We start from the raw sequence: 426,539 nt of genomic DNA on the forward strand, positions 1-426,539 counted from the left end.
AAAAAGTCCAAACTGATGGAAGACTCCCAAACTCTTTTTATGAAGCCAGCATCATCCTAATCCCCAAACCAGATAAAGACACAATGAAGAAAGAAAACTTCATGCCAATATTGCTGATGAACATAGATGCTAAAATCCTCAACAAAATATTGGCCAAACAAATCCAGCAATACATTAAAAAGATCATACACCATGACCAAGTGGGATTCATCCCAGGGATGCAAGGATGGTACAATATTCCCAAATCAATAAACATAATACATAACATCAACAACAGCAGTGACAAAAATCACATGATCATATCAATAGATGTGGAAAAAGCATTTGATAAGATACAGCACCCATTTCTGATAAAAACACTCAGCAAAGTGGGAATAAAGGGAGCATTCCTCAACATAATAAAGGCCGTATAGGAGAGACCTACAGCCAACATCATACTCAATGGACAAAAACTTAGAGCTTTCCCACTAAGATCAGGAACAAGACAAGGATGCCCTCTCTCACCACTCCTATTCAACATAGTATTGGAAGTCCTAGCCACAGCAATCAGACAAGAAAAAGAAATAAAAGGCATCCAAATTGGAAAGGAGGAAATGAAACTGTCTCTATTTGCTGATGGCATGATAGTGTACATGGAAAATCCTATAGACTCCACCAAAAAACTACTCTACCTAAGAAATGAATTTGGCAAAACAGCTGGATACAAAGTCAATACTCAGAAATCAAAGGCATTCTTGTATAGCAACAACAAAACTGCAGAAACAGAAATCAGGAAAAAAATCCCACTTGATATAGCAACAAGAAAAATCAAGTACCTAGGAATAAACCTAACGAAGGAGGTAAAAGACCTGTACTCAGAAAACTACACAACACTGGAGAAAAATATTAAGGAAGACATAAACAAATGTAAGCATGTACCATGCTCATGGATTGGAAGAATTAACATCATCAAAATGGCCCTACTACCCAAAGCAATTTATAGATTCAATGCAACCCCCATTAGAGTACCCATGACATATTTCACAGATATAGAACAAACATTTAAGAAATTCATATGGAACCATAAATGACCCTGAACAGCTGCAGCAATTTTGAGAAAGAAGAACCAAGTAGGAGGGATCACAATACCTGATATCAAACTGTATTACAAGGCCACTGTAATCAAAACAGCCTGGTACTGGCATAAAAACAGGCACATAGACCAACGGAACAGAACAGACCGCCCAGAAATGAACTCAAGTCTTTATGGTCAATTAATATTTGACAAGGGAGGCAGGAGCATAAAATGGAGCAAAAACAGCCTCTTCAACAGATGGTGTTGGGAGATCTGGACAGCTACGTGGAAAAAAATGAAACTCGATCACCAACTTACGCCATACACGAAAATAAACTCAAGATGGATGAAAGACTTAAATATAAGTTGTAACACCATAAAAGTCCTTGCGGAAAACATTTGCAGGAAACTCTCAGACATTCCGGGCAGCAACATCCTCACAGACATGTCCCCTAGAGCAAGGGACATAAAGGAAAGAATAAACAAATGGGACCTCTTCAAAATAAAAAAGTTTTTGCATGGCTAAAGACAACAGCATTTAAATGAAAAGAGAACCAACACTATGGGAAAACATATTTGCCAATGATACCTCAGACAAGGGCCTGATATCCAAAATATATAAAGAACTCACACGACTCCACTCCAGGAAGACAAACAACCCAATTCAAAAATGGGCAAATGACTTCAACAGACATTTCTCCAAGGAAGACATACAGAGGGCCCAGAGACATATGAGAAGATGCTCAGCATCACTAGCCATCAGAGAGATGCAAATTAAAACCACAATGAAGTACCATCTCACACCAGTGAGAGTGGCCAACAAAAACAAATCAATAAACAAATGTTGGAGAGGATGCGGAGAAAAGGGAACCCTAGTACACTGTTAGTGCAAATGCAGACTGGTGTGGCCACTGTGGAAAACAGTATGGAATTTCCTCAGAAAACTAAAAATGGAACTGCCCTTTGACCCAGCTATTCCCCTGCTGGTATTATACCCTAAGACCCTGAGACACCAATCCAAAAGAACCTGTGCACCCCAATGTTCACAGCAGCACAATTTATAATAGCCAATTACTGGAAGCAACCTAAGTGCTCATCAGCAAACAAGTGGATCCAAACACTATGGTACATTTACACAATGGAATTCTACACAGCAGAGAGAAAGAAGGAGCTTGTACCCTTTGCAACAGCATGGATGGAACTGGAGAGCATTATGCTAAGTGAAATAAGCCAGGCTGTGTGTGATAATACCATATGATCTCACCTTTAACTGGAACATAATCAACAAAAGAAAACAGCAGGCAAAATATAACCACAGTCATTGAAGTTAAAAACAATCTAACACAGCCAGAGGGGAGTGGGGAGGGGACAGTGGGGAGATGGTGTTATAGGAACTACTATAAAGGACACATGGACAAAATCAAGGGGGAGGGTGGAGGCGGGGGAGGGAGGTGGTTTTGGCTGGGTTGGGGTGGAGGGATGGGGAGAAAATTCAGACAACTATAACTGAATAACAATAAATAAATAAATAAAATATTATATTAAGAAAATGAAATGAGTCTTAAACTTTATTAAAATGTTCAATTTATGAAGCATATCACATATAGTTGCAGATATAAAAAACAATAAAGATACAGATAGATAAATTTATACTAACTTGACCCAATGAAAAGGCTGATATCATGAGCATCAATGGGCATTCCTAGCATCAAGATTATATTCTTGAAATAGTAGTTTAAAGTAAAAAGAATTAGGACTTCCTGGAGAAGTGGCAGATTACATAACTGAGGCAGGAGGTATACAAGTTGACTCTAAAACATCTCAGTCCCGATAGTGAGAACACCCTGAAAGACTGCTAGATCATATCAGAAAGACTCAAGAGAAAAAGTTATAAGGTCCCAAATTACTGAAAATGGGAAATTTTGACTTTCAAAATGGTAATAACAAATGTTTAAATTAATAAATTAATAATAACTATATTTTTATATACTAATTGATCACCTTTGCAGGATAAATCATTATCTTGAATGATTTAAGTAAAGGAAAACAAGGCTTTCTTAATGCTTTATATAAATTCACCAGTAGATAACCAAATAATAGATTAAAGAAAATTTCTTTATAAAGTATTCCTACTAATAAATGAGAAAATAATTATTTGCAACCCCCAATTTATTAGTGGGTGTAGGCATTAATAGCAAGTGCTGTGACATCACAGAAAGACAACCAGATATTAAGTGCCTCCTGTTGAAAGAACAGAATGTGACTTCTGGTTTTGCTAAAAGGGTTGATACTGAGTTGGAAAATGCCTCTATATCCATGTATCTATTTGCACAGCATACAGAAGATAGAGAAATGGGTTGAATTGCATCATTAGTATTCAGTCAACTAAATCCAGACTGGTCATCTCAGTAAGTCACATGTCCTTCGTTATTTAACAGGTACATTGAAAGGAAAATAAATGACTGGAAAAGGAACCTATAGATTAATAGGGATTTAAAAGACATAGTTGGTTTTTAAGACAGGCAAGAAAAAATTGAACTCTACTATGTAGAGATGCATGCTTGAATGACAGAATTATACAACAATGAAAGGAAGTGACTACTATAATAGTCAGAATAATAACTATTTTTAGGTGGAGTAAGGGATTAGTATTGCCAAAGGACACAGAAGGGGATGTCTGTGATGGCTAGGAAAATTCTGATTTATCATTTAGGTGATGACTACAACAAGAGTGTTTATCTGATATTATTTCATTTTGAGTATGTGGATATCTGTTTCAGATTTTTACCTCATAATGAGAAGATTAATGTAGTTCTTATAGAGGTAGCATTTGAACTTCCAACACAATGAAGAAAATAAAAGCAAATAAAATATAGTCAATAAAGAAAAAAAGTTAAACATCTGGAAATTAGTGTAACAGAAAGCATCAGTACAATGAAAGATGACGCATTAGCACTAGTACTTTTAACTTCACTGTAATTACTACAGCCTATCGCACCTCACACACTTCAGACCAACTGTCACATTTTTTATTCTTTAAAAGATTTATTCGTTTGTTTATTCTAACATGATATATTGTATTTCTGTGATTTGTTTTTATTGTTACTGTTCTTTAAACTTTGTGACACTTTAGATTGGTAGATAAGTTCAAACCAATCATTTGTATTGTACATCTGATTTCCTTGATTATATTTCTGTTATCTTATTTCTTATGTTATTATTTTTACTTTTTAAAGATTTATAATATTTATATTTTTTACTATAACTGTAATCTCTCCTCCTATTTTCTTGCAACAAAGAAACCACACTCCTAAATTTGTTCTTTTGATTCATCACTTGTCTTGGATCATCACTTGGATTTTTATCAGTGATTTTTTTCACACTTCAGACCAATAAACAATGTTTATTAACAGTTGCAGAGAAGAAATTTTTATATATGGTTTCAGAAGAATAAACAATTAAAATTTATTCTAAAAGAATTATCAATATTCCAGTGACCATGGAAGACTATGCAATTTTATTCAATTACCTCCAGAAAGTATTGGATCCATAACTGTATTACCAGTGGTATATTCAAAGTTTTAAGAAATAGAAAATCTTCATGCTATTGCATATAAACTGTTTGAACATACAACATGAAAGAAAACCTGTTTTAAACAACATAGTATTTACATAGGTATCAACAAACAATAGCAATAGAACATATTAAATAAGCTCCAAAAAATCTTACTGTATATGAGAAATTGACAAAGTTTGGAATCTTCTGATTATATGTTATCACTTTCACCAGAATTCAATATACATGTCTTGCTTGGTTGGTTGTTTCTGTGAATTTCACAATTTTCCTGAGATAAAATTGTAGGTGGAAGATGAAGGAAAGATAGGTGGCAGCAGAGTCCACTCCCCCAAGCGCACAATGAAACACCTAGCCTATCTTCTGAGGAACAAAGTGAACAGCCAACGGTATCCCAGCATATATGAAGGTTGGAGGTCAAAACTGTAGAGGACATTGAAAAATCAGAAGGTAAGGAGAGTGCTTCGGGACAATAAGGTCCCTGGGACCAGTGCAGGGACCAGGGCGGCTGCAGCCCCAGGCCCGGCACCTACCGGGTTGCCTGCAGAATCCTTGGAAGAGAGCCAGGTCAGTAGTTCCATCCCCTGACAAAGAGGGAGGATAAAGTGGCACCATGATGGCCCCGATGCTTGAAGTTTCAGGGGCGGGGGGCGGGGATAAGGACAAAGTGGCAGACACACAGGGGCAGTGTGCACCTGCCCAGAGTCTCCCACAGCTGGGAAGAGTTGGGCTGTGAGGGACCCTGACCAGATACTCCCTGGTCTGATTGGAGAGTTGGGCTGTGTGAGAGGCCAGGTGCTTGTTTGGAGTGGCAGGCTTAAATAGGAGGAATTTTTCAAACAGAAAAAAAAAGAGGCACTCTGTGGCTGTATAGGGAATTGTCCAGCAGCAGCCACCCTACTCCCTCCTGCTGTGCTCCTAAACCCCACCGCAGATGCAGAGGTCGTCCAACCACACCCATAACCCCAGTGGTGCGCCAACAATCCAGCAGCCTCCAGCCCTACCAAAGCAGGGGAGGCCATGAACCGTGGACACTGCCCCCAGGCAACTGTGTTCCCACTACAGCACCAGAGGCTGAGAGCTCACACCCACAGCCCCGGGGGACAGAATATGCCTGACAGCAACAGCAGTGGCTGAGGCCACACATTTGCACTAGAAGCCATGGGATGGTGTGCCCCTGAAACTGTGGCCCAGCTGCTGCCCATCCCACCATAGCAGCAGAGGCGGAGTGCTCATGCCCGCAGGCCTGGGCCAGGGTTGGGGGAGAGCACACCTGACCCCACAGCCCAGAGGCACCACATGCCAGCCCCCACCCCTTGGTGAAGCAGCAGAGAAGGTGTGCACCCAAGACCCCTGTGGCAGCCCTGACCTGCCTGACCACTGGCTCACTAAGAGGAAGGCAGAGATGCCCCACACAGGAGAGCAGCAGGACCCAGGGAGTCAGCAATGCCCAGAAAGACTTAACTCAGTGGGGGAGCCGAACTACCCTGAAGAGACCCTTAGACCCTAGCATCTAGGACAGCAGAGAGAGAGAAGGTGGTGTGTGAGTTGCCCCTAATTTGTGCACCTCAAGGACAGCACGACTGGTGGACTGAAGGTGTAGGCTGGGTGCAGAAGGGCACTGGGGACCCGGCAGTGAACTGAGAAACTGGGCTGGAGGTTGGGCAACTTCGAAGAATGCAGCTCAGACCTGGAACCCATACATGAAAGACTACAGGAAGAGAGAAAAAGAAACCAATCCTCCCTCAGCCTGCTGCAGCCAGGAAGACCAGCAGAACTGGCTTGGCAGGTTTAAAGCCCACAGGAACCTTTTTTTTTTTTTCCTTCCTTCCTTCCTTCCTTCCTCTCTCTCTTTTTTTTTTTTATCCCCACGGGTGAGACAATAAAACCTGGAGCTGTGAAAGGACCAGAGTTAGACCCAAAGAGGGGTCATTCCAACAACTGAGGCAGTGAGACACATTTCACTTTGCTATTCCAGAGAACTTGCAAGTTATTGAATATTTGTATTTTTTTCATTATTTTTACTTCTTTTTTATTAGTATTTTTAAATTTCTCTTCTTTCTCTTTAGTCTTCTTTGCTTGGCTGGTTAAATTGCATTGTTTGACTGGTTTCCCCCTGTTCTCTCTTTCATAGGGTATTGTTAATTAACTGTCTTTCACTTCACTTGTGTTCCATTAGCACACTACTCTAGGTCCTGTACTTCCCACTCTTGTTATTCAGATCACATAGATTCTGTCATATGATTGTTGCTCCATTACTATTGTAAGCAACTGCTGTTCCAAACAATTGTAAATACTACACAGCACCCTTCTTGGATCCTAGCTCACTTCACTGTTTCTGGAAATTTATTACTGTTGTGGTTAACTCTATTCTCTCCCAAACTACACTTATTTTCTATCCTTTATTATCACTATATCTCATAATTTGATGTCCCACAAGCTCACTGCTTTCTAGATACAACTCAAAATCCTTCCCACCATTAACAACAGTCTTATCTTTTTCCCCCCTTTCTAAAAAGTGGCTATTTGGGTAAAATATAACAATTAATACTATACTTATTCAAAGGATCTCCTATCTCTTCTCTATGGAAAGTACTATAGAACACACTCCCGCTGTCTTAATCCATTTTGCCTTCCCCTTCCAATTGATCACATAAAAGAGTTGGTGAGAGCTGTGAACACGAGCACACCTGCTGTAAGAGGAAACCTACCAACAAAGGAAACACCAACAGATAATAACAGAAGAAGGTGAAGGAATGAGTGGAAGCCACACTAACCTCCATCCAGACCAATCTGGAAATACAACTAAATGATGAAGAAATTACCCAAATCACACAACTGAACAATAGTTAGAGAGAAGCCTCAAAACCTCATATAGACAGATGAACCAGCTTCAACACAACCTGTCCATACACACACAAAAGAATACAAGACGTGGTGGATGGAGTGACTGACTGCCAATCCTAAGGGTCAAAAAATCCAGGAGTTGGTTCTTTGAAAAGATAAACAATATTGGCAAGCTTTTAACTAGACTCATCAAAAACAAAGAGAGAGAACCCAAATAAACACAATCAGAAATGAAAGAGAAGAGATTACAACTGATACTACAGAAAGGCAAAGGACTGTAAGAAATTACTATGAAGAACTAACTATATGCCAAGAAATTTGAAATTCTAGGTGAAATGGACAAATTTCTAGAAAAATATAACCTTCCAAAACTCAATGAAGAGGAAGCAGAAAGCCTGAACAGACCAATAACAGCTGATGAAATTGAAGCAGTAATCAAAAAACTCCTGATGGATAAAAGCCCCGGACAAGATGGTTTCACAGGAGAATTCTACAAAGCATTTATGGAAGAACTAACCCCTATCCTCCACAGACTATTCCAAAAAATCCAAGAAGAAGGAATACCCCCCCCAAAAAAAACTGTTTTTATGAAGCCATTATCATCCTAATCCCAAAACAAGATAAAGACACAACAAAGAAAAAAACTTCAGGCCAATATCGCTGATGAACATAGATGCTAAAATCCTCAACAAAATATTGGCAAACCACATACAGCAATATGTTACAAAGATCATACACCATGATCAAGTGGGATTCATCCCATTTGGGTGTATCCCAAGGATGCGAGGATGGTACAATATTCACAAATCAATAAATGTAATACATCAAATAAACAATAGCAAAGACAAAAATCACATGATCATATCAATAGATGCAGAAAAAGCATTTGATAAGGTACAGCACCCATTTATGATAAAAACACTCACAACGTGGGAATAGAGGGAGCATTCCTCAACATAATAAAGGCCATGTATGAGAGATCTATTGCCAACATCATACTCAATGGGAAAAAACTTACAGCTTTCCCCCTAAGATCAGGAACAAGACAAGGATGTCTGCTTTCACCATTTCTATTCAACATAGTATTGGAAGTCCTAGCCACAGCAACCAGACAAGAAAAAGAAATAAAAGGCATCCAAATTGGAAAGGAGGAAACAAAACTGTCATTGTTTGCAGATGACATGATAGCGTACATAGAAAATCCAATAAACTCCACCAAAAAAGTGCTTGACCTAATAAATGTATTTGGCAAAACAGCTGGATACAAAGTCAATACTCAGAAATCAAAGGCATTCCTGTATACCAACACTGAAACTGCAGAAACAGAAATCAGGAAAAAAATCCCATTTGATATAGCAACAAGAAAGATAAAGTACCTAGGAATCAACCTAACCAAGGAGGTAAAAGACCTGTACTCAGAAAACTACACAACACTGAAGAAAGAAATTATGGAAGACACAAACAAATGGAAGCATGCACCATGCTCATAGATTGGAAGAATAAACATCCTCAAAATGTCCATATTACCCAAAGCAACGTATAGATTCAATGCAATCCCTATTAAAGTACCAATGACATATTTCACAGACATAGAACAAACATTTCAAAAATTTATATGGAACTGACTTCCGGCCAAGATGGAGGCATAAGTGGACACATTGTGCATCCTCACACAACCAAAAGAAAGACAACAACAAATTTAAAAACAAAAAACAACGAGAACTGACAATAAATCGAACTGCACTGAAGTCCGAAAACCAAGGAGATAAAGAAGAAACATTCATCCAGGCCGGTAGGAGAGGCGGAAACGGGCAGCCGGGTGAAGAGGACTTGCAGCAAGGCAGCGGCTGGCAGACCCAGTGAGGTGGTGGATTGTGGAGCAGGATGGGCAAAGCTGCAGCTGGCTGGCAAGGCAGCAGCTGGTGGACCAGGTGATAGACCGCCCAATCCTGAGTTACAGCGTGGGGAAATAAAGCCTCAAACCTCTGATTGAAAACACCTGTGGGGGTTGACACAGCAGCTGGAGAAACTCCCAGCCTCACAGGAGAGAGTTCGTTGGAGAGACCCACAGGGGCCTAGAACATACACAAAACCACCCACCTTGGAATCATCACCTGAAGGGCCCAATTTGATTATGGGTAGCAGAGGGAGTGACTGAAAACTAGCAGAGAGCAGAGCAAACACCATTGTTCCCTCTCTGACCCCTTCCCCACATACAATGTCACATGGCAGCGAGGAGCGTTACCTAGCCCTGGAGAATACCTAAGGCTCTGCCCCTTCATGTAACAGGCACGCCAAGAGAAAAAAAAAAATGGCCCAAATGAAAGAACAGATCAAAGCTCCAGAAAAAATACAACTAAGCAACAAAGAAAGAGCCAACTGATCAGATGCACAGTTCAAAACAGTGGTAATCAGAAAGCACACAAAATTGGTTGGATTTGCTCACAAATTAGATGAAAAAATGAAGGCTATACTAGGGAAACAAAGGAAAATGCGCAGGGAACCAAGAGTGATGGGAAGGAAACTGGGACTCGAATCAATGGTGTGGACCAGAAGGAAGAAAGAAACATCCAACCAGAAAAGAATGAAGAAACAAAAATTCAAAAAAATGAGGAGAGGCTTAGGAACCTCCAGGACATCTTGAAACGTTCCAATGTCCGAATTATAGGGGTACCAGAAGGAGAAGAGGCAGAGCAAGAAACTGAAAACTTATTTGAACAAATAATGAAGGAGAACTTCCCTAATCTGGCAAAGGAAATAGACTTCCAGGAAGTCCAGGAAGCTCAGAAAGAAGCTGGACCCAAGGAGGAACACACCAAGGCACATCATAATTACATTACCCAAGATTAAAGAGAAGGAGAGAATCTTAAAAGCAGTAAGAAAAAAGGACACTGTTACCTACAAAGGAGTTCCCACAAGGCTGTCAGCTGATTTCTCAAAAGAAACCTTACAGGCAAGAAGGGGCTGGAAAGTATTCAAAGTCATGAAAGCCAAGGACCTACATCCAAGATTACTGTATCCAGCAAAGCTTTCATTTAGAATGGAAGGGCAGATAAAGTGCTTCTCAGATAAGGTCAAGTTAAAGGAGTTCATCATCAACAAGCCCTTATTATAGGAAATGTTAAAGGGACTTATCTAAGAAAAAGAAGATAAAAAATATGAACAGTAAGAATGACAGAAAACTCACAGTTATTAACAACCACACCTAAAACCAAAACAAAAAAAAAAACCTAAGCAAACAACTAGAACAGGAACAGAACCACAGAAATGGGGATCACATGGAGGGTTATCAACAGGGGAGTGGGAGGGGGACAGAGAGGGGAAGGGTACAGAGAATAAGTAGGACAAATGGTAGGTAGAAAATAGACAGGGGGAGGTTAGGAATAGTATAGGAAATGTAGAAGCCAAAGAACTTACAGGTATGACCCATGGACATGAACTATAGGGGGGGAATGTGGGAGGGAGGGGGTGGGCAGGATGGAGTGGAGTGAAGGGCGGGGGGGGGGGGGGGAATAGGACAACTGTAATAGCATATTCATTAAAAATTTTTTAAAAATTATATGGAAACATAAATGACCCCGAATAGCATCAGTAATTTTGAGAAAGAACAAAGTAGGAGGGATCACAATACCTGATATCAAACTGTATTACAAGGCAACTGAAATCAAAACAGCCTGGTACTGGCATAAGGACAGACACATAGACCAATGGAACAGAAGGGAGAGCCCAGAAATAAACCCAAGTATCTGTGGTCAATTAATATTCGACAAAGGGGGAAGAAGCATAAAATGGAGTAAAAATAGCCTCTTCAACAAATGGTGTTGGGAGAGCTGGAAAGGTACATCCAAAAAAATGAAACTCAATCACAAACTTACACCATACACAAAAATAAATTCAAGGTGGAGAAGAGACTTAAATATAAGTTGTGACACCATAAAAGTCCTTGAGGAAAACATTGGCAGGAAAATCTCAGACATTCCATGCAGCAACATCCTCACAGACACGTCCCCTAAAGCAAGGGACATAAAGGAAAGAATAAACGAATGGGACCTCATCAAAATAAAAAGCTTCTGCATGGCTAAAGAAACAGTACTAAATTACAAAGAGAACCAACAGTATGGGAAAACATATTTGCTAATGATACCTCAGACAAGGGCCTGATCTCCAAAATATATAAAGAACAACATGACTCCACTCCAGGAAGACAAACAACCCAATAAAAAAAACGGGCAAAAGACTTTAACAGATACTTCTCCAAGGAGGTCATACAGAGGGCCCAGAGGCATATGAAAAGATGCTCAGCTTCACTAGCCATAAGGGAGATGCAAATTAAAACCACAATGAGGTACCATATCACACCATTTAGAATACCCATCATAAACAAATCAACAAACAGCAAGTGGTGGTGAGTTTGTGGAGAAAAGAGAACCCTAGTACACCTTTGGTGGGAATGCAGACTGGTGTAGCCACTGTGGAAAACAGTATGGAATTTCCTCAGAAAACTAAAAATGGAACTGCTTTTTGACCTGGCAATTCCACTGCTGGTATTATACCCCAAGAACCCTGAAACAGCATTCCAAAAGAACCTATGCACCCCAATGTTCACAGCAGCACAATTTACAATAGCCAAGTACTGGAAGGAACCTAAGTGCCCATCAGTAAATGAGTGGATTAAAAAACTATGGTACCTTTATACATGGAATACTACACAGTAGAAAGAAAAAAGGAGCTCCAACCCTTTGCGACAGCATAGAGGGAGCTGGAGAAAATTATGCTAAGTGAAATAAGCCAGGTGGTGAGGGACAAATACCATATGATCTTAGTTTAACAGGAACCTAATCAACAAAAGAAAAAAGCAAGCAAAATATAACCAGAGTCATTGAATTTAAGAACAATCTGACAGTAATCAGAGGGGAGGTGGGAGGGGATAATGGGGGGAAGGATTTTCAGGAACAACTATAAAAGACACATGGACAAAACCCCAATGGGGGTAGAAGCAAGGGACGGCGGTGCGTTTGGCTGAGATGGGGGGCAGTAGTGAGGGGTAAATTGTAGAAAACTATAATTGAACAAGAATAAAATAATGAAAAAATAAGTAAATAAATAAAAATTGTAGGGTAGGTGAGTGTTAGAGACATTTATTTGGACTTGTTATAAATTAGTTCATTTTTTCTTCTAAGTGCAATTTGATCCAAAGTTACTCATTACTTAGTTGGTCCCTGAAAAAAAGTAACCTGTCTTTAATGCTATATTTAATTAATGTAAAATGTCTTTAAGTAACTTTTAGTATTTTCTCATATCTTTGTTTTTATCATTTTGACCAATGAATAAAACAATTGAACATATATATTGGGCATCCTGTCCTTAGTGGCGTCGGGAAACCAGTATTATGAAGTTATGACTTTTCTATCTCTCAATTGTATTTGTCTATAGTCTTAAATTTTGTGTTAGAACAATACTCAATATTTGACTTAAGTATTCTAAATAGTGGTAAGTCTCTAGTAAACAGAAAATTATTATTACATTGCTACAGAATAAGGTCATTAAGTAAAGGAAATAATTTGCATTTAAATATAAATCTGTATTTCAGAACAATATATATCTTACATATTCTAGAAAATGTATCTTATAACTTCTACACTATATAGTTATTAGAAGTAAATTCTATTCCTAATCTCCACACTAACTAGTGTGGGAAATCATTACAGTGCCTCAATTCTTTCATTAGGGTGATCGTCACATGGTCTCCTCTGCTCTTTACCAATGCAGCACAGTATGCTCTTCTAGTCATATGTGGTGATATAATTGAGAAACCAAACATACCAACCTACAACCAAATATGACTATCAATGCTGTGCTAGCAATGGCACAGCATTGCTATCAATGACTATTAATGGCAATAGTTTATCAGTCATACAAAAAATCTACTTCACATGGCCCATTTTTTCTGGTGATATCTACATTACTATGAAATTAAAGCAAAGGATATGAGTTGAACAAGTACTCTTTTTATTTAAGATTATAGAAATAGCATGATAATTGTTTTCACTAAATCATCTTCACCTGTATTCAGAAGAATAAAGAACAATCTAGAAAGATTCTTAAAGTTAAGGTTTAAAATTTTAAAGTATCCCAGAATGGTAATTTTGAAAATATGAATAAATTTACTTTTCTTGGTTAATATCTGCTAGGCACTTGGATTTCTTTTCCTGGCCCAGAAGGTTAACAAGTATAATTCTTACTAGAGATAAAGAATTACATAGTGTGATGCTAATCATTTATGATTGACAGATACGACATTTTTTACCTGACCAAGTAACAAATACACGTAATTTTATTTCTGAAGTAGATAAATCTGAAATCCCAGGGGCAAAAATAATTTTCTTCTGTTGCTGAATCTTCTAAATCCATTTCTGTAAATGGATTGAACTGAGATAAGCAAATCTTCCCTTCACCAACTTGAGTGTGAATAGAGTCATAAAATCTGAATTCCAAAATCGAATTTCATAATTATTGAGCACAGAATTAGGCACCCTGGAAGATATAACAAAAAAGAGGTTCTACTGACAGAGTTTACCTAGTAAAAAGATATTATGACACACAAGAAAGAAATAATGTAATGACTAGAACTCTACAAGGCAGAAAAAATTAGGTTTCCAATATAAAAATCACAGAAATATAATAATTAAGTCCAGGCCACCAGAATTTTTATGTATTAAATTTCCACAAAATAAATTTGATATTCATTTTCACAACACTATTTTTCCTAATTTTAAAGATTCCAGTGGACTTCTGGAGAGGTCATTATTTCTCCTAACACTAAATACATCTAATTCCCAAACAGTATATAGCTATTATTTTCTTTTTGAAACTGATTTCTGAATTTTAATATTTGCATCATACCTGCTCATTTACTGTTGGGGGGGGTGGTTAGGTGAAAAGAGAGGTGGGGAAAAGGGAAGGGCATACCTGCTTTATGCCTGTCAGTTCCATGCAAAATTCAGAAAGAATTGGATGTTCCTGAGGATGAACATAAGCATGGAATCCAGATTCAGTCTCTGCAGTTGATGTGCTCGGCAATACTACTGGAAATTCAACTACATAAGAGAACCATCAATTGACACTTAAACATATAATTGTTAAATTAATGCTGAATCAATGATTGTTTCAGTAAAAGCATATTAAAATAACCAAAGCACTGTGATGTAATGGTTATAATTAAAGTCATGCCAAAAAATAAGTCAAAATATTAAAGTTGAGTATATCTACTTAAAAGTCTTGAATGTATTTCCACAATTAAATATAAAACCATATGGAAGTTAAAGTGTACTTTTTGCAAAGGTATTTTTTTCAGTTTCTATGCAATTTAGATTTTGTATGTAATTCTAAAACAATTATTTTATTACTTTATTTATTTTTTTGAATTTTGGGGGTGACATTGGTTAATAGAATTATATAGGTTTCAGGTGTACAATTCTATAACACATCATCTGTATATTATATTGTGTGTTCACCACCCCAAGTCAAGTCTCCTTCCATTTCCATTTATCCCCCACCCCCTCCTTCAACCCACCCTGACTAAAACAATTATTTTATATGATGACACACTTAGGCATTAGGTTTTTGTTCTTTTCTTTTGTTGTTAAGACAGGTTTTATAGTAAACTACCAATTCATAGACCATTTTGTTTTCTTTAACTGTTGACTCCTTTATAACTATACACTTTAAAGTGACTCATCTAATGCCAGCTTTGGCCATTGGCAGTCCAGACTTACTTATTTCCCATCATTCCAACATGTCACCTCAAAATCAATGACAATTAAGTAGTCAAATAACCGCTCTACAAAAGATCAGGATGTCCTTTTGCTTTACCAATATTAAAGTGCAAGCTACAAAATATTTTTTAAAAGAACCTCAATTTTCTTCTTCCCAGATTTTCATTTGCTGGTGAAATTGACTTTCTCCTAATTAATCCAAGCTGCCTAAAAAATGTACAATAACCCCATGAACAGTTAAAGGGACTTTGAGAATTCTCCCTGTTCATGCCTGAACTGTGACCTTCACTGAAAAAGCAAAATATAGTGCTGTCTCCCAGGGCGAACTGGTCCTTCTCCCCAGGAGATTAGTACCTTTTGATCTTTAGCTTTTCCCTTGGGAGAATTGGCCCTTCTCCCAGAGGGAACGGTTACTCAGTCAAAATCACACGCGGCCCTTGGCGCACGGATACCGTTTGTCTAAAATATATTTAAGCATAGTCCCCAAAGCGAGACTTTGGAATCACCCGAGGGAAGGACTTCGCTCAGAACTGTTCCCAGACAAACCCCGACCGCTGCTGCCTCTTTGGATACCCCAGTGTCTGTGTTCGGGTGTAGGTGATTTCCCGTCTGATGATGTATGCTCTTGATTCTTGCTTTTCTTTCTGCTGTCGCTTAAAAAAGTGCTTAACTATTCACCTTTGGGTCTTTATTGTCGGAATCTGAACCTCCAAATTAAGTGGTCACGATCTCATACGTGCCCCTTAACGGCACACCCCATTTGTTTAACTCAATCACAGTCCTATTTGAATAGGCAAACAGATTAATGGTTTAGCTCATTATTAAAGTATTGCAATAGAGAGGAAATTGAACCAGATTTTGAGAGCAAAAGACTTTGGTTCTTGCATTGCCACTCTATCTTGATTTTAGTAGTCATTTTATCTACATGGATCCCAAAGTACATATTTGCATATTTAGACTAATTTTCTGCTCCCTTATTTTACAGTAATATTGAGGAACTCAAGTGATTATAGAGGTAAAAGTGCATTGAAAAGCTTATTTTTGCCTTTGCATTTTTCAAGCCCTTGCTATCGTGCACAACACAGTTCTGAGGAGATAGGATGAGGACAGGTCCAGTCTTCTAGGAACCTAAAATATGTGGGTAAAGAAACTTGACACCCATGGTAAATTAATTTAGGTTAATAGATGGTAAAGAATCCCCAAAGGCAATACGCTGAGTCCACACAAAGAGTTGAGTTTACTGAGGTCTTAACTGAGGGTGAAGCAAACTTCTTGGCAGACACCTGTTTTGGTTTTGTGTTTAAGGGGTATGACTGGGAGTCGGGGTTAATAGCTAACATTTACTAATTGTTAGTACATTGCAGACAATGCACTGTGGCAGTGACCTCGTTTAATCTTCAACTGTACATGGTAGTCGCTTTTGCTACCTATATTTAATGATGAGAAAACGAATTCAGTACTTCGCCCAAGAACACTCGGTTTATGAGTCCAGGATCCTCCCATTCTGAAGCTCATGCTATTCGCTAATCCATTACCCTCCTCTAGAAATGGGAAACGTGCACCGCATATGCAGGAATCAAGGGCCAGGCCACAATGATTCTTATAAACTACACGGCTCACTAGGAAGTGGTGGGGTGAACAGCTTTATGGGGGCAGTGGGGACTACTGCGACCTCCGAATCGTTCACGGGGCGCTGTACAATCGTTCCCCGACGCCTAGCCTCGGGCTCGATGGTTCGGTCGGAGAAGCGGGGCTGCAGAGGATGGAGGTAGCCTCCACAGCAACCCCCAGCCCAGATTCCGCCCAGCAAGGCCGACCGCCTCAAAGCGCAGAGAGCGACGCCCCACCCTCCGCTCTTTGCGTCCGCCGCCAACCTTTCAGTAACCATTCCAGACTGGGTTTCTCTGCGCAGCCCAGCTGCCGGAAGTCTCTCGGCTCCCACTTCCGGCCCGTTCAACTGCCTCGCGCAGCTGGTTGGCCGCTGCTGTGGGGGTTGGGCAGGACAGGGCGGAGACGGGGCGGAGGCAGTGGTCCACCCAGTGCTGGCTTCTCCTCAAGATCCTGGGGCCCCAGGGTATGGGGAGTGGTTTTAGGTGGGGAAGCCAAGCTGCAGCGCCCGGTCCCCTTTTTCCCTACCGTCAGAGGCGCGATTGGCATTTGGGGGACCGTTCGGAGCCCTGAGTACCGCGTGACCTGCAAAGCCGTTAGGCGTGGGCGCGCGGTCTTCTCCGCCGCGGACTGGGCGACGCTAGCACTTTTTCCGATGAGCTCGAGCGACTGTGAACTGAAACGAGTAGCTGAGGGAGGTTGTAGGTTCTCTGGAGGCGGTGAAGGGAATCGTGGCGCTGGGGATTCTTCAGCTGTTAACCCAGCTCTCCACAGCCTCGTGGAGCAGGAGAAGGAGAAAGACGGGAGACCCACCGGGGAGGGCTGGAAGAGGAGGTGGGCCCCGAGCACGCTGGTCGGGACGGCCGAGGCGAAGAGAGCCGGTAGGGAGCTTGAGAGGCAGCCCGCGGCCGAGGTGAACGACAGGCACCCGATTGGTGGTTTGAGCTCCCGGCCCACCGTGGGGCCCGGGACGCCGGTCAGGCTCTCCACTGGCCTCTCGGGACCTGCTTAACGATCTGTAGAGTGGGATGTACTAGCACCTTCATCAGGGCTCCTGCTGGCGGTTCAGGCTGGTGTTGGTGCTCGGCACGTGACGAAGGTTCCCTCGGCAGCTGTTGGGTTGCTCTGAAAGTAGGAACGGTGCTGGGTTCCGAGGATGCCCGGCTCTATCCTGAAGTCAGACGGTAGTGGGAGACGCCAGAGTACCGGAGGGACAGCTGTGAGGAAACAGGTTCTAATGTAGAGAGATAAACAACAGTCATGTAGTAGGTTAGAAGGGAATTAGTACTATGAAAAGTTTTTATTAAAATGGGATTCAATTTTTTTTTTGGCCGATCAAATTGGCAAAACAATTTTTAAAAAGTTAATGGGGTAAGAAGTACAAGCAAATTGACAATCTCGTCACTTCTTTTATTTTGAAACAATCTGAAACTAAGAAAAGTTGCAAGAACAGTACTAAAAACTTCTGGCCAACATTGAAAGCAGTTGCTAACGTAGTGCTCACCCAGATATTTTAGCGTGTTTTCTACAATCAACCCAAATCATATGGATACATTGTTACTATCATTTAACGCGCCGACCGTGACGGGGTTTGTCCAGTTGTTCCACTCATATCCTTCAGCAGAATGGTGTGTTGTGTTGAGTTGTCGTATCTCCTTCAACCCAAACCGTCAGTCTTTTCCTTGATGTCCATGACCTTACCACTTTTTGAAGAATCCTGGAACAGTTATTTTGTAGAATTTCTCTCAATTTAGGTTTGTCTGTTTGCCTATTGATTGGATTCAGGTTATACGTATTTGGCAGATATTCCTATCACAGAAGTGATACTACGTTCTCTTGTGTTTTATCAGATTGCACATGATTTTAATTGTGCCATTTGGTCATATTAATCTTGATTAGTTGGTTAAGATAGTGCATGCTCAAATTCTCCTAAATTTTTTTCTTTAATTTTTGTGGGTAAATGCTTTCTCATTAAACTTGCAATTTACTCATTTTTTTCTCAATGTGAACTCTTGGTTACCTATTGTATCAATGGATTATAATCCATTCTCATATTTTGATGCTGCAAATATCCCAAATTTGGCCATTGAGTTAGCTTCTCTGTCCTTTTGACTTGACCCCTTCATTATGTGAACATTTCCTGACTTCTCTGGCACAGATATTCCAGGCTCATCTGTGTTTTTCCTGGAACCACCCATTTCTCCCAGGATACTTGCTTCTTTTTAATAGCAAATGACATTTGGAAACTCAAGATCTGGGTGCTAAATGTGTCCATTGCCATTTGGATGTTCACACTCCCAGAAGAGAGCTAAGAAATACACACATAAACACACAAGTGTTTACAGTTAAAAGTTTTATAACATTAAATATTTTATATTTAAATCTATAATTCATATTACCAAATTAGTTTTATTTATAAAAGTTGTTTATGCCCTGGCTGGTGTGGCTCAGTTGGGTAGGGAGTCATTCTGAAGCTGAAGAGTTATGGGTTCAATTTCCGGTCAGGGCACGTACCTAGGTTGCATGGACAATCCTGGGTCCTGTTGCATTTGAAAGGCAACCAATTGATGTTTCGCTCTTACATTGATGTTTCTTTATCCCTCTCCTCTCTCCCCTGTCCTCTCTCTCTAAAAGCAGTGAAAAAATGTCCTCCAGGGAGAATTTTTTTTTAAAGTTGTTTATAATTGTCATTAAAATACTTAATTAAATTAATACTTAATATATAATTCATATTACATAAATATGTATCCGTATGTAATGAAAAACCATGAATTTATATCAGTATCTCTACTTCAATCCAATTCATAGGGTCCATTCTAATTTTCTCCTTTTTTATAATTTTCTGCTCTAACAGTGAGAAGCCTAACTCCCATTATCTTCAATATATTTTATCGGTCCCCCATTGCTGCATCTGCCCACACCCTCCTCAGTGACTAACTTGGGCTCTGTCACTCTGCACCTTATACCAGGTTACCCTCCTGTGTCAATGCCCTCCTCACTACTGTGACAGACCCTTATGCATCTCACATGGACACCTTCACCTTATTTAAGCTCTGAATCCTGTGATACCACTGTTGTCCTCCAGCAGTGATTCCTTCTTTACACTCAACACTTTCCGATTTGATGCCAGGACTCACTGCTCTTCACTTAACTACTGCATGGATGCCCTCCTCGTACTGCTCAGGCTTTAACACCCACATTGGGCCTCCCACATGTCTGTATTAAGGGCCTACCTCTAATCCTGGGCCATCTCCCCTATAGGATGTCCTTTTCACCTTTCTCAGACTCTGACATCCCTTGCTCAGCAACCATCTAAACCCCTACTTCACTCAGTTCCACCTTTCTCAATCTCACACATCTTTGGCTGATAAATATAAATTGGTACCTTCCTTCAGGAGTTAGCAGTATTTGTCAGAACGTCAAATATATCAATACATGGTTATTTTGACTAAGAATTTATCCTAATAGACAGGTGTATGAGTATACTTGTAATACTGTTGTAATTTTTTAAAAAACAGTGTCATCAGTAGGATTTTTTCAGATAAACTAAAAGTTTTTAGGTAAATTTAGAGAATGGACTGTTAAAATTAAAAAGTCAAAGGGAAAAATAGCAATAATAATAATATCTGATGTTTATTAAGTCCTACAGTACATCAGGCACTAGCATCAGTACTTACACTATCTCATTGATCTTACCAATCATCTGTTGAGGTAGACTATAATTACTCTATATAGATGAAGAAACTGCATCTTAGGGAGGTTAAGGCACTTGTACCAGATAGTAAAGCTGGTATTTAAACTTGAGTTGTGTGAGTCCAGGGCGTGAGCTCCTTACCACTATACTCCCCTGCCTCTCTGGTTAAAATTAAAATGGTAATTTTCTCTTGAGTTATGCAAGTACAGGATAGGTGACTTTTAGTTTCATTTATTGTCTGTCTTTTATCTATTTTACCTTCTGCATTATCTGACTTTTTTAAAAATAAGCACACTATACTTTAATAACCATATATGAGTGCAAAGCTATTTTAAGGAGGGGTTGAGCTTCAGTGAATTCCCTGTTGCCCCAGTGTAATGTCTAATTCCTTAGCTTAGACCATATTGATCTTCTGATCTGGCTCCACTTCTCTCTCCTCTCATATTTCTACTGCTCTGCAACATGCAGTCTTGGCCCTGGCCAAACCAAACTACATGTTTACATGCAATGTTTCCTTTTACCTGCCTGACTCGATTTTCAAGGCTCAACCCCAGTATTTTCACCTCAGTGAAGCTACACCCCAAACACTCTAACCTTCAAGGCAGTCAACCTCATGATTCCTATACTTGTATACTAGCATTTACCCACATTGTATTGTAATTAACCTGTTTCTGCATTTTTCCTTCTAGTAGAATAGATTCCTTGAGAGCATCAATCATGTTTTATTCATCCTACTACCCCTAACATGTAGCCAAGTATATGTTAAGGTTCTGTATCAGTGTTTATTAAATATTCCATTAATAATGTCATATCACAGGTTGTGGTTTTAGACCTTCAATTTTGATTAATTAGAACCCTCCTTATGTTTGAATATATGCTAAAAGCATCAGAAACTAGAATATTTTAATAATTTGCCTTGCTTTGTTACTATTCTCGATACTCATAATTTGATATGCCCTGATTTAATCTTTACAGAAGCATGCTTATGTACCATTTTATTTGCTGAAAACTGTGAAGTAACCCATGACCAACTACGCAAATTGCTGAAGTATGCAGTTCTGGGGAAATCCAGTGCTCCCAAACCTAGGTATGAGATGAACTTAATTGGTAGTGATAAACCTGAGGCTTCCAATCAGTGACTAGAGGGCCATATCTTCCTTAAGTGACATTATTTGTTTGCTATACACAATTGCCTTAAAAAAAACTTTTTGTGATAGTTGCCAACAATTGATTTTGGGAATTCCTTTATAAAAATGCAAATTTTTGACTTCTTCAAAAACTCAAAGATCTACAACTGCCCCTGTATTCCCACATGGCAACAATTTGTCAAAGCTGAGTAGTGGCCTCCCCTTTAGATGGGGCATATGTACTTAAGTGTCCCACTTGGCCAGCTTCCCTTGTTTACAGGATATGTCTGGCTGCTATAGGTATTTTGGTTTGTAAACTCCAGCGGAGACCCAATTGGAATAACATGATCATAAACAAGTGCTGGCAGGAATGTGGAGAAAAGGGAACCTTTGTGCACTGTTTATGGGATTGCAAATTGATGCAGCCACTGTGGAAAACACGATGGAGTTCTGAAAAAGTATTTTAAATATTGATTGAACTCCCATATAATCCAGCAATCCCACTTCTGGGCATTTATCCAAAGGAAATGAAAACACTAATTTGAAAAGATATCTGCACCCCAACATTATTTACAGTAGCCAAGATATGGGAGCAACCTAAGTGTCCAGGAATGGACCAATGATTTAAAAAAATATGGTGCATATGTATACAGTAGAATTTTATGCAGCCAAAAATAGGAAGGAAATCTTGCCATTTACAACTACATGGATGGATCTTGAGGGCATATTATGCTACATGAAATAAGTCAGACAGAGAAAGACAAATACTGTATGATTTCACTTCCATGTGGAATCTAAAGAACAAAATAAATGAACAAGCAAAACAGACTCATAGATACAGAGAACAAACTGATGGTTGCCAGAGGGTAGGGAGGTTTGGGGGGCCAAGTGAAAAGAGTAAAGGGATTAAGAAGTACAAATTAGTAGTCACAAAATAGTCAAGGGGATGTAAAGTATAGCATGGGAAATATAGTCAATACTGTAATAACTATATATGGTGCCAGGTAGGTACTAGAATTATTGGGGAGATCACTATAAATTACATAAATGTCTAACCACTATGCTTACACCTGAAACTAATATAAAATAACATTGAATGTCAACTGTAATTGAAAAACAAAAAATAAAATTAAGTTTAAAAAGAAAAAATGAAATAACATGATGATATGTTAAGAATCCCAGTCTTTTTTCCTCTTTTTACAAATAAAGGGCAAAAAGAATCTTACTCTTCTGATATCCTTAATGACATTATTAAATGTGTAATGAAAGTTGCTTTTTTTTACATGTCCCAGTAGAGAGATTTTCTTTTTTTTTTTTGAATACTTAAATCAAGGTGCTCCCTTTTTATTTTATTCTAAAATTTTTTATTTATTGACTTTAGAGAGAAAGACAAAAGAGGGACAGAGGAGAAACACTGATTTGTTGTTCTACCTATTTATGCATTCATTGGTTGATTCTTATTTGTGCCCTGACTGGGGATCGAACCTGCAACCTTGGCATAGCAGGATGATGCTCTAACCAACTGAGCTACCTGGCCAGGGTTTACAATAGAGAGCTTTTCAAATGCATACAACTGTCTGGCTGGGGGGTGGGGTTGGCTACCTCATAACCCATCTTCTGCATTAACAAATGTTGCTATTGGTCTGTCAGTTTATCTACAACCAGCCTTCTTGCAGCCAGTTATATGATTACCTGCTTAGGAAGAACCGCCAAGCAACTTGGGATCTTGAGGGGATTCGTAAAGTGACATTGGTTCCTATTAAAACATTTGAATTTAAGATTTGAAGCAAATTTTAACAGAATTTTAGATTTGAATACATTGCTTTTCATGTGTTAATTCTACTAGATTTGAATGTAATAAATAATTATTCTCAAAGAGATCTGTATTTGAATTCTGGACAGTAATAGCAGTTTTCTATTCCCAGGCAGTGAATGAGTGATGATAAACTGCCTTAGCTGTTGCTCACTGCTTTTGTCCACACTTCCTTTCTGTATGCCTGTAACTGACTTGACAGTATCACCATTAGCTATGTTGGTTTGATGTTTTTTCAACAGCTGGTGCCAGCTTTTTCACCAAAACCACCTGAACAACGTTGTGGTTTTTGTACTTCAGGGAATGAGTCAGCTACACTTTTACAGGTTCTATTTGGAGTTTGGATTTCTCTGAAAGGCATTCAGACATGTAAGTTAAGAAAACTTCATAGTGGAGCCTGCCTGGGTCAAGTGCTCCCACCCAGAAATTAGTGCACATGTCCCAAACCGAGCTTCCTGGTGGCCTGATTGAAAAAGTGATAGAAGTTGTAAAAAGAGAAAAGACTAAGATGCAGATATCTCGTGATGAAATTGGGTTTATCTTTAATTTTCTGGTAATCTAGGCAAAACACTTATTCCCAGATTGCAGTCTATAGTTCTCATGTTGATTTTGTCTTGTTTTATTTGGGATATGGTGTTTTTAAGAATTGTAAATTTATATAAGCTCTGTTTTTCAGCCTCTCTTGAGCCCCCTTAGAAAGGATCTGGAGCTGAATAGCAGCTGTCATCTTTAGGAGAGATATGTGCTCTCCATTCCTCCATAACTTCCACCAGTTTCTTTTGGGCTGTTTCATCCATTTACCCCTGAGTGCATTTGAGTTGGTAAGCCCTAATTTAGTTTTCTTGGGTCTCCATTTTCTTTTGTGCTTTCATTTATTGAACACTACCTATGTGTTAGGCCCACATTAATCATGCTGTGTCTTTAATCTTTAATTCTGTCCATAGTCCTGAGAGATAGATATTTTTACTCCCATTCTATACATAGAGAAACTGAGTGACTTGTCCAAGGTGTAGCAAGTGGTGAAGCTGGAATTTAAGCTCAGGTGAGCCTAAGGCCGGAGCTTTCAACTGCTTTGCTTTGCTGTGTCATCTGTCCTAACCTATCTGGCATGTTTTCTGCTGAATTAATAGATTTAGGCGTGCTTTAAAAAATATACGGGCTTCTCTAAGTTACACATTTCTGTTAATGTTTTTCTTACTTACAATGCATAATTGAAGAAGCAAAGAAAATTTCTGGGGTGGGATAAATGTGGCTTCACGTACCTAGTCTCCTTTACACATTAAGGAAACAGTCCTCGTTTTACAATGCAAGTGAATACGATCCAGACCTTCTAAAGTACTGAGCTGACAATGAAATGAAAGTCCAGGTCTTTGACAGTATTTTAACTGCTTTCAAGCATTTTTGTTAAAAAAATAAAAATAAAAAACCTGTTATGTATTTGCAGAAATTCTGCTTGCCTTCTCCATTGTCTGATTTTCTAGCTGATATCATTGGACTGCAAAAGAAACAAACAAATGGGGATCTGTCCAGGACAATCAAAGGTATGGCTGTGAGTCTGGTTTGATGATTTACTCATTCTGAAAGATATTAGGGATATGCTTGTAAATAAGTTCACTAGTCATTTTTATCCTTGCAAGTAACAAAACTCAGTTCTAACTACCTTAAGCAGAAATCAGTTTTTTAAAGGAAAAAATGGGTAAGTATCCAGGGAGATTAGACAGCAGAATTTTTTTTTTTACTTCATTGTTTTGTTTTGTTTTTAAATTTTTATTGGTATTCAATTAGAGTTGTCTGCATTTTCTCTGCATCCTTCCACCCCACCCCATCCGAACCCACCTCCCTCTCCCACCTCCACCCTCCCCCTTGATTTTATCCATGTGTCCTTTATAGTAGTTCCTGTAAACCCCTCTCCCCACTGTCCCCTCCCCGCTTCCCTCTGGCTATTGTTAGATTGTTCTTAACTTCAATGTCTCTGGTTATATTTTGTTTGCTTTTTTCTTTTGTTGATTATGTTCCAGTTAAAGGTGAGATCATATGGTATTTGTCCCTCACAGCCTGGCTTATTTCACTTAGCATAGTGCTCTCCCATTCCACCCATGCTGCTGCAAAGGGTATGAGCTCCTTCTGTCTCTCTGCTGCATAGAATTCCATTGTGTAAATGTACCATAGTTTTTGGATCCACTCATTTGCTGATGGGCACTTAGGTTGCTTCCAGTACTTGGCTATTGTAAATTGTGCTGCTATAAACTAGACAGGAGAAATCTTGGCTAGGATTTAATGCCTTAGAAACAATACGGTTACGTTAGATAGCTAAGGCTTTTCCTGGATACCGTTGTCATTGGTTTCTTATGAATTACTGTGAATAATTTATAAACTGTCACTGGGCCTTGGCACCTATAAGTGTACAGAAGAGAAAGAAAATCTTGCCTTTGACTGATATAAGGGATACCTGCTGTTACTACTCACAGTGGGGAATAAGCAGGAGCTTTAGATGCTGGCCAGCTAAAAGATAAAGTATTGACGGTAGCAGTGTTTTTCAATCAGTTTGTTGTGTTCCACAAGCAAAGTATAGCTAACCTGTTTTGGGGAGGAAAGGAGGTAAGTGATGGAATAGGATAGAGTTTATCAGAGTTCATTACACATAGTAAGTTAAGTATTGTTCAGTGATGCCTTTTTTGTGTTCCACTCAAGGGACATGGAAAAGAGGTGAGAAATAACCAGTGATTCCATCTCCAGGACTGTGCTTCCTATTATCCTCTGTCTCAAAGGCATCTAATTTATTACACTTCCATTATTCTTCTCTAGCAGATGTTCAAATCTGACTTGCAGCTGTGTTTGATTGAACCTGAGTTGTATTATAAACATTTTTGAGTACTGAATTTTGCTGTGTATAATGCACTCCTTTGTGTAATGTGTGCCCATGTTTTAGTACTGCCCAGGTATAATGTGCATCCTTAGTACTACGCACGTATAATGTGCATCCTTATTTTTCCCTCAAAAACTTGGGCAACAAAGTGCACATTATGCACGGCAAAATACGGTAAATCACAAAGTAGTCTTATGACATTCAAAGCTCATGTAACAATGTTGAGTTGTAAAATAAAAGATATAATCAGGAAAAAGAAATTTGATATGACAAAAATACAGATTTTGGGGATGCTTGGATGGGGGCAGGGATGGATTAAGATGAGGGAATGGTGAGAGATGAAGCTCGAGAGGTAGGTTAAAACTTTGTTCTGCAGGCTGTAAATGCCATATGAAGGACTTCAGAGTTTACTCTGTGGGCACTGAGGAGTCGGGGTTATGGCTTCTCTGTCGTCTTAAAGATTTTGCTTTGTTTTTCCATCCTAAGTGTCAGAGTTCCCAAGGTATAGTCTAGCACTCTGATCTTCCTTGAATTCAGCCTTTCCTTTGGAATCTTCATCTATTCTTTCCAGGTTTACCTATTACACTTCAATGGATATTTTTGTCTCTAGACCTAATGTCCCAGATTCCAGACCTGCATTTTCAGTGACTTGCTGTGATGTGGACTCTGGCCAGCAGGGGTCCATGTGTTGTGGCTGCGATGTACAAACTCACACAGACTGCAGAAGTCCTGTGAAGAAAAAGGGATGGCACAGCCACTCTCTCTGTGAGAGAGGGCCCCGACCCCTGCCTTGACAGGATTTTATTGCTTTTCTGGGCACATTACATTGAGGATGGTCCTGGTTTACTTCGCTTTAGGTGGTTACCTTTTACAGATAACAAAGGAGAGGAAGTTGCTAATTACTACAAAGAAAAAGGATATTTGCAAATGCAAAGGAAAAAGTGGTTGAACTGGTTACACTCCATCCTTGGGAGGTTTAGCATAGATTTTAGGAAGTTACTGTAGAGATATGCAGTAAACATTTGCTGCCTCAATTCAGGGTGAGGGAGTTGTAGCAAAAAGAAAGCCTCAAAGCAGCCTAGGTACTATGCAGGCCTCGTTCCCCACGGGAGAACCTATCCATGGACTTGGGTCCTGTGTGTGCCAATTCGCTCCCACCAGTTTTCCAAGTTGGGCTGGGCTACATTCACCATTGCCATGCAAAAATGGTTCCTTATACTGCTGGATGCTGCTATTTGAATATTCTGTTATAACCTAGCTAAAAGCATTTTTCTTATCCTTCAATAACAGGCTTACATCTTCAAATCCTCTTTTCTTTTGGTACCATTTTTCTCTAAGACACCAGTCTTGAATTTAAGAATTACTTTTCTTTTAGCTCCTCATACCCAATCTGCATGATTCATTCCCTTTGCTCCTATACATCTCTGTTCAGATATCATCATATAAGAGAGACCTACCCTGATCATTATAATATGATAGTAATTCTTTTCCTGACCCAGGACTCCCTCTCCTTTACTTCCATTACTTTTCTCCATAGTCTTTATCCTCACCTGTTGTCTTATGTTATTTGTCTATTGTTCATCTTTCCAACTAGAATTAAAGTTCCATGGAAAATTTTGTTGATTTTGTTTACTGGGGATTCTCTAGTGGCTAGGACAATGTCAGGCATGTAAGTACTCAGTAAGTATTTCATTGACTGAATTGTTCTATCATTGTGCTCTAATAGCTTTTCTGGGTCCTATTTCTTTTATACAGTCCTTTTCCTTCCTCCGTCCCACCATCCTTCTCTCTCTGCTCCATCTCCTACGTACCTGTGAGGTGTATCTTTCAGAAAATATGATTTGGTTATGCCACTTTCCTTCTCAGGAACTTTCTTCTGGTCCCCATTTTATATTAAATGATGGACTAAAGTTTAAACTCTTGAACCAGACATTTGCATTGGTCTTCAATTTACTCCTATCCTCTTCTCTCATCTTGTTACCTACGCTGCCCTCCTACACATACCTTTTGTTTTATCCCCATCTGGTCTAGTCACTGCCATGCCAACCTTTCTTTATACATTTTTGTCTTGCGCAGAATTCCTTCTTTCTACTTGTGAGATTGGCTTTTTTGGTTGTGAGAACCAGAAACTCATTCAGGCCACCTTAAGTTGAGATGAATATTATTTGAAGGATGTGTATGGACTAGAAAGCCATCAGGAATCTTAAGTGCCTCTACCAAAGGGCTGCTACTGTCTCTCCCTTTCATAGCATTTTCTGTTTTCTGTCCTCTTTAAACTGGTCAGCTTTCTGTATATCCTGGTTCAATTGTGGAAATAAGTAATCTGAGCAGCTTTGATCAGGGGTGTCAAACTCATTTTCACTGGGGGCCACATCAGCCTCATGGTTCCCCTCAAAGGGCCAAAAGAATTTTAGGACTGTATAAATGTAACTACTCCTTAACTGTTAAGGAGTTGAAATTACATTCAGCCCTTTGAAGGCAACTGCAAGGAGACTGTCGTGGCCCCCAGTAAAAATAAGTTTGCACCCCTGGCTTAGATGATTACCCTTGTTGCTTTTGAACATGTCTTTACAGGAATAGCAAGTCATTGGTCAGTTTATGGATGGGTCCCTCCTAAGCTAGGCTGGTGCTTTATCAAGTGGCTAGGGATGGAGGAGTAGATTTAGCTAGAATGGGTAACTAGAGCGGCAAACACTGTAACAGACAGTTCTAATATACCAGTTACCTGAAGTTGTGCCTTCAAGACCCAGCTAATCTTTTATTTTCTTGAACCATCTCTGACCACCCCAACCAATGTATTCTCTTCCTTTTCCTTTTATAGCCCTTGTTATTATAGACTGTTAGAAAATTATTTTTTCTTTGTGTCCCTATAACTGTATTAGAGTGAAAGCTCCTTAAAAGTTGGGGTTGGGTCTTACACATCATTTGATTTTCACCATCTTACCCTTTTGTAATATTAAGAGCCATGTCCTCTAAGGTCTCTTAAACACAAATTGAATGAAATACATTCAGTTCCATGTTTCAGGGTCTTTACCTTGTGCCAGTTCAAAAGCCAGCTTCCAACTGCAGAATGACCCCATCATTCAGAAGTATGGCTCTAAGAAGGTGGGCTTAACGCAGTGCATGCTCACTAAGGAAGAGATGGAAGTATTTCACTTTCTATTGCAAGGTCGGTTGGCATTTAATCTGATGTTGGTAATAATGTAAGCTGTCCAGCTGTTTATTTGAAAATATTACTTTTGAAAGATCCAAGTGACTTACTCCATCTTCTGTTAATGGGGAATTTCTTCAAGTGCAGTGTTTCTTAAAGTGTATGATGTGTACCATGGTTGGTAAAGTGATTATTTGAGGTAGTACATGAACTTGACCTTAAATAGCACTGAAATATGTAATAAGAAAGTTACTCCTTTTCTGGTTTTCTTTCATTTCTTCTCAATATATTAAAAAGTCAGTATGTGTTTAACACTTCTAACCCTCCTGCCACCCTGCCCCATCTCCATTTTCTTCAGTGAATAGAGCAGGCCTGGGTTTAGCCTTGGTCTAAACATAAGAAGAATTTAATAAAAGTGATTTGATCTGATTTGATTTTCTTTATTCCTTTTTAATCACAGCAGTGATGTTAAATTTTCTTTTTTTCTCTATTAAAAAACAGCTCTATTAAAATATAATTAATCTACCATATAATTCACTCAAAAGTATACAGTTCAAAAAAATAAAGAAACTATATAGTTAAATAGTTTTTAGTATGTTTTTACAGAGTTTTACAGCCATCACCACAATCAATTTTAGGACACTATTTTTTATAAAAATTTTACTTATTCATTTTTAGAGAAAGGGGAAGAGAAGGAGATAGAGAGGGAAAGAAACATCAATGTTGGTTGCCTCTCGAGTGCCCTGTACTGGGTACCTGGCCTACAACCCAGGCATGGGCCCTAAGTGGGAATTGAACTGGTAACCCTTTGGTTCGCAGGCTGAGCTCAATCTACTGAGCTACATCAGTCAGGGCAGAATACTTTAATCCCCGCCAAAGAGATCCCATACTATTGTTTCTCCCACAATGCCCTTTGCTGGAGTCAACCACTAACCTACTTTCTGTGTATAGATTTACCTCCTGTAGACATTTCATGTAAATGGAATCATGGTCTTTTGTGAATGACTTCTTTCCTTTAGCCTGAAGTTTTTAAGGTTCATCCATATTGTAGCATGTATCAGTATTTCATGTATTTTCATTCTAATTATATTCTTTGTATATCACATTTTATTTATTCAGGAGTTGATAGACATTTGGATTGTTTCTACTTTTTGGCTTTTATGAGTAATACTGTTGTGAACATTCATATGCAAGTTTTTGTTTGGACATGTTTTTATTTTTCTTGGGTATGTATACCTAGGATGGAATTGTTGGGTCTTTGGGTAAGTTTGTATTTAACCTTTTTGAAGAACTACCAGATTATTTTTTAAAGCAGCTGCATCATTTTACATCCCCTTCAGCAATGTATGAGGATTCCAATTTCTGTATACCCTTTCCAAAACTTGCTATTGTCTTTTTGATTATACCCATCATAGTGGGTATGAAGTGGTATCTCATGATTTTGATTTGCATTCCTGTGATGGCTGATCATGTTGAGTACCCTTTCCTATACTTATTGGCCATTTGTATATCTTTTCAGATTTTGGGTCCATTTTTTAATTGGGCTATCTTTTTATGATTGACTTGTTTATATATTCTGAAAACAAATTTTCTTCTAAAATAAATTTATTTAAATGAAAAAGCTATTTGTAAAATGGTTTATATATCATAGGCTTGTATGAGGATTAAATGAGTTAATGTACAAAAGTGTTTAGCATGGTGTCTAGCACATAGTGCTCTAAAAACGTTAAGGGGTTTTTTTGTTGTTTTTTTTGTTGTTATTATTGCTACTGATAATATATATAGGTGAGGAGTGCAGCAAGCTTAATGTTTTCCAGATTTGAGGATGCCTCTCTTTTCTGATCTAGATCATATTTTGATTATTTTAATTATAATCAGTTGGAAATTTCAGGGTACTGTGACATAGAAACTGTTCAAAACTTTTCAAATTCTCCTTTTGTTTCTATTCTAACAAGATCTAGGTATGTGACCTTTACTGTTTCAGCTTATGTTTGAAAGGTAGGAATCTTCAATTATTCCAACACTTTAGGGCCTCTGAGCTAAATATGCCTCGTTATTGATAACAGAGAGGGTACCCTAGGCCTAAAGCTGAACTTCTGTAGGGAGTTTTCAGGCCATGATTCCAGAAAAGGGAGGCACGTTTCTAGACAGAGATCTCTGAGAAATCTTCAGGGTAGAGTTGGATACAGGGGTCCAATGGTGAATACTGCATAAACCTTTTGCTTACAGTGAAATCCTTTTTTAGATCTCTACTATGGTAGAATGTCATCCTTATTTTTTCTTGCTTTGTAGGCCAGAAAAATGCCACATCCAGTCTTTTACGTACTTTATTCATCCTTCCTTAGTGCCTACTTGGAAAAGGCCTAGTGAATTTGGATTTAGCCACAATTTAGTTATAATCTCTTTTCTACTTGGTAACTGTCAGGAAGTCCAGGCCCTAGTCTTTCCAATAACATTAGTGTATATTATTCTCCCAGAATCTAGAAGTGACTCCCTAGCAAAAATGTCATCTTACTTTTTCCAGGATGAATCTAGTGATATTTACCATCTCTGGTTCTAAAGGCAAATATTTTGTTCCTTTTCCTCATAGGTTTTCCTGAGTGTGAAAACTTTGTACCTACCAAATGTAATGGTTCTATAACAGACAAAATTCCTCTCTTTGGACTTGACTGTGAAATGGTAAGTACTACTGTTTTCAGTTGGAGTATTGCAGACTAGGGTGTAATAGATGTTTCTTGAGTCTAGTGCACCAGTGAACCAGTGCATTCAATTCCAGTATTTTAAATAACTGAAAGTAAACCCTTTTACCCACATTTTAGAAAACTTAGATCTGTGTTCCAGGATGAAGAAGAAATACCACATAAGTTTCTCTAGTTGCTATGTTTAATGAAGCCTTTGTACATTACTCCTGTCTTTTGAACAAGTATTTTGTTGTTGCCTTAAAGACTTTACCTCAGTTACCGTCAGTCAGGCTTAATTTTGCACATTAAGATCTGAAGTAAGATTTTCCTGCTTAAGCTTTCTGTGTTTTACTTTGTCTAATTAGTAAGTCTCCCTTCAAAGATAGTGCATCCCCTCTCACTTAGGGCTTAGGTGACAGTGTCTCAATTTTTAACAGAGTAACTAAGCATTAAAGTTTTACAGTCTGTTATATTACGGTGAATATCCTGGCCTTTGTCCATTAGTTGTCTCTGTCATCTGAGACAAATTCCCTAACCCTCCTCAGCCTCAGCTTTTCCCTCTGTGGAGTGGGAATAATAATTGAGGCTACCTCAAAGGGTTATTAGGAGGTGGTAGATATAAAATGGCTTAGTACTACATTAGATGATAATAGAGTATCTTAATAAGAATAACTTAGTACTTAACAGAATACTGGAATGTGGTGTACATTCAATAAGTGATATAATTTTGATTGATGTTATTATTTCCATTCATCTTCTTTACCCATAGCCTTCCCAGAGTATGATGTACAGCAGGTAGGTATAATGAAATTACCACCTACCAGTAATTTCATTATACTGTATCCTCAGATCAGCAAAAGGCTGTACCATCATCACAGGGACCCCAGTAGATGAGGGTAGATGGTAGTTGAAATAGTCTGAATAATGGGCTGTGTCACAGTCCCACAGTGCAGCAGCTTGACTACATCCTGGTCTTTCAGTGCCTCACATTTAAGGGAGAGAACTAACATGCATCTTACTTGTTGAAGGAGGTGGCTGTGTTATGGATGAACTCATTAAACCTGACAAAAAGATTTTGGACTACCTCACTGGGTATTTTTCACCTTGCCTTAGCTCTCCCTAGAGTTGTCAGACTAGAGTGGAATGAGACTTACAGGAATGGCCTGTAGCTTCTGTTTAGTTAGGTATGACCTACTTATATATTGTCAAAGAAAAGGCTGAGGCACTACAACCATAGATTTTAATACTGAAATTGCACAATGCCAGTGTTTAATGCTGTTACCCTTCTTGCTCTCTAATCTTCCTTCTGTCAACAGAATTATTACTTCCTTTTCATAGAATCTCCCAATTGTAATCATTATCTAGCAACTCTCAAACAGCTGGAGCTTTGCTTTCTGCTAAGACCTCATCTGAAAAATCTGTCAGTCATTTTTGGGCAGTCAAATAATCTTAGAGGCTAGAGTACCCTGACCTCAAAAAACAAACAAAATTAAGTTTTTTCATACCAATTTTGAAGCTCAAAAATTTGGCTATCTTTCTAGAAATTAGCATATAATTTCAGATGTACACACTACAGTGATTAAGCGTAGAAAAGCCAGTGAAACGTACTTTTTCTGCCCACTGAAGTTACAGCTATAGATTCATGCTTCCTTAGGCACTGAGAGTCCATCGTAATCATAAAGACTGTTCTAGGCCCTGGGCCAGTAGTTTATTTGGTTGGAACGTTGTCCCAGTGCCCCAGGGTTGCAGGTTTAATCCTCTGCCAGGGCACATACAAGAATCAACAAAAGAATGCATAAGTAAGTGGAATGATAAATCTATATTTCTCTTTCTCCCTTTCTCTCTCTAAAAATGAATCAGCTCTTACCAGTGTAACTCAGTTGGTTGGCTGTCATCCCACAAAGCAAAAGGTCTGTGGTTCGATTCCCAGTCAGTACACATGCCTGGTGTGTGGGTTTGGTCCCCAGTTGGGGTACATACGAGAGGCAACCAATCAATATTTTTCTCATACATCAATGTTTATCTCCCTCTCTCTCTCCCTCCGTTCTCTTCTTTCTAAAAATAAATAAATAAAATCTTTCAAAAGATTAATTTAAAAAAAGACTATCCTATTAGTTGACATAACAATTAGTATCCTTAGGGAATAGTCAAAAATGTATGTGTTTGTCACACCCTTGCAAAATTAGAGAGTATAAATATCTGAAAAGTAGGTGATTGGTTAAAATATGTTAACATACATGATGAAGTACTCTGTATCCTTTTAAAAGAATGTGCTGAAATAGATTTATTGATATGAAAACATGTTCATGATATATGGCAAATGATAAAATCATGTTACAAAGTAGCATATACATTAATTAATTAATTTTTGATTCTTGTATGTACCCTGACCAGGGATTAAAACCACAATCTTTTCTTACTGGAACAACGCTCTTCATTTATTTACTTATCTATGTATTTATTTATTTATTTTAATGATTTTGAGACCGAGAAAAACAGAGAAACATCAGTTTGTTGTTATGCTTATTCATGCAGTCATTGGTTCATTCTTGTACATGCCCTGATGACCATGATCCAATTCTCATCCTTGGTGCTTTGGGTAAATGCTCTCACCAACTGAACTACCCAGCCAGGTCCATAAAGTAGCATATGCATTATGATTACACTTTATAATAAGGAAATATATAAATGAATATAATAAAAATTAGAAAAGGATATTTACCAAAATGTAAAAACTGATGATCTCCAGGTGGTGGGATTATGGGTAACTTTTAATTTCCTGTTTGCTTTGTATTTCAACCTTTCTATACTGAGCATATATTAATTTTTTAAAAAATATTCTTTTGAAATGACTTTTCATAGAGGAAAACTTGTTAATATCCTGGCCTGTCCATTTTTCTTTTATTGAAAGTTTCTCATGAATCACGAAAAAGATGCTGAACCCAGTAACAACCAAACTCAAAGATGTCCAGAGACATTTAAAAGCACTACTTCCTCCTAATGTTATGTTAGTGGGCCACTCCTTAGACTTGGATCTCAAAGCATTGAAAGTAAGTCCCACTGATGTAGGACGTTAGTATTTCTAGTATATATGCCTGTTCCATTTATCTCAAATACGAAGCCTAGGGCTCTTCTTTCCTCTCTCCCCTTGTTTTTTCCTTCCTCATAGGATGCTATTCATTCTATTATCTTTCCTCCTTAGATGATTCATCCATATGTTATTGATACATCATTGCTTTATGTCAGAGAACAGAAGATTTAAGCAAAAGTTCTTAGCCAAAGCTATTTTGGGGTAGGTTTGTTTGCACATTATAATATTGTCCTCTGACAAAATTGCACATAAGTTAGTGTATAGTATCTTATTTAATCCATATTGAAAATTTTGTGTCTAAGTTCTTTTTATTTCTTATGATTCTTGGGATCCTAACTCTGGAAAGAAGTATGACACAGACATGAAAAAATTGTAGGAATACAAGAAGGGCTTTATATGCACAACTGTGGGTTGATGGGTAGATCTGGACACGGGCATAAAAACCAAAATTTCAAAGCATGACATTTCTACATTGAATATATCCATTTACTTACAAACATATTCATTATAGTAAATAGCCCCCAAAACTGCAACTATTCTATAGGACTGGGTGACTAAATTATGGTTATTTGTATTACTTTGTTACTGTTGAAAAGAATGTGCAGAATCTTTATGTGCTAATAGGGAGATCTCTCTGAGATACTACTGAGAATAAAAATTAAATCAGAATAAGATCTAGAGATGCATAGACAGTGATATGATGTAGATTAGATTTACATATATATCTTTTGACATAAACATATGTATTTTTAAGGTTTTTAAAAAATAACCAAGAAATAATTTAAGTACATATAGACCCTTGTATACAAATAGAAAATTTCTGGAATGTAACTTTGAACAATGGTTACATCTAAGAAATGAGACAAAAGGAGCAAAGAGTGGGTAAGAGATTTTTTATAGGGTAGCCCTTTGTCCAGAAGATACGCTGTGGACAAAGTCATTCCTGATCATTCTACATCCTCAGTACCTCTATCAGGTCCTGGCACTTAGGAATAAAGAAATCTTGATTGCTGTGATACAAATATGATTATCAGAATGCTGAAATTTTACATGTAGCCAGAATATTTGAGGTGGTTGAAAGAATTTATGATTAGAAAGTACTCTTAGGTATGTCATTTTTATGATTTTCAAGGAAGGTTATACAGAGTCCAGATAGACGTGGTCATGATGCCACAGAAGATGTTAGAACAGCCCTTGAATTGGCCCAGTATTTCCTTAAGTATGGCCCAGAAAAGGTTAGTATCTTTCACATGTGTGTTTGCTTTTCTTAAAATTATGGGACTAAAACAGATAGTCACGGACTACCGTCTTTTGTTGTTACCTTTCTTTACAGAAATGGGAGTATAATTCAAACTGAGCATTTATGTGGAATGAAGACTTGTACCACTAACATAATGTAGTGGTGTAGTGTGTAGTCTCTGAAGTCTGTTTTTAAATATAGGCTCTACTGTGTCCACTTATGTGATCTAGGTCAATCTCTCTGAACAAGTTCAGTTTCTAGATCTGTAAAATGGGAACATACTTCTCTGGGACATTGGTAAGGGTAAATGAGAGTATGAAAGCTCTTAGCGCAGTACCTTGAATACTATATTAAACACCATAATGTGTATGGTCATTGTAGCTGATGCTAATAATTGCAATAAATATAAAAATCTACGTAGATTTTTGCTCTCTTGAGGTGGGTGGGGGAGCATACCATTTTTTTTGGCAGCAGTGCAGTGGGTGTAGATTAGAGCAGCACACAAAGGAGACATTTGAAGAGGACATAGTTTCTAGTTGACCTTGTTGTAACTCGTTCTAATATATTAGATTGTCGCATTGCATGAAAGCTTCTGTTATGATTCCATGATGAAATAAATTGTAGACCATGTAGGATAATAAACAACCAGAAGAGTGTTTTGTGTCATGGTGATAGAAAGACATTCTAAAATATATATTGGGCATGTAAATAATAACAGCCACCATACGCTAAGATCTTACTAAGTATACTGTTCTAAAACGCTTTGTATATATGATCTTATCTGTACTGCAACCCAATGAGTTAACTATTATTATCACCTCAGTTTTATATATGAGCATCTTAGGGTTTTGAAAGGTTAGATTACTTACCTAGGGTACCACAGCTTATCAGAAGTGGAGCCAGGGTACAAATCCTGTCTTTGCTCTACATTAGGGGTTAGCAAAATTTCTAACTCCTGTAAAGGTCAGATAGTAAATACTTTAGGCTTTATATATAGGTCATACTGTCTCTATCACAGCTAGTTAACATATGTCAATGAATGGGCACAGCTGTGTTCCAGTAAAACTTTATTTACCAAAAAGCAGGCATTGGGCTGAACTTGATGCAATGACTGGAATATGACAGCCCCTACTCTAAACCACATCAGAGATTCTAAAATTTCTGGACTTAGGACTTACTTACCATTAGGCTTTTATTTATGTGGGTGACATCTATCAACATTTACCATTTAGAAATTAAATATGAGGAAAAATAGTCTTAATATTTATTAGTTTGTGTAAAATATCAAAAAGTTACGCTAACAAAAATTTTCAAGAAAAAAGCATTTTCAAAAAAATAAGTGTGAAAAGTATCGTTTCACATATTTTGTAAATCTCTTCCATGTATAGCTTAATAAGAAATAGGTGACTTTGTCGTGTTATGTAGTTGCAGAAGGGAGGACTTTATGAACTTTTGAAAGGGTCTCTGGAACCCCCAGGAGTTTTCAAACCACACTTTGAGAACAACTGTGTTCTAGTATGCTGTCGCTTGATTCCAGTGAAAATTGTATCTCACTGGGGTGAAACCTAAAGAAATCTGAATTAATCTGACTTCAGTTAATAACATATCAGTAGTAGTTCATTAATGATCAAGTACAGTATATTAATGTAAGATACTAATCATAGTTGAAAATGGGAAGCCTGTACTATCTTTGTAATTTTTCTGTTAGTCTAATATGATTCTAAATAAAAAAGTTTGTTATCTCACTCTCGAGATTACTTCTCACAAGTCATCTCCCACTGTATGAAAGCAGACTAAACTAGAATATACTTTATGGTTTTGTAATAACCCAATAAAGTATTTTTTGATGTTGCTGCAAAAGTCATTCTTTTATCACTTCTAAACATTGCATGTTTATAGAGGAGTAAATTTTAAGTGACTAAGGAATGAATGATGAGCCAGAATTGCCATCACTTTTCACTTAGCCCTGTTTGGCTGATTCCCATATTCATGTGGCAATAGCAATAGCTGGTAACAGATTGCCATTCTGTCTAAGCCATCAGAAACCACCCTGGTAACTAGCCTGGGACTATGGCAATGGCAAAGCCACTGTCTACAGAAGCAGGGAACACCACTTCAGTGGCTTTTTCTTGGAATTATTTTTAACCTCAGATGCTCTTCAAGAAATTAGATGATCTTTACCACTTTATTTTCTTTGCAACTAAGAAAAGATTGCAGAACTAAATCTAGAGGCACTAGCTAGTTGCCAAGTGCCGCAAGCAGCAGACAAGGAGCTGAGCAGTACAGCAGGAGCAGTTCAGCAGCCAAGCACAAGGTAATTTTTTTCTCCTTTGAGTTTGTTGAGAAATGTCTACCAATAGTGTAACATTCTTCCATCACAAAAACCATGCAGAGGAAAAATACCACCTTCTGGTCTTAGCATGCCTTCCTTTGTAACAGAGCAAGACATTGAAATACATTGAAATAAGTAGCTTTAGGGTAGATGACTAGTGAGTGTTTGGATTAGGAGACAGAGTCTATGAAAGTCATTTACAGCATTGATGTATTGTTCAGCTTGAGGGGAAAATAACACGGGCTCAGAAGAGGTTTGTCTCCATCATAATACATAAATCAGATCCTTAGAATCCAGCCTGTGCTTTGATACAGAGCTTTGAGTCCATTTCTTGTTCATCCTTTTGTTGTTAAGATTTTCCTTATTTACTTCTTTATTTTTAAAGATTTTATTTATTTATTTTTAGAGAGGGGAAGGAAAGGAGAAAGGGAAGGGAAACATCAGTGTGTGGTTGCCTCTCATGTGCCCCCTACTGGGGACCTGGCCTGCAACCCAGGCATGTGCCCTGATTGGGAATCAAACCAGCGATCCTTTGGTTTGCAGGCCAGTGCTCAGTCCACTGAGTCACACTAGCCAGGGCTCCTTAGTTACTTTTTAGTGAGGGAAAGGGAGAGAAAAAGAGAGGGAAAAGAAACATCAATGTGCAAGAGATACATTGATCAGTTGCCTCTCACACAGCCCGAACTGGGGAGCCTGGCCCAAAACCCTAGCATGTGCCCTGACTGGGAATCGAACTGAGGACCTTTTGGTTCATAGGCCAGCACTTAATCCACTGAGCCACACCAGCCAGGGCATTGTTCATCTTTCTCCTGCTTGCATGTAGAGCAGGGGTGTCAAACTCATCATCAGCCTCACAGTTGCCTTCAAAGGGCCGAATGTAATTTTAGGACTGTATAAATGTAACTACTTACCTAGGGGCAAGGAGCTCAGAGCTACTGCCGGGTAGAAATAAGGTGCCGGCCCAGATAAAACAAGGTGGAGGGCTGGATTCAGCCCATAACGGGCCTTGTGTTTGCCACTTATGTTATAGAGCAACATTGCCCAATATGACTTCTACAATGGTGGGAATGTGCTATACCTGTGCTGTTCAGTAAGTTCTACACATTGTGTCTAGTACACATGACTAGTGCAAGTGAGGAACTGACTTTTTGTTTCATTTTAATTAATTTTAATTTAAATACATACATGTTGCTATTGGTATGAGTCTATAGAGAAATAGACTTTGGAGTTCGGGAAAACTATTGTTCTTATCTTGACCGCTTTGCAGTGTTCTAGAATGCTTGGAGTCAGTGGGTCAGAAGCTCCTTTTCTTGACCCCGGGGGAATGTACAAGTGAACTTTCTTCTGCCAAAGAAATAGTTTGACAGAAACTGTCAAACTATTGAGTGCCTTTCAAATAAATAGGTGAGTGAGCTGCTGTCTCTTTGAAGGTTGCCTTGATAGCAGAGAGGAATGTAGCCCTTTGTAACTCATGCAAGTGATAAGCTTTTTTTTCATCAGCAACCCTGACTACTATTAGCAGATCTGGCCTTTGTCTCATATCTTGAATGGAGAACTTTTCATCCCAGGTACCCCATAGGAGCAGAACTGTCAGTTGCCAGTATCTGTTTCCAGAGCCTAGCAGGCCTGTGGCTTTGGCCTTGCACACCATTTCAAATTTTTGTTGTTTCTGGTTCTTGGAGATGTTTATCATGGTTTTTAACCTGACTTCATCTGCATCAAAACAGGAACTTATTTTCTCTAGGTTGTGCTAGGTCAGGTGGGGGAAGGCTTGCAAAACACCACAAATTTTCTTATTTCTTTGGATGGAATCTTTTCATGGTTTGATGTTGGTGTGGATGCTGTAGCTTCTCACTTGGTTTCTGGAGTTCTGACAAAGGTATATACTGGTCTGTGTATTGTTAACTCCATGTCTGTGGAAGAGCAAGGACCTGAAAATTTCTTTGTACACCATCTTGCTGATGTCACACTTTTTTTTTTTTTAAGTGTGGTTTCTTTTGAGAATGAAGTTGTGGTGCTGGAAAGAATTAAGAGTTTATAATACCCTTTGGAGGGGTTGGCATTCATCTTATTTATCTTCTGCAGGATCCTTCATCTTCCCCTGTATTTCCTTTTTTCCCTTCACTGCAGAGTCTCCAAGGGGCTATTACCTCTTCTCTGTATCTGATTCTTTCCAGAAGCACTGCTTCTGAGGCTGCCAAGTCTCTTCCCTGTGTCAAGTCCTGACCTGTGTTCATTACTTGTACTTTTTCTTTCTGGGGGTGATTCTGTTTGTGCTTCATCTAGGCCTTCCTTGCCCTTGTTTTTTTTCCAGTTTCTTCAGCCTTTTCTCTTTGCTCACAGGCTTGCAACACTGTGGGATGGTGGGAGCTCTGTTGGAATTGAACTTATTTCTTTCCTTAGAGGAAACTGAAAGGTTATAATCATCTCTGTTTCTTAGTAATGCTAAAGGTCATGTGTGATTTTATTTTTTCTCTTTACTGATTATATGGTTTTTCTAGGAGGCTCTCTGGTGTCACCATTTTCTTCCAGACCTTGAAGTCAGCCCTATATTGCTTTTTAACATGGGTAAAAAGATAAGCATTGTTTGTATTATTGTGATGAGCCACAGGAAGAGTACTAGGTTTCTGCCTCACCCAGGCTGTGCTGTCCTCTGCAGGTTCTCAAGCAGGCCAGAGTGGAAATTCCTGTTTCCCTTCAGCATCATCCAATTCTCTTTTGAACCCTTTTCACCCACCCTCACTGAAGAGATGAACAAAAGGATGAGTTGAACAAAATGGTTCTATGAGATTTATCTAATGACTTATAATCTCCCCCTTGTTAAGGAAAGTAATACATACTTTATGAAGTTTGCTATTTCTCCAGATATTTTGTATGTGTATTTTAACATTTTAGAAAATACACTTTTATAAAAATGGGATTCAGACCATGTATACTGTTTTGCAACTTGATTTTTTTCATTTAACAATATACCTTGTACATCTTTCCATATCAGTACATAATCTTATTTCCCTTTTTCAATGACTTTATAGTATTTTGTTGTATAATAGACCTATTTATTTTCATCATTTGTGCTATATAAATGTTTGCTATTCCAAATAATCCTGTAGTGATATAATGCTTGTATATAGGTCCTTGCAAATTTGCCAGGCATTTGTGTGGAAAAATTCCTTAAAGTGGAATTATCCCATGTTTTGACTTACGGCTTCTTTAGATTTAACTGAATTCTCATTCCACATCTACCTCCTCACTGTATTGTGTTGTTTCTTGTAGATGAGGATCAAGCGGACAGAGATATCAACTGTCTATGCTGGACCATTTAGCAAAAATTACAATTTTGGGACTGTGAAGAGGCTGTTTAAGAGCTTTGGCCCAGTCCGGTCAATGACTCTTGTTCTTGAAACCCATCAGGTGATGATACAAGAACTCTCAGATTCTGACCTTCTCAATTAGTGCTAGAAATTCAGATGCCAGCTGGGGCCATTCAGATAACAAAGGTTAGTGATGTGACCTGATTGTCACCAACTAGAGTGTGAGCCATGCTCTGAGGGCAGTAGTTCAGTTGTTGATTGACAAGAATATGGACCCAATAGTGACAGAGCTTCTGATTTTTTGTTTTGTTTTGACAGTTGAGAAACCTGCCAATTTCCATAGGTTGGCTCTAATTTTCTTAAATATCATGAGAGCCAAACAAAAAAATATGGCTGCTGGTTGAATGTAGCCTGTGGATTTCCTGCTTGTGACCTCAGCTTTAAATGGTAAAACGCCCTTTCAAAAAGACCAATAATTTCCACGTCTTGGGAAATCTCTGTAGGACTTAGCTACAAAGGTGGCTTATAGCTGGATTAAGATATGGGAAGAACATTATGGCAGGGCTTTTGTTATTGTTGTTAGTTCTCCAGTCTCTTGGAATAACTTTTGTTCATTGGTCTGTTATTTACATTAAAACCCTATAAACCCTTTTATTTTTTAAAAAAATTATTCTTGTGTATGGTTTAAAAAATTCATACTATATAAAAGGACTTATTCCATCTTCATGGTATTAGCAGGAAGTCAGTAAAGACCGAAGGATGGGAAGGGTATGTCTTAGGACTAACTTCTTCCTATAAATCTTTTTCTTTTATACATAAATTTGTTTTAACCATTTTTTAAATGTACAATTTAGTGCTACCAAATACATTTTCTTCAGAACTTATTCATCATGCCAATCTGAAACTCTGTACTTATTAACTCCCTAGTCCTTTCTCCCCCAGGCCTGGTAACCATTATTCTACTTTCTGTATCTATGAGTTTGACTAGTCTCTGTACATCATGTAACTGGATTCATACAATATTTGTTCTTTTTTTTTTTTTGCTTTCTTGAAAACAACTGTAGCTTTTGTTTTGGTTTTATTTTTTATTTATTTTTTTTACTGTTGTTCAATTACAGTTATCTGCATTTTCTCCCCACACCTCCACCCCACCCCAGCCAAACCCACCTCCCTCCTTCACCTCCACCCTTCCCCTTGGTTTTGTCCATGTGTCCTTTATACTAGTTCCTGAACACCCCTCTCCCCACCATCCCCTCCCCACTCCCCTCTGGCTATTGTTAGATTGCTCTTAACTTCAATGACTCTAGTTATATTTTGTTTGCTTTTTTCTTTTGTTGATTATGTTCCAGTTAAAGGTGAAATCATATGGTATTTGTCCCTCACTGCCAGGCTTATTTCACTTAGCATAATGCTTTTCAGTTCCATCCATGCTGTTGCAAAGGGTATGGGCTCCTTCTGTCTCTCTGCTGTGTAGAATTCCATTTTGTAAATGTACCATAGTTTTTTGATCCACTCATTTGCTGATGGGCACTTACGTTGCTTCCAGCTCCTGGCTATTGTAAATTGTGCTGCTATGAACATTGGGGTGCACAGGTTCTTTTGGATGGGTGTTTCAGGGCTCTTAGGGTGTAATCCCAGCAGCAGAATTGCTGGGTCAAAGGGCAGTTCCATTTTTAGTTTTCTGAGGAAATTCCATACTGTTTTCCACAGTGGCCTCACCAGTCTGCATTCCCACCAGCAATGTACTAGGGTTCCCTTTTCTCCGCATCCTCTCCAACATTTGTTTGTTGATTTATGTTGGCCACTCTGGTGTGAGATGGTACCTCATTGTGGTTTTAATTTGCATCTCTCTAATGGCTAGTGATGCGGAGCATCTTTTCATATGTCTTTGGGCCCTCTGTATGTCTTCCTTGGAGAAGTGTCTGTTCAAGTCCTTTGCCCATTTTTTAATTGGGTTGTTTGTCTTCCTGGAGTGGAGTCCTGTGAGTTCTTTATATATTTTGGAGATTAGGCCCTTGTCTGAGGTATCATTGGCCAATAGGTTTTTCCATACTGTTGGTTCTCTTTTCATTTTAATGCGATTTTCTTTAGCCATGCAGAAGCTTTTTATTTTGATGAGGTCCCATTTGTTTATTCTTACCTTTATGTCCCTTGCTTTAGGGGACATGTCTGTAAGGATGTTGCTGTGTGGAATGTCTGAGATTTTCCTGCCAATGTTTTCCTCAAGTATTTTTATGGTGTTATGACTTATATTTAAGTCTTTTATCCACCTTGAATTTATTTTTGTGTATGGCATAAGTTGGTGATCAAGTTTCATTTTTTTGCACATAGCTGTCCAGATCTCCCAACATTTTTGCTCCATTTTATGCTCCTGCCTCCTTTGTCAAATATTAATTGACCATAAAGACTTGGGTTTATTTCTGGGCTCTCTGTTCTGTTCCATTGGTCTGTGTGCCTGTTTTTATTCCATTACCAGTCTGTTTTGATGACAGTGGCCTTGTAATACAGTTTGTTATCAGGTATTGTGATCCCTCCTGCTTTGTTCTTCTTTCTCAAAATTGTTGCAGCTATTCAGGGTTATTTATGGATCCTTTTAAATTTCTGCAGTGTTCATTCTTTATCTATGAAATATGTCATGGGTACTTTAATAGGATTGCATTGAATCTATAAATTGCTTTGGGTGGTATGGCCATTTTGATGATATTAATTCTTCTAATCCATATGCATGGTACATGCTTCCATTTGTTTGTGTCTTCCTTAATTTCTTTCTTCAGTGTTGTGTAGTTTTCTGAGTACAGGTCTTTTACCTCCTTGGTTAGGTTTATTTCTGGGTACTTTATTTTTCTTGTTTCTATAGCAAATGGGATTTTTTTCCTGTTTCCGGTTTCTGATGTTTCATTGTTGGGGTATAAGAATGCCTTTGATTTCTGAGTATTGACTTTGTATCCAGCTGTTCTGCCAAATTCATTTATTAGGTCGAGTAGTTTTTGGGTGGAGTCTATAGGATTTTCTATGTACACTATCATGTCATCTGCCAACAGTGACAGTTTCCTTTCCTCCTTTCCAATTTGGATGCCTTTTATTTCTTTTTCTTGTCTGATTGCTGTGGCTAGGACTTCCAATACTATGTTGAATGGGAGTGGTGAGAGAGGGCATCCTTGTCTTGTTCCTGATCTTAGTGGGAAAGCTCTAAGTTTTTGTCCATTGAGTATGATGTTGGCTGTAGATCTCTCATATATGGCCTGTATTATGTTGAGGAATGCTCCCTCTATTCCCACTTTGCTGAGTGTTTTTACCATAAATGGGTGCTGTACCTTATCAAATGCTTGAAACTCTGGTGGAGTGCGACTTGGGCAGGACTTAAAAACCAAACATCACACGCTAGGTGCACATGGAAGCCCAGGCTGGCTTTCATCCGGAAACCTAGAGTATGCCTTGGGGCAGCTTCTGGTCCCAGGCACTCACAATATTTGTCCTTTATGTCTGGTTTATTTCACATAGCACATATGTTTTCAAGGTTCATCCATGTTAAAGCATTTGTCAGAATTCCATTCCATTTCAAGCCTATTATTCCACTGTATGAATATGCTACATTTTGTTTATCCTTTCATCCATTGATGAGTAGTTTTTACGTTTTTGCTATTCTGAATAATGCTGCTGTGAACACTGGTGTATGAATATCTCTGACACTCTTATTCCAATCACTGTCTAGCCTAGCACAGTAAGGACATCCCTTCTGGTGGCTTTGGCCACTGTAGCTTAACCCCCTGTCCAGCCCCTTCTCTAGCAATGTGAGCCTGGAAAGCAAACAAAGGAAATCTCGCTTTTCCTGCAGCCACATTTCTGTATACAGTACGAAGTTCTGGAGGCTGCCTAGCTAGCCATTGAGTCCTTGGACGGCACTCTGGGAGAAGATAACTTCATCAAGGTAGGGTGGCCAGAGAGGGCAAAAAGCAGCACTGTTACTTAGCCCTTGCCTAGCACAGCCTCTGTTTACAGTTATTTCAGACTTGAGAGCTTTTGTTTTTGTCAAAATCAGCCTGGGCTACATGGGGTCTTCCTTGTCCTCATGATCACTTAGAGCCCATATAATGTATTCACGGTGGTTTTTTGTGGTTGTCTTTCCTTTAGCTTTTAGGGGATCAAATGGTGGTATTTTGAAGTTTCTTATGCAAGTAAACCAAAATCCATCAGGTAGAAAAGGCAGGGAACTGATTTCCGTTGCCAGGTGGTGAGGGTGAGAAAAAGGAGGAGATAGTGTGTTTACACAAAATATTTACATTTATGTATTACTTATTAAGTCTCTACCATAGTCCTATTAGGCAGTTATCAGTAGCCTCCTAACACAGATGAGGAAACTGCATAATTAAGTTACTTGCTAGTATATAACAAGCCTGGGGTTGAAGTGGTGACTTTCCACCACTAATGCCATCTTTTCCTTGGTTAGGTACATAGGCCTGTGACAGAGCTCAGCCTTGATTGGGACACCCTTGTGGAGGAGCTAGAACGAGATTCTGAGAACCAAGGTACCATATATCTCTCTGGAGTGACTGAAACCTTCAAAGAACATTTGTTGTAGCAGTCCAACCTCTTTTTTGGCCTAGAAGCTGTGATCTTGCCTAAAGATCTTAGAAGTGGAAAGCAGAAAAAATAGTTTCCTGAGTAAGTATATGCCATTGAATGTAGCCTTGGGGTTTATTAGGGATGGTAATAACATGAGGTCAGAGAAAGAAAATGTTCCCCAGTAAGCCTTCCTGGGCTAGACAAGGTCAACAGCTCCTCATTCTGTCCCTTTTCCTTGACCCTTGTTGGGTTCTAGCTTGGTGAACAGGTTGGTTTTATGGCCCCTGTTAACAGAGGGAGTATTCTTGCTTTCAGAATTTAAAACTTTTGGCAGTGCCCAGAGGGCCTGCAACATTCTCATAGGCAAGGACTTGAAGCTGAAAGGCAGGCACGCCCTAACCCCCCTGCACCTCCACACATGGCTTCAGGGCTTACCTCCTGCATCAAGGCCCCCAGGACTTCACGTCATACTTCCCCCCTCAGAACAGCAGGTTTTGCAAATGAGTGGAGGGGTATATCCTGGGGTCAGGGAAAGGCAGCTGGTTTACTTGGTTTACTAGCTGTGGGCAGTGACATACTGATGTTTTTGGAAATTAGGAGAGTCCTGCTCACGGGACACTTCAGCCTTCAGTCTTTTGTTACTCCCCTGACACTAGTCTTACTTCACTCTCCAGCTTCTTCCAGTCCTGGATAATCATTTTTTTCTCCATGATCTCGCATACACTTGTCCTCTCCATATGTGCTAAAATCATTTTTTTGTACTCCAGGTCGTCCTCCCAGGGACTTTGAGGGACTTATATACAAGGCTAGAGAGCTGGACAAGTCTTTAGTGATCGAGTGTTTCCCAGAATGTGGTACATACACAAAATGATTTTTGGTGTCACAGATGGACTTTTTTTCACTTTTATAGTTATGAACGTGTTCATCAACATTCATTAAAATATTCAACCACATTAAATGTGTGATTTCATGGACAGTATTATTTAGTTGATATTAAGGAAGAAAGTTACTGTTAAGAAAAACCATTAGAGGGAAACACAAGCAGAAGCATCCAAGTGGAATATGAATGGCTATAGTTTGGGAACCCTGGTCCTTGTCTAACCTCCTACACTTAGCAGATGAGAAATAGAGGTCAGCTGGTGAGTGACTACCCCAGGTTATGGAGTAACTTAATAGCAGAGGCTAGATTAGAGCTCTCATTAGTGCTACAGTTCCCCTAAATCGAGGCCCTGGAAGGCCCATCTGAAGGGAAGAACAGTAGCTGTCATCATGATCTGACTTGGTGGCCTGGAGATGCTAGGGTGGACAGGGAGCCCTAAAATACGTGTTCTAGCTTCAGTCTAAGGATTTACACACAGCCTTTCATGGGACCCCACAGCCCTAGAGCCTGAGAAAGAATTTTGCAGCCCCTCTGACGGTAAGCAGAGGGTACTCTGGCTGAGTGCTGACACTCGGCTTTGACCCTAGACTCTGAAAGTGGACCACCCAAAGACAGCAGCCTAGCACTGGGGCCAGAAGATAGGGAAGCTCTACCACAGCCTGAGCTCAGGCACCCTCTGCCTCATCCTGCTGCCAGGAACCAAGAGGTAAGGACTGAAGAGTTGTTCCTTCATGATTTTGGCCCCTTGACTTCTTAGAGAAAGGCCTTTTGTTGATGTCCAGGCATGTAAATGAAGACTTATATGAATCATCTCTTAATTTTCAGCTCTTAGAAATAGTTACTGTATTTCCATTTTACATGTAAATACTCTTATTGGTCCCTCAAGGACACAACTCATCCCAGTTTAAAGGCCGAAGTCTTAGATCCTCCAACCTCTCTGGAACAAGAGGCAGCTGCCTAACTCCACTTGAATAAAATTTGTCAAGTTCTAGGGCAATGCCCAGATATAGATGTGACTGGGTTGCCTTGAGAGGAGTGTGTCCCTCCCTGCCTTCCCTACCCTCTTCCCCTCACCCCATGCCACCTGTTAATTTCCAGTAGAATATGTTTTGCTGATTTTAAACTTGAGGAAAAGTAGAGCAGGACTCAGGGTCCAGTCCCAGCCCTATCACCTATTGCCTCTGACAGGTGGCCATTTTCCCACTTTGGGTCTCAATTTCCCTTTGGTAAAATAAGGGATTTGAAGTAAAGTGTAGTGATTTACAACCCTTTTAACTACAAAACCCTTTCTTTAAGAAAATGTGTTAAATCCTAAAGCACAAAGGCAGGTGGAATGAGTAAGGGGATGGATAAGTGAGTCTATGTATCTGGGAAGGAAGAGAGCACAGTGGCTTTTTAAGCATAGTTTGAAAATCACTGGATTGCATTATTATCTATATCTAAAAAGTCCCTTAAAATTCTGACATTCCAAGGATTCCTGAGTCCGAGTTCCCAGATGACAGAACATAAATACCTCAAGCCTTGAAGCCTGGATGAAAAATTAATTTCCTGTCCTAAAATCCTGTAACATGCATCTCAGGACCACTGGTTTGATAGGCTGTCTACTGGGCAGCTTGAGAGAACTGCTGTCTCTGAGAAACAAAATCAAGCATTAGGTATTTAGATGAAAAAAAATCTTAGACTGATATACTTTAAACAGGCTCGTGGGGAACCTAACAGCAGGAGGTAAAAAAAAAAATGATCTAAAGTTGCCAGTGAAGCGTTTTGGTTGAGAACACGGACCAGGGGCCAACTTGCCCTGGCCTAGCTTGTCAGGTCCAGCATATGGAGCTAGGGTAGAATAGGAGCCTGATCTTCATGCTCCCCATGTTACAGTGGACAGGCAAGAGTGAGCCAAAGCTTTCTTCTGGAAGTGGACAAGATATTCTGCAGGGGGCAAGGGCTTGAAGGAGGGAGCGTCATGGTCAGGGAGCAAAAAGGCTTAGGTTCTGACTCAAAGGTCTTAAGACATTTTTGATAAGTCAAGAGAACACTCTGGAAATAGCAAATCATGTAGTAAGGAAACTCTGATATCTGTATCATATTGAGAAAGTCCAGCAGTGGAAGCATGCACTCCCCCAAACTAAGCTCACTCTGGGCCTCATCTGTGCAGCTGTCTCCAAGATGCCAGCAGATACCCTTGGAAAAGTGTCAGAGTGACTCAGGAAGGACCAGCAAAGAGAATGGAAGGTTTCCTCATGCTGGGAACCTGACTCAGCTCTTCATCCTTATATTTCTGGTAGCTGCTAAAATTAGTATGAAAATACTGATAATTGCTGTAATTCAGCAAATTCTAAGTGTCTAAATGCTTTAATATGCATGTTTGGCTGAGTTTGTTGAATATCCCTATTTAACAAGTGGAAGAAAAGGCTCAGATGAAACACCTTGCCTACGTGCACAGTTCGGGCTTGAACCCCAATGGTCTGACCTCAGAGGCATGCCAGTGCTCTGAGTTGCAGTCCTCCAGACCCAGAAGGCTCAGTGCTGATAAGCTTAAGTCCAGCATCAGGTGGAGACAGCTTCTGGGCTTGTGTTTGCTGATTTCTGCCTCCAGCCCTCTAACCCAGTGCCATGAATATTCAGTACATGGTGGCAGAAAACTAACATATATTAGATGACTCCTAAATTCTAAGAACTGTAGCAGATATTTTACAACCTAAACTATTAAATAAGTTATCCTTTTAAGAGTTTTTCAAACAGTGCTTTAAATGTTTTCAATAAAATGGACAAAAGAATAAATTAACAGCAATTTAAAAGGACTCAGATGGCAGATTGCCATTATTACCTGTCACCTAACAGTTGTATGACTTGAGCAAGTTATGAGCTTGTTTTATTTGAAAAGTGAACATAACAATGGTACCTCTATTAGTACCTAAATTAGGTATATGAGCTCTTTTGAGGATTAAATGAGAATACATAAAGTGTTTACAACACTGGCCATTAAGTGCACCCTCCACATTAATTATGATCATCTGATAATCCTCACAGAAGCCCTGTGAGATAGTAACTTAAATATGTAAGAGCTGAAGAAACTGAGGCTTGGCTTGAGATCATTAACCTTAGGTTGAGTTGTGCCTCACATCTGTTAAGTGGCAGAGAGAGGATTTGATTCTAGGCTTCTGGCAGTATCAGTATTCTTTCCATTAAACCAGTTTTCAGCAGGTAGCTTCTCATAAGTTGTTCATCTGCAGCCCACTGCCCCATGACACCCCCCTCCCCCAACAAAACCTTACCACTTCTGCCTGTGCATTTCTAACTACTCAACCCTGTGGGTATGAACCTGCCTTCATTGTTACAGCATGCATGGATCACTTCCTGGCCTAGGACTGATGGGAATACAAGATGAAGAGGAAAGCATCATTCCACACATGTGTTCCTGAGCCCAGCCACCACTTTCTAGGTGCAGTTCTGATGCTTTGTGGGCAGTAGCAGAGAACATGGTTGGGCTGCACCCTCTTAACCCAGCAGACAGCTTTTGTGGAGTGTAGCAGCTAAGAAGTCTAGTCCATTTATATGATACACACATTTTCAATAAATGTTTAAAATTGAAGTATCCTTCATCTAAGACAGGGAGAGGGAAGGAAACCCATTTGTTTGTACTTTTCTTGGTGTTGGGGGTTTCTGCACAGGCACTGCAACAGGTGTTCAATACAAGCAGCACTTGTAGTAAATGGCATACATAGGGAAGGAAACCAGGGGTAACTTCCCCCTGGAGAAAACCCAGCCATTTTGCAGTTTGTCAAAGTTGTAGTATCAGTGAAGCAAATTTTTGTAAGGCAAACTGTTTCCTCATTGACAGCTGTTATGAAATTGGAAGAAAAAGACTAAGCTAAAAACCTAGCAGGTCACCAGATAGCAGAGAGTAGACGACTTGGCTTTTTGCCAACCTGGAAAAAAAGCCCCCCTCCAAGTCCATTTTTAGAAATGCTCCTTCCCTTCAGTGAGGCTGCAGTGCCACCTATCACCACCAGGTGCCTCTGTCACCACAGATTGCCCCCTTAGAATTGGAATTAAGTTTCAAGAAGCCTGTGCTGTACTTTTGTATGAACTGAACTGTTAAACATTCTGAGTTCAGAGGACATGGGCACAGGCACACATAATTTAAAAACGGATAGATATTAGCTGACTTCCAGAAAAGACAAACTGATCTGGGGTACAGTATGTATTATACCAAAATGCCTTATGAATTGCTTTGAACAATGGGACCCAGCAACTCCACTTCTCGAGTATTATCTTACGGTAACAGGGTAGTCTCATAAAAACATGTATGGAGGTGATGTCGCAGTCACCACAATGGAATTCTAGGTAGCCATTTTAGAAAATGTGTGTATGCACATATGCGTAACTATGTAAAGAGATCTGCCAGAAATGGCAATAGGCCTCTGTTCCCAGAGTGCCCCACTTAGAATCCCAGCTTTCCTACTTAATTTGTATGAACGTGAATAAGATCACAGATCTCACAGGACTGTTTTGAAGATAAGAGCATACATTCACAATACATGTTGTATGAAGCATTGAGGGTTAGAGAAGAGCCCATTTTTGTGTAAGTATGCAAGAATATGCATAGGCTTGGAACAAAAAGCTGGCAGACTATATGCCAAAATCATAAACAGTAATTATTTCTGGCTATGGGATTGGCAGATTAGGTTTATGTGTGTAGGATCAGAATATACTGCTTTTATAACTAGGAAAAAATCTCCAAATTCTGAAGTTTGGGCACTCAGGCAGAATTTAATCCTTTAAATGTAACTTCTCAATGATCTGGCCCTATGTGAAAGTTGGGACCAGGAACCAGAACTAAAGAGCTTGATTTGGGGTGAGAGACACTGCAACCTGAAGCTCCTTGAAAACAGGCAGGTTCCCCAGGTACACTGCCACCTCTCCCCTGCAAGGCCTGAGAGTATCCCAAAACTTAAGAGTCCTGCTGGACTCCTTCCTGCCCAGTTGTGCTCCAAAGTGGTGGGAGTTGAGCTGCTGTTTACCTCTTGAGAATACAGGCCTGAGACAAGTATTTGCCTTGATACGGACATGCCTAGAGTTGGTGCTTTGGCTCCGCTCCTGGGCAAATAACTTAAACCTCATCTGAATCTACTTCCTCAGCTGTATAAAATGAGAAAGTATCTATACTTCCAAGGATTATTGTAAAAAGTCAAAGATCCAGTTTGTGGGAATTGACAGAATACTGTGCTATATGAATTATTTTCCCTCTTTGAGCCTCAGTTTCCTCACCTTTAAAGTGGGACTTTAATACTTACTTCATATCTCAGGGAAAGCCTACATTGTCAATAAATGACATTTTACTAAGGATTCTCTTCCATGTGCAAGATCACAGAACAGATTAGGGTTCCCTGTGCCAAGAGCTCCCTTTACTTCTAGTCATAGCCAAGGTCATTTCCTTCTGGATGGGTGGGGTAGGGTCCCCTATGAGCCCCCAACTCCAGAACTGCAGAGATGGGCCAGGACCACAGGCCTCTATGAAGCCTTAGTCAGCACACACTGGTTTTGCAGCCAACTCTCCCATCTTTTGGAAGCCAAAGCTGCTGACCTGGCCTCTTGCAAAACATTCCATTCATAAGTGCATTTGTGCATTTTTCCTCCCACACCCTCTAGACAGCGATGGAGAACTGCCAGTGCCGCTGCTTTTTGCTGTGGGTAAGAGCAGCTTTGAGGGTTTTTACAGAACTCTATTCAGCTTTAAACACAGTTCTCTGCCTCTGCCCTCCTCATCCACAATGGGGTTGTTCAGACCACTTGGCCATGTTTGTCTTCATTTCCTTTTGTCCTTATAAATGAAACCCATTAATGAAGAACTGAAAAATACAAAAAAGTTAAAATCACATCTAATACCATTACTCAGAGTCAGAGACTGCCAATATTTTACCATTTTCTATCACACTTTTCCATTATTCAAAAGCAGGGTTTTTAATAGCTGCATAATATTCCAGAATGTTAGTGTGTGCCATAATTTCTAACAGTTTCCTATGGTTGACACTTAAGTTGTTCCCAAATGACGCTATCAATTATGTCCTTGCACATACCTCTTTGGCACATAATGTATCTTGAAAAATTCCTAGAAGTGGAATTATTGGGTTAGACCATAAAAACTTAGTTTTGTTTTTTTTTTTAATTCCAGAAAAGTTTTTACCCTATGTTTGCTATCATGGATTTGTTTCAAACACTTGCCAATTTGATAAACCAAAAAAGTTCTTCATTATAGTTTTACTTTCAGGGTTTTTAAATACCCTTCAGATTGTCATCTACTGTTTTTTCCAGAAGCTTTTTAGCTAATCAGTTTTCTTCTATGAGTTGTCGGTATCCTTTGCTCATGTTTCTATTAAATGCTTTTCCCTATGCAATTTTTAAGGTCTTAGGGATTAAGTGTGCATTCGTCAATCATTGCAAAAATGTTTCTAATTTGTTTTTTTATGTTTTAGAAGTTTGTTCTTTTTACGATTTTTTTCTGCTTTTTGCTTAGAAAGTCTTGATTGATCCAGAGATCAATTTAATATCCACCAACAGGTATGTATTTTTTAATGATTTAATTTTTACACTTACCTTTAATTCCTCCTGGAATTTATTTTGGCCTATGGTAACTTCCCCCCCAAATATTTAGATTTTATCCAATTATCTATCTTACCCAATAAAGGACTGTGCCTCCTTTATTATGTAAGTCCACATATACAAGATCCTGTGTCCATATTGTCTTGTCTTACACTAGTTCTACACTATTTTGTAGCTCTGCATTTTACTTTACTAGCAATTTCAGTAGCACCTCCCATAATAAACATAAGCAGGGCCCATGGAGGGTCCCCATCAGCATGGATGCTTGGCATTGCTGCCATACTCCACTAGGACTTTCTCAGCACCCCCAAGGTTGGAACATTGCATAGGAAGGAAGTTAAACCCAGGTGAGTGCCTTATGGCTTTCATAAGACAGGCCATCCTGAAAAATCTTAGCAAAGGACAGAAAATGGAGAGGTTAGCCTGGCTCCCTCTTTTGTTCTTCCTTCCCTGGCGTACTAACCCTTTTGATATAGATTGAAACCCAGAGTTAGAGGATGACTTCCAGAGCCAACCCAGGCATGTGCTTTGGCTAGATTCAAGAGGAAGTAAGAGGCCAATGCTCTGGTGACTCATCGGTACTACTCTGAGCCATCAGCATTACACTCAGTATACCTTTCTTGCTAGGAAAAATCCATTGCAGTTAAGCTTATCTGTAATTATATGAAGTTGGCTTGGCTTGCCCCCCTCATCTAATTGAAAATTGGATTTTAGCCTTATATAATCTGCACAATCCTGTGACAACACTTTGAATAACTCTAGGCTCCATACAAGCACCTACATCAGTATCTTCACTTTGTTACTCCCCACACCTCTATCTGTCAGGGCTCAGTGGCTCATTATCTTTGAAGTGTCACATCACAGAAGGTACAAGTCCAAGAACCAAACAAGTACATGTTCTGGAGGTTTACTTTTTAAGTGAGAAAGAAAAAAATCACCCTCTAGATTTCCTCTATCTGAAGCTGTTAACTTTGGTAGTAATGGAAGAAAAGGAAAAAGTCAAGTTCGCTGAGAAATTTTTATAACCCTCTTAACTGGAGAGGATTATAACCAATGACTCCAGGCCCTTTCCACCTGTAAAGCAAAACAAAAGCGTATCTAATCCCACCATGGTACTTAACTTGTTTTTAGGAGACACCAACACGAGACTGGGAATCTTTGGGAAGGCCATTAGGGCTGCCATCAAAGAAGAAGGGTGGCTGGCCAATTGCTTCCCTGAATATAAACAATAGCTAGACAGAAAATACAATGAAAGGAAGCTAAGGGTTATTAAGCAGTCTACTAAATGAAGCTTCCATGTAAGAGCAAAGAGAGCCATCAGGGATCATCTTAGTCTAAGCCGTCTAAGTCTTCCATCTCCCCCCAAATTTGGCACAGAGGGAATCTGGGCCTACTACAGGAGAGACAGTGACCTGGGAAGTCACATGTGACCATGTCAACCTTCCTGTCCTATTCTCTGGATTCCCTGCATTACTCTCCTGACATCCTTTTAAAAATCTTAAACTTACAAGTCTTAGGTGCTTCCAAAACACTTTGTAAATCCTAACACTGATGGAAATAACGGTGTTTGGATTTTACAGATGAGTCAAAAGAAACTCAGATTTTCACTCACCTGCCAATGGTCTCACAGTAGTGGCACATGACAGTTTCAGCTTATTTCCTCTGCCTTAATCACTACCAGTCTTATATATGTAGAAGTCATCCATTTAGTACACTGCTCAAATTTACTTTTTATTCCTCACGGGAAGCCATATCAGTTGCTAAGGTTAGACTATTTAGGAAGTGGACCTGTGAGGACTTGTTTTCTGCCTAAAGTACTGGGACCCCAATGGCAATTAAGATTGGTGAGTGGCACAGTCTGGGGATCCTATACTATCTGGATTTTCCAAAGCATAGAAATTGCTATCCAGTATCACCCCAGAATAAAGCTGATCTTTTATTGTGTTTTCCAGAATTGTCAATAACCAAGTAAACAAATTTATTAAACCCAACAGCAGGTAACCTTCCAAATAAAAGAACATCAAAGAAATAATGTAGACCGAGACAAAAATATGTTTAACAAGTTAACAAAAATATTCAAGGGGCCATTTGGAGAGTGTAACAGTGCAGAGAAGACAGACAAGTATTGACTTCTGTCAACAAATTTGTACAACCTCAACAAACACTGGTCACAAACCAAGAGGAATCCACAAAGGTGGAGGGCACTATGAGCAGTGGACTCATCACCTCAGCAGGTTAAGGCAGGGTATCTATAAGACCAATTCATTCAATCAAGCCCCCTTTGCCTACTGCTTCAAACTCCCCCTTTGAAACCTAGAATCATATTCATTAGTGCAACATGTAAGAGCAATCAGTCACAGACCTAGGTCAGGGACCAGAGTCAGGGAAGACACTTCTACCAGAATAAATGTGTACTAGATGGGTGGAGGGGGAGAACACAGCAGCTGCTGGATGGCTTCCTTTGGTGATATCCAAGATCTGTGTAGAAAGGTGGGGAGTGGAAGTGGGCAGTGGAAACAGGTCAGTATGAGAGCAGGCTGAGCTGTCAAGAGGAACAGGGAGGCTGTGATCAGAAGCAGAACCTGATGGTTACTCAAAGCCATTTTGAAATATCTTGGTTTCTGAACCAGAGCTCAAGCATCTATTTCATCTTCTAATAAGGAAAATATCTGCATATCCTCACTGACACACAGTCACAGTCCAGGTCCTACTAAATATATTCTGTATTTGCAGCTTCCCTTAGGAATAAACTGCAGGCAGGGATGTGGTGGGAACCCACTCGATATAATTCAGAAAACAAGACCGGAGTAAGAGAAGGGTCAAAATTTCATGTGTCTTCAAGTGAGTCCCCATTAACACACCCTCATGACTTTAGAGGCCTTTCATCTTGAGTCCGTTACTTAGTTGCTTAAGTCCTCACTAAGCAAACAGAGATGTAAGGAAAATGGAAACTCAGGTAACTAACAAACCTAGTAGTACCTTCCTTGCAGTTCTTGCCTTATAATTGTATAATTTGGCCTATTTTGGGATTTCACTGCATAGAAGACTTCACTTTCAATGTGGCATACCAAACACAGTCCTAAATACAGAGGTTTTGTTTTTCAACCTTTTAGACCCAAGTTCTTATCCTGGTATTTTCCCACCACTGTTAAATACAATTTGGCTTAGTCTAATAGGAGGCCATCGCATGACCCGTGACATCCCACACCCTTCATGTTCCGGCCTCTGGGAGATGATCTGTTTCAAAGACCATCTAATACTGTGTGGCTTAAGCCTTTTAATATTGAAAACAATGCCTCTCAATTGGATTTCCTTGGGTCTGGGAGCTTGGTTGAAATTTGGATCTTTACCCAGCTCTAGACTTTTCTTATGAACTCAGTATGGAGTCTTGGAACCAATTCATACATGTGGGCACATCTGGCAGGGGGATGAGGGGGAACTGCCGAGGCAACCAGCTCAAGCCCAGCAAAATACTATTACAGGAGGTGGGGTTAAGAATGAAACATGGCAGGGATGGGGAAGAGCAGTTCAACAAAGTGACACCATCTCCTAACAGTTTTCAAATAAATTGCTAAAGAAACACCACAGAAGCTCACAAAGCCATCTGCCAAAACCAAGCAATTTGCCAACACATGAATTCAGTCTGTACTCTCCCTCAGATATCTGCCTGTTTTCAAAAAGGCATCTGCATCCTGCCCCTCCACACCCTATCATACTTGCTTAGCTGAGGGGCATGCATTTGGCCTCCTCCACACAGTTCCTGCTCTTTAAGTACAAAACCTATTTATAGGGTAAAGAACAGGCTCTTTCATTTCCCAGAAGTACAACAAAACCCTCCCTACACGCCCACCTTGGATCCCTTTGCAGAAAAACTGCATTTTCCTGTGGTCATGAGACTATTGAAGCACTGGACCAGAGCTACTACAGAATTCCTTGCATCAGGGACTCAAACTCGGAAGGAACTGGTAAGTCCCTCCCTTTTCTAGTTTCTTAATTTATATTTTTGTAACAACTATATCAGTAAAAATATAACCAAAAACAATCTTTAAATGGTTCTTCTGTGGGGACTGGGGAAGCTGAACAATTAATTAAAAAACAAAATCCACCTACTACAGCACACCTAATGCATGGAATGCCTTCTGGTAGGCTGGGGATGGAATTCAGTGCCTCTCCCAAGTCTTCAGAATCCTTGGAGCCTCCCTCTTTTGTGCACTTCTCTGATCTGGGACAGAAGGAACCTTTATCTGGCTAGGAGGAGCCTGCCTTTTGCCATACTCTACCTTTACCCAATTCAGAACTGGGAAAAATAGGGGGTTGCTGTCGAGATGAGAAGTCTGTGTGGGAACTCCGAGTACAACTGAACCCAGAGCACTAGCTGGGGTCCCTAGAAACTCTTTATACGAGGATCTTGTGTCTTAGGTTAGAACAAAGCCAGACATGTGGACTGAGATCCAACCCTCTTCCAATTTCCAGCAGTATTGCCAATTGCTGTGGCTGACCTTAAATTTCCCCATTGCTCCACTAAAGGGACAACTGTCAGGTTTAGGATTATAAAAATCAAATTCCAATTACATTCAATGCCAATTTCAGAAAGACATCAACTGCAGAAACTCCTTAAACAATCATTATAAAGATGGGAGCCCAAATCCATAAGGCTAGTAATAAACTCAAAATAAATTTCTGCCCAGGCTGAGAAACATACCTGGGAGGGAGATGGGGGTAGCTAGGGGAGGAAACTCCAAATGTTCAATAGACAAACTCTTGTTATTTCAAAAGTATAAATATTTTTTATAAGTTTTTATTTAAAAGATTCCCTTTTTAATCTGTTCCAAAGTGTTGAAAGCTGAACTGTACAGTACCTGCCACCCACTCTTCAGTTCAGTTTTCTAAGGACATTTTTTTAAATGAAAAAATGGCAAGAAGACCCTCTACTGCAACGAGGTAGGACCAGAGTCAGCTCCTGTGTGGCAGTTTGTCCAAAGCTGGCCTCGTGGAGCGAGCACGCAGAAGAGTCTGGGGAACTGGGCCTCCCTCTGATGAGGAGAAAGCTGAGAAAATTCATTTTCTCTTTAGTGAAAATGGTCCAAACACAAATTTAAAAGCCTCCATTATGACATTCCCTGGCACTCTTCTTATACTTTATACATTGAAGGCAGCTCCCTCTTTTATGGCCAGTTTTAGCAGGCAAAGAAACAGGAATATAGACACATATACATGTATATATATATATATATTTTAGATAGGTAAAATATATACATATCTTATATATGTATATATACATATTTGGGTGGAGGGGAAGGAAGGAGGGTCATGTAAACCTAAACAGTCATCACATTACCCCAAATGAGCCTGATAATAACAGAGAAATAATAAATAACGCCTAGGGGTAAGTGACAACATAGGTGCAGCAAAAAGGGAAAGGGCACACATTTAACTACTCAATACATGTCTGTATTTGTTTGGCAGAGTTCAGGCCAGCCCCAGGCTTTTGCACTTGCCAGACAAGTAAGTTGATGATACTCAAAGTGTTTTTTAAAAAAGTATTCCAGCAGAGCTCCACACCACAGTTTTCCTTCAAGTCAGGTGGCCAGCAGGCAGTTTTCCGACCACCAGAAACAGAAACTTTGGCTCCGAGGCAAATAAAAAAATGTATTTCCACTTACAACATGAAAATACAGAAAATTCACCAAAAACAAAAACTATCAAAGTCTACTTCCAGCAAAACTGAGGTAGCACTGCTTTCTCTGCATTCAGTACTTAAGTGGTTGTTAAAGTATGTATTCTAAAATCACTGCTCACTTGACTGACAGGTGCAGCACGTTGGTACATAAACTCAACATGAAATGCAATGGGTCAAAGAAGGAATGAGCAAGGAATGTGAGAAGGAAGGGTTTCAGATAAATTCGCTTAAAAGGGGGTTGTCACCAGACTACAGACACTCGGCTGGCCTTGACTCTCAAGAGCTTTTACTCACCTGGGAATTAATGCAATATGGTTAACAGTTAACAATGCTAATCAACTCTGTATAAATCTTTAAAAAGTATTGTCACAACCTAAATTCAACCATGTAAACAGCACTACACACAGTACAGACCTGCCCTGAAAAACACTATGCAAAACTGAGATCTGGCACTGCATTGTTTGCAATGTTAATTCAACCTAACTCATCCATTCCCCACCCTGCTCTATGTCCTCCCCCATAAAAAAAAAAAAAAAAATTGTGCAACAAATGGCAGGCCAATGCTATCTGAAGGATTCAAAAAAAAAAAAAGAAGATACACAACATGTAGCCAGGTTCAAATATTTGGGGGGACCCCAAAAAAAGAAATAACCAAAATAACCAAAAAAAAAAAAAAGAGAAGAAAGTGCCTAAAACATGATACAGCATTTTAGAGCCCTTTCAGATACAAGGCAGAGAAAGGTGTAGAGTAGAAAATATCTGGATATTAGGTAATTTCCAGAAAGGTCCAATTCCTCGGGTGGCTCCAGGACAGTGGGCAGACCCTCATGGCTGCCCGGAACAGAGCACTAAGTCTGCTCCTGGGGACACAAGCCCAAGGGCCCTGAGCTGAGCACACCTCCTCCAGCCCCTTCACTTTTCCTCCGCTCCATCTCCCACTCCACAAAGGTATCGAAGAGACTTGGCCAGGCCTCATCTTCACTGTAGTTGCTGAGGTCGGGGCCAATCACCTGAGTGAAGTTAAGGAACATGTTCCAAGTGTCCCGGGAGATGCCCTTGATCCCAGAAGGGTTCTCTGTTAGGAAGTTTAGCCACTGGTCCAACACTGGAGGATTGTTCTGGGTAAAGACTAACTTCCACAGGGCAATGGCTATTTCCCGATGCAGTGACCGCTGCCCTTCTTCAGAATCCAAGCCAAACTGAAATGTAAACCGGTAGAGATCCTTGAATTTGTCCTCTTGTTTGGCTTCTATTAAGAGGCTGGGGAACTGAGCACAGATCCCATCAATGCTGTCTGCACTTATTGCTTTGCAGCCATCAAAAAACTCCTTCCTGCAACAGGAAGTAAGAGGCATAATTAATCATTGTAACAAGAATCATTTCCTGTGAGGCAATACAGTGTAGTGATCAGCACCATGGCTCCGGGGCTGGGTGGCCTGGGTGTGAATTCCTACTCTTCTACTTAGGAGTTCTTTTCCTTATCTGTGAAATGCTGAGGCTACTATATTACTTCACAAGGTTTTGGTGAGGACAAGTTAATATATGTCAACTGATTCTAACAGTGCCTGGCACATGGTAGACAGCTGATAATGGTCTATTCATTCATATATTCACCTTCCCAAAGCTAAACTCCCACTCCTTGCCCTGCTTTCCATCCTACCATAGTGACTGAGCTTCAGACTCTTCTCCCATATGGGGCCCTTCCTGCTCTCCTTTTGATTCTCTGAGTGTGGTTTTTAGAATATTCTTGGTGACTGCCAAGGGATATTTCTAAAGCCAAAGATTCTGCATGAACCTTGGTAACTGCCACCATACATCAGAGTTCTATTATTAACAAACAAAAATTGTGTATGTATGCTGAATATCTGTAACACTTTCAGCTCAAAATATGGTCTCACATTGATTATCTTCTTAGACTATAGTATCCACTAAAGATACAAGGCCCCTGAGGTCTGTTGGGTAAGCTACCCAGGGGCTAGAAATTATAGGAGGGGCTTCTCAAAGTAAATTTTTTTTTAAAGATTTTATTTATTTACTTTTAGAGAGTGGAAGGGAGAGAGGAAGAGAAACATCGATGTGCGAGAGAAACATCAATTGGCTGCCTCTTGCATGCCCCAACTGGGGACCTGGCCTACAACCCAGGCATGTGCCCTGACTAGGAATTGAACTGGCGACCTTTCGGTTCACAGACTGACACTCAACCCACTGAGCCACACCACCCAGGGCTCAAAGTTAATTCTTATTTATCACCAAGCACTTTGCAAACCACACCTCAGGGTGATCCTGCCATGTCCTCCCTGACAAACAGCCTCTATAGGGATGTATGACTATGATGATGTGCAATTACTGCTCGATAACTGGGCCAGCTGAGGGCACTGTGTGAAATGCAGTGACAGAGGCACTCACTCTATAGGCACTCTCAGAGTCTGGCAAAACAAGTGCACAATAAATATCAAGCAAATGCAGGAACTGACAAGTAGGGGGGTGAAAGGTCTGAAGCAATAGTGAGGCTGGGCAGCAACTTGGCAACAGGGCTCAACATGGATTATACCTCATTTAATTTCAGGTAAAGATGGTAGGTGCCCAGTTATTTAGAGGCTGAATAGCTTTAGAGTAATTTGACAGAGACAAAGACTTACCCAAATCCTTTGAAGCCAACCTAGTTTTATCCTAGCTGGGCACCACTGTCCAATGGTGCTCTCTTTCCTTCTCTGCTCACTTGGAAAAGTATTTGTGACTAACCTGGTAAATTTGCACATGGTAGCAGCCTGGAATTTCCAAGCCAAAAGCAGCACTCGAAATTCCGTGGGGTCAACACATAGGTCACTGCAAAAGCGCTCCATGCCTTCCTCCAAAATTGCATCTTCCCGCTCATCCTTGTAGCGCCTGAACAGTTCTTCCAACCGCTGCAAAGAAGACTCTTCGGCATTGGACTTGGGCTCCCTCCCAGCATCTCCTGAGGATGTTGGCAGCTGGCAGGCCTCAGTGGCAGCCTCTGCCTTCTTGGTCCCATTGACGAGGATATCCCCACCTGGCTTGCCACAAGCTGGCGGCTGTTCATCGCGGTGGCCTGCACCTCGCCTGTTGTGTGACTTGCTGCTGGGGTCTCGATCTCCATTCTTGCTGCCCAGGGTTGATGAGGGATTCTTGCACTTGGTGACACACTGGCCCATGGTACCGGTAGCCTGGCCTCTAGAGTGGCCCCTTCTGGATCAGATGCCCTTGCTGCCACTGGCCCTTGAATCTCAACATGCCATCAGCCAGAGGAGCCAGCCAAACTGGAAGGAAATTATAGAGTAGTCACCACTGGACAAGGAAAAAGGAAATGCAAGCCACCCTCAGGGAACATGGGATGGCACATGGAGCCAACCACAAACCAGGAGAAACCCTGAGCTCATCAGCACCTTCCCTGTAAGGCAGTTCTGTACATTCACCTTAGAAATGCAGTGGCTATACAGCACATATGGAGAACCAATACAGAAAATTCCTAAAATTCCTATAATAATATAGGTTACAAAGACACTGATTCATGTGCAGAATGCATCAAGGAAAACTATACTTTTGCCAGAAATATTCTAGAGGAAATCTGTCTTGCTAACCTGCCATCACATAAGAAAGTTATTTGAACATGAATTAAACCAGAAGGAGCATGTAAAAGTTCATCTTCTGGTCTCTGAGGTCAAAATTCTCAGATTTCCTTTTCAAGTAGGATGAATATGAGAAGGGGTGTCCACATCCAAGACAACTATAGATTTCATAATGAACTGAAGATGAGGTAAAGGATTTTACCTCAAAGGATGAGGTAGAGTCAAGGCTACAAGGAGAGTCCTAGCCAAAGAGCAAAGTAAAATTTGTCTCTGATCTCTTCAGAATCCTTTCTGAGACTCCCGCATAGTAAGTAAAATGCCCTTTCTCCACTTTAGGAGCCATCCACAAAACCTGTAGTCCATGTCAAGGTTCCCAGTCCCCGAGCTGCTTTCCTCACCACCTCGGGTCCTCTGCAAGGTGGTATGTAGGTAGAATGCAAGCCAAGTTCACACAACCTATTAATGTCTTATAAGCCTGCAGACCCAGTCCTCCAAGAGGGTGTCTCCAAGAGAAACATTTCAAATAAAAAAACTAACCCTACATCTACAAGAACTGGAGGAACAACAACAAACAAAGCCCAGAGCAAGTAGAAGGAAGGAAATCAAGATCAAAACAGAAATAAATGACATAGAGACTAAAAGAACAATTCAAAGGATCAATAAATCCAGGAGCTAGTTCTATGAAAAGATAACAAAAAATCGACAGGCCTTTAACCAGAGTACTCAAGAACAGAAGAGGATGCAAATAAATAAAATCGGAAATGAAAGAAGAGAAAGTACAACAAATACCACAGAAGTACAAAGGATTGTGAGAAATTACTATGAACAACTATATGCCAAGAAGTATGAAAACCTGGGCAAAATGGACAAATTTCTAGAAACATATAATACTCCCAAACTGAATCAAGAAGTAGCAGAAAGTCTGAATAGACCAGTTAACAGCTGACGAAATTGAAGCAGTCCTCAAAAAATTCCCGGCACACAAAAGCCAGGGACTAGATGGTTTCCCAGGAGAATTTTACAAAACATTTAGGAAAGAGCTAACGTCTGTCCTTCTTAGACTATTCCAAACAATCCAAGAAGAAGGAAGACTCACAAACTCTTTTTATGAGGCCAGCATCATGCTAATCTCCAAAAAGACAAAGACAATAAAGAAAGAAAACTAGATCTCCATTGCTGATGAATATAGCCGCTAAAATGTTCAACAAAATATTGGCAAACCAGATCCAGAAATACAATAAAAAGGTGATAAACCACAGTCAAGTGGGATTCATCCCAGGGATGCAAGGATGGTACAATATTCACAAAAAACAATAAACATAATAGCTTCTTCTAGCCAAAATGGAGGCATAGGTAGATACACTTTGCCTCCTTGCTAAACCAAAAGGACAACAAATTTACGAAAAAAATAAATTAAAAAAATAACCAGAACTGCCAGAAAATCAAACCGTATGGAAGTCCAATATCCAAGGAGTTAAAGAAGAAACATTCATTCAGACTGTTAGGAGGGACAGAAACAGGCAGCCAGGGCAGGGAAGACTTACAGCAAGGTGGTGGCTGAAGGAGAGAGTGGTCCCACATTTGTATGTGGATAAACAGGGAGGAACAACTAGGGAGAGAGAGTCTAGACTCTAGAGACTCTAGACTGTGCAACCCAGGGTTCCAGCACAGGGAAATAAAGCCTCAAAACCTCTGGGAATAAAAACCCATGAGGGTTGAGGCAGAAGGAGAAACTCCCAGCCACACAGGAGAGTTCACTAGAAGACACACAGGGTCCTAAGACCTACAGAAAACCACCCTCCTGGGAATCAACATCATAAGAGCCCAATTTGTTTTTGGGTAGTGGTGGAGGGGACTGGAAGCTGGCAAGAGCTGAACAAGCAGCATTGTTTCTTCCCTCTTGGACCCCTCCCCAACATACAATGCCACAACTCAGTGACCTGAGTTGACCCACCCTGGCAAATACTTAAGGCTCCACGCCTTACTACATAACAGGTGCACCAAGGCAAAAATATATGACCCTAATGAAAGAACAGATCAAAGCTCCAGAAAAAATACAACTAAGTGATGAGGAAAAAGCCAACCTATCAGATGCACAGTTCAAAACACTGGTAATCAAGATGCTCACAGAAACAGTTGAGTGAGTGTAGTCGCAAAATTGAGGAAAAACTGAAGGCTATGAAAAGTGAAATAAAGGAAAACGGACAGGGAACAACCAGTGAAGGGAAGGAAACCGGAACTCAAATCTATGGTTTGGACCAGAAGGAAGAAATAAACATTCAACCAGAACAGAAGGAAGAAACAAGAATTCAAAAAAATGAGGAATGGCTTAGGAGCCTCCAGGACAACTTTAAACATGCCAACATCCGAATCACAGGGGTGCCAGAAGGAGAAGAGGAAGAGCAAAAAATTGAAAACTTATTTGAACAAATAATAAAGGAGAACTTCCCCAATCTGGCAAAGGAAATAGACTTCCCGGAAGTACAGGAAGCTCAGAGAGTCCCAAAGAAGCTGGCAAGGAAGCACACACCAAAGCACATCATGATTACATTACCCAAGATGAAAGGTAAGAAGAGAATCTTAAAAGCAGCAACAGAAAGGGAGACAGATACCTACAAAGCAGTTCCCATGAGACTATCAGCTGATTTCTTAAAAGAAACCTTGCAGGCAAGAAGGGACTGCAAAGAACTATTCGAAGTCCGAAAGACAAGCACCTACATCCAAGATTGTTCTATCCAGCAAAACTATCATTTAGAATGGAAGGGTAGAAGAAGTGCTTGCCAGATATTAAGTTAAAGGGACTTATATAAGGAAAAGAAGATCAAAAATATGAACAGTAAAATGACAACAGCCTCACAACTATCATCAACTGAACCTAGAAAAACAAAAACAAACTAAACAAACAAACAACTAGAACGGGAACAGAATCACAGATATAGAGATCAGACAGAGGGTTATCAGCAGGGAGGCAGTGGGGGAAGAATGGGAGAAAAGGTACAGGGATAAGAAGCATAAATGGTGGGTACAAAATAGTCAGGGGGAAGTTAAGATAATATGGGAATGATGGTGGGGGTACAGGGTGGATGGGAAATAAAGGGTAGAAAAAAATGGGACAACTGTAATAGCATAGTCAATAAAATATATTTAAAAAATAAACATAACATCACAAACAAAATGAAACACAAAAACCACATGATCATATCAATAGATGTGGAAAAAGCATTTGATAAAGTACACCACCCATTCATGATAAAAACATTCAGCAAAGTGGAAGTAGAGGGAGTATACCTCAACAGAGTAAAGGCCTTATATGAGAAACTTACAGACAACATCATAATCAACAGACAAAAACTATAAGCTTTCACCCTAAGATGAGGAACAAGGCAAGGATGCCCACTTTCACCACTTCTATTCAACATAGTACTAGCCACAGCGATCAGGTAAGAAAAAGAAATAAAAGCCATCCAGATTGGAAAGGAGGAAGTAAAACTGTCATTGTTTGCAGATGACATGATAATATACACAGAAAACCCTCCACCAAAAAACTACTTGACCTAATAAGTGAATTAGGCTAACCAAAAAACTACTCGACCTAATAAGTGAATTTAGCAAAACATCAGGATATAAAGTCAATATTCAGAAATCGAAGGCATTTTTGTACACCAATGAAGAAATATCAGAAACAGAAATCAGGAAACAAAAAAACATTTGCTATAGCAACAAGAGAAATAAACTACCTAGGAATAAATTTAAACAAGGAAATAAAAGATCTGTACTTATAAAACTACAGAATACTGAAGAAATTAAGGAAAACACAATAAATGGAAGCATGTACCATGTTCATGGATTACAAGAATTAACATCATCAAAATTCCCATACTACCCAAAGCAATTTATAGATTCAATGCAATCCCTATTAAAATATCAATGACATATACAGAATAAATATTTCAAAAGTTTATATGGAACCATAAATGACCCTGAATAGCCTCAGCAATTTTGAGAAAGAAGAACAAAGTAGGAGGTATCAAAATACCTGACATCAAACTATATTACAAGGCCACTATAATCAAAACAGTCTCGTATTAGCATAAGAACAGACACATAGATCAATGGAACAGAACAGAGAGGCCAGAAATAAAGCCATGCCTCTGTAGTCTATTAATATCTGACAAAAAAGGTAGCTTCATAAAATAGAATAAAAATAGCCTCTTCAATAAATAGAATGTACCGGTCCATGCATCTGGACCGGTACATGGGAAAAAATGAAACTAGACCACCAACTTACACCATACACAAAAATAAACTAAAGATGAATGTAAGACTTAAATATAAATTGTGACATAAAAGTCCTAGAGGAGAACATAGGCAGGAAAATCTCAGATATCCCACATAGCAATATTTTCACTGATATTTCCCCTAGGGCAAGGGGATATAAAGGAAAAATAAACAAATGGGACTACATCAAATTAAAAAGCTTCTGCACAGCTAAAGAAAACATCAACAAAATGAAAAGGGAACCTACCGTAAAGGAAACCATATTTTCAAATGGTACCTTGGTCAAGGGTTTGATCTCCAAAATATATAAAGAATGTACACAACTCTACTCCAGGAAGACAGACAATCCGATTTAAAAAATAGGCAAAGGATATGAATAAGACACTTTTCTAAGGAAGACATACAGAGGGCCCAGAAACATATGAAAAGATGCTCAGCATCACTAGCCATCAGAGTGATGCAAATTAAAACTACAATGGGATACCACTTCACACAGGTGAGAATGGGCATCATAAACAAAGCAAAAAACAAGTGCTGGAGAGGTTGTGGAGAAAAAGGAATCCTGGTGCACTGCTGGTGGGATTGTAGACTGGTGCAGCCACTGTGGAAAACAGTATGGAATTTCCTCAAAAAACTAAAAATGGAACTGCCTTTTGACCTGTCAATTCTACTGCTCAGATTATACCCTCAGAATCCTGAAACACCAATCCAAAAGAACCTATGCACCCCAATGTTCATAGCAGCACAATTTACAATAGCCAGGAGCTGGAAGCAACCTAAGTGTTCCTCAGTAAATGAGTGGATGAAAAAACTGTGGTACAAATGTGGTACACAATGGAATACTACACAGCAGAAAGAAAGAACTGCTAATCTTCATGCAAGCATGGACGGAACTGGAGAGCATTATGCTAAATGAAATAAGCCAGGTAGTGAAAGACAAATATGATCTTACCTGCAAGTGGAACCTAATAACAAAACATAACCAGAGACATGGAAATAAAGAGCAAACTGACAGTAAGTAGAGAGGTGGGGGTAGGGGATAACAGAAGAAAGAAAGGGAAGAGCCAAGTCAACTAACATGTATAAAGGACCCATGGACATGGACAACGGTGTGGGGATTGATGGTGGGAGTGGGGGACTGGGCAGGGAAGAGCAACAGGGGAAAAACTGGGATAACTGTAATTGATCAATTTTTTAAAAAGGCTGTCTCCATCTTAAAAGCAGGGCTGATTTATGCAAATAAAATCTCTAAATAGTAGGAAAATTGCTACATGAAAAAGTCTACATAAACTCATCATGGTGGTTTATTACTAATGTAATTAAAAGGTGTTTTTTTATTTTTTTAAAGATATTTATTGATTTATTTATTTCAGAGAGAGGAAGGGAGGGGGAAAGAGGGAGAGAAACATCAATGTGTGGTTGCCTCTCACGTACCCCCTACTGGGGACCTGGCCCACAACCCTAGGCATGTGCCCTAGACTGGGAATCGAACCAGCGACCCTTTGGTTTGCAGGCCAGCACTCAATCCACTGAACCACGCAAGCCAGGGCCAGAAGGTGTATTTGAGTGAGACAATTTCCCTGATGACCTTGTCTACTCAGGACTCTTAATTCTTACTTCCGACTAGTCCACTAGAAGATCCATCTACAACTTAATACAGACGATCCTTGACTTACGATGGTTCAACTTACAATGCTACAAAAGCTGTATGCATAATAAATTATGTGAGATACACTTATTATAAAACAGCCTTTGTGTTAGATGATTTTGTAGGCTAATATAAATTCTGAGCATGTTTAAGGTAGGGTAGGCTAAGCTGGTAGGTTATGCCTGGTAGGTTAGGTGTATTAAATGCATTTCAACTTACGATATTTTTAACCTGCGACAGGTTTATTGGGGCAAAACCCACAGTAAGTGGAGGAGCACCTGTACTTACAAAATTTTACCACCTTCTGTAACTCAAGGTACAATGTTAATAGGATTTAGACCAGGAGCCAGAAATATAACAGGGAAAGTGGACCAACCAATATCAGTACCATGCCTCAGCTCTAAGAACCTTCAAGATATAAGTTCAATGGTCTTAGGAGACTCATAGTAGGATAAAGGGTGCTTTTTACAGAAGGTTGAAGCTTTGAACTTTACAGAAAGAACTTTAGCTTCCTCCAAATAGTGCCTGGATAAATTCGAGATTATCATCAAAAGGAATTCTAAGGGAAAGTCTGAGTGTACATGTTTAAAATGAAGACCAGAATCATTCTGTAGTTATTGGAGACTCATTGTATCAGGGTGTGTCCTATTCTCCACCCTCAAAAAGAATAAATGAACAGAGACATGTCTACGTCTATACATGCCCTCAAAAGACTCCAGTTTCACTTAGGCTTCAAAAACCCACTGAAACCCTTAAACAGTTTTTGATGTAGCAAATGACAGACCCTAATAAGTATTTTTAAGTCTTTTTATGCTTTAAGAAGAGTTCAAGAGACAAAAGCATAGTTTATTAAGCATATAAGGGAAGCAACTGTTTGAGCTGAATTATCTCAAAACAAGCAGGAATATACCATGTGGCAGGTCTGATTTCCACATTTGTGTTCCTAAATACTAGAGCGCTGAAAGAAACAAAAGGCCCAGACTCCACCCTCCCCTCCATGCCTGCAAACTGGCAGCTCTAATTCCAGGAACCCTGCTCACCAAAGTCTGTTGTTCAGCTCCTGCTGCTGAGGGAGACCCAGGTACCAGGTAGGGTAAGAGGATTTCCTGGCCTCCCTCTGACCCACCTACTTCAGGTTACTCACCCCACTTCCACCAGATGGATGTGTCATTGTACCAGCTTCCTCCAAAACCTTGTGCCAAGGCCTTAAGGTAGGGGCAAAAAAGGTGGGATTCCCAAAGACCCCAAATCCAACTTACACACTCAGCCCCCCAAGTTAAGAGCATCTTTGATGATCTGATACAGCAGAGCCAGCTGAAACCTGAAGGCGTTTAACATGCCGAGCAGATGAGAAAAAGGGGAAAATCAATTTAAAAAGATGATCAATCAGGAAGTGCCGGCAGTACATCCCTTTCTTTCATTCTGGCCCCTTCTTTGAAATACCCCCATTCCCGCTAAGTATTGAGGCAAGCGGTAGGCTCGAGACAGGAGAAAATGTTTTCATATATGACGGTGAGGACAGCTGCCTGACTATGCAGTGGACTCTCTTCTATTATGTCTACCTTCTAGTTCTGTTCCCACGCTTTTCCCAGGATCAATCACAGTGCCCAACCCTGGGTCCCAGGCTGCCCACACTTTATTTTACAGTTGAAATTTTTCCTGGTCCCACTAGCTGTTGGCTAATAGCTAATAATAGCAGTTATCAATTATTGAACACTTGATATCATGCCAGACACTAGTGCTAAGAAAAAGCACTAGTATGGACATTAAAACTCATATATCTTTATCACAACCCCATTTAAAGACAAACTGAGGCACAAAGCAAATTACCTAACATCACAAACACAAAACGTGGTATGTCTGGCTTGAGGAAACCATAACCGTTACCTGCTGAGCCCACCAGTAAGAGTGTACCTAGGGGAAATGCCACAAACAGATGGGTCCCAAGCTTGGGAGTGTTACCACACAATCCCAGAGTACTGAGTCTTTCCATCGGCCAGTCACTGGAAAGAGAGTAACATGTGGTCTGTGCCCAGTACTCAAAGAAGGTGTCCCACTCACTTCCCTCTCACAGGCGAGTCCTTGGTGATCCAGGTAGGCCAGATGCCCTTGGGCTCAGCCTCCCAGAGGTGGGAACTAAAGTGATTCCAGAGGCCCTAACCCTGTGAAGCTTCAGCCCACTAGTATGGTTCAGAGATCTAGCTCTGCCAACGGTGTCTGACCCCGACTGACACCTGAATTTCCTCAACTTGCAAATATGATCTGCTTCACTATTGTAAGGATGCATCAGGAAATGCAGATAAAGAGTACCTGTCACACACTGTCTCCCTACCTCCTGAAGCCACTTAACATGACAACTATTATCAGCCAAGTAGTATCTGGTTAGCCTAACAGAAACCCCAGCTTGTCCCATCTGAACAATGGGCTCCAGGCTACCGTTTCCCAGACCCTACCAGGACATCAACCTCTCCTTTACTCACGTACTCGGGTCTTATTCAAAAATAGTCCCTTGAACCATGGCACTGATCCTGCTCAAAGGCACCACTGCCCAGAAATACCTGGGAGATCAGGTTCTCCATAGAATAAGACTCCTTGTGACAGATCCTGAATAAAATCAAGCTAAGTACTGGCTATTCCCTATGGACATTCTGAATCGCTGGTCACTCCCTGTCCAGTGGACAAGCTTCCAGCCAGTTCCGGAGTCCTTCCCTTTCCACTTAGTCCCAGGTCTGTAAGTTTGCAAAAGACAGGATTTCTAACTACTCATTTATACTCATTTAATGGAAATGCCTTCCCATTCAGTCCTCCTGCTAAGTGTCTGAAGTGAACAGTCTGGGCACTCCAGAATCAACTATCATCAGTAACAGCATCACTGTTAATGAATACCACTCTATTTATTAGTACATTATAATAGATACACATAAATGTAGCTATGGGAAGTCATTATCTCCATTTCATAAGAAAAGAAGTGAAGGCACACCAGTGTCAAGGAGCTACCTAGGGAGGTATAAACAAGAGTAGAATAATTAAAAGGCTAAGCTCAGCAGGCAGACAAACCTGGATCTGAGTCATGGAGATAGAACCAGCTATGTGGCTTCAGCAGGTAAGTTTAAAATTGCACAGCTGGACCTCAAGGACTGGTGGGTGCAGTAAATGAGAAAACCCATGTAAAATGCTCTGCCCAATACCTGACTCATAGAAAAGACTCAGCCATTTATTAGAGTTGTTAATATCAAAAAAGTCCATGACAGAAACAAGCCTCCCTTGTAATAGTGCCCTTTTCTGTGGCCATCCCACTCTGCCACAGCAGACAGGCATGCAGGACTCCCCAGGTGCCCAAAGCAGCTCTGCTTACAATAAGTGACTGCTGCCTCCTTCTGCTAAGTGGCAAAAATGAGGTGAATGGAGCCAGGGACAGCAGCGGTAGGGAGAAAGGAAAGGCAGAAAGAATACAGAAAAGAAAAAACAGTTGTAGCTTGGGGATTACCTGAAAGATGGAAGACAGCCAACTGCTCAGCCTATGCTGGACCAAGATCAGTCTCCAGGTTTTCCCCTTCCAATTTCAGCTCCAGTGGCTTCTGTCTTCCTCCTTCCCTCCCTCTCTGAACATCAGCCTCCAGCCCCCCTCATTCCCTGGGCCAACCCTGGCTGTTGTTCCTGAGCATGGGCTTGGCTGCCTGCCTGGACCCAGGCCTGGAGCTGGTGGCACTGATGGGCTGAGGGCAGTCCCAAAAGCTGTGATCCTGCAGGTGGCTCTGGCCCAAAGAGCAATCAGGAAGCTGCTTCCATCTCTCATGGAATTCTGTGAAGTGACAATCATGCCAGTCCCTGTTTTCTAGGACTTACTGTCTACTGCTGAGAAAGAATTGCCTCTTGGGGAACTGAACAACCATTAAGAGCTAAGCCACACAGATACAGTGCAAAAGGAGACAGGAAATGGAGAGACAAGTATGAACTCGTGTTACAGAAAGAAAGGTGGAGGGACAAACGAGGAGGAACTCACAGTGGTGGGACGTGGGTTGCACACTTTACACACATCCTCACCTTCACACTTCCCAACCACTGGACTGTCAAAGCTCGTACACATTAGAAAACAGGTTTCTTCACTACTCAGCAATGGGGCTAGGAAATGGAACCAGTCTGTCAGACTGCAAGGCCTGTTCCGAGTCCTTCAATGACTGGAGCATGGAATGGAAAGGAAGGAGGCAAAGGGTGCATCCAGCAGGTCCATGTTGAGAGGTGATTTAAAAATATGTATTGATAGCCCTGGCTGGTGTAGCTCAGCAGTTTGACCACAGGCTGCAAATCGAAGGGTCGCAGGTTCAATTCGCAGTCAAGGCACATGCCTGGGTTGCAGGCCAGGTCCCCAGTGGGGGACCACATGAGAGGCAACCAAACACTGACGTTTCTCTCCCTTTCTCCCTCCCTTCCCCCACTCTCTAAAAATAAATAAATAAAATTAAAAAAATAAAATATGTAATTATAGCATTATCTTTTAAGTAACACATATTCACTGAGGAGACTGACATAAATTGTCACATTTAACCCACTAAGAGGAAGAGAATATAATCTTCCTTTTACAGAGAGGAAAATGAAGAGAGATTAAGGGATTTGGCTGAAGGTCCTACACCAGTCTATAAAGGAAAAAGGATTCCAGGCCTGGTGTCTGATTCTAAAGGTGCCATTCCACTTCACTGGCCTTACTCTGTTCTCTCTCTGCTAGGATGTATGCCCGGATATACCTTTCCCCTAAGGAGATGATAATGCCCAAGAAGAAAAGATACACTATCAACACCTGGGTGTTCTAGAGGGGTACTTAGTCAACAGGAACAGCGTCAACTCCCAGGAAGCCTTCAGTTCTAGTCTGGGATCTCCCTGAGTAATGTGTACCCTTGAACAGGTCACTTAACCTCTCTGAATTTCGGGGATCCTAACACTGAAATACGGGATCTGGACTACTGTGGGATTACCTTTACTTTTTGTCACCCAAAGAGGATAAAGTTCTAAAATTGCAAGCCTTCTGAGGACAGGCACTTTCCTCCTTAGTGAACGGCTCTCACACCTCTTGCCCAAGCCTATTCACACCAACAGAAAATAAGGTAAGACCAAAAGGACAGTGAAAGCAGGGCTACACCCATCTGAACAAGAAATGAAAATTTCCCTGTTGTTCCTGCCTTCCCTCCCTCTCCTTAGTTTGATCTCTCCAGGGTCAGCAATAGGCCCGGACATATGGAAAACAGACCAGAACGAGCTGGCTCCATACTGCAGCTGGTTGGTCAGGAAGCCCACTCAGAGGAATGCTAGGATGGCTACTAAAGGGAGCCTGTCACCTAAGAAAACAGCCCTGAGAAATAAGCAATTAAAATCAGGAGGCAAATGCTAGCACAAAACACCAGTGACAGTGTCAGCAAGGCTTCCTTGAGAGAAGGGACTGATCCAGGGCTTCTGGCCAAGATGGAGGCATAGGCAGACACACTGTGCCTCCTCACACAACCAAAAGAAGGATAACAATAATTTAAAAACAAAAAACAACCAGAACTGACAGAAAATCGAACTGTATAGAAGTCCGACAACCAAGGAGATAAAGAAGAAACATTCATCTACACTGGTAGGAGGGGCAGAGACAGGCAGCAGGGGTGGAGAGGACTCGAGGCAAGGCCAAGGCTGGCGGACCCAGTGAGGTATCGGATTATGGAGCGGGGCAGGCCAGGCTGCAGCTGGCAGACCCTGCGGCCCCACATTCGTGCACAGATAAACTGGTAGGAACGGCGGGGGAGCGAAACAGACTATGCAACCCAGGGCTCCAGCTCCAGGAAATAAAGCCTCAAACCTCTGAGTGAAAACACCCGTGGGAGTGGAGGCGGCAGCAGGTGAAACTCCCAGCCTCACAGGAGAGTTCATTGGAGAGACCCACAGGGGCCTAGAGCGTGCACAAGCCCACCCACTCAGGAATCAGCACCAGAAGGGCCCAATTTGATTGTGGGTAGCAGAGGGAGTGACTGAAATCCAGCAGAGAGTGGAGCAAGAGCCATTGCTCCCTCTCAGCTCCTCCCCCACATACAGTGTCACAGCACAGCGGCCAGGATTACCCTGCCCCAGTGAACATCTAAGGCTCTGCCCCTTTAAGTAACAGGCATGCCAAGATAAAAAAAAAAAAAAAAATGGCCCAAATGAAAGAACAGATCAAAGCTCCAGAAAAAATACAACTAAGCAACAAAGAGAGAGCCAACCTATCAGATGCACAGTTCAAAACACTGGTAATCAGGAAGCTTACAAAATTGGTTGGATTTGGTCACAAATTAGATGAAAAAATGAAGGCTATGCTAGGAGAAACAAAGGAAAGTGTACAGGGAACCAATAGTGACGGGAAGGAAACTGGGACTTAAATCAACAGTGTGGACCAGAGGAAGAAAGGAATATCCAACCAGAAAAGAATGAAGAAACAAGAATTCAAAAAAATGAAGAGAGGCTTAGGAACCTCCAGGACATCTTGAAACGTTCCAACATCCGAATTATAGGGGTACCAGAAGGAGAAGAGGAAGAGCAAGAAATTGAAAACTTATCTGCACAAATAATGAAGGAGAACTTCCCTAATCTGGCAAAGGAAACAGACTTCCAGGAAGTCCAGGAAGCTCAGAGAGTACCAAAGAAGCTGGACCCAAGGAGGAACACACCAAGGCACATCATAATTACATAATTACCCAAGATGAAACAGGAGAGAATCTTAGAAGCAGCAAGAGAAAAGGACACAGTTACCTACAAAGGACTTCCCATAAGACTGTCAGCTGACTTCTCAAAAGAGACCTTACAGGCAAGAAGGGGCTGGAAAGAAGTATTTGAAGTCATGAAAGGCAAGGACCTACATCCAAGATTGCTCTATCCAGCAAAGCTATCATTTAGAATGGAAGGGCAGATAAAGCGCTTCTCAGATAAGGTCAAGTTAAAGGAGTTCATCATCACCAAGCCCTTATTATATGAAATGGTAAAGGGATTTATCTAACAAAAAGAAGATAAAGAATATGAACAGTAAAAATGACAGCAAACTCACAGTTATTAACAACCACATCTAAAACAAAAACAAAAGCAAACTAAGCAAACAACTAGAACAGGAACAGAACCACAGAAATGGAGATCACAGGGAGGGTTATCAACAGGGGAGTGGGAGGGGGCAGAGGAGGAAAAGCTACAAAGAATAAGTAGGATAAATGGTAGGTAGAAGATAGACAGGGGGAGGGTAAGAACAGTATAGGGAATGTAGAAGCCAAAGAACTTATAAGTATGACCCATGGACATGAACTATAGTGGGGGAATGAGGGAGAGAGGGGGTGAGCAGTGTGGAGTGGAGTGAAGGGGAGGAAATGGGACAACTGTAATAGCATAATCAATAAATATATTTTTAAAAAAAGAGAGAGAAGGGATTGATCCAATCTACCCTTCTCATTCTTTTCCTATGTAGAGTCTGTTCAGAAGCAAGGAACCACTGACAAGTGCTGCTGTTTCTACATATCAGCAATAAGAAATCCATCTTTCGAACTTTCAACTAAACAGTGGTAGAGCTAGTCAGGTGCGTGTTTTTCTTCCTACTCTATCTGCCAGATACTCAAAGGCCAGAGAACATGAGGACATGAGTCCCTCAGCTCTCCATTGGCTGCCAGGGGCTGAAGCCGCTGCACAACAGCAGCCATCCCTATGGGGAGTCTCAAAGCCAAGATCATGGGAACCCCTGTTCTCACCAGGCAGCTCCAAAAGCTGAACGACCAACCAAGAAAAGGCTGGGCCTGGGTAGTACTGACTTGTAAGTTACTTCCTAGAAAGCAAACTTGCAAAATTACTGAGGAGGAAGGCTGAGTATTATAAATGCAGTCACTTGCTGTCACCTGGAACTTGGGACTTACAAGATCATTTCTGGAAATTAGGTCTTACCCAGAGCAACTTGGGAGGGGAAGCTGTTCCTTCTGCTAAAGCACACAAGTACCATCTGCTGCTATTTTCATGCTTTTAAACGGCTTTTTGTCCTAAAATGTACTGCAGCAGCAAGCTAAGACAAGAGTTGTAATTAGGGTTGGTAGGAACGTGTGACTTTCTACATTAACCAATCTTAAAAGTGGGGGGGGAAAAAAAGGGAACAAGGATGAAAGGAGAGAGGAAGAAAGGGAAGAGGAAAAAATTTTTGAAGAAAAAACCCAATTGGTTATGTTTCTATAAAATAATCTTAGCTCCTAAGACCAACCAGGTTTGCCCAAAGTAATTTTTCTTTTCCTTTTAACATGTTCTTACCTTGCATACTTCAAATACACTAATAAGAATATCTACCCAGTTAAGATATGAGGACTGTAGCCAATTTAGGCTGCTAGAACAAATACTACTTGCCAAAGACAGCCAAGCCAACACACACATGCACTATAAAATTTCCAAATACTAAATCATAAAGCCTTTGGGTCTCTGGACTCCAGAACTGAACTATATGATTAATCCCACATAACTCAAAATAACCCAAAAGGACTCGTATCACTTTACTGACCCACACTTGGAATATTTTTTGCTGTCACACTACCTACTTCTATGCAGACAGCCCCACTGACGGCACAGAGTCTTAGACTGGCCACTATTTGCTTTTTCCCCATCCTCTTCTGTTACTCCCCTGTTTAAAACCAGAAGGCTGGACTGTACTGGGTGTGTGGCTGCATGGCATCATAATAAAAACGGCACACCTGCCACACTCTTCATCTCTGGTTTTAAGCTTAGAGCTTGTCTTCTTACCTAGCAGACGGACACCTTGGGCCCAGGGGAAGGGAGACCACTGACCAGGCACAAATTCCCTGCTTCCACTAGCAGGTGGGTACCAGCCACCCGGGTTGAGGATGATTAATCCTCAAACACCCAATTATCACACCAACTATTCACTTTTCAGTCATCTTTTCAGGAATTCAGTTGTCAGTAACTGACTGAAAAATAGTTAACTGGAGATGATACTTGGTTTTAGCATCTAAGCCAAAGAAAGGCAAGAAAGGAAATTGTGAAATGAATCAAAAGATGAGGAAGGAACCCCATACAAAGATGACATGTCTTCAAGGGGTACATGAGTGACCACAAATGTCTCCATGTGATTCCCAGAGCCACATTTCCTCTAAGTAGGCCTCGGATTCACCACACAGTAACTCATCAATCTCTTAAAATGTCTGCTAATTCTTTAAGGAAAAAACCCCAAATCCATTAAGGCCACATTTACCAGTTTCTTCCTAGAGGCCCAAAATGGTAGCTGACTGTTACCATGCTAACTATGCTAAATGCATAGTTAGCAGGAAGAGGAAGAGGGACAGAAAAAAGATCTGTACAATCAAAGAATATCTGTTTTCAGCAACCCCAGTAAGCTAGTCAGAGAAGGGAGGCCACTAAGGCTTTCTCTCCCACTGCCAAATTCAGAAGCATGTCACATTATTATATAAAGTTTAGAAAATACAAAGCAAAAGGAAAAGAAAATCCCCTAGTAACCCACCACCCACAATTAATATGTGGGAATCTATCCACACAGTCTCTTCTATGAGCACATAGGTGGCACACAGAGATGGATGGCACCCATGCATGTACATATTATGCATGTGGAACTTTTAAACAAAACTGGGATTGTACTGTACATTCTATTTTGCAAATTTTTCCATTGCCACTTTGGTATATCAACATTCTCATCTCACACAATGCTTTTAAAAGAGCAGCAATTCAATGGTAGTACTAGCATTACTACTAATGCACCAGCCATTTCATGTAACCCACAGACTATTTATCCTACCATTCAATCTGTCAAAACTTTGGTGCTGTACTGCAAAGGGGGTGCAAAAAGGTTGTGACTCTTTTAAAACATATTTAATTGTCAGATAAGTCTTCCACTAGATCGGGGTACCACAATTTGTTCATTTAATCCCATTGTTGGACAATAATGGAATAATAAACAGGATACACAACTAATAAACTAAAATCTTTATAATTATTTCCTGAGAACAAATTCCTAGAAGTGAAACCAACAAATCAAAGTATATGCAAAAAAATTATATAAATTATCCAACATGAATTCCAAAAAAGTACTGACAACTCACATAATGGCAATGTATTATAGTGTGTATTTCTCCCAATATCACTTGTAATACTAGCCACCTAATTAAATTTTTAAAAATCCTTACCCAAAGCACATTAAGATATTATCTTTAAGGAAAAATATCAAACTGCCAAAGGAAGATGGAAAACAGGTAAAGATGGGGCGAAACCACTTGCTTCACTGTAAATCACTTCAGAAAGGCTGACAAATCCAATGGTTCTACCTCCAAGGACTGCAAGGCAATGTTGGTAAACAGTGATTAGGGGAAGGGGTTGAAGGGCAGAAAGAGATTGATCATAAGGACATCTTTCATTTATATATGCATTTCCCAAATTTGTTCTTTCAAAAGAAAATCAACCTCTCCCTTGCCCCCGCCAAAAAAAAAAAAAGAGAGAGAGAAAAGAAATAATGATTCCCATATTAAGGTCTGATGAATACTAGTCCCCTTATTATAAAGGTTTAGCATCAGGAGTAGAAGGGTCTGGCCAATGTACCAGCCAGAACCTGAGAGAAATCATATTCCCGGGGAGCATGAGGCTTGCTCAAAATAGAACTGTGGGCCCTGGCCCAGCAGCTCAGTTGGTTGGAGTGTCATCCTGTACACCACAGGTGGCAAACACAAGGCCCACAGGCTGAATCTGGCCCTCCACCTTGTTTTATCCAGCCCAGCACCTTGTTTCTACCCAGTGGCAGCGCCGAGCTCTTAACTGTTAAGGAGTAGTTACGTTTATAGTCCTAAAATTACATTCAGCCCTTTGAAGGCAACCACAAGGCTGATTTGGCCCCCAGTGAAAATGAGTTTGACACCTCTGCTGTACACCAAAAGGTTGCAGGTTTGATCCCTGGTCAGGGCATGTATGAGAGGCAACCAATCAATGTTTCTCTCTTTCTGTAAAATCAACTACATATCCTCCTTGGTTAAGGATTTAAAAAGAAAAAAATTGGACTGTAGAACCCCTGGAAATGGTTAATATGCTGGCCTAGCTCATGATATGGCCCACAGACTTATTATATGGGCTTTCTAATTTCAAACTGAAGCCATGGCTACTACTACTGCATGCAGCAGAGACTCTTTAGCCTCCCCAGCATCCAACCTCTTCATTGAAAGACCACTCTTGCTCACTCTTGGCCAAGTGGTAGGGTGGGGCTCATTATGGACCATGTGACTCAGGCCCACCAAAGTTCACATGTCCCTGGCTTCAATGACTGGGTCAGGGATAAGCAGGTGACCTCAGCCAGCCAGAGTGCATCAAGCATTGCAAGCACAGAAGGTTGGAGCTGCTACACTAATCTGATCAGAAACAACCACCAGGGAAAATAATAATGCCTATCAAAGGGTTAAGTGGTCGCTTCTTAAGAGGGAACCCAAGAATAATACACCACCAAGTGACAAACAGAAAATGAGTTTTGAAGGCATTATTTGCACCCTGAATCCAACTGTACCTAAAGTCAGACTGAAGCCTAAACTTCAGTTATATAAGCCAATAAACTCCCCTTTTGCATAAGCCAAATGTCAGGTTTTCTGTAACAAAAGGAATCCCTACCAAGACACAGGCTCTGCTACTCACATTTCTTCTATTCACAGAACAAACAGAAGATCTAATACCTGGGCATTCTGATTCACAAACTGGGACCAACTTACAGGGCCACAATTTCAACCCTATACATCAAGGGAACCTTTATCTGAACACTAGGACCAGTGACAACAAACCTGCGCAAACTGTAAAATTTCATTACAGGTGGGCCATTAGTATGCTATTTACAAGGTGATATGACAAATGAGCTAAAATAACCTTTCCAACTTCAATCTTTGCAATCTTAGGCCTCCTTCAAGCAGATATACAAATACTTTAGTCTGCTGTGCATACATTTTCTCTCATCTTTACATTCTAAGAAGAAATCTTCTTCTCCCAGCACTCAGATGCCACGTGGAAGTCCATAAAGAAAGAGCTCCTGGAAATTTCTTTGTGCCCTAACAATATGACCAATGTTCCAGCTGTTAACAGATAAATTTGATCACAGCCACATCCTATGAAACTGAAAAACCAGATCTGACCAGAACTTGGCTACCCTCTTGGTTTCAATTACTATTATGGAAACAATTTCTCTTTAGTTTCAAGTACTGAAAATGCTGTTCAGAAAGTATTTAGGTTTTGAAGTCAGTGATAGGAAACGCTATTGTCTATGTATCTCTATTGGAAATAACGTTTCCTGTAGGTTGAAGCTTAAGGCCCCAATAGAATAGTTACTGATTTCTCAAATGTGTGCTCCTATGGCCAAAGGGTACATTAACATGTGTAAAGATAAGCAAATAATTAAATTGAAATAGAGCTCTAGACCTGACAGCTGGCACCATGGTGTTATATGCCTGGCAAAGTAAGACACCTGATGATCCCAGCCCAGTCCCTGCCCACTTCATGCCAAAGCTGCCATCACCTAATGGCCATTGCAATGCTGTCTACTATAACTCTGTGCTGGAAGAGTGTGTATGGGGGTAAATGGAAAACTAACAATTAAAAAATATAAAGTGATTATAATGAAAAAAAAAAAAACCCTCTGTGCTAACAGTGAGGCCCTATTAAACACTCACACACACACACACACACACACACACACACACACTGAGAAAATCCTAAAATCAGCCCTTTTCATGACTTCAGCAGGAGGCGGAATTTACAATACCCATTTTCTCAGGCTGCTTGTTGACCCAGACATGGCTACTCCTGGCTTTGTGACTCTAAAAGCACCCACTGAACCATAGCAGCTCCCAAGCATTTGATGGCTTTAGCCCCAGTGTTTATAGGAATCAGGAAAGCTTCAAGGAAAAGTTCCTTCACAAGACTCATGAGAACCCAACAGTACCCACAGACTGCCTGGGCATGGTGGCCACCCTCACCTATGGCCTTTAACACTTCCACTAGGGTCAGAGTCAGCACTTCCAGCTCATGATGTGCACCTGGATAGCCACACAGAGCTTAACGGTCTCAGCCATCTTGCTGGGTTTGTCTACATCCGCTCTTAAATCTCGACCCTAAGCCTATGGCCTAGCCTTGAAATCTCCGCAGAGTTTTATTCCCAGGCCCAAGAGCAACCACCAGTCCTGCCACCAGATTTATTCTCTCTTCTCCTCTGACAAGACCTTGTGTCAACGGGGGAGTAATTGGCCAGCTGAGTACCTGATTTTTCTTTTTTTTTTTAAGAATCTTAGGTCCTCTTTTCCTTCCCCCATTGTTCCAAAGGGGAGAGAGTTTTCATTTCTGGGTGGTTAGGTCCAATTTGGAGACCCATGCTTTCTCCAGGTGGCTGCTGCCCCTGGGAAGAAGGGTTTGAGACGAAGAATGTTAAGAAACCATGTTTGCCAGATGGCGGGGAGATAGGTGGGAGCAGACTCCACTTTCCCTCAGCACCAGTGAAACACCTAGCTGATCTGAGGAGCAGAGCGAACAGGCAACGGTATTCCAGCATATATGAAGATCGGAGACCACAGATAGAGGACATTGAAAGATCAGACAGTAAGAACAGTGCTTAAGGACAATAAGGTCCCTGGGACCAGCGCGGGGACCAGGGCGGCTGAACCCCAGGCCCAGAGGCAGGGTCCACTGCAGGATTCTTGGGAGAGAGCCAGGCTGAGCTGTGTGAGCAGCCAGGTGCTTGTTTGGACCAGGGGGGCTTGAATAGGAAGAATTTCTCAAAAAGAAAGACAGAAAATAGAGGCACTCAGGGGCTAGTTAGAGAACTCTCCACAGCAGCTGCGGTCTCTGGCGCCCCTCCCCCCTCAGCCCCTGGAGGGTGAACGCGGGATAACCAGCCCCAGTGCTCACTTGAGCGCACCCAGATTAGTGGAGTGGGGACCCACACCTGAAACCCCGGCTGGCTGCCGACACCTGAAACCACGCGTGGGTGCGCACCGGGAGCAGAGGATAGCTGCACCACCCAGAGGCCCAAAGCAGCGGACCCAATGGCTGCGTGACTCAGTCCCAAAGCGGCTGGACAGGCTGGCAGTGCTCGCAACTCCGGCCCAAAGCAGCGGAAAGACCGGCCTTGCCTGACTCAGTCCCAAAGCAGCTGGACCCGCCAGCCGTGCCCATGACTTAGGCCCAAAGAAGCAGAAAGACCAACCCAGCACGACCCAGGCCCAAAGCCGCAGATAGGCTGATCAAACGCCTGCCTACCTGCCAGGGACCACACCTAAAAGTATGGGTTCTGAACAACTCCTACACAACCCCTGTGCACTGAGCCCTGCAGGGCCTACTGGCTCTCTAGGATGAAGACAGAACACCCAGCAGAGGGGAGCTGCAGGGCGAGGGGAGACTGCATTCCCCAGAAAGACTCAACACAGTAGGGGGCTGAACTACCCTATAGCAGCACCAAGAGTCCCAGGCATCTAACACAGCAAAGAGCAAGAAGGGGGAGTGTGAGTTGCCCCTAATTGGTGCAACTCAAGGACAGCACAACTGGTGAACTAAAGGCCTAGTGGGGAGCAGAAGGGCCCTGAGGAACTGGACTGGAGGCTGAACAACAGTGAAGAGTGTGGCTCAGGAAGGGAGAAAAGTGAAACCAATCCTTCCAACCACCTCCTCCCATTCCACAGACAGGAAGACCAACAGAACTAACCTGACCTGTTTAAAGCCAGCAAAAGACTTTTTTTTCTTTTTCTTCGTTCCTCCTTTCCCCCTGAATTCCTTCTTCCTTTCTGTCCTTCTTTTTTTATTCCTTCTTCCTGTATGTGCCTTCTTTTATTTATTCTTTTGTTTTAACTTTAGTTAAAATACCTTATCTTGCCTCCGATCTTTCTTTATTCCTTCTCCCTTCCTTCCTTTCCTTTTCCATTCCCTTTTCCCCTCCTTCCCTTCTTTTTTTCCCCCCTTCTCTTTTTCCCACAGGTGAGACAATAAAACCTGGAGTGCTGAAAAGACCAGAGTTAGACCCTGTTACACCCATAAACATCAGGTCAAGACCATTGAGCACAGGAGATTAAGGAGACAGCACCACTGAATCCCATTGGCATTCTACCATAGAAATTCATATCATAAACCCAGGGAGTCAGAATAGATCAATTTAAGAAGCAGAGGCTAACAAGAAGAGTCTCACAAACAATGGGACGACAAAGAAACAATCCCCAAATGAAAGGAAAGGAGGAAGCCTCAGAAAGAATGCTAACTGAAAAAGAGGCAAGTCAACTATCAGATACTGAGTTCAAAGCACTGGTTATCAGGAAGCTCACTGAGCTCTCTGAGCTCACAGAGAACTACCAGAAACTACAGGGAAACTACAATGAACTCACTGCAAACTATATTAACATGAAAAAGGAAACAGAAACTATCAACAAGGGCCAAGAGGAAATGAAGAATACAATTTCTGAATTGAAGAACACAGTAGAAGGAATCAAAAGCAGACTTGATGAAGCAGAGGATCAGATCAGCGAGCTGGAGGACAAAGTAGAAAAAAAACCCAGAAAGAGCAAGAAAAGGAAAAGAGGCTCAGAAAGAATGAAGAGAGGTTAAGGGAAATGCAGGAAAACATGAAATGTAATAGTATCCATATAATAGGGATACCACAAGGAGAAGAAGAAGAGCAAGGGATAGAAAGCCTGTTTAAAAAATAATGATGGGAAATTGCCCTAATCTGATGAGTGAAAAAGTCACCCAAACCCAGGAAACACAGAGAGTCCCAAGCAAGAGGAACGCAAAGAGGCCCACTGCAAGATACATCATAATTAAAATGGCAAAATTCCAAGACAATGACAAGATCTTAAAGGCAGCAAGGGAGAAACAGGAAGTAACATACAAGGGAGCCCCAATAAGGTCAGCAACTGACTTCTCAATGGAAACGTTCCAAGCCAGAAGGGAATGGCAAAAAATATTCCAAGTAATGAGAACCAGAGGCCTGCAACCAAGACTACTATACCCAGCAAGGCTCTCAATCAAGATAGAAGGTCAAATAAAGAGTTTCCCAGAGAAAAGAAGTCTAAAAGAATACATACACTTTCACCAAACCAGCTCTGCAAGAGATGCTAAAGGGACTGCTTTAAGAAAAGGAAGGAAAAGAGAAAGAGAGAGGAACACAGGTAGGAAAAAAAGGCAATGAATAACTACCTATCGATAATAACCTTAAACATAAATGGATTAAATGCTCCAATCAAAAGACATAGAATAGCTGAATGGATAAGAAAACATGACCCACACATATGCTGCCTACAAGAGACCAATCCCAGGACAAAAGACCTACACAGACTGAAAGTGAAGGGCTGCAAACAAATTTTCCAAGCAAACGGACAGGAAAAAAAAGCAGGGGTAGCAATACTCATATCAGACAAAATAGACTTACAAAGAAGGGCCATAAAGAGAGACCCAGAAGGTCACTTCATAATACTAAAAAGAAGAATCCAACAAGAAGACATAAACATTGTAAATATATATGCACCCAACATAGGAGCACCCAAATACATAAATAAAATCTTGGAGGACTTCAAGAAAGATATTGACAGCAACACACTTATAGTAGGGGACTTTAACACCCCATTGTGAAAAATGGACAGGTCATCCCAACAAAATATCAACAAGGATATTGTGTCACTTAACAATACCCTAGATGAAATGGACTTAACTGATATATATATAGCTTTTCATCCCAAAGAAGCAAAATACACATTCTTTTCAAGTGTCCATGGAACTTTTTCAAAGATAGACCACATGATAGGACACAAAGCAAGCCTCAACAAATTCAAGAAAATTGAAATCATATCAAGCATTTTCTCTGACCACAGGGGACTGAAACTAGAAACCAACCCCAAAGGAAAAAAACCAAAACACTCAAAATCATGGAGACTGAATAGCATGCTATTAAACAATGAATGGGTCAAGAACGAGATTAGGGAAGAAATCAAAAACTTTCTGGAAACAAATGAAAGTGAACTCACAACAACCCCAAACCTATGGGAAACAGCAAAGGCAGTCCTGAGAGAGAACTTCATAGCAATACAGGCCTACCTTAAAAAGATAGAAACATTTCAAACCAACAAGCTAAGCCTACGCCTACAAGAACTGGAGGAACAACAACAAAGACAGCCCAGAGCAAGCAGAAGGAAGGAAATAACCAAGATCAGAGCAGAGTTAAATGACATAGAGACTAAAAGCACAATTCTAAGGATCAATGAATCCATGAGCTGGTTCTTTGAAAAGATAAACAAAATCAACTAGCCTTTAAGTAGGCTCATCAAGAAAAAAACAGAGAGGATCCAAATAAACACAATTAGAAATGAAAGAGGAGAGATTACAACTGATACCATAGAAATACAAAGGATTGTAAGAAATTACTATGAAGAACTGTATGCCAAGAAATTTGAAAACCTAGGTGAAATGGACACATTTCTAGAAAAATAGAATCTTCCAAAATTGAATGAAGAAGCAGAAAACCTGAACAGACCAAAAACAGCAGACGAAATTGAAGCAGTAATCAAAAAACTCCCAACACACAAAAGCCCTGGACAAGATGGTTTCACAGGAGAATTCTACAAAGCATTTAAGGAAGAGCTAACCCCTATCATTCACACACTATTTGAAAAAATCCAAACTGATGGAAGACTCCCAAACTCTTTTTATGAAGCCAGCATCAGCCTAATCCCAAAACCAGATAAAGACACAATGAAGAAAGAAAACCTCAGGCCGATATCGCTGATGAACATAGACGCTAAAATTCTCAAGAAAATATTGGCAAAACACATCCAGCAGTACATTAAAAAGATCATACACCATAACCAAGTGGGATTCATCCCAGGGATGCAAGGATGGTACAATATTCCCAAATCAATAAACATAATACATAACATCAACAACAGCAAAGACAAAAATCACATGTTCATATCAATACATGCGGAAAAAGCATTTGATAAGATACAGCACCCATTTCTGATAAAAACACTCAGCAAAGTGGGAATAAAGGGAGCATTCCTCAACATAATAAAGGCTATATATGAGAGACCTACAGCCAACATCATACTCAATGGACAAAAATTTAGAGCTTTCCTACTAAGATCAGGAATAAGACAAGGATGCCCTCTGTCACCACTCCCATTCAACATAGTATTGGAAGTCCTAGCCACAGCAATCAGACAAGAAAAAGAAATAAAAGGCATCCAAAATGGAAAGGAGGAAAGGAAACGGTCTCTGTTTGCTGATGACATGATAGTGTACATGGAAAATCCTATAGACTCCACCAAAAAACTACTCTACCTAAGAAATGAATTTGGCAAAACAGCGGGATACAAAGTCAATACTCAGAAATCAAAGGTATTCCTGTGCACCAACAACGAAACTGCAGAAAGAGAAATCAGGAAAAAAATCCCATTTGATATAGCAACAAGAAAAATAAAGTACGTAGGAATAAACCTAACCAAGGAGGTAAAAGACCTGGACTCAGAAAACTACACAACACTGAAGAAAGAAATTAAGGAAGACACAAACAAATGGAAGCATGTACCATGCTCATGGATTGGAAGAATTAACATCATCAAAATGGTCCTACTACCTAAAGCAATTTATATATTCAATGCAATCCCTATTAGAGTACCCATGATATATTTCACAGACATAGAACAAACATTTCAGAAATTTATATGGAACCATAAAGGACCCGGAAAAGCTGCAGCAATTCAGCTATTGTTATTCACAAAGGAGAACAAAGCAGGAGGGATCACAATACCTGATATCAAACTGTATTACAAGGCCACTGTCATCAAAACAGCCTGGTACTGGCAAAAAAACATGCACATAGACCAATGGAACTGAACAGAGAGCCCAGAAATAAACTCAAGTCTTTACGGTCAATTAATATTTGACAAAGGAGGCAGGAGCACAAAATGGAACAAAAACAGCCTCTTGAATAGATGGTGTTGGCATATCTGGACAGCTACGTGCAAAAAAATGAAACTCGATCATCAACTTACGCCATACACAAAAATAAATTCAAGATGGATAAAAGACTTAAATATAAGTTGTAACACCATAAAAGTCCTAGAGGAAAACATTGGCAGGAAAATCTCAGACATTCTGTGCAGCAACATCCTCACAGACATGTCCTGTAAAGCAAGGGACATAAAGGTAAGAATAAACAAATGGGACTTCATCAAAATAAAAAGCTTCTGCATGGCTAAAGAAAACAGCACCAAATTACAAAGAGAACCAACAGTATGGGAAAACATATTTGCTAATGATACCTCAGTCAAGGGCCTGATCTCCAAAATATATAAAGAACTCACACGACTCCACTCCAGGAAGACAAACAACCCTATTTAAAAAATGGGCAAAGGACTTAACAGACACTTCTCCAAGGAAGACATACAGAGGGCCCAGAGACATATGAAAATATGCTTAGCACCACTAGCCATCAGATAGACGCAAATTAAAACTATAAGGAGTATAGATCTATATACTCCTTATAGAGAGTATACAGAGAGTATATAAGGTATAACCATCTTACACCAGTCAGAGTGGCCAACATAAACAAATCCACAAACAAATGTTGGAGAGGATGTGGAGAATAGGGAACCCTAGTGCACTGTTAGTGGGAATGCAGACTGGTGAGGACACTGTGGAAAACAGTATGGAATTTCCTCAGAAAACTAAAAATGGAACTGCCCTTTGACCCAGCAATTCCACTGCTGGGATTATACCCTAAGAACCCTGAAACACCCATCGAAAGAACCTGTGCACCCCAATGTTCATAGCAGCACAATTTACAATAGCCAAGTACTGGAAGCAACGTAAGTGCCCATCAGCAAACGAGTGGATCCAAAAACTGTGGCAAATTTACACAATGCAATTCTACGCAGCAGAGAGAAAGAAGGAGCTTATACCCTTTGCAACAGCATGGATGGAACTGGAGAGCATTATGTTAAGTGAAATAAGCCAGGCAGTGAGGGACAAATACCATATCATCTCACCTTTAATTGGAACATAATAAATAGAAGAAAAAAGGAAACAAAATATAACCAGAGACATTGAAGTTAAGAACAATCTAACAATAGCCAGGGGGGAGTGGGGAGGGGACAGTGAGGAGAGGGGATTACAGGAACTACTATAAAGGACACATGGACCACATCAAGGGGGAGGGTGGAGGTGGGGGAGGGAGGGGGGTTCGGCTGGGGTGAGGTGCAGGGATGGGGAGAAAAGGCAGACAACTGTAATTGAATAAGAATAAAAAATTTTTTTAAAAAAGAAAAAAGAATCTTAGGTCCTGTTCTGTTTGGGCGTTCCATACTTTTGTTTCTGCAGTACCTTCTCCACCCCATACTTCATAAACTCTGATCCACTTGAAGAAGGAAAAGAAAGAAAATCCTAAAATCAGTGAGCATGACCATCAGTTCTTTTGGTCATTGATACCTTTGAAAGTGTGAACACAGTTTTAGACCCCAACACACACTCATACTCACACTCACACTCTGTTTCCTGTGACTGGGGACCATGAAATGATGTGCATCTTCTCAGAAGCATCTGTACTACAGCCCCACCCTCCCTCCACTCAACAGCAGCTGGTTCTGCAGCATGTGCCTTCTGGAAGAGCAGGCCATGCTCTGGGTGCAGAATGACTGGGCTTGTCCAGCCAGGCTCTGCTGTGCCCCAGCACACATCTAATCACCCTGTGCCTACACTTCCTCACCTGGAGGTTAGGGTAATCAGAGGGTCCTTGGTATCAGATGGGTCTCAGCTCAAACGCTGAGATACATTCCCTGTCCAATCTAAAGAATCGTCTCACTCTTATCCAGCACAGTACTTTATTTCCTCACAGCACAGGCCACTCTTACTCTCTGAAAATCGTATTTGTTGACTTATTATTGTCTGGTCCCCTACCAGAAAGTGAGTGCCTCAGGAACAGGAATTTTACCTGTCCTATTCTTTATCCTGTGTAATACTTTATCCTGTTCTCAGCTATGCTGCATAAGCAATATTTGATAAATAGCTGTTAAATGGATAATAATCACTGATATATACTGAGTACTTCTGTTGAAGGCACTAGTCCATGTACTTCAAATGCCTTAACTGATGACAAAATAAGTGACTCCAACATACTGAGCACTCTTCTTAGCAGTTATTTAGTACAGATGACCCTTGAACAACACAGGTTTGAACTGTATGAATACATTTACCTGGATTTTTTTTCAATAAATCTGTACTGCATTTTCTCTTACTTAGGATTTTCATAACAACACACCAATTCTGATTATATGACAATGTTACCAAATATTCAACAGCAAAGGGAATGGAGCCCTAAGGGTTCTTCGTTTCCTCTCAAGAACAGGTTCCTAAGGTTCAGTTTCTCCTGGACCCTGTCCTCCCAGTACTGCCCACCTCATCAATTCCCAGATGTGATACCAGCACAGCTTCTCGGCCAGTAGTATGTGTTCCTTCTCTCCTCGCTCAAGTGGACTTTCACCACTTTCACCACTTTCTCTTTTTGCTCAAACAGAACAAAAGCCAAACTGTGAAGTTAAAAAAGGCAGATGTCATCCTGTCATGCCTCCTTTGACCTGCACCTCAATCCCTTGGAGAAAATTCACATTAATAATGGCCATTAGTCCTGCCTCTGTTAGCAAGAAGTCCAGAGGGTATAGTGAAGTCATAGCTAAGTAGCATCCCAGGATGCTCCCAGGTTTGCCAATGGGTGAGCCTCAGTGAGAAACTCTCTGGTGCTGGTCTGAACTGCACCTTCTCTACCTCAGTTAACAAAGGAAACCCACTCAAAGTGTCTGCAGATACCAAGCAAAAGCCAGCAGCTTTTCTGAATACTGCATACTGAACTCAAAGGACTCACAGCCAGTTTTATACCCTGAGATATTGTATCTTATTCCACTCACATTTACTAAATTTGCTTGATAACAGAGAGGCTTTTAATTAAGGGTTGAAGCAGGCACCATTGTCAAAGATGATGAGAGATGTGGACCATCAAGTTCCTCCGTCTCTTCAGAACCACTGGAAATAATGGGCTATGTCTCAGATGACAGCAAGAAAAGGCCAAGAACTAAAGTCCTAATCAGGGCCATCAAAGCCAGATGCAGATGCCAAAAAGCCAGGGGCAGACTCCACCTCCACTGGCTGGCAGGTCCACACATTCTATTCTCCCGATGGAACACTCAGCTCCTGCGCCCCCCACCCCTGGGACTAGTAATAATATTTGGGATACCAACACCGGTGACTTTTCTAGGAGAATGTTTTACAAAAATAGAGCTTACAATTTTTGGCCTAAAGTAAAAAAGAAAAACAGCCAGAATTAGAAGTTTGTTTGAAAACAAAACATTGAAAAATTACAAATTTTAAGCACTGGTAGCTGGGGACAGGAATCACACTACCACATTTCTCAGTAAGTCAAAAAAATAGTGCAGGTTTGTTTCACACTGGATGGCCACAGTAACAGAATTAAGAAGTCCACCGGTGTCATGTAATGGAAAACCAAAGTGACATTTGCTGCAGGAGTGGCAGGAGTGACACAAATGAACAGCTATGGCAACTAACAAGATAGAAACATTAATATACCTTTTTTGAGACTAGTCAAAAAGAAAATGTTTGAAACTTTAATCATGACTCATTCTTCAGAAGTTATATCAGCTTAACAGAGGAAAAAAGCCTTCTAAGCTATTAATAAATCACTAAGTGAAATATCTCTGAATTTCTAACACCCATTCCTAATTAACATACCTTTTGTCAAAACAAAAGCCAAGTACAGGCATTTAATAGTAAGTTGCTACCCTTTCAGTTATGAGAATCACTCTGGTGGACCTAGATGGGAACAAAAATTAATCTTCAGGCCTAAATGGATAGTGTCATGATAATAAGATAATAAAGACCTCTCCAAAGGGCTTCTGGGTACCACAAATTATATAACAAATCCACTTCTGCCAGGCAGCCAGAATTAGCTCCTACTCACCTGCAGTACCACTCCGTATCAAAGTGGAAGGTAGAGTTAGCATCCCCCTGTGGTCCGGCAAAAGGCAGTGTTCTCACTACACATCAGTCTGCTGACATCAACTACTCATTGCAAAAGAAGTCAACCTCACAATCTTAAAACAACTTTGATACTTGCTTCTTCCCAGTCAAAAACTTTTTATAAATACAGGAGAGAAAAATATTTCATTAATAAGTTCTTCTGATTGAATTTTTAAAATCATCCATTATGACATTTTATTTGTTTCTATTACACATTCAAGGCTTAAATGCATTGTACATTTACTCCTACAGAACATAAACATTTGTGACTCTCAAGCACTCAAAAATGACACATACACAGAACAGAAAGGATGTCACTTTTTCAGTGACAGTATCTTTGATTGCCAGTCCCAGGAAGGCAGGGAGTGTGTATATGGTAACGTGAAAAGGGCTAAATTACACCAAACAACACTTTCTAAAGTACCAAATGAAAAATAAACACCTACTGTGTGCCTAGGGCACTGTGTAATTCTACCTACATGCACAGTACTAGCCTTTTTTACGTGATCGTGACTGCAAATACTTACATAAAGTTTACTATGTGCCAGTCTGTTTTCAAAACATTTTACACCTATCAACTAATCCAACAATAATACCCTATGAGTTAGGTATTGTCATCAGGATTTTATTATAGATGAGAAAACTGAGGCACTGAAAGTATAAGGAACTTGCCTTAGGGCACACAGTACCAAGTGGCAAAGCTAAAACTCAAACCCATGTTTTACTCTTTCTCAAAATTAAGGTTAATCCTTTTTAAAAATCTGGAAGTTTAAACTGACTCTTTCAAAAAAAAAAGTATACTACAATAGAATGGGGTTCTTTGTTTGGTATGCATAAGTCTTTCAGTCACTGCAAAATGACAGACTGAACTAGACCAGTGTCTTTCAAACTCTATCTGCAACCTTCAGTGAGAACACTTTACATACTGACCAAATATATCAATACATGGATAACTCAAAAGTTTCTTACAGCAGCACCCACTCTCAGTTCTATGATGAACTCTATACTTTTTCTTTTTGGCGGGTGGGGGGGATTGGTGTTAAATTATTGGTTATAACCTACTAATTAGATATGACCCACAGTAAGAAAATCTCAAGATCAAACTTAAAGACTTCCTCCAATGGCTTCATTGCGCCAGATACATCACTAGGCATTTTATAGCAGTTAATCCCCGCAGCTACTCTATGAGGTTGGTACTACTGATATTCCCCTTTTAGAGGTGAGAAATAAGCTCAGAAATAAAGCATCTTACTCAAGTTCCTACACTGTGGCACAGACAAAGTTCACCAAACATTCCATCTAGTCCCCTAGTTTCCCAGCTTTTTAGTTAGGTGGGGAAATATGCCTATTTTGGGCCAATAGGCTGTAGGCAGATGTGACACTTAAAATTTCCAAACCCAAGCACAGCTGGCATGTGACATCCCAGCCATCTTATCCCCTGTTATGGGGACCAAGACAGTCCATGACAGTTGAAGATACATCAGCCTGGCTCTCTAAGTGATTATATAAAGCAAGCACCCTTCAGCCTACGGACCCATGTGGATCGCGCAAGCAATAAACTTTTATCAGACTCAGACAAACTTTGTAAATTCTAACTCCTCAGTAATTCTACAGCTCAGGCCCCTGCCATCTTTACTGTAGTACCCTCACAAATAGTTTAATCTACTCTTTTCTCCAATCTCTCTGCCACTGAACTGTTCTAAAATATACATACCCACACACATGCTCCAAAGGAGTATGCCATTATTTAATAGTACCCCTTTACCTATACAATAAAACTCAAACTCAACAAAGCACACAAGGCCCTTCTGAATTTGGCCTTGACTCCTGTCATTCTGCCCCTCATTCCACAGGCAACTGGAAACATCTGCCAGTCCCAAGATGCCATGGCCCCTTGTGCAGCTCTAGTTTCACACATGCTGTTACCTCACCTCTGCTTGGAAGGTCTCCTTACTCTCTAGTGTTGGCCTTTCAAGCCCAGTTCAGACTTTACCTCCCACAGGACTCCTCTCCTGTCCTAGATACTCTCTGTCCCTCCACACCTTCCATGACAGTACTTATACTTTTTAGTACTGACTTTACAATTTCTAATTGTTCTAATGTCTGTAATTGTTAGGTGTCTTTTCCTACCACACCATAAATGTCCTTAAAAACCAGATCCACAATAGGCACTCACATTTATTGGTATAAGTGGCAAAACATAAAAATATTTCTTTTTCCTGAAACATCATGTATCCAATCCTAGGGTCAGCCCTTAAGTAAAATTCAGACTTATACTTCACTTTGAATTCAATAGTGAGGAACTCAAATTTGGAGGCCACATTTTTCTAGCTTACAAGACTGCTTTACTGCTTTTCAGTTTCAGAAGTCCCCTATGAATGACCCATATTCTGTCTGGGAAAGCTGGCTTATTGCTCACATACATCTAACTTGAGAACTACCATAGTCTGGTTCTTAGAAAAAACTTGTATCTATAGTGAAAGCTTGAGAACTGTTAAAGTGTGTTTTTAAAAGCTGTGTTCTATTAAGCTGCTATTGTAATAAAAAACTCTTTTGCTTAAGCGGGTGGTCAGAAGTACTAAATACTGGAGACCCTCATAGCTTGGTATTGAATGAATCGATTTATCTACTATGCAAATAGTAAAGCTAGAAACCAGAAAGGGGGGAGCTTAGGCTAAACTGCTCAGAGGGAAGGAAAAACTGTTCCCTTCCAAATGTGGAAAGAGCAACTAGACAGGTTTTTACCTGTTACATAAATTTTTATTATCTCTTTCTGCCAGGCCAAGCAAATGGTTGTGAGTTAGAAACTTAGAAATGCAAATGCTCTGATAAATTAAGCAATTCCAGTTCTTTGCCTGGAGTGGTTTAAAGAAAGTGTTAAAGAAAGTCTTCAATTACACATTATTATTTTTTTACTTGAAGTAACCATAAAATTTCCAGTTTCCAACAACCTGAAAGGGCTTTATTGTAGAAATGAAAAGACTGCAGATAAATTACAAGGTTAGTCTGTCCTAAGAAGACCAGAGTGAGTGGTACTGGAAACATGTAAGAATGGCTAGAAATGATCTGACTCCACCACTGTGTGTGTACATCTCTTATTTTGATCTAAGTTATATTTAATCTTTTCAAATGTGTGGCCTTGAATGCTTATACATGGACATTATACTGCCATAGAGATAATTATTTGTAGGATACGGAAAGAATATTACTTCCTGTGGCTCTCATCTTCAAAAGTCCAACTACTCAGCTGCCTATATAGGAGATCTTAACCAAGACTAATTGATCCAATGGGAATTTCCCAAGAGAAGGAAATTAACAACCTCACTCTGGCTTTGCAAATCCTAGTCTACAGACCAAGGGCAAATGTCACAACTCCCACCTATCCCTCCTCAGAATTTCTCCAGACTTACCAGCAATTATCTATAAATAATAACAACTGTTTCGGAAACCTGACATCTACCTTGTGTAAGGAGGTCTTGTGGGTCTGTGAAAAGCATGAACATCATGAAATAGATTTTAGTGGGAAGAGATTTTTAATCCTGCAAAATATACCCGAGTAAAGACTTTTCCCCTTCCCCAGTGCACCTTGAGTGCACCTCCACATTTGTTTTATTTTGACTGCTCATTTTACCTCTCAAGACCCCACTGTTATCAGTGATATGGCAGACAATGAAATGAAATTTTAAATAAAGATTGCCTCAATGTTTGACTTCACTTTAGGGCTCAATCACATTGTATCTTTTTTTTTTTTTTAAGATTTTGTTTATTTATTTTTAGAGAAAGGGGAAAGGAGGGAGAGAAACCTCAATGTGTGGTTGCCTCTCACGCACCCCCAACTGGGGACCTGGCCCACAACCCAGGCATGTGCCCTGACTGGGAATCAAACTGGCGACCTTTCAGTGTGCAGGCCAGTGCTCAATCCATTGAGCTACACTAGCCAGGGCTCACACTGTAACTTTAGAGCAGTTTCCAGCAAGAAGTAATGTACAGGTCATTAAGACAGGGCAGAGTCATAGCCTTCCAGAACCTAGAATATACGCACTGGCATGCATTCAAGAGAGGGGTGGCTTTTTGTCCCACCTAAAAGTCAGAACACAAACTCCTAGCATGGGGTGTTCCAACACTAAAGGAAGGAAGGAACTAAAGATCATCCCAGGCTTTGGGGAAACTGCTAATGATGAAAGTGAAAGCAGTAGTATTCATTTTTCATTATTAAAAAAGCTACACTACTAACATCTACCATATTTTAAAATCTACATAATCTAGTTATAGGTGTTTTCACCACAAATACACAAATAGAAATTTGTCAATTTGCTTAAATGGATTTACTAAATCCATTTAGTTAATCCAACTGGTCTCTCTCCACACTGTCCATCCCACAAAGACTTCATGAAGGTGGGGCACTGCACCAGAATTACTGAACCTTAGAAATGTCAGCCACTCCAATACAACCTTTATGATCTTAGATATCTGTTTAACACCCCAATGATTGTCTACCTAATACTTTTCTTTAAAGCTTTAAAAATTAATCTCTATTGTAACATCATCCTAAAAATCACTGTCCTTGGAGGTCACAGATCTGATATGCTAATTATTTTCATTAATACACATAAAAATACAGAACAGTAAAAGTGTTCATCAAAGTACCACCCCAAAATTATCTCACATACCATCAACAGTACAAAAAAACACTCTTGAGTGTTCTTTCAAGCAGCACATACACAAAAAATGTAGTCAAAGCCACAATGAGAAAATGATTTAGTCCCAAATATTTTTTTTTAATTGAATTTATTGGGTTGACACTGGTTAATAAAATTATTTTGGTTTCAGGGGTACAATTCTACAATACATCATCTGTATATTTTATTGCATGTTCACCACCCCTCAAGTCAAGTCTCCTCCATCACCACTTATCCCCCCTCTAACCTCTTTTACCTCCCCCCATCACCATGCTGTTGTGTAAGAGGGTTTTCTTTTCTTTTTTTGCTTAATCCTTTCACCTTTTTCACCCAGTTCCTCTACAACCTCCAACAGCTGTCAGGCTATTCTCTGTATCTATGAGTCTGCTTCTGTTTTGTTCACTACCTTCTTTTCTTCATTAGATTCCACATAAGTGAAATCATATGGTACTTATCTTTCTCTGACTGGCTTATTTCACTTAACATTCTCCAGGTCCATTCAGGCTATCACAAAAGGTAAGATTTCCTTCTTGTTTATGGCTGAATAGTATTTCATTGTGTAAATATATCATAGCTTTTTTATCCACTCATCTACTTCTGGGCTGCTGGGCTGCTTCTAAATCTTGGCTATTGTAAGTAATGCTGCAATGAACATAAGGATACAAATACATTCTCTTGAATTAAATGTTTTGAGTTTCTCTGGATATACAAGTACTTCCAGAAGTGGAATTACTGGGTCATAAGGCAGATCCAATTTTAATTTTCTGAGGTTAACTCCATACTGCTTTCCACAGTGTAGTCCCAAATGCTTTAAATCACACAACACAGTATCAGAGAGCCCATTCTCAAAGACCGTCTTGACCAGCTGAAATAAATCTATTGTTTCCTTCCCAAAGTCTCATGTGGTTTTGCCCAACTCACTGAACCTCAAAGCATACTGCCAAAGACAAAAACTTTTTCTAAATCAATTTCCTATTGTTTGATTCAGCAGAATCCTAGACCCTGAACCTGCACCCCATCCCACGCCCTGCCCGCATTGCTATACCTTGCGTGTTCTGCAGGATTCCAGGAGAAAGATTTTCTATCTCTGGGTTTTAGGCTAGCTTTGAAAACAGGGTGGAAGTTTCCATTACAGAGTCATTCCTCTATTTTCCAGATACCCAGAGCAGGTTTTATTTTCAAATGATAGAAAACCTGTGTCTACTGTGTGCCTAGCAATGTTTCATACAATGTCCCATACATCCCCCTACAAGGGGAGAAAAAAGTATAGTTTTGGGGAGCTATCAATCCAGGTGAGCTTAGCCATGCATGCATGTAGCTAGTAAGAATTAATGTTATTAAATTTTTAATTATATGCCAGGCACTATGCCATATCCTTCAAGTGCACTACCTTATTGAATCCACGAGACAATTTACTGTGATAACCCTCATTTTACACTTAAAGGAAATGCGGCTTAGAGACCTTAGGTGGCTTGTCCAAAGAAAAGTGACAAGATGGTGGTAGAGTTCAGACTCAAACCCAAACTGACTGTAGCCTGACACTCTTAACCAATGCACCATGTACACCCTACTCTTTTTACAGTCACTAAAAGAAAACATGGAGAACCAAGATGGCAGCGTAGGTAGACACACTGCGCCTCCTCGCACAACCAGAATTGACAGAAAATCGAACAGCAAGGAAGTCCGACACCAAGGAGATAAAAAATAAACATTCATCCAGACTGGTAGGAGGGGCGGAAACAGGCAGCCGGGGCAGAAAGGACTCGAGTTGCCCTGGCGGGACCGAGACTGGCGGAGTGTGGGATGAACGGGGCAGGAGTCTGACCACTAGCAGACCCCACGGCCCCACATTCGTGCATAGATAAACCAGGAGGAACAGCGGGGGAGCGAAGTAGACCATGCAACCCGGGGCTCCAGTGCAACGAAATACAGCCTCAAACCTCTGAGTGAAAACACCCGTGGGGGTTGGGGCGGCAGCAGGAGAAACTCCAGCCTCACAGGAGAGGTGGTTGGAGAGACCCACAGGAGCCTAGGGCGTGCAAAAGCCCACCCACTCGGGAATCAGCACCAGAGGGGCCCAATTAGATTGTGGGTAGCACAGGGAGTGACTGAAATCCGGCAGAGAGTGAAGCAGGCGCCATTACTCCCTCTCGGCCTCTCCCCCACGTACAGCGTCACAGCACAGCGACCAGAGTTACCCTGCCCCGGGGAACACCTAAAGCTCCGCCCCTTTAAGTAACAGCAGCACCAAGACATTAAAAAAAAAAAAAAAAAAGGTCCAAATGACAGAACACTTCAAAGCTCCAGAAATAATTCAACTAAGCAGAGAACAGATAGCCAACATATCAGATGCACAGTTCAAAACACTGGTAATCAAGAAGCTCACAGAATTGGTTGAATTTGGTCGAAAACTAGATGAAAAAATGAAGGCTATGCTAAGAGAGACAGGAAAATGTACAGGGAACCAATAGTGAGGCGAAGGAAACTGGGACTCAAATCAATGGTGTGGACCAGAAGGAAGAAAGAAACATCCAACCAGAAAAGAATGAAGAAACAAGAATTCGGAAAAATGAGGAGAGGCTTAGGAACCTCCAGGACATCTTGAAACGTCCCAACATCCAAATTCTAGGGGTGCCAGAAGGAGAAGAGGAAGAACAAAAAATTGAAAACTTATTTGCACAAATAATGAAGGAGAACTTCCCTAATCTGGCAAAGGAAACAGACTTCCAGGAAGTCCAGGAAGCTCAGAGAGTACCAAAGAAGCTGGACCCAAGGAGGAACACACCAAGGCACATCATAATTACATTACCCAAGGTTAAACAGAAAGAGAGAATCTTAGAAGCAGCGAGAGAAAAGGACAGTTACCTACCAAGGAGTTCCCATAAGACTGTCAGCTGATTTCTCAAAAGAGACCTTACAGGCAAGAAGGAGCTGGAAAGAAGTATTCAAAGTCATGAAAGGCAAGGACCTACATCCAAGATTGCTCTATCCAGCAAAGCTATCATTTAGAATGGAAGGGCAGATAAAGTGCTTCTCAGATAAGGTCAAGTTCAAGGAGTTCATCATCACCAAGCCCTTATTATATGAAATGGTAAAGGGACTTATCTAAGAAAAAGAAGATAAAAAATATGAACAGTAAGAATGACAGCAAACTCACAGTTATTAACAACCACACCTAAAACAAAAACAAAAGCAAACTAAGCAAACAACTAGAACAGGAACAGAACCACAGAAATGGAGCTCACATGGAGCGTTATCAACAGGGGAGTGGGCGGGGGAGGGGGGAAAGGTACAGAGAATAAGTAGCATAAATGATAGGTGGAAAATAGACAAGGGGAAGGTAAGAATAGTGTAGGAAATGTAGAAGCCAAAGAACTTATAAGTATGACCCATGGACATGAAGTATAGGTGGGGAATGTGGGAGGGAGGGGGTGGGCAGAATGGAGTGGAATGGGGGGGGGGAATGGGACAACTGTAATAGCATAATCAATAAATATATTAAAAAAATAAAGGAAAACATGAATTCTGTATACCCAATGCCTTTTCTTAAAAGATGTTATTTATTTATTTTTTAAAGAGGGGGGATGGAGGGAGAAAGAGAGGGAAACATCAAAGTGAGAGAGATACATGGATAGGTTGCCTCTTGCACACCTCCAACTGGGGACCTGGACTGCAACCTCGGCATGTGCCCTGACTGGGAACCAAACCTGCAATCTTTCAGTTTGCAGGCCTGCACTCAATCCACTGAGCCACACCAGCCAGGGCTGTATACCCAGTACCTGATAGTGAGTTCACTTCTTGCATTATGGAGGTCTAGAGCTAGTGCAATTTGAAGTTCAAGAATATATACCATTCTGGAGTATTAATGTGGTATAATAAAAAATATATTTGGTCTTTGTCCCCAGTTCCAACTAAAGCCCCTAAAATCCTCGGAACTTCCTTACAGATAGGAATGCCCTTTGTTATTCATAAGGCCCACAGTGGAGTTCATGCTAAAGATGTGACTCAGGGTGTGACCCAAGAAGAGGATCTGGCCATACCAGAAAAAGCCGGCACAGGATTAGAAAGTGGAAACTTTCAGTGCCACCTCCAGGCCACAGGGGCGGGAAAGGTGGCTGAAGTTCAATCACCAATTGCCAGTATTTTAATCTAATTGTGCCTACATATAGGAACCACAGTTGAAACTGAACAAGGGTAGGGGAACTTCAGGGTTGGTGAACACATTCAGGTACTGAGGCTGGTATGCCCAGAGGTGAAACAGAAGCTCTGTGCCCCCAATTCCTACCATGCCCTATGCATCGCTTCCATTTGGCTGTCCCTGAGTAGTATCCTTGACAATGAAACTGTAATCCTAAATATCATGCTTGCCTGAGTTCTGAGTGTCACATATTCTAGCAAATCATCCCGGGCAAGAGGTATCATGGGAACTCCCAAATTTGTAGTCTGCCAGGCAGAAGTGCAGGTAACTTGGGGCTATCTCATATTTGTGGCTAGTATCTGAAGTGGGGCAATCTTGTGAGACTGAATCATTAACTTGTGGGGTCAACACTAACTCCAGGCAGTCTGTGTCAGAACTGAATTGAATTGAATTGCTGCTGAACATTCAGTTGGAGTCAAGAGAATTGTTGGAATGATATAATTAACAACCTCAAAAAAAAAAAAAAAAAAGAGTCCATGTTAAAACCAACCTAACAGATACTTTAAAAGTCACTTCACTGCTTGATCTAATCATTAAGTCCACTGTTATTACCAATTCAGAGTTCTGCTTGATGTTTTCAGCGCTAGTAGGAATTCTTGCCCTATGGAGAGATCCACAAGTAACTGGTAAAACAACATCTCTTTTAAAAGAAGACCAAAAAACTAATTTCACCTGCTACAGAATGTTGTATAAGTGTGAAGTTAAAACTGATTTATTAATCATTTTAATTATGTTTTATTTCACATATATTATAGATCCCATGGGATAATTATCTATTACCTCAATAGTTACATGTAACTGGTCCCTGTGGATAGCAGACATTGTTAAATGACAATGGACACCGTCTTGTATTTGCCTCAACATGTACTTGAAACCAAACTCGAATGGACCCAGGGGCATGACAGTCCCTCTTATTTACCAACTTCTGTCAAAAATAAAGTCAAAGGAGCCAGATCTCAAAAAAAATTAGGCTAGTATTCCATAAACTGTCAATCATGACTAACACGTCAATCTTGAAGATCAATCTGTTCAAACCAGCCTCTGAGTTCCTTCATACCTCCCTCCCCATCAGGAATAGAAATTCTAGTCAAACTGTGGTCAGGGCTACTGATTACTCAACTCTACAGGCCCCCAGCCCCCTCCTTGTGAATGGTGTTCCCTGGAGTTGGGCCATCTTCTAGGCCTACTCCTTCCCCACCCACCCTTCCCACAGCAAGTGCCATTGTGAGCATTTTTGACACACTTCCAGCTGGACCATGAAGGACATTTCTCTTCACCCTATACACCCAGTCTATAATACCATCATCACCACCACCACCTCCTCCCCCTCCCCCACAATAAAAGCCCACTATCCAACTGCCTCTAGACAGGTCTTCAGACTTTTCTCTTTCAGTGTTAGGAAACCCCCAAGCAAGATTCTCCTTATCATAGACATCAGCTACAATCAACTGTTTTGAATAAATGACCGGAGAAGTGACTAGTTATTTCAAAGTAAAACTGACTAGAAGAAAAAGAACCACGGAAATACTTTTTTTTAAATCCTCACCCAAGGATATGTTCATTGATATTTTTTAAGGGTGGGGAGAAAAGGAAGGAAGGGAAAAAGAAAAATATCGATGTGAGAGAAAAATATTAATCAGTTGCCTCTAGTACATGCCTCAACAGGGGATCGAACCCGCAATCTAGGTATGTGCCTTGAGCCAGAATCGAACCTGCAATCTTTTGGTGTTCGAGATGATGCTCCAACTAACTGAGCTACCTGGCCAGGGCCATGTAAATATTCTTTAAAACGGACACAAGAATATTCACTATATCATTCCTCACTCTTGACTTCTACTCACTTAGAAGAAAATGTCACAACTGAGAAAAATGCTTTCTCTGAGGACCAGGGACTTGCAGCTTGTGCATGATCCTGCTACCAGGATCCTCATGGCAGTGGTCCTCTCAGCCTTCCCCTCCTGTCTAAAGAATACCCACTGGTAGTCATCACGTAGAAACAAAGCAAGTATTCAACTGAAAATAAATTTGCTTCAAATTTAAAAAAGGAGGTGGCCACTATAGTTATTTCCACGGAGCTGTTTGAAAGCTGTCTGTCAATGGGTATACGTGCTTTTCCCTGTTCAGATTCCAGAGCAGGTCACTGGGAAGAGGCAGTATTCAACTCGGCATTTTGCAAAGGTGTTCTCCACAGCAGGCCCACTAGCTTAGCTTAAGAACTTGGAGTGATAAAGACTCAACTCCTATTTAAAATACCTACTGTCACTTTCAGAAATGGTCTGAGGAAAAAAAGGCCAGCTACTTACTAGTACCACTACCCATTAATAACTTCACTTTGCATATGCTTCAAAGACGGTTCGAGCGTATCTTTTCTGAAAAAGAAGAGTAGTTTGTTACATAATGTTTGGATTCAATTAAACTCAAACCAACTCTAAGGTTCCAACAATGACATATATGAGGCAGTGTAAATGATTAATCAAAATTAATGCAGTGAAGGCCTGAGTCTAGTCCTGTAGCTGGCAGTACCTTGCTCTGTAACTTTAAAGCAAGTTTCCTGCCTTTCTAGATTTCCATTTCCCTACTAAATCAATACTTTTCAACTTGTTTTCAGTCTCAAAATACTCTATTCAACTGAAATCTCATGGGGAAATCCAATATAACAATATTAAAATAACTTTCAGAGTGAAGCATAGTGAGGTGAAATGAAGACATCAAAGCCCGCTCATCCCTGCATTCCCTAGCAATGACCCCTGAGAGGGGTCCCTAAAGCCCAGTTTGAAAAATATGACACTAGCTATATTCTAAGTTTTTTTCAGGGTCTTTTTCCTGCTTCTTGCTAAACTGGAGAAAGAGGAATGAACTGCATTCAATATACTTAATGCTATGACTTGAGTCTTATTCAGAATCAAAATTATAGGTCATACGCCAAGCCACTTTAGGCAAAAACTGCAGAGTCTAAACCCTTCACCAACTGAGGACAGCTGAAAGCTATAACTAAAGTCTGCTGTCATGACAGGATGGAAACAATCTGCTACTCAGGTAAGGGAGCAAATGTTTCTGACAGTCTTCTTGACTAACAAGCAGAGACTGGAGCAGTGGTTACAAAAAAGTGCTAAACAAACATCCCCCAAAAATGAGAAGTCCTACACTGTGCAGTGTCGCTATCCAAGATCCTCAGTCACCATATCTAGTCTAGATCTACAGGCCTCAGTGACAGAATTGTTTCCAGTCTTCATGAGCCCTCCAGCAGAGCAGGGCAGAACAGGAAATAGATGAGGCTTCCCAACGGTATGCAACCTAAGCTTCCATGCTGCAATTCAGCCAGAAACCCAACAATCTAGCACAGCTCACAGGACACTCCAGAGCAGGCCAAGCCCTCAGGACGAACCATCAACAAGATGCTCTGCCAACCCCTGCAATCAGGTTGGTATGGGGTGAAGCGCTAGCTATAGGTGGCTTATTTTGCCACAACAAAAGCAAATCACAATGGAAGAATGATTTACTGAGCTTCCTTATTTTGATGTACAGTATTAAAATAAGGTCTCATTTGCACCATTTTAAAAATCACTTGGCATTTTGCCCCTCCCATTTTCTCCTTTCAACATCACAACTTTGAAGAATTAAGAGTTTGAGCCACTTCCAATGTTTTCTCTTGTCACTTCACTAAATTATGTTAAATTCTATTTTGTATTTATTTGCCAATCAAATGCTCAGGTGCTGTGGTAATCTCCTTGTAAACCCCCAAAGAAACAGGACCCTCCATTACCTAAAAAAACAGACAGGAGAACTAGTGAAACTTGATTTTAATTCAAAGACACTAACTCAATTAAGCACAATGTTCTACTGTGCAAAGAGCTTCGGAACATTTAGGAAGAACTGATCCTGGTTCACTGGTATCAACATCTGTAAACAGATACAAAAAGGTAATTAAGTTATCAGGAGCTAGGGAAATAAGAGTTAACAAGTAATTATCACTGTTTCAATCTGAGTTACCCCATCTTCACCTCAGATCAACTGGCAGCCAGTGTGCAACTCCATTATGCAGCACACCTACCAAAACAGTAGCAAAATCAAATTAATTTAAGTCATCTAATGCAATGCAAAATACCCACAACTCTAATAGCAAGTGGCATCAATCCAAAAGCCCTCAGAGTTTAAGAAACAAATTCATTGGTACCCTAGGAAAAAAGCCTAGTTCCTAGATTCTAAATTCATTTAGAATTGTGGAGTCTTTCCCCAGACACATTTAGTGCCAAATGTAGAAATCAATGGCTTCTCCCTGTGTTCAAGTCCCCTCCTACCTATCCAATGCTCTTTAGGAAATTAAAGTCTCCAAACTGGCTAAGGAAATCTCAGCCAACAGGATTTTTTCATACATGAGTTATAATAAACCACTGAAATAAAGATGAATAGAGCACATCTTAATAATCTATTGATCAGAGCATGTATAGCCCAGCATCAGGACACAAAGTCCAAAATTCTATTACCTAGGCCAAAACCAAATTATTCATATATTTTATATATAATTTATTTATGTGCGTGCATGTATACACACACACATATACACGGTGGGAAGAGCGCCAAAAATAAATACATAGAATGGAATTATCTTCTGAAGGGCAGGCCCCTTACAGTACAGGCTCCCCCCACTAGGTGAGTATTCTAGGAACCCATCTGTATCAGTGTACCCACTGGTGGTATTGTGAGAGGCTGTGTTCAGCTTCAGTGAATTTTTTTGAAGACTCTTTCAACACATTTGCCCAATTCATGATGGGTGACTTAAGAGCGCACCTGCCCACATCACACTGAATGTTCAGCAGTTTTTGACCAAAAACAGCATAAGCCTCCAAGCCCTACCCTCCCTATTCACCTAATCTCACCCCTGCATGACTTTTTTTTGATGAATGACCCCAACAAAAGGCAAAAGTCAGTTACATCCCTTAGTTACACGCCAGTCCAAAGATGCAGGCACAGTGGGACTAGGCCCATAATAGTCATTTATCTAATGGAATTCATGGAGTGAACTTTTAGCACCAAACACATCTCAGCTGGGTGTTATTAGCCATCAGACTGACCAGACATGAGTGGAAATATTGCAACATAAAACCTGTCTCCCTACAAAAACCAACTTCAACTTAGATCTTGATGGTCATCTTTACAGACCAACCGGGGCATATTATTATCACCTGCCCAACCTTCAACCCTAAATTCATAAACAGCTAGAAGCAAAGGAGGATTCATATACTAAAACACATTCAGGGTTCTTGTTATGCAGTTTTAAATAGCAGCATGTAAGACAAAAATCCTGTAAGGAAAAAGGTATGCTCTCAATTGAATATCCACTGAATTATGAACACAGAGCTTGAGCTTTAGCTGTCAGAAAAGACCCAGGTAACCACCACCTCCTCCTCTCCCAGTCTCAGTAGGGTGACTTTTTTGATTGTTTGTTTGAGTAGCCCATCAGTACCGACAAAACAGTAAGAGATAAGACTCTAGCAAAGGCTATAGAAAGAATCAAAACGATTCTCTATTTCTTTTTCTGTCTTATTTGCCCAGCCTCTTCCTCTCTGACTTAGGCTCTTTTCATTCTCCCTTTTGCTCACTAGGCTCTGGTTATTACTGCTGCCCTTTCCCTGTCTTCCCCCTTCTTCCCACCTCCTCTCCACCCCACCCCTCTCCTCCCAGTCCTCAGAAACTTGCCAAAGTCACTCCAGCCAGTTTCCAAACTACCTACCTAGTCCCAGAACCCAGGAGGCACCTCCCTATGCTGGCTACTTTTTAGACACCTCCTCAGGAAGTTGTTCCTTGACTGTATCCCAATCACCTTCTATCACATCACTCTTGTTTTCTTTGGCACTCATCAAATCTGATTTGTTTATTGATTATGTGTTACTACCCCAATGTAAGCTGCCTGAAAGTGGACATTATGCTTATGTTCATCTTTGTATTCCAGCACCCGAAACATCAGCTATATAGCCATTCAAAACTGCTTATTGAATGAATGAATTCTGGACCTTTTATTCAATTCCAGATCAATTAAGGTGAGAGCAGCAGTCATTCTTTTCTTTTGTTGCATTTTTGTGAAACACCTAAACATGCTGTCACTCACTGGTACAATCAAAGCATTTAAACTCAAGTCATATAGAGCCAGGATTCATGCACTCTTTATAACCAAAGGATCCCAAAATTAGATACTATCTCTTAACGTTCTTCAGAAAACAGAGTTCCAAATTCAACAGAGGATTTCCAAAGAAAATATCAACAACGAAATATGAGTCATTACACTTCACTGTGAAATCCCTGTGACAGGATGAAGGAGCAAGCACACTACTTGGAGACTTTTTTTTTTTTTTAACGAAAAGAACATCAATAAACAGACCTTTTCAATCATTCTTTGCTTTCTTCAAATAATTTTTTCACATCTGTCATTGGTTTGTGTTCTTCTTTAAAACAAAACTGAACAGATTACATTTTCCAATTAAAAACCACCTATACAAAAAGAATCAGCAAGATAAAATGGACATTAGTACAAGCCAATTGTGTCACTGAAGACCTGTGTGCCAGACACACAAATGGAGAAAAACGTAAAAGAGCTCTGTCCAGTAATATGGGGTTTTCTTTTCTCTGAAGTGCATCAAGAGTGGATGGAGAGAAACACAGAAATCCAGAATTAGCCTAACATCAAATCATTTTGAAAAGAGCAGACAAAATGTAAACTCCTCACAATTAAAGTATTTAGAGCAAGAGCCTGGGCTATGATGCTATATGTAGAAACCCTTGCAAGGGCTGTGGAATTCCAGTATTCACTTGAGAAAATGCTCATCTGAAGCGGGAGCTACTACCAGGCTTTGAGAGGTACCCTCGACGTGACACAGCCTGTAGGAAGTATTTACAAAGCTTGCATTTAAGATCTAGATGGAGGCTGAACACCGAATTCAAAAGAGGTGACCAAGGTACCCAAGTGCCGCAAAAGGGCGGGGGGGGGGGCGCCCTCAATTACCACCTAACGGGACAGAACTATCGTGAATAAAAGGGGTGTATTGGGGAGGGGAGTGTGGAGTGAGGGGAAATGGGGAAAAAAATACATTTGTCACCCCGTCCCACTTCCTATTCCTATACAGTCAAAGCCTCCAGCTCTACTACTTCGGGTACAGATGGTTATCGTTTACAGCAAAGGTGCAGAGCAAGGCCTTCAGGTCTGAGCCCCTTAATTCTCAGAGCTGTTAATGATTAAAGAGGTTGGGGGTGGGGACGAAAATGAGGGCGGAGGGAGTTGGAGATTCACCCACCACCACCCGCTTGGTCTCCCACCTCCCGTCTAGACTCCTACCTCCCAGCGCTTACCCGGGGCACAGGACCAGAGTCTGCACCACTTCCAGGGCAGCTCCGGCCCCCAAACCCTAGGTTGGGGGATGCTGGCGGTGAGGAGGCAGGGACAGTAGGTTAAGTTTTCTGAGCCCTGAGGCTGACACGCCACAGGCTCCCCTCACCTCCTCTCCTTCCAGATGAACGAGTCCAGACAAGGAGCTGACTACCACTCCTACCCTTACCCCCGCCTTTTTCCGAGGTACCCAACCCCCGCCCCTTCAGCACTCAACGCTCCCCCCTTTTCCTCGACCCCTCCCCCCAACAAACTCACAGTTGCTCCAGAGGTTCCTCCAGTCAAACCCTTTCTGGAAACGACGGCGGCCCGGCGGGTCCAAACCACCTACCATCCCCGCTCGCGTTTCCAGGCTCCCTACCCTCGCCGCCGCCGTGCCCGCCGCCGCCTCTTCCTCCACCACTGCAGCCGCCTTGTCTTCATCTGCGGCCCACCGGCCGCGGCCGCGCCGGAGCCCCGCCCCTCCATCCCTCCCGCATCATCACTTCCGGTAACCCCACAAGCAGCCGGCTCCAGGAGGAAGAATGGTAGAGGGGAGGGGAGGGAACGTGTGGAAGATTGCATCACGATCTACGCAAAGACGTACGAAGCCGTAGCCAAGTAAGGGCAAAGATCTAGAGCCGTGAGGGGAGGGGGTTACTACCTCTCAGAGTTGGACTGAACCATTTGAAAGAGGGGAAAAGATAGCGAAAGGGGTAAAGGGAAAACAGGGAGAGAGGATAAAGTTGGCTATACTGTTGGGAGGAGTGTGGGCTAGAGTTTGAGATTTAAGGGAGACTCGAGACTACCTCAGACCTGGGACAGTTCTCCCACAGAGGTCCACCTAGTGGTTTGGTCTGGCCTGGCCTGCAGGACTTGCCGGAGCTCCGACGGCCGCCGCCGCTCAGCTAGGCTTCTGGCACCACCTCCTCCCAGCCCGTTTAGGGCTGCTGCGCTTCTGTGGGTGTGGGAAGGCTGGGCTGACGCAGAGTGAGTGTACTGGATGGAGACGCGGACCCCTGGCGCGGGAGACTAGGGGAATGGGTTGGCTCCCCAGGGGCAGGGATGGGTTAGGGGTGGAGGGCTACGACGTTGCTAGGAGACGTTTTTGTGTGACCCCAGCCTTGCGGGTGCGGCTCCGGGTCAGCGTCTCTGGCGCGGATTATCTGCGGAGCGAAGTGGCCCAAGGGCCAGAAAGGGAAGGCCTGGTTTGGGGATGCTGGGACGCCGGATTGCCGCCCATCTGAGACTATTCTGAATCCTTTGGATCCCCGACTGTAAGTGTGAAATTAGCAAGGGCAATTCCAGAGGCGAGAACGTTTAGCCTGGGAAGGTTGACCCAAACGAAGCCCCGTACGGGCTGCAGAGACTTTCTAGAGTAGGGAGAACCAGTGTCGTAATCCCCTTGGTCCTTTAAAGGAGGTTTCGCTCCATCACTTTTTATTCGAGTTCAGAAGAAAGTTAAAAGTAGATCAGTAGGGAAGATATCAGCAAGTGAGAAATGCCCCCAAAGACAGTAACACCAGGTTAACTGGTAGAAGATGGGAGGAGCGCCACCTAAATCGGGTAAGGCTGTTTCGAGAAGGCCAGGTTTTGCGGAGATCCGAGAAAAGGGGGAACTAGTTAAAGAGCTTTCTAGGCGGAGAAGAAAAACAGTAGGAAGTGTTCTGAGGACGAAAATGCAAGGTGGCTGTAATAGAGTGGTTTGTGATGGACAAGTGGCAGGGACTAATCAAGCAGAGCCTTTTAGCCCAAGGTAAGGGTTTGGTTATGTTACCGGACAGCTTTAAAAAGGGAAGTGACATGATCAGACTTACGTTTTTTAAAAAATCACTCGTGGTTGCTGGATGGAGAAGAGTGGAAGTTGTCAGACCTGTTAGGAGGCTGCTGCAGTGGCCAAGGGAGAGGTGAAGGCAGTGTTGCAGTAGCAGTGGATTAAATAAAGTGAGGGAGTTACATTCACGGTGTATTATAAGAGAAGTTTATTTAGAAAGCTACAGAGGCAAAAGAAGGGCCTGGGAGCTTCGGAGAGAGAATAGCAAAGGTAACTCGTTTGTGGGGAAGAAGAGGGGTAGGGAAAGGCTCGGGCTGGCCCTCAGTGTTATTTTGGAAGTAGAGCTTGTAGGACTTGCTGCTGAATTGGACATGCAGTGTATAGGAGAGGGAGAAATCAAGGATGGCTCGCTCTTAAGGGAAAACTATGGAGGAAATTACCTTATGTTCTCTTGTAAATATACTAGGTTTGGTAAGTCTGTTAACCATCCAGGTGAAGATGTTAAGAAGTTGCATATACAAGTCAGGGGAAAAGGTCATAGAAATAATAAATGTAGGTAGGGGTTTATTTCTAGATCACCTAGGCCTCTCAACTTCTGGGGGCTCTTTACCTTTAGAGATTACCCAGAGAAGGAGAAGCCTGCAAAGGAAACTCCTAACACAGACAAGTCCTAAAAGATGTCTTGGAATAATAGGATCCACCCTCATAATCAGTGAGACTCATCCACCCACTAGCCAGCTTCCATTCATCCTTTAAGGTCTGGCTTAAATCTTTTCTCTGGCTCTCCTGAGGGCAGTGCTTTTGGTCTTGTGCCCACGTGATTTGTGCCCATTGTAGTAAACCCAGTTTTGTTTGTTAATTGTTTATATACCTGTCTCCCCCACAGACTATTTCTTTGTGTCCTCCTGGCTCCTAGTATAGAGCCTTATCCATAGGGTTCAACATGTGGCTATAGCCAGGTAGAAACAGTTTTCATAACATCACATGTAGACTTCAACAGCTTCTGATAGAGGGGCTTTTGTCCCTGTTGCTGCCACTACTGCCACACATCTAGATATGCTCAATCTCATAAAATTGAGAAAGAGTATAAGAAAAAGACTCAGAAGGCCTGCATTTCAGTCTTGGATCTGCTACAGACCAAGCCGAGTGGCCTTGGATAGGCCCTTTTCTTTGATCAGAAGGGATTGGCCTGGATGGAGATTGCAAACTGGCAAGATAGATACTGCCTGCAAACGTTTTGCTCAACTCAGAAAGTGATTTGAATTTTTTGTAATCCTCATGGAGGATATGTTTATTGATTTTTAGAGAAAGAGGAAGGGGGTGGTGGAGAGAGAGAAACAGATCCATTGCCTCCCACCCACCGGAGATCGAATCTGCAACCTAGGTAAGTGCCCTAACCAGGGATTCAACCTGCAGCCTTTTGGTGTATGGGATAATGCTCTAACCCAGCCACCCAGCCACAGTGATTTAAATTGCCATATTTTTTCGGACTATAAGATGCATCTCCCCTCCCCACCCCCATTTTGGGAGGAAAATGGGGGTGTGTCTTATAGTCCGAATGTAGCTTACCTGGCCTGCTGTGGGGGTGGGGGGTTTTGGGGGGGGGTTTCCCCCCCTATTTTCCTCCTCTAAAACCTAGGTACATCTTATGGTCCTGTGCATCTTACAGTCCACAAACTACAGTATTTTCTAATTTACTTGTCAACATTTAAATATTGGGCATCAGAGGCTTTTGATATCTTGCTCCCTGGCATGTTGTCAGTTTGGCTCAAATAAACTCATAAAAGTTTAAATAAATAAAAAATTTTGTATCAAAGTCTAGATTTTTGGCTTCTCTTGAGAAATGAGACAATCTGGCAACAGCAGCCTGAGGTTCCTACACAGCAACAGTTACCTGAAGCCAAGGAACTGCTTCCTTCTTTGTGTTTCAGTGATCAAGTTTGCCTAAAGGTCTTTCTCCTCTACTACCTACTTGGCCCCTGTGGGCATTGGATTTGCAGTTATCAGTCTAGACCTGTCCATATGTAGCTACTAGCTATGTGTAACTACTTAAACTTAAGTAAAATTAAATTTAAAATTCAGTTCTTGGGTGCACTAACCACATTTCAAGTGCCCAATAGCTGCCTGTGGCCAGTGGTCTCCCTGTTGAACAGCATGCATGTAGAATATTTTCACCGTTGAAAATGGAGCTAGAAGGTACTCTGGGTGCTAATCATTCCACGCAAGGGAAAATGGACAATCATTGTTCCTACTCAAGGAATTTTGTGTAGTAAGGAGCTCAGTACCTCTGTAGATGAGAAAAGTTGCTTCTTTAATAGTTATTTGATAATTAGAGGGTACCTGGGAAGTGCCATGAAGGCAGGGACCCCTGGGCACAGTGAAGTTATTTATCAGATGGTTGGATCAATTCTCAGGTGCTAGAAAGCTCCAGCTATATCTAATGTTACAACCAGAACTTCTTAGGAAATAATCCAAAGTGAGGGATCTAAGTGTTAATTTAAATTTGAGTGTTTTGTATTCTCCAACTTCCCTCATTTCTATGAAGAGTTGAAATCCTGGGTAGTTATGAATGAATGACTGGGGTTGATCTTTATCATGGACCTAACCTAGTTTTCATTTACTTCCAGCACACACACCTGTAACACCACTTCCTACTTGTGGTTACTGGTTCCCAATGCCTCTGACTGACCCCTTACCTTGTCTTTATCTCAAAATATGCAGATAAGGAACCACATACTTCCGTTTCTTTTGGCTTGGGGTTAGAAAGTTGGTTTTTCATTTAGAATTGTTATCCCTGATGGGAAGAACACATGTAAATTTCATGGTTACAATAACCTGATTGGATCCCCTTACCAGTGCAATCTTGTATGTTCCCCTGTCCTGGAATAGTTAGAATGAGTGTACTTCCTAGCTGGTGTGGCTCAGTGGATTTAATGCCCGGCTGTGAATCAGAGTCACAGGTTTGATTCCCACTCAGGACACATGCCTGGTTTGCAGGGCAGGTCCACAGTGGAGGGCACGCCAGAGGCAACCACACATTGATGTTTCTGTCCTTGGCTTTCTCCCTTCCTTCCCCTCTCTAAAAATAAATAAATAAAAGCTTTAAAAAAACAACTTAGAGTGAATGTACTTAACCCATAAGATCTTGTTTGGAGGAGTTTAAAAGTCTTTCAGATGTCAATATTCTTTTACTTTTCCCGATGTTCTGAAGATTTTCCATATTACAGGGTTTAACCTAATTAATTCTATTTCCTATAGGTATAATAAAAACACTGTCTGCCCCCTGTACCCTGTCCCCATCTGACACACCATATTGTCACTTTCTGCGTAAAAATATACTGTCCAGAAAATAGCTGTGGTATGATTATGCCACAGTATCCTGAGATTTGCAAAACTGTGGCAATACAGTTCCCCCCTTTTTTTAAAAGATGTTATTTAATTATTTTTAGAGAGAGAGGAGAAGAACAAGGGAGAGAGAAAGAGAGGAAGAAAACATTGATATGCGCTTGGTTGCCTCTCAATGTCCCCCTACTGGGCACCTGGCCTGCAGTCCAGGCATGTACCCTGACCTCAAATAGAACCAGAGACCTTTTCTTCTTTTCTAATTGTTCAGTTTCAGTTGTCTGTCTTGCCCCTCACCCCTCATTGCTCTCCCCTGCCCCATCCAACCCCCACTCCCAAAGACAATACCCTCACCATTGTCCTTGTCCATGGATCCTTTGTACATGTTCACCTTCTCCCGACATCCCCTTTCCCCTCTCCCCTCTGGTCCTTGTCATTTTATTCTTTATTTACATGTCTCTGGTTCTATTTGCTTGCTTGTTTGTTCGTTTGTTTGATTTGTTGATTAGGTTCCACTTACATAGGTGAGATCATATGGCATTTGTCTTTCACTTCCTGTCTTATTTCACTTAGAATAATACTCTCCAGTTCCATCCAAGCTCTTGCGAAGGGTAGGAGTTCAGTCTTTCTGCTGCATAGAATTCTATTATGTAAATGTACCACAGATTTTTCATCCATTCATTTACTGATGGGCACTTAGGCTGTTTCCAGTACTTGGTTATTGTAAATAACACTGCTATGAACATTGGGGGTCATAGGTTCTTTTGAATTACTGTTGCAGGATTCGTAGGGTATAATCCCAGGAGTGGAATCACTGGATCAGAAGGCAGTTCCATTTTTAGTTTTTTGAGGAACTTCCATACTGTTTTTCACAGTAGCTGCACCACTCTGCTTTCCCACCAACAGTGCACCAGGGTTCCCTTTTCTCCACAACCTCACTAGCACTTGTTGTGTGTTGATTTGTTTATGATGCCGTTCTGACCAGTGTGAACTGGTATCTTATTGTGTGGTTTTAATTTACATCTCTTTGATGGCTGGTGATGCTGAAAATGCAATTAACTTTAGGGGATGCATTTAGGTCGGATTTTATACAAGTCCTTTGAACATAAAATGTTGATGTTTCAGAGTAAAAACCCAGAGAGTCCGTAAGATTTCAGTCATCATAAAGATTTTCAGTTACACTGATTGCACAGTTCTCTGCATAGAGAAATAGACCAACAATTTTAAATATTTTCAACAAGGTTATGATAAAATAAAAGGTAGAATTATGCCTGCAGGCAAAATTTGTTTAGCCTTCGTGGTACTCAAATTTTCAAAAGAAATGAATTAGTATCTTTTGAAATTTCATATTTTAAAAATCTAGGTGGCCTCCTATTTAGCTATCAGGAAACCTGGCATATCCCTAGGCCCTCATTTCTACATGGCAGCAGCTGGCTGGGGCTGAGTAGCAACTATCCCCTTTTAAGGAGGCATGTCTTCTACAGTTGGCCACTGTCCCCACTCACCAAGGTTTCCTGCCAGGCCAGCCTTAGAGGAACTTAAGTTTGCAATCCCTGCGTTAAATTCAGTTACTCAAAATGTGCCATCTCCTAGGCACTCAGATCAATGATGTAATTTTACCAGAATATACCCAGAAATTATCATTCCTAAGATTCTTTGGTAAAGCATTTAGTGGTTTAATGAATAATAAATGTGTATTTTGGTTTTACCATTTGGCTTTGGTTTGTAAGAATGGCTGTCTTGGAAAACAGTGTAGTTGAGCAACCCTCCACTATGCAGTGATGCCCCGGCCAGCTGAGAGATAGTTAGTACTCCTGCTGCAACTGTCCAGCAATGCTACAAACAGACTGCTTGAGAAAGAGCAATTATTTTTAGTCTAATTGAAGATCCTTACTGTTTTTTTTTTTTAATGTACATCTCTTAGCTGCCTACTGTCAAGTTGGATTTTTATTCAAATTTTCCCTCTTCTATTTTGATGGGTCTGAGGATGACAACAGCAACAAGACAAGAAGTTCTTGGCCTCTACCGCCGAATTTTCAGGCTTGCGAGGAAATGGCAGGCGGCATCAGGGCAGATGGAAGATACCATTAAAGAAAAACAATACATATTAAATGAAGCCAGGATGCTGTTCCAGAAAAACAAAAACGTGAGTAGCCTCCATTGGAGATTGCAAGGAAAGCAGTTTCATGTGTTTGTTCATTTCTTTTCTGTCCTAAAATTGGGAGAACTGAACAGTCACAGTGGCAGAGTATGGGCAGGCAGGGGCTGGCGGCGCAGCCTGGTTAGCTTGCCCAGCCACCAGGAAACAGACTAGCTCTGGTGTGTCTGCACTCGTCTCAGTCTTGGTCCAGCTATTAACTGGCTCATCAGCATCCCAGCATCCTGAGAAGTCCACCAAGGCAGGTGAGATGAGTCAGGCCAGTGAAAGTTTTCAAAGGGTGAGCAGTCCCTCACATTGTTATGCCTATTGCAGGCTACTCCCACAGGAGATACACAGTTGATTTTTTTTTCAATTCATAAACTGTTCAAGGCTTCCAATATAAACCCATTCTGAGGGAGGAGAACAGGATTAAGACACAGGTTTCCTTTATAACTTAGCTTTGAACTCAAGCCTCTTTGGCTACTATAGTGAGTTTGCCCTCTGAGACCACAGAATTGGGTAAAATAGTGTTCTCATGAACTAGTTTAATGGAAATGTACACCCGGACAGACACCAGGGAGCCAAAAACCATTTCTAAGAGGCTCAATTTGACTCATCCCAGTAAACCCTGAAACATTATCTGGTAGCCTCTTAGGAGGAGTGCCTGGCACAGAGCCCAGGAAGAGGCTTCCAGTTCTTGACCTTTCTTAAGTCTGCCACATTGATCTCACAGATTCAATGCTGTTCCTGTTCCCTCATGAACTTCCTGACATCTGCTCTTTTTTTCCCCCTCTCTGACCCCTGTCTCTGTCTCCTTTTTGGCCTTCTCTTCTCACACACCCTGCTGCCAGCTCTATGGGTCCTCTGAAGGTCAGCCATATGCTCTGAGGCCCAAGGAGCCAGCAGCCACCTTATGGTTCCAGCTCCCATATCTGAACACCCAGCCTCAGCCTTTCACCACCCCACTTGAAGAACCTCCCCCCAACCCATGCCCCAACCCCCCCAGTCCAAGCATAATGGTTAAGAACCATTAAGAACTCATCTTTCCACAAGACTGCCTCCCCTCCCCTCCCCTTCCAGGCTTGTCCATTTTTGTTGTGGCTCCTGTTACCACTCTAAAACGCTTGGCTCTCATTCTTTCACTCAACAGGTATCTGAGTAAGGTATCTATGTGCCAAACACCAGACTAGACATTGAGGATATAAAATAAGCAAAACCAAGACGTGGTCCCTCAAAAAGGTGTCAGAATTAAAGGGAAAGAAATATAAAATTACAGTTGGGATAAGTGCTACAAAAGAAACCCTCCCAATCTTTAGTACCTTACCTTCTTGGAATCCCTGAAGCTCCCTGCTTTATATAGCCAAATTGCATGTGAAGCTTCTCTACCCTCTGACCCTCCTCCAGCTTCTCCAAACATTTTCTGTTTGTAGTGTACAGTATATGTAGCTCTGAGATCCTTAAAACTGGCCTGGGAGGAATGAAAATCAAATATTGCAAGTGCTGTTTCTGTTTTTATTGCATCCTTTCAAAAAAAATCAATATAAATACCTACATGGAATCTGTGGGTTCAAAAGTATTTATTGAAAGGAGTTGGTGATTTAATAAGTTTGAAGACCACTGACTTTTTCTTCCTTTTTTGTTTCACTTATATTGCTATGGCCTCCCCAACCAGGCTGTCATTTCTTCAAATGCACAGACAGTGACTTGTACTTTCCTAGTATATCCCATTGGCATTGACTTGTGGTTGTCATAAATTAACAAGCATTTACAAATACTTTGATTCAATTGACCTTCAGGAAGCCTTCTTCAATTTCTCTGCCCTCCCCTGACCCCAGGATGAATTCCTGTTTACTAATTGATTACGTACCACTGTATCTTCTCTGTGGCTTCAAGTGTCAAAATTGTTTTGCCCGGGTAATAAAGGCAGGTACCATGGCCTAACAGTGTCCAGCCTGGTGCTGGGGATATCACAGTAGTACGTGCCCAAGTAAACCCCTGCAGGCTCACTCACCTGAGGACTGCTCAAGATCTGTTGGGTTTTCAGTTATGGCAATAAGCAATCCTTCATTTGCCTCTGCTTGAATTGTCCTAATGTGGTGAGAGCCAGAGGGCACATATGTGCCAATGATGGTACATGAATGAGATTTTGTTGTGTTGGGGGAGGTACATGGGCTTTTAATTTTAACATATGTGCTTGTTTTACTATGTGTTAGAAAGAAAACAGGTATCAGGTCATTTCACAAATACAATGCATAGGAAAGTCCATTTAAAGAAAAAGTTTATGCCCTGGCTGTTGTGGCTCAGTGCACTGAGCACTGGCCTGCAAATGAAAGGGTTACTGGTTCGATTCCCAGTCAGGGCACATGCCATGCTGGGTTTGCGGACCAGGTCCCAAGCAGGGGGCATATGAGAGGCAACCACACATTGATGTTTCTCTCCCTCTTTCTTTCTCTCCCTTTCCCTCTCTCTATAAATGAAGAAAGGAAGGAAGGAGGGAGGGAAGGAGAAAAGAAAAAGTTTAATGTTGGTGTAGGTTGGTGTAGGTGGTATGTAGATACAGAAAAATCATGCAGGCAGCCTCTGAAAGATGGAATTTGGAGACCTCTAACCCAGACTTGTTCAGATGGACAACTGGAGCCCTGGGAGCCCTCAATCCCTTTAACTATAGCTTTATCAGGGGCTTCTTTCTCTACCATCCTTCATGCAAACAGACAAAAGTAGTTCCTCATAACCTTACTGTCTATAAGAGCTTGATAATACTCCAAGAGTATCTCATAAATTGCTCTGAATCCTAAGAGGCAAATGGAAAGGAATATGGACATATTCCCAAGGGGGACATCAAAGCAACAGCTTCTGAGAAGCACAGAGGTCAGAAAGCTGAGCTTCTGCCCCAAGGGACTCAACTGGGTTCTGTGCATTGCAATTCCTGGAATTCCTCTACTTCAAGCGGTGCCATAGGACACCTTGGAATTTCCAAGCCGTGTGGCCCAGATTTCGCTGTGGGTATCATGTGGAGCTGATGCAGTCCCAGCTCGATTTTGAGACCACTTGCAAACTCTTAGCATCCTCAGAATGAGAGGCTCTCTCCTCCTCACCTAGCTTTCTGTTTTTCAGAATGCATTTGTCATTCTTTTACTTGAAACTGGACTACCATGATTTGACTGTTTTAGAATTTCAAAAGCCATTTCTTTTTTTTTTTTTAATTTTTATTGTTATTCAAGTACAGTTATATGCCTTTTCTCCCCATCCCTCCACCCCACCCCAACTGAACCCACCTCCCTCCCCCACCTCCACCTTCCCCCTTGATGTGGTCCATATATCCTTTATAGTAGTTCCTGTAATCCCCTCTCCTCACTGTCCCCTCCCCACTCCCCCCTGCCCATCCTTAGATTGTTCTTAACTTCAATGTCTCTGGTTATATTTTGTTTGCTTTTTTCTTCTATTGATTATGTTCCAGTTAAAGGTGAGATGATATGGTATTTGTCCCTCACCGCCTAGCTTATTTCACTTAGCATAATCAAAAACCATTTCTTAATCTTACTAATGAGCAAGGCAGTTCATAGTTCAAAATGAGAGATGAATCATTCTCCAATATCTCAGGGGTACCTAGACAGCACTTGATGATACAGTTGAGTTACTTCAAACTTTGATCAACATGGGGAGGATATGAAGAAGACTCTCAGTGTTGTGGGAATATAATTTATAGCTTGCTTGTAGGAATTTAAATTGGTCAACCTCTTAAAGCAGCAATTTTCAACCAGTGTGCCACAACAATTTTTAAAACATACAATACCTGACTATTCAGTTGGGCACTGACTTCTTTTCCCTTAGATTGTCAAACTACAAAATTACAACAGCCAACAGAACAATAGCTGTCTGGTGTGAATGAATCAAACTTATTCCTATTTTTTTGTCAGATGGGAAAAAATATATTATTTGGTGTGCCTCAGAATTTTAGTAATTAGTTGATGTGTGCCATGAAATGGAAAAGGTTGAAAGTCGCTGTCTTAGAGGGTAATCTGAATCTAGAGAATTAATTTAATTGTGAGAATTAAAAATGCATGAACATATACCCTTTGACATGCAGTTCTTTCTGTAGGAAATTATCTTTTAGATAATTTGGCATATGAGCCAAAAAAAATTTAGAGGGATCCATAATAGAGTTGTTTATAATGGCAAAGATAGGAGATAACCTGAATGTCCAGTAGAAGATTGGTTAAATTATGTTAGAGTTTGGTGTAGCTGTTAAAAAGAATGGGGCAGTTTTATATGTGTAAATGTAGAAGGAGCTTCAGTTTATTCGTGATAAAAAGGAAGGTTCAGAACAAAGTGAGCTGTCATTTGTGTACAAAAAGAAAACTGAAGTGTATAAATATATGCTGACATATTCAGAGAATATCGCTGTGAGGACAAACAAAAAACTGGTAACTATTGTCCTTGAGAGAGGAACTGGGAGACAGAGGTAAGAGGTAGACTTTGTTTTAAAAGTTTAATCCACATTAAATTTTACATGAAATTGCTTTTGAATTTTCAAATTTCAATATTTTATTTCTTGGCTGGTAAACTGAAAGTTTCAGAAAACATGCACCTATATTCTGTGTAGCATTAGAAAGATGCCTGTTTTCCTCTTTTACTAGCTCACAGACACAGACCTGATTAAGCAGTGTATAGATGAATGCACAGCCAGGATCGAAATTGGACTACATTACCAGATTCCTTATCCAAGGCCAGTAAGTGTGACCCCAGTTAATATGTGGTGGGTATTTATCCTTTGCGGAGAGCTTGCCAAGAAGTCGAGAACTAGTATAGGAGACATGTTGAAAACAAGCTGTACTTGTATGCTGCCAACCCATCACAACCAACCTGAATGTCAGTGGATGCCTGATTTCTCCTACTTGGCACAACTTATGGATACATATGGAAGGGAAAGCCAGCTCACATTTACATAGGTTTTTCTTTTTCTTTTCACTTTTATGGAAAGATTTCCTTATTATAAAAGATAGGTTTGTTAATAAATGAATAAAGTTCAAACATTAAAGGGATGGTTAAGTAGAAAGTGAAATTTGTCACAAATTCATACCCTGTGGTGTGGTGTAACTTCTGAGCCTCCATTTTCTCATCTATTAATGTTGATGTAGTTCCTTATGAGATGATTATAAGGAATAATGACTCTGTATTTAGTGCTTAGGAGAGAGCATGGTATTTAGTAAGTCCTTAACAAATATGAGTTGCTGCAATGATTATAATTCCTAATATTATCATTCTTACTCTTCTTACTCAGATTCATCTGCCTCCAATGGGGCTTATCCCACTACGAGGCCAGGGGCTTCGAAGCCAGGAAAAACTGAGGAAACTTTCCAAACCAGTATATCTCAAGTCTCATGATGAGGTTTCTTAATCCAGAAGAAAGTTTATTTCTCAGAATAATGGGCCAACTAGGTCTTGAATGTAAACCGGACAACAAAACCTTTTTCCTTGATTGGGGCAAAAATTCAAATTATGTTCTTAAAAACCTCCAAAATATTGGTACTTACCACATGATGTGTAGCATCATGCCTGAGTGGACAACACTAATCCTTGAAGTCACGGACCTTACATCCTCCCTGAAAGCATCATTTGGAAATAAGACTAAAGCCTGTGGAAGGAAGACTGAAGAATGACAGGGCTTCTTATGGAAATGCCATCGCCAGACATGTCAGCTGATGGAAAGAAGTTACCTATGTGCAGGGAGTTCTAATGACTGCCATGAAACAATATACCTCCCTCAGTATTTTTAGGCCTTTTTTTAAGTTATAGATTTGTTTAAAATTGGGCTTTTTTGTGTGTTTTGTTATCTTTTGCACCTTCTAATTTCCAGGTAAATGCCACCTTAAGAAGTGCATCATTGGATGCCCTGACTGGTGTGGCTCAGTTGATTGGGCGTTGTCCTGCAAATCAAAAGGTTGCTGGTTGGATTCCCAAAGTCAGGAAACATGCCTGGGTTGTGGGTTTGGTCCCCGGAAGGGGAGTATATGAGAGGCAGCCAACTGATATTTCTATCTTACAACGATGTTTCTCTTCCTCCCTTCCCCACTCTCTAAAAATAAATAAAATTTTTTTGTTTGTTTTACAAAGTGCGTCGTTGGATAGATCATGGTTTTTCATGGAAATTTGATGAGACTCATCCCTGCCTCCTTCATACACATATACAAAACCTCATCTCACTTAAATGCATATGAAGTTAAGTTGGTTAGAGCATCGTCCCCGTGCGCCAGGGTTGCTGATTCAATCCCCAGTTGGGCACATACAAGAGTCAACCAATGAATGCATAAATAAGTGTGAAGACAAGTCAGTGTCTCTCAGTGTCTCACTCTCCCCTCCCTCTTTCTAAAACTCAATATAAAATTTTAAAAATAGGCATTATATTCCAATCTTAGAGCCTGCTTCTGTAAGCAGGAGCATAGTTTTTTTTTGCTCTGGGTAAGTATTGCAGGGTTTGGCAATGGAAATATATATTGCTATGTATATAATACTATGTAAAATATAGTTTTTACTACATAATACTGTATCAGAGGAGTAAGAGCATGTGTGTATGTAACACTCATGTAGTGCAGCTATAGGCCTTTGCTGAAGAGACAGAACTCCGAATGTGCTGGCAGGTGTGTTGGCCATGAATGAGTACAACACCCCAGTCTATCTTGAACTGGAAGACATGACTCTGCTGTCCCATCAGTCATTCGCCTTCCATGTAGTCAGTCTGGTTGTGGATACATCTCCCTGCACAGAAGTTCTAATGTTTAAGACTCATTCGATCTAGATCCTGTGAACTCAAGTACATCTGTAGAGCCAATGAAATGCTGATCTATATTGCAATGGAAGAGAAACTAGCTCTGCTGGTCCAGGTGACATGGTTTGCCTGTCTCCATCAGTAACTCAAGGTGATTTTTTAACTATACAATTTTTTTCTTACTGTGTTGATTGTAGAAACTACCTTTCCCACCCAGCCTTCTCCAAGATGGGAGCCAATCTAATTGCTAGCTAGCCTCTGAGTTTCTTCCATGTGCCAGAAATCTTAACCTGTGAATTTTATATACCTTGCCTTCTTTGCAAAGATGCATATTTTTTCTTCATTTTCTTTCCAAGACTATAAGATCTCCATCATTAGGTCTTTTAAAATCTATTTTTTAAAAGATTTTATTTATTTTTAGAGAGGGGGAAGGGAAGGAGAAAGGGAGAGAAACATCAATGTGTGGTTGCCTCTCACATGCCCCCACTGGGGACCTGGCCCACGACATGGGCATGTGCCCTGACTGGGAATCAAACCAGCAACCCTTTGGTTCACAGGCCCGTGCTCAATCCACTGAGCTACACCAGCCAGGACTCCATTATTTAGTATTCTAAAGGCAGAGTCTATCTTTCTGCATCCCTTGTCTCCATGTACTTTCCTCCCAACACTGACAAGGACTAAAAACTACCCCAAAACTAGATTTTTAAAGAGCAAGGAGTAGTGTGGTGACAAGGTTTCCGATTTCATCTGCTGAGCTATTTGCAGGCAGGGCTGACAGCTTCTCACTGAGCTGATCTCTGGCCATCTTTGTCCCAGGACTCTAGCCACTGACTCACCGGGACTTCTGAAGAACATACTGCTCTTTTCCAGGGAGAGACTTTAATAGATCACATTAGACCTCAAACTTGTGGCAATCTTTCTTCTCAAAGTGGAGGAAGATTTTTAATTACAAAAATTTAATCTTTTGTACAGAAACATTCTGTCCTTTGACCCCTGATGAATGAAATAACTAGTCCCTGCTTCCCTCAGCTTTTGTTGCTGAAGAGAGAGTTAGGTAACTAATTAAAATTTAAAATTCAGTTGCCTTAGCAACCCCCTCAGTGCCTTGCAGCTTGCAATGTGACTTACCCAAACCAGCTGAAGATTCAGGGATTTGGGATCCTGACCATCTTTCCATCTCACATGACTAATAGTCTCACTTGGAATGATAAGACAGTTCCAGCTATTATCCATTCTGATATTTTCCCCCATGAGAAAAAGTTGTTTTTCTGGGGAGGGGGGAGGGCAGGGAAGGGGGAGGGAAGCTAACCTCTCTACTTTGAGCAGAAGGAGACTGGCTCCTCCTGTATCTTGATTGCCCCTGGTAAGATCAAAACTCCCCATAGGCACTTTTTCTCTGGCGTCACTTAGCTGGTTTGCTGATTTCCTAATTCAGAGTCCTGAAATCAGATTTTGATTGGCACCGTGTTCCCATGAAGAAATGAGGTTTCAAAATATGTTTCTCAGAAGTTTCCCACGTGCAGAAGAAATCAGCAACTCTGAGTCAGGACATTTCTTCTAGTGAAGAAGTGAAGCAGCCAGGCGGACACATTAAGACTCTTAAACAGCCTTATGTCTTGCTCAGTTATGAACCCATCAATGGAATGTCCTGAAAAAAATTATATTTAGAGCCAAATTGCTACACGACAGGGTTAGTTGCTCAGTGGTTAGAGCCTTGTCCCATATACCAAAAAGTGATGGGTTTGATTTACAGTTAGGGCACATACCTAGGTTGTAGTGAAGCAGGGTGCAGCCAAGAGGAGGGCCCCAAGAAGGGATTTGTAATGGGGTCCAGGACTCGGGGTGTCCAGGAAATGTTAGAAAAATGTATATAGGATGTCTTCACCCCCACAGGTCTGAGCCAAGGGGGATGGGACACATGGAACAGGGCCATTCAGAGCTGTTTTGGGTAGCAAGAGCTTTGCAGCTAACCCCTGGCACAGTCATTTAACATATCTATAACCTTTAACTGGTTTCATGGATGTGTTAAGTAGCTGTGGCCATGCTTTGAGCCAGGGGGATGGGACCAAATTCCACCCAGGATGGGACTGGGAAGTAACTCCCCCTGGTTACAGGGCCTGTGGGAGAGCTTGGAGATGATTGGCTCCATGCCATGGGGCCACACCTGCCCAGACTTACTATGGCAGCCCAGTAAAGCTGGAAGAGTACAAGGATGCTGGCAGGTGTAGCTGACTGTAGGAGGAATCGGAAATGGGGCTGCAAAGGAAGATGGGTGCTGGGATTTAAACCTAGGCCCAGCAGCCATAGTAGTAGGGAGGACCACAAGGTTTTGGAGAAGAGAGGAGACCACGCGGCTCCAAAGTAAATGGGGAGGAGACCATGCGGCTCTGAAAGAAGGAGTAGACCATGCGGCTCTGAAGTAAATGGGAGAACCACGAGGCTCTGAAGCAAGTAGATAGATAGAGGTCCATGTGGTTCTGAAGTGGGGAAAAGGACCACGTGGTTTTGGAGGGCTTTTTGCCACGCAGCTTAGGCAGCAGGAGAGACTTTGCAGCCATAGAGAAAGGGGAGAGAGGACTCTTGCTGGTGGGCCATGAGAAGGTGCCACATGGCTTTGGATTAACTGGAGATCGCAGCAGCCACACAGCTGATGGTGCCGGGAGCCTGAATCACGGACTTCTACTTCTTTTCCGGTACCCCGGACTGGGCACAGGGAGAGGGGAGGACTGTGCATCTGTGGGTATTCTAAAGGACTTTAGTATCTTATTGAAGACATTAGGTCATTACTCTTAAGTTTGTGTAACTTTTAAATAAACAATTCCTTTCCTTTTCACCAGTCTTTGGCATTGAGAGACGTCTTTCCTCTGGCAGCGGGCATTGCGAACCTGGCAGGTGGGCGTGGGGGAAGGAACCTCCAGAGACAGAAAGGGGGAATCCTTTCTGTAATAATTTATCGTGAACCACCCCCTGCCCTCTGCTCTGTAACAGTAGGTTTGATCCCCAGTAAGGGGTGCATACAGAAAGCAACTGATCGATGTTTCTCTCTCTCACCCTCCCTTCCCCCTTTCTAAAATCAATAAACATAACCTCAGGGGAGGATTTTAAAATGTATATTTTTATCTTCCTCCAGATTCTCTTCCAGTGGCCCTTAGAAGAAACAGTGACAAACTAAAAATTTCTTGGACATGGTTGAAGCTAATCTCTTTAAGATTCTGCATCACAACTTGCCAAGTCCTCAGTGGGGGAGGCAGCATGTGACCTTGAAAAACGCAGTGTTTGACAGCCACACAGACCTTAGCTCCAAACCTGGCTCTGCAGTGTTGAAATTGCTGGGTAATCTCAGGCAAGTTTCTTAATCTCCCTGAACTTCCAGAGGGAGAGACAATCATGCCCAGCATAGGCACAAGCAAGATATCTGAAGGCCTGGATGCAACCCATGGCACACTGTAGCCATGTGGCAGATATTGGTCCTCTCACATCTCCTTTGTTCTTGAAGCTTCGGCCTATATCTGTGTGGGCTAGTAGAGAAGCACCTGGGTCCCATGCTACCCCAGACAGCTGTGGAACTTTGGATTTGTTACTTTTCTAAACCTCCATTTCTACATCTCTAAAATTCATATGGTAATACCTACCACATAAGATGGTTGTGAGCAATGCATTTTAACTCTCAAAAAAATATGATTTTATGCAGAGAATGCACTGAACTAGAGAATGCACTTAACTCTCAAGAGCATTAAAAAACAGAAGTAGCACAGCCTCTTTCAACTTCTGAAAGACCCTAGTGTTAGCCCAAGTGAATGGACTAAGAAAGAAGCAATTAAAATATGACAGTTTCAAGCAAAACAGTACAGGAAAAGTAACCACAGCGAGCTTAGCCACATGGTGAAAGGTCTTAGTTGAAGAGTTCCACTGCCTGTGTTCAATCCAGGCTCCACTGTTCAAGTAGCTGTGTGTTTTGGGGGATATTACTTCTCCTCTATATCTACATGGCTACATGGTTTCTGTAGCCATAAAATGAGGATAATAACAACCTAGCCCTGGCTGATGTGGCTCAGTTGGTTGGAGCATCGTCCTGTAGCTCAAAGTTTGTGGGTTCGATTCCTGGTCAAAGCATACACCTAGGTTGTGGGTTCTATCCCTGGTTCGGGTGCATACAATCCCTTGTCCAGGTGTGTACAGGAGGCAACCAACTGATATTTCTCACATCAGTGTTTCTCTCCCTTTCTCTCTAAAGGCAATGGGGAAAAAATGTCCCTGGATAAGGATTTAAAAAAAAAAAAAAAACTTCTTTATGGGGCTACTCTGAAATACTTAGCTCACAGCAAGTGTGCTATTAATAACTCATCATCATCACTATCATTGTCATGCCATGTCACTCTCCAGAAAGGAAACTTAGACAGTAATCAAGAATGAAATGCCTTTTATTTTCCATGTTGAGAGAGAGGCCATCAGTTATCCAGCTGGCATAAAGAGGCTACCCCTCGGTTTATCCAGTGCTTCTGGGGTCTGTCTGTGGGAAGTTCAATGGACAGGACATAGTTGGTAGAGTGGCCTGTGGTGGAGAGGATGCCTCTGCGGGCACTTGTTTTATAGACTGGACACACATAAATGTTCTGATGGAGAAACATTGCACTTTTCCCCGGTTTCAGCCAAATGATGGGCAATGGGTCATAGAGGATTTTAGGGAGAGATTCCTCAATCTGCATCCTTTTCCTATCCCAACGAGCTCCTTCTAAGAAGAGTCCTTTTATGTAGGCCCCATCTTCTGGTTTGCTCTCCATGACGGTTTCTTGTGTGGTTACCTGAAAGAGAGGAAGCTGTGAATTTTGTGACCTGCCATTTTCCCAAAGGGTCACCTTTAAGAGTCTGGAAAAGTGCAACCTGGCTGCAATGTCCGCCTTTCCCAGGATGTACCTCCCAAGACCTGGGGCTTCTATGATAATATTCCTGCCTACCATACATAGGCCAGGTGAGATTTCTAGGTGGCATTGCTATATGGCAGGCAGAGAATGCACTGAACTAGAAGTCAGGAGGCCACATTAACTCATTGAACTAGCTTAGTGACCTTGCACAATCCTTCCCATTTCTGAACCTGGATCTATAAAGTGAGGGGTTAGATTCATATTCATACTAGTAAAACAGTTATCTGGAGGCAGAAATAAAGCCTTTTTTGTAGTTTTTGTCAATTTCTGTAGTGTGCAGGCTCCTACCACGGTCAATTTCAGGCTATCAGTATTTAACAATCTGCTCCAGCTGGTTCTGGTGAGTTGGTAGGAGGCAGCTCCAGCCCACCACAATTTAGATTCACCGTTAGTAAACTCAGATTTCTTCAGGTAAGTGCAGAAAATGATCTAGGTTTACAGGAATAGGGAGTGGTGGGGATTATGGTGAACCAGAGAGCATAAGCTCCATTTTAAAATAATTCAAATTTTCTAATCTTTTTTTTTATTGTGAATGGAATGTTTTTCCCATTTTTAAGTACTTAACACTAGAATAGGAAGAGGATATTGATTTTTTAAAATTTAACCAGACACCTTACAAATTCTAGGATTTCTAAGTATACATTCATTCCAACAACAAAAATATATGATTTTATGTTGTTTCCAATGTTTCCCAGTTGTTATGATTTTTTTTACTGCATTAATTTTGGCTTAATGTTGTCTTCAAAGGTCCACCAAGTTAAGTTTATTCATAAACTAAATTGAGACCTAGGGCAACCAGTTTGTGACCTCTGGACTAGATCACAAAGGACCTTTCCATAGAATTTTAAATTTTACAATGCTCTATTACAGTCCATCTTGCTCCATTCACTCCATGTAGTATGGGCAGAGTGATACTTGACTATTGGCTATTCCTTTAACTTTACTCCAAGCAAAGGACCACCAAACACCATTAACATCTTTCCAAATGAAGAGTCCACCATGTTAAATAGCATGGAAGAATGCTTTCATTTTTCTTGGTGTAATGGTGGCTAATTTTTTTTTCTGAATAGAATCTTTTTATATACCGAGACAAAGCCTTGGGAATCCTCTGTCAGTAATAACTTTTGGAACTAACTTAAGTCATGCTAAACATTTCAGTTGTACCATCTCGGAAGTATTTGTGCCTTAACACATCCAAATGTTTAGACTAATAAGGAAATGGGCAACATTGGCTTCTCTGCTTGATCCCTTGAGCTGACCTTACCCAAAGCACACCTACCTCAAACTCAAATCCAATGTGGTCGATGGGGATGGTGTATTTCCGGGCATAATTCTGAGAGACTCCCGTTAAAAAAGACTGTGTGAAATAGAATCCGGAGATCCAAAAGACCACAGGGGGTCCATTGTCAATCCAGTCCTAGAGGGCCATAGAAATAATTTATAATCAACAAAAAAAATTTAAAAATGGTTCAAAGGCAGGTAATGTAAATAAGTTCCATTAAGCAATGTTTTTTATCTTTTTCCTTGAAACAGAGCCTCTCAGTTTAGCCTGTTTTCCCACTTTTGGAATGAAGGTACAAAGAAATATGTTTCTACTTGAAGAAAAACTCTGGGCAAGCTGGTATCCAGGAATAAGTAACAACCACTCCTGCAGCAACAGTTGCCATACAAGAATGCAGTAATGTTTCAGATCTTTTTTTTGCAGGACAAGCATCTTGATATTTATGTGTAATAATCCAATGTTTACGTGCTTGCTCAAAAATTTTAAATTACCAGGCAGCCAGACAAAACATATCTTTTAGCCAAATCTGGCCCATGAGCCACTAGCTTGTGACATTTATAATAGTTTCTGCTCTTGCCTCCATAAGCTACAATCCTTCCAAGAACTTTGAACTCCCTCCTGCCCTCAACTCTGGGAAGACTGTTTCCAGTAGGAACTCAATCCAGGATGCTGCGTGGCTGCCACATCTTCTTCCTCTGCCTATAGTCTATCATTTCAGAATGATCTCTCCACCTGAATGAACATGCCAGGTGCCCAGTTACCCTGATTCCCATGTACCTGGAAGAAGGCCAGGCGGGCCAGCATGTCAGCCACATAGCTCCCCAGGGGCTTCAGCGATGGGTAGGACTTGGCCATCCACATGGATGGCACTTTACCCACAAGCATGCTATTGAAGACATCCTCCAGCTCTGAGGACATCAGGACCTGCCCTTTGATGGCTCGGCCAAGATTGATGAGACTTCTACGAACCACTTTGGTCAACCTGTAAGAACAAAGGAGCCACTCAGCTCATTCTACCTGAGGATACTGACTCTTGATATCCTTTTACTTTTCCCTCCTTTAGCATGTCAGACAATGTACATTCAGGTAGAAAATTTGTAGAGCTGAGGAAAAATTAAATCATCTATTGTCCCAGCACCTAGAGATAACTTTGATGTACATATATCTTTCCAGATTTTTCTGCATGGAAACAAATTATTTTTAATGGGATCATACAGTATTACTTTTTTTGTAATCTGTTTTTCTCTCTTAGCATATAGGGATCTTCTCCCCAATTCAATAGATTTAAATTACACTTTTTATTAAATGCAAGGTGTTCAGTTTTAACTATTACCCTATTGCTGAAACATTATTTCTAGATTGTTGTCACTACAAACAACCTTGCTAGGAACATCCATCCATATCAGTCTTTGTGTAAATCTGTCATGATTTTTCTGCTAAAAGTGGAAATTTTAGGTCAAAGGATAATGCAGTTTTAAGGGTTTTGATCTAAATTGCCATTTTGATCCAACTTGTTCATTTTAATAGACTATGAGGTACCTACACAAGAAAAGGCAGCAGAAGGGCCACCTGGGCAATGCCAAGCTCACCTGTCCGTCTCTGGCCTCTGTAATAGGCTTGGCCCAGCCCAGCAGGAGCATACCTGAGAGTGCCAAAGAATCTGCTGCAGAGAGTTTGTCATCTCTATGGGTTTATGAAATCGCAGCCAAATGGACATGAAAATGGTCAAATGCAAAACCGAGAATGTGGATGTGCAACCACTAACATTCATATTAAGAAGAATTTAAGGTTCAAGAATTTGGTGCATGTGCTTAGCTGAGGAGCCATGGGCATCACACCACAGGTCTCTAAAACTAAAACCTAAAGACCTACTTGCTAAGGTTTTCTTTCTATTCTTGCAAGTGGAACTCTGCTAGTTTCAAGGAAGACAATAATGGTATAATGGTCCCTCTGAATTGGAAACTGAACTGTCACCTAGTCATATGGGGCTTCTCATACCACTGGGTGAACAGGCCAAAAAGGTAGTGGAAAGGAATGTTAAGAGTATTGCCCAATGTGATTAATCCTGACCACCACTGGAAAATAAGATTACAGTTACCCTGTTTGCTTATATTACAATGGCCACTGGTCAAGACTAGTGAAAATCCCTGCAACCAGCAAGGATGAGCTCCAGTGACCTCAGCAGGGGCTGGAAAACCATTAGGCCTGGTGTCTGGATGTATGTGCCAAGTTATCTGACTCACCGCAGTGGTGCACCATCCTAGGCTCACACTCTGTACTTTGCTTAGTCCCCCATATAGCCAACTGCCTATCGACTCTAGAGAGGAACCCTAAGACTTGGAAAGCCAAGAAATTCTTAGATGACATTCTTCTAGTTCCCTAGTCCTTCACAGTCAGAGCTATCCCTAAAGCTGAGCAATGACTAATGAGACAAATGGAGAAAGCAACACATGGAAAGTTTGGAGCATTAAGGACCTTCGAAGCAGAAGTGATTAGTTTCCTCATGTGGCCTAGATGGTCTTGGGGCCCTTTCAGTTTTGACTGTAAGTCAGTCAAGATAATCCCACAGACATCACCAAGATGTTTCTACTACGTTGACAAATTGGCTACATTCTCCCCTAATCTGCACCCTAGGACTAAACTGTGATTTTTAATTTTATGTCACTTATAACTCAAGGTAATCTGAGTTGCTGCTTAAAGTGTCATTCTTAACCTGTTAGGTGGCTTACTAGTCATCCACTTGCTGTGATGACTCAAAATACTTTTCACTTGCTAAATAAAGTGTGGATATTTTATTTTATTGAACCAAAAGAAAAATATAATTCCACAAAGCTCAATGCTATATATATAGTAACTGGAGAAGTGAGGAGGGAGCCCCATGGCCAGCCCATAACACCCCTTCCCTACCTCTGTGGAACAGGCAGTGGGATGTACTTCTCCCCTTCTCTTGCTCCATATACCCTCATTTCACATATAGGCTAAGTGCATGGGCTCTGGGATCACACAGCCTGGGTTCTCATTCAGTTTTTCTACTGAAGACTTTATGGCCTTGCAGTAGTTACTTAACCTTTCTGGGTCTCAGTTTTCTCATCTATAAAATGGTGGTAGAGGAATTACTAACTGCATGTTTCAAAAGACTGCTCGGTGGCCAGATGCAAACATAGGCAAGGGTTTGATGAAAGTGGCTGCAATAATTCCTTTTACTTGTGCTTGGTATTAGTTTTAACCTGACTTTATAGATATCACATGAATCTATAAATGTCTATAAATCCCCAGACAAATATGAGTGGGAGAGAATGTGTAGATGGAATGATTTAATCCTGGCCAATACCTGTTGGTATGGTCCTATTTGTAGCCCTTTCTGTGGGTAGGGCAAACCACTTCCTCCACATAGCAACCCCTTATCCAGTGTTCATCTCAGTTACTGCTAATTAGATCCCACCCCTGGCACTCCAAGTAAGCCCATCTGGCCCACCTGTTAAATCTGATGAGCTCCTGCCTCAGGACGGTGTTCATTGATTCCTCATAGACTACAGGGTACAACTTCATGACCACATCCAGGTCAAAGTCTTTGGGAAGTTTGGAGAGTATATCCTGGGTCAGCTCCTCAATCACTTCCTTAAAGTACAGAGAAATCAATAAGAAACAAGTCTGTGGTCTGTGACTTTGGGTAAACTTGAAGCAGTTGGCATTTGTCATTATAAACATAGTCTGTTGGACCTTCCTGGGAATGTTCCTACAGAAACCAATTCTGCTGGTGAAGAGGGGAGGAGGGGTCTTGGGACAACCACCTCCCCCTAACCTTGCGGGGAAGATATCACCTATTGGCCCAGAAAGTAAGTGGAGCAAGGGCCTGAGGGCCAGGCCAGGAATAGCTGCTTGGCCTCAGCTAGGTTGCCTCAGGGCAGCCCAGAACACTGCAGAACTCCTGCCTCTAAGTCATCCATGAGTGAGAATCTCCCACAGCTCTCACAGCTGGTCTCTGAGGACTAGCTCCTAATACAGATGGGACTCTTGCTCAGTGACAGTAAACAAGTATACCTGGGAAGGCAGTAGGCCATTCCTCAGCATTGAACAAGAACAGCTCAGAGCAGTGGCTTTGCCAACTATGGAGGGACAGGCTTAGAGGAACGAGGATGAGCAGGACCTGGGTATGGGCTCTGCAAGGCTGGAAGGTACATTCCTTTCCCACTTCGCACTGTGAAGGGAATTTCCATCCCTAAATTGAGACACCCCAACCAAGCTGGTTTTCCTTCAGAGCTATTCCTACGTCTAGCACTATGAACCAATCAAGAAACTAAATATGAAAAATCTGCAGCTGAGGGGTTTGCATGGCAGAGCTTGGAAGGTGGACAAGGGAAGGGGAGGGTGGGAGAGAGGAAGGTGTTATGGAGTCACCAGCTGGTGGTTCTGGTCTGACTCTGCTTTTGAGTCTATGGATGCCTTGAAACAAGTCACGTCCTCACACAGGGTTCGCTTTACCCTCATTTGTAGACTGAGGAAGGTGAACTGACCATGAGATGCCCCCAAAGTGATTCCAGGTGCTTCCAGGATGTAAAGCAAATCATGTTGAATCACATGGTGTGAAAGTCACCTTTCCAGTTTGGGCTGTGGGGAACTGTTCCAAGCGTGGGAAATGTGGCTCAGCCCCCACTTGGAAAACCAGTGGGGAGCGAAGTAGGAGGGCAGGACCCATGTTCATGGATAAGTTCTCCAGTAGGAAATCAGGCCTGCATTGTACTTAGACTGCTATGAGACTTGCTCTTGCTAAAAAACTCCCTCACCCTGAATTGAGGAAGCAAATGTTTACTGAGTATCTTTATCTTCCCAGAATCTGGGCTAGACCCTCCAGGTATGGGACATAGCCCTTTCAACCATTTACATTGCAAATATCCCCCTTTGATGTACTCAGTGACTTCCTCTCCTGTGTCTGCAAATATAACCACCCCAAACAAACCTATGAATAATAAATGAGGACCATCTTTGATGTAGGAGGCCTAGAAAAACAATAAAGCCTGTCCAGGCAGGGGTGAAGGGGTCTCTCTCTAACTTGGAGAGTGGCCACGTAGCCCCTTTTCCCCCACCAGATTTCTATAGTCCGTGTGCATGTGTGTTTGAATACTGAAACCTCAACAGCAGATCTTGCAGGACGAGATCTGTATCATTGGGCCACCTTCCTCTTTTCATTCCCCCTGAAAAAGTCTCAGGCCGGTGCTAGCTAAACACCCTGTAACACTTTTGCTGTTTCTCCCCTTTCACAAGAGGCCAGCAAGGCCTCAGCAACATCATCTGGAAAGAGCCTAGTAAGTGTTTAACTTTTTTTTTTCCTTTTTTGCTGTCATGACTTTATGGGAATGGGACTGGGTTTCCATTAATGGTACTGATGTGTAATTTTTTATATAAACGATTTTAAGCAAAGTACAGTTGGTTTTAAAATATGTAAAGGGAGTATAGCTAATATGTGGGTAAAACAACAAGTCATAAGTTATGCAGGAATGGCTCGCATTCTGGAAACACTTGTGCTCTTTCTGCTCTCTAAGGACCCTCCACAGTAAGACCAACACATCTGTGCCTTCCCTCCAGGGGCTGCCAGGTCTCCACTTTTCTGCCTTCTTGTTCATCACCCACAATCCTGTGCCTTGTTCCCCCATGGAAACTGCCTGAGTAATTGAACTCAAGCCAGGTTACCTGAGAGGACTTGCCACTCCCTCCTGCCTGTCTGGGGAGAGTCAGCAGCACCCCCTGGAACAGCTGATTGGTCTCCTGGTTGTCCTTGGTGATGTCGGCATTCTCGTGGAGGCCAAACACTTCGGGGGGTGCTGTGATGGGGAGGTTCCTGAGATACTCAATATAGGACTGGAAGGAATATGTTCAGTTGACATAAAACGTAAGTTCCCTGCGGTCCCTCAGATCACTTAGGGCTTGCTCAGATCCAGTCCAGGAAGGAATTCACACCAAAGTGGGAACACGGGACACAAACACACACACATGCAAGGTGAACACAACCTAAGCTCTTCCTTATTTGCAGGACTTGGAGTCAGACAGAACCAGGTTTGGATCCAGCCCCAACACAAACTGTGACATTGAGCTAGTCATCTGAAACACAAGCTTCCTTATCTGTCAATGGGAAGACAAATAAGATAATAAAGGAATAAGGCCTTTTTAAAAAAGGAATAAGGCCTTGATGTATAACAGGGGCTTAATATGAAGCTCCTTTTAGTCCTTCCTTCAGATAGATTTCTTGTTTTCTTTCTTTTCTAATTCTCCCATCCAGTTTTTTGGTCCCTACCCTTTTGCCACCTTCTGAACCTTTTTTTTTTTTTTTTCCAAATAGCAATTTCCAGCCTTTTCACTTCCAAGGCTTCATCTTAACTCCCTTCTTACCCCACAGAAAAAACCTCCTATTTTGAAAGATTTTGTCTACCAAATACCCAGCGTTCATTATACAGTGATAATGTCTCTTTCATAGGCTTTTTGGAATATTGGAAATAACTGTGGAACCAAATCAGGAAGCTCAAGGCTCCCCCTGGGCCCTCATTGGCTGCACTGCACCCCCTAGCCACATGGAGACTGCTGAGCTCCCCTGGGACACAGAGGGGCCTCTCCCTCCACTGTTCCTCACCTGGTAGGAGCCATGGGGAGGAATGTAGTAAGTGTCTCCAGGAGCGACACAGTAATGGTCTTGCTCGATGTCCTTACAGTAGAAAGTGGACAGAAGGGACAGCAGGAGACGCCTGTCTTTATCATCAGTCACTCTGCCTCCATAATTACACTCTCCTGGAGACAATCAGCAGAAGAAGAAGTTGAGTCCAGTGAAGATCATAATGGACTCGGCCATTAACCTAAGATAGAGGATTCTTTGAGGCAATTAGTTCTACTGAGATCCAGGGTTGCTGAAACGATGCTCAGCTTGGAATGAGAACAGGCCTATTTGGTATTACAGTTGCTACAAAAATAATCCATGCCCACAACATTAGAAATTAAAAAACAGAGATAATCCAGAAGAAAAGCAGTACAGTAACCAGAAATTCCAACAAAGGTAACTATTAACATATAGGCATCTTCCAGATGTGTGTGTGTGCATGCATATGTATGTGTGTACACGTATGCAAAAGACATTACAGAAATGTGATTGAAGTCAGGAACTTTGGCATAAGACATTCCTGGGTTCCAGCTCTGCCTCTTCTATATAATTTCTGGGTTCCAGCCTCTGCGGTTTCTCATCTGTCAAGAGGTGCAGATAACTACAGTGCTCATCTTACAAGGCTATGGTTAATATGCCTATGAAACATTTAGCACAAAGCTCAGCACACAGAAAGCAATTAATTATAGCTATTAGAAACACATACAAGTATTTTCTGGAAAGGTGAGATTATCCTACTTATACTGCTTTGGGATATGATTTCCCCACTCCATCATTAACATCATTCCCTTAGACTCAGGTTTCTATACTCATATTTCAACAAGAAGAGTTAGGTAATTCTCTGAAGGGGATGTCAAATGCACCTTGCCAGCCCTGTAACACATTTTCTAGCTGGCCCAGATTCTGTAGTATGTGGTATCACCTGGTATTTGGTAGTTGTGGATAACACACTACCAAGGAGGAGGGGTGTGTGTGTGTGTGTGTGTGTGTGTACAGGGGCTCTCCTGAAGGGTGGGCTCATTTCCAATTCCAACGATTCTAGGAAGAGGCATGTCTACATTCCTTTATACAAACAGGTAGTATAAACCAAGTTGGGGGCAGGATGCCTCAGCTTTTCTTGGTCCTGAGTTGGAGGTGTCTAAATGTCTAGGAGGAGGATCCCAGTGGCTTGTCAAAGGAGAAATAAGGAACTAAGGGAAAGCTCATGTGTTTGAGTAATTTGAGCCCTGCAGAAGCTGTTTCACATTACGCCAGACCATCTAGATGTTTGAAGCTCCCTCTGTTGACTTCTTAGACCTTTAGCACAGTTTAGTTTGAACATTAAGTGGCTTGTCCCAGCTGCAAAGAGATTTATTACAGCACTAGAACTACAATATTAAAAGGAGAGTGGTTGCACTCTGAAGTCAGTGTGACAGTGCTATCAGGCACCCAGAAGTGACATAAGTGAACATAAATCTCAAGAACAGAGTCTTGGTGGAAGGTACTGTGATCTTCAGCAAGTTTTCCTTCAGGGGATACTCCTGCAGGTTCCAGGATTTGTGTTTATGAAGGAAGTAGCATTCCTTTATAGCAACTTCTATGTCTACTCTCTGAAGTGAGAGCACAAGTTCCTACAGGGGCCAGGATGTGCCTTATATCTCTTTTAAATTCTCATTGTTCCTGCTGCAGGGCTGGGGGTGGGGTACAGATTAAGAGTATATTGACCTCAGCCCATCTAATTTGATAACCACTTTCCAAGGGAGACCTGTCTCTTTGGTGTGTGTCAGTATAGAACTCCAATGACCATCTCTAACAGTTCTCTTTCAGGCACATAGGAAGTTTATACTTCCCTGTGCTCCTTGCAGTAAGGTGGGGCCAGGTGACAAGTGCTAGTGCATTTAATTCCTTGTGTGAGCCCTTCAGTGCTCTCTTTGTGGCAGTGACCACACAAGTATATATTGAGATGGTGGCATCAAAAGTTTGTGAAGCCTTTGCCAACAATTCTATTGACATAATCAAATGCCAATGCTTGTTGACTATATCGATTGGATAAAAAATGGACATTTGATGTCTCATACCCTTGAGATCGGGGATTGTTTGTTACCTCAGCCTAACTAGTCTATGCTGACTGTACAGTTGCAAAGTCACTATCTTCAAGCCAGCTGACATATTTGGGGCAGGTTGGTTTCTGAGCTGCAAGTAGTTCAGTACCGAGACCATATGCCAGGGCAATCATGCATGCATTCTTCAGTCTGCAGAGGACCCCTGTGGTGCTTCTGGAGATCTTCAACAAACTAATATCCATCGGAATTATGCTGTGTGTGTCACTTTGTAACAGTGGGGGATTGTAACCCACATCACCATCCTTTCGACATTTTTTCTGTAAGTGCTGACTCTGATGAATACATAGCTTGTAGATAAACAGCATATAAGTATAACTAGGAACTAACTTCAAAAGATACAAACTCCAACTTTCAGTCATCCCAGCTCTGGGAGATTGTCTGACCTTCAACCATAACACCAGGATGATGTAAAACCAGGATGATAAAGATCAGGATGATGCATACCTGATGACTACTTGACCAGTTTCAGGGTCCTTATGAGAATGGACTGTGCTCATCTGCACATAGAGAACTTTTCAACCACCTCCCTTGATTTCTTTGTTCTGCTTTTCCTCTCCCTCCTTATAAAGACCTCTGCCTGCACTGGATGTTAAGATGGAAAAAAAAAAAAAAAGATGGGTTTTGGGACAAGAGTCCCCCATCTTCTCAGATTGTTGGTATCTGAATAAACCACTCTCCTTGTCCTGGCTGGGTGGCTCAGTTGTTTGGGGAGTCATCCTGTGCACCAAAAGGTTGCAGGTTTGATCCCTGGTCAGGGCACATGCCTGGATTGGAGGTTCGATCCCCAGCCGGGGTGCGTATGGGAGGTGGCTGATTGACTCATTGATGTTTCTTTTTTCCTCTCTCTCTCAAAATTGCTAGACACATCCTTGGGTGAGGATTAAAGGAAAAAGTAAAAAAAGAGGACCAAAAAACAAACAAAAAACCCCACTTTCCTTTGTACCAACACCTGTCTCATGATTTTGGCTTTTGTTACCACAGGCAGCCAAACCTGTGTTTGGTTACAAGTTGGGGTTTTGTGTCATGAGGCACTGTGAAGGTCTGTTTGACTTCTGCACATGAACTTAATCACTTGAAAGCAGGACTTCTCAGCCTTACCACTATTAACATGTGGGACTGGAGAGTTCTGTGATGTGGGGTTTTCCTGTGCATTGTAGGATGCCTAGCAGCATCCCTGGCATCCACCCTGTAGCACTCCCCGTTTAGTTGTGACAACCCAAAAATGTCTCCAGACATTGCCAAATGTCCCCTAGGGTGAAAAATCACCCACAGTAGAGAACCACTGCTCTTCAGCCTCAGTCTCATCAGTTGTGAAATGAGTTAACATGGAGCTCATAGATTGCTGTGAGACTTAATGTGCTCATCTGCTGTGGACAGAGAAAGGGTTCTACAGAATGTAACCTCACAGATGATCTGATAATAAATTCTAAACTGGGCAGGTCATGGCTTGTAGTCATATCACAGGCATATAACTTCTTTAGTAAAAGTTTTATCTTTGCCCTATGCAAGTTTTGTCCGTTGTTCCTGTGCATCTAGGTTAGCACACATTTGAAATGCTGCTTTTCAGACCCCTCAAGGGAAACTACCCTCAAGACAGCACATAATCTTAACTATTTTGTAATTTGATTCCCACCTTGCTTTCTCCCACCTCCGTGCAATCTTCCTCTCATTCTCTCCTTAATTTCAAATGCATAAAAGAGGCTGCAAAGTGTCATTCTGGAAAGCATTTTTCTCAGTCTGTTGAGATCTTGCTTCCAGGCATTTTCTGTTTGGCTCAATAACTTCTTATCAAATAATCAACAGGCCTCTACAGGTTTGTACATTTCTTATGTCAACAGACATAAGTTGTATAAGTATGTATAAAGTGCCTGCCACATGACTGGGGAGAGTATTCAAACTGCTTAACATATGGAGCTGAGGAAGAAATTTGTCTGAGGTCTTAAAGATGTAGGCTTTTCCCATTGAGCTGCATTTGACCTTTGGCCATGACATTCCATTCATTTAGCACATCACTATTTTATTCTTGAGGATAAAACCAACTTTTATGTATCTACATTATTCCATATTATATACTATGTGACTAATAAAAGGTTGCTGATTGGGTTGTGTTGATCACATTTCTTTAACACAAAACAGCAAGTTTTTATCTTAGGAACCCGCTGGGGATACTCTCTTTCCTCATCCCACTGACTATACCTCTTTTTTCTTTCACTTAGAAAACTCCTACTCATCCCTGAAAAATCTATCTTTATACCTTTACAAAGTTTTCTGTGATCATCTCCTGCCCCATAAATGAGACTTAATCACTGGGAGGACTTTCTACTTTATAAGTGTTTCTCTTGTTGAACTTATCACTGTATTGTCATTTAAAAAATATTTTTCTCTCTGTGAACCATTTGAGGGTAGGAATTATATCTTAATTTTCTTTTTTTATTTAAGAGTTTATTTTTTTAGAGATAGAAGAAGGGAAGGAGAAAGAGAGGGAGAGAAACATTAATGTGAAAGAGAAACATTGGTTGCTTCTAGTACGCACCCTAACAGAGGACCAAACCCACAACCCAGGCATGTGCCCTGACCTGGAATCAAACTGGTGACCTTTCATTTTGCAAGATGATGCTCAACAAACTGAGCCACACTGGTCAGTGCTCTTTTCTTTTCTTTCTTTTTCTAAAAATAATATCTAGCATGTTAATAGTTTTAGTAAGAGCTCAGAGTTTGCTGGAAGAATGAATGAGTGAATCAATGAATAGAGACGAGAGCAAAGGAACAGGAAGGTGGACATGGAGGTGCACAGTTGCAAAGGCTCCTCCCATAAATACCTGTCAGGTAGGTCAGAGCATCAAATGGCACCTCCTTGTAGTCATTCAGAAACATCTGGATCTGCCTCATACTAATCCTCAGGTCAGATTCATTGAATTCATAAGGAATATTCCAACCTGCATGAGTCAGAGAAGAAGAAGAGGCTTCATGGCTGAGACTCTTAATTTCCACTCAGACATGAGCTGGTGGAGTTAGACATCAACATGAGTTAAGAGCCTCTTTCAGCCACACAAATATAATTACTGCCAACATGTGAACCATCTGGCTTGAGAAAAGATCCGTTCTATGATCAATTTCCTTATGGATCTCTCCATTTGTTAAGGGAGATGTTAGTACCCTGGGATTTGTGAAATGAGAATTATTCATCCAGGCTGGAATACTGTGGTAATACACAGAGGTCCAAAAATAACATAAAGGCATAGCTACAGAACAGCATCTACAACTGGCCTGCTAAACTAAATTAGCTTTGAGACTCCCCCCCTGGTGCACATGAGAGGTCTGCATGGCCAGCCTTAACAAAACTACCACTTATATTTCCAACAGTATAATGATAAATGCCTAGGGGGTTGGACAAGTAACATAAGTGTGTGAACGGGGCCTGACATAAGTAAGCAGGGTTTGATGGGATCTGTACTCAACAGAGACCTTTCATTTCCTCCTAAACATTCATATTCAAGTTAAAAATTAAAAAAAAAAAAAGTAAAATTTGTGTTCTGTCAAACAAAACACAACCAGGCAGTTGGTTGCAAGCCCAGCTGTTGTATGGATGTGTGAAGATCTGGCATGGTGGGAGAGTGGTTATGGGAGGACCTGGGTGTGAAAGGTAGATACAGCAGAAGCGTCCTCCTTGGTTGTCTTGGTCTGGGCAGCTAACTGGGCTGGAGTGTGTAGGTAGAAGGAAAGGAAGAGGATGCTCAGAGAGAATCACCAAGAGGCAATTTGCCTCCTTATCTGAAAAGAACAGTTGAGAATACTCTGTAGTGGGTCATTTCAAGGCTGTTGAACAGAATCAAAGGCAGCCATGGGTGAGAGGAAATCCAACCTTAGCCCACAATGACATAGGATTTGTTTTTAGCAGTTTGATGATTTGGTCCAACCCAAGTATTAGGTTAGTATTTAATTAAGTTAGGCCATGGACTGGTAAGATAAAAAAAAATTTTTTTTCAGGAAGAAGTACAGACAAGTACGTCTCAGCTGTATTTCCTTCACTGTTATGCAGATATAAAGAGAGCTACCTAAAATGTTATAAATTACTTGATGACAACTCCATGGATAATGGCCATTGTGCCTAATATAGGCAAATACATGCCAAAGGGAAGGGCTTACAATTTTTCATTCTCACATTACTTCAATAATTAGGGGCTCTCTGATTTAGGAGCAACACCTCTTTTCTTGACAGTGACATTGACCTGGTTATAGGATTGCCAGATTTATTAAATAAAAATACAGGACACTCAGTAAAATTATACTTTCTAATAAACAAGTCATGTTTAGTATAAGTATGTCCCACAGATCACATGGAACATAATCCTACCATATTTTACTGGTAACCCATTCTGAGTATAACCTGAGCACACACCTGTACCTGTCTGTGACCTTCCCCAGGCAACCCAGGTGTGCTGTCATCGCTTACCCAGTGGTCCGAAGTTCCGCCTCTCTTGAACAATAGCATGGAAGAAACAAAGTCCAAACAACAGCTTTTGCCACATCACTGCCTTTGTGCAGCTTTGGAAGAACACAGGGTCCGAGATGGGGTCATTGAGGTAGGAGCGCAAAAGGTTGGCCCGGAGCCCTTTAGGAGGCTCATTGGTCATTTTGATCCCATTCTGGAGGATGCTGACCGGAAACTGCTCTGATGGATAGCTGGTTAGCCAGAGTCTGGAAGGACAACAAACACAACTACTTAGAGTAATGCAATAATTTGAATTGAAAAAACAATAACAAAAAATAATAGCTACCATTTATTAAGCACTACTAGATGCCAAACCCCATGCAAAGAATTTAATATGTCCCTTTATTTCCTTTTGTCCTCATAGCCACTCTCTGTAGAGAGGTTTGCTACCCCCTCTTACCATTGAGGAAATGGAGCTTGGAGATATCAAATGGGTTTTTCAAGTACACACCACTAGAAACAGCTGAACTGAGATTTGAACTCAGTGCTCCTGGACCTTAAAGCTGCTGTTAATCCCCACACCCCATCCTTCCCTGCTGGACTGGTCAAGTACTGTACACCACATCCCAGAAAAGGCAGAAGTGACCAAAACATTGATTCCAGCTTCCAGATATTTATAGCCTGGCTGCCAGGGGAAAAAATAGGGCCAGGCAAGGGAAAAAAGACAAGCAAATGGAATGCTATAGTACAGGCGTTATAAAACCAAGAGCATCAGGAGGAAGGGAAATAATGGGCTATTGGGGTTCATAGGAAGAGGAGATTTCGACTGGGGAGAGAATTTTGCAAACTATGGCCAGGGAGCTGAATCCATGGCCTATTTTTATTTACAAAAACTAGGGCCTGTTTTTGTAAATAAAGTTTTATGGGAACCTGGCTACACTGCTTCATTTACATATTATTTAAGGCTGCTTTGATGCAGAGTTGACTGGTTGCAACAGAGATGATATGGCTCACAAAGTCTGAAATATTTACTATCTAACTCTTTACAGAAGAAGTTTGCTGACCTCTAGTCATAGAGGAAATGGCATTTGAAAGAGGCCTTGACAATATGGAAGATTTCTTCCTTTAAAATATAAAAGCTCATCTATGCCCACAAAAAAGGCAACATATGAGGGGGGAAAGTCCAAAAAAAGGAATTTATTTTTTAAAAATCGTTTATTTATTCTTACATGTTTAAACTTCAGTCACATTCAAAGTACTCTCCATTCGATGCAATACACCTATTGAAACATTTTTACCACTGCTCAAAACAGTTTTTGAACTCATTGATTTTGATGTCTTTTAATGCTTCTGTCACTTTTTGTTTCACCTCTTCCACATTGGCAAAATGTTTCCTTTTGAGGACTTTTTTCATCTGGGGAAACAGAAAAAAGTTGCTAGGGGCGAGATTGGGCAAATATGGAGAGTAGGGATTAGGTTTTCATGCCATTTTGGGTCAAATCTGCTGAACATTCAGCGTGGTGTGGGCAGATGCACTCTTAAATCACCCATCATGAATTGGGCAAATGCGTCAAGAGTCTTCAAAAAAAATTTGCTGAAGGTGAACACAGCCTCTCATAGCAATGCCAGCTGGTACACTGATACAGATGGGTTCCTAGAACACTCACCTAGCAGGGGAAGACTGCACTACAGTGGCCTGCCTTCCAGAAGAAGATAATTCCATTTTTGGGGGGTCCCCCTCATATATAAAAGTATGTAGAAGAAAAAAACTATAATTTTAGAGGTAATATTTTGGCATATTTTCTTCCAGGTTTTTATTGATTTGTGTTTCTTACCCAAGCTCAAGTTACATGCACACCATGGAATCATGATTTGTTTCATTTTTGCAGGTTTTTGTTTGTAGGTTTTTTTTGCTAGACATCAGAGAGGTTTCCAACAGGTAGATTTGGGGATGGAAGATCATTAAAAACAGAGGACACAGGCTGAGCAACCACAGGAAAGAGAGAGAGGCAGGATGTGGTAAGGCTTGGTGGATCATCTATTGTGGTCTAGTCACAGGACTCAGAGGGGAAAGAAGAGGCCATAAACTGGTAATGTAAGCTTACACCATGAAAACCAATATAATGCTTTAACATATTTTTGAAGTAGTTCACAACTTTTAAAAATCTAGGACTTTCTTTTAAAATTCTATATTCCTTTCTCTCTTTAAGATAATCAGAAAGGCTGATCACTAGAGGCCTGCATCTGTGCATGGCACAGTAGCTGGTATTAAACAGTGATTGCTTTCCTCCACACAGCCTGTGCCTCTAGTTCACTGCAGTCCCCACCACTCCCTACTGTATCCGACTCTGAGGCTGACTGCTCAAGATGGCTGCTACTGTGCTGTGAAAAGTGGAATATTTCTTGTGTCTAGTTGTCCTCACTCATTTATGTTATATACTGGCTACTGTAAGCACTTAAGTTCATGACTTTTGGGTTAGGAACATATTATAGAAGGCCTTAAAGGTCAGCATGAATAATTTTTCCTTTATTGAGTATGTCATTGACAGTCAATGAATTAACTCACCATCCCAAATCAAATAGAATTCTTGAAACTAGTGGATCCCGCAAACCCTCACATGAATCTTACCTGAGTTTTGCATAAATAGAATCAACTATAGCCTAACCTGGCATTGTAAATAATCACCAAACACTTTCGTATTTTCAGGCAGACATAACTAAAATGAAAAATCCCACCAAGCTTTGTTGGCTAGAGCAAGAGTTGACAAAATTTTCCTATAAAGGATCAAATGGTAAATGTAAAAGCCTTAGCAGGCCGATAAAGCGGCTTCCGGCCAAGATGGAGGTGTAGGTAGACACACTGTGCCTCTTTGCACAACCAAAAGAAGGACAACAACAATTTAAAAACATAAAACAACCAGAACTGACAGAAAATCGAACTGTATGGAAGTCCGACAACCAAGGAGATAAAGAAGAAACATTCATCCTGACTGGTAGGAGGGGCGGAGACAGGCAGCCAGGAGCAGAGAAGACTCACAGCAAGGTGGTGGCTGGCAGACCCAGCAAGCTGACAGATTGCGAGGCAGGGCAGGCAAGGCTGCAGCTGGCTGGCAAGGCAGCAGCTGGTGGACCAGGTGACAGACCATACAACCCAGGGCTCCAGCGCTGGGAAATAAAGCCTCAAACCTCTGATTGAAAATACCCATGGGAGTGGAGGCGGCAGCAGGAGAAACTCCGAGCCTCACAGGAGAAGTCGTTGGAGAGACCCACAGGGGCCTAGAGCATGGGTCTCTAGGTGGGTGGGTCACAAGCTTACCCACTCGGGAATCAGCACCAGAGGGGACCAGTTTGATTGTGGGTAGGAGAGGGAGTGATTGAAATCCAGCAGAGAGTGGAGCAAGCGCCATTGTTTCCTCTCGGCCCCTCCCCCACATACAGTGTCACAGCATAGTGGCCAGCATTACCCTGCCCCAGTGAACACCTAAGGCTCTGCCCCCTTTCGTAACAGGCATGCCAAGATAAAAAAAAAAATGGCCCAAATGACAGAACACTTCAAAGCTCCAGAAAAAATTAAACTAAGCAGAAAACAGATAGCCAACCTATCAGATGCACAGTTCAAAACACTGGTAATCAGGAAGCTCACAAAATTGGTTGGATTTGGTCACAAATTAGATGAAAAAATGAAGACTATGCTAAGAGAGACAAAGGAAAATGTACAGGGAACCAATAGTGACGGGAAGGAAACTGGGACTCAAATCAACAGTGTGGACCAGAAGGAAGAAAGAAACATCCAACCAGAAAAGAATGAAGAAACACGAATTTGGAAAAATGAAGAGAGGCTTAGGAACCTCAGGGACATCTTGAAACGTTCCAATGTCTGAATTATAGGGGTACCAGAAGGAGAAGAGGAAGAGCAAGAGCAAGAAATAGAAAACTTATTTGCACAAATAATGAAGGAGGACTTCCCTAATATGGCAAAGGAAATAGACTTCCAGGAAGTCCAGGAAGCTCAGAAAGAAGCTGGACCCAAAGAGGAACACACCAAGGTACATCATAATTACATTACCCAAGATTAAAGAGAAGGAGAGAATCTTAGAAGCCTCAAGAGAAAAGGACACAGTTACCTACAAAGGAGTTCCCATAAAACTGTCAGCCGATTTCTCAAAAGAGACCTTACAGGCAAGAAGGAGCTGGAAAGAAGTATTCAAAGTCATGAAAGACAAGGACCTACATCCAAGATTACTGTATCCAGCAAAGCTATCATTTAGAATGGAAGGGCAGATAAAGTGCTTCTCAGATAAGGTCAAGTTAAAGGAGTTCATCATCACCAAGTCCTTATTATATGAAATGGTAAAGGGATTTATCTAACAAAAAGAAGATAAAGAATAAGAACAGTAAAAATGACAGAAAACTCACAGTTATTAACAACCACACCTAAAACCAAAAAAAAAAAAAAAAAAACTAAGCAAACAACTAGAACAGGAACAGAACCACAGAAATGGAGATCACATGGAAGGTTATCAAGAGGGGAGTGGGAGGGGGACAGACAGGGGAAGGGTACAGAGAATAAGTAGGATAAATGGTAGGTAGAAAATAGACAGGGGGAGGTTAGGAATAGTATAGGAAATGTAAAAGCCAAAGAACTTATATGTATGACCCATGGACATGAGCTGTAAGGGGGGAATGTGGGAGGGAGGGGGTGTGCATGATGGAGTGGAGTGAAGGGGGGGAAATGGGACAACTGTAATAGCATAATCAATAAATAAAGCATAATACACTGAAAAAAAAGCCTTAGTAGGCCATGTGGTTTCTGTCACAATTACTTGTAGCATGAAAGCAGTCACAGATAATATATAAGTGAGTACAGCTGTATTTCAATAAAACTGTATTTATGGACAATGAAATTTTAATTACATATAATTTTCATGTGTCATGAAATATCATTCTTCTTTTGATTTTATTCGAAATGTGAAAACTATTCTTAGTTTACAAGCCATACAAAAACAAGCGGTAGATATGTTCCAGCAGCCGTTGTTGGTTGACCCCTGCCTGGAATAAGAGAATCACTGAACATTTAAGTTAAAAGGGGCTTTGACGTCTGTCTAATTCAACTCATTACTCTGCAAATGCAAAACCCAAGTCCCAGTTACTAGGCTTTAAAGTTCACACACACAAAAAATAGCTGTTTCTAACATTGATTAAAATTCCATGGAGCCCCAGAAATATAGGCCAGAGCAAGGACAAAGGTGCCTAGACTACAGGTGAGATATTTTTAAAGAAAAATTATTTAATTAATTGATTAATTAATTAATTATTATTTATTTATTTAAATTATTTTATTGTTGTTCAATACAGTTGTCTGTATTTACCCTGTACCACTCCCCCCCACCAGCCATTGCCACCTCCATCCCCTGATTCTACATCCCTTTGGTTTTGTCCATGTATCCTTTATAGCTGTTCCTGAAAACCCTTCTGCTCTTTCCCCCCACTAGCCTCTCCCACCTCCCCTCTGGTTACTGTCAGATTGTTCTTAATTTTGATATCTCTGGTTATATTTTGCTTACTTGTTTGTTTTGTTGATTAAGTTCCACTTGAAGATGAGATCATGTGGTATTTGTTGTTCACCGTCTGGCTTACTTCACTTAGCATAATGTTCTCTGTTCCATCCATGCTGCCGCAAAGGGTAAGAGCTCCTTCTTTCATTCTGCTGTGTAGTATTCTATTGTGTAAATGTGCCATAGTTTTTTGATCCACTCATTTACTGATGGGCACTTAGGCTGCTTCTAGAACTTGGCTATTGTAATTTGTGCTGCTATGAACATTGGGGTGCATAGGTTCTTATGGATTGGTGTTTCAGGTTTCTTAGAAAATAATCGCAGGAGTGGAATTTCCAGGTCAAAGGCAGTTCCATTTTTAGTTTTCTGAGGAAATTCCATAGTGTTTTCCACAGTGGCCGCACCAGTCTGCAATCCCAGCAACAGTGCACTAGGGTTCTCTTTTCTCCAGAACCTCTCCATCACTTATTGTTTTTTGATTTGTTTATGATGGCCATTCTGACTGGTGTGAAGTGGTATCTCACTGTGGTTTTAATTTACATCTCTCTGATGGCTAGTGATGCTGAGCATCTTTTCATATGTCTCTGGGACCTCTATATGTCCTCCTTGGAGAAGTGTCTGTTCAGGTCTTTTGCCCATTTTTTAATTGGGTTGTTTGTCTTCCTGGAGTGGAGTCCTATGAATTATGTACATATTTTTGAGATCAAACCCTTGTCCGAGCTATCATTGGCAAATATGTTTTCCCATACATTTGGTTCTCTTTTCATTTTAATGCTATTTTATTTAGCTGTGCAGAAGATTTTTATTTTGATGAGTCCCATTTGTTTATTCTTTCCTTTATGTTTTTTGCCCTAGGGTACATATCAGTGAAAATATTACTCTGTAGAATATCTGAGATTTTCCTGCCTATGTTTTCCTTTAGGACTTTTATGGTGAAATGACTTATATTTAAGTCTTTTATCCACCCTGAATTTATTTCTGTGTATGATGTAAGTTGGTGATCGAGTTTCATTGTTTTGCATGTAGCTGTCCAGGTCTCCCAACACCATTTGTTGAAAAGGCTATTTTTACTCCATTTTATGCCCACTTTTGTTGAATATTAATTGACCATAGAGACTTGGGTTTATTTCTGGGCTCTCTATTCTGTTCTAGTGGTATGTGTGTCTGTTCTTATGCCAGTACCAGGCTGTTTGGATTACAGTGGCCTTGTAATACAGTTTGATATCAGGTATTGTGATCCCTCCTACTTTGCTCTTCTTTCTCAAAATTGCTGCAGCTATTCAGGGTCGTTTATGGTTCCATACAAATTTTCTAAATGTTTGTTCTATATCTGTGCAATATGTCATTGTTACTTTAATAGGGATTACATTGAATCTATAAATCGCTTTGGGTAGTATGGACATTTTGATGATGTTACTTCTTCCAATCCATGAGCATGGTACATGCTTCCATTTATTTGGATCTTCCTTAATTTCTTCAGTGTTGTGTAGTTTTCTGAGTACAGGTCTTTTAGCTCCTTGGTTAGATTTATTCCTAGGTACTTGATTTTTCTTGTTGCTATATCAAATGGGATTTTTTTCCTGATTTCTGTTTCTGCAGTTTCGTTGTTGGTGTACAAGAATGCCTTTGATTTCTGAATATTGACTCGCATCCTGCTGTTTTGCCAAATTCAGTTATTAGGTTGAATACTTTTTTGGTGTAGTCTACAGGATTTTCTATGTACACTATCATGTCATCTGCAAACAATGACAGTTTTGCTTCCTCCTTTCCAGTTTGGGTGCCTTTTCTCTTCTTTCTTTCTTTCTTTCTTTCTTTCTTTCTTTCTTTCTTTCTTTCTTTCTTTCTTTCTTCTTTCTTTCTTTTTTATTTGTCTGTCTGATTGCTATGGCTAGGACTTCCGATATTATGTTGAATAGGAATGATGAAAGCAGACATCTTTGTCTGTTCCTAATCTTAGTTTTTAAACTAAGCTTTTAGTTTTGGAAAGCTTTTATTTTTTGCCCATTGAGTTGATGTTGGCTGTAGATCTCTCATATATGGCCTTTATTATGTTGAGGCATGCTCCTTCTATTCCCACTTTACTGAGTGATTTTATCATAAATCACTATACATTATCAAATGCTTTTTCCACATCTGTTGATATGATCATATGATTTTTGTCTTTCCTTTATTTATGTGATGTATTACATTTATTGCTTTGCAAATATTGTACCATCTTTGCATCCCTGGGATGAATCCCACTTGATCATGGTGTATGATCTTTTTAATGTATTGCTGGATGCAGTTTGTCAACATTTTGTTGAGGATTTTAGTATCTATGTTCATCAGTGATATTAGTCTGAAGTTTTCTTTCTTTGTTATGTCTTTATCTGGTTTCGGGATTAGGATGACGCTGGCTTCATAAAAAGAGTTTGGGAGTCTTCCATCTTCTTGGATTTTTTTGAATAATCTGTGAAGGATAGGGGTTAGCTTTTCCTTAAATGCTTTATAAAATTCTCCTGTGAAACCATCCAATCCAGGGCTTTTGTGTGTCAGGAGTTATTTAATTACTGCTTCAATTTTGTCAGCTGTTATTGTTCTGTTCAGGGTTTCTGCTTCTTCTTCATTGAGTTTTAGAGAATTATATTTTTCTAGAAATGTGTCCATTTCACCTGTGTTTTCAAATTTCTTGGCATACAGTTCATCGTAGAATTTCTTACAATCCTTTGTATTTCTGTGGTATCTCTTGTAATCTCTCCTTTTTCATTTCTGATTGTGTTTATTTGGGTCCTCTCTCCTTTTTTCTTGATGAGTCTTCTTAAAGGCTTGTTGATTTTATTTATCTTTCAAAGAATAAGCTCCTGGATTTATTGATCCTTAGGGCTGTGCTTTCAGTTTCTATGTCATTTAATTCTGCTCTGATCTTTGTTATTTCCTTCTTTCTACTTGCTCCGGGCTGTCTTTTTTGTTGTTCCTCCAGTTCTTTTAGCTGCAGGGTAGGTTATTTATTTGATGTTTCCTTTTTTATTTTTTTTAACATTTTTAATGTTGTTCAAGTATAATTTTCTGCCTTTTCCTCTGACCCTTCCCCACCACCCTACCCCTCCCACCTCATTCCCCTGTTTCCTTCCCCCTTGTTATTGTCTATGTGTCATTTATAATGGTTCCTGTAAGCCCTTCCCTGTATCGCTATGAACTTCCCTCTCACGATGGCCTTCACTGTGTCCCATAAGTTTTGGATTGTTTTGAGTTCATTTTCATTTGTTTCCAGAAGCTTTTTGATTTCTTCCTTGATGTCATTCTTGATCCGTTCATTGTTTAATAGCATGCTATTCAATCTCCATGAGTTTGAGTGTTTTTCAGTTTTTTTCTTGAGACTGGTTTCTATTTTCAGTCCCCTGTGGTCAGAGAAAATGCTTGATATGATTTCAGTTTTGAGATATAGTGAGATTAATTTATAGAAAATAGGTGAGATATGCGACAGAATACAGTTAACCACAACAATAATAAAGTTCCGGAAGACAGTGAAATGTGCTAAGATCCGGGAGGGGTGCTGTGTAGTATTTACAATTGCATGGAAAAGCAATTATTTACAATAGCAGTGGAGCAACAATCATATGGCAGCACCTATGTGATCTGAATACCAAGAGTGTGAAGTATAGAACCTAGAGTAGTGTGCTTTGGAACACAAGTGAAGTGAAAGAAGGAAAATTAAGAATACACTATGAAAGAGAGAACAAGGAAAACCAGCAAAACAGTGCAATTAAACAAATAAAATGAAGAAAACTAAACAGAAAGAAGAGAAATTAAATAATACTAATAAAATAAAAGAGGTAAAATCATGAAAAATAATAATAATACAAATAAACAATAACATGCAAATTCTCTGGAATAGCAGAGTGATATTTTTCTCAGTTTCTCAATTGTTGGGATTAGCCTTGTAACCCCTCTTTGGGTCTGACTCTGGTTCTTTCATGGCTCCAGGTCTTATTGTCTCACTTGGGGAAAAAAAAAAAAAACAGTAAAAGAAAATAAAAGGAAAAATATATATATAAAGTATAGGAGACCGTTCTGCATGGTGTGGGCCCAGCTCCCACTCTGAAAGGCCACTGGAAAGTGAGGTCTAGCACATAGGATCCACGCCCATGGATAGGTTCTCCCGTGGGGATTCAGGCCTGCATTGTACCTAGGCCACTTTGAGACTTGCTTTTTGCTAAAACTCCCTCACCCTGAATTGAGGCAGCAAACATTTACTGCATATCTTTACAGTAACTTCCTAAAATCTATGCTAAACCTTCCAAGGACTAGTGTAACCAGTTCAACCACTTTTCCCTTTATATTTGCAAATATCCTTCCTTTTTCATGTAATTAGCAACATCCTCTCCTTTGTTTTCTGTAAAAGGTAACCATATAAAGGGAACCTGTGCATAGTAAATGAAGACCATCCTCAATGTAACGTGCCCAGAAAAGCAATAAAAGACTGTCAAGGCAAGGATCTGGGTGTTCTTCTCTTGAGAGAATGGCTGAGGTACTCCAAGGTGCTCTCCTCTTGAGAGAGTGGCCGTGATGTCCCTTTTCCTCCATAGGACTTAGTGGTCCGTGTGAATTTGTCTCTTCTCAGCCACAATGCTGTGGACCCCGCAGGCCGGTGTCCACTTCAATATAGAAAAGCCTTCTGCTCACTTTAAACTGGCAAAGTGAGTTCTCCTGGTCTTCCTGGCTGCAGCAGGCTAAGGGGGTTTAGGTTTTACTTTTCTGCCTTCCTATAGTTTTGTGAGGGCTGGGGCCAGTTTTGGGCCGCACTATTCACACAGTTGTCCAGCCTCTAGCCCAGTTCCTCAGTTTGCTGTTGGCCCCCAGTGCCCTTCTGCACCAAGCCTATGCCTTCAGTCCACCAGTTGTGCTGTTCCTGAGGTGCACCAATTAGGGGCAACTCATACACCACCTTCTTGCTCTTTGCTGTCCTAGGTGCTAGGCACTCTCAAAGTCTCTTCAGGGTATTTGAGCTCCCTCACTGAGTTAAGTCTTTCTGGGGACTGCTAACTTCCTGAGCTCTACTGCTCTCCTCTGTGGGGGGTGCTTCCTATTTCCAACTTGCCAGTCAGTCCTGAGGAGCAGGGGCAGGGGTGCCACAGTGGTTGAGGTGGCGGGGGTAGGCACAAATCTCTGCAGCGGCCTTGCAGGCATGCCCTGGCCTCCACAGCTGAGGTGGGGGTGCATGGGCTTGGCTGTGGCTCCAGTGTCAGAGGTGGGAGCTCAGCTGAGGCAGAGGTGGCTGAGGTGGGGGACACAGCCACTGCAGCCACGGGGGCAGGCACACTTCGAGGAGGCAGTGCCAGTGAGAAATTATTTTTTTAATCAAATTTGCTGATATTTAATATACCTTCCCAGACACATTTCCTATCATATACCCTCAACAGCTTCTCACAGAATGTGCCCCAGAGTCATAGTATAACTTCTCAGTGTTTCCTTAATATGCATCTTTGCTTTTGCAAATGCTGTCTCCTCTGCTGGAATGTCCTTCCTGGCAAACTCCTACTATCTTTCAAAATCCCAGGTAAATGTCAGTTCTCCAGGTCTTCCCCGACTTGCCCTTTCCTTTTCTGTGCTCCATGCTTCTTCTTAGAACAGGAGCATTATTCACCTGTGGGATGCCTTCTGCTAGACTGAGAGCTCCTGTAACATAGGAGCCCCAAACTGGGGAGCCACTTAAGTGTACATGATGTTCCAAGAAAAACCACCCGATAGACTAGCTGATGTGGACATGCTGTTTATTACTCACATTATAGTGGAGTACACTGACAGTGGCAGGTCACTGCAAGAGAGACTGCACCTCCTCCTGTCTGAGGCTCATTATAAGGTGTCCTAGACAAAGGTAGCAAAGGTCCAGGTTGAACAAACCTAAGTGTGGCCCAAAGCTACATTGCAACAGTGTAGAGGTGCAGAAGAAAAAGGTCAAGGAGCAGTCACAGGGCAAGAAGCCGCTCCCCAAAGGAGATAAGGAGGGAGTTACAATCCACTCCCAAAACAATACACATTCCTTCTGGCCAGGGACCCCCTGGCCAGTCCTCACCATGGGTAGTGGGAGAGCCATGAATTGACCCCACACTGCTTAAGGGCAGAACTCTGTCATATTCATCTTTGCCTTCCCTGCTACCAACATGTTTGGGGCTCCAGCTGGGGCCCAGAGACAGGCAGAGGTGGGGTAGCATCTCACCTGAATCTGATGTTGGTGCTGTCAGGAACAATCACCTCTTCACAGATCTTCTCCAGAGGAGGCATCCAGCTTGTGGCCAGATGGCAGTTCTGTAAGACCACCCAGGTGCCTTCTCTGATGGCAGTGTTGATCATTTTGGCTGCAATAGGGCCTTGGCCTTGGCCAAGGGATATGATCTGTGTTTTGGCACCTCCCATGCCAAGATCTTCAGCAAACTTCAGCAAGCCTGAGACCAGAAAGAAAAGGGTCCTTTAAAAGAGAACAAGCCAGCTTAGACCACATTAACAATAACATCACAAAAGGAGGGGTTACATTACAATTCTGGACTCAGAAAGAAACTCACTGGCTTCTGTTAATTACAAAATAAGCAAGTCTCTGGGGAAGCTTTAGACTTTTGATAAGATGGATAATGCAGATACTATTGATTCCTCTTTTGCTCTGAATGCACAGACATTCTTGATTTCAAAAAAAATTACACAAACAAAAAAAAATCATAGTTTGAAAGAAAGAGAAATTCCCATGTCCCAAAAATAAAAAGGGAAATCAAAACTAGAGAGATGAGCACAGAACCAAAGAACTGGGGACTGGGTTTTTAGATATTTATTTTATTAGGAAAAAGAGTGTTTGTACAGTGAAATTTCAAGTAAGTCTCTTTCACTTTTCTCTCTCTCAGAGGCAACAACATTACAAGGTTTTGTCAATCCTACCAGAGATATTTTATGCATTTAAATCATGCATACATACTCTTCTACTTACATGAATTGTAGAATAATACATTTACTTTTTTCACTTAGAATTTTCCACATTAGTACATTTGTTTATTTATTTATTTATTTAAAATTTTAAATTATTTTATTGTTGTTCAGTTACAGTTGTCTTCATTTTCTCCCCACCTCTCTACCCCACCCCAGCCCAACCCACCTCCCTCCCCTGCTTCCACCCTCCCCTTTGGTTTTGTCCATGTGTCCTTTATAGTAGTTCCTTAAAACCCTTCTCTCCATCAATACATTTGTAAAGGCCTTATTCTTTTTTGTGGTTACATAGTATTTCACCATTGGTAAAATACCATACTTTATTTAACCAGTTTGAAAGTTGGAGTTTGTCTATGGGAGATGGACATAACAACTTTGCACTCAAAAGAGATGGGATTCTGGAACTAAGAGTTTTTTAAAAATAAAGTTAGGATTCTCAAAGGACTTCTGGCCTTTATATTGAGAAGGCCAGAAATCTGGTCACTGACTCAAGAAGCAATGTGAAAGCTTGTCTATCCTAGATAGAAAACTTGTAGCCTGGATGGAAAAAATTAAAACTCTCCAGTGAGAAATCAATACTCAGCCTATGCCAAATGCAATGAGGGGTACGACTTTACCTGTGTGTGGGATTACCAAACTGAGAGCTTTCCCTTATAAAATTGATTCAGAACTTGAAACCTTGGGGCACTGTTGTTTGCAAATATAAAATTGTTCTGTTAAGGTACTCCTAAACCCAAGGTATTTGACAATCTCACAAAATAACACGAGCTTTCTGATTGTCAATTCACAATAAACAATTACCAAGTACGTGAGAAAATACATCACTATTAGGGATAGTCAACACATACAACAAACAGGAGGACCCAAAGATTACATCTGGTCTCTGTTGTGGGCTGAACTCTGACCCCTCCAAATCTGTATCTTGAAGTCCCAATTCCCAGGACCTCAGAATGTGACTATTTGTAGATAGGGTCTTTAAAGAGGTAGTTAAATTAAAATGAGGTCATTAGGGTATGTCCTCATCCAATATGACTGATGTCATAAGGAAAGGAGATTAGGACACTCATTGAGACCATGTGAAAACACAGAAAGAAGATAGCCATGAACAAGCCAAGGAGAGAGGCCTCAGAAGAAATCAACCCTACTAACGCCTTAAATTTGCACTTCTAATCTCCAGAATTGGGAGAAAATACATTTCTGTTAAGCCACCAGTCTTTGTTATTTGTTGTGGAAGCCCTAGCAAATTAATATATCCTCTGAAAAACAGCATAAAAAAACACATCTGAAAAATCATTAAAGAAGGAACATAGAGCTGATATAATTCAGTTCTATGAAAAAATACATGGATTTAAAATAAAATAAATAAAACTTTGAGAAATGAAAAACATTGTTACTTAAGTCAAAAACAGCAGGTTAGATAACAGACAAAGAGAGAATTAGTGGCCCTGGCCAGTGTGGCTCAGTTGGTTGGGCGTCATCCTTTAAACAGAAAAGTTGTGGGTTTGATCCCTGGTCAGGGTACATGCCTAGGTTGTGGCTTCAGTCCCCAAATGGGATGTGTACGAGAGTCAACCAAGATGTTTCTCATTTGCATATGTTTCTCTCCCTCTCTTTCTCCCTCCCTTCTCCTCTCTCTAAAATCGATAAGCATGTCCTTGAGTGAGGATAAAAACGAGAATCAGTACAGTCTGCCAATAAGGATCCATCTAGTAGTAATAGGCACCCCAGTACCCTGGTTGTGGCCTCCAAATACCATGAACTGCTAAGAGAACTGGAGTTCCTTGCAGAAATGTTTGTACAAAGTGAGCCTGGAATATATAGACTCTCTATAGCAAGGAAGCTATCAAAAATTAAAAATTACTAGGGTTATATGAGAAGGATATAGGCATGAAGGTGCTCGCACAGGCCAGTGATTGAATAATTTGAGCATCAGAAAGAACACTGATGGCAGTAGATTAAAATACCACCATATTTGAAACATATTAAAAAATATCTTATTGCTTAACTAACTTTGGAAGTTAATAGGACTCGAACTCCTTATTCAGAAAGCTGATAAATAAAGAGAATGAACCAAGCACCTTTTCAGCCTGTTCTTTTTAAACTATATTCAGAGTTGACAAAGGAAAATTCCTGTATTTTTTTAAAATGCTTTATAGGACAGTTTCAGCTAATAAATGTGGAAAGAATGACAGGATTAAAATATCACCATTTTGCAGCCTTTAATGAAATAATGGATCTGGGCAATGATTTTCTAAGGCCACTAGAACCATTAGGTCAGTGGTTCCAATATTGGATGCACATTGGAATTACCTGAAAAGCTTCATAAAACACAATGCCTGGGTCTTACTCACAAAGATTTTAATTTAATTGGTCAAGGGTGTGGCCTAGGCATGGAGATTTTTCTTTAAACGCCCCAGGTGATTCCCATGTGCAGTGAAGACTGAGAACTGTTACATTAAGTGAAAGGCTGATGGGAAACTTTATAAGGGAGGTGGTGGAGGAGTCAGAAGTTGGGTCAGGAGACAATGCTTGAGCCCACTGATCTATCTTAATCAGAAAAATAAGGACAACCAGACAGTGTGTGCCTCTTGACCTATAGTTTCCTAAGTTATTCATGCTGAATCTGATCAAGCCTCTAGTACAGGGGAAAGGAATATGCGCTTGTTTACCTCTGCCAGCACACCATCAATTCACAGACCGTGTTCTGACCTTTTCCCCATTTCTATTCTTTACCTATCCTGGTTTCTGCTACTTTCTCTTACTTAAATCTGCCACATAAAGGACATATAGAAAAAAAGCAAAGGTAAAACATAGGGATCATACATCGATCTTTGGCAATAACATTTTGGTATAGGAACCTGGAAAGGGTACCAATTCATATCAGCTGCCTCCTCTGACTTCCTTTGAGGGGCAGGGTGCTGGCTTTCTATCTGGGTCAGAATACATGTCAAACTACTCAGCTTTCACAGGAGAACATGTCAACCTTGTCATTTGCATTTCTGGTACTCTTTCTTCATTCAGCAATAAAGAAAAGTAAAGCTTTGAGATAGTCCAACACAACAGAAAACTAATCTATTCCTGTCAACAACTCATACCCTTTAATAAGTACAAATGATTTCCGAAAGATACACAAACTAGTCATAGTAGTTACTTCTGGGAACATTAGGAGAAAGATGTACCTTTCACTCTATATGAGAAGTTCCCAACCTCAGCACTACTGACATTTTGGGCTGAATAATCCTTTGTTGTGGGGGCTGTCCTATGTATTGTGTGATGCTTAGCAGCATCCTTTGCCTCTATCTACTAGATGCCAGTAGTACCCCCTAGTTGTGACATCAAAAGTATTTCCCTACTTTGTCAAATGTCCCTTGAGGGGGCAAAATAGCCCTGGTTGAGCTACAATCCTATACCTTTCGGCATTGTTTAATTTTTTTATTATTACTCACAGTATTAATTATTCAAAAATTCAAAAATTAAAAGAAGAGAGAAGAGCCTAGCTGAAAAAAGTGATAGAAAAAATGATTTAAGACACAGGTGACAAACTGGCAGCCAGGCTAAATCTAGCCCCAGGTTGGCCCTCATACAATTTTTAAGAAAAAATATGAATGAGTTTTCAAGATGTAAAAATGGGTGATTTCTGTATTTCTTGTTTCTCTTGAAAAATTAGATGATATGGTTTACAGATGATGCCACAATCGTGGGCATTGACTAGCAGTTGGCCCCTTCTGGTGGGAAAAAAATCTTTAGTAGCCCAACCCTATCTTGGCCTATTAACAGCTCAGCCTTCAAAGTCATCTGATTTTGAGACTCCTGCTACAAGGGACATGCTATTTGTCATTCATTCATGTTCTGGGCTCTTTATGTCCTTCACACAACATTTTGACCCTTACCCGCCATTGGATCTGCACCAGGAGACAACACAAAAATCAATGGTGTACAACAACTGGAGTCATTGTAGGAACCCTGGAGGTCAAATGTAGGGGCTTCAATATACATATTGCCCATGTGCTCAGCAATGAACTCTCGGATGGCTGGAATCATCTTGTCAGGCCGCAAACATCGGAGGATCACCATCCTCTCCAACCCTTGAAGGAAGTTCCAAGACCCAGGGAACTTCTCTTCATGAGGCCAGACTGCATCATAGATGAGCTTCCATTCATTAGCATTTTGTTCAAAATGTTCCATCAAGCCTTTCAGTTTTGGCAATGTGGATGCGCGAACCACTTCCGCCCATGCCTTTTCAGACAGCCATTCAGTAACTGGATTGGGGAAGGGGTTGTCCAGGGCAATGCCCCCAGTTAGAAGAAAGTACCAAACTTCTTCATTAATTTGTTTTTTCTCTTTCAAGATGCCAATGGTCAGGAGGAGGGAGAAAAGCAGCTTGTCCTTCTCGAATAGAGAACGGCAGACATTGTTGTAGATACTGAGGGTGAAATACTCAATGATGTACTCAATGCGCAGTTCCAGCTCATCAGTCTTCCTGCTGTGGGCCAGGGAGTGCACATAGAGGTTTATGAACCATGCCAGGGAGTACTGGTACATCGGCTCAATGTTGGCCAGGTCAGAGATACAAAAGAAGATGGTGGCAGAGTGGATAGCCACTGGCTTATAGCCCATCCGAGTCTCGTCAATCTGTGTTTCTGTCACTGAAGCAACTTCCTGTTTCTCAGAGATTTCTTCAGACAGTTCTTTGGAGGAGGACAAAACTTTGACAGCTGTCTCATCCTCAAGGATGTTGCCCTCTGACAAGGAGAGGACCTCTAAGATCTTATCTTCAATTTCTTTTAGCTGTTTCTTGTTCTTGGCACTTTCTACAATCAACTTGTTCTTTTTTTCTTCCAGTTCTGGCTTCTCCTTGGCAGCTACAATGCCAAGGAGTTGATCTTGGAGACCTAAGGGAGTGATCATGAAGTTGAGGAGGCAGACTTTCACGGCGACTTCAGGGATGTAATGTGGGTTTCTCAAACGGGTGGTGATGTATAACTTAAAATCCTTGGAATATTCAATGATGTTTTCACCCAGCCTCATGTACTCAACCCCTTGCTGTTTGAATGTGGACTTGAGCAAGATGGGTTCAATAAAGGCATCCAGCTCTTCTCCAACATTTTCTAGTAAGACGGGGGTGCCAAACTGCAGAGCGTTTTCCAGCGTTCTCACATAGTTGGCATCTGAGAACCTGGTGACCGACAGCCTATTCACTTTCTCCATGTTCTTGATCCACTTATTGGCCTGCCCCTGAGGGTCAATCATCAAGGTCCAGCGTCTGGAATTGGACACAATGATGCCATTGTCAATGGAGAAGGAGTCGACTGGCAGCCCAGCAATCTGCCAGGCACGGATTTTTATGGGATCCCCTAATGTGTTGCTGAGACTGAAGTCACTGGAGCCAGGGATGTGCTTATCAATACATTGGGCCAACCACTGCTTTTGGCACTTGGCCCGATAATCCACGGTAAAGGCCCCCAGGTAAGCCACAGTCCCTGAGGACAATAACATATCCCCTGTTAGATTATTGTAGCGGATCCCCAGCTGCCGGGCCGCTTCTGTCCATCGGTCCTTTTCTCCTCCAAGACCACTGATCAGCTTTTCTGCCCTGATCAGCTTTTGGGAGCAGATATCGATGTTTTCTTCCAAGGTCTTTTTCTTGGTATTCATCTCTTCAAAGTCATCATTCAGGGCCTGGAGGCGGTCTTCCACCAGCTTCAGCTCTGCTTGTTTCTGGTTCAGTTTCTGCATCTGTGTGTTCAACTTTCCCTCAGCTTCCTTCAGCCGCTCCCGCTTGGGAGCTACCACTTTGGTCACGCGGTCATACACTTCCATGGCCCTCACCCACTTGCACAGACCCTCACAGGCAGATGATACATTTTTAATGGCAGCTGGCTGGAAATCTGGGTGGTCAATAAACCTCTCTCGGATCCGTTTCATGATCACTAGGGGGATGTTGTCTTTGTCATATGCCTTAAGACTCTCCAAGAATTTCAGATCTCCAAGAATCTTTCTTGATACTCCCCAGTAATCTTCTATCATTTTACCTGTTTGGGATGAGAAACAGAGATAAAACTATTATTAAGACTTTCTGGTTGAGACTTAAGGCCTTGCAGTGACTACTCCTCAGATCTGGGGGGGGGGGGGAAATCTAACTCCTACAGAGGACTTTAAGGTCAGAGAAAATACTCTGTATAATACCATAATGATAGACATCTGTCATATATTTGTCCAAGTCCATAGAATCCCAAGAGCAGAATGTCATGTAAATATGGACTTTGGGTGATTACAATGTGTTAGTGTAGGTTCAATTGTAACAAATATACCACTGTGGTAGGGGATGTTGGTAATGGGGGGGCTGTGCATGTGTGGGGGCAGGGGAATATGGGATATCTCTTTCATGTGAACCTAAAGCTGCTTTAAAAATATAAAATCTAAATTAAAAAAAGAAAAGTCTGAACTCCTCACTATGGTTTGGGAGGCCTACCGACCTCACCCACCTCCTCTTTGCCTGCTCGCTGGACTTTAGTCATGAAGGACATTCCTTCAACTCCTCTATGATCCCAAGTGCTTCCCTACCATGAGCTGGAAATGGCATCTCACTGGCTCCTGGCCATACTTTAGGTTCATTTTTAAAGCCACCCCTCCATAGAGAGGTTTCCCTAGATGTCCCTCACTAAGGTGGGCCCCTCTATAGCTCCCCCAACATTTGTTCCATGTCAACTGCCAAAACATCCATTCCCTTTATAGATTTATTGCAATCTGTGGGGGTTTTTTGTTTACTTTTTATTGTTGGCCTCTCCCTCAAAGCTGTGAGCTCCTGCTGTGTTTCCTATACTCTGGCATAGTGCCTGAAATTCAGTTATCTATAAGTATGTGTTGAATGAATGTTGGCCCTTATCCCAGTCATAGATGGAGAGGGCAAAGGAGCTATGGGCAAGTTTTTTGAATTATTTTTTTAAACATTGATGTGTGAGAGATACATTGATCAGTTGCCTTTTGCATGCCCCCAACTGGGGACCTGGCCTGCAACCCAGGCATGTACCCTGACTGGAGATCGAATTGGCTACCCCCCAGTTCATAGGCCAGCACTCAATCCACTGAGCCAGACAGCCAGGGCTTGAGTATTCTTTTTCAAGTCTGGGAGGTAGGTTGGATGGAACCCAAACAGTCCTGTTTATGAGTGAGTGGAGAGGCACAAGAGAAATCAAGGGTGGGGAAAGATGCTTGCAGGTGGACAGAGGCCACCATGGCCTACCCAGAAATGGAGCAGGGCCCCATTCTCTCTAGCACCCAACATCATGCTGACCAAACCTAACTGAGTGAGTCCCAACCTCATCCCAGGGCAGCACTCCTTTTAAATGTTGACTTGTTGAAAAACGGTTGGGGGCCTTCTTGGTTCATGGCACTGTGAGTGTTTGCCAAGTCTGGTACATCAAAAAAAGTAGTATTTGAGATATAATGTTAAGTACAACAGGTCAAATGTGTCCTTTTCCTAATGTAAGCACAGAAGTCAAACAAATATTTCCCATGAAGGTGTTTGTTTACCTTCAGGAAAATGATCTGCTTCTTTTAAATTCAAGATGCCCAAAATGAATCAATTGCTCTTTTGTTGCATCCCAATATACTAGTTAAATTCTGCAGGGTGAGTGAAAAATATACACAATTTGCTTTATTTTTGAACTAGAAAGGCAAATGATGGGTCCTATGAGGATTATCAATGAACCAAGAAGAGAACTGACTCTTGGGACCTGGCCATGATTTGTGTACCATTCTCAACCCTGGCTGCATTTTCAGACAATCCAGGTATTTAAAAAAGTACTAATTAATGCTCATAAATGTCCCAGACCAATGGAATAAGGATCTCTGTGAGAGGGAGGGCAAGGGGCACGGGGCTTCTGCATTCTTTATGCTCCCAAGTGATTGTAGGTATGGCCAGAGTAGAGAAGTGCTGTCTGGATGATTCTTGCTCAGACCCACTTAACACACCTCATCTACTCCCCTAAAGGATTCTCCTGTAAAGTTCACACTCTTTTCATCCATTCCCAACCCATTCTAAATCTTCTTCATGTGGTTTTTGGTCTGAAAGCAGCCAGGGAGGAGGGAATTCTAACCAGTAGAAAGAAGCAGCCAAAATTCTTGTTCAATTCCAAGACACCTATCTTGATACAAGATCCTACATTTAATTCAGATTTTTAAGGAGAATGAATACTCACCTATTAATGTTTCTAGGCTCAATTACATAAGGAGCTTTCCTCTCTCCTCTATTCCCTCCTTCCCAGAAATCTTGTCTCCCTCCCCCTGCCCCCATTCTGCCTCTGCCTCCCTCTGCTTTATCTCTCTCCCATGAATTATTCTCTACTAGCTCATGTTGCACCACACCTCACCTCTCTTTCTCTCTGGTATGTCTTTGTCTTGTCTCTCTCTTCTTCCCACTTGCTTTATGTTTGTGTATCTCTGTGTCTCTGTATCTCTTGGTCTGTCTCCCTTTCTCTTTCACCGTCAGCCTTTGTGTCTCTGTTTTTGTCTGTTTCTCTCCATACCCTTCATATCTTTCTCCTGTTTCTCTATCACTGTGTGCATAAGTGTCTCCCTCCTCATTTTCTCTCTGTGTGTCCCTCTGTCTCTCTCCCCCTTCTAATTTCTTTCTTTCTCTCCTGATCTCTCTCTCTGTTCATTGTATCTGTGTGTTTATGTGCATGTGCGCACACATGCATGTATGTCTGTCTGCAATGTATGTGTCTGTGTGTGCACACGTGTTTATTTGCATGTACATATGTGTATGCATCTAGGTGTCTTGGTCTCCATTTCCTTCTCAGTATAAATCTCTGTTGCTCTTTCTTTGTCTCATTTTCTTTCTTTCTCTGGTTATCTCTCTGTCTGTCTGTCTGTAGCTCTTTCTGTTTCTCTCTCTCCCTCTGACCCACACACTACTCTTTGTGTGCTTCCTCCACATCAGCCCCTTTGTTTCCATGACCTTCATTTTAGTAATGACTTGCAGGCAGGGGCCTTGACTCAGACACCTGCATTTTCCTGACTCATTGAGAGGAGAGTGGATGGTGAAGAAACTCAAGAGAGCTCTTCAGTCCTCATGCACATCCTTTCTCATTTCCTCTAAGATTCCGGGGACTGCCTGCAGGCCTAGAGTGGAGTAGAGGTCAGGGACTTGGGTACCCTTCCTGCCAGGGAAGAGCAGCCATGCAGTCCTCTGGGGAGCGGGGAGGGTGCTGAAGGGGGTTACCACTGCCGCTGGGGTCTGGCTTCCTCTCTGGTCTCAGCCCTTTCATGACACAGATGCTCTCCATGACCAGCTTGACAGGGCCTGGGGGGTTCTGCATTGACTTCACCAGTGAGATGTCCGCGGGGTTCAGGGTGTCAAGTGCAGCAAGTGCAGCCTCCAATGCTGGCATTGCCTCTGCCAGGTCCCCCTCACATTCATTCTGTGGGCAGCACAGAGACAAAAGGGGTGAGTGCCAGTGCCTGGAGAAAGCTGGGGGAGTGGGCAGAGGCATCATCCTGATGTCCATTCTTCCAGGAAGCTGCCCCAACTTGGAGATCTGTGCGCAGGAAGGTCTGAATGGCCCTTGGGGGCTGCAGCTTGGATGTCTTGGACATTTAAGAATTTACCTGGTTTGTGATCTTAAAAGAAATAATGAAGTCCTTGTTTTCTAAAACTAATTTCCAAGAGATATATGCAGTAGGTGACTTCACACCCATTGATCAAGGATGGGTTAAGAGATGAAGGAAGAAGCTTAAGGGTGAGTGACAGTTGGGAAAAGAATCAGGGCAAATTTAGGGAAGAATAAGGTATGAGGAATAGGGGAAGGTCAGAGATGAGGTGAGGGTCCAGATGTATTGCAGTTCAGTGATAGGAAAGGGTAGAGTCTGGAATGGGGTGAAGCTTGGGTCCCCCTCACATTCATTCTGTGAGCAGCACAGAGACAAAAGGGGTGAGCGCCAGTGGAATTTAAGGCCAGAGTTTAAGAATGAAGAACAGGGATAGAGGTTGGAGCTGGGTAGTAAAGTCTAGGAGGAGGCAGTATATGTTTTTTCCATTATTTCTTCACTTAAACACAAAATTAACACAATGAAAATATTATTCAGCCACAAAAAATGAAGTACTGATTCATGTAATAACACAGATAAGCCTTGAAAACATTATGCTAAGTGACAGAAGCCACACTCAAAATTTCACCTGCCACATGACTTTATTTACCTGAGATATGCAGGAAAAAATTCCATGAAAGCACAAAGAAGATTAGTAGTTGCTAGAAGCGGGGGAGAGAGAGGGATGGGGAATGACTGTTGATGGGTTTCCTTTTGGGATGATAAAAATGTTCTAGAATTATATAATGCTGATGGTTATACAACTCTGTGAAAATACTAAAACCCACTGAATTAAATCATTTAAAAGGGTGAATCTTTTTTTTAATTAAATTTATTGGGGTGACCTGGTTAATAGTATCATATAGATTTCAAATGTACATTTCTATGATACAAGATCTATATATTGCACTGTGTGCTTACCACAGAAAGGGTGAATCTTAATGTTATGTGAATTATATCTCAATTTTTAAAAAAGAAAGCTTATTTCAAAGAGAGCTTATGTGACCAAAACCAGGAGCTCTTAATGCTGTAACCTAAGATTTAAGTTCTCCATAGGATGTAATAGACACTTAATAGTGCTATATTTTCTTGTGGAGATATAAAATAAAAAAAAAAAGAAAGAAAGCTTAACATTATAAAACTTTTAGAACAGGAAGGGGTCTTATAGATTACTTAGAAGTCCAATTGCTAAATCCAAAACAAACAAACAAACAAAAACAAGGTCTCAGGAAGCCAAGCTCCAACCCTGGGGTCCTGGGTCCTCATGCAGTGAATCCTGTTAGTCCCCCAGCCCAAGGTGTCACCACAGCCATGAGTAATGTGAAGCTTCACAAGAGAACATCAATTCTGAAACAAAGTGGCAAGTGTTAAAGTCGATATCCTGTAGGTTTATTGTGATAGGCAAATAAGACATAGGTAGTCCCACTTTCTTATATATGTGTGTGTGCGTGTATACATGTACAGGTGTGTATCATGGATTCTTTATTTTAGGGTTTCTGCTCTTCTTAAAAACTTATAGCAATGTTTAACTTAGCTTCATTATATTCAAACAACCCTCCACCCAAAAAACAAGCCATGTTGGATATCTCCACTATAAATAATGGCTCAGCACCCAGGTGACTCGGTTTGCCCCATTTCAGTGGTAGGATGTGTACCTCAGTGGGAGGCAAGAGGAAGAACTGAAACTGGTCCCCGCTGTTTCTCACGGGCAGGTGCAGAAAGGTTTTGATGGCAGAGAACACCAAAGGCATTTGTTTAGCCACAGCTTTGGATTCTTGGTGAATTTCCACCATCCCAGGTGCCCCTCTTTCATATTATCCTGCCCCTGGTTTCATATTATCGGTAGTTCAGTGTCACTCTCTTACAACCTGCCAGACAATTAGGGGCCCATACACATTGTGTCTCCTGGTGGCCTGGTCACCTTGCTCCCTTTCTCTGGGGACAACACCTGGGTTCCAGCAAGCTTGTTTGTCAAGTGACTCAAAGATGCTAAAATTGTATGATTATCTGTCATAGTGATTCCCAATCCTGGAACTGAGGAGCATTTGGCGTGTCCTCATCATCAGGCCTCATACCCAGAGATTCTGATTCATTCAGTTTGAGTGGGGTCTGTGAATCTGTATTTTAAAACTCCAAAGGTGCCCTGGCTGGTGTAGCTCAGTGGACTGAGTGCAGGCCTGTGAACCAAAGAGTTGCTGGTTCAATTCACAGTCAGGGCATGTACCTGGGATGCAGGCCATGTCCCCAGTAGGGGGTACGAGAGAGGCAACTACACATTGATATTTCATTCCCCATCTTTCTCCCTCCCTTCTCTTTTCTCTCTAAAAATAAATAAATAAAATCTTAAAAAAAAACAAAAACTGAACCACCCTCCAAAGGTAATTCTACTTTGCAGCTGTTAAGAAAATTGGAGAAAGAAAAAAAAAAAGAAAGTCTGGTTTATACCCTTAAAATACTGAAAACAGGGCAGGAAGCTTCAATGCTCAACAGAGGAATGGCTACTTGATGGGTGAAATGCCTACATAAAATGATCATTAAAATTATTATGACATTTTGGGAAAACATTTGTGATGTGATGTTAAGAATATTAAAAAGCATGATGTGAGCCCTGGCTGGTGTGGCTCAGTGGATGAGCACTGGCCTGTGAACCAAAGGATCACTGGTTCGATTCCCAGTCAGGGCACATGCCTGGGTTGCAGGCCAGGTCCCCAGTATGGGGTATGTGAGAGGCAACCACATATTGCTGTTTCTCTCCCTCTCTATCTCCCTCCCTTTCCCTCTCTAAAAAAAAAAAAAAAAAAAAAAAAAAAAAAAAAGCATGATGTGAATTGCAACTACGCTATGACTGCAATAACATAAAACTATCCACAGGTATAGACGGGCTGGAAGGAAACTTGGAAAATTGAAAGGGTCTTCAATTTGACTTCTTAAAAATGCTTTCCTTTGTGTTATTACTGCTAAGTCATTTGTTTCTATGATTAAAAATATAATTAAAAATGAACCCTGTGACTTCGCAAGGCTGTGTGAAAGATATGAAACAGAATGCACACTGATAAAATGTAACCAGCTTTGCAGTAATTCTGGCACTGTTTATTATCCTTATTTAGGGGGAAAAAATGGTTCATTAGCTTAAAAAGAATCAACCAATTTAACCCAACTGCTGTACTTGGGAAGCCTGTGTTGGGGCCTGATTCTCTATCAGCCAGTCCCCTCATCTCCCAATGTGGACCCCATGCGGGGTGCTCTCCATGTGGGGTGTGAGGATGTTAGAGGAAATTAGCAGTCCTGGAGAAGGACTGTAGCCTGGAGAAATTCAGGAAAGGATTTGGGTCCACACAAAAGCCTCAGGGGAACTCAGAGCAAGTGCAGGTTTCTTCTTCTGCACAGTTTCTTCCCTTCATGACTCACCTCTAGGATGTCACTCCTGGTCTGGGCACAGGGCATTAGACTTCACCCTTCACAACAAAACCCAAAGTGACAATTTATTGCCCAGGAATGAGTGTGGTGGATCATTACCTTGTAAGGTTCATGCCAGCTCTTATGTCCCTCCTGCACCTGTAATCATGTTCCCTCTGACCTTATAGAGCAGAATCCTGATTGTGATGTACCCACATGTGGTGACAGACTGGCTTTATCAAACAGGCAAGTCCACTTGGTACAGTGTAAAGAACAACTGTTTGGGGGAATAGCTAATAAGGGTCATTAAGCTCTGACTATGTGCTGGACACATACTACAAGCTTTACATGTTTTCTCTTAGTATCCCCATTTTTCAGATGAGGAAACAGGGCAAATATTGAGCCCTGATGTGCCTGATTCTCGAGTAAAGCCATGAAAGAGCTGCAAATTCATGCACCTCCTGGGGCCAGGCCAGCAACACATGCATAGGACAAGGTCTGGCTGGGGCTTTGTGAACTGGGACATGCTCAGCAGCTGCAAGCCAATGCCACCCAGAAACGTAGGTCTAGTGTTGCCAGAAAGCTTGATTTTCTAAGAAAAGCTGAAACTTTACAAATATTACTTGAAGCCTCTTGGTTTTTAAAAGTTGATAATTATTCCAAAATCAAAAAACAAAACAAAACAATGTGTATGTCACAATGCGTATGTGCTCCCTAGCTGCCAGCTTGCAATTTCTGGAGTAACAGTCAGATGCAGGGGCTTTGGAATCAGAGAGAGCTCTGGGTGGAATCCTGCTTCAGTCACCTGGTAGACCATGGTTTCCTAATCTGTAAACTGGGAATGATACCACTTGCCTTGTAGGACTCAGGATTAAAAAGGTAATGCAGACCAAGTAGAGGAGACTCCAGTCTCAAGGAGGGAAGAAATTTTCTCTACCTTGTTCACTCCTGGTTCCCCACTTCTTAGAAAAGTGCCAGCACACATGGATTCAATAAATACTTGTTAAGTGAAGGAATACAGGAGAAATCACCATAGTGCTTGTAAGTAGTAGCTGTTATTATCATCATCTTGTTATAAAACAACAAATGGTTCTTGGTGTCCAGTGGTCACTGTCTTTTATGGTTCCACCTGGACTGCTGCCTGTGACACACATTTGTTGTGTGACTCTGAGACCAGGGATTAGATCCAAGGGAATCTACGAGAGGCCAGGTCTCAGGACTCATGGGAGAGAAGCCAGTCTGGAAGGCCTGTCCTTTTGGAGAAAGTGTCTGGTTATTTATCCTAGAAGCCAGACAGGCTACTTCTTGTTGAAACTCCTACTTGAAGAATGGTCAAAAGAATTTTCTATTTGCTAATTTGGAGCATAGGGACAAGTATCTTAAACTAAGTGCCATAAACCTGGGATACTAATCCCACTAACTAGCTATGTAGCTCTGGAAAGTGATTTCACCTTTAGTGAACCTCAGTGTTGCTGACTTTCAGATATTGTTACCTGTCATTCCTATTTCCAAGGTAGTTGTGATATTCCAATGGAATTGTGTAGTTGAAATTCTTTGAGAAATATATAACATTACATGAATGTAAATCAGATTTTCTTTTAATAGCTGAAAAAGTAGGAGAAGCCTGTCCCAGGACCTTCAAATGGAGAACTCTAGGTTCAACAATCTATTATTCAACAAAAATGTTTATTCCACTCCTATGACATGCCAGGCACAGTTGATCAAAACCATGATGGAGGAGAAAGAGATATCCAGTCTGGAGGAAGAACATTCCAGGCAGGAGAAAGAGCCAGTGTAAGGGTCCTGAACTGGGAAAGTGCCTTGTCTTTTGGTAGGAACATCTTGGAAGCCAGTATGGCCAGAGAAGAGTGAGTGAGGGGAAAGTTATAAGAGATGAAGTTAGATCATATTGGGTCTTGTAGGCCTTGACTCTGAGTGGGAGAAAGAATATTTGAAAAGTGACAGTGCTTCCTGGAGACAGCCAGGTGTCAGAAAGACTTGCTTATCACCTACTAGCTGTGCCCTGCTAGGAAAGCTGCCTCCCCTTTCAAGCCTCACTTTTCTCATCTGCAGGATGGGCAGGACCACACATATTCTGCAGAACTGTGTCAGCTCTAGTGAGGTAATGGGCAAACCCAGAAAGCACTGGCTCCCTCCCTTTCCTCTGGTTCTTTATACCTTGATTTCTTGAGCCACAGCGGCAGCAGCATCAGCTTCTTTCTTGTCTGCCTGCACCAGGACTTTCCTGGCATCGGCTTCTCTTGTCTCCTCTTCAATTTTCACCATCATCTTGGCAGTCTCCTCAGACGTCTGCATGAGCTGGGGTTGGAGGGCAGTCAATTCGACTTGCATGACTGCCACCTAGCAAGGAGACGGGGCTATGTCAGTACCGAAAATGTCAGTGGCAGGAGCTGAAACCATTCTCCAACCTATGACATATGCAGAAAGTGGATTTTAACATGGGATATATATGTTGGCTATAGTTTACCACTTTGATCTTTCAGTACTAAGTAACTGAGTTCACACTATATGTTGTAGTTAACAAGCACTATGCTAGGCACTAGACACATAATGATAAACATTTTAAAATTTTTTCTTTTAAAAAAAGTATTCCTTCTTGTTGAGCCTATATTCTAATAGGGGGGCAGGGAGAAGTAGACCAAAAGCAAGTTGGGGGGAAAATCTACGTTTAAAAAAATGTATTGATTTTAGAGAGAGAGGGGAAGAAGGAGAGACAGAGAGAAATAGGGAAATATCAACTTGTTGTTCCATTTATTTACACATTCATTGGTTGCTACTTGGATGTGCCCTAACCAAGAATTGAACTCACAACCTTGGCATATCGGGACAATGCTCTAACCACATGAACTATCTGGCCAGACAAAACCTGCATTTTTTTTAAGTCTGTGAAGAATACATATATGACTGAGATACCTGGGGTAGAAGGAACTTTCAAGGCCATTTTTTCCACTAGTGATGTTCTCTCAAACATTGCTGCCATGTAATTTCCTGGCCACTCTTAGAACACCTCTAATGATAGAAAGCTCATCACCTCTAAGAGAAGGTCTGCCATTTTTCAGACAACTAAATGCATTAGATTTTTCTGATGAAGAGTTGGAATTTACCACCATGCAGTTTCACCCACTGGTCCGATTCTGCTTTATAAGGCAGCTCAGACACTTATTTGAAGAGGGTTTCTAAACATTGCACCCACTGCCCCTGGCCAGCCCATGTGATAGAAGCACAGCATACCAGTCTGGTTATGAACACAGGCTCTGTAGTCATGCAAATATGACTTTCGGTTCTGACCTGACCATTTGAGACATGTACTCACTAGGCTGTGTGACTATGTGCAAGTCACCTAGTCTCTCTGAGTCTTGGTTTCTCTGAGTGAAACTTTTCTAAAACACACCAGTAGCCATGTGGTAGGGCTGAAGGAATATTAACTTGCACCTTCATTCTCTCTCTCTCTAAAAGCAAAGGACTCTGAATTGGACCCAGAAACCCCAGAAACAGAGCAATGAAGGACACCCCTTACATTGCCCCCATCCCTGTGCTATAGTGTTGGTACATTTGCTATACTCAGCAGCTGGTCAACCTACTATAAACCATTCAATTGTCTCAGATCTTTACTGGTGATGAAATTCTTGCCTTAATGTGGCTCTCATCTTAGATGGCTTGTCAAGTGGTTCCCAGCACAAATTACTTACTAATTCATATGACAGACATTTTGTACTTATTTTAGATCCTTTTATCTTCACAATAGGCCTACGAAATAAAGACGGTTATCTCCTTTTTAACAGAAGGGGAAACTGAGGCCCCAAGAGGTTCAAAGTTCTATAGCTGTAAGTTGTAGAGCTGGAATTTGAGCCAAGGGCTATCTGATTCCACAAAGCCCAGCTCTTTACTACTACCTTACCTGTCCCAGTTCCCCTGTAAAGTATCCAGGGCCAGGGCAAAGGTGAGGCAAGTGAGGCACAAAATTTAAGGGGGCACCAAAAACTAGTACCCTAGATAAATAGTATTTTATTGAAATATTTTAAGTCAAAATTAATGCAAAAAGCCCATGCTGAACAAAATATCAAATCTTGAATAAAGACAACCCCATAAGGCTGGGTTTAGACTGAAACAAGTGAGGCGAGTTCTGCAAATGCTGGGTCAGATGCTGACTTTATTTGGTGCCCTCTTTTGTTTTTTTTTTTAAAAAGATTTTATTTGTTTATTTTTAGAGAGAAGGAAAGGAAGGGAGAGAGGAAGAGAAACATCGATGTGTAAGAGATACATTGATTGGTTGCCTCTTGCACACTCCCAACTGGGGACCTGGCCTGCAACCCAGGCATGTGCCCTGACTGGAAATTGAACTGGTGACCTTTGGGTTCACAGGCTTGCATTCAATCCACTGAGCCACACCAGCCAGAGCTTGGGGGCCTCTTGAATGTTGCACCTGAACAAATGGTTCACTGCATCCCCTAGTCCTGGACCTCTTTGTCCCTGATCTACTTTGGCAGTTCTCACCTGTGAAGCTGCAAAGTTGAGTTTCTGCAGGCCTGTCAGATAGCGGTTCCTCATGATATCAACCTCTTGCCTCTTGCTATTCAAGAGTGTCTTGAAGGTTAGGATCATTTCAAGATAGGAGGTGGGGGTGACATAATTATATCTGCGAAGCGTGTTGTAATAATTGAGGGACAGCTCCTTCACACTCTCCTGGAAATATTTGCACATGGAGATGATCCTGCCAAGGGCACAAGGGTGGTTAGGCTGGCCCAGAGATATCTAGCACAACTTTGGTTACAGACATGAGGGTATAAGAAGGCACACTTAGTGTGGCCCACTGGAATCCTAAATTCTCCAAAGCAGGTCAACAGAGTCCCAAGAAGGTATACCAGGTCTGTCCAGAAGGTATCCAGCCATGTCATATGAAAAATGGAGACATTTGTTAAAGAAGATACAAGATACAACAAACATTATACATAAGACAATGTAGCCTCAGTCCCCTTCAATGTAGGCACCTTGGGATCTCACACAATTCTCCCAATTGCCATCAGCTGCCCCATCTTATTTTCCTGAACCTCACTGATTGTCTGAAATCTCTTCCCTTTCAAAGGTGATTTTAGTTTTGGGAAAAGCCAGAAGCCACAGTGCACCAAATCTGGGCTGTAGGGGGCTAAATCACCTGGATAGTTTAATGTTTTGCCAAAAAAACTCTACATGAGACATGATGCATGAGCAGGCATGTTGTTTTGATGAAGCTGCTAATCACCAGTTGCCCATAGCTGCAGCCTTCTGAATCATCCGAATAGTTTCTGCAAAGGAATGTTCAAGATTAATGCAAAATTTGATGCAGATTTGTCACTCTACTTGCTCAGTCATTTTGAATGCAATGGCTACACAGTACACATGCTTACTCAATGGCATCTACTGACCCCACTGAGTAGTACAGTGAAGTTGTTGTTCATGCACGCACATTCCAGTCCACTCTCCTTGACTGCCAGGTTACATCTTTGTTGCGCAAATGGTTCTTGTTATATTAACAATGGCTGGACTTTTTCTGGGCAGACCTTGTATATTCTTACTAGAATGATATTCAATCAAGTATTTTCTCTCTGTGGTCACTTCGGTGAATTCTCAGTGTTAAGCAGGAGTTCTTACCCTCTGAAGATCTGATGAAGGCTGTGAACTTTGCAAAATTGTGCTTTAAATATGTAAAGTAAAATAGGATTTTAAATGAAAACAATTATGTTGAAATAGAGTTTTCAAAATATTTTAAAAACCAATTTGTCTTATAGTTATATAGGTGCTTTTTATCAATGCATTAAATTGGGGTCAACTTTTTCTGGAAAGGGCCGGAGAGTAAATTTGTTCAATTTTGTGGGCCACATGGTCTCTGTAGCAACTACTCAGTTCTGCCATTATAGTGTGAAAAAAGGGCCATGGTTCCAATAAAAATTTATTTACAAAAAATAGGCTATGAACTGGACTTGTTCCATGAATCATAGTTTGCTGAATACTACATTAAATAAAATTGGGCAGCAAGCCTAAAAGCTACCACAGTTTTGAAGGAAATGATACATTGAGGTATCTGTAATGACTAAATGAGTTATGGAAAAAAACAAGCAAACAAATATGATTTTCATTGGTAACAAAGTCACAGGTCCTGCTAATCCTACTGAGTTTATTGCCTATATTCATCATTGAAGGAAATGTAAAATACCAGCTGGATGTCAGTGAGAGTGAAGACGCAATTTTTTCCCTATTCACATTCACTGACCCTCTGAATTCTATTCATGGGCCTATAGACCCAGGTTAAGGGTCTTCTGGCCTACAGAACAAAGTTCAAAGTTCTTAAGGCAAAACCTAAAGCCATGAACATTTGGAACCCTGCCTACTTCTTCATTTTTCTTCATTCATTCATTCATTTAATAAGCAGTCCCAGGCATCTGCTAGGCACTAAGGATACAGAGGCAGACAAGGCAGATGACATTGACCCAGCCTTCATGGGGCACCTAGGGAGATTGACATTGTCACCTCTTTCCTTATTCTAGCTTTTTATTTTGGTTTTTGTGTATCTGTGCTTTATATGTCAAAGAGTTTTTTTTTTTCTTTTTTATTATTACATTTTTAAAAATCCTTGCCAGAAGGTTTTTTAAAATTGATTTTAGAATGGGGGGCAGGGAAAGAGAAAGAGAGACATCGATGTGAGAGAGAACCATCAATTGGCCTCCTGTACATGCCTTGACCAGGGATCGAACACACAACCTTTTGGTATACCTGACAATACTCCAACTAACTGAGTCACCTAGCCAGGGCTTATTTACCCTCACAAGAATCCATTTTCCTCCCTTTGGCAGTGACAGTGATATTGCCCTGTTGAGAATGACAGCTCCAAGACTACTGAAATAACTATATTATTATATTCAGGTTCTCACTGCTATGATAACAGTACATCTCCATGATAATTCTGAGCAACAAAATTTTATTCTTTTTCAGAAAAGTATTTTATTTATTAAATATTTAACTAAGTGTGATTTAAAAGTATAAGATTTTTTTATACCTAAATTGAGAAATCTTAAAACAACAACAAGAATGGAGCCAATATCTGGATTTTCAATTTGGAATGTATGGTTGGGGTACTAAAACACAGGTGACACTTACTCTATCCGAATATTGTCATCAAGTTCCACATCTTCCAGAAATTTGTTAGCTACCAACTCCAGGGCATCTGTGGGCCAGGACTGGAACCAATCAATTGTACAGCAATTGATGAGTGAAGGGAACATCCTCAGGCGGTTCCGAAAGGCATCCCCAACTGGACTCATGGCTAATGAGAAACAGACCTTGTTAGATCCTTTTTTTCAAGGAGGCCAAAGGAAGCAGGCAGGTCTTACTAAAGATTCTGGTGGGGTGGGATGGTCATGTTTTTTATTGGTACCCCAGGCCTATAACTGGGAATAGTCATAATGAGTGCCTGGGAAGCAGGTGGAGTCATGGGATATTTTTATGAAGTTCTGTGATGAGAATTCAGTGATTGATCTCCCATACCCATTATTACTGCTTCCAGATCATTTGAGTTATGCCAGAGTGCTATGAGCCCTTTGATCCACTTGCTCTATTTGTGCTCACTCAGACATAAGGGAGAAATGGATGCCTTATGTATAACTATTTATAAAAGTATGGGGGGGCATCAGCTTGTTTCTGACCCTCTCCAACCATGAATTTTGTGGGTTTTACCCCAAATGTTATTCACATTTATTAAGTCTCAGTGTGATATGGAAAGCGTGAGGCACAGGCAGATTTGTGAGAAGGTCAGTGTGGTTAAAAAAGAGAGAAGGGAGAGGTTTGGTTTGAGATGGGAGTGGAGTGGATATGAGGACAGTCTGGCAAGTAACCTTTTAAAAACATAGGCTTTTAAAAATAGAAATTTGGGTCTTCATTCTAATAGGAAGCAATTTAAATGATTTAATTTGTGTGCATGTGTATGTGTATGTGTTTGTATACCCACAATGATCATATTTGCAATACATGAGGAAAAACCCATCCTGGCTCAGTGGAACAGAAAGGTCTGGAATGGACAAGAGTGGACATAGAAAGAATAGTTAGAAGGTTGCAGAAGCAAGGTCTGGTAACAGTGGCTTAGCCAATGTGAAGGTGGTGGGGATGGAGATAAATGGGTAAATATGACAGAGAAAGAAGGCAGAAATTCACATGGCATGCTACCAAGAGAAAGTGTTAAACACAACCCCTAGGTTTCTGGATAGATTGGAAGTGACATTCACAGGGAGATCTCCAGATGTTTTGTGAGGCCAACAGAGTAATGTAGTAAAAGAAATAAGAGAGTTCAGAGGAGAATTCAGAGAATTAGGAGGGTAGAACAGGTTTAAAATAGTTGTTCAGAAGAGTGAAAGTTTCCATAGAAATTCTAGGTACTGATTCCTGGGCCTAGACCTTGGTTGGATCAATCCTTATACCATTGTAAGAAGATTGGGCTTAGGGCACTTAGAGACTCTGAAATACCCAGAGGAAAAAGGGAAACTGGTTTTGCTTCTTTCTTACCAAGGACAATGTGAAGGTTCTTTTTCACTCTCTCAATAAAGAAGTTATACATAGAAAGAGGAGTGATTTCAATCTTCTCTCCTGCTGTTCTGGCTGCTATTTGCATCTTCTCCACAAGGTCAGCCTTCTCATCAGCAGGGAAGATGTTGGGCACATCGCCTGTGTTCAGAAGCATGTTGATGTCCTCAACAAATGACTCATCCTTGATCTGGTTATCAGCAAAAAGGAATACGGTACTCTTGGTGGCCACGCCGACCTGCAGCATGATCTTTTTCAGATCCTCCCGCCAGTCGTTGCTTGAGTAGTTCTTAGTGATCTCGATCTGGTACAGCTCATACACATTCATGAATGTGGACAGTTTGCTGGCACTCTGCCGTCCACTGCCCCCAATGCCCACCAGGAGCAAGTGGCCTTTGTCCTGCTTCAGGACCCTGCAGATCCTGGAGATGTGCTCAATGGCAAACCTGAACATGACCAAGGACATGGGGGCCTTGCTGATGTTGTTGAACTCTTCTAGGTAGTACTCCATGACCACCATGAGCTGTTTCAGGTCAGTGATCTCATCGTAGATTTTTTGTTCACTTTCTGGTTTGAAGTAATCTCCAAAAAAGAGGCTATGGATATTATCATCAGTGATCTTTCCAGTGGGTGATAGGTGGATTAGGACCTGTGGAAAAGGTAAGGCTTAGCCAGGCATTCAGCTATGGTCCAGCTAGGATGGCAGTGGGAGGTGCAGAGGAAGGGAATAGGAAGTGAGCTTGTTTCCTCTGAGCACATTCTTCAAAGTCATGGTTCATTAACAGTTTAAAAGACAAAATGAACCATGATATGTGGATCTAATGGTTATAATGACTATGATGAAAGGACATTTGAGAAAGGTGTGTAAAAATGAGGGTCATGCTGCTTGCTAAATGGTTAAAACATAAGTGGTTAGACTGTAAGATTCCCCAGAGGAGGTGGTCAAAGGATGGCGCCATTTTTTAAGGTACTTGCTCTTTTACCAAATAGAGGTACAGGTGGTAGTCCTGGTCCCCACTCTGTGCCTAGAGTAGGAATGTTTTTGATGTTTCCTCCTCCTGGTGTTATAACCCAGTAGTGCTTCTGCACTTGGTCTCTGGCTGCAATATGAAACACTTTTGCAGTTTTTCTATGGAGAAATCACAGCTTCTTAAAAATAGAGGTAGAATCACATGATTCTTAAAACAACTTTTCTTACATCAAATGAGAAAGAGAAAATATTTATGGATGAAAAACCATGATAATCTTTCACTTGGGCTTTTTCAGGGCCTCAATCAAGTCATGAAAATTCTTGAACCATTTCTCAATTCACAAATTAGTTTGACCCTGAAAATGTATAAACAATAACATCATATAGCAAATTACCTTGAATTGTTCAAAATTTATATGTTACCAGGGAAGTGAAGCAAAATTGGGCCTAGTATATCACCAAATCAAGTGACTCATTGACTCAATATTGTTACTTGAGATTCAGAGAGCAGAGTTCAGTCTGACCAGGAAGGGCACCTGAATTCTGAGACTAACATGGTCAAATATTTGGGACCATTTATGAGGCCAAATGATCATAGGTTCTGGCTGACCTTCTCCATGGTCTGTTTGAAGCAATTAGAGGTGGTTTCCTTCATCATGTTGAAGAAGACCTGTCTGTCCTCATCATCAATCAGACGGTCATAGAAGACCCGATAAATTTCATGGATCCAAAGCCGGATAAGTTTTTCTACATCCTGAAAATTCAGAGTTGATTATTTGAATGATTTTAAGAGTGTGCTTGAGGTGATAATTCTCATATAGTTTCCAAATCCTATAGTTGATGTAAGAATGTAACAAGATAATGCTTATAAAATGTTTAGAACAATTCCTAGTATAGAGTCAATGTTTAATAAAAGTTAGCTATTTCTGTTAGTATAATGGTAAATGATCTTAGTAATAGAAATGACAGTGGCTGACCTGTAGGTGGGTGTGAGGGCAGAGCAGCACCCCTTGGATCACCCGTGAGAAGTCCCGCAGGTTAAAGACATAATGTGACTTGGAGGGAGTTGGCAAGAAATTCTCTACTGCAGCTTTATAAATTGCCATAGTAGCCTGTACCAGCATCTTTCCATACCTTGGGAAGAAGAAGAAGGTAGACCAGTCAAGGAGGGGCCAGCACTGACGACCCCAAGCCAATACCCTGGAACACACAGGAACCTCTTACCTTAAGAACATCACGTCAAACCCTTTCTTAAAGTGCCAGTCAGCAATTGAAGTAAAAATCTTTGTTAAAATGTCATCCTCAAAGGCGTTGATGGAAATGATATTTAGGTGGCGAGTGAATCGTCCTGGAAAAAATGTACACACACACACACACACATACTTTTACTTCCTGGGCCTAATGAGTCTGGGACACAGGAATTAGATTTCCCTCTGTTAGAAAGTGAACATTAGTTCTAGCTCTGCTGTCCAATGTGACTATTTCAACTTAAATTAATTAATAATAAATAGCATTAAAAACTGATTTTCTCAGTCTCACTAGTCACATTTCAAGTGATCAAGGGTAACATGTGGCAAGTTGCTATTGTACTGTGTAGGATAGACATAGAACATCCCCCATAATTGCAGAAGTTCTGGTAACAGTGCTAGTGTAGCACTCAAGTTTGTTTTTAAAAAATAAAGGCAATATCTGATCATTGTAAAATCATCAAAATTCAGAAAAGCTTTTACAGAAAGTGAGCATAGCCTTTCACTTACATCCTACATACCAAATCCATTCTCCATCCCCCCCAAATTAACTGCTATTAATTTGATATCCTAAGGATATCTACATATCTACATGTTTACATCTATCGAATGTTAGATAGTTATATATTGGGTTGGCCAAAAAGTTCGTTTAGCTTTTTCTGTAAAATAAAAGTCACATTTTTTATTTCACCAATAATTTGATTGATTTGAATTGTTTTCAGTAGGTTGGCTATCTCCTATGTGGTATAATGTTGATTGTTCTCAATTAATGTCTCAATTTGATTGTTATCAACTTCAGCTGGTCTACCCAACTGTGGAGCACCGTCTAGCAAGAAATCTCCAGCACAAAACTTCTCAAACCACTTTTGACATATTTGATCAGTCACAGCACCTTCTCCATAAACTGCACAAATATATTTTGCATTTCAGTTGTGTTTTCACCTTTCTTGAAATAATAAAGCATAATATGCCAAAAATGTTGTGTATTTTCATCCATCTTCAATCCTAAAATGGCTATACAAAAATTCACCAATTTTGGTAACTATTTTTAATACATATGATTTACTTTATTTTTACTTTATTTTTATATTTTACTGATAATGCTATTACAGTTGTCCCATTTTCTCTCCTTTATTCCCCTCTGGTCTCCTTCCTGTAACTGTTGGTTCCCTGTACATTTTCCTTTATTCCACTTTTCATAGTCTTCACTTTTTCCTCTATTTTGTGACCATACTAAATTAATTCTGTGAGCATCCTGATTACCAGTGTTTTGAACTGTATATCTGAGATTGGCTATCTCTTCATTGCTTAGTTGTATTTTTTCTGGAGCTTTGATCTGCTCTTGCATTTGGGCCATATTTTTTTGTCTTGGTGAGCCTTAGGTATTTGCCAGGGCAGGACAACCCTTGTCACTGAGTTGTGGCACTTTATGTGGGGAAGGGGTCTAAAAGGGAACAATGCCACTTGCTCAGATCTCTGCCAGCTTTCAGTCACTTCCATGGCTACCCACAATCAGTTTGGGCCCTTTGGGTGCTGCTTCCTGGGTGGGTGGTTTTGTGTACGTTCTAGGGCCCTGTGGGTCTCTCCAATGACCTCTTCTGTGAGGCTGACAGTATCTCCCGCCACCTCAACCCTCACAGGTTTTTTTCAGTCAGAGGTTTTGAGGCTTTATTTCCCCATGCTGGAACCCTGGGTTGCGTGGTCTGTCTTGCTTCCCAGTTGATCCTCCCAGTTTATCTGCATGCAAATGTGGGAATACCTGCTCCACCAGCTGCTGCCTTGACCTCCCCGGTCCTCCAGCTGCCATATTTCTGCGAGTCCTCTCCACCCAGCTGCCCAGCTCCACCTCTCCTACTGGTCTGGATGAATGTTTCTTCTTTAACTCCTTGGTTGTCAGACTTCCATACAGTTTGATTTTCTGTCAGTTCTAGTTGGTTTTTGTTTTTAAATTTGTTGTTGTCCTTCTTTTGGTTGTGTGAGGAGGTCAGTGTATCTACCTACACCTCCATCTTAGCCAGAAGTCTCCAATTCTGATAACTTTTTAAAAATGTACACTGATATGACAGCTGTCACATTACAATCTAATAAAATTGTTTTGAATGAAGTTAAACACCCCTAAGTGCTACGAGCCATGTTATGGGAAAAAAAAAACCCCAAACCCCTAAGTAGGGGTTTTTGATCACCCTTTTTCTTTTTCTTTAATATTCAGTATTTTACTACTGTATGTCTTCGGAATGATTGTTTTTGAGTCTGTATTCTTAGGAACACAGTGTACCAAATAAAATCACCCTGCCCATTCTTTTCTTTTACAGATGAGAAGGCTAAATGCCAGAGGGGACAACAAGGTCACAAATCTTAACTCTGGAAATGGTACTAAGATTCTTTTGTAAGGCTGTGTTTGACGCATTTCAGAATAAAAATGCAGGTCTTAGATGGATCAAGTTGTATCTGAAGCAAAACAACATATATTCCTGAACTATTAGATGATAAATGATGTAGGATGGGATCTTATTTTTTTATTATTATTATTATTATTACTATTATTATTATTAGGCTACTTTGGGTTAGTTGTTCTCTCTTTAGCCATATGAAGAATTATAACAAACACAACAGGTGAATCTGTCATGCACCCTTAGTGGAGAACACCTGATTTAGCCTCCCTCCTGGAACTCTTCTGGCCATCTGAACTCTCCTTTTCATCTGAGACTCTGTTCCTCTTTTCATCCTATTTCCACAACTTCCAACATGAAGTCTTCCAATGCCACTCCATGGAGCTAGCCCAAACCACTCTGGCTATAGCCTAAACATACTTTTCTCCACCCTCCATCAGGACAGAGTACCTGCACCAACCCTCCATCCATTAAGGTGGTCCAGCTCTGCTGGGGGCTAAGGAGGAATGAACTTTTCTTTCACGTACCAGTAATGTCATTCCTTCCTCCCCCAGGGGGTCCCATGGCTGTCATAAGCAGCACATCCACGATGTCTAGCTTGGTTGTGTCTTTCTTGTCAAACCAATAACCGTGGTCAATCCATTGTCTCAGGAGCTCAATGGGGGGCTGGGCCCCATACACCTCTTTGGCTGGCATGTTGAGGTCATCTGGGGAAGAAGACAGGGCCGCACATGGTGAGTTTTTGGGATCCTCTGCTTTCACAGGAAGCAACAGATTACTATTCCCTCCATGGGGGAGTGCATACCCAGTTGTTCCACCCCCAAGTCAGGCAGGGCTCAGCTACTGGATGTTCTGACCCTATAAGAAGAGGTTTTCTTGAGTTCTGCCCATTATGACTCTAAGGTTGCATGGATTGGCATTAACAGATATTTAACTTTTTTTCCATTCCCTCAAACAAAATATATTGATTGTCTTCTGTGTACTAGATATTTTGTTAATTTCTGGGGATATAATTTCTGGGGGTATGTAAGGAAGACAGTCATACTTCCAGCTGACAGGGTATTTAATTTGACCAGCAAGTATTAGTTGAACTCCAGTGTTTGTGGAGCAAGGATCTGGACTAGGGCTTTTGTGGAGCAAAACCAAAATGGCAAGAATAGATGATAATTTTCTCAAGGCCAGGAACCAACTTTCCCCAAGAGCACAACAGTCTGTGCACAAAGAAGGCATTCATTAAAGTGGAAGCTCTTTTAATTTTTCTCCAACAAAATACTAATTGAATGCCCAGCTTGTGTCGGGTAACATTTTAGGAGTTCTACATATATTATCTCATCTGATCCAAATAATGACTTGTAAGGAAAATAGCATTATCTTTATGTTAGAAGTGAGGAACTGAGGGTCATGGGAGTTAAGTCACAATATGCATAGGGTTAAAAAGTAAGATTTGAACCCAGATCTGTTTGACTGAAAAGCTTAAACTGTTTTTAAAAACTTTTTAATTGAATTTATATGGATGACATTGGTTAATAAAAATATATAGGCTTCAGGTGCACAATTCTATAATACATCATCCGTATATTGCATTGCATGTTCACCACCCAAACTGCTTTTGGATATACCATTAAAATAGGAAGAAAAAAACAGGTTGGAAGAAAGAAGAAAGGAAGAAAGAGAAATGGAAAATAAGATAAAACATGATCCTTGACTTTAAAGAGCTGGTGTTAGCTGGCAAGGATATAAATTCATATAAATATTCATTATTAATATGTGAATTTGAAAGACAATGAAATAGCTCATAAGGGTGGGGCACTACTATATCTAAATGAGAACTCTTGTGGAAAATGTATTTGGCACCAAGAAACCTGGGTTTGGCTTACAGCTCCAGAATTTTCCAGATGGTTCACTCTGAATAGGGATTATAACATTCTCGAGCCTCAATGAACTGACTAATAAAATGATAATGATGGTAATAACCTCACAGGGTTGTGAGGCTCAACTGAGATAAATGAGGAAGTGCTTTGCAAACAGGTAAAATCCTGGGAAACATCAATGTGTTTATTTCACTAATATTTATTTGGTAGCTATTGGGTTTCTTTATTTACTGATAACATATTTATCTGACAAAAAATGGAATAAGGATCTCATCACAGTGTATGTTGCTTTTGAAGATGTACGAGGGCAAACACCACAATCCTCTTCTGGAACTGCATCTCACTGTGAGGTAAACTTGCCTGACCCAAGGGCTCAGCTTTACCTCAGGAGACACTGGAAGCCTAGCTCAGGCACAAAGGCCTGGACCAGGCCTTACTTTTATTTTTATTTTATTTTATTTTATTTTTTAATTGTTGTTCAAGTACAGCGGTCTCCATTTCCCCCACACCACTCCCCCCCACCCCAGCTACCCCCACCTCCCAACTTCGATCCTACCCCCCTTTCGCTTTGTCCATGTGTCCTTTATACTTGTTCCTTGATGACCCTTCCCACTAATACCCCCAATGTCCACTCCCACCTCCCCTCTGGTTACTGTCTTACTTTTAAAATATGGCATGTAGTCCCTGGTCAACAAATACTTGGTAATGAAAAAATGAGACAAAAGAAAAGGCAAAATTGAAGAAGGAAGAAAAGAAGGAGGGAGGAAAAGAAGAGGGGAAGGAAAGAATACTAAATTATGTTAACCAGAAATATTTTATCTCTCAGAGAGAGAAAAAGGACTGTACAGTGGCCCTACAAAGGGAGGTTCTGGTTTGCTGCAGCCTATAGTAGAAGAATCTGGTTGAGATCCAGGCCAATGCCGTACCCACAAATACCACTGCCTTCTTCCCTATGGGAGGCCCAAAGAGGCCCTTCCGCCGTCGATCCAGCTTGGACATGATGATATCCTGGGTCTGACTGGCTGAGGTTCTGGCAGAAAAATTGATAAAGTTGGGCAGGTAGGTATTTTTGGGAAGGCGAAGAAGGAAGTTGTTGGTGATGACTGATTTGCCGGTGCCTGTGGGTCCCACGAATAGCATTGGAATATCATGGTTCAGATAAGTTTTCAAGAAGAATGACTGCCGGGCTGTCTCCATTGTGGGGATGATGAGTTCTGAGACCTGTATCACAAAGACATGGAAGAGCTTTGGCACTGGGCCCAAGGAGGCTGGGTCTTGGCATTCACAAGATTCAGCTCAATACTTACTTTCTATTAAGTTCCATCTCTTATCTTTTTTACCTTGAGTAAAATTGCTCCAGGGGCCTCAGTTTATTAATCTGTAAAATGGGGTAATAATGGCACCTAGTTCATTGTACTGGTTTAAGGATTAAATGAGATCATGCATCTAAAGATGCATTATTGTCCCTGCTTTGTAGATGAGGAAACTGAAGCCAAGACCTCTTCTGCAACTTGACCAAGTAATACAGCAAGTAAATGCAAATGCAAGGATTTGAATCTCAACTTGTCTGATTCCAAAGTCTATATTCTTAACTACTCAACTGTTATATTATAAACACCAGTTACAGTAAGAATGGGTCTATAGCTGCTGCCCTCTAAGACCATTGCTATGAACCCTCCTTCATATTCTTGACTGAGAGGGGTTAGGTGTGACCCTCAATCCCCATTCCCTGTGCTTGTTCCTGACCTGCTTTTATCAACATCCAAATTCTTTGTTCTAAGATCTACCCCTCATAACCCCTTTTCCAATATGGGGATTGCAAGACTCTTCCTGGCATTCAGACCCCAATTGTACTCTAAGGGCTTGCTCTTGGGCTCCTGGAATCCCTGTTACTTTGGGTAGAACACTTTACCTTAATTTGCCTTCTCTGAACCCAAACGCTTTCATCAGGCATTTGGTCCCTCCATGGGGGTAGAGGAAAGGGCAGGAAGATGTATATCTTGTGTTGAAGTCTTCTTATATGTCTGGGCTAGAAGAGGCTAGGGAACATAGGGCCACTCTGCTGCACCACTCCAGGAAGCACCATCACACTGTGTTTTATGCACATGGTGACAACTCAACGTGTGCAATATGGTGGCTCTGTGTGTGCTTGCACACAAAGCTCAGCTTCTTTGGTAAGTAACTTGATCAAAGGAAAAAGGTCATACAGGGCAAGGGAATTGCAGTGGAGAGGAAAAGAATTAACAGATGTTGAGCTAAGGATGTTTTGCCTATATTATCCCTTGTAGCCTTCCCAGTAACCTTCTAAGGCAGGTATGTTGTTATTAGTTCAGTTTTTCAGATGGACAGAAACTGATGCTGGAAGACTGCTTCTAACTTGTCTAAAGCTACATAGCCAGTAAGTGATCCTGAATGCAGAACCAGGTGCCAGATGCTCATTTTGCTACTAAGACAGGGAATTTAAAGCAATTTGGGTTTCATAGATTTTTATTGTCAGGGACTAAGACAATTGTTTGACAAGGTAAAAATTTGCAGCAGAACTGAAAATATTTTCTGCATTAAGCTCTTTTATTTGCATGAATTCAGCAAGATTTGAAACCCCTGGAGTTCAGGTGACTAAGTTCCTTAAGGAAAATTAAAGTTTAGGATCTCAGTGCTGGGGGGGTGTTCTTCATAACAATCAGGCCCCCAGGGTATGCCATGAACTTAACACCAGCAGCTATGTTCTGCCTGCTATCTGACTTGGCTGTCAATAGTCCCACTTTCCCATCTACTGCCTATATTCCACCCAGGACCTGAACAATCTGCCATCACCCAGAAAGATAAATTATATCCACCAGATACTACACAGAGCTTTAAAAGCGCATACCCAGAAAAATGTTCCATGAGGAAATGAGTAAGAATTGTCAGTGAACCATCATCTGCTAAGCAGAAAACCTATTAATCAGAACCTGTTTTACTTAGAATTCTAATCAAGGAAATCTTTCTCTGGGGATTTTTTAAAAAAGGCAAGATCCTTTCTGGCTGAGATATCTGAGAGATAGAATAATGACCACTTGGCATTATTGATAATGATAATAATCAGAACAGCAACCACTATTGATCTAGCACATAGTATGTGCCATGTATTCATGTATTTTGTCTTCAATTCTTGCAACCATCATTTAAACATTTTTTCTCTTATTTTTCCTTCCTTTTTATTTAATTTATTGGGGTGACACTGATTAACAAAATTATACAGGTTTCAAGTGCACAATTCTATAACACATCATCTGTACATGGTAGTATGTTCACTACCCCAAGTCAAGTCTCCTTTTTTCCCTTTATTTTGTAGTTGAGTAAACTGAGGCAGAGGGTGAAGGCTGAGTAAGAAATCTAGGTCTCTCTGATTCTAAAGCCCATGCTTTTGAAGGCTCAGCCTTTGTTTGAAACTTTTTCTAAAGAAGTTCTTTAAAATGCTAACACAGAACTGGTGTTAATTCTTTTACCTTGGAGGATTCAGGTCATTTTGGAAATCAAAGTTCCATGGCCTATCCCTCTCTTTTACCTTTGCATTAATTGGGATATTTTCCTCTTCTTTGGTGATATACTCTGTCCATGTATACCAATATCCACCTCCTTGTTTGAGGAAATAAAAGTCATAGATGCTTCCTGGATGCAGAGAAACAGAACAAGTCATCAGCACAACCAGGTTTACATTTCACAGCTGAGGTATTTAACTAATTTAGCTAGAAGCATCTGAAACGTATAACTACCAGTACTGGCACAGTTGTGGTGAAACTTATACACTGTTAGTAACTGCATAAACTGGAACAACATCTTTTAAAGGGTAATGACTTCATTATTTGCATAAAAATAATAGGTTCCATGTATACAAATGCATTAATTTTAATAATGTAAACAGGGAGTATTGAAAAGAACAACAAAAAAGAAAGCAATGAGTCACTCTAAACCTTACATCCAGAAAAAACTTTTTTTAGAGACAGAGAGAAGAAGGGAGAGAAAGAGAGAAACATTAATTTGTTGTTGCACTTGTTTATGTATTCATTGATGGATTCTTATACGTGCCCTGATCAGGGATCGAACCTGCAACCTTGATGTATTGGGATGACACTCTAACTAACTGAACTACCTGGGCAGGGCCAGAAATAACTTTTGATGAAAATCCTTCTAGCCTTCTAAATACACAAACACATTGGAGGTGGAAGGACAGATAGATGAAAGGAAGGATTTTCTAAGAATGGGGTCATCTGATGTGTTCTAGTTTAAAATAAAGACATTTAGTTTTATTTACATCCAGCAGAAGGAGTTAACATGAAAGTGAAGGACCTACTGAACTTCAGATAATCATTTCCAACCTGGTTCCTAAAGAGCAGCTTGTAAAATAATAATTTAGAGATCCAAGATGGTGGCAGACTAGGTGGAAGCTATACTAATCTCCCAGGACCAAACTGGAATTACACCTAAATTATAGAAAAATCATCCTGAATAACCAACTGAACACTAGCTGGAGAGAAGCCTTATAACCAAGGACATACAGAAGAAACCACATCACCACACAAGAATGGTAGGAAGTATGGAGGCATGAGAGGGCTGACTGGGCTCCCATGGGCAACAGCTTAAGTTCTGGCTGGATACTTCAGTGATTGAGGAACTCCCTCTGAGAAGTATGGGGTCTAAACCTCAAGCTGGGCTCCCTAGCATAGAGCACCAGAACCAGAAAAGGAACCCCAATAACATCCAGCTGTGAAAAGCAGTGGAGTTTCTGTCTGCCAGGGAGAAATGGCTAGAGATGCAGAGATCTTTTTAAAGGGCCACTGCACAAATTTTTGTTTGCAGCCACTTACACTTGGCTTCAGTGGAGGGAGGGCAGAGTGGACTAGAGCCATGTGAGGACAGCCTGAGGTTGGTTGCTTTGGGGAGAGATTTGAAGGGTCAGCCTCCAGGATTCCTGTGCTGAGTCATTCCCAATAGAGTCGAACCATCTTATTCAGGCAGAGCACTCCCCTCCATGAGGCATCAGCCCGGGGAGATGCAATAGTCCCACCCACAGAAATCCCTCTTGCTCCACTCTGTGGAGCTTAAGCTGGGCTGTAGAAAAGTACAGCTGGAGGATATTTCAGTGTTTAAGATTAACAGAAAGCCTGCAAGTAAAAGAGGCTCTATGGGAACTCTGACACTTTAGCTGACACCCCCTAGAGACCAGTGATGGTACAAAACTGGCCTTGGTGCATAGTCTGCTTCCTTCTACACACACCCAGGCCCAGCAGTGGGAGCCAAAAGCTGTGTATCACTGATAGCTCCAAAGAAGTTGCCCAGGACCAGAGTCTTTGCAGATCTATCAAACAAAAAGAGGCAGCCAAATGGGAAATAGGCCCCAATAAAAGAACAAGAGAATTCTCCAGAATAACTAAATGATGGAGAAAAGCAATTTATCCAATACAGAGTTTAGAGTAATGATTATAAGGATACTCAACAACATGAAAAAAAGACAGAGAAACCAAAAAGAGGACCAGTCAGAAATAAAGAATGCAATATCTGAAATAAATAATACATCAAAAGTAATAAACAGTAGGTTAGATGAAGCAGAGGATCAAATCAGTAATTTGGGTTTATTATTATTATTATTATTATTTTGCTTTCTGATATTAAGGGAAAAAGTTCACAAAATTGGGTGACTGTATTACAGGAACAAAACCAGATCAAAGACATGAAAAGAAAAAGTCACCACTTATACTGAAACATAATAGTGTTAAGAATTCAGGTACTCTGTAGAGTTATTACCAGATAGTAAAGATATTTCTACTTGGATCTTTTAAATTTGAAAGGGACACATTAAAAACCTGAGGTTACAAGGGACCACAGTATGAGCCAGAAGAAATTTGGAAGATAAAGTAGAAAAAAAGCACCCAGGCAAAGCAGCAAAAAGAAAAGAATAATTTAAAAAGCTTAGGAGAGTTTAAGAAACCTTTGTGACAACATGAAGTATAACAACATCCACATAACAACTTCCTTACCTCAGAAGGAAAGGAGAGTGAGCAAGGGATAGAGAACCTATTTAAAGAAATAATGACCCAAACTTCCCTAATCTGGGGAAGGAAAAAGACATTCAAGTTGAGGAAGCACAGGGAGTCCCAAGCAAGATGAAGCCAAAAAGACCCACACCAAGACACATAGCAATTAAAATGGCAAAGCTTAAAGACAAGGAAAGAATCTTAAAAGCCTCAAGAGAAAAGCAGGTAGTTACCTACAAAGGAGCTCCAATTACACTGTCATCTGATTTCTCAACAGAAACAATTCAGGCCAATAAGGATTAGCATGAAATATTCAAGGTGATGTAAAGCAAAGACCTACAAGCAAGACAACTTTACCCAGCAAGGCTATCATTTAAAATTGAAGGAGATAATTATCAGAAAATAGAGCGGTATGGAAGTCCAGCAACCAAAGGGTTAAAGAAGTCACATTCATCCAGATGGTTGGGAGGGGCAGAAACACAGAGATGCAGAGATGTGGAAGAGGTGGCCCCACAACTATGTGTGGTGGATAAAAATCAGAAGGAATACCTCAGGAGTGAGGGATCTTAGTCCCACACCAGACCACTAGAGCAGGCTATCGGTGCCAGGATGATAAGTCCCCATACCTTCTGGCTGAAAAAAGCCAGTGGGGGTTGGGGTAATGGAAGAAACCTCAGGAGTCTCAGGCATTTCCTCTTAAAGGGTTTGAAACAGACTTAGGACTTACACAGATTCACTCCCTGTGGGTTCCAGCACTGGGGCAGCAGTTAGAGGGGTACTAGCGGCACATGGAAGAAACTGAAGTGTCTGGAATCAGAGTGAATGCTGGGGGACAGTTTCCTCCCAGACAAAACCACAGACACCAGGCAGCAGCCATTGTCCCTTTTCTGAGCCCTTCCCCACACAGAGCCACAGAGTAGAGACAACACGTCAGACACTCTATCAAAAGAGTTCATGCAAGTTGCCTGACCTTAGTGATTACCTAAGGCTCCACCCATCCAACTTATGGGTGCACTATTTTACAATAGGCCATGCTACTAAGACAGGGAATTAAAGCAGCTCCACCTAATACATATAAACAAGCACAGGAAAGCTTCCAAAATGAGGAGACAAAGAAATATGGCCCAAATGAAGGAACAGAACAAAACTTCAGAAAAAGAACTAAACAAAATGGAGATAAGCAATCTATCAGATACAGAGTTCAATACACTGGTTATAAGGATGCTCAAGGAACTCATTGGGTACTTCAACAACATAATAAAGATACAAGCAGAAATGAAAGTTACACTAAATAAAATAAAGAAAAATTTACAGGAAATCAACAGTGAAGGGAAGGAAACCAGTACTCAAATCAATGATTTGGAACAAAAGGAAAAAATAACCATCCAACCAGAACAGAATAAAAAACAAGAATTCAAAAAAATGGTATGGAAGATGGCAGTGAGATAGGTGGGAGCGGAGTCCTCTTCCCCTCAACACCAGTGAAATACCTAGCTGATCTGAGGAGCAGAGCGAACAGCCAACGGTATTCCAGCATATATGAGGATCAGAGACCAAAGATAGAGGACATTGAAAGATCTGACGGTAGGAGGAGTGCTTGGGGACAATAAGGTCCCTGGGACCTGTGCGGGGACCAGGGTGGCTGAAGCCAAGGCCTGGGCACAGGGTCTGCTGCAGGATTCTTGGGAGAGAGCCAGGCTGAGCTGTGTGAGCAGCCAGGTGCTTGCTTGGACGAGTGGGGCTTGAATAGGAAGAATTTCTCGGAAAGAAAAAGAAAATAGAGGCAATCAGGGGCTAGTTAGAGAACTCTCCGCAGCAGCCAGAGCCGGGGCCTCTGGCGCCCCTCCCGCCTCAGCCCCTGGACTGTGAACGCGGGATAAGCAGCCCCAGTGCTCACCTGAAGCCTGGTTGCGGCACCCAGATCAGTGGAGTGGGGGCCCACAAATGAAACCCCAGCTGGCTGCCCACACCTGAGACCCGGGCAGGGCGCCCACACCTGAAACCCCGGGTGGGTCCACACCAGGAGGAGAGGCTAGCTGCCCCACACACAGGCCCAGGCAGCAGACCGACCAGCCTTGCGAGCAACTCAGGCCCAAAGCAGCAGAAAGACTGGCTGTGCGCCACGCAGTCCCAAAGCGGCTAGACCAGCTGGCCGCGCTTGCAACTCAGGCCCAAAGATGCAGAAAGACTGGCCGCGTGCGGCTCGGTCCCCAAGCTGCAGACTGGCCTGCCCCATGTGACTCAGTCCCGGGGGAGCTGGTCCCGCTGGCCCTGGGTGGGGGACTTGGGCCAGGAGCAGTGGAAAGACAGGCCCTGCGCAACCCAGACCCAAAGCCGCAGATCTGCTGATCAAATGTTGGCTGCCTGCCAGGGACCACACCTAGAAGTGGCAGTTTGAACAGCTCCTGCATGGCCCCTGCGCACAGAGCCCTGCGGGGCCTACTGGCTCTCTAGGACTAAGGCAGAACACCTTAGCAGAGGGGAGCTGCAGGGTTAGGGGAGACTGCATTCCCCAGAAAGACTCCACCCACTAGCGAGCTGAACTACCCCATAGCAGCACCGAGAGCCCAAGGCATCTAACACACCAAAGAGCAAGAAGGGGGAGTGTGAGTTGCCCCTAATTGGTGCAACTCAAGGACAGCACAGCTGGTGAACTAAAGGCATAGTGGGGAGCAGAAGGACCCAGAGGAACTGGACTATAGGCTGAACAACAGCAAAAAGTGTGGCTCAGGAAGGGAGAAAAGTGAAACGAATCCTTCCAGCCACCCCCTCCCATTCCACAGACAGGAAGACCAGCAGAACTAACCTGACCCATTTAAAGCCAGCAGAAGACTTTTTTTTTCTTTCCTACTTTCTCACCGAATTCCTTCTTCCTTTCTGTCCTTCTTTCTTTTTTTATTCCCTCTTCCTTCCAACCTTTACCTTTCTTATTCCTTCTTCCTGCCTTCTTTTATTTATTCTTATGTTTTAGTTTTTGTTAAAATTCCTTCTTATCTTGCCTCCAATCTTTCTTTATTCCCTCTCCCTTCCTTCCTTTCCTCTTCTATTCCCTTTTTCCCTCCTTCCATTCTTATTCCCCTCCCGCCTTTCTCTTTTTCCCACAGGTGAGACAACAAAACCTGGAGTGCTGAAAAGACCAGAGTTAGACCGTGTTACACCCATAAACATCAGCTCAAGACCAGTGAGCACGGGAGATTAAGGAGACAGCACCACTGAATCTCATTGGCATTCTACCATAGAAGTTCATACCATAAACCCAGGGAATCAGAATAGATCAATCTAAGAAGCAGAGGCTAACAAGAAGAGTCTCACAAACAATGGGAAGACAAAGAAACAATCCCCAAATGAAAGGAAAGGAGGAAGCCTCAGAAAGAATGCTAACTGAAAAAGAGGCAAGTCAACTATCAGATACTGAGTTCAAAGCAATGGTCATCAGGAAGCTCACTGAGCTCTCTGAGCTCACAGAGAACTACCAGAAACGACAGGGAAACTACAATGAACTCACTGCAAACTATATTAACATGAAAAAGGAAACAGAAACTATCAACAAGGGCCAAGAGGAAATGAAGAATACAATTTCTGAATTGAAGAACACAGTAGAAGGAATGAAAAGCAGACTTGATGAAGCAGAGGATCAGATCAGCGAGCTGGAGGACAAAGTAGAAAAAAACACCCAGAAAGAGCAAGAAAAGGAAAAGAGGCTCAGAAAGAATGAAGAGGGACTAAGGGAAATGCAGGACAATATGAAACGTAAAAATATCCATATAAAAGGAATACCAGAAGGAGAAGAAGAAGAGCAAGGGATAGAAAACCTGTTTGAAAAAGTAATGATGAAAAATTTCCCTAATCTGATGAGTGAAAAAGTGACCCAAATCCAGGAAACACAGAGAGTCCCAAGCAAGAGGAACCCAAGGAGACCCACTGCAAGATACATCATAATTAAAATGGCAAAATTCCAAGACAAAGAAAGGATCTTAAAGGCAGCAAGGGAGAAACAGGAAGTAACATACAAGGGAGCCCAGATAAGGTTAGCAACTGACTTCTCAATGGAAATGCTCCAAGCCAGAAGAGAATGGCAAAAAATATTCCAAGTAATGAGAACCAGAGGCCTGCAACCAAGACTACTTTACCCAGCAAGGCTCTCAATCAAGATAGAAGGCCAAATAAAGAGTTTCCCAGACAAAAGAAGTCTAAAAGAATACATACACTTCCACCAAACCAGCTCTGCAAGAGATGCTAAAGGGGCTGCTTTACGGAAAGGAAGGAAAAGAGAAAGAGAGAGGAACACAGGTAGGAAAAAAAGGCAATGAATAACTACCTATCGATAATAACCTTAAACATAAATGGATTAAATGCTCCAATCAAAAGACATAGAATAGCTGAATGGATAAGAAAACATGACCCACACATATGCTGCCTACAAGAGACCCATCTCAGGACAAAACACCTACACAGACTGAAAGTGAAGGTCTGGAAACAAATTTACCAAGCAAACGGACAGGGAAAAAAAGCAGGGGTAGCAATACTCATATCAGACAAAATAGACTTCCACAGAAGGGCCATAAAGAGAGACCCAGAAGGTCACTTCATAATACTCAAAGGAAGAATCCAACAAGAAGACATAAACATTGTAAATATATATGCACCCAACACAGGAGCACCCAAATACATAAAGATAATCTTGGAGGACTTCAAGAAAGATATTGACAGCAACACAATTACAGTAGGGGACTTCAACACCCCACTGTCAAAAATGGACAGGTCATCCAAAAAAAATATCAGCAAAGATATTGTGTCACTTAACAATAATACCCTAGATGAAATGGACTTAACTGATATATACAGAGCCTTTTATCCCAAAGAAGCAAAGTACACATTCTTTTCAAGTGTCCATGGAACTTTTTCAAAGATAGACCACATGATAGGACACAAAGCAAGCCTCCACAAGTTCAAGAAAATTGAAATCATGTCAAGCATTTTCTCTGACCACAAGGGACTGAAACTAGAAACCAACCCAAAGGAAAAAACCCAAAACACTCAAAATCATGGAGATTGAATAGCATGCTATTAAACAATGAATGGGTCAAGAACGAGATTAGGGAAGAAATCAAAAACTTTCTGCAAACAAATGAAAATGAACTCACAACAACCCAAAACCTATGGGACACAGCAAAGGCAGTCCTGAGAGGGAAGTTCATAGCAATAAAGGCCTACCTTAAGAAGATAGAAACATTTCAAACAAACAACCTAACCCTACGCCTACAAGAACTGGAGGAACAACAACAAAGACAGCCCAGAGCAAGCAGAAGGAAGGAAATAACCAAGATCAGAGCAGAGTTAAATGACATAGAGACTAAAAGCACAATTCTAAGGATCAATGAATCCATGAGCTGGTTCTTTGAAAAGATAAACAAAATTGGCAAGCCTTTAAGTAGGCTAATCAAGAAGAAAAGAGAGAAGATCCAAATAAACACAATTAGAAATAAAAGAGGAGAGATTACAACTGATACCAGAGAAATACAAAGGATTGTAAGAAATTACTATGAAGAACTGTATGCCAAGAAATTTGAAAACCTAGATGAAATGGACACATTTCTAGAAAAATATAATCTTCCAAAACTGAATGAAGAAGAAGCAGAAAACCTGAACAGACCAATAACAGCAAAGGAAATTGAAGCAGTCATCAAAAAACTCCCAACACACAAAAGCCCTGGACAAGATGGTTTCACAGGAGAATTCTACAAAGCATTTAAGGAAGAGCTAACCCCTATCCTTCACAGACTATTCGAAAATATCCAAACTGATGGAAGACTCCCAAACTCTTTTTATGAAGCCAGCACCATCCTAATCCCAAAACCAGATAAAGACACAATGAAGAAAGTAAACTTCAGACCAATATTGCTGATGAACATAGACGCTAAAATTCTCAAGAAAATATTGGCAACCCGCATCCAGCAATACATTAAAAAGATCATACACCATGACCAAGTGGGATTCATCCAAGGGATGTAAGGATGGTACAATATTCACAAATCAATAAACATACTACATCACATCAACAACAGCAAAGACAAAAATCACATGATCATATCAATAGATGCAGAAAAAGCATTTGATAAGGTACAGCACCCATTTCTGATAAAAACACTCAGCAAAGTGGGAATAGAGGGAGTATTCCTCAACATAATAAAGGCCATATATGACAGATCTACAGCCAACATTATACTCAATGGACAAAAACTTAGAGCTTTCCCACTAAGATCAGGAACAGGACAAGGATGCCCTCTCTCACCACTCCTACTCAACATAACATTGGAAGTCCTAGCCGCAGCAATCAGACAAGAAAAAGAAATAAAAGGCATCAATATTGGAAAGGAGGAAATGAAACTCTCACTGTTCGCAGATGACATGATAGTGTACATAGAAAATCCTATAGACTCCACCCAAAAACTCCTTGACCTAATAAATGAATTTGGCAAAACAGCTGGATACAAAGTCAATACTCAGAAATCAAAGGCATTCCTGTATACCAACAATGAAACTGCAGAAACAGAAATCAGGAAAAAAAATCCCATTTGATATAGCAACAAGAAAAATAAAGTACCTAGGAATCAACCTAACCAAGGAGGTAAAAGACCTGTACTCAGAAAACTACACAACACTGAAGAAAGAAATGAAGGAAGACACAAACAAATGGAAGCATGTACCATGCTCATGGATTGGAAGAATTAACATCATCAAAATGGCCATACTACCCAAAGCAATTTATAGATTCAATGCAATCCCTATTAGAGTTCCCATGACATACTTCACAGATATAAAACAAACATTTCAGAAATTTATATGAAACCATAAATGACCCCGAATAGCGGCAGCAATTTTGAGAAAGAAGAACAAAGAAGGAAGGATCACAATACCTGATATCAAACTGTATTACAAGGCCACTGTCATCAAAACAGCCTGGTACTGGCATAAAAACAGGCACATAGACCAATGGAACAGAACAGAGAGTCCAGAAATAAACTCAAGTCTTTACTGTCAATTAATATTTGACAAAGGGGGCAGGAGCATAAAATGGAGCAAAAACAGCCTCTTCAATAGATGGTGTTGGGAGGTCTGGACAGCTACGTGCAAAAAACTGAAACCCTATCATGAACTTAGACCACATACAAAAATAAACTCAAGATGGATAAAAGACTTAAATAAAAGTGGTAACACCATAAAAGTCCTTGAGGAAAACATTGGCAGGAAAATCTCAGACATTCCCCACAGCAACATCCTCACAGACATGTCCCCTAAAGCAAGGGACATAAAGGAAAGAATAAACAAATGCGACCTCATCAAAATAAAAAGCTTCTGCATGGCTAAAGCAAACAGCACCAAATTACAAAGAGAAACAACAGTATGGGAAAACATATTTGTTAATGATACCTCAGACAAGGGCCTGATCTCCAATATATATAAAGAACTCACACGACTCCACTCCAGGAAGACAAACAACCCAATTAAAAAATGGGCAAAGGACTTGAACAGACACTTCTCCAAGGAAGACATACAGAGGATCCAGAGATATATGAAAAGATGCTCAGCATCAGTAGCAATCAGAGAGATGCAAATTAAAACCACAATGAGGTACCATCTCACACCAGTCAGAGTGGCCAACATAAACAAATCCACAAACAAATGTTGTAGAGGATGCGGAGAAAAGGGAACCCTAGTGCACTGTTGGTAGGAATGCAGAGGTGAGGACACTGTGGAAAACAGTATGGAATTCCCTGAGAAAACTAAAAATGGAACTGCCCTTTGACCCCGCAATTCCACTGCTGGGATTATACCCTAAGAACCCTGAATCACCTATCCAAAAGAACCTGTGCACCCCAATGGTCATAGCAGCACAATTTACAATAGCCAAGTCCTGGAAGCAACCTAAGTGCCCATCAGCAAACGAGTGGATCCAAAAACTATGGTATGTTTACTCAATGGAATTCTACGCAGCAGAGAGAAAGAAGGAGCTTATACCCTTTGCAATAGCATGCATGGAACTGGAGAGCATTATGTTTAGTGAAATAAGGCAGACAGTGAGGGACAAGTACCATATGATCTCACCTTTAACTGGAACATAGTAAATAGAAGAAAAACGGAAACAAAATATAACCAGAGACATTGAAGTTAAGAACAATCTAAAAATGGGCAGGGGGAAGTGGGGAGGGGACAGTAAGGAGAAGGGATTACAGGAACTACTTTAAAGGACACATGCACCAAATCAAGGAGGAGGGTGGAGGTGGGGGAGGGACGGGTTTCAGCTGGGGTGGGGTAGTGGGATGGGGAGAAAAGGCACACAAATGTAATTGAATAACAATAAAAATTTTTTTAAAAAAAGGAAAGAAGAATTCAAAAAAATGAGGAGAGGCTAAGGAACGTCTTGGACAACTTCAAATGTACCAACATCTGAATCATAGGGATGCTGGTAGGAGAACAGAAAGAGGAAGAAATTGAAAACTTATTTGAAAAAATCATGAAAGAAAACTTCCCTACGTTGGTGAAGGAAATATACACACACGTCCAGGACACACCCAGAGTCCCAAACAAGATGGGCCCAAAGACACATCATAATTAATCTTCCAAAGGTTAGAGATAAAGAGAGAATCTTCAAATTAAGAAAAAGAAAAAAGAAAAAGAGAGAATCTTATAAGCAGCAAGAGAAAAGCAGAGAGTTACTTAAAAAGGAGTTCCCATTAGAGTGCCAGTTGATTTCTCAAAATAAACTTTGCAGGCTAGAAGGGACTGTCAAGAAGTATTCAAAGTAATGAAAAGCAAGGACCTACAACGTAGATTACTCTATACAGTAAAGCTATCATTTAGAATGGAAGGGCAGATAAAGTGCTTCCCAGACAAGGTAAAACTAAAGGAGTTCATCACCACCAAGCCATTATTACATGAAGTGTTAAAGGGGCTTATTTAAGAAAAAGATGAAGATCAAAATTATGAACATTAAAATGGCAATAAATTTACAACTATCAACAATTGAATCTAAATATCAAATAAGCAAACAAGCAGAACAGAAAAAGAATCACAGATGTGGAAACCATTTGGAGGGGGAATGGGGATAATGGGAGAAAAGGTGCAGGAATTGAAAAGTACAAGTTGGTAGGTACAGAATGGACAGGGGGAGGTTAAGAACAGTGTAAGAAATGGAGTAGCCAAAGAATTTATATGCATGAACCATGGACATGGGCTAAGGGCAGGGGAATGCTTGAGGGTGGGGTAGATATAGGGTGGAGGCGGATAAAGGGGAGAAAAAATGGGACAACTGTAGTAGAATAATCAATAAAATATACTTAAAAATTTAAAAAAAAGAGTGGAATTTCAGTGTGGGAAGATAAAAATTGTTATGCAGATGGATGGTAGTGATGGTTGCACAATAATGTCAATGTGTTTAATAGCACTGAATTATACAACTAAAAGTGGTTAAAATGGTAAGCTTTATGATATGTATTTTTACCACAATAAAAAAAAGAAAAAAAGAAAATTCCCCTCCATCTCAAGAAAGGGGAAAAAAGAATGAATATCTACTAACTAATGGATTGCTCCAAGGCCTCCATGCATTTCCTCTGACAGATGACCATGTATCATATGAAGTATGCCAGGTGTGCTAGGGAAAGAGTATATATCCACTGAGTTTTGGCAAATGCACATATTTGTGTAACCCAAATCTATTTTAATATATGTAACATTACCCTCATGGCCCTTTCATATACTTTATAATCACAAGAAGTAAAACTATTTGGAAGTATTTATAACATGATCCTCTTTTTGTTATAGAAATATAGAAAAAACTAAAAAAAAATTTTAAAGGGATTATTTCCTGATAGTGGGATTACCGTTGATCTTTGTTTTCTTCTATTCCTTTCTCTGGATTTTCTAAATTTTATATATTGTTTTAGGTTGGTGGTAAGAAAGAAACAGTAGAAGATACTTAAAAGAAAACATCTTTCAATAATAAATGATGTCATACATATAAGAAAATATTAATAGATCATTCAAACAATCATTTTGAAGATGATATATGAGGTCTGTCCAGAAAAAGTCCAGCCATTGTTAATACGAGAACTGTTTGTGCAACACTGATGTAACCTGGCAGCCAAGGAGCATGGATTAGAATGCAAATGCATGAACAATGACGACTTCACTGGACTAGTCAGTGGGGGTGGTAGACACCATTGAGTGAGCATGTGTACTGTGTGGCTATCATGTTCAAAATGACTGAGTGAGTAGAGCAATGAATCTGCATCAAATTTTGCATTAAGCTTGACCATTCCTCTGTGGAAACTATTCAGATGATTCAGAAAGCTTTTGGGAATGATGCAATGAGTGTAGCACAAATAAAAGTGTGGCACAAACGCTTCAAAGATGGTCGAAAATCTGTTGAAAGTGATCTACGTTCTGGAAGGCCTGTAACAAGCAAAACATCTGAGAAGGTTGAACATGTTCAGGCCGCAATCAACAAAGATTGGTGACTGATGGTACAAGAGCTAGAAGCTGATCTGAGATTCCAAAAACTACTGTGTCTGAGACTTTGACACAGGATACTGGCATGAAAAATGTTGTGGCAAAATTCGTTTTATGGCTTCTGCTGCCAGAGCAGTAGAAGTGCCATGCTGCAGTTGCTAATTACTTGATTCAAACCACTACCAATGAACCAGATGTCCTCAAGAAGGTGATAACCATAATGAATGGTGGGTCTATGGCTGTGATCTGAAAAAAAGGCCCAGTCCTCCTAATGGAAGTCACCTGATTCTCCATACCTGAAGAAGGCACAGCAAAGTCGCAGCAAGTTCACGACCATGTTAACTGTTTTTTGATTGGGAAGGTGTTGACTATCATGAATATGCCCTTCCAGCCTAACAATTAACAAGGAGTACTACCTCAATGTTCTTTGCTGAGAGACACAATATGACAGAAATTCCTGCAGCCATGGGCAACTGGTGATTGGCAGCTTCATCATGACAATGAACCTGCTTATGCATCACATCTTGTGCAGTTTCTTTGGCAAAATATCAAATCACTCAGGTGACTCAGCCCCTCTATGGCCCAGACTTCATGCTCTGTGATTTCTGGCTTTTCCCAAATCTAAAATCACCTTTGAAAGGGAAGAGATTTCAGATTGTTGATGAGATTCAGGAAAATACAATGGGACAGCTGACAGAGGTCCCTACAAAGGATTTTACAGAGTGTTTGAACAGTGGAAGAGATGCTGGGAGAACCGTGTGAGGTCCCAAAGTGTCTACTTTGAAGGGGACTGAGGTGTCATTGTCCTATGTACAATGTTTCTTGTGTGTTGTATCGTCTTCAATAAATGTCTCTATTTTTCATAGTATGTGGATGGATACTTTCTGGACAGAGGTTGTTGTATATAACAAAATTGCAAACATTTCAATATTATATTAAGTTTCAGGGAAAAAATTAAAAGAAATATTCATACCACAATTATCATGATATGATTCATGCAAACACATAGAACAGGACTAGAAGGGAGAAAGAAAAACTAATGTGACAATAGTTCTCATTTTGTTTCCTGGGGCCTATTTGACTAAGGAGATTATAGGTACCTTTGCAAAAATTAATATGTTATGTCAACTTTTTCCAAATTAAAGAAGTACTTAATATATCCCATAAGACCTTGCCTGAGGGCCACCCACCTCTGCATACATGGACCAATTTGAAGAAGCAAACCCATCCAGGCAAGCTACAAATCTTCCCTGGCTTTTGTAAAGGCCTGACTTGGTCCACACATTTTTGTTGAGTTTGGAACATAGGATCCAAACAATTTTAGTAAGACAAAATAAATAAATAAATAAAATAAAAACAAAAAACAAAAACAAGTACTGAATTACCTCTTTCTGGAAAGATGTTGTTTCTGGTGAGTTTGACACTTCTGGGCCTTGGGTTATTATCATCCATACCCATGATTAGGTTGCGGAAAAACAAATCAAATTTTTTTCTGCTGTCTGTGTTGATGGTGCCAGCCACGGTCCACACCAAGGCAAAGAGGAACAGACCTTGAAGCCAGAGGAAGATCTGTTGGCTTGTCAGACCTTCAGATAATTCACTTTCATCTTCTTTTATTTCCCTTATTTCATCTAAAACCAAGAAAAGGAAACCTGAGAAAAAGTAGAAACCTGTAGAATATAACAGATGCAAACAACGTGAACTGGTGATTTTGTTTGCAAGGGGCCTGGGGGAGAGAATGGATATTGGCTGAGTGGCCATCATGTGCCAGATCCTTTACTCACATACATTTTTTTCCTATTTTCTTATTGTGGTAAGATACTCATAACATAAAATTTACCATTAATCACTTTTATGTGGTACTAAGTACATTCATATTGTTGTTCAACCATCACCATCATCCATTTCCAGAACTCTTTCATCTTTCAAAACTGAAACTAGGTCCCCCTAAAACACTTAACTTGCCATTATCCTCTCTCCCACTTTCTGGCAACCACCATTCAAATTTTTTATCTCTATAAATTTGACAACTCTATTTATGTAGACAAGATTAACCAATGATGTTAAAATTAGTGGGTGAAAGTTTGAGAAGAAAGAGGATATTTCCATAGGGTCAAATTATCTTCTCCAAGATACTTATTAAACATAAAGAAAAAAAAATAGTAACTTTACTATGGAGAAAGATGGTTCTGACAAAGGAAACTTTGACCAGAGTCTTTACCGTGTACCCCTGATGATGCACTGAAGACACATCATCACTTCTGGAGTATTCATATTAAACATGCATAACCTCATCTAAATATGAGAAAACAAGACACAAACAAATTGAGAGACATTCTATAAAATAACTGGGTAGTATTTATCAAGTGACAAGGTTATAAAAGGCAAAGAAAGACAGAGGAACTGTCATAGATTGGAGGAGACCAAGAAGATACAATAATTAAATATAATGTAGCACCTTGAATTGGATTCTATCTTAGCAAATCAAGTTGATATTTAGCCAAAGAAAGTCTCTACTCAACTGTTCACCATGTTACATTTTTGTTCTATACTTCTAATGCCTTTGGAAGAAGTGGGCTAAGAAAATATGTTCCTGTAGCAGAAGTCATAAGAAGATCCATCTTGAATTTGACTTACATGCGATTTTGAGAAAGAAATCGCCTCCAATACAGAGGCCCATAGACATATGAAAGGATACTCAACATCGCTATCCATCAGAGAGATGCAAATTAAAGCCGCAATGAGGTACCACTTCACACCAGTGGGAATGGCCATCATAAACAAATCAACAAACAACAAGTGCTGGCAAGGTTGTGGAGAAAAGGGAACCCTAGTGCACCATTGGTGGGAATGCAGACTGGTGCAGCCACTGTGGAAAACAGTATGGAATTTCCTCAGAAAACTAAAAATGGAACAGCAGTGATCACACTGCTGGGATTATACCCTAAGAATCCTGAAACACCAATTCAAAAGAACCTATGCACCCCAATGTTCATAGCAATGTTATTTACAGTAGCCAAGTGCTGGAAACATCCTGAGTGCCTATTAGTGAGTGAGTGGATCAAAAAACTATGGAACATTTCTACACAGCAGAGAGAAAGAAGGAGCTTATACCCTTTGCAACAGCATGGATGGAACTGGAGAGCATTATGCTAAGTGAAATAAGCCAGACGGTAGGGACAAATACCATATGATCTCACCTTTAAGTGGAACATAATCAACAGAAGAAAAAAGCAAACAAAATATAACCAGAGACATTGAAGTTAAGAACAATCTAACAATAGACAGAGGGGAGTGGGGAGGGGACAGTGGGGAGAGGGGTTTACAGGAACTACTATAAAGGACACATGGACAAAATCAAGGGGGAGGGTGGAGAAGGGGGGAGGTGGGTTTGAATGGGGTGGAGTGGAGGGATGGGGAGAAAATGCAGACAACTGTAATTGAATAACAATAAAAATATTTAAAAAAACTATGGTGCATTTACACAATGGAACACTATGCAGCAGAAAGAAAGGAGCTCCTACCTTTTGTGAGAGCATGAATGGAACTGGAGAGTATTATGCTAAGTGAAATAAGCCAGGCAGTGAAAGACAAATACCATATAATCTCACCTATAAGTGGAACCTAATCAACAAAACAAACAAGCGAGCAAGATAGAACCAGAGACATGGAAATAAAGAACAAACTGACAGTGACCAGAGGGGAGGAGGGAGGGGGAAATGGGGAAAAAAGGAGAAGGGTCTAGTCAAGGAATGTATAAAGGATCCATGGACATGGACAACAAGTTGGGGATTGATTGTGGGAGTAGGGGGTGGGCAGGGTAGGGGAGAGCAATGGGGGAAAAATTGGAACAACTGTAATTGAACAACAATAAAATTTTTAAAATGGAGAAAAAAGTTGTTTTTCAAATGGACACATTTTTGTCATTTCCAGTAGAATTCAATGTAATTCAATTTATGTGAAACAGTTACAGAGAATTTCTTCAGGATGTCTAAACCAATGTTACCATAGCAATTATAACTCCCATTGTGCAGGTGAGGAACCTAAGACTGAGAAAGGATAGGGTAATTTGCACAAGAACAACCAGGAAATCAATCCAAGATCAAGGCTAAAGCCAAAATATGTGGACTCCTTCCACCTATCTACAGCTCTACTATTTACAAGCAAGCTCTACTATCTACACTCCAAAGGCTTGCTTGTTCTAGATCAAAATGCCGATCTTACTGTAATCATGGTGGATGGAAGGAACTGGGGTATAAACAGAAGAAACAGCAAAGGCACAACCCATCCCCATCTGGCTTAATAGGAGGTAGCACTTACCAAGCAGAGAGGAGTACAGTCTCATCATTGAGAAGGCAAGGTGGATGGGAGATGTTTGAACCACAAATTTACACTGAAGGCGAATAAATTCCAGGCAGGGCTGGACAAGCCACATGAACATGTCATTGACCTCAAAGTAAAAAGTGAAATTTAGAGATGTTATCAAAAGATGAGTTGAAGACCAAGAGCTTGGTATACATTGGGGAGGCTGGAGATCCTGGTGAGACTGCTAATGGCTTTGAGTGTGTCTTTATTAAGGAAGAACAGGCATCAAGGCCCTCACTCCCAACTTCCTGCTTGAACTGTGCAGTCCACAGGCCATCCCCACTCCTCCCACTCTACTACCCAGAGCACATGAAATAATTTTAGAATCTGAACTTAATAGCTGACTTTGTTTTTATAAAATATTAGAAATTCTAGATAATTATTTTGCAAATGACTGGCAGGACTCCTGTATAAAGTGGACTTAAGGAAGTGCAGAGCTAAGTCCAAGGCTCATTTTCAGTAATTCCCTATATGGATATACATACCTATTTGTGGGTATAATAATTATAGTCTCTTGTCTCTGCTCCCCACCCTATTTACTCATTAAAAAATTACTTGATTTACTTTCTCCTCCTATTTTAGTTTTTCTCATTTTTCTTATAATTTATTTATGACTGTCACTGAAAATTATCTTGAGTCATTTATCTGGAAGTGGTAGGTCATCACTAAATAAATATTTTCATAGGTGCATATAGATGTGGGTATGTAGAACATATAGATGCATTATATGAATATATGTGCATGCATACATGGATAGGTGCTATATTCATTCAAACAACAAATATTCATTGAGTAATTGCCATGTAGTAGGTGCTGAGGATAAAAGATGGAAAAGGTAGATAAGGTCCCCACCTCTGTGGAGCTTACTAAGGGGCAGTGGAGACAAACAGTAAAAAACTAAACATGTAAAAACTCAATAAAATATTTATAAATCATGGAAACTACTACCAGGAAACAAATAAAGATGTAACAATGGGAAATAACAGGAGGGTTTAACAGGATAGTCAGAGAAGTCTTCTGGTTTGGGGGTTTTTTTTTGTTTTTTGTTTTTTTTGTCAGCCAAGAAAGTAGGGGTTTATTAGTTAAGAAAATGGCTCAACATTATGCTAAGTGAAATAAGCCAGGCAGTGAGGGACAAATACCATATGATCTCACCTTTAACTTGAACATAATCAATAGAAGAAAAAAGCAAACAAAATATAACCAGAGACATTGAAGTTAAGAACAATCTAACAATAGCCGGAGGGGTGGGGTGGACAGTGGGAATAGGGGATTACAGGAACTACTATAAAGGACACATGGACAAAACCAAGGGGGAGGGTGAAGGTGGGGGAGGGAGGTGGGTTCAGCTGGGGTGGGGTGGAGGGATGGGGAGAAAAGGCATACAACTGTAATTGAATAACAATAAAAATTAAAAAAAAAAAGAAAATGGCTCAATGCCAAGAGTCACAGGTGAGCTGGTGCTCAAAGACCTGGCTCCCTGATAGCTTTCAGGGGATGAGTTATATAGGGGGAAATCACTAATCATAGTGACTAAGGGAGTGAGTCATGTTCTCTACTGATTTGCTGCAGGGAAGGCTTCTTACAGGAGGAGGCCATCATGGCTGAGACCTGGAGGATGAAGGTGAATCCTTCCTTATGTGATGAAATGAGGCAAGATTTCTAGGAGAGGAACATGAAGTACAAAAGACTTGAGGTGGTGAAACCTGGGGTTTTCTAGGAGTAGAAACAACACATGAGGATGAAGGGTAATGAACTGAGTCTAAGAAAGAGAGTAGGTGATGAGGTTGGAGAGGTGGCCAGGGCCAGGTCACTCAGAGGCTCTGATAAGGAGTTAGACTTTGTGCTAAGGACATTGGAGAATTCATGAAGGCTTCCCATGCCTGTGTGTAGAATGGTCTCTGAATGTACACATGGGCATGTGTCTGTATAAATGTACATGCTTATATATATTGTACATGTATATAAATGTAACAGGAATGGGGCTGTCCTACAAGGTCCCTAGAGCGAATCCATTGTGGGGGAAAAAACCTTTCTTGGCTTCATCAGTAGGAAACTTTCGTAGTGAGCTCTATTAATGCAGGGAAAGACAAGAGGCACCACCAGCAAAGGTTCTCCTTTCCGATTTCCCCAGTCTGAGAGTGCGCTATGGTACCCACCTAACCTGAACAATTACACTTCTTTTAGTAAGGGAAGAAAGGAATGGGAACTGCTGCAATCAAAGCGTTTCAAACTGGTTCCAGCTCCCTAGAGGTGGGAGGCATGGAGTCTGGGTTACTGGGATGGGGAGTGGCAGTGCAGAGAGGAACACAGCTCTTCCTAACTTCATCCAGCTCCAGAGCAACTTCTAAAGACATTTCTGCTGGTGGAGCAATGGGAGGGGTGACATTTCTGCCTTCATATAGAATATATCTCAAGCACCAGAATTCTCCACTGGGAGATGAGGAGTGATGGAGAGGGTAGAAGAGAAGGGAGAAATTAACCTCCTCACTGCATGGAGAAGAAAATAAGAGAAATGGCAGTCAGGAAACAAGATAACTGGGCACCGGTGGGTAATTCCCTGCCCTTTCTTGCCTCCTGGAATTATGATGGTGAAGTTCTCCTAGAAGGCCTTTGAGACGAAGAGTAGGGAGCCAGGGAGGAAGGAAAAAGACCTGGGGGTCTCACCAATTCCTTGTGCTCCTCAGTGAGGCTGGAGGGCAGGGTGTCCATGTAGGAATCCTTCAGGGGCTTCCAACCAAGCTGGTGGGGCTCCATGTAGATCATCCCACACCTGGAAGGCACAGACAGAGACCCACCTGGTCTCCCAGGCACATGGGGTGGGGCAGATAAATGCTGTGGTTATGATGAGGTAAGGGGCTGAGCTTGGGCCAGGTCACAGACCCTCACCAGCTCCAGGCCACAGGGAAGGTGCACAGATTTTTATCAGGAAAGGGTAGAGAGCAGTGATAAGAGTGGGCAGTGGCAGCCAGAGAGACTTGGGTTTGAATCCCAGCCCCAGATCCTACTAATTAAGTGACCTTGGGCAAGGTTTCCTTACTGTCTCTGAACTTCTATATCCTTGTCTAAAAATTGAGGAATATTTTTAAAAATTCAGTTCATAATGCTGTTGTAGTGGTTAAATAAAATGCCAGTAAAGAATTTAGCACCATGCCCAGCACATAGAACACTCTTAATCAATGGAAACTATTATCATTACCATAATGTCAGTATATCACCATGGACTGACATGCAACGGTTTATGCAGCACATGCTCTTTTTCTGTCTATTACATCCAGGTGATCTCTTGTTTGTTATTAATACCAGCTATTATTTATTGATCTCCTGTTGCATGCCAGGCACTATGTTAGGTCCTAATGCCTTCCTCTGTAAATATTTCTCCTTATGGTCTAAGTTTTAGACATGAGGGGACCATGGCTCAGAGAGGCTAAGTGACTTGGAAGAGGTCATGCAGCTAGCAAGTTGCATGACCAGGTTGGGAGTCCAAGTTGGTCTGACTTGCCATGTGTTGTTTCTACTCCCTCACATTATCTTTGGGAATGTGGGCTGATTTTATTTTATTTTATTTTTCATGGACTTCAGATGACAAGGATTGGATTAATTATCATCCCTGGCACACACATCATTAACCCATGCATGGAATTTCTTAGTTAGTTGTTTCCAACAATGTAGTAAGTGCCCATGAACCCACCACCCAGACAGAGGCTAGGATCTTGACAATACCCTTCTACCATATAGCTTTCCTCATCTGAGGTAACACAACACATTGAAGCCTATGTTCACCTGTTCTTTGATTCCTTTCTTTCTTATACATTTTTAAAATATTTTATTTATTTTTAGAGAGGGTAAGGGAGGGAGAAAAAGGAGAGGAACATCAATGTGTGGTCACCTCTTGTGCACCCCCTACTGGGGACCTGGCTTGCAACCCAGGCATGTACCCTGACTGCGAATTGAACCAGTGACCCTTTAGTTCACAGGCTAGCACTCAATCCACTGAGCCACACCAGCCAGGGCTTATACAATTTTTATAGCATCTCTGTATGTTCCTAAAATGTGTGTGTTTATTTATTTATTATAGTTTTTAAAAATTAAAAAAGGGACACTATGCTGTATGTAATATTGTGGGCTTATGCTTATGCATAATATTGCTAAGATTTTATCCTTAATATATTTAACTTAGATTTATCCATAGAGTTACATGTCAGTACAATTCATTTATCTTGAGTGTTATATAAATATTACAATGTGTGACTTTATTATACATTATTTCACTCCTGTTAATGGGCGTTTGGGTTGTTTCCAAGTGCTTCCTACTATGAACCATGCTACCATGGAAATTCTTATACGTGGGGAAACATTTTTGGGGGGCATACACTTAGGAGCAGACTTGTTGAGTCAGGAGGCATATGAACATTTAATCTTAGGAGATAATGTCAAACTCTTTTCCAAAGTGCTTTCCATATTTGAGATTCTTACCAGCCATGCAGATTGAGGACTGATTTTACAACAAATCTAAGTGACAATAATGTGTGTAATCTGCTAGGGCTTAATCACACTTGTGGGTTTTTAGAGCTTTCCCCCTGCTTAGGGTTAGTGACACCAAGTCTCCCTTAGGTGCTAGCACAGGAGGACTGACCTGCTCACAGTGGCAGGAGAGGCCTGCTCCAGATCAGCTGGCTCGAAGATCAGACTCATCTTGGAGCTCATCTGGATAATCTCCCCACTCATTAAGCATAGCTGAAAGGCAAAGCAGAGAGGTAGAACTCTGTCTGCAAGTAAAGAGGCCTCAGTGGACACAGAGATGATTTGACTCCATTCAACAAAGGTGTCTTGAGCTCCTACGAGTGCCAGGTACATAGACTTAACAGACAAAAAGCCCTGTCTAGGGGTTTACATTGTTAAGAGGGGACAGATGATAAGCAAAATATAGACTATACAAAACAGTAGAAGTGCTTTGGAGAAAAATAAGGTAGGAGAGGGGGTTACAGAATGCTCAGTCAGGGTTGGGTAAGTTGTAATTTTACATAGAGGTTAGAGAGTCAGAGATTTGCAGCCTTAGATGAAGAGTTAAGGAGTTATCACCACACCAGATTTTATGGTTCTTTCCTCAGTGTTTACTACAGAACTTAACTTCATACAATCATCTGTTTTATTTGCCCAAGTCTTCCATGAAAGACTTCTTTTGGAACCCCCATGAACTGGTCAAGGGCTAGAGTGGAAGACTATCACCATCCTTCTTGAGTGGAAAGAGACACCGTGGGAAGTCCTTGTGTTCTGCAGGCACATTCCTGTAGAAAGTAGTGCAGATACATGGCACAGCCTCCAGCTAGAGACTAAGAAAGTGGTGCTGCTTCCCATTTGCCAACAGGGGTTTCAGTGAGATGTAAGAGCCATAAGATTGTGACCTTGGTTTATCAGGGAAAAGAGGAAACCCCACTGCTTCCTGCTGCCCATCATAAGTTGTGGCTAAAAAGTTCCCTGCATATGACATGGCCCACATCAAACACTCCTAGAAAGAGGTCACTGTGTATGTCCCTAGGAAGGTCCCAGCTGTATGGGGCTGACATCACCAGCAGGTCATATCTGAATATCAAGAAAAGTAAAATATACCCATACTTGTGGCAGTATGATTTACACCCAAAGCCTAGAAGAGTCATCAGGAACTTCACTGATTATGACTCTATACTTCTAATCTTAAGCCAACTGATATACTTACACAGTTTGTAAACTAATAACATAGTCCATATCATATAATACAATTTCTTTCTATTTTTATTTGTTACATAATAATAGTTATATACATGATATAATTAGTACATGTGTATATTTGGATAACTAGGTCTTCCATGGTGAGCATAACTCACCCTTCATCTTGTGAAACTTAAACACAGTAGGAAAATTGATTTGACACTGATATATATTCAGTATAGGAAATCTTCCTTGAAATGGTAATAAATTTTATCTCACTTTAACAGTTATACAGCACTTGCTATATGCCAGGCACTATTATAAGCAGTTTGTAAATATGAACTTGTGTAGTCTTCCTAACAATACTGTGAGGTAGATACCAGTATTCCCACTTTACAGATGATAAAACTGAGGCACAGAGACTAATCAGCTTGTCTCTACACAACTGGTAGGTGGCTGGGCAAGATCTGAACCCACAGTCTGGCTCCAGAGTCCAAGCTCCTTAGCCACTAGACTTCATGTAACAGAATGTATTTCCAAAGACTGTTCCAACAGCATCTCCTACCCCACTTGCACTTTTGCAATGGGACCTTGCCCACCTCCATTAAGGAGAGTCTATTTCTCCACCTTCTTGAATCTGGGAAGGCCTTGTGCCTTCTTTGACTAATAGAATTCAAAGAAAGTGAAGCTGTGCCCATTCCAATCATAGCTCTTAATTTCCTGGAAACTTCCACTTACTGCCTCTTGGAAATCAGTCAATACATAAGAAGTACCACAACCCTGAAACCACCAAGTGAGAAGCCCAAGCCATGTGGAGAGGCCTGGAGGATGAAGTGTTATTTGGATAGGTGGGGAGGGAGGGAGGGATGGAAGGAGAAAGGGAGAGGGAGAGGGAGAGAGAGGAAGAGAGGGAAAGAGAGAGGTGCTAAGGAGAAATGAGTCCCAGACATTGAGTGAAGAAGTGACCTAGGATGTGAATCCTCCAGCCACAGCTGCTCCAGCTGACGTCACAATGATTAGCTGAGCCCAGCTGAGCCCTTCAAAAATTTGTAATCCACAATATCCTGAGCAAAGTAAATGACTGTTTTAAGCCACTGAGTATTAAGGTAGTTTGTTGTACAGCAATGAATAAGCAGAGCATATCCCATATATCAGTACTATGTACTATATTATTTAATTACCAACACCTCTATTTTATTACTCTTTTATTTTTCAGTATATTTTAGTGATTATGCTATTACAGTTGTCCCAATTTTTTCTCCCCTTTCTCCCCCCTCTGCCCTACACCCCTCTCACCCTCCAGCATCCCCCTCTTTAGTTCATGCCCATAGGTTGTACATATAAGGCTTATCTATTTCCTATACTATTCTTAACCTCCCCCCATCTATTTTATGCCTACCAATTAACAAATGAAGAAATTGTGGTCCAGAGAAGTTATGTAACTTGCCCAAAACAACACAGCTCAGTTGTAAAGCTAGAGGTCCAATCTGGTGCCAGCACCAGGCTTTTAACCATTAGACAGCCCTGTCTTTAAACACACATAGCTTACCACCATTAATATAAACAGAAGCATAATTCATGAACTGATAATTGTTACTTGCTTTTGGGGCATTTGTTCTTAGTGCAATACCCTACCCATGTAAAAATGATGTCAGACTCAGGAGCTACCTTTTTATTGTCATCCAGAACAGTGTTCATGTTTTCAATCCAAACAGCATCCACTGGCCCATCAAATATAATCCACTTGCGATCATCAGACATTGAAGATGCTTGCTCCCGGAAAGCATTGGCGAGGACACCGTCTGTCCATTCGTGGCTGATTTGATCAAAGCACCCGTACAGCTGCCCCATGGTTATGGCCTTGGGGTTGATGATCTTGAACACCACGGCATACTCCTCCATCTGGTTGGCTAGGCAAGTTACAAAGGCTCTGGTGAGACTGGAACATTAGACAGGAGATAGTATCTTCTTAACGACCAACCAACCATTATGGCTATGCTATCCAAGGACAGCCTCATAAAATTTGTGCTCAATTTTTTAAGGATTGGGATATCTGGGTAGGCAATGCCTTAGATTGTTAGGTTATTACAACAATTAGTTTCTCACTATGTATTCTTCTGAGGCTCATTTCAAACAGCGCAAACGTGCCAGTCAGATCTGGAGAAACCTGCCTGGGCCTAAAACAGCTTTGGCAGGAAAGGAAGAGGTGCCACATTATTAGGCCTCCTAATATACCTGGCTCTCACAGCTACCCTGAGAACCTTGGCTTGACTTGAGATGAAGAAACAGCTGATGGGTTAAAAGATTCTGGAAAATGATGCCACTTTTCTTTAGCCCTGAAATCTCTTCATTAGCTGCTCGGTAGGTGTCCCCTGAAAAATGCACACTGTGGGAGTACCAGGACTCAACTGCAATGTCCAGCCTAATGGATGACACAGTGGTATGTATTTATTCACAGAAAATAACCATATTTTTACATGATCCTTCAAAGTAAGGAAGAGTTGGCATGTCTAAGCACCATTTCTGCAGAATTCCAAAGCAGAGATGAGGCTGCCTCCTTTCTCTTCATTTAGTTTCCTAAACTATATTCAAATCTTAAAATTACTGAAGCTTGAAATGGCCAAATTAGTTATGAATGCCACGTCAGTCCCCAAAACAAAAACCTCAAAAATCAAACAGCAATTTGATTACCCTATGTTATTAGAAAAAAAAAACCTGTTAAAATAAAGTACTGGAAGGCATTGTGTAAGGATAGACAGCAAGCAATGCTTTCAAAACCACAGGTTTGTTTTAAAAACAAACAAACACCCCCCAAAACTTTCTTTGGCAATAAACACAGCTTCCATTGTTGAGTAGAAGCCATACTAGGTTAGTTACCTGCATAATTTCATGTAATTCTCCCAGTAATCCCACTTACAGCTGGAAAAATAGGCTAAAAGAGGTTTAGTCATTTGCCCAAGGTCTGGGTCTGATTCTAAAGTGTGAGGTCTTATCCTCTACGTTAAAAGGAAGAGAAGGATGGAAGAAAAAAGGAAGAAAAGAAACCATGTAAAGATTTGCTTTTAGAACAATTCTGTTTAGGGCAGTGGCAGAATTTCTCTCACCAGGAAACCTCTGGAAAGCCAACTCTTCACCAATTGAGAAAGTTCCTCCAGCCTTAATGATGTGTACATAAAATCCCGTTGGAAGCTCCCTCCACCCCTTTATTGTTTGCTTGCAGACTTCTGTGTGCCAGGTTCTGTTTCTGGCTCTGACGTTACAATCCAGGGTTTGCAAATCAAAAATAAAGATAAAACCAAAAAAACAACAACAACAAAACCTAGCCTGGCATTATCACCATGGAGCCAGCCAATTGACTGAGGAGTCCCAGCCTCCCTGAAAGCTGGGGCTGTGAGCTTTACCTTTGTTTAAATCACCCAGAGCTGCAGCCAATACTTTATAAGCACAGGTCTTGCCACCCATGGGGTCTCCAACAATCATGAAGCCATGTCTTACCAGCATCATCTCATAGATCTGAGAGGAGACATCATATAAGAAGTCAATCATTACAAACCTCCTAGAATTACAAATTAGTCAGAAATCAATGAAGAATGAGGGGTCAAATGGGATTCCCATAGTCACATTCACCTCTGCTGAACCACAGTCCTTTCTAGGATACACTGTTTAAATACCTTTTGGATGAATAAATATATGTGTGTGTCTCAGATTATTTAAGAGATTGGAGCTATTTACTCTGCACCTGTCTATATGCTAAGCATCAAGTGCATCAAGTGACTTACCTAACATTTCATTTAATCCATTCAGGTGTCATTAATCACCTTCTAATGGTGGAAATAACAAGCTTAGGAGAAGTTAAGTCACTTGCCTGAGCTCATCAGTGGCAGAGCCAGGATTTGAACATGAAGATTCTCTGACTTGCAGTGCCCATAATTTTTTCATTACACCATTTCCATTTGCTTTTTTTTTTGTTTTTGGATTGATTCACTTTATATTTTTTATTTTTTACTTTTATATTACATTTTTTCAATTAAAGTTTACATGCAATATCATTTTGTGTTAGTTTCAGGTGCACAGCATACTGGTTAGACAATCAAACACTTTACAAAGTGTTTCCCCTGATATTTCCAGTACCCACCTGGACCATACATAGTTATCACAATATTATTGACTATTTCCTTTGCTGTACTTTACATTCCCATGACTATTTTGTAACTGCCAGTCTGTGCTTTTCAGTCCCTTCACCTTTTTTACACAGTCCCCTAATCCCTCCTCCCTGCTGGAAACTATCAGTCTGTTCTCTGTAGGAAAAGGAAACAGTGGTAATTTTAACAAATTACATTTCCATTGGAAATATCCTGTGTTGAGGCCTAAATGCTGTTCCAAGTTGATTGGAACTCTCAGAAGATGAAATGTATTTTCTGAGCCAGGCCCCACTCTAAAATACAAGTGACCTTCTCTATCATTGGTTCAGGGATGGTCATGTGACTATCAGCACCTTTCACAGCTAATCCTGAGATTTATGCTGAAGCCACTTGAACAGTGTTGCTTTTTCACCTGTTATGATCTCATCTCAGCCTGAGGCTGCCGAGTGAAGAATGGAGGGTTGTTTTATTTTTATGTCTAGATTTTATTTTTTATTTAAATTTTTTTTTAAAAAATTTTTATTCAGTTACAATTGTCTGCATTTTCTCCCCATCCCTCCACCCCACCCCAGTCAATCCCACCTCCCTCCCCCACTTCTACCCTCCCCCTTGATTTTGTCCTAGTGCCTTTGTAGTAGCTCCTGTAGATACTTCTCCCCACTATCCCCTCCCCACTCCCCTCTGGCTATTGTTACATTGTTCTTAATTTCAATGTCTCTGGTTATATTGATGGAACTGGAGAGCATTATGCTAAGTGAAATAAGCCAGGCGGTGAGGGACAAATACCATATGATCTCACCTTTAACTGGAACATAATCAACAAAAGAAAAAAGCAAACAAAATATAACCAGAGACATTGAAATTAAGAATGGAGTTTTAATGCAAAGAGAGCCCAGAAAAGAAGACAGGTTCCAGATGGTGTTATGTAAAACTCTGGATCCTGCTGTGCCTGAGGCCAACATATTTCTATTCTATACAGGTTAGATAAGTGAATAAATTCCTTTTTGTTGAATAAGGAAGTTTGAGTTGGCTTTCTATCACTGGGTTCTGAGACAGTTCTGACAAATTCAAAGTCCAGTGCCCAAAAGGGAAGGCCCCAATTTTTAAAAAAAAGAAACCCCAAGGAAGATGACTATAGGAAAAATATTGGATTTTAAACTTCAACTTGGAAATGAAATGAGGCATAAAAAATTAAGGTGATTTCATCTCTCCTTCGACCTCCCTTCAGGCACCTCTGATTGCTGTCATAATACCCATGTGCCACAATTATTCTTAATTCCTGAGTTTAGCAAAAAGTAAAATAGGTATCTGCCCATGTGAGCCCAATGAACCAACCTGGATTATTTTCCCAATAAACCAAGGTACTGACTGGAGTTTCATCTTTCTGATGTTCTCATTCAGCACTTCCATAAAAACTTCATAATCTGACTTTGGAAGAACAACCCCAGGGAACAGATCTGATATAATTCCCTGATAATCAGAATTTGAGAGAAGGTAGAAAAGATGAATTATTAGCTGTGTGACCTATACATTGTCCTAAAATGAAATATACAAACATCTTTGAAAAATTCCAAACCTCATTTTTCCTGCACCAAAACTCATCCACAAGGATAAATTCCGACACTATCTGTTCAACATGATTTCCCTCCCAAATAATTTTAAAAGTCAGCAAATATGGAATGAGCCTGTGCTGTCTTCCACTCATATTAGGAATGAACAAGAGTCATGATTTCTGTCTTTATGGTACTTACAACCTGGTAGATAGGCATTAAAATAATTATAAAAGGAAACTAATTAAATTTGATAAAAACAATTACCCATACCTAAGAGTGAATATTATCCTATCAGTGAAACTATCCTTATTAAAATGGGAACTAGACAGAAAAATTGTCATCACCATTATTATTTAACATTTGGGTTAGGGTGTCTCACAACAGGGATACTGGCTGTCAGGAGATGGACAGGGTGTGCAGGGGGTACCAAGGAAGGAAACATTTCACCTTCAGAGGGTGGGTCCCAGAGCCAGTCCCACTGCACACCTGAAAAAGAGGGACATCTTGAGCCAAGAACTTGGCCAGGTTGATATCAAGCAAGGCCCGCAGCAACAGGACACTCTCATTCTCCTCTGGGTACTTGAGCTTCAGGTTGCCAGCAGCAGTGAGCACAGACTTGACAGCGCGCATGCCGTAGTCATAGTGATGCTGAGAGGAGAGCTGCTCAGAGCACAGGCGGTAGGTTGCCACAATCTTCTGGGCGAGACTGGGAGGTAAATACATATATTTGCATACCCCCAGAGAGGACCATGTCCTTCTCAGCACATATTCCCAACATCCTTATGTCCTGCCTCTTCAAAAACTTATTCATAGGAGAGTAAGATGGCGGCAAGATAGGTGGGAGCGGATTCTACTTCCCCTCAACACCAGTGAAACACCTAGATGATCTGAGGAGCAGAGCAAACAGCCAACGGCACTCCAGCATATATGAAGATTGGAGACCAAAGATAGAGGACATTGAAACATTGAAAGATCTGACCACAGGAAGACCAGCAGAACTAACCTGACCCGTTTAAAGCCAGCAGAAGACTTTTTTTTCTTCTTTCTTTCCTCTTTTCCCCCTGAATTCCGTCTTCCTTTCTGTCCTTCTTTCTTTTTTTATTCCCTCTTCCTTCCAACCTTTACCTTTCTTATTCCTTCTTCTTGTCTTCTTTTATTTATTCTTTTGTTTTAATGTTTGTTAAAATTCCTTCTTATCTTGCCTCCAATCTTTCTTTATTCCTTCTTCCTTCCTTCCTTTCCTTTTCTATTCCCTTTTTCCCTCCTTCCCTTCTTATTCCCCCCCCCCTCTTTCTCTTTTTCCCACAGGTGAGACAACAAAACCTGGAGTGCTGAAAAGACCAGAGTTAGACCGTGTTACACCCATAAACATCAGCTCAAGACCAGTGAGCACAGGAGATTAAGGAGACAGCACCACGGAATCCCACTGGCATTCTACCATAGAAGTTCATACCATAAACTCAGGGAGTCGGAATGGATCAATTTAAGAAGCAGAGGCTAACAAGAAGAGTCTCACAAACAATGGGAAGACAAAGAAACAATCCCCAAATGAAAGGAAAGGAGGAAGCCTCAGAAAGAATGCTAACTGAAAAAGAGGCAAGTCAACTATCAGATACTGAGTTCACAGCAATGGTTATCAGGAAGCTCACTGAGCTCACAGAGAACTACCAGAAACTACAGGGAAACTACAATGAACTCACTGCAAACTATAATAACATGAAAAAGGAAATAGAAACTATCAACAAGGGCCAAGATGAAATGAAGAATACAATTTCTGAATTGAAGAACACAGTAGAAGGAATGAAAATCAGACTTGATGAAGCAGAGGATCGGACCAGCGAGCTGGAGGACAAAGTAGAAAAAAACACCCAGAAAGAGCAAGAAAAGGAAAAGAGGCTCAGAAAGACTGAAGAGGGACTAAGGGAAATGCAGGACAATATGAAACGTAAAAATATCCATATAAAAGGAATACCAGAAGGAGAAGAAGAAGAGCAAGGGATAGAAAACCTGTTTGAAAAAGTAATGATGAAAAATTTCCCTAATCTGATGAGTGAAAAAGTGACCCAAATCCAGGAAACACAGAGAGTCCCAAGCAAGAGGAACCCAAGGAGGCCCACTGCAAGATACATCATAATTAAAATGGCAAAATTCCAAGACAAAGAGAGGATCTTAAAGGCAGCAAGGGAGAAACAGGAAGTAACATACAAGGGAGCCCAGATAAAGTTAGCAACTGACTTCTCAATGGAAATGCTCCAAGCCAGAAGAGAATGGCAAAAAAATATTCCAAGTAATGAGAACCAGAGGCCTGCAACCAAGACTACTTTACCCAGCAAGGCTCTCAATCAAAATAGAAAGCCAAATAAGGAGTTTCCCAGACAAAAAAAGTCTAAAAGAATACACTTCCACCAAACCAGCTCTGCAAGAGATGCTAAAGGAACTGCTTTAAGGAAAGGAAGGAAAAGAGAAAGAGAGAGGAACACAGGTAGGAAAAAAAAGCAATGAATAACTACCTGTCAATAATAACCTCAAACGTAAATTGATTAGGGGCTCCAATCAAAAGACACAGAATAGCTGAATGGATAAGAAAACATGACCCACACATAGGCTGCCTACAAGAGACCAATCCCAGGACAAAAGACCTACACAGACTGAAAGTGAAGGGCTGGAAACAAATTTTCCAAGCAAACGGACAGGGAAAAAAAGCAGGGGTAGCAATACTCATATCAGACAAAATAGACTTACAAAGAAGGGCCATAAAGAGAGACCCAGAAGGTCACTTCATAATACTAAAAAGAAGAATCCAACAAGAAGACATAAACATTGTAAATATATATGCACCCAACATAGGAGCACCCAAATACATAAAGAAAATCTTGGAGGACTTCAAGAAAGATACTGACAGCAACACAATTACAGTAGGGACTTCAACACCCCACTGTCAAAAATGGACAGGTCATCCAAAAAAAATATCAGCAAAGATATTGTGTCACTTAACAATAATACCCTAGATGAAATGGACTTAACTGATATATACAGAGCCTTTTACCCCAAAGAAGTAAAGTACACATTCTTTTCAAGTGTCCATGGAACTTTTTCAAAGATAGACCACATGATAGGACACAAAGCAAGCCTCAACAAATTCAAGAAAATTGAAATCATGTCAAGCATTTTCTCTGACCACAAGGGACTGAAACTAGAAACCAACCCAAAGGAAAAAACCCAAAACACTCAAAATCATGGAGATTGAATAGCATGCTATTAAACAATGAATGGGCCAAGAACGAGATTAGGGAAGAAATCAAAAACTTCCTGGAAACAAATGAAAATGAACTCACAACAACCCAAAACCTATGGGACACAGCAAAGGCAGTCCTGAGAGGGAAGTTCATAGCAATAAAGGCCTACCTTAAGAAGATAGAAACATTTCAAACAAACAATCTAACCCTATGCCTACAAGAACTCGAGGAACAACAACAAAGACAGCCCAGAGCAAGCAGAAGGAAGGAAATAACCAAGATCAGAGCAGAGTTAAATGACATAGAGACTAAAAGCACAATTCTAAGGATCAATGAATCCATGAGCTTGTTCTTTGAAAAGAAAACAAAATCGAAAAGCCTTTAAGTAGGTTCATCAAGAAAAAAAACAGAGAGGATCCAAATAAACACAATTAGAAATGAAAGAGGAGAGATTACAACTGATACCACAGAAATACAAAGGATTGTAAGAAATTACTAGGAAGAACTGTATGCCAAGAAATTTGAAAACCTGGGTGAAATGGACACATTTCTAGAAAAATATAATCTTCCAAAACTGAATGAAGAAGAAGCAGAAAACCTGAACAGACCAATAACAGCAAAGGAAATTGAAGCAGTCATCAAAAACCTCCCAACACACAAAAGCCCTGGACCAGACGGTTTCACAGGAGAATTCTACAAAGCATTAAGGAAGAGCTAACCCCTATCCTTCACAGACTATTTGAAAAAATCCAAACTGATAGAAGACTCCCAAACTCTTTTTATGAAGCCAGCATCATCCTATTCCCCAAAACAGATAAAGACACAATGAAGAAAGAAAACTTCAGGCCAATATCGCTGATGAACATAGACACTAAAATTCTCAACAAAATATTGGCAAACTGCATCCAGCAATACATTAAAAAGATCATACACCATGACCAAGTGGGATTCATCCCAGGGATGCAAGGATGGTACAATATTCCCAAATCAATAAACATACTGCATCACATCAACAACAGCAAAGACAAAAATCACATGATCATATCAATAGATGTGGAAAAGCATTTGATAAGGTACAGCACCCATTTCTGATAAAAACACTCAGCAAAGTGGGAATAGAGAGAGCATTCCTCAACATAATAAAGGCCATATATGAGAGACCTACAGCCAACATCATACTCAATGGACAAAAACTTAGAGCTTTCCTACTAAGATCAGGAACAAGACAAGGATGCCCTCTCTCACCACTCCTATTCAACATAACATTGGAAGTCCTAGCCGCAGCAATCAGACAAGAAAAAGCAATAAAAGGCATCCAAATTGGAAAGGAGGAAATGAAACTCTCACTGTTTGCAGATGACATGATAGCGTACATGGAAAACCCTATATACTCCACCCAAAAACTACTTGACCTAATAAATGAATTTGGCAAAACAGCTGGATACAAAGTCAATACTCAGAAATCAAAGGCATTCCTGTATACCAACAACGAAACTGCAGAAACAGAAATCAGGAAAAAAATCCCATTTGATATAGCAACAAGAAAAATAAAGTACCTAGGAATAAACCTAACCAAGGAGGTAAAAGACCTGTACTCAGAAAACTACACAACACTGAAGAAAGAAATGAAGGAAGAAAGAAATGAAGGAAGACACAAACAAATGGAAGCATGTACCATGCTCATGGATTGGAAGAATTAACATCATCAAAATGGCCATACTAACCAAAGCAATTTATAGATTCAAAGCAATCCCTATTAAAGTACCAATGACATATTTCACAGATATAGAACAAACATTTGAGAAATTTATATGGAACCATAAATGACCCCGAATAGCGGCAGCAATTTTGAGAAAGAAGAACAAAGCAGGAGGGATCACAATACCTGATATCAAACTGTATTACAAGGCCACTGTCATCAAAACAGCCTGGTACTGGCATAAAAACAGGCACATAGACCAACGGAACAGAACAGAGAGCCCAGAAATAAACTCAAGTCCTTATGGTCAATTAATATTTGACAAAGGAGGCAGGAGCATAAAATGGAGCAAAAACAGCCTCTCCAATAGATGGTGTTGGGAGGTCTGGATAGCTACATGCAAAAAAATGAAACTTGATCACCAACTTACGCCATACAGAAAAAAAATTCAAGATGTATAAAGGACTTAAATATAAGTCGTAACACCATAAAAGTCCTTAAGGAAAACATTGGCAGGAAAATCTCAGACTTTCCCCACAGCAACATCCTCACAGACATGTCCCCTAAAGCAAGAGACATAAAGGAAAGAATAACCAAATGGGACCTCATCAAAATAAAAGGCTTCTGCAGGGTAAAGAAAACAGCATCAAATTACAAAGAGAACCAACAGTATGGGAAAACACATTTGTTAATGATACCTCAGACAAGGTCCTTATCTCCAAAATATATCAAGAACTCACACGACTCCACTCCAGGAAGACAAACAACCCAATTAAAAAATGGGCAAAGGACTTGAACAGACACTTCTCCAAGGAAGACATACAGAGGGCCCAGAGACATATGAAAAGAAGCTCAGCATCACTAGCCATCAGAGAGTTGCAAATTAAAACCACAATGAGGTACCATCTCACACCAGTCAGAGTGGCCAACATAAACAAATCCACAAACAAATGTTGGAGAGGACGCGGAGAAAAGGGAACCCTAGTGCACTGTTGGTGGGAATGCAGACTGGTGAGGCCACTGTGGAAAACAGTATGGAATTCCCTGAGAAAACTAAAAATGGAACTGCCCTTTGACCCCGCAATTCCACTGCTGGGATTATACCCTAAGAACCCTGAGACAGCAATCCAAAAGAACCTGTGCACCCCAATGTTCATAGCAACACAATTTACAATAGCAAAGTACTGGAAGCAACCGAAGTGTCCATCAGCAAATGAGTGGATCCAAAAACTATGGTACATTTACACAATGGAATTCTATGCAGCAGAGAGAAAGAAGGAGCTTGTACCCTCTGCAACAGCATGGATGGAACTGGAGAGCATTATGTTAAGTGAAATACACCAGGTGGTGACGGACAAATACCATATGATGTCACATTTAACTGGAACATAATAAATGGAAGAGCAAAGCAGACAAAATATAACCAGAGACATTGAAGTTAAGAACAATCTAACAATGGGCAGGGGGGCGTCGGGAGGGGACAGTGAGGAGAGGGGATTACATGAACTACTATAAAGTACACATGGACCAAATCAAGGGAGAGGATGGAGGTAGGGGAGGGAGGGGGTTTTGGCTGGGGTGGGGTGGAGGGATGGGGAGAAAAGGCATACAACTGTAATTGAATAATAATAAAAAATTAAAATTTAAAAAAAGAGATAAAAACTTGTCCATGCTCTTGATGAAAAAGCCCTATGATTTGAAGGCCTTCTAGTAGTGTTGCCATGATGTAAGGAAGCATTGTAACCCTCAAAGTTAGATGAAAAAAAAGCAAGCAGACACACAGATATATAACATATGGCATGAAAGATTGTATGTGTATATACTTTTACATGTTTATATGAATGTATGTGTACATACACAGAGAGAGACACATACATATACACATTTGGAGATAATATATCAAACTATTAATAATGTTATTGTTAATTCCTGGAGAGTGTGATTAAGGGTTGCTGATGTGAACCTCACTTTTTTAACTTCTGTAACATTACAATTTTTTCAATGTCCATGTTTTACTTTTTAAATTTAAAAACCAATTCAAACTTTAATATAGTCAGTACCCAACACATGTATACTCACATGTACTACCATTTCTTATTCTGCTGGGCACACTTCTGGATCACATAATCTAGCCTCCCATGCAGTTGCGGTGGTCACACCACTGAGTCCTAGCTAGTGGCATGTGAATGAGAGGGGAGTATACTACTTCCAGGGTTGGTCAATAGAAACTCCCTCTGTGAGATCCTTCACATTCGTGTGTTGTAGCAGTGACATATAAGGCACTGGGCACCTTCTTTTGGGGAAGGAGTGTCCCTGATCACAAACACCCATTTGGATTTTCCAGAGACTAAAAAATAAACTTTTCTATGGTAAGGCAATGGGATTTGGGGGTCAGGGTTACCCTAAGTAATATGCTTATGTACATCTTCTTTGTGATGAATCTCCTCTATGACACCAATTTACTTTAAACGCAAAGGCATTGTGCTGCACATGTCTGGACATAAGGCAGGTGGTTCGACAATTAAATAAAGTAAATGAATTGAATGGGCAAAGAAATGTAATCGAGATTTCTTACAGCAAAAATAAATTAAACTTCATGTGACTGGAGAAGTCTCTTGGCCTAGAAAGGGTAGCACATGCTGTTCAGAATGTCTGCATGCAGCCCCTTGGATTGAAAGTGAGAATAGCCAGGTCACAAAGACACTGGGCCTTCGGAGACCTCTGTGGTAGCAAAACATTGATTGATTATGGCCAGGACAATGTAAAAAAGGCAAATGTAAAATTTGAAGTAAGTCATTAAAGCCATTTCACAATGATATTAATAAGTCTAGGTGCATGTGATAAAGGCACTGATGTGTGTATGTGTGAGTGTGTGCCTTGGAAAACTGGGTAATACTGGAATGAGAGATACCCAGTTGGTTAAAGTAAATAAATGTTATATTGATAACAATGTTAATTCTAAATTATATTAAAATTTCTCCTTAAATCTTGAAATAATTTCATGTTTTTCAGTGTTGCCTTAAGCCATTTAGGAATGTGTGTGTGCATGTGTTTGGACACATGCACAAATGTTACAGGGAGGAATAGGGAGAAGATGAGTGGCTGCTTTCTGCAACACCTCATTATAAGTCCATAATAGGTGTACATAATGAAAGTGGTGACCTTTTCTTGGGAACCTGCGTCATTTTCTAGTCAGGGGTGAGGTCAGGACCAAGGCCAGGGCTGGTGCTTTTACATTAACATGTAAGCAGAAGCCTTTTTCTCAATTTCTCTTTTCCAATGGGCAACCCACCTTTAATCCACCACATAAAAGCCACCCTTTTGGGAGCTTTAGGACCCCCTGGAAAACCAATGTAACATACCTCCTGGAGTCCATAAACCCCATGGAGTAGAGAGAGATTTCTCCAATGAGGGCATAGTCTGGTACCATCATGGCCACTGTCCGGAACAAGGCCTGGAAAAGAAACAGCCATTGAGAACCTGAAGGCATACAGTAAGCAATGGGGAAGCACATCTGCAGAGGTGAAGAGAAGTAGCATGATCATTGAGGCCATGCTGTTGATGAACAAGGAAAGGTGGGAGGAGGACAAGACAATGCAGAGAAACTGTCTTCACTGGAGAGGTTCCCTGCTCCAGTGACCTCCCCATGGACCCTGTCTAGGTGCATGATGTCACACTGGGGCCCTCACAATGTGCAGAGGCCCTAGGTGCTGGTGTCCTAACAACACCTCATTGCCTTAAGCCAAATGAGTAGCATTCAACTCTTGGAGATTTCCAGCAGGAGTCATTTAGGAATGTAGGACCTGTATGTATCAGAAGTCAGAGAAATCTTGATTTGAGTCTTTGTTCTGTTACAGGTTATATAACTCTGGTAGACCTCAGTTCTTTTGTCTCTAAATGGGCTAACAATTGTACCCTCTTCATAGTTATCGTGAGAACAAATGATGCCACATAAGTGGGATACTTAGAAAAGTATGTAGCACATAGTGAGTGCTCAATAAACATCAGCTATTGTTATTATTACCTTAGATCTTATAAGAGAAATGACTTGCCTGAGTCATGCAGTTAGAGATAGAGCTAAGACTGAAATCCTGGCTTTCTGATACCAACCCCTGGTGCTTTCTACTATATCACTTCACCTCATGGAAGTTTCTTGTGAAGATCTAACATGGTTGTTGGCTCAGAGGGGTACAGGGAGCAGTTACAACTGGGTGGAAAAAGTGAGAAATGTGAATCCAAATTCTACCTTGGTTCTCACTGGCCTATGTTCACCTAGAGGGAAGGAACCACTTAAGAACCTCTCTGACTCATCTCCATTCCAGGGAAGAGGAAGAATGGTGGATCTGAACAAGATCCTATGGTACTAATCAGAATGTATTTCTAGCAGGTGGAGTATCATGTACAGCAGGTCCTCAAATAACATTGTTTTGTTCAATGTGATATTTCATTATAGCATTGATGAGGTTATATAAGAAATTAACTTATTTATATCAATTAGCCTATGGTAAAATTGGTTTTGTAATTATGTCATTTCCCTTAAAGTCACAGAATCTATCAATGACATTAAGTGAGAACTTAGTGTGCTAAAGTCAGTCAGTGTGGCTTTGTCTGGGTCTCTCTTCTGTCTTCTCCTCAAGGAGATGAAACAATAACAAAATCAATAAAAAAGCAGACCTAGAAGTAGCCCTCTAGTAGGTCTTTTCTTGAAGCTAGAGTGTTAGGTGCTCTTCCCACAGGAGGAGACCCAGCCGTCTTATATTTTGGATTTTTTCCTTCCATGAAAGAGGCATGCTAAGGTCATCCAGAGTCTATTCACTTCAAGATGGCCTGGTTGGCTCTTTCTTCTCCTTCAGAGGCATTTCCTTATTTCACTAGCAGCAGGGTCAATGGTTATTGCCATGGCTGTAGCTCGGCACAGCTCATCAGCAGGTACTGGGGACAAGCACGTTCTCTTGCCATCTCTCTAGCTGGTTGGGACAACCTGCTTTGGTATGGACATTGCTTAGGTGTCCATTAACTAGCTTAGTAATAAAGGGGAGCTCCAGCTTAGGTTTACTAGACTTCTCTGTATACAACTTCGATGCTTTTTTATAAGTAGATATGTTTTGTTTGGCTTACAGTGATTATTTTCTTACATTGACCCAGCATCTAAAAATCAGATTTTATGTAAAAATCAAAATTTCTGTTTTTTCCTAAAAAATGAGATGATTTGACAATTTCTGCTGGGCTGGGCTAAATATGAGCTTCTGCCTCTAGATGGGGCATTTATCAGAGTCCCCACTGTGCCCAAATGGCTTCTTTCATTTATATTATGTGTCTGACCCCTGAAGACAATAGAAATAGTGACCCTTGATCTAGTGCACATTATTTCCTATTTGCCATTGGTTATTATGTATATCTCTCCTCACCTCTTTCCTTTTCCCCACCCTACCCCCCATGAGAGAGGAAGTGGTTTTGTTTTAGGGGCAAGTACCATCTTACCTCCATCAACACTCCACAGCTGAATGTCACCCAGTCCCATTATCTGGCTTCTCTGAGACCCTCAGTACTCCCAGAGGTTTCTACATCATAAGTACACCCAGCATTCATTCATGTTGGTGTTTACCTTGAGGTTATCTGGAAGCTCAGCCCTGCCAGCATAGCCAGGGTTCATGGTGATGAAGACAGCACAGGTTGGGTTCAGCAACAGCTCAGTGCCTTCAAAGATGAATGTCTTTAGCTTCCGGATAATGGCTTGTTGAATGCTAAGAATCTGCTGAGCCACCACAGATAGCACTTCTACCTAGGGTGAGAATGGCTGGCTGATGCAAGTTCCTGCTTCTGATGGGCACCCACCCCCTCTGCCAGAGTCCCCTTCACTTAGCAGAAATAGAACCCAGTCACTCAAGAACCAGATCTTTGCGTTAAAAATTAGGAGCATGACTGGGGTTTTGGTAAAGAAAAAAAGTGTGTGTGTGTGGTTTCCATAGTATTTCGTCTTTCTTCCATACCTAGCATAATGCTTTACCTATAGTATATATTTGAACGGCATTTTTTGTTTAAATTGCAAGTTTATATGTCCTGATCTCAATTCCCCACCCAAGTAGAATTAATCACCCCTCTTCTGTGAGGCCTACTTTGTGCCACTGCTGTAGATGTTTATCATATTCTGTTTGTTTCATTTAATTTTTATTTCCCTTTGCTAGATTGTAAGAGCCTAGAGGGAAAAACCATTTTTTTACCTTTGTATCATGAACACATGCAAAGTATCTGATATAGTAGCTGCTCAATAAATTTTTGAGTAAGCTAGTACAATATTGACTATGATAAGGATGCATATGTGTATAAAACAGGCATTTTATATTGTTGGGGATATTTTTGTTTAGTTCATTGAGTACCTACTCTGTGCAAGAGGCTATAGAAGATACATATGACCCTGTCATTGAGGAGCTGAGAAGCCAGAAAAAATCCCCTGCATATCCAACCCCTCTGTCCTCCAGTGGCAGCGTTACCTCAATCCTGTTGAACTCATCAAAGCAGGCCCATGCTCCAGCTTGGGCCAGGCCTTTGAAGAACTTCCCCATTGCTTTGTAATCCAGACCATCTGAGCAGTTGAAGACTACACACTAGAGAGAAAGACAATATGGGCACCATTCAGGATGGGTTCCCCACACCTGAATTATTCTGCACTATGAAACAGGTGTGTTCCTTGCTTCCTATTCCACATGAGGAGCTGGGATCCACTCTGCCTGTTATACTAACCCATCTTGAACTTCATGCCAGCTTCCCTGGACAGGGGTCTAGAGAGGAACAGGAGGAAAGGGTAGGGATGGACAGCATTTCCCTACCTGCTTGGCCAAAGCTTTGGCCAGATCTTTGGTGGTTTCTGTCTTGCCTGTCCCAGCTGGACCTTCTGGAGCTCCCCCAAGATTCAGCTTCAAAGCCCCCATCAGTGTCCTAAGGGGTGCAGGCACAAGGTAAATGTCAGAAATAAATGATGTGTTAACTGTGGTTCCACAGCCCCCTGCACAAGCTTCTATAATCTCAGCTAATACACTGTCTTGTAATCATCTGAGTATCTCCCCACCCCATTAGGTTGAGGATTCTTGGAGGTCATTCACAGTGCACAGGAAGGTTCGAGGAATGGCTGTTGAATAATGAATGGAATAAATGAGAAGGTTGAAGAAGGTGGCCAAGTAGGTGGAAGCTGAATCCACTTGCTCTTGCCCCCAACTTGGATTTTCAGCTGATATTCTGACAATTAACCCTAACAATCAACAGAATCTTAGCTGATATGTAGTTTTGAAGCCAAGGAGTATAGAAAACACTTCATACCATCCATTCAGTAAGGAGATGTTATAAGTTGAAGAGAAATATCCTGTGTGTGGCACCTGTAGCAGCAGAAAGACCAGACAGAAATTGCAGGGTAGGAGTTCCCTGCTGTCTCAGAGCAGGGGGCTCTAGTCCTGCACAGGGATCCCCATCTCTAATTGGGAGAGACTTGGGAGTCCCAGGACCTCTCAATTCCAAGAGATCCGAGCTACACACACACACAGCAAGCAGCATGTTCATAATGGCAGAGCCAACATGGAGTATTCCAAATAGGAGCTCAATCTCCTAAAATGATCAGATTGCTGCACCTAAGTCTGTCAGAGGCACCAGCAGGCTGTAACCAGCCATGACAGTGAGACATTTTGCTTTTTGGGGAGGGGTATGTACAGAGAACCAGAGAGTGACTCAGTACTGCAGGATGGGTAACACATAGGGTCTTTTAAAAAAGGAGCTGAAAAGGGACTGGGCAAAGACCCCACAAACAGCTGCTTATTCAGCAAAGAGATCAGATTAAAAGTGCAGTTCATTCTCACTGAATTAAGCTGGGCTGGGAGTCAGAGAGTTGCTCAAGGGGTTTGCTGGGCTCTGCCTAGCTTGGCTAGCAGGTGAGGGGTTTTGCAGAACACAGAGTTCTGGACAGCATCTCCTACAAAGGCAGTGGGCTTGGAGTTAGATGGGCAAGATTTGAGCACTAGAGATTCTTTGCAGCCTGACAGACCCCTCCTCTCCATCCCCCACAAAGTAAAAACATTTAGGAAGGGAAAGGCATACTCATCCCCCTCCTGTGGAACAGTGTGGACAGGCTCAGCTGCCCCCTGCTAGGTACATACCCTGAGGGGAAATAAAGAGAGATGCCAAGGGGGGACTTTCTGAACTTTTCTCAGCCTCAACAAGTTGCTGGTTCCTAGGGTCCTATTCCACTAAAACCAGCTAAGTAGAGAATGCAGAAATTGGCATAGCAAGGGGAATTCAGGGCCCTTCCCAGCCTTGGCTCTTATACAGAGCTCACATCAGCACCAGATAGGAAAGAGCTGTCCCTTTTCCACAGTTTGGCTCCTCACATGAAACAGACAGCTAACTCATCAGAAACTATACATTATTGGACATTAGAAATAATCTTGGACAGACCAAGACGTGTGGCACAGGGGAGGGGGAACACACCCACTATCTTCCCTGAAGTCTGAACACTGCCTCCAAGGGGAAATCCAGGGGCCCAATCCTCCTGATCACACCAGAAGCTCTCTCAGATACAGACATGTCAGTACTGAGGCTAAGACTAACAGCAGGACCAGAGATAGAGGCAGGTGGAGGTGGAACCTGAAGTACTTTCGGACATTGGATGACCTACCACTGGGCCTTGTGCTGATGAAAAGCCAGCAGGGCAGAGAAGTGAGGACCCTCCCAGATGCAGCCAAGCCTAAAGGAGATAGCCACAGGCTGTAGATTGCTTGTACCCTCAAACAGGCTGCCTAGAAGTAGATGGGGAAGATGTCTGACATCGACAGAGTTTAATCTAGAAGGAGAGGCCGGCAGCCAAGCACTGAACTCTGCTGACATGAATTCCACCTCATTTTTTCATTGTTTGCATGGTTTTCTCTTTCCCATAGCTTTTTAAACATTTTTTCTTTATCTTCAATGTTGTTCCAATTAGTTCACTATCTTTTTTAAATTTTAGATCTCATATTTTACTTCTCCCTTTTCTTACTCCATTTTGCCTTCTTCATTCCCTTTCTTATGTTCTCATTTTCAGATCAATCTAATACATAGAAATGAACAAAAAGATATACCTAAATTGGGGAGAAAAAGAAACAACCCCCACTCAAAAGGAAAGGATGAATCCCCAGAAAAAGAGCTATATTAAATTGAGGCAAGCAATTTATCAGACATAGAATTCAAAGTAATGGTTATAAAGATGCTCAAAGAACTTAGTGAGAACTACAGGGAACTTAATGGGAACTACATCAGAATGAAAAAGGACATAGAAACTATGAATAAGAGCCAGGATGAAATGAAGAATACAATATCTAAAATGAAGAACACTAGAAGGAATCAAAAGCAGGCTAGATGAAGCTAGAGAACTGAATCAGCAAGTGGTAACAAGGTAGAAAAAAGCACCCAGCCAGAGCAACAAAACAAAAAAAGACTCAGAAAGAATGAAGACAGTTTAAGGATACTTTGGGACAACATGAAACATAGCAATATTTGCATCATAGTAATACCAGAAAAAGAAGAAAAAGAGCAAGGGATAGAAAACCTTTTTGAAAACAATAATGACAGAAAAGTTCCCTAACTCAGTAAGAGGAAAACATCATGAAAGGTCAGCAAGCACAGAGGATGCTAATCAAGGTGAACCCAAAGAAGCCCCCTAGAGAACATATCACAATAAAAATGGCAAAAATTTAAAGACAAGGAGAGAATCTAAAAGGCAGCAAGGGAGAAACAGCTAGTAACATATAAGGGAGCTCTGATAAGGCTGTCAGCTGATTTATCAACAGAAACACGACAAACCAGAGAGACTGACATGAAATAATCTAAGTGATGAAAAGCAAGGACATGTAACTGAGACTATTCTATCCAGCAAGGCTCTCATTAAAAATAGAAGGAGAAATAAAGAGCTTTCCAGACTAAAACAAGGCTAAAAGAATACAGCTCCACTAAATCAGCATTGCAAGAGATGCTAAAGGGACTGTTTTCAGAAAAATAAGAAATAGAGAGAGAGAGAGGAACACAGGTAAAAAGGGTGAAAAATTGAAATGAACAAATGCCTATCAATAATAACCTTTATGTAGATGGATTAGATGCCCCAATCAAAAGACATAGGGTAGCTGAATGGATAAGAAAATATGACAAGCACATATGCTGTCTAGAAGAGACCCATCTCAGAACAAGATTTACACAGGCTAAAAGTGAAGGGGTGGGAAAAAATATTCCATGCAAATAGACATAAAAAAAAGCTGGGGTAGCAGTTCTTACATTCGACAAAATAGACTTCAAAACAAAGGTCATAACAACCAACAAAGAAGGTCACTACATAATACTTAAGAGATAATCCAACAAGAAGATATAACCCTTGTAAACATTTATGCACCCAATATAGGAGAGCCAAAATATATAAAGAAAATCCTGGAGGACTTTAAGAAAGAGATTGATAGCAATACAATCATATTAGGGGATTTAAAAAAATATTTTATTGTTCAAGTACAGTTGTCTGCATTTACCCTCCACCATTCCCACCCCTCGACCCCAGCCACCCCCACCTCCCTCCCCTGCTTCCACCCCCTCTTGGTTTTGTCCATGTGTCCTGTATAGTTGTTCCTGAAAACCCTTTCCCCCTTTCCCCCCCGTTATCCCCTCCACCTCCCCTCTGGTTACTGTCAGATTGTTCTTAATTTCAATGTCTCTGGTTATATTTTGCTTGCTTGTTTGTTTTGTTGATTAGGTTCCACTTAAATGTGAGATCATATAGTATTTGTCCCTCACTACCTGGCTTATTTCACTTAGCATAATGATCTCAGGTTCCATTCATGCTGTCGCAAAGGGTAGGTGCTCCTTCTTCCTTTCTGCTGCGTATTATTGCATCATGTAAATGTACCACAATTTTTTTATCCACTCATTTACTGATAATGGGCACTTAGGTTGCTTCCAGCCCTTGGCTATTGTAAATTGTGCTTCTATGAACATTGGGGTGCATAGGCTCTTATGGCTTGGTGTTTCAGGGTACTTAGGATATAATCCCAGCAGTGGAATTGCTGGGTCAAAAGGCAGTTCCATTTTTAGTTTTCTCAGGAAATTCCATGGTATTTTCCACAGTGGCTGCACCAGTCTTCATTCCCACAAACAGTGCACTAGGGTTCCCTTTTCTCCACATCCTCTCCAAAACTTGTTGTTTGTTTATGATGGCCATTCTCATTCTCAGTGTAAAGTGGTATCTCATTGTGGTTTTAATTTGCATGTCTCTGATGGCTAGTGTCATTTTAGGGGATTTTAACATCCTGTTGGCAACAATGGACAGATCTTCCAAATAAGAAATCAACAAGAATATTGCCCCATTTAACAAAACTCTAGATCAATTTGAACTAATTGATATTTATAGAACATTTCATCCCAAAGAAGCAAAATATACATTCTTTTCAAATGCACATGGATCATTTTCAAAGATACACCACATGATAAGACACAAAACAAGCCTCAACAAATTTAAGAAAATTGAAATCATATCAAGCATCTTCTTGGATCACAATGGCTTGAAAATAGAAACAAACTTCAGGAAAAAGACTCAAAAACATTCAAGTACATGGAGGCTGAAAAACATGTTATTAAATAATGAATGGTTAACAATGAGATCAAGGAAGAAATCAAAAAGTAGCTGGAAACCACTTAAAATAAACACACAACAACCTAAAACCTTTGGGACACAGCAAAGTCAGTCTTGAGAGGGAAGTTCACAGCAATACAGGCCTACCTAAAGAGAATAAAAAAATCTCAAATATACAACCTAACCCTAAATGTAAAAGAATGAGAAAAACAATAACAAAAAAGGCCCAGACCAAGTAGAAGGAAAGAAATAATCAAGATCAGAGCAGAATTAAATGACATAGAGACTAAAAAAAAAATTAAAAAATAAAAATCAAAGAATCCGGGAGCTGATTCTTTGAAAAGATAAACAAAGCTGAAAACCTGTTAACCAGACTCATCCTGAAAAAAAGAGAATGCAAATAAATAAAATCAGAAATTAAAGAGAAGTAACAACTGATACCACAGAAATACAAAGGATTGCAAGAGATTACTATGAACAACTATAGGCCAAGAAATTGGACAACATGGGTAAAATGGACAAATTTCTAGAAACATACAATCTTCTAAAACTCAATCAAGAAGAAGCAGAAAACCTAAATAGACCTACAAAAACCAGTATTAAAGGCGGTAATAAAAAATAATAATAATAAAGGCGGTAATAAAAAGACTCCTGCTGCACAAAAACCGTGGACCAGATAGTTTCACAGGCAAATTATACTAAACGTTCAAAGAACTAACATTTATTCTTCTCAAACTATTCCAAAAAATTCAAGAAGAGGGAAGACTCCCAAACTTTTTCTCAGAGGCCATTGTTATCCTAATTCCAAAGTCAGGTAGAGACACAACAAAGAAAGAATGTTATAAGCCAATATGTCTGATGAACATAGATGCTAAAATCCTCAACAAAACATTGGTTAACTGGATCCAGCAATACATTAAAAAGATCATATGCCATGATCAAGTGGAATTTATTCCAAGGATGCAAGAATGGTATGATATTTGCAAATCAATGAATGTAGTACATTGCAAAATGAAGGACAAAAATCACATGATCATATCAACAGATGCTGAAAAAGCATTTGATAATATCTAGCACCGATTTATGATAAAAACACTTAGCAAAATGGGAACAGAGGGAGCATACATTAATATAATAAAGGCAAATGTGAAAAACCTACTGTCAACATCATACACAGTGGGCAAAACCTACAAATGTTTCCCTTAAGGTCAGGAACAAGACAAGGGTGTCCACTTTCACCACCCTTATTCAAAATAGTACTGGAAGTTCAAGCCACAGCGATCAGACAAGAAGAAGAAATAAAAGGCATCCAAATTGGAAAGGAGGAAGTAAAACTGTGATTATTTGCAGATGATATGATGGTGTAAATGGAAAACCCTACAGATTCCACCAAAAATCTTCTTGACCTAATTAAGTGTATTCAGCACAGTAGCAGGATACAAAGTCAATATTCAGAAATTGATGGTATTTTTGCACACCAACAATGAACTATCAGAAAAAGAAACTAAGAAAAAATCCTATTTACCATAGTAACAAAAAAAAAATTAAGTAACTAGGAATAAATTTAACCAAGGAGGTAAAAGACCTGCACTGGGAAAACTACAGAACACTAAAGAAAGAAATTGAGGAATATACAAAAATTGGAAGCATATGCCATGTTTATGGATTGGAAGAATTAACATCATTAAAATGTCCATACCACCCAAAGCAATCTATAGATTCAACACAGTTCCTAATAAAATACTAATAGCATATTTCATAGATCTAGAAAAAATACTTCAAAAATTTATATGGAACCAAAACAACCCCCCCCCCAAAGCCTCAGCAATCTTGAGATAGAAGAACAAAGTTGGAGGGATCACAATACCTGATATCAAACTATACTACAAGTCCACTGTAATCCAAACAGTCAGGTACTAGCATAAAAACAGACATATAGATCAATGGAACAGAATAGAGGTCCCAGAAACAAACCCACGTGTCTTGGTAATTAATATTTGACAAAGGGGGCATGAGCATACAATGGAGTAAAAATAACCTCTTCAAAAATTGGTGTTGGGAGAATTATATTGGTACATGCAAAAAAAGAAAAGAAAAGAAAAAACAAAGATAGAAACAAAGAAACTAGACCACCAACTTACACCATACACCAAAATAAACTCAAATAGGATGAAGGACTTAGATATAAGTCTTGATACCACCAAATCCTAGTGAAAAACATTGGAAGTAAAATTTCAGATATCTCACGTAGCAATATTTTTGCTGATATATCTCCTAGGGCAAGGGAAATAAAGGAATAAATAAACAAATGGGACTACATCAAATTAAAAAGCTTCTGCATGACTAAAGAAAACATCATCAAAATATAAACAAAACTGACTGTAAGGGAGAACATATTTGCCAATGATACATCTGACAAGGGTTTAATCTCCAACATATAAAAAGAGCTCATATGGCTTAATATCAGGAAGACAAACAATCCAATTAAAAAATGGGCAAAGGACCTGAATAGACACTTCTCTAAGGACATACAGAGGGCCCATACACATATGAAAAAGGTGTTCAACATCACTAGCCATCAGAGAGATGCAAAATAAAACCACAATGAGATACCACTTCACACTGGGATCACACTGGTGAGAATGGCCATCATTAACTAATTAACAAACAACAAGTGCTGGTGAGGTTGTGGAGAAAAGGGAACCCTAGTACACTGTTGGTGGGAATGAAGATTGGTGCAGCCACTGTGGAAAACAGTATGGAATTTCCTCAGAAAACTAAAAATGGAACCACCTTTTAACCTGGTAATTCCACTGCTGGGATTATACTCTAAGAATCCTGAAACACCAATTCAAAAGAACCTATGCACCCCAAAGTTCATAGCAGCACAATTTACAATAGCCAAATGCTGGAAGCAACCTAAGTGTCCATCAGTAAATGAGTGGATCAAAAAACTATGATACATTTACACAATGGAATACTATGCAGAAGAAAGAAAGAAGGAACTCCTACCCTTTGGAACAGCATAGATGGAGAGCATTATGCTAAGTGAAACAAGCCAGTTGGTGAAAGGCAAATACCACATGATCTCACTTATAAGAGAAATCTAATGAACAAAATAAACTAATCAGCAAAACAGAACCAGAGGCATAGAATCACAGAACAGACTGACTGTAGCAAGAGGGGAGATGGGATGGGGAGACTCTTTGAAAGAAGGTGAAGGCATTAGTCAAGGAACATATATAAAGACATGGACAATGGGATAGGGATTGACTATGGAAGTGGAGGGCAGTCTGGGTGGAGGGGGACAAAAGGGGAAATAATTGAAACAAGTGTAAAACATTAAAAATATATGTTTATTGGGCTAAAAATGAATGAAGAGCATAGAAAACAAGTGATTGAAGACTTTGGAAGGAGAAAGTGCTCAGGTATTGTTAAAATTTAAAAAATTCCACTGTAAAGAATATACAAAATCAAAGATAATCTAAACATCAGAGGACAGGTTCATAATGTCCAGATTTCTAATGTTATGAATTCCAAGGAAAGTGGCAAAGCACTTTCTGTGCTAAACTCAGACTGGCATACCTCTTCATCAGGCTGGCAGAGCTCACAGACTCTGGGCCTGGGTCCTTCACCTGGCCCGAGTCCTTCATCTGGCCCTTGGTTATCTCTTAGCCCAGGATCTCCAGGCACTATCTTGATTCTGCCATTGGGAAGCTTCAAGGACAGGCACCAACCTTCTGCTTGTTGGCTTGACGACATTAATTTTCATTAGGAATCCTACTGGGTTCTCCTTTCTGGCCCCAGGTCTAATTTCCATGCCAATCTGTGAGACCCTGGTGTCTAAGGGCAAAAGTCAAAACTCTGAGAAGCTAAAATATAAAGGGCAAAGGTAACAAACTCAAGATGCTCCTAACCTTCTACCCTAGAAGGTTTTCCTTGCAAGTTCTCTGTTCATCCAGAGCTCACCTGTAGCAACGGTCAGTGAGGGGTGTGATCACTAGCCGGGGGGAGTTCCCCAGATATTCGTAGCCATACTGCGCCTCTGTTGTGATCATCTGCACCTGCACATCCTTTGCCTGCCAGTAGTAGCGCAGCTGGGAGATCCACTGGAAATTGTTTGGATCACAGATTCTGTCCTCAGACAACTTGGCCACCACATCACGAGCTGTTGGGACAGACAGAAACACATACATGTAGAGCTACCAGCATCCTCCCATCTATATCAGAGAAGGTTTGAAAATGTCATCCAGGCCACTCCTTATTCTTCAGAAAACTTTAGGGTCGAGTACCTTTCTTGCCCACTCCCAACCTGCAGGCAACAATGTCTTTCTGATGCTGGTCTTTGCTTCTCCCAAGGTGCCAGGCACAGAATCTGCTGCACTGTCTGCTCTCAGACTATAGTACAGCAGAGGCAGTAAAGGTGAAGACTCTGAAATCAGACTGCCTGGGTCCAAATTCATTGTTTTAAATTTTCTATATTTTATTTATTTTTGTTGTTCAAGTACACTTGTCTCCAATTCCCCCCACTACTCCCTGCCAGCCCTACCCATCCCCACCTCCCAACCTAGATCCTAGCCCCCTGGGTAGGGTCCTTTGGCTTTGTCCATGGGTCTTTTACACGTGTTCCTTGATGACCCTTCTCCTTTTTTCCCCTGTTATCCCACTTCCCCCTCCCCTCTGGTTACTGACAGTTTGTTCTTTACTTCAATGTCTCTGGTTATATTTTGCTTGCTTGTTTGTTTTGTTGATTAGGTTCCTGTTAAAGGTGAGATCATATGGTATTCATCCCTCACCACCTGGCTTATTTCACTTAGCATAATGCTCTCCAGATCCATTCATGCTCTTGTGAAGGGTAGGAGCTCCTTTTTCTCTCTGCTGCATAGTATTCCATTGTGTAAAACTGTACCATAGTTTTTTGATCCACTCATTTACTGATGGGCACTTAGGTTGCTTCCAGCATTTGGTTGTTGTAAATTGTGCTGCTATGAACTTTGGGGTGCATAGGTTCTTTTGAATTGGTGTTTCAGGATTCTTAGAGTATAATCCCAGCAGTGGAATTACCAGGTTAAAAGGTGGTTCCATTTTTAGTTTTCTGAGGAAATTCCACACTATTTTCCACAGTGGCTGCACCACTGCATTCCCACCCAAAAGTGTACTAGGTTTTCCTTTTTTCCACAGCCTCACCAGCACTTGTTATTTGTTGATTTGGTTATGATGGCCATTCTGACTGGTGTGAAGTGGTATCTCATTGTGGTTTTAATTTACATCTCTCTGATGGCTAGTGATGCTGAGCATCCTTTCATATATCTCTGGGCTCTATATATGTCCTCTTTGGAGAAGTGTCTATTCAGGTCCTTTGCCCATTTTTAATTGGGTTGTTTGTCTTCCTGGAGTGGAGTCATGTGAGTTCTTTATATATCTTGGAGATCAAACCCTTGTCTGAGTTATTATTTGCAAATATATTTTCCCTTACAGTTCGTTCTCTTTTCACTTTAATGCTGTTTTCTTTAGCCATGCATACGCTTTTTATTTTGACGAAGTCCTATGTATTTATTTTTTCCTTTATGTCCCTTGATCTAGGGGACATATTAGTAAAAATATTGCTGTGTGGAATATCTGAGACTTTCCTATGTTCTCCTCTAGGACTTTTATGGTGTTGTGACTTTTATTTAAGTCTTTTATTCATCTTGAGTTTATTTTTGTGTATGGTGTAAGTTGGTGGTCAAATTTCTTTTTTCTTTTCTTTTTTTTGCATGTAGCTGTCCAGTTCTCCCAACACCATTTGTTGAAGAGGCCATTTTACTCCATTTTATGCTTCTGCCCCTTTTGTTGACTATTAATTGACCATAGAGACTTGGGCTTATTTCTGGACTCTCTAATCTGTTCTATTGATCTATGTGTCTGTTCTTATATGCCTGGGTCCAAATTCTAACTAGCTATGTGACTTTGGGCAAGTTACTCAATCTCTCTCTCCTTCAGTTGAGTAATCTGTAAAATGCAGATAACATAGTACTGTCCTGATAGGGTTATGATAATGATTAAATGAATATCTATGTGTATAAACACTTATATGTATACATATTTACATGCCTATGTACATATCTCTATATACACAGATAATGGGTAGGTAGAAGGGAAGGAAGGAAGGAAGGGAGGGAGGAAAAGAGAGAGGAAAAGAAAGAAGAAAGAGAAAGAAAGGAAAGAAAGATTGAAAGAAAGAAAGAAAGAAGAAAGAAAGAAAGAAAAAAGGAAGGAAGGAAGGAAGAAAAGAAGAAAGAAAGAAAGAAAAAGAAAGGAGAACTGCATCTGACATATAAAACATTACATAAGTATCAGCTATTGTTATCATTCCTAAATTCTTGTGGGGCTGACTCAGAGGCCTTTGCAATATGTAGTTACCCCCAAATGCTGTCTTATCCCTAATATAACCTTGTGAGCTCTGTTCCAGGCCTCTAGGATATCCTAAGAGAATACAGTCAACTTGGCCTGACATTGTGGAGAAGGGAACCCATGAATCCATGTTTAGATGTATTCTTTTCATCTGGGGCCCTGAGAAACCAGTTGGGAGATACATTTCTAGGTTTTCTCCTTTCATAGGATTGTGAACCTAATTTTCTCTCAGTGATAGGAGCCCTGAAGTTGAAGAGTGGACAACAGGTTTATTGGAATTACTAATTATTTTTTTAGGTAGTTCACAGGGCAAGAGCTACTGAGATCTCAGAATGAGTACAGCAGCTCAAGATTAGGATCTCAGAAATACAACTTTGCAAAGGGATGCCTCTCCATGAGGGAAATCTTTTTTTTTTTTTTTTCCCTCTCCTCCCTCCTTCCTCCCTGTTCCATTGCTGGTGATTCTCCAATGCCAACAGGATGCAGCTCAGTGCCTATTTCTTCCTTTCTGCCCAAGGTATACTCCCTCAACTTCCTGTCCTGCCCAATCCTTTCCTTCTAGCCCAACTGGGAAAAACCAGTCCCTGTTTGTCAACACCATTCTGCTTTTTACCTCTGGGCCTGCCTGGAGGCCACTCAGCCTATCCAGGACACTTATTCTCAGCTCTTTCTTCATTGCACTCTTCCCCAGCCTGCTCTTTACCCTCTTCTGTAAAGTCCTGTAGTAGTGACTTAGGGCCTGTTATCCATCTAGATTTTCTGCCCTTGTGTCTCTCATGAGGTTCAGGCTGTACCTGGGTAGGTGCAGCAGCAGTGGCCTAGGGGTAAGAGGCTGAGTCAAAGCTCTGTCTTCTTTCAGGGACTCCTGAAATTGTGAGACATGGGAGAGGCAGGGGTCAGCATGGCCACTTTACCTGGGCAGAGCTGAGTGGTTCATTCAAGACCACAAGTAGAGGAGGAGCACGCAGGACCTGCCCTAGGCAGGTGCCCATGACCTCCACCGTCAACTGTCCTTCCTTGTCCCTCATTTACATGTCACAGCTGTCACATTTGCCTCCAACAATAATCCCCCTGCCAGAGATCAGGAGAAACAATTCTTTTCCCAGTTCCAGCTGGGCAGCTGTGAAATATTTCTAAAGTATTAATAGTGCATCACATTTAGATAGCACTTTACATCTTGCAGAGCATCTGACCAGCCAGGGGAGCTGACAGCCTGATCATGGGGCTGTGGGGCTGACTAACATTTTTCTTTTTTTAAAAAATATATTTATTGATTATGCCATTACAGTTGTCCCATTTCCCGCCCCCCTCACTCCACTCCATCCTGCCCACCCCCTCCCTCCCACATTCCCCACCTATACTTCATGTCCATGGGTCATACTTATAAGTTCTTTGGCTTCTACATTTCCTACACTATTCTTACCCCCCCCATCTATTTTCCACCTATCATCTATGCTACTTATTCTCCGTACCTTTCCCCCCTCTCTCCCCCTCCCAATCCCCTATTGACAACCCTCCATGTGATCTCCATCTCTATGGTTCTGTTCCTGTTCTAGTTGTTTGCCTAGTTTGCTCTTGTTTTTGTTTTAGGTGCGGTTGTTAATAACTGTGAGTTTGCTGTCATTTTTACTGTTCCTATTTTTATCTTCTTTTTCTTAGGTAATTCCCTTTAACATTTCATATAATAAGGGCTTGGTGATGATGAACTTCTTTAACTTGACCTTATCTGAGAAGCAATTTATCTTCCCTTCCATTCTAAATGATAACTTTGCTGGATACAGTAATCTTGGATGTAGGCCCTTGCCTTTCATGACTTGGAATACTTCTTGCCAGCCCCTTCTTGCCTGTAAGGTCTCTTTGGAGAAATCAGCTGACAGTCTTATGGGAAGTCCTTTGTAGGTAACTGTGTCCTTTCCTCTTGCTGCTTCTAAGATTCTCTCCTTCTGCTTAATCTTGGCTAATATAATTATGATGTGCCTTGGTGTGTTCCTCCTTGAGTCCACCTTCTTTGGGACTCTCTGAGCTTCCTGGACTTCCTGGAAGTGGAAGTCTATTTCCTTTGCCAGATTAGGGAAGTTCTCCTTCATAATTTGTGCGAATAAGTTTTCAATTTTTTGTTCTTCCTCTTCTCCTTCTGGCACCCCTAGAATTCGGATGTTGGAACGTTTCAAGATGTCCTGGAGGTTCCTAAGCCTCTCCTCATTTTTCCAAATTCTTGTTTCTTCATTCTTTTCTGGTTGGATGTTTCTTTCTTCCTTGTGGTCCACACCGTTGATTTGAGTCCCAGTTTTTTTCGCATCACTATTGGTTCCCTGTACATTTTCCTTTGTTTCTCTTAGCATAGGCTTCATTTTTTCATCTGGTTTTTGAACAGATTCAACCAATTCTGTGAGCATCTTGTTAACCAGTGTTTTGAACTGTGCATCCGATAGGTTGGCTATCTCTTCGTCGCTTAGTTGTATTTTTTCTGGAGCTTTGAAGTGTTCTGTCATTTAGGCCTTTTTTTTTTTTTTTTGGTCTTGGCGCATCTGTTACTTAAAGGGGCGGAGCCAGGGCGGGGTAACACTGGTCACTGCGCTGTGATGCTGTACGTGGGGGAGGGGCCGAGAGGGAGCAATGGCACCTGCTCCACTCTCCACCAGCTCTCAGTCTTTCACTCTGCTACCCACAATCAAACTGGGCCCCTCTGGTGCTGGTTCCCAAGTGGGTGGGCTTGTGCACACTCTAGGCCCGTGTTGGTCTCTCCAATGACCTCTCCCGTGAGGCTGGGAGTCTCTCCTGCTGCCGCCCCAATCCCCACAGGCGTTTTCAGTCAGAGGTTTGAGGCTTTATTTCCCCATGCTGGAGCCCTGGGTTGCATTGTCTGCTTTGCTCCCCGCCGTTTGTCCAGTTTATCTGTGCGCGAATGTGGGGCCGCGGGGTGCTACCCACCACTCTGCCTGCTCCGTTCTCTGCCACTCTGAGTCCGGCCCTCTCGGTTTATCTGTGTGCCAATGTGGGGCCGCAGGGTCTGCCCATGGTCAGGCTGCCTGCCCCGTTCATCCCACACTCTGCCAGTCTGGGTCCTGCCACGGCCACGCAAGTCCTCTTCGCCCTGGCTGCCCTTCTCCGCCCCTCCTACTGGTCTGGATGAATGTTTATTTTTTATTTCCTTGGTGTCACACTTCCTTGTTGCTCGATTTTCCGTCAGCTCTGGTTGTGCGAGGAGGTGCAATGTGTCCACCTATGCCGCCATCTTGGTTCTCAGAAATCTTTATTACAGTGAAATCCAAACCCCTGAAGAAAAGAATCCTTGAACAAGATTACATCAACAGCTCTTCTTTCCTTCTCAATGAGTTTTCCTTTTTACCAACTTAACCATATTTATTTATTTATCTTTTTGAATATATTTGTATTTAAGTTTTCTTCTGCTAAAGTTTGTTTTAGTTTGGCTGTCTATTCTTATATGTCAAGTGTTATACATTCAAACTTCAGTAGCATTAGATTATACCAATGAGTATTTATTTATTTTTATTGTTGTTCAATTACAGTTTCCCCGATTTCCCTCCATTACTCTCCCCTGCCCTACTCACCCTCACCTCCCATATTCAATCCTCCCCCCCTGTTGTCTTTGTCCATGGGTCCTTCATACATGATTCTTGAGGATCCTTTCCCTTCTTTCCCCCGTTATCCTCTTCACTCCTCCCCTCTGGTCACTGTCAGTTTGTTCTTTATTTACATGCTCTGGTTCTATTTTGCTTGCTTGTTTGTTTAGTTGATTAGGTTCCACTTATAGGTGAGACTGAACCCTAGTACACTATTTGTGGGAATGCAGACTGGTGCTGCCACTGTGGAAAACTGGATGGCATTTCTTTCCCAAGGAGTTTAATTCCCTTCCAGGTTCTTGAGAGGACCCCAGAGTGGTAGCATCAGAGACCCAAAAGGAAGGTAAATCTCAAAGGACCAAGTTGAGGACACCAGCATTATGCTGTGTGTGCATGTGCATGTGCTGTGAACCCAACCACTCTGGGACACCCTGGGCAGTAACCACACCTGCATGTATTACTTCTACCAGCTGGATTTGTGGCCAGATGAGGACCACATTCTCCATTTCTTCTCCCTGATTTCATGTTGGTCTACCCAAATGGATATCAGGCTGGTGCCTTAAGGAGATGAAGCTGCCATGAAATGCCAGCAGGAATCTGGGTGTGAGCAAGAGGGACACTGCTCCTAGGCAAGCAGCCTGGTCTAGCTCCCATTTCCTTGGTGATGATGGAGTGAGGATGTGGAGGTGGTTTATTTTACATAAAAACCCCAGTGATTTCTCCTCTTCTTTTTAAAGGAAGAGCTGGAAGGTATCTTCTCTCACCCATTCCTTCCCTGCACCACTGCACATTTCCAGTCTCCTAGGTTTGGAATCACAGACATAGGTTCAAATTACAAAGATCCTCTGCTACTTACTAGCTGTGTGCCACTCAGCAAGTTATATACCTCTCTAATCCTCAGGTTCTTAATCTGTGAAAAGTATGTAAAAATGAGATAATATACATCAAGCACTAAGCACAAGCTTGCCAACTGGTGAATATTCAAAAATATTAACTCTGGTCAGTGCAAGGAAATGGTTCCCAGTGGTGAATCTCAGGAATGGCAGTAGCCATCACTGTCTCAGTAACAGCCCTGCTCAGAACCATTGGCTTCTCTTCTTACTCCCACATCTTAATCTTAGTTGGAGAATCTTCTCTCTAATGGGAAAGGAGACCCTGAGTCCTCCATCCAGAGGAGAGAGACAGGCAAGCCTGGTTGCTGTTCTGGCACAGGCGGTGATGTCAGGGGGGCCTCCATGCTTACCATGGACATCAATGACTGTGAGGGCCTCCAGGGTGAGGCGAGCCCCACTGCTCAGCTTCCCTCGCACCAGTTGGACAATCTGTGTAATCTGATCGTTGCTCTTTTTCAGAAAATCCTGACAGGAACATAGGAGGGGGACAACTGGTTAAGTTGGATTCTCCCCTGGTAATCCCTTCTAGGGGAATGTCACCGTCCACAAGACTCCTGGGTGTCATCCCTCCAGCTTCCTTTCCCTCAGCTCCATTTGTTAACCTCTATATGATTTTCAAATGCATTGTGCTAACTGAAAGAAGCTAAATTTGAAAGGCTAGATACTGTATGGCTTTATTTTCAGTGTTGTGGAAAAGGCAAAACTACAGGGGCAGATAACAGATTGGTAGTTGCCAGAGGCTTGGATAGGGGAAGCAGTTGACTATAAAGGGCATGAGGGAATTTGAGCATTACAAAAATGTATATGTTTGTCAAAACTTAGAACTGTACACTAAAAAGTGTGAATTTTACTGTATGTAAGTGATAAAGAAAATCAGAATTAACAAAACAACCTTGAAATATTTTGAGATTAAAGGAGACATGGGAGATGTGAAAACTTCACCTATAAACATGTAATCCTGGATTGGATCCTGGACCATACAAAAAGATATTAGTGGGGTAACTGGCTAAATTAAGATTAGATAATATTGTATCTTGTATCAGTGTTGGTTTCCTATTTTGGACAACTGTACTGTGGTTATGTAAGATATTTATATTGGTACAATGTGGATGAAGGGCATATGGAATTCTTTGAATTATTTTTGCAAGACTTTATGACATTATTTTTAAATAAAGAGTTAAAAAGCAAGAATGAATTTTAAAAAGGGAAAAAATTGGTTGTTGGAAATTATGCCAGATTAACCCTGGAAGCAAAGACTGCTAAATCTCAGAATCACGCAGCCTAGGATTTCTGTCTGAGAAGGACTATGAGAGTTGTTGCACTTAGAGAACTCAAGAACATCCCCAATTCCAAATTCTCTGTCCAAAGGCCCCCATGAAAACCTGGCTTCTGTGATACCATGGGTTGGATGTCTGATTATTATTTTTTATTTAGAAAACATGGCTACTCTAACTATTGATATATGTCATTCAATTCCTAACTGAGCTGAAATCTCTTCTGCAAGCTTCATGACAGGCTCACTTACCTGTAGGGTCTTTTCCACTAGGGCTTGAGATACTTCCTGGGTCCAAAAGATGGAAGAGACACAGATAACCACCTGGCCAGGCCACTGCAAGACCCACTGATTACGAGAGACCTAGAATATTGCAGTGGGGCATTTTCTAGGGTCCGTTCATCTTGCATGATTTAACCTGACTTAAAAACATCCCCTACCATCTTATCCCCTCACAACACATACACAAAAATCCCTCCCCACATTCAAGCTACAAGGCTTGACATCTCTGTGATTACTGATTTATGCCTTCCTCCTTAAATTTTATGAAAAAAAAAAACCCACCAACAATCTCATTAACTCTTACCTTTTTTTTGCATGCTCCTATCCAGGGACTTTACTAGTTATAATCGAGGTAGTGTTCAGAAAGTATTCACAACTACTCTTTTTAATGGCTACAGAATATTTCAGTGCTGCCCCACAGTTTCCTTAGTCATGCCCCCCTATTTTTTAACTGTAAATCAGGCAAACTATGGCCTGAGGGCCAAATCTTTTTTGTAAATAAAGGTGTAATGCAACAGCTAGGCCCAATGTTTACCTATCATCTACAAAGGCAAAGATAAAAATAGTGTGGGTGGCCTGCACAGCTAAAAATATTTATTATCTGTTCCTTAACAGAAACAGTTTGCTGACTCTTGCTATAGATGCAATTGCATGAAATAACTCCCCACAGGTTTTTCTTCAATTTTTGACTCAGTATATATCGTAAGACAAAGGATTGGTATTTCATTTACAATGAAAATACCACTGAAAGGAGCAGCAGGGTCAGTGCTGTACTTGAGTGGGAAGGTGTTAACTGAATATTCTTTTCTTTGCTAGGAGCTGGCTAAAATGGTTCTTTTCTCTTAAGCCTCTGTCAACTTGTTTCCCCTAAAGCTTTGGGACTGAATGAGTTGTGCCAGTTAGGGCATGTGTCATGTGAATGAAAAGCCTGGGGGTGGGGAGAATGTTTGATTAGAAGGGGCTCTTGCCACCAATTCATTTCACAGAAAGGACTGGCCTACTGCAAGCATTTCATCAGAAACAAATTTGCAAGAAAAGGAGAGGCACAGAAGGGTCAGGTGTACCTAGCAGGACTAATGTGAGCTTTGGTAGAAGACAGAGGAGTGGTCAGAACTAACTCATTTAACTCCCCCAAAGTTCTTGTTGCTGTACCAACATCCTGGCACATGAACCCAATTCTTGTTTACCTGGACATATGCTTCAATCCCAAGTCGAATAACTTCCCTCATACTGACAAGCATCACCTGCTCCACCTGCTGGAGCCACTTTTCCACCATGCCCTGCAAGTGAGACAGACAGGCAGCAACCATTAGCCAAGCCCAGAGGAAGAGACCATCTGCAGAATCAACTTTCTCTCTGGACAGGGCTGGAGGAAGACCAGCCACCCTAGGATGTGTCTCAGTGCTATGCAAATTATTTTGAGCTAAAGGCAATAATGACCCTGCAAGCTCAAGAGAAACTTCTGCCCATCCCCCCCAAAGTTAAGATATTTAAAAGGGAAAATTAAGATTAAGATATTCTTAGCTATCTATAATATAAATTAGGAGCCTGGTCTATGATAAGAATCACCAGAAATGAATTTTTACCTATCCATATGGCGAGGCAAACTACTAATTACAGAACATGTGCTCTCCCTGCAGTGACCTGCTGAAGCCCCAAGATACATTATCTCATCCCTACCTCAGAAGCTCTTCTAGACCTTAGTTTCCCTGTCCCTGAACCTCTCATGTATGTGGGGTCTCTGACTCTCTTATATATGTGCTCTCTTACATATGTATGTGATTATATTTGGTTATTTTCTGTTCTTAACTCAGCTCATGTGTATTTGATTACTAGACCAGCCAAAAGAACCTTGAGAGTAGAGGAAAGTTTCTTCCTCCCCCACACACCCCTTCAAACCAATATTGTTTAACTACTTGTTTTACATTTGTTTACTGCATTCTAGGAAGTGTGTGTCTTGTAAAAGGTGCAATAAGGGATTTTTAACATGCATTTCTTTCATATTTTCTCAAACAGACAATTTGTTGGGGGGAAAATGACATTTACATTTCAGTTAATGAAATAATATTTCTTTCTTTCTTTCTTTCTTTCTTTCTTTCTTTCTTTCTTTCTTTCTTTCTTTCTTTCTTTCTTCATTGCTTTTAGAGAGAGATGAAGGGAGAAGAAGGGAGAGAGGGAAATATCAGCGTGAGAGAGAAGCATCAATTGGTTGCCTGCTGCACATGCCTTGATGTACTTACCAAGACTGGGGATCAAACCTGCAAACTAGATAATGTGCCCTGACCAGGAATCAAACCCGCAACCTTGGTTATGGGACAATGCTCCAACTAACTGAGCTACACTCACCAGGGCAAAAACTGCTCATTCTAATGAACAGTTTTAATTCTTACATTATTCCAGTGGTTCCCAAATTTGCTGTGCATTTGAATTGTTTGGAGATCTGTAAATATATATATACAGAGGCCTGACTCCCACTTCCAGACATAATTGGTGTGGGATGTAACCTGGGCATCTGGATTTATTTCAAAGCTCTACAGGCGATTCAAATGTGCAGCTAATTATTCAGTTCCAGAATTTCTGGCCACTGGAGCTGTTGACTTCAAGCACCAATGAGCTAGCTGATGTGTGGTTGGGTTATCTGATTCCAACTTGCATATGTTGGCAAAACAGTAAGCAAAGTGAGGCTGAGTGGTTACCTATTTCAATGAACATGCTGTCATGTCCAGCAGGAGTAAAAGTAACTTACACTATACTCATTATATAAGGACACATGTATAAAAATTGAAGTTAAATGGAATTGATTCCACATTTTATTGACCTTTGAAAACACCTGCCCCAGCAAGCTGTCTGACTGAGTTACTTTTAACTGATCATGGAAATCTGAGCAGCATCAGTTTGGATCTGATTCCTGCTACTGCCTCCATATCAAGTTTGGTTGAAATCCTTCCACAAACATGGCATGTAACATTAGCTGCACTATATTCCCCATTTTATTTTTTTCAGATTTTATTTATTTTTAGAGAAAGGAGAAAGAGAAGGAAATAAATATTGATGCAAGAGAGAAACATTGATCATTTGCCTCTTGTATGTCCTCTAACAAGGGACCAAACCTGTAATCCAGGCATGTGCCCTGACCAGGAATCAAACCAGTGACCTTTTCCTTTGTGGAATGAGGCCCAACTCACTGAGCCATGCCAGGCAGGACTTCTCCCCATTTTAGAGGTGGGCAAGCTGAGACTGTAAAAGATGGAGTCACTTCCCAAAGTCACCCAGTCATTAATTAAGTTGTAGAATCCATGTATTCCTCCTTGAGGCAGACTAAAACTAGAGTCTAAATGCTTAACCCATGTGTTCTCTGCCTCTCTGTTTTCCTCTATTATGGAGAAAAGAACCAAAAATGGGTAAGGGAAGTTACTTTCGCTTGAGCTGGGTAGATTTTCTGTTTGAATGGAACAGTTTCTTTTTCTGAGCTGATCATGCCCACAATCTCCAAACTATCTGTAAACTCCAGCTTGGCAATTCCTTCAAAGCACTTTTTTAAATGTGGCTGTACTCGGAGGGGGTCCTTGGTTTCCGACAAGATCTCCAGCAGCTCATCATTTGACAGGAAGAAGAACCTATTTCAAAGCAAAGGGAGATGGCAACTGAAATCTCTTCTGAGATCAATTCTTTCCAACAAGGTTATAATTCGAACAGGTAAATAGCACTCAGATGAAGACCAGCTATGTTCTAGGGTCTGCTCTAAGGCCCACTCCTTTCACCATTTTCCATCTAATGCATGTAGGATGGAGATGATTATGACTCTGAGAGCAAGAGAAATAATGGAAGCTGGTATGTCTGAGTTTAATATGGTTGGGCAGTGGGGTGCTACCTTTTGAAAGATAACTGGATAGAGCAATGGTTCTCAACCTTGGCTGCACTTCAGAATCACCTACTGAACTTATTCAAAAAATCCTAATGCCAAGGTTCTACTGCCCAGAGATTCATATATAATTGATCTAGGGGTGGACCTGGGTATTTTTATTTTTAAAAATCCCAGGTGGGGGCAGGTAGAAGAGGGTAAAATGGAGATAAATGGTGATGAAAGGAGACTTGACTTTGGGTAGTGAACACAAAATACAACATACTGATGATGTATTATAGAATTGTACACCTGAAACCTATATAATTTTATCTACCAATAATACCCCAATAAATTCAATTAAAAAATAAAATTTAAAATCCCAAGTGATTCTAATGTGCAGTTAGAGTTGAGAATCACTGGGCAGGAGAAGGAAAGAGAGACTTTCTTTTCTTTCCTTATCTCTAGGTATGACAGAAGGTAGAACAGGTGTGAAGTAATAAGTACAGGTTAATAATGAATTTATTTACATGCAGGGGCCTTTGCTTTAAATTACTCTTAATAAGGTAGCTTCATTCTCTTGTTGAGGGCCTCAAGGCAGCAACAACAAACCTTCAGAAAATGTTCAAGAAATAAACCTCTACTGTGACCACTAGGCTGAAAGTTCCACAATGAAGGGACTATATGATGATAGTCTTCACTATATATGATGGATTATAAAAATGGCCACGATATTCGCACCTAATCTCATCAAGAGGCAGAGTCTACTTTCATATCTCTTGAACCTGACCTGGCTCTATGTCCCACTGTGGCAAACATGAGTTAGTGCAAAGTTTGAAGCCTGGACATCAAGAAGCCTTGAAGCTTCCATTCTTGCTGGTCTTGGGAATGCTGTGGCCACCACCATATGAATAAACCCAGGCTAACCTTCAGCAGGCTAAAAGACATGTGGCCCAACTACCTTTGTTGCCCTGGCCAACAGGAATCCAACCACCATATAAATGATTAAGGCCATTGAGTACCAGCTGACTGTAGTCACATGAGTGGGCCATGATGAGAACAGAAGAACCATTCAGCTGAGCCTAGCCCAATTTGCCAACCCACAGAGTTGTGAGCTGAATAAATAATTGATGTTTTAAGCTTGTAAGTTTTTGGGGTGGTTTGCTATGCAGCAAAGCAAGCTAGTATACTGTAGCTGCAGTCTTGCGCAGGTAGGAAGAGCTCAATAATTAGTTGTTGGCTGACTGACTAATGAGAATGCCAGTTTCTCCCACTCCCTAGTAAAATTCAAACAGGTGATCTCTATAGATTCATTATATGTGACAGTGAATAATGCTAAATGGTTATAATAGTAACACTTAATATCTTTGTATCATTTAAAATTAAAATGAGGCTCAGAGAGGTTCTTATCTAGACAACCTGGATTTGATTTCTAGTTTCTCCATTTACCAGTATTGTGTTTTTTGGCAAGTTGCTGTTTCTCCCTTTATAAAATGGAGATAAAAATAATGCTTCCAACCTTATAGGATTATTGTAAGGGTTAAATAAGTTAATATGTATAAAGCACTTAAAGTAGTGTCCTGGCACATGATAAATGCTGTGTTAGTATTGGCTGTTATTTGTATTTTTATTAGGAACAACAGTTGTGGGTATAGAATTAGAAGTCCAAATATCAGAAGTTTCCTCTTCCCAAGTTTTGTCCTTCCAAATTGAGTTTCCTTCCACTGCTTGTGCTCTATCTGTGTTGTCCAATACTGAAGGCATTAGCCACCTGTGGCTATGTATATTTAAAAATGAATACTAATTAAATGGAAAACTGGCTTTCTCATTTACACTAGACACATTTAAAGTGTTGAATAGCCACATGTAGCCCATGGCTACTATACTGGACAGCACAAACAGAGAACATTTCTGTCATTGAGAAAACTTCTACTAGATATACTGCACTAAATAGATACCAAGGACATTTCTGAATCCCAAACAACCCACTTTTTTTTTCTTGGTGGAAAGCAGAGCACTAACTTTGTCTTCATGTAGGGGAACATTAACATGTATTTTCCTTACAGGAAAATTGAGATCAAATCTACATCTTAATTAGAATCAAATACATGGAGTGAACATCCATTGTCAACTATACATGGACAAATTATCAAGAGTGAGGACCCTCCTTCTTGAAACTATCTCTCTAAAACTACCTTGATTTTTCTGCAGAAGAATAATTGGTTCTTGTGAAAAAGAGTCAAATATTTATAAACATACCTATCAGAAACTACAAAATTTGATAGCAAAAAAACCCCCACGAAACTTAGCTGACATTTCTTAAACACATATTCTAGATGCTAAATGCTTTACATACATTATCTCATTTGATATGCACAACAAATATACTAGGGAGGGGCTGTTATTATATCTCTAATTTATAGAAAACCTGAGACTTGGATAGATTTGCTGAAGGTCTCAAGATTAATAAGTGGAAGAGCTGGAACTCAAACCAAGGTCTGTTTAACTCCAAAGTCCAGGTTCTTAATCATCCCTCTAAATGGGCATTTGACAATGTTGATTGGCCAAAGTGGATTTGGCCCTTCCTGGTGTCCATTCAACCTCACTCTAAATAACAATCATAAAGACATTCCTTACCTCTGAGAACTATCTCTTGGGGGATGGGAAACTAGGAAAAGATATGGAATAGATTGATAGGAGCCAACTGTCACTATGAAAAATGTAATTCTACCTATACATGGGCAATTCCAAACAAAAGGACAATAATAAATACCTGGGGAAAAATAGTCTCTTCTTCTCCAAGTAATCATTTAGCCCTTTCTGGATGTCCTCCAACAGAATGTTAGCTTCTTGAAGCTTCTCAGCCATCCGAGGCTGGTCTGCAGCCACCAGAACCCTGGCATCTTTCACCTAGATTCCATCAAAAAAGGCGAGAATCATCATGGACTTCCCAGACTCTGAGATGGTCAGGTCGTATGAGTGTATAACCAGCCAATCAACTAATGATGCCCTGCTCCACTAAGTGTCTCCTAGTCCCACAAGGGTGAATGTTCATATAACATGACGCCTGAAACCAATCGAGCCAATTATATTTTAACTGCTGGGATTTTGGAATTTAGCCCATGATATTCTAAACTAGTCTGGGCTGGCCCCTTGAAGGAGGGGACTTTGCTGCGGTGTGAAGATCATCTTCTATGATGTGACTAAGTGGCAGGGCAAGCTAGTCTGTGAGATAGGTGGAAGCAGGCATAGAAAGAGAACTCTCTTCTCTGCCCAGAAGAGAGTTGTGGGTTCTAGAGCCATCCTTTATATACTTTCTATACTGGAGTTCCATGTGACACCATTTGTTCTTTTTGTTTGAGCTACCTCCAGTGGGTCTCTGTTACTTGCAAATGAAATTCTTAACTAATATGAGGCTGGAGGAAGCAGGATATCATGAAAACTGGCTGTAATGGCCAAGCAATAGGAATGACCTCTTATCTCATTTCTACAAACAACCAGGGTGAATAATTCCCTTGAAACAAATTCTTTATAAATTTGCCCCAATTATAGCACACTTGACTTCAAGAAGGAAAAGAATATCATCTCTTAATAGATACTCCTGGATGCCTTGTCTTGGGAGTATCTATTCACACCCAGTGAACTCATACTTCGAGGTCTGTTTCCAATGTCACCCCCTTTGGAGGACTTCTTTGACATTCTCAGGCAACTAAATCATTTTCCTGTGCTGTAAAATCTTTTGCATATATTTCATTATAGCTCTTACATATCTAAGTCTGTCTCTCATAAGACAGCGAGTTCTGTGAATGCAGATATCATATTCTGGTCATCTGCAAGTGTTTTCTGACTGATAGTACAATGTCTGGGACATCGTATGTACTGAATAAACATTTGCTAAACATCTGAGTAACTGAATATGGATAATCATTTAAATTCTGAAAGGATTCTCAATCTGTAAAAGTTTTATTGCATTACTCCATAATAAATAGTCTTCTACCTCATTAGAATGACAGCTAAATTACACAAACAGTTAGTACTTGCCTGTAGGGAGGTGAGATTTCAAAGGCCTCCATTTTTTATATTACATATATCCATGTTTGAATTTTCAATAACATTCGAGATTACAAATATATAATAATAGTAGGTAGCAAGGAAGCAATACACTTTGCTTCCTTGCACAACCGAAAGGACAACAACAAATTTAAAAACAAAAAACAACCAGAGCTGCCAGAGAATCAAACTGTATGGAAGTTTGACAACCAAGGAGTTAAAGAAGAAACATTCACCCAGACTGGTAGGAGGGGTGGAGACAGGCAGCCGGGGTGGAGAGGACTTGCAGCAAGGCAGAGAACTGGGGTGGCGAGGTGGCACCTGGCAGACTAGGCAATTCCACATTCACTTGTGGATAAGCTGGGAGGAACAACTGGGGAGTGAGACAGACCATGCAACCCAGGGTTCCAACGTGGGAAACTAAAGCTTCAAAACCTCTGGCAATAAAAATCTGTGAGGGTTGAGATGGCAGGAGAAACTCCCAGCCTCACAACAGTTTGTTGGAGAGACCCACATGGTCCTAGAACATACACAAACCCACCCACCTGGGAATCAGCACCAGAAAGGCCCAATTTGCTTGTGGGTAGTGGGGGATGTGACTGAAAGCTGGCCAAGAGCCAAGCAAGCTGCATTGTTCCCTCTCTGACCCTTCCCCCCCATACAGTGCTGCAAAGCAGTGACGTGGGTTGCCCCTGCCTGGTGAATACCTAAGGCTCCACCCCTTACAATGTAACAGCTGGGCCGAGAGAAAGACATATGGCCCAAATAAGAGAACAGATCAAAACTCCAGAAAAAGCTATGAGGAGGTAGACATCCTATCAGATGCACAGTTCAAAATACTGGTAATCAGGATGCTCACAGAAATATTTGTGTTATGATGCAAAATAGAGGAAGAAGTGAAGGCTATGCAAAGTGAAATAAAGAAAAATATACAGGGGACCAACAGTGAAGGGAAAGAAACTAGGACTCAAATAAAAGATTTGGAACAGAAGGAAGAAATAAACATTCAACAGGAACAGAATGAAGAAACGAGAATTCAAATAAATGAGGAGTGGCTTAGGAACCTATGGGACAAATTTAAACATTCCAACATCCAAATCATAGGGGTGTCAGAAGGAGAAGAGGAAGAGCAAGAAATTGAAAACTTATTTGAACAAATAATGAAGGAGAACTTCCCCAGTCTGGCAAAGGAAATAGACTTCCAGGAAGTCCAGGAAGCTCAGAGAGTCCCCAAAAAGTTGGACCCAAGGAGATGTAATGATTAAGTTACCCAAGATTAAAGTTAAGGAGAGAATCTTAAAAGCAGCAAGAGGAAATGAGCAAGTTACCTACAAAGGAGTTCCCATAATACTATCAGCTGATTTCTCAAAAGAAACCTTGCAGACAATAAGGGGCTGGAAAGAAGTATTCAAAATCATGAAAAGCAAGGACCTATGACCTAGATTACTCTAATCAGCAAAGCTATCATTTAGAATGGAAGGGCAGATAAGGTGCTTCCCAGATAAGGTCAAGTTAAAGGAGTTCATCATCACCAAGCCCTTATTATATGAAATGTTAAAGGGACTTAACTAAGAAAAATAAGATCAAAACTATGGACATTAAAATGACAAGAAACTCACAACTATCAACAACTGAACCTAAAAAAAAAAAATCAACGACAAAGAAACTAAGCAAACTACTAGAATAGGAACAGAATCACAGAGATGGAGATCACATGGAGGGTAATCAGCAGGGAGAGGAAGGAGGGAGAATGGGGGGGAAAAGTTCAGGGAGTAAGAAGAATAATTGGTAGGCACAAATTAGGGGTGATTAAAAATAGTATAGGACAAGGAGAAGCCAAAGAGCTTACATGTATTATCCATGGACATGAATTAAGGGTGGGGGAAATGATGAGTGAGGGTGGTGCAGGGTGGAGGGGGATAAGGGGAAGAAAAAAATAGGACAACTGTAAAGCATAATCAATCAAATATACTTAAAAGTGTAAAAAAATATATAACAATATCAAATTTGCAAAAACTTTAGTTTGCTTACAAGTTTTAAGGGTCATGGCTATAATGCACAATGAAGAACATCTGTATGGCAGCCCACGTTCCTGCTGGTGAGATGTGCTGGGTGGTACAAACTTACCGCTTGGGACATGAGTGATTTCCAGTAACTATCAACAATGGCAAATTTCCTCCCCTCTTCTGGCATCTGGGCTATGATGTCTTCTGAACTGAAGATTGGTTCCAGGTACAGCCAGGTGGCTTGGCATTTCAACCAGGTGTCCAAAATTTCCTGCACACGGACTAGCTTTTCTTCCCACTTCTGCAATTTAGCATTTTATGTCTGAATCATTAACTTGCCACTCTGCCTAACAAGCCCAAATGGATGGACTCATTTATTATACTCATTCTCTTGTTTAGCAAATACTTACTGAGTGCCCCCTTTGTTCTGGTCACTGTTCTAGGCAATGAGAATACAGCAATGAATGAAACAAGTGAGTCCTTGCTCTTATGGAGCTTGCATTCCAGTGGAATAATAACAATAGTAATAATTATTATATATTATTACATATAATTATTATTATTACTGTAACAAGCGATGGGTTGAGTGCTTTATGGAGGTGAAACTTTTAATCAATAGACTTAAGGTGGAAATATTGCTACGCATCATACTTTACAAATGCAGAAACTGAGAGACAAGAGTTTGAGTAACTTGCTCAAGGTTATCTAATAAGTGGCAGAGTCAGACTTTGAACCCAGGCAGTATGGTTTCAGAATCTTTGCCCTTAGCCTATGCCACTTCTATAAACAATGACAAAATAAGGCCAAGTCCCTACCCTTAAGTAGTTTACATTCTAGATCACTCTAACTCAGATAATATTCACATTCTTTCCAAATGTATTTTTATTTGGTATATTCAATTTTTCTCATATTTTCTTTTGGCAGACTTGCAAAGGCTCAGCATGCAATGGTTATTTGCTTTTAGCTTTGTGTTATTTTTTTCCAATCAGGAGAAAATGAGTTTGTTTGTTAAATGAACTTAAAAACCTTCTCCCACCTCTGAGAAACTGAGAGCTAACTGAATGAATGTCACGAAACACTCAGGCTCATTTCCTCTTACCCGGCATTCTGTTTCTATTGGTTTGATGAATGCAGAGCCGCACATCGTCTGAGTCTTTATCACATGATCATCAAGTAGCAGCTGAATGTCATCAACTGCACACAAGATGCTTGTATCCTGCAAATAAACATACCTCACCCTGTCAGAATCACAACACTCCCACTATCCTTGCTGATGCCCAAAACCTTACAGCTCAGCTCTCCATTCCAGTGGGATAGAAATCTATGTCTTACAGGGGATGGAATATCTATTTTCTTCCTTGAAAATGTTCTTAAAGACACATATTTTCTATTTTCTTTGCAGAAATCAAACATGGCCTAAGCCCAGACCTGCAACTGGTATGTGTTGGAGGGGAAGAGTTCCCACCTGCTCTGTGCTCCTACTTCCTGTGCACTTGCTCACCTCTCTCCTTCAGGCAGGAACACCTCTAAGCTGACCACTTGTGCCTATACTGGTGGTTCTCAAACTGTGCTGAGGTGCTCAGGGCACTGCAACAAACTCATAGTAAATAATAGTGGTTCTTTAAAAATAAAATACAAATGTACTTATTTCAACTTATATGTACTTTTTCAAACAGCTGTTAAGGTGACAGGACACAAATACTTATTGTTTGAACATAATTACTTCAAAAATAGCTGTGAGCTATTTCTTTTGGTCTAGGGAGGGGAACAATGAAAAAATACCAGACCCAAAAGGCTACACGAAACGAGAAAGTTTGGAAACCTCTGACTCCACATTTACTAGGCCATATTTTACTAGTAGGTAAGGTTACTATGACTTAAAGGTCAGCCCCCATGCATGGCACTTTTCCTCCTAGGCCATCCTGGCAAGGTGGCTGACTAGGGTCTGTCCCTCAGTGGCAGGTCTGGTCTTTCTGTGTATTATACATAGAGGATATATTTTCTCATCTATCCACCTTTTTTTACTAATAGCTCTGCACTGGGAGGTGTGCCTAGCTCTTAATATAGAGGTACCTTGATTTCTTTTTGTTGTTGATCCTCTCTATAGCTGCATCACTCAAAAACTGAAAATTGGCTGAGAGTAATGAAGTTATTATTCCTAGATCCCCTAGCTTAACACCTTATCTCAGCCCACAGCCTCTAGGACTATCTCATCCAATCAGATGGTGCAGCACCAATCTGCTGGGACCCATGGGTGGTGGGCTTTGCTGAAGAGATCCCACATTCTCCTCCCTCCCATTGGTTCATCCATAATTCTTATCCAGGTGAAATCAAGACACTGGTACTATTGAAACTGAAGGGGGAGAGAGAAGTTACAAAAAGATCACATGTCTTGGAGGCTGGGGCAGATATGGAAGGTCTTTAGGGTTTTACTTCTCAATCCACATTGCACACTTGAAAGACCAGGGGTGCATTAAAAATACAGGTGTCCAGGCATTTTGGGGGTGGAGCAGTCAGAAAGAATCAATTGGGATTTTTTTTGAGAAGTGCTAAGTATTGTTTACCCCAGGTATACTCCTGAGGGACCTGGGGAGCATTCCCTGGGAGATGCTAATTTAGGAGGCTTACCCAGCTCCTTTGCACTGAGAAAGCTTATTGCTCTGAATCAAAAGGCATTTCTCATTTGAAAATGCATCCCTCCTTGCATAATAAAATTAAAAAGGAAAGAAAAATAAAATGCATCCCTCCAGCAGTGCCTGGAGGAAGAACTGGCCCAGGTAGGCAACCTGCAGAAAACAATCTAACGCACAGCATAGTTATTACAGTCAACAACACTGTAGTAAAACCTTCAAAGTTGCTAAGAGACTAGGTCTTAATAGTTCCCACCACAAAAAGGAAATGATAATTATGTGACTTGATAGAGGTGTTAGGTGATACTAGGATGATAATCATATTGCAATAGATAAATGTATCAAATCCACACATTGTATAACTTATATAATGATATGTGTCAATTATGTCTCAATAAAAAACTTTTAAAAAAATGTTAGGGATCCTTCCTTTGTGAGTTCTGTTGCAATTCTGAATGGATTCCTCTATTATATACTATAAAATAAATGGGTTGTTCTTGGGGCTAGACAGCTGGACTGATACTCACAGTGTCCCTGTACTTTACAAAGTTGAATGTCATGTTGACCCAGTCTAACTTCATTTTCTCCAAATTTTTCTCCAGAGAGTATTCTTTACTAGCAGCTGCTCCAATGGGCTCCAGTCTAAAAAAAGAACATAGTGACAGCAACATCAATAGGGGGAGGCAGTGAAAACATTGCAGAGTAAGAATTTCAGATCAGCCTTAAGTGAAATTTAGAATCCCTGAATTTTACTAAAGTATTTACTATCTAATATTTGCCAGCTATCTCCAATATTTTGCAAGGTTTCTTACCCTTGGCACTAGTGGCATTTTGGTCTGTGTTACAGGATGAATTGTGCCCCTGTAAAAATCATGTATTGAGATCCTAGCCCTCAGTATCTCAGAATGAGAGGTACTTTATTTGGACATAGGGTCTTTAGCAAGGTAAGTTAAGTTAAAATGACATCATTAAGTGTAGGTCTTAATCCAAAATGACTGGCACCCTTCTAAGGAAAGGAGATGAGGAAAGATACAGAGGGACAACATGTGAGGATACAAGAAGGTGGCCAGCCATCTGCGAGCCAAGGAGCAAGGCCTCAGGAGACACTAATCTTGCCAACGCTTTTATCATGGACTTCAAACCCCTAGAACTGTAAAGAAAATAAATTTCTGTTCTTTAAGCTATCCAGTCTGTGGTATTTGTTACAGAAGCCCTAGCAAACTAATACAAGGTCAATAATTCTGTGTTTTGGGGCTGTCCTGAATGTTTTTAGCAGCATCCCTGGCCTCTTGTTCATTAGATGCCAGTAGCAGACTCTTCACATCCTCACCCCTAACCAGTTGTGATGAGGCAGAAGACAGAACAAGAATGAGAAAGCCCTGAGGTGCCATGCCAGGAAGTCCTAATGTCAGCCAGCATCCAGCATCCTGGTTATCCAGAAACTCCGTGTAGTACCTAGAAAGGGACCATGCATGTGCACTGTGGCCATAGTTGACCACAGTTTCACCTCTGCTTCATTATCATGCTATTATAATAAATTATATCATTGCGGTTTCATCCCCAAGTGGGCAATCAAGAAAGATTGTGGGTAATTGCATGTACGGAAGCTTAAAAGTTACATAACCACTTGTGCATGTGCTGTAAAAAGCCAGCCACATGAAACAAAAGAATTCAGAAAAAATCAACCCCCTATAAAGCCTTGTACCTTTTAGGCAGAAGGGGGCCATTTTCTGGTCAGACGTGGCCTGCTCCTGTATCTTGGGAAATGTAATTTTCTTTCTTTTTTTAAAGTATATTTTATTGATTATACTGTTACAGTTGTCCCAATTTCTTTTCCTTTTGCACCCCTCTGCCTAGTACCCCCCTTCCCTCCAGCAGTTGCATCCCCCCCACCTCAATTCATGTCCATGGGTTATGCATGTAAGTGCTTTGGCTTCTCCATTTCCTATACTATTCTTAACATTCCCCTGTCTATTTTGTATCTCCAATTATGCTTCTTGATCCCTGTACCATCTCCCCCCTTTCTCCTCCTTCCCCCTCCCAGCTGATAACCCTCCAAATGATCCCCATATCTATGACTCTGTTCCTGTTCTAGTTTGCTTAGTTTGTTTCTGCTTTTACTTTTTAGATTCAGTTGTTGATAGTTATGAGTTTTTTTTGTCATTTTAATGTTCATAGTTTTGATCTTCATCTTTTTCTCAAATAAGTCCCTTTAACATTTCATGTAATACTAATTGGTGATGATGAATTCCTTTCCCTTTCTCTTGTCTGGCAAGCACTTTATCTGCCCTTCCATTCTAAATGATAGCTTTGCTGGGTAAAGAAATCTTGTTTGTAGGTCCTTGCTTTTCATGATTTTTGAATACTTCTTTACAGCCCATTCTTGCCTGCCAAGTTTCTTTTGAGAAATCATCTGTCTTATGAGAGTTCCTTTGTAGGTAACTCTCTGCTTTTCTCTTGCTGTTTGTAATATTCTCTCTTTATCTTTAATTCTGGCATTTTAATTATGATATGCCTTGGTGTGGTCCTCTTTGAGTCCAGCTTGATTAGGACTCTCTGTGCTTCCTGGACTTGCATGTCTATTTCCTTCACCAAATTAGAGAAGTTTTCTTTCATTATTTTTTCAAATAGATTTCCAATTTCTTGCTCTTTCTCTTCTCCTTCTGGCACCCCTATGATTCATATGCTGTACCTCTTGAAGTTGTCCCAGAGGCTGCTTATACTACCCTCATTTTTTCTGGAAGCTTTTTTGTCTTGTTATTCTGATTGGTTGTTTTTTCCTTCCTCATGTTCCAACTCATTGATTTTATTCTCTGCTTCATCCACTCTACTGTTGTTTCCTATAAATTGTTCTTTATTTCAATTCATGAATACTTCATTTCTGACTGGATCTTTTTTATGCTGCTGAGGTCCTCACTAAGTTCCTTGAGTATCCTTATAACCAGTGTTTTGAACTCTGCATCTGATAGATTGCTTTTCTCCATTTTGTTTAGCTCTTTTTTTTTGAGTTTTGATCTGTTCTTTCTTTTGAGCCATGCTTCTTTGTTTCCTGGTTTTGGCAGTCTCCCTGTGTTTTTCTCTATGTCTTATGTACAGCTGCTTTGACTCTGTGTCTTGATAGTGTGCCCTAATGTAGTAGGTGTCCAGTAGGGTTTAGTGGCACATCCTCCCCTATCACTCAAGCTGGGTATTCGAGGTGTACCCTTTGTGTGGGCTTACACTTTCCTCTTTTAGTTGAGCCTTGGTTTCTGATGGCAGATCAATGGGAGGGATTTACCCAGGCCAGTCAGCTATAAGGATTAGCTGTGAGCACTGGCCACGAACCTCCACTCTCTGTAGAGGATCAGCTGTGCAGGGGCAGAGTGATGGTGCTCTGACATGGTCTGTAGCTGTCCACTGGGAACACTGGCCTTGGGGTTTCCTGGGTGGTACAGGCCAAGGTTGGCCCCCAGGGGTCACCCTTACTGAGCTATAAAGCAGTTGGAAATGGCTGCTCCTAGTGATGGGCTTGGAGATTCCCAGGTGAAGCTGAGCTGTGAAATTAATCTGGCTACTGCTGGTGTCCATCCTGGAGCTCACTGAGGTCAGCTGTTCAGTTCCTTCTTGTATGCCACTGGAGCCTTTCAAGCTGCCATCCCAGCATTGGCGCTCAGAGGGAGTGAGTCTGAGTAGGTGAGTCCATGTGTGGGCTCTTTAAGAAGAACTGCTTGGGGCTCCAGAAGTTTCTACTACTGACTCAATCCCTGCTGGTTTTTGCAACCAGAAGTTGTGGGGACTTACCTTTCTTTCTGGCACTGGAACCCTGGGCTTGGGGGCCTGGCATGAGGCTGGGCCTTTTCGCTCCTGAAATATCCCTCCCAAATTTTTATGTACCACACATGGGTGAGGGACTAGCCCGTTCCATGTCTGCACCCCTCCTCCCAGTCTGGATGGATGTGGTTTCATGAATTCTGTAGTTGTCAGACTTCTATGCAACTCGATTTTTTATGGTTCTGAATAATGGTTTCAGTTGTAATTTTTCAATTGAAAAATATCAGTTGTAATTTTGATATGGTTATACGAAGAGGCTAGCCATGTCTGCCTACACTGTCATCTTGACCAGAAGCCCAGGAACTGTACTCTTTCTAATAAATCTCACTTGCTTTGCTTAACTCTGTCTGTGTAGTCCATTCAATACTTTGTGAACACCAAGAACCTGGACCTCATCTCCATCTACAGCATTTGGTGAACCAGCCACGAAATCTGTAAGAGTGCCAGTGCAGTAACAAAATCCCTACTGCCCCAGCAGCTAGGGGATATTTTCATTTTCTCAGTCTGTCCATTTTGTTTCATTTTCTGATGCCTGGGTCATCCCAGATCCTTGAAGAGAGTCTGTTGTTTTTGTGCGGGCATAGGTAGAGCATTCAATTCCACCTGCATCTGAATACCCCTTTCAAGAGCTTCTAGGAGAGGGTATGTTGTTTTTGCCAGGTGAATCTTGCTCTCTCCCACTGGAGAACTAGCCACACCCCCATGGGCATGGGTCAGGCTGGTAAGAGCTGATTAGGTGCCCACCACTTGAAGACATTGTCCCATCCCTGTGGCGCACCCCCTACTTAGGTTTAGTTTTTGAGAGGAGGAGGCAAAGATTACCTTCAGCAGAAATTCCCAGCCTTTCCAGGTTTCCTTCTTCTAACTATGCATTTTCATTTCAATATGCATTTTCGTTTAATCTTCAACCCTCCTTTTCTGGCTACTTTATTTACATTTCTACTACCCTCCCCCAACTCTGTCTATCTTGTTATGGAGTAATTTCTGTGCTTGTTCTCAAACTGAGCAGCAATCTAATCCCCAAATGCTAACTCCTGGGAAGAATAGGGCAATTAAAGCTGCTACTCAAACTCATTGCAGGTGATGGAAACAGCATGGAACCTACTCTCAATGTAGAGAGAAAAAAGTGGCACTTTTAAACTCAAACTGCTTTTCTCTTTGAGCCTCTTAATCCTTGCTCCCTCCCAGGGAATAGCTGCCACTGTTTAATACCTACACTAGAGAAAGGCCAGCACCTGCCACTACCAGGAACAAATCTCATTATCACCCAAACCCTAACATGTTACCAGCTGAGAGTAAGTGGGGAATTGGTGGAGGAATTATCTGGGCACATGCTCCCTTCTCTGTGTCTGATCTGACGCTTTGCAAAGAAAAACTTGGTTGGTTTTCAGAAAATCCTAGCAAGTTCACAAAAGGGTTTAATCATTTAGCACTGATTTATGACCTAACTAAGAGTAATTCACAGATTGTTCTCTCCCACGGCTGCACTGTAAACAAAAAGTGGCACATGATAGGGGTTGCTAGGGTTTATGCTAAAGAATCAGCTGGTAGTCATGCTCAGCATCTCATATATCAACCAGGGAAAATGCAATCCTGATTCAGGGTCCTTAGCTGGGTCTATCAAACTGAAACAGACAAGGAACCTGAGCTATAGCAGCAAAAAGATGAATCCCAATCACTGACTAGATTCCACCCTTAATTATGGGAAACTGAGGCAAAGGTAACCCATGGCTACCCTAGATCTAACTTTAATCAGCAGTCGGCATACACAAGCTTTTAGATTCGCCAGAGATAGCTGGTAGCTTTGAATGGTGGGGTAATGGGGACACCCACTAGGGAACTCCTTGAGCAACTGAAAGGGGATGCCTCTAGGGACCTTGGGAGTTGCACTTTCTTCTCCATGTTTGCCGTGCACAAGATGGGAAATACACCCTCTATACCCTCAGGATCCCATTTGGGATGCATTCTTTGAAATTGGGATAAACTTGACCCTGAAAATCTTAAGAGGAGGAGGCTAATTTTCTTTTACAATATAGCCTGGCCTCAGTATAGGCTAGGAGCTGGATATATGGCCTGAAAATGGGAGCAAAAATTACACCACCACACTCTGGTTAGACCTGATTTGTCAGAGGTTAGGTAACTGGTCAGAGGTCCCCTACATTGAAGCCTTTGTGGCATTGTATTAAAATTTATCTCTGCTCTCAGCAAAAGAAAATAACTCTTTTGGGAGTTAACAATGATATTCTAGTAGGCCTCAGAGTCCAGAGTCCTCAACCCCTGAGCCAACTATGATGTACAACTACTCTCCAATATACCCAAAATTATCAGCTGGAGAGAAACCTACTCAAGCAAGACATACTTGGAGCAGAGCCCGTATCTCCCTGCAGCTCCTGCCCTCCTACCCATGAGGGAAATAGCAGGCACATAAGGTCCTATTCAGGTACATGTGTCCTCAATAACTTACCTGCAGCAATGCAAAGATAAACTGGGAAACTTTTCTGAAGAATCCTCGTACTTTACTAGTAATTTAAAAACCCTAACTCTTGCCTTTGACGTGTCCTGGAGAGACCTCTATATAATTTTAACCACTTGTTAGTCTCCAGAAAAGAAACAGCAAATTTTGGGGGAAACTCACAAATATGCAGTTACATGCTCAAAATCCCAATGATGTAGGACTGGCAGCTCAAACAGTCCCTGATCAAGAGCCTGATTGGGACTGTAATACTCAGGGAGGGACCAGAAACAGGAACACCATGATTCAGTGTTTACTAGCAGGGATTAAACAATGTATTAGGAAGCCTGTAAATGAAAACAAGATCAGAGAAATAACACAAGGGAAGGAAGAGAATCCTACTCTCTTTCATAATAGGCTGGTTGAGGTATTCAGGAAATATAGTGATCTAGATCCATCCTCTCCAGAAGGCCAAATATTAATGGGATAAAACTTTGTCAGTCAGTCAGCTCCAGATACTTGCAGTAAGCTCTAGAAATTACAAATGAGTGCACACACTCCTATGGCCCAGTTGATAGATACTGCCTTCTCAGTTTTTAACAAACATGATTTAGAGGAAAACGGAGAAACATATCCAGCATGAGAAAAAGAGGGGACCAAAGCAGCCCTGCCCAGGCTCTTTCTTGCTGCTAGATTTCTTGGAGCAGAGACTTTCTTTAATTCCACTGCTCATTAACAGTCCTTGAAGCTTTTATTAAGAATCTCAACTGGTCTTCTTACTTGGTATTTAGGACCTTCCATCCCCTTTCCCAGTCTTAAAAGTTGTCAAAAGCAAATGAAAAAAATCTTGTGTTTTCTCTATAAAAAGTAGTAATTAAAATTATGTATATTGTCTTTATATGTTCATTCTTCATTTTTTATGGTCTTTATGTGATATGTCTGTCTATGTATTACATATGGTACATTTTCTACTTTGGATAGCATAACTAGCATGTAATATTTTATTGGCCTAAAGAAATTAAATACTAAAATAAATTGAACAGGGAGAGAGAAGATGGCGGCGAGATAGGTGGGAGCGGAGTTAACTTCCCCCTGCACCTGGGTGAAACACCTACCCACTCTACTGAGAAACAAAGCGAACAGCCAAAAGCAGCCCAGTGTTTATGAAGATAGGAGACCAAAAAGAACAGAGGACACTGAGAAGACAGAAGGTAAGGGGATTGCTTCAAGACAAAAAGGTCCCTGGTACCAATGCAGGGACCAGGGCAGCTGCAGCCCCAGGCCCGCTGGTGCGGGGCCTGCCTCAGGACTCCTGGGAGAGAGCTGGGTTAACAGCCCCCTCCGCCGCCAAACAAGGCCTGAGCAACACTGTGAGAGACCTGGTTGCCTGAAGTCCAAGGGAGGGGAATAAGGACGAAGTGGAAAACCCAGGGAGACGGAGGAGAGTTGAAAGTTGGGCCACGTGTGACCCTGACCCGGACAGTCCCTGGCTTAGCTGGAGAGGTGGGCTGTGTGAGAGGTCTGGCCCTTCCTTGTACGGAGGGAGCCACAGGATGGAGCAGGAGGATTTTTCCCCAAAAGAAAAAGACCCTCTGGGGCACTTTGGGGAATTCCCTTGCAGCAACAGCTCCAGTCTCCTCTCCACCCCACCACCATCAGGGGACTGTGCGCACCTCATCTCGGAGGGAGCTGAAACTACAGGCACCACCTGGGGCAGGGTGCCCAGCAACTAGGAGTGTGCCTATCAACCAGGGAGTGTGCGCACCTCATCTCGGAGGCAGCTGAGACTAAAGGCACCACCTGGGGGAGGGTGCCCATCCACGGGGAGTGCGCGCACCTCATTTCAGAGGGAGCTGAGACTACAGGCACCACCCGGGGCAGGGTGCCCAGCAACCAGGAGTGTGCCTATCCACCGGGGAGTGTGCGCACCTCATTTCAGAGGGAGCTGAGACTACAGGCACCACCCGGGGCAGGGTGCCCAGCAACCAGGAGTGTGCCCAGCTACCTGGGAGTGCCCGCACCTCATCTCAGAGGTAACTGAGACGAAAGGAACCAGGGAGAGTGAGAATCAAGGAAGGCTCTGCATGCACACCCACAGCCCAGAGAAGGCCTACCATAAAAAAAGAGTGGGTAGAAGCTGGGAACACCAGGATTCCTCCTGGAAGAGGAAACTCACCAACAAAGGAATCACCAACAGATAACAACAGAAGAAGGTGAAGGAGGGAGTGGAAGCCACACTAACTCAACCCAGGACCTATCTGGAAATACTACTAAATAGTGAAGAAATTACTCAGAACAAACAACTGAACAAGAGCAAGAGAAAAGCCGCAAAACCTTGTAAACATGGAAGAACCAGCTCCAACACAACCTGCCCACACCTGCACAACAGAAGACAAGAGGTGGGGGACAGACTGACCCTCAGATAACCAGCTGGTTGGAAAGACTCAACAAAGAAAGATCCAACAAAAACCAAAACCAGAGACATACACAGAGCCAACAGAAACCACAGCCCAAGATCAGTAAGATAAGGAGATCAAGGAGAATGTACACAAAATTTCACAGGTATTCCTCCACAGAAATTTACACCAAAAACTAAGGGGGTCAGAACAGAGCAACTTCAGAAGCACAGGCTAACAAGAAGAGTCTCACAAACAATGGGAAGACAAAGAAACAATCCTCAAATGAAAGGAAAGGGAGAAGTCTCAGAACCAATGCTAAAAGAAAAAGAGGCAAGTCAACTATCAGATACTGAGTTCAAGGAATTGGCTATGAGGAAGCTTAATGAGCTCACAGAGAATTACCAAAAACTACAGGGAAACTACAATGAACTCACTGCAAACTATATCAACATGAAAAAGGATATAGAAACTATCAACAAAGGCAGAGGAAATGAAGAATACAATTTCTGAACTGAAAAACACAGTAGAACGAATGAAAATCAGACTTGATGAAGCAGAGGACCGGATCAGCAAACTGGAGGAAAAGGTAGAAAAAAACACCCAGAATGAGCAAGAAAAGGAAAAGAGGCTCAGAAAGAATGAAGAGGGATTAAGGGAAATGCAGGACAACATGAAACATAATAATATCTATGTAATAGGCATACCAGAAGGAGAAGAGGAAGAGCAACGGATACAAAATCTGTTTGAAAAAGTAATGATGGAAAATTTCCCTAATCTGAGGAGAGAAAAGTCACACAAATCCAGTAATCACAAAGAGTCCCAAGCAAGAGGAACCTAAAGAGGCCCACTGCAAGACACATCATAATTAAAATGGCAAAATTCCAAGACAAACAGAGGATCTTAAAGGCAGCAAGTGGGAAACAGGAAGTAACATACAAGGTTAGCAGCTGACTTCTCAATGGAAACGCTCCAAGCCAGAAGAGAATGGCAAAAAATATTCCAAGTAATGAGAACCAGAGGCCTGCAACCAAGACTACTTTACCCAACAAGGCTCTCAATCAAGATAGAAGGCCAAATAAGGGGTTTCCCAGAGAAAAGAAGTCTAAAAGAATATACCTCCACCAAACCAGCTCTGCAAGACATGCTAAAGGGGCTGCTGTAAGTAAAGGAAGGAAAAGAGAGAAAGAATCAGTAATGAATAAATACCTATTGATAATAACCTTAAACTTAGATGGATTAAATGCTCTAATCAAAAGACATAGAATAGTTGAATGGATAAGAAAGCATGACCCACACATATGCTGTCTACAAGAGACCCATCTCAGGATAAAAGACTTACACAGACTGAAAGTGAAGGGCTGGACTCAAATATTCCAAGCAAAAGGACAGGAAAAAAAAGCAGGGGTAGCAATAATCATATCAGACAAAATAGACTTCAAAAAAACAGCCATAAAGAGAGACCCAGAAGGTCACTTCATAATACTCAAAGGAAGAATCCACCAAGAAGACATAAACATGGTAGATATATATGCTCCCAACATAGGAGCACCCAAATACATAAAGAAAATTTTGGAGGACTTCAAGAAAGATATTGACAGCAAACAATTATAGTAGGGTATTTTAATACCCCAATGTCAAAGATGGACAGATCATCTAAACAAAATATCAATAAAGATATTGTGGCATTGAACAAGGCCATGGATGAAATGGACTTAAGTGATATATGTAGAGCCTTTCATCCCAAAGAAGCAAAATACACATTGTTTTCAAATGCACATGGAACATTTTCAAAGATAGACCACATGATAGGACACAAAGCAAGCCTCAACAAATTCAAGAAAATTGAAATTATATCAAGTATTTTCTCTGACTATAAGGGACTGAAACTAGAAAGAAATCTCAAGGAAAAAACCCCAAACCACTCAAAAATAAGGAGATTGAATAGCATGCTATTAAACAATGAATGGGTGAAAAATAAGATCAGAGAAGAAATCAAAAAGTTTCTGGAAACAAATGAAAATGAACTCAGAACAATCCAAAACCTATGAGATACAGCAAAGGCCGTCCTGAGACGGAAGTTTATAGTGATACAGGCCTACCTAAAAAGAATAGAAACAGCTCAAATAAACAACCTAACCATACACCTACAAGACTTCGAGGAACAACAAAAAAGACAACCCAGAGCAAGTAGAAGGAAGGACATAACCAAGATTAGAGCAGAACTAAATGACATAGAGACTAAAAGCACAATTCTAAGGATCAATGAATCCAGGAGCTGGTTCTTTGAAAAGATAAACAAAATTGACAAGCCTTTAAGTAGGCTCACCAAGAAAAAAAGAGAGAAGATCCAAATAAACACAATTAGAAATGAAAGAGGAGAGACTAAAACAGATACCACCAAGATACAAAGGATTGTAAGAAATTACTATGAAGAACTGTATGCCAGAAAATTAGAAAACCTACATGAAATGGACAAATTTCTAGAAAAATATAACCTTCCAAAACTCAAACAGGAACAAGCACAAAGCCTGAACAGACCAGTAACGCCTGATGAAATTGAAACAGTAATCAAAAAGCTTCCGACACACAAAAGCCTTGGACCAGATGGCTTCACAGGAGAATTCTACAGAGCATTTAAGGGAGAGCTAACCCCCATACTCCACAGATTATTACAAAAAATTCAAAAAGATGGAAGACACCCAAACTCGTGTTATGAAGCCAATATCATTTTAATCCCCAAACCAGAAAAAGACATAACAAAGAAAACTTCAGGCCAATATCACTGATGAACATAGATGATAAAATCCTCAACAAAATATTGGCAAATCCCATCCAGCAATACATTAAAAGATCATACACCATTATCAAGTGGGATTCATCCCAGGGATGCAAGGATGGTACAATATTTGTAAATCAATAAACATACTACACCACATAAACAAAAGCAAAGACAAAAACCACTTGATCATATCAATAGATGCAGAAAAAGCATTTGATAAGGTACAGCACCCATTTCTGATAAAAACACTCAGCAAAGTGGGAATAGAGGGAGCATTCCTCAACATAATAAAGGCCATATATGAGAGACCTACAGCCAACATCATACTCAATGGACAAAAACTTAGAGCTTTCCTACTAAGATCAGGAACAAGACAAGGATGCCCTCTCTCACCACTCCTATTCGACATAGTATTGGAAGTCCTAGACACAGCAACCAGAGAGGAAAAAGAAATAAAAGGCATCCAAATTGGAAAGGAGGAAATGAAACTGTCACTGTTTGCAGATGACATGATAGTGTACATAGAAAATCCTATAGACTACATCAAAAAACTACTCGACCAAATAAATGAATTTGGCAAAACAGCTGGATACAGAGTCAATACTCAGAAATCAAAGGCATTCTTGTATACCAACAACGAAACTGCAGAAACAGAAATCAGGAAAAAAATCCCATTTGATAGAGCAACAAGAAAAATAAAGTATCTAGGAATAAACCTACGCAAGGAGGTAAAAGACCTGTACTCAGAAAACTACACAACACTGAATAAAGATATTAAGGAAGACACAAACAAATGGAAGCATGTACCATGCTCATGGCTTGGAAGAATTAACATCCTCAAAATGGCCATACTACTCAAAGCGATTTATAGATTCAATGCAATCCCTATTAAAGTACCAATGACATATTTCACAGATATAGAACAAACATTTCAGAAATTTATATGGAACCATAAATGACCCCGAATAGCTGCAGCAATTTTGAGAAAGAAGAACCAAGCAGGAGGGATCACAATACCTGATATCAAACTGTTTTACAAGGCCAGGGTAATCAAAACAGCCTCGTACTGGCATAAAAACAGGCATATAGAACAATGGAACAGAACAGAGAGCCCAGAAATAAACCCAAGTCTTTACAGTCAATTAATATTTGACAAAGGAGTCAGGAGCATAAAATGGAGCAAAAACAGCCTCTTCAACAGATGGTGTTGGGAGATCTGGACAGCTACGTGCCGAAAAATGAAACTTGATCACCCACTTACACCATACACAAAAATAAATTCAAGATGGATAAAAGACTTAAATATAAGTTGTAACACCATAAAAGGCCTAGAGGAAAATATTGGCAGGAAGATCTCAGACATTCCACGCAGCAACATCCTCACAGACATGTCCCCTAAAGCAAGGGTCATAAAGGAAAGAATGAAGAAATGCGACCTCATCAAAATAAAAAGCTTCTGCAGGGCTAAAGAAAACAGCATTAAAATACAAAGAGAACAAACAGTTTGGGAAATCATATTTGCTAATGATACCTCAGACAAAGGCCTTATCTCCAAAATATATAAAGAACTCACACAACTCCATTCCAGGAAGACAAACAACCCAATTAAAAAATGGGCAAAGGACTTGAACAGACACTTCTCCAAGGAAGACATACAGAGGGCTCAGAGACATGTGAAAAGATGTTTATAATCAACAGAAGAAAAAAGCAAACAAAATATAACCAGAGACATTGAAATTAAGAACATTGTAACAATAGCCACAGGGGAATGGGGAGGGGATAGTGGGGAAAGGGGTCTATAGGAGCTACTATAAAGGACACAAGGACAAAATCAAGTGGGAGGGTATAGTTGGGGGAGGGATGTTGGACTGGCTGGGGTGGGGTGGAGGGAAGGGGAGAAAATGCAGACAATTGTAACTGAATAAAAATAAATTAATTTATTAAAAAATAAAAAATAAATAAAATATATTGATCAGGATGCTGTGGTTTGCACAAACTATTTGATATAAAAACCAGTTTTTAAGTTGATTAATTTTTTGAGTTAGTACCATAAAAATGTGTTGTTTTACAAAAAGCTTATGTTATGATCTTTTGGTTAAGTTTGTTTGACAATTTTCCTAAAGTTTAAATTTTTAAAACCAAGAAATTACTTTGAGTTATCCAGTGAGCCCCTGGGATACTTCAAGGATTTGTTCTCTTTATAAAAAGAAAATTTTCGAACTAATTAGGCCTATTTAATATGCTTGAAATTCCATGGGAAGTTTTGCCAAACAGAATAATAATAATAACTTTTTTCTATTTGTGTACATATATTTTAACTGGAATGGATAATCTAGAGACTTTAACCTGCCCTAGGAAGAAACTTGCAAACATTTAGAGCCAAGTTCAAACAGAAAACTCTCAGGGGTAGCAGGTGTCCTGTTAGGGACACCAGACAAGCCACACCAGACAAACCAAGAATAATGGTTCCCTTTGGGACACCGAGCAATGGTACTCTGAATGATTTTAATCCACACCTTGGGAATTTAGTGTTTCCAATGCTTAGTGCACACTTCTAATAAGCCATGTACAGTGTTTTAAAACCATGCATACTGGCCCTAGCTCGTGTGGCTCAGTGGATTGAGTGCCTGACTGACATCCAAAGGTTCAAAAGTTTGATTCCCAGTCAGGGCACATGCCTGGGTTGTGGGCCAGCTCCCCAGTAGGGGCGCATGAGAGGCAATCACACATTGACATTTCTCTCTCTCTCTTTCTCCCTCCCTTCCCCTCTCTCTATAAATACATAAATAAATAAATTTTTAAACACTTGCATACTGTTTGGTCTTCATATATTTTGAAATTGTATGTTAAATCTAAAAATATGGGCTTTGTGGTACTCTTTTATGTCATTTCATAGTAATTATTACTTACCAAGAAATTGTTACCTTAGAATGTAGTATATCTTACAAGGAAGCAAAGTCCTTTATCAATTGCATTATAACCAAATCTATAACCATGTCATTTTAAATTCTGTCATTTATAAAGTCACTGTTTTACTTTAATGAATTTGCAAGTGTATCCTTGACAAGGTTCATGAAAGGACTCTGACTTACTCTAAATTACAGGTACCTAAGCATGTTGTATCTTTGAAGGAAATGACAATTTATAGAACTCTAAGGAATAACTGGATTCATGGAAATACTGGAAAATAATCAAAACAAACAAAAATTGTTTATATGGGACTAAATGAACTGAAGATAATTATTATACTTATGACTTTGTTCTTTTTGTTTTCCAGATATAAGGAAACTATTTTTCCTAGAGCAATTTTGTAAATTATACCCCCATAAGCAATACTGAAATGTTTGTATTTTCTCCCTAACTAATCCCTCCAGAATTTGACAACTCATAATAAGTGAATATTATTCTCATGACAATATGTTTGTTTACATAAACCCAATAAGAATCTCTTCTCTTTATAAAAGGACCAGTTTCCAATTGTGGTTTGTTAACCAAGTCTGTCTGGAATGTCATGATCAAAAAGAGTCATGCCTGGACTAAAGATTGAATTTCAAAGCTAATAAAAGCCCACTACAAAAATGGCCTGGTACCTTGGTTGGTCACGAGGTTCATGACAACCTTTCTGGGTAAGGAATGAAGGTTGCATTCTGAAAGATGTGAAGGAAGGAACCTCAAACATTTTGGGGACCTCAAGAACTTGAGAAATCCACCCAAACTTATAGGTATTTCAGGCAAAGCCACATGGCACCTGTGTGACATGGCTTCTTTGTCCTATGAAGCTGGCTAAAACCCAATCTGAAGGTTCCTTTTGAAATTCCAGCAAAGCAGATTTGAAAGAGCCTATATGATCAATTATAATTCTTGTTGTATCTATGCAAATAATCAGGCCAAATGAAACTGGACTTAATGCAATCTCTTTGATAAAAATGAGGGTAATTTCAGGAAGAGAAATTATATTTCAGTGGAAATCTGAACTGAATCCTAATTTTTCTAGTTTTCTTCCAAGCTAATGTTTCATTTTTTTTCTCTCTCATCCTCTCACATAAAATTACTGAGAACTACTGATGAAGTGTCAGCCATATAGAATTTACCTGAGAGCCTGATGATATCACCAGAGATATTTAAACTGCAGAAAAAGAGGATCTATCGGATTGTCACTTCTTAATTTCATTCCAGCAAAAGTCTTGCATTCGGGAGTCTTCTCAACTGACACGCTCACAGACTCAGAAACTGGATTATGATTTTCTGTGCTCATTAATGTTTGTGTTATTTTTAATAGTGTATGCCTATTACCGTATTTACCTGAATGCTTGTTAGCACAGTATAGACCACACTTTAGAAGCCCATCTGTTTTTCCACCTCCTGAAGTGAGACTCAGCAGGATTATTTGAGATCCAACGTGGTAGAGGAGTAAGTGGAAACTACACTAACAGTTGGTCCTCCCAGGATCAACCTGGAATTACAACTAAGTTGTAGAGAAATCATCCTGAATAACCAAGTGAACACTAGCTGGAAGAGAAGCCTTATAACCATGGACAGACAGAAGAAACCACTTCACCACAATGGGACTGGTAGGGAGTGCAGAGGAGATTGAGAGGGCTGACTTGGCTCCCATGGGTGGCAGCTGAAGTTCTGGAGGGATATTTTAGCAGCTGGGGATTCCCCCTGAGCAGTATGGGGTCTAAACCCCAAGCCGGGCTCCCCAGCCTACAGCACTAGAGCCGGAAAAGAACGCAAATAACATACAGCTGTGAAAAGCAGTAGGGTGTCTACCAGGGAGAGACAGCTGGAGAATCAGAGAACTTCTTAAAGGGCCAATGCACAAAATTTCATTTGCAGCCACTTACCCTGGGATCTGACAGAGGGAGGGCAGAGTGGACTATAAATGCTTGGGGGGAGTCTGGGGTTGGTGGCTCTGGGGAGAGAACTGAAGGAACAGCTGTCATGATACCTGTGTTGAGTCATTCCCTATACTGCAGAAGCTATCTTTCTCTCCCCTCCAAATGCCATCAGTCTGAGGGAAAGCAATAGTCCCACCCAAAGGAATTACTCTGCCCTACCCTGTGAAGCTTAAGCTGGGCTGCTGATTACAGATTTAGGCTACATCATTGATTAGTTTAACAACTAAGGTGGATCTCTGGGAGTTCTATGAGAGTTCAACTGACCCTTATTTGGGCCTACAGCTGATAAAAGCCAGCCTTTGTACACAACCTGGTTCTTTCTGCACACAAACAAGCCCAGCAGAGGGAGTCACACAGTATGGATCACTGATAGCTCCAAACATGTTGACTATGGCCAGTCACCAGCAGCATCTGACAAAGGCCTATGCCAGAGTCTCTGCAGATCAACCTAATACTTAGAAACAAATACAAAGAAGCAGCCAAAATGGGAAGACAATGAAATGAGATTCAGTTGTTCAGCCGAATTAACTTATTATCAGGACTAGATGGTTGAGTTGAATATAACAACTTCCTAATAAATGCCTGTACAGTCTTGGCTACTGGGGAAAATTTGGCCAGGTGTTGGATCTGCTATCCCAAACCAGGAGGATTCCTCTGGAAAACACTCAAATTAGAGCCTACCTCATTAGCAAAACTCATTGCAGCAGGCTTTAAATTCCTTCATTCCCCAGCCTTGCATCTTCCTCTCTTTAAAAGTCATGTAGGAATGGAAACTCCCTTATGTTTTTGCTTAGAACCTCTTTCCCTGAAGACCTTCAATTATACCACCACCTCCCTTATATGTAACCGAACCATGGGATGCACTCCATGTTACAATGAAACTAATGTAAGAGCTACTGACATATTTGGGGGCTTGGCCTCCCTCACTAGCACCAGTTCCCTCAATTATTTAACTGAGAAATCCATATTTAAGCCCTTAAATTGGTCTAATATAGTATATAATCCTAACTATGACCCTAACTGCACTCTAAATAACACCCATAGCTGCTTTGATAAAACCTACTCCATTCAGGAAAATGATACTTCAAAATGCACTAGTTGGAAATTTGGAAAACCATTTCAGGGAGTCCTATCTAAATTCTCACAACCCCCCTGCAGGGCAACATATTTAAGACCTAAAATTAGACCCCTTTAAAGGTTGTATTTCACTTCCTGTCTCCATACTCCTTAAAGAATACAACTCCATTTTTGCACCTCCAGGCCCTGGTTGGCTATGTGGAACTCCTAACGGCCTTTTAACTTCTCGTTCAAAACTCTTAGAGGCAATTGCCCACTCACATCTTAATAATTCTCTCCATGGAGGTAACTGTACTCTTGGTACTTTGGCCCCTCATAGCTTTACTATTTTAAATATTACCCATAGTTGCCCTGGCTGGTGTGGCTCAGTGGATTGAGGGCCGGCCTATAATCCAAAAAAGTCACTGGCTCAATTCCCAGCTGGGGCATATGCGTGTAGTGTGGGCCAGGTCCCCAGCATGTGAGAGGCAACCAATTAATGTTTCTTTCCCTCTTTTTCTCCCTCCCCTCCTCTCTCTCTAAAAATTAAAAAAAAAAAAGATTTACATTTAGCTAGCCTGTGATCCAAAAAAATATTACCCATCGCTCAGGAGGGCAGACAACAGCGAGGAAAAACCAAGCTTTTGGTTTAGTGGTAGCAAGGGTGGCATTGGCCATAGCTGCTACCACTCCATGGGGAGAATTTGCATATCATGAAAATACATTACAAGAGCTCACTCAGATTATGGATGATATCATCTGGAACACTGCTGATGCCCTAGCAAAAATACATGGTTCCATAAATTCTTTAGCAAATATAGTCATGGACAATCATCTGGCCCTTGATTACCTTCTGGCTGAGCAGGTGGGGTTTGCACAATTAATAAGACTTGCTGTGTCTATGTAAATAACTCTGGGCTAGTTGATACCAATATAAAGAATATCTATGAGCAAGCAAAATGGCTACATAAGTATAACAAACAAATCCTGGGTATTCACGATGCCCTGACCTCCTGGCTCTCAAGTACATCTCAGCTATTGCCCCTATTAGGTCCCTTAGCAATTCTCCTAACCCTATTGCTCTGTGGCCCTTGCTTATTTAACCTATTGTTTAAATTTGTATCTTCTAGACTTAAACAGTTCCACATCAAGAAGATGATGCTCTAGGGTTTCCAACCAATCCCTACCAGTGATGTTAGAGCTGACCAACATACAGTGTCCATGATGGTCTCAGGAATTCCTCTCCAACCACTGGATAAAATAGGGTTAGAGTTTTGTGGTTCTCAGCAGGCAGTGTCTACTGTCCTTTTCTAGCAGGAAGTAGATACAGAAGATTGACTCTCCTCTCTCAGCAACCCAAAAAAGATTTTTTTTTTAAAGTTACATTTCAGTTTTAATAAGAGATTTTAGAAAATTTTTGTTGGCATACTCTAGCGACTTTCTTATTTACTGTTTTACCCTTCTCACCTGTTCTATTACATATAACAGTTAACCTATATAAACCTGTAAAATTATTATAATGTTTATGTTTCCAATGCTCATGTTCAAAGATATTTATGTACGGTTCATCCAGTCTTTCCTATTCAATTTTTAAGGGCTGGGATATTTGGCTTCTACTGTAAATCCAAAATAGAATTTTTGAGAACGATGTCTCTCAGGGGGAAGTTGAGGCAGGAGACAGAATAGAAATGAGGAAGTCCCGAGGCTCCATGCTGTTATCAGCCAGCATCCAGTGTCCTGGTTACCAAGAAACACCTTGTAGCACCTAGCAAGAAGCCAGGTGTGTGCACTGTAGCCATAGTTGACTACTGTTTCACCTCTGCTTTATTATCATGCTATTATAATAAATAAGTATTGTGGTTTGGTCCCTGAGTGGGCAATCAAGCAGGACTGTCAGAAATCACATGTGCAGAAGCTTAAAAGTTATATAAGCACTTGTGCATGTGCCGTAAAAAGCCTGCCAAATGAACCAAAAGAATTCAGAATAAACCAACCCCCTATAAATCCTGCACCCTTTCAGCATAAGAGGGCCATTCTCTGGTCAGAGGTGGCCTGCTTCCATATCTTGGAAAGTCTAGTTTTTTTTTAATAAATCTTGCTTGCTTTGCTTAACTGTTTGTGTAGTCCATTCAATTCTTTGCTTGCAACAACCAAGAACCTGGACCTCATTTCCATCTGCAGCAGTAGCAATCAAAAATGTCTCTAGGTGTTGTCAAATGTCCCCTGGGGGAAGAAAATTGTATCCAGTTCAAACCACTGTTTTAAGGCCATTAACACAAGATCTCCTTTTTTTTTTTTCCATTTTTGTTTACCTCTTATTGTTCCTTATGTACTTCAGAATTACTACTCTTACTTCTTATTCAGATCTTGGAATTTTTGTTAATTTATGTGTTGGCTTTTGCTCTACTTCCTGGTCCTACCTTTTAAAAAACAAACAAACAACAACAAAAAACCCAACCTGCTGTTTTCCTGATATGCTGGGTCCACCCATCTGTAGCCCTTCTGTTCCACAGAAAAGTGGTGGGAGGGAGGAGACAAGGGGAATACAAATTCCTTTTGATTTCCACATAGATATCTGGGTCCTAAACCCTGATGTGCTCAGAAAACTGGGAAGCCAAGTCCTTGGAAGGAAAAGAAAGATTTACTTTCTCTGCCTTGGTGCTGGGTTTTCATTATATTCTTGACTGTAGAAGAAACTGTATGGTCTTTATTTACAGGTCAGCAAACTGAAGCCCAGAGGAAGCCATGAACGTGCCCAAAGGCATTTGCACAGCTGGGGATTGCCTGAACAATGTCTAGACACCAGTTCCTCTGACTCCTAATCTGGTGTTTCTTCCTTGTACACTGTGTGCCTTCTACCCTCTGTCAAAAGGAGCAGTAGAATTGTTCACATAGTCAGCCAAATAGTACTAACTAAACAGAGCTGAAAACCCCCCATTTAGCCTTATCCAGGAGGTAGATGAGGCACAGGTAATACCAAACTATGACTGATCAGAACCTTAATAGCATGGTCACATCCTAAAGGTGGCCTTCTTGGGAGACAACCAAAAGATGTGCATAGGGAATAATTAATAAACACAGGTGCCAAACTAGGTGAGTATGAGATGCAAGGCTGGCTGTGACCATGACCAAGTCCCTTGAAAGGCCTTAAGTCTGCATCTGTCCATATAAGGGGTTGCTGGTATAACTAAATAAGATAAAGTGCTTGTAATGCACCTTATGACTTTTTAAAAATAATTTTAAAAAGATTTTATTTATTAACTTTTAGAGAGAGGGGAAGGTAGGGAGAAAGAGAGGAAGAGAAATATCAATGTACAAGAGACAGAGAGATAGATCGATTGGTCGTCTCTCACATGCTCCCACTGGGGACCTGGCTCACAACCCAAGCATGTGTCCTGATTGGGAATCAAACCAGCAACCTTTTGGTTCACAGGCTGGCTGGCATTCAATACACTGAGTCACACCAGCCAGGGCTTTAAAAACTTTTTTTATAAGATGGCAGTGAAGTAGGTAGGAGCTGAGCCCACTTGCTCATGCACCCAACTGGGACACTTAGTTGAGCATCCAAAAAACAAAGTGAAAAGTCAGCAGAATCTTAGCTGATATGAAGTTTGGAAGCCAAAGGATGCAGAGGATGCTTCAAAATGGGCAGTAAGGAGGTTTTATAAGAGCATGGGGAAAGTTCTGGGGCTAGCACCAGAAACTGTGGCTGCCATGGGGACAACATCTGAGGAAAGCCTGGTCAGGGATAGCAGCCTAGTGGCTCCCTTCAATCCTAGGGTAGGGAATCCACAGACCTGTGCCAGGAGCAACTTGAATGCCCAGAGTTGCCAGGGAGAAACAGGCTCTACACAATCACACAGCCATCAGCACACACTAGCTGGGGTGGCAGTTGCTGGCCAGGAAAGTGCCATAGAGTGGAGGGGATTCTGGCTGCACTTGCCAGAGAATTAGTGTGTGGAAAGTCAGGCAGTGGCTTGGAGCTGCAGCAGTAGCACTCAGAGAGACTTTTTTCAAAAGGGGAGCTAAGGCGTGCTGGGCAGGAACCCTATGCACATGCAGCTGTCTGGCCAACAAAGACAAGGACTGTGGGCACAACCTGCGGTAAATTAGTACACCTGGGCAGTTTGATCAAAGGGGTACAAAGTGAGGTGGTTTCTTGGCCCCAGCCTGATGCAGTGGTACAGAGTGGAGAGTGCAGGCCAAAGGGTGCTATTAGGGCAGTGGGCTGGGAACTGTGCACCTGAGATTGAGGTCAGACCAGACCTTCTTCCTTGGTGGAACCTCCAGGAAAAGAAGATTGAGCCCAGCCCTCCAACTCAGGCAGGAACAGGGAAGAACTGCAAAACCAGCTGGGCAGGCTTAACAACCTTCAGGGGTTTTTTTCTGCAAGAGTAAGACAGCAAGGCTAAGAAGACCTAAAAGGTTTTAAGCTTTTAGAATTCCCCACAGGGAGACAAAGTACACTGGGTCCTAGGGCCCTATTTCACTGAGGCCATCAAAACAGGAATTTAAGAAAGGGTGTGACACGGGGGATTCAGGGTGCCGCCCACACTTGGCTCACACAGAGCAGCAGACTACACCAAGCAGGAGAGAGCTGACACTCTTATCCCAATTGCCCTCTTTCCCCATCAACCCCCCGCCATGAAACAGCTATTTAAGCAGAAACTATACATTATTGGAAATAAACTGGGACAGACTAAGATGAAAAGTATAGAGGCAGGGGGAACATACCCACAATTTTCCCAGAAGACTGAACAGTGCCTCCAAGGGGAGACACAGAGACCTCACCCTCTTGATCATAACAGAAGTTCCCTGTAGAGGCATGGGGAGGTGATACAGGCAGTGTTGACAGAAGTTGGATGAGCCACCTTGGCATCTTGCAATGATCGAAAACCAGAGACAGATCCAGAAAGAAGCCAGAAGGTAAACACTAAGAGCTGAGATGAATTTCACTTGCTCTACATCAAAACTTCCATGTTTTTTTCTGTTTCTTCTTTTTTTCTTCCTTTCATATAGCATTTTAATATTTCTTCCTTCACTTCACTCATATTCCAACTAACTCACTATTCATGGTCTTTTATTTTTTATTCTTTTTATTCAGATTATGTATTTTTTCATATTATCATTATTCCAAATCCCACACAGCACACTTCCCTGATCTTACTCCATTTTGCCATTTTCCTGACTTTCCTTACTGTTGTTGTAAACTGTATTTTCTCTTGCACTATGCCATGCTCCTATTCCTCACTCTTACTATTTCTTCATCTAATCTGGCATAGGCATTCTTCTTTTTAAAGTCAGCTCACATTCTTTCCCCCATCTTATAAGAGTCTTATTTAGTCTCATTTCCTTTCCATCTTTATAAATTGTAGCTAGTTGGGTGAAATACCATGGTTATTACTGTACTTCTCCAATGGAACTCCTATTTGTTCACTATTTGTACTTTAAATCCCATAAGATACTCTTCCCCCGTCTTACCTCCATTTTGCTTTCCCCCAACCCTTTATCAGTTGAGCGAGGAATTTTATTTCAATTTTTCCCCCTCTCTTAGTCTTCTCTGGGCATTATCTATACCCTTATTAGTTTGCCTTCCACATCCTCTCAAAATCATTTTTCTATATTGTAGACATCTCATATTCACTTATCTCTTTTGTACAATATTGTTATTGTGTTTCCACTTTTATTAAACTTCATTCAGCTGTTGTTGCTATTGACTCTGCTGTGATTTTTCTGCAATTTGGTTCCCATTGGGCCAATACCTTTTAAATTTTACTTTAAACCTTATAGCATACTCTTCCTTTTTCTTATTCCATGTTTGTCATTGCCCTTCTGTGTTTTAGTTACATTTTAAATTTTGTTCTCCCCATTTCTTCACCTTGGCTCTATCCCTAATCTTATCAACTCTCCTCCCTCTTCCAAAACACATTTCCCCTCTTTTAGTCATCTCATATTTCCTTTTTCCTATCCTATAGTATTCTTAATCTCTCTTCACCTTTATTAATCTTTGCTCAATTACAGTTGATATTGCTGACGTGGTAAGGGGGTTCTTTTTGCTGGCATAAGTTTGGTTGTCTGGTAATACTACTTTGTTAACCAACACTTGTTAACGGAGTGTTGGTCAACAAAGAAGCATACAATACAAGGTGGGAATTGTGAATACAAATAAACTAGTTGGAGGGGATAACTCACCAATGAAGAAGCCACAAACAGGTAAATCCCAAGTACAACAAGAGAGCCCATACAAATGGAGAAAAGGAAAAGCCTAGGACACTCAGACAAGGAGATCAAAGAGATAGCACCATTGAGTCCCACAAAATTCCTACCACAGAACTCCACCCAATGAAGACAGGGAGGCAAAGCAGAGCATCCTGAGATGCAGAAACAAACAAAAAGAGTCACCTAAAACAGGGAGGCAGAGAAAGAACCACAAATTGAAAGGAATGGAAGAATCCCCAGAAAAAGAGCTACATGAAATTGAGGCAAGCAATCTATCAGACACAGAATTAAAAAAAAAAAAAGTTTATAAAGATGCTCAAGGAACTCAGTGACAACTACAAGGAACTGAGTGGGAACTACAACAGCATTATAAAGGAAATAGAAACTATAAACAAGAACCAGGAAGAAATGAAGAATAAAATATCTGAAATTAAAATCACACTAGAAGGAACTGCAAGTCGGCTGGATGAAGCAGAGGACCTAGTTAGTGAGCTGGGAGACAAGGTAGAAAGAAGCATCCAGGTAAAACAATGGCATGAAAAAAGTCTCAAAAAGGATGAAGATAGTTTAAGGGAACTTCAGGACAACATGAAACATAACATTAGCATCATTGTAATACCAGCAGGAGAAGAAAAGGAGCAAGGGATAGAAAACCTGTTTGAAAAATAATGACAGAAAACTTCCCTAACCTGGAAGAGGGGAAAAGCCACACAAATTCAAGAAGCACAGAGGGTCCCAAACAATATGAACCTAAACAGGCCTACTCTAAGACATATCAAAATTAAAATGCCAAATTTTAATGACAAAGAGAGAACCTTAAAGGCAGCAAGGGAGAAACAGATAGTAACATACATGGGAGCTCTTCTAAGGCTAGCAGCTGATTTCTCAACAGAAATACTACAAGCCAGAAGGGAATGGCAAGAAATATTCCAAGTAATGAAAATCAAAGGCCTGCAACCAAGACTACTCTACCCAGCAAGGCTGTCATTTAAAATAGAAGGTGAAATAAGGAGTTTCCCTGATGAAGGATAAGAGAATACACCTCCACCAACCAGCATTACAAGACACATTAAAGGGACTGCTTTAAGAAGATGAAGGAAAAGTGTGTGTGTGTGAGAGAGAAACAAAACTACAAAGGAGAAAAAAGGCAATGAATAAGTACCTATTAATAATAACCTTAAATGTAATGGATTAAATGTTCCTATCAAAAGACATAGGATAGATGAATGGATAAGAAATAATGACCTACACGTATGCTATCTACAAGAGACCCACTTCAGAATAAAAGATCTACACAGAGAGTTCTGGCCAAGATGGAGGCATAGATAGAAACACTTCACTTCCTCATACAACCAAAAGGAGGATAACAACCAATCTAAAATCAATAAACAACTAGAACTGCCAGAAAATCAAACTGCATGGAACTCTGACAACCACAGAATTAAAGAAACAGTCAAACAGAACAATCAGACTGGTAAGGCGGCAGATGGAGAGAAACCACAATGAGGCAGCAGACCATGGGGATTGACTGTGGTGAGGCGACAGGATGCATGGGAGGGGCTGACTTAAGGGGAAACTGAGACTCAGAGCTGACTGTGGACTACAGTCAGGTGGTTGCTGCAGTGGGAGAAACTCCCAGTCTCACAAGAGAGTTCATTGAAAAGTGCGCTAGACATGAGCAGGCGAGCTGTATGGTTCCCTCTCTGGCCCCTCCCCAACAGGCAGCGCCACAGAGCGGCAAGATTTTCCCTGCCTGGGTAAATACGTAAGGCGTACCCCCTTACAACTTAACAGGGGCCCTGAACAAAGAAATAGGGCCAAAATGAAAGAACAGAGCAAAACCTCAGAAAGAGAGCAAAGTGATAAGGATCTAGCCAACCTATCTGATGGAGAATTTGAAGCCCTGGTAATCAAAATGCTCACAGAACTGATTGAGCTTGGTTGAAAAATGAAAGAACAAATGAAAGATACCCAAGATGAAATAAAGCAAAATATTTAGGGAACCAACAGTGACAGGAAGGAAACCAGGACTCAAATCAATGATTTGGAAAAAAAGGAAGAAATAAACATCCAACTGGAACAGAATGAAGAAACAAGAATTCAAAAAAATGAGGAGAGGCTGAGGAACCTCTGGGTCAGCTTTAAACGTTCCTGTATCTGGATCATAGGGGTGCCAGAAGGAGAAGAACAACAGCAAGAAGTTGAAAAGTTATTTGAACAAGTAATGAAGGAGAACTTCCCCAATCTGGCAAAGGATATAGACTTCCAGGAAGCCCAGGAAGCTCAGAGAGTCCCAAAGAAATTGGACCCAAAGAGGAACACACCAAGGCACATCATCATTAAGTTACCCAAGATTAAAGACAGAGAGAATCTTAAAAGCAGCAATAGGAAAGGAAAGAGTTACCTACAAAGGAGTGCCCATAAGGCTATCAGCTGATTTCTCAAAAGAAACCTTACAGGCAAGAAGGGGCTGGAAAGAAATAATCAAAGTCATGAAAGGCAAGGACCTACATCCAAGATTACTCTATCCAGCAAAGCTTTCATTTAGAATGGAAGTGCAGATAAAGTGCTTCCCAGATAAGGTCAAGTTAAAGGAGTTCATCATCACCAAGCCATTATTATATGAAATGTTAAAGGGACTTAATTAAGTAAAAGAAGATGATCAAAACTATGAACATTAAAATGGGAAGAAACTCACAGCTATCAACAAATGAACCTAAAAAACAAACAAACAAACTAAGCAAACGACTAGAACAGGAACAGAATCAGAGAAATGGGCATCACATGGAGGGTTTTCAGTGGGGAGAGGGAGGGAGGAGAATGGGGGAAAAGGTTCAGGGAATAAGAAGCATAAATGGTAGGTACAAAATAGACAAGGGGAGGTTAAAAATAGTATCACAAACAGGAAAGCCAAAGAACTGATATGTATGACCCATAGACATGAACTAAGGGGGGGAGGATACTGTTGAAAGGGGAGATGCAGGGCAGAGGGGAATAAAGGGGAGAAAAAAATTGGGACCACTGTAATAACATAATAAATAAAATACATCAAAAAAAGGAAAATATTAGGTTTCACAAATCAGAAGAAGGAAAATAGCCTGCTACGAGGCCAGTCCTATCATACTGGGAACTTACACGTACTTTGACCAAAACACTTCCTGAAGGAAGGGAGGCACCTTACTTGTCAATGAATTTGCTGAATCCAAATTCCAGCATATTTGCCAGACAAGTTGTCTCTGTAGGCTTTATTTCACAGCCAACAAGCTCACTAATCTGCAAAAAAAAGATGAAAGAAAGTGTTTATAGTTCAACATAGTGGTGCCCAGCGGGCTTCCAGTGATGATGGAAGTGCTCAATGTCCTCACTGCCTCTTACAGTAGCCACCAGTCACGTTCAGCTACCAAGCCCTGGAGATGTGGCTGGTATAGCCAAGAGACTGACTTTTCAATTTTATTTAACTTAACTTATGTTTAAATAGCTTCATGTAGCTAGTGGCTAAAGAATTGGATGGTGCAGATCTAAAGATTCAGGGGCAGCCCAGGGACCACACTGATTTATATCTGCTTTACTGGGAGCTGGTCTTTCACCAGCAGTGGGCACAGTGCAAACCTGTTAGTATCTTTGGGTTAGGAGTGTGTCTTGTTTGTTTTGGGACTTCCAGGGCCTAGTGTAAAGCCTGATCCATGAAAGAAACTGCAATGTTTGCTGAATAAAAGGAGGGAGTCCTGAGTACATATGACCGGCAGGCCCCGAATTCTGTGATCTGAGGACATTGGAAGGAGGAAGGGTTCCTCTACAATATTTTCCTTTCCATCCTGGTGTGCTAACTTGGTGGAAATATTAGCACTGTGCCTTTTCCTTGGTGTAAATATTATCCTAAGCTTATCTTTTAAGTGAAAATATCCCCAAGAAAGGTCTTCAATAAGGTCTCTGACAGATTTTGAACACTTTTCTCAGGGAGTGGGAGATCTGGGCAGTCTGAGAATTATGTGTGCTAAAGAAGAACACAAGGATTGAAGGGAAATGAGGTGCTGTCAAAAACCTCACCTACTGTCCAATTTTCTCTCTGTCCAGCCTTAGGATGACTAAAGAATGTCAGAGCAGAACAGAATAGGAGAGTTGTGTCATGTTCTTTCTTATTTAGCTTTTGTTCTTGGGGCCTGGTACTTAGTAGGCATTAGTAAATATTTATGAGAGAAAGCACTGAGTGAACAAGTTAAATCAAATGGCTTGCAACCTGCCTTCTGAGGACTCCCGGAGGACTACTAATGTAAATAATAGTGGTAATAAATATTTATTGAGAATTTACTCTGTGCATTCACTGTTTTAAGACCTTTATGTACTTATATCATTCTCTCAACACAATGAGAAAGGTACCAATGTACTGTTATTCTCATTTTACATATAAGGAAACTAAGACAAAGAAATTAATTACTTGTCCAGGACAATCCAGCTAGTAAATGGCAGAATTGGGGCTTGGATCCAAAGCTCTTATCCATCTCTGTCAGGTTTTCTATGTGCAGTTGTGCAGGTTATACCCTGCAGAATTCTAGAAAGTAAAACCACACTGTAGTGCTCGTAAGTGGCATTGCTCAGAGTCATGGAGCTCAGTCTGCATAGCTGTCCCTGCTGGTCCTGGCTCTCATTTATGCTAAGTATGGCTTCGAACAACACACTGGCTAGTTCTAGCACTAAATGATGTAATTATGTAAAACATTTGGCATAGTACTTGTCCCATAAGGAAGACTCACAGATTGGTAGTTTTACATTAATTAAAGTGCTTTTATTAATTATGGAGATTAACAAAGTACCTGGTTTTCTATTCTATGAGCCTAGAACTAAGCTGTCCAGTATGAAGCCACTGGACTATAGTGGCTAGTGAGAACGTGAAACATGACTCCAATGAGTCCAAACTCCAATGTGCTGTAAGTATAAAATTATACCACATTTCAAAGACTTGATATGAAAAAAGTAATGTAAAATATCTCATTAACATGTTTATTTTGATTACCTGTTGAAATGATAATATTTTGGATGTGTTTAGTTAAATACAATTTATTCATAAAATTCATTTCACCTGTTTATACTTTTAAAAATGTGGCTACTAGAAACCTTAAAATTACACATGTTCATGTTATATTTCTGTTGGGCAGCACCATCCTAGAGGGTCAGCTCTGTTACTCATCAGTGCAGTTTCTTCCTAAGGTCAGATGTTACCTGTTCTATCTTGTTTTAAACTGTAGTAGCAATCCCTATGCTGACAACAGTAAAGTCTGTCTCTTAAATTCAGGAACCAGCCTTTCCTGCTTAAGTCCTGTGAGAGAAATGGTCAGAAAGCTCATAGAGCCACCCTAGGACTCCAGAAGATCCATCTTACAGCCTTGGAACTACAGGTTGTTTAGCCTTACCCCTGTCAAAACCAGAATCTGAACAAATGGGTCTCCTGAATTAGGCATTAGGAAAGAGAAGAGCTTCCCCAGACCTGGGGCTGTCACAGGGCATGGCTTGGGGTATGACCTATAATGTAGTAAGGAAGGGTCTTAGAGTGGGGCAGCCCTAAGTGTATCTGGTGGCTTGTGTCTTTTCTGAGCTCACCCACTGGATTTTCACTTAAGGGGCTCATTATTCTGGAGCCTCTTCCTCTGGCTGCTCCACTCTCAACTATGGCTTACTGTACCATACCTTCTACTCCCTCCATCTGCTGTCTCTTGTTCCTTTTTTGTCTAAGCTGAGTCAGAGACCTACATGTCAGTTTCCTCCCCCTCACTTACTAGCCACATGACAACTTAATCTACCTAAGCCTCAGTTTTCTTATCTGTGAAATGGAGACAATCATAGTCTGTACATCAAAGGGTTGCTGGGAGGATGAAATGAGAGAATCCACATAAAGTATGAAAGAGAGTACCCAGTACATAGTTGCTATTCAATAGGTTGAAGCCATTATTGTTGTTATATTTTAATTCTAAGGAATATTTTTTCCAATCTATCCATCTAAGTGGCCTATAAATGAGAATTATGAATGTCTAGGAATGGTTGGGATTTTAAGAGTGACCATGCGTGAGAATAGTGTCATCATAGGTGGAGCACCAGGTGGAGGGGATGGCTTTCCAAGCCCCCCGGAGTGTTGTTTAACTATTGATGAGGGCACTTTCTATAGTGCCATCTTAAGAAGACAACCTAGCACTATTCAACCTCCCTACCCTTCATATGGTTAAAGTTCTAGTCAGGCTAGGTCCACAGGGAGAAGCACCCTATGAACATCAAGAGAGGGCAGCTGCCCTTCTGCTCAAGAGCAGAAGTCTACCCAGATGACCTCTCATCTGCCTTTCTTTACAGCCCTGCCTTATATAATCTTGAGTTTCAAGGCTTTCTGGGAAATTGAAAGCAGCTCCCTTCCACAGAAGACTCATGGATCTCTCATGTACTGAGATCTTTGTTTTTCCAGGGAGATCAAAATGCTTGTAGCAGCTGTGCTTAGGCTCCATTCTATGGAAGGTCAAGGGTGTGCCTTCACATTGGGACCTTCTAGAGACAGTGTTCTCAGTCTTGTGCATGGTTCTGAGAGAGGGAATTCCAGGCCATGTCAGAGAGTAATTTGCCTATGGATGCTCATCTCTACCTCCACACAGAGCAACTCCCTAGCTGAGGCTGTTTCAAGGCCATTGCTAGACCTTGAATGTAATAATTACTACAGAAACAGTGAATTTTTCTTTTTTCTGGTTAGTGTTCATACCACATTTATCACTCTCACACTTGATTGCTTATAAAAATCCCAACTATTTTTAGGAAGGATATTTATTATTCTCATTTATAGACTCAAAGGGTTGAAAGAAGAGTGCAAAATTATTTCTGAACATTGCCTGTTGGATGATGAAACTCCACAGCACAGTCAGCCCAAGCAGGAGGCATCAGGCATTGTTTGGAGCCCCCAGGAAAAGAGGTGACTCTTCTGTGTAGCCTAGGTCAGGAACAAAGCAACGCCCATCCCACTGTGATTCAACACCCTTATCATCCTTTAGAACCTTAAGTAGTCATTTGCTAAGGACAGAAGATGTGGAGAGCCTTGGTAGCCAGTGGCTGGAATAGTACTCAACCACCATCAATGGGGTCTCCAAAAAAAAAAAAAAAAAAAGGGCCAATCTGCTCATGTGAAAAGACAAGCAGTTCTTCCCTTATCCTTCTTGTTCCCTTATGTCAGAAGGCTATCACCCCCACCACTACCCCTTGGCTTCAAGTAGCTTCTCCTTTCAGAAAGAAGATTGTCCTAGTAATTGTTCCTGCCTTCCAAGAGGCCACCAGGACCAGGTATGGGCTGGGCTGGTGGGGGGTGGGCAGGGACAGGGACCTGTTGCCAGTGCTGGTCTTTCATTCCAGGGTTGCAGGAAATGTTGAGGATAGGGATGTGCTGCTTGAACTTATCAATCTTGATTTTCACATTCTCTGCCAAGCGCCTGGGTGCAGGCACATCAATGAAGGTCTTAGTCAATTTATATATTGTCCTCCACATGTTCCCTATTTCCTCTGCAATTTCTTCAGCATTCAGTAAAAAGAGTGGTCCTGAAATAAAAAAAGATGGATTGTGGGAAGAGTCAGACCACCAAGTAAAAGTCAGTCACATGTACCTTTAATTCTCTGAATTTAGAATTGGGCCTATGGTATGGATAGTGGAACAAGCACAGGTTTTGGAGTTGGGTCTGTATCTGAAACTTCTGCTTAGACAGTAACCCATGGGTGTGTTTACTGAACTGTTTGAAGGCTTAACAGTATCACCTGTGATACAAGGGTAATAATGAATACCTTGGGGGGTGACAGTAAAAGTAAAGTGAGGTAAGTATAGTAACATAACACTTGGCATATAATGCAATGCAGAAAGTGAATCAATGGTTAGCATTGATTATAGATGTTATTATAGAAGTAGTGAAAGGTGTTCCACAAATGTGAAATATTAGCAACTGGGTGAATAGAGATATGGAATTTGTCTGTATAGTTTTAGCACTTTTATGTAAGCTTGAAATTATTTTAAAATGTATTATTTTAAAAGAATGATAACTCATTTTTTAAAAAAAAGTATGCCCAAAGATTAATTTCCTTTTCCTCCCTTTCTTTTAGGTGACAACTCAGTAGGGTTTCACATTCAGTAAAAATCTTTCATGTTGCTGCTTCCTTCCCCTTCGATATTTCAAATTAGTATGAATTCTTGCATCATGATGTTGCAAATTTATTCAAAAACTTTTCTTTCAGGGTTGCTGAGACTAAACATAGCTTCATAAACATAGATTCATTGATACTAACGTGCTTCATCAACCCAACGTTTTTGTTAAGTAATCAAAAATTTAAAATGTTTAGAAAAGAAGAGTGTGCATGACTTCTGTGTAATATATAAAAAGAATAGTACACCATGTTTAAGTGATGTTTATCATGGGAATGCAAGGCTGGTTTAATATTTGAAAAGCAAATAATGTGATGTACCACATTAACAGTCTAAACAAGAAAAATCACATGGTAACATTAATTGATGCAGAAAAAGCATCTGACAAAATTCAATATCATTCATGATAAAATCCCCTTAACACACTAGGAATAGAAGGGAACTCCCTCAATCTGATTTCAAAGGGCATCTATGAAAAACTGCACTATTATACTTTTGTGTACATTAAATATGTACAGCTTTTTACATATTAACCATACTACAATAAAGTGGTCTTAAAAAAACAAAACAACATATTTTACTCAATGGTAAAAGATGGAATACTTTTTCCCTCAGATTAGGAACAAGGCAAGGATTTACACTCTCATAATTCTATAACAGAAAGACAGCTGGTAAAATCCCCAAATACTTGGAAATTAAACAACATATTTCTAAATAACACATGGGTTAAAGAAGAAATCTCAAGAGAAAAAAAAAACATTTTGAGCTAAAGAAAAATAAAAATATAATTGATCAAAAGTTGTAGGATGTAGCAAAAGAAGTATTTAGAGGGAAATTTATAGCATTGAATATGCATATATTCTAAAATGAATAATCTATGCTTCCACTTTTAAGAAATTAATAAAATAAGAGAAAACTAAATCAAAAGTAAGCAGAAAAGAAGAAATAATAAAACCAAAAGTTGGTTCTTTGAAAAGATCAATAATATAAATAAACCTCTAGCCAGACTAAACAACAAAAGAGACGAAGTACTGATATCAGGAAGGAAAGAGGGGACATCAATGCACATCTCATTAACATTAAAAGGATAATAAAGAAATATTGTGAAAGCCTCTATGACCACAAATTTGATAACCTAGATGAAATGGACCAATTCCTTGAAAGTCATACAAGAACAAATAGACAAGCTGAATATATCTACATTTACTTAAGAAAGTAAACAATAATTCATAACTTTCCAAAATAGAAAGCACCAGGCCCAGGTGAGTTCACTGGTGAATTCCACCAAAAATTTACCAATTTTCAACAATCTCTTCCAGAAAATAGAAGCAGAAAAAATACTTTCTAAATCATTCTATGAGACCATCATTACTCTATGACAAAGACATTACAAGAAAAGTAAAACCAGACAAATTCATTACAAGAAAATAAAATTAAAGACCAATATATTTCATTAATATATATGCAAAATCTTCAACAAAATATTAGCAAATTGAATCCAATAATATATAAAAAGAATTATATAGCACAATCAATTGGGATTTATTATTCCAGGTATGTAAAGCTGTTTCAACATTTGAAAATCAATTAATGTAATCCATCACATCTATAGGCTACAGTAGAAAAATCACATGATCATATCAATAAATTAAAAAAAGCATTTGACAAAATCCAACACCCATTCATGATAAGAATTCTTAGCAAATGAGGAATAGAGGGGAACTTCTTCAACTTGATATAAAGAAAATATACAAAAAAACCTACAGCTAACATCATACTTAATGGTCAGAAACTAGAATATTTCCTGCTAAAATCAGGAACAAAGCAATAATGTCCCTGTTCACTACTCCTTTTCAACATCATTCAGTGGAAGTACTAGCTAATGCAAAAAGCTAGTGCTAAAAGAATAGGATATACAAGGTATACAGATTGGAAATGAAGACACAAAACAATTTGCCTTTAACTTGATCCTCTACAGAGAAAATCTAAAAGAATTAAAAATAAATTGGAACCAATTTATAATTATAGCAAGGTTGCAGAATGTGGTTAATACATGAAATTCAATTGCTTTTTAATATACCATTAATGAACAAGTGAAACTTGAAATTAAAAACACACATCCATTTACATCAGCACTTTTAAAATTGAAATACTTAGGTATAAGTCTAACAAAATATGTACAACATCTAGATAATAATAAAGATCTACATAATAAAACTATCATGAAAGAAATCAAAGAAGAAAATAAATAGAGAGATACTCCATGTTCATGGAAACACTCAACAATGTCAAAGATATCAGTTCTTCCCAATGTGAGTATAGATCCAGCACAATCTCAATAGACATCCAAGCAATTTTTTTTTTTTTTTGTATATTGGAAAATTGGTTCTAAAGCTTATAGAGATACATGAAAGACCCCAAGTACCAATATAATATTGAAGGAAAAGGTAAAGTTGGAGGACTGATTTTTTTAGTAATTTCAAGACTTATTATAAAGCTATAATAATCAAGTTTGGTATTCATAAAAGAATAGATAAATAGGTAAATGGAACACAATAGAGAGCCCAGGAATAGACCCACATATAGTCAACTGATATTTCAGAAAGGAGCAAAATTGATATAATGGAGAAATAATAATTTTTCAACAAATGACTTTAGGACAAGTGGATATACACATGCAGAAAAATGAATTTAGATGCAGACCTTATACCCTTTACAAAAATTAACTCAAAATGCATCATAGACTTCAATGTAAAATGTAAAACTATGAAAATCCTAGGAGATAGCATAGGATAAAAATCTAGATGACTTTGAGTTTAGTGATAACCTGTTAGATACAACACAACAGGAATGGTATGTTAGTTGAAAGAAATGACAAGCTGATTCAATCAGGGGAAGACGGTAGCGAGATAGGTGGGAGTAGAGTCCACTTCCCCTCGGCACCAGTGAAACGCCTAGCTAATCTGAGGAACAGAGCGAACAGCCAATGGTATACCAGCATATATGAAGATCAGAAACCAAAGATAGGGACATTGAAAGATCAGACAGTGAGACAATAAAACCTGGAGCCCTGAAAAGACTAGAGTTACACCCTGTTAGACCCATAAACGTCACCTCAAGACCAGTGAGCTCAGGAGATTAAGGAGATGGCACCACTGAATCCCACTGGCATTCTACCATAGAAGTTCATACCATAAACCCAGGGAGTCAGAACAGATCAATTTAAGAAGCAGAGGCTAACAAGAAGAGTCTCACAAACAATGGGAAGACAAAAAAAAAAATCCCCAAATGAAAGGAAAGGAGGAAGCCTCAGAAAGAATGCTAAATGAAATAGAGGCAACTCAACTATCAGATACTGAGTTCAAAGCAATGGTTATCAGGAAGCTCACTCAGCTCACAGAGAAATATCAGAAACTACAGGGAAACTACAATGAACTCACTGCAAACTATATTAACATGAAAAAGGAAATAGAAAGTATGAACAAGGGCCAAGAGGAAATGAAGAATACAATTTCTGAATTGAAGAACACAGTAGAAGGAATGAAAAGCAGACTTGATGAAGCAGAGGATCAGATCAGCGAGCTGGAGGACAAAGTAGAAAAAAACACCCAGAAAGAGCAAGAAAAGGAAAAGAGGATCAGAAAGAATGCAGAGGGATTAAGGGAAATGCAGGACAACATGAAACATAATAATATCCATGTAATAGGCACACCAGAAGGAGAAGAGGAAGAGCAAGGAAAAGAAAACCTGTTTGAAAAAGTAATGATGGAAAACTTCCCTTTATTGATGAGAGAAAAAGTCACCCAAATCCAGGAAACACAGAGAGTTCCAATGAAGAGGAACCCAAAGAGGCCTACTGCAAGACACATCATAATTAAAATGGCAAAATTCTAAGACAAAGAGAGGATCTTAAAGGCAGCAAGGGAGAAACAGGAAGAAACATACAAGGGAGCACCAATAAGGTTAGCAACTGACTTCTCAATGGAAACGTTCCAAGCCAGAAGAGAATGGCAAAAAATATTCCAAGTAATGAGAACCAGAGGCCTGCAACCAAGACTACTTTACCCAGCAAGGCTCTCAATCAAGATAGAAGGCCAAATAAAGAGTTTCCCAGACAAAAGAAGTCTAAAAGAATACATACACTTCCACCAAACCAGCTCTGCAAGAGATGCTAAAGGGACTGCTTTAAGGAAAGGAAGGAAAAGAGAAAGACAGAGGAACACAGGTAGGAAAAAAAGGCAATGAATAACTACCTATCGATAATAATCTTAAACATAAATGGATTAAAGGCTCCAATCAAAAGACATAGAATAGCTGAATGGATAAGAAAACAAAACCCACACATAGGCTGCCTACAAGAGACCCACCTCAGGACAAAAGACCTACACAGACGGAAAATGAAGGGCTGGAAACAAATTCTCGAAGCAAATGGACAAGAAAAAAAAATCCGGAGTAGCAATACTCATATCAGACAAAATAGACTTCAAAACAAGGGCCATAAAGAGAGACCCAGAAGGTCACTTCATAATACTCAAAGGAAGAATCCACCAAGAACACATAAACATTGTAAATATATATGCGCCCAACATAGGAGCACCCAAACACAAAAAGAAAATCTTGGGAGACAAAAAGAAAGATATTGACAGCAACACAATTATAGTAGGGGATTTCAACATCCCACTGTCAAAAATGGACAGATCATCCAAAAAAAATATCAGCAAAGATATTGTGGCATTGAACAATGCCCTAGATGAAACGGACTTAACTGATATATATAGAGCTTTTCATCCCAAACAAGCAAAATACACATTCTTTTCAAGTGTCCATGGAACTTTTTCAAAGATAGACCACATGATAGGACACAAAGCAAGCCTCAACAAATTCAAGAAAATTGAAATCATATCAAGCATTTTCTCTAACCACAAGGGGCTGAAACTAGAAACCAACCCAAAGGAAAAAACCGCAAACACTCAAAATCATGGAGACTGAATATCATGCTACTAAACAATGAATGGGTCAAGAATGAGATTAGGGAAGAAATCAAAAACTTTCTGGAAACAAATGAAAATGAACTCACAACAACCCAAAACCGATGGGACACAGCAAAGGCAGTCCTGAGGGAAGTTCATAGCAATACAGGCTTACCTTAAAAAGATAGAAACATTTCAAACAAGCAACGTGACCCTTCGCCTACAAGAACTCGAGGAACAACAAGGAGAGCCCAGAGTAAGTAGAAGGAAGGAAATAACCAAGATCAGAGCAGAGTCAAAATGACATAGAGACTAAAAGCCCAATTCTAAGGATCAATGAATCCAGGAGCTGGTTCTTTGAAAAGATAAACAAAATCGACAAGCCTTTAAGTAGGCTCATCAAGAAAAAAAGAGAGAGGATCCAAATGAATGCAATTAGAAATGAAAGAAGAGAGATTACAATTGATACCACAGAAATACACAGGATTGTAAGAAATTACTGTGAAGAACTGTATGCTAAGAAATTTGAAAACGTAGGTGAAATGCACACATTTCTAGAAAAATATAATCTTCCAAAACTGAATGAAGAAGAAGCAGAAAACCTGAACAGACCAATAACAGCAGACGAAATTGAAGCAGTCATCAAAAAACTCCCAACACATAAAAGCCCTGGACCAGATGGTTTCACAGGAGAATTCAACAAAGCATTTAAGGAAGAGCTAACCCCTATCCTTCACAGACTATTCAAAAAAACCCAAAATGATGGACGACTCCCAAATTGCTTTTCTGAAGCCAGCATCATCCTAATCCCAAAACCAGATGAAGACACAACGAAGAAAGAAAACTTCAGGCCAATATTGCTGATGAACACAGATCCTTAAATTATCAACAAAATATTGGCAAACTACAACCAGCAATACATTAAAAAGATCATACACCATGACCAAATGGGGTTCATCCCAGGGATGCCAGAATGGTATAATATTCACAAATGAATAAACATAATACATCACATAAACAACAGCAAAGACAAAAACCACATGATCATATCAATAGATGCAGAAAAACATTTGACAATGTACAGCACCCATTTCTGATAAAAACACTCAGCAAAGTGAGAATAAAGGGAGCATTCCTCAACATAATAAAGGCCATATATGAGAGACCTACAGCCAACATCATACTCAATGGAAAAAATCTTAGAGATTTTCCACTAAGATCAGGAACAAGACAAGGGTGCCCTCTCTCACCACTCCTATTCAACATAGTATTGGAAGTCCTAGCCACAGGAATCAGACAAGAAAAAGAAATAAAACGCATCCAAATTGGAAAGAAGGAAATGAAACTCTCTGTTTGCAGATGACATGAGAGTGTACATAGAAAACCCTATAGACTCCAGCAAAAAAACTACTTGACCTAGTAAATGAATTTGGCAAAACAGCTGGATACAAAGTCAATACTCAGAAATTAAAGGCATTCCTGTATGCCAACAAAGAAGCACCAGAAACAGAAATCAGGAAAAAAATCCCATTTGATATAGCAACAAGAAAAATAAAGTACCTAGGAATAAACCTAAGCAAGCAGGTAAAAGACCTGTTCTCAGAAAACTACACAACATTGAAGAAAGAAATTAAGGAAGACACAAACAAATGGAAGCATGTACCATGCTCATGGATTGGAAGAATTAACATCATCAAAATGGCCATACTAGCCAAGTACTGGAAGCAACCTAAGTGCCCATCAGCAAACGAGTGGGTCCATAAACTATGGTATATTTACACAATGGAATTCTACGCAGCAGAGAGAAAGAAGGAGCTTATACCCTTTGCAACAGCATGGATGAAACTGGAGAGCATTATGCTAAGTGAAATAAGCCAGGCGGTGAGGGACAAATACCATATGGTCTCACCTTTAACTGGAACATAATCAATAGAAGAAAAAAGCAAACAAAATATAACCAGAGACATTGAAGTTAAGAACAATCTAACAATAGCCAGGGCGGGGGTGGGGGGATGGGGGCGGGGCCAGTGGGAAGAGGGGATAACAGGAACTACTATAAAGGACACATGGACAAAACCAAGGGGGAGGGTGGAGGTGGGGGAGGGAGGTGGGTTTACCTGGGGTGGGGTGGAGGGATGGGGAGAAAAGGCATACAACTGTAATTGAATAACAATAAAAATTAAAAAAAAACATAAAAAAGAAAAAGAACAATCTAACAATAGCCGGGGGGGCGGGGGGGACAGTGGGAAGAGGGGATTACAGGAACTACTATTAAGGACACATGGACAAAACCAAGGGGGAGGGTGGAGATGGGGGAGGGAGGTGGGTGCGGCTGGGGTGGGGTGGAGGGAGGGGGAGAAAAGGCATACAACTGTAATTGAATAACAATAAAAGAAAAAAAAAACCCAAAATGGCCATACTACTCAAAGCGATTTATAGATTCAATGCAATCTGTATTAAAGTACCCATGACATATTTCACTGACATGGAACAAACATTTCAGAAACTTATATGGAGCCATAAATGACCCCAAATAGCTGCAGAAATTTTGAGAAAGAAAACAAAGCAGGAGGGATCACAATACCTGATATCAAACTGTACTACAAGACCACTGTAACCAAAACAGCCTGGTACTGGCATAAAAACAGGCACATAGACCAATGCAACAGAACAGAGAGTCCAGAAATAAACCCTACTCTTTACGGTCAATTAATATTTGACAAAGGAGGCAGGAGCATAAAATGGAGCAAAAATAGCGTCTTCAACAAATCGTGTTGGGAGATCTGGAAAGCTACGTGCAAAAAAATGCAACTCAAGCACCAACTTACGCCATACACAAAAATAAATTCAAGATGGATAAAAGACTTAAATATAAGTCATAACACCATAAAAGTCCTTGAGGAAAACATTGGCAGGAAAATCTGAGACATTCCACACAGCGACATCCTCACAGACGCGTCCCCTAAAGCAAGGGACATAAAGAAAAGAATAAACAAGTGGGACCTCATCAAAATAAAAAGCTTCTGCATGGCTAAAGAAAACAACATTAAAATGAAAAGAGAACCAACAGTATGGGAAAACATATTTACCAATGATACCTCAGACAATGTTCTGATCTGCAAAATATATAAAGAACTCACATGACTGCACTCCAGGAAGACAAACAACCCAATTAAAACATGGGCAAAGGACTTGAACAGACATTTCTCCGAGGAAGACATACAGAAGGCCCAGAGACATATGAAAAGATGCTCAGCATCACTAGCCATCAGAGAGTTGCAAATTAAAATCACAATGAGGTACCACCTCACACTGTTCACAGTGGCCAACATAAACAAATCCACAAACAAATGTTGGAGAGGATGCGGAGAAAAGGGAACCCTAGTGCACTGTTAGTGCAAATGCAGACTGGTGCAGCCAGTGTGGAAAACAGTATGGAATTTCCTCAGAAAATTAAAAATGGAACTGCCCTTGGACCCAGCAATTCCACTGCTGGGATTATACCCTAAGAACCCTGAAACACCAATCCAAAAGAACCTGTGCACCCCAATGTTCATAGCAGCACAATTTACAATAGCCAAGTACTGGAAGCAACCGAAGTGCCCATCAGCAAACGAGTGGATCCAAAAACTATGGTATATTTACACAATGGAATTCTACACAGCAGAGAGAAAGAAGGGGCTTATACCCTTTGCAACAGCATGGATGGAACTTGAGAACATTATGTGAAATAAGCCAGGTCGTGAGGGACATGTACCATATGGTCTCACCTTTAAGTGGAACACAATCAACAGAAGAAAAAAGCAAAATATAACCAGAGACATTGAAGTTAAGAACAATCTAACAATAGCCAGGGTGGTGTGGGGAGGAGACAATAGGGAGAGGGGATTACAGGAACTACTATAAAGGACACATGGACCAAATCAAGGGGGAGGGTGGAGGCGGGCGAAGGAGGTGGGTTTGGCTGGGGTGGGTTGGTGGGATGGGAAGAAAATGCATATAACTGTAATTGAATAACAATAAAAGTTAAAAAAAAGAAATGGCAAGCTAGACTTCATTACAATTAAAATTTCTATTCAGTGAAAGACACTGTCAAAATAACAAGAAGATAATCCAAAGATTAGAATAATGATCTTTAGTGATGGCAATATCCACTAAATTGCCTGAGCCTGCAGTCTAGAAGTCATTCTGGTCCTTCACTGTCTCTCCCTGCTTCCTTGACCCATATCAGATCAATCATTAAGTTCTGTTGACTCTACCTTCCCAATATCTCTCTAGGCTTCAGAATCTAGAGTAAAAGTAGTTTATAGATGTCAATTGCAGTTGGCCTTTTTTGAAACTGCACTCTAATGGAACTGCTGTCTTATCCTCCCACCTTCTGCTTCTCTGAGTCACTACCCAATCCATGTCTTTGGGTGGCTGCATATTCTGTTTACCCTGGCAATAAGTCTGGCTCTTTGATTCCTACTTTCCATGATTATCATATCAGAAACATTTGAATGTGGCTGCCTTAATCCAGAGTATCAGAATATGATACAAAATCCGGCCAGAATCTGAAGTTCAAACTTTATTTCAGAATTGGCTTAGACCCCTAACCCTATCCCCACCCTGCTCCAGCATAGTGAGACTGTGACATACCGTTCATCCACTCCTCTGACTTGATGCTAAACTCATAGGTTGTCACCCACAGCTGCTCATAAGGCACTTTGTTTGTCATCAGGGTTTGTAGAAGAGGGAAAGTACTCTTCTCCTTTTCCAACAGATCCTCCTCCTTATTGATCAACTGCAGGCAAAATGGGATGCTGTCTATTAGATGGGTGGTTCTCCTGACCCCTAGAAGCCACCATGGCAAATTCCTCAATGTTTTTAAAACAAAGTTGGGAAGATGCTTGTTAGCAAGAGAGGAAAATAAGGTGTGGACTCAATCAGGAAGGCCCTTTGCACCTCTGAAGGCCATGGCATCTGAGATCTAGCTTGGTAAAACTCGAGGATAATTTGCTACTTGCTCCACCAATTTTATTCCCACTGTAACATGTCCATAACCCCATTTTCACAATTTTCATGTGTATATTTGCTGTTTACATGATGTTACCTTCTTGTGTTGACTTGCCTCAAAGGTAAGAAGTGTAATGGCTAAGGAACTTACTAGTTGACCTTCAGGGAAAGTACTTAGCTTCTCCAAGTCTTAGTTCTCTCATTTTAAATAGGGATAAATGGAGATAATAACAATATCTACCCCCAAGTTTTGTTATGGTATGAAGTGATATAGCACATATGAAGTCCTTTGTACATTGTTGGACACAATGAATTCTCAATACATGTGAGCAATTATTCTATATTACTCTATTATAATTTCTTCCCTGCGTCCAAACTCAATGACTAATGAAAAAGCTAGTATAATGTAGGAGTGTATAAAAAGGTAGCTGAAAGTACCAATGAAAGAACTGGTCCATCCGTCAATCAATACTATCCAGCTGACAGGTGATGTTATGAAAATACAAAACCAAAGACCAGAACCAACAGAACAGTATAGAGTCATAAGTCCCCACCCTGAGACCCCGAACCTCAAATTCCACCAGTGCCTGATCTAGGTTCTTGGAAAGTTCATGAAGTTTTTCAACATTGTTCTTCATTTCTTCTGTAGTCATCACTTCACGTTTTCTAAAGCCTTCTAGCTCTTTGTTGTAGCCCTCAAGTTTCAACTCAAATTCTGAGCACCTGAAAGTAAAGACAGACCCCTCACATTTAGACTTTCCATTGTGATTTTCAAAATCATAGCATTGTTCACCCATGATCTGATCTCATGAATATAAATATATTCACACACACACACACAGACACCATATTTTGCCATGTATAATGTGCACCCACATTTTTGGCCCAAACTTTCAGGAAAAAATCTTTTGTTTTAATTTTTTTAATTCAACTTTTTATTCATTTATATTTAGATACTTGTTTTTTGTATTATAAAGGAATTTTAGCATTTATTTTTGAACATATTATTGTACAAGAAATGTTATATGACAAATAATTACAAAACCCAAGAATAAATACAAGGTATTTCAGGTACTACCCATGTATAATATGCATCCTCATTTTTCCCTAAAAAATTTGGTCAAAAATGTGTGTGTAACAAACAGCAAGTGTTGGAGAGGTTGTGGGGAGAAGGGAACACTAGTGCACTGTTGGTGGGATTGCAGACTGGGGCAACCACTATAGAAAACAGTATGGAATTTCCTCAGAAAACTAAAAATTGAACTGCCTTTTGACCCAGAAATTCCACTTCTAGGATTATATCCTAAGAACCCTGAAAACCAATCCAAAAGAACCTATGCACCCCAATGTTCATAGCAGCACAATTTACAATAGTCAAGTGCTGGAAGCAACCTAAGTGCCCATCAGTAAATGAACAGATCAAAAAATTATGGTACATTTACACAATGGAATTCTATGCAGCAGAAAGAAAGAAGGAGCTCCTGGCAACAGGCCAAGATGGCGGCAACATAGGTGGGAGCGGAGTCCACTTCCCCTCAATGCCAGGGAAATACTTAGCTGATCTGAGGAGCAGAGCGAACAGCCAACAGTATTCCAGCATATACGAAGATCAGAGACCAAAGATAGAGGACACTGAAAGATCTGACGGTAAGAAGAGTGCTGAAGGACAATAAGGTCCACGGGACCCAGGACCGCGCGGTACAAGGGCGGCAGAAGCGCCAGCCCTGGCGCAGGGGCTGCGGCAGGAGTCTTGGGAGAGGGCCAGGCTGCGCTGTGAGCAGCCAGGTGCTTGATTAGACCAGGGGGGCTTGAAAAGGAGGAATTTCTCAAAAAGAAAAAGAAAATAGAGACACTCAGGGGCTAATTAGAGAACTCTCGGTAGTAGCCGAGGCCCCTGGCACCCCTCCCCCTCCACCCCTGGACTGCTACGCTCACCTGAGGTCCGGTCGAGCGCGCGCAGATTAGCGAACGGGACCCACACTTGAAACCCCGGAGGGGCGCCCACACCTGAAACCTCCGAGATAATTTGGAGCAGAGTCTAGCTGCTCCACCCACAGGCCCAAAACCTCGGAACCGAGTGCCGCGTGATTCAGTCCCAGGGCGGCCCGCCCGCCCGAGAGACTCAAGCCCAGGGCGGCTGGATCGGGCCCCCAAGCACAGAGCCTGTGGCTCAGCGGGCTGCGCGCGCTCACCAAGCACAGGGCCGGCTGGGTGCCTGTTTTCTAAATACAAAGCTGCTGGCGAGTGTCCTAACCCCAAGGCGGCTGAATCCGCCACCTGCGCGCCAGCGTTCCAAGCCCTGGTGGCTGGATTGGTCCGCCGGCTGCGCGCTCAGGGCACAAAATAACGTCACAGACCCAAAGCGGCTGGATTCCCCTGCTGCTCGCGCACGCATCACAAGCCAAAGCGGCTGGATTGGCTGATCAACGGACTGATTGACTGCCAGGGACCACACCTACAAAACAGCGAAGAGTGTGACCCAGGAAGAGAGAAAAGTGAAACCAATCCTTCCAACCACCCCCTCCCGTTGCACAGACAGGACACCAGCAGAAATAACCTGACCGGTTTAAAGCCAACAGAAGGTTTTTTTTTTTATCCTTTTTCTTTTTTTTCCTTTCCCCCTGAATTCCTTCTTCCTCTCTCTTTTTTTCTTTTTTTTCATTCCTTCTTCCTCCCATCCTTTACCATTTTTATGTCTTCTTCCTGCCTTCTTTTATCTATTGCTATGTTTTAATTTTTGCTAAAATTCCTTCTTATCTTGCCTCCGATCTTTCTTTATTCCTTCTTCCCTCCTTCCTTCCTTTCCTCCTTTCCTATTTCCTTTTTCCCTCCTTCCCATCTTTCTTTTGGTTTGTTTTGTGTGTGTGTGTGTGTGTGTTTTTTTTTCTTTTCTTTCGCCCCCCCCCTTTCTCTTTTTCCCACAGGTGAGACAATAAAACCTGGAGTGCTGAAAAGACTAGAGTTAGACCGTGTTAAACACATAAACGTCAGCTCAAGACCAGTGAGCACAGGAGAGTAAGGAGACAGCACCACCGAATCCCATTGGCATTCTACCATAGAAGTTCACATCATAAATCCAGGGAGTCAGAACAAAGCAATTTAAGATGCAGAGGCCAACAAGAAGAGCCTCACAAACAATGGGAAGACAAAGAAACAATTCCCAAATGAAAGGAAAGGAGGAAGTCTCAGAAAGAATACTAACCGAAAAAGAGGCAAGTCAACTATCAGATACTGAGTTCAAAGCAATGGTCATCAGGAAACTCACTGAGCTCTCTGAGCTCAAAGAGAACTACCAGAAACTACAAGGAAACTACAATGAACTCACTGCAAACTATATCAACATGAAAAAGGAAATAGAAAATATCAACAAGAGCCAAGCGGAAATGAAGAATACAATTTCTGAATTGAAGAACACAGTAGAAGGAATTAAAAGCAGACTTGATGAAGCAGAGGATCGGATCAGCGAGCTGGAGGATAAAGTAGAAAAAAACACCCAGAAGGAGCAAGAAAAGGAAAAGAGGCTCAGAAAGAATGAAGAGGCAATAAGGGAAATGCAGGACAACATGAAACGTAACAATATCCGTATAATAGGAATACCAGAAGGAGAAGAAGAAGAGCAAGTGATAGAAAATCTGTTTGAAAAAGTAATGATGGAAAATTTCCCTAATCTGAGGAGAGAAAAAGTCACCCAAATCCAGGAAACACAGAGAGTCCCAAGCAAGAGGAACCCAAAGAGACCCACTGCAAGACACATCATAATTAAAATGACAAATTTCCAAGACAAAGAGAGGATCTTAAAGGCAGCAAGGGAGAAAAAGGAAGTAACATACAAGGGAGCCCCAATAAGGTTAGCAACTGACTTCTCAATGGAAACGCTCCAAGCCAGAAGAGAATGGCAAAAAATATTCCAAGTACTGAGAACCAGAGGCCTGCAACCAAGACTACTTTACCCAGCAAGGCTCTCAATCAAGATAGAAGACCAAATAAAGAGTTTCCCAGACAAAAAAAGTCTAAAAGAATACAGCTCCATCAAACCAGCTCTGCAAGAGATGCTAAAGGGACTGCTTTAAGGAAAGGAAGGAAAAGAGAAAGACAGAGGAACACAGGTAGGAAATAATGGCAATGAATAACTACCTATCGATAATAACCTTAAACGTAAATGGATTAAATGCTCCAATCAAAAGACATAGAACAGCTGAATGGATAAGAAAACATGACCCACACATATGCTGCCTACAAGAGACCCATCTCAGGACAAAAGACTTACACAGACTGAAAATGAAGGGCTGGAAACAAATTTTCCAAGCAAACGGACAGGAAAAAAAAGCAGGGGTAGCAATACTCATATCTGACAAAATAGACTTCCAAAGAAGGGCCATAAAGAGAGACCCAGAAGGTCACTTCATAATACTCAAAGGAAGAATCCACCAAGAAGACATAAACATTGTAAATATATATGCACCCAACATAGGAGCACCCAAATACATAAAGAAAATATTGGAGGATTTCAAGAAAGATATTGACAGCAACACAATTATAGTAGGGGATTTTAACACCCCACTATCAAAAATGGACAGGTCTTCCAAACAAAAGATCAACAAAGATATTGTGTCACTTAACAATACCTTAGAGGAAATGGACTTAACTGATATATACAGAGCTTTTCATCCCAAAGAAGCAAAATACACGTTCTTTTCAAGTGTCCATGGAACTTTTTCAAAGATAGACCACATGATAGGACACAAAGCAAGCCTCAACAAATTCAAGAAAATTGAAATCATATCAAGCATCTTCTCTGACCACAAGGGTCTGAAACTAGAAACCAACGCCAAGGGTAAAAACCCAAAACACTCAAAAGCATGGAGACTGAATAGCATGCTATTAAACAATGAATGGGTCAAGAACAAGATTAGGGAAGAAATCAAAAACTTCCTGGAAACAAATGAAAACGAACTCACAACAACCCAAAACCTATGGGACACAGCAAAGGCAGTCCTGAGAGGGAAGTTCATAGCAATACAGGCCTACCTTAAGAAGTTAGAAACAGTTCAAACAAACAACCTAACCCTATGCCTACAAGAACTGGAGGAACAACAACAAAGACAGCCCAGAGCAAGCAGAAGGAAGGAAATAACCAAGATCAGAGCAGAACTAAATGACATAGAGACTAAAAGCACAATTGTAAGGATCAATGAATCCAGGAGCTGGTTCTTTGAAAAGATAAACAAAATCGACAAGCCTTTAAGTAGGCTCATCAAAAAGAAAAGAGAGAGGATCCAAATAAACAGAATTAGAAATGAAAGTGGAGAGATTACAACTGATACCACAGAAATACAAAGGATCGTAAGAAATTACTATGAAGACCTGTATGCTAAGAAATTTGAAAACCTAGATGAAATGGACACATTTCTAGAAAAATATAATCTTCCAAAACTGAATGAAGAAGAAGCAGAAAACCTGAACAGACCAATATCAGCAAAGGAAATTGAAGCAGTCATCAAGAAACTCCCATCACACAAAAGCCCTGGACCAGATGGTTTCACAGGAGATTTCTACAAAGCATTTAAGGAAGAACTAACCCCTATCCTTCACAGACTATTCGAAAAAATCCAAACTGATGGAAGACTCCCAAACTCTTTTTATGAAGCCAACATCATCCTAATCCCAAAACCAGATAAAGACACAACGAAGAAAGAAAACTTCAGGCCAATATCGCTGATGAACATAGACGCTAAAATTCTCAACAAAATATTAGCAAACCGCATCCAGCAATATATTAAAAAGATCATCCACCATGACCAAGTGGGATTCATCCCAGGGATGCAAGGATGGTACAATATTCGCAAATCAATAAACATAATACATCACATCAACAACAGCAAAGACAAAAATCACATGATCATATCAATAGATGCGGAAAAAGCATTTGATAAGATACAGCACCCATTTCTGATAAAAACACTCAGCAAAGTGGGAATAAAGGGAGCAGTCCTCAACATAATTAAGGCCATATATGAGAGACCTACAGCCAACATCACACTCAATGGACAAAAACTTAGAGCTTTCCCACTAAGATCAGGAACTAGACAAGGATGCCCTCTCTCACCACTCCTATTCAACATAGTATTGGAAGTCCTAGCCACAGCAATCAGACAAGAAAAAGCAATAAAAGGCATCCAAATTGGAAAGGAGGAAATGAAACTGTCACTGTTTGCAGACGACATGATAGTGTACATGGAAAACCCTATAGACTCCACTCAAAAACTACTCGACCTAATAAATGAATTTGGCAAAACAGCTGGATACAGAGTCAATACCCAGAAATCAAAGGCATTCCTGTACACCAGCAACGAAACTGCAGAAACAGAAATCAGGAAAAAAATCCCATTCGATATAGCAACAAGAAAAATAAAGTACCTAGGAATAAACCTAACCAAGGAGGTAAAAGACCTGTACTCAGAAAACTACACAACACTGAAGAAAGAAATTAAGGAAGACACAAACAAATGGAAGCATGTACCATGTTCATGGATTGGAAGAATCAACATTATCAAAATGGCCATACTACCCAAAGCAATTTATAGATTCAATGCAATCCCTATTAGAGTACCCATGACATATTTCACAGATATAGAACAAACATTGCAGAAATTCATATGGAACCATAAACGACCTCGAATAGCTGCAGCAATTTTGAGAAAGAAAAACAAAGCAGGAGGGATCACAATACCTGATATCAAACTGTATTACAAGGCCACTGTAATCAAAACAGCCTGGTACTGGCATAAAAACAGGCACATAGACCAATGGAACAGAATAGAGAGCCCAGAAATAAACTCAAGTCTATACGATCAATTAATATTTGACAAAGGAGGCAGGAGCATAAAATGGAGCAAAGACAGCCTCTTCAACAGATGGTGTTGGGAGATCTGGACAGCTACGTGCAAAAAAATGAAACTCGATCACCAACTTACGCCATACATGAAAATAAACTCAAGATGGATAAAAGACTTAAATATAATCCGTAACACCATAAAAGTCCTTGAGGAAAACATTGGCAGGAAAATCTCAGACATTCCACGCAGCAACATCCTCACAGACACATCCCCTAAAGCAAGGGACATAAAGGAAAGAATAAACAAATGGGAACTCATCAAAATAAAAAGCTTCTGCATGGCTAAAGAAAACAGCACCAAATTACAAAGAGTACCAACAGTATGGGAAAACATATTTGCCAACGATACCTCAGACAAGGGCCTGATCTCCAAAATATATAAAGAACTCACTCGACTCCACTCCAGGAAGACAAACAACCCAATTAAAAAATGGGCAAAGGACTTGAACAGACACTTCTCCAAGGAAGACATACAGAGGGCCCAGAGACATATGAAAAGATGCTCAGCATCACTAGCCATCAGAGAGATGCAAATTAAAACCACAAGGAGGTATCATCTCACACCAGTCAGAATGGCCAACATAAACAAATCCACAAACAAATGTTGGAGAGGATGTGGAGAAAAGGGAACCCTTGTGCACTGTTGGTGGGAATGCAGACTGGTGATGCCACTGTGGAAAACAATATGGAATTTCCTCAGAAAACTCAAAATGGAACTGCCCTTTGACCCAGTAATTCCGCTGCTGGGATTATACCCTAAGAACACTGAAACACCAATCCAAAAGAATCTGTGCACCCCAATGTTCATAGCAGCACAATTTACAATAGCCAAGTACTGGAAGCAACCTAAGTGCCCATCAGCAAACGAGTGGATCCAAAAACTATGGTATATTTACACAATGGAATTCTACGCAGCAGAGAGAAAGAAGGAGCTTATACCCTTTGCAACAGCATGGATGAAACTGGAGAGCATTATGCTAAGTGAAATAAGCCAGGAAGTGAGGGACAAGTACCATATGATCTCACCTTTAACTGGAACATAAGCAATAGAAGAAAAAAGCAAACAAAATATAACCAGAGACATTGAAGTTAAGAACAATCTAACAATAGCCAGGGCGGGGGTGGGGGGTGGGGGCGGGGATAGTGGAAAGAGGGTATTACAGGAACTACTATAAAGGACACATGGACAAAACCAAGGGGGAGGGTGGAGAGGGGGGAGGGAGGTGGGTTCACCTGGGGTGGGGTAGAGGGATGGGGAGAAAAGGCATACAACTGTAATTGCATAACAATAAAAAAAAAATGCAAAAAAAAAAAAAAAAAAAAAAAGAAAGAAGGAGCTCCTACCCTTTGCGACAGCATGGATGGAACTGGAAAGCATTATGGTAAGTGAAATAAGCCAGGTGATGAGGGACAAATACCATATGATCTCACCTTTAACAGGAACCTAATAAACAAAACAAACAAGCAAGCAAAATATAACCAAAGACACTGAAATTGAGAACAGGCTGACAGTGACCAGAGGGAACAGGGGAGGGAATTTCAGGGGAAAAGGGTGAAGGGTTTGCAGGAACAATTATAAAGGACACATGGACAATAACAACGGGGAGTGGAAACAGGGGAGGGAGGTGCGGAGGGCTGGGGTGGGAGGAAAAGGCAGAAAACTGTACTTGAATAACAATAAAAAAAAGAAAAAAAGTACTGTAAAAAAAGTGTGCGTTATACCTGGCAAAATATAATATATATGTATATATCTTATATATCTATATCTAAGATATCTATTTATCTATTTATACATAATCTTACTACTTATAATACTTCCTCCAAGAGATAGCTGCTGTAAACTATGTTTGGTGGTTAAATACTTTTAGATGTTTTCCTCTATGGTTAAATATGTGTGTGTGTGTGTATACACATATACATTGTAATAGTCAATGAAGGAGACTTTAATTTCATTTGTTAATAAGGAGCAACTTTGTCAGGCTAGTAAATGATACACTGGATGCTTTAGGTTAAAAAATAAAAGCTATTTAAGAGTTGACTCATGCCAGGAATGAAACAAACACAGAGATAGTTCTGGTTTTATGTAGTATCAGTGTAAAGTGAGAAAATAAAGAGATGTGGTAGATGGTTTTGAAAGGAAACCAACAGGAGTCTGAATAGACTAGTAATAGAAAATATATATAGTCTATATTAAATATATAATGTATTGAGTATATATATATATCATTCATTCATCTATTACATATTATTAAGTACTTAATACATTCCAAGAACTGCTCTAGGCATCAGGGTATTTGTTGAGTACACTACTAGGCTTCCTACCCTCATGAAGCTTCTATTTTAGTTGGGGAAGAGCTGGACAATAAACATAGATGGATGGATAGATACATAGATAGATAGACAGACAGATAGATGGAAGAATGAATGGATAAATCCATACATAGACAAAAATAAAATATTTCTGATAATAAATGCTCTGAAGAAAACAAAAGAGGGCAGAGTGGCTAGTGGATGGAAGTGAAGCTACTTTAGCTAGATTGACCAGAGAAGACCTATCCAGAGATTTATTTCCTTCATATCATCAACAAAGCAGGTCTCAAATTTACTTCTCCCTTTTCATAATGGGGTAGAGTAACATAGAGTTAAGTGGACAGGTTCTAGAACTAGGCAGGCTAGGTTCAAATCCCTACTTTGCTGCTTAGTAGCTATGTGTCCGTGGTTAAATCACTTTACCTCTGTGTGCCTCAGATATATAAAATGGGGATGGAAAAGTACTTACTTTAATATTTAATAAACTAACATAAACAAAATGTGCAGAATTGAGCCTGGTCCATAATAATCACGACACAAGTGTTTGTTCTCATTCACTATATTGTAAACTCTGTCAATGCAGATTTTATCTCCTTAATTCCTTTTGGTATTTCCAGCATTTAGAACAGTGTCTGGCAAAAACCAAACAATCGATATTCATGGGATGAATAAGGGACTGGCCACTGAGAACAGGTACAGTTACACACTATAAATTTGGTTATTATCTTAAGAATACTTAATTCTGTTATGGACGTTTTAATGTTCTTTTGTCCTTAAAAGTTTATGAAAGTTAATTTTCAAGTGGTTTGATTTGGGTTTTATTTCTTTTTAAAAAAAAATTTTTATTGTTATTCAATTATAGTTGTCTGCCTTTTCTCCCCATCCCTCCACCCCACCCCAGCCGAACCCACCCCCCCACCCCACCTCTACCCTCCCCCTTGATTTTGTCCATGTGTCCTTTATAGTAGTTCTTGTAAGTCCCTCTCCCCACTGTCCCCTCCCCACTCCCCTCTGGCTATTGGGTTTTATTTCTAATTGCACTGTGTGGTAAGCAGCCTCTGACAGGTTCCCCATAGATTTCCCATGACCCCCTGGTATTTATAACCCTGTGCAATTGTCTCTCAACCTTGGCTCCTCTTCAGTTTGGGTTAGAGATCAAGTAACTCACTTCTAACAAGTGAGGAGATGTCACTTCTAATATTAGGTTACAAAAAGACTGGAATCTCTCTCCGTCTCTCCTTATGGGAAGCCAGCTGCCATGTAAATTACTCTACATAGAGGCTGATGTAGCAAGGAAGAGAGGGAAGTTTCTGGCAAACAGCCTGTGAGGAAGTGAATTCTACTAACAATCATGTGAGTGAGCCTGGCAATGGATCTGTATCCAGTTAGGCCTTCAGATGAGAATGCAACCTTGGCTGACATTCTGACTGGAACTTCATGAGAGATCTTGAACCAGAAGCATACAGCTAAGCTACCTCTGGCTTTCTGACCCACAAGTTGCTAGTTTTGGGGATGATTTTCCATGTGGCAATAGATAATGAATACACACTATTATAATGAAATGTGGCCTATATAATTTCTGTTTCTTCAAAATTTTTTTCAAGTCCTAAAATATGGTTAATTTTAAAAAATATACTATGGACATTTAAGAAGAATAGCTTTTTTTTCATTGTTGAGTAGAATGATTGATATGTAATTGTTTACTTCTGTTATGTCCTTATTCAAGTTTCACTATTTATTTATTTATTTATTTATTTATGGTTTTTACTATATAAGGATTGATAATGCTTTAACTTTCTTTTGACCACCTAACCAACCATCTTGGAACACTAATGGTTTTGCCATCATATTAACATAGCTGATTCTCCTTGCTTTTTCTTTGTATTTGCATGCCATACTATTGCCCATAAAGAAACTTAAGTTTTCTCTGCTACCCATCAGATTAGAACAGGAATAAAGATTAGATCAGTAGCAAGGTTAAATCAGTAATTAAAAATTTACAAGGAATAAAGAAGACAGAGGAACATGTTATATGACACATCAGAGATGCAATCAGCAAAATCCAGATTTGGGGACAAATGGCCAGTTTCTTTAATAAATAAATTGCAAGGAAAAAACAAAGATGAAGGAGGACTCACAGAGGAGAAGAAATTTCAGAGACAAATGTAATTACATAGACATTTTTGGATTCTGATTCAAGTGAAAAATCATAAAAAGAAAAAAATAATTAGCTCATTTTGGTCCCTAGGTTACTTTCTATTGTACCTAAAAAGGAATTCAAAGTCATTACTATAACCTCAAGGACATGCTTCTCTGACTCTCCAACCTCATTCTGTAGCCTTTCTTCTCCTTAGGCCAAGGTCTTCCCATGGCTGAGCCATTTCCATGCTGAGCTTAATGTACAGAAAAATCCCCTGCTACTTGCTCTTCTCCACCTCTTCACTTAATGGGCTCCTTCTCATCCTTCAAGTCTCCTCTTACGTGAGCCCCTTCCTTACCACCTACTATTTTCAATCATTGGGTTCTGTTCCCTGTTCCTTTCCTCTTTAGAACTTATATTTATCTACTATATCTCCCAAATCCCATGCTGCTTTTGTTCTCTGTATCCTTGGAGAACAGGAATGGAGACAGAAGCACAAGAGGGAAAAGGGAAGTTAGCCCAACGCCGGTTGTTTTGCACTGAGGTCTTAAGACTCAGAGCTAGAAAAAACAGGTGCCATGGAGACAGCCTGCTTCTCAGATTCTTATTTGTTTTTGTTTTCTAATAAGCTGTGATTTTAGACTCTGATAGATATTAATTTTGGAGAATATTCTCACTGTGAAAAAGTTTCATTCATTCACTCAGTGGTCACAACAGTAATTACTTACTAGATGCAAAGCACTGCACTTTAAACCTCAGAATACAATCTGGGGTTCTCTCCCTAAGATACCTTTCCTTCTTCCCCCAAGATGTCAAACAGTTTTCCATTGAACTCTCATAGTAAGAACAGCTCACATCCCTAGATGTCCATCATGAATATTCCAGTATGCTTCCAGGACTATGGAGCTTGCCACTGAATGGGACAAATGGTAGAAAAGCTTATTTTCCACTGTCTGCACAATGAGGTGCTGCTGGGTGCCTTTTCACATCATTAAAATTCTTGTTGAGTCTCCAAATACAGCACCCACATACAAAGATAAATCTCTGATAAAAGCAGTTTTTAATTTTTCCCAGAGGACAATGGTATATAAATTCATTGATTAGCTTAACATACCACTATTATTGGAATTATTATTTTTAATTTCTTATAATTGTTTAGCACATTATAGTTTCCAAAGACTTTCATGTCTATAACATATACATACATGTATTCCATATAATAATATAATCATTAGTAAATAGTGGGCATTCAGAAAATTAGGTTGAGTAAATGAGTTGTATTGGAGGGACCACCTGGAATCTAAGGGAGGACAATGAAGGGATTTAAAGAAAGTGGATTGAGGAGAATTCTGGCAAGAAATATTTATAATAATGTTCAAAGAAACAAACTTTAATGACAGGGCTACCTATATAGATGAGATGTGGGTAGGGTTAAAGGAGCAAATAGGAGAACTTCTGGTCAAGATGGAGGCAGAAGTAAACATGCTTCAACTCCTCACACAACTACAGAAAGAATTACAACTAGATCTCAAAACAAATAGCACCCAGAACTGTCAGAATATCAATGGAAGTCTGACAAACAAGGATTTAAAGAAGCCATATTTACCCAGATGGGTAGGAGGTATGGAGATGTGGAGATGGGTGGAGAGGTGTGGAGATGTGGTATGGTGCAGAGAGATAGTGAAGGTGGATGGGTGGTCCCCCATTCATGTGTGGTGGATAAATATGGGAGGGGTGCCTTGGGAGCAGGAGATCCCAGCCCTAGGACTGCTGTACAACCCAGGGTTCTACAACCAGGAAGATAAAAGCCTGTAACTTCAGGTTGTAAAAACCAGTGGGGGTTGGGGTGGTGGAAGAAACTGCCAGATTTTTAGGGGACTACACTTAAAGAGCCTGCATGGACTTGAAACACACACAGGCCCACCCCCCTGGGATTTAGCATCAAGGTAATAGCTGGAAGGGCACCAGTCACAAAGGGTGAATACTAGGCAAACCTCCAGAAGCCAGGTGGCCAGCATTGTCCTCTCTCTGAGCCCTATTACCACAGAGAGCCACAAAGCGGTGAAGTGGGTTGCCCCACCCTGGCGATTATTAGGGTCTTCCCCACACAATTTATAGGTGCCTTTTCTACAATAGGCCATGCTACTAAGACAGAGAATCAAAGCAGCTCTACCTAATACACAGAAACAAACACAGGGAGGCTGCCAGATCGAGGAGACAAAGAAATATGGCCCAAGTGAAAGAACAGAACAAAACCCCAGAAAAAGAACTAAACAAAATGGAGATAGCCAACCTATCAGTGCAGAGTTCAAAACAATGATGATCGGGATGCTCAGGGAACTCACTGAGTATGGCAAAAACATAAGGGAAGAAGAAATAAAGGCTACACTAAGTGAAATAAAGAAAAATCCATAGGGAATGAACAGTGAAGGGAAGGAAACTGGGATTCAAAGCAACAATTTAGAACATAAGGAAGAAATAAACATTCAACCAGAACAGAATGAAGAAACAAGAATTCAAAATATCAAGGAGAGTATAAGAAGATTGTGGGACATCTCCAAATGTAATAACATCCAAATCATAGGGATGCTAGAAGGAGAAGTGGAAGAGCAAGAAATTGAAAACTTATTTGAAAAAATAGTGAAAGAAAACATCCCTAATTTGGTGAAGAACTAGACATACAAGTCCAAGGAAGCACACAAGAGTCCCAAACAAATTGGACCCAAAGAGGACCACACCAACACACTTCCTAATTAAAATGCCAAAGGTTAAACATAAAGAGAGAATCTTAAAAGCAGCAAGAGAAAAGCAGAGAGTTACCTACAAAGAAGTTCCCATTAGACTATCAGCTGATTTCTCAAAAGAAACTTTGCCTGCAGCAAGGGACTGGCAAGAAGTATTCAAAGTGATGAAAAGCAAGGACCTAAACCAAGATTACTCTACCCAGTAAAGCTATCATTTAGAATGGAAAGGCAGATAAAGTGCTTCCCAGACAAGGTAAAGCTAAAAGAGTTCATCATCACCAAGCCATTATTACATGAAATGCTAAAGGAACTTATTTAAGAAAAAGATCAAAATTATGAACATTAAAATGACAACAAACTCACAACTATCAACAACTGAATCTAAAAAATAAAAACAAAAACAAACTAAGCAAACATCTACAACAGGAACAGAATCACAGATAATCATTTGGAGGGTTTTCAGCTGGGAGGGGGAAGAGGGAGAATGGGGGGAAAGTACAGGGATTAAGAAGCATAATTGGTAGGTGCAGAACAGGCAGGGTTATGTTAAGAATAGTATAGAAAATGGAGAAGCCAAAGAACTTATATAAATGACCCATGGACATGAACTAAGGTGGGGATTGCTGGAAAGAAGTGGGGTACTGGGTGGAGGGGGCAAAGGGGGAAAATTGGGACAACTGTAGTAATATAATCAATAAAATATACTTTAAAATTGCCTATTGTGCAGCTAGTCCTGTTCAGTGCTAATGTGGCAGTAATCATTTATTCCTTCATTATTTATTGTTGATGTTGTACTATACACTGTGCTCCATTCCATCTATAGATGTAATTATGTTTGCCTGCTAATAATTTAATACAGTGACAAAGACAGCATAGGCATAGTGAAAGATTAGACAATGTCAAATGATGTGGGTAAGTACCATGTACACAGTAAAGACACACACTCATGCATGCATGAGCACACACACACAGCCCAGTTTGTGACATATTTATGAACAAAGATTTATACAAATTACTATCCCCTCCACACATGAAACTCCCACTGCTCAACTTTATGTCCCATCCTCCCAGCAAATGCTCACAAGAAAGGGATAGAGTAGATAAAATCAGGGTTTTCTACGTAGAATGGTAATTTGGGCTGAAGGGTAAAAATATTAAGTTGCTTCCTTCAAAATATATCGTAGGTCTGCTGCACGACACCCCCCCCCCAAAAAAAAGTAACAACCAAAGGTATGTGTGTGCACACAGGTATATGCATGTGCACACGCATTTATTTTTCTTCTGCAGCTTAATATTCTCTCTGCCTAAATGGATACACTCCCCAGAGCCCAATGAGTAGAACTGATTTTTGTAATTCATAGACTTTATTTTTAAAACAGTTTTAAATTAGCAACAAAACTAAGCAAAAAGTACAGTATCCAGAAATCTCTTCATCCCCACACAGTCTCCCGCATGGAAGTGATTGTTGGTTTCTAACCAGGAAGCAGGAGCACTGTTTGTAGGTGAGATGAACAGCAATGAGAAAACTGCAGCCCTGGGCTCAGCCCTGTTTAGTGAACCCTTAAACTTCAAGTTCATCATTTTTGCATTAATCCTGAGAACAATCTATAAAGAGGGCTGGGCAATATTCATTCATTCATCCTCTGTGACAACAATCCCATTCTCTCTCCAAGAAAAATTTAACCATATTTTCCAGGCCGCAATTAATTTTTGGCTTCAGTGCTAATTATTCTCCATTTGCTGTGCACACTCCCACCCCCTAGTTAATTCTCCACCCTCCTCCACCGGCTCAGTGCTGGTTTGGCTGATGCCCAGTCTGCTGGTCAGTTGGATCTAGGCAGAGTTTGGCCAACAGAAAGCTCAGGTTGAAGAGTGTGGCAGGGCTTTTCCTCCTCTCCCTCCCTGTTCGGCCTCAGTCTCTGGTAGTAGTAGCTGCATTTTTCTTAGACAATTATTTCTCCTTCATGGTTTCAGTTCTCATTGTCCTCTCAGCCCAAGGGGTAATAGTGGCTTCCATCTGAGACTATCTCTAGGTGCCTCACTATCTCCTATTTGCTCCTTTAAAAAAAAACCAATATATTTTTATAGATTATGCTATTACAGTTGTCCCAGTTTCCCCCCTTTGCCCCCTCCACCCAGTACCCCACTTCTTTCCAGCAATCCCCACCTTAGTTCATGTCCATGGGTCATTTATATAAGTTCTTTGGCTTCTCCATTTTCTATACTATTCTTAACATAACCCTGCCTGTTCTGCACCTACCAATTATGCTTCTTAATCCCTGTACTTTCCCCCCATTCTCCCTCTTCCCCCTCCCAGCTGAAAACCCTCCAAATGATTATCTGTGATTCTGTTCCTGTTGTAGATGTTTGCTTAGTTTGTTTTTGTTTTTATTTTTTAGATTCAGTTGTTGATAGTTGTGAGTTTGTTGTCATTTTAATGTTCATAATTTTGATCTTTTTCTTAAATAAGTTCCTTTAGCATTTCATGTAATAATGGCTTGGTGATGATGAACTCTTTTAGCTTTACCTTGTCTGGGAAGCACTTTATCTGCCTTTCCATTCTAAATGATAGCTTTACTGGGTAGAGTAATCTTGGTTTAGGTCCTTGCTTTTCATCACTTTGAATACTTCTTGCCAGTCCCTTGCTGCAGGCAAAGTTTCTTTTGAGAAATCAGCTGATAGTCTAATGGGAACTTCTTTGTAGGTAACTCTCTGCTTTTCTCTTGCTGCTTTTAAGATTCTCTCTTTATGTTTAACCTTTGGCATTTTAATTAGGAAGTGTGTTGGTGTGGTCCTCTTTGGGTCCAATTTGTTTGGGACTCTTGTGTGCTTCCCTGGACTTGTATGTCTAGTTCTTCACCAAATTAGGGATGTTTTCTTTCACTATTTTTTCAAATAAGTTTTCAATTTCTTGCTCTTCCACTTCTCCTTCTAGCATCCCTATGATTTGGATGTTATTACATTTGGAGATGTCCCACAATCTTCTTATACTCTCCTTGATATTTTGAATTCTTGTTTCTTCATTCTGTTCTGGTTGAATGTTTATTTCTTCCTTATGTTCTAAATTGTTGCTTTGAATCCCAGTTTCCTTCCCTTCACTGTTCATTCCCTATGGATTTTTCTTTATTTCACTTAGTGTAGCCTTTATTTCTTCTTCCCTTATGTTTTTGCCATACTCAGTGAGTTCCCTGAGCATCCCGATCATCATTGTTTTGAACTCTGCACTGATAGGTTGGCTATCTCCATTTTGTTTAGTTCTTTTTCTGGGGTTTTGTTCTGTTCTTTCACTTGGGCCATATTTCTTTGTCTCCTCGATCTGGCAGCCTCCCTGTGTTTGTTTCTGTGTATTAGGTAGGGCTGCTTTGATTCTCTGTCTTAGTAGCATGGCCTATTGTAGAAAAGGCACCTATAAATTGTGTGGGGAAGACCCTAATAATCGCCAGGGTGGGGCAACCCACTTCACCGCTTTGTGGTGCTGTGGGGGAGGGAGGGGTCATAGAGGGGACAGTGCAACTGCCTGGCTTCTGAAAGCCTGCCTTACACTCACCCCATTTCCTTCTAGTCACTTCACCCACTTCCTGTATGCAACTGGAGCCCTTTTAGCGGTTGCTCTGGTGGAGATTCTCAGAGTGGGTAGGTTTGTGTAAGTTCTAAGACTGTGTAGACCTTCTAAATGGACTCTCCTGAGTTACCAGCAGTTTTTTCTGCCACCCCAACCCCCACTGGTTTTTACAACCAGAAATTATGAAGCTTTCTTTTCTCAGAGCTGGAACCCTGGGCTGCTCCATGTGTTCTGTGCCTGGAGTCACTTGCTCTTAAGGTATGCCTCCTGATTTTTATCCACCACACATGAATGTGGGATCCCCTGTTCTGCCACCATCACTGCCTGTCTGCACCACAGTGCATCCTCTCTAACTCGGCTCTCTGTCTGGATGAATATGGTTTCTTTAGATCCTTGGTTGTCGGACTTCCACACAGTTCAATTTTCTGGCAGTTCTGGGTGTTTTTGTTTTGAGTTTAGTTGTGATTCTTCTTATTGTTGATATGGAGGTGAAGCATGTCTACCTACACCACCATCTTGACTGGAAGTCACAATAGGCAATTTCTGAGCCTCCTGCCATGCCTTTGTTATTTCTGTCTTGATATGTCACAGATCTGTAGTCTCAGAGTAAGGCTGATGATTCAGCTATCACTATTGCAAGGCCCTTATTAATGCCACTATTTTTGTCTTTTTTCTCTCTGCACAGCTAAATTTCAATTTTTCAAAGCAGGGAGGGAAGGCGTTGGCAGGGGTTACTACAGTGAAGGAGGCTTGAAGAGAACATCCCTTAGAGGGAAACAAGAGGAAATTTCTTCTCCACCAACTGTCTTCTGTCTTTACCCATGCATTGCTGGGGGTGGGGCGGGGGCTCAGTTTCAGACAGAACCAGGAAATTGCAGTGTGTTATGAAGTTGTGTGTCATTTCTAAAACACCCTCAGATACTTCCTTTACCTTTTAATGAGGTCCATCTCTGCCTGATCCCTCTTGCTAAGGAGCAGATTTCGGCTGTTTTCAAAGACATCTTCAATCTGGTCTGGCCAGAGAAACAGAGTGCTGTTCAATTTGATGTCCTCTTCTGCAAAACACAGACAGTCTGCTTCAGGACACTGCCCAGCATGGGTCAGCATGCAAAACAGAGGTCAAAAGACATGGGGGGTGGAAAATGAATGTATGAATGACAGCCAACATTTATTCAGCACTTAACAAGGCTCAGGCTAGAAGGTAGACAGTATTATCATCCTTGTTTTTACAGATGGGAAATAGTTAAGAAAGTGATCACGGTCATACCACTGGAATTTGGAGAGCATATATCAAACCCAGGTCAAATCAACTTGCAAGCCTATGTTCTCACCTCTATCATTACTTCTCTCCAGGCAGTAGAGTAGAAACCCAGGGTGATGTTCTTGTTCTAATTTTTAAACTATTTTAATTCATTTGAGTCTCATGCTCCCTTTTGGTTAAGTGTCAGTAATAATATCAATGCCAGATAACCTACTTATCTTAGGGCTCTGGTCAGTTAAAATATCCTGGCTTCCCCTGGACCCTTGGAGTTTAGGACACAGAGACCACAATGAGAGAGTCCAGTGTATGCTCACATGGTCAAGGGCACAGCTCAGGAGATATGTGGGGTTGGTTAGAGAACTACTTCTCACTCCCAATCCATATCTCTTCCTTCATCACCCCACCCCCAACCCAAATATTGTGCACACCAAGTAATTCACAGGTATTTCCAGGTGAAAACAGCTCTGAAACTTGGCTTATAAAGAGCGTATCAACTTTTCCTTCTGAACCTGGACCTTACAAATTCTAACTTGGCCTAATAAATCTTGAAGGGACCCTGAGCAATTCTTTCCTTTAGTGATATGTAGGGGCATGCAGAAAATTGCCCTCAAAGGTGGGATTTTATTGATTACAGATGAATTAAATCTACCTATTTATAAAAAGATTGCATTTGGAAGTGACTTTTCCAGGAACACCAGGAACGAGATGTCAAATCCCCAGATATTTCTTCTTTATTTCTAACAATCAGATTCCCTTTGTTTGATTCAGGGCCCTGTGATGAGTGTCTTTAACACATGGGGGCACTTGAAAGCAGCTTTCCCAGTCTTGACACTCAGTGGTGGGATTGCCAACTGTCCTTTCCCTGACTCTTTCCTTAAAAATAGAAATATACATCTACCTTTACATGTACATATATGGCATTAGACTTACGGGGCAAGTCTGCATAGTCCATCAGGAACTCTAGTCGCTCAACTGCATCTTTAAGTTGCCTCCTGAGTGTGAACACGGTGACATCACTGGATTTCTTTAAGAATTCAATGAGTAATACCAGCTCCTCAGTATTGGCAGGAATCTCACTGACTTTATCTGCAATGTTGCTGTACTGATTACAAATGCTTTGGGATAAAAACCAGCCATCATCACCACCATCATCCTCTAAAATAACTTTCTTAGAAGACTCATTATGCTAAACAGACATGATTCCTATTTGGCGACCAGACTGATGTTTTCCAACTTTCCTCTACCTTCAAATCTTTGATGGATGATATTCACATTCACACTACACTGCAGGAATAATTCATCAGCATTTTAAGTACAATTAGGAACGAATTATCCTCAATACATCCATGTCTACCACTAAGTAGCCCTCAAGAAATGTTAGCAATAATATCTATCATAATTTTTATTATCAATTAATACATGCTGATAGTCATATATTAGTTAAAAAATACTCCTCTAATATTTTCATTACAAAGATAGTAATGTCTTTCATGTATTAAGCCTATTACTAGGTTCCATGCCCCACTTAAATCATATATTAGTTCATTTAATCCTGACAATTCTAAGAGGTAGGGACTGTTATTATCAACATTTTGGAAGAAAGTGGGGCTGAGTAACTTTATCCAAAGCAACATGATGTAGAGGTGTCAAAGCCAGGATCTGAATCTGGTTCAATTGATTCCAAAGCTTGTAATCCTCACAAATATACCCTAAGTAGAATCCAGATTTAGACCCAAATAAAAACAAGAATACCACCACCACCACCACCACCAGCAATTCATCCAATTTTATACTGCTGTAGAGCACTAAAGTAATCTGTAATCACTGACTCTCACAGTATACCAGCAAGTTCATCTTCATGTGCTGCAGGTAATACCTGGTGGCACAGAGAAATTTATGTTCAACTCCTGGGACCATGAGATCTAACTGTCCATTTCTCCTCAAACACAAGATTGTGAAAAAAGGGTATTATTATATGAATAATTTGAATATGCTGTAAATGATACAAAAGCTAATGAATTGCATTCTTCAGCATTTTAAGTACAATTAGGAACGAATTATCCCCAATATATCCATGTCTACCACTAAGTAGCCCTCAAGAAATGTTAGCAATAATATCTATCATAATTTTTATTATCGATTAATACATGCTGATAGTCATATATTAGTTGAAAAATACTCCTCTAATATTTTCAGTCCTCAATAGTCCTTCATAATATAAGAATCTGTTCCATAAGGAAGCTAATTATATCAAACTGAAGAGAAAATGGTTATGACACCTTTGCAGATGATGCTGAGATTTTAGAAATCAATTTTTATACAATTCAGGAACTTTCTATAGAGAAAAATTATCTAGTGCATTGCATGGTTTCAGAGTATTCTCCACTTCTTAGACTCAGAGGTAGATTATATTTTCCAGCCTCCTTCACATTTTTAATTGGGTGTTTTACTAATCAGCTTGGGCTACCATAACAAAATATCACTGGAAGCTTAAATAACAGAAATTTATTTTCTTACACTTCTGCAGGCTGGATGTCCAAGGCCAAGGTGCCAACTGACTTGGTTCTTAGTGAGGACTCTCTTCCTGGCTTGCAGACAGATGCTTTTTCACTGTGTCCTCACATAGCAGAGAGGAAGAGAGTTTTGGTGTCTTTGTCTCTTCTTATAAGGGACACAACCCTATTGCGTCATTTAACCTCATCACTGCTTTTATAGGTCCTGTCTCCAAATAGAGTCACACTGGGCATTAGTGCTTTCCTATGGATTGAACATTTGTGTTCCACCCCACAATTTTTATGTTGAAACACAACACCTAATGTCATATTTAGAGGTGGCCTTTGGGTGATTATTAGTTCATGAGGGCTATGCACACATGAATGGGATCAGTGCCCTCATAAAAGCTCCCTCACTCATTCTGCCATTTGAGTACACAGTGAGAAGAAGGATGCCTATAAACCAGTAAGTGGGCTTTCAACAGACACCAAATCTGCTGGAGCCTTGATCTTGGGCTTCCCAGCCTCCAGAACTGTGAGAAACAAATTTCTCTTGTTTATAAGCCACCCAGTTTATGGTAGTCTGTTATAGCAGCTCAGATAGACTAAGACAGACTTCAAACTGAATTTTGGGAGGGCACAATTCACTTCATAGCATGTACAATCATGTGATTGAATTCTAGTCTGAGGGAAGTGGGAAGCAGTGATAACTTATCACTTTCAGGTGCAGCATATAAAGGTGTCTTTGCATATTCCATGTTCTTTCTTCCTCCCCACTGTCTAGGATCTCAACACTTAGAATGACCTTGAAAGCTTCAAGAAAGACCTTGAAAGTATGTTGAAGACGTCAAGTCATGATTTTGCTTGAGTTTCTGAATGCACATAATAGGTCTCCTCCACCAGTGTGGAGCTACCATGAGCAACAAATAAACTTCTATTGTGTTCAATAATGATATCTGGGGTCTATTTGTTATAGTATCTGGACTAACATAACCAATTCGGGTACATTCTCTCAGCCTGATATACTCTTACCTGATAAGAATCTATCCTTCTTTCCTTTTGTAAGAGAATGCATAGAGTAAATGTATTCTGGCTACTGAATATCAGCTCCCTAGGACATCTCAGAAGGCTGGTAGTAGATCCACTATCTGCTAGACCTTTTAAATGATCCTAAGCATGGGTTGATGATATCAGGAATCTGACCAACACAACACCTTTGCAATATCCAGAGATAATCTGAATACAGGAAACATTGCCTTCTACACATACTGATTATATCATTTAAAATTAAAAGGCCAGGCCTTGCCCTGGCCAGGTGGCTCAGGTGGTTGGAGCATTGGCATATACACCAAAAGTTGCAGGTTCAATTCTTGGTCAGGGCACATAACTAAGTTGCAGGTTTGATCCCCAGTGAGGGCACATATGGAAAGAATCTGATCAATGTTTCTCTCTCACATTGATGTTTCTCTCTTTCCCTTCCTCTGTCTCTCTAAAAATCAATTATCTAAAAAGCCAGGGGTCCCCTAAGCACAGGGCTATTCTCTGTCTCATGTAGAAGATGGCATAAAAAAGATCAACATATCTTGCACCAATCTGGTCTGTCTTTTTGCCTGTTGTCATTTTTTTGGACAAGACTTTTCACCCTGAAGAAAACAAACAGCTGGATCAAAAGAATGATTTCTTCTGCCTCTGCTCAGAGCCCCACATCTTGTATCCCTACTCAGGGCCCTGCATCATGTATCCCTACTCAGGGCCCCGCTTTTTTGATCAACACTTCAGGTCACTTTTCCAGCAACTTTAGATCAATGTACCTTTATCGGACATAAATGGCATGCCCACTTTTCTACCAATGTACTGGAAGGCACCCCCTGCCTTTATGTCCAGAGCACCTCATTCTAGGGCACACCTAGTCTTTGGAAATGGAAGGCGTCCCACTCAGGATAGTGAAGTGACTCAAACAGGGCTGGGATGAGAAGACTCAAGTTCAAACTCACTTACTTGAGCAAGTTAGATTTTCTTTCTAAGCCTCATTTCCTCCTCCATTCAGTAAGGATTCTTATATCTGTCTTACCTACCTCATGAGGTTGTTGAAAAGGTCACTATTTTTAAGGCAGAAGGAAACATCAGAACTCAGCCACCAAGCTGGGGTTTCTGCATCCTTAAAGTTTTGGGGGTCCACAATGGGACATTATTTTCACTTATATTTAAGAGATATAAGAGATTATACTTTTATTTTGATGAGGGTCAATGCCCTATTGCTTATGAAAAAAATTCTTAATGCTCAAACTCTCCAAAAAAGTGTTCTAGTAGCATGAAGGCTGAAAATCTCTTACTGTCCCAGTACCAAACCTTTATTCTACAGGTAGAGAAATTGAAGTTCTGAGAGGTGACTATAGAGGATGCATAGCTAGTAAACATAAGGTCTTGGGTTCAAAATCAAGTGTTCTGACTCCAAAACCAGGATCCCACCATGTAGTCACTCAGTGAGAAAGCTGTGTGGTGGTAAAGAGCATGGACTTGGGGTCAAAGTGAACTAGGCTAAGCCATGAATGTGCCACTTGTTAACCTCTTGGAGTCTCACCTTCTTCATCAACATAATGGAGAGAATAATGCACAACCCCTTAGGGTTGCTATGAAGACCTGACTAGATCTATAATGTTAACCCAGTGACTGGACTATAAAGACAGTATGAAAAACAGTAGCTCTTGTGATTATTAATTTGCTAGTGAGTTTCTGACATGTATTTTGTAAACCTTAAAGTGCTATAAAATCCTAAAATTATATATACTTACATATATGTGAATAATATAATATATATCATGTTAACAGTGGCCATTATTCCTAAATCCTCTTAGTCTATAGTTTAACACTGCTTAAAGAAGAGAGCTAGAATAACAAGGGTTAACTATTTTGTAACATTCAATAGAGACATAATAGCAGACAGTTGCTCTCCCAGACTCTGCATTATTTCCTCTTATTGTAACCATACCCTAAATCTTCTTGGGGAGACCCTCTCCCTCTCTCAGTCCCTGTGGTCTAGGTAGGGCTGAAATCCACCCCAGAGATGGAAAAACCACTCAGATATCAGCCATCCTCTTGGCCATGGTGTTGGTCCAGTGTTGCACAGATGAGCTGAGTCAGGCCAGTTGTCCCACAGGCCAGAATTTGGGAGGCAGTTGGAAAAAGAGAAACCTTTTTTTCCCATCAGATGGGAACCTGGGAGGATGTGAGCTGGGAGCAGCTGGGTACACAAACTAGAAAGAGCCTGTCAAAGAATGGAGCCCACAAAGAGGAAAGCTGAGTAGAAGGAGGGAGACTGTATCCCAGTTTCAGGGTGGAGCGCCTGCAACTAGCAACTCCTGAACTTTTCAACATGTGAGCCCCAGATTCCTTTATTTACTTTAGCCAGTCTTTTTGAGCTTTTATTGCTTACAACCAAAAACATTTTGAATAGTATATAGATAGTCATCAGTATAATGAAGGCACAATATTGGGCTTTAGATTGAATGACAAACTCCCCAGACCTATACAGCAGAAGTCTTCACAGCAGTAATTTTAAAGGCTATCTCTGAATATATGCCAGGTGATGGTCAGAGGATTTGTGACCTGAGAAATACAGACCCATGAAGCAGTGTCTCCCAGATGATAGCTGCATGAAAGTGAAGGCTGAAGGATCAGAGACGGACTGCCCCAGGACACTTCCCACCTTCCTACTCCAATCCCCATGTAGTTTTCTTACTATTGTTCACCTTTTAGCTTACAATTGAATTCCCTGCCACCCTCATTTTGGGGTAGAAATAACTTGAACTAGAAGTTCAGCCTGGTTGTTTTTGGGAGTTGCAAATTCTGTCTTCCTTTGCATTCTCCTGTTTATGCCAAATATCATTGCTATTTATCTGCACATAATAACAGTACCTGGCATTAGTGTCCCTGTTTACATCCACTTGGAACTGAATCAGACGATCTTTAAGATTCTGGGCTCGCTCACAGAGATCATAATTTAGGGTCATGGTGTCAAGGCAGAACATAGCCAAAGGCACAGAAATGTGCATGGATGCAATTTCATTTCTCCGCTTTTTAATGCTATTGATCCTCTGTAAAAAAGGAGCATATTAGTTGATTAATTTGCCTTCAGTTTCTATGCATTTGCCTGCAGCCTCACTCACCCCGGCCAATGTAGTCCAATGTTGAGCACAGTGTATACTAAGGAAACCCACTGAGTACTCATTGAATTGTCATTGAATTGTTTGCAACACATATCACTAAGATATGAAATGTTAAGTGGCATCTCCTACCATCACAAAATCCTCAATTTCATGACTTTCTTTCAGGAATGCAGTGATGTTTTGCTCTGCCATATTGTCCAATAAGTCATCATACTTTTTGTAGACATTTAAGTATCTTCCATAGTGAAGAGCATAAAAACAAACAAAAATACAGGCCACTGAATCAGATTAGTCAGAGTGGCACATGAAGAAATACAACATAAAAATCAACCCAAAGCAAGACAGAAAAATATAAAGTGGCAAAAGGTGCACTGAACTACAAATTTAGAACTTTGGTTGAAAATTCCAATTTTGTTACCTCCTAGCTGCATAAACTGAGACAAAATATTTCTCTTTTCCAAAGACCAGTGTCTTTAAATGGAAATGCAACAACTCATAGCATAACTGTAACAATGTATATATAAAGCAGTGAAGGCATACAGTGGGCATGCAATAAACATTACTTCCTAACCATCCTTCCAGCTCTAAAATTCTGTGTCTAAATTTTAAGATGAAAATTTGGAACTAATGAACCAAAAGTCAATTGAGTAGAATTGTTTTTCTTTGCGTTACAGATCATGTAAAAATGGCTGGGCAGATTTCCCTCAAGTTGGAGGATGTGTTTGGGGTGTTTTGACGTAAAGTAAGTTTAAATGAAAATAAAGATGATATGGAATAAGCAGAATTAACTTTGTGGGGTCCAACTGTACGCTTCCAAAAGTTGATCAACACTTCAGAGACTCTGAAACTGAGGCATAGGAGAAGCCACGGAGCTGCCATCTAGAGAGCAACCTGCACGTATCATGCTCCATAAACAGGGATAACGGGGGTTTCAAATTGATGCTTCAACCCAAATTCACGAGATAGGAGCTTCCAAATTTAATTCTATGATTTTCAGACTAGTTTAGCAGCAGTTCTCAACACAAGGTGATTTTGCTCCCAGGGGACAGTTGGCCATGTCTGGGGACATTTTTTGTTGTCACAACTGATGGAGAATCCTACTGGCATCTAATGGGTAGAGGCCAGGGATACTGCTAAAAATCCTACCATGTAAAAGACAGCTCCACAATACAGAATTTTCTGTTCTAAAATATCAAAAGAGCCACAGTCAAGAAGCCCCAGGTTAGGGTGGACATATGTCCTGGTTTGCATGGGACAGTCCAGGTTACACCTCTTCATTCTTAAAGTGCCTCAGTTTAGAAGCTGGAAGCTGCATTCTGTGATCACCCTAAACTTGTAACTGCTCAAATGAGTAAATTCCAGATATTCCACAATGTTATTACTAGGGAACATTTAGATAACTTGTCCTCAATCTTTTTCTTTAATCACTGAGTCCAGAAAGCTCTGAAAATAGAAAGTTGCTTCAAAATTCATTTGATAGCAAAAGCTGCCCTAAACTAATGTGAGGCTATTGGTATAAATATTCATAGTTTTCACTGCAGAAATATCAGTCTGTTGAATTAAATGAAGGGGTGGTGTCCCAGACCTTGCTGAAGCTGCAGCACAACATATGATATATGCACTATGGTACTTTCCTAAAATCCAGAAATTTCTTAGTGCCAAAACCGGTCTGACCCCACAGCTTTCAGAAAGTAGAAGTGGACCTATAACTGAATTTGAATTCTGGCTCTCCTGTTTATTTTCTGTATCACACTGGGAAACTTACAGTTTCCTCATGTGTAAAATGGGGCTAAATAGTAACAGCCATGTGAGTAAGTATTGGCTATTATTATATATTGTTTCAGGTTTGTGGGAACAGAGATTGTTCATTTGAAAATAGTTACGAACACTAAACCAATGCTAAAAAGGCCAACTAAGTTACAGCTAAACCAACTTACTTGTGGGGGCCAACTTGGTTTTTCTGAAATACCTTGAAAGTTTGATCCACAAAATCAGAAACCAGTTTTTCTTCAGGGTTAATAGTTCCAAGGATCAGATTATATCCTTTCAACTCTGGGAACAGGACAGATTCCACCTAAAGAGTAAAAACTGTAAGATACTGTAGAGAGATTCAACCAAAAGGCAAAGTCCTGCAATGGGCTCATTTCCAGACACAGCAGCTGTATTTCTGTTCCTTTTTTTTTCTTGAACAAGGCTGGGCTCACTCCTCTCTCTCTGTGGATTACTCATCATTCAAATCCTTGCTCTTTCAAGTCTCATATCTTTGATGAGCCCCCTTGGACCCATGTGGATATTAGGTTTCCCTGCTTAAAGTTCATAGTCTGAATGTTCTCATCACAACTGTCACTAAATGAGTGTATAATGAGTTGTCCTAGGTGTGTCAGGGGATATAAATACCATGAGAGCCTGGATCATACCGAATTCTGCACCATTGGGGAGGGCCCAACAAGAGCTTGGCACATAGTAAGTGTTCAGTAAATACGTGTGACTGAATGGATATCATCGTGGTGCCTTGCCACCTATCAACTTCTCTCTAATGAAAAGCTAACAGAGACATGGGTTCTAATCCTGACTGCCAATAACTGCCTCTGTGATCTTAGAAAAGATCACTTGTCTCTGGTCTTCTGTTTCCTTATCTAAAGAATGGGAGAGCTATACTACATTCTTCTCTCAGCTCAGTGGAACAAAATTTATGATCTGATGATCATGAGGCATAAACAGTATCATTCTGAAAAGTCAAATGTTCCAACTCTCAAAGGCATGTGTATGTCTCTGAGAAGTGATCTCATTTGCATAACTCATGAAGGCTGCCAAGTCCCTGTTGGGGACCCACTGCCTTCCACTGCCTTCCACTGTCCTCTCCGCAAAGAAAGTTTTTAGCGGTCAGTGTCAGAAAGACCTTCAGAGTGCTTTCCTGGGTTATACCAGTTATGTGTTATTAGAGAGGACACATCAATTTAGAAAGGGGAAAAGCAAGTGCAAGTGATCTGTTCCCCAACTCTTTGGTCAATCCACAGGTTTTTAAGCCAGTGGAAGGACAAGTCTGCTGTGGCCAGTGGTTGAAAGCAAGGAGATAAAGGATCTGGCACTGGTCAAGGGTGGGTATGAAATGGTTTCAGGCAGCAAAACCGGTACATCCAGGCCATGCAACAGACACATGTGGGCAGGATAATGGATGATCTCTGGGGGTGAAGTCTTCAATGAAAAGATGAAGCAACATCTCTTGTTGCCCTTTAAACATGGCTGGTTCTCCCATGCCCTGCAGGGCCGTCTGTAAAACTGAGCTGAGAACAACAGTGCCCTTTCCCGGTGGTCAGTGTTACTATCTCTTCTTTGCCTGGCTCTCTGATCCTGGACTTCCTGGTTTTGACATCACCCTTGGTGCTTACGCCAGTACACTTCAACTTTGGCATTTTCATGGCACTCTTAAGTGAGAAAATGCACCAGCAGAAGAGAGACTGGCCTGAGCAGCCCTTTCCATAGTTATATACATATATACATACATATATGTATATATATATATATTAATTCTGATTATGATACCAATGGTTGCTAATGGTGATTAAAATTCTGCTTATTTTTTTTTGAGTTTTCAAAAACCCTTCTACCTCATACACTTTCGTTTTATTTTTGCCTCTCATTCACCTCTTTGTATTCCAATTAGTATTATATCAGGACAGCATTCATGTCTTCCTTAATTTTATTTTTTAATTTATTTTTTGACTTTAAACAATTTTTTATTTTTCAATTACAGTTTACATACAATCTTATATTAGTTTTAGGTGTACAACTAGTGAATAGACATTATATAACTTACTAAGTGATTATCCCATAAATCTAGTACCCATCTGACAACATACAGTTATTACAATATTATAATAATCCCTATGCTGTAGTTTACATCCCCATGACTGTTACATCCTGAATTTGTACTTTTTTGAAAAATATATTTATTTATTATGCTATTACAGTTGTCCCATTTCCCCGCCTTCACTCAACTCCATCCTGCCCACCCCCTCCCTGCCACATTCCCTTCCTGTAGTTCATGTCCATAGGTCATACTTATAAGTTCTTTGGCTTCTACATTTCCTATACTATTCTTACCCTCCCCATCTATTTTCCACCTATCATTTATGCTACTTATTCTCTGTACCTTTCCTCCCTCTCTCCCCCTCCCACTCCCCTACTGATAACCCTCCATGTGATCTCCATTTCTGTGGTTCTGTTCCTGTTCTAGTTGTTTGCTTAGTTTGCTCTTGTTTTTGTTTTAGGTGTGGTTGTTAATAACTGTGAGTTTGCTGTCATTTTTACTGTTCCTATTTTTTATCTTATTTTTCTTAGATAAGTCCCTTTAACATTTCATATAATAAGGGCTTGGTGATAATGAACTCCTTTAACTTGACCTTATCTGAGAAGCACTTTATCTGCCCTTCCATTCTAAATGATAACTTTGCTGGATAGAGTCATCTTGGATGTAGGTCCTTGCCTCTCATGACTTGGAATACTTCTTTCCAGCCCTTTCTTGCCTGTAAGGTCTCTTTTAAGAAATCAGCTGACAGTCTTATGGGAACTTCTTGGTAGGTAACTGTGTCCTTTTCTCTTCCTGCTTCTAAGATTCTCTCCTTCTCTTTAATCTTAGGTAATGTAATTATGATGTGCCTTGGTGTGTTCCTCCTTGGGTCCACCTTCTTTGGGACTCTCTGAGCTTCCTGGACTTCCTGGAAGTCTGTTTCATTTGCCAGATTAGGGAAGTTCTCCTTCATTATTTGTTCAAATAAGTTTTCAATTTTTTGTTCTTCCTCTTCTCCTTCTGGCACCCCTAGAATTCGGATGTTGGAACGTTTCAAGATGTCCTGGAGGTTCCTAAGCCTCTCCTCATTTTTCCAAATTCTTGTTTCTTCATTCTTTTCTGGTTGGATGTTTCTTTCTTCCTTCTGGTCTACACCATTGATTTGAGTCCCAGTTTTTTTCGCATCACTATTGGTTCCCTGTACATTTCCCTTTGTCTCTCTTAGCACAGCCTTCATTTTTTCATCTAGTTTTCGACCAAATTCATCCAATTCTGTGAGCGTCCTAATTACCAGTGTTTTGAACTGTGCATCTGATATGTTGGCTATCTGTTCGCTGCTTAGTTGAATTATTTCTGGAGCTTTGAAGTGTTCTGTCATTTGGGCCATCTTTTTTTGTCTTGGCATGTGTGTTACTTAAAGGGGTGGAGCCTTAGGTGTTCCTTGGGGCGAGGTAACTCTGGTCGCTGTGCTGTGACACTATACGTGGGGGAGGGGCTGAGAGGGAACAATGGCGCCCGCTCCACTCTCCACCGGATTTCAGACACTCCCTCCGCTATCCACAATCAAATTGGGCCCATCTGGTGCTGATTCCTGAGTGGGTGGGCTTGTGCATGCTCTAGGCCCCTTTGGGTCTGTCCAACGACTTCTCCTGTGAGGCTGGGAGTTTCTCCTGCTGCCGCCCCAACCCCCATGGGTGTTTTCAATCAGAGGTTTGAGGCTTTATTTCCCCGCACTGGAGCCCTGGGTTACGTGGTCTGCTTTGCTCCCCCACCATTCGTCCCGTTTTATCTATGCACAAATATGGGGCTGCGGGGTGCTACCTGCTGCACTGCCTTCCCCGTTCTCTGCCACTCTGAGTCTGGTCCTCTCGGTTTATCTGTGTGGGAATGTAGGGCTGCAGGGTCTGCTAGTGGTCAGACTGCTTGCCCCATTTGTCCCACACTCCGAGAGTCCTCTCTGCCCGGCTGCCCGTCTCTGCCCCTCCTACCGGTCTGGATGAATGTTTCTTTTTTATCTCCTTGGTGTCGGACTTCCTTGCCATTCAATTTTCTGTCAGTTCTGGTTGTGTGAGGAGGCGCAGTGTGTCTACCTACGCCTCCATCTTGGTTCTCCCGAATTTGTACTTCTTAATCCCTTCCTCCCTTTTACTTGTCCCTAAGCTCCCTCCCATCTGGCAACCATTAAAATGTTCTTTGTATCTATGAATCTTTTTCTGTTCTCCTTGCTTACTTTGTTTTTTAGATTCTACATATAAGTGAAATCATATGACATTTGTCTTCCTCTGTCTGACTTAGTTCACTTAGCACAATACCCTCTATTTCCATCCATGTTGTTGCAGATGGCAAGATTTCATTCTTTTTTATGGTTGAGTCATATTTCATTGTACATATGCACCACTTGTTCTTTATTCATCTATTTTTTTAAATTATTATTATTATTATTTTATTGTTATGCAATTACAGTTGTATGCCTTTTCTCCCCATCCCTCTACCCCACCCCAAGTGAACCCACCTCCCTCCCCCCTCTCCACCCTCCCCCTTGGTTTTGTCCATGTGTCCTTTATAGTAGTTCCTGTAATACCCTCTTCCCACTATCCCCGCCCCCACCCCCCACCCCCACCCTGGCTATTGTTAGATTGTTCTTAACTTCAATGTCTCTGGTTATATTTTGTTTGCTTTTTTCTTCTATTGCTTATGTTCCAGTTAAAGGTGAGATCATATGGTACTTGTCCCTCACTTCCTGGCTTATTTCACTTAGCATAATGCTCTCCAGTTTCATCCATGCTGTTGCAAAGGGTATAAGCTCCTTCTTTCTCTCTGCTGCATAGAATTCCATTGTGTAAATATACCATAGTTTTTGGATCCACTCGTTTGCTGATGGGCACTTCGGTTGCTTCCAGTACTTGGCTATTGTAAATTGTGCTGCTATGAACATTGGGGTACACAGATTCTTTTGGATTGGTGTTTCAGTGTTCTTAGGGTATAATCCCAGCAGCGGAATTACTGGGTCAAAGGGCAGTTCCATTTTTAGTTTTCTGAGGAAATTCCATACTGTTTTCCACAGTGGCCTCACCAGTCTGCATTCCTACCAACAGTGCAGTAGGGTTCCCTTTTCTCCACATCCTCTCCAACATTTGTTTGTGGATTTGTTTATGTTGGTCACTCTGACTGGTGTGAGATGATACCTCATTGTGGTTTTAATTTGCATCTCTCTGATGGCTAGTGATGCTGAGCATCCTTTCATATGTCTCTGGGCCCTCTGTATGTCTTCCTTGGAGAAGTGTCTGTTCAAGTCCTTTGCCCATTTTTTAATTGGGTTGTTTGTCTTCCTGGAGTGGAGTCGTGTGAGTTCTTTATATATTTTGGAGATCAGGCCCTTCTCTGAGGTATCATTGGCAAATATGTTTTCCCATACTGTCAGTACTCTTTGTAATTTGGTGCTGTTTTCTTTAGCCATGCAGAAGCTTTTTATTTTGATGAGTTCCCATTTGTTTATTCTTTCCTTTATGTCCCTTGCTTTAGGGGATGTGTCTGTGAGGATGTTGCTGCGTGGAATGTCTGAGATTTTCCTGCCAATGTTTTCCTCAAGGACTTTTATGGTGTTATGGCTTATATTTAAGTCTTTTATCCATCTTGAGTTTATTTTCGTGTATGGCGTAAGTTGGTGATCGAGTTTCATTTTTTTGCACGTAGCTGTCCAGATCTCCCAACACCATCTGTTGAAGAGGCTGTTTTTGCTCCATTTTATGCTCCTGCCTCCTTTGTCAAATATTAATTGATCGTATAGACTTGAGTTTATTTCTGGGCTCTCTATTCTGTTCCATTGGTCTATGTGCCTGTTTTTATGCCAGTACCAGGCTGTTTTGATTACAGTGGCCTTGTAATACAGTTTGATATCAGGTATTGTGATCCCTCCTGCTTTGTTTTTCTTTCTCAAAATTGCTGCAGCTATTCGAGGTCGTTTATGGTTCCATATGAATTTCTGCAACGTTTGTTCTATATCTGTGAAATATGTCATGGGTACTCTAATAGGGATTGCATTGAATCTATAAATTGCTTTGGGTAGTATGGCCATTTTGATAATGTTGATTCTTCCAATCCATGAACATGGTACATGCTTCCATTTGTTTGTGTCTTCCTTAATTTCTTTCTTCAGTGTTGTGTAGTTTTCTGAGTACAGGTCTTTTACCTCCTTGGTTAGGCTTATTCCTAGGTACTTTATTTTTCTTGTTGCTATATCGAATGGGATTTTTTTCCTGATTTCTGTTTCTGCAGTTTCGTTGCTGGTGTACAGGAATGCCTTTGATTTCTGGGTATTGACTTTGTATCCAGCTGTTTTGCCAAATTCATTTATTAGGTCGAGTAGTTTTTGAGTGGAGTCTATAGGGTTTTCCATGTACACTATCATGTTGTCTGCAAACAGTGACAGTTTCATTTCCTCCTTTCCAATTTGGATGCCTTTTATTGCTTTTTCTTGTCTGATTGCTGTGGCTAGGACTTCCAATACTATGTTGAATAGGAGTGGTGAGAGAGGGCATCCTTGTCTTGTTCCTGATCTTAGTGGGAAAGCTCTAAGTTTTTGTCCATTGAGTGTGATGTTGGCTGTAGGTCTCTCATATATGGCCTTAATTATGTTGAGGACTGCTCCCTTTATTCCCACTTTGCTGAGTGTTTTTATCAGAAATGGGTGCTGTATCTTATCAAATGCTTTTTCCGCATCTATTGATATGATCATGTGTTTTTTGTCTTTGCTGTTGTTGATGTGATGTATTATGTTTATTGATTTGCGAATATTGTACCATCCTTGCATCCCTGGGATGAATCACACTTGGTCATGGTGGATGATCTTTTTAATACATTGCTGGATGCGGTTTGCTAATATTTTGTTGAGAATTTTAGCGTCTATGTTCATCAGCGATATTGGCCTGAAGTTTTCTTTCTTCGTTGTGTCTTTATCTGGTTTTGGGATTAGGATGATGTTGGCTTCATAAAAAGAGTTTGGGAGTCTTCCATCAGTTTGGATTTTTTCGAATAGTGTGTGAATGATAGGGGTTAGCTCTTCCTTAAATGCTTTGTAGAAATCTCCTGTGAAACCATCTGGTCCAGGGCTTTTGTGTGATGGGAGTTTCTTGATGACTGCTTCAATTTCCTTTGCTGATATTGGTCTGTTCAGGTTTTCTGCTTCTTCTTCATTCAGTTTTGGAAGATTATATTTTTCTAGAAATGTGTCCATTTCATCTAGGTTTTCAAATTTCTTAGCATACAGGTCTTCATAGTAATTTCTTATGATCCTTTGTATTTCTGTGGTATCAGTTGTAATCTCTCCACTTTCATTTCTAATTCTGTTTATTTGGATCCTCTTTCTTTTCTTTTTGATGAGCCTACTTAAAGGCTTGTCGATTTTGTTTATCTTTTCAAAGAACCAGCTCCTGGATTCATTGATCCTTACAATTGTGCTTTTAGTCTCTATGTCATTTAGTTCTGCTCTGATCTTGGTTATTTCCTTCCTTCTGCTTGCTCTGGGCTGTCTTTGTTGTTGTTCCTCCAGTTCTTGTAGGCATAGGGTTAGGTTGTTTGTTTGAACTGTTTCTAACTTCTTAAGGTAGGCCTGTATTGCTATGAACTTCCCTCTCAGGACTGCCTTTGCTGTGTCCCATAGGTTTTGGGTTGTTGTGAGTTCGTTTTCATTTGTTTCCAGGAAGTTTTTGATTTCTTCCCTAATCTTGTTCTTGACCCATTCATTGTTTAATAGCATGCTATTCAGTCTCCATGATTTTGAGTGTTTTGGGTTTTTACCCTTGGTGTTGGTTTCTAGTTTCAGCCCCTTGTGGTCAGAGAAGATGCTTGATATGATTTCAATTTTCTTGAATTTGTTGAGGCTTGCTTTGTGCCCTATCATGTGGTCTATCTTTGAAAAAGTTCCATGGACACTTGAAAAGAACGTGTATTTTGCTTCTTTGGGATGAAAAGCTCTGTATATATCAGTTAAGTCCATTTCCTCTAAGGTATTGTTAAGTGACACAACATCTTTGTTGATCTTTTGTTTGGAAGACCTGTCCATTTTTGATAGTGGGGTGTTAAAATCCCCTACTATAATTGTGTTGCTGTCAATATCTTTCTTGAAATCCTCCAAGATTTTCTTTATGTATTTGGGTGCTCCTATGTTGGGTGCATATATATTTACAATGTTTATGTGTTCTTGTTGGATTCTTCCTTTGAGTATTATGAAGTGACCTTCTGGGTCTCTCTTTATGGCCCTTCTTTGGAAGTCTATTTTGTCAGATATGAGTATTGCTACCCCTGCTTTTTTTTCCTGTCCGTTTGCTTGGAAAATTTGTTTCCAGCCCTTCACTTTCAGTCTGTGTAAGTCTTTTGTCCTGAGATGGGTCTCTTGTAGGCAGCATATGTGTGGGTCATGTTTTCTTATCCATTCAGCTGTTCTATGTCTTTTGATTGGAGCATTTAATCCATTTACATTTAAGGTTATTATCGATAGGTAGTTATTCATTGCCATTATTTCCTACCTGTGTTCCTCTGTCTTTCTCTTTTCCTTCCTTTCCTTAAAGCAGTCCCTTTGGCATCTCTTGCAGAGCTGGTTTGGTGGAGCTGTATTCTTTTAGACTTTTTTTGTCTGGGAAACTCTTTATTTGGTCTTCTATCTTGATTGAGAGCCTTGCTGGGTAAAGTAGTCTTGGTTGCAGGCCTCTGGTTCTTAGTACTTGGAATATTTTTTGCTATTCTCTTCTGGCTTGGAGCGTTTCCATTGAGAAGTCAGTTGCTAACCTTATTGGGGCTCCCTTGTATGTTACTTCCTTTTTCTCCCTTGCTGCCTTTAAGATCCTCTCTTTGTCTTGGAAATTTGCCATTTTAATTATGATGTGTCTTGCAGTGGGTCTCTTTGGGTTCCTCTTGCTTGGGACTCTCTGTGTTTCCTGGATTTGGGTTACTTTTTCTCTCCTCAGATTAGGGAAATTTTCCATCATCACTTTTTCAAACAGGTTTTCTATCCCTTGCTCTTCTTCTTCTCCTTCTGGTATTCCTATTATACGGATATTGTTACGTTTCATGTTGTCCTGCATTTCCCTTATTGCCTCTTCATTCTTTCTGAGCCTCTTTTCCTTTTCTTGCTCCTTCTGGGTGTTTTTTTCTACTTTATCTTCCAGCTCGCTGATCCGATCCTCTGCTTCATCAAGTCTGCTTTTAATTCCTTCTACTGTGTTCTTCAATTCAGAAATTGTATTCTTCATTTCCTCTTGGCTCTTGTTGATATTTTCTATTTCCTTTTTCATGTTGATATAGTTTGCAGTGAGTTCATTGTAGTTTCCTTGTAGTTTCTGGTAGTTCTCTTTGAGCTCAGAGAGCTCAGTGAGCTTCCTGATGACCATTGCTTTGAACTCAGTATCTGATAGTTGACTTGCCTCTTTTTCGGTTAGTATTCTTTCTGAGACTTCCTCCTTTCCTTTCATTTGGGAATTGTTTCTTTGTCTTCCCATTGTTTGTGAGGCTCTTCTTGTTGGCCTCTGCTTCTTAAATTGCTGTGTTCTTACTCCCCGGATTTATGATATGAACTTCTATGGTAGAATGCCAATGGGATTCGGTGGTGCTGTCTCCTTACTCTCCTGTGCTCACTGGTCTTGAGCTGACGTTTATGTGTTTAACACGGTCTAACTCTAGTCTTTTCAGCACTCCAGGTGTTGTTGTCTCACCGTCAGATCTTTCAATGTCCTCTATCTTTGGTCTCTGATCTTCGTATATGCTTGAATACTGTTGGCTGTTCGCTCTGCTCCTCAGATCAGCTCGGTATTTCCCTGGCGTTGAGGGGAAGTGGACTCCGCTCCCACCTATGTTGCCGCCATCTTCACATTTTTATTCATCTATTGATAGACACTTAGATTGCTTCCATATCTTGACTATTGTAAATAATGCTGCATTAAACATATACGGGTGTATATGACTTTTGAATTTAGTGTTTTGGGTTTCTTCAACTAAATACCCAGAAGTGAAATTGTTGGGTCCTTCTTTGTCTCTTGTTACACAGCCTTTGTTTCAACATCTATATAAGTTTGTCTCATATAAGTATTGCTACTCCAGCTTTTTTTGTTTCCATTTTCATAAAATATTTTCCCCACCCCTTTACTTTCAGTTTGTATATATCTTTCAATCTGAAATGAGTCTCTTATAGACAGCATATGTAAGGGTCTTGTTTTATTTTTCATTTGACCTCCATATGTCTTTTGATTGGAGCATTTAATCTATTTGTATTTAAAGTAACTATTGACAGATGGTTATTTATTGCCATTTTATTATTTATATTTTTTATCTTTTCTTTTCAAAGAAGACTCTTTACCATTTCTTGTAATACTGGTTTCATGGTGACACACTCCTTTAGCTTTTTCTCATCTGGGATGCTCTTTATCTGTCCTTCAATTCTAAATGATAGGTATTCTGGATAGATTAATCATGGTCATCTACTTTGCTTTTCATTACTTTAAATATTTCTTGCCAATCCCTTCTGGCATGCAAAGTTTTTGCTTATAAATCAGCTGATAGACTTATGGGAGTCTCCCTTGTAGATAATGAACTGCTTTTCAGACTCTCTCTGTCTTTAACCTTTGGCATTGTAATCATGATGTATTTTGGTGTGGCCCTCTTTGGGTTCCTCTTGTTTGGGACTCTGTGCTTCCTAGACTTGAGTGTTTATTTCCTTCACCAGCTTAGGGAACTTTTCCATGATTATTATTTTTTTTTTCACATAGGTTTTCAATTCCTTGCTCCCTCTCTCTCTTCTCCTTCTGGCACTCCCATGATGCAAATGTTGGTAAACTTGAAGTTGTCCAAGAGACTCCTATACTAGCATCATTTTTGGATTCTTTTTTGGATTCTTTTTTCTTTTGGATTCTTTTTTCTTCTTGCTGTTCTGATTGGGTGTTTTCTGCTTCCTTGTTTTCCAAATGTCTGTTTTGATCTCTGTTTCATCTACTCCACCATTTATTCTCTGTAATATATTCTTCATTTCAGTTAGCATATTCTTTATTTCTGACTGGTTTTTATGTTTGCTATCTTTTTGTTGAAATTTTCACTAAGTTCATCTACCCTTCCCCTGAGTTCATTAAGGATCCTTATAACCAGTGTTTTGAACTCTGCACTGAGTAGATTATGTATCTCCATTTTGGTTAGTTCTTTTCTTAGAATTTTGTGCTGTTCTTTCATTTGGGACACATTTCTTCGTCTCCTCATTTTAGCTGCATCCCTGTGTTTGTTTCTATGTGTTAGGTAGGGCTGCTATGTCTCCTGGGCTTGTAGAGTGCACTTACGTGTAGGTGTATTTTCTAGGGTCCAATGGCACAACCTCCCCAATCACTCAAGCTGTTCCCTCCAGATGTGCTCCTGTTGTGTGGCCTGGGTACACCCTCCTGTAGTAGTTGAGCCTTGATTGCTGTTGGCACCTCAATGGGAGGAAGTGCCCCCCCATGCCAACTGGTTGCAAGGACCAGCTACAACCACCATGAAGGATCAGCTGTGCAGGGGCCAACCCCACAGAGCAGGACTTACTTCAGTAGGTCTCTGGTGCCTGCTGAGTCCACCCCTTGAGTATATTCTTGTGGAGGAGGTTGGATGGTGCTTTGACATGATCTAAAGCTGTCCACTGTGTGAGATGGCTCTGGGGCCTCCTCAGAGGCCAAGGTCAGCCGCTGCCCTATGTTCTGCCTGGGGCCACCTGGCATTAGCTACAAAGAAATCTGCAGATGACTGCTACTTGTGGGGCTTAGAGGTGAGCAGGAAAGATCAAGCTGCAAGTCAAGGACAGCTGCCAATAGTGCCAGGCCTGGGGCCACTTAGCAAGAGGTACATAACAAGGCTAGACGCTGCTTGTTTCAGAGATTTTAGGAAAGTCCAAAAAAATGAACCAAGACAGGACATTAGTATGGAACAGCCTCTGGAGTCAGCTTGGAATGGGGCATGCAAGTTTGGTAGGGTGAGATCTCCAGGGAATCACCTGGGTGGGGCTAACAGTGTTACCAAATTGATGGAGACTCAGATATGGTACCCCCAGTGGGCTCTGTGTTGTGGGGAAGAGCCCAGAACTGGAACCATGGCCTCTCCCTGCACTTGTCTGGGAAAAGCTGCCCCCCTCCAGCTCATGCCCTGATCCAAGACTATTCAGTTCCTCCCTGTATGTCACTGGTGCCCCAATGCTGGAACTCAGAGTGAGTGAGTCTGAGTAAGTCCATATGAGGGCTCTTTAAGAGGAATGCCTGGGACTTCAGAAGCCCTCTGTCTCACTCAGCTACAATCTGAGCTGGTTTTTATAGCCAAAAGTTATGGGGACTTCTCTTTCTTCCACTGTGGGCTGGGGCACCTGCTGTGGGGCTGGGACCCCTTGCTCCTCAGGGGAGATCTCTGCGGCTAAGATATCCCTCTTGATTTTTATTCACCACATGTGGGTGTTGGACCAGCCTGTCCTGAGTCTCTGCCCCTCCCACCAGTCTTGATGTGGCGGTTTCTTTATATCCTTAGTTATAAGACTTCTGTTTAGCTAGACTTCACGTGATTCTGAATGATGGTTGTTCTGTGGTTTAGTTGTAGCTTTGATGTAGTTGTGGGAGAATTTGGGTATCACATTTACCTACCCTGCTATCTTGACTGGAACTCCCTCAATTTTACTTTTTATTAAGACAAGTATTTTCTAAAATATGCTTTGGTTTCCTTTAGCAACTTTCTCACAAATATGCTTTCCTTCTTCACCTTGAGAGCTATTATCAAACATCTCATACTGACTTTTTCCCAACTTCTAAAATTCGTGTTTAACCATAAATAAGGCTAGACTGGTAGTGACTGGGAGGACTGTCTACTTATTACTGTTCTTAGATTGTTTTCTTAGACAGTCAACTTAAAGAACTATTCTTTAGAATTTTTACTACCCAGTTCAGAGGTAAAACAGTCTGAGTCATTTGGGATGGGAGCCAGAGTTGTGTGTATCTCTATATGGGGAACTCTGGGCCTGTGCTGCTTTTCCTGGTCTGATAAAGTCACTGTCTGTCACTTGGGCCTAGCTTTCAAACCTGGTACAAACTGTGACCTGTGACGATGTCTTCTTGTCATTATAATCCACTGAATCTAATGCCATCTCCTACTGGGCGGTTTGCAATAGCAGCCATGTGAGCCCTGGGCTCTCACAGCCCAGATGCCTGCAGACACTGCTGCTCACAAGCATTGTAGGAGAGCTCAAGCAGTGTGTATCTGTTCTATCTCCAAGTCCCACACTGATCCTTCCAAACTATAGGTTCTGCTCTTTCACGTCCTTCCTTGGGATACTAATTGTAGGAGAGCTGCCCACTGTTTCTTCCCCCTCCACACACTGAGTTTTCTTGTTAACCAGGCTTGGTTGGGTTCAAAACCCCAAATTTAGGGTGAAAGCAACTGGAGCATTGGTTTCACATGCTTCTCTACAAACCCAAGTTGAACCTTGAGCTCTTAGAACCAGCCCTGTAAGTATAGAACTGCAAAGAGAAGAGAGCTTAAGAGCATCCAAGTATCATACACAGTGCGTGGTTGGGAGGTGGGGTGGGAGGAAGAGGAATACCCCACAGGTTTCTTCCCTATGTGAGCCTGAACACTGGCCCCCTTGCCACACCAACCACCCAGAGGAAAATAGAAGGTGATGCACAAAATAATCACACTCTTGTGGGTGATCTGGCCCAGTCCTAAGACTCAATTAACAAATGTCTGGAATCTAATTAGTAATGCCATCCTGGAAAGGAAACTGGAAAAAGCTTGGATCCAGAAGGGAGACTATTCTATCCTGTAGACACAGACAGTGGTTCAACAAACAAACAAAAAACACATGGTAGGTACTTCAAGAGCTAAATTAGATATAGTTTTATGAAGACTCTTGGCAAGTTTGTGGCAACTGTTCCATCATGAATTATCAGTCCAAGCTGGATGCAGCTTGAGACATATCTGCTCTTTCCAGGTTGGCAGTATGGGGGTGGGGGGGCACCTACTATCCCACAAAATAATTCTTTTTTTTTTTCTCACAAAGTAACTCAATGCTCTTGTTACATGCACAGTTCTGGGATGCATGGACATTTCTTTATGGTACAAATACTCTGTTGGGAGTCAAGGGAGAACCCTCAGGATAGATCTCCCAAAGTGAAGCTCCTTGACTGAATATTTTACATAAATAACTATTTTAAATGTATTTTATGCAATAAGCAAAAAAAGTACAAATATATGATTAGGTGAATATTACCTTGGGGATCCTCTTAGAGTTATTAATAATTTCCAAGAAAGAGTTGTGTATTAACTCCCAGCAGTCATCAAAAGATGGATTGAAGACAATAATGGGCTCGTTGACTTCAAGTTTAATCATAATTAGCTGAGGGATAAAGAACTCCATCTCTTGGTAGGGCTCCTCAAAGTCATTCCCATCCTTTAGGAGACATAAACCATGGTAACAGTCACAAAATGGGGCCTTCCAGAACCAAGGGAGTGGATTTTACCATTCCTAGTACTATGAGCATCAGAAGAGGAAGTGAAGAGTATCATGCACTACTCATATTTAAAATGAGGGCTCAAGATGGCTTAGCCCACCCTGAGCTCATCCTCTTCTTCTATGCCACAGCTTTGACTCAGTAGGTTTACTTTGCTTAGAAATTTCTGGATCAGTATTTCCAAATCCTTCCCATCCTTCAAAATTCATCTCAAAATCCTTTCCCTTTGAAGTCTCCCTGTTCTCCAGAAAGATATAACCTCTTCCACTTGTGAACTTTCATATTTCCACTTTATCTTTCTTTCTTGTAGAGCTTTAGATGTCCATCTTATCTCTTCTATTCTACTCTAAACCTGACGGCACAACCTGTGGCTAAACCATCTACCTTTTCCAAAATATCCAACATGGCATTTAGTACATAGTAGATGTTCAATAAAAATTTGTTGACTAAATCCAAACATGTAATTAATTATCTGTACACCTCAAATGAAGTTGCTAATAAGCCTGTAGTCTATTTTATACACTCAAAATGTCAAGATTCCCTACAACAAAAATATTGGCGTAGAGATGTTCTTAATTCTCTATACAGGCTAGTAATATAAGATGCCTTTCATAAATGACAGTGCCTAATGAAATTGCCATAGGGCAGCTATGGCAATTGCTAATTGTCTAATTGCTTTTAGACATTTCTAGAGCAGCTTAAAGATGATTGACAAACATATGTTGGGAACCTACTGTGTATCAAATACCCATAAATTTCCCCTTCTTTCAGATATATGAAGATCCTTCTGTGTGGAATTTTAGAGTAAGATTTGTTCACACATCTGGGTCTCTTGTGCTTGGCAGAGTAGAAGGCTACAGTGACACCTATGGTTTGGTCCTCAATACAGTGCTAACATGGAAGTCTAAATTCAACAACACTTGTTTCTATATTTTTTGAGCAAAAGGTCAACTGTTCATTATTATTTCATTTGGAAAAATGCTCAAACTTAACTTTTTATAACCAGGCAATTTTAACTTTTATTTCTCTTTTTAAGGTAAGATATCCACATGACATAAAATCCAAAAGAATCTTCCTTGATCCCCAGGCTCCCTAAATTGAGAGGATGCTATGATGCTCTGAAAACCAGGACTTAGTGTTTTTGGTTTTTATTTCTACTTCGCTGAAGTAGTTGCATGAAGGAAGTTATTAATTAGGTCAACCAAACCTTTTGTTTTTAGGGATGCCCCTTTCAAAAACCAAAAAAACAGAAGTCAGTACCTGCAACGATACATCCAATACACCCTAAACATCAAGGTAATGGTTGATAACAACACCTTTTCAACCCTGTCCTTTAACAGAGAGGGTGAAAAAGTGACCACGTCCCCTACTATAAAAGGTATGTATTCCATTTTATTCAATCTTTCTGTAATTTTTTTTAACACCTTCTCCATTTCTGTATATTTTTACCCAATTGATAGTGGGTAATTATTTCAGGAAAGCTTGCTGTATATTTATATTATTACTTTGTAAACTAATAATGACCTGACGTGTGTATGAATCAAGAATTTTATTTTTTGTTCTGGCATGTAGCTAATGGAATCCTGATTCTATCTTGGTCATTTCCCCTCAGAAGGGCCTCTTTATGGTTCCCTACATACCTTGTGTATCATGAAAAAGGAAACAAGATCCTCAAGAGACTTCATGACCAACTCTCTGAGCTGGAGTGACATGAATGATGCAACAGAAGCAAAATATTCCTCAATGTTACGAGAGGAGTCATAGTCGCTTTTGGGAGCAAAATGGACCCACTGCTCCTTCCAGGAGAGAAAAAGCTGGGCACAGGTGGGGATCCACCTGCAATGACAGGGGGACATCCAAAGGAGAACGGCTTCCAAACTCCAAGAAATTCTCTCAGCTATTCTCACTCTCTGCAACAAAGGAGACAGCAGCTTTGCCAATTGGTACTTTCATACCCCTGGCCGCCTCACCTGCCAACACCCCTTTCCTGAGAAGAAAGTACTAAGATTTGACTTGAGAGATTATTCTTCTATTAGCAATACCCAGATGGACAGGGGATACTGGTGCCATGTTCTGCTGAGAGAGTTTATAGTGTTTCCATTATAATCAGAGATTGGGGTGAAGGAGCCTAAGGAACTAGAACATTTTGTACAACTTTTCTCCCAGCTAAATGCCTGGTCTCTGTTTCAGACTTTTTAGGAGGAAAGAGAGAAAGAGGAGAAAAGAAAGAAAACTCAAGAGGAGAAACTCCAGCATGGCAGTGGCTGTTCAGAAGTTGAAAGGAGAAATTAGAAAACCAAAAGATGCCTCATTGTTCCTTTCTTCCTACTTCCCCCAAATTCTAATTCCCAATTTTCAGTGGGAACCACTGGTCTTTTCATCCCATTACGTCTCTTTTCCGATTGCCAGAAAACTACTACTCTAGCAATCTAGTAATAATGATCATATTTACTAGGCAGCTACCGTGTACCAGCTATTGCATATATGTACATATTCTCTAATAATAAAAACCCAATGGTAGGTATTATCATTATCATTTTATATAAGGGATTTCTCTGGCTCTGGACATAGTCCTGCATACATTTGCAAAGAAAAAAGAATTGTCTGAGTGACGGAAAACCCCCTAACCATGGAATCTTGTGGCTGTCTATCTGGGCCACCTGAACACATCATTAAATTATACTGTCCTGTAACCCAGCAAGGCCTTGAGGATTTCAGTGGAGGGGGGTGGAAGTGGCACCTCACAACGAATGTTAATGAGAGAGTTTAAAAAGTCAGAGGGAGACTGGAGGGTTTGGAGAGCAGTGGATGTGAGGAGACATGAAAGCAGGGGAGGAGGGACACTGAAAGGAAGAGGACAAAGATGTTAGTGGGAAGTCAACAGACTGTGCACCCCCTGACTGGGAGCCAGTGTTTATGCCAGAGTCTTTTCTGTATTTCCAACCCTGTGAGGCAGCCACACTCTAAGACCAGACACTGACTTGTTGAGGAGGATGTGGCGTGCTTCTGTGCAGTGTTTCTGGATTACATCCCGATACTCATGAGGCTGAAGTGGCAGTTTCCCCGCCAGTAATTCCGCTGTTCGAACAAACCTGAGCTCTCTGAATCTGCCAAAGAAAGGGAGAAATCACCGCGGCTGAGAAGGTGCTTAATGACAAATTGTGTAGGATGGACTCGAGGGGCATATATTCTCTTTCTTCAATGAGAGATTTAAACAAATCAAAACCAAGTATATCTGAAAAATCTGGGAGTCTGAGAGGGAGTGGATAGTCCACAAACACTCTTGCAAAGAGTAGATAAATGAGTCAATGCAATGGGTGCTCACCGAGTCTTCCTATGTGTCAGACTGGGTAACCCATCTGGAGAGGAGGTATTGGCACCAACTTCCTATTTGGCTGGTTGTGAACTTGGATATCAAATGGACCAATCAAAGGTATTTACAACAGAAGACACAAGGGACAGGATGAGCAAAGCACCACCTTTGCGATTAAGTGGGTTGTTGAGCTACTCAAGAAAACTTGGAGGACAGCTTTGGTCTGAACTTCCAAAACCCTATAGACCTACCCCTGACGATTCCACCAAGACACACACAAAGCACCTCCCCCAGCACACTGCCTTACATGATGCAGACACTCAAAATATATTTGTTGGATGAATGCCCTCCTCTGTAATGCTATCTTTTCCTATTTCTTTCAGATCAATGAATAAGTTACCTTTCACCACACTCCCAAAGTGCTTTTTTTTAGCTCTTAGGACTACCATTTCTCTTCCTGATATCTATTCCATTCATTTATAAATCACTCTTTTAAATCATCAGTGCCTATCACTTCCCCAGTGAGATCTCTCCTCTATTTCTTAGCTTGTCTCTGATTTTGCTCCTCATTTTCATCACTTGCTGTAATGACTTTCAGGCACTGTTCCTCCTAAAGCCTGGTAGCCTTGATTCCTTTTTGGTGGAGGTGGGGAACTTAGTCTTTATCTTGTCTGGCTAGTCACAGAGCACTGCCAGGGAAACAAAGAACCTGAGAACCTCACACACCACATTTGTTATCCAACCCCAGCATGGCCCTTGTCACCACCTGATAATTATGTTACACATCTTTAATTGACTCCTAATAAACTACCCACAGTGGTCAGAAAATTTACTCTTTCTTTAGACCACAACCCTCATTCTGTCTCCAAACATCTCACCCTTCACAAATGACTAAGTGACCTCTTAGAATTTTTAAAGTTAAATAGTTCAGGTCATGTAAGAAAATTACTCTGTGTATCATTTCCTTAACAAACTTTGTCATGCAAATTTTTTTTGACTTAGCTGACAAAAGCTTTATGAATGACTCTGCTTAATTTTTGTGCCTTTGTTGCCTACATAATTTTCTTTACAGAGCCTTGCCTTGAAAAGCAGGTGGTAAGAATCCTTTCTTCTCAGTAGAGGCTACAGGTTCAATAATTTTCCATCTTCATTACATAATCAAATTAAATTCACATGTATTATCCTCTAGGCACTGAGCCTCTGACAATTTTACCAGCCTGTGACTGAGTTCCTTGATAATTTCTTGGTTATAATTTATTTTTTAAGGCCATTAACATGCTTGTAGTTACAGCAATTTCTTTATTTATTAAACAACTACTGTATGCCAAGCACTGTTCTAAGCTCTTCACCCAACAACCCCATGAGGTAATCATTGTTATTCCCATTTTGTATATAAAAAAACAGGGGCCCAGAGAGGTTAAGTTCCCCCATTAGCGACAGAGCAAAAATTAGAACCCAGGTGGTCTAGTTTCAAAGCCCATTCTATAAATTATTACTCTATGTATTTCAACCTAGTTAGAAAATTACTTATTGTTTCAGTGTCTTGATTGGCACCTCCAAAGCCTTAGAAAACAGAATTCAGTTCAAAGAAGGAATGCTTTTATTTTTTATCATTTGTGGGCTCCATACTAGGTTGACTTCCTCTACAATTCCTTTCAAAAATAGGTAAAACTAAGAATGTGAAAAACAAACAAGTTCTCCAAGATAAAATACATTCTACACTAGAGATCCTCCCCAAAACAAAATACTCAAACTAATAAGTTCAACCAATCAAAATTAAACATACCTTTAATTTCTTGCCTCTAATTTTTCTAATAAAAAACCCAGATGGTGGCAGCTCATGGTGTCATTAGCTTGACCTTTCAGTGAAGTCTGGGGGCCTTATTCTCCCACCAGGATTTGCGCTGCCTCTTGAGGGGCCCATAAAAAAAATGACAGTCTTTCTTTCTAAGAATGCATACACAAAATGTGGAATAGGCATCAATGAAATATTGTTCAGCCATAAAAAGGAATGAAATCCTAATACATATTTCAGCGTGGATGAACCATGAAAACATCATGCTGAGTGAAAGCAGCCAGACACAAAGGACCACATGATTCCATTTGTATGAAATGCTCAGAATAGGCGAACCCACAGGGAAAGAAAGCAGATTAGTGGTTGCCTGGTGCAGAGTGGAAGGAAGAAGGGGGAGTGACTGCTAATGAGTACATGGTTTCTTCTGGGGATGATTGAAATATTCTTAAATTAGAGTAGTGAGGGTTGTAAAAAATTTGTGAATACACTAAAACCTACTGCATTGTATACTTTAAAGGGGTGAATTTTATGGTGTGTGAATTATATTTCAATTTAGAAAACTTTAAGAGAAAAAAAAAGTGACTCCTTTGTCCTCTGACTTCTCTAATTCCTGTAGCCAATTTGGTCATTGATGAATTAAACAGAGACTACTGCTTGCTATAATGTGCTGAAACTGTGTTACATGAAGGAATAATACCCAAGCACCCATACATCTCATACATTAGAGAGAAACAAACAAATAGACATATTAGAATTCAGTGAGACATGTCATAATGGAGGTAATGGCTAATTAACACATACTGTGTGCTTATGTCAGGCACCGTTAATACATACATTAACTTATTTATTCCTCCTACAACCCTATGAAATAGGAGCTCTCATTATCTCAAATTCAGTGTTAGGGCACAGAGAGGTGATGTGACATATCCATATGTATTACTCATGAAGCAGTAGGGTCAAGGTCTGAACCTGAGCAGGCTGGCTCCCCATCTGTGCTTTTAACCAGTGTGCTCCAGTGCTTAGAGACAAGGGTGCCAGGGAGCACAAGGAGGGCCACTGACCCCTTGTGGACAGTGTAACACACTTATTTGTTGAGATGGATGTGGCGCTTAGGATTCTTGGATGTGGGTCTAGGATTCTTGCCATTTCACTTCAAGGGAAGGGCTAGTCCATAGTGCCCAGCATAAGATGTTCTCTTCTATGTAAAAGCAATAAAGAGAGGTAAAGGAAGAGAAAGAGGCCTTTTCTTACTCTGAAAACCATAGTTCCTCTAGGCTGAGCATCATGGAGTTCACTGTGTGCAGGTGCTCCTCATTCCACTTCTTGGCGTTCCTGTAGACACTGTGCCAGGGCACAGGAGCCCGGATCACTCTTTGAGGGAACAGGCAGGGGATTCTGTTGATGAAGAGCCTCTTTCTCTCCTCTGGGTCCATGAGGATGTAATCAACTATAACCAACAGGGCAAATACTGTTTTCAACAGAGACCTTGAGTATTCTGTGCTCCAGCTTCAACACTTAGAAGGTAAACACTTGAAAGGTCATTGGTAATCCCCCGAAGATAAGTAAATTGGGGAATCTCCACTCTGTTGTTCTGTTTTTTTTCTTTCTGAAAGTATATCTGGGAAGGAGGTGGGTGACTGCACAGTTTGGAGCACTAAAAGAACCTGGAATTGTATCCTGTTAGAATATCTAGCATCATGCATGACAACAAGCTAGAATTTGCTGATACCTCATTAATCATTAATTGACTTCTCATACCAAAATAGTTACCAAGCAAAATTAACACAATGGATGATACCAGATACTTATGATGGAAATTCAGAGACCAAAAATCTCACATGCTAAGGAAAGAAAGATCGGTAAAAGCTTCACAGAGAAGGTAACATTTGAGTTGGGTCATAAAGAATGAGTAGGAACTTCTCAGACAGGACAAGAAGGGAAGAGTGCTGGGGGCAGAAGAAACAGCATGTAATGAAGCGCAGTTTCATAGCTTTTGTGTAACATGCTCCAGGAGCTATTGTTCATTCCGTGGCAGAAATATCAGGTGCAAGTGTTTAGAGTTTAAGGTGGTAAGACTAGAGAAGAAGGTTGGGGCTGGAATTTGAAGGACTATACATGTTTATCCTTATAAGTTTGGTTCTACCCTGTAGTAGGCAAGGAACCATTACATTGACACCATTAGAAAGTTCATTAGGAAATTGAAAATAACTAGACAAGTTGTTAGCCAGATAAAACAGGAAGGTAGGAAACTAACATAAGCACCTCCCCTCTTTGATGTATTTCTCACATTACTCACCATCATTAAATGGTTCCCATGACCTACTATGAGTAGAAGCCCTGGGTCCACAGATGAAGAGGAGCGAGGGTCAATAAGACATCTTTCACCACCATAGAGCTAACAGATTAATAAGGCAGCTAATACCCATGAGAAATGCAAAGGTGAGGCCAGTCTTAAATAATAGTAAAGAATTAGCAGCACAGAAGTTCCAAAGCAGGGTGAGTTGAAAGTAGAGACAAGAAGTGCTGTGAGTAAAGAGAATGGAGTGACCACAGAAGGTTGTAGAGAGGTAAACAAACAAACAAACTTGAGATAAGAGGCATGTATTGAATGCTGCCCTCAGGAGAGTAGCTGCCTCACCTAGGAGCTTGTTAGAAATTCAAAACTTTGGGCCTGCCCCAGATCTACTGCATCAGAGTCTGCATTTTAGCCAGAACCCCCAGGTTAAGCAGATGCACATTAATGTGTGAAAAGGGTTGGTATAGGCATGAGTGGTGGTGAATTAAAAGTTAAATGATGCTTCTGGCATTTTCAGAGGAACCAGGGTAGAACACAGAGAAAGAAGAAAGAAGGTGCCCCCTACATGGGGACCCCAGCCCCATTTCTGCCCAGCCTTACCAATGCTTTTGATGAGGCTATTGTAATAGTCATTTTCCTTCTCCTCCATGAGGAAATTCACCAGGGGTTCCAGGAAGGGATTTGTCAGCAGGGTGTTAGGAATCAGCTTTGAAATCCGAACCATCACTTCGTCCTCCTCAGGGGCAATCATATCTTTTCGGATTCCATTGGTCAAATAGTAAGAATATCTCTTGCATAAACAAGCCACAAGCAAGAAAATGATCATGATTGGTGAATTGTGCCCACCTGCCCACACCCATCAGCTGCCAGTACCCATCCCCATCCATCCCCACTCACTACGATCCTGCTTTCTAGGCCTGTGATTTCACACTCATTGCTATAAGATTGCTGGCAAGTTTTCCCCATAACTCTGGAAGATTCAACCAAAGCTGCAGAGATTTCAGTGAACTGTAAAGGACTTGTCAAATGCCATGGAGATAGGAACAGAGGAATGAGTCTGGGGACAAGGCAGCATATCTGATGAGCTTTAAGAAGAGGAATGACAAGCTCCTTAAATGGACTCAAATAATTCACTCTCCTCAACAACATGATCCTCTACAGAGTACTTTGATCCTGTGGCTTGTAGTTGTCAGTTAGGGAAAAAATCCCCAAAGACCTAGTGAGACTTATAGTTCTTCAAATCCAACCATAGACTTTTGAGTTGAAAAAAGCAACAGATGCACAAGGTGAACAAAAATGGCCAGTGTGATCTGGTGACATCAGAAAGTTTTGTTTATTTAGGTCTGGCCTTTAAGCTGCTAGATGGCTGACTTGCTCTAGAAATGAATTATTTTAGATGGAGGAGAAGCACTAAGTGTAGGAAATGGTTTGAAATTAGCTTTGAGTTTCAGTGCTGATTGTCTGTGGTCAGAAGAGGCTGAGCTCACTTTTCTCCAACCTTAATGGAAGCTGATTATATAGGAAAAACTTCCATATTCACTCTTTATAAGAACTGCCTGGGGTGGAGAGAGAGGCTCTGGTTAAAATGCAGTTTCATAGATGCCTCCTCAGGTAGTTTGGGGTGGTTTAAAGAAGCACTTCAAATGACTCTAATTTTCAGGCAATTTTAAGAAATGCTGGGTAGCTCTTAGAGCACAGAGACTTTAGTATCAGCCAGACCTGGTGTCAACTAAGTTCCAGCTTTGTCTCTTACTGACTGTATAATCCTGAGCAAGTTGTTGAATCAGTTACACCCCAATTTCCACATCTGGGCAATAGGAATAATTATAGTACCCAGCTTTTGAATGGGCTCAAGCATGGGTTTAGCATCAAGTTTTGCCAATAGCACATATGAGTTTTTATTGTTAATCATTTTATTATACAATATATACTCATGAGCTATTTGCTCTAAAGTTTTATTGTTCTTTTAAGATAGAGATTAGAAACTTGAAAGCCTACCTGGAATCAAGCAGGTAACATTAACACTTGAAAGTTGGCTGAACATAAAAATAATAATAAGAAATGGTGGAGACTGTGACAAACTGGAAAATGTATCTCTCATCTAAAGGAAGCAGCTTACTAATCAGCTTCAAATATCTTAATTTTTCTCGAGAAGTTAAAAATCTAGCTTATGTGAAATTTCCCACATTTTCAGCAAACATCGATATGCCCTGACCAGTGTGGTTGAGTTTTGTTCCACAAAGCAAAAGTTTGCCAGTTAAGATTCCTGGTTAGGGCACATGCCTGGGTTACAGGTTCTGACCCCATCAGTGTACATGGAAGAGGCAACTGATCAATGTTTCTCTCTCACATCGATGTTTCTCTTCCTCTCTTTCTCCCTCCCTTCCTTTCTCTCTAAAAGTAAATAAAATCTGAAAAAAAAAAACCCATTGATAGACCCAATTCAGCCTATGGTAGGGTTGCTAGATGTGTTGGGATATACTTACACTAAAAAACTATTCATTGTGTATCTGAAATTCAAATTTAACTGGGAATCCTATTTTGTGTTTTGTTTTTAGTTTTTAAAATATGGCAACTCTTGCCTGTGGGTCACCATTTTGCAACTTATGTTCTCAGAGGACTCAAAGGTACTGATTTCTAGAGCAGATAATTCACACACACACACCCCCTCACTCACTAGACTGTTCTGGGCTCTGAACTCTGGTATTTTTAAAACATTCCCTGGATGATTGCTGTTCTCCTCCAGGTTAGAATCACTGAGATGCCAATAGTAACACCCAACAAATTGAGAGAAAGGAAGTAACAAGAACATACCTCCAAGTCTGATTCAGATGGCTTGGCTTCTTTACTATCTATTTCCATTTCCTTCTGTAACATCATGTTAATCTGTTCTTCTGGACTCATCGGTCTGCTTCCTGGGTGGGTCAAAGAGGTCACCACCTCTTTCTTCCTGGGTGAGGAGGTTGAGGTGCGGTGGGCTGATTTGGTCCTGAAAAGAAGACACAGCTCAGCCCCCGGTTTTGTGCAGAGGTTCTGGGCTGTCAGGCTTTTTTTCTCCAGCCATATGAGTTTCATTGATGACCTTTAACTATGGAACACCATATAGTTATGTTAGCATTGATTTGCTCGGTCTGTTAATTTTTTTTTTTTGAGTCTAACATTGTTTTAGTTTAAGGGGATTTGTGGGGGAAAAACCTCACTGGTTACTGGGTGTCTGGGAATGCTCTGAAGCCAAGAAGCACAGGATGGTTTTAATGAGAACACAGCTTTTTCCGGTTCAATCTGGTGTTCTGAAATCCCTTGTACCCACAGGGACACCTTACCTGGTGGGATCATCTTTGTCTCTGGGGGAGAACTTCATTTTCTTCTTGTTGGGCTCTGATGAGCTTTTTGTTACTAGAATAGTGGAGAAGAAAGACATCACTGATGGCAGTGGCCTTGGGCTATCCTCTGTCCACAGGGATGTGACTCTCAGGACTGTCCAGAAGCATACAAAGGGGGTGAACTAGTGTGGTGTGATGAAGCAGGAGATACGGGCTCTGATCCCACTTGCACCACTAATTACCTGTGTGACCCTGAAGAAGTGACTTCATCACTTTAGATCTTAGCTTCCCCAACTGTGAAGTGGGGGTGAGCATACTGTCCATTCATCCATACATTTGACAGGTATTAATAACTGCCTACTTGATTCACTCACCAACACTGTTGCTCTGTTTTCTAAATGTCAGGTATATTATTGTTTCATATTTTTCTTTAAATAGACTCAGACTTTTAAAACTAATATATTTATTTTAAAGGGAATATTATATGACTATCATAAATAAAACACAAGTATCATTTGCAATAAATATAATTATTGCAAATAGAAAAAACAGTATCATTTGCAACAGAGAGTAACTACAAATAAATTTAATAAATGACATAAAACTCTACTATTAAACTTGTTTAAGTTTCTAGCCTAAGGAAATTAACAAGTAATAGAGAGAAGTGTTAATAACTATCGGGAACCTATTCGTGTGGAATGGCAAATGTAGCTCAGCTCTATGGGAAAACCCATAGGCGCGTGGTGGCACGCAGGATGCCAAACCCATAGATTGGTTCTCCTATGGGAAATCAGGCCTGCATTATACCCATGCTGCTTTGTGACTTGCTCTTGCTAAAACTCCCTCACCCTGAGTTAAGGCAGCAAATGCTTACTGCATATCTTTAAAGTAACTTCCTGAAATCTGCGCTAATTCTTCCAAGGACTGAAGTGTAACCAGACCAATTACTCTTTTCTTTCCCTTGCATTTGCAACATTTTTTCCTTGTTAATCTGTAAGAAGTAATCAGTAACATCCTTTCTGTTGCTATCTGTAAACAGTAATTACCTAAAGTAAAACTAAGTATAATGAATGAAAACCTTCTTTGATGTATGCTATTAGAAAGCCAATAAAAGCCTGTTAAGGCAAGGGTCCTGGCACTCTCCCCTTGAGAGAGTGGCCGTGTTGTCCCTTTTTCTCCACAGGATTGGGTAGTCCATGTGAATTTGTCTTGTCTCATCCACAATGCCACGTACACTGCAGGCCAGTGTCCGCATCAAAGGATATACTAATATAAATGAACATTCTAGGGGACTAAGATGGCAGCGAGATAGGTGGGAGCAGAGTCCACTTCCCCCTGAACACGGGTGAAACACCTAGCTGATATACTGAGGAATAAAGTGAACAGCCAACAGTACCCCAGCATATATGAAGACAGGAAACCAGAAACTGTAGATGACACTGAAAAATCAGATGGTAAGGAGATTGCTTCAGGACAATAAGGTCCCTGGGACCAGTGCAGGGACCAGGCAGCTGCAGCCCCAGGCCCAGTGCCAGCCAGGCCTGCTGCAGGACTCCTGGGAGAGAGCTGGGTTAATGGCTCCCTCCCCTGACAAACAAGGTTTGAGCAGCATTGAGAGAGACCTGGTTGCTTGAAGTCACAGGGAGGGGAATAAGGACGAAGTGGTAAACCCACAGAGACCATGTGCCCCGGCTGGGGAGAGTTGAGAGTTGGGCCATGTCGGGCCCTGACCCGGACAGTCCCTGGTCTAGCTGGAGAGGTGGGCTGTGTGAGAGGACAGGCCCTTCCTTGTTTAGAGTGGCAGGATTGAGCAGGAAGAAAAGAAAAAGTGAAATAAAGAGACACTCGGCGGCAGTTTGGGGAATTCTTCCTCCCCACCCAGCTGCTTGGTGCTACCTCAGTGGTGCAGAAGGCCCTGAGCCTACACCCGAGGTCCTGGGGAGAGTGTGCACCTCGGGGAGCCCCAAGCCCACACCTGAGACACTGGGGAGAGTGCGTGCCTCCAAGGGCCCCAAGTCCACATCCAAGGCACCAGGGAGAGTATGTACAATGGAAGGCCTGTGCTCACACCCATATCCCCAAGGAGAGTGTGTGCCTAAACCTGCGGGTCCAGAGGCTGCTGGGGAAGTGGGCTGGAGGCTAGCCAAGAGCCAAACAGGAACACAGAAGAGCAAAACCAAGCCCCCTTCAGCCTGCTGCAGCCAAAAAGACCAGCAAAACTGACTTGGTCAGTTTGAAGCCAGCAGGAGGCTTATTTTTTTTTTTAAGTAATTCTTTATTTTTTTTATTACTATCTTTTTCTTTTAAGACCTTCTTCCTCTGTCCTTCTTTCTTGTTTTATTCCTTCTTTCCCTTTATATCTCTTCTTCCTTCTTTCTTTTTTTTTAAAAAAAATTCCCACAGGTGAGACAATAAAATCTGGAACTGATTTTAGAAAAGACCAGAGTTGGAACCGAAGAGGGGCCATCCAAATAGCTGAGACAGTGAGACAAATTTCACTTTGCTACTCCAGAGAACTTGCAAGTTATTGTATATTTGTATTATTGTTTTTTCATTTTTATTATATCTCTCATTTTATTAGTATTTTTATATTTCTCTTCTTTCTGTCTAGTCTTATTTCCTTGGCTGGTTAAATTGCATTGTTTGACTGGTTTCCCCCTGTTCTCTCTTTCATAGTGTATTGTTAATTAACTGTCTTTCACTTCATTTGTGTTCCATTATACACTAGTCTAGGAACCATACTCCCTATTCTTATTATTCAGATCACATAGATTCTGTCATATGATTGTTGCTCCATTATTATTGTAAATAATAGCTGTTTCATACATTTGTAAATACTACACAGCACTTCTCCCAGATCTTAGCCCACTTCACTGTTTCCTGAAATTTAATTCTGTTGTAGCTAACTCTATTCTCTCACACATTACACCTATTTTCTATCCTTTACTCTTACTTTACCTCATAATGTGACCTCCCACAAGCTCACAGCTTTCTAGATGCAACTCACAATACTTATCCCCCCAACAAGAGTCTTATTTTCTTCCTACCCTTTCTAAAACATGGCCAGTTGGGAGAATTACCATGGTTAACACTATACATATCCAAAGGATCTCCTATCTCTTCTCTATGGGCCATTACTTTAAATATCATAGAATACACTCCTTCTGTCTTAAACCATTTCGCCTTCCCCCTCCAACCTAACACAAAAAAGAGTAGGTAGAAACAGTGGACACCAGGATACCTGCTGGAAGAGGAAACCCACCACCAAAGGAACCACCAACAGAAAACAACAGAAGAAGGTGAAGGAGGGAGTGGAAGCCACACTAACTCAACCCAGGACTTATCTGTATATACAACTAAATAGTACAGAAATTACCCAAAACAAACAACTGAACAAGAGCCAGAGAGAAGCCTCAAAACCCCATAGACACAGAAGGACCAGCTCCAACACAACCTGTCTGCACCTGAAAAACAGAATACAAGAGGTGGTGGACAGACTGACCCTCAGTTAACCATCTGGTGGGAAGAACCCACCAAAGAAAGACCCAACAAGAACCAAAAACCAAAGACATACAAAGAGACAACATAAATGACAGCCCAACACCAGCAAGCTCATGAGATCAAGGAGACTGCAACACTGAATCTCACAGGTCTTCTACCACAAAAGTTTACACCATAAATCCAGGGGGTCCGAACAGATCAATTTAAGAAGCAAAGGCTAATAAGAATCTCAGAAACAATGGGAAGACAAAGAAACAATCCCCAAATGAAAGGAAAGCAGGAAGCCTCAGAAAGAATGCTAAAGGAAACAGAGGCAAATCAACTATCAAATATGGACTTCAAAGCAATGGTTATCAGGAAGCTCAAAGAGCTCACAGAGAATTACCAAAAACTACAGGGAAGCTATGATGAACTCACTGCAAACTATGTCAACATGAAAGAGGAAATAGAAACTATTAACAAGGGCCAAGAAGAAATGAAAATACAATTTCTGAACTGAAGAACACAGTTTAAGGAATCAAAAGCAGGCTAGATGAATCAAGGGTCGAATAAGCAAGCTGGAGGACCAGGTAGAAAAAAACACCCAGATGAGCAAGAAAATGAAAAGAGGCTCAGAAAGAATGAAGAGGGGTTAAGGGAAATGCAGGACAACATGAAACGTAATAATATCTGTATAATATGGATACCAGAAGGAGAAGAATAAGACCAAGGGATAGAACACCTGTTTGAAAAAGTACTGATGGAAACCTTCCTTAATATGATGAGAGAAAAAGTCCCACAAAGCCAGGAAACACAAGGAAGAACGTAAAATCAAGAGGAACTCAAAGAGGCCCACTTCAAGACACATCAAAATTAAAATGGCAAAATTCCAAGACAAAAAAAGAATCTTAGAGGCAGCAAGGGAAAAACAGAAAGTAACATACATGGGAGCCCCAGTAAGGTTAGCAACTGACTTCTCAATGGAAACACTCCACCCAGAAGACAATTACAAAAAATATTCCAAGTACTGAGAACCAGAGACCTGCAACCAAGGCTACTTTATCCAGCAAGGCTCTCAATTAAAATGGAAGGCCAAATAAGGATCTTCCCAGACAAAGGAAGTCTCGAATAATATGCCTCCATCAAACCAGTTTTGCAAGAGATGTTAAAGGGCTTGCTTTAAGAACAGGAAGAAAAACAGTGATAGAGAGTGGAACACAGGTATGAAAAAATGGCAATGAATACATACCTATCAATAATAACCTTAAAAGTAAATGGATTAAATGCCCCAATCAAAAGACACAGAATAATGGAATAGATAAGAAACATGACCCAAACATATGCTGTCTACAGGAAACCCACCTCAGAACAAAAGACATACACAAAGTGAAAGTAAAGGGCTGGAAAAAAATATTCCAAAGAAATGGACAGGAAAAAAAAGCCAGGGTAGCAATACTCATATCGGACAAAATAGACCTCAAAAAAAGAGCTATAAAAAGAGACCCAGAAGGTCACTTCATAATACTCAAGGGAAGCATCCATCAAGAAGACATAAACATAGTAAATATATATGCAACCAACAGAGCAGCACCCAAAATACATAAAGCAAATCTTGGAGGACTTCAAGAAACATATTGACAGAAACACAATTATAGTAGGAGATTTTAACACCCCACTGTCAAAAATGGATAGATCTTCCAAACAAAATATCAACAAAGATAATGTGTCATTGAAGAATGCTCTAGATGAAATGGACTTAACTAATGTATATAGAACCCTTCATCCCAAAGAAGCAAAATACAAATTATTTTCAAATGCACATGGAACATTTTCAAAGATAGACCACATGATACGACACACAACAAGCCTCCACAAGTTCAAGAAAATTGAAATCATATCAAGCATTTTTCTCCAACACAAGAGATTGAAACTAGAAACAAACCTGAAGGAAAAAACACCAAAACACCCCAAATCATGGAGATTGAATAGCATGCTATTAAACAATGAATGGGTCAAGAACGAGATTAGGGAAGAAATCAAAAAGTTTCTGGAAACAAATGAAAATGAACCCACAACAATCCAAAACCTATGGGACACAGAGAAGGCAGTCCTGAGAGGGAAGTTCACAGCAATACAGGCCTACCTTAAGAAGATAGAAACATTTTAAATAAACAACCTAACCCTACACCCACAAGAATGAGGAACAACAACGAAGACAACCCAGAGCAAGTACAAGGAAGGAAATAACCAAGATCAGAGCAGAGTTAAATGACATAGAGACTAAAAGCACAATTCTAAGGAACAATAAATCCAGGAGCTGGTCCTTTGAAAATATAAACAAAATCAACAAGCCTTTAAGTAGGCTCATCAAGAAAAAAAGAGAGAGGACCGAAATAAACACAATTAGAAATGAAAGAGCAGAGATTACAACTGATACCACATAAATACAAAGGATTGTAAGAAATTACTATAAAGAACTATATGCTAAGGAATTTGAAAACCTAGAGTGAAACGCACAAATTTCTAGAAAAATATAATCTTCCAAAACTCAGTGAAGAAGAAGCAGAAAGCCTAAATAGACCAATAACACCTGATGAAATTGAAACAGTAATCAAAAAGCTTCAGACACACAAAAGCTCTGGACGAGACAGTTTCACAGAAGAATTATACATAGCATATAAGGTAGACCTAACCCCTATCCTACACAGATTATTTCAAAAAATTGAAGAAGATGGAAGACTCCCAAATGCTTTTTTATGAAGCCAGCATCATCCTAATCCCAAAACCACATAAAGACATAACAAAGAAAGAAAACTTCAGGCCAATATCGCTGATGAACACAGGTTCTAAAATCCTCAACAAAATATTGGCAAACTGCATCCAGCAATACATTAAAAAGATCATCCACCATGACCAAGTGGGATTCATCCCAGGGATGCAAGGATGGTACAATGTTGGCAAATCAATAAACATAATACACCACATAAACAAAACGAAAGACAAAAATCACATGATCATATCAATATATGCGGAAAAAGCATTTGTAAAGGTACAGCACACATTTATGATAAAAACACTCAACAAAGTGGGAATAGAGGGAGTATTCCTCAACATAATAAAGGCCATATAGGAGACACCTACAGCCAACATCATACCCAATGGACAAAACTTAGAGCTTTCCCACTAAGATCAGGAACAAGACAAGGATGCCCTCTCTCACCACTCCTATTCAACATAGTACTGGAAGTCCTAGCCACAGCAATCAGACAAGAAAAGGAAATAAAAGGCATCCAAATTGGAAAGGAGGAAACAAAACTGTCATTGTTTGCAGATGACATGATAGTATACATAAAAAATCCTATACACTAAATCAAAAAACTGCTCGACCTACTGAATGAATTTGGCAAAACAGCCGGATAAAAAATCAATACTCAGAAATCAAAGGCATTCTTGTACACCAACAATGAAACATCAGAAATAGAAATCAGGAAAACAATCCCATTTGATATAGCAACAGAAAAATAAAGTACGTAGGAATAAACCAAACAAGAAGGTAAAAGACCTGTACTCAGAAAAGTACACAACACGGAAGAAAGAAATTAAGGAAGACACAAACAAATGGAAGCATGTACCATGCTCATGGATTAGAAGAATTAACATCCTCAAAATGGCCATATTACCCAAAGCAATTTATTAATTCAATGCAATCCCTATTAAAGTACTCATGACATATTTCACAGATATAAAACAAACATTTCAGAAATTTATATGAAACCATAAACGATCCTGAATAGCTGCAGCAATTTTGAGAAAGAAGAACAAAGCAGGAGGGATCACAATACCTGATATCAAACTGTATTACAAGGCCACTGTCATCAGAACAGCCTGGTACTGGCATAAAAACAGGCACATAGACCAATGGAACAGAACAGAGAGTCCAGAAATAAACGCAAGTCTTTACGGTCAATTAATATTTGACAAAGGAGGCAGGAGCATAAAATGGAGCTAAAACAGCCTCTTCAACAAATGGTGTTGGGAGATCTGGACAGCCACGTGCAAAAAAATGAAACTTGATCACCAACTTACACCATACTCAAAAATAAATTCAAGGTGGATAAAAGACTTAAATATGTCATGACATTATAAAAGTCTTAGCAGAGAACATTGGCAGAAAAATCTCAGACATTCCACACAGCACCATTGTCACTGATATGTACCCTAGAGCAAGGGACATAAAGGAAATAAGAAACAAATGGGACCTCACCAAATTAAAAAGCTTCTGCATGGCTAAAGAAAACAGCACAAAAATGAAAAGAGAATCAACTATATGCAAAAATATTTTTGCCAATGATACCTCAGGCAAGGGTTTGATCTCCACAATATATGAAAAACTCATACGACTCCACTCCAGGAAGGCAAACAACCCAATTAAAAAATGGGCAAAGGACTTGAACAGACACTTCTCCAAGGAAGACATACAGAGGGCCCAGAGACATATGAAAAGATGCTCAGCATCACTAGCCATCAGAGAGATGCAAATTAAAACCACAATGAGGTACCACCTCACACCAGTCAGAATGGCCAACATAAAACAAGTGTTGGAAAGGATGCGGAGAAAAGGGAACCCTAATACATTGTTGGTGGGAATGCAGATTGGTGCAGCCACTGTGGAAAACAGTATGGAATTTCCTCACAAAAGTAAAAATGCTATTACCTTTTGACTCAGCAATTCCACTGCTGGGATTATACCCTAAGACCCCTGAAATACCAATTGGAAAGAACCTATGCACCCCAATGTTCACTACAGCACAATTTACAATAGCCAAGTACTGGAAACAACCTAAGTGCCCATCAGCAAATGATTGGATCCAAAAACTATGGTACATTTACACAATAGGATTCTATGCAGCAGAGAGAAAGAAGGAGCTCCTACCCTTTGCAACAGCATGGATGGAACTGGAGAGCATTATCGTAAGTGAAATAAGCCTGGCAGTGAGGGAAAAATACCATATGATCTCACCTTTAACTGGAACATAATCAACAAAGAATAAAGGAAACAAAATATAACTAGAGTCATTGAAGTTAAGAAGAATCTAACAATAGCCAGAGGGGATAGGGGAGGGGACAGTAGGGAGAAGGGTTTTCAGGAACTACTGTAAAGGACACATGGGCAAAACGAAGGTGGAGGGTGGAAGCAAGGGAGGGAGGTGGGTTTGGATGGCAGGGGGAGGGGCAGGTAGAAAATGCAGAGAACTGTAATTGAAGAACAATAAAATAATTTTTAAAAAATTGACATTCTGAGAGAATCAAATGTAACTGAAGACTCAAGATGTATTTGTGAGTTCATACTTCAGCTCCTCAATCTACTCCAGACATAACAATAATAGACAAATACTCTTTAAAAATTAAAAAGACACTGTTCCAACATACATCTAACAAGATTTGCTAGAGGACCAGATATATGTGTACCAGGTAGATTGAAATAATACATACAAAGTACTATGATGAGCAGCTTCCAAAATGGCTCCTAATGACCCCCACCCTCCTGGTATCATGCCCTTGTGAAATCCCCATGAATGTAGGCTTGGCAACTCACTTCTACCAAACAAAATATGGCAAAAGTGATAAAGTGTCACTTGCAAACTTAATTTCCAAAAAGACTGTGGTAGAGCCTTCTTTCTCTTGTTCTCCCCCTTGTTCTCTATGAGGGAAGTCAGAAGTTACAGCTGCCCTATCAAGAGGGCCATGTGGAAGGAAACTGATGTCTATGGCCAACATGCAGTGGGGACCAAGAATATGAGGGAACTTGTAGGAGGATCTTTCCCTAGTGACCTTTAGGTGACTATGGCCCTGGCTGACACCTTGATTGCTTCCTTGTGGGAGACTCTAAGTCAGACTTACCCAGTTAAGCCATGCCCAGATTCCTAACACATAGAAACTATAAGATAATAAGTGGTGGTTATTTTAAACTGTTAATTTTGGGGGTAACTTGTTATGCGGCATATAACAAATTAACACAAGTACACCGAGAACAGTGTTTGGCACACTGTAATGTAAGGTTCGTGGTGTATGGTAAATATAAGATTAGTTATCACAATCATTCCCACTTCATAGATGAGGAAACTGAGACTCTCTGAAGTTATCCAAAATTAGCTGCAGCAAGAGGTGAAGCCAGGACTAAAACCCAGGATTACAAATCTCCCTCCAAGACCCCATTCTGAGCTGGTATGGCACAACACCACAAATACCTGATGGCAGCTGCTGAATGGTCCTTTCCCTAGGGACACTGATGGTGACTGGCTGGTAGACCTTCAGCAGGTCCTTCATCTTCAGGTCCCTAGCTGTCAAAGAGTAATTGTTGGCAATGGAATCACTGGGTCCACGGTGGTGGTCCTGCTCTTTGAAGGGTACAGCCAGGGTCCATGATGTGCGTTGCATCAATGGGGGATAAAAGCTGTGTGACATGACAGTCTACAAGGGAAGAAACGCAGAGTGAGACACAATGAGGATGATCATATCTTGCAGAGTCTGGGCTCGGAAGGGCTGCGGCTGTACTCTCATTGAGACTCATGGGGTCCCACATGCCTTAAGCTGTTTCTATTGGGTTGGCCAAAAAGTCTGTTTAGTTCTTTTCCATAAAATAAAAGACGTATTTTTCATTTTCACTGATAACTTCAATGATTTGGATATTTTGAGTATGTTGGTCTATCTCCCACTATTGGCTTCTGGTGGGTAGAGGCCAGGGGTGCTGCTAAACATCTTCCAAAGCATAAGACAGACCTACAGCAAAGAATTATTTGGCCAAATGACAATAGTACCAAGAAACTTTACAAACCACTTTTGACATGTTCAATCAGTCACAGCAACTTTTCCATATACTGCACAAATCTTACTTTGTGTTTCAGTTGAGTTTTTACCTTTCTTGAAATAATACAGCATAATATGTTGAAAATGCTGCATATCTTCTTCCATCTTCAATATTAAAACAGCTGCACAAAAATCCACCAATTTTGATAAGTTTTTAAAAAATGTACACTGATATGACAGCTGTCACAATACAATCTAACTGTTTTGAATGAAGTTAAAGACAACTAATTACTTCTAGAATCATTGCATAGAAAAAGCTAAACAAACTTTTTGGCCAACCCAATATATGCTGCAAATTCACTGCAAATAATTTCATTAAAGAAACATTTCTTTAACCTCACCTAAGGACATTTTCTCATTTCTTTCAGAGACAGAGGAAGGAAGAGAGAGAAACACTGATGTGAGAGAGAAGCGTCTATGGGTTGCCTCTCGGACTAGGGATGGATCAAACCCACAACCTAGGTATGTGCCCCAACCAGGAACCAAATTTGCAACTGGTATGCTCCAACCAAGTAAGCCACGCTGGCACTGGCCAGGGCACAAATACTTTCTGAATGGATGCCATTGTACTTCTCTGACCACTGTGATCATGATTTTTGAAGTCTGACTTTCAATAAGCAGTAAGTTTGAGAGTCAGGTAATTTATTTCTATTGTGTTTATTTCTTACAGACATAGCTATAAAGTAGAAATAATTACTCTCCCTTTACAACTGAAGATGAAGAAATTCAGAGAGTTTAAAGAACACAACAGGTAAGTGAGACGGCCAAGTTCTAACTCACCTCTGTGCTACTGCATAGTTCTTTCTCCCTTGCTGGTGTAGCCTTTTCCATTGACAGACATAACCAAAGCCACTAATCACACTTGTAAAGTCTTGACTGTCTGCCCCACACCAGTACCAGCAGAAGACCAGCGGCCAGGAGAATGTACCTGATAGATTTCAGATGGTTCCTCTTTAGCAGAAACAGGCAGAGGGGGTAGCTCAGGCTGCATCTGGGAGTGGCTCATATGATGTATGGAGTCACTTTTGGGGATCTGTGGAAAACAGGAACAAAGTCACTCTTCAGAAATTAGGAAGGATTCCCAAGCCTCCAGGTGGGTGAGGAGTAAAGAGATCCCCAGGAACAGTTTTAGGCTCAGAGTTCTGCCACAAAACACTTTTCTCATCCCCATCCATTGTGTAGGTCTCATTTTTAAATCATCAATCTATCTCTCCTCTCACATACCCTGCTTGGCTACACCTCTATGAGCAAATTCAGATATTTTTTCCCCTTGGAAGAGCCCAAATTCTAAGTGACGCAGATCTCGGCTTGTAAGATCTGCTGTTGAGGTTTCAGTATTCCAATACACATACACATGGACTACAGAGGTCCTGTGGGGGAAAAGGGACAGTGCGGCCACTCTCTCAAGAGGATAGTGCCTCTGATGGCCTCGGCCACTCCCTCAAGGGGGGAGCACCAAGAGCCTTGCCTAGACCAGCCTTTATAGGTTTTTCAGGCCCTTAACATCAAAGAAGGTCCTCTTTTACTATACAAAGGTTTGTTTTGGGTGGTTATCTTTGCAGACACAGGAGAGGGTGTCGCTGAGTACATCAAAGGAGGACATTTGCAATGTAAAGGGAGAAATGGTTGAAACGGCTTTGTCCCATACCTGGAGGGTCTAGCCCAGATTCTGTAAAGATAAAAATACTCAGTAAACATTTGCTTCCTCAATTCAGGGTGAGGGAGTTTTAGCAAGAGCAAGTCTCATAGCAGTCTGGGTACAAGGCAGGCCTGATTTCCCACTGGAGAACTTATCCATGGACTTGGGTCCTGCCCGCCAACCTTGCTCCCCACTGGCTTTTCTGAGTGGGGGCTGAGCCACATTTCCCACGCTTGGAACGGTTCCCCACACTAAGGGCATCCTAAGTTGCTCTACCCTGGCTTGTGACTAGAGGGGTTGCCTTAAAAAATAGATTCTTGCATTTCACACATGCAAAATACCAAATAGAAGTTTGCTCATGCAATAGCATTATATGTTATGTGCATTTAACATAGCAACTCTGTGCTTCCTGTAAAATATATATCATTTAGACATGTGAGTGTTTGAGCCCACCATTCTATTCAGAGAGTAAGCCTCAGGGTACACTCTCAGTGACCAAGTGCCTCTCCTGAGCAGAGCTGACAGTGACTGCAGTATTGCACGATGTTGTGTGTGCTTCTGTCCTATAATACAGCCCCTACATTAAGGGCAACTACTTCATCTGGGGTAGTGATGGAGACACTGCAGTTTCTCCTAACACTAGAAGAAAACTGCTGGGCTGGACTTACTGAGAGGTGTTGTTATATAGCACATTAAAGATAGTTTAAGGGATTCTCAAGGGTAATTTGACTCTGTGGTTGTTCAGCCTAGGCAATGACTTTGGACTGAACTCCTGTGTAATATGAGACGTTAGATTGATTTGATTTATTTGGGTCAGCAAATTATATCATGCAGGGTAACTGGCAATGGGTAGTGGGGATAGGAATATATGAATCAGATGTTAGTCACCCCTACTCCCCAGTCAACCCCTCACTGATGACTCTCAACCTTGCAAAATAACAACAACATCTGCCATTATTCCAAATTATTACACGCTGGGCACTTTTTATATAACAATTTTTATAACTATATTCTAGCTGAAGAAATTAGGCTCTGAGAGGACAGGTGACACATACTAGCCACACAAAGGTGCTTTTAAATGCACATTACTCCATGTCCCAACACAATGGAAACAGTAAGTATCATTTCCACAAAAAACTACTTTAGGAATGTGCTGGTCTTAAAAATGTGCAAACCTATAAACAGAGATTCATATTGAGCCTGCAATCAGTAAAACTACTGATCTAATGGCCTCATTCAGTAGTTCTCAAAAATGGTGGCACCAACCAACAGAACTTTATGAAACATGGGGATGCTCAGACTCCACATCAAACAAGATGAGACCGAGACCCACAGACCCTGTTGTTTATCAATTTAGAGAACTTGTTTTGTTGATTTAAATCAATGTCTGTCTCTGCTCTTGACCTTGATTTGAAAGATCTAAGAATTGAGCAATCATCTCCAAGAGCCCCCTCTTTCTTTACCAAAATTAATATTAGATGAGGTGAATAAAATGAAAACCTCCTAGCATCAACTTGAAAGCAGGTACTATACTATTCAAGGTAGGTTTGGGCAGCAGTACAAAAGGCATTCATGGTTTCCTTCAGGATCCCAAATGTACAATAGATACTGATTGATAAGTTAGGGTTGTCTGTACTTCATCTTTGCAAGCAAGATTTGTGGTCAGTGGAAATCTTTCCCTTGGCCTAGCTTTTAAATAATTCCAAATGAAATTTTTCATTAAAAGAGCAACATGCAAACACTACAAATTTCAGACACCTTAAGTAAGTTACAACTAGAGAAGGAATGAGTAGTTAAACCAAAACTAAAAACAAACCCCCTCAAAACCCTGACTTCTTGTGGTCAAGGAGGGTGTTGACATTATTTAAGAGGCATCTTGGTATTAGTGCTTCTGCTCATGGTTGGGGTAAACATGACACCAACTGGAAAGTTATTCTTCCTACCAGAAGGAGTGGAATATAGCCCTAGTAGACCTAATTGCCTCTACTCTAATTCCAGCCCATGTTGTAAAGAGGGCTGGTACAAACCCCTGGCTCCAGGACAGAGCATTTGACACAGGCCTAACCAATCAGAATACTTCATCCTCCCGGACACAATGATTGGTTCAGCCTGTGACCCAAGGTGGGCTGCTCAGCATCTTTCCTCACACTTTCATTAGAGCTATTGAGAAAGAGGCACTCTTAGCAAACTTTGCCTTATGGGGGAAAAGTCTTCCTTGGAATGAAACCAATATAGAAGAAAGCAGAGACACCAGAAAGAGAAAGACAGACTCCCAATGTTATCAGCTAGACCCCTGGATCCAACTAGGACTTCTCAGTTATGTGAGCCCATAGATTTCCTTTGGGTTTGAGCCAGGGTGAATTTTATTTATGTTCTTTTTTTCTCTTTTTTTAAAACAAGGTTTTATTTATTTATTTTTAGAGAGGGGAAGGGAAGGAGAAAGAGAGGGAGAGAAACATCAATGTGTGGTTGCCTCTCATACACCCCCTACTGGGGACCTGGCCCGCAACCCAGGCATGTGCCCTGACTGGGAATCGAACTGGCAACTCTTTGGTTCACAGGCCCACACTCAATCCACTGAGCTACACCAGCTAGGGCTTATTTATGTTCTTACTGTGAGATGGTCATCCAAGGGATAGACACAGAGGTAGCTGAGTCACAGAGAGATAAGCTATTCTTGGGATATTAAAGAAGTCAAACCAGCCTAAAGCATTCTGCAGAGCACAATGGAGGCAGAACTTCTGAAGAACAAATTAAACTTTGAGCTAGTTCATAGGCACAAACTAAGACTTAAATACACACAGAACCATAAATACCCTAATAGCAGAAAAGATCTCAGTCCATGGGACAGAAACATGTGGGACACACAGATCAGCAGACCTAGAAATCCATTCCAGAACAGAACATAGGAAGTTTTCTTGACCATACCTGGCTAAGAATTCTCTCTTCAGAGGGAAGAGATGGAGCTTTTTATAAGAACTACCAATTTATGCAAAATGGTTTGTTAAAAATATTAATCCTTAAGTTTTCTTTTAAATTACAGGGAATTTTCATTTCAGAGGGTGGGCCCCTTCATTATAAGCAAATTTATGTTAATTTCATAAAGTTTCCATTTAAAGTTCTTGGCTCTTACAACCAAGATTCTGGCATTCAGATTGGGTAGAACTGATCCTTTCATGTGGCATATTTCTGTCTGCATGTGATGTTCGTATATCTTTCAAAGAGGCCATTCCCAAATGGTCTCCTGGGGACTGGCTCTAGCAGAATCACAGACTCTTAGCTAAAAATACGGATTCCAGGGCCCCACTCCAAACCTTCTGGATCAACATGTTTGGGAATGAGAGTATTCTGATGTGCAGCCAGTGTTGGGAACTTTGGGATGGAATATATGGTCTACTGGCCCTAGAAGTGAAGGGAAAGGAACAATAGGTGTCTACTCTTGAAAGTTCCCACTAAAACTGGAGGATTGGACTAAAACTAAAAAGCCTAATTCAGCAAAAATCATATTTCAAAGGACACAACATAAAAGTGTGACGAGCATACTTGTTCAGTCAAGGAATCTAACATGGCAATTTGTCTATGATCGAAACATCCCTTTCCCATCCACTCCCCAATTCCCTATATGTTGAAAATATGGGTTAAAAAAAGAAATACAAGAACAACAATAAAATATTTAATTAAAAAAAAGAAATACACCTTAAAATTCATACATACCTTTGAAGATGAGCAGGCCATGTCATTCATGTTGTATATTCTAATAGTATCTATTAAAAATGTAAAGAGTTCTCAATTTCTTCCTTTCTTACCAGTGGCTCTGAAATTCACACTTCCTTAGAGCATAATGGGGATACACAGAAATGGAACTTTCCAGATGTTCTGAAAGTTCTATGCACAGGGCTGCCTCTCTGAGGTCATAGACTTCAGCCCCCTGAGGAGTTCTGAGGTAGAAGAGGAGAGAAAAGGAAGCTAGAGAAAAAAGAGGCAGCATTGGGGTTCTGCTGGGCTCTGTGCTGTGGTCCCAACTGCTCCTCCTGTAGCCACTCTTCCTTCCTACTGAGCTGCTCCTCTTGGATCTTTTCCAGGAACACACTGGGTTCACTGGTAAAATTGAAGCAGAGTCTCATATTAAAACAGAATAGGGAGGAAGCACCCCACGGAACAATATCCCTGCCAGCCTGAACTCCTCTCTCTTCCTCCTTGGGCTGTTTTAACATTGGAGGTGCTGTAACATAAGCCCTGGAGCCCGAAACCAGGCTTCAGTATCTGTTGCTAAGGAAAGACAGGCCTCTACTATGCCCATATATAAGACTGGGCTTGACTTCACTTGGTGTCCTGGTGTCCCTTTAATGGAGGTTCAGCCAGTCAGCAGAAAATACAGTGATCTGACCGAAGGAAAAATGGGAGGGTGTTTAGCAGTGATCCAGGAATGTAGAAGTGAGTATCCGCGGTGTTGTGGCTGAGATGAGACAAATTCACATGGACTACTGAGTCCTGGGGAGGAAAAGGGACAGCATGGCCACTCTCTCAAGGGGGGAGCACCTGGGAGCACCTCTGCCACTCTCAAGAGGAGAGCATGCTGACCCTTGCCTTAACAGGCTTTTATTGCTTTTCTGGGCACATTACATGCACAGGTTTGCTTTAGGTGGTTACCTTTTACAGAAAACAAAGGAGAGGATGTTGCTAATTACATCAAAAAGGAAGGATATTTGTAAATGTAAAGGGAAAAGTGGTTGAACTGGTTACACTAGTCCCTGGAAGGTTTAGCATAAATTTGGGAAGTTACTTTAAAGATATGCAGTAAACATTTGCTGCCTCAATTCAGGGTGAGGGAGTTTTAGCAAAAAAACAAGTCTCAAAGTGGCCTAAGTACAATGCAGGCCTGATTCCCCATGGGAGAACCTATCCATGGGCGTGGGTCCTGTGTGCCAGACCTCACTTTCCACTGGCCTTTCCAAGTGGGAGCTGGGCCCATGCCACACAGGTCTCCTATAGTACACAACAAAAAAATTTTTTGGTATAAGCGTGTCCCATTCAACAGTTGAACATACTAATATTAAAATGTTATGCTGCTTACTTACCTGAAATTGAAATTAACCCAGGTGTCCTGTATTTTTATTTGCTAAATCTGGCCATATGGAGAGAAGAGGTCCATTGGGGTCTAGGTTGTCCCCATCTCTGTGGTACGAACAGTTTTCACACATTTCATATTCAGTGCCAGTGCTCCTGGCAGGTGTTTCCTGAGTCCTGAAATGGCTACTTAGCCAGAGGTAACTGCAAAGACATATAAGAGACTGCACATGGATTTGTTTTATTGACCCATCAAATAGCCAGCAAGAGCCACATCCTGGTGCCGTGGAGAGATGCTAAGACACTGGCCATCAAGCAATAAATAATGTGGTGGAGGAGACAGACAACACACAAAAAAAGCAAAACCTGGCTGGTCAAACAAAAATGACAAGAGGTGGAAGGAATTAGGGATTCACAGAGGTGCCCCTAGATGGCACCCTTGAACAAAAACACTAGTGGAAGCCCCATTCAGCTTTCCAAAACAACACCCACCAGGGAATAACAAAAACCTTTTCCTGGTTGGGACACCCATCAGACTGCAGCTGAACCAAGTGTGGGAAGCCACAAGGACTAACCTAAATATTAACAATGATTCTTTATCTGTCCACGTCCTCCAACCTCCATCCACCATTAGCTCCTCTTTTCTTGACTATTGTGAAGATAGACCCTGATCCCTTAGCTTATTTTTATTATAATTCCAAGCTTATTTTTCTTTTCTATCTGCCAGCCTGATTACTTTTACAAACATGAGTTGGTAGAAGTAATACCATCAAAAATTTTGGAGCCTATTTCCAGCTGTGTGAAATTCTTTATAGCCAGTCCTCACTGCAACCCTGTAGCTGCTTTTCTCTTTGCTGAAAGAGTTACTTTCCAGGATGCCATGGACACAGGTGACAGAAGAAACTGTAGGTCAACATAGGTTTCAGGATGGAAAGTGCCTGACAACTAACCATGGTGCAGTAGCAGGCCAGTGCTCAGGTTTATCCTTTTGCAGATAAAGCTGAGACTCAGAGAGGCCATTCATCCCAAGTCACACAGTCAGAGTCAGTCCTGGGACCAAAGCCCAGGACTATTGGACCCTCCAGCCCATGGTCTTTACCAGTATGCTCTATGACAGTGGTTCTCAACCAGGGATGATTGAACCATGGGGACATTTGGCAATGCCTGGGGATATTTTTGGTTGTCACAACTGGGGGGAAAAAGGAGTACTGGTGGAATCTAGTGGGTGGAGGCCAGGAATGCCACTAAACTTTCAGCAATGAAGGACAGGCCTCTCAACACAGAGCTTTCCAGTGCAGAGTGTCAACAGAGCTGCCATTAAGAAACCCTGCTGGAAGAACTGATCTGGTCAGGGAGCATGTGTTCTTGGCTCTGCCTAGAACCAAGGGACTTGAGCTTGGATTCACCTATAAAAATGGAAATACTCATCTAATCAATCTTTAAGGCTCTCTCTAGCTCATGACACTTGCATTTCAGAAGTGATGCTTAATTAAAACCTTCCAGGAGAGTTCTGGCCAAAATGGAGGCATAAGTAGAAACATTTCGCTTTCTTGCACAACCAAAAGAAAGATAACAAATTTAAAAACAAAAACAACCAGAACTGCCAGAAAAATCAAACTGCATGGAAGTCCAGCAACCAAGGAGTTAAAGAAGAACCATTTATCCAGACTGGTAGAAGGGACGGAGACTGGCAGTGGGGCAGAGAGGAAGCACTGGAAGGCAGCATGGGCAGGTCAGGACAAGTGAGTCTGTGGCTGGCAGATGGGATTTCCCACATTCGTGTGTAGATAAGCCCAGAGAACAATGGGGGAGTGAGACCAACCACGAAACCCAGGGTTCCAGTGCAGGAAAATAAGGCCTCAAAACCTCTGGCTTTAAAAACCTGTGGGGAGTTGCAGCAATGGGAGAAACTCCCAGTTTCATAGGAGAGTCTGTTGGAGAGGCCCATGGGACCCTCAAATGTACACAAGCCCACTCGCCCAGGAATCAGCACCTGAAAGGGTACAATCTGTTCGTGGGAAGTGAGGGAAGTGATGGAAAGTGGGGCAAGAACCGAACAAACTATCAAGATGTATTTTCCCTTTCTGATCACTCCCCAACATACAGTGCCACAAAGCAACGAAGTGGGTTGCCTCTCCCTGGTGATTACCTAAGGCTCTGCCCCTTACAACCTAACAGTTGCGCCAGGACAAAGAAATATGGCCCAAATAAAAGAACAGATCAAAACTCCAGAAAAAGAACTAAGCAATGAGGAGATAGACAACCTATCAGATGCAGAGTTCAAAACACTGGTAATCAGACTGCTCACAGAAATGATTGAGTTCAGTCACAAAATAAAGGAAGAAAGGAAGGCTATGCAAAGTGAAATAAAAGAAAATATACAGGGAACCAACAGTGAAGGGAAGGAAACTGGGACTCAAATCAACAATTTGGAACAAAAGGAAGAAATAAATATCCAATTGGAACAGAATGAAGAAACAAGAATTCATAAAAATGAGGAGAGGCTGAGGAACCTCTGGGACAAGTTTAAATGTTCCAACATCCAATCATAGGGTGCCAGAAGGAGAAGAGGAAGAGCAATTGAAAACTTATTTGAACAAATAATGAAGGAGAACTTCTCCAATCTGGCAAAGGAATGAGACATGCAAGTCCAGGAAGCTCAGAGACTCCCAAAGAAGTTGGGTCCAAGAAGAAGCACACCAAAACACACCATAATTAAGTTACCCAAGTTTAAGCATAAGAGAGAATCTTAAGAGCAGCAAGAAGACAGGAGTGTGTTACCTACAAAGGATTTTTCCATAAGACTATCAGCTGATTTCTCAAAAAAACAAAAACAAAAACAAAACTTCCAGGCAAGAAGGGGCTGGTAAGAAGTATCCAAAGTCATGAAAGGCAAGGACCTACATCCAAGATTACTCTATCCAGCAAAGCTATTTAGAAAGCTATTCATTTAGAATGGAAGGGCAGATAAAGTGCTTCCCAATAAGGTCAAGTTAAAGGAGTCCATCGTCACCAAGCCCTCATTATATGAAATGTTAAAGGGACTTAGCTAGGAAAAATAAGATCAAAAACTATGATCTTTACTAAACAACAAACTCACAACTATCAACAACTGAATCTGAAAAACAAAAACAAAAGCTAAGCAAACAACTAGAACAGGGACAGAATCAGAAAAATGCAGATCACATGGAGGGTTTCCAGTGGGGAGGAGGAGGAGAGGAATGGGGGAAAAGGTACAGGGAATAAGAACCATAAATGGTTGGTACAAAATAGACAGGGGGAGGTTAAGAATAGTATAGTTAGTGGGGATGCCAAACAACTTATATATTATATATGACCCATGGACATGAACTAAGTGGTGGTGGTGGGGTAGAAATGCTGGAGGATGGAGGAACATAAAGGGGAGAACAAATTGGGACAACTCTCATAGCATAATCAATAAAATATACTTAAACAAAAACGAAAAAAACCTTCCAGTTGAAATCCTACTCCAGATACCCTGAGCTCCTGAGATACTTCCAGGAGAGCTGGTTCAGGATATCTCTAGCTGTCTCAGAGGTGGCCTCAACACTCTTACATCAGGACAGACGAGTAGTAAGGGAAACTCTTTGTGATCCTCAGCTTCTTCATTTGTAAACCTCTCCCGGCTTGTCCAGGGGGCTGCAAGAGCCTGGGGGTGGCCTGGTGTCATGGCTCTGCCAGGATAGGGCAGGCTCAGAGGTAGAGTGTATCTTCCGCTAAACAATCGGCGGCGCAGGCACAGGGCCAAAGAGGGGCAGAGCCTAGGGAAGGGGCAGGCAGCAGCTCCCACTACCTCCTGCGCAGAGTGTCCTTTCCTTCTCCAGCTCCCTCAGTTCCTCCGGCTCCCTCGGCTCCTCCTACCCTGTTGAGCCCTGCCGCCCGCCCCAGGTGACAACTCGTAGCTCCTGCGCGTGGGTACTGGGTGCCACGCTGGCCAGGCCCCCTTGCCAGGCAGGGCAGGTAGCGGAACGCGGGCGAGTGTTGAGAAGGCTGTCAGGGCACCCCGCCTGCAGCACCCACCCCCCAACCCCCGGCCGCGGTTTCAGAACGACTTAAGTGTAACCGTCGGAGGCCCTGGGACGGGAGCGCACACACTGTGCACACACGGCCCAGCACTTACCGCTGGACTTGATGAAAGAGGGGCCAGCCTGGTCCCACCGCCCCATCACGATCTTGTCCCTTCTTGGGAAACCAAGATTAATGAAAACGGATGCCTTCCTCACTGGGTCTCTCTTCCCCTCAGAACCCCATTGCCGTTACTGCAGGTCCCCAAATTCGTGACAGGATACTGGAATGTCCCCCTGAGCTCACCTTTCTCAGTCTCTGTGTCCTGTCGGGCCCGAGCCCCCTCTCCAGCTGCATCCCCCCACCTTGGATCCCAGTAATCGGGGCGCCGCCGCCCGCCCCCGCCGGGTCTCGGGCGCCTGAAGGACTGTTGGAGGCAGCACACAGCCCTCACGCCGCTCACCCCCGGGTGGTAGCGGTTGGCTCGCAGTTTGCCCAGCGCAGGGCGGTGTGGCTGCAGTGCCCTGGCTCAGCCCGGAAGGAAGGCTCGGAAAAGGCACTGAAGGGCCCTGGACCTAACCCACCCCAACCCTGACAAGCTCCCCAAACCTGTCCTGGGGGCTCTGAGTTTCCCAGGCGCGGTAGACCAGTAAGGGGAGCCGGGCTTGTTTCTGCTTGTTGCAGAAATGAGATTATGAAAGCTGAGTGCTGGGAACATCCCAAATCCAAGATCTGTGCCAGCTGCAGCTTCAAAGACAGAACTTGGGGGGTGGAGTAGTTAGTCCTGGCCGTCCAAGAAGTTCCTGTTTCACAGAAGAGATGGTAGCAGAGGGTCTCTAGCTGAGGTCATTACAATGTACTTTAATTTGCTACTAGATCCTATAAATATTAATAGATATTACACCCCTACACATTAGTATGTGGGATATTAAATAAAACATAAATAATTATGTGAGATGGGGACAGTCCTGGAAATTGCAGGCTGTTGAGTCACAGGTAAATTGTAGCCAGGTCTGCCCCTTTGATACCTTGTTAAGAGACAGAGACTTACTTACACACAAGTAAATAGATCATGGTTTATGGCACAGGGCAGCTGGCAGCCAGTCAGTTTGGTATGGGTAGTAAACACAGGAATTGGCCACCATTACTGTTGTTTGAGAAGGGCTTTTTTGGGGAAAAAAAAAGAAGACAATGGACTTGAAATAGTATATTCAGCCTTCTTGCTTTCTTCTATATTCTTTTCAGTATTTTGTCAGGCTAAAAAATAAACATAAGCTCTCAGAGATAATACCATTAACATTTTGTTAGAAGACCTTCTAGGCCTTTTACTATGGACATATATATAAAATATTTAACCATATTACATATTTTATAATCTTTTTCTCACTTATGGGTATATTTTCATGTCACCAAATAGCCACATTATCATTTTAATGATTGAACAACACTTCATTGATGAATCTATCATTTAAACCAATTTTCTACTAATGGACAGTTAGCTTCTTTCCATTGTTTTGCTATTTATTATATATTATAATCAGGGATGCACTGCACATCTTTTGGGTACATTTTGATATAGCTGTTTGATTATTTCCTTCAGGTTCCTGGAAAAGAAAGTGTTGGATCAAGGTGTGTGCAATTACAAATTTTGATAGATATTGCCAAGTTATCCTCCATCTGTGTGCCCACCATCAATGTGTGAAGACAGTAGAAGCTCTTGTCAGATTAGTTGGGTAAGACCAGTAATGGTTTAAGAAACTTTTGTTTCCTCCAGTGACAACAAGAGACAGGGCAACATGAGTGATTCACCTGCCCCCTGCACTGGAGAGCTTACTAGTAGAAGAATTATTCCATAAGAGACAGAAGTGGGTTGCAGGATGGCCAAAGAGGAGACCCTGAGTACAACAAAGGACTTGCAGGAGTTGCAGATGAAACTGTCTTTGCTCATAGAATCTGTCCAGAATAACTCAAAGGTTAGTTCCCAATCAGTATGTATAATGGAAAATCCCAAGTTAACATTACCTGAAACACCATAGAAAGCTATCTGTCAAGTAGAAAATTGTGGGGGTAGGTCAAGAATCTTTCTAGCTTACCATCCTGCAATGTCTAAGTTGTGACCTTCAAACTCATTGTCCAAGATGGTTATCATCAATCATATCCATATTCCAGACAATAGTATGGAGCAGAGGGAGAAAAAAGACCTGTAAACCACCTCGAATTTCAGGAGACTTCCTGTAAGTCAAACATAGAACACATCTCATAGACCAAAACATGAACACAGTTTCATCTCATAGACCAAAATTCTGTTGCGTGACCACCGCTTGTGGCAAATGCAGTTCTTTAACTGGATATAGAGGAGCAGCTCTCAGTCTGTCACAGATACCATAGTTTTTTTAGTTTTTTAAAATTTTTATTTATTTTTACTTTTTAAGTATATTTTATTGATTATGCTATTACAATTGTTTTGTTTTTTTCTCCCCTTTCTACCCCTCTGCCCTGTACCTCTGCTCCCACCAGCATTCTCCACACCACTTAGTTCATGTCCATGGGTTGTACATATAAGTTCTTTGGCTTCTCCATTTCCTATACTATTCTTAACTTCCCCATCTATTTTGTAGCTACCAGTTATGCTTCTTATTCCCTGTACCTTTTCCCCTGTTCTCTCCCTCCCCTTCCCCACTGAGAACCCTCCATGTGGTCTCCATTTCTCTGATTATGTTCCTGTTCTAATTGTTTGCTTAGCTTTTGTTTTTTAGGTTGTTTGTTGTCATTTACTGTTCAAAGTTTTTGGTCTTCTTTTTCATAGACAAGACCCTTTTACATTTCATGTAATAAGAGCTTGGTTGGGGGGGGGGGGTCTGCCAGCAGAGCTCCCCCTGGCTGCAGTGGATGAGAATAATTCTACCAAGACATGATGGGCATGGGGAGGAAGGCTGAACAGTCTCTCAGAGGAGAAAGGTGTGATAGCCTCTCTCTCAAAGGGCTTTTATTGAGTTTAGCTTGCATAGGGATGCATGTCAAAGAAAGGAGGTATGGTTTACAGATAACATTTCTGAGATATTGGGGGTCGTTTTGAGTCAGAGTCTGGTAGACAGGGTGTGGGCAATCAGCTGTAAAACCTTGGGAAACAAACTTATTTTGTGCTTGGACCCTTACACTTAAAATGAGGACATTCTTAGCTAAGCAAGTTTCACAGGACTTTATGCATTCTTTCTTAGGCCTGATTGCCTCCCATGGGGAACTGACCATTCTGGCACAGGGCTGCATCCCCCTTCGGCCTTGTTTCAGGCCTGGATCAGGTGGGGGAAGCAAGGCAACCAAGAGATTAGGAGACTTTTTACAGATAGAATGAGGACTCAGGCTATGATAAAGCCGAGGGGTGAGGGTTTTTTGTCCCTTCTTCACAATCCCCTAAGTCCTTCCCTGATGGCCCCTTTGTGACCATGCCTGTCTTAGGTTGTCTGTCCCTTGAGTCATTAGCTAACCAGTCATCTGCCTGGGGCCAAGCAGGGTGAAGATAAGTTTTGTCTCCTTAGTGACTTATGGTCCCAAGGTCCCCTAGCTGTGGGGCCTTTTCACCTTGAGGTGGGGTTACAGCCTCTGAAACCAGGTAGGATGGATGATTCCCAACACTTGGTGATGATGAACTCCTTTAACTTGACCTTATCTGGGAAGCACTTTGTCTGCCCTTCCATTCTAAATGATAGCTTTGCTGGATAGAGTAATCTTGGATGTAGGTCCTTGCCTTTCATGACTTTGGATACTTCTTACCAGCCCCTTCTTGCCTTCAAGGGTTTTTTTTTTTTTGTTTTGTTTTGTTTGAGAAATCAGCTGATAGTCTTATGGGAACTCCTTTGTAGGTAACTCACTCCTGTCTTACTGCTCTTAAGATCCTCTCCTTATGCTTAATTATGGTGTGTTTTGGTGTGCTTCTTCTTGGATCCAACTTCTTTGGGAGTCTCTGAGCTTCCTGGACTTGCATGTCTCATTCCTTTGCCAGATTGGGAAAGTTCTCCTTCATTATTTGTTCAAATAAGTTTTCAATTTCTGAAGGAGAACCAAGATGGCGGCGTAGGTAGACACACTGCGCCTCCTCGCACAACCAGAACTGACAGAGAATCGAACGGCAAGAGGGACCTACACCAAGGAAATAGAAAATAAACATTCATCCAGACCGGTAGGAGGGGCGGATATGGGCACCGGGGTAGAGAGGACTCACATGGCTGTGGTGGGACTGAGACTGGCGGAGTGTGGGACAAACGGCGCAGGCAGTCTGACCACTAGCAGACCCTGCGGCCCCCTATTCACACACAGATAAACCGAGAGGGCCGGACTCAGAGTGGCGGAGAAGGGGGCAGGCAGAGCGGCGGGTAGCACCCCGCGGCCCCATATTTGCACACAGATAAACCGGACGAATGGCGGGGAGCGAAGCAGACCGCGCAACCCAGGGTTCCAGCACGGGGGAAATAAAGCCTCAAACCTCTGATTGGAAACACCCCTGGGGGTTGGGGCGGCAGCAGGAGAGACTCCCAGCCTCACAGGAGAGGTTGTTGGAGAGACCCACAGGGGCCTAGAGTGTGCACAAGCCCACCCACTTGGGAACCAGCACCAGAGGGGCCCAGTATGATTGTGGCTAGCAGAGGGAGTGACTGAAATCCGGTGGAAAGTAGAGCGGGCCCCATTCCTCCCTCTCGGCCCCTCCCCCATGTACAGCGTCACAGCGCAGTGACCAGCATTACCCCGCCCCGGGGAACAGGGGAACACCTAAGGCTCTGCCCCTTAAAGTAACAGACACGCCAAGACAAAAAAAAAAAAAAAAAAAAAAAAGGCCCAAATGACAGAACACTTCAAAGCTCCAGAAAAAATACAACTAAGTGAGGAAGAGATAGCCAACCTATCGGATGCACAGTTCAAAACACTGGTTATCAAGATGCTCACAGAATTGGTTGAATCTGTTCGAAAAACAGATGAAAAAATGAAGCCTATGCTAAGAGAAACAAAGGAAAATGTACAGGGAACCAATAGTGATGAGAAGGAAACTGGGACTCAAATCAATGGTGTGGACCAGAAGGAAGAAACAAACATCCAACCAGAAAAGAATGAAGAAACAAGAACTTGGAAAAATGAGGAGAGGCTTAAGAACCTCCAGAACACCTTGAAACGTTCCAACATCCGAATTATAGGGGTGCCAGAAGGTGAAGAGGAAGAACAAAAAATTGAAAACTTATTTGAACAAATAATGAAGGAGAACTTCCCTAATCTGGCAAAGGAAATAGACTTCCAGGAAGTCCAGGAAGCTCAGAGAGTCCCAAAGAAGCTGGACCCAAGGAGGAACACACCAAGGCACATCATAATTACATTACCCAAGATTAAACGCAAGGACCTACATCCAAGATTACTGTATCCAACAAAGCTATCATTTAGAATGGAAGGGAAGATAAAGTGCTTTTCAGATAAGGTCAAGTTAAAGAAGTTCATCATCACCAAGCCCTTATTATATGAAATGTTAAAGGGAGTTACCTAAGAAAAATAAGATCAAAAATAGGAACAGTAAAAATGACAGCAAACTCACAGTTATTAATGACCACACCTAAAACAAAAACGAGAGCAAACTAGGGAAACAACTAGAACAGGAACAGAACCATAGAGATGGAGATCACAGGAGGGTTGTCAATAGGGGAGTGGGAGGGGGAGAGGGGGGTAAGGGTACAGAGAATAAGTAGCATAGATGATAGGTGGAAAATAGACAGGGGGAGGGTAAAAATAGTGTAGAAATGTAGAAGCCAAAGAACTTATAAGTATGACCCAAGGACATGAACTATAGGTGGGGAATGTGGGAGGGAGGGGGTGGGTAGGATGGAGTGGAGTGGGCGGAAATGGGACAACTATAATAACATAATCAATAAATATATTTAAAAAAAAGTTTTCAATTTCTTGCTCTTCCTCTTCTCCATCTGGCATCACTATGATTCAGATGTTAGAACATTTAAACCTGTCCCAGAGGTTCCTCAGCCTCTCCTCATTTTTATGAATTCTTGTTTCTTCATTCTGTTCCAATTGAATGTTTATTTCTTCCTTCTGTTCCAAATCAATGATTTGAGTTCTGGGTTCCTTCCCTTCACTATTGGTTCCCTGTACATTTCTCTTCATTTCACTTTGCATAGCCTTCACTTTTTCCTCTATTTTGCGACCATATTCAACCATTTCTGTGATCATCCTGATTACCAGTGTTATGAATTCTACATCTAATAGGTTGTCTATCTCCTCCTTGCTTAGTTCTAATTTAGGAGCTTTGATCTATTCTTTCATTAGGACCATATTTTTTTTTTGTCTTGGCTCAGCTCTTATGTAGTAAGGGGCCAAAGCTTAGGTATTCACCAGGGCAGGGCAACCCACATCTTTGTGTTGTGGCACTGTATGTGAGGGAGGGGTCAGAAAGGGAACATTGCCACTTGCTTGGTTCTTGGCAGGATTTCAGTCACTTCCCCCACCACTCACAAGCAAATTGGGCCCTTCTGGTCTAGGACCCTGTGGGTCTCTCCAATGAACTCTCCTGTGGCTGGGATTTTCTCCCGCTGCCGCAACCCCCACAGGTTTTTACCATCAGAGGTTTTGGCGCTTTATTTTCCTGCACTGGAACCCTCGGTGCAAGGTCTGTCTCACTCCTCAGTTGTTCTTCTTGGTTATCCACACGCAAATGTGGGACCATCTGGTCTAACCGCCGCCACCTTGCCCATTCCGGTACTCCAGCTGCCGCCTTGCCACCTGTCCTTCCCACCCTGGCTGCCTGTCTCTGCCCCTCCTACATGTCTAAATGAATGTTTCTTCTTTAATCCTTGGTTGTTGGGCTTCCATACAATTCAATTTTCTGGCATTCTGGTTGTTTTTTGTTTTAAATTTGTTGTTGCCCTTCTTTAGGTTGTGTGAGGAGGCAAAGTGTACCTACCTACACCTCCATCTTGGCCAGAGTGATCTGGTCTTTCATTTGGGCCATATTTTTTTGTCTCAGTTTTCCTGTTATTTAGTAAGGAGCAGAGCCTTAGATATTTACCAGGATGGGGCAACACACATTGCTGTGTTGTGGCACTGTATGTGGAGGAGGGGTCAGAGAAGGAACCAGTGCTGCTTGCTTGGCTCTCACCCTGCTTTCACTCACTTCCCCCACTACCCACAAAAACACTGGGCTCCTCTGGTGATGATTCCCAGGTGGGTGGGTTTGTGTATGTTCTAGGACTCCGTGGGTCTCTCCAACAAACTCTCCTGTGAGGCTGGGAGTTTCTTCTGCTGCCGCAACCCTCACAGGATTTTATAGCCAGAGGTTTTGAGGCTTCAATTTCCTGCGCTGGAACCCTAGGTTGTGTGGTCTGTCTCACTCCCCAGTTGTTCTTCCTGGCTTATCCACATGTGAGTATGGTACCACCCAGCCCTCCAGGCTCCTCCTCCCATGCCTGGTCCATTACCTTGCAGCACACCATCTCTACCCTGACTACCCATCTCCGCCCCTCCTACCAGTCTGGATGAATGTTTCTTCTCTAAGTCCTTGGTTGTCAGATTTCCATACAATTTGATTTTCTCACAGTTCTGGTTTTTTTTTGTTTATAAATTTGTTGTTATCCATTTTTTTGTTGTGTGAGGAAGCAAAGCATATCTACCTATGCCTCCATCTTGGCTGGAAGTACCAGTTTTTTTAGTTTTATTATTAATTTTGGCTTATCTGTTACCCTAAAAATGAGGGGCCTAAAGTCTATGTTAAGATTTGATTTCAGTGTTCCATCAGAAACCTGTGTCCAATTAAAAAATGACATGAGCCACATATGTAATTTAAAGTTTTCTAGTGGGCACATTAAGAGGTAAAAAGAAACAAATGAAATTAATTTCAATAGTGTATTTTATTTAATCTAATGTACCCAAAATATCATTTCAAACAATGTCATCATTACAAAAATTACTAATGAAAAAAGTATTGAGCTGTTTTACATTATTTTTCTGTACTAAGTCCTCAAAATCAAGTGTGTATTTTACTATGCATATTTTACTTTGATATGGCCACTTTTCAGGTATTTGGTAGCTATATAGTGGTCATGGGACTTCAGATAGTATAGTTGCTTTCCTGCATATTTATCTTCATAGGTCTCTTTTATATGCCTTTCAGTATTTTGTCAGGGAAAAGTAATAGTTCTCAGATACAGAATTATTAAATTTTGTTGTATGTCCTTCTAGAATCTCTTCCATTCATTCTGCTCATAAAAATGCACATCTATGGGTAACAAAATGAACTGTTTCATTATCTCTTTTTTTGTATTGGATAGCACAGCTCCACTAGAGTCCATTTGAGAAGATTCCACTTTGTGATCTAGAGTCATATACTCTATAAAGATCTTTTCTAGACTCGTCCCAATGCCCCTGATATTCTTTGTGGATTTAGCAAGCTATTTTAAAATTAGACAAGCAACTTCCTATTCAGTAGGCCGAGGCTCTTGTTACTAAAAGTTAAATTCAGTAAGAAAGGTCCTCATGCTTATCCACTTTCTATACTTAATTCTCATTGTACATTTGAGTGTATCCTATAATGTCATCTCCGACACTCAATTAGCAAATACTGAATCATTACTCCTACGGGAAGTACAGGATTAGGTTCTGGCAAATTTCTGGTCACAACACTTTCATCAATGATAAATATCGACACATAACCCATTTTATAAATATTTCCTTCTAAAGACACTTTATTTAGTATGTGAGGTTGATTCATTAATGTTGAACTCATGGCCAACTGCATCATAACTCTTGCCTGAACAAAACTTATCTAACACATTTTGTTTTCTCTGTAAGGGGCATCACTACCTTCTTATACTCAGGAACATGAGACACTACTTCTGCACATGAGTGCCGTTTTAAATGGTGAAATCACCAACAAAAAAAACACGTAAAAATGTTAAAATAGATGTACTGAATGGACCAGGAACAACACAGTTGTTTAGAGAGCCAAAAACAGAAGGCAAGTGTCACCTAGTTTGACCTCAGCTGGAAATGTGTGCATTAGGTGACTCATATTTTTTGCTGCTTTGTACATATTCAAAAAAGCACCGCAAGTATCAATTCTAGTGAATAATCAGTTTTGCAAATATAGAATCCACAATTAGTAGGGAATGACTGTATAATCAACCTTGACTAAGCAGTTACTATAGGACAAACACTGCTCTAGGTATTTGGCATTTCTTATTTAATATTCACATCCACCTTCTAAGGTAGATGTTCAAAGCATATGAACTCTAGCATCTTGGCATTTCTTCCCTTCTTCATCTTTGATCTCCAGCAATGGTCATTGGACTAGATTTGGGCTACATGACTTCTGATCAGCTGACTTCCAGAACGATGAAACAGATTATTAGTCAGCTAAACCCTGATGTTCTGCAGATAGTCCTGAGATAGTTTCTTTAAAAATGTTTATTTAATTAATGTTAATTGTAGGGCGTATATTCAGAAGAGGCTAAGAAAAAATATTTCTTTAAAGACTGGAAATAACACAGTTCTATTTTTCTGCTCCTGGATCCAATGTCAAACTGTCTCCAAGTCCTGTTGGTGCTTCTTCTGTCATTTCATTTTTATACTGCATCTCCTCCTTTTCCCTTTGTGCCAGCAAACTGAATTTGGCTATCAGTTTGGCTTGCCTGATTTCCTGCAAATCTTCCTCATTCCCTCATGCACATGACTGCCAGGATCATCTTTCTTAAATTATTTTTTTGACTTTTTAGCAATCCTGCTCAAATGCAAATAGTCTGCTTCCCATTTTTCCTTCCTTCCTTCCTTCCACTTTCCAATGGAAATATGTGAGCCATGCATATAATTTAAAAACTTTTAGTAGTCACATTAAAAAAAAAACAAGCATAAAAAAGAAACACATGAAATTAATTTTAATAATATATTTTAGAGAACCCTGGCTAGTGTGGCTCAGTGGATTCAGTGCCAGATTATTAAACAAAGTGTCTCTGGTTTGATTCCCAGTCAGGGCACATGCCTGGGTTGCGGCCCACTTCCCCAGTAGGGGTCACTCAATAGGCAACCATGCATTGATATTTCTCTCCCTCTCTTCCTCCCTTCCCCTCTCTAAAAATATGTGTGTGTGTATACATATATATATATATATATACATATAAATGTATACACACACACATATATAAAAAATAGAACCCTGTATAACCAAAACAATGTAATTTCAACATGTAATCAATTTTTTAAAAAATTATTATTTTTCCTCTTTTTTTCTCTTTTTTATTTTTATTTTATTTTAAATTATTGTTGTTCAATTACAATTGTCTGCATTTTCCCCCCACCACATGCCACCACAACAGTGAAACCCACCTCCCTCCCTTGCTTCTACCCTTCTCCTTGGCTTTGTCCATGTGTCCTTAATAGTAGTTCCTGAAAACCCTTCTCCCCACTATCCTTTCCCCGCTCCCCTCTGGCTATTGTTAGATTGTTCTTAATTTCAGTGTCTATGGTTATATTTTGTTTGCTTTTTTCTTTTGTTGATTATGTTCCAATTAAAGGTGAGATCATATGGTATTTTTCCCTCACTGCCTGGCTTATTTCATTTAGCATAATGCTCTCAAGTTCCATCCATGCAGTCCCAAAGGGTAGGAGCTCCTATCTCTTTGCTAAGTATTCCATTGTGTAAATGTACCATAGGTTTTTGATCTGATCATTTACTAATGGACACTTAGGTTGCTTCTAGCACTTGGCTATTGTAAATTGTGCTGTATGAACATTGGGGTGCATAGGTTCTTTTCAATTGGTGTTTCAGGGGTCTTAGGGTATAATCCCAGCACTGGAATTGCCAGGTCAAAGGGCAGTTCCATTTTTAGTTTTCTGAGGAAATTCCATACTGTTTTCCACAGTGTCCTCACCAGTCTGCATTCCCACCAACAGTGCACTAGGGTTCCCTTTTCTCCACATCCTCTCCAACACTTGTTGATTTGTTTATGATGGCCATTCTGACTGATGTGAAATGGTATCCCATTGTGGTTTTAATTGGCATCTCTCTGATGGCTAGTGATGCTGAGTATCTTTTCATATGTCTCTGGGCCCTCTGTATGTCCTCCTTGGAGAAGTGTCTGTTCAAGTCCTTTGCCCGTTTTTTAATTGAATTGTTTGTCCTCCTGGAATGGAGTTGTGTGAATTCTTTATACATTTTGGAGATCAAACCATTGCCTGAGGTATCATTGGCAAATATGTTTTCCCATATGGTTGGTTCTCTTTTCATTTTAGTGCTGTTTCCTTAACCATGCAGGAGTTCTGTTTTGTTTTTTTAAATTTTTTAAAACATCTATTTTATTTATTTATTGAGATGGGAATAGAGGGAGAAAAAGAGGGAAAGAAACATCAATGTGTGTTTGCCTCTTAGGCGCCCCTACTGGGGACCTGGACTGCAACCCAGGCATATGCCCTGACTGTGAATTGAACCAGTGACCATTTGGTTCGCAGGCCTGCACTCAATCCACTGAGGTATACCAGACAGGGCTCATGCAGAAGTTTTTTAATTGATGAGGTCCCATTTGTTTATTCTTTCCTTTATGTCCCTTGCTCTAGGGGATATATCAGTGTTGCTGAGTGTAATATCTGAGATTTTCCTGCCTATGTGTTACTCTAGGACTTTTATGGTATTACTACTTATATTTAAGTCTTTTATCCACCTTGAATTTATTTTTGTGCATGGTGTAAGTTGGTAATCGAGTTTCATTTTTTTTGCATGTATCTGTTCAGATCTCCCAACACCATTTGTTGAAGAGGATACTTTTACTCCATTTTATGGTTATTCCCCCTGTGTCAAATATTAATTGACCATAGATACTTGGATTTATATCTGGGCTCTCTGTTCTGTTCCATTGGTCTGTTTATCTGGTCTTATACCAGTACCAAGCTGTTTTGATTACAGGGCCTTGTAATACAGTTTGATATCAGGTATTGTGATCCCTCCTGCTTGGTTCTTCTTTCTCAAAATTGCTGCAGCTATTCAGGGTCGTTTATGGTTCCATATAAATTTCTGAAATGTTTTTTTTATATCTGTGAATTATGTCATTGGTACTTTAATAGGGATTGCATTGAAGCTATAAATCGCTTTGGGTAGTATGAACATTTTGATGATGTTAGTTCTTCTAATCCATGAACATGGTACATGCTTCCATTTGTTTGTTTCATCCTTAATTTCTTTGTCCAGTGTTGTGTAGTTTTCTGAGCACAGATCTTTTACCTCCTTGGTTATGTTTATTCCTAAGTATTTTATTTTTCTTGTTGCTATAGCAAATGGGTTTTTTTCCCTGATTTCTGTTTTTGATATTTCATTGTTGGTGTACAAGAATGCCTTTGATTTCTGACTATTCACTTGTATCCTGTTCTTTTGCCAAATTCACTTATTAGGTCGAGTATTTTTTTGGTGGACTCTACAGGATTTTCTATGTACACGATCATTGTCATCTGCAGACAGTGACAGTTTTGCTTCCTTCTTTCCAATTTGGGTGCCTTTTATTTTTTGTTCTTTTTGTCTGATTGCAGTTGCTAGGATTTCCAATACTATGTTGAATAGGAGTGGTGAAAGTGGATATCTTTGTTTTGTTCCTGAGCTTAGTGGGAAAGCTCTAAGTTTTTACCCATTGAATATGATATTGGCTGTAGGTCTCTCATATATGGCCTTTATTATGTTGAGGAATGCTCCCTTTATTCTCACTTTGGTAAGAGTTTTTATCATAAATGGGTGCTGTACCTTATCAAATGCTTTTTCTCTATGTATCTATATGATCATGTGATTTTTGTCTTTCCTTTTGTTTATGTGATGTATTATGTTTATTGATTTGTGAATATCATACCATCCTTGCATCCCTGGGATGCATCCCACTTAATCATGGTGAATGATCTTTTTAATGAATTGCTGGATGCTTTTGCCAATGTTTTGTTGAGGATTTTAGTGTCTATGTTCATCAGCGATATTGGCCTAAAGTTTTCTTTGTTATGTCTTTATCTAGTTTTGGGTTAGGATGGTGCTGGTTTCATAGAAAAGAGTTTGGCAGTCTTCCATCTTCTTGGATTTTTTGGAACAATCTGTGAAGGATGGGGGTTATCTCTTCCTTAAATGCTTTGAAAAATTCTCCTGTGAAACTGTCTGGTCCAGGGCTTTTGTGTGTCGGAAGCTCTTTGGTTACTGCTTCAATTTCATCAGCCGTTATTGGTCTGTTCAGGCTTTTTGCTTCCTGTTTCCTGAGTTTTGGAAGATTATATTTTTCTAGAAATTTGTCCATTTCATCTATGTTTTCAAATTTCGTACCATATAGTTCTTTGTAGTAATTTCTTACAATCCTTTGTATTTCTGTGGTATCCGTTGTAATCCCTCCTCTTTCATTTCTGATTGTGTTTATTTGGGTCCTCTTTATTTCTTCGTGAGTTTGTTTAAAGACTTGTCAATTTTATTTATCTTTTCAAAGAACCAGCTCCTGGATTTATTGATCCTTAGAATTGTGCTTTTAGTCTCTATGTCCTTTAATTCTGCTCTGATCTTGGTTATTTCCTTTATTCTACTTGCTCTGGGCTGTCTTTGTTGTTGTTCCTCCAGTTCTTTTAGGGATAGGGTTAGGTTGTTTATTTGGCATATTTCTATCTTTTTCAGGTATGCCTGTATTACTATGAACATCCCTCTCAGGACTGCCTTCACTGTGTCCTGTAAGTTTTGCATTGTTTTGAGTTATTTTTCATTTGTTTCCAGACTTTTTGGTTTCTTCCCTAAACTCTTCCTTAACCCATTCATTGTTTAATAGCATGCTATTGAATCTCCATGAGTTTAAGTGTTTTGGGTTTTTTTCCTTGAGGGTGGTTCTAGTTTCAGTCCCTTGTAGTAGAGAAAAGGCTTGATATGATTTCAATTTTCTTAAACTTGTTGAGGCTTGTTTTGTGACCTATCATGTGGTCTATCTTTGAAAATTTTCCATGTGTGTTTGAAAAGAATGTGTATTTTCCTTCCTTAGGATGAAAGGCTCTATATATATCAGTTACGTTCATTTGATCTAGGGCATTGTTCAGTTCCACAATATCTTTTTTGATATTTTTTTTGGAAGATCTATCCATTTTTGACAGTAGGGTGTTAAAATCCCCTACCATAATTGTGTTGCTGTCAATATCTTTCTTGAAGTCTTCCAAGATTTTCCTGATGTATTTGGGTGCTCATATGTTGGGTGCATATATAGTAACAATGTTTATGTCTTCTGGATGGATTCTTCCCCTGAGTATTATGAAGTGACCTTCTGGGTCTCTCTTTATGGCCCTTCTTTGGAAGTCTATTTTGTCTGATATGAGTATTGCTACCCCTGCTTTTGTTTCCTGTCCATTTGCTTGGAATGTTATTTTTCAGCCCTTCACTTTCAGTCTGTGTAGATTTTGTTCTGAGGTTGGTCTCTTTTAGACAGTATATGTGTGGGTCATGATTTCTTATCCATTCAGCTATTCTATGTCTTTTGATTGGGGCATTTAATCCATTTAAGTTTAAGGTTATTATTGATAGGTCCTTTTTCTTTGCCATTTTTTTGTACCTGTGTTCCTCTCTCTTTCACTGTTTTTCTTCCTGTTCTTAAAGAAGACCCTTTAGCATCTTTTGGAGAACTCATTTAATGGAGGAATATTCTTTGAGGCATCTTTTGTCTGGGAAACTCCTTATTTGGCCTTCCATTTTAATTGAGAACCTTGCTGGATAAAGTAGCCTTGGTTGCAGTCCTGTGGTTTTCATTACTCGGAATATTTCTTTCCATTTCCTTCTGGCTTGGAGCCTATCCATTGAGAAATCAGTTGGTAGTCTTAGTGGGGCTCCCTTGTATGTTACTTCCTGTTTTTCCCTTGCTGACTTTAAGATTCTCTCTTTGTCTTGGAATTTTGCCATTTTAATTATGATGAGTCTTGCAGTGGGCCTCTTTGGATTCCTCTTGCTTGGGACTCTCTGTGTTTCCTGGACTTGTATAACTTTTACTTTCATCAAATTAGGAAAGTTTTCATCATCATCATTTTTCAGACAGGTTTTCTGTCCCTTGTTCCTTTTCTTCTCCTTCTGGTATCCCTAGTATTTGGATATTATTACATTTCATGTCGTCCTGCAGTTCCCTTAAGACATCTTTGTTCTTTCTGAGCCTCTTTTCCTTTTCTTGCTTATCTGGGTGTTTCTGTGTACCTTATCCTCCAGCTTGCTTGTCCAATCTTCTGCTTCATCTAGCCTGCTTTTGATTCCTTCTACTGTGTTCTTCTATTCAGAAATTGTATTCTTCATTCCCTCTTGGCCCTTGTTGATAGCTTCTATTTCCTTTTCCATGTTGATATAGTTTGCAGTGAGTTCATCATAGTTTCCCTGTAGTTTTTGGTAATTCTCTTTGAACTCATTGAGCTTCCTGATAACCATTGCTTTGAAGTCCATATCTGATAGTTGACTTGCCTCTATTTCCTTTAGCATTCTTTCTGAGGTTTCCTGCTTTCCTTTCATTTGGGGATTGTTTCTTTGTCTTCACATTGTTTATAAGACTCTACTTGTTAGCCTTTTCTTCTTAAATTGATCTTTTTGACTCCCTGAGTTTCTGGTGTGAACTTGTCTGGTAGAAGACCTGTGAAATTCAGTGGTGCAGTCTCCTTGATCTCATGAGCTTGCTGGTGTTGGGCTGTCATTTATGTTGGCTCTGTGTATGTCTTTGGGTTTTGATTGTTGTTGGGTCTTTCTTTGGTGGGTCCTTCCCTCTAGCTAGTTAACTGAGAGTCACTCCATCCACCACATCTTGTATTCTGTTTTTCAGTTACAGACAGGTTCGTTGAAGCTAGTTCTTCTGTGTGTACAGTGTTTTGAGGCTTCTCTCTTGTTCTTTTTCAGTTGTTTATTCTGAGTAATTTCTCCATCATTTAGCTGTATTTCCAGATGGGTCCTGGGTAGAGGTTAGTGTGGCTTCTACTTCCTCACCTTCTTCCATTGTTATTTGTTGGTCTTTCCTTTGTTGGTGGGTTTCCTCTTCCAGCAGATATGCTGGTATTCACAGCTCCCACCTCCTCTTTTTTGTGATCAGTTGGAGGGGGAAGGCAAAATGGTTTAAGATAGTGGGAGTGTATTCTATGGTATTAAAGTACCAACCCAAAAGATTCTTTGGATATGTATACTGTTAACTGTGTCCCAACTAGCCACTTTTTAGACAGGGTGGAAAAATGATAAGTGTCTTGTTTGTGGGGGAAGGATTGTGAGATGGATCTAGAAAGTAATGAGCTTGTGGGAGGTCACGTGAGAGTAAAGGATAGAAAATAGGTGTAGTTTGTGAGAGATTAAAGTTAACCACACCCATAATAAACTTCAAGGAACAGTGAAGTGATCTAAGATCTGCAAGTGATGATTTGTAGTATTTACAATTATATAGAACAGCAATTATTTACAGTAGTAATGCAGCAAGAATCATATGACAGAATCTATGTGATCTGAATAAGAAGAATAGGAAGTACAGGACCTAGAGTAGTGTGCTACTGGAACACCAGTGAAGTGAAAGATGGAAAATTAAAAATACCCTATGAAAGAGAGAACAAGGGGAACCAGTCAAACAATGCAATTTAACAAACCAAGGGAAGACTAAACAGAAAGAGGAGAAATACAAAAATACTAATAAAATAAGAGATGCAAAATAATGAAAAAAATAATAATGATACAAATATACAATAACTTGTAAGTTCTCTGGAGTAGCAAAGTGAAATTTGTCCTACTGTCTCAGTTGTTGGGATAACAACTCCTTGGGTTTAACTCTGGTCCTTTCACAGCCAGGTTTTATTCACTTATGGGCATTAAAAAAAAAGAAAAGGAAGGAAGGAAGAAGTAATAAAAAAGGAAAGAAAGGAAGAAAAGAAGAAGGAATAAAAGAGAAAGAAGGAAACTAAGGAATTTTTAAAAACTTTTAAAAAGGAAGGATTGAAGAAGGAATAAAAAAGGAAAGAAAATAAGAAGGAATTTTAAAAAGTTTAAAAAAAGAAAAAAGGAGCCTCCTGCTGGCTTCAAACCTGCCAAACGGGTTCTGCTGGGTTTCTGGCTGCAGCAGGCTGAGGAGGGATTGATTTTCTTTTCTCCCTTTCCTAGCCTGACTTGCGGTTGCCCAGCCTCCAGCCTACTTCCCCATTCAGTTTGCTGCTGGGCCCCCAGTGCTCTTCTGTGCCCAGCCTATGCCCTCAGTCCAGCAGTTGCACTCTCCTTGAGGTGCACCAGTTAGGGGCAACTCATACACCACCTTCATGCTCTTTGCTGTCTTAGATGCTAGGGACTCTCAGTGCTCCTTCAGGGTAGTTCAGCCCTCAACTGAGTTAAGTCTTTCTGGTGATTGCTGACTCCCTGGGCCCTGTGGGGGTGTCTCCACCTTCCTCTTAGAGAGCCAGTTGGCCCTGAAGAGTGGGGGCACCACCGTGGCTACTGCTGTGGATATGCACACACCTCCTCTGCTGCTGCCTCTGGGGTGCAGGGGTCAGGTGCAAGGTGCCTCTGGGTGGCAGGATCAGGCATGCTGTGTCCTGGGGCTGTGAGCATGAGCACTTGGCCTCTGCTGCTAGGGTGGGATGGGCAGCCTCCAGGCCATAGGGTGTGAGCTAGTGTCCTCTGCCTCCACAGTGGGAGCACAGCCTCCACAGGCTGGCAGGGGTAGGGGTGCAGGAGGCAGGGGCTGCTGTTGTAGTAGAATTCCCCAAACAGTTACTGAGTGCCTCTTTTTTCTTTTTCTTTTTGAAAAATTCCTGCTGTCCAAGCCTGCCACTTCAGACAGGCTCCTGGCCTCTCACACAACCCAACTCTCCAGCCAGACCAGGGACTTACTGGGTCCATGTCCATCACTGCCCAACTCTTCCCAGCCGGTGTGCACAGTCTCAGTGGGTGTATACCACCCCTGTGTGTTGCCAATTCGTCCTTATTCCCTCCCTGTGACTTCAAGTGTCCAGGTCCCTCTTGGTGCTACTCAAACCTTGTTTGGCAGGGGAGGGAGCTGTTAACCTGGCTCTCTCTCTAGAATCCTGTGGCAGAACTGGTGGATGCTGGTCCCAGGGACTTTATTGTCCTGAAGCACTCCCCTTACCATCTGATTTTTCAATGTCCTTTACAATTTTTGGTCTCCAATCTTCATATATGCTGGGATACCATTGGCTGTTCACTCTGTTCCTCAGCAGATCGGCTAGGTGTTTTCACCCGTTCGTAGGGGGAAGTGGACTCTGCTCCCACCTATCTCGCTGCCATCTTCCCCGAGTCTTTTTATTTTTCTTTCAGGAGACCAGTTATGTTTTATTTTTAAAGCTCTGCCAAATATTTCTAGCGGGTGCTGAGGTCACCTGCCATACTCACACCAGGTGTCTGTGTAGCTGGCAGAGGGAGTCTGGCCATTAGCAGACCAGGCCAGAGAGGTACACTGGAGTGGCTCTACTTTGCTGCTGGTACTGATAACTTCTTGTTTTAATTCATCTACAATGATGTTGCCCTCCCAATCCCAGATCTTGATGCTGGGTCCAGTGGCAGCACAGAGCCAGTAGTGATTAGGGCTGAAGCATAGGGCATTGATGATGTCCCTACCATCAAGTGTGTAAAGATGCTTGCCTTCGTTGAGGTCCCACAGCATGGCCTGGCCATCGTTGCCTCCAGAAGCACAGAGGGATCCATCTGGAGAGACAGTCACAGTGTTCAGGTGCCCAGTGTGGCTGATGTGATTGGTCTTCAGCTTGCAGTTTGCCAGGATCCATACCTCGACCAGCTTGTCCCAGCCACAGGAGACGATGATGGGATTGCTGCTGTTGAATGAGAAACAGACACAAGACACCCATTCTGAGTGGCTCTCATCTTGGACAGTATATTTGCATGACCCAGAGTATTCCACAGCTTGATGGTTTTATCTTGGGAGCCACAGACAGTCTGCCAGCTGTAAGATAAGTTCACACTCAGCACATCCTTGGTATGGCCTACAAATCGGCGTGTGGTGATGCCCGTTGTAAGATCCCAGAGGCGAAGGATTCCATCCCAGGAGCCAGAGAGGGCAAACTGGTCATCTGAGGAGATGACCACATCACTAACAAAATGGGTGTGACCACAAAGAGCATGCTGTGGGATGCCATAGTTGGCCTCATGCCTTGTCAGCTTCCACATGATAATGGTCTTGTCTTGAGAGGTGGACAGTATCATGTCTGGGAACTGGGAAGTAGTAGCAATCTGGGTCACCCAGCCATTGTGACCCTTGAGGGTGCCACAAAGGATCATCTGTTCAGTCATGGTGGTGGCGGGTGCGGGTGTCGCTGCAGCAACAAGAATGGATGTGAATACCTCCATCCAGAGAGAAGGGCAGCACTAAAAAATTATTAATGAGATATTTTGTATCCTTGTTTTTGTATACTTAAAGTACTCAATTCAGATGCTAAATTTTTGTTGGAAATACTTGATCTATATTCAGATTTCATAAAATTTACAGTTGAAAATTTATTTGAGACATTGATGACTTATTTGAAATGTAATTAAAAACTTTCCAGCCCTGGCCAATGTGGCTCAGACAGTTGGAGTGTCATCCCATAGACTGAAAGATTACATCTTCCATTCCCATTGAGGGCACATACCTAGGTTGTGGGTTCAATCTCTGTTCAGGGCAGACAGAAGACAACCAATTGATGTTTCTCTCTTCCCCACTACACCTCCACTCCAAAAGGAATGAAAAAATGTCCTCGGGTAAGGATAAAGAACAAAGCAAAACAAACTTTCCAATGACTGAATCAAATATCAGTTTTTAAATTTAAACTAATTAAAAATGTATCTCATCAGTCATACAAGCCCCATTTCAAGTGCTCAAAAGCCACTGTGCTGGCATCCTGGTATTCTGGCCTCATCTGCTCCTCCCCACTGTGGTTACTGGGACTGTTACAAGAATCACAGAGAACAGATCGGCTTGTCAGGTGATGCCTGAGGGATATTTGTGGACTGGAGCCTGAAAGCAATCAAGATCTGAGACAACTCAAGGGGCCACCCCCATTCCTGTGACCCTCTTGTGGTCTCTCACCTCTCTTACCTTCAGGCACCCTACCAGGAGAATCTTACTTGGTTCTGGTACTAGAGTTACCAGAGCTGGGTAGTCAGCCCAGTGGTGATTCCTGGCACTGTTCCCTCTGGCCAGAGAAACTGAATAGCCAAACCTTTGACAGCTTTTGTCTGAAAAGGAGTAGCTGGAGGCAGTGTAGCCAGTCAGCATTATGCAATTTTGTGGCCTGGCAGGATGTGTTATTTGTCTTGCCTTGAGAGTTCTGAGGAGGCACTACTGAAGCTTCAAGCCTGATGACTGTGGCTTCTTAGAGCGGCCTTTTCTAGTTAAGCAGAGTGAGTCCTGCAGTTTGGATGAGCTAAATGCAATTTCAAATGGAACTACAAAATTCTCCTGCCTTCCAATTTGTCTCCAGACTCTCACCATTTGAATTACTTGGATGAACAACTATTTCTAGAAGGTACATGTGTTTTGGGTCATGGTACCTGTGATCACTATAGCTTGAGTTATGTCTTCATGTCAGCTGCTGGTTTACAGGGCACTAGGGAATGAGACATAAAGAAGGACCAGTTTTTACTGGGAAAAGACCTGGAATGATGGAACCTCTCAAGGGAGCAGGAACTAGCATGTCAGTACTGAGGGGAGAGCCAGCGTGAGACCTAAGAAGAGAGAGGAAGCCTCCCCTTATGGAGTCACCTAAGGCCAGGTCTGCATTAAAGCAATCCTCTCCTGTTGAGCTAGACCACAACATCCTTTTACTTGGTGAAGAAAGATAACCACTTATTAATGCAGCATAAGCCTGCAGTAGTAATCAGGCTATGCATGGCCCATCTGTGTGGTGTCCAGCTTGATGATGTAAAAGCATTTTTCCTAATGAACTGGCAGTCACTGAAAGCATTTGATACTAGAGTGAAAGGATTTAGCTTTGAATGGCTTGATTTTGCCACTTGGAAGCTGTGTGACTCTAGATGAGTCATTTAGTCCACTGTTTCTCAAACTTTATTGGGTGTACAGATCATGGGGTAATCTCATTAAAAAGCAGAATCTGATTCAGCAGTTCTGAGCCAGGGCCTAAGATACTGCATTTCTAACAAGCTCCCAGGTGATGCCTAAAGTAGCTAGGACTTAACCTCTCTGTGCCTCTGACCTCAGCTGTGCAAACCTCAGCTGGGAAATAAGAGGCAAATTGTAAGTACAGTACATCAGTGTGCACATATGTGTGGGTGTCTTCTGGGAGGGTGTGTGTTAAGTGGCAGAGTTATGACTGGGTCTTTCCCCCTTTCACAAGACTTGAGGTTGGGTAGGGCCCCAGCTGCCTTAGGTTGTTTATATGATGACTCATGTCTTGATAAGATTGTTACTGTGTTGACTTCTTACTTAGGACCCTCCCAACTTTATGACTGTTGGCTATGCTTCCTGCAGCTAGGGCAGATACATCAATCTGGCATTCAATCTGGCTCTTTCTTCTTTGCCTGCAGGTGCTTGCCTTGATGAAGTCTCCAGTGGGTCAGTACCTGGACAAGCATCCTTTTGTGGCCCTCACTTTGCTGGTGTTTGTTGTAGTGTCAGCTATTCCTGTTGGGCTCTTCCTGCTCCTTGTGTTACTTACCTCCTTGGCTGCTTTTGTGGGACTCATATTACTGGAAGGTATCCTGCTCAATTATTTGCCCCTTTGGAAAATGACTCAATTGGGAGGACAGTATGTGTTATGCATCTGCAACTCTTGTCAAAATCATTTTGACCAAGGCAGCTTGTCAGAGTAGTCACAACATGGACCCTGGAATCTGCATTAGAATTTCACCTCCACCAGTGTAATTTTGTACAAGTTATTTACCCTCACGGAGCCTCAAGTTCCTCATTTTTAAACCAGTAATATAATAATACTGCCTCAGAGTGTTGTGAGGATTGAAACCAACAATTTCATTAAGTGTTTAGCACAATCCACGGCACAGGGTAGTATCTCTATGAATGCTAACTATTATCATTAAACAGAGAGGCCATTTACTCCACAGCTAGTTATTGAGTACCATTGCCTGCCAGGTGCCTTGCTAGGTACTAAGGTTCCTCCTTTGCCTTTCCTTTTGAAGTTCTACTACCAACTCTCAACTTCTTCCTGTGTGGCTAAGTTAAAATTACTTAGAAAGCAAATCTGGTTCAGTTTGCTTTTTCAAATTGGGTCACAAACCACAACATACTGGCCAAAGAGATGGTTACCATTGGGTTAGGCAATCACTTTGGGTTCATCCTATGGCTTCTCAGAGCTAAGAGTACCCAGAATTGTTTCTCTGCCCAGGGGGCTGTGGACAAGGCCATTTACACTTGGAATGGGAAGGTGGATGAGCCAAATACATTCTAGCAGATGGTCATTCAGTAAATATTGACAGACAGATGGGCAAATGAATGAATGGGTGGAGGAATGAATGAGTACTACAACAAAAGTGCATTTAGAGAGAAAGATTGGGTCTCCTTCATTTTGGTGGTATCATGCAAAGCTTTACCAAAGACAGGACTTTAAGATGTGTGACAACTTTGTTTCTTTTGGGCAAAGAAGCGCTTTCTAGACAGAAGGAACAGCATATGCAAAGCCTTTAGATCAGTGGTTCTTGAACTCGAGTGTGCATAAACCTTACTTGCTTTTTGCAAATGCTGACTTTCAGGTCTCCAGAGATGAAGTCTGTAGTAGGGCCCAGAAATCTGAATTTTTAACTAGCCTCCCTGATGCATCTGATTCTGATGCAGTGGTTATTTGCTACACTTTGAACAACACTGATCTAGGATTTGGTAAGCCTTTATTAAAAGGTAACACATTGTTTATATTCTATATTTTCCTTTTCTGGGCCCATCCCTGAAACTTATCACCCTAGCCATGGGCATGGAGTCCTGGACTATTTGTTCACTCCCAAGGCAAGGGGAAGGATGTTTGCCATACATTATTTTCCATGTTATTATTTCTACATTGGAAAGAGGGATTTTGTTATGAGGGAGGCAAGGGAAAGTTGGGCAGACAAAAACTACCACAGTCCATCACACCTGTATTAAATCATTTAACTACCATCTACCATGTCAACATCACAGGTATTTATTATTTTACTCTTTTTACAAATGAGTGAAACTAAAGCTCCACGAGGCCCAGAGTCCCACCATGAATGATGTAACTAGCATCAGACTCTGGCATGTGTGCTGTCAAAGTCCATGCTCCTTACATTTTAGCTTTTCTGGGGGTTTTTTTCCTCACAGACCTCAGTTTACACAAAATGTACTTTCTTGCTTTTAAAATACTGACTACTGCTGTTTTGAACACAGTGGTACAGGATCTGGTAGTGTTCAGCTATTTTAGATGAAAACTTCTAATCATCTTCTCCTCCAGGACTTGTCTTCTCTGTAGGTGGCCTCTCATTGCTTTCTGTCCTCTGTGGCTTGGGCTTTGTGTTGCTTGCCATGTCAGGGACAATGATCGTGTCCTATGTGATGGTTTCCAGCCTCATGAACTACTGGTTTTCTCTCAGGTAAATGCATGTCAATGTAATAATTTCATCTTTTCCATTTGGAGGGATTTTTACAAATAATACCCTATCCCAGTCACTGTCTAAAAGCAATCTGGTAGGAGGCAAGTTCCTCATACTTCCCCATACACATCAGATATCAAATGGGAATTTACAATGGAGATTCTTTTCTTCTTTTAAATTATTTTATTGTTGTTCAAGTACAGTTGTCTGCATTTAACCGCCACCACTTCCCACCCACCCCAGCCATCCCGACCTCCCTCACCTCCTTCCACCCCACCTTGGTTTTGTCCATGTGTCCTTTATAGTAGTTCCTGAAAACCCTTCCCCCCTTTCCTCCCATTATTCACCCACCTACCCTCTGGTTACTGTCAGATTGTTCTTAATTTCATGTCTCTGGTTATATTTTGCTTGCTTTTTTCTTTTGTTGATTAGGTTCCACTTAAACGTGAGATCATATGGTATTTGTCCCTCACCACCTGGCTTATTTCACTTAGCATAATTCTCCCCAGTTCCATCCATGCTGTTGCAAAGGGTAGGAGCTCCTTTTTTCTCTATGCTGCATAGTATTCCATCATATAAATGTACCATAGATTTTTTATCCATTCACTCACTGATGGGCACTTATGTTGCTTCCAGCTCTTGGGTATTGGAAATTGTGCGGCTATGAACATTGGGGTACATAGGTTCTTATGGATTGGTGTTTCAGGGTTCTTAGAAAATAATTGCAGCAGTGGAATTGCTGGGTTAAAAGGCAGTTCCATTTTTAGTTTTCTAAGGAAATTCCATACTGTTTTCCACCGTGGCCGCACCAGTCTGCATTCCCACCAACAGTGCACTGGGGTTCCCTTTTCTCTACATCCTCTCCAACACTTGTTTGTTGATTTGTTTAAGATGGCCATTCTGACGGTGTGAAATGGTATCATTGTGGTTTTAATTTGCATCTCTCTGATGGCTAGTGATGCTGAGCATCTTTTCATATGCCTCTGGACCCTCTTCATGTCTTCCTTGCAGAAGTGTCTGTTGAGGTTTTTTGCCCATTTTTTAATTGGGTTGTTTGTCTTCCTGGAGTGTGAGTTCTGTATATATTTGGGAGATCAAACCTTTGTCCGAGGTATCATCGACAAATATGTTTTCCCATATAGTTTGTTCTTTTTCATTTGAATGCTGTTTTCTTTAGCCATGCAAAAGCTTTTTAATTTGATGAGGTCCCATTTGCTTATTCTTTCGTTTATGTCCCTTGCTCCAGGGGACATATCAGTGAAAATATTCCTGCATGGGATATCTGAGATTTTCCTGCCTATGTTTTCCTCTAGGACTTTAATGATGTCACAACTTATATTTAAGTCTTCTATCCACCTTGAATTTATTTTTGTGTATGGTACAAGTTGGTGATTGAGTTTCATTTTTTTGCATGTGGCTCTCCAAGTCTCCCAACACCATTTGTTGAAGAGGCTATTTTTGCTCCATTTTATGCTTCTGTCCACTTTGTCAAATATTAATTGGCTGTAGAGACTTGGGTTTATTTCTGGGATCTCTATTCTGTTCCATTGGTCTTTGTGTCTGTTCTTATGCCAGTACCAGTCTGTTTTGATTACAGTGACCTTGTAATATAGTTTGATATCAGGTATTGTGATCCCTCCTACTTTGTTCTTCTTTCTCAAAATTGCTGCAGCTATTTGGGGTTGTTTATGGTTCCATATAAATTTCTGAAATGTTTGTTTTATATCTGTGAAATATGCCATTGGTACTTTAATAGGGATTGCATTGAAGCTATAAATCGCTTTGGGTAGTATGAACATTTTGATGATGTTAGTTCTTCCAATCCATGAACATGGTATATGCTTCCATTCATTTGTGTCTTCCTTAATTTCTTTCTTCAGTGTTGTGGAGTTTTCTGAGTCCAGGTCTTTTACCTCCTTGGTTAGGTTTATTCCTAGGTACTTTATTTTTCTGGTTGCTTTATCAAATGGGATTTTTTTCCTGATTTCTCTTTCTGATATTTCATTGTTGGTGTACAAAAGTGCCTTTGACTTTTGAATAGTGACTTTGTGTCCTGCTCTTTTGCCAAATTCACTTATTAGGTCGAGTATTTTTTTGGTGGATTCTGTAGGATTTTCTACATATACTATCATGTCATCTGCAAGCAATGACCATTTTGCTATCTCCTTCCCAATTTGGATGCCTTTTATTTCATTTTGTTGTCTGATTGCTGTGGCTAGGACTCCAATACTTGTTGAATATGAGTGGTGAAAGCAGGTATCCTTGTCTTGTTCTTGATCTTAGTGGGAAAGTTTTTAGTTTTTGCCCCTTGAATATGATGTTGGCTGTAGGTCTCTTGTATTTGGCCTTTATTATCTTGAGGAATGCTTCCTCTATTCCCACATTACTGAGTGTTCTTTATCATAAATGGGCGCTGTACCTTATCAAATGTTTTTTCTGCATCTATCAATATGATCATGTGATTTTTGTCTTTCCTTTTGTTTATGTGATGTATTATGTTAATTGATTTGTGAATATTGTACCATCCTTGCATTCCTGGGATGAATCCCACTTGATCATGGTGTATGGTCTTTTTAATGCATTGCTGGATGTGGTTTGCCAATATTTTGTTGAGTATTTTAGCGTCTGTGTTCATCAGCGATATCAGCGTTCAGTTTTCTTTCTTTGTTATGTCTTTATCTGGTTTTGGGATTAGGATGATGCTGGCTCCAGAAAAAGAGTTTGGGAGTCTTCCACCTTCTGGATTTTTTTGGAATAGTCTGTGAGGGATAGGGGTAAGCTTTTCCTTAAATGGTTAGTAATGTTCTCCTTGGACAACATCCAGTCAAGATGTTTTGCATTTTGTGAGTTTTTCTGATTACTGCTTTGATTTCGTCAGCTGTTATCAGTGTGTTCAGGATTTCTGTTTCTTGTTTATTGAGTTTTGAAAGATTATATTTTCCTAGAAATTTGTCCATTTCACCTAGGTGTTTAAATTTCTTGGCATGTAGTTCTTCGTAGTAATTTCTTACAATCCTTTGCATTTCTCTGGTATCAGTTGAAATCTCTCCTCTTTCATTTCTCATTGTTTATACTTGGGTCCTCTCTCTTTTTTTCTTGATGAGTCTCCTTAAAGGCATGTTGATTTTGTTTATCCTTTCAAAGAATCAGCTCCTGGATTTATTGATCCTTAGAATTGTGCTTTTAGTCTCTATGTCGTTTAATTCTGCTCTGATCTTGGTTATTTCCTTCATTCTACTTGCTCTGGGCTGTCTTTGTTGTTGTTCCTCCAGTTCTTTTAGCTGCAGGGTAGGTTATTTATTTGAAATGTTTGTCTTTTTTAGGTAGGCCTGTATCACTATGAACTTCCCTTTCAGGACTGCCTTTGCTGTGTCCCATAAGTTCTGGATTGTTGTGTGTTCATTTTCATTTGTTTCCAGAAACTTCTTGATTTTTTCCCTAAACTCATCCTTGACCCATTCATTGTTTAATAGTATGCTATTCAGTCTCCATGATTTTGAGTGTTTTGGGTTTTTTCCTTTGGGGTTGGTTCTAGTTTCAGTCCCTTGTGGTTATAGAAAAGGCTTGATATGATTTCAGTATTATTGAATTTGTTGAGGCTTGTTTTGTGTCCTATCATGTGGTCTATCTTTGAAAATATTCCATGTGCATTTGAAAAGAATGTGTATTTTGCTTCTTTGTGATGAAAGGTTCTCTCTCTATATATATCATTTAAGTCTGTCTGATCTAAGACATTGTTCAGTGCCACAGTATCTTTGTTGATATTTTTTTGGAAGATCTATCCATTTTTGACAGTGGGGTGTTAAAATCCCCTACCATAATTGTGTTGCTGTCACTATCTTTCTTGAAGTCTTCCAAGATTTTCCTGATGTATTTGGGTGCTCATATGTTGGGTGCATATATAATAACAATGTTTATGTCTTCTGGATGGATTCTTCCCCTGAGTATTATGAAGTGACCTTCTGGGTCTCTTTTTGTGACTTTTGTTTTGAAGTCTGTTTTCTCTGATATGATTATTGCTACCTCAGCTTTTTTTTTTCCTTTCCATTTGCTTGGAATGTTATTTTTCAGCCCTTCACTTTCAATCTGTGTAGATTTTGTTCTGAGGTTGGTCTCTTTTAGACAGTATATGTGTGGGTCATGATTTCTTATCCATTCAGCTATTCTATGTCTTTTAATTGGAGCATTTAATCCATTTAAGTTTAAGGTTATTATTGATAGGTACATTTCAATGCCATTTTTTTTTTTTGTAGCTGTGTTTTTCTCTCTCTCACTCTTTTTTTTTTTTTTTTTTTTACTTTTCTTAAAGCAGACCCTTTAGCATCTCTTACAGAGCTGGTTTGGAAGAGGTGTGTTCTTTGAGGCTTCTTTTGTCTGGGAAACTCCTTATTTGGCCTTCCATTTTAATTGAGAGCCTTGCTGGATAAAGTAGCCTTGGTTGCAGGCCTTTGTTTTTCGTTACTTGGAATATTCCTTGCTAATCCCTTCTGACTTGGAGCATTTCCATTGAGGAATCAGCTGGTAGTCTTTGGGGGGCTCCCTTGTATGTTACTTCCTGTTTCTCCCTTGCTGCCTTTATGTGGGGAACCATTCCAAGCATGGGAAATGTGGCTCAGCCTCCACTGGGAAAAGCTACTGGGGAGCGACGTTGGCAGGCAGGACCCACGTCCATGGATAGGTTCTCCAGTGGGAAATCAGGCCTGCATTGTACCTAGACTGCTATGAGACTTGCTCTTGCTAAAACTCCCTCACCCTGAGTTGAGGCAGCAAATGTTTAGTGAGTATCTTTAACTTCCTAAAGTCTGTGCTAAACCACCTAAGTATGGAGTGTGAGCAGTTTCCCCCTTGAGCTGTAACATCCTTGTCTTTGAAGTAATTAGCAGTATTTTGTCCTTTGTTGTCCTTAGAAGGTATTCACCTGTGGTGAACCTGTGCATGGCAAATGAGGATCATCCTCCATGTAATGTGCCCAGAAAAACAATAAAAGCCTGTCCAGGTGGGGATTGGCTCTCTCTCTTGGGTTGTCTCTAACCCTCTCGCCCTCTCTCACTTAGAGAGTGGCCATGCCATCCCTTTTCCTCCACAGGATTTCTGTAGTCCATATGTATTTGTATATTGCCGCCACAACAGCAGATACTGTGGGCCGGGATCTGCGTCACCTTTAAGATTCTCTCTTTGTCTTGGAATTTTGCCATTTTAATTACAATGTGTCTTGAAATGGTCCTCTTTGGGTTCTTCTTGGTTGGGACTCTGTGTTTCCTGGATTTGTGTGACTTTTTCTCTCATCAAATTAGGGAAGTTTTCCATCATTACTTTTTCAAACAGGTTTTCTGTCCCTTGCTCTTCTGCTTCTGGTATCCCTATTATACAGATATTTTTACATTTCATGTTATCTTGCAGTTCCCTTAACACCTCTTCATTCTTTCTGAATCTTTTTTCCTTTTTTTGCTCTTTCTGGGTTTTCTTTTTACCTTGTCCTCCAGCTCACTGATCTGATCCTCTGCTTCATCGAGCCTGCTTTTGATTCCTTCTACTGTGTTCTTCAGTTCAGAAATTGTATTCTTCATTTCCTCTTGGCCCTTGTTGATTGTTTCTATTTCCTCTTTCAGGTTGACATAGTTTGCAGTGAGTTCATTGTAGTTTCCCTGTAGTTTCTGGTAGTTCTCTGTGAGCTCAGTGAGCTTCCTGATAACCATTGCTTTGAACTCAGTATCTGATAGTTGACTTGCCTCTTTCTCATTTAGCATTCTTTCTGAGGCTTCCTCCTTTCCTTTCATTTGAGGCTTGTTTCTTTGTCTTCCCATTGTTTGTGAGACTCTTCTTGTTAGCCTTTGCTTCTTAAATTGATCTGTTCTGACTCCCTGTGTTTATAGTTGAACTTCTATGGTGCAGTCTCCATGATCTGCTGAACTTGTTGCTCTTGGGCTGTCATTTATGTTGGGCCTCTGGATGTATTTGGGTTTTGATTGTTGTTAGGTCATTCTTGGGTGTGTCTTTCCCTCAGGCTGGTTAACTGAGGGTCACTTCACCCACCACATCTTGTATCCTGTTGTTCAGGTGTGGACAGGTTGTGTTGAAGCTGGTTCTTCTGTGTGTATGGGGTTTTGAGGCTTCTCTCTCACTATTGTTCAGTTGTTTGTTGTGGGTAATTTCTCCATTTTAGTTGTAATTCCAGATTGATCCTGGGTGAAGTTTAGTGTGGCTTCCACTAACTCCTTCACCATCTTTCTTCATTATCCGTTGGTGTTTCGTTTGGTGGTGGGTTGTCTCTTCCTGCAGGTATACTGGTATTCACAGCTCCACCTCCTCATTCATGTGGTCAGTTGGAGGAGGAAGGCAAAATGGATTAAGAAAGAAGGAATGTATTCTATGAGATTTAAAGTACCAACATGTAAAGAAGAGATAGAAGATCCTTTGAGTAAGTATATAGTTAACCGTGATATTTCACCCAACTAGCCACTTTTTAGAAAGGGGGAAATGTTAAGACTCTTGTTAGATGCAGGGAAGGATTGTGAGTTGAATCCAGAAAACAGTGAGCTTGTGGGAGGTCAGATTTTGAGATATAGTGAGACTAAAGGATGGAAAATAGGCATAGTATGCTAGAGAATAGAGTTAACCATAACAGAAAGTAAGTGCCAGAAAACAGTGAAATGGACTAAGATCCAGGAGGGGTGCTATATAGTATTTTCAATTGTATGGAACAATAATTATTTACAATAATACTGGAACAACAATCATATGACAGAATCTATGTGATCTGAATAACAACAATAGGAAGTACACAACCTAAAGTAGTGTGCTATTTGAACACTAGTGAAGTGAAAGAAGGAAAATTAAAAATATACTATGAAAGAGAGAACAAGGAAATCCAGTCAAACAATGCAATTAAGCACACGAAATGAAGAAAACTAAACCGAAATCAGAGAAATAAAAAATACTAATAAAAATAAAAGAAGTAAAAATAATGAAAAAATAATAATACAAGTAAAAAATAACTTGCAAGTTCTCTGGAATAGCAAAGTGAAACTTGTTTCAATTTCTCATTTGGGATGATCCCTCTTTGGGTCTGACTCTGGTCCTTTTACAGCTCCAGGTCTTATTGTCTCACTTGTAGGGAGAAATAGAAAAAAAAAAAAAAAGGAAAAAGAATAAAGAAAAGCCTTCTGCTGACTTTAAACCAAGCTAGTTCTGCTGGTCTTCCTAGCTGCAACAGGCTGAGGGGGGTTGGGTTTCACTTTTCTCCCTTCCTATGGTTTTGTGAGGATGGGGGCCAGGTCTGGACTGCACTGTTCACAGATGCTCAGACTCCAGCCCAGTTCCTCAGTTTACTACCAACCCCCCAGAGCCCTTCTGCGCCAGGACTATGCCTTCAGTCCACCAGTTGTGCTGTCCTTGAGGTGCACCAGTTAGTGGCAATTAACACACCACCTTCTTACTCTTTGGTGTGCTAGGTGTTGAGCAGTCTCACAGTCTCTTCAGTGGAGTTCAGCTCCCCCACTGAGTTAAGTCTTTGTGGGGATTTCTAACTCCCTGAGCCCTCCTGCTCTCCTCTGTGGGGGGCACCTCCTTCTTCCTCTTAGTGAGGCAGCCTGGCCCTGCAGGGCAGTGATGCCCCAGTGCAGGCATGCGCTGCTGGCACAGCAGGTGTCTGTGGGGGGTGCAGCCGGTGGCAGGGTTGGGCACATGGTGTGGCAGGGAGAGGGGCAGGCAAGGGCACAGTGCAGCCGGGGGAGGCGGGGTGGCTACTGTGGGTGAGTTCCCTTAATAGCCATTGAGAGCCTTTTTTAAAAACAAATTCCTCCTGTTCAACCCTGTTGCTCCTAACAAGTGCCCAGCCTCTCACACAGGCCAACTTTCCAACCAGACTGGACACTACACAGGTCAGGGTCCATCGTGGCCTAACTCTTCCTTAGGCATCACCTGGCTCCCCAATTTCTCTGGTAATGATCCATCTGGCGTCCACAGTCTCAGCGGGTGAACACTGCCCCTGTATATCTGCCACTTCATCTTTATTCCCCCCAGTGACTTCAGTCATCTAGGTCCATCCTGATGCCATTCTATCCTCCCTCTTTGGCAGGGGAGGGAGCCAATGACATGGCTGTCTTCCAAGAATCCTGCAGCAGTCCTGGCAGGTGCAGAGCCTGGGGCCACAGCTGCCCTGGTCCCTGTGCTTGGACTCAGGGACCTTACTGTCACAAAGCAATCCTCCTTACTGTCTGGTTTTTCAGTGTCCTCTACAATTTTGGCCTCCAACCTTCATATATGCTGGGATACTATTGGCTGCTCATTCTGTTCCTCAGAAGATCAGCAAGGTGTTCCACCTGTTGGCAGGGGGAAGTGGACTCCGCTCCCACCTATCTCGCCGTCATCTTCCCAGTCTAGTACAATGGAGTTTTAAACAAACCTATTGTTATTATCATCTACCACATATGACAGCTCATTTTTTGTCATGGCAACTCTATGAGGTAGTTATTCATTCTTTTAAAAAGATGTTCATTAACTTACAGAAATTCAAATGAAGGTATATTTCTGGGAGGAAGGGGGAATATGTATGGTCTGTTTTAATCCCTCTGTTCTTCAAGTGAGTGTCTCATCACACTGAGTATGAGTTTTGTGTTTGAATATATGGATTTTGTTCCTACATGACTCGTAAATGCCAGCTACTTCATCTGGGGTCTCAAATGAAGGAGCAGTGATCTGTTTAACTGCTGGAGAGAAAACCTGCATTGTGGTGAATTTAGTGTAGGACAGTATGTTTGTCTGTAGTAAGCCCCTATCCTAAGGGATTTTCAAAGGTGATTTTTTTAATGCTTGGGTTTTGCTCTTTAGGCCTTGTAAATTTTTGAATCTTGAATCCCAAGTGGGATGTGACCCCATTGTGCTTCATTTAGGCTCTTGCTAAATTAATGCTCTGTGCCAGAGACCCAGTTACATACTTTCCAGGCCTTAGTTCTGTTAATCCTCATAACCATCCTGTGCAGCACGTACTAGCCCCATTCTGCGACAGGGAAAATGAGGCCAAGTTCCAAAGCACAGAGTGTCAGGGCAGGGACTCAAATTCAGATCAGTTAACTCCAAAGCCTTTTAACCAAGATACAAAATGACTTTCCAACAGGGCCTGGCAAATAATTATTTTAGACTTTGCAGTCCACGTGGTTTCTGTTATAACCATTCAACTCTGGTACTATGGTGTGAAAGCAACATAGACAATAAGCAAACAAAAGTGTTGCTGTGTTCCAATAAAACTTTATTTACAAAATTGACAGTGGGCTACATTTGGCCTGTGGAACATGGTATGTGAACCCTTGCTCTAAAAAGAACCAGTATCCTGAATTTTGTTTTTCTACAGAATAGCTGTTGAGCTTAGCTAATATTCCTGGAGTTACTTAGATTGTTTTGATCACTATCAATCTTTCAGGAGATAAAAGGAGAAATATTGGTCTGTTTGGATTATTGAGGCTGATGTTTGATATTCAGGATTTGTGCTTGTTCTCCATTTCTCTCTGCTCCCAGGTCCCATTTTACCTTCTTAAAAATGATGAGTCTTTCAAAGAGTTTTTGTTTATGTGGTTTCAGTGTATTGATAATTACTTATATGGAAATTTGGAAAATATTTTATTTAAAAACAACAATATTACCTTTTTATTTTTATTATTTATTTTATTGATTTTTAGAAAGAGAGAGGAAGGTAGAGGGAGAGAGAGAGAGAACAAGAAACATCAATTTGTTGTTCCACTTATTGATGCTTTCATTGGTTGCTTCTTGTATATACCCTGATTGGGGATCGAACCTGCAACACTGGTGTATCGGGATGATGCTTTAATCAACTACCTAGACCAGGGCTATTTTTTTCATTGACAAAGTAGGGCTACTCCTTGCTTTGCCTTTTTCCTTGGATTGTTGTGAGGACAAACAACAAGGGAAAACACAATATCCCAATAAGAAAAAGGGAGAGGGGGCCAGCATTCCTACCCCCAGCTTAGTCTTTTTAACAACCTCTTGTGCCCTCAGTTTCCTCACCTATAAAATTGGTATAGCCCCAAATCTGGTATGGTTACAACAAGCAACTAAAAATAAACAAAGAACATCATATTCATCTGTATATACCCTCAACACTGCTCTAGAGCTAACCTTTTCCTTTTGTTATCAAACAGACCACTGACAGAAAACTCTGGTGGCAACTGTTGGCTGGCTATGAAGTCCGCAAACTTAGAGGGGGTCTACCAGGAATGACCATGTGAACAGAATCAGAGCTTTTTTCCAATCATCTCTGGAAGGTTATTGGATCATATATTCCCCTTGGGATTATGACTCAGAGGGTGCTAGGTAGTCACACTCTCCTTGAATGTGTCCTCTGGCTTTTTCACTTGTTTGTAAGATCCTACAGTAGACACTTAAGAATTGCTGTGGCTCAGCAGCTCCTCCCGCCTCTCACCTCCTTCTCCCCAAAGATGTAGACTTGACCTTGTCAGGGTCCTGAACCTCTAGAGTCTGGTAACTTGACCCCAAGGTCAACTTGACACAAGAATCTTGTGTCTAACATACAGAGGGCCCAGAGACATATGAAAAGATGCTCAGCATCACTAGCCATCAGAGAGATGCAAATTAAAACCACAATGAGGTATCATCTCACACCAGTCAGAATGGCCAACATAAACAAATCCACAAACAAATGTTGGAGAGGATGCGGAGAAAAGGGAACCCTTGTGCACTGTTGGTGGGAATGCAGACTGGTGAGGCCACTGTGGAAAACAATATGGAATTTCCTCAGAAAACTAAAAATGGAACTGCCCTTTGACCCAGTAATTCCGCTGCTGGGATTATACACTAAGAACACTGAAACACCAATCCAAAAGAGCCTGTGCACCCCAATGTTCATAGCAGCACAATTTACAATAGCCAAGTACTGGAAGCAACCTAAGTGCCCATCAGCAAACGAGTGGATCCAAAAACTATGGTATATTTACACAATGGAATTCTACGCAGCAGAGAGAAAGAAGGAGCTTATACCCTTTGCAACAGCATGGATGAAACTGGAGAGCATTATGCTAAGTGAAATAAGCCAGGAAGTGAGGGACAAGTACCATATGATCTCACCTTTAACTGGAACATAAGCAATAGAAGAAAAAAGCAAACAAAATATAACCAGAGACATTGAAGTTAAGAACAATCTAACAATAGCCAGGGCGGGGGTGGGGGGTGGGGGCGGGGATAGTGGGAAGAGGGTATTACAGGAACTACTATAAAGGACACATGGACAAAACCAAGGGGGAGGGTGGAGAGGGGGGAGGGAGGTGGGTTCACCTGGGGTGGGGTAGAGGGATGGGGAGAAAAGGCATACAACTGTAATTGCATAACAAAACAAAACAAAACAAAAAAAAAACAAAAAAAACTTTATCTTGGTTGGGGCAAATTATCTTAACATGTAAGTCTAAATTATTATTAAAGTATTTAAATGATGCAAAAAAAAAAAAAAAAAAAGAATCTTGTGTCTAAAGGCCCAATTTGGGACAATTATGGGTTCGTCCTCTCTTCCTCCCTTCCTTCTTCCTCTCTCTTTCCCCCCTTCTCTCTTGCCCTGACCCTCCCCCCTCCATCCCTTCCTTCTCTCTTCTCCTTCTTCTTCTTCTTTTTTTTTTTTTTTTAAGAAAAGAGAGAAACTGTTTCTTTCTCCACTCATTTGAAACAAGAATAGGGGTGAAAATATCCAAAACAGAACAAGCTCTTCTGCTTTATTTGCTTTTCATCAGAAAAAACAGCAACATTGGTCAATAATGGACACTCAAAGTTGGAAAACAGAGTGCAAACTTAATTTTATAATCAGAGCATTTTTGAAAACACCTAAAGGAATAGCTCCCACTGTTGAGTACTGTTAAGTGCTATTACTCTTTGTACTTGATACTTTTGTATTGTTTTAAAGAACTTGTCCTGTTAAGCCATTTCTTTAAAAAGTTCTATAAAAATGCTAAAGAACTATAGAAATTTTTTAAATCCTATGGGAGTTTTACTTCTGTGGTTTATTTGCTGTGGCATTTTATTCAATAAATATTTATTCTGATGAGCTTTTTTCTTTACTCTTTATTCCCTTCCTCTCTAGACATCAGATTCCCTTGTTCTTTGTCGATCTCATGGCAGATCCTGGGCATAGGGCTTTTTTATTTTAGTTGCTAGTGATAGAAAATTAATTCAGAATTGCTTAAAAATGGGGAGTTTCGGGAGAGGGATTCCTTTCATCACTGAAAAGCCAGGGGTAAGTCTCAGGCACTGCTGGTTCCAAGCTGTAGTGGTATCCTCTGGCATCTCACCCCTCGTGGCCCAGCCCTGCTTTCCTCAGTGTGAGTGCTTTTTCAGGCAGGCCCACCCTGTATGCAGGTAGTACATACACATATTCTGGGTTTGGCTCTGATTAGACTTGGGTCATATGAGCAACCCTGGACCAATCACAGTGACCAGGGTGGGAAGAATATGCTGATAGGGCAGGGCTAGAATATGTGTGTTCAGGAACCAGGAGAGGGTGTAAGTCAGCCCCACTGCTTCCACATAGGGTAGGGGTGCTGAGGTGCAGAGAAATGGAAGGAGCCTCACAAAGGAACATCAGAAGAAAAGGAAATGTTTGCTAGGCAGACAAAAGCACATATGGGCTACTTGCCATGGTAGGACATAAAGGCCTTAATTTGGAAAATTTCAGCAGCCCATGACGGTCAATTGTGTCACTAAAAGTGCCTTTACCTCTGATAGAGAAGAACTGCCTATTCCTGCCAACACATGGGGTATTCATATTACCAGGTGGTAATATTACCATATTACCAGGAATGTTTGTTTCCTTCATGCATGTGTCTGTTCTTATGTGTTCATGCTATCTATCCAGCTGGGTTCTAAGGTTTCAGTAATGAAGAATGACAAGGTCCCTGGCTTCCTGAAATTTACTTTCTTTTTTTTTTAATTTATTTTTTATTGTTATTCAATTACAGTTGTATGCCTTTTCTCCCCTTCCCTTCCCCCAACCCCAGCTGAACCCACCTCCCTCCCCCACCCCCACTATCCCCCCCGATTTTGTCCATGTGTCCTTTATAATAGTTCCTGCAATCCCTTCTTCCCACTGTCCCCAACCCACTCCCCCCTGGCCACTCCTAGACTGTTCCCCCCCTCAATGTCTCTGGTTGTATTTTGTTTCCTTTTTTCTTTTGTTGATTATGTTCCAGTTAAGGGTGAGATCATATGGTATTTGTCCCTCACCACCTGGCTTATTTCACTTAGCATAATGCTATCCAGTTTCATCCATGCTGTTGCAAAGGGTAGAAGCTCCTTCTTTCTCTTTGCTGTGTAGAATTCAATTGTGTAAATATACCATAGTTTTTGGATCCACTCGTTTGCTGATGGGCACTTAGGTTGCTTCCAGTACTTGCTTATTGTAAATTGTGCTGCTATGAACATTGGGGTGCACAGATTCTTTTGGATTGGTGTTTCAGGGTTCTTAGGGTCTAATCCCAGCAGTGGAATTGCTGGGTCAAAGGGCAGTTCCATTTTTAGTTTTCTGAGGAAATTCCATACTGTTTTCCACAGTGTCCTCACCAGTCTGCATTCCCACCAACAGTGCACTAGGGTTCCCTTTTCTCCACATCCTCTCCAACATTTGTTTGTGGATTTGTTTATGTTGGCCACTCTGACTGGTGTGAGATGGTACCTCATTGTGGTTTTAATTTGCATCTCTCTGATGGCTAGTGATGCTGAGCTTCTTTTCATATGTCTCTGGGCCCTCTGTATGTCTTCCTTGGAGAAGTGTCTGTTCAAGTCCTTTGCCCATTTTTTAATTGGGTTGTTTGTCTTCCTGGAGTGGAGTCCTGTGAGTTCTTTATATATTTTGGAGATCAGGCCCTTGTCTGAGGTATCATTGGAAAATATGTTTTCCCATACTGTTGGTTCTCTTTGTAATTTGGTGCTATTTTCTTTAGCCTTGCAGAAGCTTTTTATTTTGATGAGGTCCCATTTGTTTATTCTTTCCTTTATGTCCCTTGCTTTAGGGGACAAGTCTGTGAGGATGTTGCTGCGTGGAATGTCTGAGATTTTCCTGCCAATGTTTTCCTCGAGGACTTTTATGGTGTTACAACTTATATTTAAGTCTTTTATTCATCCTGAGTTTATTTTTGCGTATGGCGTAAGTTGGTGATCAAGTTTCATTTTTTTGCACGTAGCTGTCCAGATCTCCCAACACCATCTGTTGAAGAGGCTGTTTTTGCTCCATTTTATGCTCCTGCCTCCTTTGTCAAATATTAATTGCCTGTAAAGACTTGAGTTTATTTCTGGGCTCTGTGTTCTGTTCCATTGGTCTATGTGCCTGTTTTTATGCCAGTTCCAGGCTGTTTTGATTACAGGGCCTTGTAATACAGTTTGATATCAGGTATTGTGATCCCTCCTGCTTTGTTCTTCTTCCTCAAAATTGCTGCAGCTATTCGGGGTCGTTTATGGTTCCATATAAATTTCTGAAATGTTCGTTCTATTTCTGTGAAATATGTTATGGGTACTCTAATAGGGATTGCATTGAATCTATAAATCACTTTGGGTAGTATGGCCATTTTGGTGATGTTAATTCTTCCAATCCATGAGCATAGTACATGCTTCCATTTGTTTGTGTCTTCCTTAATTTCTTTCTTCAATGTTGTGTAGTTTTCTGAGTACAGGTCTTTTACCCCCTTGGTTAGGTTTATTCCTAGGTACTTTATTTTTCTTGTTGCTATATCAAATGGGATTTTTTTTCTGATTTCTGTTTCTGCAGTTTCGTTGTTGGTGAACAGGAATGCCTTTGATTTCTGAGTATTGACTTTGTATCCAGCTGTTTTGCCAAATTCATTTATTAGGTCAAGTAGTTTTTTGGTGGAGTCTATAGGATTTTCCATGTACACTATCATGTCATCTGCAAACAGTGACAATTTCATTTCCTCCTTTCCAATTTGGATGCCTTTTATTGCTTTTTCTTGTCTGATTGCTGTGGCTAGGACTTCCAATATTATGTTGAATAGGAGTGGTGAGAGAGGGCATCCTTGTCTTGTTCCTGATCTTAGTGGGAAATCTCTAAGTTTTTGTCCATTGAGTATAATGTTGGCTGTAGGTCTGTCATATATGGCCTTTATGATGTTGAGGAATGCTCCCTCTATTCCCACTTTGCTGAGTGTTTTTATCAGAAATGGGTGCTGTACCTTATCAAATGCTTTTTCTGCATCTATTGATAAGATCATGTGATTTTTGTCTTTGCTGTTGTTGATGTGATGTATTATGTTTATTGATTTGCAAATATTGTACCATCCTTGCATCCCTGGGATGAATCCCACTTGGTCATGGTGGATGATCTTTTTAATGTATTGCTGGATGTGGTTTGCCAATATTTTCTTGAGAATTTTAGCGTCTATGTTCATCAGAGATATTGGCCTGAAGTTTTCTTTCTTTGTTGTGTCTTTGTCTGGTTTTGGGATTAGGATGATGCTGGCTTCATAAAAAGAGTTGGGGAGTCTTCCATCAGTTAGGATTTTTTTGAATAGTCTGTGAAGGATAGGGGTTAGCTCTTCCTTAAATACTTTGTAGAATTCTCCTATAAAACCATCTGGTCCAGGGCTTTTGTGTGTTGGGAGTATTTTGATGACTGCTTCAATTTCGTCTGCTGTTATTGGTCTGTTCAGGTTTTCTGCTGCTTCTTCATTGAATTTTGGAAGATTATATTTTTCTAGAAATGTGTCCATTTCACCTAGGTTTTCAAATTTCTTGGCATACAGTTCTTCCTAGTAATTTCTTACAATCCTTTGTATTTCTGTGGTATCAGTTGTAATCTCTCCTCTTTCATTTCTAATTGTGTTTATTTGGGTCCTCTCTCTTTTTTTCTTGATGACCCTTCTTAAAGGCTTGTCCATTTTGTTTATCTTTTCAAAGAACCAGCTCCTGGATTCATTGATCCTTAGAATTGTGCTTTTAGTCTCTATGTCATTTAACTCTGCTCTGATCTTGGTTATTTCCTTCCTTCTGCTTGCTCTGGGCTGTCTTTGTTGTTGTTCTTCCAGTTCTTGTAGGCGTAGGGTTAGGTTGTTTGTTTGAAATGTTTCTATCTTTTTAAGGTAGGCCTGTATTGCTATGAAGTTCCCTCTGAGGACTGCCTTTGCTGTGTCCCATAAGTTTTGGGGTGTTGTGAGTTCATTTTCATTTGTTTCCAGAAAGTTTTTGATTTATTCCCTAATCTCGTTCTTGACCCATTCATTGTTTAATAGCATGCTATTCAGTCTCCATGCTTTTGAGTGTTTTGGGTTTTTTCCTTTGGGGTTGATTTCTAGTTTCAGCCCCTTGTGGTTAGAGAAAATGCTTGATATGATTTCAATTTTCTTGAATTTGTTGAGGCTTGCTTTGTGTCCTATCATGTGGTCTATCTTTGAAAAAGTTCCATGGACACTTGAAAAGAATGTGTATTTTGCTTCTTTGGGATGAAAAGCTCTAGATATCAGTTAAGTCCATTTCCTCTAGGTTATTGTTAAGTGACACAATATCCTTGTTGATATTTTGTCTGGAAGACCTGTCCATTTTTGATAGTGGGGTGTTAAAGTCCCCTACTATAATTGTGTTGCTGTCAATATCTTTCTTGAAGTCCTCCAAGATTTTCTTTATGTATTTGGGTGCTCCTATGGTGGGTGCATATATATTTACAATGTTTATGTCTTCTTGGTGCATTCTTCCTTTGAGTATTATGAAGTGACCTTCTGGTTCTCTCTTTATGGCCCTTCTTTGGAAGTCTATTTTGTCTGATACAAGTATTGCTACCCCTGCTTTTTTTTCCTGTTCGTTTGCTTGGAAAATTTGTTTCCACCCCTTCACTTTCAGTCTGTGTAAGTCTTTTGTCCTGAGATGGGTCTCTTGTAGGCAGCATATGTGTGGGTCATGTTTTCTTATCCATTCAGCTATTCTATGTCTTTTGATTGGAGCATTTAATCCATTTATGTTTAAGGTTATTATCGATTGGAAGTTATTCATTGCCTTTATTCCTACCTGTGTTCCTCTGTCTTTCTCTTTTCCTTCCTTTCCTTAAAGCAGTCCCTTTAGCATCTCTTACAGAGCTGGTTTGGTGGAAGTGTATTTTTTTTAGACTTCTTTTGTCTGGGAAACTCTTTATTTGGCCTTCTATCTTGATTGAGAGCCTTGCTGGGTAAAGTAGCCTTGGTTGCAGGCCTCTGTTTCTCATTACTTGGGATATTTTTTGCCATTCTCTTCTGGCTTGGAACGTTTCCATTGCGAAGTCAGTTGCTAACCTTATTGGGGCTCCCTTGTATGTTACTTCCTTTTTCTCCCTTGCTTCTGTTAAGATCCTCTCTTTGTCTTGGAAATTAGCCATTTTAATTATCATGTGTATTGCAGTGGGTCTCTTTGGGTTCCTCTTGCTTGGGACTCTGTGTTTCCTGGATTTGGGTGACTTTTTCTCTCCTCAGATTAGGGAAATTTTCCATCATTACTTTTTCAAACAGGTTTTCTATCCCTTGCTCTTCTTCTTCTCCTTCTGGTATTCCTATTATATGGATATTGTTACGTTTCATGTTGTCCTGCATTTCCCTTATTGCCTCTTCATTCTTTCTGAGCCTCTTTTCCTTTTCTTGCTCTTTCTGGGTGGTTTTTTTTTTTTACTTTGTCCTCCAGCTCGCTGATCCGATCTTCTGCTTCATGAAGTCTGCTTTTCATTCCTTCTACTGTGTTCTTCAATTCAGAAATTGTATTCTTCATTTCCTCTTGGCTCTTGTTGATAGTTTCTATTTCCTTTTTCATGTTGATATAGTTTGCAGTGAGTTCATTGTAGTTTCTGTGTAGTTTCTGGTAGTTCTCTTTGAGCTCAGAGAGCTCAGTGAGCTTCCTGATAACCATTGCTTTGAACTCAGTATCTGATAGTTGACTTGTCTCTTTTTCAGTTAGCATTCTTTCTGAGGCTTCCTCCTTTCTTTTCATTTGGGGATTGTTTCTTTGTCTTCCCATTGTTTGTGAGACTCTTCTTGTTAGCCTCTGCTTCTTCAATTGATCTATTCTGACTCCCTGGGTTTATGGTATGAACTTCCATGGTAGAATGCCAATGGGATTCAGTGGTGCTGTGTCCTCAATCTCCTGTGCTCACTGGTCTTGAGCTGACGTTTATGTGTGTAACACGGTCTACCTCTGGTCTTTTCAGCACTCCAGGTTTTGTTGTCTCACCTGTGGGAAAAAGAGAAAGGGGGGAAGAAAAAAAAAGGGAAGGAGGGAAAAAGGAAATAGAAAAGGAGGAAAGGAAGGAAGGAAGAAGGAATAAAGAACAATCGGAGTCAAGATAAGAAGGAATTTTAACAAAAATTAAAACCTAGAAATAGATAAAAGAAGGCAGGAAGAAGACATAAAAAAGGTAAAGTATGGGAGGAAGAAGGAATGAAAAAAAAAAAGGAAGGAAGAAGGAATTCAGGGGGAAAGGAGGAAAGGGAAAAAAAAATCTTCTGCTGGCTTTAAATCGGTCAGGTTAGTTCTGCTGTTAGTCCTGTCTGTGCAACGGGAGGGGGTGGTTGGAAGGATTGGTTTCACTTTTCTCCCTGGGCCACACTCTTCGCTGTTGTTCAACCTGCAGTCTCCCCTAGCCCTGCAGCTCCCCTCTGCTGGGTGTTCTGCCTTTGTCCTAGAGAGCTAGTAGGCCCTGCAGGGCTCTGTGCACAGGTGTTAGGTAGGCGTTGCAGGTGTGGTCCCTGCCAGGCAGTCAGGCCGTTGATCAGCCAATCCAGCTGCTTTGGGCTTGGGTCGCGTGCAGCCGGCTGGCCCATGGAGCCGCTTGAGCTTGAGTCTCTAGGGTGGGCGGGGCTCCCCTGGGACTGAATCACGTGGCACTGGGTACCAAGGTTTTGGGCCTGTGGGTGGAGCAGCTAGCCTCTGCTCCAGATGCTCTCCCACCTGAGGTTTCAGGTGTGGGTGCCCCTTCGGGGTTTCATGTGTGGGCCCCCAGTTCGCTAATCTGCGTGCCCACAACCGGGCCTCAGGTGAGCGCCGGGGCTGCTTATCCCGCCTTCGCAGTCCAGGGGAGGAGGGGGGAGGGGCGCCAGGGGCCTGGGCTGCTGCCGAGAGTTCTCTAACTAGCCCCTGAGTGTCTCTGTTTTCTTTTTCTTTTTGAGAAAGTCTTCCTATTCAAGCCCCCCTGGTCCAAACAAGCACCTGGCTGCTCACAGCTCAGCCTGGCCCTCTCCCAAGACTCCTGCAGCAGCCCCTGCTCCTGGGCTGGTGCTTCTGCACCCTTGTCCCCGCGCGGGTCCCTGGTCCCGGGGACCTTATTGTCCTTAAGCACTCTTCTTACCATCAGATCTTTCAATGTCCTCTATCTTTGGTCTCTGATCTTCATATATACTGGAATACTGTTGGCTGTTCGCTCTGCTCCTCAGATCAGCTAGGTATTTCTCTGGCATTGAGGGGAAGTGGACTCCGCTCCCACCTATGTTGCCGCCATCTTCACCACTCTCAAATAAAATTGTCTCCTCATCATGTCCTGCATTTTCTCACCTTAATGCTCTGGGTCATGTTGTTAGGCCATGGTGGAAAATGCTCTCCCCCGAAATTTACTTTCTAATATAGGACTCACTTCACAAGTGTATCAGTTCTCTGTTGTTACATAACAATTTACCACAAATTATGGACTTAAAAGAACACATTATCTTACATTTTCTGTGTTAGAAATCCTGGCATGGCTTAACTGGGTCCTTTGTAAGACTTCAGTCACAGTTTTGCCAGGGCTGTGTTCTCACTTCAGGCTTGACTGTGGAAGGATTTACATCCATGCCTACCTGGTCATTGGCAGCATCCAGTTCCTTATAGGCTGTGGGATGGAGACCCTCAGTCCCTCTCATGTAGCAGTTTACACATGCTGGCTTGCTCCTTCATAGCCACCAAGGGAGAGAGTCTCTTAGTAAGGCAGACATTACATTCTTGCAATGCGGAATCATGTCCATGCCCTCCCTCTTGCCATATTCTGTGCATTAGTCAAAATCACAGGGCCCACCCACATTCAGGAGCAAGGGATTCCATTGGTTCCACTTTAGTCTACCTGCTATAACAAGGGAAGAAAATATTAGATTGTGATAAGTTCACTGAAGAAAGTAAAAGGGTAACAAAAACTGGGGGAGGCTACATTAGCCACAAGAATCAAGGATTTCTTCTTGCTGAACCGAGGAATGTGAAGTTGCCACCATGCCAATAGCTGGGGGACAGATGGTCACAGCAACACAAAGGCTCAGAAACTGGAATGAACTCACTTTATTTAAGAAAAAGAAATGATGTCAGTGTGGCTGGGCCTGGTGACCAAATGGTAAATGGGGGAGACATAGGAATCCATTATGCAGGGGAAGAAATTTATACCAAAGAGTAAAGGGAAGACGATGAATTTTACACTTTAAGAGAGACATAATCACACTTAGATTTTTATAGATCACTCCATAGCCAAAGGATTGGGAGCAGAAGGTAAGTTAGGAGATCTGTGATACTCAGAGCAGAGGATGGCTGTGGTACAGTAGGATGGAGGTAATAGAGACCCCCTTGTTTGGAGAGCCTGCAGCATTTGCCTGTGGATGGTGAAGGAAAGGGGGACACAAGGGTGGTACATAAATTTGTAAATTGAGCCAGTGGGTAGGCAGTGACACAATTTTCTGAGATGGGGACAATGTGAGAAGTTTAAATCTGCTGTGCTTATATTAAGCCAGATGGAAGATGTGTCAAGGGGAGTTGGCTTAGTGGAGTAGGTCTGAGTTGGGATGCAGGATTTGGGAGTATTTTCAGTGCTGAGAACTTTACCCTGCTTCTTATGGAATGCTTTCCCAGAGTAGCCAAGAGATAATTTTATTTACTTTTATTAAAAAAAATTTATATCACTTTATGGACACACAAAAAGCTATACATAATTAATGAATGCAACTTGATGAGTCTGCAGATAAATATATATTTGTCTGCAAACTCATCAAGTACACATTACTACAATATGCCATAAACATATTTATCACTTCCAAAACTTTTCTCCTACCTTCTATTTCTTCCTATTATTTTAATTATTTGTGATAAGAACACTTAACATATACAAGTCAATATTCACCTGGGAAGTTTAAGCCCCTGGATTAGGCTAGGGACCTGCTGTTTAAATTGCCTGAAAGAGATCATCTTAAAACATAAACATCCCTGCTTCAAACTGCAAAGCACAAGGTGCTTTCCCACTGTATTTAAAAGTGCTAATCCCCTTAGTGGATAAGACCCCTGGTAAGCTCTCCCTGCCAGCTTCTTGTGTTTCATATGCCATCATACTCTGGGGTTTAGAGGTGAAACTAAGGTTCAGAGCTTAAATGACTCACCCAATTCAGCCAAGAACTACGGCATTTGAGTCAAAACTCTGCAGTTCAGGCTTTGTCTGTCATACTCCTTGAGTCCTAAGCCTTTGCTAATGAAACAATAGCCAGAGGGGAGGGGGGAGGGGACAGTGGGGAGAAAGGTTTTCAGGAACTACTATAAAGGACACATGGATATGTTGTTATAGTGAATATTATCCATCATGTGTGGTTGGAAAGTTGAAAATCAGTGATGCTGAAACATCCCCCTCCATTCCTCCCATTTCCAAACACTCTCACTTCTATGACCCAGTTTTCTACAATCCTTGTGGACCAGGCATAGTGAGCAAGTGACAGCCTCTCTGTGCTTTGATTTCCTCAATCTGTAATAAGAATGCTGTCCAACACAAGTCATCGGGAGATTGAGACAAATGATCTCTAAATTATCTAAGTGCTATAAAACATTAGAATAATTAAATATTTTCTTGACTAGATGGTGTCTTGTTTGCTATTATTCCATCCTCCCCCCTCCCTATCTGCCTCCCCTCTGCCAGTGATCTGGGGATGGAAACATTGTCTGTATCTTTCTCTTCAGGTAGCCAGAACTTTAGAACATTATATGTAAACACTCCTGAGCAATCCAGAGCAGTTCTCAATTGCGGGGAGATATTGCACCTCCCCCACCAGGAGACATTTGGCAGTGTATGAAGGTATTTTTGATTGTCATGACTATGTGTTTGGGTGGGGGTGCTGCTGGTATCTAGCAGATAGAGACCAGGGATGCTGCTCAACATTCTACAATGCACAGGATGGCCCTCACAGCACAGAATTATCTGGGCCCAAATGTCAATAGTTCCGAGTTGAGGAACCCTGATCTAGATAAATAAGAATGAAGAGCATTAGGCCAAGTAGCAGCATAGCTAGTCTAGGATGGGGCTGGGATTGACCAGGTGTGCATTAGAGTTACACTAGTGGCATCCAGGTTTTCAAAGCGCTTTTACGTTTGTTACCACCTGTGACCCTTCATAAATAGTCCTAAGAGGTCCTGCTGTTCTCATCTTCATGCCCACTTTCAACTGGCAGAAGAGGAAACTGGGCTAACAGGTAAGTCATTTGCTGAAGGTCTCAGAGCTAGCTAGTGACTAAGCCATGACAGTCTCATCACCAGCATAACCTGCTCTCTGTTGCCTATTGTTAAAGCAGAAGTGACAAGGATGAAACACTGGGAAAGTGGACTGTGCCAGAGATCCTTGCAGCCTGGAGACGTAGTCTACTTTCCAAAACTCAAGGCCCCCTGCACATTCTCACAGTCCCTGTGCTTTGAGCTCCATTTGGGAATACCCAACAACCAGTAGAAGGAAATCCAACGTGTTTCTGAAAGAAAGTGTTTCATTTTGGAGCCACTAGAGGGCACTCCCATCCAGGCGATGTAATACTGACCCAGCTCTGGAAGAAGTGTTAGACTTGTAGTTCTTTCTTGGTTGTGTGCCTACCTACAAGTGATTCTGTTAGAAGGCAGATTTTGAGTCCATAGGTCTGAAGCAGGACCTTTGTTTCCATACTGCTTACGGAAGCCTTCCAGGTAAAGCCTTCCATAGATCACACTTTGAGGGGAAAGGCAATGGGCACCCTAGCCAATTCTCCCCTGTGGAAGACACAGCTGAGGCCCAGACAGGGAAAATGGCTTCTCTGTGCTCTAAGTCTGCAGTGCCAGGGCTGGAACCCACATCTCTAGCACCCTGTGCTTGCTTCCTGACATCCTCCCCTGCCCCTCTGACCCTTAGCAGAGTTAAGGAGGAGAGTATTGGAGTGTGAGTGAGAGGTAAGATGCTACCATCTGCCTTGAATCAAGCTTCTTTGATCTACATTTTCAGTCAAATCACTTTCCTTGCAGAAGAACCAGTGGAAATTCAAAGATGAACAAAACCAGAATCTGGTCCTCTTGGGTCTTGAGGGAGCAAAGGCAAAGTAAATTTGTTAACAAAAAGTATTATACAAATCTGTCTATTAATCCAAAGAAAAGCTTACATATAACTTTGTGCATTCTTGTAGATGCAAATTATAGTCATAGCCTTTTTCCTAAAAATAAAGGTTCTTTAAGCCTAAATCAATTTGGTTGCTTTTACCTACAAACAGAATGCATTCCTTTATAAGAACTCTGAGCAGCTCATTAAACATGAAATCCAGAGGCAAGTGGTCCCAGGGTTGGTTCCTGAAACACAGTGCTACAGTAGTTAGTTAGTTAATTTTTAACAAAGGAAGGGAGCAAAGGGAATCAGACTAAACCCTGATTAAATAGGAAGGAGCAGCTTCACAATCTCTCCAGACATCCAAGTGGGCAGGAAAAATCTGCTTTCCAGTCTCCTTAGGTAACAACCAGCCTGTTTCCTCAGATTAACGGAGGGGGATAAACACTGAGGGGGAAATTCTGCTGAGACATGCACAGTAGAAGCCAGATGATAAAGCAAAACTATGAGGCATGTGCAGTAGAGGCAAAACTGGCAACCATAAAGAGGAGGAGTCTAGCTTGGGAAAATCTGGGAAATATACTGAACAGGATAAGGGCACAAAATCCCTGAAGATCCAGGAAAGGGATTGAATAGGGGGAGGCACCAGCACAGCCCCAGGAAGATCTAGGAAAGAGATTGGATAGCTTGAAAGAATGCCTGCTCCCTCCCAAGCCCAAGGAAATATAATCAAAGCTTTACATAGGCCTGACATGCCCACTCTCTCTCTCTCTCTATCTCTCTCTCTCTATCTCTCTCTCTCTCTCCCCCCTTCTCCCCCTCTCTCTGTTTCCAGCAGCCATGTTGGCCTAACTGCTGCACTGATCCCAGACTGGATGAGAACAAAGACTAAGCTGGACTACTGGAGCCTCAGATGCAGGAATAGTGGCACAGTAGCTCTGGGCCTTAGCCCTCCTCTTGGGCTAGGTGGGGACAATTGCTCTGCAATTCTCAGTGTCCTTAGGTTTGTTACCAATTGCTCTGGCTGCCACAGGTTGGGGAATCACAATATCACACAACCTCACTGTGCCACTCTCCCCACATCTCCACATGTTTATCTACCCAGAAGCTCTCTGTACCCCCTCATTTCAAGTTTTTTATGGAGGCTTCATTATGTAGGTATGATTAATGACATCATTGGCCATTAGCAATTGGCCTCAAGCACCTGTCTTCTCAGTGGGGTGGGACCAAAACTTCCAACTTTGCCCTGGCCCCATGTGGCTCAGTTGGTTGGAGTGTGTCACATAAGTTGAAAGAATGTGCGTTCAAACCACAGTCAGAGTACATGCCTAGGTTGTGGGTTTGGTCCCAGTGCCCAGTTGGGGCACATATGAAATGTTTCTCTCCCTTCACCTCCCCCTCCTTTTCCCTCTCTCTAAAATCAATAAGCATGTCCTTGGGGGAGGATTTAAAAAAAAAGTTCCAACCCTCTTATTCACAGTTGGTTCCCTTGGCAACCAGCTGTCATACTTAGGTTACCTACTGGCTTTTCAAAAGAGATCTCATTAACATAACAAAAGACTTTGTTCTCAACTCTTAAGAAATTCTAAGGATTTAGGTGCTGTCTTCCAGAAACTAAGACTAGGACCAAATGTACATCTTATTATAAATAACAATATCACAGGAAAAGAAGGGAAAAATCCTCTCTCTGTCTCCTTTGTATAGGGATACTTGTGATTACATTTAGGGCCCACCTGCATAATCTGGATAATGGCCCCATCCAAGATCCTTAACTTACTCGTGTCTGCAAGTCCCTTTCCCATAAAGGTAACATTCACAGATTCCAGAGATTAGGATGTGGACATTTTGGGGACCATTAATGAGCCTACTATAGAGTCTAACCATACTTGGACCCCACTCCTTAAAGATTCTAGCTTTACTAGCTTGGATCCAGACATGTATATTTTACAAAATATGTGTCTGATTAAGAACTTCTCATCTGAGTTATAGCTTTATTCAACTTACATTTACTGTTTATCTTGAAGTTTTTATTTCAAGTGCCTAAAAGAGTGCTCTTGTGTCAACGTAAAAATGTCCAAACCTGTAGAGATTTTTTCTGAGTTTATTTGAGCCAAACTGATGACAATTGCAGGGAAGAAAAAAATCTCAATGGATTGAGAAAATGCTTCAGAAAATGTCAGTTTAACAGTTATTTTATTGTATAATCAAAGGGAGAGCCATAAAAGAGTTACATGAAATCTATTGGTGATAGACTAGGAAGGCTGGAAAAAACAAAGTGGGGAAATCTCTGAGATTGGATAAAAAATAAAATGAATAGACATGTATTTCTTTTACATTGGTGGGTAGAGGAGAGGTAATAATTAACATTTAAAGAACATAGAGATGGTATGCAAAGAACAAAATAATAATGAGATGTTTTGTAGTCTCCTGTTTGGAGATTGTACCTGAGGGATATGGCCAAAGGGGATTTTTAAAAAATTTAATCATTATTGTATATTTTTTCCATTACCATTTAGTCCCTTTATACCCCCCCTGCCCCAGCAATCACCACACTGTTGTCTATGTCCATGAGTCCTTTTTTGCTTTTGCTCAATCCCTCCCCCTCCTCACCTCACCCTCACTAGCTGTCATCCTGCTCTCCATCTATGAGTCTGTCCCCATTTTCTTTCTTAGTTCAGTTTGTTCATTAGAATCCATGTATGAGTGAAATCATATGGTGTTTGTCTTTCTCTGACTGGCTGATTTCACTTAGCATAATGTTTTCCAGGTCCATCCATGCTGTCTCAAAGGGTAAAAATTTCTTTTTTTATGGCCAAGTAGTATTCAATCGTGTAAAAGGCCCATAGTTGTTTTATCTACTCATATACTGATGGACACTTGGGCTGCTTCCATATATTGGTGACTATAAAAAATGCTGCAATGAACATAGGGGAGCTTATGTTATTTTGAATTAGTGTTTTGAGTTTCTTCAGCTATATTCCCAGAAGTGAAATTGCTGGGTCAAAAGGCAGATCCAGTTTTAATTTTTTGAGTTATCTCTATACTGCTTTCCACAGTGGCTGCCCCAATCTGCATTCTGACCCAACAGTGCAAAAGTGTTGGTGTTTCTCCACTTCCTGGCCAGCAATTGTTTGTTGATTTATAGAAGACGGCCTTCTGACAGGTGTGAGATGCCACCTCATTGTGGTTTTAATGTGCATTTCTCTGATGATTAGTGACTTTGGGCCTCTTTTCATATGTCTATTGACCATCTGTGTGTCCTCTTCGGAGAAGTGTCTATTCAGGTCCTCTGCTCATTTTTTAATTGGATTGTTTGATTTTTAAAATTGAGTTTTGTCAGTTCTTGATAAATTTTGCACATTAACACCTTATCAGATATATCAGTGAGTATGTTCTCCCACCTTGTGTGTTATATTTTTATTTTGTTCATGATTTCCTTTGCTGTGCAAAATGTTTTAGTTTGATGTAGTCCCATTTGTTTATTTTTCTTTTGCTTGCCTTGCATTTGGACATATACCAGAAAAAATATTACTACAAGCAATGTCCAAGATTTTGCTGCCTATATTTTCTTCTAGGATTTCTATGATTTCAGGTGTAATATTTAAATCTTTGATTGATTTGAATTTATTCTTTTGTGTGTTGTAAGAAGGTGGTACAGTTTCATTTTCTGCACCTATCTGGCCAGTTTTCCCAACACCATTTAATGAATAAAGTATCTTTAGTCCATTGTACGTGCTTGCTGCTTCTGTCGAATATTAATTGACTACAAAGGTGTGGGTTTATTTCTGGGCTCTGTTCTGTTCCATTGATCTACGTGTCTCTTTTTATCTCAGTACCATGCTATTTTGATTATTATGGCCTTATAGTAGAGTCTCGCATTAGGTGGCATGATTCCTCCAAATTTGTTCTTCTTTCTCAGGATCACTGTTGCCTTTCGTGGTTCCATACAAATTTTTAAAGTATTTGTTTTAGTTCTGTGAAATAAGTCATTGAAATCTTGATGGGAATTGCATTAAATCTACAGAATTCTTTGGACATTTTAATGATGATAATTATACCTATCCATCCACATGGTATGTGCTTCCACTTACTTTATTTTTTTTAATTTTTATTGTTATTCAATTACAGTTATCTGCATTTTCTCCCCATACCTCCACCCCAACCCATCCGAACCTACCTCCCTCCCCCATCTCCACCCTCCCCCTTGATTTTGTCCTTGTGTCCTTTACAGTAGTTCCTGTAATCCCCTCTCCCCACTGTCCCCTCCCCATTCCCCTCTGGCTATTCTTAGATTGTTCTTAACTTCAATGTCTCTGGTTATATTTTGTTTGCTATTTTCTTCTGTTGATTATGTTCCACTTAAAGGTGAGATCATATGGTATTTGTCCCTTACCGCCTGGCTTATTTCACTTAGCATAATGCTCTCCACTTCCTTCCATGCTCTTGGGAAGGATAGGAGCTCCTTCTTTCTCTCTGCTGTGTAGAATTCCATTGTGTAAATGTACCGTTGTTTTTAGATCCACTCATTTGCTGATGGGCACCTAGGTTGCTTCCAGTACTTGGCTATTGTAAATTGTGCTGCTATGAACATCGGGGTGCATAGGTTCTTTTCAATTGGTGTTTCAGGCTTCTTAGGGTATAATCCCAAGGCAGAATTGCTGGGCCAAAGGGCAGGTCCATTTTTAGTTTTCTGAGGAAATTCCATACTGTTTTCCACAGTGGCCTCACTAGTCTGCATTCCCACCAACAATGTACTAGGGTTCCTTTTTCTCCGCATCCTCTCCAACATTTGTTTGTGGATTTGTTTGTGTTGGCCACTCTGACCGGTGTGAGGTGGTACCTCATTGTGGTTTTAATTTGCATCTCTCTGATGGCTAGTGATGCTGAGCATCTTTTCATATGTATCTGGGCCCTTTGTATGTCTTCCTTGGAGAAGTGTCTGTTCAAGTACTTTGCCCATTTTTTAATTGGGTTATTTGTCTTCCTGGAGTGGAGTTGTGTGAGTTCTTTATATATTTTGGAGATCAGGCCCTTGTCTGAGGTATCATTGGCAAATATGTTTTCCCATACTGTTGGTTCTCTTTTGATTTTAATGCTGTTTTCTTTAGCCTTGCAGAAGCTTTTTATTTTGATGAGGTCCCATTTGTTTATTCTTTCCTTTATGTCCCTCGCTTTAGGGGATGTGTCTGTGAGGATGTTGCTGCATGGAATGTCTGAGATTTTCCTGCCAATGTTTTCCTCTAGGACTTTCATGGTGTTATGACTTATATTTAAGTCTTTTATCCACCTTGAATTTATTTTTGTGCATGCTGTAAGTTGGTAATTGAGTTTCGTTTTTTTGCACGCACCTGTCCAGATCTCCCAACAGCATTCATTGCAGAGGCTATTTTTGCTCTATTTTATGCTCCTGCCTCATTTGTCAAATATTAATTGACCATAAAGACTTGGGTTTATTTCTGGGCTTTCTGTTCTGTTCCATTGGTCTATGTGCCTGTTTTCATTCCAGTAGCAGGCTGTTTTGATGACAGTGGCCTTGTAATACAGTTTGATATCAGGTATTGTGATCCCTCCTGCTTTGTTCTTCTTTCTCAAAATTGCTGCCACTATTCGGGGTCATTTATAGTTCCATATAAATTTCTCAAATGTTTGTTCTTCATCTGTGAAATATGTCATGGGTACTTTAATAGGGATAGTATTGAATCTATAAATTGCTTTGGGTAGTATGGCCATTTTCAGGATGTTTATTCTTCCAATCCATGAGCATGGTACATGCTTCAATTTGTTTGTGTCTTCCTTAATTTCTTTCTTCAATGTTGTGTAGTTTTCTGAGTACAGGTCTTTACCTCCTTGCTTAGGTTTATTCCTAGGTACTTTATTTTTCTTGTTGCTACATCAAATTGGATTTCTTTTTCCTGATTTCTGTTTCTGCTGTTTGATTGTTGGTATACAGGAATGCCTTTGATTTCTGAGTATTGACTTTGTATCCAGCTGTTTTGCTAAATTCATCTGATAGGTCAAGTAGTTTATTGGTGGAGTCTATAGGAATTTCCATGTACACTATCATGTCATCTGCAAACAGTGCCAGTTTCCTTTCCTCCTTTCCAATTTGGATGCCTTTTATTTGTTTTTCTTGTCTGATTGCTCTGGCTAGGACTTCCAATACTATGTTGAATAGGAGTGGTGAGAGAGGGCATCCTTGTCTTGTTCCTGATCTTAGTGGGAAAGCTCTAAGTTTTTGTCCGTTGAGTATGATGTTGGCTGTAGGTCTCTCATATATGGCCTTTATTATGTTGAGGAATGCTCCCTTTATTCCCACTTTGCTGAGTGTTTTTATCATAAATGGATGCTGTACCTTATCAAATGCTTTTTCCACATCTATTGATATGATCATGTGATTTTTGTCTTTGCTGTTGTTGATGTGATGTATTATGTTTATTGATTTGTTAATATTGTACCATCCTTGCATCCCTGGGATGAATCCCACTTGGTGATGTGTATGATGTTTTTAATGTATTGCTGGATGTGGTTTGCCAATATTTTGTTGAGGATTTTAGCGTCTATGTTCATCAGCGATATTGGCCTGAAGTTTTTTTTGTTAGTTATGTCTTTATCTGGTTTTGGGATTAGGATGATGCTGGCTTCATAAAAAGAGTTGGGGAGTCTTTCATCATTTTCGATTTTTTCGAATAGTCAGTGAAGGATAGGGGTTAGCTCTTCCTTAAATACTTTGTAGAATTCTCCTGTGAAACCATCCAATCCAGGGCTTTTGTTTATTTTGTTTATCTTTTCAAAGAACCAACTCCTGGATTCATTTGTCCTTAGAATTGTGTTTTTAGTTTCTATGTCATTTAACTCTGCTCTGATCTTGGTTATTTCCTTCCTTCTACTTGCTCTGGGCTGTCTTTGTTGTTGTTCCTCAAGTTCTTGTAGGCATAGGGTTAGCTTGTTTGTTTGAAATGTTTGTATCTTTTTGAGGTAGGCCTGTATTGCTATGAAGTTCCCTCTCAGGACTGCCTTTGCTGTGTCCCATAAGTTTTGGGGTGTTGTGTGTTCATTTTTGTTTGTTTCCAGAAACTTTTTGATTTCTTTCCTAATCTTCTTCTTGACCCATTCATTGTTTAATAGCATGCTATTCAGTCTCCATGATTTTGAGTGTTTTGGGTTTTGTCCTTTGGGGTTGGTTTCTAGTTTCAGCCCCTTGTGGTCAGAGAAAATGCTTAATATGATTTCAATTTTCTTGAATTTGTTGAGGCTTGCTTTGTGTCCTATCATGTGGTCTATCTTTGAGAAAGTTCCATGGACACTTGAAAAGAATGTGTATTTTGCTTCTTTGGGATGAAAAGCTCTATAGATATCAGTTAAGTCCATTTCATCTATGGTATTGTTCAGTGACATAATATCTTTCTTGATATTTTGTTTGGAAGATCTGTCCATTTTTGACAGTGGGGTGTTAAAGTCCCCTACTATAATTGTGTTGCTGTCAATATCTTTCTTGATGTCCTCCAAGATTTTCTTAATGTATTTGGGTGTTCCTATGTTGGGTGCATATATATTTACAATGTTTATGTCTTCTTGCTGGATTTTTCCTTTGAGTATTATGAAGTGACCTTCTGGGTCTCTCTTTACGTCCCTTCTTTGGAAGTCTATTTTGTCTGATATGAGTATTGCTACCCCTGCTTTTTTTTTTTCCTGTCCATTTGCTTGGAAAATTTGTTTCCAGCCCCTCACTTTTAGTCTGTGTACGTCTTTTGTCCTGAGGTGGGTCTCTTGTAGGCCGCCTATGTGTGGGTCATGTTTTCTTATCCATTCAGCTATTCTATGTCTTTTAATTGGAGCTTTTAATCCATTTACATTTAAGGTTATTATCGATAGGTAGTTATTCATTGCCATTTTTTC

The 426,539-nt window shown here is 40.9% G+C and overlaps 4 protein-coding genes, 1 long non-coding RNA gene, 1 other non-coding gene and 2 pseudogenes across 28 annotated transcripts; 4 read left to right on the top strand and 4 right to left on the bottom strand.

Moving 5' to 3' along the window:
• Window positions 1-13,463: 13,463 nt before the first annotated feature.
• LOC112304661 (uncharacterized) lies at window positions 13,464-15,001 on the bottom strand. Its single transcript, XR_002974779.3, has 2 exons — window positions 14,445-15,001; window positions 13,464-14,009 (listed from the first exon to the last, which is right to left on the bottom strand). It is a non-coding gene; the product is annotated as an uncharacterized lncRNA (long non-coding RNA).
• Window positions 15,002-57,375: 42,374 nt separating this feature from the next.
• DCUN1D3 (defective in cullin neddylation 1 domain containing 3) lies at window positions 57,376-109,218 on the bottom strand. 7 transcript variants are annotated; one of them, XM_045195474.3, is made up of 7 exons: window positions 108,981-109,147; window positions 107,721-107,830; window positions 105,346-105,391; window positions 105,164-105,244; window positions 103,648-103,713; window positions 62,630-63,165; window positions 57,376-61,219 (listed from the first exon to the last, which is right to left on the bottom strand). In XM_045195474.3, the coding sequence occupies exons 6-7, from the start codon at window positions 63,058-63,060 to the stop codon at window positions 60,736-60,738; spliced, it is 915 nt and encodes a 304-aa protein (XP_045051409.1). In that variant the 5' UTR covers window positions 63,061-63,165; window positions 103,648-103,713; window positions 105,164-105,244; window positions 105,346-105,391; window positions 107,721-107,830; window positions 108,981-109,147; the 3' UTR covers window positions 57,376-60,735. The 7 variants fall into 7 exon arrangements, with proteins under 7 accessions (XP_045051409.1, XP_045051408.1, XP_045051407.1 ...); XM_045195473.3 differs by having other exon boundaries at window positions 105,108-105,244; XM_045195472.3 differs by having other exon boundaries at window positions 103,648-105,244.
• LOC128781143 (HIG1 domain family member 2A, mitochondrial pseudogene) lies at window positions 79,941-83,170 on the top strand (annotated as a pseudogene).
• A 9-nt stretch (window positions 109,219-109,227) lies between the features above and the next one.
• On the top strand, window positions 109,228-125,559 carry LYRM1 (LYR motif containing 1). 17 transcript variants are annotated; one of them, XM_045195479.3, is made up of 6 exons: window positions 109,350-109,691; window positions 109,824-109,978; window positions 111,781-111,859; window positions 115,742-115,963; window positions 120,595-120,687; window positions 121,239-125,559. In XM_045195479.3, the coding sequence occupies exons 4-6, from the start codon at window positions 115,793-115,795 to the stop codon at window positions 121,353-121,355; spliced, it is 381 nt and encodes a 126-aa protein (XP_045051414.1). In that variant the 5' UTR covers window positions 109,350-109,691; window positions 109,824-109,978; window positions 111,781-111,859; window positions 115,742-115,792; the 3' UTR covers window positions 121,356-125,559. The 17 variants fall into 17 exon arrangements, with proteins under 17 accessions (XP_045051420.1, XP_045051424.1, XP_045051414.1 ...); XM_045195485.2 differs by lacking the exons at window positions 109,350-109,691; window positions 109,824-109,978 and adding an exon at window positions 109,228-109,322; XM_045195489.2 differs by lacking the exons at window positions 109,350-109,691; window positions 109,824-109,978 and adding an exon at window positions 109,228-109,322 and having other exon boundaries at window positions 115,804-115,963.
• Window positions 125,560-127,128: 1,569 nt separating this feature from the next.
• DNAH3 (dynein axonemal heavy chain 3) lies at window positions 127,129-366,497 on the bottom strand. Its single transcript, XM_024560497.3, has 61 exons — window positions 366,436-366,497; window positions 362,011-362,115; window positions 360,464-360,686; window positions 350,736-350,808; window positions 350,227-350,401; window positions 348,013-348,202; window positions 346,368-346,563; window positions 342,990-343,115; window positions 341,649-341,844; window positions 339,768-339,947; window positions 325,662-325,798; window positions 323,854-323,959; window positions 323,474-323,652; window positions 317,997-318,181; window positions 316,737-316,860; window positions 298,724-298,877; window positions 297,798-297,942; window positions 287,386-287,597; window positions 283,222-283,313; window positions 256,952-257,066; window positions 254,894-255,010; window positions 253,916-254,095; window positions 250,512-250,648; window positions 247,313-247,514; window positions 245,085-245,177; window positions 243,868-243,978; window positions 242,693-242,807; window positions 235,442-235,640; window positions 226,674-226,782; window positions 226,338-226,451; window positions 225,452-225,628; window positions 223,209-223,300; window positions 215,398-215,617; window positions 214,694-214,828; window positions 212,618-212,729; window positions 210,885-211,126; window positions 208,165-208,265; window positions 206,196-206,301; window positions 203,484-203,613; window positions 200,549-200,794; window positions 186,188-186,291; window positions 183,567-183,861; window positions 181,297-181,476; window positions 178,357-178,480; window positions 178,110-178,266; window positions 177,743-177,886; window positions 176,145-176,811; window positions 174,747-174,912; window positions 172,110-172,326; window positions 169,773-169,955; window positions 163,834-164,032; window positions 158,498-160,639; window positions 153,856-154,081; window positions 142,126-142,370; window positions 140,492-140,608; window positions 135,550-135,704; window positions 134,616-134,783; window positions 132,403-132,545; window positions 129,705-129,909; window positions 128,925-129,062; window positions 127,129-127,525 (listed from the first exon to the last, which is right to left on the bottom strand). Exons 1-61 carry the CDS (start codon window positions 366,463-366,465, stop codon window positions 127,172-127,174), a joined length of 12,210 nt encoding a protein of 4,069 aa, XP_024416265.2. The 5' UTR covers window positions 366,466-366,497; the 3' UTR covers window positions 127,129-127,171.
• Window positions 165,177-165,303, top strand: LOC112304913 (small nucleolar RNA SNORA25). Its single transcript, XR_002974794.1, has one exon. It is a non-coding gene; the product is annotated as a small nucleolar RNA SNORA25 (small nucleolar RNA).
• A 7,194-nt stretch (window positions 366,498-373,691) lies between the features above and the next one.
• Window positions 373,692-395,354, top strand: LDAF1 (lipid droplet assembly factor 1). The gene is made up of 3 exons (XM_024560339.2): window positions 373,692-373,787; window positions 393,323-393,491; window positions 395,212-395,354. The coding sequence occupies exons 1-3, from the start codon at window positions 373,692-373,694 to the stop codon at window positions 395,352-395,354; spliced, it is 408 nt and encodes a 135-aa protein (XP_024416107.1).
• On the bottom strand, window positions 390,109-391,129 carry LOC112304895 (small ribosomal subunit protein RACK1-like; annotated as a pseudogene).
• Window positions 395,355-426,539: the final 31,185 nt, after the last annotated feature.

The sequence above is a fragment of the Desmodus rotundus genome, chromosome 1 (genome assembly GCF_022682495.2).
Source record: "Desmodus rotundus isolate HL8 chromosome 1, HLdesRot8A.1, whole genome shotgun sequence".
Taxonomy (NCBI): Eukaryota; Metazoa; Chordata; class Mammalia; order Chiroptera; family Phyllostomidae; genus Desmodus; species Desmodus rotundus.

Bases quoted from the DNA above. Each gene is read 5' to 3' on its own strand.
- DCUN1D3 (XM_045195477.2), bottom strand. From the start codon at position 63,060: ATGGGCCAGTGTGTCACCAAGTGCAAGAATCCCTCATCAACCCTGGGC. The intron at 61,220-62,629 runs GTTAGTCACAAA...TTCCTGTTGCAG, and splicing joins ACCATGTGCAAATTTACCAG to GAAGGAGTTTTTTGATGGCT.
- LYRM1 (XM_045195487.3), top strand. From the start codon at position 110,243: ATGGGAGGAGCGCCACCTAAATCGG. The intron at 111,860-115,803 runs GTAAGTGCCCTA...GATGGGTCTGAG, and splicing joins AGATCGAATCTGCAACCTAG to GATGACAACAGCAACAAGAC. The intron at 120,688-121,238 runs GTAAGTGTGACC...CTTCTTACTCAG, and splicing joins AGATTCCTTATCCAAGGCCA to ATTCATCTGCCTCCAATGGG.
- DNAH3 (XM_024560497.3), bottom strand. From the start codon at position 366,465: ATGAATGACATGGCCTGCTCATCTTCAAAG. The intron at 243,979-245,084 runs GTAAACAAGAAT...GCAATATTCTAG, and splicing joins GGATTGAAGCATATGTCCAG to GTCTCTCGTAATCAGTGGGT. The intron at 164,033-169,772 runs GTATAAAGAACC...TGCTGCCCACAG, and splicing joins CTGTGGCTCAAGAAATCAAG to AATGAATGTGAGGGGGACCT.
- LDAF1 (XM_024560339.2), top strand. From the start codon at position 373,692: ATGGCCAAAGAGGAGACCCTGAGTACAACAAAGGACTTGCAGGAGTTG. The intron at 373,788-393,322 runs GTTAGTTCCCAA...CTTTGCCTGCAG, and splicing joins CTGTCCAGAATAACTCAAAG to GTGCTTGCCTTGATGAAGTC. The intron at 393,492-395,211 runs GTATCCTGCTCA...CTTCTCCTCCAG, and splicing joins GGGACTCATATTACTGGAAG to GACTTGTCTTCTCTGTAGGT.